This window comes from Canis lupus, chromosome 10 (assembly GCF_011100685.1).
Source record: "Canis lupus familiaris isolate Mischka breed German Shepherd chromosome 10, alternate assembly UU_Cfam_GSD_1.0, whole genome shotgun sequence".
In the NCBI taxonomy this organism is placed as follows: domain Eukaryota; kingdom Metazoa; phylum Chordata; class Mammalia; order Carnivora; family Canidae; genus Canis; species Canis lupus.
Genome location: NC_049231.1, coordinates 17486953 through 17950548, shown reverse-complemented (window position 1 = coordinate 17950548; position 463596 = coordinate 17486953). Strand labels below are relative to the sequence as shown.

At 56.2% G+C, this 463596-nt stretch overlaps 26 protein-coding genes, 4 long non-coding RNA genes and 1 pseudogene across 95 annotated transcripts in view; 13 read left to right on the top strand and 18 right to left on the bottom strand.

The window, feature by feature from the left end:
- The window catches only part of TRABD (TraB domain containing), a 7576-nt gene extending 6013 nt beyond the window's left edge, over positions 1 to 1563 (top strand). Inside the window, exons 8-10 of the mRNA XM_038550147.1 lie at positions 1 to 126; positions 210 to 321; positions 419 to 1563. The exon at positions 1 to 126 is cut by the window's left edge and continues 47 nt beyond it. Of these exons, the coding sequence (XP_038406075.1) occupies positions 1 to 126; positions 210 to 321; positions 419 to 596 (416 nt within the window). The 3' untranslated portion in view covers positions 597 to 1563. The remainder of the gene's footprint in view (positions 127 to 209; positions 322 to 418) is intronic.
- Positions 1564 to 1715: 152 nt separating this feature from the next.
- On the top strand, positions 1716 to 3927 carry LOC607055 (angiopoietin-related protein 5-like). The gene is made up of 6 exons (XM_038550148.1): positions 1716 to 2035; positions 2114 to 2141; positions 2449 to 2540; positions 2918 to 3044; positions 3139 to 3324; positions 3578 to 3927. The coding sequence occupies exons 1-6, from the start codon at positions 1775 to 1777 to the stop codon at positions 3877 to 3879; spliced, it is 996 nt and encodes a 331-aa protein (XP_038406076.1). The 5' UTR covers positions 1716 to 1774; the 3' UTR covers positions 3880 to 3927.
- Positions 3928 to 11226: 7299 nt separating this feature from the next.
- On the top strand, positions 11227 to 19126 carry SELENOO (selenoprotein O). Its single transcript, NM_001137603.1, has 8 exons — positions 11227 to 11727; positions 12600 to 12780; positions 13673 to 13803; positions 14125 to 14405; positions 16998 to 17148; positions 18048 to 18233; positions 18363 to 18519; positions 18615 to 19126. Exons 1-8 carry the CDS (start codon positions 11447 to 11449, stop codon positions 18786 to 18788), a joined length of 1542 nt encoding a protein of 513 aa, NP_001131075.1. The 5' UTR covers positions 11227 to 11446; the 3' UTR covers positions 18789 to 19126.
- Positions 17599 to 37227, bottom strand: TUBGCP6 (tubulin gamma complex associated protein 6). Of its 5 annotated transcripts, none has more exons than XR_005365463.1 (26): positions 36481 to 37227; positions 35977 to 36140; positions 32194 to 32404; positions 28618 to 28791; positions 27717 to 27838; positions 27151 to 27226; positions 26923 to 27032; positions 26685 to 26776; positions 26453 to 26592; positions 25500 to 25649; positions 24873 to 24954; positions 24693 to 24781; positions 24497 to 24612; positions 23271 to 23409; positions 22897 to 22968; positions 21440 to 22712; positions 21219 to 21277; positions 20937 to 21078; positions 20698 to 20866; positions 20448 to 20589; positions 20169 to 20363; positions 19955 to 20087; positions 19676 to 19889; positions 19391 to 19590; positions 18651 to 19296; positions 17599 to 18332 (listed from the first exon to the last, which is right to left on the bottom strand). XR_005365463.1 is itself a non-coding variant. In XM_038550140.1 (26 exons), the coding sequence occupies exons 1-25, from the start codon at positions 37225 to 37227 to the stop codon at positions 19205 to 19207; spliced, it is 5103 nt and encodes a 1700-aa protein (XP_038406068.1). In that variant the 3' UTR covers positions 17599 to 18332; positions 19190 to 19204. The 5 variants fall into 5 exon arrangements, 3 of the variants coding, with proteins under 3 accessions (XP_038406068.1, XP_038406067.1, XP_038406066.1); XR_005365464.1 differs by having other exon boundaries at positions 17599 to 18329; XM_038550140.1 differs by having other exon boundaries at positions 19190 to 19296.
- A 5404-nt stretch (positions 37228 to 42631) lies between these two features.
- On the bottom strand, positions 42632 to 47690 carry HDAC10 (histone deacetylase 10). 6 transcript variants are annotated; one of them, XM_038550141.1, is made up of 20 exons: positions 47490 to 47690; positions 47284 to 47418; positions 46969 to 47065; positions 46632 to 46729; positions 46447 to 46551; positions 46222 to 46290; positions 45992 to 46118; positions 45745 to 45810; positions 45574 to 45633; positions 45403 to 45492; positions 45162 to 45268; positions 45024 to 45091; positions 44680 to 44944; positions 44518 to 44602; positions 44088 to 44173; positions 43887 to 43943; positions 43632 to 43710; positions 43279 to 43461; positions 43033 to 43192; positions 42632 to 42908 (listed from the first exon to the last, which is right to left on the bottom strand). In XM_038550141.1, exons 1-20 carry the CDS (start codon positions 47546 to 47548, stop codon positions 42898 to 42900), a joined length of 2007 nt encoding a protein of 668 aa, XP_038406069.1. In that variant the 5' UTR covers positions 47549 to 47690; the 3' UTR covers positions 42632 to 42897. The 6 variants fall into 6 exon arrangements, with proteins under 6 accessions (XP_038406069.1, XP_038406071.1, XP_038406070.1 ...); XM_038550143.1 differs by having other exon boundaries at positions 43033 to 43101; XM_038550142.1 differs by having other exon boundaries at positions 45439 to 45492.
- A 1369-nt stretch (positions 47691 to 49059) lies between these two features.
- On the bottom strand, positions 49060 to 57341 carry MAPK12 (mitogen-activated protein kinase 12). 6 transcript variants are annotated; one of them, XM_038550135.1, is made up of 13 exons: positions 57226 to 57341; positions 57047 to 57145; positions 56842 to 56971; positions 54804 to 54898; positions 53852 to 53963; positions 53715 to 53744; positions 53420 to 53467; positions 52831 to 52945; positions 52534 to 52605; positions 52341 to 52420; positions 52184 to 52262; positions 51931 to 52104; positions 49060 to 49648 (listed from the first exon to the last, which is right to left on the bottom strand). In XM_038550135.1, the coding sequence occupies exons 3-13, from the start codon at positions 56854 to 56856 to the stop codon at positions 49569 to 49571; spliced, it is 900 nt and encodes a 299-aa protein (XP_038406063.1). In that variant the 5' UTR covers positions 56857 to 56971; positions 57047 to 57145; positions 57226 to 57341; the 3' UTR covers positions 49060 to 49568. The 6 variants fall into 6 exon arrangements, with proteins under 6 accessions (XP_038406063.1, XP_038406060.1, XP_038406059.1 ...); XM_038550132.1 differs by having other exon boundaries at positions 49060 to 49453; positions 49544 to 49648; positions 57047 to 57270; XM_038550131.1 differs by having other exon boundaries at positions 49060 to 49421; positions 49544 to 49648; positions 57047 to 57270.
- A 1740-nt stretch (positions 57342 to 59081) lies between these two features.
- On the bottom strand, positions 59082 to 66367 carry MAPK11 (mitogen-activated protein kinase 11). 2 transcript variants are annotated; one of them, XM_038550137.1, is made up of 12 exons: positions 66228 to 66367; positions 62752 to 62881; positions 62588 to 62646; positions 62405 to 62516; positions 62301 to 62330; positions 62173 to 62220; positions 61975 to 62089; positions 61623 to 61694; positions 61317 to 61396; positions 60830 to 60908; positions 60574 to 60747; positions 59082 to 60329 (listed from the first exon to the last, which is right to left on the bottom strand). In XM_038550137.1, the coding sequence occupies exons 1-12, from the start codon at positions 66239 to 66241 to the stop codon at positions 60250 to 60252; spliced, it is 993 nt and encodes a 330-aa protein (XP_038406065.1). In that variant the 5' UTR covers positions 66242 to 66367; the 3' UTR covers positions 59082 to 60249. The 2 variants fall into 2 exon arrangements, with proteins under 2 accessions (XP_038406065.1, XP_038406064.1); XM_038550136.1 differs by lacking the exon at positions 66228 to 66367 and adding an exon at positions 65203 to 65335.
- Positions 66368 to 68653: 2286 nt separating this feature from the next.
- On the bottom strand, positions 68654 to 93836 carry PLXNB2 (plexin B2). 4 transcript variants are annotated; one of them, XM_038550108.1, is made up of 37 exons: positions 93812 to 93836; positions 83883 to 83935; positions 79324 to 80410; positions 78930 to 79112; positions 78719 to 78847; positions 78223 to 78323; positions 78007 to 78133; positions 77620 to 77773; positions 77396 to 77510; positions 77208 to 77316; positions 77025 to 77126; positions 76490 to 76582; positions 76201 to 76282; positions 75948 to 76108; positions 75713 to 75861; positions 75489 to 75597; positions 75250 to 75386; positions 74962 to 75132; positions 74478 to 74607; positions 74166 to 74393; positions 73888 to 74082; positions 73545 to 73684; positions 73349 to 73449; positions 72984 to 73213; positions 72685 to 72866; positions 72339 to 72405; positions 72047 to 72193; positions 71492 to 71648; positions 71258 to 71358; positions 71102 to 71186; positions 70822 to 70976; positions 70575 to 70735; positions 70354 to 70501; positions 70180 to 70244; positions 69989 to 70064; positions 69598 to 69672; positions 68654 to 69521 (listed from the first exon to the last, which is right to left on the bottom strand). In XM_038550108.1, exons 3-37 carry the CDS (start codon positions 80395 to 80397, stop codon positions 69417 to 69419), a joined length of 5544 nt encoding a protein of 1847 aa, XP_038406036.1. In that variant the 5' UTR covers positions 80398 to 80410; positions 83883 to 83935; positions 93812 to 93836; the 3' UTR covers positions 68654 to 69416. The 4 variants fall into 4 exon arrangements, with proteins under 4 accessions (XP_038406036.1, XP_038406035.1, XP_038406038.1 ...); XM_038550107.1 differs by lacking the exon at positions 93812 to 93836 and adding an exon at positions 93343 to 93445; XM_038550110.1 differs by lacking the exon at positions 93812 to 93836 and adding an exon at positions 93343 to 93445 and having other exon boundaries at positions 73888 to 74064.
- Positions 93837 to 94145: 309 nt separating this feature from the next.
- DENND6B (DENN domain containing 6B) lies at positions 94146 to 105184 on the bottom strand. Of its 4 annotated transcripts, none has more exons than XM_038550125.1 (20): positions 105008 to 105184; positions 101865 to 101903; positions 101748 to 101790; positions 101034 to 101146; positions 100609 to 100689; positions 99888 to 99993; positions 99690 to 99769; positions 99545 to 99607; positions 99208 to 99263; positions 98565 to 98687; positions 98395 to 98490; positions 98203 to 98297; positions 98003 to 98068; positions 97798 to 97862; positions 97612 to 97701; positions 97485 to 97538; positions 97079 to 97188; positions 96884 to 96986; positions 96719 to 96796; positions 94146 to 96638 (listed from the first exon to the last, which is right to left on the bottom strand). In XM_038550125.1, the coding sequence occupies exons 1-20, from the start codon at positions 105167 to 105169 to the stop codon at positions 96516 to 96518; spliced, it is 1746 nt and encodes a 581-aa protein (XP_038406053.1). In that variant the 5' UTR covers positions 105170 to 105184; the 3' UTR covers positions 94146 to 96515. The 4 variants fall into 4 exon arrangements, with proteins under 4 accessions (XP_038406053.1, XP_038406054.1, XP_038406056.1 ...); XM_038550126.1 differs by having other exon boundaries at positions 96719 to 96793; XM_038550128.1 differs by having other exon boundaries at positions 99888 to 99948.
- On the top strand, positions 105168 to 106826 carry LOC111097618 (collagen alpha-1(I) chain-like). Its single transcript, XM_038551558.1, has 3 exons — positions 105168 to 105184; positions 105265 to 106012; positions 106767 to 106826. Exons 1-2 carry the CDS (start codon positions 105168 to 105170, stop codon positions 105869 to 105871), a joined length of 624 nt encoding a protein of 207 aa, XP_038407486.1. The 3' UTR covers positions 105872 to 106012; positions 106767 to 106826.
- Positions 106827 to 115278: 8452 nt separating this feature from the next.
- On the top strand, positions 115279 to 198891 carry PPP6R2 (protein phosphatase 6 regulatory subunit 2). Of its 14 annotated transcripts, XM_038550112.1 has the most exons (26): positions 115491 to 115507; positions 117298 to 117387; positions 143007 to 143132; positions 146771 to 146981; positions 157706 to 157948; positions 172780 to 172966; positions 178672 to 178809; positions 180140 to 180205; positions 182171 to 182283; positions 182665 to 182778; positions 184082 to 184208; positions 185232 to 185384; positions 189435 to 189638; positions 190808 to 190872; positions 192326 to 192441; positions 193852 to 193937; positions 194266 to 194346; positions 194696 to 194793; positions 195265 to 195322; positions 195485 to 195609; positions 195778 to 195941; positions 196243 to 196408; positions 196492 to 196580; positions 196951 to 197104; positions 197837 to 198025; positions 198122 to 198891. In XM_038550112.1, the coding sequence occupies exons 4-26, from the start codon at positions 146887 to 146889 to the stop codon at positions 198171 to 198173; spliced, it is 2883 nt and encodes a 960-aa protein (XP_038406040.1). In that variant the 5' UTR covers positions 115491 to 115507; positions 117298 to 117387; positions 143007 to 143132; positions 146771 to 146886; the 3' UTR covers positions 198174 to 198891. The 14 variants fall into 14 exon arrangements, with proteins under 14 accessions (XP_038406046.1, XP_038406050.1, XP_038406043.1 ...); XM_038550115.1 differs by lacking the exon at positions 117298 to 117387 and having other exon boundaries at positions 115364 to 115507; positions 196246 to 196408; XM_038550111.1 differs by lacking the exon at positions 117298 to 117387 and having other exon boundaries at positions 115364 to 115507.
- On the bottom strand, positions 142146 to 142314 carry LOC119873799 (annotated as a pseudogene).
- On the bottom strand, positions 180663 to 182287 carry LOC111097611. Its single transcript, XR_005365462.1, has 2 exons — positions 181709 to 182287; positions 180663 to 181062 (listed from the first exon to the last, which is right to left on the bottom strand). It is a non-coding gene; the product is annotated as an uncharacterized LOC111097611 (long non-coding RNA).
- Positions 198232 to 222256, bottom strand: SBF1 (SET binding factor 1). Of its 2 annotated transcripts, XM_038550105.1 has the most exons (41): positions 222066 to 222256; positions 215904 to 215989; positions 215349 to 215486; positions 214975 to 215133; positions 214781 to 214891; positions 214109 to 214214; positions 213866 to 213998; positions 213674 to 213782; positions 213471 to 213584; positions 213310 to 213387; positions 212949 to 213062; positions 212742 to 212870; positions 212566 to 212664; positions 212267 to 212471; positions 212077 to 212189; positions 211110 to 211259; positions 210737 to 210805; positions 210495 to 210653; positions 210154 to 210419; positions 209902 to 210074; positions 209746 to 209819; positions 209476 to 209671; positions 209223 to 209350; positions 208570 to 208748; positions 208345 to 208481; positions 208044 to 208251; positions 207736 to 207932; positions 207519 to 207656; positions 205633 to 205710; positions 205185 to 205366; positions 204929 to 205108; positions 204733 to 204834; positions 204478 to 204663; positions 204215 to 204341; positions 203978 to 204108; positions 203674 to 203904; positions 200876 to 200983; positions 200571 to 200782; positions 200062 to 200149; positions 199805 to 199936; positions 198232 to 199724 (listed from the first exon to the last, which is right to left on the bottom strand). In XM_038550105.1, exons 1-41 carry the CDS (start codon positions 222118 to 222120, stop codon positions 199626 to 199628), a joined length of 5679 nt encoding a protein of 1892 aa, XP_038406033.1. In that variant the 5' UTR covers positions 222121 to 222256; the 3' UTR covers positions 198232 to 199625. The 2 variants fall into 2 exon arrangements, with proteins under 2 accessions (XP_038406033.1, XP_038406034.1); XM_038550106.1 differs by lacking the exon at positions 205633 to 205710.
- Positions 222257 to 222365: 109 nt separating this feature from the next.
- On the top strand, positions 222366 to 226714 carry ADM2 (adrenomedullin 2). 2 transcript variants are annotated; one of them, XM_038550102.1, is made up of 3 exons: positions 222366 to 222462; positions 223018 to 224798; positions 225633 to 225981. In XM_038550102.1, the coding sequence occupies exons 2-3, from the start codon at positions 224389 to 224391 to the stop codon at positions 225949 to 225951; spliced, it is 729 nt and encodes a 242-aa protein (XP_038406030.1). In that variant the 5' UTR covers positions 222366 to 222462; positions 223018 to 224388; the 3' UTR covers positions 225952 to 225981. The 2 variants fall into 2 exon arrangements, with proteins under 2 accessions (XP_038406030.1, XP_038406032.1); XM_038550104.1 differs by lacking the exon at positions 222366 to 222462 and adding an exon at positions 224920 to 225040 and having other exon boundaries at positions 224458 to 224798; positions 225633 to 226714.
- A 192-nt stretch (positions 226715 to 226906) lies between these two features.
- Positions 226907 to 231299, top strand: MIOX (myo-inositol oxygenase). Of its 3 annotated transcripts, none has more exons than XM_038550100.1 (10): positions 226907 to 227043; positions 229426 to 229506; positions 229676 to 229756; positions 229873 to 230035; positions 230186 to 230253; positions 230372 to 230481; positions 230559 to 230626; positions 230723 to 230772; positions 230854 to 230966; positions 231054 to 231299. In XM_038550100.1, the coding sequence occupies exons 2-10, from the start codon at positions 229459 to 229461 to the stop codon at positions 231160 to 231162; spliced, it is 810 nt and encodes a 269-aa protein (XP_038406028.1). In that variant the 5' UTR covers positions 226907 to 227043; positions 229426 to 229458; the 3' UTR covers positions 231163 to 231299. The 3 variants fall into 3 exon arrangements, with proteins under 3 accessions (XP_038406028.1, XP_038406027.1, XP_038406029.1); XM_038550099.1 differs by lacking the exon at positions 226907 to 227043 and adding an exon at positions 228880 to 228959; XM_038550101.1 differs by lacking the exon at positions 226907 to 227043 and adding an exon at positions 228899 to 228959 and having other exon boundaries at positions 230917 to 230966.
- Positions 231300 to 238082: 6783 nt separating this feature from the next.
- On the bottom strand, positions 238083 to 242460 carry LMF2 (lipase maturation factor 2). 2 transcript variants are annotated; one of them, XM_038550097.1, is made up of 14 exons: positions 242313 to 242460; positions 241760 to 242013; positions 241612 to 241640; positions 241260 to 241477; positions 241009 to 241187; positions 240469 to 240610; positions 240213 to 240350; positions 240039 to 240144; positions 239869 to 239965; positions 239619 to 239801; positions 239339 to 239507; positions 239101 to 239212; positions 238923 to 239019; positions 238083 to 238836 (listed from the first exon to the last, which is right to left on the bottom strand). In XM_038550097.1, the coding sequence occupies exons 1-14, from the start codon at positions 242404 to 242406 to the stop codon at positions 238534 to 238536; spliced, it is 2121 nt and encodes a 706-aa protein (XP_038406025.1). In that variant the 5' UTR covers positions 242407 to 242460; the 3' UTR covers positions 238083 to 238533. The 2 variants fall into 2 exon arrangements, with proteins under 2 accessions (XP_038406025.1, XP_038406026.1); XM_038550098.1 differs by having other exon boundaries at positions 240213 to 240347.
- Positions 242461 to 242696: 236 nt separating this feature from the next.
- On the top strand, positions 242697 to 254409 carry NCAPH2 (non-SMC condensin II complex subunit H2). Of its 9 annotated transcripts, none has more exons than XR_005365458.1 (20): positions 242697 to 242936; positions 247128 to 247229; positions 249497 to 249552; positions 249661 to 249745; positions 249823 to 249891; positions 250016 to 250095; positions 250186 to 250319; positions 250593 to 250673; positions 251060 to 251181; positions 252052 to 252111; positions 252430 to 252496; positions 252698 to 252805; positions 252900 to 252953; positions 253111 to 253181; positions 253262 to 253355; positions 253439 to 253510; positions 253599 to 253654; positions 253735 to 253836; positions 253909 to 254078; positions 254144 to 254286. XR_005365458.1 is itself a non-coding variant. In XM_038550089.1 (20 exons), the coding sequence occupies exons 1-20, from the start codon at positions 242829 to 242831 to the stop codon at positions 254282 to 254284; spliced, it is 1794 nt and encodes a 597-aa protein (XP_038406017.1). In that variant the 5' UTR covers positions 242698 to 242828; the 3' UTR covers positions 254285 to 254409. The 9 variants fall into 9 exon arrangements, 8 of the variants coding, with proteins under 8 accessions (XP_038406017.1, XP_038406015.1, XP_038406014.1 ...); XM_038550089.1 differs by having other exon boundaries at positions 242698 to 242936; positions 253454 to 253510; positions 253602 to 253654; positions 253929 to 254078; positions 254144 to 254409; XM_038550087.1 differs by having other exon boundaries at positions 242698 to 242936; positions 253442 to 253510; positions 253602 to 253654; positions 253929 to 254078; positions 254144 to 254409.
- A 131-nt stretch (positions 254410 to 254540) lies between these two features.
- Positions 254541 to 261371, bottom strand: LOC481187 (protein SCO2 homolog, mitochondrial). Of its 2 annotated transcripts, none has more exons than XM_038550094.1 (3): positions 261195 to 261371; positions 255907 to 256118; positions 254541 to 255384 (listed from the first exon to the last, which is right to left on the bottom strand). In XM_038550094.1, exon 3 carries the CDS (start codon positions 255369 to 255371, stop codon positions 254571 to 254573), a length of 801 nt encoding a protein of 266 aa, XP_038406022.1. In that variant the 5' UTR covers positions 255372 to 255384; positions 255907 to 256118; positions 261195 to 261371; the 3' UTR covers positions 254541 to 254570. The 2 variants fall into 2 exon arrangements, with proteins under 2 accessions (XP_038406022.1, XP_038406021.1); XM_038550093.1 differs by lacking the exon at positions 261195 to 261371 and adding an exon at positions 257989 to 258684 and having other exon boundaries at positions 254543 to 255384.
- On the bottom strand, positions 257681 to 260800 carry ODF3B (outer dense fiber of sperm tails 3B). Of its 2 annotated transcripts, XM_038550092.1 has the most exons (6): positions 260417 to 260540; positions 260125 to 260328; positions 259806 to 259910; positions 259596 to 259717; positions 259379 to 259519; positions 259159 to 259290 (listed from the first exon to the last, which is right to left on the bottom strand). In XM_038550092.1, the coding sequence occupies exons 1-6, from the start codon at positions 260523 to 260525 to the stop codon at positions 259210 to 259212; spliced, it is 762 nt and encodes a 253-aa protein (XP_038406020.1). In that variant the 5' UTR covers positions 260526 to 260540; the 3' UTR covers positions 259159 to 259209. The 2 variants fall into 2 exon arrangements, with proteins under 2 accessions (XP_038406019.1, XP_038406020.1); XM_038550091.1 differs by lacking the exon at positions 259596 to 259717 and having other exon boundaries at positions 257681 to 259290; positions 260417 to 260800.
- A 4140-nt stretch (positions 261372 to 265511) lies between the features above and the next one.
- Positions 265512 to 267365, bottom strand: LOC111097610. Of its 2 annotated transcripts, none has more exons than XR_005365460.1 (4): positions 266704 to 267365; positions 266487 to 266572; positions 266066 to 266340; positions 265512 to 265945 (listed from the first exon to the last, which is right to left on the bottom strand). It is a non-coding gene; the product is annotated as an uncharacterized LOC111097610 (long non-coding RNA). The 2 variants fall into 2 exon arrangements; XR_005365459.1 differs by having other exon boundaries at positions 265515 to 265945; positions 266066 to 266272.
- Positions 267366 to 267414: 49 nt separating this feature from the next.
- On the top strand, positions 267415 to 271877 carry KLHDC7B (kelch domain containing 7B). Its single transcript, XM_038551557.1, has one exon. The coding sequence runs from the start codon at positions 267785 to 267787 to the stop codon at positions 270818 to 270820; it is 3036 nt and encodes a 1011-aa protein (XP_038407485.1). The 5' UTR covers positions 267415 to 267784; the 3' UTR covers positions 270821 to 271877.
- A 79-nt stretch (positions 271878 to 271956) lies between these two features.
- On the bottom strand, positions 271957 to 298284 carry SYCE3 (synaptonemal complex central element protein 3). 2 transcript variants are annotated; one of them, XM_038550095.1, is made up of 4 exons: positions 298192 to 298284; positions 295792 to 295909; positions 285845 to 285953; positions 271957 to 272266 (listed from the first exon to the last, which is right to left on the bottom strand). In XM_038550095.1, the coding sequence occupies exons 3-4, from the start codon at positions 285951 to 285953 to the stop codon at positions 272109 to 272111; spliced, it is 267 nt and encodes an 88-aa protein (XP_038406023.1). In that variant the 5' UTR covers positions 295792 to 295909; positions 298192 to 298284; the 3' UTR covers positions 271957 to 272108. The 2 variants fall into 2 exon arrangements, with proteins under 2 accessions (XP_038406023.1, XP_038406024.1); XM_038550096.1 differs by lacking the exon at positions 295792 to 295909 and having other exon boundaries at positions 298192 to 298280.
- Positions 298285 to 300016: 1732 nt separating this feature from the next.
- On the bottom strand, positions 300017 to 307496 carry CPT1B (carnitine palmitoyltransferase 1B). 4 transcript variants are annotated; one of them, XM_038550078.1, is made up of 19 exons: positions 307316 to 307496; positions 306876 to 307035; positions 306393 to 306532; positions 305842 to 306103; positions 305617 to 305718; positions 305293 to 305430; positions 305130 to 305207; positions 304267 to 304374; positions 304111 to 304195; positions 303350 to 303545; positions 302874 to 303059; positions 302690 to 302795; positions 302490 to 302606; positions 302054 to 302218; positions 301851 to 301985; positions 301611 to 301763; positions 301023 to 301136; positions 300514 to 300606; positions 300017 to 300374 (listed from the first exon to the last, which is right to left on the bottom strand). In XM_038550078.1, the coding sequence occupies exons 2-19, from the start codon at positions 307014 to 307016 to the stop codon at positions 300291 to 300293; spliced, it is 2403 nt and encodes an 800-aa protein (XP_038406006.1). In that variant the 5' UTR covers positions 307017 to 307035; positions 307316 to 307496; the 3' UTR covers positions 300017 to 300290. The 4 variants fall into 4 exon arrangements, with proteins under 4 accessions (XP_038406006.1, XP_038406007.1, XP_038406008.1 ...); XM_038550079.1 differs by having other exon boundaries at positions 305860 to 306103; XM_038550080.1 differs by having other exon boundaries at positions 305926 to 306103; positions 307316 to 307489.
- Positions 307497 to 307849: 353 nt separating this feature from the next.
- On the bottom strand, positions 307850 to 311579 carry CHKB (choline kinase beta). The gene is made up of 11 exons (XM_038550082.1): positions 311310 to 311579; positions 311051 to 311159; positions 310038 to 310151; positions 309710 to 309843; positions 309347 to 309442; positions 309148 to 309206; positions 308986 to 309067; positions 308753 to 308861; positions 308505 to 308608; positions 308229 to 308310; positions 307850 to 308107 (listed from the first exon to the last, which is right to left on the bottom strand). Exons 1-11 carry the CDS (start codon positions 311531 to 311533, stop codon positions 308033 to 308035), a joined length of 1188 nt encoding a protein of 395 aa, XP_038406010.1. The 5' UTR covers positions 311534 to 311579; the 3' UTR covers positions 307850 to 308032.
- Positions 311580 to 311858: 279 nt separating this feature from the next.
- LOC119873599 lies at positions 311859 to 327981 on the top strand. Of its 6 annotated transcripts, XR_005365454.1 has the most exons (5): positions 311859 to 311977; positions 312358 to 312464; positions 314478 to 314855; positions 315003 to 318053; positions 327395 to 327981. It is a non-coding gene; the product is annotated as an uncharacterized LOC119873599 (long non-coding RNA). The 6 variants fall into 6 exon arrangements; XR_005365455.1 differs by lacking the exon at positions 314478 to 314855; XR_005365456.1 differs by lacking the exon at positions 312358 to 312464 and having other exon boundaries at positions 311870 to 311977.
- Positions 327982 to 332168: 4187 nt separating this feature from the next.
- Positions 332169 to 342038, top strand: MAPK8IP2 (mitogen-activated protein kinase 8 interacting protein 2). The gene is made up of 12 exons (XM_038550077.1): positions 332169 to 332441; positions 333410 to 333515; positions 334807 to 335097; positions 335243 to 335336; positions 335434 to 336651; positions 336903 to 336978; positions 337110 to 337282; positions 337363 to 337472; positions 338167 to 338271; positions 338394 to 338464; positions 340951 to 341049; positions 341302 to 342038. The coding sequence occupies exons 1-12, from the start codon at positions 332377 to 332379 to the stop codon at positions 341372 to 341374; spliced, it is 2481 nt and encodes an 826-aa protein (XP_038406005.1). The 5' UTR covers positions 332169 to 332376; the 3' UTR covers positions 341375 to 342038.
- Positions 342039 to 350316: 8278 nt separating this feature from the next.
- On the bottom strand, positions 350317 to 352736 carry ARSA (arylsulfatase A). Its single transcript, NM_001048083.1, has 8 exons — positions 352519 to 352736; positions 352199 to 352439; positions 351900 to 352118; positions 351659 to 351828; positions 351269 to 351393; positions 351047 to 351174; positions 350735 to 350837; positions 350317 to 350636 (listed from the first exon to the last, which is right to left on the bottom strand). Exons 1-8 carry the CDS (start codon positions 352734 to 352736, stop codon positions 350317 to 350319), a joined length of 1524 nt encoding a protein of 507 aa, NP_001041548.1.
- A 23188-nt stretch (positions 352737 to 375924) lies between these two features.
- SHANK3 (SH3 and multiple ankyrin repeat domains 3) lies at positions 375925 to 423034 on the top strand. 6 transcript variants are annotated; one of them, XM_038550076.1, is made up of 23 exons: positions 376126 to 376218; positions 376416 to 376619; positions 377167 to 377238; positions 379270 to 379378; positions 379457 to 379608; positions 379696 to 379863; positions 379983 to 380099; positions 380452 to 380529; positions 381440 to 381506; positions 386974 to 387247; positions 390296 to 390489; positions 391488 to 391601; positions 396761 to 396836; positions 397123 to 397205; positions 397689 to 397813; positions 397915 to 398047; positions 399002 to 399082; positions 403244 to 403267; positions 406763 to 406893; positions 407425 to 407509; positions 412225 to 414484; positions 421369 to 421396; positions 422429 to 422549. In XM_038550076.1, exons 1-23 carry the CDS (start codon positions 376156 to 376158, stop codon positions 422447 to 422449), a joined length of 4659 nt encoding a protein of 1552 aa, XP_038406004.1. In that variant the 5' UTR covers positions 376126 to 376155; the 3' UTR covers positions 422450 to 422549. The 6 variants fall into 6 exon arrangements, with proteins under 6 accessions (XP_038405998.1, XP_038406004.1, XP_038406003.1 ...); XM_038550070.1 differs by lacking the exon at positions 421369 to 421396 and having other exon boundaries at positions 375925 to 376218; positions 422429 to 423034; XM_038550075.1 differs by lacking the exons at positions 421369 to 421396; positions 422429 to 422549 and adding an exon at positions 422655 to 422759.
- A 2805-nt stretch (positions 423035 to 425839) lies between these two features.
- LOC102153294 lies at positions 425840 to 429101 on the bottom strand. Its single transcript, XR_005365451.1, has 4 exons — positions 428719 to 429101; positions 428319 to 428633; positions 426279 to 427834; positions 425840 to 426153 (listed from the first exon to the last, which is right to left on the bottom strand). It is a non-coding gene; the product is annotated as an uncharacterized LOC102153294 (long non-coding RNA).
- A 16-nt stretch (positions 429102 to 429117) lies between these two features.
- On the top strand, positions 429118 to 434472 carry ACR (acrosin). Of its 2 annotated transcripts, none has more exons than XM_038550064.1 (5): positions 429118 to 429239; positions 430029 to 430235; positions 430393 to 430676; positions 433153 to 433298; positions 433819 to 434472. In XM_038550064.1, the coding sequence occupies exons 1-5, from the start codon at positions 429163 to 429165 to the stop codon at positions 434347 to 434349; spliced, it is 1245 nt and encodes a 414-aa protein (XP_038405992.1). In that variant the 5' UTR covers positions 429118 to 429162; the 3' UTR covers positions 434350 to 434472. The 2 variants fall into 2 exon arrangements, with proteins under 2 accessions (XP_038405992.1, XP_038405993.1); XM_038550065.1 differs by having other exon boundaries at positions 429132 to 429235.
- The last annotated feature ends 29124 nt before the right edge of the window (positions 434473 to 463596 follow it).

The following is a 463596-nucleotide window of genomic DNA, read 5'->3' as shown; positions in this document are numbered from 1 at the left end:
TGATGGCGGAGATGATCGGCGAGTTCCCCGACCTGCACCGCACCATCGTCTCAGAGCGCGACGTGTACCTGACCTACATGCTGAGGCAGGCCGCCCGGCGCCTTGAGCTGCCGCGCTCCTCTGACGGTGACGGCGACGGCTGGCCCGGGCGGGGGCTGTCCGGGCACCGTCGCCGCCAGGCCGGGGCTGACGCGTCGCTTCCCCCACAGCTGAGCCCAGGAAGTGTGTCCCCTCTGTGGTGGTGGGCGTCGTGGGCATGGGCCACGTCCCGGGCATCGAGAAGAACTGGACCACCGACCTCAACATCCAGGAGATCATGACGTGAGTACCGCGCAGGCCGAGTGGCCCGGGGAGGGGGCTGGCCCGGGAGCCCGCGCCCCTGCGCGCAGAGCCAGCCCAGCCCACCCTTCCTCCGCAGCGTGCCCCCGCCGTCCGTCTCCGGCAGGCTGTCCCGGCTGGCCGTCAAGGCCGCTGTCCTGGGCCTGCTGGGCTACGGCCTCTACTGGATGGGGCGCCGCGCCACCAGCCTGGTCCTGTCGCTGCCCGTCGCTCAGTACTGTCTGCAGACGGCGTCCACGGCCCGGCCGCACAAATAGGAAGGACAACCTCCCGGCCGCGCCTGGGTGGCAGCCCGGGGGCGCTGGGGCCGGCCCCCCCACCAAGGAAGTCCCGGGCGCCACCCCCCGTGGGGGTCCCCACCCAGCCACGCCTGCCCCCCAACCCGCCCAAATAAAGAATTATTTAACTGCTCTGAGCTCAGGCCTCCCCGCAGCCCCTCCCTGCCCCCGCGGGACCGCTCCTGGGGTCACGGGCTCCCGCGCGTCAGGACAAGCTGGCAGGAGGGGCCACGGGGGCACAGCCGGCCGCCCCTACCTCACCGTGCCTTCCCCTCGCGGGCAGCGACTCGCGGTGGGCTCTGGGCCGTCGGGGTCCCAGCGAGGCAAGCGCCGAGCCGCTCCCTGGGGCTCTAGGGGCGCCGCTGCGATGGGGCGCTTGGCCCGGCGGGGGCCGCCCACGGGTGCCGGCTCTGCCTGCAGAGACTGCTGTGGGCTTTTAAAAATGTCTGAAATTTTTTTTTACTCAGGTAATTTTAACTTAAAACGAACTGAAGCAAATGTCAGGAAATACTAGCCTTAAATCCCACTGGGACAAAGGGTGTCAGGGCGGCGCAGGCGGGGCGCGGGCAGGCGAGCCCGTGGGAGGCGGCGCAGGGTGGCCCCTGGACGCGGCCCCTCCGTCCCTCCGCTCGCTTACCGCTGGGACCCTCCCCGGGGCTGCCCCGCGCTGCCTCCCTGACACCTGGTGCGTGGTCGCCACTTTGCACACATGCAGCAGATGCCTGCCCCCCCCGACCCCCCACGCGGGGCTCCTGGTCCAGGCACGTCCAGGGGGGTGATGCAGCAGCCCCGCGGGCCGGGGATCACGCGGGACTGTTTGTGTTGACTCCGTGTCCGACCAAATCCGGGGCAGCCTCGGCCGTGAGCCGCGCCGGACGGTGTTCTTCCTGTCACATACACGCGTGTACTCGTTCCTTAGAAACCGAAATAAAGTCTAATTTTGGAAGCTCCTGTTTTGTGAAATGTGTGGAAATGGGAGTCAGGTGTCCCGTTCCCCCCCCCCCCCCCCCCCCCGCTTCCGTTCGCGGGGTGGGGGAGTGGGCCGGGGACGCCCTCAGCACACGGCAGATCCAGGCGCAGGGGCCGCAGCCAAGGGGAAGTGCGCTCTCGGGGCGCCCCTGCCCTGCCCTCCTGCCGCACCCTCGGGCCCCCCCAGCATGAGGGAGGAGAGGGGCGGGGTGAGCCCGGCACCTGCACAAAAGGAGCCGGGGCCCAGGGGCTCAGATCTGCCCCGAAGGCCAGCCGTGAGCGCGCAGGGTGGAGGTGCTGGGAGGCCGTGGCCCCCCACCTGTATCCGTGGCCCCCCACCCGTGTCCGTGCCCCCAGGAGCCATGGCTGCCAGCCCCGTGCTGGGTCTTGCCGCTTTCCTGTGCCTCTCGGTGCCCCGGGCCAGCTGCCTGGTGCGGTTTCGACGTCCGGTAAGAGGCGGTTGCCAACGTGGGCCAGGGGCTCCCAGAGCTCCCGGCCTGCCTCTCAGCGGCCCCCTCTCCCCACAGGTGCAGGTGGCGCTTTTGGAACCCCAAGGTCTGGTGAGGCGGCTGAGGGAGGCCGGGGCCCAGGCTCGGCAGCCCCCGACCTGCCCCACAGCTCCCCCTACCCCAAGGGGACGGGCAGCGCGGCCTGGGCCCCTGGTGCTCCCACATTAGGGCCCCCGGGCTTGGGGGGCTGTCAGGCGGCTACCGGCTAGGAGGGGAGGGAGCCAGGACTGGCCTTCGGGGCAGCAGGGAAGGCCCCGGCCGTCCAGGGGCCGCAGGCAGGGTGGGGGGAGGGCTCCGCTCCGGTCGCGGGGGCATGGCCGCCGTCTGAGCGCCCCTGGCCGCGTGTCCCGCAGGGAGGGACTGCTCTCACATCTGGGCGGGAAGCCCTGGTGCCCCCAGCGGAGTGTACACCGTCCAGCCGGCCGGAGCTGCCACCCCGTTCCAGGTGGGTGGCCAGGTGGGCGGCTGCCGCCGTGGGGGCCTGGGGGGGTCATGGGCATCACCGGGGCCAGAGCTAGGGTGTGACCATCCAGCTAGCCGGGCCGGGCAGCCAGGGGAAGCCTCGGGGAGACCGAGCCCCCCGGGAGACCGACCACGTGAAGGGAAGCAGCAGCCACGCGGCAGGGTACGAGCTCCCTCCAGGACCGAGCAGCCTCCAGGGGTGCAACCTTATCGCCCCTTCCCAGAACTCGAGTTTAATATGATGCAAGTTTATATAACATGACAAGTAGAAAAACAAAGTTTCAGTTTTCAAATACAAAGTGTTTCCTGGAGAACGGGGAGACCTGTAGGCCCCATGCCAAGTGCATGCCCCTCCCCCAGGTCCTCTGTGACATGCACCCAGACGGCGGCTGGACGGTGATTCAGAGCCGCGACTGGGGCCGCGGGAGGCCCCTGGACTTTGAGAGGTGCTGGCAGGAGTACAAGCAGGGCTTCGGAGACTTGAGAGGTAGGACACACTCCTGCGGGGACCAGGCCGACAGCGGGGGCGGCCAGCGGTGGCCCGTCCCACAGCTGTGCTGCCTGATGGCCTGCCCCCGCAGGTGACCACTGGCTGGGGCTGCAGCACATCTCTGACCTGACGTCCCAGCCGGGCCTGCGCGCAGAGCTGAGGGTGGACCTCCTGGACGTGGACAACCGCACGCTGCACGCCCATTACAACCATTTCCACGTGGATGGGGAGGCCCAGTTTTACCGGCTGACCCTGGGCCTGTACTCGGGGAACGCAGGTGAGCGCTTTCGGAGGGGAGGGACCCGGCGGGCTCAGGGAGGGGCTCAGGGAAAGGCAGTCCTGCCGCAGGGCCAGGGCAGGCAGGGAAGGATGGGTCCCCGGGCACCCCAGCTTTCCGGCCTACACCTGCCAGTCTCTGTGCTTGGGGAAACACTCGCTCCCTGAGTGCCCGCCCTGGGGTCCCCGACGGCGAGGCAGCGGGTGCGACCGGATGGGCGGCTAGCCAGCACCCACGCCGCCACCGCACGCAGGGGACGCGTTCCGGGGCTCGGGCCACACAGACAACCAGGAGGGCTGCGGCTTCAGCACGCTAGACCGCGATCACGACCGCTGCTCTCCCTGCACGGACGGTGCCCAGACCTTCTCCAGCTGCAGCCACGATCGCTCGGGCTCCGGGTGGTGGTACAGCGACTGCGGCCACGCTGACCTCAACGGGCCATGGCCAGAGCGTGAGGGGGCCATGTCGGGCATGCGCTGGGCGGCTGGCGACCAGCAGCCCACCTTAAGCTCCTCCGTGCTGCGCCTGCGCACGACTGCTCCCCGCGAGGCCTAGGCCCGCGCCCATGGGCACCTGAGCCTCATTAAACGTACCAGCCTGGCTGTCCACTGTGTCTTCCTCAGGGTCGGGACCAAGAGGCTGCTGAGCTCAGCTCCGGCCTAGCCTGGCTGCTCAGACCCTGTGCTGTCCCTGGGGGGCACCTGTCCACCCAAAACAGCCCTGGGGGCATCCGTGAGGCCGTGCAGCCCAACGTTTAGGCCAGAAGCAAGGGCCCCAGGTGCCATAAGGCACTAACCCTTGGTGCCGACCTCCTGGTCCCCTGGCACCCCCCAGGTGCCCCCATTGGCTGTGAACCCAGGCTCACCAGATTCCAAGGTGTGGGTAGCACAGTGGGGTGAGGGGCAAGGAGATGGGTCGGAAGGGCCTGGGCAAGGGGGGGTGGTGACACTAGGGTCAGGCCAGGTTCCCTAGGCAGGTAGGAAGGAGGCTGGGACTAGGGGACTCCGCCAGCAGGCCAAGCGGACAAGACTGCAGGCAGCCCAACGTCAGGCTGCAGGAGGAGACCCGGGAGATCAGCGCCCACAGGGACCTAACACGGAAGGCGGTGCCCCCGTGCACCCCCGGGGTGAGGCCTCGGAGCTGCAGAGGGCCTGGCAGGCACAGACGCTGCACCTGACATCTGGGAAGCCACGTGCTGGGCTCCTGGGGCGAGGGCACAGTCCAGCCGCGAGGGAGCCCATGTGTCTGTGCTCCTGGCCTCAGGTTTTAGTGGGAGGCCAGCGTGGGGGGCCGCGGGGGCACTGGGAAACCCCTGCAAGGACCACCGGCTCCCTGCCGCCATCTGGGTGTAAGGCTCCTCTGAGGGCCGCATCTGGGGCACCCTGCAGCAGTCACACAGGTGCCTTTCCTGGGCAGATGCTGCAAGGCCAGGCTGGGCCCCCAGCCCCTGGGTGACCATGGGGAGGGTCCCGGGACCCGCAGCCCTCGAGCCCAGGGTCAGAGACACGGGGAAACGGGAGGAGCTGGGTTCAGGGCAGTGCTATGCCAGGAGAGCAGAGGGTGCCAGGAGGTCACCCCAGAGGGGCGGGGGAGGATGGGCATGGGGTCCAGGGGCGCAGGGGAGGCACAGGCCTCCGCTCCGGCTTCGCCCCGGGGCTCCTCGTGCGGGGCCGCACCGACCCGGACCCGGACCCGGACCCGCGCGGACAAACCTCCCCTGTCCCCTCCGCCCCGGTGCCCCGCGCAGCCGGGAACCGCCCAGAGGCCGCCCCGGTCACCCGGGCTGAGGCGCCCCTGGCGGTCTACAGTCGCCGGCGCCCGGGTGCTCCTCCCTCCCGCCCCCGCCCCGCCCCCAAGCCCACCCCCAGACCCCCCAATCCCCGGATTCCTCCGGGCGCCCCCCGCCCCCGGAACGCCCCGAGACTCCCGGAATCCCCCGGGCCCCCCGACCCCCGGATCTCCCCGCCCTCCTGGACCCCCCGACCCCCGGACCCTCCACCCCCCGGGTCCCCCCGCCCCTAGGACGCCCCCCCCGACCCCCGGGGCCTCGCCGCGACCAATCAGAGCCATGCTTTGGAGGGCGCGGCCCGCGCAGGCGCACGAGCAAACGCCACCCGGCGGCTGCGCAGCCGGGCCCGCGGGCCGCGGCTTCCGGTCGGGGCGCAGGGGCTTCCGGCGCCGCCGATGGCCGCGCTCCGGGCCGCGCTCAGGGCCTTGTTCGCGGCCCCCCGAGCCCGGTCGCCGCCGCTGGGCCGACGCCCGCCGCCCGCGCCCCGCTCCGCCTCGGCCGCCGCCCGCGGCGCTGCCATGGAGCCGGCGCCCCGCTGGCTGGCGGGGCTGCGCTTCGACAACCGCGCCCTGCGCGCGCTGCCGGTGGAGACGCCGCCGCCCGGCCCCGAGGGCGCCCCGTCCGCGCCGCGGCCGGTGCCCGGGGCCTGCTTCAGCCGCGTGCGGCCCGCCCCGCTGCGCCAGCCGCGCCTCGTGGCGCTGTCGGAGCCCGCGCTGGCGCTGCTGGGCCTGGGCGCGCCGCCCGCCGACGCCGCCGCCCGCGAGGCCCGGGAGGCCGAGGCCGCGCTCTTCTTCAGCGGCAACGCGCTGCTGCCGGGCGCCGAGCCCGCCGCGCACTGCTACTGCGGCCACCAGTTTGGCCAGTTCGCGGGGCAGCTGGGCGACGGCGCCGCCATGTACCTGGGCGAGGTGTGCACGGCGGCCGGCGAGCGCTGGGAGCTGCAGCTCAAGGGCGCGGGCCCCACGCCCTTCTCCAGGTGGGCCCGGGGAGGGGGGAGGGGTGGGGAACGGGTGGGGAAGGGGGGAGGAGCTGGGGGACGGGGAGGGGAGGCAGGGGGAGCTGGGGAGCGGGGCCGGGGCCGTGCGCAGTCCCGCAGCCTCCCTCCCTGGCTCCCTGGCTGGGCCTGACACGGAGCTGCAGTGATGTGGGAACTAGAACAGGTGGGGTGACCCCAGTCTCCCGGCCTGGGAACCAGCCGCCTGTGCCGGGGCCCCAGCCCCTCCCCTGCCGCGGGGCTGCAGCCAGGTGCCCCCGATGCCCTTTGACCTCTCCACTGCACAGGGAGGGTGCAGCCAGGTGCCCCGACACCCCTCCACCTCCACCGCACAGGGAGGTACAGCCAGGTGCCCCCGACGCTCCTTGATCTGGACCACACAGGGAGGGTGCAGCCAGGTGCCCTTGACGACCCTTGACCTGGACCTCACAGGGAGGGTGCAGAGAGGTGCCCCAATGCCCCTCGACCTCCACCATACAGGGAGGGTGCAGAGAGGTGCCCTGATGCCCCTCGACCTCCACCGCACAGGGAGGGTGCAGCCAGGTGCCCCCCACGCCCCTCCACCTCCACTGCACAGGGAGGGCACCCCCACCCCCCGGCTCCTCCCTCCAGCAGCTGCTCCACCCTCTGCGCATAAACCACAGGGATTTTGGAATCAGCTGTGCGGGAGCCCAGCCACTGGCCCTGGAGGCAACGTGTTTGCGGGCAGCCCCGGGGCAGCGCCTGGGCCTGTCTGCTCCTCCCAACGCACACAGGGTGTGGCCAGAACCCTGCGTAGGGACAGGACCCCTCAGGGCCGCTGCTCCCCGGGGACGGCCTCCAAGCACCTGTGGGCCGGACCAGGCAGCCTGACGCGCAGGGGCCCTTGGAGCTGTAGCGGCTCATAGTGCGCACAGTCAGCCAAACCAGCCACATTTGTTAAATGCTTGTTCAATGGCTGAAAAAGTTGCAGCCAAGTTGCCATTTTCTGTTCAAAGAAATCCTGAGGGCAGGTGTCTCCCCTGGCCACTTCCCTGTGCCCAGCCCTCCTCCCTCCAGGAGCTGAACGGGTCCTGCACCCCCTGCCTGCCACCCAGCAGCTCCATCTCTGGCCCCCAGAAGAGCTCGTTCTTCATCCTCCAGTTTCCAAATGGCTCTATCTCTAGAAGTGTCCTGAGTTCAGTTTGGCACCACCGCCACCCGCAAACACCTTGCTCAGAGCTCTCCACACCTCTGTCCCTTCAGAGGATATGTAAATGCTTCTCACTTGGGGGCCTGCTCGTTCTCTGAGCATCTTTAAACTTTGTGTATTCATTTCAGTAGTTTGTTTTTTTCAGTTACAAAGACAAACCTCTTGGGAGAGTGATCAGCTATTGGATGTCTTTTATGTTTGAAAACTTGAGTGTTAAGTCCCGTATTTCTAGATTTGAGATCCACTAGAATATTTTTTTTTAAACATTTTTTTAAATTATTTATTTATGATAGTCACAGAGAGAGAGAGAGAGGCAGAGACACAGGCAGAGGGAGAAGCAGGCTCCAGGCACCGGGAGCCCGACGTGGGATTCGATTCCGGGTCTACAGGATCGCGCCCTGGGCCAAAGGCAGGCGCCAAACTGCTGCGCCACCCAGGGATCCCAATATTTTTCTTTAAAAGAAAAGGGTCAGTTAACCTTTACTCAGCTTGGCACCCACCCCCCGATGTGTTTTGGGGTCCCCAGCCTCAGCAAGGCTGACGTCCAACGTGGCTGTGAGTGGCTTCCGGCCAGCTCCTGCTGGATCCCCAGATAAGGATTTGGTGGGGTGGGCAGGTGACTTCATGCCTGTGCCGCCCCCTCCGCCTGCTGGAGGGGTTGAGATTTCAGAACGTGCTTCTCCTGGCAGGTACAGAATACCTTGTCCTCAGCTGGGTCCATCCTCACAGCTCTGCAGGGGAACAGACACGGGTGTGCAGGAGAAAGGACTGCTGTCATGTGTCCTGTTGGCCCTGTGGGTGCCTGGCTGCCCTCTGAGGCCCTTTATCCTTGCTATGTAATGGTCCAGTTCTGGCTTTTGCCTTGGGAAGAAGACAGGCTGCTTATTTTCAGGACCAGTTTTACCAGATTCAAGATTAAATTGGGCTCTGCTGGCTTCCCGCTGAACACGAAATCTGGCTGGGTGAGAGGGGATTCCCAGGACCAGGGAGGAGTGGATTGACATTTGACAGTAGGTTTCCTTGTCACAGTTCTTTATATAGACTAGAAGTTAAATGGAGTGCACCTGTCCCACTGGCCAGAGGCTGATGCCGTGAGCCCTGGGGTGACCGCCAGATCTGGTTTCTAGAGGTGTCACTCACACTGGGATGAGCCACACTCAGGCAGGGAGAGGCAGGAGGCCTAGATGTATCTTCACACAGTGAGGGCTTGCAAAACCCTGAGCACCCATGATCATATCAGTATATGCAGCATACATACAAAGGATTTGACAAAATAGAGTGCCCATTCTTGACAAAAACTCAGTAAACTAGGAAGAGAGGAATTTCCTTAAATTGATAGTACCTCCAGAAAACCGACAGCTAACATCTACTTGGTGAGAAGAGGCTGGAAGTTCTCCTACTAAGATCAGAAACAAGGTAAAGATGTTTCCCCCACCATTACCTTTCAGCATCACACTGGAAGTCTTAACTAATGCAGTAAGACAAGAAAAGGAAATTAAGGGTATACAGATTGAGATGGAAGAAATAAAACTCTGTTTGCAGATGAACATCTATGTAGAAAATTTCAAAGATCTGATGAAAAAGAACTAATAAGCAGTTACAGCAAGATTTCAGGAGGTAAACTTATTACAAAGTCAGTCACTTTACTATATACGAGCAATGAGTGATTGGAATTTGAAATTATTTTTTTAAGATTTTATTTATTCAGGGGATCCCTGGGTGGCGCAGCGGTTTGGCGCCTGCCTTTGGCCCAGGGCGCGATCCTGGAGACCCGGGATCGAGTCCCACGTCGGGCTCCCGGTGCATGGGGCCTGCTTATCCCTCTGCCTGTGTCTCTGGCTCTCTCTCTCTCTATGTCTATCATAAATAAATAAATAAATCTTAAAAAAAAAAAAAAAAAGATTTTATTTATTCATTCATGAGAGACAGAGAAGTCCCCGATGTGGGACTCAATCCCGGTTCTCCAGGATTACACCCTGGGCTGAGGGCAGACACTCCACTGCTGAGCCACCCAGGCATCCCAGAACTTGAAATTAAAAACAATATTATTACCATTATTACCTCTCAAAATGAAATACTTAGGTACAAATCTAAGAAAATACGTACAAGGTCTTTATGAAGAAAACTACAAAACTGATGAAAGATCCCAAAGAACAAAACAAATGGAAAGATATATCACATGTCCATGGATGAGAAGACTCAATGTTGTCAGAATGTCCGTTCTTCCCCGTTTGTCTTGTAGATTCAATACAATCCCAATCAAAATCTCAGTAGGTTATTTTAGACCTACAAAAACCAACATAATATTGAAGAGCAAAGTTGGAGGACTGACGCTACCTGACAAAAGCCTTACTATGAAACTATAGTAATCAAGAAAATGCACTGTTGGTGAAAGAATAGATTGATGGAACAATGGATAGACCCCCATGATGTAGTTAACTGATCTTGACAAAGAAGCAAAGATAGTTGTTTGAACAGATGGTGCTGGGACAACTGGGTATCTGCACACCAAAATATACCCTTATACCCTTCACAAAAATGAACTCAAAAGGGATCACAGACCTAAATGTAAAATGCAAAATTATAAAACCCCTAGAAGATAAGATAGAAACCCCAGAGGACCTTGGGTTTGGACATGATTTTTTAGACACATACACCAAAGGCAAGATCCATGAAGGAGGTACTGATTAGCTGGACTCCATTAAAGTTAAAACTTTTGTTCTGCAAAAGACAATACCAAGAGAATGAAAAGAAAAACTAGACTGGGAGAAAACATTTGTAAAAACGTGATAAAGGACTTACTCAAAGTATACGAAGAACTCTCAAAACTCAACTGTAAGAAAACAAGGACTGAAATGGGCTAAAGACCCGAACAGATATGTCCCCAAAGAAGAGACAGAGTTGGAAAATAAGCACACACAAAGGAGCTCAGCGTCATGTGTCATCAAATGCAAATTCTGCCAACAGTGAGCCAGCATGGCACACCTATCAAAACGGCCCAAATCCAGAGGCCTGGCCACACCAAGTGCTGGCGGGCATGGGGACCAGCAGGAGCGCACACTCGCTGACTGCCACGCAGGGTGGCGTGGCCACCACAGAAGGCAGTTGGGCAGTTTCTTAAAAAAGTAAACATGCCATATGATCCAGCAGTTGTGCTTCTTGCTATTTACCCAAAAGATTAAAAACCTGTGTCCACACAAAGCTCTGTGCACAAATGCTCATGGCAGGTTTATCCTTAATTGCCCAAACTTGGAAGCGACCAACATGTCTCTCGGTCAGTGAGTGGATACGTGACATGGGGTCCATCCAGACAGTGGGATCTTGTTCAGCGCCAAAGAGAGACGAGCTACCAAGCCGTGGGAGACACGGAGTGGGGCACCTGGGTGGGTTGCTCAGGTGAGCATCCGGCTCTGGTTCTCCCTCTGGGTCTTGATCTCAGGGATTCCCCACATTGGGTTAAAGAAAAAAAAAGACACGGAGGAACCGTAAATAAAAGACTCTGGTCTGAAAAATCTGCGTGCTGTAATGGTCACATTCCGGAAAAGACAAAGCTATGGAGACGCATAAAAGATCAAGGGTTATAGGGGAGGGAGGAATTGGCCGGGAGACTGCTCCGAGTGATGCCATCACCCGCCTCCACCCTCTGCCCAGACGCACGCAGCCGAGCGCACAGGAGCGAGCCCTGGCGGAGACGGCGGTGTGTATGACGGGGACGTGTCCGTGCGGGTCCATGGGTTGTAACAGGTGTGCATTGGTGGTGGTGACAGTCGAGGGGGCTCGGGGTCGACAGGAACTCCCTGTACTCTCCTCGGGGCTCTGCTGTGAGCCTGAGGTGGTTCTGGTCCACAAGGGCTGTTCTTGAAAGGATGGAGGCCCGGCGTGAAGGCCCGAGGCACGCAGGGCAGCCGACGACATCTGATGCTATGGGTGATGCTGACCTAGGTCATGGCGAGAGCACTTAAAGTAGAATTGCGGGTTGCGGCGGGGTGGGGTGGGGTGTGTGACCTTGCGGTGCAGGTCCTGCCAGGAGGCCTGACGGAGCCCTCGCTGTCCCCAGCATTAGTTGGGCCTCCAGCTGCAGGCCAGGCGTGGGGCCATGTTCGGGGCCGTGGCATCCGGCATCCTCTAAGCTAGGGTCCTCCCGCAGTGACGCTGCAGCTGCCAGTGAATGGTTTCCAAAAAGCCTTTAGGACGTTGTGAGTCCCTCCCGCGTGACGCCGCCGTGACCTGCGTGTGTGATTTCAGACAGGCTGACGGCCGCAAAGTCCTTCGGTCGAGCATCCGGGAGTTCCTGTGCAGCGAAGCCATGTTCCACCTGGGCATCCCCACCACACGGGCGGGGGCCTGCGTCACGTCCCAGTCCACGGTCGTCCGAGACGTGTTCTATGACGGCAACCCCAAATACGAGAAGTGCACGGTGGTGTTGCGGATTGCTTCCACCTTCCTGAGGTAATGCCGGGGCCCCAGGGCTGTGCGCGTGCTTCCCGGAGCTGCAGGTGGTACAGGTGGCCAGGGGCCTGCTGGAGGGGCTGCCCCGCGGGGCCCCACGCGCTGGGACCCCATCCCTGCCGGGCCCGGAGCCGCAGAAGCGGACGGCCCACGGGGTCAATGCCGGGTACCCACGGCAGGGCGCGGGGCCTCTGGGCAGGAGCCCGGGCCTGCTGTGGACGGCCGGCTGCTGCGCGCTGCCCTGGCCAGCCCCGCTCACGTCCCGCGCAGCAGCCTCTGTCCTCTGGTTCCTGTCCTGGTCGCTCCCCAGTGTCACCTGCTGCCTGGCACCGTATGGTTCCCCGTGCTGTGGAGCCAGGACCCCGTGGCCCTGGCCCACGCCCGAGGCTGACAGTCCCTGGCTCCTGCTCTTGTCCTCTGGGGGTGGAGGAGCCAGGGCACTCGCCTGCCTCTGCGCGGAGACCCCGGCTGCTTCCCCTGCGGCACCGCTGGCTGGCCGACCACATGGCGCTCACTGCTGGTGGGAACGCCAGTCAGTGAGACCGAGGACATCTCCGCACGTGGCCTCAGGCCCCCTGGGTGACACGATCACTGCAGGACGCTGGTCGCTGACGTGCTCCTAGACGCAGGGGTGAGCACAGAGCCCTCCTTGCGCCCCAGGGTCAGTCGTGCCTTCCTCGGCCTCCCGCAGCCCGGCGTGTGGGGGACGTGACCAAAGGCGAACGGTCTGCATGTCCCCAAAGGACAATGGTTTCCATTGGTTTTGCTTTAACCGGGGTGCTCTTCCCAGCCTGGGCCACGAGACCCTGTGGCCAGCGTCCTCACGAGGGCTGGGGTCTCCTCTAACCTGCCTGACCTCGTCCTCCCTGCAGGTTCGGATCCTTTGAGATTTTTAAGCCTGCAGATGAGCACACAGGCCGCGAGGGCCCCAGCGTGGGGAGAAACGACATCCGGGTCCAGATGCTTGACTATGTCATCGGCACCTTCTATCCTGAGATCCAGGCCGCTCACACCGAGGACCGTGTGCAGAGGAACGCCGCCTTCTTCCGGGAGGTAGGTGGGCCGCACAGCAGCACCCCGGCCCTGGCTGCCAGGACACAGGCGACTCGCCCGTGGACACAGCTTCTCACTTGGCTCCCTGCCTGGCTGCCTGAGTCGCTCGCCTGTCCTGAAGCCTGTGACCACTTGTTGGCTTTGAGCAGACTGACTTCCCGGCAGTGCTGCGTGGAGGGTTGGGTCCCGGGACACACCACGGATCACTTGGTTTCGGCGACACTGGCGAGTCCTGTGCCCTGCCAGGCCCCGCGGGGAGCCTTGAGGGAAGGTCTCCACGTCAGTGGGTGCTGGGTACCTGACCGCATACCCTGCGTCCGCCCGGGTCACAGCCGCGCCTGGGTCCACACTAGTGTGCTCAGGTGTGGCTGGCACCCCGGGACAGGATGGATGTCTCACGCGACGTCCCGAGCCCGGGACCTGTGGCGTCCGTGGGAACAGAGAAGGCAGGGCCGGCAGATGAGTGCTATGCATGTGTGGGGCCTTGTCCCCCCAGGCTCCGGGCTGCCTGGAGGCATCTCGGGGTTCGGCTCACACCGTGGGGGGTGACTGGGTAGGTGAAGCCAGAGGACCACGCTGCCTGGGTCCTGGAGGGTCCTTGGCCTGACGCGGTGGGCCGTGCGAGGGGCTGCAGGGCATCTGTGTGCCTCGCCCGGCCCGAGTCGAGGAATGTCAGGGTTCCTGACGCTGTTGGTCTCGTAAGAGCCAGAATCGGTGAGCACGTAAGAGGCAGGTGGCTGAGTGGACAAGCAGAGCCCTCGCGCATCCCTCCTCCAGGGTGCTTTCTCCTTACACGTTCCCACGCGTCCTTCCCTGCGGTGAGCGCAGCGAGGGGCCGGGCCTGAGGGGCTCACGGGGGGCAGAGGGCCCACCTGGACCCGTCCCGCTGCAGGTGACCCGTCGCACGGCACGGATGGTGGCCGAGTGGCAGTGCGTGGGCTTCTGCCATGGTGTGCTCAACACAGACAACATGAGCATCGTGGGGCTCACCATCGACTACGGGCCCTTCGGCTTCCTGGACAGGTGGGCAGCGGGGCCAGCCTGTGGGCACCCCGGGTGCCAGGACCCCCAGGTGCAACCTGCCGTGTGCATGGCGGCTGGCGTCCGCGCTCAGTGCGGTGTTCAGCTCCTGGCCGTGCCTGGTCAGCCGTTCCCAGGAGCACAAATCCCTTGGAAGGCATTAAGCGGAGGGGCCTGCTTTCCCGGGGGGACAGGGGCGGGGGCCTGGGCAGGGGCGTGGCATGGAGAGGGGGCGGCCCCCTGCTCTCAGGGCAGAGTGGAGCCTGAGGGGCCGGCCCACAGCGGCCACGTGGACAATCACGGACCCCCCCACCCTGGCCCCAGGTACGACCCTGACCACGTGTGCAATGCCTCCGACAACGCCGGCCGCTATACATACAGCAAACAGCCCGAGGTCTGCAAGTGGAATCTGCAGAAGCTGCTGGAGGCCCTGGAGCCCGAGCTGCCCCGCGAACTGGGTGAGGCCATCCTGGCCGAGGAGTTTGACTCCGAGTTCCGCCGGCACTACCTGCAGAAGATGCGGAGGAAGCTGGGCCTGGTGCGGACGGAGCTGGATGACGACGGGGCGCTGGTGGCCAAGCTCCTGGAGACCATGCACCTGACCGGTGAGTGTGAGCAGGCTGCTGTGCCACGGTGCCAGCCCGGCCGCCTCAGGTTGGCAAAGCAGACACCACGTGAGGTTGACCATTGTCACCGTGAAGGGAGCCGCTTGGGGGCACCCAGGACATTCACCCCGCGGTGCACCTGTCACCCCGTCCCCTCCAGAACGTTTCCGTCTCCCCAGTGGGACACCCTGTGCTTGTTTCCTCCTCCCCCCCCCACCCAGGCACCCCCTGTTCTTCCTTTTGTCTGTGGGTCTGATCCCGTGGGGACCTCGTATGAGGTGGACCCGTCCAGGGTGTGATAAGGGTGGTGCTGGCTCTCTGCGTGGCGGGGTCCACATTCTGTTCCTTCTATGGCCGCATGACTGTCACGGCCCCTCGCATGGACGGCTGCGCTTTGCTGCTGCGGAGCGGAGACCGATGTACACACATCTGCTCGAGTCCTTGCTTTTGACTGTGGGGCCGTGCTTCTGCGTGGACAGCCGTCTCGATGCGGAGCCCCCGGCTTGCTCAGCCAGGAACCACCAGGACTGCTGGTGGAAGCAGCCACGGTGGGCATCCGTGTCTTACGGGGCACTCGGCGTCTCTCACCATTACATTCCAGGGTGTCTGGCTTGTTCAGATACGGCTTCTACGAGATTGAGAACGTTTCCTTCTGTTCCTAGTTTGTGTTTGCTATGGAAGTTCTTCCCATTTTGCACCCACTGAGATGAACACACAGTCGTCGTTCTCCCTCCGGGTCCTGTCGTGGGCAGTTATGCCTCTGTGGTGACGGGCGGCAGGCTGCCCGGCACACACGGAATTCTTATGTCCTGGGGCTGGAGGCCAGAGATCAGGGCAGATGGGGCTGTGGGCTCAGGTTGCGGGCGAGGGAGCAGCACAGACCCCATGGGATGTCTTTGGCTTTGCTACCCAGGCACTGCTCCCCTGAAGTGCATCAGGAGGTGTTCCCTCCTGTTCTTTGGAAGTTTGAGGACCGGATCTGATGCTCAGGTGTCTGGCTCACCGGGGGGACTGTCTGGTACTCCGTGTCCCTGCAGAGGGTTTGATTCGGCCTCCTCACAGCTTACAGACTGCTCGGAACCGCTCGGACTTTCTGGGTCCGTTTGGCCGACAATGTTTCTAGGAGCTTGTCCATTTGCTCTCGTACCCGACGCACTGGCGTGTGACCGTGCGGAGCCCCCTACAGTCTGTCTTCTGTTCACTCGTCACGGCCGCGCGTTCGTGTCTGATTTTAGTTACTTGTCAGTGGCTTCAAGTCCATCTTGTTGGTCTCTTCAGAGAATCAGCTCTTGGTTTCAGTGATTCTCGCTTGTTCGGTTCCCTCACTGATCTCTGCCGTGCCGTCTGTTCCCTTCCTTTCTGCTAACCTTAGTCCTTTTGGCTTTCCATCTAGTTCCTTAGGTAGGATTGGAGGCTTTGTTTCCCGAGATGCACCTGACCTGTAGGAGTTCAGGTGTACCTGAGTGCACACCGACTTCCATCCCCACACAGCTGCAAAGTTCTTTTTCTTGTGACAAAACAGGTCTGCTCTTCTGACGTAGCTGATGAGCACCTTCAATGTCCCACTGCTTTCACGGCCTCCTATAAATTTCGGTATTTATGTTTCCCACATTTTTCCTGCCGTAGGTATTTTCTCGTTTCCCTCTGAATTTCTCTTTGGACACACTGGTTAATTTACACATGATCTGCGAATTCTCCAGCTTTCCTCCACAGTCTTCCTTCCGTGGTGGTTGGAGATTCGTCCTCTGAGCAGATCAAGACTTCCTCTGTGGCTGAACCCATCCGTCCCGGTGGGGCCAGCAGCCCTCTCGGCATCGCCTGGCCGTCTGGACGTTCCATCCATTACCAAAGTGGGGTGCTGCAGCCTCCCGTGCCCTCAAGGCACCATGCCGGTCCTCCTTCCATGTTACGAACATTTGCTTTGTGTGTCTCGTGCTGGCTTGGCCCCTGCACCTGTCACATCTTGATGAGTGGACTGTCTGTCGCTATAGCCCTGGTGGTGCGTGGTCTCCTGCAGAGGCCCCGTGTCTGACGGTGGCAGGGCTGGCCCAGCTCTGCGGGTTTCTGGCACTTGGGATAGTTTTTCTGTCCTTTCCCTTTGGACTCGGTAAGTTCAAAGTCTTTTTGGCCGTGTCACGTGGGGAGAATCCATCCATTTACTGCTGAAGTCATCCCTGAGGAGGGGTTGTCGGTAGCCATCGCCCGCGTCCCGGCCGTGTTTATCCCTCTCCTCCTTGGCGCCTGTCTCTATAGCAGACTGTTCTGGTTCCTGGCCGTTTCCTCTTGTGTCTATTTCCGGGACGTTCTAGGGGCTGCGGTGACTGTTCTCACAAGTCAGCCTGAGGACTCCCCGTGTCTGTCGTGTGTCTGGATGTGCCCCAGGGGCTTCTCTTCGATGTTCTGCAGCCCCAGGAGGCAGTGGGGACGCGGAGCACAGCAGGGGTGGCCGGGGCCTGACCTGCATGCCTCTGCTGCCTGGACCTGACGCACAGCTGAAGGACCTGGGGCGTGGAGTGGTGGCCCAGCCAGGGGCGGGTGGGTGGGCCACCTGTGCCTCCGTCTGCCGGCACCCTGAGCACTGCCGCGTTCCAGGAGCTGACTTCACAAACACCTTCTACGTGCTGAGCTCCTTCCCAGTTGGGCCGGAGGCCCTGGGCCTGCCCGAGTTCCTGGCCGCGCTGACCGCACAGTGTGCCTCCCTGGAGGAGCTGAAGCTCGCCTTCCGACCCCAGATGGATCCCCGGTGGGTACCTGGGTCTCACTTCTTAGAATTTGCTTCCAGAGGGAGACCATGTAGACCCTGGGGAACGTCAGGGAGAGCTGGCCGAGGCAGCTTGAGCAGGGAGGGTTCGGGCCCCCGGGGGAGGGACGGCAGCGCAGCCACCGTAATGGGGAGGCTGGTGGAGCAGGCTGGGCAGCAGCTTCCCAAGAAGAGCTTGGGGCCCTGAGGCTCCCCCCAGCCCATGCTTTCCCACACTTTCTCCCACTGCGGGCAGCACACGGTGTCTGAGCCCACACTCAAACCCGGAAGCAGCGTGTTTTTAAATTTTATTCATGAGACCAAGAGAGAGGCAGAGACACAGGCAGAGGGAGAAGTAGGCTCCCTGCGGGAGCCCCATGTGGAACTCGATCCCAGGACCCAGGATCATGACTTGAGCCGAAGGCAGACGCTCAATCACTGAGCCCCCAGAAGCCCTGTTTGTGGGTTTTAATAAACAAGCCAACAGACTGTGGTCTGAGAGAATTTAGCGCAGCAGCGTGGGGGGAGGCTGATGGGATGGAGGACCAGCTGGTAGGACCAGGTCCCCCCCCCACCTCTTCTGCAAGTGGGAAGGACATGGCCTCGTGGCCACCATGGAGAAGCGGACGGCAGTGACCTTGCCCTAGGGAGAAGCAGGTGCCCAGCAGTAGCGAGATGGTGCCCTTACCCGCCCGTGGCACCTGCCCCCTCAGGGAACACGCGTCCCGTGACATGAAAGGGCTGCAGAGCCAGGATGAAGGGCCACCTCGCTGGTCAGGCCTGGGTCACCCCCTTGGGGGGCAGCCAGCTCTGGCACAGCAGAGCCACTAAAGCGGCTGCCACCTCCTCCGTGCCCCGCCAGCCAAGGGTGGGAACGCGCCTCACACTGCCCCTCTGCACAGGCAGCTCTCGATGATGCTGATGCTGGCACAGTCCAACCCTCAGCTCTTTGCGCTCATCGGCACCCGGGCGAACGTCACGAAGGAGCTGGAGCGTGTGGAGCAGCAGTCACGGCTAGAGCAGCTGAGCCCGGCCGAGCTGCTGAGCAAGAACCAGGGCCACTGGGCTGACTGGCTCCAGCAGTACAGGTGAGGCTACGGGCGCGGACTCAGGGCGCCATGTTCCCAGGAGACGCCACCCCGTGCAGGGAGCCCAACACAGGAGTGGTGCGGGGGAGGCGGAATCTGCTGGAAAGAACAACTTGGATGTGATTCCAGAGCCCGGCTGGAGAAGGACAGGGAGGGCGTCAGCGACGAGGAGGCCTGGCAGGCTGAGCGCATGCGCGTCATGCACGCCAACAACCCCAAGTACGTCTTGCGGAACTACATCGCACAAAACGCCATTGAGGCTGCAGAGAATGGAGACTTCTCAGAGGCAAGCTCACCCCCGTCCCCTCTCCGTCCTTGGGTCCCGCGGGAGGACAACCGGGGCAGGGGCAGCCCCTAAAACTCCTCTCCACCCTTCTCCAGGTACGGCGGGTGCTGGAGCTTCTGGAAACCCCTTACCACAGGGCCGAGGAGGCTGCTCGGGTCCCGGAGGCCACGGAGCCCGAGGGGGCCAGCGGGGCAGACAGTGGGGGGCACTCCTACAGCAGCAAGCCCCCACTGTGGGCGGCCGAACTGTGTGTGACGTGATCCTCGTAACGGCCTTGGAGGCCTCCACACATGGAGCCCCGAGGCCCTGAGGCCCCCTGAGTCCTTGAGGCGGGGCACACCTGTGGAAAGCCCACCCCGTCTCTCCATGACGGCCGAGACGTCCAGTCAGGCCCTGACCTGTCTCTGTCCGATGCAGACTCAGCAGCCCCACCCCACGCTCAGTGCACTCCCTACAGAAGCCACGTTGTGCAAGGACAAGAGCTCAGCAGAGGGAAGCAGGCCCAGGGGGTGGGGCCTCCCCACCCACCTTGCCACCCTTGGAGGGGCTGGCACACGTGGCTCCTAATGGGGAGACACAGCCCCCAATAAACCAGCCTCTCCCCCTGGCCCGTCTCCGTGTGGTTGCCCTGCCCGCCCCCTGAGGAGGAAGCGCCAGGGGTGGGGGGCACCTGTGCGGTGCAGCCTCAGGCATCCTGGTAGTAGTTGTTGAAGTTGATGCGCAGCAGGAAGTCCTCCAGGTGGGGCTGGTAGCCTCGGTTCACCAGCTTGGTCACCACTAGTTGGGGGGGGGGGGGGGGCAGCTCAGCCAGGCCCATGGGCTGGCTCCTGCCCACTGTCCCCAAGCCCACCCAGCCCTGGGGGACAGTCACCTTTAAAGAGGAAATGGGAGTAGTACTTAAAGGTGCTGTAGGACTGCTGCATGAGAGCGAAGTTGGGGTGCTCAGCACCCCGGGGGCCGCTGGCCGGGACCCAGGGCTGCGAGATGAGCTGACTACGGAACTTGAGGACAAGGCTGAAGATGCTGTGGATGACGTTCATAACGGGCGCAGCTTTCTCCGTCAGCAGGCCCCTGGGGAAGCAGGCAGCTGCCAGTGGGGGGCGCCCCCCACTCCCCCACGTGGCCCCAAGGAGCGGCCGCAGGCCCAGCGGCTCACCTGAAGACCGCCTTGTGCAGGTACTCAGCGTGCGCACGCTGGATCTCCTCCAGGTCGCCCACCTGCGCCAGCCGGGCACGGAACTCACACCAGGTGACGTGCAGGATCTGGTTGGCGATGTAGCCCTGGGTGACCTTGACAAAGTGCTGCATCTCGTGCTTGAACAACTGCAGCTGGCGGAACTGCACGGAGCCGGCGGCCTGGCTCACCAGAGCTGTGGGAGGGCAGAGGGTCAGCCATGGTGCCAACCGGGGCTCGCCCGGGGCCGGCTGGCCTCACCTGTGCGCTTGAGGTGGAAGCAGATGTCCTTGAGCGTCCACATCATCAGCTTCAGCTGCAGCAGGAAGGAGAAGATGCCGCTGTACCTGCTCAGGCAGCCCTCGGTGACCACAATGTTGAGGGGCCAGTCCACCTGGGGGTGAAGCCAGCTTAGCACGCCCCCCACCCGATGGGGCTGCCCCCCGGCTGGCCCCCTCGGCTCTGCCCTGCTGACCTTGTACCTGAGCTCCAGGCAGCTCAGGACGTCCGGGGCGTTGGGAGCAAACGCCTCGGGCAGGAACTTGAGGGCGAAGGACAGGTTGGCGGCATAGGGGGTGTCCCCGTGCAGGCTGTACTGCAGCGCCTTGCTCAGCACAGAGTTGAGCACCAGCGGGTTGAGCAGCTCCCCGGGCGTCTGCCCCGCCCCCAGCTGAGGCCGGAGAGAGCACAGGTGTCCCCAGGGCTTCCGGGCACCACCACCGCCCGACCCACCCGCGCGGGGCCCAGGGATCACCTTCTCAAACAGCAGGTCGCTGAGGGACTGTGCGAACTCTCCGTCCTCCATGAGCAGGAAGTGCCGCAACGCCTCGAAGTGTGCCTCCAGGCGGAGCTCCCCGAAGAAGTAGTCCACTGCCGCCTTGTTCACCAGGGAGACGCTGACGGGTGGGGGCGGGGTCAGCAGGGTGGGAGGGGCGGGGCCGGGGTCAGCGGGGCGGGGGCGGGGACGGCAGGGCAGGGCAGGGCAGGAGGGCGGGGGCACTCACTGCGCGGCCAGCGGGGCGGTGATGGAGTGCTTCATGAGCACCGGCAGGGGCAGCAGCTCGCTCAGCTGCACCGCGGTCTCATCTGCACCCGACCGGCCCCGGGGGTGCTCTGGGAGCGCGAAGGCCCGGGGCAGCCCGTGGTGTAGCAGGTGGGCGACAGGAGGCTCTGCTGCAGGACGGCGGGCCGCGGTCAGGCCGCGGTCGGGCCACGGGGACCCACCACCCCGCCGCGCACTCACACATGGCCTCGTAGCTGTCCGGGTACTGCTCCAGGCGGTACTGCTCTGCCAGGCCCGTCAGGTAGGCCTGCTCCTGCCCCCAGCGCTGGGCCGCAGCCTCCTCCTCGCCAAGGCTGGGGCTGCTGGGGGCCGCCGCGCCTTCCTAGGAAGAAGAGGCTGGGTGGGGGGTCCCCTCCGAGCTGTCGCGTCCTGGAGGCCTTAGACCCTCACCGCCCAAGCAAGGCAGGCCGGCGGGCGGGTGGCGAGGCTTACTCCCTCCACCCAAACCATGTCTGCCCTCACCTGTAAGCTTATAGGGTGACCTGGAGAGAGGCTGTCAGTGTCTGCACTCGTCCCTGATCCTGAGCAACACAAGGGGGGGGAGGAGTCTGGGCTAAGTGCCTACTGTGCGGTGGCACCTCCCAAGTCCCCAAGGCTGTGGACTTCTTGCCCTTCCTCTGCCCAAACCCCTCTTGGGCCCACAGGTGCCACCACTGATAGGACAGCTGTAGGGTCCCACTCACCTGGCTCCTCAGGGTTACCATCGCCCAGATCCCCGGACCCAACCACTGCAGACAGTGGAGCCTGGAGCCCACGCGCATGCCCACTCCCGGAGCCGGCCACCTGAGCACAGGCACCGTCTGAGGCCGTCTCTGCAGGCAGCTGTGGCTCGTGCTCCCAGACAGGGCTCTGTGCTCCCAGGCTGAGGCCAGACTGCGACACATGGTCAGGAGGGCTCTCGCAGGGCCTCGCTGCATTGGGCTGGCCTTCCCCAGAAAGTGCACCCAGCACCACGTGGGACTCAGACACGTGTCCGTGGATGTTCCACCGCGGGCGGGAGGGAGCCACGTCCCACACATTCTCCCCGACTTTGATGCTGGCGTCAGACACATGTCCGTGGACGTTCCACCGTGGGCGGGAAGATGCCACGTCCCACACATTCTCCCCGACTTTGATGCTGGCGTCAGACACGTGTCCGTGGACATTCCACCGTGGGCGGGAGGGAGCCACGTCCCACACATTCTCACCAACTTTGATGCTGGCGTCAGACACATGTCCATGGATGTTCCACCGTGGGCGGGAAGATACCACATCCCACACATTCTCCCCGACTTTGATGCTGGCATCAGACACATGTCCATGGATGTTCCACCGCGGGCGGGAGGGCGCCATCCCAGAAACATAACCCCCTGCAGGAATGCTGCCCTCTGACACATGCCCAAGGACCTGCCCAATGGCCTGGCTTCTCTCCTCCTGGGGGGATTTGTGCCCAGGGGGGTGTGGGTGAGGCAGAGCCACCTGCCTATCTGGGACGCCTGTGTTCTCTGGCGACAGGACACTGTCCCCCCACAGCTGCGGCCCCTTATCGTTCAAGCCTCCTCCCACGGTCTGGACAGACCCCGGGGAAGCCAAGGGCACTACAGCAGGCCTCAGGATGGTTCTGAAGTCGTACTCCTGTGCCCCAGGGGGCTCTGTGCCCACCACTTCGGATGGAGCCGAGGGAGGCAGGTCTGAGCCAATGGTTTGCAGCGCCTCCTCCAGGACAGAGGCCACACCTGTGGGCACAGGCTGCTCGGCCTCCCCGGCTGTGGGTAGGAAGTCTTGGATGCTGAGGCCCTCGGGGAACGGCCCTGGGTCAGCTCCCGGCCCCGAGCCATGGGTTCCTGCTGCTAGAGGTTTGAGGAGCTGCGGTGTCTGTGCACTTGGGCTGTCCCACTCAGCTACACGCTGCTGCACCACGTACCCAGAGTCAGAGCGGCCACCCCCAGCAGGGTGCGCGAGTCCTGGAGACAGAGCCTGAAACACACGTGGGCATTGGTCCGCCGAGCTCAGGTCTACAACCAGCACCAAAGCTCGTCAAGTGGGGAACCGTTGGGACAAGCCAGGCCCAGCACCCACGGTGATCCCAGGACCGTGCAGACCTGGGACGCCCAGCTCAGAGCCCCATGCTGTGCACCGAGTCCAGCCCCCGGCCCCTCACCTGGGAGCCCACACTAGGGATGACAGCCAGTGGCTCCAGGGGCTTCCCCTCGGACACGTCCTTCAGCATCTCCTGAAATTGAGGCAGCAGCGGTGAGCACCTGGCCCCACACAATCCAACCCAGAGCCGCCCCACCCTCAGCCAACGCATGGAAACCACAGCCCCAACTGCCCCTGCAGCCGCAGCACGGAGGCGCACAGGGCCCGGGTCTACAGAGAGCGCTCAGCCCTGGCCGCGTCGTCGGAGGGCGGCACGGCCTCCTCCCAGCCATGGCGTCCCCGAGCCAGTAACCGATGCCCTCCCAGAACGTGGGTCTGCATACGCTCTCAGGGGCTGTTCAGGGGAAGAGCGTCTGTTGGGAGCCATGGCGATACCTGAACGCGCTTCTGGTCCTCCACGAGGAAGCGAAGCCGTGTGCTTGCCAACCTGTGCCGCTGGATTCTCCACAGGGCCTTCTGCTCTCGAAGAGCTGCTTCCGCTGACAACTTGCTATAATGGTCCACCAGCGCCTGCCTGAAGCCACACCCAGAGACACCGGCTGCCGCGGCCGCCCAACGCTATCCAGCTGGTGCCCCGTGGGCCAGGGCGGCTCCCCACGGTAGGGGCCCTCAGCGGGTGGTCTGCACAGCCTGGCACCTTCCCAGGCCAGCAGGGGCCTTGCCAGGCAGGTCTCTACGCGGCAGGAAGGGACCCCGCCGGGCAGGGACCTGGCCAGGGCACAGCAGCCAGAATGAGCCCCTGTGCGGCCCGAAGCCAAAGGACTGGCAGGAGGCCAGCCGGCCAGGCCCCAGGGGGAAGGCGGTTGCCCCCCAGCTGCGAACTCCAGGGGAGTAAAGAAATGCAGAAGTTTCCCAGAGCGCGACGCAAACGCTGCACGTGCTTCTCCTGAAGCCCCCAGCACCTCACTCCGAGATTTTGGTCCTTTCACCGACAAGAACCTGGGTCAGGCGGGGCTGGCTGACAGCCATCTGGCTGCCCCAGACGGGGACACGGCCCTACACCCCGCTTTCTCCCGTAAATGGCAGAATGAGTCTACCCCCACGTGCACACGCACTCCACGGACAGTGTGTAAGCTCGGGACAATGAGATCCTGAGACACGACGGGCAGAAAGAAACATTCCCCCCAGAAAGGTGCCCCGGGAGACACCAGCTCTGCAGCCAAGCTGCCGGCACGGCAATGGCACAGACTCTCGGACGCTGGGCTGGACGAAGGCCCTCGTCTGTCCAGCTGCCGGGCTGAGTGCACCCGAACGTGGCAAAATGGCCAGAAGCACTCAGCCCAGGTGTGCAGCCCGAGTTCAGAGCCCCACTCTTCCTTTTTTTTTTTTTTTTTTTTTTTATTTATTTATGATAGTCACACAGAGAGAGAGAGAGAGGCAGAGACACAGGCAGAGGGAGAAGCAGGCTCCATGCACCGGGAGCCTGACGTGGGACTCGATCCCGGGTCTCCAGGATCGCGCCCTGGGCCAAAGGCAGGCGCCAAACCGCTGCGCCACCCAGGGATCCCTCTTCCTACCTTAAAACACTTGAAAATCTCCAAAATAAAAAGCCGACTGTCACAGGATCACGCCAGGAGGGTCAGCGCCGAGTGACCACCTACCTCGCCTTCCTCTCCAGCTGCTCCTCCAGGGCCCTCAGCCTCCGCTCCCTGTCACGGAGTTCTCGCGCGTGGCCGAAGTCGTCATCCAACGCCTCCTGCCTGGCCGCCCGGCGCCGCTACACAGAGGACCATACACAGCGTCCCAGGTAAGAGCCGGACGCCCCCAGGCGGCACCACCCGCGGCCATACCACCTACCTCCTGGTCCTTCACAAATTGCTCCTTCAGCCTCTGGAACTGCTCTCGTTTCCGGGCGTCCAAGGCCACGCGCTCGGACGTCTGCCGATCTACGTTGCGATGGGAGGGGGCGGTGTTATGGGGAGCCCACAGCAGGGCCCCCACCCCCACCCACAGAGGGAGGCCCCAAGCCACACGGACCACTGAGCGCTCGCAAGACCCTGGATGCCGCTTCCCGGGCGTGCACGATCAGTTCTTGTTTTGCAATTTCCATTCGTAACTCCTGAAAAGGACCATCTGTAAACAGATGTCCTAAGTGTCCGTCCCCCCTTGAGGATGGCCTGAGCGCGGGGCTGCTGGGACCCCGCGCGGGCCCCTCCAGGGGCTGCACCGGCCCCGAGGGCGAGGCTCCCGTCCTGCACAGCAGCAAGCCTAGGTAGTCACACAGCCTCAGAACAACTGGTGGCCGAGCCCCCAGACCCGCGTGTGCCCCCCGGGGGGGCCTGGGAGCTCAGGGAAGGAGCCAGCCCCCGCCCACCTGTCCCTGCTGCCACCAGCCGCCAGGCCACAAGCAGCCTTCCGTCAACACAGCCCTGGGTACCAAACTACTTAAAGCTCAGGACCTGGCACATTAGCCCCTGCCCAGCAGGAGAGGGGCCCACGAAGGCGAGGACAGAGCCCCTGCCCCGGGTGTCCCCCAGTACCCTACCCCCCTACCCACCAAGAGCCTCAGGCCCAGCCTCCCCATCTTGCCCGCTGCTCCCATCTGCCCAAGACCCTTAGGGGCGGGGGTTCAAGGAAAGCCCCCAGGCCCACAGAGCCTGGCACCTTCTCCTCCTTGCTGATGGAGCTGTGGCGTGCCACCCTCTCCATCCGCCCCACGTAGATGGCGCAGTCCCTCTCAACCTCCTTCAGCTCCTCGGGGGAGAAGATGACCGAGATCCGAGGCACAGGGACGTCGGACCAGTAGAGGTAATGCTGCCAACGGGGAGAAGCTGAAGTGAGCCAGCGACACGCAGACCCTTGCCCGGCTCTGTTCCCGCTGAGCTGTGGGGACGCTCACTTTCCCAGGAACATTCACTCCACTGAGGGGTGCGGCTCCGCGGATGTCCCGGGCAGCTGTGAGGGGGTCTCTGCCTGCGGCGCTGGCCACGCCTACCTCCCACCAACGACCCTCCAGAAGCTGTGAGGACCCACGGCCACCCTCAGCCTCCCTCACGGCAGGAGCGTGGGCTACAGACGCGGGCACCCGTGCGCTGAGGTCAGCCTGGACGGAACAGACCCCACGCCAGCCACCGCCCAGCCCCGGCCCTCCCCATGCCTGCAGCCCACCCGGTCGCTCCCCACGTCCCAAAAGCTCCAGTGTGTCCTTGGCCCAGCACAGGAGGGGCCCCTCCAGCCACAGCCTGGGCCCCTGGCCCCCCACCCAGACCCAGTAGCACCGCATCACAGGCCCTGCCCTGTGGATGATCTGTAAGCTGCTGCCAGGCCTCCCTCTTGGAGCCTGGCCACCCTGTGCCCCCCGACTCTCTACACCGGCCTGGGTCTGTCCTCCTGTGGATGCGCCCGGCGCGGTCTCCCTGGGCAGTCTCCCACAGCTGCCCGTTGGCCTCTGAAACACCTTTGCTTTTCCTCCTGACTTTGAACAAGTGCCCAGAGACTCAACAGATCGCTTGTGACACTCGGGGAAAATGAGGAGCAGGTGAGCACCAACTAGAGCCTGATGGCCAGGTGTCGGGACCAGAGCGTCCAGGAAGACAGCAGGGGGGGGCCCTCCTCACCCGGGGACAGCAGAGCTTCAGCAAATTGATGGTCTTCCCACAGATGTACACGTCGTGGGCGATGTGCTTCAAGAACACGGGGACGCAGTCCTCTACCTCCTTGGAAATGAGCACGTAGCCGTGGGTCCAGTAGAACTTGTCTGCATGTGGGACAGGACACGCAGCTGGCTGTGGTCACGCACCGGCCCCGGCCCCGAGCCTGACGGCAGAGGCCCAGCCAGCAGCCACCTACCTCTGAAGCCCAGGTACTCGTGGTTCACCTGGATCATGAATTCGCCGTAAGCGTCTCTGAAGACCCCACTGTACACCCAGTCGTGGATGAACCTGCGGGTGGGCGCCCGGCAGTGAGGGGCATGCAGCCGCAGGGGTGCAACCAGCAGTGCGCCCCCTCCCAGTGTACAACTCTGCCCTGAGCAGGGCTCCGACCTGGGCGGCTCCCGCATGTGCGGGGTCGGGGACGGGCGGCCCACCTGGTGTAGGGCTCGCAGCTGGTCTTCAGCAGGGACAGAAGCACGGGGTAGTGCTCGTTGCTGCAATTATCCAGGGCTTCTTGGTAGAGGTAGGAGAGCAGCTTCACGCCCTGGAGATGGCACGGGGCGTGGTTCAGGGTGGGGCCGGAGGCCAGAGCTGCCCAGTTGGACGCTCAGCCCCCCAGGGGACCCCCTCCCACTGCCCGCACCCGAAGAACCAGAACTCACGGTGGGGAACGCAGCCCTGGGTTCACCGCCGGCACCTGGGAGCACAGCGCCAACACCACAGAGCTCGGCCAAGTACCTGCACACAGGGAGGGGCTGAGGGAGACCGGGCAGGCGACACACGGACCCCCAGGCCCATCCGCCCGCCATCCCCCCAGCTTCAGCACCCCTGGACTCTGGGCCCCTGGGCATCTCCACCTCCTTCCCAGGCTCGGCAAAGACTCAGAACCACCCCAAGTCCACGACTTGCCTCCTTGCCCCCCGCCGCCTCATGCAGTGACACCTCCTCTGGCCCCAGACCACCTCCCAGAGCCCCCCCAGCCCCCCGCTCAGCTGGCAAGACACTGCCCCCATCCCCACACCCCAGCTCCCCTCTTCTGCCTGCAAGGTTTCCTCTCCCACAGAACCCTCCTTCCCAGCGTCCCCCTCTCCAGATGGCACCTGCCACAGGCACTGGCAGGGACCTAGACGGGCCGCCAGGTCGGCCACCCACACACACGGCTCCCGCTGGGCCTGGCAGGGGCAGAGGCCCCCCACGGCCCCGCACCCACTGCCACGCTGAGGCTCACCTGAGCTGCCGGCCCAGCTTCTTAAAGAGGAAGCCGATGGTAAGGAGGCTCAGGGTGGGTGGAGTGGAGAGGACACACGCACGATAGTACTGCAGGTACTTCCTCAGGCCACTGGTGAAGGCCTGTGGGGGAGGAGGAGGCCGGAGCAGGGCGGCCGGGCGTAGGCGCGGAGCCGCTGAGCTCGGAACCGGAGGACACGCTGCAGCTGGGGAAGGGGAAAGGCTCGGCTCCCACGACCTAACCCTGGGGTCCAGCTTCCAGCTCCAGCTGGGAGGGGGCATCTGGGGGTCATGCCCAGAACGCAGGCCCTTCATGGGACCTCAGGGCCTACTGCAAACCCATCCCTGCAGCCAAGACCAGAGACAGCAGGAAACTGGAAACTGCAGGACCCAGGGGCCCTTCTGGAAAGGGCAGCTAGGCCGCGTGCTCAGGCACCAACTCTGACAGGGCCTCTGGTTGCCCAAACCCTGGGCTCTCAGGGCGCATGCGTCCTGGGCTGCACCAGCACAGCAGGCCCTAGCTCAGCTCCTGTCCTCACAGCAGCTGTGCACAGACTGCTCCGGAACAAGTCAGCCCACCCACCAGTCACGACCCACAACCCACGTGGAGGTCTGTCCTGTTTTGGTCAGCCTCCACAGGCCCAGCCTGCACCATCTCCAAGCTAAACCTGGTCATCACCCACCACTGCTGCCGCAGGACCAGAGGGCACTACAGAGCCAAGGTGCCCGAGCAGCCTAGCACCCGGAGGGCCCCGGCACCCTGCCTCCCCAACGCATGCCTCTCCGCTCTCCCAAACGCCGTGGACACCTGCCCCTCCCAGCAGGAGGACCCTACCCGGGTGTGGCCCGGCTATAAAGTTCTCGAATCCTAGGGGGTGACAGCCGTGAGGGGGAGGCCATACCTGGAAGACGAGGCCCTTGCCGCATGAGGAGTCCAGCACAGGCTGCAGAGAGAACTGGCTCAGGCGCGCGTAGTGTGTCCCACACTCGGCCACCTCTGACAGGAGGCTGCTGATGCTCTCGGGGGATGCCCCGGATACATGGACACCCCGCTTCACCACGAAGGTCTGGGCTGGCTGGACAGGGCAGGGGGGCTACTGAGCTCAAGCACCCAGAGCCCAACATGCTTGGTGTCCCTTTCCCCCACTTCCAGCGTGGAGTGTCCCCAAGACTGGGCACCCCAAAGTAAGACACACTAACAGTAAGCGCCACAGCCAAGAGCAGGTGGGCACAAAGCATAACCCGACGGTCCCACTCTTTGTAACAAAAACACACACAAACACAAACAACAAGGAAACATTTTTCATGGGACGCCCGGGTGGCTCAGTGGTTGAGCGCCTGCCTTCGGCCCAGGGCGTGACCCCAGGATCGAGTCCCACATCGGGCCCCCTGCAGGGAGCCTGCTTCTCCTTCTGCCTGTGTCTGCCTCTCTCTGTGTCTCTCATGAATAAATAAATAACATCTTAGAACAAAACAACCAAAATAATCTTGGAAAATAAAAACGTTAGAAGATTCACACTTGCCCAGTTCAAAACTTATTGCCCAGTTCCACTTATCTGGAAGCTACAGTAATCAAAACAGCGCGCTACTGGCATAAAGACGGACACCTGGACCAGAGGAACAAGAGAAGAAACCCAGAGATAAACCCTCACGTATATGGTTACTTAATTTTCAATAAGGGAACCAAAACTATTCGCTGGGTAAGAACAGTCTCTTCAACAAACAGTGCTGGAAAACCCAGACATTCACGTGCAACTCCTGGACCCTCCCCTCACACCGTATACAAAACTTAAGTATGGGGCACCTGGCTGGCCTAGTCAGTAGAGCGTGTGACTCTTGATCTTGGTGTCATCAGTTCAAACCCCCGTTGGGTGTAGAGGTTATTTTTTAAAGATTTTATTTATTTGTTCATGAGACACACAGTGAGAAGCAGAGACACAAAGGGAGGAGCAGGCTCCCTGCAGGGAGCCTGACGTGGGACACGATCCCAGGACTCCAAGACCACACCTTGGACTGAAGGTGGCGCTAAAGAGCTGAGCCACCCAGGCTGCCCTAGAGATTACTTTAAAAAAAAAATTAGGGATCCCTGGGTGGCGCAGCGGTTTAGCGCCTGCCTTTGGCCCAGGGCGCGATCCTGGAGACCCGGGATCGAGTCCCACATCAGGCTCCCGGTGCATGGAGCCTGCTTCTCCCTCTGCCTATGTCTCTGCCTCTCTCTCTCTCTCTCTCTGTGACTATCATAAATAAATAAAAATTAAAAAAAAAAAAATGGGCAAAGAACTCAAATAGTCAACTCTGCAAAGAAGATACACAAACAGGACACCTGGGTGGCTCAGCAGTTGAGCACCTGCCTTTGGCTCAGGGCATGATCCCACAGTCCCGGGATCGAGTCCCACATCTGGCTCCCTGCATGGAGCCTGCTTCTCCCTCTGCCTGTGTCTCTGCCTCCCTCTCTGTGTGTCTTTCATGAATGAATGAATGAATAAATAAATAAATAAATAAATAAATAAATAAAATCTTTTTAAAAAAAAGATACAAAACGGCCAATAAGCACATAAAATATGTTCAAAACCATTAGTCACTATGGAAACACAAACCAGAACTATGACACAGCACTTTCCACCCGCAGGTCACTAGGAATGTTATTTTGTTACATCCACGCTGGCCAAACGGTGAAAGTGACCCTTGTATCCACGTACAGATGAAAACTGGGATAAAACACAGGAATACATACATGGCCCATCCTCGGCCCTAAGGAAGGAGCCGCGGACACCCGCCCCCACCTGGTAAGCCCCGAGGATGCTGTGCTCAGTGACCTACGCCAGACACAGAAGGACGAATCCCATATGGTTCCACCTCTAGGAGGCACAGGGGAGCCGGTGGAGCAGGGGCCGGGGGCGGAGGGTGTGTGACGGGGACACAGCTTTGTGGGGTGGGGAGTTCTGGAAACAGTGATGAGGACCACACAACACTGTAAATGTAGTTAAAGCCACTGCATTGTACACCTCAAAGTGGTTTAAAAAAAAAATGTATGGGGCACCTCGGTGGTGCCATCGGTTAGGCATTCAACTCTCAGTTTCAGCTCAGGCCATGATCTCAGGGTCGTGAGATCGAGCCCCACAAGGGGGTCCATGCTCAGTGAGGAGTGTGGTTAAGACTCCCTCCGCCCCTCTTCCTGCTCGCACGCACTCATGCACGCTCTGCTCTCCCGCTCAAAATAAATAAATCTGGAAAAAAAAAGTGCTTGAGATGGTAAATTTTAACTTATGTATACTTTACTAAAACTAAGAAAAAGGGTTCCATGGTAAGGCCATTCATATGAGGCCATAAAGACAGCATTCTAGGTCTCCCAGAGGATGGCCCTCACACTAGTACCCACATCAACCACCCGAGGAGTCAGTCGGAGAGCACGTATCCGGGCAACCCCAGGACATGCTTCTCACACATACTCCAGTTCGAGAACAGCCACTAGAAGAGAACGCGTAAGATACGGAGATCCTGGGCGCTTACAGGAAAGAAGGGGGCTGCAGAATCACACATACAAGAGGCTTCGTGTCCGTAAATGTATTTGTTTATTTTAGAAGTGCCCATGGGACGCCTGGATGGCTCAGCAGTTGAGCCTCTGCCTCCAGCTTGGGGCGTGATCCCGGGGTCTGGGGATTAAATCCCACATCGGGCTCCCCACAGGGAGCCTGCTTCTCCCTCTGCCTGTATCTCTGCCTCTCTCTCTCTGTGTCTCATGAATAAATAAAATCTTTAAAAAAAAAAAAAAGAGAAGAAGAAGAAATGCCCAGCAAGGGGCACAAGGCCGATCAATGGCCCCTACTGCCCATGCTCTCCCACCACCGGCAAGAGGAGAAGCCCACGCACCGAGCGAGTGGCACTAGGTGAAGCCAGTGACAGTGTCCGGACTACGTGGTCCCTTCCTGCAAGGCAGGCGCTCCAGGAGCTGAGCGAGCACTCAGTCCAAGCACAGGGAAGCGTCCGAGGGCCTCTCAACACCTCCTGAGGACGGACATGGAGATGGCAGGCACGTTTCTACTGTTTCACCAATAACAATCTCGCTTTTCTTCACTTTTTTTAGAAGGTTTTAATTATTTATTCCAAAGAGACACAGAAAGAGGCAGAGGGAGAAGCAGGCTCCATGCAGGGAGCCCGATGCGGGACTCGATCCCAGGACCCCGGGGTCACACCCTGGGCCGAAGGCAGACGCTCAACCACTGAGCCACCCGGGTGCCCCGCTCTTCTATTTTGAAAGGACGTTCATAAACTAATACTTTTCAGAACTGAAACAAGGAGACTGTGGCCATGACCTCTGGGCCAGCTGACCCGCAGGCGTTTACCCCCACCCTGCCACCCAGCAGCTTGCCTCGGGGGCTGCCTGCTTGCTGCACGGGGCTCCCATCTACCCTGTAAAGTGCCAGGCAGACGGCGGGCTGTCTGGCTGGTGGTGCCTCGCATGCCAAGCCATTGCTTACCTGGCAGAGGGAAAACGTGGTGGACACGACCCCAATCAGGACGTTCAGCACGTCTTTCACTAGCTCGCACTCCTTCACCAGCACGGGCTGCGGGACCTGCAGCAGGCCCCCGCCGAGCGCCTGCAGCTCCCCTCGGCAGAGCCTGCAGAACCTGTCGAAGGTGTCCCTGCCGGCCTCCGTGAGGTAGGGCTCCTCTCTGTGGCCGGGGGGGCTGCGTGGGAGACAGGGGGGGACACTGAGCACAGGGTTGAGCTGCGCCGGCAGAAGGCAGAGGGAGAGGGCCTGAGAAGACCAGGGCGCGGACCCTCGGAGGGCATTATGCTGAATCTTTAGATTAAGTCAGTACGGAGCCCTCAGCAGCATTATCAAGGCAGCCACGCGGAAGCACCGCAGGGGTCGCCGGCAGGGGCCCGGATCAACCAACATGGCCAGTCCGTAAAACGGAGGAGGACCCCGGCAGGGACGGACTCTGTGACACACACTACAACACGGACGAGCCCGAGGACTTTATGCAAAGTTGAATACAGCAGACGTGAAACCGTGACTCAAAATGAGCATGAGGCCCCCTTCGCCCCTCCCGGGCCTGAGGGCTTGAGACAACAGTGCCCTGCAGCCGGCAGGGGGACCCCGGGGCAGGGGCCGCAGCGGACCAGGCAGGTGGGCCCAGCACAGCGCCTCCCACCCACCCCACCCACCCCACCCCCACCCCGGGCCAACCGAATATTTTACTGAGGTTTCCTTTACTCAGGCCAGCAAGGCTCAAGACGTGTGGGACAGAAGGGACGCTGGGTCTTGCAGGGCTACCTCTGGGCACATGGCGGCCTCCAGGGGCTCTGTGTCCACAGGGCCCTAGGCCAGGAATTCAAGAACCAGGTCTACACAGCACAGCACATCATTCAAAAGCAGCCAAAAAAAACAGTGTCACTTTTTAAATATTCCCTTGAAAACCATCAACCCCTACTGGAAAACACGAAAGAGCTCTTTTCTAAAACCCACTGAAAGAGTAATTTCTCAGTAAAGGGGGCTCAGCGAATACAGGCCCTTTACAAACTTTTCTTCTCGTTTTTAATAGCTAACCAGCTCCTTTCTCCTCCCTGCCAAAAAACTTGTTTTTAGGTCTAGGATATCCAAAAAAGTATCATTTATTCTTCAGAGACAAAAGTCATCTCCCGAGGAGGCAGTAACAGGGTCCTGACACGGAGATGCAGGTCTGACCGCCGGCACGCCTTCATCCCAGCAGGCGCGACACACAAGGTACAAGAACAATACATCTCAGAACCTGTTAAAATCAAAACTACTGGGCAGCTCTGGTGGCTCAGTGGTTTAGCGCCGCTTTTAGCCCAGGGCATGATCCTGGAGACCCGGGATCAGGTCCTACATCGGGCTCCCTGCATGGAGCTTGCTTCTTCCTCTGCCTGTGTCTCTGCCTCTCTCTCTCTCTCTCTCTCTCTCTCTCTGTGTCTCTCATGAATAAATAAATAAAATCTTTATAAAAAAAAATCAAAACTACTTTAGGGGCGCCTGCGGGGCTCAGTCTGTCCGCCTTAACTCAGGTCATGATCTCAGAGTCCCGGGACTGAGTCCCTGTGTCGGGCTCCCTGCTCAGCGGGGAGCCTGCTCCTCCCTCTGCCCCTCCCTAGCCCCCACTCTCGCTTTCTCCCAAATAAATAAAACCTTAAAAATCAATAACCCTCTCTGACAATGCACCACAAGTCGCTCTTCCCCTCATTCAGCAGTATCTGAGCGCAGGCGGAGAGCGGAGGACAAGCCCAGCCCTCACGTGGCAGGGGCTGCAGCCAGAAGCACCAAGGAAGCACCGACTAGGAATCTAGGGCCAGGGAGGCCTCGAGAGGCCCTGGGAGCAGCAAGAGAAATGGGGTTACTGTGAGTGGAGCTGGGGGCACAGGGAGGATTCATGGAGGATCTGGACCGGCCCTCCTCCCCGACCAGGGGCAGCCATCAGGTGCGGCAGGCAGAGCAATGACGAGCCCTGGCGTCTGCCCCCAGAAGGCAGCACTGGCCGTGTGGAAGAGGAGCAGGGCGGCCAGTCCTGAGGTGTCCAGGCTGGCAGAGGGGTGTGCCCAGACACGGACGTCTGCCCTCACACCCTCACGGAGAGACCCCGCCGTTTGGGTCCTCCTGGGAGTCCCTCAGGACAGGTCCAGGCAGGTACCACCCCACCTCTCACCCCCCGCTGCTCCTGCCCCGACTCCTTGGGGTGCATGCCAGCACCACCCTCCGCGCAGGCCCTCTGGGGAGTCAGAGCTAAGGGAGAAAAGCCCACGAGGGAGCGAAGGCAGCCTTCAGCATATGAAACCGCTTCCCTGAGAGCGGGTGGCAGGCACGGAGCAGCGGCCCAGGAGCAGGAGGGCGGCCTTCAGGCCCACGGGGGTCCCCCGGGCCGCCAGAGGACGGAGCAGACAGCCAGCTCTGCTTCTGGAGGCAGCAGCCTCCTTCATTCCCACCAGCCAGAGCTCACGGCAGGAAACCAGCAGGTGGCTGGGCTTGAAACTGAAACAAATTCAAGACATTTGCGAAATGAGCTTGAGCAAAAAGGGTGGCAGGGGTCGGTGGGATCAGGTTCCCACAACAGGCAGAGAAGGCTCAGGGGAGGGCAGCTGGGGCCGAGCCCGCCCAGGCTCCCCCTGAAGCCACCATGCTGGGTGGCGCTGCACACCGGCTCACGTCCCAGGAGCACGGCTGCCGTCCTCCCCACAGGGAAGAGCGCTGTGCTGCTCTGCGCTGCCGGGCTGCGTGGTCAGCGGCCTCCAGGGGACGCCCAGGACATCGAGTGCACTCAGCAGCACAGGGACCGCGGACAGACACCCGTGAGTAATCATATCCCAACAGCGACCTGAACAGTGGGACTTCACGAAGGAAACACCCACTGCACAGAGATGGAGAAAAGAACACGCTAAGCCGTTGGCCCAGTTCCTAGCAGGACGGCTGGACTCGCCTGGGGAACACCTGACCAGACACCCGACGGGAAGTTCCCGGGGAGGAAGGACAAGGCAAGCCCGGTGGTGCTGAGGAAGTAGGGAGCCGGCCGGCCCTGGAGGAGGCCCCTGGGGGACAGTGACCCCACCCCAGCATGAGCAGCACCTCACTGTGTACGCCCAGGCCCACGGCGCGTGGCCCAGAGGCCGGCTCAGAAGGCCCTCGGCTCCCTGCGCACCCTGACGCCGTGCAGTGCTCCCCAAACCACTATTCCACAGAACTGCCAGCCGCTAACACAGGACAAGAGTCCCAGGAGTGAGTACTGGGAAACCTGTGTCCTCCATCCACGCGACTCTGGGAGGTTTCGAGAGACACGAGCGCTTCACCAGCTCTCAGAGGTCCTGAGTGCAGAGGCCTCCCCGACCCGGATGAGCCCGGGAAACGAGATGCCGGCCGCGGTCAGGGCAGCAGGGCGGTGACCGGAGAGTGCCACGCTCGGCCCTACACATGAAGAGCAGCGGACACGAAGAACGTCCCCTCCCCAGCACCCTGGGCCCAGGGCCCTGAGCACACCGCCACGGGGCTGCCCTCGACACCTCAGACTGGGAGCCCTCACGGTAAGGACGTAACCCAGCAGGAGTTCCCAGCACACGAGTACGTCCCGCAAGTCTTCCCCTCGGCATCTCTCTCACCCCCAGGACCCAGGCACCGCCGCACACCAGCCTGACCCAAACGCCTGGGCTCCGAATCCCAGTGCACCTGCTCTCCCAACCACTACCTGGGCAGAGTCAAGGCCTCGCACTCCTGGGAGGCGGGGGGCATGCTGAACAGGAAAGGCTCACATACCATCCAACCTGTTCCCAGCACCTCCGCTTGCTGGCCTCGTAGGTGAGCACAGCATCCCACAGGTCGATGTCCGGAGTCACGCCGGGTTCAGACTGGGAGTCAGGAGTCAAATTAGAGGCTGACTGGAACCCTTCATCGTCGGACTGGTCCACACTCTGAGGAACCTGGACGTCATGGGAAAGACGGGGACATCACTAGGCCGTTGGGTCTAAACCTCACCCAAGCGTGGTTGTGACACACCTCCAGGGCCTCACTACGAGAAATACCCAGCAGAACTCAACCTGTGGCTGGTACCTCCTTTTGACATTAGGGGGACAGCGACTGGAAAGAGCCGCGTGAGTGTGAAAGCACAGCACTGGAGGGGGACAAGCAGCGGGCCCGCGTGTGCAGGTGGCAGTGGACCCCCGCCTCCCAGGACCCGGACCTTTTCCGTGACCCAGGGAAGGTCAGGAGAGGCATCTGCAAGAGCCCGGGGAGCTGGCGGCAGGAGAGCAGACACGCTACCTTGATGGGCAGCCCGGAGACGTCAGCGCTGTCGGGCACCGGCGGCAGGTCCAGCCGGACATCCATGTCGTAGGTGCGGCTGTGCACGAGGGCCCCGAAGAGGGAGACCCGGGTGTCTCTCTCAAACCTGTCCCCGCAGGGGTCGCCGTAGGAGAAGAGCCCCGACCCCGCGGCGGGCAGGCCGGCGCCCGGGGCCGCCTCCATCACCTGCAGCGCCCCGCGGACCGCGTCCTGGCACAAGCACTCCTCCCCGCAGATCAACGAGCGCACAGCCATCTCGAACGCGCTCAGGTCTGAGCAGTCGTAGCCGCCGTAGGGCACGTTCCTGCCGACGTGCTGGCTGTGCAGGAAGTAGTCCCGCGGCCGCCGCAGTGCCCGGGGGGGCCCGCTGCCCGCCAGCCGCACCAGGAGCTCCAGCACCGGCCCCGCCTCCGCCAGCCGCCCGCTCGGCGCCGCCTCCAGCTCCGCCAGCAGCCGCTCCAGGCGGTCGGCCTCGGCGCCCAGCCCGGCCACCCTCAGGTCGAAGGACAGCATGAGGACCCTGTTCTTCACCGGGAGCCTCGGCAGGCCGGGCCGCGCCCTGCGGGTCTCCTCCCGGAACAGGTGCGAGAAGAGCGCGTCGTAGGCCGCCCGCTTGAGGCTGCGCTTGGCCCGGGGCCGGCCGCCGCGGCGCGGGCCCGGCTGAGCGTCCGCGGCCGGCAGCAGGGCCTCGCACAGGTCGTCCAGCAGCTGCGGCACGCTGGCCATGCCCGGCCTCCCCGCGGCCCAGCGCCCCGCCCCGCCCCGCGGCCGTCTCCCCCGGGAGGCTCCAGTTCCCGCCGCCGCGGCCTCACTGCGTCGCGCCCCCGCCAGGCCGCGGGAAGCAGGCGCGCCGGAAGTGCGTCACCGGGAGGGCGGGGCGCGGGCCCTTCCGGCTTGGAGCGCCGCGCGGGGCGGGAAACTTGAGGCCCGCGGCGGAGCCGGGGGAGGAGGCGGAGTCGGGCTTTCGCTAAAGTTCTCGGTGATGGGGGCGAGAAGCCCACAGAGGGCGCACGGCTGGGGCGAGCTGGCACGCGGGAGCGCGGGGACGCAGGGGCCCCTCCGAGAGGCCCGAGCCCGCAGCTCACCCGGGCCGGAAGCACCGCTGCCCGGACCCCGGCTTCTCGCCCGCGTCCGAACTGCCCGTCGCCCCCGTTGCAGAGCGGGCGGGTGCAGAGGGACTGCTGCCAGCGGGCAGGTGCGGGCGGGCAGGTGCGGGACGGGCATGTGCAGGCGGGGCGGATGCGGGACGGGCGGGTGCAGGCGGGCGGTTGCGGGACGGGCAGGTGCGGACAGGCGGGTGCGGACGGGCAGGTGCAGACGGGGCAGGTGCGGACCGGCGGGTGCAGGCGGGGCGGGTGCGGGACGGGAGGATGCGGGACCGACAGTTGCAGATGGGCAGGTGCACGACGGGCAGGTACGGACGGGCGGGTGCGGGAGGAGCAGGTGCAGGTAGGCAGGTGCAGGACGGGCAGGTGCGGGTGGGCAGGTGCACGATGGGCAAGTGCGGAAGGGCAGGTGCGGGACGGGCCGGTAGAGAGGACTGCTGCCAGCAGAGAGGTGCCGGATGGGCAGGTGTGGGCGGACAGGTGCAGGATGGGCAGGTGCAGGACAGGCAGGTGCGGATGCACGGGTGCGGGCGGGCAGGTGCAGGCAGGCAGGTACAGGATGGTCGGGTGGAGAAGGACTGCTGCCAGCCGACAGGTGCAGGCGGGCAGGTGGAGAGGGACTGCTGCGGGATGGGCGGGTGCAGACGGGCAGGTGAGGGCGGGCAGGTGTAGAAGGACTGGTGCCAGCAGAGTAATAAGAGTAATAAGTAAAAGAGTACTTCATTTATTTTGAAAAGAATACTTTAAAAATAGATTAAAAACCAAAAAAGCACCCTAACTGGGATGCCTACTTTGATTGGAATGTTGAAGCTTCAAAACGTTGTCAGGAATCCAAAACTACATTTCTGCAGGGCGCCTGGGTGGGGCTGTGGGTTTAGCCGCTCACTTGGTTTCAGCTCAGGGCTGATCTCAGGGTCATGGGATCAAGCCCCACGTGGGGCTCCCGGCTCAGTGGGGAGTGTGGGATTCTCTCCCTGCACCCCTACCCCGTGCATGCGCGTGCGGTCTCTAAATAAATGTTAAAAAAATACATTAAAATAAAATTACCTCTCCTCAAAATACAATGTCTAGGCTAACTGAGGCAAACAGAGACAGAAAGTCTTCCGAGGACTGTTTCCATGCCCCTGTCTTTGGGGACACAAGGCCCCACCTCCCCGCCCGTACTCAGCTTCCCTCGGCACCACCCCAGCTCCTCTACCACTTCATTCGCATTCAGATTCTCATGACTTTCTCTTTTCCCCTAAACCCCGTCTCCTGACTCCTTCCTTTCCTAGACTCATCAAAACCTGCTCCTTTAAAGTTAACATCTTCTGAGGATCCAGCTAAACACCACATTTCTTACATTCCCTGGACTAAGGCTGAATTTAATTGCAAGGCATAGTTAGAGTCTCCTAAAATGAGTGAAAACCCCCCATAGGTTTGCTGAAGAATTTTTTTTTATGATTTTATTTATTTATTAATGAGAGAGGCAGAGACACAGGCAGAGGGAGAAGCAGGCTCCATGCAGGGAGCCTGACATGAGACTCGATCCCGGGTCTCCAGGATCAGGCCCTGAGCCGAAGGCAGGCACTAAACTGTGAGCCCCCCAGGGATCCTGTTTTTTTTTTTTTTAATTTTTTTTAAATTTATTTATGATAGGCACACAGTGAGAGAGAGAGAGGCAGAGACACAGGCAGAGGGAGAAGCAGGCTCCATGCACCGGGAGCCCGATGTGGGACTCGATCCCGGGTCTCCAGGATCGCGCCCTGGGCCAAAGGCAGGCGCCAAACCACTGCGCCACCCAGGGCAGGGATCCTGTTGGAAGAATTTAACGACTCACTGACTGAGCTTCCCACGCACCCCTAACGCTGTTTTTTAATGGATTGACCCAGGTCTCTCTCCTTCAGTTAAAAGGACCGGGTGTTCAGAACCAGTTTTGGTGGGGAAAGTAGCCCACGGGAAGTGCCGCCTCTTGTCCCAGCTGCCCAGAGCATAAACGGGGAAACCCGTCCACATGAGTGGATTTCGTGCAGCTTCCATAATGCATGGATGTCAGCGTCTCTTAGCCATGGTTTGGGGTTTCCTCATGGGACTGAAGCTCTGTCCTAGACAGTCCAGGGCTGCTTCCGTGGGGAAGCCGTCTAGAGCTTCATGGGGCTCAGAGGACTGTCCCTGCCGCGGTGCTCCAGCAAGTCTTGCTCCTGGTGCACATGCCGTTCTCTGTGCCCCGCGTTAGTCTCACGCACGACCAGCACTGGGGAGTCTTGACTGGTAAAATCCGTCAGCCTCCCAAGTACCTGGGCCACGAGCCTGCTGCTGGTCCTTCTGGATCGGCCTTTGAGATCCAGCCTTTGAGACCCAGGACAGCCACCGCGCTTGGGCCCTGCCCCTCTGACCCACAGTTAGTGGCAGCAGATCCACTCAAGATGCTCAGGTCTGACTGCTTCTATCACAAGTAACCATCCGGGGAGCCTGGAGGGCTCAACGGTTGAGCACTGCCTTCAGCCCAGGGCATGATCCCAGAGACCTGGGATCGAGTCCCACGTCGGGCTCCCTGCATGGAGCCTGCGTCTCCCTCTGCCGGTGTCTCTGCCTCTCTCTCCCTCGGTCTCTCATAAATAAATAAGATATTTAAAGAAAAAATAAAAGTAACCATCCGGGGCACCCAGGTGGTTCAGCGGTTGAGCATCGAGTCTTCATTTCCGCTCAGTGTGATTTCCTCAGCAGTAAGGTCGAGCCCCAGGGGGTGCTCAGCGCTAAGTGGGGAGTCTGCTTGAGGAGTCTCTCCCTCTGCCCCTGCTGCACACACTCTCCCCTCAAATGAATAAATGAATGTGTTTTTTTTTTTTAACTTTTCAAAGTAGCAATCTCCCCGTGAGCTCCTGGGAGATGGAGATGATGACCTTATGCATCACATCTTGCAACCTGGAGATTTCCTTTCCGGGAAAAAGACCCCTCCAGAACCCTTTCGGGATGTGCTGACCCGCCCCCATGCCGCCAACATCCAGGTGAGAGACTTGGGTCCGCGGGACCCGTGGGGAGAAAGCACCGGAGCCCGGCTGGGCCTGCCCAGTGGCTGGTGAGCACGGGGTGCCCTGTGCGCTCCTCCCAAGCCCTTGCAGAGGGGGCGCCTCATCATGATCCCAGGACAAACCCATGTCCCACTTTCCTGATGGGTTAGAAGGTTCAGGATTCACAAAAATCCCGCTTTCATCTGACTTGTGTCTGACACTAGATTCTGACCCAAATTCAGCCTCTGAATTCACTGCCTGTTAGGCTGTATTATCGGATAAGCTTTGTTTTCTTTTTTTTTTTAAGATTTTTTTATTTACTTTTTTTTTTTTAAAGATTTTATTTATTTATTCATTCATGATAGACAGAGAGAGAGAGGAGGCAGAGACAGAGGGAGAAGCAGGCTCCGCGCCGGGAACCCGATGTGGGACTCGATCCCGGGACTCCAGGATCACACCCTGGGCCAAAGGCAGGCGCCAAACCACTGAGCCACCCAGGGATTCCCCTTTATTTACTTTTTTAAGATTTTATTTATTCACGAGAGACAGAGAAAGAAAGAGAGAGAGAGAGGCAGAGACACAGGCAGAGGGAGAAGCAGGCTCCATGCAGGGAGCCCGACATGGGACCCAATCCTGGGTCTCCAGGCTCACACTCTGGGCTGAAGGTGGCACTAAACCGCTGCGCCACCCGGGCTGCCCCTAAGCTTTGTTTTCAAAGTGTTTTTTTGTTTGTTTGCTTGTTTGTTTGTTTAAAGAGAACAGTACTGTCTCAGTGCGTCTCAGGTTTTGCTGTTTGTGTTCAGCTACTGCTTGGTTTTTCCCAAATGCCCTTGGCTAATTGTTTTCGTGTGTTCTTGCAACATCCCGTCTCCCCGCAGGAACTTCCAGGAGGCACATAGGAGTCTGGCTTTGCCTCCCTAGGGGGAACTTTTCTACCCTAAATTGGAATAAGTGCCAATAAAATACCTCCAGGAGGCAACACCGCCGACCTACCATCTGGTTTAGAACCGTCGTACAGGGACACCTGGGGGACTCAACAGTGGAGCGTCTGCCTTCACCTCAGGGTGTGACCCCGGGGTCCTGGGATAGAGTCCCCCATCAGGGTCCCTGCAGGGAGCCTGATTCTCCCTCTGCAGGTGTCTCTGCCTCTCTGTGTGTCTCCATCATACAATTTGGGATTGTTGTGTTACTTCTGTTTTGTGTAGCTATTTTAAGTTTTATACTTTGTTACCTGTCAAACTTTTGTAAAGAATGATGTGCCCAATAGAGAAACATCTCCAATACTTGTAACCTTGAGAATGTGTAGGCTTTCAGTGAGAAGTGCCTGGAAGTTCTCCCTCCTGACCTTCCTTCTGACTCAGATGTGGCCTCAAGTGGTCTCCAGCGGGCACGCGCGCTCCCTCTGATGGAGGACAGGACAACCAGGAAAGTCCTTCCTGCGTCCACAGGCCAAACTATAAATACGGAAAACCTGACTCTCCATCAGCGATGCTTTCAAAGAAAGATCTTGATCAAAAGGGGGGAAATGGGGCAGCCCCGGTGGCACAGCGGTTTAGCGCCGCCTGCAGCCCAGGGTGTGATCCTGGAGACCCTGGATCGAGTCCCACATCAGGCTCTCTGTATGATGCCTGCTTCTCCCTCTGCCTGTGTCTCTGCCTCTCTCTCTCTGTCTCTATGAATAAATAAATAAAATCTTTAAAAAAAAGGGGGGGGGTAATGTGAAAATTAATAAAGGGAAATGCATGAAGTGGGCTTGGGAGGCCCGAAGGGGAGGCTGGGGGGTGAGCTGAACCACCCGCTCCAATTACAGGAACCCCTGGCAGTTAGAGACCCAGGAGCAGAACCGGGGAATCCTCACCGTCCCTGACTCTGGCTTTTCTCCAATGGATGTTCATTCACAACAACTCTTCCCAACTTCTTCCTTCTTTCCCAGAAAATAATGTTCCTCCTCCTTTGCTTGCTGGACTTGCCTGTGCTCTTGCCATAGTCTGCTTGTCCCAAACTGCAATCCTCTGCTACTCCTAAATAAACCCATTTTTGCTGGTAAAATAACTTTTATTTTCAAGGTTAACAGTGTAGCAAGTGAGGACGGGCCATCCGGGCAGAGGTGGCCACTGGAGGTGGGCTCCAGGTCACGGCCGTGGACAGCTCCGCAGTCTGGCCCCTCTGGACAGGGGTCTCAGGCAGTGGTGTGCTGGTGAATGTCGAATAACCGGCTCTTGGGGGACGAGCTTGTATTGGCGTCCCTGGGGTACGAATACTTGCACTGTGGCCGATTTCAAGGTACTGGGTCACAGCACTCAAGAAGGAGCTGGGAACACGGGTACAGGCAGCTGGTCAGCGCTATGAGCAGGTCACCCCCAGGCCGTGAGCCCCTCCCCGCAGAGCTCTAAGGCAGGACTACCGCCTAGATTCCCAGCATTCGGCATCCTCACCGGCCACCTGCAGCATCTTCCACTGTGCTTCCAGCTGCCCTCTCAAGTACAGCAGGGCCTGCGTGTCCTCTGGGGGGGCGGTGGAGAAGGGACCCAGGCTGGGGGGTGCGTCTCCATGCAACACCCGGGCCAGGATGCCTGCAAGCTGGGATGTGGGTTCCTGGGCCAGGAAAAGAGGTGGGAGCAGCGAGTCCCTGGTCTCTCCCCACCTCCCCACCCACAGGACGTCCACCCTGCCCAACTCACCTGCTCCACCAGGACCAGGACTCGGCCCCCCGCTGGACCCCGCAGGAGTGCAGCCAGGAGCGCAGCGTGGGGTTCCTGCAGGCCCTGGGCTGGTCCCAGCACCATCAGCACCAGGTCAGGCCGGAAGCCATAGGCCAGGGGCAGCACGAGGGCCAGGACACAGCTCAGGAATGCTCCCGTTGTCTGCAGGGAGGACAGCAGCGTAGCTCCAGCCCTTCAGCCCGGGGTCCCCCACCTCCTGATCTCTGGTGGGCAGCCACACCGACGGTCCCATCAGGAAGAACAGGTGAACACCAGGGGCTGGTCCCCACAAGGATGCCAGCGAGCAGCCCTGCCCTGACACCACAGCTCACCCCTGGCAGCGGCATGGAGACGTGGAACGGGGACAGGGCAGCGGCTTCTTTGCCTCTGATATCCAGCCACAGAGTCCTCCTTCCAGAGAAGACCCAGGTGCCTGGGTGTGAGCCCAGACAGCACCAGGGGGGTGGGGGACAGCTGGGGGCAGCACTGCTGGAGACCCTCCCGGGAGCTCGCCTGCCCCTCACGCATGGGCCCCGGGGTGCCCACCACACATAGGACTGGGTGCACATGGGACCCAGGCGTCATACCCATCATTGGCAAGGTCTGGGGGCCGGTCCAGCTGTCCCACAGCCACACACAGCACCCTAGAGGGAAAAGGTGGCCTGGGACAGGCTGCGCTCACCAAAGCCCACCCGGTGCGGCGGGAGGTGGGAGTGGTGTGGCCAGCCAGGGCAGGGGGTGCCCATGGGCCAGGCTCTGCAGGCTCCAGCTGGCCAGGTGAGGCTCACCTCTGGGCTCTGTGCGACAAGCTACACCGAAGGGCCACATCCAGCATGGCGGCTGCAGCAGGGGTCGTTGCGACACCACTGCTCACCTGTGGGGGTAAATAACGCAGGGCAGGGCAACGCCCATCAGGTAGGGTCACGTCCACCCCTTCTCTTGGTCTCTGTCTACAGAGCGGCCATCTGTACAACCTGAAGTCAAACTGCTCTGCTTCTGGAAATAAGACACTTAAAACCACACTTTAAATCATCCCCTTCGCCCCACTGTCAGAGTGCCTTGCTGAGTGGGCCTGAAGTCCCGAGCCTGTCCCTAAGAGCTGTTCTAGAAAGGGTCCAGACGCAAGGCAAGTCACGTCCAGGTGGTTCTGCACCACCCAGCCCTCCCAGGCCCTGTCCCCAGCCCCAGGGCCACCCTCGGCCATCCCAGGTGCCCCACCTGCCCATCCAGGATCCCCTTCAACAGGTGCAGGACCTTTCCAAGGGCAGTGAAAGCTGTGTCCTGGGCCAGGGCCTCATGGAGCCTGTGGTGGTAAATGGGGACATGTGGACAGGGAATGACACATGGCCCTATCCCTCCCGTCAGGCCCGCTCTGCCCACCTGGCCCAGGCCCGTGTCTCCTCCTGGGGGGCTGACCCCTCCTGATGGAGGACAGCAGGGGGCAGGCCCAGGGCAGCATCTGGCACGGTCAGGGCAACAGCCGTGCGGACAGGGGGTGTGGGGTGGAGGTGCAGCTGGCCCAGGAGGGAACTCAGCACAGCTGAGGCCTGGGCCTCCGCTGCCTTGAACGTGGGTCCCCCGGGCAACACAAGTGAGGTCCTCCCATCTGCGGAGCAGGTGCCGGGCCTCGGTGTGGGGGCTGACCCTAGGGCATAGTCCAGAGTCAAAGCCAGGGTGTGGGAGCCGGGGCAGTAACCCTGCCACCCAGCATGGGCCACACTGACCTTGCTGCTGGAGGCTGGTCCAGTGAGGGGCCTGGGCTGCCCGGACGCTCTGGATGGACTCCAGGGCACTGGAGGGAGAAGCAGGAGCAGCAAGGCCCAGCCTGGAACACCCAGCCCCCCCAGCCTCCCACCCCGTACCTGCGATGAGGCTCCATGGGCCCCGACAGGGGCGGGACAGGGTCACCCAGCAGCGCCCTCACCACCATGCACACAGACTGGGACAGGGACTCCAGGTGGTAGCCACCCTGGAGAAGGAGAGGACTAGGTGGAATGGGGCAGGGCCTGCGCTGGGGCGGGGCACCCCCATCCCCGGCAGGACGGCAGCCCCGGCCTGCGGCCCAGCCCCTGGCCGCGGAGCCCACCCAGCCGCCATGGTCACCTCCAGCACGGCACAGACCCGGCCTCCAGCCAGCACCTGCAGCAGCTGCGTGAGGTGGCCGAAGCACTCTGGCGTGGCCTGCATCTGCCCCTGGAACCAGAGCCCAGTGTGAAGGGGGCCTTCCCCAGCCCCCGGCCCCCGGGACCCTCCCCGGCTGGGCCAGGCCCTCACCTCAGGGTCACCAATTGCGGAGTCAAATCCCGCAGAGACGAGGACCAGCTCAGGATCAAACTGCGGGGGGGCAGAGAGAGCCTGGAGCAGGGGTGAAGGGGGAGGGGGAGCCCAAGCACGGAGTCCCCTTCCCACAGCCCCCCCAAGGCCACACCTGCCCCACGCAGTTACCTCAAAGGCCACGGGGAGCAGCACGTGCAGGAAGGCGGCCAGGTAGTCAGCATTTCCCATCCCGACCTGTGGCCACAGGGCATCAGTGTGGGGCCCGTTGGGAGGGCTGTGAGGTCTTCACCCCCAGGCGTGGCCCTGGGGCCCCAGAGGATGTGCTGGACTTGGTCCGGGAGGCCTGGGGCTGCGGGGCAGGGGATGGGGCCTGGCCAGGGGGCTCTGGAGGGGGGCCGGGCAGGGCGGTGGGCACCTGGTTCCAGGGCAGGTTGACGGTGAAGCCACGGCCCTTCCCCTGCCCAACGGCGTCCGCATCTGACTCCCGGAGGTAGGGCCAGAACCGGCCATGCTCATAGCGGTGCCAGGAGAAGTAAAGAACGCTGTGGATGGCCAGCCAGGGCAGAAGTCAGAGGTCAAAGGTGAGGACCTCAGCCCCTTGGCCCCGCCGCAGGGGTCGCCGGGAGGCTCCCATCCCCAGCTCACCTGGGGTCGTCCTCAAAGATATACTGGATGCCCTGACCGTGGTGGACATCCCAGTCGACAATGAGAATCCTGGGGACAGGCAGTGCCAAGCTCACCGAGGGGCAGGGCCTCCAGCCTTGGGGCCGGGAGCCCAGCCCAGGGTGGGAAAGGGCTGAAGGGGGTGTCTCAGCGACTCCCGCCACAACTTTCCCCCGGCCCCTGGCCCCCGGCCAACCCAGTACACACCTCTGCAGGCCGTGTTTCTGCTGCGCGTGCCTGGCTGCGATGGCCACGTTGTTGAACACACAGAATCCGTTGGCAGCGGCCCTCTGGCTGTGGTGCCCAGGAGGTCTGCCGGTGAAAATGGGTGCGGTCGCATCAGGGTCCACCTGTGCCCGCGCAGGGTCGCCCGCGGAGGGGCCGGCCCTCACCTGACCAGGGCAAGCCCGTTGTGCACGGCTCCCATCAGCACCGCGTCCACCAGCTGCAGCGCGGCCCCCACGGCCAGCCGGGCGCAGTGGAAGGTGCTCTGCGGGGGAAGGGTGCAAATGAGCTGCCACCCGCTACACCTCACCCTCTGCCCAGGCCTGTGCCCGGCTCCGGGGCACCAGCGCTCAGCAGAACGGGGGCCAGTGCTAGGTCCCCGCAGCAGCAGCGGGCACAGTATGCAGGGCATTTGCATGCTGATGAACATGGGGATATCGGCACACAGTGGGCAGAGGCGCGTGAATGCACGTTCGGGTGGGAGGCGGGTCCCCAGGGCCGCACCGGGTGGAAGTAGACTGCATCGTACTGTCCCGACAGCGCCCGCAGCTCCTGGGTGTCCAAGGCCTGGGTTCCTCGCAACAGGGACACGTACTCTGGGCTGCAGCGGGCAGGCAGGGGAAGCAGGGTCACCAGCAGGAGCAGGAAGGGGAGGAAAAGGGGGACTGGACCCTGGTAGGACTGTCCCCCTCCCCCCGTTCCCTCACCCACCCACCCACCCAGTGGAGAAATGGGCAAGTAGGGGAGAAACTGTTTCCAAGATGCAGGCAGGCAGGGCCCCGGCGGCCTCCTGGGGCGTGCGGCTCCCCGGGGTCTGACCTGTGGACCAGGCCCAGCTCCGCCTCGGAGGCCTCTCGGGGGGCCAGCTGGAGGCACCTCTGCTCCAGGCCCCCCTGCTGCAGGCGCCGCAGGGCTGCGGTCAGGCGCTCGGGTCGCTCGATCTCACACTCGGGGCTGCGTGGACACGGAGCTCAGGGCCCGGCCCCCCTGCGCACCCCACCCCTCCCCCGCCAGGTCACGCTTACTCTTCCCAGAGCAGCCGCGCGGCTGTCATGTCCTCATGGTACACGAGCGCGGTCCTCATGGTCCCACCACCCTGGGGGGGTCCCTGGGGGGTCGGCGACCCCGGGCCGCAGCTGGGACGGCGCGGAGCCTGGGCGGGAACGCGCAGGACCCAGGCCGCGGCGGCTCCCTCCTGGGGACGGGCTTCCGGCTTCCCCGCCCCGCCCCGCCCCTGCCACCCCGCCCCTGCCGCCCCGGACCGGCCCCCGAGCGGCGCGGCCCAGACCCTACTTCTCCGCGCTCCAGGCTCGGCTCCACCTTCTCCTCCTGCAGCCCGGAGCCGGGGGCCGAGAGGAGGGGGAGGGGAGGAGGGAGGAGGGGCCGGGAGAGGAAGGAGGAGGAAGAGGAGGAGGAGGGGCCGGGAGGAGGGGCCGGGAGGAGGGACGAGGAGGAGGAGGAGGGGCGGGGGGAGGAGGAAGGGCGGGGAGAGGAGGGGCCGGGAGAGGAGGAAGAGGAGGAGGAGGAGGAGGAGGGGCGGGGTGGGAGGAGGGCCGACGGCCCGCGTGCCCCGGACCCCGCGGACTGTCGCGGGGACCCCACCGAGTGTCCCGGGCCGCCCCAAATCTTCCCCAGCCGCGCGCCGACCGCGCAGCCCATCGCGTCCCGCTGCGCAGGGCCCGTCCCGGCCAGGGCTCAGGGAACAGGGGTGAGCAAGGGCCCAGGCCCGACTCAGAAACGCCCCCGGGGCTGCATCGTGTGCGAGGACCATGGTGGGGGGTTGGGGGGGACGACCTTGGCGATGGCGGGGATGCAGCAGCGGCCCCAAGAGGGCCCTGCGCCCCCTGCTGCCCTTGGGGTCCCCACGTCCTGATGAGGCGCACCTGCCAGCGGGCGGCAGACGTCCGACTCGCTCCGGGGAGGCTGCGATTGGCTCACTTGGGGTCAGTGCTCACCCCGAGCCAACCTCGGCGGCCGTGGCGGGCGCACCAAGCGGTCACCCTGGGCCACGCGGCCTCAGGGCCTGTGGGGACCACCCCACTCCCGATGGCGCCCTGAGCAGAGAAGGCCGCTGTCCACTTCGGCAGCCTGTCTGACCACACTCGGCTGGGCGGCCGCTCTTGGCGCACCAGCCGCGGGGACTGGTGGGAGGGGCAGGGAGGCACACCAAGGGTCCGGGAAGCCAGTGCCCCAGTGTCACCTCTCCAAGCCGTCCACCAGCCAGCAGAGGGCTGCGCGAGGTCGGAGGTGCTGGGGTGCGGCCAGCGGAGAGGCAGGAGATGCGGGGAGACCCCAGAACCTCTCCTCGTGCTGTTCAGGGGGCGTGACCACTGCTCGCCAGGAACCTGGCCATGGACAGTGCAGGGAGCTCAGAGGAGCCCCGGGTCACACCCGCCCCCATCAGGCCTGGGGTCTCCTCCAGAGGGAAAGCCGCAGAGGAAAGTCAGCCGCAGGAGGGCCCGGCCCCTGGAGCACCAAGCACCAGCCCACTGCAGGCCGGGAGGAAGCGGGTGCCTGCACGGCCGAGCAGTGCTCAGGCCTGCCCACCCCCCAATCCGGAGGTGGAGAGCCAGCCTGAGAATTAGGAGAGCCGAGTGGGATCTCTGCAAAAGGGTTTATTGGCTTCCAGCCACGTCGGTGTAGCCCATTCCGGGCGGGAGTGTAGGGGAGTCCACACCAACGCCCCCAGGAGAGACACCTGAGGAGGCGCTCTGGGTCCTCTCTGCCTTATGAAGTGGCCTTCAGCAGGGGCTGGAGCAGACAAGGTGGGGGCCAGGCCGCGACCCCAAGCCTCACCCCCACACAGGCTCTGGGGCTCCTTGTCGCACCTGGGGAGGGGGGGACACTGCTCGGGGAGTCAGAGGCCAGTCCCAGGTGAGGCTGACATCCTGTCCAGAAGGTCCAGATGCTCCCCAAGGTGAGGCTGACGTGGGAGCCTTGAGAGCAGCGTAACAGGCCTGGAGGAGGGGGTCCACGAACGAGAGGTCTCCTGGGATGGAAGCCCCAGGCCAGGCCACGGTGATCAGCAGGATCCCCTTTCCAGTAGAAGCCCCAGCCACGATCCCCAAGGCGTCCTCACCACCACTCTCGGGGCCCAGGGGTCTTCACAGGGCTGTCTCCTTGGAGACCTTGGTCCCCAGCTGCCGGGGAGGCTTGAAGCTGAGCACTTCTTTATATGTGACACCTGGGGTGGGGTGAGAGAGAAAGCCACCATGGGAGAAGGGGCCTCAGCACCCCTCACAAGCGCCTCCTACAATTCACACCTGAGGGAAAGCCAGTGACCCAGGAAGAGCACTGGGCCCAGCTCACTGATGCTTGCCCTGACCAGCTCTGAGTCCTGGGAGGTGGCTCTTGGTGGGGGTGGGGAGAGCTCCCAGGCCCAGAGCACAGCCTGTTAGCACTGAGCTCGGGGCCCACCTGGTCCCCAAAACATCAGGGTCAGAAGTTGCTGCGGGAGTGCGGGTGCCACACACACAACTTCATCCCAGGCCACAGCCCCCCTCGGCCCCCCTATGTCCCCCCACATGAACTATCCACCCCAATGGGGCTCCTATAACCCAAACCCACTGCCTGTGGCGTGGCCAGGCAGGCCTGGGCCCAGAACCTGCTGTGATGAGCAGTCCTAAGAATAGAAGGCAATGTGTCTCTACAAGTCGAGCCACTCAGGACCCCCCAGAACACATCCCAGTTTCTGGACCCGGAACATCCACAGAAACTTAAATGAAAAGAATTGCCACCAAACACCTGGTGGTCACGTTCCCTGAAATGTGTGGCCGGAGCAAGCCATCCCCAAGGAAGGGAGAGGCCTGCTTTGCTTTCCCCCCGACCCGTATGCAGAGGGACGGGTTCTGCTCGGCCTAGCCTGGTGTCCCCACGCTCACCTGGCCAGGGAGCACCTGTCAGGGGGACACCGGTACTCCTCGTGCCCAGGGCAGGAAACTGCGTGAGGAGCAGGTGATCTACGGGGTTTGCCTGCCGCATGGATATGTCCCCCCACGGGTGCCCCCGGGCCCTCTGTCTAATCCTAACATGGGGCTCAGGCCACACAAGGAAGGTCTGCGTGCAGCTGGCTGCTCCCACGGAAACGGGAGGGAATGAGGCTTGCATTCCTGACTGGGGGCTCAACCACAAACAGAACACGTGTTCGCCGTGGTCTGCGGTAAAAGCAAAAGCTCTTCCCACAGTTCGTGTGGGTGGAGACCACGGAGAGGACTCTGTGGCCCGCGGTTTTCTAGTTATCTTTTTTAGCAACAGAAAGCTTTCATCCAACCAAACCAAACGCATAAGCATGAACGGGATGGAGCCCTGCGGGAGGCACCTGGCACACCGGTGGCTGAGGACCATGATTTGAGAAGCACCCCCACCCCGTGAGCAGCACCAAGGCCCCGGATCTGACTCAGAGCCACAACGGCCCAGGAGGCAGTGGCAACCACGAGCCGTGGCCAGACGGTGCTCGCCGCCGCCCTCACCCATGCCGGCCCCTGCAGGCTAGTCCCACAGCCACCAAGAGAGGGACACCGAGCCCAGCCCTTGCTGCCTGCTGTCCTGCAAAGCCAGTTCCAGCGTGGGTTGCAGGGCTGCAGCAGAGGCCCGGGGCCCGGGCAGGTGTCCCTGAGCCCAGCCTGAAGCTCAGCGTATGCCACTTGGGCCCAGAGCTGAGGAGTTGAGCGGGGGGCTGTGGTGGAAGGAAAGAGCCAGGGCAAAGCCGGGCGGTGCTGGGCACAGGCTTAGGTGGGTCGGAGCTGCTCAGTGGGACGAGGGGGCAAGGGGTGCAGAGAAGGCTGCTGCGGGGGGCTCGGCCTGCTGGCCAGACAGAGGGGCGTGCAGCTGTCTGGGTGGGAGGGGTCCTCAAAGGGACAAAGGGGAGCCGGGCTGGCTCGGTCCGTCGAGCGTCCAACTCTTGGTTTTGGCTCAGGTTGTGAGATGAGCCCCCATCAGTCAGGCTCCACGCTCAGCGAAATCTGCTTGAAACCCTCTGTCCCCCTCTGCCCCTTCCTGCCTGGTGCCCGAGCGCACACACTCTCACTTGCGCTCTCTTAACATGTAGATCTTTAAAAAGGAAAGTGGGGCAAAGAGAGGCCACCAGAAGTTCAAGAGGTGAGAGTGGAAGTCTGGGGCACAAGGGGGTGCAGAAGGGCCGCAGGATGGCCCAGGTCTCTGGCCAGCACTGGTGCCGGGCCTGCAGGGTAAGTGCTCACAACTGCCCGCAGCTGGGGGCTGCTACCCAGTTTCCAGAACTCTCCTCCGCACTTGTTTGTGCTGAACCCCCTGCCCGGAACGTTCTTTCATCCTTCAGCTCCGGCCAGAGGGCCCATTGGCCAAGAAGCCCCCTGCCCGCTGGCTGTCTGCTGTATTCCTCACCGGGCCTGCGTCCCAAGGTCGGGGGACCCGGGGCTATGAGCCCTGACCACCTGTGCTGGGCTCACGGGGTCCAGCCACCGCCCCTGCCCAGAGCCCCCCACTCACGCTTCCACTCGTCCAGCGTGCGGTCCACATCATCAAAGGACTCGTCGTACTTCTGGGCCTTGGGCTCCTCCTCCGTGTCCTGCAGGGACTCGAAGTACGGGTGGGTCAGCGCCTCGGCCGCCGTCACCCGCTGCTCTGCGTCCAGCACCAGCATCTTCTCCAGGAGGTTCACGGCTGTGGGCAGCGCCGGTCAGGGAGGGCCCAGGGCCCACTGTCCAAGTCACTGACCCAGCTCCCCTGAGTCCCATCCTACCCAGGGGGCTTGCGTTAGTCAGGATGGAGGCAAAATCCTTCTTCTGCAACTCGGGGAGGCCCTTCATGTAGTTCTTCGCCTTTTCAGGAAGAAAGGGTGAGGGGCCACGCCACAGCCCCAGCCCAGCCCCGCCGCCCACGCCCAGCTCCCAAGTGACCTCGGCACTCTGCAGCCTCTGCACGAACTCGGCGGGAGGCGTCCCTGTCACCTTCATGATCTCCTTCAGCTGGTCCAGGTCTGTGCTGAGGTGAGGAGCATAGCACGGGCCAGAGAGTGGGGCTCCCCCCAAGCTGGGGCAGCGTACCCAGCACCCACCCAGGCCCAGCCCGGCCCCCACATGTGTAGGATACGGTCACTGCCCTTGAACAGTGTCTTCCCCGTGATCATCTCTGCCATGATGCAGCCCGCGGACCAGATGTCCACTGAGTCAGAGGCCCCATGTCAGCGCTCGGTGGGCCAGGGAGGGTGGGACATGCGTGCGGAGGGACACAGACACAGCGGCAGTCCAGCCTTCCACCCCTCGCCCGGCTCCCATCCCTGCACAGCCGCCCCCCACGAGGAGCCACTGTGGGGCTTCCCCTGAAGAGGGGCAGCGGCGGCGCCACCTGGGAGGCCACGGCTGGGGGTGGTTCTGGGCAGCGCCCCACCTGTCTGCGTGTAGCGCATCCAGTTCAAGATGACCTCAGGCGCCCGGTACCACCGGGTCACCACGTAGCCAGTCATCTCGCTATCTGCCTGCCTGGCCAGGCCGAAGTCCAGGATCTGGTGGGAACCGGGAAGGCGGGGCCCGGGGCCCCCGGGAGTAGGTGGGCCAGCCTGTGACCCAGAACTGGGCACGCGGGGCCTCCTGCCAACCCTCCAGGACCCGAGGTCCTGGCCACGGACTCTCTGAGCCTCCCCGTGAGCTCCTCTGCGTGGCCAGAGCGCCCAGCCCCACTGACCTGGCTTCCACCACCCTCAGGAGCAGCGCCCCGTGGGTCTCCTTCCCTGCTGCTCTGCTCCCCGCTGACCCCGGGACCTGGCCAGCACATTGTAGAGGCCCCCTTGGCCCTACCCTGGCTCAGGCCTGGGGGCCTGGGGACACCTCCCGCCCTTCACCTCATGAGGTATGGCGTGTGCCCGATGCCCTCCTGGCCCAGACGGCGGGGGTTGGGTCCCTCTGCCTGAAGGCCAAGGGTAACCGGCAGATGGACAGGTGAGGAGACCCCCTGCCCCCCTCCTCCCCCCAACACACACCTTCAGCTCACAGTCCTCATTCACTGCCAGATTGCCGGGCTTCAGGTCCTGGGGACAGAGGAAGCATGGCCGTGCGGCCCCTGCCCCCGGGGGGGCACAAGGGCAGGGCCGGGGCACCTGAATGGGGAAGCAGCCACACTGGGCCAGCCCTGGCCGCAGCCCTTCCAGAGCGGGTGAAGGTCCCTGGGGACCCACAGCTGGCATCACACACACTCCCCACCGGACCCCAGCACAGGGGTCCTGGAGCTCAGGCCCCCCGCGCCTCCCTGCAAAGGAAGCTCCCACCAGGACTCACCCTGTGGATGATGCCGGCGGCGTGGATGTACTATGGGGACAAAGATAGGGTCCGCGGCGGTCAGCTCTCTGGGAGCAGCGTGCTCCCCAGCCCCAGCCTGGCCTGAGGGTGTCGCCCTCCCACACCCCCTCTCCCACCTTTAGCCCCTTCAGCATCTGGTACACAAGGAACTGGATTCGATCCTCACTCAGCTTCTCGTGCTTCATGAGCTTGCCCAGGTCAGTTCCCATGAATGGCATCACCAGGTAACTGAGAGGACAGGTGGTGCAGACAGCAGGTGTCGCACCCACTGGAGACCCCGGAGATCGCCCCGCAGCACCAGGCTCCACCCACCTGTCCAATGCCCCCCCGCAGCTCCTCCTCCCACCCAGCCCCAGAATGTCAGGTTCGTCAGGACCACACTGTGGTGCTCCCTGCAGGGCACATGGAGGCTGGGATCTGGGGAGCACCAGGGATCACAGGCAGAAGAGGGTGCAAGAGAAAGGAAAGCCTGCAGGTAGGGGCGGGGACGGCAGGACACATGGTCAGAGCGGCAGGCTGGGCAGGTGGAGGGAGAGAGACAGCGAGGACAGACATTTAGCACCTCGCCGGGACAGAGGCCTCTGGGTCCTTGACCTCTACAAGGTCAGACGGCGAGGAGCCTGTTCTCAGCCCTTCCCAGGCTCAGCCCCTGGCTTTCGGCCAGCCCGACCACAGTAGGAGCCCAGGGCGGGCAGCCTCTCGGGCAGGCCTCCCGCCGCCCCTCCCCTGCCTGCCAGCAAAGGTCAGCGGCTCTAGTTACAGGCCATGTCCGATGCCAGGGTCCCAGAGCACGGGACCTGCCAATGACAGATGCAGGCCCCACGCTTGCATGCCCAGCACTGGAGAGGGCCCCGCGCCAGGCGTGGGGGCAGGAGGCCCAGGGCCCACCCACTGTGCCAGGGCCATGGGTCCCGGGGGGCATGTGGCAGGGGGCAGACTGTGGTGCAGGGAAGGGACCCCCACTCGGGCTGCAGGGACACCCACAGACCAATGCGGAACCCGAGTCAGCACCCAGGAGCAACCCAACACTCCCTTGCCCTGAGCAGACTGCCCTGGGGCCGCACTCACAAGTCTGTGAAATCATCCAGGGTTTCATCAGGAGTGAACACGTCCAGCAACCCAATGACCTGGGGGGAGGCCGGAGTACCTGGTGGAGTGGGGGCCTGGCGGAGGGCACGGGGTCAGGTACACCCCGAGGCGGCACGGTGCCCCAGGTGGGAAAGCCCCCTACAGCTGTCCCCGTGTCCCCCCACTGTCCTACTGGCAGGACAGCCTAGCCCTGGCACACATGCCCATAGACACAGGCTATTTTTGAATGGTGACTGCAGGGATCCTCTGGGGGAGGGGCGGTCCCAAGTCTGGGTCGGCTCCCAGCCATCCAAGGCACTCCAGCCCCCTGGCCCTTCCCCCGCCTCTTCTCATGCCCACTGAAAACCTGACGGCAGGGTGGGACAGCCTCCCAGGGGAGAGCCAGCACCCAGCAGGCCCATCAGGGAGCCCTAGCTCTGCCAGTGAGGCCCAGGCAGGCAGCACGACAACCAAGGCAACGGCTAGACCCGGCCCCGCGGAGCCCCAGGAGGCCTGTACAGCTGAGTGGCCAGAGGGGCAGGTGGATGTGCCAGCGGGGGGACACCTGGCAGAGGCCAGGCAAACGAGGGCCGAGGCAGAAGGGAGGACACTTGAAGCGTTTGAGGAACACGGGGAGAAAGGCCAGGTGGCTGAGGCCCAGGCCAGGGAGTAGCCAAGGAGAGGCCGGAGGGAGCCGGGCGGGCCCTCGCCTGCCAGGTGAAGGTTTGGCCTTGATCCTAAGAGCTGCCAAGAAGGGGTTTAAACAGGTGCGATGCCTGCTGTGTGGGGACAGATGGGAGTGAGGCAGGGACAACTAGGTGACTGCGCCACCAGGGCCAGAGTCACGGGCACAGGGGTGGACAGAACATAGAGGGATGTCCGGTGAGGGGCCTGGGCCACCGGGAGAGTGTCTTGGCAAGAAGGGGATGGAGGGCAGGGTCCCTGAGGGTCAGGGGGGGTCTGTCACGTGGAGAGGGATCTGTGCCCCTGTGGATTCTGGCCTCAAGTAGAGGGAGGGAAGGGAGAAGGTGCCAGGTGTGGGCGGAAGGGCAGGACCCGGCCGGCACTCTGCCTCTCACGGCCTCAGTGTCCTCCCAGGGCAGCGGGGTCACAGTCAGCCATGTGCAGGGCACCCCGAGGCGGTGGCACCGGCTGCCAGAAGGTCAGGAGCTCAACTGGGATGGTGCAGAGGAGGAGATGCGGCAAGGGTGGGAGGCGACCGAGCAGGCCGCCCTGAGATCTTGGGGGCAGGAGCCGGGGGGGCAGCTGGGGAGGAGGCTGCCACCACAGGGAGCCAGCTGGGCCTCACTAGGGGAACCAGGAATTGGTGAGGTCGGGGCTGGGCTGGCGTCCCGCACGAAGGGATGTCCCCAGGGAGGCCCAGGGGCAGAGGCAGAAGTCTGCGTGAGTGAAGCACCCGCTGCAGCGCCATCGGCCAGGAGCCCAGGAGACCCGGGGCTCGTTTTCCCCCGGGGAACGGAGGCTGATGACCTAGAGCCGGACCATCCGTAAGGGTACCCCGCCCCCCCCCCCACCCAGCAGCCCTGAGACAGCCCGATCCGGGGGTGACGCGGGGTGGGCTGTGCAGAGGGCAGAGCTCGGTCGGGGAGGCCCCCCAGGACACAGACCGGGGCTCAGCAGCCAGCAATGGGCACACAGGCCGCGGCAGCACACGGTGCCCCAAGGGCAGGTCGGGCATCAAGGGAGGCCCTTGCGGGTGGGGCCGCACATCTGCCACCCTGGAGCGAGGCGACCCTGGGCCGGCCACCCGGCCTCGGCTCTCCACGGCCGCCCGTAGCCCCTGACCACGGGGCACTCCCCGCTCGGCGCCCGCTGGGCAGACTGTGGCCCATGGCCTGGGTGCAGGGGCGCCCTGGGTGCAGCTGCGGGGGATGCCCAGCCGGGCGATGGCGCCCCTTCCGGGACCACCGCGGCCTGGGGAGGCAGGGCTGGGCCGAGTGAGGGTGCCAGCCCGGCGAGTGTCCCCCCCACCTCGGGGGTGAGCCCGGCCCAGCCGCACCCGGGGGCGCCCACTCACGTTCTCGTGGCGCATGTGCTTGAGGAGGCGCAGCTCGCGGTAGGCGCGCTTGGCAAACAGCTCGGACTGGAAGGGCCGGTACAGCTTCTTGATGGCCACCCGGGCGCCGCTGCGGCTGTCCACCGCCGAGCTGCAGGACGCCCTGCTCAGCAGCCGCCCGCCGCGCCCCCCCCCCCCCCCCAGCCACCCGGCCGCCCGCGCTCACCACACGGCCCCGTAGGCGCCCGAGCCCACGGGCTGCAGGTCCTGGTACACTGCGCGCACCTCCCACGCCGTCTTGGTCACCTCTTGGCGGTAGAAGCCCCTGCGGGCGGGCGGCGGGGAGCTCATGGTGCCCAGGGCACCCCCCCACCGCGCCCCGAGCCCGGGACCGGGTCGCCGCACCTGCTCGCGCGCCTGGCACCGCGGGTCTCCCCTCCCTCCTGGCGCGGCTGTCCCGCGCCGCGACCCCCGCCTGCCCCCTGGCCCGGCCTGGCCCGCAGTCCCGCCCCCGCCGCGGACCAACCGGCCCCCGGGCCGCGCGCACGTGACGCCCCCGCCCGTCCCGCGGAAACCCGAGGAGGCGCGGGGGCGGGGGGGCGGGGGGGGGGGGGTGTGTGGAGGGCAGGGCGCGCCCCCAGAGCCCGAGCCCAGCGCGGTGTCTGAGCAGATGCCCCTGGGTCACCGCGCTGCCCCTCGCGGAGCTGGGCCCCCCTGCTGCACAGCCCGAGCTCCCCCAGTCCCGGCTGCAAGTCCCTGGCCACGGCCGGCCTGGCCACCTCCACCGTGTAACCCGGGCCCCATTCCTGTGTCCCCCTTGTCACCTGCCCACCTTGCGGGACAGCCCCTTCCCCTGGGGCTGATCCATCCAGGTCCCAGGGTGGGCCCCCACCCCCACCTCCCCAGCACCTACTGCCTGCATCCCCCTCTCCTTGGGGAGGAGCTGGTTCTGTCTCCCAAACTTAGGCTGCATCCCCAACACCCCTCGGTGTGACCACCGGGCCCCGGCGCCAGAGAGGGTGGTGGTGTAGGTCTCCCTTGGGCCCCCAGGCACACCCAGCTCCCTGCCGGCCACCTTCCACCCAGCTTACTCCCTCCTGACCATCCTGAGCCTGGCCTGAGCCTCCCCTCTCTCTCCAGACTTGACTCCCAAGGGTGAAGGAGGGCCCTACTTGGGCTCTCAGGGCCCCCCTGACCCCTAGGTGGGGCATCATCCTTCCACGGGTCTGGCCATATCCCGGACCGGATGCTCCTGGGGGACAGAGCCCCCTCCACGACCTGCTCAGCCCAGGGACCCAGGTCCAAGGTAACAGGATCCCCAGGGGCCCTCCCCTCCCTCTGCCCTGCCGGCCACCATGAATCAGCAGCTCAGAGCGGCCAGAGCAGCTTTCCACCTGGGCTTCCACAGGACTTGGAGACCAGCCAGAGAGAGCGGCCTGGGCCACTACAGCCACAATCACCTGTGCCCTTCACGCCTGGGGCCGACCAGGCAATCCCCCTGCCTCTCCCAGGAGCCCCTCGCTGGCTGCTTCCTCCCCGTGGGGGGCCCGGGGTATGGCAGGTGTCCCCAGGTGGTGCATCCCAGTTCTGCTCCCGTCCGCTGCCCCTCACCACGGGACTTGGTCCAACCTGGTCTCCAAGGGTTCTCCAGGACCTGAGGCCCAGCAGCCGCCCCAACCAGGCCCCTGGTGATCCAACTCCCAGAGGGTCTGCAACCCCCAAGACCCAGAACAAGGGCACGAATGTCCCTGACCCCTGCCCAGACCAGGACCCGTCCTCACCCGAGCGGCAGTGGGCAGAAGGAGCTAGTAGCTCAGGGTGTGTCCCGAGGGCTGAAGCAAGGGTTCCCTCCCCCCACCAATACGAAAGAGAGGAAAGGTCTCTTCCCCACCCTCCCCAGGGAGCGCCTTTGTCCCAGGCGGCTTCCCTGATCACTGAGAGAAGGGGTGGGCCTGCACGGGGACCAGAAGCTGAGCTGGCCCCATGCATTCCTCAGCTGGGCAGCTGGGCTTTATGTGTGGACGGCCGGACAGCTGTCATGCCCTGTCCCCGCTCGGAGCCCATTAGCCTAGGTGCAGACCCCGACACCCCCCGGCTCCCAGGAACAGGGAGGCGCTGTGCTGTATGCGGCTGCTTGTCTGACTGGAGACCTGAGCGACCTGGGCAATGCAGGGCCAGGTGGGGCCTGACCAGGGGGGCAATGCACAGGCTCAGCCACCCCGTCCAAGCAGCAGGGCACAGAGACTTGGGAGACAAGCAGCCTGAGAGAGAGAATCCTCTTTATTGTGAAACCCTGGTGCAGGCACTTGACGTCGAGACCTCTGCAAGGTGGGAGGTCGCCCCAACACACGCAACACCACCCCTCACGGAGAGGCCCCACGACGGAGGCCCACACCCCAACACATCTTGAACCGAGTCCTGTCCCAGAGGTTGCCAGGTCAGCCCATCCTGGAAGAAGGGAGGGCGAGAGCTGACCCCAGCTGCGGGCTGCAGGGCCAGAGGGGGTGGGGTGCAGAGGTATCAGCAGAGGCTTCCTCCTCAGCTCCGGCCAAGGTCCAGGGTCTGAGCCCGAGTGTGCAGCTCCCTCACAGGCTGGAGCCCCTGGGCCAACTTCGGGGGGCTCCTGGTGCCTGCTGCAGCCCCCGCACGCAAGGAGGAAGCCCTGGCTTTTGTTCACCAGTTGCCCCTTGCCCACGGGAGCCCCCGCACAGATGCCTCAGCAGCGGCACCCTCCCCCCATCGGGAACCGAGGAGGGGGATGGAACAGTACAGCCACCTCCCTGGAAGCTTCTTGCTGGTCGTGGCAGCAGCCCGTGGGCACCCACAGACACACCCGCCTGCAGGTGCCTCGACACGTAAATACCGGGAACACACAGTGGTGCACACGTGCCACTCACAGTATAGGGGGACACTTGGCTCCAGGATGACTCTGATGACAGCCTGTGGCCGTCCCTGCCCTGTGACCTTCAGGGAAGACCCTGCTCAGCTTTCAGGCCATGGGGCCTCAGCATCTCCCAGGGGCGCCCCACGCTTCCAGGTTGAGAAGGTCTGACAGCAGAGGCCTCCCCTAGTCTCCATAGGGCTCTGCCCCCGTGTTCCACACTTGCCCTAGACAGCCCTGTGGGACGGAGGAGAGCCCCTCGGGCATCCTGGTGAGGCCCTAAGGAAGACCCAGAGGGTCAAGAGGAGGCAGGAGGACCAAGGGGTTCCAGAGGTGCAGACTCCACCCGCGGCTTGCACACACACACACACACACGTGTGCATTACACGCGCACACAGACGGCCCACGAGGAGCAGTGTGTGGGCGGGATCCCAGGCTGGGGGCGGGGCTGTGGCCACGGTGCTGCGGCCCCTCGTGGGCATGCGGTGGGCTGAGGAAGTAGCCAGCATGCTCTTGCCCCCTCTGGAGCAGCTGGTGGCACAGGCTCCTCACTGCTCGATCTCCAGGCTGCCGGGCGCCTGCGGTGGCTCTGCGGGCTTGAAGCTGAGGACCTCCTGGTAGGTGAGCTCTGTGGTGAAGGGGACAGGGTGAGCCCTGCGGCCGCTGGCCCACCGCCCCGCCCGGGCCCACCACCCCAAATGCAGCCTCCGCCTCTGGGCTTCCTCCCGGGGTCTGCCCTGGGCTGCCCCCAAGCCTCTGCTGGACATGCTCAACCCCATGTCCACCTGCCCCCCCCCCGGCAGGAAACGGGCAGCCCCTAGCCCTCGGGGCCCCCCGCTCCACCCCTCCCAGCCGGGCCCCCTCGAGCCCACCCTTCCACTCCTCCACCGTGCGCTCCTTGGCCTCCACGCTCTCGTCGTAGGGCTCGGCCTCGGGCTCGTCATCGGGGTCATGGTACTGGCTGAAGTAGGCATGGGCCAGGGCGTCGGCCGCGCTGACCCTCTGGTCGCTGTCGAGCACCAGCATCCTTCCCAGGAGGTCCACAGCTAGAGCGGCCAGTGTGAGGGCGGTCAGGGGCACATCCAGGCCGAGACACGGAGCCCAGCCCGGCCCAGGGCCCGTCCTCACCCAGGGGGTTGGCTCCATGGAAGATGCTCCTGAGGTCCTTCTGGGGCATGGGCGGCAGGGACTGGATGTATGTCCGGGCCTGGGGGCAGCAGGAGGGGCCTGAGGGCGCGGCTCACACCCCGCCTCCCCCCCCCCCACCCAAAGGCAGCCCCGGGGAATTCGGGGAGTGGCCTCCGACGGCCCGGGAAGGTACACAGACCAGAGGTGCCCCCGCTTTGGACGTGGCAGCTCCGGCGCCTTACTTGGCTCTCGGTGCCCGCAGCAGCCCCCGTCCTTGGCCGCGGCCCCGTTTGCCAGAGCGCAGGGTTTACCCTCCCTGTCCCTCGCGCCAGGGACGCCTTCCCTGTCCACCTGTTTCTCCCCGACGGGGTCAGGCCCTGCATCGGGCTCTGTTCCGCTGGGACCCCTGTTTCCCGCGCGGTTGCTGGGCTGCTCCCCAGGGCGCCCAGGGCCTGGTTCATGGGGGCGCCGGGGGCTGCTGACTCACATGCTCCGAGGAGATCTTGGCCAGCACCTCAGGGCTGGGCGTGCCCACCACCTCCATGATCCGCTTCAGTTGGTCAATGTCTGCCCGGCTGAGGAAACGCCCTCCGGCCAGGAGTGGGCCCCTCCCGGTGCGCAGATCCCAGGCTGCCCTCCCGCAGCGGGCGTCAGAGGGCCCCGGCTGGCATAGTGTGGGGCCAGGAGGCAAGGCCGGCCAGAAAGGGCCCGTGCCCACCTCTGCGGAGCTCCACCTCCACCCAGCAGAGGGGGACCCGGGCTCACCCCCCTCCCCAACCTGGTCCAAGGATACAGTCATTTCCTGGGAAGAGGGCCTTTCCCTGGAGCAGCTCAGCCATGATACAGCCCACAGACCAGATATCCACTGTGGGGGAAGGAGTCTCCGTTAGTTTGCCTGCCCCAAGTCCCGCCCCCGCCCCCTCCCGAGAAGTAGGGCCGCGCAGACTGTGCCGCACCCTGGTCACACCCAGGCCCCCAACCAGCAGAGCCCTTACTCCCCTAGATACAACTCTGGGCAAGGGGCAGTTAGCCCGGGACCCGCTGCGCTCAAGTGACGGCCCCGGACCTTGCCTGGGCTCAGGTCTGGACACAGATGCCGCCCAGGCCCTAACGCAACATGTCTGCCCCGCCCGCGCAGGCCTCACCCGTCTGGTTGTAGTGCATCCAGTTGAGCATGATCTCAGGTGCACGGTACCAGCGCGTGGCCACGTAGCCGGTCATCTCCTCATCAGCCTGGCGGGCTAGCCCGAAGTCCAGGATCTAGGGCGACCCCCGGGCTCGTCAGCGCCTCCCTGAAAGCACCCCCGCACCGGCCCGCGGGCCCTCTCCAGCGGGCGGCTCACCCTGAGCTCGCAGTCCTCGTTCACGGCCACGTTGCTGGGCTTCAGGTCCTGGAGGGCAGGTGGGGCGTGAGCGGGAGGAGGGGGGCGCTGGGCCTGCACAAGCCCGCCCTCTCCGGCGGTGCACCTACCCGGTGGATGATCCCCGCGGAGTGGATGTACTGCGAGGGGGAGACCGTGGGAGCGTCAGGTGCCAGCCAGCACGGCCCGCCCCGCACCCCCCACGTGCGCCCACCTTCAGGCCGCGCAGCAACTGGTAAACCAGGAACTGGACGTGTTCGTCGCTCAGCGCCTGGCACTTGACGATGTTGTTCAGGTCGGCGCCCATCAGGGTGGTCACCAGGTACCTGGGAGGGGTCAGGGGTCAGCAGGCAGCCCCCACAATGCGCTCCCGAGCCCCGCATCAGCTGCCACTCACACTTCGCTGAAGTCCTCAATGGAGGTGGCCGGCGTGAACACGTCCAGCAGCCCGATGACCTGCGTGGGGACGGGCGTCAGGACTCGGCGAGGCGCCCTGGGGCTGTGTGCCCCGTGTGTGCCCCACCCCCACCCCGCTGACCTGCCCCGGCGCTCCAGGCTCACATTCTCATGCTTCAGATGCTTGAGCAGGCGCAGCTCGCGGTAAGTTCTCCGTGCGTGGATCAGCGACTGGAAGGGGCGCGACAGTTTCTTCACCGCCACCTTCTGGCGCAGCCGTGTGTCGTAGGCCGAGCTGCAAGGTGGGTGAGTGAGGCGGCGGGGTGGGGGCTGGCCATGCACCCAGGGCCCCTGCCTTTTTCAGAGGGCCCCTCGGGTGCACCACTGTCCATGTGGCCAGCCCGAGTCCAGCACCTGGGGAGCCTCTCCTCTGTGCCTCGTTCCTCAAGGGGCACCCACTCTCCAGTCCCCCTTCCCACACACATCCCAGCCATCCCAGGTCCCTGCCTGCCCCGCCTGGGACCCATGGGGCAGGATCTGGATCTTCTCCCCACAATCCAGCATGAGGCTGGGGGACAAACTCCACCAACCAGGTCAGGAAAACAGACATTGTGAACCATCCCCTTTCACCCCAAACGGTCCTCCTGCTCCCCTATGGGCCCACCACTCGTGGAGGCCCCCCCGGGTTCCAGAGCTACCTCCAGAGCCCCTGGACCCCCCCCACCTCTGAATATTCAAAATATGGATAAAAAGCTAGCTGAAAACGTTTACTGCGTTATTATTTCTAAGAGTGAGAAACTGGACTATACGAAGCATTCAGCAGAGGGTGGTGTCTGGACCCACAAAACATTCCCCTAGGCCCGCCCCACCCCCCAAGTTCCAGAAGTTCCACTGCACACCAGCTTCCACACCCCTCCACTCTGCACTGGAAACATCGTCTCCACACGCAAACGGCCTGTCACCGCTGGGCCCTCCCAGAGTTGCCGGCCTGGCCCTGGGGCCGCACTAGGCGTCCTACCTTTACAGGGACCAGGTCCTCACTGCTGCTCAGCCCTTCCCTCCCTCTCCTTTACCTGCACCCTCTAGAATTGTGCTTCCCCCAGGAGTGCATGCTGTCTACATGGGGAGCGGCTCCTGCAGCACCTGAGGTGCTCACGGGGCCCGGGGCAGGGGTGCAGGAAACCCAGTAGGTGTCTCGGGCCTCCATGCCCCTTCCTCCAGGCTGTAGCTTTTGGGGGAAGGTCCACGTCCCTTCTGGGGACACAAGCAGGGGAGTGGCCCCTCACGTGGGGCAGCAGATCCTTTGCTCAACTGTGTGTGCAAACTGAGTGACAAAAATGGGCACTGGGTCACAGCTTCACAGAACACGGGAGCCCAGGCGAGGGCCATTGCCTGCACTGGAGCACCGGCGCGTGCGGGCAGTGGGGAGAGACCCAGGGCTCCCCCGGGGAGTGTGATGCTCCCTAGGGACCCAAGCGATTCCAGCAAGACTCTATATTCCCCAGAGGCCACCTATGCACTGTCCTGATCCTCTTGCCTTTGAGGTCCGTCTTAGGGATGAAGACAGGCCCGAGGCTGGAATGCATAGGACAGCCAGCCTGGGGCCTCCCACACGTCGGCCAGTGACAACAGATGGGGGGACAGCAGCCCTGCTCCAGGCCCCAGCACTGAGCCCCTGGAGGGGTCAGGAAGTCCCCCAGGAGCAATGCCCCATCCCTAGGGGCTCCGGCCTCCCCATGTCTAAGACCTCCCCAGCCATCTGGCTGAGGCCTTGGGAAGGACCCCACTGGTTTTGGGGAGCACCTCTCAACATCCACATCCACACTCAGCTGGTCAGTATTGCAACTGCACTCCGAGTTCCCGTAAGCACCTTACCCTAAACCCCTCAGTGCCTCCCTAACCCTACACAGGTCTCAGCCAAGTCCCTTCCTCGCTCCCACTTGCAGACTGTCCTCGGGGGCCCAGGGACCAGGTGCGGGCTGTAGCCTGAGGTCTCCTGGTTAGAGCAAAAATGGAGTGGGGTGTAGGCCGACCCCACAAGTATGGTAGGGGGAGACGGCAGGCATCTCTGCTGGGCCCTCGGAGGGGGACGGCAGGCATCTCTGCTGGGCCCTCGGCCCCATCCAGAGTCTGAGACCCTTGGGAAACGGGAGGGGCAGGACCGGCCCCGGAGTTGGAGGCCATTGCAAGGGGAGGGGTCCTACCCCCCCCCCCAAGTTGGGTTCTTTTCTTTTGCAAACAGAAGTACTGGCTGGTACCGCACCTGCCAGACCCCGGGGTGCCGGCCCTTGCCTGGGGGCGAGGCGCACTCTCACGCGTGTAGGGCCCGGGGAGCCGCCCTTCCGCCGACCGTGACGCCGCAGGACCGGGGCCTCGGGGCGCTGGGGGGGGACGACCCCTCCCCGCAGCCCCGGGCCGCGTCCGGGGAAAGTTTCCTTCCGCCCCCGCCCCCATCCTCCGCGGCGGCCGGGATGGCCCGGGGCGGGGGCGCGCGAGGCCCCTCCCCACGCCGCGCTGCCGGCCGAGGGAGGGAGGGAGGGAGGAGGGGAGGGGGGAGGGGGGAGGGGGCGCGCCCCGGTCCCGCCCGCGCCGCCGCGCCCTGCCCGCCGCCCCTACCAGACCGAGCCGTAGGCGCCGGAGCCCACCGGGCGCAGCCCCTGCAGCCGCCGCGGCACCTCCCACACCGTCTTGTTGAGCTCCTGCCGGTAGAAGCCTGCGCGCGGGCCCGACATGGCCGAAGCGGCCGCCGCCCGCCCGCCCCGCCCCTGCCCCCGCCCGCCCGCGCCCCCGCCGGAGCCCCAGCCCCAGCCCGAGCCCCAGCCCCAGCCCGAGCCGCAGCCCGAGCCGAGCGCACGGAGGGCGGCGGGAGGAGGCGGCGGCGCGGGGCGGGGCCGGGGAGCGCGGGGCCCGACGCGCGGCTTCCTGCCCCAGCCGGGCGGTGTCTGGGCGGACGGCTGCCCCCCGCCCCATCCGGGGCCCGCACCCCTAACCCCTGCGCCCCGCCCCCTCCCGGGCCCCGCACCCCGCACCCCCTCCCGCACCCCTCCCGGGCCCCGCACACTCCCCCCCCGCCCCGCACCCTTCCTCCCGCACCCCTCCCGGGCCCCGCACCCCCCCCCCGCCCCCTGCCGGGCCCCGCACCCCCAGCCTCCGGCTGCAGCGCGCGCTCGCCGGGGCACCGCCCTGCCCGCAGCCTCAGCTCCCCGCCCCCTCCCCTGCCGGCACCGCGGGTCCGCGCACCGGCCCCCCCCACCCCCCGCTCCGGGCCCTGCACGACACCCCTGCGCAGCTGCATAGGAAACGCCGCCCAAGGAACCCGAACACTTGGTGGGACGTGGCCGTGGGGCAGGCAGGTGGGTGGCCCGGCCCCCCCCCGCCGCCCCGCCCGCGCCGTGGCCCGTGTCCGGGGCCTCCAGTGGCTGCGCGGCGGCTCCCGCTCGGGGCTGGCCTGGGCACCGCCGGGGGCGAGGCGCTGCTGGTGCGGCCCGAGGACCAGCCCCTTCAGGACCAGGGACAGCGGCAGCGCCCGGCCACCTCTGAGGTGCTGTACCCACAAACAGCTGCCCCCAACCGGGCCCCTTCGGTTCCCAGCTCCTCTCCTCCTAACCCCCTTCCGCCGCCACCTCTTGCGAGAAGCCCACCCTGACTTTCCCATGTCCTGCGCGGCTCCTCCGGGGCATCACCGCAGCTCGTTCCCTGTGTCCCCTCGGCAGCGCTGCCCGTCCCTCACCCCGAAGGGCGGCCTCGCCTCTGTCCGGTGCTGGGCTCGCGCACCTCTCCTTCCCCCTCAAAGGTGACCAGCACTGCCGGGTGACAGGTGCCTTCGGACGCGCGATGAGGGCGGGGGCAGGGCTGGCACCTCCGGGGACATGGCAGCCACGCCCTCTTCCAAACAAACCAAACCCTGAGATTTTATGTGAAATCTGCTGGCTTTAAATACCAGCAGCCAAATTAAAGCAAAGCGTTGTCAGGGCAGCACCGGGCAAACGTCACTGCCCGGCGCATCGGGACTGCAGCGTGAGCCGAGCCCCGCCCGCGGCCAGCCTGGCAGGACCCCGGCCTCAGTTTCCCCTCTGGGACCCCGGTGTCCCCGCCCCGCGGGGCGGTGCCTGGGTTTTGTGCGGAGCCAGTGCAGCTTCAGCTGAAGGCGGGGAGGGGGCGGCCTTTGTTAGCGCTGGGGGTGCCCCCAGGTTCCCATGGCGACAGGGCCCTCCTCCCGGCCAGCGTCCTGCCCGGAGGACAGAGCTCCATGGGAGGGACCCCGGTGGGACCCCTGCTGGGCCTTCCCACAATGCCATCCCGGCCACTGGCTGCAGGAGGTGGCTGCGGCCAGGTGACAGGCCTGGTGGCCTGCAGCGGAGAGCAGCGGGGAGCGGCAGGTGCCTCAGGTGGGAGCTGGGTCCCGGTGGGGAAGCCGCGGGGAAGATGCCGGCCCTGGGCCTCGGGACCCCATCCCGGTCTCCCCACTCCTTCGCTGTTATCCCTTGGTGTCCAAGGTCTCTCTCCTCTCCGTGTCCCCTCCACTGCCCAGGCCACCCGTAGGCCGGCAGGAGCTCCCCTGAGCTCCTCACATGGAGGCCCCTGATTCCGGGGAGGGGTCACTGGTTTGAAAGCAGGGTAGGGCCTTGGGCAGCTTTCTGCAACTTGGCAGGAAAGGTCATGGAGGCCGTGTGCTTCCTCCTGTCCTTGCCCCCACCTGCCCCACAGGGACACGGGGAAGTGGACACGGGAGGGTGGGTCATCGTCAGTTTGTCATGGCGACCACTCCAGGCTGGCCTGCCCCACCCCAACATCCACACCCAGTCTCTACCCTCACTGGCCCTAGAAGGACACCTCCTGCCCTCTGAGGGGGGGTAAACCCCCGTTGGGCCTGCAGCCCTTCCTCCACTGCCTGCATGCCCCCCAGAATGTGAGGGGTCCTCACTGGCTGCCCAGTTGGGGGCTGGCAGGAGTGGCTGGTGGAGGGCTGGCAGCCAGGCCCCAGGTTCCCACCTCCGCCTGCTCCAGGTGCCCCCAGCTTAGCTCTTCCAGAAGGTACCCCACCTGCTTCTGAACAGCTGAATCTTGGGGAACAGTGTGGCTCATAACCGTGTCACCTAGAGGTCCTTGGGGTGGGGGACGTCAGCTGTTTGCCTCGCACCTTTTCCTTGCGAGAGGTAGCCACACTTGTTCCGTGAGGCTTGAATGGGGCTGCCCCTGTGTGCAGGGGGTCCCGCCGAGGCCTAGCCTGTCCAGGGCCAAAAGGAAGCCTCAGTGGGGGAGACGGTGTGGGGCGGCCCGAGGACACAGCAGCAAGTGTGGGGAAGCTGCAGACATGTGGGCAACTGGATGCAGCCGTGTCAGGCTGGCTGCACCACACCTGTCCTCAGTTAGGAGCTTTCCCCTTCTGCTGGGCTGGTATCCTGGGAGTCCGGGCCCTCACAGGGCAGGCCTGACGGGCCGACACCATGTGGACACCCCGAGGGCTACAGCGGTGCCTCTGTGCCTCTGCCCCGTGCTCCTTCCCCGGCCGTCAGCCTTACTGCAGCCCCGAGTCGTCCTGGAGCTGACCCAGATGGCCCCACAGCCGGAGCAGCGGGGACACAGGGCTGCCTCCCAGGGCCCCCGCTCTCTGGTGGGGTCTGCACACAGCGATAACTCACTGAACGTGTGCTGGCTGGACCAGGCCTGCGAGGTACCCCCATCTCAGGAGAGGAGACCCGTCTGGGGTTCGAGGTCCAGCGGGAGGCCCAAGCCACACCCACCGCCATCAGCTGCAGCCCCTGAGCCCAGGTGGATGGGTGGGGGCGGGTTCGCCACCAGATGGCACCGGATCCCCATCTCCCCCCCCGCCCCCCCCCCGCTCGCGGGGGGGGTGCAGGGATGCCAGGCTGTCCCCACCGGGCTGTCCCTGGAGCCTCAGCTCCTGCGCCCTGGGGCGGCCCGGGGCCACACGAACAGCTCAACACTCCCCTGCGTGCCGGGGAGCCCCAAGGGGGACACCCTGCAACCATGTCTGGCCTGGTAAGGGGGGCGGCAGGCAGGGACGCACATATGCCCCAGTGCCAGGAGGAACCCAGCCAACCAGCAGAGTGAAAAACACAGCTATATTTGATTTACAATTAACAAGATTTACAAAAGGGGGTAGGGGCGAGGGCGGTCCTGGCGGAGCTGCTCCCGGACCCCAGCCTGGGCCCGGCCTCCAGGACGGCCTGTCAGACAGGCTGAAACAGACCCTCCGCCTGCTGGGTCCCCTCTGGCCGCCTGGGCCTCGACGTCTGACGTCCAGCTTGACCTGTGAGGTGAGGCCCGTGGTGCGGAGTCCACCCGGGGTGCCAGCGCCCCACAGGGCCGGCCGGGTGAGGTCAGGAAGGCTTCGTACCGCTTCTCTCCTTCCGTCCCAGTGGGACAGACAGACACAATCTGGGTGCCGGGCCCTGGGGGCCACAGGCACTCAGACCTCACCCAGAGAGGCCAAACCCAGGATGCGAGGCGGCTGCTGGTGCTCAGGGAGGGGGAGTGGAGGCCCAACTGCCCCCAACGACCCAGCACGGCTCCAGGGCATAAGGCACGTTTGCGAATCACTTGGTGTGACAGAACACCTGGTGCTGGTTCTGCAGGAGGGGCTGGTGCTGGCGGGCGCCCGGCAGTATTGCTGAGAAAGATGCTACACACACCAGACACCGAGACAAGGGCTCCCCCGGGGGCGTCTTCCACATGCCCCGGGGCTCTTGCTCTGCTGGTGAAAGGTAAGGGCCTCGCCACTTGGCCTCGTCTTCAGGGGCCGCCCCGTGACTGACACGGGGCATCACGCACCTGTGCCCAGAGACCGTGGTGGCAGAAGTTGGAGGTCAGAGGTCTGTGACTTTGTTCTCCAGCGCAGCCGCGATCTGCTGGAGGCGAAAGGCCAGCTGCATCTTCTGCGCGGCGGGATCCTCCTCCAGGGCATTGATGATCTGAGGGGGGCTCACGTCAGACCGCGGCAGGGACCCAGGGCCCGGGCGCCGCCACCCCTGGGAGGACGGCCCTTACCTCGTCGTAGTACTTCTGCGTGTACTGGTAGAGCTGGTGCAGGGCCACAAGGGTGTTCAGGGAGTCTGTGTGCGCCTGGGGGGTGGAGGTGAGTGTATGACCCGGGGTGGCGGGAGGGCAGACACATAGAAGGCTTCCAGCTGTGGGCTGGCCACGGACACACACTCCCCCAGACACACCGACACGGCAGGCAGGGCCAGCGCAGCACCGCACAGGGCGCATGGAGCCCACGCCTGCCGGCCCATCATCTGCCCCCCCCCCCCACTTCTCTCCTGTAGGCACCACTGGACCCCGCCCCCCTCCAGAGCACAGTCCCTGCCCCACTGGGGGGCCCCCAGCCTGCAGGCTTCGGGGCAGGGGCAGCTGGGGTCCACCCCGCATCTTCTCTCACCCGCGAAATCTCTGCCAAGTGTGTGTTCATGTCCTGGTCGCTGACCTGCACCATCTGTCGGATTCCCTTGTAATAACTGCAGGGGAGAGGGGGTGCGCTCAGGGCAGGGGTGAGGCCTCCCAGGCAGGGTGGGAGCCACCCCCAGGGGCCGAGGGTGGGTGCCAAGGTCGGGCAGAGGGGAGGGCACTCACTCCTCTACCATCTTCTTATAGGTGGAGATCTCCTTGGCGTAGAGCAGCTTGTTGCTGGGGGAGTCCTGGGGGCACAGACAGGAGGGGGTGTCGGCGGGGGGTCCCAGGCCCCACCCCAGGCCCTCGTCCTGAGCCCAGCCTCAGACGCCCTCCCGGCCTGTGGGCTCCACTCACGCGGCTCAGCTTGTGCTCGGTGCGCGTACAGGCGTCCATGAAGGTCTGCGCAATGACCGACAGGGAGGAGTCCACCACCTCGTGAACGTGCACGTCGAAGATGAAGTGCGGGTTCTTGAGAATGTTCACCCAGAACCGGAGTGGTAAACTGAGGCAGGGAGACAGGGAATGAGGGGCTGCGGACCGTGGGGCGGGGTGGGCAGCCGGAGGGGAGCCCCCACCTGTTGGTCTTCCAGATGTGGATGGTGTCCTCGTCCTTGATGTCGTGCTTCTCCGCCTGCTCGTCCAGGAAGTCGAAGAAATACTTGACGGCTGGTGGCACCGCGTGTCCGGGTGCCAGGACGCTCTGGAAGAAGTTGTCCACGAACTGCTGCAGTGTGCCCTGCGGGATGGCAGGAGCACTCAGCATGGAGGGGGCGCGGCCAGCGCCCAGCCAGTGCTGGGCCAGCGCCCCCCTGCTGCACCCACCTTGACGGACAGCAGACGCGTCAGGTAGATCTCGGTGATGGCCTTGGTACGCTCCTTCTCCTTCACGCTGCCCCGCTTGGACTTGCCCTCATCCACCTCGTCCGCCAGCCGCACCAGGTGCCACACGCGGTTCTCCTCCTCCAGGAGGGCGTGGCCTGCGGGGTGGGGCGGGGTGGGGGTGAAGGACCAGGCTGGAGCCTGGCACCCCCCCTCCCAGCCAGGGCGGCACAGAGCAGGCGCCAGTCCACGCTGAGAGCACAGGCTGAAGGGAGGGACTCACGCTCCCCGGGCAGGTCCGGCTGGCTGTCCTCCGGCTGCTGTGACACTCCCACCGTGGACAGGATGAGCGTGGCTCCGTCCCGGACCTGGGGCACGGCCGTCATGAGGGCAGGCCCCGCCCCGCGCGTGGCCCCCCACGCCCCGGCCCCCCACTCACGTTGTAGTGCATCAGGGTGTTGATGCGCTTCCACCGGCCCTCCCGCTGGGAGGTCAGGTCCAGGTCTGACAGGATCTGGGCCGTGGAGCCTGGACGCCACTCTGGAAGGACACAGCCCAACACCTGGAGCCCGGCCCCATAGAGCCCAACTCCCACTGGCTATCCCTCCACCGCCGGCCAGCCCTGGGCCCAAGGGCAAGACCCCTCCCTGGGGGACACAGGGACCTTGCTCACCGAGGACCACACTGTCAGCCTTTGGCCAGCGGGAGCACGGCTGCGTGCGGTACACCTGGTCGATGATCTTCTCCTTGACCTGGGAGATGGTGTCACAGTTGAGGACCTTGACTGGGATGGCATCTGCGCCTTCGTCTTGGACGATCACGCTCACTGTCTGCAGGAGGACACAGAGTGAAGAGCCAGCGTGGGGGCCTCGCTCTCCCTGCCCACCCCTGTGGGAGCAGCCCCGGCCCCCCATGGCCACGCTGTCAGGTGGCGGGGGCAGCTCTGAGACCCTAGGGCACCGGGGGTGGCCTGGCCTGGCCTTGTCCCCACAAGCCCTGGTCAGCAGACTCTCAGGTGTGCCTGCAGCAGCCCCAGACGCCAGGACACGCAGTCTCTCTCCAGACACCCTTGAGCCCCAACAGCTGCGGGGGACTCACAACCCCTCTCTGGACTCAGCTGGGCCTGAGTCCCTGAATGGCCTCTAGCTCCCGGAACGGAGGCTGCCCAGAGCCCAGCGACATGGGGAACCCCGTCTGAGGCCCACCCCCACCCCGGCCCGGGGCTCACCAGGGGTGCGTACTCCACATCATCGCCCAGCAGCCCCGTATCGTTGAGCGTGTACTTGGCCTTCTTCTGCACGGCATCGACGGGCCCCTTCTCCACCTGATGCTTGATGGCCTTGAATAGCTTGTACAGGGGCTCGCCGGCGCTGTCCTGGAGCAACAGAGGGCAGCTCAGCCACGGGGGACCAGCCGGGCCCAACCCCCTGGGGATGCCACATGCAGGCGGACGTGTGGGGGGAGAGCGGGGAGAGCCACCTCACTCCTCCGCAGCCCTGGCAGGGCCACCGGGAACCCACCTTGAGGTACTGGTACAGGCAGATGGACATCCAGTTGGACAACATCCTCTCTACCACCGTCTCGGACCTGAGGGTGCAACGAGGTATTCGCTGAGTGGGGTACTGAGGCCCAGCGGCTCCTCTGGGCCCCACAGTGCCCTGCCAGGCTCAGGGCCCCGTCAGAACGCACACGTCCAGCCTAGACCCCCCCAGCAGCTTCCACCCCGTCCCACAGAGAGCAGAGGCCAAGGGCACCAGCGGAGATGCCCATGCTGCCAGCGCCACCGTGGCCGGCCACCCCCTCCCCACCCACGTGCAGTGGCTGAGTCTGCAGGCGAACCGGGCATGGCAGGTGCCTCACACACACCTGCGCAGCATCAGCTTGGGGTTCTTGGCCACCACGTACTGCTCCATGAGCTCTAGGAAGAGCGTGCGCATGATGTCCGTGTAGTACTCCAGCTTCCCGTGCAGCGCCACTGTCAGCAGGGACGCGAAGTAGACCTTGGCGCGGGCGGAGAACTCGCGCTGGCTCTCCAGGGTGTGGATAAACTGCCAGGGCCGGCGGGGGGCAGGCGGTGAGCGGGGGAGCGCTGGGGGGCTCCCCACGACAGACACCCTGCCCCCACTGCTCCCCTGCCCCGCCCCACCCACCCTGGCCCCACTCACAGTGACCAGAAAAGACTTGCTGTTGAGCAGGTTGGAGAACTGGTACAGGGCCTGCTCTACCACAGACCGCCGCGACTCGGGGATGTCCAGTCGGCCCGTGATCATCACGTCCTTGTCGCCGTCCTTCGAGGGCAGGAAGAAGACGCGGTCGGTGTAGGTCTTGTAGTCCAGCACCGGGATGCCCGCCTCGTGCACATCGTTGGTCTGGTCCTCCATCTCGATCATCAGGTCTGGGGGGAGGCCAGGGTGAGGCAGTCTGCCGCCTGCCCGCCTTCGTCCCCAGCCTTCCAGTCCCAGGAGGTGCCCTCCCCCGGAGACCCCAGTCCCAGCAGTGAGCCTCCCGCCTGGCTGCCCGGAGGCCCTACCTGTGAACTCCTTCTTGCAGCGGTCCCGCACGCTCTCCTCCAGGCCCTCCAGCTGGGACTTGATCTTCTCGTATTCGCGCTCCGCCTGTTGGCTCTTCCTCCTGGGGGCACAGGGAGGTCACTGGGCCTGGCCTGCGTCAGGCTGCTCGCTGGCTCAGAGCCTGCGTGGGGTGCTGTGTGTGGCCAGGGGGCTCACCAGTAGCAGTAGACAGACACGGCAATGACCACCACCATGGGCACGATGACCAGTGGCAGGATGAGGCTGAGTGGCACGTCGCTCGCCCTCGTGTCATACTCCACACGGCCCAGGACCCACTCCCGAGACCCGAATTTCACCTGCAAAGATGGGGCATATGTGGCTGTGATGGAGAACCCCCCCACCCCTGCCCTCCCCTGCCCCTGGGGCCTTGGCACACCCCCCCCACCCCTGCCCTGCCCCTGGGGCCTCGGGACCCCCACCCCTACCCTGCCCCTGGGGCACAGAGCCCCATGACCCCCACACCCCCACCCCAGCCCAGTGCCCACACGACCACACGCACGATGAACTCAGGCAGGTTATGCGTCGTGTCCCTCTTCTGCCGCCGCTTCGGGGGAGGCTGCACCTCGGGAGGCTCGCAGTACAGATCCGTCTCTGTCAGCGTCTTCATGATGCACCGTTCGGCACCAACAAAGGCCTCGGCCTCGTGAAGCGTCATTGCCTTGTTGAGGTTTGTGCCCTGGGGGGAGCACGCGGCCTGGAGGGAGTCAGGGACACCTGGGCGGCCTCTCCTGCTGACCACCCACCCCGCCCCCACCCCTGGCGGAGGCCAGTCCTCACCCGGGCATGGATGAGCTTGTTGACCTGCTTCTTGACGCCCCCCGTGAAGTTCTCAAAGGTGGGGTCGGCCACGTACTCAAAGGCCCCGGCCTCAGTCCTGAGCAGGGCACGGTGCCCGTCCATCTGGATGAGGGCCGTGAGGTTGTAGGCCTCGGGCTCCTCGGGGACCGCCGGGGACGAGAACACGACCTTGGAGTCGTTGTAGAACACGTACTCCGTGCCCACGACCTGCAGGCCGAGGCCAGGCCGTCAGGCCCTGTGGCCCAGGGCCCCTGCCGCACCTCCCGGGGGGCCCGCGTGCCGAGGACTGACCGTCGTGGGCTGCAGGAGCCCGGCCTCCCGCCGCTGCCGCCAGGACTGCAGGGGCTCGGCTATGACCACCATAGCGAATCTCTGGATGAGGCTGAAGCCCTGGCCCGTGACGTTGATGCTACGGCCACCACTGCGGACAGGGGGCAGCGCCTGAGAGGATGGACCTGGGCAAGCCAGCTCCCGAGCGGGTGCCCTGCCAAACTGTGGCCCCGCCCCGCACTTGGGGTGCAGGTCTGTGCACACGGGCACCCGCGACCGTGACTGTGAGCACCGCCATCTGTTGGAAGTTGGGGGGGCGGCAATCTGGGCTTCTAGGAGAGCTGATCTGGGGGTGTAGTGGGGTTCCCTGGAGGCTCCCCTGCTGCGCAGACCAGCCCCACCATGCCCTCAGGGCCTAGTGGGCAGAGGACGCCTGGGAAGTAGCCGAGAGGGGTGAGCGCACGGTGGGGGCCCCCAGCTGGCCAGGAGGGGAGTGAGGCCACACCTGACGAAGCTTCGCAGTGGTTCGAAGGCCCGTAGCACTGGGTTCTCGCGGTAGGTGAAGAGGACGCCGGGGCTGGGCACCCGGGAGCCCCCGTAGTAAATCTCCAGGGGCAGCTCCCCCAGCACGGACTGTGGGCCGGTGACACACTGCAGCTGTGCCCCAAACTGCGTCCTGGGGGTGGGAACTGCTGATCAGTGCCGGCCCCAGCCCTGGGGTCAATGGGCCAGGTTGGCCCCACTGCCCCCACCCCATCCCCCAGAGATTCAGCAGCCCGCAGACGACACCCACACTTTACAGGGGACGTCGTTGAGGGTCACCCGCACGTCCTCCTCAGAGCCCGTGTCCAGATGGGTGCCGCTGATGGTCAGTGTGGTGCCTCCGGCCTGTGGCCCCTGTTTTGGGTCCACGCTGAGGGGCTGGGGCTGCTGGAAGAGGGGCAGACGCCTCGGATCAGGGCCAGGTGGTGGACGCACGACCCCGCCCCGAGTCCACAGGCGACCCTCGATGGTCAGAAGCCAGGCACTTACCTGGTAGGTGAACTGGACATGGGGTGGTGAGTGACCCAGCTTCCCGTTGACGTCCACCGTGACGCCCCTGGTGATGGGCCCCGCCGCAGCCTCAATGGCACACACGATCCTGGGTGAGGGACCAGCCGGGAGGACGCTCAGCGGTGGGCACCCGCACGTGCCTGGACCCGTCTTCCGCCGCCGCCCCGTCACCCGGCCCCCTGCCCTCCAGGCCGTCTACTCACCGGGTGGACACGGAGTAGCGCTCTGGCTCAAAGGCGCAGTTCTGGCCTGCCACGGTGACCCTCTTGACGTCATCCGCGGTGACCCCCAAATTGGACCCCAAGATCGTGATTCGAATGCCCCCGCCCAGTGGGCCCGTCTCAGGATGGATCTGGAAGGGGCAGAGTGCAGCTGACCCAGCAGCTCAGGTGGGCAGGGCTGCACGGGGGGCGGCGGGGGCGGGCGCAGGAGGCTCACCCTGGTGATGACGGGCGGTGGACACTCGGAGGTGGTGTTGCTGCACAGAGCCTCGTACACGCACCTGCCCTGCCCGGCGCACCACACGCACTTGTACGCTGGGTCGGCCGCCAGGCACAGGCTGCAGTCGCTCCGGCCGAAGGAGCAGTTGTACAGGGTGACTGGACAAGGAAGGGGGGTCAGCGGAGCCGCCCTGCCCATCCAGCCCTGCTTCCCCGCCTGCCCCCCCCCACAAGCCCAGCTGCCCACATACCTTGGAGCTTGCTGTCAACGTTCTTGCCGTAGGACTTGACGTACAGGTGCAAAGGCAGGGTCTCGTTGGCGTCGTGGGAGAGCTGGGGGGACGAGCAGGGACACCCCCTGTACTTCCTGCTCCCACTCAGACCCGGGGTGACCAGTGCGCAGTGGCCCATGCAGTCCCCTCACAGCCAAGGGGCAGCAGGGGAAGGCCTCCAGGTGGGAGGAAGCCAGAGCCTCACAGATGCAGACACCCTAGGCCACACTCCCTCTGCACTACCCCCTGCCTGCCCTGGGGGCCGTACCTTTGGGGTCCGAAAGAAGAAGGTTCCTGGTTCCTGGGCGCTCACCGGCTCCTCAAACTTGAGCAGGTCACTGCCCACGTGCAGAGAGGAACCCTGCAAGGAAGTGTGGTGAGGACGCCCGGACGCCCATCCCGCCCCCGGCCCAGCGCCGACACCTCTCTGCACCCCACACCTGTCACCCCAGCCACCCCATCTCAGGACTGCGCAGCCGCCCCCAGGCATTCCCGCCACGGTCACCACCACGGTGTGGCCCCATCCCGGCCGCCCAGCCACCCGACACCCAAACCATAAAACTCCATCTCCCACTCTCTGCCTTCGTTCAAGGCCCGTCTGAATGACCCCATGTCCCACTGGCTTCTCTGCCCCCAAATACGTGGGCAGCACCTCCCTCGAGTGCTGGGGTCCTGAGCCAGGGGAAGCTCGAGTGAGCACCAGGCACTTTGACTCTGGTTTTGCAAGAAAGGGGCTGTGACCGAGCCCTACAGACCATCCAGCAGCCCCCATGGCCCCTCCCGGGCCCCACAAGTGCCCCCACCTTCACCGTCTCCAGGTTCTTGCCCTGGAAGGTCACATCTGTCTCGTGGTTCATGGGGATGACCAGGGGGCTGGGGTTCAGGAACTGGGGGCAGTTGTCCTCCTGGAGGGAACAAAGCTGGTCAAGGGCTGCCCCGCCAGCACCCAGCAGCCCGGCTCCCAGCTGGTGCCCACAGACGCTCACCATGTGGGCGCGGACGATGCCGTCCTCGGGGTTGGGGGAGGCCTCCCGACACTCGTGGTAGCGCAGGTCCCACTGGCAGGTCCAGCGGTTGCTTGTGCAGGAGATGCACCTGGAGGAGAGGGCAGTGAGGGGTGCCGGCCACGGCGCGGGCTGGGCAACGGGCACCCTGGGCCAGCAGGGACACTCACGGCAGGTTCTCTGCCAGGCTCATGGCCTCCCGACAGTCGTAGAATGGGTACTGGTGGGACGTGAGGAAGGTGTTGTTGCGTCTGAAGCGCAGCTGGATGCTCACGGCCACGTGGTCTGCAGACGGCAGATAGGGACGGCATCAGGCAGGCACCGGGCGGGTGGGCAGCAAGGCGTGTCCCCGCCCCCCGGCTGCCCCAGCCCCCCTGCTGTGTGGAGGCCTCACCTTGGCCGGCCGGTGTGCGAGGAATGGTGTGCGGGGAGTTGCAGATGACCACGTCCCCTTCCACGCGGGCAGCGTGTGCCGGCGAATTCCCGAAGAGGCACAGCAGCTCGTCCTCCTCGCTCAGGGCTGGGAGGGGGCTGACGGTCAGCTGCACCTGGGGAGGGCGGGCGGCTCACAGCGGGGCCCTCCGCCCAGGGCACCTGCCCTCCGCCCACGCCAAGCCCTGGGCAGGGATGGGGAACCCAACTCCTCACTGGGAACAGGCCCCTGTGCTTGTCCCAGGTCATGTGGGCCAGGGGAACCCCACAGAGGGCAGGCTCCTCGTCCATAGCCTCCGCCAGTGGGAGCCCCACCCCGGCCCGGCCCCGGCCCTGCCACACCACGCACCTCGCCCTGCGCCCGTCGGCTCATGTTCTGGGGCTGCGCTCCGGTGACAGCCACACAGGCCTCGTCACGGCTCCACAGCCAGTGGCCGCTCTCCTCTGCCCGAGGGCACTCAACCCTCCTGGTGCATCTACAGGGGCAGGGTGGCCTCAGACCTGCGCCTGCCGGCCCACCCGCCGTCCCCAGCCCCCCGGCCCCCCAGCCCCCCCGGGCACTCACCGTCCCTCGACAACGCACCAGCCGCAGTAGGGGTCCTGTGAGCTGCGGCACTGCTGGCAGCTTGGGTAGATGTGACACTCCTGGACCGGCAGCCGGAACACCTGGGCGCAGCAGCACTGTGAGCCAGGCTGCCACAGGGACCGGCCCCTTGGGGTCACGGGCGAGGGCCCACCTTTATCTCTGAGCCTTAAAAACCTGCTGCCAGCGGGAGGCCTGGGGTCCAGGGGCAGCGGCTCTGAACCGCCCCGCGGCTTGAGGTGCCTGGGATCATGGGGCGTCCGGGGGAACAAGGGGCCCAGCCGCCCTGTGCACCTCGAGACCCCTCAGTGGAGGGGGCCTGGCCCACGTCCCCATGGTCGGGGCCCCTGCCTCTGCTCAGAGCAGACGCATCGCTGCAGCCCGAGACCAGGAAGCGGCCAGACACGGCTCGGGGTGGCACCGAGGCTGCCCCGCCCCCCGTCACCCGCACCCCCTCCTCCAGGGCTCCTCGGCCCACCTTGTCCTGGGTCATGGCGTAGAGACTGGTCAGGTTGGCAGACAGTGCCAGGTCCCGCTTGATTCTCTTGTTGATCTCCACGAGGATGGAGCCGTACTCCGCGGAGGTGCCGTCCGGGGCAAGGTACACCTGCGGGCGGAGGGCCGCGCATGAAGATGGGGCCGTGCACAGGTGGCCCCCGGGAGCCGCCCGCCGCAGCCCCGGGCCTCACCTTGAGGACCCGGCCGTCGGAGGTGCCCAGGAAGGCGACCGTGTGGCCGTTCTCGGTGGTCACCACCACGGCTGTCAGGTTCAGGCCGCCGCGCTGCAGCACGGCCGTGGCTGTGAGTCCGTCTCTGCTGCCCAGCGGGTAGGGCAGGTGCTCCGAGCCGCACGGGAAGCTCTCGCTGGCGCCCTGTGGACCGTGGCGTCAGCTCTGGGCATAGGCCCCGCGCCCTGCTTGAGGCCTCCCAGCCCCGTCCCCACACACGCCCCCGGGGGCCAAGACCCCCCGAGGGAGCGACCCGCGAGTGGGACCCGGCTGGTGACAGCTCGCCCCCGCGCAGGGCGTCCTCACAGCTGGTGCTGCCCAGACACCCACGGGAGCAGGTGCGGAGGCCACGTACCGTTCCGTGGCCGCCACACTGGATTTCGCCGTGGAAGGGCTTGTAGAAGGTGTCTCGGCCCGCCTCCCGGGAGCCGGTGTAGCAGGCGTTGCGGTTGGCCTCCATCTTGGCGTGGACCTCGTCGAGCGGGAACAGACAGAGGCCTGCGCGGGGGCCCCCGGCGCTCCGGCCATCCCTGCTGAACACGGCGTACAGCACCCTGCCGGCACCCGGCCCAGCCACGGAGGCCGCCAGGCACGTGCTGAAGCGGAGTGCCTGGGGGTCGCTGGGGTCGCGGCACTGCAGGTCCAGCTCCAGGTAGGAGTAGTAGAAGGGGTCCTGCTTGCACATGCGAGCCAGGAGCGTGCGGTTCCGCGGCGGGTGCTTGTCCTGCTGGTTGAAGACGAAGAAGACGTAGAGGCCGTCCTCAAAGGCGGCCACAAACTGCTGCGTGTTGGCGGACAGGTACCCGGCCTTGTAGGTGGCGTGGTCCGTGTAGGCCTCGAAGGCCTCCCTGCCCTCGGTCCGGTCCAGCAGGCGCGTGCTCACGATGATGCCGTTGTCGTGCGGCCCGTTGCCTTTGCCCACGAACAGAACACGCTCGCCGCCAGGGCTTGTGGCGCTCACCAGCCCCACCGTGCTCACACTCTCGTCGTTGCTGGCCACGAAAGACTTCTCGCCACTACCGTCCTCGTAGAAGAGCAGCGTGGAGATATTGTTGAGCGCACGCAGGGCACAGATGCCCTTGAAGAGGCTGCCGCACTCGACCAGGCGCTTCCCAGGAGGGTCCAGCAGCAGGAGCTGGTTGACGTTGTCCGTCTGCACAGCCTCATGGCACTGGCTCGGCTCAATGGGCGGCGTGCACTTCTTGTTGTCCAGGGCCGGGCCGGTGGCCGCCTGCTGCTCCAGCTGCAGCTCGGCGCTCAGCTGGTAGAGCGCGTTCACCGCCCCCAGGTATACCACGCCCGACGCCTCGTCCACCACCAGGTGGTTCAGCTCCGTCTCGCTGCGGAACATGTCCAGCTTTCGGGGCCGCAGTCCTGCACCCGTGACCCCCAGGCCCAGGAGGGTCAGCGCCCAGAGCTGCAGAGCCATGGCCCCCCGCTCCCTGTGGGAAGAAAGCAGGATCAGGGGAGCCCAGCCCGGAGAAGGCACATGGAGGAAGCAGCCCCTCCAGGGCCTCTCCAGATACCCGCCCCCCAAGAACCAGAATGTAGGCCAGAGGGGGTGCCGGCCTCGAGCCCACCCCAGGGGGACCCAGTCCCTCCCTGCCTCCCGCACAAGGGACTGGGCGCCCTCCTCTCCATGGAGACTGACTCCCAGACCTTCTCGAGAAGCTCAACCTGTAACCCAACCTAGAGCTGGGGGACGGGCTCTCTGGCCACCACCACGGGAGCTGCAGGTGTGTGTGGCTGCCCCTGGGGCTCACACACCTCCAGGGCCTCCATACCTCCAGGTCCTCCACCTGCGAGGCAACAGAGCACCTCCTCTGGGAGGTCCCCCAGGCATTCACGCGTGTGCTCTCCCCACACCCTAGGACCCCAGGGCTCCAGCTGATCTGAGGGCACCCAGACCATGAGCCCCAGTGCACAGGCCCGGGCCAAGAGGGCACAGGCCTGGATGTGCCAACCGCTGACCACACACCTGTTCTACACCTGACTCTCGGAACGTGGTGCAACCTCACAGGAAACACAGGGACCCAGAACCTCAGATGGAAAGGAACTGGAACCAGCTGTGTGAACTGAAGGCCCCCACTTTCCTCAGTCGTCTCTACTCCCCACGTGGGGCTCGAACTCAACCCCGAGATCCAGAGTCACACGCTCCCGCCGATGCTCCTGCCGACGGAGCCTGCCAGGTGCCCCAGGACACACGAGAGCCACTCGGACCACAGCCCAGCCCTGCCTCCCCATCCAACACGCCAGCCAGCCCGCCCGCCAACCCCCAGGCCCTGCCAACCCCCAGGCCCGGACCCCAGGGGGCAGGACCCCGGGAAGAGTTTCCAGGAGCCGCCAGCCCTCGAGGGGGGCCAGGTCAGGCACATACGCAGGCCCAGGCGTCCGTGTGTGAGGGCTGAGCCACTGAAGCCAAGGCGGACAAAACGTCCCCAAGTTAGAGGACGTGAACATGTGGTTCTCCCCCCAAGTCAGGCACGGGGGCCGGGGAGACCCAGCAGGGCTGCTCGGCCTCTAGACCTCCTCCGCGCTGGGGGCTGGGGTCCCCCAGGGACCTGCTCCATCCTGGTCTGAATCCCCTGGGCATCCATCCTCTGCTGGGCCCTGCCTCCCGGGAGCCCCCGGCGCTCCGGCCTGATGCCTAGGGGGCCAGACCGGGCAGCGGAGGGAAAGGAGGGCCCCAGACAGCCCGTGCTGCCTTGCCCTCCCTGCATGTGCCCCCACTCCTCTACCCTGAGAACCCCTCTTCCAGGAAGGCCGAAAGCCACGTGCTCTGCTCCTGGGCCACAGGAGGCTTCGGAGCGCTGGCTTTGGGCAGGGAGGGCTGTGCTTGCTGGCATGAGCCGGCTTCACCTCCGCACCAGACTCCCTTCTCTGCTCGGGCCACCAGGCACCCCTGACCAGGCTGTGTCTTGTCTCCCCCGCCACCCTCCATTCTCAGGACCACGACCCTCCTTACCCCCTGGAGCAGTGTGTTGCAGTACAGCCTGCAGTGCTGCCGGCCCCCTGGCTGCTGCGCCACAGAACCCCCACCCAGGCATGAAGGGGACACCGCAGGGACCCAGGAGGGCCCCTGGCTGCCGGGGGCAGAGGCTGGGCAGGCGGCAGGAGAGCCAGAGAGGCCCCAAGGGGGTGACAGGGCTGGGGGACGGCCAGGCCTTTAGTCAGAGCCGGCAAGGTTTCAGGAGCCCGACTCCCAGGCTGCCCTCCACACCGAGGCCGGGCGCTGGGCACCCGTGGGCACTTCCCGGTGCCTGGTCCCTCCCTGTCCCTCCCAGGGAAGTAAAGGGCCGGGGGCCCGCCCCCTCATCCAGGGCCCGCCCCCTCGTCCAGCCCCCGCCCCGTGACCCAGGGCTGCGTCTGGGCCCAAAGTCCGCTTGGCGGCGCCGGCCAGGGCGACAGGGGTGGGCCTCCGAGCCCCTCGCCTCCCCGGCCAGGCCGCCCCCACCGGCCGCTCACCCCGCTCACCTGGCCCCGCGCCGCTGCAGACCCTGGCCCAGACCCAGACCCAGGCCCGGCGGCTCCCACCCGCCTGCTGGAGCGCGGAATGAAAGGAATGTTCCCGGGGCCCAGGGAGGGAGTGTGGGTGGGCGGGGGCGGGAACAGGGGCGGGGGCGGGGCCGGCGACGGCGTGGGCGGCACAGTCCCTAGTCCCCCAGTCGTCCCCTGACCCCCATCCCCCGGCCCCCACCCAGTCCCCGTCCCCCTCCCTGTCCCGGCAGCAGTGATTCCCCCCCTCCCCCCCCCCCCATGTGGACCCTCTGCGGGTCCGCAGGCTGCCGGGACTGGAAGCCACAGCAGGTGGGGAACTCTTGGGCCCCGCTCCAGCTCGGAGCCTCCCCCAGCCCTGCTAACTCACAGCCTTGGGGGGGACCCAAGAGGCAGACAGGTCGCAGTGCTTAAAAAGAAAGCTGCGGTCTTCTGGTCTTCCTCCAGTTAACATCCGTGTCACTAGTCCCTCAGCGGGGAGGCCAGCGCGGTCCCCCCAGGGCCCCGGGTCTGGGGCAGCATCACTGCTAGAGCTGGACCAGATCCTGCCCAGGGTTCCTCAGGGTGGCGGCCACCCTGAGGCTTAAATCCCAGCGTTCCGAACTCACCCCGCACCATGCGAGAGCCCAGATCACCCAGGGTGGCAGGAGGGCCCTAGGTCAGAGGCAGCGGCTCCCTCCCCCCTTCCTGGGCAAACAAAGCCTCAGGTGACCCACCTGACCAGGAGCTCAAGCCTGTTCCAGGCGCCAGGCACAGCCGGCAAAGCTTCCTGCCCCTAGTGTTCCTACTGTTCCTGGAACGGCGCTTCCTGTTTTGAAGGCAGCCCCAGGACCCCTGGCTCACCGGGGCTGGCGGGGATTTCCTCAAGGGCATCGGCGGCCTTCTTCCTGGCTGCGGTCCAGAGGTGCACTTCCAAAAAGTTGCACAAACTCTGGCTCGTTGCTGGCCCAGAAAAACGTCTGGGCAGGCTCTCCTTCCAGAGCCCAGATTCGCAGCCCTCGAGACCCAGAAGACCCAGAGCCTGGCGCCTGCCAGTGTCAGCCAGCGTCAGTGGAGCCCACCCTCCCGAGGAGAGCAGGGCCTCGGGGAAGGGGGGACGGGAGGTGGGAGGGCTGCTGGCAGCCCCCAGGGCCAGGGCAGAGGGAGAGAGACACAGAGAGACAGAGAGACACAGGCCGCACGCACAGGGAGGGTGGGGGAGAGAATCTCAAGTGGACTCCAGGCCGGGCGTGGAACCCAATGCGGGGCTCGATCCCAGGACCCCCAGCTTAGCCGACGGAGCCCCCCGTGCGCCCCAGGGCCCAGCCAGACCGGAGCTCAAGGTCACCCACCACCGGTGGCAGGGGAGGCCTCCTCTAGCCTTGCCACGCGGCGGCAGCCCCCTCTGCCTTCCCCAGGTGGGGCCCAGCCTCCACTCACCCAGCCTCCAGGAGTCCAGCTCAGTCTCCGCCCTGCGCCAGCATCAAGATTCTCTAGGAAGCAAAGGAGCAACAGCGGTGTCACCCCAAGCCTGGCCTGCCTCCGACCGTCCACTCCACGGCTGGAGGGGGAGCAGCTCAAGGGGACACCTCCGACCTCCTCTGCCCCCTGCAGCCTGCTCCCAGCGCAGCCCTTCCTCAGACACCGGCCACCGGGTCCCTCCGGCCACTGGGTCCCTCCGTCCGTCCGCACCCCAACCCCAACGCGCACAGCATGTGGCCTTTCCCGGACACAAGCATGGGAGAAAGGGGGCAAGGACCAGCTTCCTTTTGTCATTGGTCTGTGGCCACCAAGTGCCTTTTTTCAGCCAGGTAGGTGTATTTGGTTAAAACACAAGTTGCTTTCTGAATAACAAGCAGGCGGGTGACCCCGAGCTCTACTCCCAAGCCGTGTGAACTTGCCTCACTTCCCCCCTGTGAAACGGAGACAGTCGTGAGCTCCCCGGGGACTAGTGATTCATTCACTAGAGCTAGCCTGTCACTGCAGCAGCCCTGCTCCCGTGTCCACCGCCCCCCCGCAGGGGACGCCTGTCCACGGACACCGCGATGGCGATGCAGCAACCACCGGGCACCCAACCGGGGGACCCCAAAACACACGCCCGGCCGTGCAGGGGGTGGCGGCAGCACGGGATTCCTGCATCTCTGTGGGTCTAACTGCTGAGAAGTTGTAGAAGCCGCCTTTCAAACTGAAAACAGTAGTAAAGCCTGGGGGCAGGGAGGCCAGGCCTCGGTAGCAAAAGAACTTCATTTACCAGTTTCGGAAAAAGTCTCACAAGGACATGTTCCCGCATCGTCTAAACGCAGAGGCTTAACCACCGGACGCTAATGGGTGCCTCCCCCAGCATCCCCCCCCCCCCCCCCCCCCCCCCGCCAGCCCTGGCCCTAGAGCCACCACCTCTCCTGGCCAATCCCAGCCCCCACCCCCCAGGACCAGCCCCAGCCCCACCCCCCAGGACCAGCCTACACCACGGGCCCCAATGTCTGGGGCAGCACTCGCCAACACAGAGCCGTCCCCCCACATCCCTGCAAGGCTGGGGCAGGAGCCGGGGCAGATCCGAAGGAGACCAGCAGGGGCGGAGCAGGGGCAGGGGCTCGCGCTTCGGGTGCAGGGCTGAGGCGCAGCCTTGGTCAAAGGAGCCGGGGCCACCCCACAGGCAAACTCAGGGGTGAAACCCCTGGTCAGGAGACGCAGCCTGGTGAGGAAGCAGCCGGGGTGCACACGGCCTCCATGGCCTGCCCTCCAGTCTGGCGTCTGTCTGTCTGTCCGTCCGTCCAACCATCCGCAGCAAAGGTGAGGGCGGCTGCCTCCCCCCGGCCCACGCACCCCGCGCACCAACACCAGGCTCCTCCAGCAGACACTTCCGGCAAGATGAAGCCTGGGCCCGTCCTTCCTCAGCCACCCCGGCGGCCGTCCCACACCAGGGTGCCTCTGCCAACTCCCCAGCCGTGCCCCCCAGCGCCCCCAACAGCCAGCATCATGGGCTCTCAGGACGGCCACTTTCACTTCCCTCAGAAGGCAGCTCACGGGATCACAGGCCCCGGAGGCCTCGGGCCCCCCACCTCATAGTCTCACACCCACTGCTCCCCAGGCGACAGCCTCAAGGGCAGATGGCTGGAGCCAGGCTTTCGTTTTTTTTTGTTTGTTTGTTTTTGTTTCCAAGATTTTACATTGATCTCTACACCCAGTGTGGGACTCGAACTCACAACCCCGATCAGGAGTGTCACACTCCATCCCCTGAGCCAGCCGGGTAACCCCGGAGCCAGCCTTTTGGATTCAAACTCATGCTCAGTCGCTTTCTATCTTGGTCAGGTGGGTAGTTCACAAGGCCACGCTGTGCCTCAGTTTCCCCGCGTAAAGTGGGGGTGATAACATCGACCTCAGTGAACTGCCAGGAAGGGTAAGCAAACCCTATGGAAATCCTAGGGCTGTGCCTATGGGAGGCGGCACTCTGGGGGACTCGTCACCACCTCTGCTTTGCCACCCCTGCCCCATGGAATCCTGAGATAGCCACCCTGAGCTGGCCTGTGTGACAGTCCCCTGTCCTCTAGGGTCTGGGTCATCCCCGACGGGCCTGCCACAAGCGCATCTGCACCGGGATGTGCACCTGCGCTGAGCCAGTGCCTGGGGAACCAGCAGGTGCCCTGCAGCTGACCCCCAACCTCACACACGGCTGTCTCCTCCCACAGGCGGGGCAGACGGAGCAGGAAGCAGGCGAGCTGCCAGATGGGTCCCTGTGGTTTCCCTTGGGTGCCATCTCCCTCTAACCCATGGTCCCCAGGGCCCTGGCACGGGCAGGTTCTGCACCCCCCACACCCCAAGGAAGGTGAACAGAAGGCACCCGAGAGGCGGGTGCCTACAGCCCCCAGGGCTGGGTCAGCCCTTCTTCCCAGGACGCTCTTCTCTGCTTCCTGCTAACAGCAATTGGGGAGGTGGGGTCCAGCTTGGGGGCGGCCCCTGGCCAGGCCAGGATGGGGGGTGGAGGGGGCCCAGAGGCCCGGGGAGCACAGGCGGGGGTGGAGGGGGCAGGTGTGTGGGGGGGTGAGGGTCAGGTGGGGGGGTCCAGGTGGCGCAGGTGGGGGGCCGGGTGGGGGGGGCGAGGGGAGCCCCGCCGGGCGGGGAGCCAGCCTCCCGAGCCGCCCCTCCCCGCCCCGCCCCTCCCCCGCCGGCAGCTGGCAGCCTGGGGACCGGGCCTCAAGTCTCCCGACGAAAATGCAAATCTGCAATTAGCGGGGAGCGTTAAACAAATCAGAGGAAACAAAACAGGCCGAAGCGCCCGCAAATCGCCGGCAAATCCGAGCCTCGGCTGTTTCCAAAACAAGCGCGAGGGGGGGCGCGGCCGGGGCGGGCGGGGGCCGGTCCGAGGGGCGCGGAAACAATGGGGCGCGGGTCACGAGGGCGGGGCGCGCTCACCTGCTGCCGGCGGCGCGGCGGCCGCTACCTGCGCGCGGGTCCGGGCCGCGCCACCTCCCCCGCCACCCGGCCCCCCCGCCGCCCCGCGACCCCGACCCGGGCGAGGCCGAGCTCCCGCCGCCCGGGCACCGAGGGCAGGGGCGGGGCGGGCGGGCGGGGCTCCAGGGACACACTGACGTCGCAGCCCCAGACTTGCGTCAGCGCCACCGGAGCCTCCCACTGGACCCCTCGCCGCCGGTGACGCTCCTACCTGCCACCCTGGGGCCGCCCTGGGCGCCGGGAGTCCGGCCTCTGGGTCCCCGTGGCGAGTCCCCACGGCCCAAGACCCCAGCACGGCGAGCACCCGACGGAGCCGGCCGCGGTGGCTTCTCAGCAGCCCAGGAGGGGTGAGCGGGGCCGCCTGGTCCAGCCCGGCCCTCAGGTGTCCCCGGGGCTCGCTCAACAAAGCCTGTGTGTGCTCGAGCCCCTCCCTCCCCACGCCTGCCCTGCAGCCCCTGCTCTGCCGCCCCTGCAGGTGTCCAGGGACAGCTCCCTGCAGCACCTCCCCATGCCCCTGCCCTGCATCCCCTGCGGGTGCCCACGGACAGCTCCCTGTGGCCCCTCCCCACGCCCCTGCCCTGCATCCCCTGCAGGTGCCCACAGAAGGCTCCCTGCAGCTGCCCTGCAGCCCGGTGGCCCAGAGAAGCCGGAGAACAGTTCCGGTGGCTGACAGGGCGCAGACCCTCGGTGCAGGCAGCAGTCGCCAGCCTCCTTGGCCCCCAGGCCCTCAGGGCAGCGTGGGCTCTGTTAGACTGGGTGCCCACCACCACCCAGCCCCTTCCTCCCGAGCCCCAGCCGCCCACGCTGAGGCCCTTCAGGATGCGCCCACCGGCCAGGGCCCAGGTTGCTGCTAGGACAGCAGTGCTTGCTCACGGCCCCACAGCGTCGTGCTCTGCACCAGACTCCGGCCTGTGGCCCGCTGACCCGTCCCATTGCTCGGCCCAAAGCCCGACAGCTTCCTGTGTGCCACCGAAGCTGCTGTGTGCCCCCCACTCCGCGCTCACAGAGCCCCAGCAGATGGCAGGGACCGGCCTTGCTTTTACGCGCGTGTGGACATCCTCCCGAGATAACCGGCGGGTGGCCTGTGGTCGGATAGCCACAGAAGGATGGGGTAAGGTGGGGAGGGGCCGCCTAAAGGTCGGACCCCACAGGGTGTCCACAGCACAAATGAGGCATGCAGCCACTGCATGGGTAGGAAGAGCAACTCGGACGGATGCCCAGACACAGAAGGGCCCCCAGCGAGAGGCTCAGTTCCCTCGTGCCCCACATCCATGCAGGAGGCGGAGGGTTCCCAGCGCGGCGGGTGGGAGCGGCTGGCTCTGACGCGGGGCCTCTCTGCCCATGCCCCTCCAAGAGCTGCTCCCCTCCGAGCTTCTCCCACGCATCTGCCCTCCCAGGCTCACCTCACAGCTGGCTGTGCGCAGGCCAGGGCAGCCTGAGGCTCACAGCAGCTGCGGGGCAGCTGCGGGGCGTGGAGCAGCCCCCGCCCCAGCCCCCTTCCTGGGCCCAGCCCCCTTCCTGGGCCGGGAGTGGGGGTGGGGCGGACGGGGGGGGGGGGGCTGCCGCGCGAGTGAGGAGTAAGCAAGGCCTGTAATCTCCCCATCAAGTCTGTCAGCGCCTCAGCGGTCACCCCAGCCCCGCCTCCTCTATCACTCCCGAACCCCACAATTAGCCCAGGGCGCCGTGCCAAGCCGCCACACCAGCCACCTCTCGCTCACGTGACCGCACACGTGCAGGCACACTCGTCTGGGACGCCCACGAGGGACCCTGCCGGCGCCCAGTGCGTCCCCAGGACAAACAGCGGCGGGGAGGAGCCTGGGGTACCCAGCGCTGGGGCCACCCCGTGCTGGCAGGGTGGAGGGGCAGGGCCCGTACGCAGGCCGCCTGCTGCCAACCAGGTGTCCAGTGGAGGCCAGGTTGGGGGCCCCGCCAGACGCACAGGGCTTGGGGTGCTGGGTGGGGCCTGGGCCAGGCTAAAGGTGGGGCGGCAGTTGGTACCCACAAAGGAAAACGGCCAGAGTTTGGGGAGGGAAGAGGGACCGGGAGCCCAAGCGAGGAAAGGCCCTGCTCAGCTGGAGGGGAGCTGCCTGCGACGTGAGGCAGGTGCTGGGGAGGCACCAGGGTGGCTGCGCTCTGGGGGGCGGGGGGGCGGGGAGGTGGGCGCTGGCCTCCCTGGGAGGCACGGGACGAGGCCCAGCTCCCTGAAGCCCCAGCGCCCCTCTCCCTCCCCTTGGTCTCCCATCCCGATCAGGGGGCTGGGCAGGGGCAGGTGGACCACGCAGGACCCCCCACCGCGCCTTCTCCACCAAGGCCTCGGGCTCTGCGGACAGCCTGCAGACAGCCTGCGGCAGGGGTGGGAGCCTAGGATCCACGTGCAGCCCAGAGTCCCCACCTCTCTACAGCCGGGCCCACGTGGCCAGGTCCCCTGTCTTACCAGGCTGCCACTCCGGGGCCCCTGTACCGCAAGTGCCAAAGGCTTGCTGCAGCCCAGGACAGACCCAGGCCCCCAGAGCAAGGGCGGGGGTGGGGGCACAGCAGGCGGGGACAGCACCCTTCCCGTCCCCCATGCTGCCTGCTGGGGCCTCTCAGGACCTCAGCGCACCCTCAGCCTCCAGCAGCCAGCTCGGGGTCGCTGCGGACTGGGTCCGTGGCGTGCAGGCTCAGGGGACAGGGATGGGGACTTGAGGGCCAGCCAGAACTGCCCTGGGGGCACATGCCCCGCCGGGTGGCTCTGCTGACACAGGTGGGTCCTCAAGGGCTCCCCGTCCAACAGTTTTCTCTCTTGCTTTTCCTGGCAAGGGCGCCCAGCCAGGCAGCATTGGGCAGAGATCTGAGCTCCCCACTGGGCCTGTCCATCCCGGGCCTCACGTGGGACCTGCTGGCCAGCGGGCGCCACCCCGGGCTTCAGTCTCGGTGCAGCAGCGATATGTTGGGGCAGGGCTGCTGGCAGGGCTGGGGGCAGAATGCAGGCTGCTCCCCAAAGACTTCCTCTCCCTCGCCGTGGCCCCGGGGCCAGGACTCTCCCAGCACTGCCAGGTTCAAAGTCACGCCGTCCCAGGGCCTGGAGACCAGGGTGTGGACGCCGGCTACGCCCTGTCCCCAGATACCCCATCCCAGCCCGGGAGACTCTCGCACGCCCAGCACGCTGCTCCCAAACACTTGGGGGGTGGGAGAGTAGCCACCAGCCACATTGCATCGTGGCCCCGTCTCTGTGTGAAAGGGGTGCTGGGATGTGGGGGGGTGCGGAGACCCCTGAGAGAGACAAAGCGGGACACAGATGGCCAGCTCCAGGTGCGGGCCAGCCCTGCCCGCGTCCCTGTGAGCAGCCTGGTCACCGTCCTTGGCCACGGTAGGCTCCTTGGGGGCCCTGGGTCCAGCCACTGTTATGACTTTGTGAATCATGCACGGAGCAGACGATCAGAGACCCATGTGGGTGGCCTTCGGGCAGGACGGTGGCCTGACTCAGGGCCGGGCAGGGAGGCCTGGGCAGCTGAGGGAACCAAGGTCCTCCTGCCCGCGAGGCAGAGGGAAGCAGGCACCCGTCAGGAGATGTGAAACCAGGAGGGGAAGGGCGTGTGGGGTGGGGTGGGGGAACCAGAAGCGCGCCGCCCCCCCCCCAGCTGCCCCTGCTCCCCCAGCTGATCACAACGCCCAGATCCCAGATCCCAGATCCCAGATCCCGGTCTCAGCCTGTAATTTGAGTCCAAAGACAATTAGCCACAGGCGGCCCCACCCCACCCTACCCTCAGCCCCACCCCAAACACAAACACCCAGGAGGCTCTGGACAGACCTCTGCCCAGCCCCAGCCCGGCCCAGGCCCTCGCCCCAGGGAAGCGGGTCCCCCCCGCCCCCCCCCCCGCAGGACCCCCGCAGCCCCTCCACAGGGCCAGACTCGGGCATGGGTTCTGGTCGGATCCGCTGGCCTCAGCCTCCCCCAGACCCACACCCATGTCCAAGGCAGGGGTGACCCAGGAGGCTCCTCAACAGAGGAAAAACGCTCACAAGCACCCCCGCCGGCCCCCAGCGCCCGGAGGCCGGATGACCATGGCTGCAGCCCTTGCTGGCACGCCAAGGTGGCCCTGCCTGGGTCAGAGAAGGGGCTCCGAGGGAGGGTGCTGGACCCCATGGTCTCTCCCCACCAGAGCACCCCTCCCACCCAACGTCCCGGGGCTCTTGGGCTCTGGGGCCAGGGCGCACGCGCCCGCAGCGGCCTGAGGCCTGGGGTGCCCTCTTGGGAGGGGTGGGCCGAGGCCATCTGGAGCCCTCCCCAGGCCTCCAGCCCCCTCCCCGCCCCCTACAGCGCTTTCCAATCCAATCTCTTCCGCTCCACCGGCCTGGGCGAGGGCCAGGACCCCGGGCTCCCCGCGCCGCCCAAGCTGCCTGCTCCGGGACAGTCCCCGCTGGGCTGCCGGGCACCGGGCACAGGCTCGGGGCAGGCTCAGGCACGGACCCTGGGAGCCCACCCAGTGGCGGCCGTGTCCTGGACGGAGACCCACGAATGCCTTTGGTTGGTTCCCCTGGGAATCCGGGGGTGTGGGCTGGGCGGTCAGAGGCTTGGGGGGTCTGTGCGGCCCTCGGTGGCTGGGGTGGGGGTCTCGCCTGGAGCAATCTAAGTCCCGCCCCTACCTGTTCCCCGTCATCCCTGGGAAGCATCAGGTGTGAGTAACTCGCCAAGGTGTGTCCCTGAACCTGAACCCGCAGCGTCCCGGGCCGTCAAGCTACGTGTGCTGGGGCTGGAAGGGTCCCCAGCCTGGGCCTCCCCGCGCCCCACCCTGAGGACAGGACCTGGGGCCCCTCCAGCCCTGTGGCCCCCCTGGAGGGGCCTGGGTCCACTCCAGGCCACCAGGCAGGCCTGCTGGGGCAGCCTCTAACCTCCAACCCAAGGGTGACGCATCCCCTCCCTCCCACCCCGCCCCCGACCGGTCTGAGCAGCCTCGGGGTGGCAGAGCTGCCCAGACTTGCCCTTCCGTCCCTCCCTCCCGGTGCTCTCAGCCCTCAGCCCCGGAAGTGGATGCCTCTCCCAGGGCTGCAGCCTCCCCCCTTGGGTGGCTGGACACGGCTGGATAATCCAAAATAATTCCTTTTTGGCAGGCAGCCGGCGGAGGAGGGGGGACTCACATTCCAAACCCTTGTTTTTCTCAGTCACTTCCCTCCTCTCCTGGAGCAAGGAACCCCTGGCCAGACCTCAGGCCTCCTGAGGGGCCCACCCCAAACACCGAGGTGCTCCCCCCTTCGCCGTAGCGATCTGGCAAGAGGTGGGGGGCTCAGATCTGTGGAGCCCACTTGTTTGTCCTTTATCTTCTCTGGGAGTTCCTAAAAGCTGAGACGACACAAAAACACCCAGCAGGGTCAGCCAGGGACCCTCACCTCGGGGCGGGGGATGGGCTCTCCACCAGCTGCTCCACCCCGACTCCCAGACTGCGTGTGCAGGCCCCACCAGGGCAGCGTGTGGGCTGCGGGCTCGGGTCCCACAGCGCCCTCCACCCTGCTGCTCCCCCGGCCTCCATGGGGCCCAGCACTAGGCTGGGGGAGGCCTCAGGGGCTCCCTGCGCAGGAACAGGCCAGAAACCCCTCCAGGCCCCAGAACACGCCGCTGGCTTTGGGGCCCAGCTTTGCCCCCAGTCCTGACCCCGCAAAGACCATGGGGAGCACAAATAGACCCTTTCCTTCCTTTTCCAACTTGTTAGGAACAGCGGCTTTAGCGACGTGGCAGGAAGCTCGGGGCTCAAGTTTCGGGACCCCAGAAATCTGCTAATCAGCCTGAGCGCGGAGGAGTGGGAAGGGCCGTCCAGGAGGGCTTCCCGCAGGAGGAACCCCGCCGAGGTGGAGCGGGAGCGAACGCTCAGGGCCGGGGTAGGTGCCTGGACCACGCGGTTCTGGGGCTTCCTGGGCTCCAGAACGACCCTGAGCCCACACCGGCCAGCAGACCCGGGCGGCCTCCGCAGGCCCCGAGGACAGGTAGGCAGGCCGGCCGTGACACCAGCTGCCCTAGTCCCACCTTCTGGGCCCCGCACAGCCCGGGGCGCGCAGGGTGGTCCCCACCAGAGGCCCCGGGCGGCTGCGGAGGCGCAGGGCGGCGGGTCCAGCCTCCCCGGAACCGCGGCTGCGGCGGGGGCGGCTGGGTCGGGGCCGAGCTCCGGCGACCGGGAGACTGCACCCGGCCACGGCCCGGTCCGCGCAGGCGGGAGCGTGGGCGCGGAGGGAGGGGAGGGAGGGGCGGGAGGGCGAGGGGTCCCTAGGGCGCTGCGCGCGGGGCTCCCCGGGAACCTCCCCCCGCCCGGCGCCGGGCCTCGCCGGCCACCTGGGAGCCCGGGGCACACGGACCGCCGAGGCCCGATCGCGTCCGCGGGGCGGCAGCGGCCCCGGGTCCCCCGCGCCGCGGAGCGCCGACTGGGACCGGGCGGCGCCCACGGCGAGGCCCCCCGCTTGCCCCGCACCCGCGTCGCGGTACCTGCACGTCCGCCGCCGAGGCTCGATGGCGCCCGGGCCGCGATCCGCGCTGCGCTCCGGCCCGCGCGGCTGCCATGGAGACGGGCCTTTGTGTGGCCGAGGAGGGGCCGGAGCGCGCGGGAGCAGCCGCCCCGCCCCCGGCGGGGGAGGGGGAAGGGGAGGGGGGAGGGGGAGGGCGGGGAGGCGGCGGAGGCCGCCGGGCGGGGGAGGGGAGGGGGGAGCGGGGGAGGGGAGGGGGGAGCAGGGGAGGGTCCCGGCCCAGCGGGTCCGTCGCTTCGCCGTCACCCGGGTTCCAGCCAGCTTCTCGGCAGGCGGTGGGCATCCCCCGTCGCGTCCAGGCCACCACCTCTGCTGTCCCCCAGGGGGTCCGGGGACTGCTGCGCCCTGACCCACTCCCAGGCGCCACAACCCCCCCCTCCTCGTGAGAGGTGCTCCCCAGGTCCAGCCCCCAGGTCAGCAACAGGGCTCACCTGCCAGCTCCTGCCCAGGTTGGGGTGCTGAGCAGCAGCTGGACACCCAGGGACGAAGGAGGCCATTGCCCAAAGCCTCGCTCCCCCCACGATGCCCCCTCCCTGGCCCGTCCTTCCAGCACGCTCACTTCCTCCTGTCCCCTCCACACCCTCCAGCACCTCCTCCTGTTCAGCCCCCGGTGACCAAGACGGCCCCAGCCCCACGGAGCTCCCAGGAGGCCCTGAGCCAGGTCCACACCGAAGCCCACCCCATCCCCGCTGCAGAGGACCCCTAGTGTTACCAGGGTTCACAAGAAGGCCAACTTATCAAAAAAGGAAGTTAAAAGACAAGCACTGTCACAGCAGAACGTTTTAATAACAGAATGTGGGAAGGCCGCTATCCCAGACTGGAAAGGAATCTTTAAATAAAGCACAGGAAGCCCCGGGGGTGAAGAACTGTCCTTCCTGTCCCTGCCACTCCCCCCTCCCCCCGCAGCCACCACACAGCCCCTCCAACCTCGAGGCCCCAGGGACCAAGCACAAGGCCCTCCGGGGCCAGTGGGCTCCTACCTTGCAGGCCCTCGGGGCTCTGGCGGGGTGAGGGGGGCAGGAGGGCCCCTCCTCCCTGTGCCCTCCTCACTCCTGCGCTGACCTGCTAGGGGACAGACCCAGAACACCAGAGCTGACCTCATCCCAGGCGCGAGCAAGGAAGCTTCTGGGGAGAGAATGCAGCGGGCAGGACTGCCCAGCTCCCACAGAGCCCCGACCAGAGCCACATCCGTGCAGGGGTCAGGCTGCGAGGGAGAGGGAGCCTTGGTGGCTGCCGTCACTCCTGGACAGGTGCTTCCTCGGCCCTGCGCGCTCCAGCCTGGGACTCCCCCCCGCTGGGCAGCAGTGCCCCTGCCCACAGTGGTCACCAGGATGAACTGCTGTGAGGCACAGCCAGGGGCCTCAGCCGCAGCCCTCAAAGCCCCAAGGGAGGACTCGGGGAATTGGGGGGACCTGGTTGGGCCACCCTGGAGCAATGGTGGCCAAGGTCCCTGGGGGCTCCGAGGCCACCCCGCAGCCCCTCCTCCCTGCAGCCTGTGGTCCTCCAGCCCTTTGGCACACGCACGACGGCAGACCACCTGGTGGGTGTGCAGTGCGGCCAGCACAGCCAGGGGGACGTCTGGAGCACAGCCCTCACCGTTGGGGTCACAGTTGTGAGGGGGGCCTGGGTCAACTTCCCAGGCTCCCTTGCAGCCCTGGCCCTCAGGAGGCCGAGGCTGGCACACGAGGGAGCCGGCCAGTCACAAGGAAGGTGCTGGCACCTTTGCAGATCCCCTTGGAGACCGCACCCTGGGCGAGGAGGCTGTGCGTCCACACCAGCCAGCAGGGCGGGCTGCCCAGAGTGGCACCTGAGGCCAGCGTGGGCCTCCCACTCCCAGAGCTTCAGCCTGTTTCTTCTGCAAAGATGAACCCACTGCTTCGGCCGGGCTCTACTCTGTTTAGCGGCCACGTCCTTGGAGGCCGCCTCACATGGGCTCAGCCACCCACAGACTGGCCACGGTCACAGGCTGTCCCGGGCCATGGGCAGGGCCGGCAAGTCCACAGTGGCGTTTCTGAGAGCAGCGGCCACGGTCATCAGGCGGCTCTGCCCAGGCGGCACAGACAGCGTAGCTCTGAGTCCCCGATCCGCAGGCCTTCAGGGGAGAAGGGGCGGCACCTCCAGCCTGCACCCACCATGCCCGCTGTGCCCACTCGCCATTGGGCCCCGCTCAGGGCGGTGGCAAAGCCCCACCCGGGCCTCGCCTAGGTGAGCTGAGTCGAGGGCTGGAGGTCGGGGGACTCACCTGCGGACTCACAGCGCCGCGTCCACACCTCGTGCCCGCCCGCCCTCCCTCCCTCCTGCTGCCGGCCAACGCCATCGCCCTATGCTAAGTCGCGACGGGTACCGTGGGGCCAGCGCTCCTCGGTGGCGCATGGGGCAGGTCCGCACCTCTGAGGGCCTTCCGCTCCCTGCCAGCGAGCCCGCTGCCCCGGTTCTAGCTGAGGGCACCCAGTAAGTCTAGGGTCCAACACCCGTTGGTTGCACGTGGCGGTGGGTGGGCCCCTGCGAGGGAGACAGCTGGAGCGCCTGCCCAACAGGACGCAGCAGCGGTCGGGGCTCCAAGAGTGGGACCAGGACGCCGGCCCAGACACTCCCGGCAGCCTCCGGACCAACTACAGGGCAGTGCCCCTCCCCAGCCCAGGACCACAGTGAAGGGCCCGCCCTCCCCCCTGCAGGTCGGTGGCAGCTACGGAGCAGGCGGTCCACCTAGCAGCTGCCGCTGCCTCTCTGGGGCCGGACAGCCTGGTAGGCCCAAGAACACATCAAATACAAGGCCCAGGGCGCCGGGGCTTGGGCAGGTGGGCACCGCAGGGGGACGGGTGGCCCTGTGCCCAGAGCAACGAGGGCTCACAGCCAGCCCCGCCTCATGGCCCCCGGGCCCTGCAGAGGGCAGGTGGGACCCAGGGGGAGGCGAGGCTCTGGCCACATTGGGGTCCACCCATAGTCAAGGGCCAGGCTGTGGTTCCAAATGCCACCTTTTACTGCTGGAACACCAGGGGTGCTGACAGGGCGCCAAGGTGAGGGAGCAGCAGCAGAGAGCTCGGCTTGGGGAGCTTGTGCTTGGCTGGGGCCACGTCAGAGGAAAAGGAAGCGTGATCAGACCCAGGCCCCTGGCCCCGGCCGCTTGACCCTGTCCTAGGGAGGACACAGGACAGCCTGCAGGTCCTTGGGCAAAGAGCCGATGACCGTCTCAATGTACAGCTGTGCCTGCCGGAGCGTTGCCTCCTTCACTGGGAGCTGGTGGCCTTGTGCTTGTACCTGCAGGGGCAGCAGTGGTCAGGGGCAGGTGACCTACACACAGGCCGGTGGAGGCTCCACAGGGCCAGGAGACAGCTCACCAGCTTCTCCCGAAGTTTCAGGACCAGGTCCACGACCTCCACCTCAGACTTGTCCTTCATCCAGGCCTCGATGTTCTGCTGGGGACATGACAGAGCCATCCATCACCAAGGCCCTCACCGTCCCCTGGGTCCCCCTTTCCTCCCCCGGCCCCAGCACCCCCTTACCGCCTCACAGATGGCCTCGAGGTGCAAAGCCTCCAGCTTGTGGGCCATCTCCTTGTACCGCTGCCGGTACCAGCCGTCGAAGTGTGGGGACTTGAAAAAACGCCTGCGGGTGGCAAAATGCGGGAGCTGTGGGCTGACCCCGTGTGCCAGGGCGGCCTGGCAGGAGCCTCAGGACCCTGAATGCCATCTACACACCTGTACAGGCCCAGCCAGTCGCCCTTGAGGATGCAGGTGAGCTGGGGCCCCGCGTGCTCCAGGCTGCGCAGGAAGTCATCCTGGCGGAAGGGGCGGATCTGGGGAGGAGTCTGAGACAGGGGCCTGGTGAGCTCAGGCTACTGGGGGACACAGCCCCACAGGCCTCGGCCATCAGCTGGCCAGGACCCTCCCCTGCCACACTTCTCAGCCACCTGAGGACCCATCGCCCCCACCCTCCCAGGACAGACCCCCGGACGGCCCCACCCAGACAGAAGGGCCTAGAGGCCCTCATGCGTGGCCCCATTTTTCTGTCCTATGACGGATGCCTAGAGCCCTGGTGCCTCCCATATGCTCGATGACCTCCTCCCTCCCAGACCTCCCCCCAGATGGCCACCGGGACCCGCACCTTCCAGGGTGTGATGCTCTTCTGCAGGGGCATGAGACTGGCCATGTAGTGCTCCTGGGGAGGGGAGGTTGGGAGTGAGCCTGGGGCCACGACCTGGTGCCCCCACCCGCTCTGCCCCGGGCCTCACCAGGGGGATGATGAAGCTCTGCGTGAGCTCCAGCAGGTGCCGTCTCAGCAGTGCTGTCTGTGTGTCCCACGGCCTCTTCTTCTGCAGCCCCTAAGCGGGGGGCACGGGCTGAACTCGCCACATGCACCCCTTTACCCAGAGCAGGCTCACCGCCCCACCCCTCCCCGGCCCTCCCCAGGCCTGTACCTTGAGCAGACGTTTGAGCAGCGCCTTGTCCCGGTGGAGGTGGGCCGAGTACGCGGTGTAAAGGCCTGGCAGGACAGCAGAGTAGGCCCGTCCAGGAGGCCCCCTGGAGCCCTGCCCCACCCGCTCCCGCCTCCAGCCCCGGGCAGCAGTTCCCTGAGAACTCCACCCGCTGCAGAGGAGGGGCTGCAGCCCAAGGGGCACACACCTGGCTTGGTGTCCAGTGTCTTCAGCCTGGAGGGCTTTTTCAGCTTGACCTGCTTGGGAAGATCCCCTGGGGAACACACCCAATGCCAGGCCTCAGGGTTGCAGCCCGACCCACCCTGGGCTGAGCCTCTCGCTGGGTGGGCCTCTGAGCCCCCCGGCCCACCTCCCCCGCTGCCTGGGCAGAGGCCAGGCCAGCCTCACCTGACATCTTGGGCTCTCCCACACGGAGGATGTGGGGCCAGTGCTGGAGCGTTTTGATAAAGAAAGGGTTTGTGACTCCTAGGACCACGTTTGGTCTAGAGAGAGGAGAAGAGAGAGAGAGAAGGGGCAGAGGCAGGCCCAGGGAGGTGGAGCAACGGGGAGCTGGAGGATGGGGACAGACAGGGCACTTACGGGGCCTGCGTGCGGGTGGTGAACTCCTTGAACTCGCTGTCATGGATGGTGAAGTAGGGGCGGTAGTCGCAGCAGAACTTGAGGGGCTGCAGGCAGCTGAGGGCGGGGAGGTCAGCAGAGAGGTCAGCCCCCACCGCTCCTACAGCCCCCTCCCCCGCCGCCTCGCCTACCTGATTAAGGCCAGCACCATCTCTGAGGACATGGCAGGCGAGGGTGCCAGGACCACCAGGGGCTCCCCGAGGAGCATGAGCTCCCACAGAGTCTGCACGTGGGTCAGCACGGGCTGGAAGCACCTAGGGCCCCGCAGAGGCGGTCAGGGAAGGCGGTTCCCAGCCCTTGGCCCACCCGCACCCCCGGCCAGGCGGGCCCAGCTCACACCAGGCACCGCCCTGGACAAGATGCGTGAGGACATCTGAGGATGCTCAGGGGTGTCCAGGGCCACCCCACCCTCTGACCGCGGCCTGTCTTGGCCTGGCCCTGAGCCCCCACACCGAAACACAGGGCAGCTGGGTCTCCGAGGCCTGGCTCCCTCACAGATGTGCCTGGGGAAGAGCAGCCTCACGCAGCAAGGAGCTCCCAACACAGCGGATCCTTCCCTCCTGATTTCTAGAACGTTCCTCCCCACATTGCCCACTTCCTCTTGGTAGTGGCAGCAGAGCCCCGGGCTTCTCTACAATTCTCCCTCATGGAACCGCCCCAGAGTTCACTTCTGGGGCCTGCAGTCCCTCTGGGGGCCCCACGCTGTGCAGGCTTTACCTCATGGGTCCCCTTCACCATTTACTCAGGCAACAGACAGCGGCCTACAGGGCTCACCTGAACAGGTCCAGTTCATGGACGCTGGTGAGGACCACTGGGGCGGGCAGCAGGTTCTGGGAGGAGGGATGGATGGGATCAGGACGGGGGAAGGCTGGTAGCTGGCACCCCAGAGCCCCGAGCAGCACCTTTCACCCCAGGGGAGCCCTGGGCACTGCACCCTTGCCCTGCACACCTCTGCACCCCCATAGCACTGGAGAGGGTGGGGGGCACCCAGCTAGCTTTGCTGAGGGTCTGGCCACCCCCACAGGGCCCCTAGCGAGTGGGGCAGGGACGCCTGGGCAGGTGGGAGGGTCGAGGCAGGTGCGAGGCCACTGGCCCAGAAGCAGGGCCCCACCTCATGGCTACACTGCTTCGGAGGACTGTGCTCAGGCTTGTCCATCCGGGATGGGACTCGAACCTGGGGGATGGAGGGAGTAGCTGCCAGACGGGAGCAGGCATGTCTATAGACCTGGGGCCCTCCCTCCCCAGCCAGCCCTCACCTGGAGGACGACTCCCATGACCGGCAGGTTCAGGGTCTGCCCCGGCACAGGCGCTGGCCACTGGTCTATCTCGTTGCACACTGTGGACACAGGTGGCCAGTGTCGGGAACCTGCCCCAAGCAGCAGCCGCTGGCCGGAGGTGCCGAGAGCTTCAGCCAGGGAGATGGTGCCATCTGGCAGCGCCCGGCAGCCACTCACCCGCTTCCAGGCAGGGGGCCAACTTGTCAAAATACTCAGGGGCGATGAGGCTCAGCAGCGCCTGGAACAGCCGGACGAAGGGCAGGCGGGACACCAGCACCAGGGACTGCAGGACCCGCAGGGCCGGTGAGAGGTCCTCCCAGCCACGCAGGCTCTGCGGGGCCCCTGATGCCGGGCTCATCCAGAGTCTACCCGGGGAGCGGCATCCCGCAAACTCCACAAGACAGCCGTCCCTGGGAATGGCCCATCCTGGACCCCAGGGCCAGTGGACAGAACACCCCAAGCCTGCCCCAGATGGGGCAGGGAGCCCTCAGAGCACAGCCAGGCCCCGGGCCTTCACAGGGAAATGCGCATGGCCAGGATTTCTGGGATGATCTTCCCGGGACTCAAGCAGCTTTTGCTTATGGTGTCTGAGTTCAAGAAGGAAGTTGTTCTAATCTGGAAAGCATGAGCCCGCTCCCGTCAGCAGCAAGGAGCAGGGACATCGGGAGCTCACAGGGGGCTGCAGGTGCCGTGACGGCCAAGGCAGGCAGCAGCGCCTGTTCCCCAGAGGGCCCAGGAGGCACCTGCTCTCCAAGCCCTCACCTGCTGCCCAGGCGGGGTGGCCTATGTGGCCCAGGCAGTGAGCTGTGCCCCATGCCAAGTGGCTGGGGGCTACAGGACACGTGGGCACCAGCCCTGCCTCACAGCAGCACCACCCCAGAGCAGCCAGGTGGCTCACCTTCTGGAAGTAACCCCTCTTCACAGAACTGTCCTTCACCTGCCTGAAGTACACGTAACCGAAGTAGTGTGCTGGCTCCCTCTGCAAAAACAGCGTCAGCCGGGCCGAGCTCACTCCCCATGTTCCCTCCTGCCCACCCAGACCAGCGGCCAGGGCTGCAACCACTCTCTCCAGCCATGGAGGTCAGGCTGGGGGGTCCTTGGCTCACAAGGTGGCCGACCCCTCTACAGAGGGCACCTCTGCAGGCACTGTGGTCACAGCTCAAGGGGCCTGGGAGCATCCAGTGGTGAAAAGAGCTGCCTCACTCCCACGGAGGCTGGGGCGCCAAACCTACAGGCGTGGTGGGGCTTGCAGCACTTGGGAACCCTCGTGGTTGCTCGCACCAGGCCAGCCCTGGCCTCTGGGGAGAGGCAGCCCGCACTCACTTGCAATGACACAGGGGCCCCGCTGTCGTAGCGGCGGTCCTCAGCATGCCAGGGGCTCCTCTGCCCGCCGCACTGCCGAATGCGGAAGCTGAACTGAGTGTCTCCCAGGCAGCCTGGAAAGGGAGGCAGCCCCCACCCGGCCCATATCAGGGTGGAAACCCTCCTGCCAGCTTGAGGGGAGGGGACCACAGACAAGGCCACGAATGCCTCCAGAGAGAAAGCCCAGCCTGCCAGAAAGTCTGTGTCCTGATTCCTAACCTCAGTCTCAACCTAAACACCGCCCCCAACAGCAGCAGGGACAGCTGCATGCATGGTGCAGTCAGCTTGCACAGGGGCCCTAGGGGACACCGGGAGGCCCTGGTGTGGGGCCTGGTCGGCTGGTCTGCGACAGGAAAACAGGCCTGCACGGACGGCCAAGTCCTGGAGAAGAGCAAAGGCCAGGTGGCCACTGTGGTGGGATGTAAGAACCAGACCCCACCCATCGCTCTGCCTAGAGACACCCTGCAAATCAGGGTAACCTGACCAGCGCTGCTGCCGGGAGCTCTGGATGTCTACAGCGAGCAGGGAGCAGGGAGTGGGTTGGCGCAGGCAGGCAGTGATGCTGACAGTGGTCACGTCCACGCCTGGGCCATGGGGGTCCTGGACAGCCTTAGTACCCACCTTCTGCGTGTCACCCACCCCAGCCCCAGAGCCAACGTCCCAGGGATCGGCTACCTGAGTGCGAGTCGGGAAAGGACAGGTAGCAGATGCTGCTTTTCTGAAACACAGGAAACCAGGTGAGGGCCGGCTCAGGTCGGGGCCACGGCTGCTCCCAGGAAGGCCAGGACCCACCTCCTTGTCCGTGAGCCGGAAGTCACTGGGGTACACCAGCTGTGGGGACACAGGGCACCCAGTCACCTGCTGCCTTACAGGAATGCTTCCCTGGCGGCCACCGCCTCCTCTCCGGCTTCTCCGGCCCTTCTCAGCGCGAGTCCCCTTCATCCTTCCCTCCTGTCAGCTACCACACACGGGCCAGCTCCCCAACTCCCTTCTCGCACCCCTCCCCTCGTGCAACTGTGCTGAGACCTCCCTGCCTCCCTCACCCCAGGGTTCGTCCCCAGAGCTTCCAGAGGTGGTTTTCAGAACCCCCACACCCCCACACCTGCCTCTTTCCCACAGCAAGTGACCCCAGGGCTCTGCCTGCAGGTCCCACCTCCCCTCTGTTCCCCCTCCTGAACCCTTCCACTTAGCCAGAAGGTCTCGGGCTGCACAGTTCCCCAGGGCTTGCTCCCCTAGATGGGGCCTGCCCAGATTCCCCATTTCCTAGTCTTGAGTCAGACGGCACCGAAGACAGTGGCATCCCTGCCTGTGGACAGCATCCCGAGCGCTTTCATCCCAACCTCTGCTAGTCAGGAACCCGGAAGCTTCTGGCCTGTAACCCCCGCCCCAGCAAGAGCCCTAGGAGAGCACCCTGAGCCCTGCAGCGTCAGCAGCAGGCCCTTAGGGATGTAGGAGGCAGGCCACACTCTGGAGCAGCTGCGGCCTGAGGCTCGCTCTCGGGCTCAGCAGCTCTATGCGCCGGCCCAGGGCCAGAGCGGATTTCATTACAGGATCCCCCCAAAAGGCAGGGGGCCCCACGGCCCTCACTCCAGTGCACCTCTGAGGTGTCTTCCTGGGAGCTGGTGTGCCTTGGGCTTTGCTGCTGCCCTGGCCTTTGCTCTCCAGAGAGCACAGTGCTAGGAGTCTATGGGGGGGGGGTCAGGAGACAGGGCTTGCATGCAAGGAGCTCCAACTTGCCTTGTCCCCCCAGACTCAACACTGAGGAGGAGCTCGGTTTAAGCTGAAGTGAAACCGTTCAATAAAAAAAATTGATTGTGAAAGCATCAAATGCTACTATTCCTCTTACTCTTCTCACCAAATTTTGTTTTGGAAATATGGCTGTTTTCATGAAAACGTCTACATGTTTTTTTTTTTTTTGAAAACGTCTACGTTAACAGAGTACTTTTATTTTAACGTCAGCTCAATAACTATTGTGTTTCTCAGCTTTAACTTCTAGTGCAGTAAACGTTGACACATATTCGTACAAAAAGCTTCTTGGGGGGACGCCTGGTGGCTCAGCAGTTCAGCGTCTGCCTTAGGCTAAGGCCGTGATCCCAGAGTCCTGGGATCGAGTCCTGCATTGGGCTCCCTGCAGGGACCCTGCCTCTCCCTCTGCCTGCGTGTCTGCCTCTCTCTGGGTCTCTCAGGAGTATATAAAATCTTAAAAAAAAAGGTTTTTTTGGCATCAATAACGTTCACGATTATAAAGGGTCCTGGGACTGTGCAGTGCCGGAGCTGGGGCGTGGGAGGGCACGACCACCACAGTGGAGGGGGCTCTGGGGCTCTCCAGGCAGAGCTCATGCCACAGGCTTCCCAGGGAGGCTGGGTAGGCGCAGCCAGGCCCCCTCCTCAGCTTATCCACAGGTTCCCGTCCCGCACCTACCCCCAAGGCCCTGCCTCACCCGCAGGCTTCACTGCACCTATCAGCCTGGAACCCCCTCCCTGTATCCCATGCGCACTGGGGGTCCCAAACCACTGTGTCCCTAGCACAGAACGTGAGCTCCTACAGGGCAAAGCCTGGCTGCTTTACTGGATTTAGTGGATGAGTGAGTGGAGAGCTCCTGGCCTTCATTGTTGCTGCCTTTTCTGAGGAACAGTTTCCGTCAAGCAGTCCCTTCTTCCCCGCCTGCCTCTCTCCTCCTCCTCCTCCAAGACCAGCCATGCCCGGCCCCTCCCTCTGAGCTGCATTTGTCCAGTGTCTGTGGATCACCAGCTCCTGGAAGGCAGCCTCTGGGTCTGCCGTCCACATTTGTGCACCGTGGACGATGCTGCGAGGTCTGCATTGCTCAGGCAGTCCAAGATGGGTGAGCACTGAGCAGGTGAAATGACCCCAAGCAAGAGGCAAACCTGATGAGGACCGTGTGGCTGTGCTGCTGATAGGCTCACGGCCAGACTCCCACACAGACCTCACGATTCAGAGAGGCCCTGCGTCCCCAAAACCCCCGGCCAGAGCTGTGCACCCTCACCAAAGGCTCAGAAAGTCACAGAGCCTTGAACAGGACTTGCTGAGAATCAGCTTTCTAAAAGTTCTAGAAAAATATACTTAAGAATGCCCTAAGGACACAGAAAAAGCTCTTAACTTCTGTGATTTTCCAAGGAATGTGAGCAACAGTGAGGATGTGGGCTCTGCAGCCCCAGGCAGATCTGTCACCTCCGGGTGCTCCACGGGGCTGCAGCAGCAACGCCCGCCTGGTGGGGATGGGCTGGCCAGGCGGATCCCAAAGTTCTTGACAAGGGTCCGCCCTTTCTGTTTGGAAGACTGGGGTCTCCCACAGGCTCTCAGGAGTCAGCACAGCCTTGGCACATGCCCCTGGCCCCCTGGCCGCGCACAGCTCCCGGGTCTGTGTCCTGACCTCGGGACATAGGAACGACCTTGTGACAGGGCCGGGGACGCAGGGAGGAAGGGAGGCTGCCCAGGGTGGGTGGGGGGCCTGCAGGCAATGGGGCACCCCAGGCCCCCGAGCGGGTGCAGCTGGTGAGCAGGACGCCTGCGGGCTGGAAAGGGCCCCAGCCTGCGTGTGAGGCCTGGTGAACGCGGAGGTGTGGGCGGAGGAGGCCGCGCGGCCGCAAACGTCGGCCGGGGAGTGTGGAGGGGGGAAGGGGGTGACCGCGCCAGAGCGGACTCCCATCGAGTGACCCCGCGGCACGGAGGGTGGAGGCCAGAGACCCGCCGGGCACCCCGAGGGCAGGGCCCGCTCTCCTGGTCTCGGGGGACGTCCTGGCAATCGGACCCTTCGTCCTCTGTTCGGGGAGGGCACTTTGAGGAGTGACCGGCGCCGGGCTTGCGAAGGGTCGGTCCCAGGGCTGCTCCCGGGATGCGGGGGGCGGGGGCTGGGCGCGTCCCCCGCCCCGCCGCCCCCTCCCCCCATGCCGCCGCCCCCGCGCGGCCCGCTCACCTCCAGCGCCTGGCCCAGCTCCAGGTCGAAAGTGACCACGCACACGCACTCCAGCCAGGCCGAGAAGCGCGCCCACGGTGCTCCCGCAGCCCGCGCTCCGGGGGACGCCGCGCCCAGGCGGCCGCGAGCCCGGCGAGGCCCGGCGCCCGACAGCGCGTCCATGGCGGCTGGGACTGCGCCCGCCGCGCGTTGCCGGGGGAACGGTTCCGAGGCGTTGCCGGGGGAACAGCCCGGAGGCAGACGCCTGGCGCCGGAAGGGACCGCGCCGCGAAGCAGTGGAGCGGCAGCTGCGGGCCAGAGGGGCCCTGCCATCGCGTCGGCGCCTCTGGCGGCCGGAGGACCGCCGTGCAGCGGAGCGGCGCCCAGCCCACCAACGAGAAGGGCCCGCGCGGGCCAGAGCGGCCGGAGCCAGGAGGCGGAACTTCCGGGGAGGTCGGTCAGGCGGGGGTCGGGGCTTCCGGGGGTGCCGCTCGGACGGGCGTGGCGCGCAGGCGGGGGGACCCTGTCCCGGCGGCTCTCGCCGCTCGCGTCAGGGCCAACACCTGCCGTCGTCGGCTCGGATTCCAGCCGGGTCGGGACGTTGCCCCGCGATGCCGGGTGTCTGCCTGTGGTCCCCCGCGGGGTCGTGTCCGCAGCCTCCCGCGTCGTGACTCCGTGGGCCTGCCCGCCGACCCCCCGGAGCCCCCGAGGCTGGGGCGGCACCTGCGCGCAGTCTGGGCCAGGACCGCCAGGTCCCCGCGGCTTCCCGGAGTGCGGGGCCTGCTGGGGGCCCGGTGCCCCGGGTCGCCGCGGCGGATGGGGCTCGTGATGTGCGTGCGCCTGTCCGAATCCCGGCCCAAAGCTGGTCACGTGCGCGCAGAATGAGGGACGTGCTGTGATGGGCCACGACCATCCTCTGCAGTGACCCCCGCCCTTGAACCTAAGGCGCCCCTGTTCCGAAGCTGACAGCGATGCGCCACTGAGTGTTCCCAAGCATCCCGTTAGGAAGTGTCCGATGCAGAAAAGGTCAGTGAGCTGCACCCCGGCCGCCCAGTCACCTGTTTTACCCTGTGTCCCCGCATCTGTCTCCATCCCTCAAGCCACCTTATTTTTAGATTACGTCCAAAGACAGTTGTAGACATCAGTGCTCTCCCCCACCAAATACTTCAGTGTGTGTATTATTAACCAGTACTTTTTAGTTCAGTTTTTTCTTTTTTTTGGGGGGGGTGGGAAGTAAAATAAATTTATTTATTTTTAATTAATAATTTTTTATTTATGTATTTACTTTGGAGTAAAATTTACGTGTAGTGAAACGGGTGGGTTTTTTTGTTCGTTTGTTTTTAAAGACTTTATTTATTTATTCATGAGAGACACAGAGCAAGAGGCAGAGACACAGGCAGAGGGAGAAGCAGGCTCCATGTAGGGAGCCCGATGCGGGACTCGATCCCAGGACTCCAGAATCATGTCCTGGGCCAAAGGCAGGCACTCAACCACTGAGCCACCCAGGGATCCCAGAAATAGGTGGTTCTTAGAATCACCATTAACTCAAAGAACTAGCAGGATAAGGAAGGAACAGCGCCATCCCCTCAGGAAGTCCCCTGTTGCCTCTTTTCCAGTCGAGCACCACCACCCTCCACAATTCCATGATTCTTTGCACCACGAGTGACCCTGTTCCAGAACTTCATAAAAGTGGAATCATACAGCGTGAAGTCTTGTGTGTCTGGCTTCTTTCACTCACCGTAATGTGTTTTGTTTTGTTTTGTTTTGTTTTTTTTTTAAGGATTTTATTTATTTTGATAGAAAACGAGGCAGCGTAGAAGCAGGAGGAACAGCAGAAGCAGGAGGAGAAGCAGGCTCCCCACTGAGCAGGGAGACGGATGCTGGGCTCAATCCCAGGACCCCGGGATCATGACCTGAGCGGAAGGCAGACGCTTAACAGACTAGGCCACCCAGGCGCCTCCACAATGTTTTTGATATTCATCCATTTTGTGGTGTATTTCCCGAGCTCATCCCTTCTTACTGCAGAGTATGCTTCTTTGTAAGTGTATTACAGTTGTTTATTCATTTATCCTATTGATCCTTTGCATTTCTATACAAATTTTAGTAGTAGCTTATCAATTCCTTTTTTTTTTTTTAACAAAGATTTTGTTTATTAAAGAGAGAGCACACAGGAGCAGGGGGCGAGGCAGAGGGAGAAGGAGAAGCAGACTCCCCAGTGATTGGGGAACCAGTTGCGGGGCTCAATCCCAGCACCTTGGACTGGATCCCAGGACTCTGGGATCATGGGTGAGCCGAGAGCAGACACTTAACCAATGGAACCATCCATAGCTCATCATTTTCTACAAAAAAACGAAAGAAGACCATGTGCTGAAAATTTCCCAGGAATTGCATCGAATCTACAGATCAATTTAGGGAGAACTGCCATCTCACGTTGCTGGTGTTCTATGCATGACGTGGCCATGACATTTCACTCCATTTATTTAGGTCTTCAGTAATTTTTCTTGGCAATGTTTTTGTTCATTGGGAATTGGAGCACACCCAGGTTTGATAATAGGCTAGGAGAGTTCATAGGATTTAGCATGTAGTCATTCTATGTCATTACATTATATCTTGATTTCAGTAAAAGGATACAAAATAAAACCAACAAAGAGAAAGACTCTTGGGGCAAAGTTTCGGGGAGACCAGCCTCCAGGGTCCTTTCTCAGTGGAGTCCCAGAGGAGGCACTTTAAATGTGTCAATGAGTTGTGATAGGATGTGAAATGTTGCCAACCAGGGAAATTCCTTAGAGAAACTTATTGGGAGTTTGTATTTCTTTCCTAAGGCCTCTGTAACAAATTGATACAAACTAGGTGGCTTAAAACAACAGGAACGTATTGTCTTACAGTTTGGGAGGCAGAAGTCAGAAATCAAGCTGTCAGCAGGTTTGGTTCCTTCCCAGGGTTGGGAAAAAGGATTTGTTTCAGGCCTCTGTTAACTTCTGATTGCTGCCTGCAAACCTTGGTTGGATTGTAGGTGTACCATCCTAATCTCTGTTTGTACATCGCCTTCTCCTCTGTGTCTCTTCTTGATTTTTCTTAGAAAAACACCTGTCATTGGATTTAGGACTGCTCTTCCCGTGCCCCCTCCCACCCCCCGAATCAAGGATGATCTCAAGATCCTAACTTAATTACATCTGCAAAGACCCTTTTTCCACAGATCATGTTGACAGGTTTGGGGTGGATATCTTTAGGGGAAGGAACACCATCCAGCTCCCTACAGGACCAGTCAGATAAGCAGCTCTGGTCCAGTGACTGCCCAAATTCCAGATGCCCAGAAAGAAAATGGGTGGTCAGTAGAAGTCACATTGAGTTTAGACATTATGAGCCCCTCTGATCACTCCTTGGAGTGATGGGAACTCTCCTGAAATCCATGTTCCCAGATGCCCACCAAGGGTTAAGTTGGTAAGCAGGGGCTTTCTATGACTAAGTGGTTAGCCGGCTGCATCAACTCTTTTCTGCACTCCCTTTTTTTGTTAAATTTATTCCTAAGTATTTTATTCATTTTGATACAATTGTGAATGGAATTTTTTCTTTCTTTTTAAAGTATAATTAACATGCAGTATTATGTTAGTTGCAGGTGTACAATATAGTGATTTAACAATCCTATGTATTACTCAGTACTCATCACAATAAGTGTACTCTTAATCACAGTCACCTATTTCACCCATCCACTCACCCACACTTTTCCTGTGAATGGAATATTTTTTCTTAAAAATTCTCAGGGGCACTTGGGTAGTTCAGTCAGTTAAATGTCTGGCTCGGTTTTGGTTCAGGTCATGATATTGGAGTCCTGGAGCCCCTTATCAGGTCCTGTACTCAATAGGGGAGTCTGCTTCTCCCTCTCCCTTTGCTCTTCCCCCCCATAAATAAATTTAAAAATCTTTAAAAATTTTTTTCAGATTACTTGTTGCTGGCAAATAGAAGTATAACTGCTGTTTATCTATTGATATATCATCCTCTGACTTCGGTAAACTATTATTTCTAGTAAGGCTTTTTTTTTTTTTAATAGATTCCTTAAGATTTTTTTTTTTTTAGGATTTTATTTATTTACAGACAGTGTGTGTAAGAGCAGGGGGGGGGTGGGCGCTCAATCTCACAACCCCAAGATCATGACCTGAGCCGAAACCAAGAGTTGAACACTTAACCGACTATGCCACCCAAGCGCCCCTTTCCTTATATATGTATATTTAAGATTTTATTTACTTATTTTAGAGAAAGAGGGACAGAGCATGGGGGGGAGGGAGGTGCAGAAGGAGAGATAGACTCCCCGCTGAACAGGGAGCTTGATCCCAGGACCCTGAGATCACGACCTGAACCAGAGGCATCTAGATGTCCAAATGACTGAGCCACCTAGGCGCACTGTCCCTTGTGATTTTTTTTTTATGAGTGTCCCTTGTGATTTTTAAATAGATAATCATATCATCTGTGAATAAAGGTAATTTTGTTTCTTCCTTTCTTTTTTTTTTTTTTTTTAGGTTTATTTATTTACTCATGAGAGAGACAGAGATAGAGGCGGAGACACAGGCAAAGGGAGAAGCAGCCACCCTGTGGGGAGCCCAATGTGGGACTCATCCCAGGACCACACCCTGGGCCAAAGGCAGACACTCAACCACTGAGCCACCCAGGCATCCCTTGCTTCTTCCTTTCTAATATGTATGCCTTTAATTTTTTTCTTGCCTTATTGCACTAGCTGGAAACTTTTGTACAATGTAGAAAGATTTCAAATATTTCTTCTATTCCTTGTCTTTCTTTTCCTTCTGGTGTTCTCATCCCATGTCGGGTACACCTTTTGCAGCTGCCCCATCATCGTCTTTGGCTGTTCTCTTCTGTGCTTTTCGGATTTTCTCCTTATTTTTCAGGTTTTTTTTTTAAAGATTTTATTTATTTATTGAGAGAGACAGAGAGGCACAGGCACAGGCAGAGGGAGAAGCAGGCTCCATGCAGGGAGTCCGACGTGGGACTCCATCCCAGGTCTCCAGGATCATGCCTGGGCTGAAGGCAGCGCCAAACCGCTGAGCCACCCGGGCTGCCTGGTAGTGATACTTTTTACACGATGCTGAATTTGGTTCTTCATTCATTCTTGCTGATTTGCATGACCATCTTGTGTCATTTCCTTTCAGCTTGAGGAACTATCTTTGGTACTTCCTATAAGGCAGATCCGTCAGCAATGAATTTTCTATTTTGTCTGTGAACGTCTTGATCTCACCTTCATTTCCGAGGATTGTATTTTTGGGTATAGAATTTTTTCAGTGACAGGTTTTACTTTTCCTTTTTTTTTTTTTTTTTTTTTATTTATTTATGATAGTCACACAGAGAGAGAGAGAGAGAGAGAGAGGCAGAGACATAGGCAGAGGGAGAAGCAGGCTCCATGCACCGGGAGCCCGACGTGGGATTCGATCCCGGGTCTCCAGGATCGCGCCCCGGGCCAAAGGCAGGCGCTAAACCGCTGCGCCACCCAGGGATCCCAGGTTTTACTTTTCCTTTGGCACTTTGGATGTGTCATTCTATTGCCTCATGGTCATTGTCCCCTTATGAAATTTCAGCTATTAGTTGTATCATTGTTACCCTTTATGTGATGGGCCATTTTACTCTTGCTGCTTTCATGGTTTCCTGTCATGACATGCAGGAATTTGGTGATGGCATACAGAAGTTCAGATCTCCCTGTGTTTCTCTCATGTGGGCCTATGGATCAGTAGTCTTATGATGCCCTGGCTTCTGTCTGGCTGAAGTGTGGCGGTTCTTGTAGAACAGGATAGGACCACACTTCCTCCTGTTCTGATGGCACTCAGAAGGAAGTGTTTATTTTATTTAAGATTTTATTTTATTTTAAGATGTTATTTATTTATTCATGAGAGACACAGAGAGGGGAAGAGACATGGGCAGAAGGATAGGCAGACTCCCTGTGAGGAGCCCGATGCAGGACTCGATCCCAGGACCCCGGGGTCACACCCTGGGCTGAAGGCAGATGCTCACCTGCTGAGCCACCCAGGCATCCCCCAAGGTTTTATTATTTTTAAGTAATCTCTGCACCCAATATGGGGATCAAACTCATGACCCTGAGACCAAGACTCATATATTCTTCTGAGCCAGCCAGGTGCCCCTGGGCAGCACTCATTTTACACCACAGTTTTACTTTTTTCAATTTATTGGTGAATAATTTTGCATTTGGTGTTCTTAGTGATAGAATTTATTTTAGTTGATCCTCCTCCTGTGTCAGAAATACTGAATTCAGCTTGGCTCTATTTTCACCATTTTGTGTACACTATAAGGCAGTTTAGAAGAGAAGTCTGTTAGGGAGCCATACATATTAATATCTTAAGAGCAATTACAGAAACAAGGATTGTGGTAGCTCTACATATTTTCTCTTTGCACATTACAGTGGGTTTTTAAAAAAGATTTTGTTTATTCATGAGAGACCCAGAGAGAGGCAGAGACACAGGCAGAGGGAGAAGCAGGCTCCCTGCGGGGAGCCCGATGCAGGACTCGATCCTGGGACCTTGAGATCACAAGCTGAGCTGAAGGCAGATGGTCAACCCCTGAGCCACCCAGGTGCCCCGCACATTACAGTATTTACTTGTATATACCGACCATTTTCTTCTCTCTCCTTTCCAGTTTTTAAAATAAACAGGTGGTCGGAGGTTATCTATTATTTCACTTTAACATAAGGGCATAAGAGAATACTCAGTGGGACGGAAACAGAATTCAAGGAGTACGAAATGCAGCCAACTGTTGCTATAGGGGCGTCTGTGAATGCAGGTGTGCTCATTATCAATGCTTATTCTTCACCTGTAATAAGGACAGATGCATCTTGTTAGGTGAAAATAAAGTGTTTTGTTGTTTTTTTTTTTTTTTCAAAGATTTTATTTATTCATGAGAGACAGAGAGAGAGGAGCAGAGACACAGGCAGAGGGAGAAGCAGGCTCCATGCAGGGGCCCTGATGCGGGACTCGATCCCAGGACCCCGGGGTCACACCCTGCGCCAAAGGCAGATGCTCAGCCGCTGAACCACCCAGGCATCCCTGTTTTGTTGTTGAGTGGACATTCAAGTATGTTTGAAAGGATGCAAACAGAACCCAACTATCCAGAGGGTTAGACTCTACCTGTTTTCCATTTATGCTTCAGCTCCCAATCCACTTCTGCTTGCTTGCTTGCAATAATGGAGCTGGATCCTAGAAGCATTTCTCTTCTGCCTTTGGCAGGATGTTAGGTTTTGCTGGTAGAGAGTGTGGGAGAGTCCTGGTCTAGGTGTGCATTCTTTTTCTTCTCCCACTGGGCAGCTGCCAGAGCCATAAGTGGGAGACTTGGAGTGGTGTTGCCTCTGTGAATGGCTTCCTACTCAGTTCAGCATCAGGCTGTGGGCAAATTCTCAGGGAATCTCATAGACCCCCCCTCCCCCAGCAGGAGGCTTTCCAGGCTTAGCTGGCCTGCACCTTGGAGAGCTGTATTCCTGTCCATCAGCCTCTGCTCATATCACCGCTATCCCTGGACAACCCAGGGAATGACTGTTGTCCACTAGGCTGCGGCCACACAACCCAGCAACACAGCATGAATTCCCACCTTGGGGAGGGAACCTCCCTTCCAAGTTATGGAGGGAACTCTGTAGTCAACTTTCTTGACTATAGAGTTCTCTTTACTCCTTTGTAATTCATCTCCTACTATTGGTAATTTTTATTTAATTTTTTATTTTAAAAAATATTCATTCATGAGAGACACAGAGAGAGGTAGAGACGCAGGCAGAGGGAGAAGCTGGCTCCATGCAGGGAGCTCGATGTGGGACTTGATCCCGGGTCTCCAGTATCACACCTTGGGCCAAAGGCAGGCGCTAAACCCCTGAGCCACCCAGGCGTCCCTATTGGTAATTTGTATATCAAACTTTCTGTGAAGTCATTTTATGGTTTCTGTCCTGTTATTGGACGGTGACTACTGACACAAGAAGGAAGAAACCAAGCAGGGAAAGGCTATGAAGTGTGCGTGTGTGCATGTGTGTGTGCAGGCTTGAGATTTGAAGTAGAGGGTCAGGGTAGCCCTCACTGAGAAGGGGACAAGGGAGGAGGATCTAGGAGGTAATTTAGTAAGCATAGCAATGACCAGAGGAAAGCGTGGGTACGAGGGCTGTGGTCGGAGGTCATCATGATCAGAACCCAATGAACTAGGGGCAGTGTATGGAAACGGGAACACATCACATAGAACCTTGTGAGTAACGGCAAGGACTTGGGTTTCTGGCCATGCCAGATGAGGGTTGGGGAGGGACGGGATGGGCTTGTTCTCCTTGGATCTCTCTAGGTGTAAGCTATGCTGCTGGAAGCTGCTCTCTGGCAAGAATGCCAGAACAGAAGCAGGAATGCATTGGGAGGCTGCTGTGTAGGTAAGAGAAACTGGTCTTGGACCCGTGTGTGCTTGTGCAGAGCTGGCCATACTTAAAAGTGGAGGGATGGGACGCCTGGATGGCTCAGCACTTAAGCTCTGCTTTCTGCTCAGGGCGTGATCCTGGAGTTCGGGGATTGGGTCCCACATCCGGCTCCCTGAGGGGAGCCTACTCCTCCCTCTGCCTGTGTCTCTGCCTCTCTTGAATAAATAAATACATTTTTTTAAATTTTTTTTTAATTTTATTTATTTATGATAGTCACACAGAGAGAGAGAGAGGCAGAGACACAGGCAGAGGGAGAAGCAGGCTCCATGCACCGGGAGCCTGACGTGGGATTCGATCCCGGGTCTCCAGGATCGCGCCCTCGGCCAAAGGCAGGCGCCAAACCGCTGCGCCACCCAGGGATCCCGATACATTTTTTTTTTAAGTGGAAGGATTTGCTGATAATTCCAGTGTGGAATCTCAGAGGAGAAGGGTCCAGGCTGACCCCAGGCAGTCTGGCCTGAGCATAGGAAGAACACCAAGATAGAGGATTGCAGGCGCTCATAGCAGAAAAACCAGTGGGACCATCTCTGGTTGGTCCTCTGGCCCTGATCCCCCTTTCTGCAGCTCAATCTGCTGCGATGGCCTTCGAGGGGCCTTTGCACGGCTGGCAGGGCGTTTCTCCTCTTGGTTGTAGGGCCAATCCATTTTTTTTTTTAAGATTTTATTTATTCATTTCAGAGAGGGAGAAGGAGGAAGAAAAAGGGAAAGAGAATCTGAAGCAGACTGCGCTGAGCGCAGATCCCAACCCGGGGCTGGATCCCCCACCGCGAGGTCACCCCCTGAGGTGAAGCCAAGAGTTGGATGCTCAACTGACTGAACCAACCCCTGCGCTGAGCGGATGCTTTTTTTTTTTTTTAGCTCCCAACTCCTGGAAGTTCACCCTGCAGAACTGGCCAGGTGCCTGGCCTGCAGGGTGCCAGGGAAAAGTGCTCAGGCGAGGAGCTCTCCGCAGACGTTCTGCTCTAAGGCCAGCCGAGGGGAAGCCGTGCCTGCGCCCCGCCCGCCGCCAAGCCGCTGGCCCGGAGCACGCCGACTTTGGAGGAGAGCCCCCCAGGCCGCCCCGGCCCCGAGCACGTGACGTTGCAGGGGACGCGGTCCGCGAGCTGCAGGTCAGCCAGCCCTCGGGGCTGCACCGCAGCACCGTCCGCGCGGACCCGAGTTAATGAATCTCGTTCGCAGACTGGTTGGCCTGGGTGCTACGCGGCCCCTACTTGAGTATGCGCAGCCCCCCCGAGAACCGCGGGGCACGGGGTCAGGCGCCAGCCGGGTCCGGGCGCAGGGGCCTCCGCGGGGCACACAGGCGCCCGCCGCAGACCCCCGCGTGCCCGGCACTTCGGGGCGCATCCAGGGGCGAGGAGGGGAGGGCCGCCGACGACCCGGAGCCCCCGCCCCAGGTGCGCGGTCCTCACGTCGCCTCTGGCCCCAGCACGGGCGGTTCTGCGGCCGATCAGGCCTCCGGAGCAATCGGTGCTACGTCAGCAGGACGAGCGACCGGAGAAGGCCAGGCCGCCCCGCCCCGCCCCGCCCCGCCGCGTCCACGTGAGCGCGCGCCCCGCCCCTCAGCCCCGTTCACGTGAGCGAGCGGCCCGCCCAGGTCCGGCCCCGCGCGCCGCGTAGCCCCGCCCCCGCCGCGTCCACGTGAACGCGCGCCCCGCGCCGCCCCGCCGCGCCCACGTGAGCGAGCGGTCCGGCCCCGCCCCCGCAACGTCTACGTGAGCGCGCGCCCTGCCACGCCACGCAGCCCCGCCCCCGCCGCGCCCACGTGAGCGAGCGCCCCGCCCCCGCCCCGCCGCGCGTCCCCGTGCCAGACGCCGCCACCCGGCGTGCGCGCGCGCTCCCGCCGTCGCCGCCGCCATTTTGGAGCGACCCCCTCGCCGCCCGCGGCCCGAGCCGGTCCAGAGCCGCCGGCCGGCCCGCGCCGTGTCCGTGGGCGCCGTGTCCGTGGGCGCCGCGCCCGGCCGGGCCCATGTGCGTGCGGCTAGCCCCAAGCCGCCCGGGCTTCGCCTCCGCCAGCGCCCTGGCCTCCATCCGGGCCTCCGAGGAGCCGCCGCGACGCCCGGCCCGCGGGGCAGGTGAGTGGGGCCGCCCGCCGCGGCTCTTCCCGGCCGCGCCCGCCCCCCGCCAGTGGTCACGCGGCCCGTGTGCCCTCCCGTGGGCCGCCCTCCCGGCGGGCGCCCCAGGGCGCTGTCCACTGCACGGCGTCCACCTGTCAGTGTCCGGCGCGCTGTTGCCCCCGCAGGGCTCCCCGCTCGGCCCCGCTCCTTCCCGAGGCGGTGGCCGCCTGCCCCCGGCGCCGCTGCCTCGCAATCCGTGTCCATGTGTCCTGACCCCCAAGTGCTCTCCTCCTCCGAGAGTCGTGCGCGTCGGTGCCCCGGGCAGTGTCCCCCCCTCCCCAGCCCCCTCCGCCCGCACCTCCTCGCGGCCGTTCCGCTCCGCGCCTGCCTGTGCGGTGGCGGCCCGAGCCGTAGAGCCCTAGCTCGGCGGTGTTCTATCCCGGCGGTGCTCTACTTCCTCGAGGTGCCCCCAGCCCCCGGCGGTGCCCTAACCCCCCGTGGTGCCTTAACCCTGGCAGTGCTCTACCCCGCCCCCGCGATGCCCCCAGCCCCCGGCGGTGCCCTATCCCGGCGGTGCTCTACCCTGTTGCGGTGCCCCCGGCCCCCGGCGGTGCCCTAACCGCCCGTGGTGCCTTAACCCCGGCGGTGCCCTAACCCCGGGGCAGTGCTCTACCTCGTCCCCGCGATGCCCCCAGCCCCCAGTGGTGCCCTAACACTCGGCGGTGCCCACCCTACCTGTTGCCCACTGTCGTCACCGCCTTGCTCCTCCTCCTGTCGCCCGTGTGGCTTCAGAGCCCCCGGGCGTCCCCGGCCACCGTCCCTGTGTCCCTGCCCGCACGTGCCCTACTGGCCCCCTTGCCGGCCCCCACCGGCCCTGGGGTGTCCTCCACACACCCCCGCCTGCCGCTCTGTCCTTGCAGCCTGGCAGCAGCGCCCACCCACTTGTTACTGACAGCCCTTGGCCCGCATCCCAGGCGCCCCGGGCCCTTCTGCTTGGTGCCCCTCCCGCTTCCGTCGCTGCCCACCTGCTCCGTCCCTGTGGCCTCACAGTGCTGGAGCCCTCACGGACACGCAGCCGTTCCCTCTGGTCCACGTCCCTTGTTTTCTGGTGGCTCTTCCATTTTGGCCTTTCTGACTCCCTATGGCGGGGCTCTGGGCAGTGAGAAGCAGCCAGGTGTGGGAAGAGTTGGGACGGTGGTGGATGTTCTCCAGGAACCTGCATCAGACCGGGAGGGGGTGGGGGAGGTGGCTAGGAGCCAGGTGGGCCGTGGACCTGACTGTCCGCTCTTCCCTGCGGGCTGTGAGCCTGCGATGGATGAGGAGCTGGGGTGCCCACAGAGGGGGAGAGGGGAGACGGGAGGTGTTGGCAGTGGGTGTGATTGGGGCTTAGACCTTGAGGCCCCTTTAGAGATTTTGAAGGCAGAGCTCGGGGACTTGCAGAGAGATTAGAAGAGGGCGTGAGGTTCTGGGCTTCTCGGTGGCACTGCTCACTGGGTTGGGGCCACAGGGGAGGGCGGCAGGAGCAGGGTGGTGTTCCAGGTTGGAAGTGGAAAGTAAGGCTTTGTCTTGGCTCCAAGTAGTGGGAGAAGTCTGACATATCCAAGGGGCATTAGCAAGAAGGTATCTCGCAGAAGAATCTGGAGCCCAGAGGAGAGCTCCTGCCGCGGGTGTGGCGACCTCAGCACAGGGGTAACGGCAGCGGATGCACAGAGATATGCAGTGTGTGCTGCTCCTTGGAGTGCTATGTGTGAACTGTTTGTCCTCACAAGAACTCTGGGGTGTAGGAACTATTATCACCCATTTTGCAGGTGAAGAACAGGTATACAACAAATAGATGGTTGACTGAGGATTTATATCTCAGCCGGCTGACTAAACCTCCTCTCCTCCCTTTTCGTTGGGTAAGGAAAAGGCTACCTTTCAAAATACTGTAAGTTTTTGAATAATAATGGTAGGTGATTGTATATCAGACTTTTTTGTGGACACACATGCATGTGTTCCAGTAAAGCTTTATTTAGGAAAACAAGCCCAGGAACTTTTTAAAGTGTGTTACAAGGGACTGACGCTTGGGTGGCTCAGTGGTTGAGCATCTATCTGCCTTGGGCTCAGGTGGTGACCCCGGGGTCCTGGGATGGAACCCCTCATTGGGCTCCCTGCAGGGAGCCTGCTTCTCCCTCTGCCTGTGTCTCTGCCTCTGTTCTGTGTGTCTCTTGTGAATAGATGAATAAAATCTTTTAAAAAGAAGTAAAGAAGTAAGATGGTATATGTAACATTATTACTTTTTTAAGATTTTATTTACTTACTCATGAGACACAAAGAAGCAGAGACACAGGCAGAGGGAGAAGCAGGCTCCATGCAGGGAGCCCGATGCGGAACTCGATCCCAGGACCCCAGGATCACACCCCTGGGCTGAAGGCGGCACTAAACCACTGAGACATCCAGGGGCTCTTTAACAGACATTTTTAAAAATTAATTTATTTCTTTACTCATGAGAGACACCCACGGGGAGAGAGAGAGGCAGAGACACAGGCAGAGGGAGAAGCAGGCTCTGTGCAGAGAGTGCAGGGAACTGGACGTGGGGCTCGATCCCAGGACTCCAGGATCACGGCCTGGGCCGAAGGTGGCGCTAAACTGCTGAGCCCCCTGGGCTGCCCCATAACAGACATTTAGATGTAAAGTGGGTACATGATCTGCACAGAATTTACTATAAACCAGTGCGAAATTTTCTGTTTTGACATCTAAACCAGTAAGCATTTAGGTCCCCGCCCCCCCAACCCCGCTGCCTGACTCCTAAGCATTTACTTCCTAAAACAACTTAATGACTTAGTCTTAACATTTCTGTTAATATGTGAGGATACTGAAGCACAAGTTAAGGAATGTCCCCAAGGTCACAATAAATAAACGGGAGACCCAGGACTCAGCTCAGGTGGTCAGACTCTAGAGCTTGTGCTTTCCACTCTCCCCTCCTGTGGGTGGCTCATCCACAGGGTAACCTGCAGTAGGTATGTGAAGTGGGTCTCGTTCTCACAGCATTTCTCAAGCATCCCCAGCCATCCTCTTGGAAATCATGTCATATGGACATGGACAGCAAGCAGCCTTCTTTTTAACACAAAATGTACAATCTTTTATTTCTTTATTTAAAAAAAAGATTTTATTTATTTATTCACGAAAGAGGCAGAGACATAGGCAGAGGGAGAAGCCATCTCCTTGTAGGGAGCCTTATGTGGGACTCAATCCTGGGATCCTGACCTGAGCCAAAGACAGCCGCTCAACCCCTGAGCCACCCAGGTGCCCCTCTTTTATTTCTTTTGTTCGTTTTTAAAGATTTTATTTATTCATGAGAGAGAATGGCAGAGACATAGGCAGAGGGAGAAGCAGGCTCCATGCAGGGAGCCCGATGTGGGACTCGATCCTGGGTCTCCAGGACCACACCATGAGCCTAAGGCAGGCGCTAAACCACTGAGCCACCCAGGGATCCCAATTTCTTTAAAAAATATTATGAGGCGCCTGGGTGGCTCAGATGGTTAAGTGTTTGCCCGGCTTACGTTGTGATTCTGGGTCTGGAATCAAGCCCACGTTGGGCTCCTTGCTCAGTGGGGAGTCTGCTTCTCTCTCCTGCCCCTTCCCCCACTGGGTGCACTTGCATGCACTCTCTTTCTCTGCTTTCTCAAATCTTTGAAAAAAATTCCACTAAAAATTACTGAATTTTTTATATCCAATGAAATGCGTAGATCTTAAACATATGTTTGATGAATTTTGAAAAATGTGTACACCAGTGTGTCCATCACTCATGTCAAGATATAGAACATTTTTGTCATCCTCAAAGCTTCCTTGTGTCCCTTTTCAGTTACTACAACCAACCTCCAAATCCTGAGGCAACCATTGTTCTGCTTTCTGTCATTATAGATTAATTTTACAGGTTCTCCAACTTCATATGAAAGAAATCATAAAGTGTATGGTATGCTCTTTTGTGTCTGTCTTCTTTCGCTCAATGTCATGCTTTTGAGATTTGTTTATTTACTTTTTAAGTAATCTCCGTGTCCAGTGTGGGGCTAACTCACGACTCTGTGATCAAGAGTTTCACACTCCACCAACTGAGCTAGTCAGGTGCCCCTTGAGATTCATTGATTTAAATGCCTGTATCTGTAGTTTGTGCTTTTTATTTTAGTATTCATTTGTATGAAAATTTATTTCTTTTTCTATTGATGGATACTTGGATTGCTTTCACTTTTTGGCTCTCATGACTAAAGTTAAGATTCTCATGCATGTTTTTTGTGGATATGTAGTATTTCTTTTGGGTAAATATTTAGGAGTGGAATTGCTGGGTCATACTATAGATATATGTTTAACTTTTTTAGAACCTACCAAACTATTTTCCAAACTGGTAACCGTTTTACACACCCACCACACCAGCAGTGTATGCGAGTTCCAGTTTTTCCACATTTGTGCCAGTCCTTGGTATTGTCAGTCTTTTTAATTTTAGCTATTTAGGTGGTAGTGATAATCTCACTGTGGTTTTAATTTGCTTTTTTCTGATGAATAATGATGGTGAACAACTGTTTGGTTTTGGTGAACAATTTTTAAGATTTTATTTTAGAGACTGTGCATGTGCTCTTGCAAGTGCTTTGGAGGGAGGGACAGAGGAGGAGGGAGAGGGACAAGCAGACTCCATGCTGAGCTGGAGCCGTGGCATGGGCCTCCATCTCATGAGATCATGACCCGAGCAGATATCAAGAGTCAGATGCTTAATGACTGCCACCCAAGCGCCTTGGTAAACAACGTTTTGTATGCTAGTTGGCTACTTATATTTTTCTTGTGAAGTGTGAGGTTTTTTTATCCACTCTTTATTGGATTGTTTGTTTTTTAAATATTTTTATTTATTTATTTATTTAGAGTGCATGTTCGAGTGGGGGTAGGGACAGAGGGAAAGAGAGAGACTTTGTGTTAAGTGTGGAGCCCAACATGAGCTGATCCCGTGACCCCACAAGCTGAAACCAAGAGTCCGATGCCCAATCGACTAAGCCCCCTGCCCCAGGTGCCCAGGATTGTTTTTTGTTGTTGTTCATTTTAAGAGTTAAAAAATGTGCATATGCTGATATAAGTTCTTTATGATGTATTTGTGTATAAGGAGTCCATTTTTTTTTAAAGATTTTATTTATTTATTCATAGAGACACACACAGAGAGAGAGAGAGGCGCAGAGACACAGGCAGAGGGAGAAGCAGGCTCCATGCAGGGAGCCCGATGTGGGGACTCGATCCCAGGTCTCCAGGATCACACCCCAGGCTGCAGGCAGCGCTAAACCACTGCGCCACTGGGGCTGCCCAAGGAGTCCATTTTTTTTCTATTTTATGATTTGCCCTTTTTTCGTTTCTTAAAATTTTATTTACTTTCAGGGACGGCTGGGTAGCTCAATGGTTGAGCATCTGCCTTCAGCTCAGGTTGTGATCTTGGGGTCCTGGGATGAGTCCCACATCAGGCTCCCCCTGCAGGGAGCCTGTGTCTCTGCCTCTGTGTATCTCATGAATAAATAAATAAAATCTTTAAAAATTTTTTTTAATTTACTTTTTTGGAAGTAATCTCTGTACACAACATGGGGCTCAAACTCATGATCCAATATCAAGAATTGCATGCTCTGGGGATCCCTGGGTGGCTCGGTGGTTTGGCGCCTGCCTTTGGCCCAGGGTGCAATCCTGGAGTCCTGGGATCGAGTCCCGCGTCGGGCTCCTGGCATGGAGCCTGTTTCTTCCTCTGCCTCTCTCTCTCTCTGTGTCTATCATAAATAAATGAATAAATCTTTAAAAGAAAAAAATTGGCTACCCCAAGTTTCTTTAAAAAAAAAAAAAAAAAAGGAATTGCATACGCTATTAATTGAACCAGTCAGGCACCTCTTGCTTGTTTTTTTCTTTTCTTTTTTTTTTTTAAAGGTTTTATTTATTCATGAGAATACACAGAGAAGAGAGAGAGGCAGAGACACAGGCAAAGGGAGAAGCAGGCTTCACGCAGGGAGCCCGACGTGGGACTCGATCTTTTTTCTTAATGATGTATTGTGATGAACAGAAAATTTTAATTTGGTTGAGGTAAAAAAAGTTTGTCAATATCTTTTTTTGCATTTATTATTATATTTAGTAATCTCTACATCTGATGTGGGGCTTAAACTTACAACCCCAAGATCAGGAGTGGTATTCTCCTGAGCCAGCCAGGTGGCCTGTTGTCAGTATTTTTTTTTTTTTTTAATGTTTATTATGTGTTCTAACAAATTTTTGCCTGCACCCAGTGTTGTGAAGACATTGTCTTTTTCTTTTTCTTTTTTTAAAATTTATTTATTTGAGAGAGAGCACAAGTGAACGAGTGCACAAGTGGGAGGGGCACAAGAGGGAGAGAATCCCAAGTGGACTCTGCCCTGAGCATGGCTCCATATCACAACCGTGAGCTCACAACCTGAGCTGAAACTAAGAGTTGAACGCTTAACTATTTCATCTAAGTGTCCCCCTTCTTTTTTGTAAAAGTTATTTATTTTTTTTAAAGATTTTTTTTTAAGATTTTATTTTTAAATAATTTCTACATCCAACTTGGGGCTTGAACTTGCAACCCTGAGGTCAAGAGTCACACGTCCAGTGAGGCACCCCTGTAAAAGTTGTATAGTGGTAGTTTTGTATTTTGGTTTATGATTCACTGTTTTCTTTTTAACATTTTTATTGCAATTCAATTGATGTACAATAAACCACACATTTTTTTTAAAAGATTTCATTTATTCATGTGAGAGAGACACACACACATAGAGAGAGAGAGAGGCAGAGATACAGGCAGAGGGAGAAGCAGGCTCCATGCAGGGAGCCGGATGCGGGACTCGATCCCAGGACCCTGGGATCACGCTGTGAGCCAAAGGCAGATGCTCAACTGCTGAGCCACCCAGGCGTCCCCACACATGTTTAAAATGTAAAATTTGGTTACTTTGACCTCTGTATACCTGTGAAATCATCACTGCAGTATAGTGAACATATAGTATAATCATGCCCCAGATTACCTCATATCCTTTTGGGAACCCTCCATCTTACCCTTTCCTGCATCTCCAAGCACATACTGATCTCCTTTCTGAATGATCCTTCTTGCATTATTTTTTATTACTTTATTTTATTTTATTTTATTTTCTTGCATTATTTTTTAATGTGAGGTGAAATCAGGATACATCCCCCACCTCCCATATGGGTTATATAATCATTCTAGCATCATGTTAGGGAGCCTTTGTTATAAATTAATTAAACATGTGTGCAAGCTTATTTCTGGGCTTTCTGTTATGATTTGTTGGTGTATTTTTCTATCCTCTGCCAGCACTGTGTTGTCTTAATTACTGTTATTTAACGGTAAGTCTTGAAATCAGGTAGTATAAGTCCTTCATTTTTATTTCTCTACAAAATTGTCTTGCCAGCTTTAGAATAAGCTCTTCAGTGTGTACAAAAATTTTTGTCATAAGTTTGGTTGGGATTACATTGACTCTGTAGATCAATTTTAGAATTGAAGAATTAACATAGAGTCTTCTGTGCAGATGGTATATCCATTTATTTAAATCTTGCATTTTTCTCAGCATGCTGTATACTTTTAGTGTGAAGGTATACTTTTTTTGCTGAGTATATTTGTAGGTGTTTGATATTTTTGCTTGTTTAAAACATTTTCTATTTATTTATTTTTAAGGTTTTTTTTTTTTTTAAAGATTTTATTAATTTATTCATGATAGTCACAGAGAGAGAGAGAGAGAGGCAGAGACACAGGCAGAGCAAGAGCAGGCTCCATGCAGGGAGCCCGACATGGGATTCGATCCCTGGTCTCCAGGATCGCGCCCTGGGCCAAAGGCAGGCGCCAAACCGCTGCGCCACCCAGGGATCCCCATTTTTAAGGTATTTATTTATTTATTTATTTATTTATTTATTTATTTATTATTTATTTTTTTTTTTAAATTTTTATTTATTTATGATAGTCACAGAGATAGAGAGAGGCGCAGAAACACAGGCAGAGGGAGAAGCAGGCTCCATGCACCGGGAGCCCGATGTGGGATTCGATCCCGGGTTTCCAGGATCGCGCCCTGGGCCAAAGGCAGGCACCAAACCACTGCACCACCCAGGGATCCCTGGTTTTTATTTATTTTTAAGTAATCTACACCCAGCGTGGGGCTCAAACCCACAACTCTGAGATCAAGAGTCACATGCTCCACCGACTGAGCCAGCTAGGCATCCTATTTTCTTCTTCTTCTTCTCTTCAATTGTTTGTTGTTAACATACAAAAACAGTTGGTTTATGTATACTGATCATGTATCCTGCAATGTTGCTTGAGTCATTTATCAGTTCTCATAGTGGGTTTGTATATTCCTTTGGATTTTTTACCTATATAGTCAGAGTTTGAAGACAGTTTTACTTTTCCTTTCTTTTTTTTTTTTAAATGATTTTTTTAAAATTTTTATTTATTTATGAGTCATAGAGAGAGAGAGAGGCAGAGACATAGGCAGAGGGAGAAGCAGGCTCCATGCACCGGGAGCCTGACGTGGGATTCGATCCCAGGTCTCCAGGATCACGCCCTGGGCCAAAGGCAGGCGCTAAACCACTGCGCCACCCAGGGATCCCTCCTTTTTTGTTTTAATACCTTTCATTTTTCTTGCTTTATTGTACTAGCTAGAACTTCTAATACAATGTTGAATGAAGTAATGATAGTGGGCCTTCAATGGTTGAGGAAGTTGCTTTCTAGCCCTATTTTGTGGATTCTTTTTCCTTTTTTGACTAAAAAGGGTGTTGGATTTTGTCAAAAGCCTCTTCTGCATGTATTGAGGTTATCTGATTTCTGCCCTTTATCCTGTCAATATGGTGTGTTATATTAATTGATTTTCAGATGTTAAAGCAACTTTGCAGTCTTAGATAAGTCCCATTGGTGTGGTGTATAATGCACATATAAAGTGGCTGGATGTAGTTTGCTAGTTTTTTATTTTTTTATTTTTTTTATTTTTTTGAGAGTTTCTTTGTATACGTTCATAAGAGGTATTTGTGTATGACTTTCTTATGATACCGGTTTTGGTAATACTAGCTCCTTAGATGAGCTGGGAAGTTGTTTTTTCCTTTTTGCAGATTAGCTAGCTTCCTTCCTTCCTTTCTTTTCTTTCTTTTCTTTCTTTTCTTTCTTTTCTTTCTTTCTTTCTTTCTTTCTTTCTTTCTTTCTTTCTTTCTTTCTTTCTTTCTTTCTTTCTTTCTTTCTTTCTTTCTTTCTTTCTTTCGATTTTATTTATTTATTCATGATGACACAGAGAGGCAAAGACACAGGCAGAGGGAGAAGCAGACTCCCTGTTGGGAGCTCGATGCGGAACTCGATCCCAGGACCCCACGATCACAACCTGAGCCAAAGGTGGAGACTCAGCCACTCAGCCACCCAGGTGCCCCACATGTGTTGTTTCTGATGAGAAGCCAACTATCATTCTTATTGTTCCTTTTTTTTCCTACTGTATTTAAGATATTTTACTTATTTTATGACTTATTTATTTATTTTAGAGAAAGAGAGCATGTGACCTTGTGTGGGGGGGCGTTGCAGAGAGGGAGAGAGAGGATCTTAAGCAGACTTCCTGCTGAGCATGGATTCTAGTGTGGGGCTGGACCTCACAACCCTGAAATCATGACTTGAGTGAATCAAAATTAAGAGTCGGACACCCAACTGACTGAGCCATGCAGGCGCCCCTGCTTGTTATTTTAAATAAACACTTTATTTTTATTAAAGTTTTTTTTTGCTGTCAATTTGACTATAATTTTCCAGGTGTAGTGTTTTATATTTTTCTTTTTAGGGATTTACTTCATTTTTTGGATCCTTGTGTTGGTGTATTTAATCAACTTTGGAAACTTTGGCCATTGCCTCTTAAATATTTCTTCTGCCTCATATTCTTTCTCCTCTCTTTTTGGGACTCCAGTGGTAATTGTTTTATTTTATTTTTATTCATTTACTTATTTTTTAAAGATTTTATTTATTTTTTCATGAGAGACACAGAGAGAGGCAGAGACACAGGCAGAGGGAGAAGCAGGCTCCATGTGGGGAGCCCGACGTGGGACTTGATCTCAGGTCTCCAGGATCACGCCCTGGGCGGAAGGCAGGCGCTCAACCACTGAGCCACCCAGATGTCCCAGTGGTAATTGTTTTAGGTTGATGTTCTCCCACAGGTTTTGAGTATGTTTGTATTTTTAATATTTCCTTTTCTCTCTGTTTACATTTGTATTTTTCTATTTTATCTTTAAAGTCATTGTTTTCTTTTTTGTGTTCATTGTGTTATTAATTCCATCCAGTAACATTTTAATTTCAGATACTGTATTTTTTAGTTCTAGAACTTCCTTTTGGTTTTTCTGTCAAGTTTGCATTTCTCTGCTAATATTTTTACCTCTTTATTCCTTCTGATGTTTTGCCTAAATCTTCTAATATATTTATAATTGTTGTTTTGAAGTTCTCATCTGCCAATTCCAACATATGGTGATTTGTGGATCCTATAGATTGTTTTTTCTCTTGATCATGGATCACAGTTTTCTATCTCATATGTCTAGTAATTTTTAATTATATAGTGAACATTATGGATGGTACATTCTAGAGACCTTGTTTTAGGTTATCTTCCTGTAAAGAGTGTTGAGTTTTTTTGTTTTTTTTTTAAAGATTTTATTTATTTATTCTTGAGAGAGAAGGAGAGACAGAGCCAGAGATACAGGCAGAGGGAGAAGCAGGCTCCATGCACTGGGAGCCAGACGTGGGATTCGATCCCGGGTCTCCAGGATCGCGCCCTGGGCCAAAGGCAGGCGCCAAACCACTACGCCACCCAGGGATCCCCGAGTGTTGAGTTTTGTAAGAGCAGACTGTTAAATTTCTGGGAGATCATCTTGATCCCATAGAAGCTTGTAGCCTGTTGGGTGTATCTTTTGTTTTTGCCCTAAGTTTTAAGACATAGCCTTCAGTTCTGGAACATGGTTTTTACTCATCTAAGATATGGCCTGTGTTGGGTTTTAATGGAAAACCTTTCTAATTTGGCAGAACTGAAATTCCAAATTCTGTCTCCCCAGGATTGGTCAGCTGCTGGCATCTTTGCTTAGCTTTCTCCTCAAAATAGTTTAGTTGTTCAGCTTTATTGACCTATAATTGACAAAATTATAAGTTATATAAAGTACATTATGGTGATGTGATATACGAATGCACCGTGAAAGACTCTCCCTATCTGGGTGACCATCTCATCTGTCCCCTCACATACTTGTGCGTGTGTGAGAACACTTAGGTTGTGCTCTCTCAGCAATCTCAGCCTTCCAGACAGCACCACCACGTTTGCCATCACATCCTCAGACCTTACACATCTTTGAGTTCCACATGTGGACCCTTGACCAGCCTCTCCCTGCCTCCCCTGCACCTGGCAGCCTCTTTCTACTCTGTTTCTATGAGTTTGACTTTGTTTGTTTGATTTGTTGATGTTTCCTCTAACCATATGCAACTTAGGAGTCAGCCAAGGATTTGGGAGGGATTTAATACAGACTTACAAAATTAAGTATTTTGGTTTTTTCCCTTTTTGCTGCTTTTTTTCCCCTTTCTGTTTTGGCCATTTTGATAGTCCTGAACTCTGACCTCCATTCCTCCTGTAATAAGACAGCCAAGCACTGTCACCTAGCACTGTCACCTAGCACTGTCGCCTCCTGTTCTGCAAGAGCTGGCAAGTGTCCGCTAGTCAGAAGGCATCTCAGTATGGGGCTCAGACTTTGCTGTCCCTCCAGTTTCTTCGTGTTTCTGGTGGTTCTCTAGCACCTGTGGAGCTGGTTTTTTTTTTTTTAAGATTTTATTTATTTATTCATGATAGAGAGAGAGAGAGAGAGGGAGGGAAGGAGGCAGAGACACAGGCAGAGGGAGAGGGAGAAGCAGGCTCCGTGCCAGGAGCCCAACGCGGGACTCGATCCCGGGACTCCAGGATCGCGCCCTGGGCCAAAGGCAGGTGCCAAACTGCTGAGCCACCCAGGGATCCCCGTGGAGCTGGTTTTTAAAAAATTTTGTGCAGCTTATCATTAGTGGTAAGATTAGTCTGATATAAGCTGGAGCCAGAACTCTCAGACCTGCACTTTTATTTATTATTATTATTATTATTATTATTTTAAGATTTCATTTATTTATTAGAGAGAACACACACATGCTCGTACAACCAGGGAGAGCAGCAGAGGGAGAGGGAGACTCTCCAGCTCAATTCCGAGACCCTGGATCATGACCCGAGCTGAAGACAGATGTGTCACAGACGGAGCCCCCAGGCGCCCCAGACCTGCGCTTTTAAACCATGCCTGACAGAGGAAGATGAGGGAGACCAGGGTGATCATTGGGGTGTGCCAGTGTGTGGAGGGGAGCCCAGGAGCTGATGCTGGAGGAGATAGAGTGTGGGTCACAGAAGCTAAGAGAGGCTGGTACTTAAGAGTCTGGTGATAAGCTGTGGGATGTAGACTGTCCTCGGTGGTCATTGGCTTCCTCGACAGAAGTAGGGTGGTGGCATGCTGGGGGAGAGGCCAGATGGGAGCAGAGGGAGTGGGGGCCGTACATGCAGACAGTTCTTTCAGGAAGCATTGCTGTGAACAGGGATTGGAGCAGAGTCTGTGGGGCAGGGTGTGTGCGTGTCTGTGTGCACACTGACAGGGATGTGTCCTGGAGGAAGAGGGACCCGAGAGAGCAGAGGAACAGTCTTGAGAAGGTGTGAAGGGTGGGGTCCACAGCGTAGGTGGAGGGACTGGTCTTTGTCCTTTGTCCCAGGAAGGAAAGCAGCGCATGTGGTGATTTGGGTTGGTAGATTTGATGGAGGGAAGACGGGAGACCTTTGGCTTTTTCTGTGAATTAAGGGGTAAGATTATTGGAAAGTTGAGAAAAGAGCCAAAGGAATATAACAGTCATTGTGGTAGTCATGTATTGCTTTGTAACAGAGCACCCCAATGATTAGTGGCGTAAAGTAGCAACCTTAGTTCTTGCTGATGAGTCTGTGGGTTGAGCCCAGTTTGGGCTGGCCCAGGCCTCTGCTCGTCATGTTGTCTGCCTGGCTTCTCGTGTGGCTGGGGCCTCATCTGGGTCTTCAGGCCTCTCTCCAGGCTTCTGTCAGTCCCCCCGAGGCTGGATGGGGCTTCTTCATACATGGTCACAGCATTCCAAGAGGGCAGGGCTGCAAGCTGGCTCTCAAAGTGGCACCTGTCCTCTGCTGCCTTCTGGTGGTTACGGCAAGTCACAGGATGGGCAGATAGGTTTCACTTCTCCTGCTGCTGCTTTTTCTTTTTTCTTTTTCCTCTTTTTGACTTCACTTTTTTTTTTAAGATTTTATTTATTTATTCATCAGAGACCGAGAGAGAGAGAGAGAGAGAGAGTGTCAGAGACGCAGGCAGAGAGAGAAGTGAGGGAGCCTGACGTGGGACTCGATCCCTGGTCTCCAGGATCAGGCCCTGGGCCGAAGGCGGCACTAAACCTCTGAGCCACTTGGGCTGCCCTTGACTTCACTTCTTGATGCAAGGAGCTATATAGAATTTGTGCCGATCTAAAATTGTCCCGCTTGTCTTAAGAGAGGGAAACTAGCTTCTTTTTTTTTTTTTTTATGATTTTATATATTAATGAGAGACAGAGAGAGGCAGAGACACAGGCAGAGAGAGAAGCAGGCTCCCTGTGGGGCGCCTGGTGCGGGACTTGATCCCCTGCCCTGAGCTGAAGGCAGATGCTCAACCGCTGAGCCACCCAGGCGTCCCTGGGAAACTAGCTTCTTAAGAATTCAAACGCTCGGCTATATTATTATTATTATTATTATTATTATTTAAAGATTTTATTTATTTATTAGAGACAGAGAGAGAGAGAGGAGCCTGACGTGGGACTCGATCCCGGGTCTCCAGGATCACACCCTGGGCCGAAGGCGGCGCTAAACCACTAAACCACTGGGGCTGCCCAGCTCGGCTATATTAATGTTCACTTGAGATGGTGTGGTCATTAATTTAAAACGAGTAACACTCAAGCCAGATTTCCTCATGGAAGCCTTCTTTGCCTGACAACTCCCTGCTCCCTGACTAATGATAATTGTGAACATTTATTGGGCACTTAATTGTTTGCCAGCCATGTTTTTTTTTTTTTTAAGATTTTTTTTTTTTTAATTTATTCATGAGAGAGAGAGGGAGAGACACAGGCAGAGGGAGAAACAGGCTCCATGCAGGGAGCCCAACATGGGACTCGATCCCGGGTCTCCAGGATCACGCCCTGGGCCAAAGGCGGGCTCTAAACTGCTAAGCCACCCAGGGATCTCCTGCCTGCCATGTTTTAAGCACTTCATATATATTATCTTGCTTGATGTTCACATTGTCCCCTGAGCCATATACCATCATCTCTATCACATAGTTGAGGGGACTGAGATAGAGTTTAGAACAGTGATTCAGATCAGGAAGGGAGAGGCTGACCGTAGGCCAGGCAGCTGTACCCGGAGCTGAGGATGCAGCCACCATGGCTCACTGCCTCTGGACAAGTCCTGTCTTCCACTCGTAACCGCTGTGGTGCTCATACACACAAGCACTGTCCATGCCCCTGGTTCAACGCACTGAACTTTGCCCCAGTCAGCCCTCCTGTCCACCCTAGGAGGTTGGCATTTTTTGTCCTTATCCACAAGGATGCCCCAAGGCACAGGGAACCAATGGCTCTGCTGTCTTCAGGCTCAGAGGTAGGATGCTGTCTGGGCAGAGTCCTTTAGGATCTGCTAGAGGTCAGGCTCCTGGAGGTGGGGCTGTGTGTCTTGTCCCTTGCACTTGTTGCTGAGTAGAAGGTGCCCAGTGTCCTCTCTGTGGGCTCTTAGCAACATTGAAGCCTTTCAGAGCTCCTCTTCAAGAATATAACTGCCACCTGTCAGCCCACAGAGATGCAATTCACATAGAATCACCCTTTTAAAATGTGCAATTTAGTGACTTTTAGTACATTCACAAGGTCAGCCAGCACCGCTAACTCCAGGAGTTTATCACCCCACCAAGAAGCAGAATTGACTGCCCCATTTTGAAGACATGCACTTCTCTCCTCTGGGTCTCATTTCCCCTCAAGCTTAGGAGACCCTCCTCTCCTTTTCTTAGCTCAGTCCTGGTTACTACCTTCTTGTCATCTCCCTCATCTTTATAATTCTTTCTGTATCTCTTTTGATTTCTCCTTTTTTTGTTGTTGACTAGGCCAGGATCTGGTGTCACGTGGAGATTTGAGAATGTGGACTTTGCTGTCAGCTAATCTGGGTTCTGGTTTTGAATTGACATTAACTGTTGGCCTGGGCCAGTCCTACAGTTATCTAGACCTCTGCCTTTTTTTTTTTTTTTTTTTTTTATGATAGTCACAGAGAGAGAGAGAGGCAGAGACACAGGCAGAGGGAGAAGCAGGCTCCATGCACCGGGAGCCCGACGTGGGACTCGATCCCGGGTCTCCGGGATCGCGCCCTGGGCCAAAGGCAGGCGCCAAACCGCTGCGCCACCCAGGGATCCCTAGACCTCTGCTTTTTAACGCATGAACTGGGGTTAGAGTTGTACTGGGCTTGTGTGGTGCCTGTATACCGTGAAGTGTCCATGGGAGCAGTCAGGAACAGCTTCCTTCCTCCTGGTAGGTGCAACCCTGCAGTCAGAGTTCCTAGACTTAAGTTGTCTTGTGCTCTCATTTGGACTCAGCTCTGCCCACTGCCCTGGTTTCTGCCCTGGTACTTGTTGGGCTTTATTTTTATTCCACCTGTTTGGTGGTGCTTTTTAGCTGCATGTCTCCACTTATTTGTCCTTCCAGGAGTTCTGGCCCAGAGCATGCCATGCCTGCTCTTAGTTCTGGTTCTCCCAGGAGCACAGTGCTGAGAACAAATGCAGTACAGATACTGTCTGTTGTCAGTTGTGGAGCAGATGCACACAGGGGCCTCGCTGTGATGTGTCTCTGGCTCCCCATACAGGCAGGCCCTGGCTTAACAATGGTTCAACGTGTGATTTTTCAATTTTTTTTAAAGATTTATTTATTATTCATGAGACACACAGAGAGAAGCAGAGACACAGGCATAGGGAGAAGCAGGTTCCCTGCAGGAGCCCAGTGTGGGACTCAATCCTGGGACTCTGGGATCACGACCTGAAGTGAAGGCAGCCGCTCAACTGCTGAGCCACCATCCCTGATTTTCCAACTTTACGATAGTATAAAAGTGGTATACACTTTGCAGAAACTATTCAGAATTTTGAATTTGAATCTTTTCCCTGAGGCAGTGATATGTACTACGATCTTCTGGTGATGCTGGGCAGCGGCCACAGTTCCCAGTCAGCCTGCAATCACGAGGTCGACAGCCAATGCTGACAGCCGTACCCTGACGGCCATTCTGTTTTTCAGTTTGAGTACAGCATGCGGTAATTATGTGAGGTGTTCAGCACTTATCATAAGTTGAGGAAGATCTGTAGTTGACCCCATTCTCCCTGGGCCCCAGGAAAGCATCTGGTGTTGGCCACTGTCCTAGACCAGTGGGGGCAGTCATGACAGCTCCTTGTCCCCTAGTCACATTTTTACTTGCATTACACACAGACTGGGCACATGCCCAGGATAGCAGGACTAGTCAGTGATGGAAGCTGGATTTCGTGCCAGAGAGCCCCTCCCGTGCTCAGGTCTGCCACTTTGACGGTTTCTCTGCTTGGGCTCTGTGTTGATCTCCAGGAGGAAGAGGAGGGTGTGTGCTGACCGTGCTGCCACGTTCCCTAACCAGGAAGAGGGGCCACAATTACTAGCAGCGAGCACACGGGTTTTGAGCTTGCGCTCTGAGTCTTCTCTTCATCACACCCAACAGCCAGAGGAAGCTCTTGAGGAGGTGAGGGCCCGCTCAGGCCTGACAGAGCCCTTGCTCAGGGTGTCTGGTGGGGTGATGAGTTGCTCACCTGAGACTTTGGTGGGAGACCAGCTACAATCCATCTGTGGGGGGAGAAACAGCGCTTTTAGGAGCTTGCAGCCGCAGGAGCCGCAGCCACCCAGGCAGAGTGCCACCGCGAGTAGACTGAGGCGGACATCTGTCTCTGTGTGGGTCTCGTCTCACCCTCACAGCACCCAGGCTGGGTCCGGTGGGGACGTGGAGCAGGCTGGCTCTCCGGCGGAGACACCAGCAGACTGAAGATGCACTTGTTACTCAGTGTTGGCCACGTAGTGTCGAAAATTTAAATTGTTTGTGAGCATTTGAAGATTTGGGGATTTAAGAAAATTTGGGGTTCAGGTCTTTCTTGTAGATCCTGGCAGATGTGTCCCCTTGACCTGTGTTTCTACAGGACTGTAGGTGGCTGCCACGGACTTGCCCCTGTCCCCGTGGATGGCCTTGTGCTCTTGCTGCACGTTCAGGTCCACCTGCCGTTTTCTCCATCTGGCTGCTTCCTTCCCCTTAGCACCTCCCGCTCTGCAGCACTCTGCATCGCAGCCCTTGTGTTAGGATATGGCCAGAGAACTAGAAATCCAGAGGCTGGGCACTTCCCTGTTCCTTGTAAGACAGCGCTAGCTCCAGAAATACAGGGTTTAGGATGTTTCCTTCTCAGTAGAGCTGACTTCCTTTCTAAAAAATTCCTGTGTACCCCTCTGGTGTCTGGAGATGGCTAGGCTGTGCTCTCCTGTTCTCTGACCACAGCACTCACACACTCACTCTCCAGGAACCTGCTCCTCTTTCTTCTTGGCCCCTCTTTCTGGGGCACCTACCAGATCGGGAGCTGGAAACCTGCAGGCAGGTGAGGTGGCTGGCTCAGCTGGCAGCAGCTGTTCCCTCTTCAGCCTGTGGGCCCTTCCGCCTGGCTGGGGAAGGGACCTGATTTTGCAACTCTCACACTGGCACCTGTTTTGGGATCTAGTTTTTTTCTGTTGTTTCCCCATTTGTTTATTTATTGTGCCAGGAAGTGTTTTCCTCTAGAAACTCAAGTTTATTTCCATGTATTTGTCCTTATTCTCTGACAGTGCCCCTCTGATAGAACTCTTTTAAGAAATGGATTTTTAGGGGATCCCTGGGTGGCTCAGCGGTTTAGCGCTGCCTTAGGCTCATGGTGTGGTCCTGGAGACCCGGGATCGAGTCCCATGTCAGGCTCCCTACATGGAGCCTGCTTCTCCCTCTGCCTGTGCCTCTGCCTCTCTCTCTGTGTCTCTCATGAATGAATAAATAAAAATCTTTGGAAAAAAAAAAAGAAATGGACTTTTAATTGTTAACAAAGTAACAAATATGAGGCTTCTAATAAAAAGATCTATTCTTGGGGAGCCTGGGTGGCTCAGTCAATGAAGTATCTGCCTTCAGCTCAGGTCATGATCCCAGGGTCTTGGGATAGAGCCTCACATTGGGCTCCCTGCTCAGCAGACTCCTCCCTCTCTGCCTTCTGCTCCCCTGCTTGTGCGCACATGCTCTCTCTGTGTTAAGTGAATGAATAATTTTTTTTTTTAATTTGAAATAAAAAGATCTATTCTTACAGGCAGCCTTCCTCTCCCCTGGTTCTGTTCCGTAGACAAAGCTGTTTTTGAAGTCTTAATAGTTGTTTAATTCTGGTAGTCACTTCCATAGGTTAGTAATAATAAAAACTCATAGGAGCTAACACGGCTTAAGGCTTTTTGTGTGTCAGGCATTGTTCTAGGGTCTTTACATTGATTTCTTCTTCTGATTCTCACTGGTAGTATATGGGGTAGGTGTTGTTACCTACTTTTCATAGATGAGGAGACAGGCCCAGAGAGAGGCTAATTGACTTGTCTGAAGCTTCTCCTTTTCTCTTTAATTTTTTTTTAATTTTAATTTAATTTTATTTATGATAGGCACACAGTGAGAGAAAGAGGCAGAGACACAGGCAGAGGGAGAAGCAGGCTCCATGCACCGGGAGCCCGACGTGGGATTCGATCCCGGGTCTCCAGGATCGCGCCCTGGGCCAAAGGCAGGCGCTAAACCGCTGCACCACCCAGGGATCCCTCTTTAATTTTTTAATTGTGGTAAAATACATATAACATAGAACTTATCATTTTAATAAGTTTTAACTGTGCAATTCGGGGATACTCAGCACATTCATCCTGCTGCATTTCCCAAACTCCACACCCCACACACTGAAGCTGTGTCCCCGTCACACACCCTCCGCCCCCAGCCCCCTCCCTGGCCCCCACACCGCCAGCTCCCCTGTGTCCCCAGGAGTCTGACCACTGCATGTGCCTCCTAGCAGTGGAACCGTACAGGATTCATCCTTCTGTGTCTGACTTATGTCACTCAGCACAGTGTCCTCAGGGCTCACCAGGTGGTGGCGGGTGTCCACAGTTCTTTTTAAGGCGGAGGATATGATTGAGGATAGATGCCCATGGCCCTCTACCTGCCTCAGGGAGAAGAGGATATCATTCTTAGAAGGTGGGACTCTGAAGCTCAGCTCCGTTAACCTTACTCCGTTAACCTTTGGACCTGCTGTGGATACTCTGTTAGGTGACGACACGAAACTTTGTTGTCTACTGTTGGACAGCCTGATTGCTTCTCGACCTTTTGGCTAAGATCAAGTGTGCTGTGTGTTCCTATCAGTTTAATATTAGACAACCTGATTCCCTGTTGTCATGAAATAACATCTTTCCCATTCTCTGCTGTCTGACACTTCTACTGTGTGATTGTTTCCTCTGGTTGGTCTATGAAAATCCTTAGACCATTAAGGAGCCCCACCCAGTCTGACTGCCTTGTCCCAGAAAGCCTTCAGACATCCTTGTTTCCAGGAACTGGTTAGACATGCTCCATCTTAAGCTGGAGGAATCTGGCCTCCCACATCCAGGGGAAATCCCACCTTTGGGTCAGCATTTATCAGAGACTGGTCTATAGAGCAAGGGCAGTAGTTGTCTTCTCTTAGATTTGGTGTCTCCCTTTAAGACTCTTGGAATGTGGCTCACTAGGCCAGAGTTTTCTGATGGGTGGTTACATACCTGCATGTATGCACGCAAAGAGGTATTTATGTCATGAATCTCAGCTGTGTCTGGGAACAAGAATGTCCTGTCCCCATCAAGGTTCTTCTAGCCAGACTGAGAATCAAACTGACATGAGACATATCAACAGGAGAAAATAAAATTTAGGGGGCAGCCCAGGTGGCTCAGCAGTTTAACACCGCCTTCAGCCCAGGGCCTGATCCTGGAGACCCGGGATTGAGTCCCACGTCAGGCTCCCTGCATGGAGCCTGCTTCTCCCTCTGCCTGTGTCTCTGCCTCTTTCTTTGTGTCTCTCATGAATAAATAAATAAAATCTTTTTTTTAAAAAAGCACAAATTCTAGAAATCACAAAATCATGCCATTTTACCTGCCTGCTAATCTTGGGTCCATACTCAGCCTAAAAAGTGCCTTCTGTAGTTGAACCATGGTAAATGTCACACCTTATTGAAGGTCTCTTAAATTCTTCATTCTTTTTTTTTTTTTTAAGATTTTATTTATTTTTATTTTTTCATGAGAGATACACAGAGAAAGGCAAAGACACAGGCAGAGGGAGAAGCATGCTCCCTGCAGGGAGCCCTACCCAGGACTCGATCCGGAGACTCCAGAATCAGGCCCTGAGCCAAAGGCAGATGCTTAGCTGCTGAGCCACCCAGGCGTTCCTAAATCCCTTATTCTTAAAGCTGCCTCTCTTTTCTGTCATTGATTTGTTGGAGGAATTTGGTTATTTGTCCTATAACCTCCCACCTTGTGGGTTTCACTAGTTTCTTCCTTTTGTATTGTTTAGCTTGTTTGTTTCTCTCTAATTTCCACTAAAGAGATTGACAGGGTGATTAGATTTAGGTGCAAATTTTTTTTTTCTTTTTTTTTTTTTTTTTAGGAAAACTGAACAAGTGTGATCTGATGGATTTTAATGTAATATCCACAGGAGAATGTTTTAAAACATCTTCTTTCCATTTTGTATACATTTCAGACCCCCTTTCAGAGGGTTGACTATCCTAATTTCATTAAACCCTGGGATGTCTGTCCAGATAGCAGTTTCTTCCTCAGATTTTGGTTCTGTTCTCTGATGAGGTAGACTGATTCTTTTTTTTTTCTTTTTAAATATTCTATTTATTCATGAGAGACGCACACAGAGAGGCAGAGACATAGAGGGAGAAGCAGACTCCTCGAAGGGAGCCCCATGCAGGACTCCCTCCCAGGACCCCAGGATCACGCCCTGAACTGAAGGTAGACCCAGGCATCCGACATAGACTGATTCTTAGTATGTGATAGCTGCTTTTAGGTGTTACAATATTTTTTTTCATTCTATCTCCATTTCCTTACAGGACTTCTTTAGTAGCTGTTGGAAAATGGGAGAATTGCTTCTCTTTGGCTTATTACCCTACAGACAAGTGTGTTAAACTGAGCAGAAAATGTTTAAAGAAAATAAAAACAAAATCTGGCAGTATGGAGTGGTAGCACATGGGACACATTTTGGGGTTAATGTCACATATGCCTTTCCTGGAGATAGGTATCACACATACATCATAGTCCTGGATATCATAGACCTTAGGATATTTTATTCTTACTCTCTTAACTTTTGTATAGTCAAAATAAATAATTATTCCAAATAGATCAGGGATATTACAGTGTAAAAAGTTAAACTATATGAGTGCTAAAAGAAAATAAAGGTGAATTTCTTTATAACTTAGGAGTGGGGAAAACTTTTTTTTTTAAAGATTTTATTTATTTATTTATTCATGATAATCACAGAAAAAGAGAGAGAGAGAGAGAGAGAGGCAGCGACATAGGCAGAGGGAGAAGCAGGCTCCATGCAGGGAGCCCGATGTGGGATTCGATCCCGGGTCTCCAGGATCGCGCCCTGGGCCAAAGGCAGGCGCCAAACCGCTGCGCCACCCAGGGATCCCAGGGAAAACTTTTCTAACTATGACTCTAAGCCTAGAAACAGTAAGATTGATTGCAGTAACAGCAGAAACCTGCATTGTAAAAATCACCATAAGCAATGTCAAAAGACAAATGACAGCAGAAAAATATGTTGAATTTCTGTCATAGTAAAGAGCTTTTATCTCTTTACTATTATGTCTAATAGTTGAAAGAACTCTACACCTAAAATTAATATCACACTGTATGTTAACTGGAATTTAAATAAAAACTTAAAGAAAAAAAAAAGGAAAAATTCATAGAGACGCGCCTAGCTCACTCAGCCAGAAGTGTGCTACTCTTGATCTCAGGGTTGAGCTTGAGCCCCACATTGGGTGCAGCAGTGACTAAAAATCATCATCATCATCATAAAAGAACTCATAGAAACTGAGAAGAAAAGCAATATAACTGATAGAGAAAAATGAGCAAAAGATAGAATAGTTTATAGAAAATAAATAAAAATGGACCTTATATAATTGAACAGATGCTTACCATTTCTTGTAATAAAAATACTAATCAAAGCTATATGGAGATACCACTTCTCCTTTACCATATTGGTAGAGTGGCCAGCTGTCCTGGTTTGCCCAGTACTTTCTGGGTTCTAGTGCTGAAAATCTTCTGTTTGGGAAACTTCTCAGTCCTCAGCAGAACTGGGACAGTTAATTACCTTACATACTGGCAGAAATCCAAAATTTTAACTATATGTTCTTTAGACAAAGCTGTGTTGAAATTGTCTTCTTGCCAGTAGAAATACAAACTTGGGGGTGGTGGTGCCTGGGTGGCTCAGTCAGTTCAGTATCTGCCTTTGGCTCAGGTCATGGTCCTGGGATCGAGCTCCATATCAAGCTCTCTCTGCTCAGTGGGGAGCCTGCTTCTCTTTCTCCCTCAGCCTTTCGCTACCCTTGCTCATGCTCTCTTTCCTTTTCTTTCTGTCAAATAAGAGAGAGAAAGAAGGAAAGAAAGAAAGGCAAAATGGTACAGTACCTCTGGAGGAGGATTTGTATGTTGCATGTTTTATGTGCATTTGTCCTTTGTCCCAGCAATCCCACATCTAGGAATCTGACTTAAAGGTATGTTGGCAAAAATATGAAATGACTTTGCAAAAGACTATTCATTATAGAATTATTTGTAATAGCAAAACACTAGAAGTACCATGTGTCCATCACTAGGGTTAAGTCAACATAAAGGAGTACTGTACAGTTATCTCAAGGAGCGTGAATCTTTGGTGTTACGATTCAGGTTAGGACAGTGGTTGATACTTTTGGGGACATGGGTTACTTATGGGTACTGGTAGTCCAGTTTCATGAACTGGGTGGTGTGGTTGCATGGGTCCGTTTGTGAAAATTCAAGGAGCTATTCACTTAGGATTTATGTGCTTTTCTTTATAGTATATTTAAAATCAGTAAAAATGTTCATTTAAGGGAGTAAGGTGGGGCACCTAGGTGGCTCAGTCAGTTGAGCGTCCAGCTCTTGATTTTTGGCTCAGGTTATGATCTCAGGGTTGTGGGATTGAGCCTGGCATCAGACTCTGGGTTCAGCCTGGAGTCTGCTTGATTTTCCTTCTCCCTCTGCCCCTACCCCCTCAAATAAATAAAATCTTTAAAAACAAAGAAGAGTTTTGTGTTTTTTTTTTCTTAATTGATTTATTTGGAGGGGCGCTTGAGCAGTGGTAGGGGCAAAGGGAAAGGGAGAGAGAATCTCAAGCAAACTCTTCCTAAGGATGCAGCCCATTGTGGGGCTTGATCTCAGGAGCCTGAAGTCATGACCTGAGGTGAAATTAAGAGTCTGCTGAACTACCCAGACACCCCAGGAAGAGTTTTATGAAGAAAGCAAAAACAAAAGATACAGAATATTATTTTTATTTTTATTTTATTTTTAAAAATTATTTATTTATTCATGAGAGACACACAGAGAGAGACAGACACACAGGCAGAGGGAGAAGCAGGCTCCCGGCAGGGAGTCCGATATGGGACTTGATCCCGGGACCCTGGGATCACGCCCTGAGCTGAAGGCAGATTCAACCACGGAGCCACCCAGGTGCCCCATCCTGTGGTCTGTTTTTAGTAGCTGCTTTTTAAACAATTTTTAAAAAAATATTTTAGTTTTTGAAGATTTTATTTCCTTCTTAGGGAGAGCGAGCAAACTGGAGGAACAGGGAGAGAGAACCTCAAGCAGACTGCACTGAGCACAGAGCCCAGCATGGGGCTCAGTCTCATCACCAGAAGATCATGACCTGAGCCAAAACCAAGTCAGCCACTTAACTGACTGAGCCAGTCAGTTGCCTTCAGGATTTTATTTTTAAGTAATCTCTACACCCAACATGGGGCTTGAACTCACAACCCTGAGGTCAAGAGTAGCAAACTTCATTGACTGAGGCAGCCAGGACCCCCAGCTGCTTTTCTTTTTTTGAGGAAGGTGGGGGAGCATGAGGAGCGTATGGGGAGGGGTGGAGGGTAGGGGGACAAGCAGACTCTGCTGAGTGCACAGCTCAGTGCAGGGCTTGCTTGATCCCATGAGCTGGAGAACACAACCTGAGTGGAGATCAAGAGTTAACTGCTCAACCAACACAGGTGCCCCCACCACCTGCAGCTGCTTTTTAATTAAAAAATACACACACACACACACACACACAGTGTTACATTTTCTGCTACTTTGTATGTCTAATATTTTTTTTGTATGTTGATATCTGGATTATGATTTTGAGTTTTGTCCTGGCAGATAGTTAAATTATTGGAAGATCATTTTGCTCCTGTCAGGCTTGGATTATTCTTTGAGTAGATTATTCTTTGAGTAGATCTGTTTTGGTTTTGAATTTAGTGTTTGGGTGTGGCCTTTGCTCCAGATGTAATTTTGACCCTGAAGACAGGGTTTTATTCAGGTCTTTGCTGTGTGCCTCAGGGTGCTCTGGGAGGTTCTTCTGCCCGGGTTGGAACTCCCAACACCCCCAGCCTGCAGGACATGTAGTTTCTTTTCAGCTCTCAGCCCCACTACTCTCCTTTGAGTGGGTCTGTTGGTCTGGGACACCTCTAAATACTTTTGACTTTGGAACCATGTAAATATTTTATATAAGTTAGCACAGAATTAAATAAAAAACAATAGCAAATTAGCAAGCCCCTCCCCCTCCAACATAAATACAAATGAACATTAGTTCAAAGTCAGAATAATCAGGCCTAAAGTCAGTCTTAACAAAAATACTTGATTATTTTGAAAATTGTGTATGGGGGCAGCCCTGGTGGCGCAGCGGTTTAGCGCCGCCTGCAGCCCAGGGTGTGATCCTGGAGACCCTGGATCAAGTCCCACATCAGGCTCTCTCTGTATGATGCCTGCTTCTCCTCTGCCTGTGTCTCTGCCTCTCTCTCTCTGTCTCTATGAATAAATAAAAAAAATCTTAAAAAAAAAAAAGAAAATTGTGTATGAAGTGCTGAAAAGCCAGTGTTGAATTATTCAGCTTAATAATTTTAATTATTAATGTAATAAAAAGAGTTCTCAGTTTTAGAAGATGGTAACACTGACATTTCTGGCTCACTAGCACAACTTTGGCTGCCTTTTTTTGCTTGGTTTTTTTTTTTTTTTTTTTTTTTAAGGATTTTCTTTATTTATTCATGAGAGACATAGAGAGGCAGAGACACAGGCAGAGGGAGAAGCAGGCTCCCTGTGGGAAGCTCGATGCCAGGACCCCAGGGTCACGCCCTGAGCCAAAGGCGGATGCTCAACCCCTAAGCCACCCAGGAGTCCTGTCCTGCCTGATTGGTTTTTATATGAAATTTAGAAATTACACAAATATACAGAAAACATTGCAGTGAACACTCATGTACTCACCACACAGCTTCAAGAGTGATCAGTACTTTGCCATTTTCCCCCCATCTGTCTCTCTCTCACACTTTTTTTTGTTGTTGTTGTGTTTTGTTTTTTTTTGTAGTTCAATTTGCCAACATACGGCATAACACCCATCACACTTTTTTTGGTAAGGATTTTTATTTGAGAAAGAGGGAGCATGAGCAGAGGGAGAGTCAGGCTCCCTCCTGAGCAAGAAACCCAATGTGAGGCTCTATCCCAGGACCCTGCAATTGTGACCTGAGCTGAAGGCAAATGCCCAACTGGCTGAGCCACCCAGGTGCCTTCTCCCCCCACACTTAAAATTTTTGTTTGGTTTGTATCTTTTTGTGGAGTATTTTTTTTTTAAGATTTTATTTATTTATTCATGAGATAGAAAGAGAGAGAGAGAGAGAGGCAGAGACACAGGCAGAGGGAGAAGCAGGCTCCATGCAGGGAGTCTGACGCGGGACTCGATCCCGGGTCCCCAGGACTATGCCCTGGGCTGAAGGAGGTGCTAAACCACTGATCTACCCAGGGATCCCCTTGTGGAGTATTTTTGAAGTGAATACCAGAAATAGTGTTATTTTACCCATGAATACTTCACTTTTTCTAACAAATTAGAACAGTTTTTATTTTTAAAAACATAGCCACCATATCATTATTATAACTAAGAAAGAATTCATAGTAATTGCTAATATCATCTAATAGCAGTCCATATTTGGATTTCCCCAATAGCTTCAAATACAACTTTTTACATTTGTCGTTTTTGTCCTTTTTTTTTTATTTCCCCCAGGGGAGAGTGCGCTGCTCCTGGAAGTACTGCGCTGCAGGTCAATGCATAGAGTGGATGGAGCAAGCTCCTATTCTGTTTTTTAGTTCCAGAAATCTATTTTATTTGTTTTATTTATTTATTTGACAGAGAAAGCATGCACGGATAAGTGCACACACCAGCAGGGGGAGGGGCAAATGCAGAGGGAGAAGCAGACTTCCAGCTGACCAGGGAGCCCAGCACCAGGCTTGACCCAGGACCCCAGGATCATGACCTGAGCCAAAGGCAGACACCCAACCGACAGCTACCCAGTGCCCCTCAGAAATCCATTTAATATACTGTACTTTGATAGAGGACTCCTATCAGATATTAAACTGATAAGAACAGGAAATATACTTGATAAAAAATGATTACATTTGATATGTTCTGATTGGACTCAGATAAGATCTAAATGTTACATTTGGTGATTATGTCTCTTTAACCTCATATTCTAGAGCAGTCCACTGTCTCTGTTGCTAACATAAAATTTTCAAAATATAAAATCGTGACTTTCATGCAAATATAAAATGAACAGTCCCAGGTTCTACGCTTTTCTTCTAGAAATTGCTACGGATTATCAGTAAGCTCTCCAGTCATTTGTGTCTGGCGATGTGCATATCCTGGTGGTAATGGTGTATAGTTATGAAACTGGACAACTTCATGGAGATCCTTCTCACATGAATTCTTTGGAGTGACGTTCTAACCATTGAGCTAGTTACTCAGATACAGCATGGGTGTATATCATCAATACCATTGTCTCGGGGCACCTGGGTAGCTCCATGGTTGAGCGGCGGCCTTCAGCTCAGGTCACGATCCTGGGGTCCTGGGATCGAGTCCCACGTCAGGCTCCTTGCATGGAGCCTGCTTCTCCCTCTGCCTGTGTCTCTGCCTCTCTCCCTGTGTCTCTCATGAATAAATAAATAAAATCCTTAAAAAAAATTATGAAATGTTCTGATAATTTGAATACTAAGTTAAGATACTGATTTTTGTTTTCCTGTTCTCTGTTTTGGTAAGTTAACTTTACAAAGGCAGAACTTAAAATAAGCTTTTTTCTTATTTTTCAGGTGAAGAAATTCTAAATCTTCTACTGAATGAAAAAATCTTTCTTAAAGTTACATATAGTCCAAGAAAAAAACCCCAAATGTTTTCATATTTTGTTTGAACTTAGAATTAAGAAGTTTCCATAGAAGGTAAGATAATTTTCCTTTTTAATTGTTCTTTATTCTAATTTATGTAAATATACTGTAAAAGCAGAAGTTCAGAGATGGATGAGAGCAAAATGCTTATTAGTTTTGAAGGTGTATGTTATAGCTTATTGTTTTGGGGGTTTTTTTGATCCTTCTATATCTGGTTTTAAGATTCTTTGTTGTGGAAAAGTTGTTCTCCCTCATCCAAAAAAACGGGGCTAGCCTGTGTGTATGTAGTGAGGCTATTCTCTGTCTCAGTTGTGGGGAACACACGAGTCGGGGCATAGGCACTGTCGTGGTCGCCATCCAGAGCATACATTCCTTGTGCAAGATGACAAGCCACAGTATACTCTCCAAAGGTTTACCCGATTGCCATCCAATTACATGCTGCATAAATTATAATAATTTCTCTTCAGTACTTCAGTGCATTAAAAATTAAAATAACTTAGGGTACTGGGATGGCTCAGTCAGTTGAGTGTCTGACTCCTGATCTCAGCTCAGGTCTTGATTTCATGGTTGTGCGTTTGAACCCCACGTTGGGCTCCGCGCTGGGCATGGAGCCTACTTAAAAACAGAAACAAAAAACTGGGGCACCTGGGTGGCTCTGTTGGTTAAGCCTTCCAGCTCTTGATTTCAACTCAGGTCGTGATCTCAGGCTCCATGCTCAGTGGGGAGTCAGTCTGCTTCAGGTTTCTCTCCCCCATGTATGGATTCTCTGTTTCTATGTCTTTCTCTCAAATAAATCTTTAAAAAACAAAAATTCCAAAGCCCTACAGCAACTAAGATAACTTTCCAAAAGCCAGAAAAGAAAACATTTTTAAAAAGGAACAGTTAGGAATTATGATAACCCTCCTTTGTTCCTCTACTGAAGAGAACAAATCATTTTCAGAGGAAAGCCTTCTGAGTGCTGGCCAGTGGGATTTCTATAGAGTAACTTCAAGCAAACGTGAATTTACAATCACAACACACATAGCTCTGGGAGGAAGAGTTAGCATGATTAGATGCCCCAAGGCTTGTACATATTGAATATTTGGATGCAGTGTATGTACTAATGTATGAAATGTGTGAAATAATACAGAACAAAAAAATTAGCAATGAAAAGCAAAGCAGCACAATGATCCAAATAGAACTTTCAGAAATGGAAACTGTTGAAATTAAAAACTCCGTGTATGTGGATTAAACAGATCAAAATATGGTTGAAGACAGAATTTGTGAACTGAAGTATATGTCTGAAGAAATTACCAGCCTGTAGCACTGAGAGATGAGGGGGTGGAAAGTAAGGTTAAGAGAAATGGAGGATATAATAAAAATATATCATCAATGTGTAGCTGACATCCCAGAATGGAAAAATAAGGAAAATGGAGGAGAGTCATTATTCAAAGTATTAATAATTTTGGCTTTTTAGAAACTACTTAGAGATATAAATCCACAGATTTTGGAAGCACACTGTGTTCCAAGCAGTATAAATAAAAAAGAAACTCCATACCCACATATTAGAAGCTCTTAAGCTACAGGTAAAAGATTACCTACAACAGATCTCACATTAACATGTATAGAAGTCAAGAGAGAGAGTGGAATAATTCCCCACAGTGATAAGAGAATATAAATTTCAGTATAGAATTGTGGGGATGCCTGGGTAGCTCAGCGGTTGAGCATTTGCCTTTGGCTCAGGCCATGATCCTGGGGTCCTAGCATCGAGTCCCACGTCGGGCTCCCTGCATGGAGCCTGCTTCTCTCTCTGTCCCTGTCTCTGCCTCTCTCTCTCTTTCTCTCTGTGTCTCTCATGAATGAATAAATAAAAAATCTTTAAAAAAACAAAACAAAACCAAAAAATACCCAGAGAACTGATATATAACAAGGAAGTTCTAGACTGAAACCAGGAAGGAAGAACCGAGGTAAGTAATTTAAGCACCACAGGATCTGCCTTTGCCCTGAGGGCATTTGATGATCTGGACTAAGTGGCGTTTGATTTTAGAGGTCTGGTAGGGTAAGGAGAGTAGTAAGTTACTCAGCCCTCTCAAGATGGAGCGCCCAGGGGAGACTCTCCCCTGTAAAAGGGGGCTCTGAAGGCTCCATCCTCAGGTGACGGAGAAGCACATCTGCCTCACTGTATCCCTGCCCCCACCTGGTTATCTTTCTACTGGTAAATACTGTGGAAAAGAAGGTGGGAACAATATATGGGGCCATGGATTAGCGTTTGTGAGGATTTCTAACCTAGGTTCCCATTGCCTGTTACTTCAGGGGAATCAAGTACAAATTTAGTTTAAGGTGTTCTGGCTCAGTGAATGCCTTCAGGCATTTATGCAGAAGCAGGCATAAAACCTCTGTGGAGGAAGTTACCTTTATCCTAAGATGCCAAAAAAGCCCTGCGGGTATATTTGAAGAACATTGATTTGTATGCAGACAAGAATGACCAAGCACACCATGAGTGAAAATCAGTAGAAACAGACCCTCCAAGACTTCAGATTTTGGAATTATCAGAAATAAACTGTAACACAAGCATGCTGTTTATTTTTAAAGATATATTTAAAGACTTTCCAACTAGGGCCCAGAAGAATAGTTCCCGCAAAGAAGGGTGGTGAGAAGAAGAACTGTTCTGCCAACAGCCACAGGCGCATCCATGGAGTGGGTTTCAAGAAGTGTGCCCCTTGGGCACTCGGAGAGATCCAGAAATTTGCCATGAAGGGGATGGGAATTCCAGATGTGCGAATTGACACCAGGCCCACAAAGCTGTCTGGGCCAAAGGAATCAAGAAGTTTATATACTGTATCTGTGTGCCGTTGTCCAGAAAACGTAATGAGGATGAACAATTCACCAAACAAGCTCTGCACACTGGTTACCTATGTTACCTGTCACTACTATCAAAAATCTATAGACAGTTAAGGTGGATGAGAATTAATTGCTGGTTGTTAGATAAAGGTATAAAACCTCAAAAAAAAAAAAAGTAAAAATATGGGAAACTATAGAACGTTATCTATAATGTTTGAAGAACTACCAAATAGAAGTTCTAGAAATAATGCCGTATCCAATATTAAGAATTCAGTGTAGGGGCCGCTGGGTGGCTCAGTCAGTGACGTGTCTGCCTTCAGCTCGGGTTGTGATCTCAGGATCCTGGGATTGAGTCCTGCATCAGGCTCCCTGCTCAGCGGATAACCTGCTTCTCCCTCTCTCTCTTTCAAATAAATAAATAAAATCTTTAAAAAAATTCAGTGTATAGGTTTAACTTTGAATTCTGTATAGTGAAAGGAGGGAGCTGGGGTGGAAACACTCTGGCACATGCAGGCACACACCCTGGTCAGTAAGGAGCCCAGGCTCTGTCCTGAGAGGCTTGGACAGTATGTGTCTGACAATCTCAGGTGGCTATGACTTTCCTTTGAATGCATTGCATTGACCTGCATAAATTATTCTTTTACAGTTATTTTAATTTACCTTTGTGGTTATTTCTTCTCTTGACTTCTGATTTCAGTTTTTATTCATCTATTCATCTCACCCTAGACCTTTTTTTTTTTTTTTTTTTTTTTTACGATTAGGCCTTCTTGGATCTTTGCTCCGGTGCAGCGTGCCCATTATAGACATGGTCTCAGTTGTTAATTGTGCAAAAATTCCTTGTTCTCTGTGCACTCATATTGCCCTTTTTTCAGGTCAGCTAGAATTCCAGTGGTACATTGGTCAGTGTTTCATAACTCGCTCTCCAGAAGACTAAAAACCCTTGTGGTTTGAAGCATTCGTCGATCTCCATAGTGAAGATACTTCCATCATGTCCGATTTATGTGGCCAGTGTGATGCCACTGAAGGTGGGGTTGGGAGAGCTGTGCCGCTTTGGCCATCACTGAACCCATGCTCTGTGGCAAGGTGACCTCATCTGTTTCCTTCTGTTCTTTGCGGTCAGAATCCATGAAGACAAAATGTGCCAGCCACGAATCTGGGGCTGTTACAGCAGCTCTTCGGGATGCTTTTTGTCCCTGGTTTACAGGGGTGGAAACCAAGGCACAAGAGGTCTTGTGACTGGCCCCAGCTCACACAGCAGAGCCAGGGCTTTGATCATGAATTAAAACAACAAAAACCCAACTGTTTATGGCCAGACAGGTACTAGGGTGCATTCCAGATTCTCGTTTTCTCTTAGCAACAGTCTCTGCCACAGAATGTTCTCTTGAAGGGCTCTGTTCATGGAACTACATACTCATATGGGCAGCATTTCTCTTTAGAGAAATTATTATTTCTTCTGTGTGATCGTTATGCTAAATAAAAGTAAAGTAAGAGTAAGTTATGTTAACTGAAAGTAAATAAAGAAGAACTTCAGGTTCCATTCATTCAGCTGTTGGATAAATGTCTAGAAGACGTTGGTAATAGTTTGCTTAGTGTTGCAGATGGACTGTACAAGGGCATTGTCAGGATGTGCCAGGAGCCCTGGTGCTGTGCTGATACTCGGGTATACTAGAGGCGTCTCAAGCCAGTTATTTGTCGTAAGGATGCTATTAGTGGTGGGCCTCTGGGTCATCCAGGGAAGGGAAGTTACAGCTTTCTCTGTAGGTAAGGGCCGGCTGACAGGATGCTGGCACCTCTGCGCTGGGTAGTGCACAATTGCAGGGACACAGGAAACGTTTGGAAGCCAAAGATGTACCGTTATCTGAATAATGGTTCTGGAAACAGTTTACACTAGGTCCTTTGACAGCAAAATTAGCTGCAGCAAGCTCTTCAAAGGGTGCCACTGATGTAATCATTGAAATATTTCTTAAAAATGTGTGGATAGGGACATCTGGTGGCTCAGTGGTTGAGCGCCTGCCTTTGGCTCAAGGTGTTATCCTGGAATTCTGGGATCGAGTCCCACATCAGGCTCCTGCATAGAGCCTGCTTCTCCTCCCTTTGTCTATGTCTCTGCCTCTCTGTGCGTCTCTTCTGAATAAATAAAATCTTAAAATAAAAATAAATGTGTGGATAGTGAGAGACATATCAATACTGTTGCAGAGATTTTTTTTATTTAAGGTACTGATACGAGATGAAGCAAATAGTCTAAATTAATGGTTTTATTTCAAGTATCAGTGGTAATGTAATTAGATGTTTTCACGTGCTGGTCTGTAATAATTGGTGACATTAGCAAAATAAGTGGTAAGGTACATTTTTCTTAAAACTCTTATTTTTTTTCTTTGTTTTTTTTAAATTTTATATATTTATTCACGACACAGAGAGGCAGAGACACAGGCAGAGGGAGAAGCAGGCTCCATGTGGGGAGCCCGATGTGGGACTCGATTCCAGGGACTCCAGGATTGCGCCCTGGGCCGAAGGCAGATGCCCAACTGCTGAGCCACCCAGGCATCCCAAACTCTTATTTTTTTTTTTTTTAAGATTTATTTATTTATTTATTTATTTACTTACTTATTTATTTATTTATTTATGATAGAGAGAGAGAGAGGCAGAGACACAGGAGGAAGGAGAAGCAGGCTCCATGCCAGGAGCCCGACGTGGGACTCGATCCCAGGACTCCAGGATCGCGCCCTGGGCCAAAGGCAGGCGCCAAACCGCTGAGCTACCCAGGGATCCCCTCAAACTCTTATTTTTTCAAAGTGAAATGTTATTCTTAATCCTGAGATTATGGCTTTCTTTTTTTTTTTTTTTTTGAGATAAAAAGTCATTGGTTCCTGAAATTAACGTAAATATGGGTGATATTAGTTCATCCTTTCCTGCTTTGTGTCTTTTGTCTCTTCCTTCCCTCTTCCTAGTTTGGCCAAGTTGAAAAGTTGGCAATCCTCTGTTGGTTTTCTTTTTTCTTTTTTTTCTTTTTTTTAATTTTTATTTATTTATGATAGAGAGAGAGAGGCAGAGACATAGGCAGAGGGAGAGGGAGAAAGAAGCAGGCTCCATGCACCGGGAGCCCAATGTGGGACTCGATCCCAGGTCTCCAGGATCGCGCCCTGGGCCAAAGGCAGGCGCTAAACCGCTGTGCCACCCAGGGATCCCCCTCTGTTGGTTTTCTAAATTAAAAAAATTTACCGGCCTGAAAAATCACAGTGTCTTGTAAACTATTGAGCTGGGCCGGCTTTTACAGACGGGTCCCTCGGACTTGGTTTAGTGAATAGATGGTACACTTGATTCTGTAAATGGGGTGGGTTCTCAGAAGCCCTTGAATGTGCAGGATAGATGTCCTTACTAAACTTCCTGTTTTATAATTTAGGAGTAAATAGGTGGACGTTAAATTAGCTTATTGTTTCAAATTATAAGCTAAGAGTAAGTGGGTAATATGATTTGGGTTTAGTTTTGGTTTTATTTTTTGTACAAGGTTTGTTCTGTGTTTAGTCTGTGATAGAATACATCAGACCTATGACCTCTCCCTACCCCAAAGGAACCTGTGGTCTGTGGGCTCACGTGTACAGACCCAGGTCTGTGTTTGCTTTGTTGGCATCACACAGGCGGCATCGACAGCCCCCGATCAGTGGTTGAGGGTGCAGTGGGGGTACCTCAGTGCATCTGTGTGGTTCTGCCAGCGAGACACTGCCTCTGCTGCTCCGTGCAGGAGACTTGCAAGATACCTGGACAGACTTAATGGCAAAGTAAATAATACTGGACAGATTTTTCACTAGCCAGGGCAGTGAAATGAGGAATGTCTGGGGAACTTGCAGGTGGACCGAGTAGGAGACAATCCAGGGAAGAGATGGGCCTGAATTGATCCATGTTGAGGGAATGGCATGGGAGGGTTCATTGTCCTGTTTTTTTGTTTGTTTGTTTTTGTTTTTTAAGATTTTATTTATTTATTCATGAGAAACGCAGAGGCAGAGACACAGGCAGAGGGAGAAACAGGCTCCATGCAGGGAGGGAGTCTGACGCGGGACTCGATCCCAGGACTCTAGGATCACGCCCTGGGCCAAAGGCAGACGCTCAACCGCTGAGCCACCCAAGCATCCCTTGTTTCCTATTCTAAAGTTAGCTATGTGTGAGATTTCCCCAAATAAGTTAAAAAATGAGAAAACAACAAGCAAAAACAAGCATAAGCCCTAGCCACTTAGAACAGTGACGAGGTGGAAATTTAACCTGGAACCTCTGTGGCTCCTGGTTTTTGGGGAACATGCTGAACAACCTCTGACCATTCCTGCCCGCCGCTGGACCTGGTGAGGGAACAGCCTGCAGCTTCCATGGAGCTGCTCTGACGGCTTCTCATTCCTTTCCCCCTCTCTGGGGATGTGCTCCTGGGTTCACTTCCTCAGCTGGCATCTTGTTTCCTTGGACCCCATCCCTCCCTATAGGGCAGTCACTGTGATGTGTTCAGTGTACCCTGTCCTGTGTCTGTGTCCTGTGGATGCATGTTGTCAGGAGTGCACGCATTTTAAATTAAGTGCGTGGATCATATTATGGCCTTGATCTGTTTCTTAGGTTTTTTCATTTAGCCCCATCCTTTTAGGATTCATCCACGTTGCCATGTGTCCCTCTCATTTGCAGTCTAACAGTGTGCGATCCCCCGTGTTTGCTTCCTGCTCTGCTGCCTCCTGCTTGTACAGGGCCCTGTCATTTCTTGGGATGTGGAGGTAGGGGGATTCCGGGGCTGCTGGGGACGCACATGGTTTCACGGAGTGCCGTCCTGGGTGCCATGGAGCGTCTGCCTGTCTTCCCTCCTAGTGGGAGTGTGTGACACCTCTGCGATGACCTGGCCAGTCCTGCAGTTGTGCAGTGAGAATACTTAAGTATTTTTTCAAAAAGTTTTAGTTGACCTCACTTTTAAAATGTTCTATTTCACTGATTCAGGCTATTGTACTTTGTTTTTTCTTGTCTAATTTCTTAAATTAGTTACCTAGTTTATTTAGTTTTAAAGATTCTTATTTTCTGGCAAATGTATTTAAAACTGTATATTCTTTCCTAAAGTACTACTTATAGCTTTGTCTTACAAATCTGGACCTGAAATATTTTCATCATTATTCCATTATACATGCTGCTTAGTCCCTTTTTTACCTTAAGGGTTTTACTGGGGATATGTTATTTAGTTTCAAACACATAGGATTACTTTCTTTTTTTAAGATTTACGTATCTGTGAGAGAGCGTGTGTGCGTGAGTCGGGAGGGAGGAGCAGAGCAGAGGGAGAGGATCTCAAGCAGACTGCTCGTAACTCCTCTAACTCTTCGCAGGGAGCCCCGATGCAGAGCTCCATCACAGGACCTCAGGATCATGCCTTTTTTTTTTTTTTTGGAGGTTGGTTTCTTTTTTTTTTTTTTTTAATAATAAATTTATTTTTTATTGGTGTTCAATTTACCAACATACAGAATAACACCCAGTGCTCATCCCATCACGTGCCCCCCTCAGTGCCCGTCACCCATTCACCCTCACCCCCTGCCCTCCTCCCCTTCCATCACCCCTAGTTTGTTTCCCAGAGTTAGGAGTCTTTATGTTCTGTCTTCCTTTCTGATATTTCCCACACATTTCTTCTCCCTTCCCTTATATTCCCTTTCACTATTATTTATATTCCCCAAATGAATGAGAACATACAATGTTTGTCCTTCTCTGATTGACTTACTTCACTCAGCATAATACCCTCCAGTTCCATCCACGTTGAAGCAAATGGTGGGTATTTGTCGTTTCTAATGGCTGAGTGATATTCCATTGTATACATAAACCACATCTTCTTTATCCATTCATCTTTCAATGGACACCGAGGCTCCTTCCACAGTTTGGCTATTTTAGGATCATGCCTTGAGCCAAAGGTACAGGCTTTACTTACTGAGCCCCCCAGGCACCCCATTAACAACTTTATTGAGAGAATTCATCCACTTAAGTGTGCAATTAAAATTTGTTTTTAAGATTTTATTTATTTATTCATGAGAGGCACAGACACAGAGACACAGGCAGAGGGAGAAGCAGGCTCCATGCAGGGAGCCCAACGTGAGACTTGATCCCGGGACCCCGGGGTCATGCCCTGAGCCGAAGGCAGGTGCCAAATTGCTGAGCCACCCAGGCGTCCCTGTAATTCCTTTTCAAAATTTCTTTGGCTATTCTAGGTTTTATTTTGTTTTTCTAATTTCCATATACATTTTAGTATTAGCATGTCAGTTTGTATTTTAAAAATCTGCAAGACGGGGGTGCCTGGGTGGCTCAGTGGTTGAGCATCTGCTTTTGCCTTTTGAGCATGATCCTGGGGTCCTGGGATCAAGTCGCACATTGGGCTCCCACATGGACCCTGTTTCTTCTCCCTCTGCGTGTCTCTGCTGCTCTCTCTGTTTCTCATGAATGAATAAATAAAATCTTTTTTTAAAAAAAGAAAATAATAGGGTCCTAGGATCGAGCCCCACATTGGGCTCTGCACTCAGTGAGGAGTCTGCTTGAGGATTCTCTTCTCTTTCCCTTTCCTGCCTCTCCACCCCCCTGTACACACTCTCTCTAAAATAAATAAATCTTAAAGAGCAGAGAATAACAGACTAAATAAAAGTGAGACCAATCAGTCATACACTGTTTACATGTTTACATTAAAGGAACACTAAGTATAAAGACACAAATAGGTTGATAGTGAAAGGATGGTGAAGGATAATAACCAAACATGAACCAGAGGAAGACTGTGCTGTATTGATGTTAGACAAAGCAGACTTAAGACATGGTATTTTGCCAGTAGTAATGAGGGACATTTCAAAATGATCAAAGAGGAAATTCATCAAGAAGATAGAACAGGGATCTCTGGGTGGCGCAGCGGTTTGGCGCCTGCTTTTGGCCCGGGCGTGATCCTGGAGACCCGGGATCGAATCCCACATCGGGCTTCCGGTGCATGGAGCCTGCTTCTCCCTCTGCCTATGTCTCTGCCTCTCTCTCTTTCTCTCTCTGTGACTATCATAAATAAATAAAAATTAAAAAAAATTAAAAAAGAAGATAGAACAATCCTAAATATACATCCACATGATAAAGGAAATTCAAAATACGTGAACCAAAAACTTACAGAATCAAAAGGAGAAATAAGTAGATCCATAAAGACTGCAACCCTTCTCTCTTATTGACAAAACAAGTAGACACAAAATCTATGAGGATGTAGGAGACTTGATTAACATTATCAATCAGCTTGATTTAACTGACCCACCCAACAGCAACAGAATAAAGGCTTCTCTGGTGCATATGCCACATTCACCAAGATGGACCATGTCATATGCAAGGTCATTGGTTAGCAAAATTAAGCCTGTGGGGAAATCTAGCTCACTGCTTATTGCTGTACAGCTTGTAGAAGAAGGGTTTTTATGTTTTTAAAGGATTGTTAAGAAAAAGAAAAGAGGGGCACTTGGGTGGCTCAGTGGTTGAGGATCTGCCTTCGGCTCAGGGTGTGTTGCCTGGGTCCAGGATAGAGTCCCACATCGGGCTCCTTGCAGGGAGCCTGCTTGCTTCTCCCTCTTCCTGCCTGTCTCTCTCTCTCTCTCTCTCATGAATAAATAAATAAAATCTTAAAAAACAGAGAGAAAAGAATGTACAACAGAGACCCTGTGTGGCCTACAAAGCTGAAAATAATTAGGATCCTGTGTAAAAATCTGGTCTATTTATGTCTTTTTAGCTTTTTACAGAAATAATTTGTTGACCCCTGTGCTAGGCCATAAAACAAATATCAGTAAACTTAAAAGGAATGAAATCATATAAGCCTACTCTCTGACCACAACAAAAATTATATATAAATAACAGAAACGGGAGTACCCTCTGCTTGGGGGATGAGATGCTGCCTGATTCACGGATCATTTAATAAAGCCAATTAGATCTTAAAAAAAAAACACATTTAGAAAATCCCGAAATAATTGAAAAATTAATCATTATACTTGAATTCAGTAAAAACGGAAACATGAAAAGCTGTGGGGTGCAGCCAAAGCAGCACTTGATGGCAGATTTGTAGCTTTAATGCTCCTACTAGAAAAGGGGAAGGGTCTAGAAACCAGTGATCTAACAACTTAAGCTGGGGGAAAAAAAAAAAAAAACAAATTAAACCCAAAGTGTGTAATAGGAAGGAAATTACAAAGAGAACAAAGGAAGTCAATGAAATAGAATATGCACGAATAATTGTGGGGGAAAAAAGCCAAAATTTGGTTCCTCAAAAAGATGAGTAAAATTGATAAACCTTTATTTGCACTAATGAAGAAAAAAAGGACGACAGACATTACTAATGCATAAGAATGAAGGAAGGATGTTAGTACAGGTCCTCCTTGATGTTGAAAGAATGATGCAATGATGTTATGAACAACTTTATGCCAATAATTTAGTTAGTTTTGGTAAAATGATAAAATCCCTTCAGCAGTGCAAATTATCAGAGTGAAAACAAGTAGAAATAGAAAATACTTATTATTGAAATGGAATTAATAACTTATAATATCACCAAAGAAAATTTTAGCCCCTCAGCTTCACTGGTGAACTCTGTTGAATGTTTTCGGAAGACGTAATACCAGTTTTATATGAACTCCGTAAATGGAGAAGAGGGACTGTTACTCAGGATATCTCATGAATGCAGAGTTAACCCTGATTTGCAAAGCAGACGAAATTGCAAGGAAGGAAAATGATAGACCAGTATTAACGCAACCACTCCATCTGTCTGATGATTAGTGTTAGCATGGTGCATGCTGTTCCATTTAACTTTTATTTTTAACATTTAACCTGTTATCTTTATTTAATTTTTTAAACAACATCTATTTATTTATTTATTTATTTATTTATTTATTTATTTATTTATTTATTTGAGAGAGTGAGAAAGGGAGAAGGAAGGGCAGAGGGAGAGGGAGAATCTTAAGCAGGCCCACACCCAGCAGGGAGACCAGTACAGGGCTCAGTCTCATGACCCTGAGATCATGACCTGAGCCGAAATCAAGAGTTGGATGCTTAATCGACAGAGCCACCCAGGTGCTTCTGTATCTTTAAATTTATTTATTTAAAGATTTTATTTATTCACGAGAGACACAGCGAGAGAAGCAGAGACACAGGCAGAGGGAGAAGCAGGCTTCCTGCAGGGAGCTCAATGTGGGACTCGATCCCAGGACTCCAGGATTATGACCTGAGCTGAAGGCAGACGCTCGACCACGAGCCGCCCAGGCGTCCCTTTGTATCTTTAAATTTAATGTAAGGATTTAATACTTAGCATGTAATTTATTTTTGTTTTTTAAAATCTGGGCCATTTCTGTCTTTATTTATTTTTTGATTTGTCTTTAGTTGAAATTATTCATTTGCATTTATTGTACTTATTGACGTGGTTAAGTTTGTTTGCTCTCTTGCCATTTTTTTTCATTTGTCCCCTTTGTTTTTGTTGCTTGTTTCTCCTCCTACCCCTCTTCCTTCTCTCCTTTTTGGTCTTTGTTTGATTTAATCCAGTCCTTTTTTAGGATCCTGCTAGAAAAACTTGTCCCATATAGTTGATGGGATCTTATGGTCTTCCCATCCACTCACCCACTCTGTGGCTGAGAGCAGGACACACAAAAGCTACCTCTAGTTACCTCTTTCTTGTAAGTTCTTGTTTGGAAGAAAGTCTTGGCAAGATGGGAGTCTCTCTCTAGTTCCTCTCTTTGCCTGGATTGTGTGTTGAGAGTTTGTCGTTCTGCAGGGCATTTAGGAGAGACTGCCATTTTATCCTGAAATTATTTCTGATGATAATTTCTGCTCTCCCCAAGTATGTTGCTACCACTCACAGTATCCATCCACACTCTTCACAAGAGACATAGGAAGATCTTGGAACCCAGAGGGTGGTAACTGAGTGTGGTATCAGAGCGTGGAGTCCTTTGCACTGCCAGTCAAAGGCCCACTGACAGTGTGTACAGGTGCTGGTTATCGGGAAACTCGGGCTGTGCTGTTCCTTAGCTCAGTCTGGCAAGGTGAGTGGGATTATGTCATAGGTGCGACTGAGCACAAGAGCCTATGCAGAAGGATAAAGGTAGGAAAGTGCACTTTGTGTCAGAAGAAAGACATCGAAAAAAAAAAGAAGAAGAAAGACATCGTCCTTGTGGAGATAGCAGGAAGCTGCCAGAGGGCCTGGGCGAGTGTTGCAAAAAGCAGCCTGGTGAGTGGTAGGCATGTGGAGCCAGCATTGGTTTGGAAGCTGAGATGAGAGGAACCTGAAGATGTCTGTGTTTTAAAGAAATGAGTTTGACGCGCAAAGGCAAGAGGCTGCCAAGGGGTGGGGGAACGGGGGCTGGCTGGATAACCAAGGAGCCTGTGTCAGGGGCTCCTAGAGCAGATTGGCTTTACATGCAGACAAATCGGGGCTTCTACATTGTGTGGGGTCTTTACTCTTCTAAATAAACTTACTAGAGAAGATAAATCCCATCTCCCATTCCCACAATTTTGCAGATAACAGTTGGTGTGACATTGAAGAGATTTCATAATCTCAAAGTATATGTAGGTTTTACTTTGTTAAGGATATAGGCTTTATCATCCTTATTTTGAATCAAACAGTGAAAATTTTGTTGCAAGCAGTCTGGGCCCTGGGAGCCTGCGCTATGAGACACACCTAGCATAATAAACCTTGTATAGTCCAGGTGAAGACTGCAAGAGCCTGGAGTGGGTGGTGTGTGTGAGACACAGGGAAGGCTGGGGGAATAGTGGTTTCTAGGGCTGTGCATGTGAGGGGTCCTGGCTTAAGGGATAAGCTGGGTCATTCGGAGATGGGAACAGTGAAGGGGGACCAGGTTGCTGAGGGTGAGCCATCAGGAGTTTGACTTGCTTAGATTGGGGTTGTTAAGAGGATTTGTGTTCTTCTATGAGACGGTCCATCAGGTGTGGGCAGGAGAGTAGACATGGGAGGCTCAGGAAAACTAAGTTTGTAACACTGACAGTGGTGGAACCAGGGGGCGTGGGCCTCTCACAGGGCCCCACAGGGAAGTCCCAGGGGGGTCAGGAGGCAGAAGACAGGGGTGGGGGAACACTTAAACCATGACCTTTATTGGGATTTCCATGGGAAAGATGAGGCAGGGCAGGTGGACAGTTTAGGGCCAGCTGGTTTGATTAATTTGGTGGGCTCTAAGCTGTAGGGGTGGCCCTGGGACGATTAAAGGCAGAAGAAGATTGTTTCCTGGGATGTGTGGGCCCAGAGAGGAGCTGCTTTGGATGGATTAGTTTGCAGGTCATAGCAGTGCTCCGCCTGGGCCCTTAGCTGTTTATAAGGATTGGCTAATTCTGGGAGGGACAGTCTGTCCCTGGCCAGAGAGGTTTCTTAAGATGTCAGACACACTCTATAGAGAATGTGCACTACAGAGACACTGGGGGAGAGATGCCTCGTGTTCACTCAGATGGGGTTAGACCCTGAGAGGGAGTGTTGTAGAGTTGTTACATTGCTCGGGGTGGAGATGCATCCCCAGTGCTGACATGTGGAAGACATGGGAGCCAGGGAGCCAGTGAGAACCCTGGAGGTGGGTCCAGCATGATGGGAAAGGAGAGCAGGCAAGGTGGGTCAGGCAGAGGGAACTGAGAGAAGGCACAGGTCCTGCACTGCGGAGGAGCTGGGAAGTCCCTGCGAGTTTTGGAGCCAGACCTGGAGAGATCTGTCGAGACCGTTCCTCGGGAGAACAGCCTCCAGCACCGCATGGGCTGGGGATGGACTTCCTGGACTTTGGTGTAGACTTGCTGATGGTGGGAGAAGTGACCCCTCATATCTTTGCTTGCAGCTTCGTGGCCGTCATCATGTTCTGGAAGTTTGACTTGAATACCACGTCCCATGTTGACAAGCTGCTGGACAGGGAGGATGTGACACTGCGAGAGTTGATGGATGAAGATGATATCCTGCAGGAGTGCAAGGCTCAGAACCAGAAACTGCTGGGCTTCCTCTGCAGGCAACAGTGTATGGAGGAGCTGGTGAGCCTCATTACACAGGACCCGCCCCTGGACATGGACGAGAAGGTCCGCTTCAAGTATGTACTGAGGCTGTGACCGGGGCCCAGAGCTGGGCAGGGCTGCAGGGAGGTGCTGGGTGCTGCTTGAGGACGGCTAGAGCCAGGGCTTCTGGCAGGAATTCCCGCTGCACCCCAGTGGGAAGCAGGCCCCAGCCTGGGGACGTGGCCTATCAGGAGGGATGGGCAGCATCTGACCTCTTGGCCATGGGAACTGCCTCATTGTGGGGTATTGGGATCAGAGGAAACAGGCCATGTCATCAGTGGTACTGACCATTCTCACAGTTTTTCCTGAAATGTTCCATTCATCAATTGGCTAGGATGTTAGGACGTGACAGAAGGAAAGTGGTGATGTGGCTGGGACTTGGGATGAGGACAGAGTGTGAACGAGGGGGACAGCGGCGCCTGGGACCAGTGACACAGGAACAGGGGCACACAGGGCAGCCCTTAGGTGCTCCTGTGTCCATTGAGTGCCAGACTGCGGTGGTCAAGTCTTAGAACAGGGCTGGCTGACGATGGCCCACAGGTCAAGTCCTATCTTTGTGTGGCCTGCAGGCTAAGAATAGTTTCATGTTTTTTAAATGATTGTAAAAAATCAAAGGAGTAATGCTTTGTTACCCACGAAATTGATATCCGATTCAAATTTCACTTGCCCACGAATAAGTCTTGTTGGAAGGTAGCCACACTCAGCCTTCGGTGATTACAAGGGCAGAGTTACAACATAGACTGTCTAAAATATTTACTCTCTACGTCTTTACAGAAGCCTTCGTTGACCTTTGTCTTAGAAGGAAAAGAAAGCCAGAGAGGGCGATGAGAAGTGCCTGTGGCAGGGGACAGTTGATTTAGGGACACCCATTTACGGGGGTCGCTCACGACCTCTCCCCGGGGAGCCGTGTCGATGCTGCCAGAAGAGAGCCTTAGATGGAGGTGGGAGCTTGTTGGTGGAGGAGCCTGTGGGTTAGGGCCATGGTGAAAGGTCAGATAGAAGGCATTGTGCACCGGACATGCCTGGTCACTGCCCCTTGTCTCAGCATCACTGTGGATGGCCCTCATCCCTTTTACCCTCTCACTCCAAATGTGTCCTGTTTGGTGATAACTTACGTCGTCTCCCTGCATAGAAAAGCATTGGTGACGGGACAGGGAGCTGGGGTGGGAGAAGTTCTGGATCTGGGCAGAGGGGATCCCAGAGTGGTTTCAGAGCTAGGAGAGGTTCGTGTTCATTGTCAGACAGTTTGGGATAAAGTAGTAGTGGATGAACACGAGGCCATGCAAACCCAGCAGTGAAAGAACTTCACCTCGGAGGGACTCACATAAGTAAGTAGATGTAAGCGGAGCGAACCGCTCAGCTCGGCTGTGGACGGTGTCTGCATGTTCACACGAGGTAAGCATAGGCCCTGGGTTTGACTAAGAAGTGTGAGATTTTACAGAGTGAGGGTGAGGGCCAGATGACAGGAGAGCTCTGTCTTCATCTCCCATCGTAAGAGGTTGGTCTGTCACATGGGATGGTGACAAATGAAGAAGTACATCTGTATTTACTTAGAAACGTGAAGGTAACCACAGAGCTGAGGATGAACATGAGCTGAGCAAGGACACAGGAGGCAAGAGGCTGCCCCTCTTCATGAGCCCCATTGAACTGCATGCATGCATATCACAAATTAAAAATGTTAATTTAAAAAATTAATTTGATTTTAATTAAAGGTAAATCAAAGATTCCTTTTTGAGAAAAGGAATAGGATGGATGGATAGATGAGGTAGACAAGAAAGAAGTAGAGTCAAGATTATTTTTAAGGGGCGCTCAGTTGGTTGAGCATCTACCTTCGGCTCAGGTCATGATCCCCAGGGTCCTCGGATCGAGCCCTGCATTGGGCTCTCTGCTCTTCCCCTGCTTATGCTGTCTCTCAAATAAATAAATACATAAATAAATAAAATCTTTAAAGATGGGGAGGATACAGCAGGTATGTAGACCAGGAGTCAGCACACTGTCTCTGAAAGGTCAGGCAGGAAATCCTGCAGGCTTTGCAGGCCAGTGGATGTGTGGTGGTTCCTCAACTCTGCTGTGCTGGTGTAAAAGCCACCGCGGACTATGTGAGTGAGTGAGTGAGTACGGACTTGATTTACCGGAACCACCCTCTGTGCTGCTCCACTCGGGGCTACTGCCCACCTTGCTGGCCTGGCCTTCATGCCTTTGAGGAGAAGGCTCTGAGCAGTCTAACTAGTTGCTTCAGGCAGCATGACTGCAGGCTGGGTGATGGGGAGACTCTTCCCAAAGGTGGAGGATGCACTCGAACCATGCCTGTTTCAGAGAAGCTGCCCCTGGGTAGTTTGAGGTCCTACTTAGAGCCAGAGGCTGCTCCAGGCAGTGAGGGCTCTGTGCTGCAGCCCGGGGCTGGTCCAGCCTGGGAGCCACGAGGAGGTCCTGGTCTTTCTCTGGAGGTCCCTGTCCAGTTTGCCTGCTGAGTTCTTAGCCATTGGAAGAAGAAGACGAAAGAGTCAGCAGACAGACCCCAAGACAGCACTGCAGTTACTTGAAAAGTGCCGTGGGAGAGTGTGGTTTATAGCTCTGGCCATGGGCTTCCGTGATCCAGGTCGCAGAGTTACAAGTGCTCCCCAGCAGAAGATAGGGCTGGGGCAGGATCGGTGTCCTTTCTGTCCTGTGGTGCCACAGGTCAGAGCAGGAAGGAGGGCTGAGCCCAGTCGCCCCGGTGACCACCCGGGGGCGTGGGCAGTGAGTCTTGGCACAGAGGGAGGTGTCCGGGGGGCAGAGGGGTTCCCTCTATCCTCACTCTGATAACCCTGGGCCCACCTTCCTTCCATGTCCCAGGACCTCATCGTCATCGCCTTGGGCTTCCTTCCTGTGGGGAGTCTAGTCTCTAGTAGCTTCCTGAGGAGGACCATGTGAGGGGGTGTCTACAGTGCATCGGTCTCCTTTCACGCTTGTTGGAAACGCCGTCTGGCATGGACTCTGCACGGACACCAGTCTCTGTGCTTCAGAAGACTCCATGGTTGGCTCGTCGTCCTGGCCTTGCTGCCGACATGCGGGTTGTAACAGGACCCCCAGGTTCTGTCTCGTCCAGGGGGTGCTCGGCCCTCGTCTGGTCCCATCGTCCTGGAGTCCCCCCGTAATGTGAGGGCCCCCCGTGGGCAGGACAGGGAGTCCCCGAGGGGTTTCAGAGTGAGGGCTCCGCTGCAAGCAGTATTTCCATATTCGTGCCACAGAGACGCATGTCTGGGCTTCTTGGCACTGGTTGGGTACATACCCCCGGGCCCTTTAGGCACATGTGTTCATGGCTTTCCACACAGGGAAACTTCTGTAGAGCTTCTCTAACAATCTTCTCCATTCTGGTAGCCTCTTCCTGACACTTGTAGTCACGTGTAAGCCGCCTCACTTCATGCTCTCCTCCTCTTCTTTCTGCTCTGTCTTTGCCTTTTTGTTCTGCATCTAAGAGGCTTCTTCACATGCTCTCTTCCTCTCCTTTTATTGATTTTTAAACTTTTTATCATTTAACTGAAGAGATCTTTCTTGTCAGATATTTTAACCCTGGACCTGCATGTCTTGCGCGTGGCCACTCTGTGTTGGGACAGTGTTTCTGGTACTTTCCTTCTGTGCTCCATACTCTCTGTCATTGCTCTGCATGCCTTGTCTTCTGGTGGTTGTTTATTTGGTCAGCCCTTATGTTCCTTCCAAAAGAGAGGCACCAAGGTCTGTGCAGAGTTTGGGGCCTAAGGGGGACTTGCTCACCGTACTTCCGCATGGGCGACGGATAGCTAGCCATTTGGTTAGATGATGACTGGTTGACATTTCTTTCTGTCCTACAGTGTCTCCAGAAAATAATCCTCCCTGCTCCTGGCTGTGCGATGAGGACCCTGAGTCAGGAAGAGGGGCTGCAGGCACCCATGTGTTTTTACCCGGCCCCCTGTTTCTGGACAGCGTCCCATCAGTCTCTCAGCTGTGCCCGACGTCCTTGAGTTAAGAGCTCCTCTTCTCTACCTTTTCCAGTTTTCCAGGTTATAACTTCTGAGTCCCGTGTACTCGAAATTCGGGGGATAGGAAGCCCACTGCGCTCCTGAACCAGGCCTTCCGCCCCGCCTGGAAGCCACTGCCTCTGTGTCCAGGCCTCTCTCGGGTGCTTTCCAGTTGGTGCTCCCTCTGTGGCCACACCAGCGCTCTGGACCTTGATAGGAGTCATTTCCATTTCTCTTTTCTTGTCTTCTTTCCTTTGCACCATTTGAGTAGGAGTTTGAGAGGGAATGGTAACAAGCCCGGAAGTTTGATCTACCCTGTTTAACTGGAATTCCTGTTCCTTGTGTAAATTTTAGAACCTACTAAAGCAGTGCCTATTTTTTGAAGAATAATTATAAAATACCAATAAAGAAAACCTCGGTCCCTCTACAGAGGGTCAGTGCCTTAGAGCTCATCGTACATGTTTGCTTGTGTGTGGAAACCAGACTGGCACCTTTCCATGTGCTCTGGAAGTGTTTTCTGAAGGAATAGTCTGTACTTTTCTCTGGGTCTTGATTCTTTTCTACCATCCATACATCTTCCCTTGTTGTTTGGAGACTGGTGCACACTTCCCTACCTGTGTGGTATAGGGCCTTGCTGTGCCTTCAGGGTCGCTGACCTGGCCCTCCTGCCGTACACTGAGCAGGCCTTCCCTGATCGCCTGCCCCTGGCTAGTGCACGTTTTCCGCCATGCTGGTTTCACCATCCATGGTGCTGAGATGACTCATTTGATCCTTGTAACTGTCCCATGAAGTGGGCACTGGCTACTCCTCTCATTGCCCCCTTTCCTGGCCTGGGCCTGCATATTTAACTGGGCCCGTCTTTGTGAATGCACCAGGTCCCTTACACCCAGCCTCCCCACCTAGCACTGTTTCTTTAAGCCCAAGAAGGTGCTTTCTTGGCTCTGAGCTGATGAGAAACACCTGTCCTGTAGCCAGACCTGGATTTCTTGGTTTCTTCCCCCTTCCATATTCAGTGGGCTGCCATGCTCTGCTGTTTTCTCTAGAGTCTCTCAAACCCCGGCCTCTGTAGACCGTTCACAGTGACCACCTTGGTGTAGGCCTGTGTTAGGGCCTGTACCGGTGGCTGCCAGGAGCAGGAGGGTCGTAGTGGCTAAACTTGACCCAGGGCTTACTGTGTGCTGGGCCCTGCTCTGTTTCATGCACAGCCTTGTAGGGAGGCTGGGCACTTGCACCTCCATGTTCAGATGAGAAAGCCCAGAGAGGTTAAGGAATGTGCCTGAAGCTGCATGGCTTGTCCTGTGTAGGACCAGGTGTGCTCTAGGGAGTCAGCCCTACTGGGGCAATCCCACCACCTTCCTATCTGCTCTGGCCCTGGTCACCCTCACCTACATTCCCAAATGGACCTGGATGCGGCACCAGGCATTGCTGTTGTTATTGTTTTTAAGACTTACTTATTTATCTTAGAGAGCAAGAGAGAGCAGGGGGAGGGGAAGAGGGAGCGGAAGAGGGAGAGAATCTCCAGCAGATTCCCTGCTGAATGCAGAGCCCAATGCAGGACTTGATCCTGTGACCCCAAGATCATGACCTAGGTTGAAACCAAGAGTCGAATGCTTGGCTGACAGAGCCACCCCGGCGCTCCGGCACCAGGTATTGTTAATGGCCTTGCTGATATGGGTGGGCTCTGTCCTGGTTGCAGCAGGTTGTTGGGTAGATGTGCCAGTCCCAGGGGCAATGGCAGTGACCCTGTGTCTATCAGATGGTAAGGCAGGGAACAGAGTAATGTCATGGGGTTACATGTGATGGGATGAAGATGATTTTGTATCTGACCATTTTTATCAAATGAATAGTACATCATTTATGTATATTGGTATTTCTTTTTTTTTCCTTTTTATTAGTTTCAGAGGTAGAGGTCAGTGACTCATCAGTTTTATATAATATGCTCCTTACATCATGTGCCCTCCTTAATGTCCATCACCCAGTTACCCTGTCCCTTCACCCCCTCCCGTCCAGCAGCACTCAGTTTGTTTCCTTTGATTAAGAGTTTCTTATGGGGGCGCCTGGGTGGCTCAGTTAAGCGTCTGCCCTTGGCTCAAAGGGTCATGATCTCAGGGTTATGGGATTGAGCCACTCATCGGAGTCTCTGCTCAGCAGAGAGTCTTCTTCTTCCCTTCCCTCTGCCTGCTGCTCCCGGTGCTTGTGCTCACTCTCTCTGTGTCAAATAAATAAAATTTTAAAAAAGTTTCTGTGGTTTGCTTTCCTCTCTGATTTTGTCTTATTTTTTCCTCTCTTCCCCTATGATCCTGTTTCGTTTCCTAAATTCCACATACGAGTGAGATCACATGATAATTATCTTTCTTGGATTGACCTGTTTTGCTCAGTGTAATATCCTATAGTTCCATCCATGTCATTGCAAGTGGTAAGATTTCCTTTTTATTGATGGCTGAGTAGTCACTGTATATATACACCACATCATCTTTATCCATTCATCTGTCAGTGGACATCTGGGTTCTTTCCACAGTTTGACTCTTGTGGACATTACTGCTATGAACATTGGGGTGCAGGTGTCCCTTTCAGTAAGTCAAAGATACATTTGTATCCATGGGGTAAACACCCAGTAGTGCAATTGCTGGGTGGTAGGGTAAGTCTCTTTCAACCTTTTGAAGACCCTCCGCACTGTTTTCCAGAGTGGTCGCACCAGCTTGCATTCCCACCAATAGTACAAGAGGACTCCCCTTTCTCTGCATCCTCATCAACATCTGTCATTTCCTGACTTGTTAATTTTAGCCATTCTCCTGGTGTGAGGTGGTATCTCATTGTGGTTTTGATTTGTATTTCTCTGATGCCAAGTGATATGGAGCATTTTTTCATGTGTCTCTTGGCCATATGTTTATCTTCTTTGGAGAAATGTCTGTTCATGTCTTCTGCCCATATCTTGATTGTATTGTTCTTTAGGTGTTGAGTTTGATAAATTCTTTTTTTTTTAATTTTTATTTATGATAGTCACAGAGAGAGAGAGAGGGCAGAGGAGACACAGGCAGAGGGAGAAGCAGGCTCCATGTACCGGGAGCCCGACGTGGGATTCGATCCCGGGTCTCCAGGATCGCGCCCTGGGCCAAAGGCAGGCGCCAAACCGCTGCGCCACCCAGGGATCCCCGAGTTTGATAAATTCTTTATGGATTTTGGATACTAGCCCTTTATCTGATATGTCAATTTGCAAATATCTCCCAATCCTTAGATTGTCTTTTAGTTTTGTTGACTCTTTGCTTTGCTGTGCAAAAGCTTTTTGATCTTGAAGAAGTCCTAGTTCATTTTTGCCTTTGTTTCCCTTGCCTTTGGAGACATGTCTAGTAAAAAGTTGCAGTGGCCAAGGCCACAGAGGTTGCTGCTTGTATTCTCTAGGATTTTGTTGGATTCCTGTCTCACATTTAGGTCTTTCATCCATGTTGAGTCTATTTTTGTGTATGGTGTGAGGAAATGGTCCAGTTTCATTCTTCTTCACGTGGCTGTCCAATTTTCCCCACACCATTCATTGAAGACACTGCCCTTTTTTGATTGGATATTCTTTCCTGCTTTGTCAAAGATTAGTTGATCTTTGGAGTTGAGGAGTCCATTTCTGGACCCTCTATGGAGATGAGGGTCCATTTCTGGGTTCTCTGTTCTGTTCCATGGATCTGTGTGTCTGTTTTTGTGCCAGTACTGTGCTATCTTGATGATTACAGCTTTGTAATAGAGCTTAAAACTCAGAATTGTGATGCCACCAGTTCTCTTTTTCTTTTTCAACATTCCTTTAGCTACTCAGGGTCTTCTCTGGTTCTATACAATTTTAGGATTATTTTTCCCAGCTCTGTGAAAAACATCAGTGGTATTTTGGTAGGGGTTGTATTGAATGTATTGATTGCTCTGGGTAGCATAGACATTTTAATAATATTTGTTCTTCCAGTGCATGAGTATGGAACATTTTTCCATTTCATTGTGTCTTCCTCAGTTTCTTTCATGAGTGTTCTATGATTTTCTGAGTATAGATCTTTTGCCTCTTTGGTTAGGTTTGTTCCTAGGTATCTTACAGTTTTGGGTGCAGTTATAAAGGATACTGACTCCTTAATGTCTCTTTCTTCTGTCTCATTGTTAGTGTATAGAAATGCAGCTAATTTCTGTGCATTGATTTTATATCCTGTCATTTTGCTTAATTCCTACACAAGTTCTAGCAATGTTGGAATGAATTCTTTGGGTTTTTCTCATAGTTTGTAATGTCATCTGTGAAGAGTGAGAGTTTGACTCTTCTTTGCGATTCAGATGCCTTTTATTTCTTTTTGTTGTTTGATTGCTGAGACTAAGACTTCTGGTACGGTGTTGAGCAGCAGTGAGAGTGGACATCCCAGTTGTGTTCCTGACCTTAGGGGAAAAGCCCATACTTGCTATGGGCTTTTCATATATGGCTTTTATGATGTTGAGGTATGTTTCCTCTAGCCCTACTCTGTGAGGAGTTTTAATCAAGAAAGGATGCTATAAAAAAAAAAAAAAAAAAAGAAAGAAAGGATGCTATAAATGCATTTTTTTTGCATCTCTTGAGAGGATCACATGGTTCTTGTCCTTTCTTTTATTAATGTAATGTAATTGATTTGTTAATATTGAACCACCCTTGCAGCCCAGGAATAAATCTCACTTGGTCATGGTGAATAATCCCTTTAATGTACTGTTGGATTGTATTGGCTAGTATTTTGGTGAGAATTTTGGCATCCCTGTTTATCAGGGATATTGGTCTGTAATTCTTTTTTTTTTTTTTTTAAGATTTTATTTATTTATGATAGTCACAGAGAGAGAGAGAGAGAGAGAGGCAGAGACACAGGCAGAGGGAGAAGCAGGCTCCATGCACCGGGAGCCTGACGTGGGATTCGATCCCGCGTCTCCAGGATCGCGCCCTGGGCCAAAGGCAGGCGCCAAACCGCTGCGCCACCCAGGGATCCCTGGTCTGTAATTCTTTTGTCTGGTTTGAGGATCAAGGTAATACTGGCCTCATAGAAAGAATTTGGAAGTTTTCCTTCCATTTCTATTTCTTGAAACAGCTTCAGAAGAATAGGTATTAATTCTTCTTTAAATGTTCAGTAGAGGGATCCCTGGGTGGCGCAGCGGTTTAGCACCTGCCTTTGGCCCAGGGCACGATCCTGTAGACCCGGGATCGAGTCCCACGTCGGGCTCCCGGTGCATGGAGCCTGCTTCTCCCTCTGCCTATGTCTCTGCCTCTCTCTCTCTTTCTGTGTGACTATCATAAATTTAAAAAAAAAAAAATTTAAAAAAAAATGTGTTCAGTAGAATTCCCCTGGAAAGCCATCTGGCCTTGGACTCTTTGTTGGGAGATTTTTTATTACAGCTTCAGTTTCCTTGCTGGTTATGGGTCTGTTCAGGTTTTCTATGCCTTCCTGTTTCAGTCTTGGTAGTTTATACATCTCTAGGAACGCATCCATTTGTTCCAGATTGCCTGGTTTGTTGGCATTTAGTTGCTCAAAATATGTTCTTAAAATTGTATTTCTTTGGTGCTGGTTGTGATTTCTCCTCTTTCTTTTTTTTTATAAATTTATTTTTTATTGGTGTTCAATTTGCCAACATATAGAATAACACCCAGTGCTCATCCCGTCAAGTGCCCACCTCAGTGCCTGTCACCCAGTCACCCCCACCCCCCGCCCACCTCCCCTTCCACCACCCCTAGTTCGTTTCCCATAGTTAGGAGTCTTTCATGTTCTGTCTCCCTTTCTGATATTTCCCACTGATTTCTCCTCTTTCATTCCTGATTTTATTTATTTGGGTCCTTTATCTTTTCTTTTTGGTAAGTCTGGCCAGGGGTTTGTCAATCTTACTAATTTTTTCAAAGAACCAGCTGATAGTTTCATTGATCTGTCCTCCTGTTCTTTTGGTTTCTTTTCATCAATTTCTTCTCTAATCTTTATTAATTTTATTCTCCTCTGGATTTAGGCTTTTTTTGCTGTTCTTGTTTCTTGAGAAAGCCTTCTGTTATCTACTTCCCTCCTAGGATTACCTTTGCTGCATCCCAAAGATTTTGGAAAGTTGCGTTTTATTTTTATTTTTTTAAGATTTTTATTTATTCATGAGAGACACACACAGAGAGAAAGGCAGGGACACAAGCAGAGGGAGAAGCAGGCTCCATGTAGGGAGCCCGATGTGGGACTTGATCCCAGGTCTCCAGGATCACACCCTGGGCTGAAGGCAGTGCTAAACCGCTGAGCCACCTGGGCTCCCTGAAAAGTTGTGTTTTCATTTTCATTTTCATTTATTTCCATGAATTTTTAAAATCATTCTTTAATTTCCTGGTTGGCCCATTCATTCTTTAGTAGGATGCTCTTTAGCCTCCATGTATTTGAGTTCTTTCCAAATTTCCTCTTGTGATTGAGTTCCAGTTTCAAAGCATTGTGGTCCAGAAATAGGCAGGGAATGATCACAGTCTTTTGGTATTGATTGAGACCTGATTTGTGACCCAGTGTGTGATCTATTCTGGAGAATATTCCATGTGCACTTGAGAAGAATGCCTATTCTGCTGCTTTAGGATGGAATGTTCTGAATATAAATGTGAGGTCCATCTGGTCCAGTATGTCCTTCAAAGCCTTTGTTTCCTCACTGATCTTCTGCTTAGATGATCTGTCCATTGCAGTGAGTGGGGTATTAAAGTCCCCTAGTGTTATTGTATTATTATCAATGTGTTTCTTTAATTTTGTTATTAATTGGCTGATAAAATTGGCTGCTCTCATGTTAGGAGCATAACTATTTATAATTGTTAGATCCTCTTGTTGGGTAGACTGTTTAATTATGATGTAATGTCCTTCCTCATCACTTCCTACAGTCTCTAGTTTGAAATCTAATTTGTCTAATACAAGGTTGCCACCTCAGCTCTCTTTTGATGTCCATTAACATGAGAAATAGTTTTTCACCCCCTGATTTTCAATCTGGAGGTGTCTTGGGGTCTAAAACGAATCTCTTGCAGACAGCATATCCATGGGTCTTGTTTTTTATCCAATCTGATACGCTGTGTCTTTTGATTGGAACATTTAGCCCATTTACATTTGGAGTAACTATTGAAAGATACAAATTTAGTGCCATTTTATTACCTACAAAGTTACTGTGTCTGTAGATTGTCTCTGTTCCTTTCTGGTCTATGTTACTTTTGAGCTCTCTTCACTCAAAGGATCCCTTGTAATATTTCTTGTAGAGCTGGTTTGATGATCACAACTTCTTTTAGTTTCTGTTTGTCCTGGAACCTTCTTATCTCTCCTGTTTTGACTGATGTCCTAGCTGGATAAAGTATTCTTGGCTGCATATTTTTCTAATTTAGCACTGTGAATATATCATGCCAGTCCTCTCTGGCCTGCCAGGTCTCTGTGGAGAGGTCTGCTGCCAATCTAATGTTTCTACCCTTGTATATTCTGGACCTCTTGTCTTGAGCTGCTTTCAGGATTTTCTCTTTGTCCCCGAGATTTGCAGGTGTTACTATTATAGTCAGGGTGTTGACCTATTTTTATAGATTTTGAGGCGGGTTTTCTGTGCCTCCTGGACTTGGATGCCTGTCTCCTTTCCCAGGTTAGAGAAGTCCTCAGCTGTAATTTCCTCCAGAATACCTTCTCCCCACCCCTTTCCTCTTCTGGGATCCCAATTATTCTTTTTTTTTTTTAAGATTTTATTTATTTATTCATGATAGAGAGAGAGAGAGAGAAGCAGAGACACAGGCAGAGGGAGAAGCAGGCTCCATGCCGGGAGCTCGATGCGGGACTTGATCCCAGGATTTCAGGATCGCGCCCTGGGCCAGAGGCAGGTGCCAAACCGCTGAGCCACCCAGGGATTCCCCCCCCCCCCCAATTATTCTAATATTGTTTTGCTTTACGATATCACTTATCTCTCAGATTCTCCCCTTGTGATCCAGTAGTTATCTCTCTTTTCCCAAGCTTGTTTATTCTCCATTATTTTGTCTTCCATATCATGGGTTCTCTCTTCTGCCTCATTTATCCTAGCAGTTGGATCCTGCATTTTTTATTGCATCTTGTTAATAACCTTTTTTACTTCGACTTGATTAGATCTTAACTCTTTCATTCTCCAGAAAGGGATTCTCTAGTGTCTTCTATACTTCTTTCAATCCCAGCTAGTATATTTATAATCATTATTCTGAACTCCAGTTCCGATATCTTACTTATATCTGTACTGATTCGTTCCCTGACAGTACTGCCTCTTGTTATATTTTTTGAGGTGAATTTTTCCATCTTGTCATTCTATCCAGAGAAGAGTAGATGAACAAGAGAACAAAATACTAAAAAGGGAACAAGCACCCCAGAGAAGTATACACTAAAAAAATCAGAAGAGTCCTGAAACTGAAAAATAAAATAAAGTAAATAATATGGTCAGACAGTGATCCACACACTGGATCCTGTGTGTACTTTAGTTTTTTTGTTAGAAAACTAGATTTCAGGATGCCTGGGTGGCTCAGTCAGTTGGGCGTCCACCTTTGACTTAGGTCATGATCTCAGGGTCCTGGGATTGAGCCCACATCAGGCTCCCTGCTCAGCAGAGCATCTGCTTATCTTTCTCCCTTTGCCCCTCCCCCTGCTTGTACTCTCTCTTGCTCTCTTTCTCTCACAAATAAGTAAAATTTGAAAAAAAAAACAAAACAAAGAACAAACTGGATCCCAAATTTGTAAAGAAAGAACAGCTTACACATGTACAAAAATAAAATTAAATACCATGAAAGGATAGCATGTAACTGTAAAAATAAAAATTAAAAGAGAAAAAAGAAAGAAAAAGAAGGGATATGAACAGATAGTTGATCAGAACAGAACAATACACTGTATCCTGAGTGTATTTTGTTCATTTTGTTAAAACAAACTACATCCCAAAATTGTAAAGAAAGAAAAAGATATATACACAAAAAATGAAATACATTAAATGGATGGAATGTAACTGTAAAGATGAAAATTTAAAAAGATTTTAACACACACACCCCCCCCCCCAAGAAAAGAAGAAGAGTAACAAAATACCATATGCACTAGATTCTGGGTGTATTTTGGTCTACTTGTTAGAAGAAACTGCATCCAAAAATTGTAAAGAAGGAACAACATATATACACAAAGATAAAATTAAATACAATGTATGTAACTGTAAAAATGAAAATTAAAAAGAGTTGATAAAATAAGAAATTGGATACAAAAGGAAAGACAAAAACATTAAAATTGTAAGATTAAAGAACAGTGGGGTAAAACCCATGAATTGTGTACACTATTCCCCTAGCTCTGGAGGTTTGAAGCTCTCGGTGACCCGTAACCTTGGGCTTGGCTGGGTGTTCTTGCTGGTGTTCTGGGGGACGGGCTGTGGCGTGTATTCTGAAGTGTCGGGGTGGGGGGGAGGGCAGGATGGCATCACCCTTGCCAAGGGGCCAGGCTAAGTCAGCTCAGGGTTGCTCTACGGGGCTTCTGTTTCCTGAAGGTTTTCCACGCAGCTCTAGAGGAAGAGAGTGAAAGGGGGTGGCCTCCAACCTCCAGCCCCAGAGCCGGCAGCCCAAGGCCCCACTCCTGACCGCGCCGTCGGGGAACATCGGTCTCCCCGGTCTCCCCGGTCCCTGTCCGCCCTCTGCTCACCCAGCCTGGGCCCGATTATCTCGGTGTCGGGCACGCGGCCCCGTTTTGAGTCTCCAAACCCTTCAGACTGTTGTGGTGTGAACCCAGGCCACTCCTCGGAGGGAGGTGACGGGTCTCGCCGTTGTCCTGCTGCCCCCTGGGCCCCTGCTCGGAAAGAGTCGCCTGCGGTGCCACCCGTGCTTCGTGCTTCGTGCTTCGTGCTTCCTGGCTGCCCCGAGCCCGGAGCCCGCCCAGGCGCGCCGATCACAGCCAGCTTCCCGGTCCGCTGCCCAGACTCGGCCACCCTCGCGCCCCGGCCTCCTGTGGCCGTGGCGGTCCCGACACCATGCTGTCTCCCGCCCAGGGTTTCACCCCCTTGGCCGACTGAGCACCTTTCAGGCAGGGATGTCCCTCCCTGGAGCAGACTTGGAAAAGTTCAGATTTTGTGCTCCACTGCTCTGGGCCTTCCGGTGCCGCGGTCGGAGGCTCCCGCCCCCCCCCCCCCCCCCCCCCCCCCCCCCCCCCCCCCCCGCCAATTCCTCTTCCAGTAATCGTCTGGGATTCTCTTCTCTGCACCCCCCACCTTGCAGAAACCCGTTGCTTTTCTATTTGTAGAGTTGTAGCAATTCTTTTCTTAAATCTCCAGGTGAGTTCTCAGGTGTTCAGAATGATTTGGTATCTATCTAGCTGAATTCCTAGGACTAGACCAAACTAAGATCTCTTACTCCTCTGTCATCTTGCTCCTTTTTTCTTATATTGGTATTTCTTAATAATAATTAGTCTGTGTAACACCTCATAACTGGTATTGCATCATACGTAATCTGCTGATGTGGCATTTCTTTAGCCTAGAGACAAGCTTGGGTCTGTGCTTGTTGGTGTACAGTGACAAGAAGGGCATGGAGAAGGGAGGGTGCACATAATGGACTTGGTGTCACTAACCGTATGGTCACAGGAGGGAAAAGACCTGTGGTGTGTGAACAGAGATTTGAGAGAAGCCAAAAGACTAAGGAGGGTTATTTAGAGAATGCAATAGAGTCAGAAAATGTGAAATATTATAGTTTAGGGTACGAGGAGCAAGAAAAATTTATGTTAAAAACATGGAGCTGGTAGTAGTCAAAAATGGTAGTGGGTCAAGGATATTCATGTTTTCACTCCGTTCAAGGTCTGTGAGTGTTTTGGTCTGACCCGTGAACCTGCTTCTTGGGAGGCTGGTCATCTGAGCAGCTTCCTGAGAGCTGAAGAAGTCTAATTTCACCTCCAGTTGCTTGCCTTGTGCCCTCTTAGGTATCCAAACACAGCCTGCGAGCTGCTGACATGTGATGTGCCGCAGATCAACGACAGACTGGGAGGGGATGAGACTTTGCTGAACCTTCTTTACGATTTCTTGGACCATGAGCCGCCTCTCAATCCTCTGCTTGCCAGTTTTTTCAGCAAGACCATTGGCAATCTCATTGCAAGAAAAACTGAACAGGTAAATACTCTGTCAGGCCGGTGTGGTTTGGGGTGGCTGGCCTGGTGATGCTCGTACAGCTTGCTGTCAGCGATCACTGTGCAACCCATACCATTAGGGCCAGGGGGACAGGGTTTCTGACTGTTCCATGGGACTCAGCGTAGGCTACTGACATGTGAGTTGGAAAGTGACTTCCTGAAGGTATATCTGCTGGCTGCTTAGGAATAAGCAGTTCTTCCTCCCATCCCTGAGGGCTGTACAGGACTCCAAACCAGGCTCGCTTGACTTGTCCCGACCAGTCACAGGCATGAGGAATAGTGATAGGGCTGCATCATGGCAGGTTCTTAGGATGTCCACCTTCTAAGGTCTGATTCTCTGTTGGGGAGGCAGGTATGTATGTGTCTTGGACACTTATTGTTTCAAAGAAAATAAAAGAAAATTTGTAGCATTAAGCTTCTGTAAAAATAGTGAAATCGCTTCATTAGCTGGAGCATGGTCTTCTTGGAAGTCATTCCTGCTCCTGCCTTAACTCATGCTTCAGCGCCACCCATACTGGTATGGAGACACAGAAAAAGGGCATGTAGTGTAGTGCTGCCCCAGGCCTGCCACCAGCCCAGCAGCCAGTCTTGGTTACTTTCACCTTTTATCCCTTCCCACCATCCCCAGTGGATTATTTCAAAACAAATACATGTCATGTGATTTTTTTTTCTAAAAATTACAGTGTATATATCTCTAAAATATAAGGACTTTTAAAAGTTCTTTTATTTATTTTATTTTTTTAAAAGATTTTGTTTATTCATGAGAGACACAGAGACAGAGAAAGGCAGAGACACAGGCAGAGGGAGAAGCAGGCTCCATGCAGGGAGCCCGACATGGAACTCGATCCTCGGTCTCCAGGACCAGGCCCTGGGCTGCAGGCAATGCTAAACTTAGTGCTGAGCCACCTGGGCTGCCCTAAAGATTCTTTTAATTGTAACCCTAGGAGGGAATAAGACTTTGCTGAGCAAATTGGATTATTACACCCCAAAAATATTAACCATAATTGTTCAATATCATCAAATACCCAGTAAGGGAATAGACCAGTATTTTATGTATACGTTTGGAGTTCTGAGAAAAGTACAATGTGCAGGGCCCAGATCATTGTTCACTTGAGGAAATTGTTGGCATGTTGTAAATGTTCAATGGAACATACCTTTCATAGGATCCTAAATCTTAGTTTTGCAAGGGACCTCAGAGGACTCACTCATCTCAAACATTTTTCTGCACCAATCAGTGTAAGTGAAGAATAGGGGTGATGCAGGTGGTGAGAGAGGATAGTAGTGGTGGCTGTGGTTCTAGGACACTACAGTGAGTCCTCTCACACTAGTGACGGGTATAGGGGGGTGAGCTCGGTGGTCACTGTGGCTGTGGGGTAGTGGTAGAAGTTCCAGAAACCCTTGATTCTGGGCCTTGCCATCCAGCTCATAATTGCCTGTAGCCTGACCATATTTCTGTGCTTTCATTTGTTTGCTGTATTTTATTGCTTCTCATAATATTTCTTTTTCTTTTTCCCAGTGCATCAAAATAATATGAAATGTACTCTTTAAAAATATTTCTTCTATTGACAAACACATAACATACTTATATGAATTTCAAACAAGACAGAAATACATGAACAGTCTCCTGTAATTCTCCAGATGTAACCACTGTTGATTACTTAGGGCATGTTCCACCTCAGGGCTTTTCCTATAAGACCTATTAATATATACTTATTATTTATTTTCATGTAATGGCATCATACTCAGAATACTGCAAATTGTTTTTTTCACTTAGAAATAGATTAGGGGGGCGCCTGGAGATAGCTCAGTGGGTTAAGAGTCTGCCTTTGGCTCAGGTCATGATCCTGGAGTCCAGAGAGAGAGCTCCGCATCAGGCTCCCTGCTCAGCAAGGAGTCTGCTTCTCCCTCTTCCTCCGCCCCTCCTCCAGCTTGTGCTTTCTTGATCTCACTATTGCTCGCATGCTCTCTCTCTCTCTCAAATAAATAAAATCTTAAAAAAGAAGAAGAAAACAGATTTGGTATGTCTTTTCCTATGTAACCTCCTACATTCTTTCTAGCAGATGCTAGATTAATTTGAAGCAAATCCCAGAAATTGTATCATTTCATATGTAGATACTCCTGTATGTGTTTCTACAGGATGAGGACTCCACAAGCATAATCACAGTTCCCTTTATTACTGTAGTCCAAAGTGTGGCTGGAGCACAGTTTAACTGTTCATCTTTTGAAGGACTTGTGAGGTGTTTGCACTTTTGTCTGTTACAAATCAGGCTGCTATGAACATTTGTGTGTAGTAGTCCTGTCTTATCCACAGTTTCAGTAACCCAGTCAGCCCTGGTCCAGAAGCAGGTGATCCTTCTCCTGCCACAGTGTCAGAAGGTCAGAGAAAGCCTAACACCACATCACAGGCCTAGGTCATTCACCTTTCTTCATCTCATCACATAAGCATTTTATCATAAGCATTACAGGATGAAGGGTGAATACAGCACAATAAGATGTTTTGAGAGAGAGAAAGCGCGCAAGCCTACATTCACATCACTTTTATTACAGTATAATTGTCCTATTTTATTATTGTTAGTCTTATTATGCCTGATTTATAAATTAATCTCTATCATAGGTATGCATCTACAGGAAGAAATGTAGTACATATAGGCTCCAGTACTGTTCATGGTTTCAGGCATCCATCGGGACTCTTGGAATGTATCCTCCATGGATAGGGAGGGATAATTAATTGTACAGCTTTGTGTGTGTGAATTGTTATATTTGAAGTGAATATCTGGTAAACACATAGTTGAGTAGTGTGTTTTTATCTCCTCTGTTGATCCGTCTTTAATTGGTTTATTTAGGTCATTTACATTTAATGTAATTATTGATATGTCAGGTCTACCGTTTTATTATACTTTTCTGTTTATTCTTGTTTTGCATTTCTCTGTTCTTTTTCCTGCCTCGTTACTTGACCATTAAAAGAATTCCATTTTGATTTATCTAGAGTGTTTTTTCATGTATCTTTGTATAAGTTTTTAGTGGTTGCTATAGTTGCCGCATTATACTAGGTGTTACATCATAACTAAGACCCGTATGTGGTCAGCCTGAATGGATACGGTGAGAGTGGTTGCGCCAGTTTACAATCCTGCCAACAGAGTATGCAAGTTCCCATTGCTCCCCAACCCTTAATATTATCACTGTTCTTATCCTAGCTGTTCTGGTGCATGTATATAATACAGTACTGTGGTCCTGATCTGCAGTCTCCCTGGTGACTAATGAGGAAGAGTATCTTTTCATGTGTTAATTGGCCATTTGGATATTTTCTTTTGTGAAGTCTCTTGCCCATTTTCTATTAGGCTGCCTCTTTTTGATTTACAGGAATTTTCTCTGTATTTCATCGATACAAGTCTTTTATGGTTGGGGGGTGTTTTGTTGTTCTTAAAGAAACCTTTGCCTGCATAGTCATGAAAGTATTATTTGTATTCCTTGGTACATTCCTTGCTCTTGCAGAGTGGCATTCCATAGGGTAGATGGACCAGCTGTTCCACTAGTCATGTTTTCAAGTACGTCTAGGCTGATTCCAGGTTTTGGTGATTATCAATAAAACTGCTATTCTAATAATTTATGTTTCTGCTCTTTTGTTTCATCTGTGTGCAGGATCATATCATCTTTGATTAATGACAATTTTATTTTGTCTTTTATAATTCTTATGCCTTTTGGGGATGCCTGGGTGGCTCAGCGGTTGAGCGTCTGCCTTTAGTTCAGGGCATGATCCTGGAGTTCTGGGATTGAGTCCCACATTGGGCTCCCTGTGTGGAGCCTGCTTCTCCCTCTGCCTGTGTCTCTGCCTCTCTCTTTTCTGTGTATCTCATGAATAAATAAAATCTTTAAAGAATTAATTCTTATGACTTTTATCTCTTTTTCTTGCCTGATTGCATTGGCTAGAACCTTTAGTACAATGTTTTTTTTTTTCCAAGATTTTATTTATTCATGAGAGACAACAGAGAGAGGCATAGGCAGAGAGAGGATCAGACCCCTAATTTATATAAATTTAGAAAAATGAAAAATTTCCTTGAAGAACACATTCATCTAAACTGACAAGAAGAGAGAGAAAATCTGAATAGTTCTAGAGCATCAAAAGAAACGAAATCCCCATCACAGCGTCCTTATACAGAAACCCCTAGGCTCTGAGCACGACGTGGCTCAGTTGGTTAAGTGTCTGAGTCTTGATCTCAGCTCAGGTCTTGACCTCAGGGTTGTGAGTTCAGACCTGCGTTAGAGTGCATGGAACCCACTTAAAAAAGGAAAAAGAAAACTCTAGGCTCTAATGACCTTTCCACTGAATTCTACCAAACATTTTTTTAAGATTTTATTTATTGGGATGCCTGGGTGGCTCCATGGTTGAGCGGCTGCCTTTGGCTCAGGGCGTCATCCCGGGGTCCCAGGATCGAGTCCCGCTTCTCCCTCAGCCTATGTCTCTGCCTCTCTGTGTCTCTCATGAATAAATAAATAAAGTCTTTAAATAAATAAATAATTTATATAAATTGGCACAAAATTTGGGTACCTGGGTGGCTCAGTCAGTGAAGCATCTGCCTTTGGCTCAGGTCATGATCTCAGGGTCCTGGGCGTGAGCCCGAATTCAGGCTTCCTGCTCAGCTAGGAGTCTGCTTCTGCCTCTGCCCCTCCTCCGTTCACTCCTATGTGCTCTAATAAACAAATAAATACAATCTTTTAAAAGATAACATAAATGAATTTTCATAAAATTATTTCTGCTAATGTCATCCTGGTGATATCTGTGAGTTCTTTTGTGATGCACCGTATTTTCCTGAGGTTATTGGCATCTTCTTTCTAGGGGTGTGGTCATTCTCTTCACAGAGCCTCCTCCCCCTTCCATCTTTTTCTCCTTTCCCTCTTCCTCCTCTTCCTCCTGTCCAGCACAAGTGTGGCTGGAGCCCCTCCAGCAAAGTGGGCCTTCTCCGTGTCCCCCTGCCACTAGTAGAGGCCTGCGTCCAGCTCCATGCAGAGGCCCGCACATTGCAGGCATTTCTTTGTGGCAGAGCTGAGCTGAGCTTTCAGGTGTGCTGCTGAGAAGGACCTGTTCAGGCTTGTCCACCTCCATCTCCGCTCTGACATGCAGCCTGCCTTCATGCCCAGCTGTCCACATCTGGTCGGTGCTGGTCTCCATCAGCCGTGCATCGCTGCCTCTTCCTTTGTAAAACCTCAGTCCTCTTTCTTTTCCACTGGCCTGTGGCCTGTCAGTGACTGGCTGTCTCATGTGCTCTGTGCTGTTGGGTTTGTGTCCCACGTCTGGGGGCTGTTAGTGATGACTGGCATCCCTTGGCTCGGGGTTGTTGACATCAGTCGTTTGTGTTGGAAGCACTTGAAGCGGTACTGGGTGAGCTGTCCTGACCGGCTGCACACACAGCCGCCTGTGCCACCTCACTCAGCATGCTGGTGACCTGTTAACAGAAAGGCTCCTACCACACAGCAAGCCTGTGTCACCCCAGGGTCCTCATGGGGCCCCCACCACTGCCTCGTAGGCCTTCCCTGTGTTCATGTCCATGCCTGTCCTTGGAGAGGTCCTTCTTAGAACTTCTGTAGGTCTTTCCATAATTTATGCTCAGTATAACTGAAAATTCATCTTTCTTGTGAGAGTTCTTCGAGTAGTGTTGGTTGTCAGGCTTATCAGGGTGTGTTTGATTTCAGGTGATTCTGTTCTTGAAGAAGAAGGACAGGTTCCTCAGCTTGGTGTTAAAGCACATCGGCACCTCAGCCCTCATGGACCTGCTGCTGCGCCTGGTCAGCTGCGTGGAGCCGGTGGGGCTCCGGCAGGAGGTCCTGCATGTGAGTGTGCGGCCCGTCCTCTCTGAAGGCCTCTGCCTGTCCGCGTGTGCTTGCAGGCTCCCTGGGCGCCTAGTGAGTGGCTCAGGGAGGCCAGAGTTGGGTGAAGGAGCTCAGAGACCCCCGGAGTGTCCCTCCCTCCCAACTTTCCCCCCAGTATGACTTTCTGTCTCTAGGGTCCCCAGGGGTTCTCGTCCAGGCTTGTATTTGAGGCTGGGTCTGTGACCTGCACCTTTGCTGCTGTACTGCCTCAGACTGTTCAGAAGAGAAGTGCAGAGTGTTGCTTTCCTCTTGACACTCGGTGGAGAAGCAGAAGAGGGCTTTCCTCACCAGCCCCCCAGGCCCCGGCTCTACGCCTGGCACATACCCTCTGAGCAAAGCACTGGCTGACAAGGATTCCATGTGGGGAGAGCAACAAAGACCAAGCAGGCCTGTGTTTTGTCCTAGAGTCCATGCATGTGTCTGCCCTGACAGGCTCACAGTGAGAGGAGTGGTCATAGCTCCCTGAGGGCTTTCCTAGAAAACTGGAGAATTCTAATCTCAGAGAAACCAGGAAATCAGTGCTGGATAAGCTGTTCACTGCTGTTTGGCAGGTTTTATTTGTAATGCAATTTAAAATAAAGCATTGGTCCTTCTTACCCACTTCCCAGCTCCTGGCATCGGGTGACAGTTGTCATCAAGGTGGCCGTCCTCACGCTCAGGTTCATCATAGAAGTGCCTCTGCAAAGGATTAATCGTGATAGCTAACATGGGGTAGTGAATGCAGCATCAGTGTCAGCTGTTAACAGCAAAACGCCTGCATTAACTCCTTGCAGAGCAGCCACGGAGGCAGATCTTTCAGGTTTGGAGGAGGAAGTGCACCAGCCTTTCCTGAGTGCCCAGCACCTTTGGGCCTTGAACGGTGCTGGACTCTTAGTCCTCACAGCACCCTTGCTGCTGCCCCAGGCCTCTGTGCTTCTTCTGGTCTTGGAAAGGCCCCCCAGTGCCACAGAGAGTGGAGCACAGCAGGACCTCCACGTGTAGCCAGGCTGTGCCCTGGGGAAGAGCCCTGCTGGTGCTTGAGTGGTTCCAGGCTCCAGCCCCTTCTGTCTTCAGAGATTTCCTGAAGACAATATGTTTAAGAGTCCAGCACTGGGACATAAGGACCATGGTTCCCTTCTTCATGGACTTTGGGTCACTACTACTTCTTTTTGGGTCTGAGTGGACACATGTGTTGGACAAAGAATCTCTGTCCCTGCAACCTGGCATGTGGATTTCTTCTGCACTGAGGGACTTGCCTTCTGTTGAGTTAGATGTGAACAGCATCATTAACAGGCCTCTTTTTCCCTTTCAGTGGCTTAATGAAGAGAAGATCATCCAGAGACTTGTAGAATTGATCCATCCAAGTCAGGATGAAGATGTGAGTATGGCCCCTCACTCAGGGCTGTTGGAGAGTGCTCTCTGCTGCTGTGGGGGCACGTGCCCCTTTCCTCAGATGAGGACCAGTTAGATGCTTTTCTTTTTTTTTTTTTTTTTTTTTTTTTTTTTTAAATTTCTACTTTATTTTATGATAGTCACACAGAGAGAGAGAGAGGCAGAGACACAGGCAGAGGGAGAAGCAGGCTCCATGCACCGGGAGCCCGACGTGGGATTCGATCCCGGGTGTCCAGGATCGCGCCCTGGGCCAAAGGCAGGCGCCAAACCGCTGCGCCACCCAGGGATCCCAAGATGCTTTTCTTCCTTTAACCAAGCACTGACTTCTGGACTATTTATTTTCAATAAAAAAGTAATACCTATATTTTGTAAAAAATAACAGAACTAAATTAGTTACCTCATCTCTGGCTGAGTAGTAACAGATTACTCCAAAACTTAGTTGCTTGTAACAGAAAGTATGTTTTTATTTCTGTTTCTATGAGTCAGGGACCTGGACGTGGCTTAGTGGGTGCTCTGCCTATGGTCTGTCACAAGACCGTGGTCCCAGGCTCAGCGGGGGGAGGATCCGTTTCCATGGTCACCAGCAGGGCAGCTCACAACATGCTGCTGGCTTCCTTTGGAGTAAGCATCATGGCAGTCCTTTTTCTGCAAACTCATCTTAGAAGGGATGGTCCAGGAGCACCTGTGTGGCTCAGTTGGTTAAATGTCTGCCTTTGGCTCAAGTCATGATCCTGGGGTCCTGGGATCAAGCCCCGTGTCAGCGGGGAGTCTGCTTCTCCCTCTCCCTCTGCTCCTCCCTTATGCTTGTGCTCACTCTCGCTCTCTCTCTTAAAGAAATAAGATCTTCAAAAAAAAAGAAGAAGAAGAAGGGACAGTGCACTGTGGGTGTGTTCTGCTCTCTAAGAGGGAGTGGCTGGGTCCAGCCTATGCTTGAGGAGGTGGGATTTATGAGGGTGTGAGCTCTGGGAGGAAGGCCCCCATTGCCAGTGTGGAAGCATGTGGGATGGCAGTGGGGCTTCCTGTCTTGGCCCCCTGCCCACTCCCTGCAGGAATCACTGTTGAGAGTTTGGAGTATATCCTGATAGGCCTTTCTGTGCCTGATAAAAGCCAACATACGTTCCTGCCCTCAGCAGTTTGAGAACAGTGATGCCAACTCATGTGTGAGCCCTCTCTGTGTCCCGGCCACACTGTTTTCTGTTCCTGTGTGCCTGTTGGACAGCTGGGCGAGGGGGCCTATGCTCCAGACCAGGGGGTGCCCCTCCAGCTGTGTGAGTGCTGGGGGCTGACTGGCCTGCTCCCAGGCTAGAGGCAGGGGTGAGACCACAGGGACCACCTGGCTGCTTTTCATTTCTCCCTAAAATAGTCCTGCATGTACTTCCTTTAGCCTAGAGCCCCCACGACGCACATCAGTGCCGTGTGTTCTGAGGCTCCCGGCGAGGAGCCAGGGCCGAGTTTCTCTCTAGTCAGTTATCTGCATTGCTAAACTCACCAGTGTTGCAAGGGCACCATCCAGTCTTCACCGGCTAAGGATTAGTGTTGCCCAGAAGAGTCGAGGCCTCCTGTTTTCTCTGTGGCACCTGCCTTTTTCCATTAGCTTGTAGGACTTCTCCTGAATGTTACCAGCTAGGTTTTAATATTTAAAGTATGAATTTGAAATACAGTATCAGTAACGAGGTCATATATACAGTGTATCTTACAGTGGTTCCAGGGGTGGAGCAATGTCTGTGTAGTGTATTTAACCCTTAAGAGAGCCCCATTTGGTCTCTTGGGGATCGGTCAGTACAGCAAAAGGTCTGATTAGATTTGCATTCTGACATCAGAAAGGCCCACCAGGCATTTCTGAGACGGACCGGTTCAGAGTCCAGCGTCCTGAGAACTGAGCAGCGAGCGGGGCAGCTCTGCTGACCTTTCTCAGCGCTGAGGAGAGTACTGCATCTCCTTTTCCTTCCAGAGACAGTCCAATGCCTCTCAAACCCTCTGTGACATCATCAGGCTGGGCAGAGAGCAGGGCAGTCAGCTGCAGGAGGCTCCAGAGCCCGACCCCCTCCTCGCAGTGCTGGAGTCGTGAGTGCTGGCTGCATTATGGGTGCCTGGCTGGGTGGGTGCGGGGTCTTTCTGAGTCACTAGGCAGTCCCCAGGCCCTGCCTGGAGCACCAGCAGATGCTGCTGCTGCCTCTGATTCAGATTCTGATGAGCTGGCTGTGACATAGCCCGTCTGGCTCACTGGATAGACTTGTGTCTCCTGGGAGGGCTCTCCAGGCAGGTCCAGTGACTCTAGGCCAGTAGGGGCAGGAATGTCCTGAGAACCCTGGGTGCCTGGTCTGGAGCCCGAGCAAAGCCCCCTCTGGGTTTAGGGGGGTTACTCCTTGGGGAGGAGAGCTGGTCCTTTGGATGTGGGGCTGTGCATCTGCTCCAGCAGCAGTGAGCTCTGCGTGTGTCTGACAGGCAGGACTGCGTGGAGCAGCTTCTGAAGAACATGTTTGATGGAGACCAGACTGAGATCTGCCTCGTTAGTGGGACTCAGGTGTTACTTACCTTGTTGGAGACCAGACGGGCTGGGTGAGTGATGGGGGGCCTGGCTGCGTGGCATGTTTCACTACTTGTTATGTAAATAATCACACGGGTAGACTCCTCATTGAAAAGTAAATCCGCAGCCTCTCTGACCTTGGGTATCCAAGGTGTTCCCGCCTCGGTCTGAAGGCACCAGTGTCAGCAGCTTCCCAAGTATTCCTGCGTGTGTGTGTATGTGTGTGTGTGTGTGTGTGTGTGTGTGTGTGTGTGTGTGTGTGTGTGGAACAGGTGTGGCCAGTTCCAGCATGTGGGGAGGGGTGTGGGGTGCCGGGTGTGCACGTGTGTGCGCGTGCATCTCTGCTCGTCCCGTCGTGTGCTGTGGTGACCTGTCTCCTGGGGTGACTAGTTCTCTTATTTCCTTGTTCTGGAGGGAGCCTCACTGAAGCCCCAGCGCGGATTAACTGGATGTAAACCGCAGCAACAACAAAAGAACAAAATGACAAGACGTTGAGTTAATGTTGGTAGTGAGATTAGAAGCAGTTTCTCATTCTCGCGCTCTCTGGGAACCAGTACGCAGCCGTTAGTTTATTCCCTAAAACTAGAATGATACTGCTGTCATTGTTTACTCTGGTCAGGCCACCAGAATGTTGACCGTTCTTGTCTTCGTGAACTCAGGAAGCCTGGGCCTGTTCTAGGGGATGTGGGGGCTCCTCTGCGGGCCTTTCCCAGCCTTGGCTGAGATGAACGGACAGCGTGAAAATGACCCATAAAAGCAGAGATTGGGATGCCTGGGGCGCTCTGTCAGCTAAGCACCTCTTGGTTTCGGCTCAGGTCATGACCTGGGGTCCTGGGGTTGAGTCCATTTTGGGGGTGCGGACACCCAGTGGGGAGTCTGTTCGGATTCCCCATCCTGCCCTGGTGTGCCTCCCCCCACTTATGGTTCTCTCGAAAATAAATATATTTTTTTAAAAACCCACCAAAACCACGGGTGAGCCAGCTGATTCTCTTTTCTATAACTGAAAAAAGTTTATATGAATGTCTCAGAGAAATTAGTTTTAAGAAGCCAGAGGGACAGTGTGGCGTCCTGTCTCCTGTTTCTCAGCCAAGGAGTGGGAACCATGGTGAATGTTTCCAGAACGGGGAGAGGGGGACAGAGATGGTTCCAGTGAGCACGAGGGGCCGCCTGCCTGGTGGGGATGAGGGGGCTGCCCTTGGCCGTCACCTGGGAATGTTTTCTAAAGGCCAGTGTTGCCTTTTTCTTCTCTGTACCATGAGCAGAGAAGTCGGGGGGGAGGGTGAAACAGGATGGGGGTGTGTCCCCTGTGTCTCCATCTGCTGTCCTCGTCCACAGGACAGAGGGCTTGGTGGACTCCTTTTCTCAGGGACTGGAAGGGCTGTGTACCGTCAGCAGCAGCGTACTGCATGGCATTGAGCCACGACTGAAGGACTTCCACCAGCTTCTGCTCAGCCCGCCAAAGGTAGGTGAACTTCTGGTAGGTGCCTGTGCGGGTGTTGTGGGTGGGATGATTTGCAAGCAGAGGACCCTGCACCCTGCTTGAGAACCACCAAGCAGGTGCCAGGAGCATGTTTTCACACCTTTATCTGCTCAGTGTCCATCTCTGCTCTGGGGTAAGTCCTAGGGTGTGGACATTTTGCACCCCCCTCCCAGATGACTCTTGTGCTCTGAAATAGGGGTCATCTGAGAACCTACGTTAACTGTGGGTCTGGCCTTCAAGTCAGGGGCCATGGGGCCTGGAGTCAGGTAGGGCACAGAGTTGGCCTTTGCCCAGCTCAGGAGCTCCAGGCAGCATGCGGCTCAGGTAGAGAAGGGCTCAGTCACTTAGCCGCCTGCCACCTCGCTCACCATGGAGCCCCTTCCCCTTTCCTGGGTGCGTCTCAGCACCCACCATGCTCTCCTGCACAGCTTATTTTATTTATCAAGTTATCATCTGCCTCTCCCACTAGAAAGTGAGCTTCATGAATGTAGGGATTCTGGAACATTTGGTTAATGAGAAGGTAGACACGTCATGCTGCATGCGTGGGGTCAGGAAAGACCTGTGTTCAGTGTGACAAGGCTGCTGTTAGCCATCTCCTCTGAGCGCGTTTGCAGGGTTAGCTCAGTGTCCTGATGAGACTGTGTCCCCCAGAGAGCTGGCCCCACCTTGGACACATCTCATGAGCTGAGGTGCATATCTCTTTGCTTGATTTGCTGATACCAGAGAGTTCTGGGCTTCTGGGGGCAGTGGACCACCATTGCTTACTGTTTTGTGAGGCGCTAAGGGGAGTGGGGGGGGTTCCTAACCCTGCTGACCCTCCTTTCCTCTTGCAGACAGTGCTGCCTGGAGGAACCTCCACGTACGCATCCTTATGCATCCCCAGGCTGGGCCATGTCATGGAGTAGTGGCCCTGGCCCTTTGAGCAGTTAGCACCAGAGCTAAGAGAAGCCTGCAGTGGTCATGTTGATTGCAAGGCTCTAAAGGGGGATGCTTCTGTGTTTGTAGAAAAAAGCAATCCTGACCACCATTGGCGTGTTGGAGGAGCCCCTGGGGAATGCCCGTCTGCATGGTGCCCGCCTCATGGCTGCACTGCTACACACAAACACACCCAGCATCAACCAGGAGCTCTGCAGGCTCAACACCATGGGCTTACTGCTGGTGAGCGACTTGTGCAGTCTGCAGTGGGTGGGCAGACTGGGCAGGGTCCAGCAGAGCGGGCAGCTGGACCTCCGCATCCAGACAAGGGTCTACCCAAGGGAGGCTTTGGTTCGGCCCCAGAACAGATGCGGTCTGTGCAGAGAGACCCATTTCCCGGACCCATCCCAGGGCCGACCGCGCAGGTCGCTGGTGAAGCACACGGGGCGACAGCGGGCAGGCCTTGCCATGGGCTCGTGGAGGATGCTCTGAAAGCAGAGGGCAGATCAAACCCAGTCTGAGGGAACGGGGAAATACAGTCCATCTCCTTTCTGATTTCTGCCTAAGGTCAAACTTCCATTATAGCTCTTGAACATAAAACGTCCTAAAAGAGCAGCTGCTGGTCACCCACCATAGAAGGCCACCCTAGTGCTTCTTGCCCACAGCACAGCCTCGGTGCCTGAGGGAGAGGGTCAGGCAGGCAGGGCTGGCCCTGGGCAGCTGCTGTGGACGGAGGGTGCATCACCCCAGGTGTCAGCCATGAGCAGATGCAGTCTTCAGTCTTGTCTTTTGCCTTGCTGTAGGGCCTCTACTCCTGGAGGGCTGGAATCTTCTAAAAATTGAATCTTTATCCCAGAAGGAGCCAGCCTTGGAAGCAGGCCTGAAGTCTGACTATAAATTTCTTCCAGTGTTTGGACTCCCAGCCCAGATACGGATCAGGGGTTGAGTTATGAGAGGCCTCCTTTCCTTTTCCCTCTCTGCTTTTATTTTATTGTGGTAAAATACATATAACAGAATTTGCCAGTTTTATAATTTCTAAGTGTACAATTCAGTGCCCTTAACTACCTTCACAGTGTTGTGTGGTCCTCACCACTGTTTCCAGAACTCCCACCCCGCACACTGAAGCTGTGTCCCCATCACACACCCTCCGCCCCCAACACCCGCGCCACCAGCTCTCCCCTGTCCCCCCGAGTCTGACCACTGCATGTGCCTCCTTGTGGTGGAACCGTATGGGATTCGTCCTTCTGTGTCTGGCGTAGGTCACTGACCACAGCGTCCTCGGGGCTCACCGGGTGGGGGCGGGTGTCTGCGGCTCCTTCCTTAGGGTTGAGAATGGGCCACCCTGTTGCTTGCTTCCACCGCTGGTCTGCTGGGGTAACGCTGCGGCAGACGCGGCTGTGCAGGGGCTCATCAGAGTCCCTGCTTTCGGTTCTTTCGTCGAGACAAGGAATGGATGGGTCCTCTTGTGCAGCTTCAGGAGGAGCCAGCACTTTCCCACAGCGGCCGCTCTGTTTTACCAGCCATGTGGGAACTCTCCAGTTTCTCCACATCCGCACCAACACGTGTTTCCTGTTTATTGGTTTTGTTTGTTTTTTAATAATAGCCATCCTCGTGTTATGAAGTGGTATTTCTCTGGGGATCGTGCTTTGCATTTCCCTAATGATTATCTTTGGAGAACCGTTTGTTCAAGTCCTTTGTCCATTAAGTGGCTTGTTTGGGGTTTTTTTTTTTATGGTTGAGTAGTAGGAGCTCTTTGTATATTCTCTGTGTTAAAATTTAGCAGATACATGATTCAAAAATCTTTTCTTCCATTCTCTGGATTATTTTCACTCTCTTGATAGTATCTTTGACCCAAAAGTTGTAAATTTTTATAAAGTCCAACTTACCTATTTTTTTCTTCTATCGATTGTCTTTTGGGTGTCATATGCAAGAAATCATTGCCAGAACTTCTGTCATGAAGGTTTCCCATGTTTTCTTTTTCTTTTCTTTTTTTTAAGTTCATTCATTCATTCATGAGGCAGAGACACAGGCAGAGGGAGTAGCAGGCTCCCTCTGGGGATCCCGATGTGGGACTTGATCCTGGGACTCCAGGATCACGCCCTGGGCTGAAGGCGGTGCTTAACCACTGAGCCACCCAGGCGTCCCAAGATTGGCTTTTTCGATCTTTTTCAAGATTTGCCTCTTGGGATCCCTTTAGATTCCATACAAATTTTAGGATGGGTTTCCTATTTTTTTTTTTTTAATTTTTTAAATTTTGGGGGGGTTTTCTATTTCTATCCCAAAAAATGCCAGTGGGATTTTGATACATATTACATTAGTTTGTAGATCTGGTTTGGGTAGTACTGTCATCCTAACAAAACGAAGTTTTCCAGTCCATCCATGAACATGGGCGACGTTCCGTTTGTTTAGGTTCTCTTTCTTTCAGCAGTGTTTGTAGTTTCTAGTGTATGAGTCTTTTCATTTCCTAGGTTTTAATTTATTCTTAAGTATTTTATCCCTTTGAACATTACTACAAATGGAATTGTTCTTTAATTTTTTAATCTAAATTGTTAGTGTGTGGAAATACACTAATCTGTGTGTTTTGTGTCCTACAACTTTGCTGAACTTGTTTATTAGCTCTAACAGTTTATGTGGAATCTGTGGCATTTTCTGCATATAAGATTGTATTGTTTGTGAAAAGAGGTAATTTTACTTCTTTCTTTCCAGTTTGCACACCTTTTATTTCTGTATCTGGCCTAATTGCTGTTAGAACTTCCAGTGCAACACTGAGAGAGTGGGCTTCCTGCCTCATCCTTCATCGTAAAGAAACAGCTTCCAGTCCTTCACCATTGAGTGCGGTGGTTGCTGCTTGCCAACCACATACCCCTTATTGCATTGAGATTTCCTTTTATTGCTAGTGTATATAGCAATATAATTGTTTTATATGTTGTCAGATACACTTTCAGTATCAGTTGAGGCAATTATGTGTTTCCCCCTTTATTTTGTTAATCTGGTACATTACATTTGGTTTTCAGATGTCGAACCATCCCTGCATTCCAGGAATAAATCCCACCTGGTCACAGAGCATAGTTCCTTAATATGCTGCTGAGTCTGGTTTGTTAATATTTTGTTGAGGATTTTTGCATCCGTGTTCATAAGGGACATTGGTGTGTAGTGTTCTTGGGATGTCTTTGTCTAGTTTTGATAATAGGGTCTTAGAATCCTTATAGAAAGAATCAGAAAGTGTTCCTTCTTTTGGGGGGAAGAGTTTGAGAAGGATTGGTGGTGGTGATTTTTCTTTAAATGTAATATTTGGGAGAATTCACCAGTGAAGCCATCTGGCCTAGGTTTTTTTTTGTTTGTTTGTTTTTTTTGTTTTGTTTTGTTTTTTTGTTTTTTTTTACTGGGAGGTGGGTCTGACTCTGATGAGGATGAGGAAACATCTGAGGCCATCTCCAGGATCACTCAGGGTTATACTGGCAGAGAAGGTAAACCTGGGAACTATGTCAGGCAGGTGGGCTTCCTGCCTTGAACCATTGCTCAAACCGTTGGTGTGAAGGAGGGGCCCATACTCCTATCTTGGGGTGGCATCGATACCCTATCTTCCCACCCCATTCCCCCACCCCGCACACCATGTCCTCCTTCCTCGTGGGCAGCAGAAGGCCTGGGACACAGGCTTCCGTAGTCACTGCTGTGTGAGAGAAGGCCAGAGGGATGTGGACAGGCACGCTTGTGTCACCCCTCTGTGCTGCTGGCACATGGGGCCAGAATCCTAGGTGGGCTGCGCTGCCCACTTGGTCTAGGGGAGGGGACAGCCACCCGCATTTAACTTCCCCTGGCCAGTGGCCTGTGCAGCTGGGGTGGGCCCACTGGGTTCCCTCAGGGCGTGTCCACTGTGCACACCTCCCTGAATACAATCCCTGTTCGAGAACTTAATGTACTTCCAGTAATTCATGAGCCAAAGACAAAATGATGAAGAAGAGTAAAAATACTGTGTAGCAGAATGTGTACCATGTATTTAAGGTATTTAAGGTGGATGCTCCAGGTGGTGCAGCCTGTTGACACCTGAGAAAGAAAAAGAGGCTAAAAATTAATGAGTTAAGCTTTTGACTTAAGGACAAAAAGATAAGCCCACTGCAGGATGTGGTTAGATGAGAGCAGAGATGAACGAGAGTGCAGCACCGCGGCTGAGATGGAATGGTCAGGGTCGGGGCTCCTGCTGGATGGTCAGGGCACGGCGATCCCCTCCCTCTGTGGTCCCGCTGCAGGAGGACACTGGTCCAAGGAGTTTCCCCTGTGCTCTCTTCACCCCAGGACCTGTTCTTTAAGTACACTTGGAATAACTTTTTGCACTTCCAAGTGGAACTATGCATAGCCGCTATTCTGTCCCACGCTGCCCGGGAGGACAGGGCAGAAGCCAGCAGACCGGAGAGCGGGGTGGAGCCTCTGCCCGGGAGTGGGGACCCAGAGACCCCCCAGCCTGCTGCCAGCCGCCTCGAGAACACTATGGTGACTCATGTAAGTCCAGGAAGTGTCCTGCACGTCCCTGCATGCCGGCCCTGCCCAGCGTGTGTGGCTGTCCACTCCAACAAAGGCTGCCCATGGCCACCCCGACCCTCCAGGGCACGATGTGCTGCCCTCCCTCCACCCACGAGACTGAGGGTCACACAGGAAGGGTCCATGTTTGCCAGGGCTGCTGTGCTGGGGGACCAGGGGCAGGGCCCCGAGGGGGGGGCACTCACCAGAGGGGTGAGGGCGCCCAATGCTGCCCTGGGATCTCCTTCCAGGCCAGTCCACTGTATCCTGTCGAGCTACTGCTATCGGGAGAGATCCCGAAGGGAAATGCAAGGGAAACAGAATGTGTTCCGTTCTCATGAGAAAATGTTCTGAGATTATGGACCTTTGGAAACTACACTCCCTCTCCTTTTCCTCAGCTCTTCCTGCCCCATGAGTGCGTGGCAGGAAGCTCACCTCCAGGACTGCCCCAGCTCTCCCTGGGCCCCGAGTGAGCACACCTGGTGTGGGTGTCTGTGTCTCCTCTGCCCGGAACAGCAAGCCTTGTGTCTGGCAGACAGTAGGCCTTAGCGTTTTCTAAGGAGAAGAAACAAAAAAAAAAAAAGAAGAAGAAGAAACAAGCATGTACCCGGCTGTGCCATGCAGAAGTGGCACAGACGCCCCTCCCTGTGTCAAGGAGCCAGCTCAGAGATGCTTCCCTGGGAAGGCCGGGGGCTCTAGGGCCAGGGGCCTGGCAGACCCCATAGAAGCTGTGGTTGAGCGAGTCCTGCCGTGTGCAGGCTAACAGCAACCCAGGAGGTGGACAGCTGGGAGCAGGAAGGGGGTGCAGGAGCCTGGAGCCCAGTGAGGGAGCCCCCCCCCCCGATGGTGAGACCCTGTGTAGGGTGGGGTGTGAGCTGGGTCCCAGAACAAATGTGCAGGCACAGGACACAGGATCCTGGCCCAGAAGCCAATGGATGCCCTCAGGCCTAATCATTGCTTCTAGACAGAAAAGGTGGGAGGACAGCACGGAGGAGGAGTGGAGCTGGGCAGCCCTATGGGGCCTGGGGCAGCACCTGCCCTTGCTGCGTGGTAGGGACAGCAGGGAGCCCACGGCGGTATCCCCTTAACCCGTGCGGTGCAGGTTGCAGGGGGTAGCCTGTGGAACCTGACCTGTGTCACCTTCCCCCCAGCTGTTCCAGAAGTGCTGCCTGGTCCAGAGGATCCTGGAGGCCTGGGAAGCCAACGACCACGCACAGTAAGAACCCACAGGGTGCTGCGGGGGTGCCTGAGGGCCCAGAGTGGGGTCCTGCTCCCAGGAGAACACCTGGAGCTGCTGCCGCCCAGGGAAAGTTAGGGCCCCAGGTGACCAGAGGAGACGGGCAGAGCAGCTCCATCCCCAGCACCACCCTCCCCCTCCATCAGCAGAGACCCCAGTCTTACCCCACAGTGTGTCCTCAGTCCTCCCATCTACTCACCCCAGCCACCAACCAGTTCTCTTACTGAGCCCCAAAACCTCAGAAGTGCATCGAGGCTACTTTCTGCTTTCTCTCCTGCACTCCGCTGGGAGCTTTGTGAAGCACTGGTGGTCCCACCCCTGCCGCAAGGTCTCAACCACCTAGATCTCCCGAGGTGTGGCCTGCAAGGGAGCTCCTGGGAGCTGTCCGACCTCATCTGGGTCACGGCTCACATCCTGCTGTCACAGAACCCACCAGTTTGCCGCCTCCAGGATAGTGCACGTCCAAGACAGGGCCATCTCCCCTTCCTTGGGCCCCGTCTCTGCAGCGCCCACTATAGGCCCCTGCAGAGCCTCATCTGTATAGTCCGTGTATTTGTGCGCATGGGTGCCTGTTGGGGGAGGACTTCATGCTGCCACCAAGGGGTTCACGACATCCCAGAGGTTAAGGCGACAGGCCGGGAGGCCTTGCCCTGGCCCAGCCCTGGCCCAGCCCTCCGCTCCCTGTTAGCTTGTGCCACCAGGCGCTCTCGGCTCCCTCCAGCAGGCTGGGCTCACGGGCTCAGGCTTGACAGAGGGTGTGGTGGGAAGTGGCTCTGCCCACTGTATGCCCACGAGCTGCCTTTGTAGCTGGGGGAGCATTTTACGTCTCCCTAACCCAGGGAGGAGTTTAAGACCTGCCCTCCTGCTGGGTCGGGGGTGTGACTGGGGAGACGTTGGACTCAAAGCTGTGTGCGATGGGAACGTGGATGGCAGCCAGGCTGTGGGCCTCAGGGTGCACGGAGCTCAGTCGGGGGCCGTGACTGGCTGGCTCCCAGCCGCCCCGGCCCCACCCACGTCTGTGTCCTGCCCGTGTTGTGCTCGGTCAGCCCCCATCAGCACAGAGCAGGGATGTCCTGCATTTTCGTCTAAGTCCTCTGCCCCACTGGGTGTTCCTTCGGGTCAGCCAGCCTGGGCGAAGCTGGGAGGGCCTCTGGAGCCGGACAGCTCAGGGGTGTCTGGGTGTGGGGCGAGGGGCACGGCGCTGAGGCCCCACGTGCCCTGCTGCTGGGGGCGGTGGCATCTGCCTCGTTAGCACTTCCTGGTGAGGTTGGAGTGATTGGCTGGCACACAGCAGGTGCTCTCCAAACAGAAGGGGCCCGCAGGTAAGGCTGCGAGGAAGGACCCACAGGGGGCAAAGGTCAGGCCCTGGGGATGCGTAGGGAGGAAAGGAGGAAAACCCAGTGGTCCCCTTGATGCTGCCACTCCCTTTCAGGGCAGCGGGTGGCATGAGGCGCGGCAACATGGGCCACCTTACCCGGATCGCCAACGCAGTGGTGCAGAATCTAGAGAGGGGCCCCATGCAGACCCACATCAGCGAGGTCATCCGAGGTGAGCCCTCCCTGCCCTCGTTGCCCTCCTGGCAGCAGGAGCCCTGTGGTGGGTGTTGCTGCTGCCTGTGACCCCTGACTGCCACCTTCTGCCCTTGAGCCCCCCCAGCAAGTGGTATCAGGACATGCTTTCCCAGGTGGGCCTGGGTCACGAGGTTGGTCCTCCTTGTGCCCAGAGACCCTGTCAGGCGCCTGCGGGGCAGCTCGTGGCTCCGGAGCCAGCACTGTGCTCTACCCAGGGACCCCGAGGCCTGCCTGGACGCCACCCCCCTCTGCCTCAAGCAGCTTTGCAGATCTTTCCAGCCAAGTCTGGGGAGCCGGGGGAGGTGGCCTCTGTGCTCCAAGAGGGGGCTGTGGGCCCTGAGCCGAGGCAGCCTCTCCTCTGGTTGGGCCTCACCTCTGCCCTCAGCCCGAGACACCTGCCACCCTCCCAGCCTGGGGCCAACACTCACCCCTCTTTCTGGCCCTCTCATGCCCTGGCCAAGGTCTACAGGCCTTGGGTGCCGGGCCTTGTGAGCTGAAGAGGGCCCAAGGGGGTCTTGGTTAGACCGGAAGGCAGGCAGCTGGGAGGGCCCGAGTGGCCCTGCCAGGGTGGACGATGCCTGGGCCAGCCTGAGCAGGGGGGTGGAGAGGCCCCGGAGCTCGCAGTGGGCAGATGGGGGGATGCACGAGTGAGCCGAGGAGGCGAAGGGTGGGCAGAAGCCAGGACCTCCCCAGGGCGCTGGGGCTGTGTTCACAGCAGCTTCACGATCAGGACCGTCCTCCTCAGCCCTGGGTGGGATCTTGTGCCCTGTGAATGGTGTTCACACAAGAGGCTGAGCCGCCTGGTGGGGTCCCTCCAGGGGTGTGGGGAGATGGTTGTGCAGGGCCCCAGTGCCCTGATCGTGGAGAGGGCACGGGCAGGTGCTCAGCCCATCTCCCATTGTGCAGCTGAGGAAGCCACACTGGAAGCCTCCAGGCTGGTTGTGCAGCAGGTGTAGACCTGTGGTCTTGGCTCACTGGCTGCCTGCCCCCCCGCCCCCAAGAGAGTCCTTGCTGTGGTCCCTCTGGCCAGAAGCTCTGGGTGGCCGTCCAGGATGGGAGCAAGGGGCTGTGCTCGGTCCATGGCCTCCAGGCTAGTGTCTGGCCCGAGGAGGCTCCCCACGGAGGGACAGTTTGGGGTGCGGGAGGTGAGCCAGCAGCTCTCTATCCTGGTGTCACGTCACTCAGCTGTGAACTTTCTAGAACACAGGTGCATGGGATGTACTGAGAGGGCTGGGGAGGGCGGAGGATGCGGCCAGGCTGCAGCCCCCGGTGCTGAGGTTGGGCCCCGCCCTGCGAGCGCCCCTGCGGGACCCCTGGCCGCCCTTCCAGCAGCCGCCCTGTGCACCCTGCTGCCGTCCCCTGGCTCCCCAGCACTGCTCCCTTGCAGGGCTCCCCGCGGACTGCCGAGGGCGCTGGGAGAACTTTGTGGAGGAGACCCTGGCGGAGACCAATCGCAGGAACGCTGTGGACCTGGTGAGGGGCTCGGCTGTGCTGCTGCTCGGTGTTGGCTGGCGCTGGGGCCACGCCCTCCTGGGTGCTTGTGGAGCGTGCGTGTGTGCGTGTGCACCCCTGTGGCCCAGCCAGGTGCAGTGGGTCCCTGGTTCCGCGTCCGGCTCCAGGTCCTGGGGCCCCTACCGCCTCAGCAGAGCGGGTGTCAGCCCCTCCCCTGACCCCTCAGGCGCCCTGCTGCGTCCTGGGGCTCCTGGTGCCCCAGGCCCAGTGTGTGCTACACCGCGGGGAGGGGCGGGGGTAGGAGCCCCCAGGCTACGGGGCTCACATCCACCCGCTCTGGCTGTTTCAGGTAAGCACCCACCACCTTCACCCCTCGAGTGAGGATGAGGACATGGAGGGCGCTTTCCCTAATGAGCTGTCCCTGCAGCAGGTGCGTGTGGCCGCTCTGCACACTCAGGCAGCCCTTTCCCGCCCTCGGCGGCACTCAGGCTCCAGGCCGTCCTGCCCAGCGCCTTGCTGAGCTGCAGCAGGAAGCAGCCCAGGGGAACGTGCTGGTCCCCACGCACCAGGCTCCAGCAGGGGAGGGGCCAGGTGTGCAGCCCCTTGAACGAGGGGGGGCCCGAGCCACCCAGTGGATGATCGTGAGACACACGAGGCTGTTTGGACACGACCCTGCGTTCGTGTTCCCCCGAGAGGTTAGGTTGGGAGAAGCCGCGAGGCACTGCTGCTTCCCTGGGAGCGGCCTCGGTCTGAGGCCTGCCCTGCGCCACCCCTGCCAGGCTTTCTCGGAGTACCAGGTCCAGCAGATGACGGCCACCTTCGTGGACCAGTTTGGCTTCAATGACGAGGAGTTTGCCGACCAGGATGACAGTGTCAAGTGAGCTCCCAGGATGTGCCCGGGGCACCGTGTCCCAGCTGCCCACCTTGGTCGGGAGCCCCATTTGGATCCGTCATCACTGCCCACTACCTTGTCCCCTGTCCATTTTGGGAGGAGCTGAGTCCTCGGTGTGGCCCTGTCCTGCCTGGGCCTGGAGGCCATTTGGCCACTTCCTGAGCTGAAAGCAAGTGTGACTCAGAGTCACTGTGGGAGGGGCCAAGCTGGGACACCTCCAGGAAGGCAAGTCATCACCGTGCAGACCAGGGACAGAGTGGGCCCAGGGAGGAGGGCAGGGGCCACCCCCTCCATCAAGGTCCCTGTCTGCTTGCACCACGTGGCCGCCTGCAGACACGTCCACCCCTGTGGGCCTGGCTCTTTTCCCTGCGAGGTGCAGCCGGGGGCACGCACAACAGTCCGTGGGGTGTCGCAGGCCCTGGCGGCTACGTGCTGAGTGCCCCCCGTGTATTGCAGTGCCCCCTTCGACAGGATTGCAGAGATCAATTTCAGCATCGATGCTGATGAGGACAGTGTGAGTCCCCAGCTCTGGGTGGGTGGTGAGTCCCCAGCTCTGGGTGGGTGGGCAGCCCGAGATACAGGGCTGCTTCATGCCTGGGCCCCGTCCTGAGCGCCCCCTGCCTGGCTGAGCCCCGCTGGGAGCCGCGTGTGATCACATGCGTGCTCATGCTTGCAGCCCAGTGCAGCTCTGTTTGAGGCTTGCTGCAGTGACCACATCCAGCCCTTTGACGATGACGAGGAAGATGACATCTGGGAGGACAAGGAGATGCATTGCATGGCCCGGGTGACGGCCAGAGCCAGGTGTGAGGCCCCCCCGGTCCCCCAGGCCCCTTGAGGCAGAGGCCGCAGAACAGTGTGCACACCCCTAGCCCTGCCCTGGCACGATGCTGTGCGTACACAGGAGGGGCGGCGCCTGGGTGCCCCGTGCGGAGCTGGCTGGTGGCTGCTCTGACCGTGTGCCCTCCCCAGGTTTGGGGGTCCTCACACCTCAGAGAGCTGCTCCAAGAATGGCCTGGAGCGTGGAGGCCAGGATAGGAAGGAGGGTTTGGAAGCCGACAAGGATGCCGCTCGGGCAGGTGCCCCTCTGGCCTCCACCCAGAAGGAAGGGCCTCGCTTGGAGGGTGGCTCGGAAGGTAACTGCGGGGGACGCGGGGTTCAGGAGGGGCAGGGGACTTGGCCAGGGATGCGGCCCTGTCTGTGTGCTGGGGGCCGCGTGGGCTTGCTGTCTGCCCACTTCCTCGGCACCGGCTTCAGGCAGTGTCCCTGAAGGCGGCAGGTGCTATGGCTCGGACCCTGGCTGCCCCCGCCCCCGTCACAGTGGTGGCCGGTGTCGTCCCCCCTCCCCCCAGGCCCACCAGGGAAGGCCTGCCCTGCACCACTCCCTGTGGGGCTGACCTGCAGGTCAAGGGTGCCTGGACTGCCGTGTCTCCCCAGCAGGCACCTCGTGGAGCGTGTTTGATGAGCCGGGGAACTCGCCAGCACCGGCCCCGGGAGTGGCCGTGGACGTGGGCTCCAGCGTGTGGGCAGCCAGCACCTCCAGCCCCTCGGCTCTGGAGGAAAAGGGCTGGGCCAAATTCACCGACTTCCAGCCTTTCTGCTGGTGAGCGGGCGGGCTGGGAGGTCACCCCGTGTGCGCCTGGGGGTGGCACCTCCCCGGCGGGGGCTCAGCCTTGCCTTCCGCAGCTCCGAGTCGGGGCCCAGATGCAGCTCCCCAGTGGACACGGTCCACGGCGATGCCCCGGACGGCCCAGACCAGGGCCCAGAGCGAGCCCGTGAGTAGGAGGGGCTCTGAGCACAGGGCGTGGGGGACGTGGTCCTGGGCCCCATGGCTCTGTCTCCCTGAGGACACTGACCTGCCTGCACCCGGCCGTGCTTCCAGGAGCTCTGGCCAGTGGTGAGGGCTTGCCCAGCCCAGGCCGGTCTCCCCAGGGCTCCGGGTACACTATGTCACCTCACTGGCCATCCTTGACCCTGGGCCCAGGGAGGGGCTTGGAGCCACCGGCCTGAGGGGGGACGACAGTGTCCTCGTATGGTTCCTAGAAATGGACACATGCACACGTGGGTTTGAGGGCCTGGAGGCCGTGCGCTGTGGCCTCTCCGTCCTCCCTGGGCGTCACCAGCACCCTGTGCCCCGTCCTGTAGGCCCGGCTTCCCCTTGTGCCTGGAGCGTGTGTGTCACCAGGAAGGCCCCCCTGGTGGCTTCTGACAGCAGTGAGGACAAGACGGCTGGTGCCTTGGAAGCTGTCAGTATGGGTCCCAGCCGGGAGGCCCCCCCGCTGCCCACGTCAGCCCCCAGGTGTGCGGAATGGGGTGTACGCAGGGCCCCGGGTGCTCACGGACGTCTCCAGCCCCCTGGCAAGGATGCTGTTGGGACGCCCACTCCTCTCAGTGGAGCCGGGGCTCAGGTGTTTTACGGAGATGAGCACATGACCCCCCTGCCACCTCCCGGGGTCTTGGGGTTGGGGCTGCCCAAGGTCGGCCCGCAGCCCACACAGCAGGATGGGGTGTCCACAGCTGCTGGGCCCCGGAGCCCTGATGGGGCATTGCCGGTTCCTCCGCACCCACCGCACGCACCGGGGGAGCTGCGGGCCTTGGGGATGGCGCTGCGCAGACCCACCAGCCCTGGCGGCGCAGTGGGCGGGGGCCCAAGAGGGGCGGGGCAGGGCCTCTGAGGGGCCCTGCGCCTGGGCGCTGGCTGGGCTGCTGCTCTCGGGCTCAGGGTGCGCGGGGGTCCATGATGTTGGGGTTCCTGCGAGCCTCCCTCGCCAACTGCCCTCGGCACCAGCCCTGCTCCGAGCCGGTTCTGTGGTCCCCAAAAGCCGCGGGCGTCCGGGGCCAGGGTGCTCCCCGTGCTCGTGGGGCTGCAGGGCCGCCACGGGCTCACGCTCATCCGGGGCTTGGTGACCCAGGCCAGTGACCCAGGCTGCCGTTCCTGGCCGTCCCAGGAGCGCCCGCGGAGGCAGGCCGCTGGGGGCGGGGCTGCCCTGGCCGAGGTGGCCCAGGACACCAGATCCTGCCTTTGGCACAGGTTCGAGCCCGCGCCCCCCGCGCCTGCGGAAACCCCCCACGCCCCAGCTGTGGCCGCGCCCCCCGAGGCCACCCCCGCTGCCCTGGCCAGCGCCCCCGGGATGACCGCAGCGGGGCCCCCGGCGGCCGTCACCACTGTGGCCCCAGCCACGTGCACAGCAGCTGTTCTGGGGACAGGGACGAAGGATAGGTAAGCAGGGCAGTTGGGGCCGGGGCTGCGGGACCTCGGGGTGCTGCGGGGCGTCAGCCACAGGAACTCCAATCGTGCCTGCCTGCCCCCCCACAGGAAGATGGACTCCCCGCCACCCGCAGGAGCCGCCTTGAACGGCCCCGTGTGACGCTGCTGCCACCCAGCCACGGCGCGCCCTTAATCGAGGAAACTACCTGGTGATGCAATTTGTCTTTTTTAATTTAATTTTATTTTAAAATAAATGCTGCATTGGTAAAGCTGGCAGTTGGAACCAGTTGGACGGCCCAGCTTGCGTCTCTCCTGACGACCCTGAGTGGGCGTCGAGCCCAGCTCCGCTTACAGCAATAAGGCCTCCGATGTGCTCTGCCCGGGAGCCGGGCAGTCCCAGACGCCGTGCGGCCCGAGGGCATGGACGCCACAGGCTCCGAGCGTCCGTTTTTACTGATTTTTTTTTTAAACAAACGCAGGAAAGAGCCACGTGTTTGCACTTTTGTGTCCAGCCAGAGCGAAGGGCCTCCCCGGCCCTGGGGACAGACGTGGGTCTGGAGCTGGACTGGCCGTGCAGGGCCGTAGCTGCCCGGGGAGCCAGCCCAGAGCTGGGCTGCAAAGTTGACTGCCTTAAAACAAGCCCCTCGTGGCCGAGTGGGCAGTGGGGGCACCTGGCGGGGGCACCAGGGCGCAGAGACGGGCTTCAGCAGTGCCAGGTGGGGCGGGGTCTGCGCCTGTGGGAGGGCAGGGCCAGGTCACGGGGTCCTGGGGGGGTCTGCAGGATTATTTTGTGTTGAGTCCATTTTTAATGTTCTGATCATCTGACAGGGCACCCAAGACCCCAATTCCCAATAAAAGTTGTGTTATTCTTACTGACAGCCCTGTGTGGTGTGCGGCTGACAGCCCGGAGCCCCAGCTGGGCCCTCCCCCAGCTCCCCCCTCCACCCACCGCACCCCCATTGGGGTGGTTGGGCGGCCACAGGCCAACAACTGAGCTGGGGGGGTGGTCTCCTAACGACTCACCTGACATCACCTGTCTTGCCTGTGTCCACATCTGCTGTTCACCCTCTGCCCCCCCCCAACCACCAGCCGCACCTGCTGGGAACCCAGCGCCCAACATCCACCTGGCTGGCTCCTCGTGCAGGTGGGACTCACAGGAGGGAACACGACACCTGTGCCCCGGAGGCCGGCCCCTGTGTGCACCTCAATGGCCATCGCCACCCATCAGGGTGGGTGGGCACAAAGCAGCAGCCTGTGGACCCCCCACACACACCATGGGCTCCCAGCACAGGGGGAGGCGGGCTGAGCGGGTAGAGGACACACAGGATGCGGATGTTAGTTCTCTCTTTATAGACTCTGGTTCTGGGAAGGGGGGGGCGGCGCCGGGGGACCAGCACGCGGAGGGGGCTGTGCGGGGCGGTATTTACAGGCCCACGGGGCGTACCGGGCCCGGCCGCTCACCCACGACTCCAAAATAAGTTACCGCGGGCCGGGCGGGCGGGCGGGCGCTGGCAGGGGCTGTACAGGGGGGGGGGCCTCAATACTGTCGAGGGCGGGGGCTGTAAACATGGCCGGGGGGCCCTGCCCACCCCGAGTGGTCTCCACGACGGGCTCAGGCGTCCGACAGGCAGCTCTGGATCTGGTCCACCCACTGCTGGGCTGACGGCACATCCTGGGCACAGAAGTTGTAAACGCGACGCGTCGTCTTCACCTAGGGACGGCGGGTGGATGACTGCACGGCCCGGGCCCCCCTGCCCCGCCTCCCCCGCCCCCCACCCCTGCCCCACTCACGTCAAAGAAGGCCTTCTCGTCCACGGTCTTGGGGGCGCCCATGGTGGGCGTGCCTGGGGCCACGGCCTCCACTTCCGCCAGGTCGATGACGCCCTTGCATTCTGTATCCACACGGTGGTCATAGTAGCGCAGCTGGGGGAGGGCAGGGGGAGGTCATGACCTCAGGGTCACGGGTCGGGCAGGGGAAAGGCCAGGGGTCAGGGCAGCCCCGCAGCGCCCCCCCCCCCGCCCCCAGCCCCTGCTCCCCGACCACTCACCTGGTGCTTCGTCTTGTCCAGCACGAACCAGCGGGCCTTCCAGGGCTTCATGAAGGCCCCCTTCTTGTACAGCGTGCCCTCGTACGACCTGCGTTCCCAGCACAACCAGGCCCAGGCTGGACCCAAGGCTAGACCGGCCAGGGCGCCAGGAAGCAGCCCTGGGCACAGCTTAGAAGGGGGAGGACATGGGACAGGGTCCCCACCCTGCACCCCTCGCAGGAGAGGATCAGGGACGGCCTCAGGGCAGCAGCCCCACAAGCCGGGAGGTCGCCCTCCTGCCGCCTACCCCCACAGAGACCCCACGGCCACCATCCCTCTGCTCCCGTGCGGTCCCTGCGGCCTGGCTGTGGTCACTGGTTCTGCATCCCAGACCACCCCGCCCCGGCCTCCCGCTTGAGCCACCATGCCGGGGACGGCCCCCCACAAATCCTGCAGTTCCCTATCAGGACCGCCAGCCCCTGTGGTCCCCCAGCACTGAGACCCCTCGCCAAGGCGGGAAGCGCCCCCACCTGTTCTCACTCTCCGCCGTCTGGAACTGACTGTACAGGGTGCTGGTGCTGCGGCGCGCGGCCTGGCGGGAACTGGACGCCGTGGAGCCGCTGCTCTGGTCACTGTCCAGGCTGAGGCTCAGGGTGGAGCCCACAGGCCCCTCCTGCAGGTACACGCCTAGCGAGCGGCGGTGGTGCGGCACGCTGGACACCAACAGGGAGCTGGGGGTGCCCTGGGGGCGGGAGGGGCACCTGTGTCAGGGCCAGCGGCCCCGCCGCACCCGACAGGCCAGCTCCCCTGGCTGCCTATACCCACGTCCACTCACACGTCCGTCGGGCCGGCCCTCGAGGCGCTGCGCCGCCTTCACCCGATCCCAGGTGTCCTTCCAGCGCTCGGGGGGTCGCCCCAGCTCTGCCTCCAGCCGCTGCAGCTCCTGGGGGACAGTTGGGAGACTAAGATCACTCAGAAGAAAATATCCAGACTGAAACGTGGAAAGAAAATTACAGAAAAACAGGGAAGCAAAGTGACAAAGGTCTAATGGGTCTGACCAGAGCACAGAAGTGGGTGAGGGTAGGGACGGGCCAAACATTATCTGGAGACAACAAAAATTAGTCGTGCAAACTAGAAAGGAGCAACCGGGCGAAGGCTGCTCAGGATGCTGATCTGCATGGTCCACGGGGTGGGGGTGGGGGGGATATGGATGCGCGGCCGTGGCTCAGCGGAGCCTCGGGGATCCGAGGCCTCCAGGAGCCTCCGGCCGACCCCACAGCCACAGCCCGACGTCATAAGGCCCAGAGGGAGCCGCCGCTAAGAAGCGGTGCGCTAACCCCAGACTCTGAGGCTCCGCGACGCAGGAAGGTGCGGGAACTCCCAACAAGGTGGGGACACAGTGTCCGAGCTGGGCTTCCCGCACCTAGGATAAAGCCCTCCCCAGAGCTGCCCCCGCAGAGCCCAAGAACCACCCTGCACTGAGTGCAAGAGTAAGACCCAGAACTTTCCAGGGAGACAGTCTGATCTCAACAACGTAGAATCCACAATGTCGATTATTTAAAAAGTTATTAGACAAAAAAACAGGCAGAGGAGATCCGTGCTTAGGGGAGAGGAGGTACTGGAGGTGCCGCACGACAGATTCACAACAAGGGGCTGTGAACACACGTACGACGTAAAGGAAAGGATGGACATGATGGCCGAGCAGATGGGGAATTTCTACAGAGAATGGAAACTGTATTTTAAAAAAGCAAATGGAAATTCTAGGGCTGAAAACTATAATACCTGACATGAAAAATTCATTAGATTGGCTTGTAAGAGGATATTCAGAAAGAAAGACCAGTGAACTTGATGATCACAGAAATCATGCAAGATGAGCTGCAAGTAAACTTTGGAGGGAAAAACACACACACCCTCCGGGGATCAACGGGACAGGAAAACTGCAGAGAAATGATGGCTTGTCATCGTCGTCGTCGTCCCCCGCCCGCCCCCCCCGGGGTTCAGTCTCTGGGTGGCTGCCTGTGACTCATGACATGACCCCAGGGTCCTGGAATCGGGCCCTGCATGGGGCCCCTGCTCACAGGGCATCTGCTGCACCCTCGGCCCCTCCCCTGTTCAGGCATGCATGCGCTCTCTCAAATAAAATCTTAAATTTATGGCCTAAATTGCATTGAATTTGATGACAACTACCATCACATAGATTAATAAGCAGCTGAGAAAGCTCCAAGCATGAGGGGCCCCTGGGAAGAGCGTGTGACCCTTGACCCCGGGGCCATGAGTTCGAGCCCCATGCTGGGAGTAGATATTACTCAAAATAAACTGTAAAACGCCAGATGATGGTCAAATCGCTGAAACCAAAAATGGAAAAATCTTAAAGGGAGAGAAAGAAAGGGAGAGGTGACACGCATGTTACAAGGTTCCTCTAATGTCGGGAAACTGTAATGACAGCTTTAAACCGCCGAGTAGAAAAACCTGTCAACCTAGAATTCTACATCCAAACAAAACACCCTTTAAAAATAAAGGCACTGGGGCGCCTCGTGGCTCAGGTCACGACCTCAGGGTCACGGAATCGAGCTCTATGTCCGCTGTGCACTCGGCAGTGGGCTTCAGACCCTCCCTCCCCCACTCAAAGGGTCTTTCTCTTTCTCTCAAATAAATCTTAAAAAAAAAATAAAAATGAGAGATGTCCCGGGGTCGCAGGATCGAGTCCTGTGTCGGGCTCCCTGCAGGGAGCCTGCTTCTCCCTCTGCCTGTGTCTCTCGTGAATAAATAAAATTTTTAGAAAAAAAAAAAAAATGAAGGCATGGAGCGCAAGGCTGGAGCAGTCGGGGTGTGTGACTTGGGATCTCGGTTCTGAGCTGAAGCACGATGCGCGTACAGATCACAAAGACTGCAGCCCAAGCACGTCAAAAAACCGGGCAAAGGTGCTAAACATTTCAGTGAAAACCTGTCAGATTGGGTCAAAATAACCAGATGCTGAGTGCGGGAAACTCAGCTTCAAGGGACACAGACCAGCCCGGCAGCGAGGCCGCGGGAGGACAGTGCACATCAGGGTCCCAAGATGGACATGATCACCTAAGACAAAGGGCCTCTGCTAAGCTTGGGGCCCCGTGTCCCCCCGACCCCCCGACCCTGGTGGGATCTCCAGAGGCCGCGCCTTCCTCCAGAACAGGACAGGCTCCCAAGGCCTGAGCCGCCGCCGGGGGAGGGGAGGACGCATGGCCGCTGGATTGCCGCCCCCGCCCCCACTCTGGCTTGGGCCAGGCCCCACCCCGCACTGCTGTGCCCACTGGGCTCCGCCCTGGCGGATCCAACCCGAGGAGACACACGCCCACCCGAACCGAAAGCAGAGGGAGGGACAGACAGACGCCTGCACGTCCACCTCAGCTTCCAGGCCCGCTTCCCCGGACAGAGGGACGGGGCAGGAGAGAACCCAAGAACAGCTGCCCCCTGAGGCACGGGTGGGGGTGGGCGGACAGCACGACGGCCCCGGACAGCCCCGAGTTCCCCGAGGGCTGAGGCCCAGGTGCCCGGGGTCATCCCTGCCCGCAAACATGACGTGGTGCAGGGCGGGGCGCGCCCTGCCGGATGGGGGTTCGCGGGGGGGGGGGGGGGGGGGGGGGGGAGCGCACGCACCTCCAGCAGGCGTGAGATGGCGTCGGGCTGCGCCCGGGGGCGGCTGTCGTAGCAGGGCCACACCACGCGGCGCCGGCTCTGCGGTGCAGCCCCGTCCGGCCGCTCGTCCTCCGGGGGCTCGGGGGGCCCCTGCGCCAGCTCCCAGTCGTACGGGGGGCCCTCGGCCAGCGTCTCCTCGGTGTAGAAGTCCCACACCTTCAGGTTGGACACGTTGCTGTAGGGCCGCAGGACCTGGGGCGGGGGGGGGGGTGGCCGTGAGCAGCTGCGCTGCAGGGCGCCCACCCCCCCGGCCGGCCCGGCTCACCTCCGCGTCCTCGGGCGCGTACATGTAGTTGTAGAACACGGGCGTCCTCCTGCTCAGCCGTTCCACGTACTCCCACACCGACCTGCACGCCTGCTGGCCCCTGCGCTCCCCCTTCTCCTCGTACAGTAGCCCTACGGGGGCAGTGCTGAGCCCGGGCCGCGCCGCACCGTGCTGCCCGCGCCGCCCCGCCCTGCGCAGCCCCGCCCCACGCAGCCCCCCGCCCAGGCCCGGCCCTACCCAGCTCGATGCGCTCATAGTCCGAGTCCAGCAGAAAGGTCCGGAAGCGGCGGGAAGCGTGGTGGTAGCCGAGGAACTTGAGGTAGAACGGGCTGAATTCGAACTCCATGGGGAACTGCAGGTGGACCTGCGGGGGCAGGGGGTGTGGGCAGGGGGTGGCAGGCGCCCCCCACCCCCCACCCCCGGCAGCTCCCCGCCCCCCGCAGCTCTCCCCTCCCCTCCCCCCACTCCCCACAGCCACCTCCCCCCCCCTGCACGCTCACCTGGTGCACACAGTCCAGGAACTGTAGGAAGACGGGCGTGAAGCCACTGCTCTGCCCGGCCAGCGTGTGGGCGCCGCGGTGGCTGAAGCGGTGGCCGAAGGACAGCCACTCCTTCTCCACCAGCAGCCGGAAGCCGTCCAGAGTGCGGTAGAACGGATCGGACAGCAGCTGCACCAGAGACACCACCTGCGGCCGCCTGCCCGTCAGGACACGCCCCGGGCTGCGGCCCAGGCTGTCCCGTGGCCCCGCACGCACCTGCGTCGTGATGTCCCAGCCGTCCTCCAGGCTCACCAGGACGGAGGAGCCCGAGTCCAGAAGCTCCACCACCAGCACCGACACCTGCAGCAGCTTGTGGATCTGCGGGCGCGGCGGCCCCTGAGCACCACTGGCCGGAGCCCCCACCCAGCCCTGGGGTGCCCCCCCTCCGCCCGCAGCAGGGGGTGCAGCAGACCTGGATTAGCCACTCCGAGTCTTCCAGGGAGCGCAGGAAGGACGCAGGGCCCGGCTCGGCAGCAGGGCAGCCGGGGACACAGGCCTTCAGCAGCTTCTTGAAGCTGGCCTTCACCTGCCGCGCCTCAAACACCTCGATGGGCACCAGCTCCCACTGCTGCAGGGGGTCTGGCCGCACGCCCTGAGGAGGCCAGCATGCTGAGCCGCGCCCCTGCCACGCCTGCGCCCCCCCCCCCGCCCCCGCCCTACCCACTCACCTTGAGCTGCGCTTTATCCCCGATGATGTAGAGGGCTGCGCGCTGGGGCCGCAGGAAGCCTGGGTCAGGGGGGGCCCCATTAGCCTGGGGTGGGCCCAGCATGTCTCTGCCTGCCAGCCGGGAGCCCACGTCAACACCAAGCCCGCCGCTGCGCCCACTGGCCCGGACACTGCCCCATTTACCTGCACAGAGAAACACGATGAGCACCCGACCAGGCCTGGGGCGCCCCTGGCTGGGCCTGCGCTGGCATGAGTTGTTGGGAAACCGGGGTGGGACGTAGGGCCTCAGGCTGTTAGTCCCCAGGACTGTGGGGGGCTGGGTGTGCTGCTCTGTCACACGGGGCTGTTAGTGCCAGCTGCAGGGGACGTTAGTGCCCACGAATGCTCAGTCACATGGGGGGCGTCAGTGCCAGGTGTGGGGGAGCCAGCCTGTGCGGCCAGTACGGTACCTCGGGGAGCGGTCCGTCTGGAGGCCGAGGCCGCCATGGGGTTGGACAGCGTGGTGACCCTGGCTCTGGGGCTGGGCACTGGGGGGCACAGCAGAGAAGAGGCTCAGGCCTGACCCCAGGCCCGACCCCAGGCCCAAGGGTCTGCCCCGCACAGAGGGCCTGTGGTCCAAAGGGATAAGCCACAGGGCTGGGCACCCACCGAGCCCCCCGGGGCCCCACACAGTGGGCGGACATGCCCAGGCCCCCTGAGCCCTCTTGGCCCTCAGGGGCAGGCCAAGGGGCCGAGGGCCGGTGGCAGGTGGGACCCAAGAGGCGGGAATCCTGGGCCCTCCTCCCGACGGCTCCTCCACAGCCCATCCCCGCACCCTCGGCCCCCACGAGGAGGACGCACAGTCGCTCCCAGCAAGGACACAGCGTGTGTCCCTGTGACATGGACGCAGCCTGAACCGGGCCCCCCCACATGGCTGAGCCCCTGGAGGGCCCTCACTCTGAAGCCGGGGGACCCTGGGAGCAGTCGAGCATGCCCTGGAAACGCTGGGGGAAGACACGGGTGCTGGGGAGGGCAGGAGGCGGCCAAGGCAGGGCGATGGTGGAACCATAACCTGCCTGATGCAGGCCCCTGACGTCTGCAAGACTGAAAGCCAGCAGGGGAACAAGAGGGCAGTGGTGGGTGCCAAGGCCGGCCCTCCCCAGGAGCCAGCACCGCGCGCACTGCTGCCCATTCCGGCCCCGGGGCCCCGGCACCCATGGAGCAGTCGCCACACGCAGCAGGGAGGGGGCACCCCATAGTGGGCGCCCAGACCAGGGCTGGGGGCGGGGCTGGTGCTCACACAATGCAGGAAGCCCTGTGCAGAGCGACCCCAGGTGGGGGCAGAGCGGGCTGCGTCCTGGAGACCCCCTGCAGATGACGGCCAGGGCAGCGCCGGGTGTGGCACAAATCAGAGCAACTGCACCGCCCAGGGGGACACCATCTGCACTCTGAGGCCCGGCTGGGGCAGCTCCACACTGAGAGCCCACAGACGCCAGACCCCAAGCAAGACGGGCTGCACGGGTCCCACGTCCGAGGCCTGACCCTCGAGGATCTATCAGCCGGACCAAGAGGGGTCGGCAGAGCCAGGGCATCCGTGGGGATCCAGGCAGGGGGATGGGGGTAGTGGGGGCAGGGGGGCACAGGGAAGGTCAGGGCCAAACATCGGAGATGGGGAAGGGTCAGTGGGGAAGTCAGAGTGACGCAGGGTGAGTGCCGGGGGGGGTGCCATTCTGACCCCCCCCGATGCCCCTCGTGCCCCGACTCACAGAGCGTGTCCTCTCCTTCCTGAAAGCCCCTCCCAGAAGCCAGTGCGAATGCTGCTCACCTCTCAGCAAGGTCCCCACCTGCCACCCCCTGGACAGCAGCACACACGGCACATCACTGAGCACCTCAGAGGCCGCCCCCTGCCAGCACTCCTACAGCCCCTCGGCCATGCCGTGCCCCCCCCCCCCAGGTCCGGCGTCTTCTATGCCAAGCGCAACAACGAGCGAGACCCTGCCACACAGTACGGAAGGGAGGACCAGGTCAGAAGGGCCTGGATCCACTTGGGTGCAGCAGGTCCTGTGGGCGTGGACACAGACGGGGAGGCCAGGATGCGGGGGATAGAGCCCCAGCAGCCGGACGGCCTTGACGAAGGGGGGCCAGGGACCATGGGAGGACTGGGAAGGACTGAGACCAGGGTAGCTGTGCCGGTGACCCGGTGACCTGGAGGCAGGCCGTGGGCGAGGACAACGAGGCAGGAGAGAGGAGCGAACATAGCAGGCCTTCAGGTACTTACGTGACCACCTCCCCACACCTCCTGCCCCTCGCTGGCCTGCCCGCCCTGCGTGCCCTCCCGCCGGCCAGTGCCCCTCACCATGGCCGCCCACGTGTGCGGAGGAGAAGCCGCTGAGCGTGTTCCGTCCCGACGCGTCCGCGTAGCGCGGCATGGAGCTGACCACGGCCTGCAGGTACTTCTCCTGCTCTAAGCTGCCAGAGTCTGCCTGAGACTGGCCTAAGAGGGAGAGTGGGGGGAGGAGCTGGAGCCGGCAGCGGGGTAGCGGGCGGGGGCGGGGCCCAGGCAAGTGCGGTACCTGGAGAAGGTGTGTTCTGGGCCTTAAACAGGCCGACAACGCCCTTGCCGTGCAGGCCCCCAGAGCGCAGCAGCACGGCCTTGGAGCGCCCACTGCGCCAGCACACCACCGGGAAACGGTTCTGGCGGTAGCAGCGGGAGACACGCTGCAGGGCATTGTCCTGGACGCTCTGGGGGACGATCAGCAGCCCCGGGTAGCTGTGGGCAGTCACACCCGTCAGGGCGAGGCAGTGGCGACAGGGCCCCCTGCCCCCCGCCCCCCGGGGCCTCCACACGCTCCCTGCACGCGCAGCCCCCGGGGCCACTCACCTGCGGCAGATGGCATACATGCGGTTGACCGGGGAGATCCGGAAGGGCTCGGACTTGGCGCGGCTCAGGCTGCTGCTCAGGGTGCCCAGCCCCAGACGCTGGTAGTCGCGGCAGCATGCCCGCTCCACCAGGCTGCTCATGGTCATGCGGTCCGAGGGCTTCAGGGCCGAGGAAGGGGTCAGCGTGCTGGGCTCCAGCTCCTCCGACACTGGGGCAGGAAGGCACAGGGGAGTGAGCCGCAGAATGCCAGGCCAGCCCCGCAGGAAGCCCCACCCAACCGCCTGGGGCCGCACACGCCCACCTGAGATCTCATCCTCCTGGTCCTCGGGAGGGGGCTGGCCCCGGTGCTCCCAGCTGGGGGGGTTGTACTTTTTCCGGGTCACGTACTGCCGGCCAATGGTTTTCTTGGCGTTCTTCACGAGATTCCGGGACAGGGTCCTGCAGGGGGTGCGAGCAGAGGGTCAGCAGAGAGGGAGCAGAGGGCGGGGGGACACCCTCGGGGAAGGGCGGGGGCCTGGGTCCACACCGGAGGGAAGGCCCCTTGTCCTTGGTGGTGCGGGGGGGCCGTCCGGGCGCGTGGGTGGAGCCCAGGGTGAAGGCGAAGGTGCCCCGGATGTCCGGCGGGTACCGCAGCTTGTGCAGCTGCTTACGGAAAAGCTCGGCGCTGTCGGACCCCACCTCCTCGTCAAAGGCCATCTTCAGCAGCTGCATCAGGATGAGAGGCGCTCAGAGGTCTGGGCGGCCTCGGGTCCAGCCCCCGCCACGAAGCAGGGCCCCTGCCAGAAGCTGGGGACTCCCTACAGCCTGGGGGGTGTCCTCCTGAGGGACAGCGGGTGTGCGGGGGCCACTCGTCACACTGTGTGGCCCAGGCCAAGGGACTCAGTCCTTCACCGTGTCTCACATCCGTCTGTGTGACTCTGTTGTTGTGAGGGGTTTATGGTGCATGTTCCAGACACGGGTTCAAGGATCAGGGATCCACCAAACCAACAGAAGAGCCGTAAAGGCCAACACGTCACACAGCACGTCCCACGGGCAGCGGACACCGAGCTTAAGCACGGCAGCCTGCTCGTAAACACAGAAATCACGGAGACGGGGAGCTCCAAGCCTGTGGAGCCGTGAGAGCCACGCCCGGGGGCCCGAACCTCCCCAACACGCTCACCACCACGTGCCCCGGCGGACCTGGAATGTGCAAGAGCGCAGCTGCAGCCCGTCCTGCAGGAGCTGGTCCACAGGGGTCTGCACACTGATGCGCTTCTCCTTGGTCAGCGTGGCCACCGGGAAGGAACGGACCACTACCTGTTCCCCGACTTCTCCCAGGCCGGGCAGAGTCAGGGGGAGGGGAGGGCAGACCATGGCCGATCTTGCATGGAGACCCTGCGCCCAGTCCTGTTCACCCCGAGGACCCGGGGGGGAGGGGGGGGCAGAGGCTCACCCAGGGGGTCAGTAGGCATCCCCGTGAAGATGACCCGGTACGTGGTCAGGAAGACGGCGCCCTCAGCCGGGAGCAGAGCAGGGCCTCCCCCGCTGCCCCCTGCACCCTCCTCACGCCCGTCTGGCAGCAGGTAGACACGCAGGCCGTCCAGCACGCACTCCTCGCCAGGCAGCAGGCGCGGCCGCAGCAGTTTGGGCTGCTCAGGGACGACAAGGCACCTGAGGATACTGCCCTGGCCCTGGGCTGCAGCCCTGCCCAGCCCCCGCTCACCTTTTGGATGGGGGGCAGCCTCTTGCTCTCACGGTGCACGGCCTCCAGGGTCTCAATGTGCATCTGGACGATGTCTGGGGGACAGCAGTTTTCACGCCCTGGGCCCCCACGCCTGCCCGGCCACGGAGAGCGTTTCCACACCCAGACCCCCCATACCTGGCACCATGACATGCAGCCCCTTGAGGTGGTCGCTGGTGACCCCACTCTCCGTGCAGACCTTATCCACAAAGCGGTTAATGAAGCGGACCACGGCCCCGGCCACATCGCAGGTCTCTGCATCCTCAAAGCCGCTCTCCGTGTCATAGCTCTCCGCCACGCTGCCCGCCATGCTGGCCAGGGAGGGGCACAGTGGGCACAGGCCCACCACCACAGCCCCCCCGCCCTCCGAGGCCCCGGGCCGCCCCGCACCTGTTGGTGACCAGGCTGTTGCTGGCGCTCTCTAGGTCGCCCAGGCCCGCACGCTCCCGCAGCAGGCGGCTCTTGCTGCTGTCCAGGGGCAGCAGCAGGTAGCTCATGCGGTTGGCGTAGTGGATGGCCTGGCTGAACACCGTGCTCTCCTCCTTCTGCACCAGCTCTTGCTGCTTCTCGCGGCTCAGGGTCGGCCACAGGCGCCGCTGCTCAGACGCCACATCCAGGGCAGAGCGCTCGTCCTCCTGTGTAGACGCGTCCCCCACCTGGCACAGCGCTGCAGGTGAGCTGGGACCGGGCAGCGCCGGCCCTCGCCCGCAGGCGCAGGAGTCCCCGCACACCTGCAAGTGGTCTTGGTCCTCAGCGGGCTCCAGGTAGAGGGCCCGGATGTGGGTCTGCACGTCCCCGTAGAACATGGCCTCCCAGAACTGTGGGGTGCTCCACACAACGTGCTCCTGCACGCAGCTGTACGCAAACTGCGTCACTCCTGGGCTCAGCTTCTGCAGAGGCCACAAAGGTGGGGGGTCACCAGCTGCAGCCGGAGACAGCTGGGGCAGGGCCCCGGGGTCACCCCAGCACTCACCCGGCAGAAGGCTGTGACCAGAGGCAGCAGAGCAGCTGCGATGCCGTGCTCGTCCAGGGAGGTGCAGTCCTGTGGGAGCCCTGAGCCGTCACGACTGGCCCCATGGCCCACCTCTGCCCTGACCCGTGCGGCCGCCAGAGCAGCATCTCCCGCCCGGTCCCTGAGCCGTCTATGCCGGCTCCCAAAGGGCTGCCCAGAGATTCAGGCCAGGAGGTCCCCTCCAACAGAGTCCTCTCCCCGCCACCCCCACCCTACACCAGATCTCCCCCGTTGCCGGCACCACCAGGAGACATCCTTCTGGGGAGCCCGGGGAAGCCCTGCCCACCCCCGTCCCCTGGCCCTCCCTCCCAGCAGGGTGGGAGCCCGGCCTCACCTGCAGGCAGCAGTTCATCATGCGGACCACGAAGTCAAACTGCTGGTGGTCCAGGACCGCCCGGTTCTGCTGCACGTGCAGGTGCAGCTCCTGGGTGAGGCAGCGGCGGGCCGCGCGTCCCTTCAGGGCCCTCAGCACAGCTGGGAGCAACTGGGGACAGGGCACACGGGGCAGGGCCATGAGCCTACATAGGGACCCATCCGGCCATGCCCTGAGGGAGGGGGACACCAGAGCCCCAGCTCTCAGCACAGACACATCTGGAAGCTAGTCTCCAGGCTGGGTGGCTCGATGCTGGGAGCTCACTGCCCAGCAGAGATGACACCTGCGGCAGACCCCGCCCTGCACCTGCGACGGCTGACGGCCTTCCAGGACGGAGCTGTCGCACAGCCACAGGCCAGCGTGAACTGTGCTGTGCACCCCTCTGGGCCTGGGCCCCAGTGCGCACCAGCTCCCAGGTCTGCGGACTCTGCTGGTCAGGGCTTCCACGTCCTGACAGCACATGCCCAGTGCAACACTGGTGGCTGGCTCGCACCAGGCAGGCAGGACGGGGCCATGTGCTGCTCTCCTACTAGTTCTCAGTGGAAAGTAACTGGGAGCCCTGCAGGCCCCTTACGGGACACAGAGCAGCTGCAAACAGGATGCGGATTCAAACCGGCCGTCGTGAGACCCACACGTGCCCACGAACCACAAGGGAGGGGCAAGACAACGTGGAGGTCCTAGTTTTACCCAAAACCAAAGCAACCAAACCAAACTGGTGTGGGCCTCCACTTTTTCCACCAAGGATGTACAAGAAATTCAACAGTAGACAGAGATGAAGTAAACCCCTCCCTCCCGTGAGCGCCCCCAGCAGGCCCCATCGAGCTGCCCAAGGGAGGTGTCACCGCGTGTCACCTGCCCCACCTGCCCCTCCAGCCACCAGCAGCTTCAGCGCCCTTCACTGGGGCTCCCTGTACCCGGCAGCCCTCACCTTCTTGGCCTCAAGCATCTTCCCCTCAAACACGTAGGAGATACAGTTCCGAACCACCTCCAGCCTGCGGGCACTGTTGCCATGGAGCCCGCTACTCCGCTCCAGGATGGCAGCTGGGAGCAGAAAATGCACTCATCTCCAGCCTCATGCCCACCCTGGGCCACGCGCAGGGGCCCCTCCCCATACGCACTCATGGGTGGCCCCGAGGGCACGGTGGTCCTCCTCTCAGCCTTCACGGCTGGGGGTGCGCCCTGCATCTTGGCAGCGGCCTGGTCTACGATCCACTGCACCATGCCGTCGTCCAGCCGGGGGAAGGGGCGGGGCACCCGCCGCAGGTGACTGGCCTCCCCCGGCCTCTGCACCTTGTGCATAGCCACCGCAGGGTAGGGGTTCTCCTGGGGGGACAGACAAGTGTGGGCAAGCAACCGGGTGCCGGGTGGCACAACGACCTAGCTAGGCCGGTCCACCCCCTCGTGCCACCTGCCGTACGTTCTTATAAAGCTGCTCTGCCAATTCTTTGACGTGACGCAGGACTCGCTGGGGGTGGTTCTCATCCGCCCGCATCCGTGCCACCTCATGGGCCACCAGCTGGGGGAGGAGGCAGGGTCAGGTGGGCGGGGCGGGAGTGATGGCGGGGGCTCCTCCCACCCGGGCTGGGGACGAACCTCATCGAACAGGTCCGTGGACCGGTAAGGGACCCCACGCTCCGACACGAAGCCTGCAAAGGCCATGCCCTCCAGCACCTTCATCAGGAAGTCGTCCTCCATCAGCCCCCGCTGGCCCAGGAAGGCTGCCTGGGGGCACACAAGGGGGTCAGCCCCTAGCACTATCCAGCTGCCTCCACCCGCAGCCCCACCTGCGGCCCAGCCCACCTTATGAAAGCGGATGACAGGCTCTGGGTGGATACGGACCATGTGCAGACACCAGCGGTAGCCCTGCAGGAGCTGAGCAAAGAGCCGCAGAAAGACAGCACGCAGCTCCTTGTCCTGGGGCACAGGTGAGCGCAGGTGAGAACGAGGACCAGGCCCGGGCCCGCCCCCTCCCCTGCTCATGGGCTCATGGCTACCCTCCACCCACCCCGGCTCCACCTCGATGCACCCAAACACACCTATCCAGACCCTGCCCAGGCCTCCCAGGCCCCCTGCCCCATCCTGCCCCTGGGTGGCAGCAGACCTAAGGAGAGGGCACAGGGTTAGCGTGGGCCTCTGCCCTGCAGCTGCCCATGACCCCCACCTGCATCTTCAGGGAGGAAGCATTCGCTGTGGGTGGTGGGAAGGCAAGATCCGCCAACTCCAGGTCTGGATCCAGGACCTGCAGGAGCAGAGGGGAGCAGGGACGACTGCCAAGCAGCTGACCCCATCCCAGCGTCCCTGAAGCCCCTGGTCCTGCCTCACCATGCTCAGCACACTGTGCGTCTGGCTCTGCAGGGGCTCCGGCAGCGGGGGGATGTGCACGCACTCCGGCACCGTCACCGTCCCTCCATCCAGATCAGCAACGATCACATCCAGCTACGGAGCAAAGGGGGCAACTGGTCACGGGCCCGCCAGCCAGTCAGCAGGGCCTGGAGTAGGGAGACGGGCCCCACCACGGCCCTCACCAGCTCCTCGGTCTCTGCCTGGAAGGCTGCGTTGACACCGATGATGAAGGGTGTGGGCGTGCTGAGGACCTCCAAGAGCTGGGCCGGCAGGATGGGCACATAGGTGAAGCTGTAACAGCGGAGAGCTCGGTGCCGGAGAGCCCGGGGTGGGGAGCTGGGGGACGGGAGGAGGGTGGGTGACAGCAGGGGCACCTGTATCGGAGAGGGAAGAGCAGCGCCAGGAGCCCCCGGCATGCATCTGAGAGCCGCTGGTAGCTCCGGGACAGGAAGAGCACTTTGTGCTCGGTGAGCGCCGCGCAGAACAAGGACAGCACATTGGTGATGCCTGCAGGGAAAACCAGGCTAGAAGGGGCTACTGAGGGAGAAGCCCACCCCACCCGCCCACCCCCGGGAGAGGAGGGGGGGCCTGTGCGGGGCGGGGGCGGCCAGGCTCACCCAGCTGGCGGAAGAGCAGGGCCACGCTGCAGCGGCTGATGGGCAACGAGTCGGCGAGTGGGGTCTGGATGACCTGTCGGTCACCGGCCCCCAAGGAGATGGTTCTCTGTGGAAAGAGAGGGACCGGTGTTCAGCCGCTCTGAGCAGACCCCTGTGAGCCCGGAGCTCCGTGAGCGGAGGTGAGACTGGCCCCGACAGGCCTCAGGAGGGAAAGGCCTTGCCCGGCCTGCGGCCTGAGCAGAGCTGCGGAGAAAACTCAGGGCCTCTGACCTGGGGCGGGGTGGGGCCTGGGAGGGCAGAAGAAACAAAGAATCCATACCACTCCGTCCTCGACAGAGTCCAGCTGCACAGGACAGACAGGCAGAGAGACACGGTTAGACGCACCCACACGCGGGGCACTGAGCAGGGAGCAGACGGGCACACCGACACTAACATCCAGACAGGCACACCCAAGGCCCCAAGGACAGAGAAACGGAAGGAGCCGGGCAGGGAGCCAGGCGGGACAGGGGATGCACAGGTAGCAGCAGGCAGCGCCACAATGCGGCCAGCACCCGAGGCCCGGGCCAGGTGGAGCCCAGCTGGACTCTGAGCACCTCGGGCCCCGTGCACATGGCCCTGGGGCACCAGGAGGGCCTTGGCTGTGGGTAAACAGCACATGCCCCCAAGACCCACCTGTGAGCCCCCAGCCAGGGGGATGATGCACGTGAGCAGGTTCCCAATCACGTTCTCCAGGCCCACGTTCAGGCCCTCCACGTGGATGGTGTAAATGAGGCCCAGGCTGTTCTGCAAGGACACAGGCTGGGGAATGCTGGCCCTGCCGCTGGGGCACCCCATATCCTGCCTTGAACCCTGGCTGCCTGCCTCACCCTGAACACCTCTGCGTGGTCCAGTCGAGACACCAGCACCAGGGTCTTTGGTGCAAACAGCTGGCCAGGTGTGGCAGGCGTTGCAGGTGACAGTTGCACCAGGCCACCCTCGTCCGCCTCCTCCTCCCGCTCTGTGGCATCCTCGGTGCATACCACTTCCTGTGGACACAAGCCCCGTCTGCCCAGCTCTCAGGCATGTCCCATGAGCCCAGGGGGAGGACACAGGTGATTCAGGCAGGAGCAGCCCTCTGTGAACTCAGGCCCTGAAGGCTCAGGCACCAGGACTTGCCACAGACAGGGAGACACCCCAAGGGCAGGGAGCTGGCCGCAGCCAGAATCCCACACGGGCCGCACCCCAGGGTCCCCAAGATGACCTGTGTGGGCTCTGCTGGCTCCCAGAAGGTCAGGCAGGCGCAGTAGTGCCGCTCAGAGTTGATGTCGGTGAGGACAGCAACGAAGAAGGTTGGTGGGTTCCTCTCAGGACACAGCTGCCACCCACTGGGCTGGCAAAACTGTCGAGGAGGGGGGTTGGGGTCGGCCGTCACCCCCTCAGTGTCCCTGCCCTCACAACTCTGCACCCAGGGCACAGACACCAGGTCCCAGTGTAGCAGACAGCGCCTTGCTCTGCGACCCTGGGTGCATCTCGCCTCCTGGACCTCAACCCTCCCCCCCAGAGGAAGTCACAGCCTCTGGGGTCTCACTGTGGCCAGAGCACCCCGTGGTGCAGGACATCCACCACCACAGGGAGGGACATGACATGACCCTGTCCGCCAGCCCATGACCTCCCACCAGCCTCTGCAGCAGCTTAGAGATGTCCTCGTGCCCACCAAGGAGCTAGGCACTGGGGAGGCTCCCCGCAGTCCTGGAAAGCAGTGCCGCGCCCCCACCCCCCACCCCCCGCCCCGCCGGTCTCAGCAGCCCCCACTTACCAGCTCGATGCCCTGAGGGAACGGGTTGTCCTCCCAGTCCTTCTCTGGGAAGCGCTGCAGGATCTGGCCCTGGCCTTCCCCACTCCCTAAGGACAGGAGCAGGTGGTCAGGGCACCACCCACCTCCCAAGCCGCCACCCAGCCAGGGGTTTCAAGGGTCTCCGACGGATACCTCCTGCCCACCCTGGCCTCCATTTGGCAGCACACCTGTCATTTCCCTAAAAACAGTCTTGCAAGGGGAGGCCACTGGGCAGCCACAGACCCCAAGGCCAAGAGAAGCCCCTGGTTTGGTACAGGGAGTCCTGGAAGCCTTTGGCGAGGCCAGGCACCAAGTGGAAGGTGGAAGCCCCAGCCCAGTGCCGCTCCCCAGCATGTCCACACCCCCAGCTGGGCCCACACCAGCAAGCCAGCCTAGCCCCAGTCCCTGGCTCCGCCTCACCTGCTGGCCCTAAGCCCCCCGGAAAGGCAAGGTCTTGCACCTACTGCCTGTGCCAGGGGAGAGGAAACTGGGCCCAAACTGCTGCTTGCCCCACTGCCTCGGACACAGGCCCAGCGCAGGTCCCAGAACCCAGCCAGGGGGCCCGGGGAGGGCTAGTAGCTGGCAGGAAGGAGAGAGGCCAGGCCAGGACACCTCCTGAAGGAGTTCCCTCCCGAGTGCTGGGGACCCGGCAACTTGCAGGGGTGCTGAAGGTGGTGGCACACGGGCCTGTCCTCCGCCTGCGCAGAAGCCGGTGCCACACCGGCCGGGGGGCAGGAGGTGCAGGTCTGCTCCCCCCACCCCATGCCTAGGGCACGATTCCCAGCTCAGGGCCACAGTGGTGGGGTCAGAGGCCCTTGCTCGCCGCCTACGGAGCCTAACTAGGAAGCACGATGAGGTCCTGTCAGGGAGCACTCACCTCCCAAGACCAGCAGAAGATGGACACAGGGCCTGGCTCTGCTCCACCCAGCCTGGCAGCACACAAAGCAGGGAAGACAGAAACCTCCCTACCTTCACCTCCCACACACGACAGGCAGGTCCCTGGGCACGGATGTCCCCACCCCTGTTTGGACCAGCTCCAACACCACTGGCCACACCAGCAGAACAGGAGCAAGTAGGTAAGGAGCGGGCAGTGGGCATGAGGCCTCCCTAAGGGCCTGTCCCAAGGCCCAGAAAGCCATGGAGCCCAGTGGGAGGACCTGCTGGACACAGCCCCCCCCACCCCTGCCATGTCCAGCCAGCCCGGTCCACCCTGAACGTATGCAGGAACCACAGGGCCGCAGGCAGAGCCAGGGGCCTGGGTGCCAGTCTGTTCCCGCGGGCACTGGGAGCAGACCCCAGTCACTGGCCAGCAGAGGAGCTGGGCTCCAATCTCAGGAGACCACCCACCCTCCAGGATCACGGAGGCAATGCCAAGGAGGCAGCGGGCAGGCTGCTGCCGGTGGGGCGAGGTGGGGTGAGGTGGGGCGAGGTGGGGCCATGACTCTGACTCACAAAACCTCAGTTTCCTGTTCCCCTCCCCCTCCCACTCCTGACATGAACCGAGGTGGCAGACGGAGGAGGCGGGGAGGAGGAACAGGTGTCTGCTGGAACCATACCTGCTCACACAGAAGCGCACACAGCCTCCCAGGACCAAGCCTCCAGGGGTCCCTCAGGGCCCACCCCAAGGGCCACCTTCAGCAGGCCCGGGCCAGCTCACCCTGAGCCATGCCTCCCCCCACTGACTTGCTCCCCAAAGGGCTGATTTGTGCACAGCCCCAAACCACCATCTGGGCCTGGGCCTGGCCAGCACCCAGGGCTCACCCAGCTCCTGCCACGAGGCAGCGGGCGGGGGAAGGAAGAGGGGGTGTGTGCAGGCAGGGACGGCAGCCTCTGCCCCACAGCCTCCCTCCCAAGGCCAGACAGCCTCAGAGGGCCGCTCTCAGCAGCTTCTCCGCACGGGGAAGCAGACAACGTAACTGGCCACTGGCCACCACCCACCCTCCCCACCCCATTTATCCTGTGAAATATCAACTCCCACTTGCAGGGCTCCGCCCTCTGGAGACCCAACTGGAGGCTTTCCTTGAACTGTCCCCACTGCCTATGCCAGTGAGCATCCCCCACCCCCAGCTCCTTCTTTGGGCCACGATGGTCCCAAACTCCGCCTTCAGGTCTCAGCTCAAAGAGCACCGCTCCTCCAGGCAGCACTCTGCACCCTGCCTGAGCCTGGGGCCTGCCGCAGGACCTCCCTCCCTCCGCGGAGCCCCTCTATGATTCCCGCTGCCCCTGTTGTCTGGCTGGGCCAGACGGAAGCTCCGCAAGCCAGAGACTACATCTCTGTATCCGTCACTGCACCTGTGCCTGGCACAGACCGCAGCCTAATTAGGCCTCGCTGAATGCACACAGCCAGCTACACAACCACCCTCCCACACCCAGGCCCCCTCACGCCCCACAAGCCAACAGGTCCCATAATCAGAAATGCAGGGCAGCTTCCGGCGTCCCGGGACAGAAGAGCTCTCCCTGGACGGGCACACCACAGAGCAGCCCTACTCCTGGTCTCTCTCCCGCCCTGAGACCCTCCTGCACCTCAGCTCCGCCGGCAGGGGCCAGGCTGCAACCTGGGTACGGGCCTGCATCCTGGGGGAGGTGGATGACCGGCACTGCCGGTCTCCCAGTGTCCGCCACCCACTCAAGCCCTCATGGCCATGGAGGGGACCTGCAGCAGCTGAGCCCCCGCCCCCGCATTTTTCCCCATGTCGGGGGTCATAGGAGGAAAGGCACCCGACGGATCCACAGTTACAAAACTACTCTAACCAGCACCATCATGGTCCCAGGCTGGGACTTTTTGGGAGGCCTTAGGAGGAAGGGCACTGAAGTCCCCTGAGACACAGATGGGGACAAGCACTTCCTCTTGCAACCGTGTCCCTGCAGCCAGCCCCGTGTGGGCTGCAGGCCTGAACACAGGGCGAGATAACACAGAGCACACGCTCTGTCATCTGCTGGCAGTGGCTGTCACCAGTGCCAGGCTCCGACGCCCGGAGGGCCGGCCCAGGCCAGCAAGCACTCTGAGCAGAGGCAAGGGAGGATGGAGCCTTACTGCCCCCCCACCCCGACCGCCCCTCGAAAACCCCAGCAAAGAGGCCCTGCGACTCCCTCGGGTATAGGAAGAGGGTGAAGGAAGGACAGGACCTTCCTGCTGCTCCACCCACCCAACCTCAACATGCAGGTCATCCCAGCCACAGCAACAGGATGTGTGCAGGGGGGCTGCAGCCTCGCCAGTGGTCCCCCCCAACCTTCCCTCAGGCAGACCGGACTGGCTCCCAGGGTGGGGGCTGGAAGCCAGATTAGGCCATTCCAAACAGCCCCAACCTGCTCCAGAGGGCAGGACCATGGGTGTGGGGAGAGCAGATGGGGCCCAGGAATGTGGCCTGCTCAGCACAGTCAGGTCTGAGAGGCCAGGCCACAGGACAGAAAGCCTTCTTCTCAAATGCTGGGGCCAGGGTGGGGGGTGGGGACACCAAGAGGGATCCAGCCTCTCCTGCCTGGTAGATGTGCACTCAGCCACCTGGTCAAGAGTGTCTCCTGTCCTCAAAGACACACCCCAGCACTGGCCATGCTATGTACATCAGCTGACCATGGTCAGGCCCCCCCAGCCCAGAAGCTGGGCAAGGGTGATCTGTCTGGCCCCCACAGTGTCCCCAGAGCTGGCCCAGGGTGCAGAAGGTGCTAACTCATGTCCTTAGTGAAGGAGCTCCCCCAACTCACCAGGGGAGAGGTCTGCACTGAAAGTTGGGGTCCCATCCCCCCCTCCCTGTGCTCCTGCCTGGAGAGGTTCACCAGATGGTAACTATAAAACCAGATGCTCCCTCAGGCAGGGCTCCTATACCCAGGCCCTGCACCCACCAGCTCCAGACAGGATGTCTAAGTCCAGGCCAAGAACAAGACATCCCCCACTCCTACCCCCTCCACTGAACCCAGAAGACCCCGCATCCCTGTCCTGACGTCCTAGGCCTGCCAGCACACAGGGTCCCCCACCTCCAGCAGCCCTGCCGACTGTGCCAGTGCCTATAGTGTCCTCACACCTGCTGCTCATCACTAAGAGATCCATCATTTCCTGGAGCCTCCTGTGTGAACAGCTTCACATGCGTGTCCACCTCCTGCTCGTGGCAGCCTGGGAGGTCTGTGTGACTCATTCCAACTCCAGATGAAAAAGCTGAGGTGCAGAGAGCTGGAAGACTGGCCCAAGGTCAAGAGCTATCAAGTGGCAAAGCAGGTACCACTGGCTTCCCCCACGTAGTGTTTCTCTGCTTCAGGCTTCCTGCCACCACCTGGCTCTGCCCCCGGCCCTATGGCTAGGGTCCTAGCCTGTGGGCTTCCTTCTTACGGGATGGAGGAGTCCTCCCAACACAGGCCCAGAGGCTGGGTGGCCAGTCGGCAAGTAACCAGCTCCAGCCCTGGAAGGCAGCAGTTAGGGCAGGCTCCATGGCCTTCACCCCTACTAGGTGACAGTCTGGGACTCCTTCTTGATGCTAAGGAAGGCAGCCTTCTCCCCTGTCTGTACCAGAAGCCACAAATACCAGGGGTGCCCACCCTGAGTGTCACAGCCAGCTTGCCACGGAGCCCACCCACGCCGCATCTCACCTCCCTAATTCACTCTCAATCCCCTACTCCTGCTGCTACCACCCGGCCTCTGCCTGTGGTCTCTGCCTTCCCAGACCCTTCCCACACCACTCCTGCATCATCAGCCTCCAAGCCCACTCTGTTCACGCAGCTCCAAACAGGGCCCCTCACACTGGGCGGCCCCTGGGCCAGCCTGGTTTCCCTGGATCCCATGCAACCCTCTGCTCCAGGCGGCATGGCCTCCTCGCTGCCCCCCACATGCACCGTGGGACAAACGGTTCTTCCTCTGTGGGCCTGTACAACAACACCGAGTGTGAGCCTGCCACGTGCAGACTGGGAGGCAAAGATGACTGGCTCTTGCTGCAAAACCTCCCCGTCTGGAGGAAGACACGCTCATGACTGAGGGTGTCAGGGGACGGACCCTTGGACAGACAGGAGCAGAAGAGAGGAGTGAGTCCTACGAGGGCACGCAGGAGGGTCTGGAGTGTGCAGGATCCGGCAGGTAGAGTCTCAGCAAGAAAGGCAAAGAGGAGAGAGAGTCTGGGTCCTGGGTGATGAGTGTGCCAACCGGGCTGACCACACAGGCTCCCCTGAGGGCATGCGCTGCCCCCCTGCCACTGGGATCTGAGCCCACAGCTTGCTGCTGGGTTTGTCTCTGTGGTAGCTCAGGCCAGGCAATCAAGCTCTGTGCTCGACTCCACTTTACCGACGAGGGAGAGAGCAAGGAAACCGTGGTGGGCTGCTGGAGGAAGAAATGAGATCATGCACACAAAGGGCTGTGCAGGGCCTGGCACACGGAGTGCACTCCCCAACCCACCGTCTCCATGACTGCTGCTGATGTCATGGTCAGGCTGTTTGCTCCTACCCCCGGGCTCAAGGGCCCTCAGACACAGGCGCTGACGCGAGAGATGGACCTCCTGGACATCGACTTGACGCAGCGGTCCCCCACCTAGGGCTTGGCCTGCAGGCATGAGGACCGCCGGCGGCCTGCCAGGAACGCTGGTCCCTCTCCTCCCACTTCCTCCTGTCTCGGCTCAAACATCACCTCTAACCGCCCATCTTCTGCATCCCTAAGCCTCCTGGCCTGAGACACCCCACACGGGCCAGGGGCACCGGGGATCAGAGGAGGGCTTGCGAGCCAAGGATCCGTGTCCGGAAGGGCAGCTGGCGGCGGAGCAGAGGGCCCATCCCTCCCCGAGCGAGCCCGAGGCCGAGCCCTCCCGGACCCTCCCGCCCCCCGCCGGGCCCCGCCAATGCTCGGCCAGACCCCGTTCGGGCCCCAGGGTGGCGGGCAGGTCGGGCTCGCCGGGTCGCGCTGCCCCGCTGTCCTCAGAGGTACCCCCCGGCCCCGGGTCTCCGACCCCGACCGCGACCCCCGACCCCTAACCCCGGCCGCGACCCCGGCCCCCGACCCCTGACCCCGACCGCGACCCCGGCCCCGACTGGTGCCCCGGACGACCCTCGCGCCAGCCCAGCGGCCGCGGCCCGCCCGCCCCGCGTGTCCCCGCGCACGCCCGCCGCCCCGGCTGACCCCTGCCCGCCCTGGGGCCCCGGCCCTCCGCCCTCAGCCGCGGGCCCGGCACTCACCGCGCGGGTGCGGCCCGAACGCCACCAGCACGAAGTAGTCCGCGAGCCGCGCCATGGCGAGATGCGCGGGCGGGCTCCGCGGCTCGGGGACGCGAGGGCGGCGCGCTCATGGCCCGGCCCCGGCCCTGGCCCGCGCTCCCCGGACACCCCGGGCCCGCTCCGCCGCGGCGGCCAGAGCTCCCGCCGCCATCTTCCCAGCCAGCCGGCCCGCCCGGCTGCGCCGTGCGCCTGCGCGGCCTCTCCCCGCCCCCGCCATGGGCGGGTCCCGCAGCTACCCGCTCCCATTGGTCCGCTCGGCGCGGGCTCGGTGCCCGGGGGCGGGGCTACGCCCGGCCCCGCCCCCCCGGGCGCTGACAGTGACGGCGGCTCGCGCGGGTCATCGGCTGGCGTGGCGCGGGTGAGAGCGGGCCCGGGGCTCGGCGCTCGGAAGCCCCATCGGGTGGGGTGAAGCCTCAAGCGCACGCCCTCCGCGGAAAGCGGGGGCAAGGCGGGGGCACCGGGCGCGGGATGGAGGAGACGCCCACGCCCCGGGCGCTCGAGCCCCCGCAGCCGGCCGCGGAGCGAATAGCGGGCGGGGGGAGCGGGAGCCGCCGGCCCGGGAGCGCACGGGGTCACACGGGGTCACACCCGAGGCCCCCGAGCTGTGGCGCCCGGGACCGGGGCCAGAGGACACCCCACCCAGCGGGGGTCGGGGAGGCAGCGAGGGCGCTGGGAACTACGCCGGGAGCCCCGGGTCCGGGCACCTCCCTGGGGCTCATTTACCTCCGCTTGCCCAGGTTACAAACTCGCAGAGACAAGGCACTTTGATTTGATTTTTCTTTATTGGAGGGTTGGGTGGTACCATCACCCTTGAGTTTGGGAAAGAGGGCACTGGCGACAGTGTTGAGGCAGGTTGGGGGGAGGGTCCGGCTGCCCCGGGCATCTACCCACCCCTCCCTCGCTGTCCCTCCAGAGCTGGCCTGCGGCCTCCGTCCTCTCCGCAGTGTCTGGTGGCGTCTGTGACGCTCCCACCGTGTCCAGGTCGGCCCTCTCCAGCCCCAGGCCCACGAGACTACAGGGCAGCCTGATACCTCTGCCAGGAAGACCGCAGGCGCCCAAACCCACCCTCGCTAGGGGCTCCCGCATCGGCCACCAGGAGAGCTGACCTCGTCGCCCGCCCCCAGGGTCACTCAGGCTCTGTCCCCCCAGGCCGCCCCTCCTGCCCCGTGGCACCTTTCTACCGTGAATGTCACGGCTTCGCGCTCCCTCCTCCCCAAGCTGGAAAAAATAAATCAATGACTAGAACCCGGGAGGGCTGCTGCTGCCTCACTGCCCACCTCCGGACATGAACCAGGCTACTCCACGGGCCGGCGCTCAACACTTGTCGACTTACTCACCCCGTGAGTGTTTGTTGAGCTCCCATGGTGTGTGCAGCCGGAGGAACAGAGAGCGGGCAGGTCCCCCGTGCTGACAGGGCCGCAAGGTGGCAGAAGAAACATGGGTGGATGCAGAGCTGTCCCCGCGCAGATCCCCAAGCCCCGAGGGACCACTGACACCAAGCCCATACCGTTGGGCGTGGGCTGGCAAGGGCTCCGCGGGCCACTTGGCGCTCTGTCCACTGTACCCGTCCACCCCAACCGGGATTTCCACTTCTAGGAAAGTCCCCGCTTCTCTGAGCGCACACGGAAAGGTTCTTGCTCTTGGAAAGACTGGAAATCGCCTAATTGCTCATAAGTAAAAGATCAATTTAGAAGTTACAGAACACGTGTGTGTTGGGGTGGGGCCATGCACAGGGAGAGCGGAGGTCTCTGTCTTCACATGTTTTTACTCCAGTGTGCAGGTGTGATGCACACCCCCCTCCACCTGCCCCAGGTGAGATACACATGCTCCTCCACCTGCCATAGGTGAGATACACACCCCCTCCACCTGCCCCAGGTACGATGCACACACATCCCCTCCACCTCCCCCAGGTGCGATGCACACACCCCTTCACCTGCCCCAGGTACGATGCACACACACACACCCTCCACCTGCCCCAGGTGCGATGCACATGCCCCTCCACCTGCCCCAGGTGCGATGCACACACACCCCCTCCACCTGCCCCAGGTGAGATATGCTGCACAAGAGCAAGTCAGGAGGGGGTGCCCGCCTGGAAAGATCGTGGTGGATGGTAATTGAGGGCTCTCACTTTTTACTTAAATTTCTCAGAAAGTCCTCATGATCCCTCAGTCTCGGGGAAGAGAGGGCAGAGATGGGGCCCTGGGGGAAGGGTCTCTGGATCACCGTAGTGAGGAGCTGAGCAGCTAGCCTGCGGGCATTACCGCCAGACCCGCCCAGGCCACTCATGGGGCAGACACCTGGGGGAGGGACCAGCCTGGCCAACGCACCCCCAATACCTGCCCCCTCAGCCTGGAACATTCCCCCGGCCCCCGGAAGGCGCCAGAGGTGGGGCGTGCGGCTGGGAGCCGCTAGGGCCCGAGGGTTGGGGGGGGCTCCCAGCGGGCTGCCCTGTGACAGCTCCCTCCACGCTACCGGGCTGGGCCGGAGTAGGGAGCAGGAGGGCGGGCTCCCGCCCAGCTGGGGCATCCGGCTCCGCCTCCTCCTGGAAGGACTATTTAGCTCTGGAGGTGCTGAGGTCAGTCCCCTAGCGGGACCCCGACCTAGCGCAGGCCGCACCGGACTAAGGAGGCTCCTGGCCCAGCCCGCCGCCGCTTCTCCCCTGAGACCTGCTGGCCTGCAGACGGACAGACGTAGGTATGAGCTTGCCTGCCCCAGGCCTGTGCCCCTGACCACCAGGGCTTCCCAGTGTGCTGGGAGAGGGCTGGCTGCAGGTGAGGGCCCCGGTCCTCACACCTGCCTGGCTCCCTCCCCGCAGCCCCGCCCGCCATGGCCTGGCTCCTGACTGGCACCCTCGGTTGCATCAGCCTCCTCTACCTGCTGCTCCCGGGCGCCCTGTCCCGCAGCCTGGGCGGGAGCCAGCAGCCTGCCCCCCCCAGGTGAGCGGGGTTCACAGCTGCCCACGCTGTGGCCCACGGGGAGGCATCCCCCCAACATTCCCCAGCACTGGGGCCCCCTCCACCTACTGCTAGGGCTTTCCTCCTAAATCAAGGGCCCATGTAGGCCTTCAAATCCTGAGGGGGGGCAAGCGGCCCCTCCTCCTTTGTCTCCCCCCAAGGACACTTCCCCCATCCCCGACCCCCCTGTTGGTAGAGCCATCCCCTCAAGGAGAGGTCAGCCAGGAGAGGGAGGTGGAGGGATGCCCAGGACTGCCCACCTCTCCCACCCAGGGGAAGGGGGAGCATGTGGGCTGCGAGCATAGTGACCCACGGGGGCCAGTGGCGCCCTTTGCCCGGGGAGGTTCAGGTGAATGGACGTGGGACCTGGGCTGCCGAGGTGGCTGAGGGCCAGGACCCAAGCCCAGGGCTCAGAAGGCGCCGTGGGCTTCCCCTGGCAGCACTCCAGGGCTCTGGGGAAACTGGGCTTCCCCTGTCGGTGACCCCATGCCTCTGTGGAAGGGAGAGTGGCTGGGCTTGAGGGGGTCCCTGAAAGGTTGGGCCACCAGGTTTCCTTCCTCCCCCCCCACTGCAGGGAGCCCCCAGCCCGTGCCCCTTCCAGCAGCCTGAAGCCTCGATCCCCTGCGCCTCGGCCTGTGGCCTGGAAGCTACAGCAGGCCCTCCAGCCTCCACGGCGCACCAGCCGAGCCCCTGCCACGGGTCAGCCTCTCCGGGACGGCGCCCACCGACGCCGGGGCCCCCGCAGGTCCCGAGCCCAGCTCCTGCGGGTGGGCTGTGTGCTGGGCACCTGCCAGGTCCAGAACCTCAGCCACCGCCTGTGGCAGCTGGTGGGGTCAGCCGGCCCACGGAACGCAGCCCCCATGGATCCCAGCAGCCCCTACAGCTACGGCTGAGGCAGAGCGGCCCGTCCCAGCCGGGATGCTGCACCTTGATCCCGGAGCCCCCACCCGGCCCCCCGGACCTCCTGCAAACAGCAGTCCCCTGAAGAGCTGGCAACCCCCAAGGTGCTCCCTGCCCTACCCCACACCCACCAGGTTCTGTGGCTAGCACTGCAGCCCAAGCAGGTCCGCAAGCAGTCTGGGCTCCCGAAAGGGCTTTGGGGGCCCGGCCTCCCCAAGACATGGGGAGGCCGGGGCCAAGCAGGCACACCCGGCCCTCCCCACTGGGCCTGACCCCATCAGACTGAGCCCTGCTTGGCCTGTCCCGGGGCCCCAGCCTTCCCACCCCCGTGCCCTTGAGTCTGTGAAGGCAGCAGGCAAGGGGACCCCACGGTGGTCCCCATCCCCGGGGCCGGCATGAGGAAGGGCAGGCCATGCCGGGAACTGTTGCTCCAGTCGCCAACTCTGGAGGCTGAGGTCAGGGTCCAAATGGGGACCCCTCCCTGGATCTCCAGGCAACACAGGGGAGCCTGGGAGGGGGCACAGGGGGCGGGAGCAAGATCTCCCAGCCCAAACAGGTCAATGACATCACAGCCACCACCACCTCAAGTGGCTGGATGCCAAGCGAGGGTGGGGGCACCTCAGGCCTGCCAGTCTCTGTGAGCCCACCCTGCCCCGCCTGGGGATCCACGGAGGCGGCAGGCTTATGGAGAGTCAGGGAGGCAGATGGTCCTTTAAAAGTTAGAACGAGCTCTCGGGCCAGTTCTGTGTGTCCACCCCAGGTGGGTCCTCCCATGCGGGGCGTCCCTGGGGACTGTGCCCCCCACCCCAGCCACACAAGGCACAGCCCAGCCTCCAGAAAGGTGGTGCCTCGTTCATGGCAAACAGTGATAACAGTGCTCCTCCGCCAACATCTCCACCACCCGTGAGGTCAGCACTATCACTACCCCAGTCGAGGAGCAGAAGCCACGGCCACGGAGGTCAGGTGAGCTCCTCCTGCCAGCGCAGCGTCCACCCGTGGGGTCCCCGGCACGGGAGTCTTCTGGAGAAGCCCATCTGGGCTCCCACCCAGTGTCTGCTCTTCTAGCTGGGGACCCGCCTGGCCAGGTAAGGCTCCTGCCCTCCCTTAGACCCCGTGGGGACAGGTGAGGCTGCTTCCTGAGCTCAGGCGAGGACAGTCACAGTTGGCGTGGGAAAGGCTGCCTGGTGAGCAGAGATCTGAGGATGGCCAGGCGCTGGCAGTGCCAGGACCCCACATCCATGGGGTGGCAGGGAGGCCCCTGAAAAGCAGCTAAGAGGCTGGAACTGGTGTGAGTGACCGTGGGCAGAGGGGCCAGGGGCCTGTGGTCACCGCAGGGTGTCAGCAGGGCAGTGAGGAGGTGGGAGGGGGAGCCAGGAAGAGGAGCGGTCTAGGAGGGTCAAACCCAGAGAGTGAGGAGCACCATGTGGCCAGGTGCCCCACTCCCACTCCCACCCCCACCCAGCACCCAGTCCTGGGCCCCGTGCACGCTCATTCTCCGTGTAGAGTGCCCCTCCTCCAGGGTCAGAGTGGCCAGCCCCCAGGACACCCTGTCCTTGCTGAGGCTCTCCACAAGGTTGCAGGTGACAGACTGTTGAGCTCCAAGCATCCCTGCACCGTGACACGTGGTCACAGCATCGGACCTGCTGTCCACCTGGCCCCTGAGCTCCCGGCCACTTGGGGCACTGACTTGGTGCCCACCCAGACTGGTGGCGACAGCCCCCAAGCGGCCCCAGGGCCCCAGCAGCCGTCTGTCTGCCTCTCCCCATCGCCCCAGACAGTCGGCTGGTCGTTGACTCCTTCTACTCTAAGCCACCACCTGCTTTGGGGTGACAGCTCAGTCCCCTCCTCGGGGCCCCCACCCTTCCTCAGCCAACGCTTGCCCGGCTGCAGGAGGCACCAGTGAACAGCCCCCTCCCCACGGCCACAGCCACAGTGGGAGGAGACCCAGGGAAACTACCTCCTTGGGAGCGAAGCAAACAACACCCAATGACTCCCCATGTATTAGGACAACAGGTGGCACTTTGAAGGGGTCCCCGTGCTCCCCAGCTTGTCAGCACAGCCAGGAGCAGCCCCCCAGCCTTCTCGCCTAGTAAAGCTGAGTAGGGGCTCCGGCCTACATGCCGGGTCAGTCACTGCCCTGCGTCCCCCTGCCGCCTCTCTGCCCTGACCATACTCTGACCGCCCCCCCCACCCGCCGTCTTCCTGACATACCACAAGGACTGGTTCTGCTCCCAGTCAGCCTCCTTCCCTCGGAGAATGTCAGGTCCCAGCTGCGTGTGCCCGCCCCGGCCTGTTCCATGCTCTGCCCTGACCCCGACGGAGCCCTCACCTCCAAATCCAGACACAGGGCGCCCTCTTGACCCAGTGGCAGCCAGGCTGCTCCACAGGGCCTCACCCAGTGTTAGCAAGGATCCCCCCTCCTCGGTATCTGCCCCTAATGACTTCCCGTCCACGGACCCCACTCTGCTTCCTGGCAGCGGCCCGGCTGGATTCTCTCTCCCCTGTTGCAATAGTCGTGAATAAAGTCTTTCACCTTCATTTAGCGAGGCTCAGAATAACTTTTCCTAAAAGCCCCTGCCCTACGTGGAATCCGGGAAGCCTGAGGCTGATGGGTGGGGCCTGGGGTCTGCACACCTGTTGGGAGGGGCCTGCTGTGGGTGGGGAGGAGAGGGGAGGGGCGAGCAGGGAGGGGCAGGAAGGAGAGGGGGAGAGCTAGAGGCTGGGGGACACACGCTGCAGCCTCCAAGTCCCAATCAGGTAGGTGTCTCAGGGGGCTGAAGTCAGGGAGGGGGGTCGGGGCCGGGGCGCTGGGAGCTGCTCCTGTGCTGACACATTAACTCCCGAGGCCAGGAGGACGGTGGATGGTCACTCATTACCAAGGGCCAAGGCCAAAGGGCAAGGTGGCGGCTGGTCCCTTATGTAACCTGTGGGCATATATAGGGGCACGGCCTGCGAGCCTCTCCCCACTGCCAGCTGCTCCCTCGAGATGAAGGTGGCTGTGGTGAGTACGCCAGGCCCAGAGGAGACGCAGCCGGTGTCCCTCGTGGGAAGGAGCGGCTGCCCCCACCCTGTCCCCGCTGGTTCCCGCCAGTCCGCTGGCCCCGGTCAAAGGGCTCCCTCCCTCTGTCTTCCTCTGCTGGTTTAGGCTTAGCAGGGGCAAGGGTCAGAAGCCCCACCCCTGGGCCCCCTGCAGACCTGGGTCCTGAGGACAAGATGCCGGGGGCTGGTGCCAGGCACTCCCACTCAGCATCCTGCACACCCCGGCGTCACCCCGATTGGGCATCTGGCTGACCCCCTGAGCCAGCTTGTCTCTGGTGGTGCGTGCGCTCTGGAGGGTCCGTGCCCCGCCGTGCCCCAGCCTCCTCGCTGCTGACCCCTGTCAGGCTCCGGTGTCCCCAGGGGGACGTCCTCACTTCCCCGTGGGGCCGGCATCCCCGCGAAATGGGTTTAATCCTCCACCCAACCAGGGCCCAGACCCTTCCCTGGTCTACAGGCCAGACATGGACCCAGAGAAAGCCAAAGACAAGGGCAGCTTCCGAAACTACGAGGTAAGGACGCTCCCCGGGCCGGGCCCGCCCCCCACCCCATCTTCCCTGGGGGGGGGCAGCACCTGCCCCTTTGCACACCGGGGGGCCCCAGCCAGGGAGGCTGGAGCAGCAGCCCCGGCTATGCCGGTCGGGGCCCCGCGAGCCTCCTGGCGGCCCCTCTGGCTTGCAGGCTGGCCCGCTCCTGGACCGGGTCTTCGCCACCTACAAGCTCATGCACACCTATCAGACGGTGGACTTCGTCAGGAAGAAGGTACTTGGCAGCTTCCTGGGCTGCCCATCCCCGCGGCCCCCAGTGGGATGGCTGGACGGGGCCTGGGTCTGACCCAGCCGAGCCCATGGCCATGCTGCCCCCCCTTCCGGCCCTAGCACATCCAGTTTGGGGGCTTCTCCTACAAGAAGATGACTGTCCTGGAGGCTGTGGACATGCTGGATGAGCTGGTGGACGAGTCGGACCCGGATGTGGACTTCCCCAATTCCTACCATGCCTTCCAGACGGCAGAGGGGATCCGGAAAGCCCACCCTGACAAGGGTGTGTCTCCCTCCTCCCCCGCCCCCGAGGTGGGGTGGGTGGGAAGAGGGGTCTGTGCCCTTTCCTGGCCTCACCCTTGAGCCCCAGGCCACCCCTCCCCGGCCCTCGTCTCCCACCCGCTCTAGCCGGCTCTGTCCCTGTCCCTCCCAGACTGGTTCCACCTCGTGGGGCTGCTGCATGACCTGGGGAAGGTCCTGGTTCTGGCAGGGGAGCCGCAGGTAAGGGCAGGGGGGTGGCCGGGTGATGCTGGGGCAGCCCGGGCTTCGGGCTCTGGAACCTGCCGGGCCGGGGAGGGGGGGCAGGCCAGTCACCCCCTCCACGGCTGCATGTCCCCAGTGGGCCGTCGTTGGAGACACCTTCCCCGTTGGCTGCCAGCCGCAGGCCTCTGTGGTTTTCCGTGAATCTACCTTCCAGGACAACCCAGACCTCCAGGATCCTCGATACAGGTGCCCCCCACCCCCAGCCGCTGGTCCCCCTGTCCCACGGGCTCCCGAGCCCCTCACCCCCTTCTCTCTCCCTGCAGCACCGAGCTCGGCATGTACCAGCCTCACTGCGGGCTGGAGAATGTCCTCATGTCCTGGGGCCACGACGGTGAGGCTGCTGGTGGGCCGGTGGTGGTGGGGGGGGCCAGATGGGACCCTGGGGCCTGGCTCTGGGCGCCCGATGGTGACCCCCTGTCTCCCACAGAGTACATGTACCAGGTGATGAAGTTCAACAAATTCGCTCTTCCCCCGGAGGTAGGTGGGAGTGTAGGGGGGTGGTCAGCCGGCCTGCCCCCGCCTGAGAGCATGCCCCGAGTGCGGTGCTCCTGCCCTCAGGCCTTCTACATGATCCGCTTCCACTCCTTCTACCCTTGGCACACGGGCGGCGACTACCGGCAGCTGTGCAGTGAGCTCGACCTGGCCATGCTCCCCTGGGTGCAGGAGTTTAGGTAGGGCCAGCCCTGGGGGGTGGGGGCGGGAGGAGGGCCTGGGAGCCCGGGGGGCCTCCTCACCACACCATCCCCCTCCTGCCGCAGCAAATTTGACCTGTACACCAAGTGTCCCGAGCTGCCAGACGTGGCCACGCTGCGGCCCTATTACCAGGGCCTCATCGACAAGTACTGCCCCGGGGTCCTGAGCTGGTGACCAGCCTGCGCCGCTCCCACCCCCGCCCTCACCCCGCCCAGGCCTGCCCAGTGCCCCGCTCCACCTGCACACCCACGGCCAGCGCCCCCCGCCTGACCGCTCTGCTCACTGCCAATAAAGACATTGCAGCATCTCGAGAGTGTGGGTTCCACGCCGCGGGGATCCCGCCGCCCCCGCCGCCCCCCGGCCCTGCTGCTCGCCCTTCCAGCTCCGGGGTCACTTCCTGGGTTTGCCTGCCCATCCTCACCTTGGCGACGTTGGCAAGCGCTCTGGGCCCAGTGTCCTTAAGAAAACAAGGTGAAGCAAAACATTCGGTAGCTAGAAAAACAGGTTATGGAGAACCTCGTGGTGGGAGGAGCGGTCAAGGGCAGTGAAGGCAGGCGAAAGGATTCCCCCGCCCCCACCCCCCCACCCCCCCACCCCCCGCCCGGCCCGGGGGCGGCCAAGCCTCCTCTGCGAGCGGTTTCAGGTTTCGCCCCCGCCCCAGGGCTGGTGCTGGCTCCCTCCCTCCCTCCCTCCCTCCCTCCCTCCTAGCAGCTCATTTCTCGGAAGAAAGTGGATCCTTGTCTCAGGGACTTTCCCTCTGTTGGTGTTTTGCTGGCGGCGTCCCCACGGAGTCCGAGGTTCTGGGTGGCCCCGTTCACTGGTATCCCCAAGAGGCGCCCTGAGATTGGGCCCCGGCGGGTGGGCGCAGGAGGGCCTGGAGGCCGCAGGTGCCTGTGTTCTGGAAGCCACCGCACTTGGATTAGAGCCCGAGAGGCGGTCGCCTGGTCAGGGCGCGGCCCCCCGGCTCCCCGACGGGCTCCCCAACGGAGAGCAGTGCCCCGTGGTCCGTGTCTGCGGGCCTCGGCTCAGCGCCCTGGAGGCGGGCAGTGCTCCGATTCGGTGGGAAAGTGTGCGGATTTTGGCCTATTGGGGCTGTGGCCCAGGAGTCACCCCCGCCGCCAGGGTTGGGGTAGAGCTTCAGGAGGGTCTGCTCTGCCCGCTGCTGCGACAGGACAGGCTGTGTTAGGTCCATGCGTTTCTGTGACAAATTACCGCAAATTTGGCAGCTTGAAACAAAACCTGATTCTCCTGAGTCGCGGCAGCCAGAGGCTGAGATGGTGGCAAGTGCTCGGCAGGGCTGCCATCCCGCACAGGCTCCAGGGACAATCCGCCCGCGCTGGTGCCCCGCGTGTGGCCCGCTCCCTCAGGACCCGTCTGCGTGACCCAGGGGGATCCCCTCATCCCAGGATCCTGACCTTGGTCACATCTGCAGGATGCCTTTTTTAAGGCATTACATTCACAAGTTCCAGGGATTTGATGAGGATGTGTTTTGGGGGTGCTGTTCTCAAGCGCCCTGGGAGCTTCCCTTCCCCGCTCAGAGGGTGGGGACACCCGGAGGAGTCTGGCGGCTCTGGGTTGGTGGGCGGCAGGTTCAAGAAGCGAGGGAGCGTCCACAGGGGCGGTCTCAAGGCAAGCAGATCTTTGCATTTGCTGCTAGAACCTTAAAAGTTTGGGGGCGCTGGGCTGGCTCTCATAGAGCGTGTGGCTCCTGTGGCTCGTAGTCTTGGGGCCGTGAGTGTGAGCCCCCCTCCCACTGGGTGTAGAGAGCACTTAAACAAGGAGCATCTTACACAGAGGCCCCTAGGGGGTCCAGGCACCGTCCAAGGGGTCCCCGGCCCTTTCATATTCACAGACTCAGTGTTCAGTGCTCACCTGCCCATGCCCCCGCCGCCCCCCTGCCCTGCTCCGTCTTCCAGGTCACTTGTCCTTCCTTCTGGAAACTTGCTTCCTCCATGGGCAGCCCCTCCACACTCCCTCCCAGCCGGTGGGCTGAGGCTGGGCAGGTACACGGGGCTGAGGGGTGGTCCCTCCCTAGAGCTGCTTCACGGGGTGCTGGGGGCCACTGTGGAGGCCAGAAGTACGGATCCGGGGGAAGGGCCGTGGAGGGTGAGCCGAGGCCCCTCTGCCCGCTCTGAGGGGGCTGGCATGAGAAAGGGGGCTCAGTGCGCTGCATCTCTGGGCCCCAAGTCAGCATCCTGGGCCCAGCCTGGGGAGCCTCCCCACGGGCACAGCAAGAGGGGCCATGTTGGCTCCTGTCCCGGGGTCCCCAGGCCCTCTCCAGTCTCCAGGCCACCTCACACGGCCCCGAAGCCAACGGCCCCATAGTCTGTCCCCGCCAGGGCACAGTCAGGCCTCACTGGGCTCAAGGGCTTTGGGGCAGCTGAGGAGCCTGCGGACGGGAGTGGGCTGCCTCTCTGCAGAACCCCCCCCCCCCCCCCCCCCCCCCCCCCCCCCGACCTCATCCACTTTGGTCGAGGCCCAGAGGCCCGGGCTCAGCCTGCGGGCGCCCTTCCAGCCAGGCGCTTCTGAGCCGTCAGCTCCCTCTGAGCTGTGGGCCGCAGGCAGCACCCTGCAGGGGCTCGCTCATTCTGGGGCCGCTGGAGGCGGACAGTTGGACAGCCTGGAGCGTCCAGCTCGCGGGAGCCCAGGGCTAATGAACAGCCTTTGCTGCTCTGGGGGTGGGGGACCCCAGGAAGTCAGGGACAGCAGAGGCAGGATGGTCCTGGGAACAATGACAGGGCGGCAGGCGGGTCCCTTGGTAGGTAGTGTGCGCCACTCTTGGTCTCGCGTGGGGAGTTCCAGCCCCACAGTGGCAGTTCACCCGGGGGAGAAACCAAACCAAACCAACCTATGTCACTCTTCTCGCTGAAACAGGTAGTGAGTTTATTTTTATAGTTAAATAGAATTAATGAGTAAATATTTAGGGAAATCTCTCAGCTTAATTTTCCAGGTGGTAATTTTTTTTTTTTTTTTAGATTTTATTTATTCCTGAGAGACACACAGAGAGAGGCAGAGATACAGGCAGAGGGAGAAGCAGGCTCCATGCGGGGAGCCCGATGCAGGACTCGATCCCGGGACCCTGGGATCACACCCTGAGTTGAAGGCAGACGCTCAACCACTGAACCACCTGGGGGTCCCCGGCCAGTTGATTTTTGACAAGGTTGCCAAGACCATTCAATGGGGAAAGCACTGTCTTTTCAATAAATGGTGCTGAGAAAACCGGGCATCCACGTGCCGAAGAATGTTGCCAGATGCCTACCTCACACCATATGCAAAAATTAACTTGAAAAGAACCAAAGACCTAAGCTATGAAACTCTTGGGGGAAATCTTCATGGCTTTGGATTTAGCAATGATTTTTTTGCTATGACACCAAAAATGCAAGCAAGAAAAAAAAAATAGGTAAATCGGACTTCATAAAAATGAAAACCTTTTGCACACTGAAGAACACCGTGAAGGGAGTGAACAGGCAATCTGCAGATGGTAAAACATTCACAAATCCTATATTGATGAGAGATTCATATCCAGAATATATAAAGAGCTACAGCTCATTAACAAAAACCAAACAGTTGATTAAAAAAAGGCAAAAAAATAATAAAAAATTAAAAAATAGGCAAAAGACCTGAATAGACAGGTCTTCAAAGATACACAAATGGCCAAAAAGCACATGAAGATGCCCAACATCATCAGTCATTAGGCAAAGGCACAATCAAAACCACCACGAGACATCATTTCATATCCATTAGGATGATTATTACAAAAGAAAGGGAGGGGATCCCTGAATGGCTCAGCGGTTTCATGTCTGCCTTTGGCCCAGGGCGTGATTCTGGAGTCCCAGGATCGGGTCCCCATCGGGCTCCCTGCATGGAGCCTGCTTCTCCCTCTGCCTGTGTCTCTGCCTCTCTCTATCATAAATAAATAAAAATAAAAAAATCTTAAAAAAAAAAAAAGGGAAACCACCAGTGCTAGTGAGGAAGTGGATAAATCTGAACCCTGGTGCATCCCTGTGAGGAGGGAACGTAAAGGTGCAGCTGCTCTAACCGACAGTTACTGGTTCCTCAGGAAGTTAACGGGACCTACCAGGTCCTGCCAGTCCACTCCTGCGCGTGGACCCAAGATAACTGAAAGCAGGGACTCAAACAGATGCTTGTATGTCGGTGTTCATTTAGGTCATTCACGATAGCCAAAAAAAAAAAAAAGGTGGGAACCACCCAAATGTGCATTGATGGATAAGCGAATAATCAAAACGTACAAACGCACGATGGCATGGTATCTGGCAGTGGGAACGAGCTCTGGCCATGCCACCTCGTGACTGCATCTTGAAAGCACGGTGCTAAGTGAGAGACGCCGAAGCCAGACAAAAAAGGGCACAACCTGTGTGATTCTACTCAAAGTGTCCAGAACCGACGATTCCCTAGACCTAGAAAGTACATCAATGGCTGCACAGGCCATGGGGGGGGGAGCGGTTGTACACGCCAGCTAAGGGGATGAAAACGCTTAAAAATTGACCAAAGTGGTGAATGCACAGCTCTGTGAATCCACTGACAGCCTCTGAATCATGCATTTTTAAAATTTTACTGATTTACGTGAGAAAGAGAGAGCATGAGGGTGGGGGGGGAGACTCTCAGGCAGACGGTGCTGGGCACGGAGCCCGATGCCGGGCTGGATCCCATGACCTGAGCCAAAATCCAGAGCCGGACCCCTGGGGCGCCTGGGTGGCTAAGTTAGTTAAGCCTCTGACTCCTGATCTCAGGGTCCTGGGATCCAGCCCCACATTGGGCTCCCCGTCGCCGGCACGCACGCTCTCTCTCAAGCAAATAAATAAAATCTTAAAAAAAAAAAAAAAAAGAAAAAAAAAGAAAAAAAAGGTTGTTATAGGAAACAAGACAAAAACCCAAGAAATTCGCAATTTAAAAGCCTGAAGAAAGATCAAAAGGAGCAGCTTAAAATTCTATCCATAGTATCTCCCTACACAATACAAGAAGCATAAAAAATCAATGAGAAACAGGTTAATTATTCAACAAGCAGTGCTGACAATTCTGGCTGCTTGGGGGAAAAAAAACTGTTTCTGTGTTTCACATCATGATGAAGTCCATTTCCGATGGATTAAAAAGGCAAATGTAAACAAGGAAACCTTCAGGATCTAGAAGAAAAGACGGGCTTCCGGGCGGCCTGGCGGGAAGGCTGCAGGTGTGGGCCTCGGCTGGCAGTGGTGGGGACGGGGGGTACGGGACGCGGGGCCATCAGGGCCATCACAAGGTAGCTGCAGAGCTGCAGACGCCCGCGCTTGGGTCCTTCACTGTGGTCCGTGCAGTACCGACTGCCGAGGCCGTGCCTGATGCTTAAAAGGCACTGCTTAAAAGCAGGATTTTCCACCAGTTTGCAAAACTTACTATAGGAAACTCGCCGGAAGAACAAGCTGGACTCAGGAGGGTCAAGATGCAGCAGGGGAGGGGGCGCCCAGGTGGCTCCGTGGTTGGCTGTGACCCCAGGGTCCCGGGATCGAGTCCCGCATCCGGCTTCCCACAGGGAGCCTGCTTCTCCCCCGGCCTGTCCTCTGCCTCTGTGCCTCTCACGGATAAATAAATAAAATCTTAAAAAAAACAAAAAAAAACCAAAACTGTAGACCACCTCACCCTGGCATTTTCACTGTTCTCTATAAGGTGGCTTTTTTTTTTTTATTGCCAAAGTCTAATAACAGGGAAGACTGTCACGCTTATACGTGAAATAGAATAAATAACCTAGAAGAAATCATGGATGAAGTAGTCATTTAGTCACTTGATGAGCATGGGCTGTACAAGCATAAAAATAGTAAGAATCAAAACTTCAAACATAGTATGAATTCAGTTCCATAAAACAAAACCAACGTTGGTGTGCATGCCTCCTTGCCATGAGTGTGTGTGTAAAGCGGGAGAAACAGAACTCGCTTTGCTTTATTTTGCTTTCTGTGTTTTTAAAACAATATTCTCCACAGTGAACATATTACTTTCATCTTCAGGAGATAACGTGTTTCATGACACACATATCCCAAAAAATCCTGAAGGCAAACAACACGTTTTTGAATTTTTTTTTTTTGTTTTGTTTTTGAATTTTAAATACACAACTGCTTTAAGCACTTGGTGGGATTTGGAATTCAAGTGGAAATCAATGTACAGATCATTGGACGTAAGAGCACATTTGAGGGATCCCTGGGTGGCACAGCGGTTTGGCGCCTGCCTGTGGCACAGGGCGCGATCCTGGAGACCCAGGATCGAATCCCACGTCGGGCTCCCGGTGCATGGAGCCTGCTTCTCCCTCTGCCTGTGTACACTCTGCCTCTCTCTCTCTCTCTCTCTCTCTCTGTGACTATCATAAATAAATAAAAATTAAAAAAAAAAAAGTTTTAAAAAAAGAGCACATTTGAAGGCACCAGCAGCTCAGGACGTCGGCCACCGGTGGCCGTGGGCACAGGCCGCACGACGAGTTCTGTTTGAACTGGTCAGAGGGGAGGGTTTTCAGTGCCACGATGGGGAAAGACCAGTGGCCCTCGGGATCAGAGCACAAGGTGGGCCGGGGAGGCTGTGCCACAGGTCCTCCGAGGGCAGTGCCCTCCTGGCCGCAGACCCCCGGACAGACCCGAGGCTGCTTCCTGGGGGTCGTGGGTCCTCCCTCCCCCTCTGCAGGGCTCTCCTTCCTCTCCCACGCCCCCCAGCACTCCGCCGCTCAATGCTCCCGATGTGGCGCCTGTGGTGCCCGCCCTGCCCGGGGAGCTCCGGGGCTCTGACCCTTCAGCCGCTTCCTGGGACGAGGAGGCAGGGGCAGGAAAGAAGGAAGGGGCTGGGTCCCGGTGCTCCCAGGCCTCGGGCACTCTGGGTCCCACAGTCCCACACGGCCACCTCGCGGACATCCCGTGAGCGCTGGCGGGCCGGCCGGCCGGGCCATGCTGGAGCTCAACCTCATGTCTGTTTTATGCAGGACGTCAAGCCGGGGAGAACCAAGGCCTCCCAGAAGCCAGGGAGCGGTCAGCGGGACAGCATCTGCGCTGTGTTCCCCGCCAGGGGCAGGGACGGCCCGTGTTCTCAGGGCTGTGAGGTGGAAGAAGACAGCAGACGCGTGCTCAAGCACAGAGCTGCCTTTATTGATCCTGGGCCGCAATGCCCAGGGCTCAGGGTGTCTTCCCTCCTCCTCCCTTGCGTCCTCAGCTGGTCAGCCGCAGCCCGGCCAGTGCAGGGGTGGGGGCTGGGGGCATCAGACCTGGCTCCCTCCAGAAGGAAAGGGCCTCCCACAGTCCTGGTTAGTGTCCTGAGAAAGACCCCCAGCTGGGTCACCTGCCCACCTCGTGGTGGAGGCCGAGGGTGGGCTGGGGAAGGCCCCGGTCGCGCAGGTGTTGGGGTGGTGGGGCCTCCACACAGCAGGGCGGCCAAAGCCTGCCCTTGGGGACCGCACCCCAACCTGCACCTGTCCCAGCACCTGTCGGCTAAGGCACGCTGGCTGCATGTGTCTTGCCGCGGAAGGCCAGCGGCGCGCTGGGGACCCGACCCTCTGGACATGTGGCTGACGGAACGTGGCTACTTTTTCCTCCTAGGAGCCTGAGCGCTGCCGCTGCAGTTGTCAGGGGCGGGGGCGGCCGCTTTGCTGGCAGGCCCGCAGTCCTTCTTAGGGGCTGGCCTGTGCTTCTCCTCCTTGGCCACAGGGGAGGCGTGGGGGGGACGGGGCCCCAGCAGGGCCTGCATGCCCCTGATGGCCCCCACTGCGGCAAGGAGCCCCCAGAGCAGGGTGGAAGCCTCCAGGGGTGACAGCTGTTTCCGTATCCAGTGGAGGGCCTGGGCCAGGGTGTTGCCGGAGCTGCGGGCTCGGGGCGGGCTCTTGTCCTGTGGATGCAGGTTTGACAGAGGCCCATGGAGACCAACCCCGAGGGGGGACCACCCACCACCTCCCCCCACTAACGCCTTCCTACCTGGAGGCCAAACTGTCTGAGCAGCGCGTCCAGCAGGGGGTCCCCTAAGGACACCGGGGGGAAGAACTCCTCGACCCACTGGCGTCGCCACCACTGGCTGCAACAGGGCGGTATGTCCGGGGGGGGGGGGCGCTTGAGCCCGGGCCCCAGCACCCCTCACCCCGGTGTCCAGCCTTACCTCTGCTCTCCAGGATGTGAGAACCAGTACTTGTAACGTTGAGCCCGCACGTAGGTGGGCGGCTGCTTGTGGAAGGGGTACTTCTCCACGTCGTTCTGGATGAGGCGGATCACTGCAGAGCAGTAGAGGTCAGCACAGCCCTGTCTCCCCCGGCCCCTGCCTCCCCTTCTCACACTCTCTGCTCCCCCTGGGGCCTACCCTGCCAAGACCCTCCGCCTCCCCATCTGCCGGGCCTCACCAGGCTCCCTGCCCTGCAGCAGGCGCAGGACCAGGCTCGTGAACCAGGGGCTGTGCGAGTGCGGGCCCAGAGCGGCGAACCACATCTGCCAGTCGAGACGGGGCTGGTGGGGTGCCACGATGGGGGGCGGCCGGCTCAGGTTCCCCGGCTTGTACATGAACTCGATCTCCTGCCCGGCACGACAGGTGAGCATGACCTGCTGGACCCGATGGACCCTCTCTGCCTCCCTCCCTCCCTCCGTGGGTGCCTCCCTGCCCTGGGGGCCTGAGGCAGGGTCTACCTTCCAGTGCTGCCCGTCGTAGCTGCCTTCCAGCACCACCTCGGGCCGCCCACCCAGGCCGGTCATCCGGCGGAAGAGGCCGTAGGAGTTAGCTAGCCGCAGGTGTTCCACGGTGCCAAACAGGCGGTGGGCACCAGTCCAGAGACGCCCATGGGTTGAGGGCTCTATGTAGGAGTATGGCACCTGGAGACAGGGCAGCAGCTCAGTGCTGTCCCTCCAGCCCCCACCCCCCTCCCCGAGTGCTACCCACCAGGCTGATCACAAACAAGGCCACCGTGGCAGTGCCAAAGATGAACAGCTGGACTGCAGTGCAGAACTTCCTCAGCCACCCTCGCACCTGGGTCCACCTGGGGGGCGGGGGACCCAAGTGCCGTCAGGCCTGCCCTGCATAGCTCTACCCCACCCCCTCGGACCACATACCTCCAGAAGGCAGTCAGCAGTTCCCAGCCGAGGGAGGCCACCCCCAGCCACATGGTGGGCAGAATCACCATCTTCAGCCACTGGGAAAACTGGTGGAAGGTAAAGGCTGCAGAAAGAAAGGAGTGTGAGGAGGGCAGTCCAGCCTCTGCCCCTGGCCCCCCAGCTGGTACTCACTGGTCGTGGAGTGAACAGCAAGCTGCTCCCAGTCAACCTCCAGGCCGAAGTAACGCACGGTGCCATAGGCCAGCAGCCCGTAGATGGTACATTCCAGGAGCAGGGCCAGCAGGGCCAGCAGTGATCTGGGCCAGGCTGCTGAGCAAGACAGTCACAGGTGGGCTGGGGTCACTAGACGAGTGTTGGAGGGCAGGAAACTTGCTGGTGGGCAGTCGGGCTGAAGATGCCTGGCTGTCCGGGACAAGCTGGCACTCACAAGCGGGGGTCTTTCTGCAGCGGCCGCTGTCAGCCTCAGCAGTGAAGTTCCCATCGTCCAGGAGGGCGGTTGTGAGCACCAGGGTGAGCAGATTGAAGAAGTTATAGTTGCCAGTGATGATGATCAGGACTTGCAACAAAACCTGGGGGAGGACCCATGCTAACTCCCAAGGCCCGCCCCCTTCCAGCCCTTCCAAGTCCCTCTGCACCCCGTGCCTGGGCCTCTCTTGCAGGCATCACATCCCCTCCCTGTCACCCCCCTGGCCGTCATGCTCCCACTCCAGCTGTCCCTTACTCCCTGCTCATACCTTCTGTGGCTCCCCGTCACCTGGAGAAAGCCCAGGCTCAGCAGCCTCTGCTAACCTGACTTCTCCCAGTGAGGCTGAGCCCTGCCCCACAGGTTTGCCTTCATACCCTGAGGTAGCCTGTTCCCTGCTCATGAGGCCTTGAGTGCTCCCAGCAACCACCCAATCCCGGCAGGACCCCCTGGGCAGCGCTCACAAAGGCCATGTCCCGTCAGATGGCTGAGGTCCCCACTGACCTGGGAGTAGAAAGCTGCCAGGCGCAGGCGGTGCACGGGGGCAAAAAACAGTGGGGGGACTGCAATCTCGATGAGGAACGTGGCCACCACACTGAGTTTGTGCAGCCAGATAGGCAGGTGGTGGGCGAACCAGGAGGCAGGCGTGGGCAGGCACTGGGTCTCATAGTGGTAGGTGAGGGCTGCAAGTGACAAGGGGTGGTCAGAACGAGACAACCCCCAGCCCTGTCCCACGTCCAGGACGGGACGCTCACCAGTAAGCCCCCACCACGCGGGGCAACGGCTGGTCAGCTTGACCACGCCCGAGGCAAACATGAGGCGAAACAGCAGCCAGCGCACAAGCCAGAAGGGGAGGGCTTCATGGGGCGATGCCCCTGCCAGCCCGCCCTGGGGGGTCTGCTTATGGCAGGGGGGCTGCCTCAGGGGGGCCACCAGCACGGCCAGGAAGCCAGTCTCCAGCAGTAGGGAATCCCTATGGGGAGAAGGAAGAGCACAAAGGGCCCCTCCCCATCAAGGCTGCTCCCCTCCGAGGGTCCTCCCTGGAGAGGCAACCGTCCCCCGCCTCCCCGGCCCCACCTGCTGCAGCCCCACACCGAAGTCACTCACCACTGGAAGTAAAGAAACACCTGGCCCACCTGCAAGGAGAAAGGCTGTCAGGGAGCAGGGGGTGTCTGCAGAGGCAGGCGGGGGCCAGGGTGGACGGGGGACTGAGGTCCTGACATGGGTGCGGGTGGCAGCAGGCAGCCCCACTTACCTGGCAGGCCGACAGGTAGGCAGCCCAGAGCAGCAGGTAGACGAAGAGGTTGCGCAGCGGGCGCAGCAGCAGCGCGCCCAGGGCCAGCAGGGCGCCCAGCAGGCTCAGCAGCTCCAGGCCCTGCGCGGTGTCCAGCCCCAGCTGCGGGGCCTCCCACAGCAGCGTCGGGGTCTCCCAGAGCTGCCGCCAGCGCCCCTTGCCCTGCGGCCGCAGCGTCCTCCGCGCAGGCAGGATGCCCTCGGCGCCGTACAGGCCTGCGGGAGGGCGCGTCAGGCTCCCCCCCAGCGCGCCGGCCGGGGCCCGCACCCCCCCCCCCCCCGCGGACCCGCCGCAGCCGGCGACCCGGGCCAGCGCCCCCGCTGGCGGAGCTCACCCGGGCCTCCCGCGTCTGCTCTCCCACCTGCCCACCAGGTGCGCGCCCACCGCGCTCAGGGGCCGCGACCTCTGGGAAGCGGGTCACCGCACGCGCCCTTCCCCCCGGGCCGGCGGAGCGTCGGCGGGGCCGTGAGCGGACTCAGGGAGCGGGCTGGGGGCGTCCCCGCGGGGCCCTCACCCGGGATCTGCGTGTAGAGAGACGCGAAGGCCAACGCGTAGACGGCGGCCACGCCCTGGAGGAACAGCCGCCGCGGGAGCCCGGAGGCCGCCATGTCCGCTACGCGGCCAGCTGCAGACGCGCCCGCCGGACGCCCCGCCCCGCCCGTCCGGCGGCAACGGCAAGCCCCGCCCCGCCCACAAGCAACGACAAGCCCAGCCCCGCCCCCGCCCGCAAACGGCAGGCCCCGCCCCCGGCAAGCCCCGCCCCCGGCCCTTCCGCAAACAGCAAGCCCCGCCCACGCCCACAAGCAAAGACAAGCCCCGCTCCCGCCCCCGCCCCCGCCCCCGCCCCCGCGCTGCGCTCTCGGGCGCCTGCTGAGGCCGTGTCGTCATAGGTGTGCGCGCGGCGTCGCGTGTTGCGTCCTTTCCCGGGGCGGGAACAGCAAAATGGCGCCAGAGGCGGTGGCGGGCTGAGGACGCTGGCTCCCCTCGAAGACCGCCCTGCGCCCCGCGGGCCGCCGCGGCCCCCCCGGACATGGAGGACGTGGAGGCGCGCTTCGCCCACCTGCTGCAGCCCATCCGCGACCTCACCAAGAACTGGGAGGTGGACGTGGCGGCCCAGCTGGGCGAGTATCTGGAGGAGGTGAGCGCGGCCCCGGAGGAGGGGCGCGGGGCGGGCGGGGCCGCGGGCGGGCGCCGGGGCGTGGGGGTGGGGTGGGCCCGACCCCGCCTCGCGCGACCGTCCGCGCCCTCGCCGCCCTCGTCCTCGGGATACGAGTATTTGGTTTTTCTCCCAATTCTGACCCTGCGTCTCGAAGCCGCTCCCTCCTGAAGTAGCGCGGAGCCGCCCGCACCGCACCTGGGAGCCGCGGGATGCGTTGGCGGCGGTGACTGGCGTCTCGCTCCGATACCGCGGCATAGTGCACGTTTGGGTGTTTGGGAGGGCCCGATCGCGGGCGCAGAGCTCTTGCTTTTTTTTTTATTTTTATTTATTTATGATAGTCACACAGACAGAGAGAGAGAGAGAGAGGCGGAGAAGCAGGCTCCATGCACCGGGAGCCCGACGTGGGACTCGATCCCGGGTCTCCAGGATCGCGCCCTGGGCCAAAGGCAGGCGCTAAACCGCTGCGCTACCCAGGGATTCCGAGCTCTTGCTTTTTTTAAAAAAAAGATTTTATGTATTCGAGAGACGGAGCGTGAGCAGGCGCGGGGGGCCGAGGCAGAAGGAGAGGCCGCCTTCTCGCGCGCCGGCAGCCGGACGTGGGCGGCGTCCCAGTACCCGGGGATCGTGACCTGGGCCCGAGGCGGACGCTCAACCCGTGAGCTCCGGCGGCCCGCCTGGTTCCCTGTAGGATGGATCCCCTCATCCTTTATGCCTCAGCTTAAATGTCAGCTCGCTGTCTAAAGCAGTTCTGTCGTAGTCAGTTATATTCTCTAGAATGTTTATCACAATTTGGCCTGTTCAGTCGTTTGTGGTCTTTTTGCTCTAGAATGTAGGTTCCACGAGGGTAGGAACCACGTGTGTACTCTGTTCTTTCTGCATAGTAGAGTGCCCAGCACACAGCAGGCACAGAATGAGTGTTTGTTGAATGACTGCTTGACCTGTTGGTCAGCGTCCTCTGCTTGGACACAGACTGCTGCGACAGTTCAGAGGATAGTGCTGCGTGGGGCTGCTGTGGATTCCAGGTTTCCACATTGGACTTGGTGATGCCTGGTAAATCTACTTCCTAAGTTGGTCAACTCCCTTTCTGCTTCTTTCTTTGTTTCTTTTTAAAAATGTTTTATTTGTTTATTTGAGAGAGCAGGGAGAGAAGCAGACTCCCCGCTGCTGAGCAGGGAGCCCGACCTGGGGGTTGATCCCAGGACCCGGAGATCACTACCTGAGCTGAAGGCAGAGGGTTTATCGACAGGAGCTACCCAGGCGCCCCTCCCTTCATGCTGCTTGTGTTGCTCTTCCAGACCTTCTCTACCCTTTGAAGTCTTAATTTCCCTGCTTCCGTTTTGTCTTTTTTCTTTCATTTTCCATGCAGCTGCCAGGAAGTTTTTTTTTTTTTTTTAGCACATCATATCACATTGGTATTCTCTTTTTTTTTTTTTTTTTTAATTTATTTATTTATTTATGATAGTCACACAGAGAGAGAGAGAGAGAGAGGCAGAGACACAGGCAGAGGGAGAAGCAGGCTCCATGCACCGGGAGCCCGACGTGGGATTCGATCCCGGGTCTCCAGGATCACGCCCCGGGCCAAAGGCAGGCGCCAAACCGCTGCGCCACCCGGGGATCCCACATTGGTATTCTCTTGCATCCATTTTTTAGCTGGTTGTTGAGTGTCTTCGGAGCCGAGAATCGTGTTAAATCGTGAGATGATAGCGGCAAGCAAACAGTAGTCCCTGCTATCCCCTTGTGGGAGGATGGATCCTAATTTAGTAGCTATGTGGAGTTTTGGAACAGGTATAGGTCTGCCGAGAGGTTAAGATTTGGGCTCAGCGTCCTAGCTAACAGGTGGCAGAGCAGAGGCCACCTGTCTCCTCACTGTGTCTTTGTGTAAAACTGATGAGACAAAAACAAAAACAAAACAAACTGATGAGACATTTGAGAGAAGAGTTGAGAGTTCCAAAAAGAGTTTACCTGGGGGCCCTAACTGTTGGGGATAAAAGGGGTTGGCTAGTCAAGGTGAAGAATGTTCCGAGGTAGGAAGGCGCTTGGCTCCGTGGACAACCCGGGGAGGGAGTCGTGTGACCCCGTACAGCGAGGTGGGTGGGGGCGGGCAGCAAGGCTCTCTTTAGGATTCGGGGTTTTTTCTTTTCTTTTTTTTTTTTTAAAGGATATAGGTTTTAGTGACTTTATTTTATTTTAAATATTTCTTACAGATTTTATTTATTCATAAAAGACAGAGAGAGAGAGAGAGAGAGAGAGAGGCAGAGACACAGGCAGAGGGAGAAGCAGGCTCCATGCAGGGAGCCTGACATGGGACTCCATCCTGGGGTCCCCAGGATCATGCCCTGAGCTGAAGGTGGCGCTAAACCACTGAGCCACTGGGGCTGCCCAGATCTGGGTTTTTTTCTTAAGAGTGGCAGAAAGCTATTAGGGTTCTGAGTGGAGTGACATCATCTGCCTTGTATCTTCAGACAAGCACCTGCTTGTGAAGAGTAGATTGGAGGGGAGTGAAGGATGGGAAGAGCCCAGTTAGTGCCGAGGCCCAGGCAAGAGGTGGGGCTGGCTGAGCAAGATGGGTGGTCACTGTGGGGAGGAGCGGACAGGCAGTCAGTGGAGCAGGGAAGGGCAGGGAGCATGGCCTGGATTGAGTGCAGGAGGTGAGAGAGCACAGGAAGGAGCTGGGGCTTGCGGGTTTATGGACGGGTGGTTGGGGTGGTATCTAGGCTCAGCGCGGACCTGTCCAGTAAGAGTTTTAGCTAAGATGTCCAAATGGTGTTTGAGGAAGGCAGTTAGATCCATGGCTTTAGGTGAGATGGGAGGCTCTGCCTGGAGTATGCATTCGGGAGTTGTCGGAAGGCAGGTGGACCATGAGGTCCTGGGAGCGGGCGGGCGAGCGTAGGCTGAGGAGGAAAGGGCCATCCCTTCAGCCCAGGGCCTGGGTGGCTCAGCTGCCCTCGCCTTCATACTCTCTCCTTGGGAAAGCTATCTTCACTTCTTTCCAGAATGTTCTGCTCGCTCAGACTGGCCTGAGAAGCTCCCTGGATCCTATGGGAATGGTACAAGTGGCCTCTTGGTGGCACCCTCCCAGACTCCCCCTTTCCTTTTGGTGCCCAGGTCCTAATGTCTAACCTTGGTCATTATCCTGTGCTTCGGGCATCTTTGCATAATACTCATGTTCCTAAGTATTTGAATCTCAGGTCTGCCTTTGTGGCCGAGCTTGGTCTTCCTACCAGGCCTCTTCCTTCATCTGCCTGGGGCGTGTCTGTCTTTTAGGCGCACCTACTGATGTTAGCACTTTGTTCATCAAAGTTATTGACCCCGGCATCAGGCGCCGGGGTAAAGGCTGGAATTGGCCCTGACAGGTGGAGAGAAGCCCTGGGTGTGCGAGCCACACTGCGGAGGCCTTCACACTGGGCAGGGCAGGGCAGGGAGTGGGCGGCAGGGCAGATGGAAAGCCAAGGCAAAGAGTTTGAAAAAACATGCTGGGGCTTCAAGTGCTGTTTGCTGAGAGGCGTGCAGGAGGGGGGCTGAGGCGTGGGGAGCCCCTGAGTTAAGTATGAAAATAGAGTTAGGGGACTTTGAGGTGTCTCGGGATGGTTCTGGGCGCATGCTGCAGTGTAGGAGACAGCACTGCTGTAGACGGGTTTGGGAATTGTTGGCATACGGCCTGCGGGTCACTGACAAGAGGTGATATGAGCTGGGGCTCAGGGGCCAAGGGGGGGCCAGGGGCTGCAGAGGAAGGACTCATTTGGAAGTGTTCTCTTAGTTTCTGCCCAAAGGATTGACACCAGTGTTCTGTGTGTGTCCTCCCCAGCACTCCCAGGGTGAGGGCTCCTCCTGCCCGACTCTGTCCAGCTGGCCTTGACTTGGAGGGGCTCAGTGTGCAGTGCCTCCGGGCCTCCCAAAGGGAACTGCTGTGCAGCTCCGGCTGTTTGTGGCTCACAACTCTAGGGGCCTCCCTTTTCCAAAACGCGGTCTCAGAGATTACAGGAGGTAGGAGAAATCCTCGGCCTCTCGCCTCCAAAAATAAAACAATGGACAACCAGTGAGCCCAGAGCAGAGCCAGGGCTGAAGGGTGCCGTGTGGTGAGCAGGCACTGCAGGCCGGTGTGGGGTGGGCTCTCTGGGGAGACGCACGCAGACTTTGGCTGCCCCAAGGCCCTGGTGTTGTGTCTTGCAGTTGGACCAGATCTGCATTTCCTTTGATGAAGGGAAAACAACAATGAACTTCATGGAGGCAGCACTGTTGATCCAGGGTTCTGCTTGTGTCTACAGTAAGAAGGTGGGTGCCGCCTGGCTGTTGGTGTCACATGCGAGTATCTTCCGGGACAAGGCTGTGTCCTGCTGGCACGGGTGGCAGGCTCACCCTCTCTTCCTGGCCCCGCCAGCACTCTGGTCTCCCCTGCTCCTCCCCACCTGTTAACACAGCTCACACTTATAATCGAACAATTATCATCAAGGAGCGATCTTAGATTTATAATTGCAGGGTCTGCTGCTAATGCTAAACGTCCAGCAATGTCCAGGAGAGCCCCCCCACACAACAAAGAATCATCCCGTCCAAAATGTCAATAGTCCTAAAGCCCAGAAACCATATTGTAGAGTAAGAGGAGAAGCAGGATGAAGGGAACATGTTGAGAAAAACCGGTATTTAGGAAGTGCCCACCAGAAGGAAGTCAGAGAAAGATAAAAGAAAATGTCCTGAAGTCAGAGCGGTAGAGAATTTTAAGGGGAAGGAAAAAATTGTTGAATTCAGTGGATTGACCCATACAGGACAGGTATTCAGGTGTCTACGGGTCTGTAATTGGAAGGTCAGCAGGGGTTTCACTGAAAGGAGGGCCAGACTGTGGGGTGGGGAGAGGCCACTGGGAGAGGAGACAAGGGTGGGCGTGAGTCAAGCAGTGGTCCTGCAGCCAGCCAGCTCGTGCCCCGCTCTGGGCCTCGGCCTGGACTGGCGAGATCAGAAATGGGCAGCAGGCAGGTGTCAGAATATCCTCAGCGACAGCCAGGACTGAACCGCACGGACCTGAAGGGTGAAAGGGCAGGTGGGGCGGCCGAGGAAGCAAGACCCCACAGCTGAGGAGTCGGTCAGGGCCGTGGGTTGCAAAGACCCCTCTCAGGAGTCTGGAGGCGGAAGTCAGGGTTGTGACGTAGGGGAGGTGGACCCAGAGTTCCTGCCTAGTGCCCAAGTATTCATAACGGAGAATAGAAGTCAGTGGCTGAGAATCAGCAGACTTGGTGGAAGTTCAGAATACTCCTGAGGGGAACCAGACTGGCTGACAGCCTGGGCAGCGTGATGGACGCTACACGTATCCTGTGGTTTGTGAGGGCGCCATGGGGCACACTTACGTGACTTCCCCCAGCGTGCTGAGCCGTCCCTCCTGCAGGGGCAAGGAGAAGTGCGTGACAGCACTGGTCCAGAACTGGCGGTTTAGTGGCTGGGAGAAAGGTGCACGAGGTGAGTGTTTAGAAGTATGTGATGGGTCCCAGCTAGGGAGGGGCGAGCGACCTGCATTCAGGCCTGACCAGCACAGGACACAGTAGCTTTACTGGGGGCACCAGAAGTTATTAAGATAGTTTGAGATCTCATTGGCTTTTGTCCTAGATAATCCCATTAAGTCAGATTCCTATGTCCTGCATGTGTCCTGAGAAGGAACGTCTGCACAGACGTGCAGTGACAGATGTGCGTGTTGTAAAGCAAGTGCAGTGACATGTTAATAATAAAGTCTGGAAGGTGTGGGGGGTCAGCACCACCCAGGAGGACTTCCTGAAACAATGCAGACGGCCTGTGACCTGGGCTGTCAAAGATGGTAAGTACTAGCAACGCCTCTCTGCTCATTCTCTATGAAGCGGGAACAGCGGTGGTACGTAGTTCAGGTAGACTGGATGGGGTGAAGCCCGAGTCCTGAGACGTGCTGGACACTTACCAAAGTCACTATAAATTAATCCAAATAAATGGGGCCCATGTTCGAAGGACCACCATCCGCATGGTCACCATCGTGTCCAGTGTCTAGTGCAGAGCTCTGTGCATAAAAGAAGGATTTCATGCAAACTTATGGCATGAAAAAAAAGAAGCAGGGCCAAGAAGAGTTGCTTGTGTCCTTGGGCACGGTTACCCCAGAGGGAACGGCCTGGAGGGGGCACAGGTGCACAGCCTCCTGGCCAGCATCTCGGAAGTCCTGACCCTCACCGTGGGGGTGGGGTCCCACGGGTTGTGGCTGGGGCTTCTGGAGATGGGGCAGTGGTGGCCCAAACCTGCAGGAGGAAAGGGGGCAGCTGTGGGTGCTGGGCGGGAGCAGCATGGACCTGGGCCAGCGGACCGCATGCGGGCTGGTGTGTAGGGTGTGAAGGCAGCCACTCGTGTGGCGTGCGGGGCCAGAGGAAGGGGAGAGGACCACACTGATGAGACATGTCAGGTGGACGTTGGCAGAACTCTGCTGGGAGTTTTGGAGAGGACGGTGGGCTTCTGTGTGTGTCCGCCTTTGGGGAGGGCCAGGTTGCATTGAGGTCGGCTTTCCTTCCCGCTCCTCACTGTCCGCTTCTCGTCACCAGGTGGAGTACCTCTACTCGCTGGTCTACCAGGCTCTGGATTTCATCTCCGGCAAGAAGTGAGTACTGGTGGTGAGCCAGGAGGCGGATGCCCATGTGTCTGCCCTGCGTGCAGCGTGGGAGGCCCCTGCAGCCTCCCAGACACCCATGCACTGGTTCTCTCTCAGGCGGGCCAAGCAGCTCTCCTCGGTGCGGGAACACGGGGCCGATGGGGACACCAGCTCCATGGCTCCCCAGGAGGGAGAGGACCAGGTGAGATTCTTGGGTGTGTGGCCGCTGCCCGCTGTGCACTTGCCTGGCGCTGCTCCTGAGCTCTTGTCCCCGCATAGTTCCTGTCACTGGATGACCTCCCTGACGCCCGCACTAACGTGGATCTGAGGAGTGACCTGGCCCCCCGTGTGAGTGCCCCTCCTTCTGTAGGGGCTGCACTTAGCTGACAGGGGTTGGAGGGATCATCCCATATGGGTTCCCCACCTGGAGCCCACGGGACCTGTGGCTCACCCACTGTTGGCCTCCATGCAGGAGATCCTCATCATCCCTCTCCTGCCCATGGCCCTTGTGGCGCCTGATGAGGTGGAGAAGAATGTCAGCCCCCTGTACAGGTATCGGCCTGAGCCTGGCTGAGGGGACTCAGATAAGGGGAGAGGCTGCTGGGCAAGGGTCTCTGCAGTGGATGTGTTTTGCCAGCACAGCTGTCAGGGGGAAGTCCTGGCCAGCCGGAAGGATTTCCGGATGAATACCTGCACCGCTCACCCCAGAGGAGCCTTCATGTTGGAGCTGGTGGGCATACCCCCCACGGAGACGCTGCTGCCGAGGAACCAGGAGGGTGAGGGCTTGGGTGTGGCGGGCTTGGGAAGGAGGGGTCCCCTGTGCCTGCCGGCTCTGGTCCCACCTCCCTCCCCGGGCACCTGCTGTGAGGATGTGTCTGAAGGTGCACATCCTCTTTGCCCCCTTTGCCTGTAGCTGGTTCAACCCAGGGTGCCTGGGTCCTGGGCCAGGTCTCTGTTCTCCCCGCTGAGCCCTGGCTCTGCTGGGCCCCTGGGAGGGGTCTCCTGGGGGAGGGGTTGGGCTGACCCTGCCCAATCCCCCTCTTTGCCAGAAGCTAAGAGGGCTGAGGAGCAGCCAATGGAAGTCTCTGCGTGCTGCCCAATCCCCGTGCTCAGCATCTCCCCGGAGCCAGGTGAGAAGGGAGCGTGGTGCTGCATTTGCAGGGTGTGGGTAGGGGTGCGCTGTGCTCAGCCACCCCAGGGGTGAGGTGTGGGGAGCAGCCGTGGCTCACTGTGCTGTCTTGGTCTCGTGACTGCCCTGTGACCATTCTTGGGCCTGTGAGGTTTGGGCCTACTGTTTCTCCCCTGGTAAGCACGGATGGGAGCGTTTCAGGAGGAAAATTGATAAAGGAAAATGAGCCAAACAGAACAGAGCGGTGTGACGAGAAGAGTGTGGAGTGCCCTGCTGCAGTCCCTGGGTCAGCTGAAGGAAGCCGAGTGAGGAGTGGCCTTGCAGGTTCTCCTGGGCGTTGGCAAGGCAGCCTCCCACCTGCTGTCTGCTCTCTACTCACCTGCTCAGGTACCTCGCCAGAGGATCCGCTGCCTGCAGGTGGTGGTGAGGATGAGGATGAAGAGGGGGCAGCAGAGCTCCCTGAGGCCATGGCCCCCGAGGTCCCCCAGGAGCCCCGGAGCCCACAGCAGGTAGGACCCCTACTGAGGCCTGCAGAGCTCAAGCCGTCAGCCAGGCAAGCGTCCCCACGCTCACGTGGGCCATGCAGTCCTGTCTGGGCACCCTCCAGACAGCCTTAGACCTGGCCTCACCCCCAGCTCTTTGGGGTGTTCCCCGCACGCCTTTCCTCTCTCTGAGCAGGACAGCTGCTGCTCCTCAGCAAGGAGCTGGGGTTCAAGGGCCTGTGCCCTATGCTGTTGTGGCTGGCACCTAGGATGGTGGCTGGTTTCCAAAGCTGACTCTTCTGGGGTCGGGCTGGCAGGAGGGGCCAGGCTTGAAGGCTTTTGCTGCTTCCCACCACCCTCATGGGTCACCTTTGTGTTTTGGCCTGGAGCTAAAAAATCTATTTTTATTTATTTTTAAAGATTTTATTTGTTTATTCATGACAGTGGGAGAGAAGCAGGCTCCATACAGGGAGCCTGACATGGGACTCGATCCCGGGTCTCTAGGATCACACTTCGGGCCAAAGGCGGCACCAAACCACTGGGCCACCGGGGCTGCCCTAAAAAAATCTGTTAGAAGAAAAACTCTGATGCATATAAGAAAGAGGTTAACGTTTGTTAATTTTGATCGATAGATGCGTGACATTTAAGATTTTTTTGTATATTTTAAAGAAAAAGGTACCTCACAACCATTTATTTATTTATTTGTATTTTCTTCTAAAATTTTTTCTTGAGTTTTTGTGGACCCTAAGAGGGTCCCTGCAGGGTTCTTGACGTCTGATGCCAGAGCACAGCTGCTGGTTGCCCAAGCCTTGGGTGCCAGGCTCTTCCTCCAGAGGAAGGGGAGGAGAGGGAGGAGGAGGGGGAGGAGAGGGACCCCCTGGAGCTGTTTCTTTGCAGAGTGCTGCCCAGCCCAGTGGGTGGGTGCTGCGGGAGCGACGGGAGCCAGCATCCCTGAAGGTGAGGGGCATGGGGGCTCAGACCAGGGAGGGTGTTCTTTGAAGCTCCACTGTCCCCCCCCCTCCCCCCAAACTCCTCCAGCTTTTAGAACCTGAGCTCCTAGCCTGAGGCCCTTTCTGTGGACTCTTTCTCAAGGAATCTTCCTTTCTCCAGAAATTAAGTCTGCTCTTCTGCCACTCTGGGGCTCCTCCCTCCCTGCTGTGTCACCATTAGGTCCTGAATGTGGCTGGCTCTTTGTGCTCAGTGTCTGGGCTCTGGGGGGGAGGGTGCACATCCTTAGCTCCCCACCCCCCACGTCTGCTTGTGCTCTGTGCTCAGGAGACTCCAGACCCCTGGCAGAGCCTGGATCCCTTTGACTCCCTGGACTCTAAGCCCTTCAAGAAAGGTAATTGGGTGGGTGCAAGGGGACACCTCTCTGGCATCTGTGGATGTATTCTCTGGAGCACTAGCATTTGATGAGGGTGGGCTTGTACCCATTGGGAGCCGGGTGGGAACTGTGCTTGTGCAGCTGTTCCTGGGGCCTGTGGGTGCCATAACCTACCCCAGGGCCCAAAGTTGTGCCCCAGACATAGTCGTTTGCCCCCAGGTAGGCCTTACTCCGTGCCCCCCCGTGTGGAGGAGGTTCCAGGACAGAAACGCAAGAGGAAGGGTGCCACCAAGCTGCAGGACTTTCACCAGTGGTACCTGGCTGCCTGTGAGTGGTGGGCTGGGGCTGGGCCAGGGTGGGAGGGTCCGGGGACAGCCTACAGGGACTCGGCCTCATTCCTGCCAACCAAATTCTCTTGAAGACGCTGACCATGCCGACAGCAGGAGGCCCCGGCGGAAGGGCCCGTCTTTTGCAGGTGAGGTCAGGGTTGTGTGCACTCTCCCGAGAGGTAAAGTGCTGTGGCATCATCTGTCTGGTTCCCCTGGGCCTGGGGGTGCCCAAGGCTCTAGGGAGACTGGGGTGGGGGCCCGGGCAGGACACGGGAGCACCTCTCACAAGGCCGTTGTGTACAGACATGGAGGTCCTGTACTGGAAGCATGTGAGGGAGCAGCTGGAGACTCTCCGGCGGCTGCAGAGGAGGGAGGTAGGTACTGGCCCCTGTGTGGAGCTCGCATGGCTCCTGCCGGGAGATAGCAGTGCCCCTCATGGGTGCTCTCTGCACAGTTGGGTGAGCGGTGGCTGCCGAGGCCTGACGAGGGGCTATGGCCTGAGGACGACGACAACCTGGAGGATTCCCTGGAGGATCTGAGGACAGCAGGTGGGAGCCTACTGGGATGGGCCAGGGTAGGGATTCACATCTGCCAGCCAACCTGCCTCCAGCTGGGGCTTCTTGTCTACCAGCAGATGACTTTCTAGAGCCTGAGGAGTATGCAGAGCCTCCTGAGGCTCAGCCCGGGGCCGCTGCAGACCTGGGTAGGCCTGAGAGGGGGTCCCGGAGAACAGGGGAGGGAGGAAAGGGCATGGCTCGTGGCCATTGCAGCTCACAGTTTCCGCTTTCCAGAAGCAGAGGCCATGTCAGCATCCCTGAGCTACGAGGAGCTGGTCCGAAGGAATGTGGTATGTCTGAGTGAGAGCAGGTGGGGTGCTGGGGGAGGGGCCCCTGCACGGAAGGTGACGGCTCCCTGGTCCTCCTCCAGGAGCTCTTCATTGCCACTTCTCAGAAGTTCGTCCAGGAGACCGAGCTGAGCCAGCGCATCAGGGAGTGGGAAGACACCATCCAGCCCCTGCTGCAGGAGCAGGTGAGGGGTCGAGCTGAGCTCTGGCTGCGAGTCAGGACACCCCACCCCACCCCCGCTTTGGTTTTGCCCCAGGATCTCGCCCCTCCTTGTAGGAACAGCACGTGCCCTTTGACATCCATACCTATGGGGACCAGGTGGTCTCAAGGTTCAGCCAGCTCAACCAGTGGTGTCCCTTCGCGGAGCTAGTGGCTGGGCAGCCTGCCTTTGAGGTGTGCCGCTCCATGCTGGCCTCCCTGCAGCTGGTGAGTGGCCTGGGGAGCCTGGGAGGGACCCGGTCCCCGCTTCTGCTGACACCTCATCCCTACAGGCCAACGACTACACGGTGGAGATAACCCAGCAGCCGGGGCTGGAGGCGGCCGTGGACACCATGTCCCTGAGACTGCTCACGCATCAGCGGGCCCACAAGCGCTTCCAGACCTACACTGCCCCCTCCATGGCCCAGCCCTGAGTGGGGAGCACTGAGGCTGGGAGTGGGCTCTGGAGCTCCCCCAGGGGTGCCGGGCACCCATCTGCCCGCTCCACCCTGTTTCCTGGCTGGCTCAGCCCAATAAAACGGTGTTACCACCCACCTAACCCTTAGAAACCCGTCAAGTCCTGCTCTGCAGGGAGAGGACCACCTGTGCCCTGCACTCTCTGTGAGTGACCGAGTCCTGAGCCCCTTCCTGCCCTTGCCTCCTGGGCTGCCGTACAGATCACAAGCCCGCTGCTCCGTCACACCCCCTTTAATGAGTGGCTCAGTGCAGGATGCTGCGGAAGGCAGCCATGTGGCGCCGCACGCTGTCGGCGATCTGCTGTGCAGACGCGGCGCGGCCGTAGTAGTCGGTGAAGAGGCCATCAGGGCTGAGCAGGTAGATGGCAATGGAGTGGTCCACGATATAGTCCTGGTCCTCGTCCTTGGGGCCGGCACGGTAGTACACGCGGTAGCTGCGGCTCACCTGGGCTACTTGCTCAGCAGACCCGGTCAGGCCCAGCAGCCGCGGGTGGAAGTCCTGGACGTAGCGGGCCATGGCTGCGACGGTGTCCCGCTCGGGGTCCACAGTGATGAAGACCGGCTGCACTGGGGGCAGGCCAGGCTCGGCCTCCAGGTCTCGGACCACCTGCACCAGCTTCTCCAGCTCATCGGGGCAGATGTCGGGGCAGTGAGTGAACCCAAAGTACAGGAGCACCCACTGGCCCCGGAAGTCGGCCTTGCAGCGTGTGTGTCCGCGGTGGTCCAGCAGACTGAAGTCCCCCTGGCCCACCGCCGCCTGGCGCAGGGCCTCTGTCCTTCGTTGCTGCTGCCTCTGCTCCTTCTCCTTCCTTGCAGCCAGCCAGGCCCCGCCCAGCCCAGCCCCAAACAGGGCGGTGACCAACAGCCTGGTCCGAAGCCCAGGGCCCTGGGGCCTGCTCGGCCTGCCTGTCCCTTCAGGGCCCTGCATGGACAGGAGCCCGTAGCTCACGTGGAGGGCCCTGCCTCCTGGGGTCCATCGGAGGGCTGATGGCTTGAGATGTGCTAGCCTGTGCCAAGGCTTGGGTGCCCACGCCAGCAGCAGCATGGACCTGATGCTCCTGGAGGACAGTGTGCTGGGGTCAGGAGCCTGAGGTCACCTCAGCGTCCTGGGTCAACCCCGGTGGCTGCAGGGAGCTGCGCCAAGCCCACGCCGGCTCTCACGGAGGCCGCTCCCGCGGTACTCCGCAGATGAGCTCAGCTGCGGCTCAGGCGGCCCCTAGGCCCGTGGCCCACGCCCGTCTTTCCCCAGCGCCAGCTCCCACCCAGGCACGGCCGCGCTTGTGGCTCCGCACGGCCCTCCTGCCCTCTTGTCCTCCCTCTCCGCCGGCGGGCCGCATCCCACGTGCACGCCTCGCCGGGGCGCCTGAGCATGTGTGCCTGTTTGCAGTAAACCCCCATGTCTTGAAAAGAGGCGAGTGAGTCTGTAGCTTCAACCCCCGACGGGCGGCCGAGCCCGCGCTCAGCAGCAAGCCTGGGCCCCAGCAGAGGCGAGGTTCCCACGGCCGCAGGCCCCGCCTTCCTCCCCTCCCGGCCTCCGTGCCGTTCTCGCGGGAGCCCCCTGGTCCTAGGACACCCCTCACCTGTTCGGCTGCGGAAAGGTCCGTCCCGGGGATTCCCACGTTTGCTCTCCGCCACGTCCGGTGGCCTGCGCTCCGGGCTGGATGACCCTCGGCACGCCCCACGGCCGCTCCACGCCGGCTGCGCGCGCCAAGTTGCCTAGCACGCGACGGCGGCCCGCGGGCACCTCTCGGGCCTCTCTCCTGGGAGCGCACACCTTTCGCCCAGCGGTCAGCTGAGAAGGCAGGACCCCCGCGCGGGTCACGCGCCGAGCGCGACCCAGGCTCCCCGGGACCCGGCCCGCGCTCCACAAACTCGGCAGCGCCACACGGCAGGGGTCGCCGGGCTCGGGCGCTCCCGCACGCTCGGCGCCAGAGCGCATGCGCGGGCGTGCGTGCGGCTCGCCTTTTCCCTCCCCCACCTCCCGCCGCGCGCGTGCGCAGAAGTGACGGGCGCAGCCTAAGGCTGCGCGCGGGGCTTCCGCCCTGGCGCCCCCTCCCCCCCCTCCCCCGCACTCTTCCCGCCGGCACCGGGCTCGCTCTCCCGCTCCACGGCTGTGCGTCGGGCAGTGCTGGGCGCGCGGTCCGGGGCACGACGCCCCCTGTAGGCCAGCGGGGGCGGCCGGGCGGGCCCCGTGGAGCGGGCCCGAGGCGCCGGGGGGAGGGCGGGAGGGACAGGAAATGGGAACTCAGGGAAGGGGCCGGGCTTGCCGGGAGGGACGGGGGTCTCCGGGCGCCCGCTATCCGCCGGCGCGGGGGTCCCGGAGCCGAGGCCCGGGCCAGGACTGGTCGGTCTGCACCCGGGGGCCTTGGGGCTGAGCCGTCGTCCAGCTCCCGAGGGGCGTGTGAGGCCAGCCCGCCAGAGTTCCGAGGGGGAGAGGAGAGCTCCCATTAGGAGACCGCCCGATGGAGAGGCCGCACGGGCTCCAGCGGGCACGGGCAGGTGCTCACGGGCGCTCCTGCCAGCCCGGGCGTGGCCAGGGAATCCGGGCTCCTCGGCCTGCAGGTCCACCAGCAGCGGCTTCTCACTGGTGGAGGATGGAGGCTGGGGGCGGCAGGTGGTGAGGGGCCTGAGCTTCCTGGGAGGGGACGTGGGGGATGCTCTTGGGTCAGGGACGCTGGACATGGAGGACCAGGTTCCCTACTGTGGGGATGTTAGGTCACCTCTTGAGTTGGTGGTCAGGCATCTTGTTCTGTTTTTTAAGTAATCTCTACACCCAACATGGGGCTTGGAATCAGGACTCAGATGGAGTGGTACGCTCGACCAACAGCCCGCCCGGCCCCGGTGGTCAGGCGTGTTGTGATGCGGGGCCCCTGACCCTGGTGTTGCTTCAGATCATCTGTCTGGGGGAGGTCCCCTGGTCCCCTGATGAGAGGACCTAGACTTTGTGGGGTCAGAGGTCAGGCATCTTTAATATGCAAACGGTAGACCCAGAGTCTGGGGTCAGGTTACCCATGATGACTGGCAGGCTGTCAACCGTGGTGGACACCTCTGGCTTCATACAGGAGTCCATCTGCGGGAACTGGCCTCCTGCCCTGACCCATAGGAGAGTGACCCACTGCCTCCAGCAGCCCTTATGTCTGGCCAAACTCCCTTGCATCAGGGCTCCCAGTGACCTTCATTGACCCCTTCACTGACCCCGATCAGAGGTTCATCAGCAACAGGTGTCCAAGACCATGACCACAGACTTATGAACAATTCTGATGAGTCCTCATTAATGACTGGTTTGACTCATCATTGATTTGACTCATCAATGTCTTCTGGCCCATTAATGGTTGATTAGAGGCCAAACAGTGATTCTGATCAAATCTCTATTAATGACTCCAAAGTTTCACTGATGATCCAAGTTCAGTGACCATCAATGACTCATAAATAACTTTGATTAATATCTGACCCTGGTTAATGACCCATCAGTGATCCTTCAGAGATTCCAGCCAGTACTACTATCAGGCACCTAGATCAGTGACCAGTCAGCCCACCTGTACCTGCTCTGGGCTCTAGATGACAGTGAATCCAGAAATGGACTCCAGTTTGTCCAGGTTGCACCCCCTCACCCCATTGCCCATACCACATCTGTTGATCCCTGGAACCTGCTGGGTAGGTACCTGAGTACACCTGCGCAGCTACTCCTCTACTTTCACATCTCCCCTTACTTTCCCTGGTTAGGACTTCAGCTGGAGTTCTAAGCAGTTGTAGCAGATATAGGGCTGGCGGAGAGGGAATGGAAAAAAAACTGTCCTCATTTGGTTTGGGGAGTGATGGGGAAGAGGCTAGTACCCATTCCTAGGGACACAAGTCTGGGGAACCAAGGGAGAGGAATGCCCAGCTCTTCCCTTGGGAGTCCTGACTGGGGTACTGAAAGGGAAGCTGGACAACTTGGTCCTGTGATGGGGGCTGATGGGGAGGGGGAACCTTCAGTTCCATCCTGGGGGTCAGAAGCCTGGGGTCTGCCTTTGGGGACTCCGTCTAGGCCAGGCTGAAACTAGAAACTGCCTGTGGGCTGCTGACCTCTTTGGGTCAGGCGTTCTGGGCTGGAGAGGAGGCATCTTCTAACCTTGCAGTCCACAGGCAGCCAGGACAGGTAGGAGGACCAGGGTGACCTTGTCCCCCACTGCTCCTGTGGAATGCTCTGAGTGCTGAGCTGTTGTTCAGACTTGGCCCAGGCCAGTGCCACGGTCTTCTGCAGACCCAGGTCTTGCAGTGGCATGGCCCCGGGGCATGGGATACAGGGGTGTAGCCAACACGGGGGGGGGGTGTCCCACAGTGGTGGGTTCTCCTGGGGTCACTGACAGTGGGGGCCCCAGGGTCAGAGGCGCCCCGAGGTCCGCCTAGCTCAGGCGGATCAGCTCCGGGAGTCGCTCGGGCTCTGGCTCTCCCCGCGAGAGGTCAGCGGGTGCGCCCGGGCGGGGCCCCTGTGGCTCCATCGCCCCGGGCCTGCGGGGTGCGACACCGCTGGAACCTGCCGCCGCCCTGTCTCGGTGTCTCTGCGGCAGGAGCGCTTGGCCCGGCCCCGCCCCTCCCTCCCGTGTCCGCTCCTCTGCCTCGGAGTCGCCCTCTCGGATCCCAAAGGCGGCAAGTGGACGGCGGGGGCGGGGCAGCTCGGATGGGCGGGGCTCTGGGCCAATGGCCGCCGCGGGGGCGGGACGACCCTACTGCGCGACCAATCACGGCAACGCGTGCCTTCCGGGGCTGGGTAGGCCAGCTGCGGGACGGGACCCCGGGGACCAAGCGCCGCCCCCCCTCCCGTGCGCCCGCGGCGAACAGAGGGGCGCACGTTCTGCAGGCTCGGGAGGCTTTATGCAAACGTGTGGGGCCCGCCCGCCCGGTCAGTCGTCCGCGTCGGTCAGGACCCGGGCCAGGTAGTCCGAGTGCCGGATTCCGAAGCTCCAGCCGCGGGGCTTCCGGTGCTGCGGGCCCAGGACACGGCGCTGACCTCGCGGGGGTCCCCCAGCCCCGCGTCCCGACCCGGACCCGGGACCCGGGATGCCAGAGCACCTGGTCCACGCTGTAGGCCGCAGGCCCCGGATTCAGGCTGTTGTCCCGGGGGGGCGAGGTCCGCGCCAGCATGGAGAACTGGGGGGCCCGGGCCTTGTAGATCGCGGGGCTCACCACGTGGTAGGCGCAGGGGCCCGGGGTCTGTGGGAGGGCGGCAGGGGCGCTGGGTCCAGCTTGCAGGCCTCGAGCTTGGGCCCCGGCCCCCGGCCGCCCCCACCTTGCTGAGGTCCTCGCAGAAGCTGCCCACTGCGCTGCGGCCGCAGATGGAGTAAGTGGGGGCCGAGACTTTACCGACGACGCGCGGGCCCAGGAGCGAGGGCACCGTGTAGGTCGCGGGGCCTGGGGGGCAGCAGCGGGCGGTGGGGGCGAGGCTCGGCCTTCACGGGGGTCCCCGCCGGGTCCCCGCGGGGCGGCCTCCCGGGCCCACCTGGGGTCTGCTGCTCCGCGTGGGCGCCCCAGTTGCGGGGTGCGATGCTGTGCCGAGGCGCACTGGGGTACGTCGCGTTCCCAGCTCGCTCGGGGAAGTACCTGCCTGCGGGGCGGACGGGGCGGTGGGCCTGCTGGGGACCCGGTGGGGGGACCGGGCTTCGGGGGTCAGAGCCGCTGGGGCCCGGGGTCCTTTCGAGATCGGACATGGGGGCACCGAGCCTGGAGTGGACGGTGCACGAGGGGGCCCGGGGCGCAGGTGGGGGTTCCCGGGGAGGCGGCCGGGCGGGTGGGGACGCCGGGGTCACAGGGGTCCTGACCCGGTCCGGGAGTGAGGAGGGGCGCCGCGGGGCGCGGGCGGCCGTGGATGGAGTAGGCGGGGCTGCCGTCGGGGCCGCGCACGGTCATGCGAGCGGGAACCAGGTGGCCGGGGCCGGGGCCGCAAAACGTCCGCGGCGGGGGGAGGCGCGCGCCGAAGGAGAAGGCCGGGGCGCGGGGCCGCGACGGGTCGTGCAGGGTGTAGCCTGCGGGGGGGCGTCGCAGCCTCACCGGGGCCCGCGCCTCCCCGGGCCCGCCCTCGCCGCGCCTTCGCCCTCCGCCCGACGCCGGTACCGGTGTTCGGGGGCAGCAGGTATTTGGGGCCCGGGCCTCGGTAGAGCGCTGCGATGGGGCCGCGGGGCCGGTGCGGCCGCCAGGGGCCGACCCACACGTCGGAGCCCATGGGGCGCGGCGGGGCGCTCGGGCCTGCGGCACCTGCGGACGGAAGAGCGGCCCCCCCCCTCCACCCAGGGCTCGGCCGGGCCGCCGGGCGCCCCTCCTCCCGCCTCCGGACTCCGGACTCCGGACTCCGGGGCGGGGCCCATCCGGTATCCCGGGCGCCCGGCAAACAAGCGGGAGCTTTGAGGGCCCCGCGGGGTCGGGGGCACCCCCAGACCCCGGCCCCTGCCCCAGGCCTCACCCCCAGCCCCAGGACCTGCCCCAGACCCAGGCCCTGCCCCAGGCCTCACCCCCAGCCCCAGGACCTGCCCCAGACCCAGGCCCTGCCCCAGATCCCGGCCCCTGTCCCTGCCCCCGGCCCCCAGCCCCAGCCCTAACCCCAGGTCCTGCCCCAGCCCCTGCCCCTAGCCCCAGCCCCAACCCCAACCCGAGGCCCCAGCCCCCAGCCCCAGGCCCTGCCCCAGGCTCCTGCCCCTGCCCCCGCCCCCTGCCCCCCAGGCCCCCAGAACGAGCCCAGTCGGGTGTGAGCGCGCCAAGTTTGGTCTCAGTTCTCCCGGAAAGGAATTCCCTGGGGTTCGCGGATACTTTAGGGGCATCGGGCAAGGACACCGGGGTGAGGGGGCGGCATGGGGACCCGATGCCCGGAGGGGGCCCCCAAGGTTGGTACACTAACCTGCTCTTGTGGGTCCCGGCGGGGAAGGCGAGGTGGGGTGCTGGATTCCTACCCGGCCCAGCCCGACTCCCAGACCCCATTGTGTTCAGGTCCCGCCTCCTGGCAACGGGGAACTGGCCGCCCCTCGCCCCGACCTGGCTCCGCCCATCCTTCCGCGATGCCGGCCGGCTCCGCCCCCCCGCCCAGCCCTGGGCACTCCCAGGAGGCCTGCGGGCTGGGCCTCTGCCCAAGGCTGGCCGCACCCTCCCCCAGTCCTCAGGACACCCTTCCAGAAACAGATCTGCAGACAAAAGACAGACCTGAGGATGAAGAAAGTAAGTAGCGCAAACAGCCTGCTCGATTTGTCACCTGTAGAGAGAGAACTTTGTATCTATTTAAACACGCGAATATTTGCAGAAACAATCTGGGCCACAAAACAAAACTGAAGACAAACATACAAATTGAATAAAGAGATAGCACATTTTTGATGGAAGTCCAAAATAATTCTTTTTAAACAAGACATCTATTTATTTGAGAGCGCAGGCAGCAGGGGGAGGGGCAGAGAATCTCAAGCAGGCTCTGCTCCCAGCCTGGCGATGGATGCGGCCCCATCCCTCCACCTGAAGATCATGGCCTGAGCCAAACCTCGAGTCCCAAGCTGAACCGACTGACCCAGGTGCCCTCAAAGTCCAAAATATTAAAAAAAAAAAAAATACTTAGATATGAACAAATTGTCTTTTAAAAACCGCTGAATCTGGACACCCTGGTGGCTCAGCGGTTGAGCCTCTGCCTTTGGCTCAGGGTGTGACCCCGGGGTCCTGGGATCGAGTCCTGCGTCGGGCTCCCAGCATGGAGCCTGCTTCTCCCTCTGCCCGTGTCTCTGCCTCTGTGTCTCTCATGAATAAATAAATTAAAGCTTTAAAAAACAAAAACCACTGGATCAAAGAAACTCAAATGTGAAGCTCCACATGATATTTAAAGCATCACAAAGGTAGATCCCTCGTGTCCAACTCTAGGGCACAGCTAAAGCCGCGTTCAGAGGAAGATCTATAACCTTGAATGATCTCGTTACTAATGAAGAAAAAAATTTTAAAGACCGTTAGTAACTATTTTGGAAACAGAAAAAGGAACAATCAAGTCAACTAAAAGAACGCGCCCATTCTGGAGCTCTCTAGCACTCAGGGCTCCTGGAGAGGAGGGGGGTGAGCGGTGCCCAGAGGTTTGTGGGGATTCTGGTCTTTGCCAAGGGGGCCTCGGCGGGGATGCGGGCCTCCCAAGGGGACCTGCGGCTTGAGAGGAGAGGCGGGTGGAGGAGGCATTGTTTGGAGAGAATTTAAAGGTAATACAGTGAGCCGGACTTGGTCAGCTTTGCATTATCCTCCCGAGAGCAGGACTCCAAAGGAGGAGGGAGATACAATACTCCTACCCCACAAATCTTTTGTTGGTCATATTTTAGACAACCCTGTGGTTACTGTTGAGTTCAGGAGGGTTCGTGTAACTTTCAAATTAGCGATTTTTCCTATGCATCCTTGAGGACATCCTGCATTCCGTGAGGACCTTGGCTTGGACTCGCCGCCCTTGTTCTTAGCCGGGTGCCCCGGGCCGGGCCAGGACTGTGAACGGGGCTTGGAGCTCAAAGTGCAGCTGGTGTCTCCTCCCCCGCGAGGACGCATTTCTGGCTTTAAGCCTCAGATCTGAGCTGAACAATGACACCAGAGCGGGTGTAACAAGGAAGAAACCACTTCCTTGAGTTTTCTCACTTCTGGAATTCTGTGACAGTTGGGAATTTTTGTGTTTAAAGTTTAAAAGCTATAATCATTTTGTTTGATTAGTACAAACTTTATTCCATATACGAGATATCTTACTGAATATTTTATTTTATTTTTTTTGAATATTTTAAAAACAAAAGTATTTGCAAATTGCTAATTTTTTTTAAAGATTTTATTTATTCATTCATGACAGACACACACACAGAGAGAGAGAGGCAGACACAGGCAGAGGGAGAAGCAGGCTCCATGCAGGGAGCCCGACGCAGGACTCGATCCCGGGTCTCCAGGATCAAGCCCTGGGCTACAGGCGGTGCTAAACCGCTGAGCCACCTGGGCTGCCCAAGAAGGACATTTAAAAAAAAAGATTTTATTTTGGGACCTCCTGGGGGACTCGGTTAAGCGTCCAACTTTTGATTTCGGCTCAGGTCATGATCTCGGGATCGTGGAATCCAGCGCTATGTTCAGAAGTGAATGTGCTTGGGATTCTCTCTCCTGCCCCTTCCTCCCCCAAATAAATAAATCTTCAAAAAAATTATTTTCTTTTTATCTTTAACCAATCTTTACACTGAATATGGGGCTTGAACTCATGATCTTGGAATCAAAACTTAAATGTCCTACTGCTGGGCCGGCCAGGTGTCCAGGATGTTTTTGTTACACATGGTAACTCGTCTGGGGGTCTTGTGTTTTTGATTTGTTATTTTTCTTTCTATTTTCTTATTGGTAATTTTTGCTGTACAGAGGAATGACATTTTTATACATGCTCCTGTTTTATTGTGGCTTTCTAGTGCTTTCTGATTCCTGACAGGGCAAGTCCCTTCTTTTTTGGCGTCCTTTCCAAAATTGCTTGGATAATTTTACACTTTTTTTTTCCCTAGGTGAATTTCTGAGAATCCGTTGAAATCGGAATTGTATCGACCGTGTAGGTTACGGTGGGGAGGAGAGGCTAGGTTAGGGTTTTGAGTTTCCAGTTTAGAAACGGGTTATATTTCTGTAGGTCGGGGTTGGGTCTGTTCCCTGGACCAGAACAGCAATGGTGGAGGGAGTGACACAGGGTGGCTGGATGTAGAGCTCACCTGCTTTGGTGACATGCAGAACCCACGGGGTGAGGGGCACGTGGCGATCATACGCTGCTGCTTGGCTGGTGGACCAAGCCGCGGGCTGTGTGTAGCTGGGCCCTCCCCTGACCCTGGAGGGGCCCCCACAGGGCCTCCCCGAGCTGGCAGACGTGGCGCTAGGTTTTGTCCCCGAGGGTGCTGGGACCGCGGGCTGGGTGGGAGGCTGTCCCCTCACGGATCCCTGCCGCGGGGGTGAACACGGCTCCCCTTGTGTGCTAGTTTTGTCAGTAAATACGGAACAGCACGGCAATGTAGTTGCTTTTTTTTTTTTTTTTTTAACATTTATGTATTTGTTTTAGGGGGTGGGGGTGGGGGGCAGGGAGAGAAGCAGACACCCCGGGGAGCACAGAGCTGAGGGCGTCTCCACCCTGTGATCAGGACCCGAGCGGAAACCGACTCGGTGACTCATGATTCGCACAGCACTGTCCCTGGCTTTGTCGTGGGACCACGTGATGGCCGTCGGTGGGGAGGCTTTGCTCTGGGCCATGCTGCCCGGGGTGGGCCTGGCGTCCTCTGCCCGGGGTGGCCCTGCGCCCGCGGCCACCCGCCTCACTGGGTGCCCTCCTAGGAGCCGTTCTTGGCTACCTTCCGGCCATGGCGCTGCCATGGCTCCTCCTCTTCTGCGGGAACCAGGTTCCGACTGGGCGGGGAGGTGGTCGCCCGGCGGGGCCACCCTGAAGTTCTTCCAGCGCCCGAGCACTCGTGACAGGCCCCCCACAGTCATCGGGCGCCCGGCTGCGGGGATGCGGGGCTGGGGCCGGCCGGGCCAGAGAACCCACTGTTAAAACCAACTTCATGAATATTTATCCGTATGTTTTCTTCTAAGAGTTTATGGTTTTAGCTCCTGTACTTAGGTTGTTGATCCATTTGAAGTTAATTTGTTTTAAAGATTTTATTTATTTGAGAGACCCCCAGAGCGGCAGAGACACGGAGAGAGGCAGGCCCCCTGCGGGGAGCCCGAGAGGGACTCGATCCCAGGACCTGGGGGCACGGCCTGGGCCGGAGGCAGACGCTCCCCACCTGAGCGCGCAGGTGCCCCATGAAGTCAACCTGTGTGTGTGGGGTGAGCAGGGGCGTGGCTCCGGTGTGCGTGTGGACATCCAGCGATCCAGCGTGTTCGCCGACACCAACGTTTCCCTCTTGAATGGCCTTCGCACACCTGCCAAAAATCAACTGGCCACAGAGTCCGGATTTATTTCTGGACTTGCAGTTCTTTCCCCCGGTCTGTATGTCCATCCTTGTGTGAGTGCCACACTGTTTTTTTTTGTTTGTTTGTTTGTTTTTTATTGTATTTATTTATTCATGACAGAGAGAGAGAGAGAGAGAGGCAGAGACACAGGCAGAGGGAGAAGCAGGCCCCATGCAGGGAGCCTGACGTGGGACTCGATCCCAGGACCCTGGTGTCATGTCCTGAGCTAAAGGCAGAGGCTCAACTGCTGAGCCGCCCAGGCGTCCTTAAATGATTTAAAATGAAAAAAAAAAAAAAAAAGATTTAAAAAAAAGGGACGCCATTTTATGTGTGTTAGCTCTCCACTTGGATCATGTCAGCACATCACCGCGCTTTTCTTCCCGAGTGTTCCAGCCCCGTTCGGGCCCCGGGAGGGCTGTGGAGCAGCATGCGTGTGCCCTCCGTTTTCTACCCCCAGGCCCCCAGCACTGGGTGCGTGGCTGCGGGAGCACGCACGTCTCCTCCTGTTCCCAGTGTCTGAGGAACAGGAGCTTCGGGGGGCAGTGCGCCCGCAGGACACCTTCCAAGGCTCCTGCTGCATGTTTGTCTTTCCCCTCGACGGTAACTTTGCTGTGTTGGTGTCTCGTAGCGCAGCTCCCGGCGGCACGACCACGACCGTGGGCTTTCTCCGGGACGTTAGGAAGGGGAATCTCCGAGGAGCTGGGGGGGAAGATGTCCTCAGCCACCTTCCCAATGGGGAGTGTCTCCGTGCAGCGGAGTCCCCCCCTCCACCCCTGGTTTTCTTCCACAGAGGATGGCCCGAGACCTGTCCTTGGTCACCTGTGTGCCACCAAGACCCATGACGGTCCTTGACACCTTGTCAGGCTGGTTGGAGTGATTTCCTGTGCTTGGTTCCTCCGTGATCACAGTGACACCCTAGGGCATCACCCAGTGACGCTTCTTCTGGTCTCGGACAGCAGCCTGGCCCTGCTAACGACAGGTGTCTTCAGAAGCTGGGTAGAGATGCCTGACGGGCTTCTGCGTGGCCTGTAAGGAGGGCATGTCACGTCCGTCTTTTCAGGGCCTTTGGACCTCAAACAACCAAGAGACAGAGCCTGGGACGGGGACGGGTATAGGTACAATGTCCATAAAGCCTGCCACCAACTTGAGGTCCACCTTAAAGCTTGGGCCCGCCTTCCACCCTCTAACTGTCATCTAATACACTCCGGGGAGCTGGGAGGCCACCAGATGGGTGACGTACCTGAGGTCCAGCGGAGCCTGGGCTGGGTGCCAGGGATGCTCCTTGGCCGTCTCCTCAGTGTCCGAGTCAGGGAGAGGTCCTGTGTCCTAGAAAAAGGAACGAATACATGTTGGGGGGGGTCCCGCCTTTGTCCCGGAGACTCCTGGCTCCTGTTCATGTCTGGGCCCCACGTGCTTCGGGTTAAGTGAGGAGCAGGTGGAGAAGACGTGGCTCGTACCTGCCGAACAGGCCGAGGTAGGCCAGGTGCACGGCCCGCACAGGCGTCTACGTGCTGGCCTGTGAGGGGTTGACTTCCACGGAGGACAGCGGACTGCAGTGATTTGGCGAAGACGGGGGAGGGCCAGGGGATGGGATGGGCAGCCAGGAGCCAGGGCGACGCACGGGGTCAGCGGAGGTCTCGGAGGGCCCCTGGGGGCTGGCTGCTGCGGCATCGGGGCTGAGGCAGGCTGGGCTCAGGCTTTCTGGGGGCACCATGAGAGGAATCCGAGCAGGCAGGTGCTCTTGGGGTGCAGGGGAGGCACAGCAGGCGCTGGAGAGGGCAGGCAGATTGGGATAATCAGGCCAATAAGGAAATACAACTTTGGGTTTGATTTTGTTCATTTTTTTCCTCTTGTCAGCTTAGAACATTCCTTTTGAAAACTCCATCCTGCCTCTTCTGAGCTCAGGATGAGGGACTTCCAGAGGCTGCTGGAGGAAGGGAGCGGCTTTAGGCCTGGTCCCTCCCAGGCCCTCATGCATTCTGGGAGAGAACAGTGCAAGTCCCAGTCCACCCCCCTGCTCCCTCAGGTGACAGGAGGGTGCACGTCTCGGGGCAGAGCTTAGCGAGAGGATGCGTGCCCTCCTCGGTCTGAGACAAGCCTGCAGGGTTGGCCCCACGGCCTGTGCCTCTCCTACCCCCCCCCCCCCCCCCCCCCCCCCCCCGCAGTGGAATGGGCTTCTTGGGTTTCTGGTAATCTCATCGGCTGCATCGTGTTGCTAAAGCTGCAGATAACATCTCCCGGTGGGTAACTCTGCCCCGACAGCCTGAGGCGCCCCGGCTCCAAGCTGGGACGCCGTGCAGGAGGCCTGGGGGTCGGAGGGTCCGCAGGCAGAGGCAGGTTGGCTGAGACGCAGGACAGTCCTGAGGACGATGGCACTTGCTGCTGGAACCTACGGGAAAGGAGGGGGCAGGTGGGCCCAGCGGGGTCCCTGAGCTCCCGGAGCGCCTGGACAGCATGCGGTCTCGGGGGGGCTCCCCCTGACGCCACGCAGAGTGAGGCCCCTCAGCAGGCGCCCCTCACCCGTGGGCAGCGTGCACCATGACCCAGGGCACCCCGGGGTCCGGGCTGGGCTGGGGCTGGGACACGGAGGATGACTGGGACGGGCCCGTGCTCACGCTGCTGGCACTGGCCGTGGTGGCGGCCACCGCACTCGCCCTGCACTGGTTTGGCTCTGGGCGGGAGCAGGAGGCGTCAGGACCCGCACCCATGACCCCCGCGGCCCAGCCTCAGGCGGGAAGGCCAGGGCCAGCCCTGCCCCTGACGTCCCAGGTCGGTGACGGCCGCGGCTCGGGGCAGGGGGAGTCGGAGCCGCCAGGATGCAGCCAGGGGAGGCCGCCTGCAGCCGGGGCCTGGGACCAGACACTGCGGGAAGGGGGGGTTCTGGTCACCGCAGCAGCACCTCCACTCCAGACACCTGGCGAGGTGACCCGCGGAGGGGCCTCAGGAAAGCAGCAAGGTAATGCCCCTCGAGAAGCCCCCCGAGGTAAAGGAAGGGAGCCTCTCAGGCCGGGTGCTGCCCTCCAGGGTAGGAGCAGCGGAGGGGGGTCCTCTGGCCCCCTCCTGATACACTTCACCCCTCGGAGCCCCGGCAGGAGGACGGAAGGGCAAGTGGGGGCAGGTGGCGTCCCAGCCAAGGTGTCAACTGGCCAAGCCGCGGCCCACACCACAGAACAGGACCCCAACCCCCGGCGACAAGGTGCGGGGCTGCCTGGCTCCCTGGAGAGGGGCCACAGCTGCCGGCGGTGGTCGCCCCACCAGGGCTTGGGGGACAGAGACCCCTATTTCCCCAAGGTGCACCCTGCTCGGCAGGGCGCTGTGCTGAGCGTGTGGGACACGGTGGATGCCGCCGGCTCCCTGGGGCCTGCTCTTCCCCCGCAGGTGCCCCCTGCTCCCGCCACTCACACCGGGCCCCTGGGGGGGGCGGCAGCCACGGGGTGCAGGGACGGCGGCCTCCCAGCAGCCCCAGGCTCTGCTCCGCAGTCTCAGGGACCCCCTGCCTCCGAGGAAGCCTGGCCCTGGGCGCGGACAGAGCTCCTGGGCCCCGGGAGTGTCAGCCAGGCCCCAGGCTCCAGGGGCCCGAGGCCAGCAGGGTTACGGGGTGGACACCCACTTCTGCCTCAGGGACAGGGGACTCCGGATGCCGCCGAGGAGGGCAAGGTGGGGGCTCGGGGCTCCGGACACGGCTCCTTCTCTGGCCCAGGCCTGGGGGTGCAGAGCGGCGGGTGGGAGGCAGGGGGTCCCCCCACTCACGAGCCCCCGGCCCTGCCACCCTCACCTTCCCCAACTCCTCCGACGTCCTCTCCCTCAGACTCTTTGTCCCTGAGAGTTGGCCAGTGTCCTGCCGAGGATGAAACTGCCGGTGTAGGGGCAGCCCTAGCCCAAACCCCAACCCCAGTCCCAGCTGCAGCCCCAGCCCCAGCCCCAACCTCATCCCCAACCCCAAACCCAGTCCCAGCCCCAACCCCATGCGTAGCCCCAACCTCAGCTGCAGCCCCAGCGCCAAACTCATCCCCAACCCTAACCCCAGCCCCAGTCCTAACCCCAGGCCCAGCCGAGGCCCCCCCATCCCTTGCCCCCAATAGTGGGTCGGGGCCGACGCCCCAGGCGCACAGGGTGGCTCTCTGCAAGGACAAGCAGGAGGGGCAGCTCTCAAGCAGCTGGGAAAACCTTATTTCCATGGTTCTTAGGAGTCACCCTTTCCCCAGGCAGGAGAGACACCAAGGGAGGGCCCCAAGGGCAGCTCCCCAGGGCCCCAGGGATCCCAGCCCTGGCAAGGCCCCTGAGGACAGAGAGTGTTCTGCCCCGGAAGGGGCGGCCCCCAGCCCGGTGGTCACGGATGGCTCCTCAGATGTGGGCGTCGGGGGTGCGGGGGGCGCGGGGGTTGCAGGGAGCCCTGAGCCCGACGCCAGCAGGGCGGTGTTCCCCGGGCGGCAGGGCGGGGCCCCGGGCGGCGAGGCGCGCGCTGCAGGCCGCGGGGCGGTGTTGGGGGCCCCGACGCTCCCGGGCCCCAGGAGCTGGGAGGCGGGGGGGCCGGAGCGGGACCCCTACGCCCTGCTGAGCGACGACCTGCTGCGCGTGCTGGGGGACACCGCCCTGTACCGGCGGCTGAGCGGCGCGGCCCGCGAGCGCATCCTGAGGCTCCGCACCGGGCGCGGCCAGGCGGTGCTGGGGGTGCTGGTGCTGCCCGGCCCCTACCAGGGCGGCGGGGCGCGCGGCGGGGGCGCGGGGGCGGAGGCAGCCTCCCGGCCGCACCTGCACGTGCTCGACCCGTGCGAGAACACCTGGCGGGCGCTGACGCCGGTGCCGGCCGAGGCCCCGCTGCGCGGCTGCGCGCTGTGCACGATGCACAACTACCTGTTCCTGGCGGGGGGCGTGCGAGGCTCGGGCGCCGCGGCCGCCTGCTCCAACCAGGTGTTCTGCTACAACCCGCTGACCGACGTGTGGAGCCAGGTGCGGCCCATGCGGCAGGCGCGCGCGCAGCTCAAGCTGGTGGCCCTGGACGGAATGCTGTACGCCATCGGCGGCGAGTGCCTGCGCAGCGTGGAGCGCTACGACCCGCGCACCGACGCCTGGACGCCGCGCGCGCCCCTCCCCGCGGGCTCCTTCCCGGTGGCGCACGAGGCCGTGGCCTGCCGCGGGGACATCTACGTGACCGGCGGCCACCTCTCCTACCGCCTGCTCAGGTACAGCCCCGGGAAGGACGCGTGGGACGAGTGTCCCTACAGCGCCAGCCACCGGCGCTGCAGCGACATGGTGGCCCTGGGCGGCTTCTTGTACCGCTTCGACCTGCTGCGCGGCGTGGGCGCCGCCGTCCTGCGCTACAACACGGTGACTGGCTCCTGGAGCCGCGCCGCGCCCCTGCCGCTGCCCGCCCCCGCCCCGCTGCACTGCGCTGCGCTGGGCGACACCATCTACTGCCTCAACCGCCAGGTCACCGCCACCTTCACGGTGTCCGAGGGGACCGCGCAGTTCCAGGCCCAGGAGCTACAGCCCTTTCCCCTGGGGAGCAGGGGAGTCCTCTGCCCCTTCGTGCTGACCCTGCCCGCAGCGCACCCCCTGCAGACTGCACTCTGAGCAGCTGCCCCCCCCGAGACCCCGGCCGCCCACGGTGTCGGGGATCCAGAACTCTCTGCCGGGGCTTCTGGGACAACCTCGCTTTTCTGTTAGGATAAGGCTGCTGATCCCCTGCATCGCCCCCAACAGAGGCTTCTCCCCTGGGGCTCAGGCTCTTTGCTCCCGGGAGCCGCTTCCCACCTGCCCACTCAGCGCCGTCCACTCCTTAGGACTCGGTCCCCGCAGCCCACAGCTGGCTCCCCCAGCCCCTCCTCAGGACGGTCCCACAGCACCCCCGGCCTGGGAAGAAGGCCTGGCTGCAGGCCGCGGGGCCTCCAAGCCGGGGACTGATGTGGCCCTAAGGACCAGGACTTGGTCTGTGGAGGAAGAGGTGGCTGGAAACACAGTCACACCCCTGTGTGTTGTCCTGAGCGAGTGCTTCAAGCTGGGCAGGGCGTCTATGAGGGAGTGGGAAGGGGGACAAGGGACGGAGAAGTCCCCGGGAAATGTCCTTGCCTCAGGCCTCGGGAGCCTGCTTGGCTCTTCTGGGAACAACTCTGGAGCCCTCCTTTGTCCAACTGGTCCCCAAGGCCTAGAACCTTGTCTCTGAAACCACTCTGCCGCCTGTAGGCCCTGCCAGGTCTGGCCAGGACCTCTTGGGCTCACACCCCTTGGGGGGGGGTCCCTCCCACCTGCTCTGCCCTGGAAGCCAGCCTCACCTCCCACCAACTCTGGTTCTTACACAAGGCCCAGCTTCTCCCCGAGCTCTTTCCCATGAGCCACAGGCCTCAACATTACCTTCATTCTTCTCCTCTGTGAAACGGGGATAACGACCATCTGTCACTCAGGAGACTTGTGAGAACATACGGTCATATTTGTGAGCACCTCGGACAGTGCCTAGGATGAATGAACGATGTTGCCCTTTACCTATTTTGGAATCCACCACAGGAAGGCAAATAAATCTGACTGACTACTGCTGCCCGTCCCACCGTCTGACCTGGTTTGTCCCTATCCAGCCCCATTTTTGCTTTTTATTCTGCTTGGTGCTGCTGGCACTAAATATATTTAATTCATTGAAGGCATCTGCATCTTATAATTCTCATTTTTTGTTTGCAAGGTTTGGAAAGCTGCTGGGTAGGACAGAAAGGGGTCCTCGGTTGTCCTTAAAAATAAGTTTATTGAGAAACAAGTACTATTCATACAGCTATATATTTCGGTTGCTGTTGCTCTGCCAGCAGAGGAGGCTCCGTGCCCCAGGGCCCCTCCACACCGGCAGACGGCAGCGTGGCAGCCGTGGGTGGGCAGGGGCCTATTGTTTGTGCTTGGTCTCATTGAGCAGCTCTTGCCAGTTCTTCTCCATCTCCTCCTTGCAGTTGAGGAAGGCATCCTCCAGTCGGCGCATAGACTCTGCCAGCGTGGGGTTGGTGCGCATCACCACCATGTCGTAGGCCATCCATGTGGCTTGCACTGCAACAACCAGACAGGCCCTGATGAGGCCACAGGGTAGGGCTGTGGCTCGGAGCGCCCCAAGGAGGCCCAGATGCCTCCAACCATGCCAAGCATCCCAGGGACCAGATCCCAGTGAGTTACCCAGTTATGCTAAGGAGGGAAGGCTGGTAGGCTCCATGTTACAGGGTTCATAAAAATCCCTATTAAAACTTCTCTCTACGCAGAGCGGTACTGAAAGTTCCCTGACTTCACACAAGTCTTAACTTCTGGATACATCAGCCCATGACATTAAGGCTGGAGGCCAGTCTAATGTAAAATATTAGGAAAACTTAGAGCAAACCTAAGTCCTTACCCATCTGCAGTTCACAGCCAGTGGTTGCAGGCTGAACCCCGAGGAAGCATACTGCTGATCCAAGCTCATGTAGGGCTGACTACTCTTACTCCAGCAAGGCCCTGAGCCTCATGTTACCTTATGCATAGTGGCCTGGGGCACCTGCCCACTTCTATCTGGGTGCCTCTGCGCTTTCATCAAGGCCAGTTCAGGGGCTCTTCCTTTTGGGAAGGTTTGCTGCATCCCATGTTAGATGTCATTTGGTGCTCACCCCTGCACTGAGTTTCTTTTCTTTTTTTTTTTTAAATATTTATTTATTTATTCACTCAGAGAGAGAGAGAGAGAGAGGGGGCAGAGACACAGGTAAAGGGAGAAGCAGGCTCCATGCAGGGAGCCCCACGCGGGACGCGATCCCAGGTCTCCAGGATCACACCCTGGGCCGCAGGCGGCACTAAGCCGCTGCACCATCGGGGCTGCCCTGCACTGAGTTTCTTGCTGTTTCTCATTGAGAGCAGCTCAAGGTCAATGTCCCCTAGGCCTATAGGTAAACACATGCTTCTCTTATGAATTCAATGGAAGAAATCCCACCTCTCTGTAGCACTCACCTCGCCCGTGTGGTTCCACCCTCCATAATTACAAGGAACAAGGGTCATCTCCCTTCTGCATGACGTGAACCACTGTCCAAACATCACCCCCTTAAAACTCCTCTTTGCTGGACTAAAACATAGTGGACACTTTGGAAAACTATGTCTTCAAGAAAATTCACCAGAGAAGGATTGGCAGAAAGAATAATAATAATTACACATGAATATCTACACACAGTCAAGGTCAGCAGCGTGACAGGCTTGGCGTCTTGCATGAAGTAATATCTGTTTGGTTAGGGAAAAATTCTTAGAAAAGCTATGTGCAGTATCTCAGCAGATAGAGGGCAGATAGCTATACAGCCTGTGCAGGAAATCTTGCACTTTCGGGTGCATGGGAGTCACTTGGGACACCCGAATGTAGATCACTGGCTCCTCCACAACTCAAGATTCTTTTTTAGCAGGTTGGGAATGGCGCCCAGGAACCTATTTCTTAGTACGTAGACCACCTGGACAGCAGGTGGAACATGCATGTGGGAGTCAGAGCTGTATGCTTCTGGGCTCTCCACTTGCTATGCATGTGGCCAGGAACAAGTGACTTAAATTTACTAACCTCATTTGTAAAGGACAATGTCCCAGTCTCACAGCTTGCTACGAAGATTAAATGGATGATATATGTTAATTGCCTAGGACAATTAGGCAATATTAGGGTGTTCAAGACAGGACAAACTCTTACTAAAAGTGAATAATTGAGATATTCGGCAAAGGGTTAGGGTGAGTAAGAAATAAGAATTCAGGAGGAAAAAAGAGCTTGAAGAAATGAATCTCATGTGGTATCAGGTGGCAGGTGGAATTCTACCTCTGAGTTTCCTAAGGCCAAAGCAGAGGAAACATGCTCAGGTTCAAGACTCAGTGACCATAAAATAAAAGCAAACCTAGTAAGACACTTTTACCCTAAGGAAAAATTTTCCTATAGGCATATTTTTTGAGAAGTACATAATATAGTTGAAAATGCCCTTGTCAACATTCCTACTTTATTATTTTATTATTTTTAAAATATTTTATTTATTTATTCATGAGAGACACACACAGAGAGGCAGAGACACAGGCAGAGGGAGAAGCAGGCTCCCTGCAGGGAGCCCGACATGGGACTCAATCCCAGGACCCCGGGGTTATGACCTGAGCCAGAGGCAGATGCTCAACTGCTGAGGCACCCAGGTGCCCCTATAAATCTTTTTTAAAAATAAAAAATTTACATTTTATTTCAATAACTTTATAGTTCTACCCTTCACATTCAGGCTAGTTAATTGGTTACTTATTTATTTAAAAGATCTTATTTATTTATTTGAGAGAGAGAGTGTGTGGGAGGGAGAGGGAGGGAGAATCTGAAGCAGACTCCTTGTTGAGTGGATCCCACCACTGTGAGCCCACAATCTGAGGCAATACTAAGAGTTGTCCACTTAACTGACTGAGCCACCCAGGAGCCCCTGGTTATTTATTTATTTAGTTACTTAAAGATTTTATTTATTTATTTATTTATTTATTTATTTATTTATTTATTTATATTTTTAAAGATTTATTTATTCATGAAAGACACAGAGAGAGAGGCAGAGACACAGGCAGAGGGAGAAGCAGGCTCATGCAGGGAGCCCAACGCAGGACTCGATCCCAGGACCCCAGGATCACGCCCTGGGCTGAAGGCGGCGCTAAACCTCTAAGCCACCTGGGCTGCCCTGGTTATTTATTTTTAAGTAAGCTCTACGCCCAGCATGGGGCTTGAACTCATGGCCCCGGAATCAAGAGTCATATACTCTACTGCCCGAGCCGGCCAGGCGGCCCACCAGGGTCCATGTTGTTAACTGCCTACGGTATGTTGCTTCTTATGGACCACGAGAATAAATCCAAAAGACTAACAAGGATATGAAGACAGTTTGGAACTCGACTGAAAGAGATTTTCATAATACAGTTGAGTTTAAAAAGTAAGGAAGAGGTTGGAGATATAATGCAATATAGTTTACATAACTTAAAAATATATGCATAAAACAAAGGTACAGAATTTACAAAAATGTATAGAAAAGGGATAAACAAAAAGAGAAATGGAAATTAAAAAAGGTAAACAGATAAGTGAAGATTGTTATTTGGATCAGTGATGATAACAGTGTGAACTGAGGAATAAGCCAACCCCTCCACCAGAGAACCGTAAGAAAAACAAATCAACAGGCATGTCTGGGTGGCTCAACGGTGGAGCTTCTGCCTTCAGTCCAGGTCATGATCCTAGGGTCCTGGAATCGAGTCCCGCATCGGGCTCCCCACAGGGGAGCTGCTCCTCCCTCTGCCTCTCTCTCTCTCTCTCTGTGTGTCTCATGAATAAATAAATCATATCTTTTTTTAAAGGAAAAACAAATAAACAAAACCAAAATCATTAGAAAACAACAAATGAAGGAGCCACCATAGTAGAGAGGGGATTATCTATGATCTATTATCAATTACAAATTGAAAAACACCCACACATTTTTGTCACTGTGCCATGCAAGCAGGTACCAAAGGAAGCAATCATATTCCGATGCCTATTTCACTGTTAGCACTGTTGTAGGCAAGGAAGATGTCAAGAAACTTAAGACACATGCTTTCTTAAAATGCACAAAAAGTCAGGGAGCTAAGACACATTCATCCATTCAAAAATGGATGAAAAACACTTGGTATGCGTCAGCACCTGTTTACGTTCTAGGGACAGAGCAAGGAGAAAAAATGTCAAAAATCTTGCTCTCATGACTATTTTATAATAAATAACAGTAAGTAAACTTAGTATGTTAAAAGGAAATAAGTACTAAGGAGAAAAATAAATCAGTGAAGGAAGGGTGGGACTGGCAGGGAGATGGGGTCTGATCTGCAATTTCAGGAAGGACGCTCAGCAAACACTTCACTGAGAAAGTGACATTTGAGTTACCTTTTGATGGGGACACCTGGGTGGCTCAGTTGGTTAAGCGTCTGCCTTGGGCTCAGGTCAAGACCCAGAAGCCCCAGGACTGAGCCCCAGGACCATTAAGCTCCAGGATCAATCCAGCTCCAAGGCGGCTCCCCGCTCAGCAGGGAGTCTGCTTCTCCCTCTGCCCTTCCCTGCTTGTGTTCTTTCTCTCAAATAAATAAAATCTTTAAATTACCTTTTGATGAAGTTCCTAATGTTAATGTAGCTCAATTTATCAATCTTTTATTTTGTGTTTAGCATTTTGCCTCTTGTTTAGGAAATTCAACCTCACCCCCAAAGTCACAAGATACTCTCCCCTATTTTCTTCCCAAGTTTTACACTTATTTTTGACACTTAAGTTTTCATCATTCTGAAGCTATTGTGTGTATACGTGGGTAGGAATCCATTTTTAATTTTTATTCTTATGGATAACCGATTTCTCCAGCTTGGTTATGCAACAGTCCCTTCTTTCCTCCACTGATCTGCCATTTCATCTGTTATATATAAAAATTCGTGTGTGTGTGTTTATGAGAGTGTGTGTTGTGTGTGTACATGTGTGTATGAGACTGTCAGGTGTGCATCTATGTGTGTGCACGTATGTGTGTCTGTTTCTGGGCTCTCTGGTGTATCTGTTGCTCAACTTGTCTGAAACCACTTTAAAGCCTAGGATGACGCACCAATTGCTTTACGTCGTTCTCTTGATAAATGTCACTAGCTCCATTTATTTGATCTTTAGGATCTGTTAGTTAAGTTTTATAACTTTCTGCATACAGGCCTTGTACATTTTTTGTTAAATTTCTTCCAGGGGAATTCATAGATGTGTGTGTGCACAAGCCGGTGTGGGTGTGTTACTGTAAATGCCTTTAGGGCAGCCCGGTGGCTCAGCGGTTTGGTGCCTGCCTTCAGCCCCGGGCCTGATCCTGATGAGTCCCACATCGGGCTCCCTGCAGGGAGCCTGCTTCTCCCCCTGCCTGTGTCTCTGCCTCTCTCTCTTTCTCTCTCTCTCTCTCTCTCTGTGCCTTTCATGAATGGATGAATGAAATCTTAAAAAAAGAGAGAGAGAGAGAAAGAGTTAACTGCATTTTTACATACCAGCAACAAAGAATTAGAGCACATTTTAAAAAATATTTAATTTATTTATTAAATAAATATGCAGTTAACTCTTGTATAGTGATCTCACATGCAGCCACCTTGATAAGCTTTATTATTTCCAATAGTGTAGGTTTTAGATGCTCGACATAAATGTGGTAGCCAGGCTCCAAGGTATTCTGGTAGTCCCTGTGTTCCAGTGATCACATCCTTCTATAGTTCTCTCTCACATCGTACTACAGTAGGCCTGCGTGATGATTTAACTATGGCACAAGTGATGGCATGTCACTTCTAACGTTAGCTTGTAAAAGATGGTACCTTCTGTCCTGGGCTGCTTCATGTATATGCATGTATAGTATTATACTCTATCATACTTATTATAGTGCACATAGTTGCTCTAGGGGAAGTCATGTCATCACCAGCCCTATGATGAGGCCAAACAGAAAGCCTCCTGCCAACAGCTACATGAGCTTGAAAGGAGATTCTCCAGCCTCTAGTCAAATACCTGGAGACTGAAGCAATGGCCAGTTTGAGTGCAAACCTATCAAAAATATATCCAGAACCACCCAGTTAAGCTGTTCCCACATTCCTGATCGTCAGAAGCTGTGTGATAATAAACGTTTAAGTCACAAAATTTGGGTTAACTTCTTATGCAGCAGTAGATAACTAGAATAGATCTTAGTACCAGAGCATGATGCAACAAACCCTACGATGTAGGAGGAGCTTTGGAATATTTCAGTGGATGGAAGCTAGAACAGCTGCAAGGATTTTGAGGAAAGTATTAGCACAAGGTTAAAGTGCCTTGAACACCCTGTTCATTGGGTTTTGGAGTTTGAAAAGTCTGCCAATAAGGATTTACAGAGAAGTGAGGGAGCTCTTATAGGAAGCTAAAGATAGCAGACAATTTAGCCACACTGTCACAGGAAGTAACGTGGAAGGGAGAACATGTACTTCATGAACTATTCAGGATTTACCTACATGTTTAACATTTTATTTGTTTTCCATTGCCTTCTGCATTTTGGACCTTCCTTCTGAGATCATATTCCCCTGACTTAAGTAAAACTTTTAGTAGTTCCTTTAAGGCAGGTGTCTTTGTGACAAATATTATCAGTTTTTGTTCATTTGCAAATGTCTTTATTTTTCCCTCATTATTGAAAGATAACTTTGCTGGATGCATAATTCTGAGTCAATAGTGTTTTTATGACACTTAGGTATTATTCCACTGATTTCTGGTTCTCATGATTACTGCTGAAAATTCCACTCCAGTTGTCACTCCTCAATAGGTTTCTCTCTGCACTCCTCAATAGGTTTCTCTCTGCTTTCCTACAGTTTTTCTCTTTGTCTTTGGTGTTCCGAAGTTTTGCTATTATGTATCTACATATGGGTATCATTTTATTTTGCTCAAGAGGTGTTCTATTTATTGGATCTATGATTCAATTTTTCATCAGTTCTGGAAAATTCACAGACATTATATTATTATAATGATGGTGTTATTGTTCCATTGTCTTTAATGTCTTTTTTTTTTTCTGCGCTCCCAATTAGATATAGGTTAGGATTTCTTGGTCCATATCACAAGTCTCTTCCTCTCTTCATACTTTTACTTTCTTTATCTCTTCTTGATGCATTATTCTCCAACTGATTATCTCTTCAAGTGTTGTTGATTTCTTTTTTATGTTACAATTTTCCTTTTGAGAGGCTCTATTTTTTTATTTTTAAAGATTTTTAAAAAGATTTTATTTATTTATTTATGAGAGACATAGAGAGAGAGAGAGGCAGAGACACAGGCAGAGGGAGAAGCAGGCTCCATGCAGGGAGCCCAATGCAGGACTCGATCCCGGTTCTCCAGGATCCGGCCCTGGGCTGAAGGCAGCGCTTAACCGCCAGGCCATCGGGGCTGCCCTGAGAGGCTCTATTTTTAAAAAATCTGTCTATTCTCCAATTTCTTTTCTGCTCATTTCTGTACTTGCATCTTTACCCCTTTTATATATAGCTATTTACACTCTGCATCTGACATCCTCTATAGCCTGTGACCATATATGTGACTCTAGTTTCTTTTTTTTTTTTTTTTTAATTTTTTTTTTTAAATTTTTATTTATTTATGATAGTCACAGAGAGAGAGAGAGAGGCAGAGACATAGGCAGAGGGAGAAGCAGGCTCCATGCACCGGGAGCCCGACATGGGATTCGATCCCGGGTCTCCAGGATCGCGCCCTGGGCCAAAGGCAGGCGCTAAACCGCTGCGCCACCCAGGGATCCCCAAGTGACTCTAGTTTCTTGTGAGTGGATTTTCACTCACAGTGGCTCATCATTTCATGTATTTGGCAAGTAGCTATGCTCACCACTATACCACCAACTCTGTATTTGGTAATATTTATCTGTGAGACCATTGCTGAGGTAGCTTTCAATCTCCTCCACACTGCTATAGGATCTTTCTAAAACATCTATCTCTTTATGTTATTCCCCAGTTAGCCTCTTCAATATTTCCCTGTTGACTACAGAATGACTTTTTAGTGTGGTACACAGTCTTTCATGATCTGACCCCAAATGATTCATTGAGATTTATTCTCTACCACTTCCACTTGTAGTTTATTTTGCAGTAGTTGAATCTTAAATCCAATGGACTTGCTTTTTTATTTTTCTTTCTTCTTTCTTTCTTTCTTTCTTTCTTTCTTTCTTTCTTTCTTTCTTTCTTTCTTTCTTTCTTTTTTTTTTTTAGTGTGTGAGTGGGAGGAGGGGCAGAGGGAGAGAGAGAATCTTAAGTAGGCTCCATGCCCAGTGCAGAGCCCAAATCAAGGCCTGATCTCATGACCCTGAGATCACGACCTGAGCTGAAATCAAGAGTCGGACACTTAACCAGCTGAGCCACCCGGGAGCCCCTCCAACCACTTTTCTTTCTTACAATTTTGTTCCTTGGCACAAATTGTTCTTTCTGTCTGAAAACCTTGCCCATCACCTGTCTATCTGGGAATCTCCTAACAACTCCTGTTTCAGAGAAATGGTCCATGCCTTCTCTTAAAAATTTCCATAATTTACCAGATAGATTTTAGTCATCTATTCCAAATCCCATTGGAACTTTACTTATTATCCTTTTATTATAGAAATTAATATAGTATACTGCATTTATATGTCTATGTATTTATTTCATTAGACTACAAGCAACTTACATACAGGGCTTAGCGTGCGTTCATTCAGGAACTACTTGTTGAATGAATGAATGAATGAATACATGGTGCTTTAACTCTGACTCCAAGTCTGGATTTTTCTTTGAGCTCTAGGATTATATTTTTCCAGTTTTTTTTAAAGATTTTATTTATTCATTCATGAGAGACACACACACACAGAGAGAGGCCGAGACACAGGCAGAGGGAGAAGCAGGCTCCATGCAGGGAGCCCGACGTGGGACTCGATCCCGGGTCTCCAGGATCGCGCCCTGGGCTGAAGGCGGCGCTAAACCGCTAAGCCACCTGGGCTGCCCTATTTTTCCAGTTTTTTAAAAAAAGATTTTATTTATTTATTCATGAGAGAGACACACACAGAGAGGCAGAGACATAGGCAGAAACAAAAGCAGGGAGCCTGATGTGGGACTCAATCCTGGGATCCCAGGATCATGCCCTGGATGGAAGGCAGGTGCTAAAACGCTGAGCCACCCAGGCGTCCCTCCAGTTTTTTTTTTTAATGATTTAAAAAATTTATTTATTTGAGAGAGAGAGCACGTGAGAGCCCACAAGCAAGGGGAGTGTCAGAGGCAGAGGGAGAAGCAGACTCCACTGAGCAGGGAGCCCGATGTGAGGCTCCATCCCAGGACTCTGGGATCATGACCTGAGCTGAAGGCAGACACTTAATGGACTGAGCCACCCAGGCTCCCCAAACCTTCTTTTTAACTAATAGTTTAGTCTCAGCTGAGAAGTCATTTACTCTAGGATTCCTTTCTTGGTCCCTTATTTTATTTTAATTTTTTTAAGCTTTCTTACTTATTTCTAGAGACACAGAGAGAGAGAGACAGAGAGGCAGAGACACAGGCAGAGGGAGAAGCAGGCTCCATGTAGGGAGCCTGATGTGGGACTTGATCCTGGGTCACACCCTGGACTGCAGGCGGTGCTAAACCCCTGTGCCACTGGGGCTGCCCTGATCCCTTATTTTAAACGAGGTTCCCTTTCTGGCCATCTAATAGTACCACATTAAACTATTCAATCTTGAGTACGCATCAAAAGTAATTACTTTTTAGTTATATTTCTTCCTTCCCTGACCATCAGCTTTAGGAACAGGGACCCCCTAACAATACTGCTGCAGGGCTGTATGCTGGGCAAAGGGAAATAATCAGATCTTGTGGGGAATTATTGGACAATGGCTCTGAATTGATACTAATTCCTGGAGACCCAGAATATCACTACCAGTCAGTAGAGTGATCTATCAGTCAGAATAGGGGCTTAGGGGAGGTCAGGTTGTCCACGGAGCTCTAGCTCAGGTCTGTCTCACAGAGGCTCAGTGGTCTTTGAGCACACTGTTCCAGTATGTATAATTGAAATAGATCACTCGGCAACTGGGAGGTTCCCACATTTATTCCCTGATTCATGGAGGGAGGGCTATTATGGTAGGGAAGGCCAAGTGGAACCACTAGAACTGCCTCTCCCCATGAAAGCAGTAACCAAAAGCAACACTGCATTCCTGGAGAGGTAGAGATTAGTGTCGCCAGTAAGGATTTGAAAGATGCAGGGGGTAATTCTCTCCACATTCCCATTCAATTTGCTAATTTGGCCTGTACAGAAGACAGATCTTGGAGAATGCAGTGGATTACTATAAACTCAGTCAGGTGGTGGCTCCAATTGTAGCTGCTATTCTAGATGAGGTTTTGTTGCTTGAGCAGATTAACACATCCCCTGCTATCTGATACGCAGCTATTGATCTGGCAATTTTTTTTCTCCATACTTATTAGTAAAGGCCACCAGAAGCAGTTTGTTTTCTGCTAATAAGGCTAACAACACATCTTCACTATCCTAACTCAAGTATATCAACTCATTATAGCTCTATGCCGTAATTTAGTGGACAGGGGCCTTTAATGCTATTCTCTTCCAGGACATCAAGCAGGTCCATTACATTGATGATAGTAAACTGATTGGACCTGCTGAGCAAAAGAAGCCAAACACAAGAATATATAGTGTGTGAGTCCATTTATATGAAACTCTAGGCAATTATATCATTTGTTGCCTGGTCCTGGGGAGGGGCAGAAGAAAAACTTTTGGAGTGACATAAATATTCTGTATTTTGACAGTCATGTTGGTTACACTGGTGTATACACTTGGCAAAAATCAGTGAACTGCACACTTAAAATGTGTTTATTTTATTGTTTGTAAATTATACCTAAATAAAGATGACAACAATAAAAAACAAGAACATGATTTATCAGTTCTTAGGGGTTACAGTAAAAATATCTAGAAATAAATCCATAGCCTCAAATGTTTTCATGACTTAAAAAGGAATAAAAGTGAATGAACAAAGCATTCGATGCAAAGGTTTAATAAAACAATTTAAAAAATTAGGGAAGGCAGGAGGAAAAAGCCCAGAAATCCAATTAAGTTCAAATATGGAAAAATAAATACATATTGAGATGCTTTCTTGGCCCAAATGCCCTTCTCTGAGAATTTGTCTTCATCCACAGGACCTATAGATGGGCTGAGCTTTAACTTCCATGTTATCACTCATGTGGCTTAGTCCAACCTGGCTATGAACGATGTATACTACTGCATATGCATACTTTTCAGCATTTAAAAGTAATAGATTGGATGTACACACAGCATCTTGGAAAGAGCTGACATATATTGTTCTGAATTAAAAACATAGCACGAGACATATAACACAATACTATTTATAAATATGTAAAATAAATTTATAAAATACCAATATACATTTCATAAGAATAGACAGACAAAAAAGTACATGTTAGAATTGTTGCCTATGGGAGAGAGGAAAGGGAATGGGCTATGGGAATAAGAGAATAAATAAAAAATTAAACTAGAGGGGTCCCTCATGGGCCAATGATCATAACGTATCATGAACTGAGGGGTATGATAAAATTAGTGTTCAACATCTGAGAGTAAAAACAGAGACGCTTGGGTGGCTCAGCAGTTGGGTTCCTGCTTTCGGCTCAGGTCCTGATCTAGGGATCTGGGATCCGGGATTGAGTCCCACATCGGGCTCCCGTGAGAAGCCTACTTCTCCCTCTGCCTGTGTCTCTGCCTCTCTCTCTCAGTCTGTGTATCTCATGAATAAATAAATAAATCTTAAAAACAACAAAAAACGAACAATCTTTTTTTTTTTTTCAAACAATCTTTTCTTCAACAGCACGGTCAGGGACTAGAGGAATAGTCTGAAGGAACCAATAGAAAATAAAATGGAAAATAACAAAGTAATAAAACAGATTACAGAGCTGATGATAAAGAAGACAATACAAAAAGAAATGTATATAATATGGATAATTGGAATTTCTGAAGAAATCAAAAGAAATAGTACAAACAATAGCCCAAGGGGCACCTGGGTGTCTCAGTTAAGCATCTGTCTTCAGCTCAGGTCGTGTTCTCAGGGTCCTGGGATCAAGCCCTGTGTCGAGCTCCCTGCTCAGCAAGGAGTCTGCTTCTCCCTCTGCCCCTTACTCCACTCCTGCTCTTTCTTGCTCACTTTCTCCCTGTCTCTCAAATAAATAAAGTCTTTAAGAAAAAAAAAAAAGTATCTCAAAATATGATACACGAAAAAGTTCTTATAAAAAATACTAAAAAGGGTGCACGGGTGGCTCAGTCAGTTAAGCATCTAATTCTTGATTTCATCTCAGGTCATGATCTCAGGGTTGTGAGATTGAGCTCTCCATCTGGCTCACACTAAGCATGGAGCCTGCTTAAGATTCTCTCTCTCCTTCTCCCTCTGCCCCTACCCCTTGCTTGTGTGTGCATGCTCTCTCTCGCTCTCTCTCTCAAAAAAATAAAAAAAAATAAAAAAAATTAAAAAAACTAAAGTCTACAGCTGTAGAGGTCTAATGTACCCCAGGAAAAGCATTAGAGATTATTAACACCAAACTTATGGTGGTGAAGTACAGAACTTCCAGAATAAAGAATCTTAGAGGCAAAAGCAGTCAGTCACTTTTAGGAGAAAACACAGAGCAGGCCCCACACACTATTCCAAGGAGCTACAAAATGCTGAAACATCCTCTAAGTTGTAAAGAAAATAATCATCTAACCAAATTACCATCCCGTTATAAACAGAGACATATTCTTTTTTAAAAATTTTATTTTTAAGTAATCCCATACCCAACTTGGGACCCAAACCTACATTCCCAAGATCAAGAGTCATATACTCTATGGACTGAGCCAGCCAGCTGCCCCTGAATGTAGACATATTATTAAGCCTTTGCAAATTCAAGGAATATGATATCCATAGCTATAGTTCTTAGGTTTAAATATTTGAACTATTTGAATTTATTTACAATGTTACTATAAATCTCAACAACTATAAGAATTATGATTCAAGAACAGAATATAAGTGTAAATATTACTAAAATAAATGTTATTTGTAGTTGATAACGAACAAACACTAGTATAATGAATGGCAGTTGTGCCTCAGTTTCTTTATCTGTAAAACAGGAATAGTAAAAATCTCTATATCTCATAAAAATGTTGTGAGGATTAAATGAACTCTTTCATGTAAAGTGCTTAGAACAGCATCTACTATTTAATAAATACTGAATAAATGTTACTGATTAGTATTATTAGACCCTAAACAAAGATAAATGAAATAGCTGAAGAAATAACATGAGTTTCTTTAATATTTTCCCACAAACTTCCTTAATTTTGGAACAATCTTATAGAAGCTAATGTATTTTTTTATGGTGAAGGAATATTGTTTAAAGAATTTCTTTAAATAAATAAATAAATAAATAAATAAATAAATAAATAAAGAATTTCTTCAGTTTCACTTCCATTTAAATTCTTAAGTAAAATCAAGGGGGAAATGAGGGGTGCCTGGCTAGCTCAGTTGGTAGAGCATGTGACTCTTGATCTCAGGGTTAAGAGTTCAAGCCCCACATTGGTTGTAGAGATTACTTGAAAATAAAAGCTTAAAAAATAGAGAAGTAAATTATGATTGTGTACCATGGCTGTTTATCACTTAGTGGAAACATGTTGAATAACAGACTAATATTTGTTCAAGTCCATTGCCGACTTTATTCCACTGAGCTGACTGTACCTCCCACTTCAGCACCTCATCAGTCTTAGCACTATTACTCTGAATTCTTTATTTAAACAATTCATAGAATGTTCAATTCTGTTCACAGGTATTATAGTAACACTGTCATTTGCTGAGTCCTTGAGCTTCGGTCTGGTACCGTGCCCAGTGACAAAAAAGAAATCACTATTCTGCCCTCAGGAAGGTAAGAGTCCAGTTGCAGAAATAAGATACAGACACACATAAAGTAATCAGAAAATACTTCAAGGCACTATTTAGTGGTAGTGTCTGTTTTGTGGTACAGAAGTTACATGGTCTAGAAGTTGAGAGGTGGTCAAGGAAGCCCTTGTTAAGGCAGTTGACTTGAGCTCAGAAGTGGGGGAAGAATTTGAGCTACTGGAAATAAGGGGGGAAACCTCCTACCTGAGATCTTCTCCATCTCTTCCAGTAGCTTTTCCAAGTCTTTATTCAGGTCTGACAGCATTTTCAGCATGTTGTCATAGTTTCTTTCTCCAGGTTCAGAATCAGCCATCTAGGCAGTACACAGAAAGAAGACTCGGTGAGACAGACCGACTCTGATTCCAGCTCTATTATGTACACTTAGATAGCTCAAGCCAGAACCCTGAGGTCGTCTTTAATTCCTCCTTATCTTGTTTTTCTGACCTAAGGGGTCACTGAAACTCACTTGTTTTATTTGTTTGTGGAATATTTACTCATCTATGGGTCAAGAAGGCCCAGTGCTTGGGAGTCACCAGTGAACTGAACACTGCCTTTGTGGAACTCACAGCCTCACTCAGCTCTTTAAAAAAATTTTTTTTTAAGTTTATTTATTAATGAGAGATACAGAGAGAGGGAGGCAGAGACACAGGCAGAGGGAGAAGCAGGCTCCATGCAGGGAGCCAGACACAGGACTCGATCCCGGGTCTTCAGGATCAGGCTCTGGGCTGAAGATGGCGTTAAACCGCTGAGCCACCGGGGCTGCCCTCACCCAGGTCTTTAAGGTCCTTATCCTCCCTCTTTCCAAGGTCGTGGCTTGACCTTCAGTCTGTGCTGTCATCTGCCACTGAATAGGTCTACTGAGCATCTACTATGTGCCAGATATCTACCATGGCTCTGTAGATACTGGGGTGTATTTATGGATCCAGACAGATAAAACCCATGCTCTCACTGAGCTTCTGTCCCAGGAGGAGACACAAGTAATAAACAACAGAATGGTAAAGATGCCTTCGTTTGTGGTCACTGCCTAAAGAAAACAAAAGAGCGTAGTTTAATAAAGAGGGTCTTTCACAGGGTGGGTGCTTTAGCTTGTAAAGTCCTTCCTAATGAGGTGGAATTTGAACTGACACTTGAATAAGCATTTTTTTTTTAAGATTTTATTAATTTGGGATCCCTGGGTGGCGCAGCGGTTTAGCGCTTGCCTTTGGCTCAGGGCGCAATCCTGGAGACCCGGGATCGAATCCCATGTCGGGCTCCCGGTGCATGGAGCCTGCTTCTCCCTCTACCTATGTCTCTGCCTCTCTCTCTCTCTGTGACTATCGTAAATAAATAAAAATTAAAAAAAAAGATTTTATTAATTTATTTGACACAGAGAGCATGTGCACAAGCAGGGGCAGTAGGAGAGGGAGAAGCAGGCTTCCTGACAAGCAGGGAGTCCGATGTGGGGCTCAATTCCAGAACCTGGTGATCGTGACCTGAGCCAAAGGCAGACACTCAACCAACTGAGGCACCCAGGCACCCCTGACATTTTTTTTTTTTTTTTTTTTTTTTTTTTATGATAGTCACACACAGAGAGAGAGAGGCAGAGACACAGGCAGAGGGAGAAGCAGGCTCCATGCACTGGGAGCCCGACGTGGGATTCGATCCCGGGTCTCCAGGATCGTGCCCTGGGCCAAAGGCAGGCGCCAAACCGCTGCGCCGCCCAGGGATCCCTCCCCTGACATTTGAATGATAAAAAGGAGTTGGCGTGTAAAGAGCTACGGGAAGAGGTCTAGATAGAATTGCTCAAGAAAAGGTGGGAGTGGTCCTCATGTATTTTAAAGCATGGAAAGAAAGTATAGAATGGGGTTGAGGAGTAAAATGGTATAAGATGAGATCAGCTAGGTAGGCAGGAATTTTGGTTTTATTTTGAGTTTGAGGAAAAGCCACTAGATGTTGAAAGCAGGGGATTATGTTTTAAGATAATGACTTCAGCAGTTGTTTGGAAAATGAACTACTACAGAAGGTTGAGAGGAGGTAAGAGTAGGAGAACCAGTTAGTTTAGAGAGCACTAGAATGGTCTCCAGATGGAAGTGGCTTTGGACTAAGGTGGTAGGTAATGATACCAATGATGAAAAGTGGGAGGGTTCAGGCTATATTTTGGAAGATGAGCCAAAAGAATTTGGAAGAGGATCTGATGTGTCTAGGTTTTCAGGGCTAAGTGGTGGGAAGAGAGAAATCAAAATGACTCCTAATTTTGATGAACAACTTGATATGTGGTTGTTTATTAAATGAAGTGGGGAAGACTAAGAGAATAGGTTAGAAAGGAAACAAACTGCTCTCTTTTTTTTTTTTTTAAGTCATCTCCATTCAATGTGGGGCTTGACTCACAACACTGAGATTAAAAATTGCAACGCAGGGGATCCCTGGGTGGCTCAGTGGTTTGGCGCCTGCCTTCAGCCCAGGGCGTAATCCTGGAGACCTGGAATCAAGTCCCGCATCGGGCTCCCTGCATGGAGCCTGCTTCTGTCTGTCTGTCTGTCTGTCTGTCTCTCTCTCTGTGTCTCTCATGGATAAATAAATAAAAATCTTAAAAAAAAAACAACACACAGTAAGAATTGCAACGCTCCACCAATTGAGCCGGGGGGTGGGGGTGGGGGGTGGAGGTTGGGCAAATGCTCTATTTTGAATGTATTTTTTTTTTAATTTTTTTATTTATTTATGATAGGCACACAGTGAGAGAGAGAGGCAGAGACACAGGCAGAGGGAGAAGCAGGCTCCATGCACCGGGAGCCCGATGTGGGATTCGATCCCGGGTCTCCAGGATCGCGCCCTGGGCCAAAGGCAGGCGCCAAACCGCTGCGCCACCCAGGGATCCCCCTATTTTGAATGTATTAATGTGAGATGCCTATTAGGCCTCCCAAAGGAGATTCAAACAGGCAGTTGAATATATAGGCCTGGAGTTCAGGAGAGAAAAGTTGGAGCTGAAAATATTTGGAACTACCAGGGCATGCTTTTTTCACCTTTCACTTGGACTATTTTCGTAAACTCATAACTGGTTTTCCTGCTTCTGGCTTCATCTTGTCAAATCCACTTTCCCAGTTCACCTCCCAAAAGACCTTTCCTAACATGTAAATCTGACCATGTCACTCTGTTTACAACCCTTCAATTGCTCCATCTTCTTTCAGGATAAAACATAATCTCTTTACTATAGATACAAGATCCTTTATAATCTAGTTCTTGACTCTTCCTATTCTCATCCAGTTCTGGGTTGTGACCAAATAATTGAAGAAAGCCTTAAGAAATCTCAAATGAAAATCTGTAAGAGTTGTGTATTTCCATGAGATGTGCTAAAAAAAAAAAAAAAAAAATCCACAAAAAACCCACAAAACTCTATAAAATTAAAAAATTTATAGTTTTCCTATAATATGAAATGGAATAAAATAATTCTATCACGTAGGCGGTTACAAAAATCTGTGTGAAGGCAAAGGAGTAGATAATGACACAATTCATATCTAGTTGTGTGGGCTACTTGCTCAATTCATTAATTTGTAAGATTCCGGTATTATTCTTTTACCCACACATTCAGCACATATTTATTGAGTACTATTTTAGATTCTGAGGATATAGCAGTGAACAAAACAGGTTAAAATTCTTGGTCTCATGGAATTTATATTCTAGTGGTAAGAGAACATAAACAAGATTAATAAGTGAACTAAATATAAGGAGGGGATAAGTAGCAAGGAAAAAAGTCAACCAGAGATGGAGGGCGAAAGTGTGTAAAAAGGGTGACTGTGGGATGCCTGGGTGGCTCAGTCAGTTAACCATCTGCATTGGCATGGCTTAGGTCATGATCCCAGGTCCCTGGGATCCAGCCCCGTGTGGGCTCCTTGCTCAGTGAGGAGTCTGCTTCTCCTCTTCCCCCTGCTAGTGCCTGCTCGTGCTTTCTCTTTTCTCAAAAAAGTAAATAAAATTTAAAGAAAAACTTCCTTAAAAAATAAAAGAAAAAAAGAAAGGGGTGGATGCAATTTAAATATGTGTACAGGCTTGTTGTGATGAGCACAGGGTATTGTATGGAAGTGTTGAATCACTATATTGTACACTGAAAGTCATATTACACTGTATGTCAAATAACTAGAATTTAAATAAGAACTTAAAAAAGAAGAAACAAAACAAAGGAGCAAAGGGGAAAAAATAAAGAAAGAGAGGCAAACCAAGAAACAGACTATAAAGTAAAGAGAACAAATTGACAGTTACCAGAAGGGAGGTGGGTGGGGGGCTGGGTTAAATAGGTGATGGGGATTAAGGAGTGCACTCATGATGAGCACCGAGTCTTGACTGAAAGTGCTGAATACTGTACACCTGAAACTATTATTACACTGTATGTTAACTAAATGGAAATTAAAACTTACAAAAACAAACAAACAAAAAAAATAAATTAAAACTTAGAAATAAATAAGAAAGTGTGCGGGGAAGGCCTTGCTGAAGTGATTTTGACTAGAGACTTGCAGGAATTGAGAGAATGAGCCATACGGCTATTTGGGAAAAGTGCATCCCAGGCAGAAAAAAGAGTAAGAACAAAGGCCCTGAGCTTGAAGTCAGCTGGATGAGCTAGAGGAAGAGCAACAAAGGCAATGTAGTTGGTACAGAGAAGGAAGTGGGGAGTAGTAGAAGATGATATCCCAAATGTGGGAGTAGAACATGGTGGGCCTTGCAGGCCACGGAAAAGACTAGCGTTTTCTTTGAGTGAGATGGGAGCCTGGAGGGTGGTAATTTGATTTACATGTTAATATATCACTAGGTTGAGAGTAGCTTTTCTGGGTGGAAGCAGGGGCACTAGGAGGCCGCATTAGAATAATGCAGGTGAGAGATAATTAGCATAGGAATGATATAAGTAGTAGAAGAGGATAATTCAGGGTATATTTTGAGGGCAGAGCCAACAAGATTTGCTCATGAGTCAATGTGGAGTCAGAGACGACACAAAGATTTTTGGCTGGATGACCAGAAATGGAGATACCATTAACTGAGATGGGGGAAACTGGAAGACGCTGAGTTGTTTGGGAAGAAAGAACTCAGTTTTGAACATACTAAGATACCTATGAGGCATCCAAGTGGGGATGCTGAGTAGGCAACTGGATAAATGAATTCAGAAAAGAGAGCAGGCTAAAGATAGAAATTTGGGAGTCATCAGCATCCAGAGGCTATTTAAGACATGAGAATGGGTGGGATCAAGGGAGATAATACAGATGGAGAAGAGGTCCATCATCGTTTGGGGAGATACGAAGAAACCAGCCAAAGAGACTGAGGAAGGGGGGCCACAGAGGCAGAAGGAGAACCAGTCCTGGCTCCTAAGTCCAGACTCTCGCAGAGTCACTGGACCCCAACTAATGTCCTCCGAGAGTATGAAAACTCAGCAAGCTGACAAGATAACTCTAAAAAGTAAAACGAAGGGAACTCCAAAAAGTGTATGGGATAAAATCGGTGCTTCCTTAATGGGTGAATAACTTACAATGCTGAGAAGTAAGGAATTCAGATAGGACATGTTGAAGAGCATAAAAAAGTAGAATTACTGTTAATATTTGGTATTTTCTGCATGTCTATGTTTAAGAGATGTTGACTTATTAGAGTAACAGGTCAGCTTTGTCATTCTAGTTTAAAATGTGAAATTGATTATGGGTTATAATTTTAAGTGAGAATCTTCATAACTTTATAAAGAGGACATTTAAGAGAACCCGAGGTTCACCATATTTGTAGGTTTGACTTGTGATATTTATAGGAATTATTTAAGAAAGTGGGAAGGTTCGTTATTAAGACAACTGAAATACTTAAAGAAATGAAATATATTAAATTTACAATTAAATGAGTTTAAGTTTGCCTGGGCTGAAGCCTTTATTTGGTGCAAGACTCTGTAGTGCCCTTCCTGCCTCAGTCATGGAAGCCCACACAAGGTCAAAGTAGTCCGAATGCTGAGCCCCCCACATGGAGGGCAGCTGTTCTGGAGAGTCTCCCAGAACTATTATGGACTTTATGGGAATGGGGAATAAACTTTTGTTAAAACACACACACACACACACACACACACACACACGAGTTTAAGTTTGTAAATGGAACAAAAACATAACACTATTACAATTTAAATTTACCAGACCCAGAATAAGATTAAGAGTTTAGAATGAGATAATCTTATTTAGAATAATCTAATGATCTGATTTAGAATAACATAAGCTAAACTTAAATACTCAAGAAAGACTGGATTTTTAACATTAGTAACTTTAATAAAATAAATATTAATTTTAAAAACCAAAGTATACAAATACAATACTTTAAAAATCACCAAAGTTCCTATTTGTCAATAGCTAGCCATGTCCTCATATTTACCTAAGCTTCAGTCCTATCAAATACTTGATAAATTGGGGTCTCCACCATATGCCAACCACGCTACAGAAAAAAATTAAAAAATAGGTAGGATTAAAAAATAGGTAGGTACCCAGTCCCGCCATCAAGGAAATAAATCTGGCAAAAAAGAAGCCTGTTGTAAAGCAAGAGTCTTTGAAGAGCAATAGCCGTTCATCTAAATGTCCGCGCTTGGTTTCAAACCAGAGCCTTCTTGTATGAAATGGCCCTTTCAGCCATGTCATTGGTAACTCTGAAAACACTACGTTTTCTTTTGCTTCCAGGTGTTTACATATATCATTCTACTGCCTGAAATACCCTTCCCTCACTCTTCCTTGTTTTTGTTTTTGTCTTGTTTTTAAAGACTCAGCTCAAGGGTCACTTCTAGAAGTCTTTCCTTACATTTCCTATCAGCCAACTCTGAAGGTTGCACCTCTTTTACATTCCCACAGCTTCTGCACCTCCTTTCAGCCAGACACTATTCTAAGCATTTACATCTTTATAAGAACTCTAAAAAGTACTATTATTACTCCCATTTACATGTGAGGAAAACAAGGCTCAGAGAAATGAAGTAAGTTGCCCAAGGTCAGACCGCACAGACAAAGATCTGAGAATTGGGCCCGGACAATCTGGCTCCAGTTTGTGTGCTCACACATTACACTACTGGTGTGCAATAAATCCTTGATAAACATGAGAGTGAACAGAACTAATGAGATATAGTAAGCAACTAAAGAATAGCTTGGGTGTACCCTGAAATCCCAGGCTAGAATGCAGACTTTGCTGCGTATCGGCTGTGAAAGCCCAGCAAGTCACCCCATCTCAAGTATCAGCTTCCTCTTCTGTAAAATGGAATAATAGCTCCTTTGCAGGTTATTGTGAAGATGCACACAGATACGGGTATAGTAGGCACCCACATCTACCAAATGCAATAGTTGGCATCACTATACATGTAACATCAGGTACAAAGTAGTTGCTCAGAAAATATTTTACTATAATGAGATGAGAGAGATAGGAAGCCAATAATATAAAAGCTAACATTTATTTCATGTTTAATATGTGCAAGGAACTGTGTAAATTCTCAATAAGCACTGACTGATTTCACAACCATATAACAAAGTAAGTGCTATTACTCTCCCCATTGTACAGATGAGGAAACTGAGGACTGGAAGAATCTAACCAAAGTTGCACCGCCAAAAAGTAGTAGAGTTGGACGGGTGTCCAGTCCTGATTCTAGAGGTGGAGCCCACTAGCACTACATTTTCTCTAAACTGCCTTAGACAACACAGTGGGTGGTTTTGAGCCGGACTGTGAAGAGGGATGGAATGAAAGACAAAGAATGGGGATAAAGGAATGGAACGAAGAGGCTAATAGTGAGTTCAGTTTGGGGCAGCTTGAGTGTGTGGTGCCTATGGTGTATGGAGGCAAAGCTATTCAACAGGATTAGAGCCCTAGAGAGAGGTAAACGGAAAATAAAGATTTGATGGTGGTTTAAGTTATGGGAAGAGATGAAATCATTCACAGTGAATGTATAAAAAGAGAGGAGAAAATGGACTTGGAAGAAGCCCTTAAATATCAGCCCTTAAAAGCAGAGGATACAAGCCCATAAAAGGCACCGATAAGCAGTCAGAAATGTAGCGAACTGGGGAGTGTGTAGCTGAGACCAACAGAAGAGAGGAGGGATGGGCCAGTTAATTCATTTACTCGTCAACAAATATTTATTGAATGTCTGGCACTGTTTTAGGTGCTGGGAGTATATTAGCAAACAAAAGACAATAATCCTTGCCCCTGTAGAGTTTACATTCTAGTCAAGGGAGACAGGCAATAAACACAGAAACACATACAACGTCAGGTGGTAACAGAAAATAAAACAAAGTAAGGTAGGCTACAAAATAATGGAGTGGGAGGAACCACTCCATCTATCACCATAGATGGGTGAACCATGGGAATCCCTCTTAGAAGGTGAATCTTCAAATAGACTCAAGAAGTGAGCATGTGAGCTGTTAGATACCTCAGGAAGAATTCTTTGCAGAGGAAACAGGGAAGAAAAAGCCTTGAGGGTAACTGCTTGAGTGTGGCTGAAAAACCAGGATCCTAGGAGATGAGGCTAAGAGGCTGGGGGTGGGGGTGGGGAATGGATACTGCAGTTTATATAAGACTTTGATTTTTATTCTTTTATTGACAGAGATGAGATATTAGAGAAATTTGAGGGAGTGACACAATTTGAATTAGGATTTAAAAGGATCACTCTGGGAGCATCAGGCTCCTAGTTTCAGTTCAGGTCATGATCTCAGGGTGGTGGGATCCAGCCCAGTGTCAGGCTCCAAGCGTGGTGTGAGGCCTGCTTAAGATTCTGTCTCTCCCTCTTCCTCTTCATCTGCCCTCAGCCCCCATCATGTGCATGTGCTTGCTGTCTCTCTCTAAAACAAATAAATCAAAGGATCACTCTGGCTGCAATGTTGAGAGCAGAGCAGACTGGCGTGGAGATGGTGGAGCAGAGAGGAGGCTGCTGTAAAACTCCATGTAAGGGATGACCAGGCTTGGGCTAGAATGTTAGAAGTGGCAGTAGTAGGTGACTGGACTCTAATATGTAGGAAACACAGAGCCAACAGTATGTTCTGACATCCAACATTTATGCGGAAACATAAATCCACAGTGTGGAGAAAAGCCTGTCTGAACATCCGTACTGGGGGGCCACTGGGGTACAGATGACACAGCCATGAAACTAGCTGAGATCTCCTGGGAAGTGAGGGTGGATGGAAAGGAGATCTGAGCTCTCCAATGTGTAGAGTTTGGGAAGACGAACCAGCAAAGGAGACAAAAACAGCAGCCAGTGACCTAGAAGAACCAAGAGAGATCGAAGGAGTGAAGTCTCAGAAGCCAAGCGAAGAAAGTAAACAAAGAGTAATCAGTTGTGTCTCATATAAAGTAGCATAAGGAATAAAAAGTGATCATGGATTTGACAATCTGAAGGTCAATGGCAGGCAGCCCGGGTGGCTCAGTGGTTTAGCGCCGCCTTCGGCCCAGGGCCTGATCCTGGAGACCTGGGATCGAGTCCCACATTGGACTCCCTGCATGGAGCCTGCTTCTCCCTCTGCCTGGTCTCTGCCCCCTCCCCCTTCTCTGTCTCTCAAGAATAAATAAATAAAATCTTTAGAAAAAAAAAATGAAGGTCAGTGGCAATCCTGGCAGAAGCTGTTTTCATGGGGTGGCAAGGGACAAAAGCCTGACTGCGATGTGTTTAAAGAGAAGGGAAGAAAAGTAGAAACTTGTTCTTGTGTTCTGGTTCAGAGAAGCAAAGAAAGGGGCCAGGAGCTGGAATGTAATGTGGAGTTACAGGTGTCTTTTGTTCTAAGTTGGGAGATGTTACACCACTGTCAAATATTACAAAAGGGCGCAATAAATTTAAGACATTTTATTTGGGGGGATCCCTGGGTGGCTCGGCAGTTTGGCACCTGCCTTTGGCCCGGTGTGCAATTCTGGAGTCCCGGGATCGAGTCCCACATGGGGCTCCCGGCGTGGAGCCTGCTTCTCCCTCCTCCTGTGTCTCTGCCTCTCTCTCTCTCTCTCTGTCTATCATAAATAAATAAATAAATCTTAAAAAAAAAAAGACATTTTATTTGGGAGCCAGGTCTCAATTGAATAACAGTAACAATAACAAGATTTCCATGAATAAAGAATTAACAGAGTATCAGACAAAATAGGGCACAGAGATGGAGACAAGTAGGAGAAACAGGAGACAGTGACAAGATGATAGAGGGAAGGTTTTCTCTTTCTTAACTTACATAGGCAGAGAGTTCTCTTTAGGTTTATGTGGAAAGAGCCAGTTGAACAGAAAAGGCTGAAATCAGGAGAAAGGGTACCTGATGGTGTACGGGCTGGGGCCAGAGAGGTCACCTTACCCTGTGAAGGGGAGAGAAAGAAGGGTAAGATAGGTAAGGGTCCAGGTGGCCCAGGTTCCTGAGGTCTCTAGCTCACCCACAAATGGCAATGAGAAGGTTCTTCTAATAGACATTCTTGGTTTGAGGAGAATGATACAGGTTTGGCAAAGGCGTGTGCCTCACCAAGGCACGTGGATATGCAGCACAGAAGCACTAGTAGTGTGGCCTCGCTGCACGGCTGCACAGTGTCCCCAGGACTCCAGGGCAGCACAGAGTTAGCTGGGGCCTGGAATTTTGAAAGGTGGGTGGTGGATGACAAGGTGAGGGCACAGGCGGATGGGGGTGTGCAGACAAAGCAGATGCGTGGAGACCGGGTCGTAGTTGAAGGGCAGGAGGACTGGGGATGGAGGCTGTGGCCAGCGATGCTGGATCCGGGGAAAGGGTAGGAGCTGCGGCGGAGGAAGACCAGGGGATCGGAGTCCATGGCTTTCCTTCCTGATGAGGTTGCTGCAGGTGAGAAAGACTCAGTGGAAAGGGGTGCGAGGGACGCTTGGGGGGCTCAGCGGTTGAGCATCGGCCTTCAGCTCAGGGCGTGATCCCAGGATCGGGTCCCACATCAGGCTCCCTGCATGGAGCCTGCTTCTCCCTCTGCCTGTGTCTCTGCCTCTCTCTCTCTGTGTCTCGCATGAATAAATAAATAAAATCTTAAAAAAAAAAAAAAAGAAAGAAAGAAAGAAAGAAAGTGGGGGGTGGGACCAGGGCCGCAGCCCAAGGCAACTAGAGCAAGAGCAGACTAATGGGCTCTGGTGAGCAGAGGGGGTGTGGAGAGGACTGCTGGGGCGGTCACTGTGGGAGGAAGGGCTTGAGGTCCCAGGGGTCCTGGGAGGTGCGGGCTCAAGGGCTCTGAGGCCTGGCTGTAGCCTCAGGGTCTGGTCTGATCCCTGGTGGCGGCTGGGATCCCCCTGGAAACAAGAACTCGGAGAGGACAAGAGGGGCTCCGGGGTCAAAGATTCTTTGTGAGAGGCCCACGTGTGAGCCCCACGGGAGTAGCAGGAGTCCTGGCGTCCAAGGGACTGGAGGCTCTGGGAGCCCCCATGCACAGATGGCGGGGCTGGAGTGCGTGGGGAGCGCAGTGCAGGTGCTCTGGGTGTGCAGGCAACAGGCCAGGGGGTCGGGTTGTCTGTGAAAGTCCAGGGTCTGGAATGTGCAGGGTGTGGGGGCTGGAGGAGCTGGGGGGTGAGAGAATTGCGGTGTGGGGGGCAGGGAGGGGTGGGGGGGAGGGAGATGTGGGGAGGTGAGGGGATATGGGGGCAGGGAGGGGTGTGGAGGCAGTGAGGGGCTGGGTAAGGGGGATGTGGGGAGGTGAGGGGGTATGGGGGCAGGGAGGGGCGTGGAGGCAGTGAGGGGCTGGGTAAGGGGGATGTGGGGAGGTGAGGGGATATGGGGGCAGGGAGGGGTGTGGAGGCAGGGAGGGGCAGGGTAAGGGGGATGTGGGGAGGTGAGGGGGTATGGGGGCAGGGAGGGGTGTGGAGGCAGTGAGGGGCTGGGTAAGGGGGATGTGGGGAGGTGAGGAGGTATGGGGGCAGGAGGGGTGTGTGGGGAGGGGATGTGGGGGTGAGGGAGGCGAGGGGGGTGGAGGGGTGGGGGCAGGAGGTGTGGGGGGCAGGGAGGGGCGGGGTGAGGGGGCATGGGGGTAAGAGGGGTATGGGGGCGGGGAGGGGTGTGGGGGGCAGTGAGGAGTGAGGGATAAAGGGGTGGGGGGTGGGGTGTGGGGGGAGGAGTGTGGAGGCGAGGGGTGTGGGGGCATGGAGGTGAGAGGGTATGGGGGCAGGGAGGGTGGGGGTAAAGGTGTGGGGGGTGAGGGGGCAAGGAGAGGTGGGGAGAGGGGGATGTGGGGAGGTGAGGGGGTGTGAGGGGGAGGGGTGTGGGGGCAGGGAGGGGCGTGGGGGGAGGGGGGGAGGGGCAAAGGGGTAGGGGGGTGCGGGCGTGTGGGCATGGGGGTGAGAGGGGTATGGGGGCAGGGCGGGGGGTGGGAGTAAAGGGGTGCGGGGGGGCGAGGGGGGTGGGGGTGCGGGTGTGGGGGCATGCAGGTGAGGGGGTATGGGGCAGGGAGTGGTGTGCGGGGCAGGGAGGGGTGGGGGGTAAAGGGGTGCGGAGGGTGTGGGGGCGGGGAGACGGGTGACAGCCGCCACGGCGGGGTGTGGGGTGAGGGCGGCAGGGGCGGCGGGCACAGCTCGGGGACGCCAGGGCCGGGAGTCGGGGCACGCAGGGGGGCCCGGGCCGAGGAGGGCCGGCCTCGCTCACCTTTGGCACCGCCCACGCTAGCGTGGATCCACCGCCCACCTGCGCCGCCGCCACTGCTGGGGACACGCGGCCGAGCAGGCACGGCGCCCCGCCCCTTTCCGTTACTAGACCCGCCCCCCCCAGGCGGCTTCTCGCCCTCATTGGCCCGTCTGCCGGAGCGGAAGGGGTGGAGCCGCAGACACGTGAGGGTCGGTTTCGAGGCCTCATTGGCTGGTCTCTAGGGCGGAAGGAGGGGGGCCGCCCGGGCGGGTCTCACCTGCGGTGTCTGGGTGGCCCGAGCCCTGGCGGAGGTGGCAGGTGGCGGGAGAGCGCGGTGGGAGCGCAGGTGCCCTGGGGGTCCGACCGGCCTGGTCGGCTCGGCGTAGTGTGGGGGTGAAGCGCAGGGCCCGGAGGGCCGCAGGTGCTGGTGGGCATTGCTCAGTGAGCTCAGGGGCCGCCTGCAGGAAGCTGACCCTCGGGAGGTGCGCACCTGCCCACGGGGGTGGCGGTGGCTGCTGAGCAGGGAGCCCTGGCGGGGCCTGCAGACGAGGGAGCGCCCCTGGCTCAGGTGGGCCGGTGGGCGAGGCCCGTCCGGAAGGTGCGCAGCTGCGGCTGGGATTCGGGATGAGCCTGGCACCCACCGGGTTCGCCCCCGGGCAGAGTAGGAGACGCGGCTAGACGTGGCCAGGCCGTGCGCAGCTGTGCAGCCCGGGCCCTCGGCGCCTGGCCCGGCCGTCCGCCCTACCTGGGGGCCTCCTGCGCATGGGCTGCCCGCCGCTGGGAAACGGGGTGAAGGCAACCTCGGGGGCGACCGCTTGGGCTTCACCAGAAGCAACACCGGATTCCAGGCAAAAGTTTCATGGAAGGCAAGGGTGTGGAAAGGCCTGCCTCTTAGGGATGGATTCGTGAGGAGGTCAGGGCTGGGCTGGGAGGCCCGGGGCGCCCTGCACAGCAGGAGAGGTGTGTGAGCCCATCCCCCGGGGCCCTGCTGGATGCTGGTGTCCAAGACGACCTGGACCTATCGAGGAGGGAGGCCTGGGCTTCCGCCAGCCGGCCTTTCAAGAGTGGTGTGGAGCAGAGCCTCTATTGGGTGAAGCCGTGAAGGTGTCAGGATTTGTGTGTTCTGGCTGTGGCCTTCACGAGTTACAGATCTGGAAACCCGGCGGGGACAAGAAGCTTATTTGGAGGCTTGATGGGTGGTCACCTTGGTTTAACATTTTGGTTTCTCCTCTTATTTGAACCAAGAACAATCCAATTAAAAAAACAAAAAAACAAAAAACAAAAAAAAACAACGTTGGATTTCAACATTAATTAAAAGCCAGTTTTTTGGGAGACTCTGCTCACTGCTCTCCCGGGGCTGGGTGAGCATTCTCGCAGGCCACGACACTGATGAAGCACCTACTTCTACTTCTATAAAAGATATTTACTTTTAATGTTATTCTACTATAAAAAGCCAACGTGAGGGAAAGAGCATGTGTTGCCATCTCACAGCAAGGCCACGTGGCGTGCTGGCCGCAGGCCTGCACTGCAGCTTCCCTACAGCCAGGAGGAGGCCGTGGGCCGCCACAGGGCGGTGTTCCAGCCCAGAGGTGTTCGTGGACGAGGCAGCTGGGCCCCACTCTCTGGCAGACCACGAGTGGCCCCGGGGAACAGGTGAAGGTTCTGAAGCAAGATTTATTCCAAGTGGGTGTGGACAGTGCTGACCTCAGGAGAGACGTGCCTTTCAAAGTAGGTCACAAGCCTCTTGGTCTCCCAGCCCCGTCTCCTCCCTCTGCTACTTCTCTGGCCTGAGCTCTGGCAGCGGAGGGGCCCCTAGTTCCCAAACAAAGGTACCCAAATGCCAGGAGAGAATTACAGAGATTTATCTTTATTAGTATCTTTATTAGCAAGAAAAAGAAAACCAGAATTTCTACCACCACCACCACCCCCCGCCCCCGTGCTAAACCCCACTTCCACTGCCTGGGCCCTCAGGGAGCAGCATCTGCCTGGGGAGGGCCTGCTGCCGGAGGTGTCCTTGGAGCCTGGGCACCCGTGCATGGCCACCCCTGTGCCTCGAGCCAACCATGGGCCCCCTCCTCCACAGTGCAGGGATGACAGGGCAGCTGGCCTGTCTCCAGCCCTCAGCTGTCAGCCTTGGGACCTTGGAAAAGATTAGCGATGTCCAGCAGAGCTTGGCGGATGTGGTTTCCAAAGCGCTGGGCGTTCTGCGGGAGCCAAGAGCTCAGACCAACCCTGGCAGGGAGCCCCTGTCTCTCTGTCCCTGCAACCCAGGGCTCGTCCCCAGCCCACAGGGCTCTGGGGGGCACCTCCTCCTCCGCCTGAGCAGGGGCAGGAGAGACTCACCGTCTCTGAGCTTGAGAACTTGCTGGAGATGTGGAAGAAGATGGTGTTCTCGCCCGCGATCATGTAGGAAACCCCGTAGCCATCGTCTGCCACCTGAGAACAGCACAGATGGTAGAGAAGGAAACGAGCCTTGCAGGGCTTGCTGTCCCCAGATTCCCGGGAAGGGGTTCATTCCTGAGGTCAGGGGCACTGCTGGGAGGAGCTCTGCCCCTGCAGCTACAGGTGCTACCGGGATCCAGGGCAGTGTTTGTCCCAGGAGGCCTGAGATCGCTGCCTCTCCCCGAGTGTCTCCAGCCCTGGCGTACGGTGGGGGACCCGGGCTCTGCACCGTGAGGGCAGCGACCAGTCCTGGGCCCGGTCGGTTGTGCTGCCGCGGGGTGTCGTGTAGGCGGCTGCAGCCTGTGCCCGGGTAATAGCTGCCCACTGTCCTTGCCTGACTTCAGGGCCCTCCTCCCCCTGAGATGCTGGGGCCCAGTCCTGCTCCCCTGTGCCCTTCCAAGAGCACTTACAGGGCCAAAGCCACCACCGGCGCCCAGGTGTTTGGGGTACTTGTCTGGGTCGAACATGCGGATCTGGAATTGAGCAATCTGGCTGGTGGAGAGGCGCCAGGGCTCCGAGAGCACCTGCAACAGAGAGGCCACCGCAGACACACCTGTGTGAACTGCCTTGCGCTTGGCACGTCCCTGTCAGCAGGTGGTGCCTGCACAACAGCCTGAGCGGGTGCGCAGACTCCCCGTCTGTTCTCAGGGTGACGCAGCTGCGTAGAACCCCCAAGGCCCCTGTGACCTGACGGTCCCCTCGGCCCGTCCTACCAGCCTGTCTCTCCCTGGGCTCTGCTCCCTCCCCTGGGGCTGCTGTGCCCCTGCCCCAGTGTGTGGACACTGGAGGACCCCTTCACCCCAACCCTCTGCCTCCCCTCTCTGCCTCCGAGTGCTGTCAGCACCCGACAGCCACGTGTCTGTCTGTCCACGCTCATGAGAACGGCAGCTCCACAAGGGGAGACTGCTGCTCAGAACCAGGCCCCCAGGCCTGGACGGGCCACGGGGAGGGCAGCTGCAGGGCAGGGGACAGGGGACACCGCCACCAACCATGCTGACCTCAGCCAGGAAAGGGGAGCTGACCCCCAGGTACTTGGAGACCACGTAGAGGCAGAAGAGGTGCCTGTCTATGCCAGCCCCTGTCATCGCCAGGCGGTACATATTCTGGTGTTTCTTGGAAGCCTTCCGGAAGAGGTCTCGGAGGTCAGCTTTCTGGGGGGCAGAGGTGAGGCGGTGAGGGGTGGGGCGGTGAGGAGTGGCCTGGCCCCTAAGTGGCTGGCGGCGGAGCCGGGCGCTCACCATGCGGGACCCCTCTGCCATGGCCTGCACGAAGGCTGTGGACTCGCTGGTGCAGGAGCGCACGGTCTCGGTCCGTCCCTCCCGGAACATCCTGGTCATGGAGGCCTCGTAGGTGAGACAGAACTTGCCCCTGTCCTGGGGGGTGCAGGGGGTGAGTGCGGCCGCTGAGGCTGCACCCCCTGCCCCCGCGGCCCGGCCCCTACCCGGAAGTGGGCGAGTTGCAGGGCAATCTGCACGAAGGCGTCCGGGCTAGTGCGACACTTCTTGATGAGGCCTTTGCCGAACGGCAGGAACTGGAAGCAGTACAGCTCCACGTCGTCGGCTAGTGCCGTGGCCACCTGGCAGGAGCTCTCGATGACCGCTCGGCACTGCCAGCAGAGGGAGAGGTCAGCTGGGGGCAGAGCTCGGCACGCGGGGCTGCAGGGTCAGGGGGAGGCCTGGAGGGGACGACACATCCACAAACACGGGAGACCCCCTGAGGGGCCTGGGCCGGGAGGCCGGCAGATGCTCCATGGGCCAGGGTCACGCCCAGGTCGCTCACTGGCCACCAGAGGGTCCCAGGACCTCCCTGGACTCTGACAAGCTCTGTCCCTTCCCCCTGAGAGTGCCCCCCATCCCTGTCCCTTCTTGGCCACACACCTGCTCAGGGATGTCCCACTGCAGCCGCTGGGGAGCGGCCAGCGCGGGGTTAGCTTTGCCCTGGCAGTGCCCAGTCTCCGTGTAGCCGAGGTGAAAGGTCTCAGTACCCAGGACAAACTGCAGGGAGAAGGGGAGGCTGAGGAGCCAGCCTCGTGCCCCACACCCAGCCGGCCCCACAGGACCCCTCCCTGGCCCATCACCTCCCAGAGGTGCCCTATGATGGGGGCGTCTGCCCACGCGTGTTCTGTGTTGAGGCCCAGCTGGCCGTTCTTGAAGGCGATGACCGTGAAAGACTTGTCGAACCACCTGCAGGAGGGGAGGCGGGAGATGCAGGCGGGCGCGGAATGGGGAGGCCGGTGGAGGGCCACGGCCAGGGTGTCACACCTGTTGTAGCAGTTGCCGTGCAGCAGGGCCTTGCCGTACAGGCTGAGGCTGGCCTCATCCTCGGGGTCGTAGTGGTGAGACTCCTCGTCCAGGGCCACAAAGAAGGCAGCTCGCTCGATGGCATCCAGAGCAGCCTTGTTCTTGCCGGAGCTGAAGAAGGCCTGGCGCGCCTGTGCCCACTCCAGTCTGGGGCACAAGGGCAGGGAGGGCAGTGGGGTCCCTGTGGGCGGTGGAGGACCCCCCCCCCCCACCCCGGACCTGGCAGGACCGTCCGGGAGGAATCCCTGCCCCACTTGCTCCACCTCCACCCAGTCAGACGTGGCTAGACGCCGCCATGGCCACCAGTGCCCCCGGCTACAGAGGGTCCTACCCCAGACAGGGGGCGCCCTGCCGGTGGGCATGCCCCTTGCCAGGCCACTGGGCCCAGGTTCTGGGTGCCCTGCGCGTGGGCCCTTGTCCCCGTGGGGTGCTGGTACCTTCCCCCGGCCGTGAGCGCTGCTAGCTTCTCCTCCCCGGGCTGGGGCGGGGACGGGTCGTCCAGGATCCTCTGGAACTGCAGCTCCAGGTCGCAGGGCTTGAGCAGCTGGGAGCCCTCATACAGCCACAGCTTGAAGAAGCGGCCCTTGTGGTAGACAGCCACGTGCCTGCTGTCCGACAGGTGCTGCAGCAGGTCTGGGGCAGAAGCCGGCAGGGGGCAGGGGCTGAGGCCTGGGCCGGGCGCACCTCCCTGCTCCCGCACCACCCTGTGCTGCAGGCCTCCACCTGGACTTCCCCTGTGCGGGGCTGTGGCGGTGCCGCCATCGAGCCAGGCCCTGTGCCGGGCTCCCGTACCTCTTGTGCAATGCCAACAGTCCTAGGAAACACTTCACAGAAGAGGAAGCTGAAGCTCTAGGAAATTACACACACTGTCCCAGTGTCGGGAGCTGGACCCGCAGCACACAGCCCCTCCTGCTCTGCAGCTCCACCCCTCCTGCTCTCCTTACCCAGGCCACCTGCCTGGCTCGCAGGGTCCCAGCACTGGCATCAGGCCTGCGGACACGTGGTGTCTGGGACGGCTCACAAACCAAGCATTTGTCACAGTTACTTGACCCTGAGATACCTGGGACATTTGGTGATGACGAGCAGATTGGAGGGCACCTAGCATGCAGGCCCCGAGCTGGGAGGGTGGGGGGACTCGGTCCTGACGGCCCCAGCACAGCACGAGCACGAGCACGGACACCTGGCTGTGGCCCAGTACCTGTCTCCTTGCCCGGGATCCGGGTCGTGTTGAACATCCTCTCCATCTGGTAGGAACACATGGGCACAATGCCCAGGGCCATCACCTGGGGGGAGGCCAGCGCAGCTCAGATGCGGCCGTCTCTCCTGGCTGCGCCGCCCGCCTCACACAACTCACAGGCTTGATCTCCTCGCGGTCCAGTTTACGGCGGTACATGATCATAGCGTGCACGACGTTGCCCAGGCGGGCTGCCTGGATGTTTGTATTCTTGATGAGCACGAAGTCCTGCGGAGACAGAGCAGAGCCTCAGGTGCCGTGCCATGATCTCTCTGGGCTGCTATTGCCTGGGTCTCCCTGCCTGAGGCCCCGGGGCTCCTGACTCCCTTCCCCAGGCCACCCTGCACCTGTGTTCAGCATGCGCTGCCACAGATGGACCTGTGACCCAGCACATCGCCCCTCAGCTCAGCTGGAATCTTTTGAGCTTTTTCATGACCTACTTTGTTCATGTTTTATTTTGCATTGAGAAATAGTTTAAAACCTATTGCAGGCAAGTTGTATGTACGTCGTGGGGCGGGGGGGGGCAGCTTTGTGGGGGAGGGGACATGGGCACGTGACTCGGAACAGCTCTGGACAGCGGGAGACCGCGGGAAAGGAGAGGCACGCTATGGAGCCCCGTGGCTGGGCTGTGGGGACACCTGGCTGACTGGGCACCTCAGGTGCTGGGAGCCGGAGAAGAGCTGGTCGCGGGGCAAGGGGCTGAGCTCTGAGAGAAGCAGCTCTGGGTTCACATAGTGACACAAAGGGAAGGCACGAAAGGAGAAGCTCCCTGGTGGTGGTGTCAGGATGGTTGGGAACCTGCGGCTGGGATGCCAGCAACAGAGCCATGGCGGGAAGGGCCAGTTCCTGGGCTGGGCCAGGCAGTGAGCCCGGGGGACTCGGAGAGTGACAGTGTCAGGCTGTGGGTCCTCAGGAGCCCGGCTGCCCTGACTGTTCTTCCAGGATCTCCCCCAACCTCCCCGCCCCCCCGGGCCCGCTCGCACCATGACATAGTAGTTGCTGTTCACCACGAGAGGCGCCCTGCTGCGCAGGTACACATACTCTTCCCACCAGTCACTCACCTGCGGAAGGAAGGGAGGGGTCAGAGGCAGGGGACCCCCCCCACACACACATAGGAGGGTGAGGTAAGCCCAAGAGGGGACTCACATAGTTGGTTGCCCACCATGACTTGAGGACCAGGTACTTCTGCAGCCGGGGGGCGGTCTTGTCCTGGAATTCCTTGGCCAGGACCTCCATTCGGTAGTATTCCTCATCATCCAGCAAGGGCCGCACAGACTCCAAGTACTGTCCAGCCAAGTCATTGTCAGCGTGGGGGCCAAACAGCAATGACCGCCTCTGTCCTGCCCCCCTGCCAACCCGGCCCCATGGCTCTCAACCCCGCTCTTTGCAGGGGATGGTCCCTGATGTTTGGAGAAGTCCTTGCAGTCCAGCTTAGCCTGCCCCACTGGGATGTCTGACCCGAACCCTCACCCGCTGAACTGTGGCCGGCACGCTGGGCACAGGAAGCTTGGGCAGGGATGTCTGGAAGCTGTAGAGCATGGGCCTCCGGCTGGACAGCAGGCGGACACAGATCTGGGCACACAGAATGTTTCTGGTGAGAACCAGGGGAAATAACAGAAACAGCCACATTTGAGGAGCTGGGCCCCCAACCCTCAGAACCAGGACAAACCCACGCACCAGGTGCCAGTGCCCCACCTGCCTCTCCCAGCTTACAACCCCAAATGAGGTCCCCAGAGTCTCAAACCAGATGCCTGAACCCCTCCACCGGCTCCTGCTCACAGCCCAGACTTTGGTGAAGTGGCTGGTCTGGCCGTGCATCTCGAACATCCAACCGTGGTAGGAAAGAAGCAGTTTCAGGGTTTGGCGGAAGAAGAAGATGCCCATCATCCAGACCCCAGTGGAGAAAATGGCCATGCTGAGAAGTGCCCGGGTCTGTGGGGTCCGGTAGGGGCCACATCTGCCGGGGAAGGGAGAGGGCTGCAGGGGGTCCACTTGAGGTCAGGCTGGGGGGCGGGGGGAGTCTGACTCTGCACTTCTGACCGTGGTGGATCGCGTCGGGGGAGGCGTTGATGAAGAGCACTCCTGGGCACCCTCATGTCCGAGGGCCTTACATTCAAACTTAGAAAGTAGGACTCAGATGATAGTGGCCCCCCGGGAGGGCTGCCCCTAGGACCTCCAGGGGCTACTACTGGTTTGTGCCCTGCTCAGGAGCCTGCCCCGCCCTCCCCGGGAGCCCTGCTTCTCACCCCTCAGGGAGGCATCTCTGGATGCAGCACACCAGCCCCATGGAGATGTCCACCTTGCAGTAGGAAGAGCCCACCGTCGCCATGACAATGACCAGCCAGCTGGTGGGGCTGCCAGGGTACACGCCCCTGAGGATGCCATTCTGCGGGGCAGACACAGGCAGCTTGCAGCGAGAAAGGCCGTGGGGAGGAGGCAGCTGAGCTCCGGGTCTTGCGGGGCCTCCTCCCTTCCTCACCTGCTGTGCTCTTCCTCCTCCACGCTCCCCTACCTGCAGCACCTCTTACTCACCAGGGGGCTGCTATTCCTTGCGCCCTGTCTGCCCTGCACACCTGAGCACCCCTGGGGCTTCTGCACTGCTGGAGCCTATCACCCAGCATGACGGCCAGCCTCCAGCCTCGGTGGGCGGGGGGGGGGGGGCCAGCCGCCGACATCTGGCCTCGCCTCCGGGGAGACTGTTCGCACCTGCCAGAACCACCTGCGCCCACCTTGATGCGAATCAGGCGTTTCTTCCAGGAGTTGATCCCGGACAGGTAGATGTGCTTCAGGGCCTCCCGACTGAGCCGGAAGTCCACCCCGTCTGGGGTCACGGTGAACTGGAAGGCCACGGCCTGGTGCGCTTCCGCCATCCTGGAGGTTGGCCCTCACCTGGAGGGGTGTGCGGGCGGGCTGAGGCCGGCCCCGCCCCCGCGCCCCCCGGTGGGGGGGGCGCCCCCGGTGCCCCCACCCCCGCACCCCCGGTGCCCCCGCCCGCCCCGCCCCCGCTCGGGGCCCCGCCCCCTGCCCAACGGCTGCTGGACCCTCGCGCCGCGATCGGATCCGGGGGCCCCGCTGGAGGGGCAGGGGGGCAGGGGGAGCAGGGGCCGGGAGCCCTGGAGCCGCGGCGAGGTGGGGGCCCTGACCGCGCGAGGGGCCCCGTGCCACTCACGGCTGGGGTTCGCTTCCGTCCGCGCGGGGGGCCAGTCGGTCTGGCCCGTGTCCCCACGTCCTTCAGGCCTGGCCGCCCCGCCCCTGCCGGGAACCTGACACCCACTCCCAAATTTGGGTCGAGCAAACAGATGTGGGGCGGCGACCAGAATCCCCTCCTCTGTGTGGTGGGAACCGGGGTGGGGGCGGGCTCTGCACGCTGGCGTGGCTCGGAGGTCCGAGAACCTGGGGCGGGGGGGCGCCCGGGGCTCACGTGAGGATGGGAGCATTAGAGCTAAAAATAGCTGAATGTAGGGAAAAGGTCGCCAGGGCGTCAGCTGTGCGCCTGCGAGCAGGGTAGCCCCCCCCCCCCCCCCCCCGCCCCCCACCAGGTCCTTCCAGTATGGGTCGGGGAGCTGCAGCCAGGGGGCCTGTGACCCGGGTCAGCCCCGGCACCCAGCTGCCTGCTTTCCAGAAGGGGACAGTGAGGCTCAGCTCAGGGGGCAGGTCAGGCTGCGCGTTCCCCGGGGTGGGCAGAGCCAGAGCCAGGACCAGGTGTGAGGGAAGCAGCTTGTTTATTCTGAGGGTGCACAGCCCGGGATTGTCCCACCACGACCCTCAACCCCAGGCTCACTCCAGGGCTCAGCCCAGTCCGCAGGGTGCCCTGCTCTGCGCCCCTCCCTCCAAGGTCCTGCCCTGGAGGCTCCAGGAGCCATCTGAGGAGTTGGGGGCCGGAGAGTCAGGATGAGGGGTGGAAGCTGCTCAGCTGTCCTTTCTGCTGGAAGTAGAACTGGAACCGAGACTGGGCATACTCCTAGGGAAAAAGACCTGTGAGAGGGCCTGGGCCGGCCTCCCACGCCCGCCCGTGCCCCCCACCCCAGGGTGCCCAGACACCTGGACTGCCCACCTGCTGCTCCCTCATCTGCATTACTTACCAAGTAACCAAATTCTATGGTGGACATAGATGCCTGGAGGATAGACCAGAGACCCCAAAAGAAATGGGATGCCAGAGCGTATCTAAGGAGGGCAGGAAAAACAGGGGCTCACAGCACACTTGGGATCCCCTGGATCCCACCCCTGAGGCAGGTCAAGCCCCAAAGCTCAGACTCCTCCCCCACTGCCTTAACCCCACAGCGTCCGACCCCAGAGGTGGCCCACCTCCCTCTTCCTCAGCACCCTGCTCTAACCCCCTCCCACCCATCTTTCCTCACCGATTAGCCTCTACCAGCAAATCTTCTTCCAGTTTTCTCTGCTCCTCCTGGGAGATGGTGTCACCTTTCTTGCCTTCTGCCAGGTAATGGCGAATAAAATGGAGCTGAGGTGGACAGACGAGTCAGGAGATGGGGAGAGAGTGCGGAGCACGTCCCCGTGAACACCCTTTCTCGCTGTTCTGTCCAGACCTCACCTTCCTCCTCCCTTGGGAGGCCAGGTCCTGCTCCCCAGCCTCCAGTCCACATACCTGCTGCCCCCGGGTGGGGTAGTCTGCGGGCTGCGCTTTGTAGAAAGGCCACTCCTCGTGAGTATAATCATAAACCCACTCACAGAAATGGTTCCCAATGTCAAAGCCCCTGGGGGAATAAGGTAGACGTTCAGTCCCCAAATACCCTGGGCAGCCGGGACGCAGAGAGGAAGGCCTAGTCTGTCTGCCAGGCTGCTGCGGGAACAGACCCATGGATGCCATCCTACTCTCACCTGTAGTTGTAACTACTGTACTCGAAGTCAACCAGCATGAGTCTGTCGGTGTTTTCTGGCTCTGAGAGCAACAAGATGTTCCCTGGGAGAATGGGTGGAGGTGCAGTCACTTCAGGGCCCTCTGCCCCCCTCATCTTAGGAGACACCGATGCTTTGTCCTACCTTCCTGGACGTCATTGTGGCAGAAGACCACTGGGGATGGGGTGGAGTCGAGCAATTTCCTGCGGGGCAACAGGGGCAAGGGTCCTGAGCAGCAGTGACTAGAGGAGGGTCAGTCCCCCTTGTGGGTCAGGGCCTGAGCCCACCCTCGGTAAATCCTGGGGAAGGACCCGGTTAGGTGCCGGGTGCTGCTGCCCCTCACCTGAGGTTGCCCATCTCATCCTTCAGGCTGTACATCTCCAGTAGGTTCATCTGGGGGAGGTCAGTGGGGGGCAGGTCCTGGATCTGCTTCAGGTACCTGAAGCCCGGAGAGGAAGATACACTGCCTCCGTCCCTCCCTACCGCCTCCCTGTCTACGCCCGGCCGTTTTTCTGTCTCTGTTCACTTGTCTGCCTTACTCGGAAGCCCGTTCTGTGGGAGACCATGCTAGGCACCGGGACACCTGATCCACTCAGCTGGAGGCCTGGGCAGTCATGGGCACGTTCAGCTACAGGCCAGCGTAATAACTGCCAGCATCAGGGTTCAGAACAGGTGTGCAGGAGCCCCAAGGCGACTCCTGACTCACCGTTCCATGGTCCCAAACAGCCAGTGGGGCTCCTTAGTGAACGGCATCTCCATGCCATGGAACCGGGCCATCTTCGTGGCGATTTCTGCGGACAGCACCGGCTCTCGAAGCTCACAGGTTTTCAGTGGCCGGCTCTGCACCCAGGAGCCTATCAGGGTGGTGAGGGGGCTGGGGCAGGAGGGGGAAGGGGTGGGGAATGGAAGTGGGAGGGAAGTCAGGGTCTTGGGTAAAGGCCCTACCTGGGGTTAGGGACATGAGGACAGGCACTGGAAAGGGGACGGGGCTGGGGGCAGAAGGTGCCTCGGGGAGGTCGGGGCCGGGTTCGTACTGGGATGTACTGTTCCAGCCGGCCCTCTGGAAAGACTCCATAGAGCTGGGGCCCCAGCGACCGCTCTGCCAGGATGGCGAACATCACACTTTCGAGGACCAAGGAATCCACGCCCTGAAGGAAGATGGACAACCCGGGGGACAGGGTCACAAACACAGGAGGCTCTGCTCCCCACCCCCTCCTGGCACTTCTTGCTCTATTGCCTGGAGACTCCAGAACCAGGCTCCAGTAGGAGAATCTACAAATTACTTGGGCCCTGGGCCTCGGTGAAAACATCACCTGCCCGACAGCTCTCATGTGCAGGACCCCCTTGCCTGCAGGATGCCCTCACCTGCCTGCAGGACGCCCTCACCTGCCTGCAGGACGGCCCTCACCTGCAGGACGCCCTCACCTGCAGGACACCCCTCGCCTGCAGGACACCCCTCGCCTGCAGGACAGCCCTCACCTGCAGGACTGTCCTCACCTGCAGGACACCCCTTGCCTGCAGGATGGCCTCACCTGCAGGACACCCCTCACCTGCAGGACGCCCCTCGCCTGCAGGATGGCCTCACCTGCAGGACGCCCCTCACCTGCAGGATGGCCCTCACCTGCAGGACGCCCTCACCTGCAAGGACACCCCTCGCCTGCAGGATGCCCTCACCTGCAAAGACGGCCCTCACCTGCAGGACGCCCTCACCTGCAGGACACCCCTTACCTGCAGGACGCCCTCACCTGCAGGACACCCCTCGCCTGCAGGACGCCCTCACCTGCAAGGACACCCCTCGCCTGCAGGATGCCCTCACCTGCAAGGACACCCCTCACCTGCAGGACGCCCTCACCTGCAGGACACCCCTTGCCTGCAGGAGGGCCCTCACCTGCAGGACGGCCCTCACCTGTAGGACGCCCTCACCTGCAAGGACACCCCTCACCTGCAGGATGCCCTCACCTGCAAGGACACCCCTCGTCTGCGGGACACCCTCACCTGCAGGACACCCCTCGCCAGCAGGACCCCCTCACCTGCAGGACGCCCTCACCTGCAGGATGGCCCCGTACAGCCGCAGCAGCACCTCCCGGGGCTCCTTGCCAACGCTCGGCAGGTGGTCCGGCAGCGAGCAGCGGAACAGCAGGTTACTGAGGCCCCCGCTGCAGACCCAGAGCAGGGCGCGCTCAGGCCGCGGCCGCTGCACCTGCCCCGCCGTCATCACCCCGCCCGCCCCCTCCCCACGTGCCCCGGGGCCGCGGAGACTCGGCGTCCCCAGGCCCGAGCTCGACCCCTGACCCCTGACCTCCCACCTCACAGGGTCCACCCTCAGCTCCTCCGGCCGCGCCCGGCGCCAGGCCCCGCCCAAGTACTCCCGGCAGCACTGGTAGGCGCGGCGCTCGGCGTCACGGGACAGCGACGAGCCGCGCCGCCGGTTCGGGGCCGCGTCCGGGCACTGAGACTGCCGCAAGCTGTCCTTGGCCAGCCGGTCGCCAACAGCCCCGCCTCCGGCCACAGCTGTCCCCTCGGCAGCCATGGCGCCCGCTGGACCAAGCCCAACGTCCAGCCGCGCGCAGCCCCCTTCGGGCGGACTCGGCTTCTTCCGGCTGCGCTCGGGCCCGCTTCCGGCCGGCCTGCGCCTCTCCGGTCGCACTCGGGTCTCTCCGGCTCTCTTCGGCCCTCGGCGGCGCCGCTCGGCTCTCTCCGTGACCCGCGGCGGGGGGGCCCTTCCCGAAGGCCGAATTGGGCGCGTCTCCGCCGTATCCCGCCCCTGTTCGGGGCGAAGGCCAATGAGCTCTCTCGGTGGGCGGGGCCGCTCTGATGACAGGCAGCTGGGAGGGTCCACGTGGACCAACCGGAGGCGCGCTGCCTCGGGGCGGGGTCACGTGGGCGGGTGGTGCTCCCGGCCGGGTGACCCAGGGAACCTCACTGGACAGGGCGCCCCAGCCCCGGGGCAGGCGACGAGGAAGAGAGCCGCTGAGTGAGTGTGGGGCACGTCCGGGGACTAGAGGATGTGGGGCACACTTGCTGAGTGGGTGGGTTTGGGCCCTTCGGGACAGTCGGTGCCTCCGAGCGCCTTAAGCCCCTCACCGCCTGAGGCTCGGAGGAAGCGCCTGGAGCCCTGCTGAGACTACGCCCCCCACGCCCACCCACTAGCCTCGTGGGCTCACCTTGGAGCACACACTTGGGGATGCACACGGGCCGCCTCCCCCAGGGCTCACCTTGGAGCACACACCTGGGGATGCACACGGGCCGCCTCCCCCAGGGCTCACCTTGGAGCACACACCTGGGGATGCACACCACCTTGCCCAGAGGTCTCACTTTGGAGCACATACCTGAGGCTGCAACCCCCACCCCCAGGGCTCACCTTGGAGCACACACCTGAGGCTGCACACCTGGCTCCTGGTCCAGTTTGGTGGTTTGAAGACCCACCACACGCAGCCCACCTGGATGGGGTCCCACCTTAAGTATGTACCTCCTGTGTTTCTGCTTTTGCCGGAGACAGGAATGGCAACCAGAATGACTGGAGCCACAGGGATTTGTGGTAGTGTTCTTGGGGTGACAGATGGGCAGCCGACTACAGTGTTGTTTGATTTGAATAACCAGAAAAAAAATGAAGAATTTGTGATTGGAAGGCAAATGTCAGTTGCTGCAGTGGAAAATCCTGCTCCCTTGCTCTAGATCTGAGCTGGTTCTGAGAGCCCACTGGTTGGAAAGGACGCTTGGTCTCTCAGAGAAGGATTGCCCCAATAATCACCATAAGGATATGAAAAAAAATTGTCCTCCAGTCCTTCCCCAGAGGGACCTGGAGCCACTTAAATTTACTTTGGGAAAGGGACTATCCAGACCTTTCATGGGCTTAGAAACGGCGTCTGAGACACTTGTAAGGTACCTGAAACCTCGTGAGCCCCTGATTATTTTTTTTTTTAAGATTTATTTATTTATTTATTTATTTATTTATTTATTTATTTATTATGATAGACACACAGGGAGAGAGAGAGAGAGAGAGAGAGAGAGAGGCAGGCAGAGACACAGGCAGAGGGAGAAGTGGGCTCCATGCTGGGAGCCCGATGCAGGACTCAATCCTGGGACTCCAGGATCGTGCCCTGGGCCAAAGGCAGGCGCTAAACTGTTGAGCCACGCAGAGATCCCCGAGCCCCTGATTAGAGTAGTGACTGGAAGTCAGCTGAGAAGTGCATCTGGACCCAAGCCCTGTGGTTCTTTTTTTGGTCCTAGTGCATGCTTGATATGATTGTACCTCGCAGTGAGCAGATCCCGATCCCTGACCTGTGGAATAAGAATCATGGTAGGAAGAGCAAAGTGGAAGCCCCCCAAAACACTGCCATGCCTCCTATTCCTCCTATATCCAGAGGTGATGGTGCATTCCTAGTGGGATTACAGAGGCGCTGTCACTCTCAAAGACATAACCCCGTGGTCCCCATTACATCTTCAGTTTTCCTGAATGGCCCCTGCAAAATCCAGATGGATTCAGGTAGAGGGTGGCGAACCACCACAAACTCAGCCAAGTAGTATCTCCCATCACAATAGCTGCATCAGTTGAGATATTTTTTACTGGAACCAATCAAAGCGCTTCTAGCACCTGGTAGCAGTTACTGATCTGCTGAACATTCTTGCCAACTTCCAGTAGCAGAGAGTAAATCCCCAAAAGTTCACGTTTTTATGGGAAGAACAGCCAAACATATTCATTATCTCACTTCAAGATGGTTTTAACTTTCCTGCTCTCATAATTTAGTTAATTGAGCTCTTGATCATCCAGACATTCCACATAACACTGATGACATAAAAAAAAAAAACAACAGGGATCCCTGGGTGGCGCAGCGGTTTGGCGCCTGCCTTTGGCCCAGGGTGCGATCCTGGAGACCCGGGATCGAATCCCACATCGGGCTCCCGGTGCATGGAGCCTGCTTCTCCCTCTGCCTGTGTCTCTGCCTCTCTCTCTCTCTCTCTGTGACTATCATGAATAAATAAATAAAATCTTTAAAAAAAAAAAAAAAAAACAACAACAACAAACAAGCGTGGATGACATCATGCTAATTCGGCATGGTGAAGAAGGAAGTGACAAGTGTTCTGTCCTTGATAAGACCATGCAGGTCAGAGGATGAGAGAGAACCCTTCAGAAGTTGAGGAGCTTGTCATCAGTGAAGTTTTCAGGGTGCACTGTTGTAGGGCAAGCCAGGGAGTCACTTCTAGGATGACAATGAGTTGTTGCATCTTGCATCCTTATCACAAAGACGGGGTCATGGTCATGTTCCATACTTGGGAATACCATTCTGACCCATTTATTGAGTGTCGGGGAAGACTGCCGGTTTTGAGTGGCGCCCAAAGCAAAGGAGGCCTCTGTAGACCCATGCTGGAGGGTGGGTGGGTTCCCCTGCCACTTGGCAGAACCGGTGGGTTAGGGTTGGGCTTACTTGTGCTGGATAGGGATCCTACATGGCACCTTTGGCATGCTCCCACAGATTTGCAGCACACACTCTGAGGGTTTTGAAGCAAAACCATGCCTGCTGCAGTGGAGAACTACTCCCTGGTTGAAGGCAACTTGTGGCGCACTTCTGGACTCGAGTAGAGACTCAGTGCCTGATTATGGGGCACCAAATGGCCACGTGACCACATCTGCCTGTCCTGAGCTAGAGATCGACAGGTCCATGAAGTCAACAGGTTAGGCAGGCTCAGTAGCAATTCATTGCACAGTGAAAAAGAATTGGATCCCAGCTTGTCCAGAGAGCACCAGTCATTTATAGGATGAGGCGGCTGTGGCTTCCACGTCTCCTACGCTGTTGCCCCGATGCCTCTGCCTTAGGAGACAGAAAGGAAAATTCCGATCTTCTGGTTCACAGGTAGGTTGACTTATGTGTTGATAGGAGCTTGTCATGAATCACTGCTGCACTACAGCCCCATTCAGAGTCACTCTAAAGGAAACTAATGAGGGGAGATGCTCCAGAGGGCAGAGCTTTAAGCAGCACACTTGGATGTTCTCTTTGTAGGGAGAGAGTGGAGTGGACAGAGCTGTGGTCTAAGGAAAGAATGCACGTGAATTTCTGAGTGGTGACAGATGTCTCTTTGGCTGCCCAGGGACGTGGGAAGAGCAAGAAGGGAATGCTGGAGACAAGTCTGGGAAAGATGATGTGGAAGTCCTCACAAATGTGTGCATCTGTGTGCCTCATGTTAATGTCCACTGCAGAGGGGTCACCGAATGACAAAATGACTTGTTGCTTTGTCAGCTTCTGTCCTTGGCTACCCTTGTGCTTGGATGGTGGGCCCATGAATGGAACTGCCATGGTGGCAGCAGTGCTGGTTGTGTCTACTAGCGTGGGCTCTCTCTTATCAAGACTTGTGTAATTATTACTGTGGCTGAATTTCCGACCCCTGGTGTGGCACCATCCCTGGATGATTCAGTGACAAGTTGGTTTCAGCAGATCCTTTCCATCCAGAAGAGGGCATTGATTCATCCTTAATGGAAGTGACACCTGCTCTGGATGTGGGTTTGCTTTCCCATATCCACATATCCACAATGTCTTAGGGAAGTATCGCCATCCAGAACCTTCAAGAATGTTGGATTTACCCACATGGTATCATGCATAATATTACTTTGGATCAAAGAACTCATTTTACAATGAAAGAAAGATGACAACATTATGAATTGCCATGGGAGCCACTGCTTCTCTAATATCCTGAATTAGCCTCAAGCAGCCCATCTGTTAGAAAGATGGAATGTTCTCTTAGAGACTTAGCAAAGGTCCCAGCTCTGGGACAGTAGCCTGAAGAGTGGGATATATACCTTGATTTAAAGCCCAGTGTGAGGTGCTGGGCCCCAGCGGATACAACATATGGATCCAGGAACAGACACAGGCCTAAGAGCCCAGGATTGGGGAAATCTCTCACCGTCGCTCTCAGCGATCCGTTCGTAGAGTATGTGCATTCTGTCTCTAGCATTAAACTCTGCTACACGGGTAGGGGATATTCCATGATGGGACCTCCACTGGTTGGAGGGAAGGGCACCCATACCAGCCTCAGTGTGAACGTTCCATGAGGTCACTGAACTCATGCTTGTGAACCAGCAGAAAAAGGAGGGGATAATTGATTTCTTTTTTTAAAAAATATTTATTTATTCATGAGAGACACGGGGGTGGGGCAGAGACACAGGCAGAGGGAGAAGCAGGCTCCATGCAGGGAGCCCGACACGGGACTCGATCCCAGGACCCTGGGGTCACGCCCTGAGCTGAAGGTAGACGTCCGACCGCTGGGCCACTCAGGCGTCCCGATAATTGATTTCTGATGATTGTGAGGAGATCGGGTCTCTGCTGCTTAGGGACCATCAAGAGCTTGCATGGGACTTTGAGGATTTACCTGGATCTATCTGGTTGCTTCCATGCCAAGCGATAACAGCGAAAAGCATTTTCATCGGCCTCAGCCTACCAAGGGCAAGAGAGGTTTCATGAGTAACCCCATGAAATGCTGGCTAAGGGCGAGAGAAATCTAGAATAGGCAGGGAAGGAAAATGAGTATCAGAGCCCCAGGAGCAGCTGCAGGAGTGTGGACTATTTTTGTTGTATCGAGGCTTGCATAGAGGCTGTGGCCAGGCTTCCTCTGGAAGACTCATGACAGATGGGACTTTCTGTGGTGCCCGAGTACATCTGAGGGATGTATGTGCTGCTGTGCTGACTGATGCCCTCGGCGCACCTTAAATCACAGAGGATCTGCAGAGCTACACTCTGGCACCTGCTGTGTGTCTTCAGCGTCTGCCCTCCTCTGATGCCAGCACAGCCCAGGTGTCTGGAGGCGACCTCAGGGGCGGGGGACTGGAGGCAGTGGGTGAATAATGGGGCAGTCGCAGGAGGGCCGGTGAAGTCAGGGTTGTTCGCCGGCAGTGACCTCAGGAACACTGTGCTTTGGTTCCTCCTTTTCTTGCTCAGCCCCTCCCTCACTTCTGTTTCAGGAGATCAGTTCCTGAACAAACCACGTACGCCCAAGTCTTCGTCATAGGCTCTGCTTTCCAAAGAACCCAAACAAAGACACACCATAAAAGAACAAAGATTTTTGCCAATTTATATCCACAAAAAAAAAAAAAAAATACTGGAGAATATGTGTGGGGATGGATTACAAGGATACAAAGCCAAGAACTAACTGTGGATTAGTTCAAATTTATTAACATGGGTGTAGTTACTCCAAAGAGATTTTGGATTCGGTGTTTTGGCTAAATCCTGGGGATTAGTTATAACTGTGCTTAGCTGGCTGAACGGAGCCTGGACTCTGGTGGCCAGCCCCGTGAGACGGTGTGAACGTGCTGGAGTGGATTTGTCGTGTGTATGTGGCCCCCAGTCTCCTCTGTTTGTTTCCCTTCATTAGTCCATTATGTTGATTAAAGAATATGTTAGGTTACGTCATGGGGATGCCTGGGAGGCTCAGGGGTTGAGCGTCTGCCTCCGGCCCAGGGCGTGACCCCAGGGTCCCGGGATCGAGTCCTGCATCGGGCTCCCCACAGGGAGCCTGCTTCTCCCTCTGCCTGTGTCTCTGCCTCTCTATGTGTGTCTCAGGAATAAATAAATAAAATCTTTAAAAACAAACAAACACCACCAACAGCAGAGCTATAGTCTTTCACGGTTCTGGAGGCCCGAAGTTTGAAATCCGGATCAGTGGGCTGGAGTCAAGGTGGCAGGAGGGCTGCAGCCCCTCGGAGGCCCTGCCATGGAATCCGCCCCTTGCCCGTCTTCAGCCGTCGCCCACCGCTGCGGGCTCTGCGTCTTCCTCCGACAGTGATCTGCTTCTCTTGTAAGGACACTTGTGATCACATCAGGAACACCTCCTCATCTCCAAAGCCTTAATGCAATCATTTCTGTGAGATCCTTTTTCCGGATAAGGTCTCAAGGACAGGCCCCAGGTTAGGATGTAGACAGTTTCCTCTGCTCCTGCCCTCGGTGCTTCCAGCTCCTTGCTCCACGGGGTTCCAGTCCTGGGTATTGCGGCTAAAATGTTGAGCCCTTGCCTAATTTTTCTCCCTTGGATGTGATTTCAGCCCGCATGTTTGAAGAAGTGTGGTATGTTCACCCCTGAATCTTTTGCTTATGTATAATTTTGAAAAATCATGCTTTCAGCGGTCATTTGGAAAATATTGGCTCACTGGGTGATGGAGGTCTTCCAAATGTTGATGCCTTTTATTATGTAATATCAAAAAATATTTAGGCATTGGGAAACTTTAAGCTCATGGTGACAGACACAGGTTTTCTCTCTTTAAAAGAAAAAAAAAGCTCAAATTTTATCACTGGCAACAAATACTCTCAGTTCTTTTCCTTGAAGTGACATGCTCACTTTATTCATTTTTGAGGAAGTGTCTGTCGGATACCCAAGGCAGAATAAACAGTTTGTCAATTTTAAATAAAAATAATGTTTCATGAAAAAAAATGCCCAGATAAACAATTGCATGAGTAGCTATGACACCATTGGACTTCAGTATGCATCATCACCCTGAGTATTAAGAATTTTTAAGTGTCAAGACAACAAAGTTTTTTTATTTCTTAATTGATGACATTCCTAAGCAAAACTTCTTTTTCCTCCCTGCCAACCCCTGACCATGTGGCAGTGAGGAATTGGCTGATTAGTGCTACAGTTTGGTGTCACTGCCTCTGCTTTTGTACCATAAATGCAAATGTCAACACGTGGAAAGGCAAGTCACATCTCAGTATCCTACAAATAAATTTGATCTTGCTGACCTTTAGAGACTCCATGATCCATGTACCATATTTTGAGAACCACTGTAATAGTAGATTATAGGGATCATAGAATAGGTGTATTTTCAGTTTTACCAAGTATTGCTAAATTTTTTCCCAAACTGGTTATCCCAATTAAAAAAAAAAAAGATTTTATTTATTTATTCATTCATGAGACACCCAGAGAGAGAGGCAGAGGGAGAAGCAGGCTCCATGCAGGGAGCCCGACGTGGGACTTGATCCCAGGACCCCAGGAATCACGCCCTGAGCTGAAGGCACAGTACACGACCTGTACAATGTTGTGCAGTTTACATAAGATAATTTTATTTATTTCGTGTACAAGCTTAGAGATAGCCAGCCCTGGGCTTGACTGGTGGCTCTAGTCTCTGAAGTCTGGGAGGGATCAGGTTTCTATTATCTTGTTCTGCCTTTCTGTCCTCCATTCCCCAGGGTGTTTCCTGATCCAAGATGACTGTTCCAACAAGTTCTTCCAGTTTTTAACCATCAGGGATAAGGATGTCCCAGGAGTCTCTCTTTTTTTAAAGATTTTATTTATTCATAAGAGACACAGAGAGAGAGAGGCAGAGACCCAGGCAGAGGGAGAAGCAGGCTCCATGCAGGGAGCCCGATGTGGGACTTGATCCCGGGGCTCCAGGATCATGCCCTGGGCCCAAGGCAGGTGCTAAACCGCTGAGCCACCCAGGTGTCCCTATGCCAGGAGTCTCTTAAGGGAAATACTTGGAACTGCCCCATGCCACTCGCTGCAAGGAAGGTTGAAAGTGTGCTTATTTTGGAGGGCTAAATGCCTAAAAGTTGGGGACTCTAGGATTAATAGAGGACCACGGCAATAGGGATGGGAGCCAATCGGCAGTTACTGCTGCAGTCTTCTCTTTTGGCCATTCATATATTTGAGCACTTTCCTATATCTGGAGCAAACTTCCTTTATTCCTAAGGAAGACCATTTGTAAAGGTTCCCCCGGTGGCCCCATCTAGCTCACAGTTTAGATTCTTGGAGTTAGGCAGTGTTTGTTTCAAAAGGTCTGATGGAGTTGCTTGTGGTCCAGTGATTTAAAAATGAGATGGAAAAAAAATAAATAAAAAATAAAATAAAATAAAATAAAAATGAGATGGTATGTTGTTTGTTGTCCCAACATAATCAATTGTACAATGGTTTATAAATTCAATTTTTTTAAAACTGAAAAATATTTTATGTGTCCCAAATATACAATGAGAGAGTAAGAGTCAGATAAAACAATAAAACCTTTATTTATAAAAGGCAACATGGGAAACATAAAACAGTCTATGGTCCATGGCAATTTCCAACTCCTATTAAGCATGGATAATGAAGACCCCTGCCCTGGAAGAAGAGAAAGTTCCTGGTTCAACAGCCCCTGACTCTGTCCTCCAGGTTGTTCTTTGTTTGTTATACATCTGGGGTGGGCACTATCCCCCTCTTGAGGCTGCTTGTGTGGAATGACTTTGGGGGGCCAGGGGCTCCTGGGGGGCTCTGTCAGTGAAGCGTCAGCCTCCAGCTCAGGTCATGATAGGGGTCCTGGGATTGAGCCCATGTTGGGCTCCCTGCTCAGTGGGGAGCCTGCTTCTCCCTCTGCCCTTGCCCCCTACCCTCTGCTCATGCTCTCTTTCCCTCTCAAATAAATTTTTTCTTTTAAAGAATAACTTGCAGGACCCTATTATAGATTTCTGGAACTCTTTCTCTGAGTAGATCCTTTCTCTCTAGTATTTTTCCCTCTCTCTTTTTTCTGTCTCTCTCTCATTCTCTCTCTCTCTCATTATCTTACCTGAAAATTCCAAATACTTGGGCTCCCCATCCCCTGACTGTCTTCTAAACTCTTGAAGAAGGGCCGCATCCTGATTGGACCCTCCTCCCTGCAGTCAGGAAGTTCCTCCGCATGGAAAATCAGGGCAATTGTAGGTTTTATGTCATTGATTCCCTTTACTTTATCTTAGGGAGCACAGTCCTGTGTTGTCTTTTGTCCAATGTTTGAAAATAGTTGTTCCCTATATTTTGTTCAGTTTTCTGGGGTTTCCTTCCTACCCCCTTTAGGAGGAAGGCAAGTCTAATAGCTGTTATTCCAATAATGGCTGGAAGCCATTAAAAAAATCACAAATAGGGACACCTGGGTGGCTCGGTTGATCATTTGCCTTTGGTTCAGGGTGTGATCCCCCTCCCCGGATTGAGTCCCACATCCTCCCACATCCGGCTCCCTGCAGGGAGCCTGCTTATCCCTCTGTCTATGTCTCTGCCTTTCTCTGTGTCTCTCATAAATAAATAAATACAATATTTCTTTTTAAAAAATCACAAATAATTGTTGAATGTTTTAAAATTCACTTCTATTCAGATGAGTATGCAAATTTTCTCTCAGTCCATGAATGTGTGAAAATGGGATGTTGAGCCATCCTTGGATCAGAATGCATTTACAAATATAAACTGTTGAATTTTATTATCTAGTATTTTGTTGGGACTTTTGTATATATGCTCATAATTCATTAATTTTCTTGAGCTAGCCTTACATGTTGTAGTTTTATAAAATGAATGGAAATGTAATATGGCAACCTAGATTCCTAAGTAGAATTTCCCGATGAAAATGTTTTAAAATCAAGGATAAATGAAGAAATAACAAGTATTGGCAAGGATTAGAGGAAAAGGGAATCCTCATGCATTGTTTATGAGATTGCAAATGGGTGCAGCCACTGTGAAAACAGCATGGAGTTTCCCCAAAAGAGTTAAAAATAGAAATACCATATAATCCAGTAATGCTAGTACTGGGTATTTACCCAAAGAAAACAAAAACACTAAATCAAAAAGATATATGCATCCCTATGTTTATTGCAGCATTATTTAGAATAGCCAAGGTATGGAAGCAACCTACATGTCCATTGATAGATAGTGGATAAAGAAGAAGTGGTGTGTATATATATAACTATTTCTAGGCCATAAAAGAGGATGAGATCTTGCCATTTGTGACAACATAGATGGACCTAGAGAGTGCTATGCTAGGTGAAATAAGTCAGAGAAAGACAAATGCCATATGATGTCACTTGCAGGTGGAATCTAAAAAATAAAACAAAAGGCAGAAACAGAGAACAAACTGATGGCTGCCCGAGGGGTGGGGGTGGGAAGGGATGTGCAAAATGAGGGAAGAGGAGTGGGAAATCTAGGCTTCCAGTTATGGGATAAATCATGGGGATGAGAGGTCGAGTGCAGGGAATATAGTCACTGGTATTGTAATAGCATCAGATGGTGACACTTGTGATGAGCACATGTAGACTCGTCGAATCACTATGTCGTACACCTGAACCTAATGTGACATTGCGTGTGTCAACTATACTTCAATAAATAGGGTGTGCTAGAGGGGCGCCTGGGTGGCTCAGTCAGTGAAGTGTCAGCCTTCAGCTCAGGTCATGATCCTGGGGTCCTGGAATTGAGTCCTGCAAGGGGCTCCCTGCTCAGCGGGGATCCTGCTTCTCCCTTTGCCTCTCCACCCCACTCATGCTCTCTCACTCTCTCTGTCCAATAAATCAATAAAATCTTAAAGAAAAGTAAGACAAACTATTTTCTAAAGAACTGTTTTCTAAAATTGTTGATAATCTAGTAAGAAAATAAGGGACTAAATAAGATGGGAGGCCAGAGGGGCAAGTGGAGCCCTGCACACTGCTTTTGCTCAGAGGCATTTGGTAAACCTAGAGAACTTGGATTTGGGGTTTTATGGCCTCTACCATAAATAGATAGATGATAAATAGATAGATAGATAGATAATATTTCCCCCCAATTCATACCCACCCAGAACCTCAGAATGTGACCTTCCTGGGGAGCCTGGCTGGCTCAGTCAGTAGAGCATGGGACTCTTGATCTTGGGGTCGCAGTTCAAGCCTCATGTTGAGCATGGAGCCTACATTAAAAAAAAAAAGGTGACCTTATTTAGAAATAGGGTCTTTACAGATAAAATTAGTTAAGATAAAATCACACTAGATTAGTGTGGGTCTTAATACAATGACTGGTATCTTTATAATAAGAAGGGAGACAGGGGCACCTGTGTGGCTCAGCGGTTGAGCATCTGCCCTCTGCTCAGGGTGTGATCCCGGGGTCCCAGCACCGAGTCCTACATGGGGCTCCCTGCAGGGGGCCTGTTTCTCCCTCTGCCTGTGTCTCTGCCTCCCTCTCTGTGTGTCTCATGAATAACTAAATGTAAAAATCTTTAAAAAAAATAAGAAGAGGGACATTTGGACACAGACACAAAAACCTAGGGCAGAAGGTCATGTGACAACGTAGGCTGAGATTGCAGTGATGCCTCTAGAACCAAGGAGCTGGCAGCCATCAGAAGTTGGGAAGAGGGCAGCCCGGGTGGCTCAGTGGTTTAGCGCCGCCTTTGGCCCAGGGCCTGACCCTGGAGACCCGGGATTGAGTCCCGCGTCAGGCTCCCTGCATGGAGCCTGCTTCTCCCTCTGCCTGCGCCTCTGACTCTCTCTCTGTGGGTCTCTCATGAATGAATAAATAAAATCTTAAAAAAAAAAAAAGTTGGTGGGATCCCTGGGTGGCGCAGCGGTTTAGCGCCTGCCTTTGGCCCAGGGCGCGATCCTGGAGACCCGGGATCGAATCCCACGTCGGGCTCCCGGTGCATGGAGCCTGCTTCTCCCTCTGTCTATGTCTCTGCCTCTCTCTCTTTGTGTGACTATCATAAATAAATAAAAATTAAAAAAAAATAGTTGGGAAGAGCCAGGGCAAAGGAGGGGGGATCCTCTCCTAGAGCCTTTGCAGAGAGCATGGCCCTGCTGATATGTTAATTTGGTCTCTAGCCTCTAGAAATGTGAGGGAACAAATTTCTGTTATTTTTTTTTTTCAAATTTCTGTTATTTGAAGCCACCAACTTTGGGGTACTTCCTAATGGTAGCCCTAGGAAACAAGTATAAAGGTGAATTAAAGATATACTCTGTTCTTTGGGGACTGCAGAGTGAAGTGTGTGCGTGTGTGTGTGTGTGTGTGTGAGAGAGAGAGAGAGACAGAGAGACAGAGATCCTGAAAACTTAGATCAAGAAGCTGGCCCTCATAGAGGTTCACGGCTCAAACTCACATGGTCAGGGTGGTCTAAGAAGCTGTCAATGAGACATTGACCACAGAGCGATCTCAAGTTGGTATTGCCCGTAGGTGCCTGGTACAAGCAAACACAAATTCTTTTTTTTTATAATAAATTTTTTTTTATTGGTGTTCAATTTGCCAACATACAGAATAACACCCAGTGTTCATCCCCTCAAGTGCCCCCCTCAGTGCCCGTCACCCATTCACCCCTACCCCCCGCCCTCCTCCCCTTCCACCACCCCTAGTTCGTTTCCCAGAGTTAGGAGTCTCTATGTTCTGTCTCCCTTTCTGATATTTCCCACACATTTCTTCTCCCTTCCCTTATATTCCCTTTCACTATTATTTATATTCCCCAAATGAATGAGAACATACAATGTTTGTCCTTCTCTTATTGACTTACTTCACTCAGCATAATACCCTCCAGTTCCATCCACGTTGAAGCAAATGGTGGGTATTTGTCATTTCTAATGGCTGAGGAATATTCCATTGTATACATACACCACATCTTCTTTATCCATTCATCTTTTGATGGACACCGAGGCTCCTTCCAGTTTGGCTATTGGCAAACACAAATTCTTTCTGATGGTGCCTATCTTTCTTACTAGGCCAGAGTTCCCCAGAAATACATTCCCAGGGCTAATGAGCATCTCTAAGTTAAAAAACAAATAATTATGGACGCCTGGGTGTCTCAGTGGTTTGGTGCCTGCCTTTGGCCCAAGGCATGATCCTGGAGACCCGAGATCGAATCCCACATCGGGCTCCTGGTGCATGGAGCCTGCTTCTCCCTCTGCCTGTGTCTCTGCCTCTCTCTCTCTCTCTGTGTATCTCTTGAATAAATAAATAAAATCTTAAAAAAAAAGAAAAAGAAAAAGAAATCCCAAATAATTAAGCAGCAAGATAATGAGGAATCATAGCATGAACCAGCAGGAACCACAGACAGCACATTTCAGGTAATGGAATCGTCAAATGTATTATAAAAGGCCTATGTTCAATATACTCTAAGTAATAAAAGGTAAGGTTGAAAATACGTGCAGAAACTAAGAAACTATAAAGAATAATCAAACATTTTGAAAAGACGCTCCAGACGGAAGTTCTAAAATGAAAGTTTTATTTTTTTTTATTTTATTTTTTTTAAAATGAAAGTTTTAATTGTCGCTTGAATTTTCATTTCAACTAAATTTAAAACTCTGTGCACAGCTTTAGCAGCAGATAATAAATAACCGAAGAGAGAATTCATGAGCTAAAATGTGAATAAACTATCCTGAATATTGCTTAGAAAGATGTAGAGACGGGGAGCATGAAAGAGACGCTAAGAGCTATGGAGGCTGGAAGGAGCAGGTCCAGGGGGATCTGAGTGGGGCCCCCGGGGGAGAATAGAGGGAGTAGGGGGGGCAGTATTCCAGGAGATACGGGTTGTGAAATTTCCAAACTAAGGAAACTGTATGGAGAAATCCATACAGCTGAGAAGCTCGGTAAGCCTCAGGCAGAAAAAAACAAAACGAATGCACACCCAGATGCACTGTATTGAAACTTTAGAAGATCAAAGACAAAAGAATCCTTGGGATCCCTGGGTGGCGCAGCGGTTTAGCGCCTGCCTTTGGCCCAGGGTGCGATCCTGGAGACCCGAGATCGAATCCCACATCGGGCTCCTGGTGCATGGAGCCTGCTTCTCCCTCTGCCTGTGTCTCTGCCTCTCTCTCTCTCTCTCAATGTGTGACTATCATAAATAAATAAAAATTAAAAAAAAAAGACAAAAGAATCCTACATGCAGCTGGAGAATAAAGAGAAACGGCTGCCAAGGGACTGACAGACTGAGGGGTGACTTCTTGCAGCGACAAAGTAATTCAGAAGAAGACAGAATGACACCTTTGAGTTGATGATGGTAACTAATTATCTGACCTAGAATTCTACATCCAGTAAAAATATCTTTCAGGAGCCAGGACAAGATAAAGACTTTCTTAGACAAATGGAGAGCTTACTTCCCAGAGCTCTCAATAAAGAAAATGCCACAGAATGTACTGCAGGTAAAAGGAAAGTGGTATCACGGGAAGGTCTGAGATGCAAAGAAGAAAGGAGACACAGGGGATCCCTGGGTGGCTCAGTGGTTTAGCGCCTGCCTTCGGCCCAGGGTGTGACCCCGGGGTCCTGGGATCGAGTCCTGCGTCGGGCTCCCTGCATGGAGCCTGCTTCTCCCTCTGCCTGTGTCTCTGCCTCTCTCTCTCTTTCTGTGTCTCTGTGTGTGTGTTTCTCATGAATAAACTAATAAAATCTTTAAAAATAAATAAATAAATAAAATAAAAGTTTAAAAAAAAGAATGGAGATACAAAGAGGCTAACATTTGCATAAATCTAATTAAACAGTGACTGCTTAAAGCAAAAATAAAAATTCCGTATGTATCTTTAAAAGGAAAATTAAAATGCATAATAGAATTTAAATTAGGACGAGCGAATCCAGTCAGAGTCTTCCAGGGTCTTTATATTGTTCAGGTAGAAACATCAATTCACCTCAGGCTTTGTTAAATATAACGTGAGTGTCATAAGTAAGAGGGTGCCTTAGATCAGATTCTTTGAAAAATTGTGGCTGGGACAAAGGTTCAAGTGCAAGTAACCAATGTGAAGGTACAGGAGAGGCAGGTGACTGGGTGGCAGGCAGGGAGGAGAAAAGGGAGCATCTCGCCAGCAGCCAGGTCCTTGGTACCTAACCTGTAATTTGCGGTGAGATTGTACCTAGAACCCAGATGTGAGGCCCAGGGGGCGCAGCTTGATAAAGCTGGAATTCCAGGGTAACAAGTTTGTGGGGGGGGAAGAGGCCTTGGAAATCTCCTCTCTGGGCCTCCCGCAGCTTCAGGACCTCTCCCTGGTCAGGAAGATCATTGTCTCCACCAACTTCATGCATCTTTGGGAGGGACTAAGGAAAAGCTGAGAAACCATTGTCACCAAACATTCCCCAGCCTGTTATTTCCTGGAATGTTTGCAGTCATCACAACAAATGTCAAGGCTCCAATGTAGTCCTATGTGGAACATGATGCTGGTCCAGTGTGAAGACTCGTGTAAACATGTATAATCCTGTTCTGTATGCAATTCTTATGTAACTGCCTTTGGGGTTTTACTTTATGTGAAGAAATATTTTGAGACATCGAGATTTCAGATTCTTGCTGTTTCCTAAGACTAAAAATCCCTTTAAAAACTTCGACTCTGACTTATTGTCATAATAGTTTTCCTCATTGATAGAAACCTGTTTTCTGAAAGGTATAACTATTTGTGGAAGTTCCTTTCTTTATTGTTTAAGATTCTATTTATTTATTCATGAAAGAGACACAGAGAGAGAGAGAGAGAGAGGCAGAGACACAGGCAGAGGGAGAAGCAGGCTCCATGCAGGGAGTCCGATGTGGGACTCCATCTCGGGACTTGGGGATCACGACCTGAGCCGAAAGCAGGTGCTCAACCCCTGAGCCACCCAGGTGTCCCTGTGGCACTTCCTCTCTTAAGCCAGAAGAAGGATATTTTTTACTGTCTTTTCCTTTAAGGCGTAACAATATTGTAAACCCCATGACTTTGGGTTCTTTCTTTATTCCTAGATTATGCCTGTTTATTGATGGAAATGATCCAGAAGAGAAGGAGACATTGATGATGCAAGAGGGAAGGGCTTGGATGGGCGACGAGAACAGCAGGAGGGTCACTAGCCTGGAGATCTCTGGTCTCAGAACATGGCCCCCAATTCCTTGACACTCCTCCCACTGAGAGGTGGGTCTGTGATCTCTTTCTCTCGAATCGCGATGTGCTCAGGACTGCTTTGACCAACAGGTAGGGCCAAAGTGATGCCATAGGACTTCCAAAGCTCTACCAGAAAGGCCATGCAGTTTCTGCCTGGGCCTCCTAGGACACTCACTCTCGAGGAAGCCAGCCTTCTTGTGAAAAGTCCAAACACCCCGAGACCACCATGCTGGGAAGGCCGGGGGAGGTTGCTGGTGGACAGTGCCAGCCGTGCTCTCAGCAATAGTCACCATCTCCGGGCAGCCTTGGAGCGGGCCCTCTTGGACATCCAGGCCAGCTACTGCTGACTGTAACCACACCACACAAGAAGCCCCAGACAATGACTTTTGAATTCCAAATTTATGACTGCAAGACTGTAAGCAGAATAAAATGCTTGTTTTAATCCACTAAATTTTATGGTAATTTTCTACACAGCAAAAGTAATTGGAACGGGTTTGCTGTTAGGTCAAGGAATTGTGGATGTTGTGGTGCTACCATAAGAAAGTAAGAAAAACAGAAGGTGATGGTTAGTTAGAGACCTGGATGCTTAAAATCAAATTGAGGAGGTGAAGATATTGCTTATGACAGCATATTCCATAAAGTATGGCTCTTAAGCTTTTAATCCCTATTATGTATTTCTGTTCATAGTTTTAGCTACTGACATTTTACTTTTTTAAAAAAGATTTTATTTATTTATTAATGAGACAACGAGAGAGAGAGAGAGAGAGAGAGAGAGAGAGGGACAAGCAGAGGGAGAAGCAGGCTCCATGCAGGGAGCCAGATATGGGACTTGATCCAGGGTCTCCAGGATCACGCCCCAGGCTGAAGGCAGCACTAAACTGCTGAGCCACCAGGCTGCCCGACATTTTACTTTTTTATGTGACTTCTATGCTGTATGAATAATATAAAAGATTAGTTTGCATTTATTTACTTCTTTTAAAAAGATTTAATTTTATTTTTAAAAGATTTTATTTATTCATGAGAGACACACACACAGAGAGAGAGAGAGAGAGGCAGAGACACAGGCAGAGGGAAAAGCAGGCTCCCTGCAGGGAGTCTGGTGTGGGACGGGATCCCAGGACCAGGATCAGGCCCTGAGGCAAAGGCAGACGCTCAACCACTGAGGCCCCCCAGGTGCCCTTATTTTATAATTTTATGTATTTATTATTTAAGTTAAAGAAGTTTTTAAGATTTTATTTATCCATTTGAGAGCGATAGAGTGAGAGTGCACAAGCAGGAGGAGGGAGAGGGAGAAGCAGAATCCACACTGAGCAGGGTGTCCAATGTGGGCCTTGATCCTAGGTCCCCTGAGCTGAAGGCAGATGCTCAATGGACTAAGCCACCCAGACACCTCTATTTATTTATTTATTTATTTATTTATTTATTTATTTATTTATTTGAGAGAGAAAGCAAGAGTGGTAGGGGTGGAGGGAGAGAGTAACTCAGGCAGACTGTGTGCTGAGTGCAGAGCCTGATGCGGGGCTCAATCCCATGACCCTGAGGTCATAACCTAAGCCCAAACCAAGAGTTGGACACTTTAACCAACTGAGCCACCCGGGTGCTCCGCATTTATTTATTTTCTAATCTATGAGAAAATGATCAGAAAATGTCCTCTGACTTTTTAGAATTGATCTGTGACAGGATTGGTGAAATTCTGTTGCTGTTTCAATTTTTCCATATAAGTCTAGTCAATTTTGTATTCTGTACTAACTGTGCCATTAGTGGACTTCAGAGAAAACCAAATTATTAAAGTGGTATAGCTGTTTAAGGGAAGGAAAAGGAGTTTGGAAGGACGCTGGCAATGGGTGGTCAGAAGGAAGAGGAAAACCAATAATGCATGGTGCCCACATGCTGAGGGAAGGAAGAACTTCAAGGAAGGGTTGGTCAGGTCCCTGTGGATCTCAGTTCTTTCATCGATACAAAGATGCTATGAGAGTCACATGAGGTAACACATTAAATTTGATGAAATATGAGAGGTGTAAGGAGCATAAACCCCTTCAGGAGGTTGTGCCTTTTCATCAAGGTATCCTTGAGCTGGGAAGAGCAGCATCCTGAGGGTTTGGGAGCAAATGGGTCCTTGTGCAAGGAGCATGGGGAGGAGGAACACTGGATGATCATGATGAGGAGCTAGGGCCCATGCTTAGAGCTTTACATGCATTATCTCATGGGATCCTCATAGCATCTGTGGGACAGATGAAGAAACAGGGGTCCATAGGATTGAGTAACTTACCCATGTTCATAAAATTGATTACAAGATAAAGATTGATACCATAGTCTCTCAGACCCTAAGGCTGATGACCTCCCATTTGTGCTCTGGGGACAGATGGAAAACTTCACAGGTAAAATTGGGAGTGGAAGCCCCAACTTCATAACCTTTATACTCCTGAAATCTGGAGTCAAATCATCTGATAAAAGGGAGGGAAGGAAGGGGAGAGGCTTGGAGAGGATTGTGGGAGTGATAATTTGAGACGGAATTTAGAAATATAGGGCTTCATTCAGGTTTGGTGAAATTCCAGGCAGAGGTGAATCCTGAGACTTTTTATGGGAGTGGTCACTAGAGTTGAAAGAGTCAAAGACTGCTGACTGACCAGAGGTCAAGAACTGACTTACCAGGGTGTTGGGTAGATTATTTATGTGGATGTCCAAGTTAATCAATTTGATGACAGGATTGAAAGGAAATCTGGAGTTAAAACTCTTTGTGAATTCTAGGGAGTGATATGGAGTTCTGTGGGGAAAGTCAGAGAGGTTTTGGTGTGTCCAAACTCCTTGAACCTCAAAAATGGGGGACGTTCTTAGTGCTCCTAAAATTGAAAAGACAAAGACTTAATGCCCCAGACCTGGTAAAGTCCATAAGCTCGCTCATTCATTCGTCTCCTCATTCACATATTTGCTGAGATCCTGCTCTGGTCGAGCATTCAACTATCCTTGGAGCCTGGAGGTTCAAAGAGAGATAAGATACTGTCTCTTCTTTCTTACAGCTCTTGTTTGTTAGAGAGGATAACATAAACTATTGAGTACCATTCTAAGAAAAATACTATAATTTTTATATTTAAAAATTCATGAGAGACACACAGAGAGAGGCAGAAACAAAGGCAGAGGGAAAAGCAGACCCCTTGCAGGGAGCCCGCTGTGGGACTCGATCCCAGGACCCCAGGGTCACGCCCTGAGCCAAAGGCAGATGCCCAACTGCTGAGCCACCCAGGAGTTCTGAAAAATACTGTAATTGAGACAAAATGTAAATTGTGGGTGGGGCACAAAAGAGGGCACAATCCACCCTTGGCCATGGGCCCTCTCTCCCAGAGAATGAAGTTGTCTTCCTCACCTTGCATGAGTTTGGTTTCCAAGCATTTATCATTTATCAAGTGTTTCATCTTTCCCGCAGAAATAATTTTGAGAAGGGCACATAATTCCCATGGGGGGGGGGGGGGAAGAGGCTAATTTCCCTGCACTTTTGTTGAAGTTCCAGCCTCCATCTTTAGCCAAATCTCCACAAAACTCTCCCTACCCCGCCTTTCCAACCCATCTTTGTCAAGTGCACTCACAGCACTGATCTGCCCTCTCCCACCCCAGTGCCCGCTGACCCTGACCTGATGTAACTGCGCGAGCTCGATTTCAACCATCGCTCTCCCCACACGGTTCCATGTCAAGCCAGAAAGCCAGAACAGGTCGGCCCCCTGAACGATGCCAATCACACAGTCGGTTCTCAAGAAACAATTTCTCCAATGGAATGAGCATGGCCTCAGGGTCATCACCCCAGGTCCGTCAGTACCTCTGCACAGTGTACTGTGCACCAAAAGTTCCATCACGTTGGAATCCAGCGGGATCAGCGACCCTTGGTCAGATGCCTCTGTCCAGCACCGATCAGCACCCCGTGGGAGGGACAGCTCCTGCAGCTCGCGTTTCAGGAGGCGCCCGGGGCGGGCCTGCTCAGCACCCCCGGGGCGGACAGCTCCTGCGACCCTGAGACCAGGCCGGGCCCCCCACTTAGCCAGGGCTCTGCAGCCCGGAGACCAGGCCGGGCCCCCCGTTAGCCAGGCTCTGCAGCCCTGAGACCAGGCCGGGCCCCCCACTTAGCCAGGGCTCCTGCAGCCCCGAGACCAGGCCAGGCCCCCCACTTAGCCAGGGCTCTGCAGCCCGGGACCAGGCCGGGTCCCCCGTTAGCCAGGCTCTGCAGCCCCGAGACCAGGCCGGGCCCCCCGTTAGCCAGGGCTCTGCAGCCCTGAGACCAGGCCGGGCCCCCCGTTAGCCAGGCTCTGCAGCCCCGAGACCAGGCCGGGCCCCCCATTAGCCAGGGCTCTGCAGCCCCGAGACCAGGCCGGGCCCCCCGTTAGCCAGGGCTCCTGCAGCCCCCGGGACCAGGCCGGGCCCCCGGTTAGCCAGGGCTCTGCAGCCCCGGCCCGCTGCGCCCCCCTCATCCCTCCGCAGGGCTTCCTGTCCGCGGACCTGACCCCCCACCCGCCGCCAGTCCGCGCCTCGCCTCCCCCGCCCCCCAAGAAGCCGAAGCTGAGCCTCTCGGTCAAACCATCTCGTCTCCTCCAACCAGCTTGCCCGCCGCCCCCGCCCCTCCCTGCTCCCGGATCCTCCCCTCCCCTCCCCTCCCCTCCCCTCCCCTCCCCTGCGGCGCCGCTCGCCCGCCGCGGTGTCCTGGCGGGGTGTCGAGGTGTGTCGCGGGCGGGGTGTCGCAGGGCGGGTCACGAGGTGACTCGGGGAGGGCTGGACGGCGAGGGAGGGAGGACGGAGGGCGAGCGGGGCCGCGGCTCCCCGCACCCCTCCCCCGCCGCAGTCGGCAGGCCTCTCCCCGGAGAAGATGGCGGATCGGGCGGAGATGTTTTCTCTTTCCACCTTTCATTCGCTGTCGCCGCCAGGCTGCAGGTACGCACCCCGGCGCCCCGGCCTTGGCAGGCCCTTGCCATCCGGCAGCCCCCGGCCCGACCCAGCCCACAGCCTCCCGCGCCAGGGCCTGCCACCCCACCCCCATCACCTTTGGGGACCCTCTCCGCCCCTACGGCCTCTCACCTGTCCCCATCCTCCTTCCCTTCAGGATCTCTATTTTTGTCCCACCCTCACCCCTTTTTATGGCCCTAAGGACCGGTGCCGCACCCACATCCTGCCGGGCCCCAGGGCCGCACCCAGCCCCTGCCGCTGACCCCTCAAGGGTGGAGGAGCGGGGCTGAGCCTCCGAGGGGCAGGATGCTGAGCCACCTTCTGGGTTTGGCAGTGTCCTTCGGCCTTGCTGGGCCTCTCTTCCGTAGAGGCCTGTCTCTCGGCCTTGTGGGGCTCAGGAAGGGAGAGAGCGGAGACCCAGCTGGAGCCCTTGGGGGAAGGGCCTGAGGTGGGGAGATTGTTGGACCTCTGGGTGTAGACTGGTCTTGGGCAGGAGCGGGGAGACAAAGTGGCCGGTAGACTCTGCTCCCAGAGCAGCCCTACCTGCCCACCCCCTCCAGGCCACCGCCGCTGCAGCTTTAGCTCCCCCTCCCCCCACTCTGCTCCATCTGACTCCCCTGGGGCTGAAGCTGTGACCCAGAGGGGCCTGGAGCAAGGAGGAGAGGCTGCTGACTCTCTCCGAGAGGAGGAGCTGGAGGAGGATTGAGGGGACCAGTGGCTCCCCTGGGCTGATCATGGCTCCGATGGTGGGAGGAATCCGTGGAAGAGTAGAACTTGGGGGTCTAGGTGATGGCAGGATGTGGCTCGGTGAGGGGGGTTTCTGGAGCCCATGGGTCCTTGCAGTTGGGGGAGGGGGTCCCTCCTTAGGACCGGCTTCCAGGCAGGGAGGGAGTCCAGGGTTGGTGGCTCTCCTGGGAGCCCTGACCTTGCTCTCTGACCGTGGTCCCCTCTCCCAGGCCTCCCCAGGACATAAGCCTGGAAGAATTCGATGATGAGGACCTGTCTGAGATCACCGATGACTGTGGCCTGGGCCTCAGCTATGACTCGGACCACTGCGAGAAGGTGGGCAAGGGGCTGGGGGGCATGGAACCCTCTCCAGAGAGAACCTCCTCAAACGTGGAGTTTGAGGGTGGGCCTGAGTTCAGCCTTGAAATGAGAAATCTGGTTGCCCTCCCGCTTCTGGCCTCCTGGCCCAGGGTCCTCCTTGGTATCACGCCTCTCTTTTTCTCAGACTGTTCACCGTCCACAGAGGGCCATCCCCAGCATTCTCTGCCTGGCCCCTGTCACTGGGCTAGCTTGGTCTCACGTGTGTCCTCAGACCACTCTTTAGGAAGACCTCACCCCTTCCTGCTGCCACCTCAGCTGTCTCCTTCCCAGCCCTCTCCCCACCTCTCAAGTCTCCATCTATCTGCCTTATGTCTCCACCCCTGAGATCTTTTCTCCCCCCATCTCCTGCTTCTCCACCCCCTCCCTGTCTCTGCATGTTTCTGTTTTCATTCATTTAAGAACGTTTCTGCCATGTGGAAAGTGCCGGGGGCTTCCAGGTGTGTGGAAGGAAAATGGGACAGGTGTGGCCCTTGCCCTTGGGGGCTTCTAACTCAGTGGGGAAGAAAGACATGTAAGAGATGCTGGCTGGCTGCCTGCAGGCCAAGGACCGGGTTCCAATGAGAGGACACTCTGGTGCAATGAGGGGGGAGGGAACCCAACAGAGACTGAGGCCTTCAGGGAAGACTCTCCAGTGGAAATGGCACACAACCTTGCCCTTAGGAAGACTAGATGTACCTGGGCAGATAAGGGAGGTAGAGAATGGAGGAGAGGAGTTGCTGGCAAAGTGATCAACCGTGTCAAAGACCCTGAGGTTGGTGCAAGCTTGGTTAATCCTGGTTCTGGTTTGTCTTAATGCATTCCACTTAGCATCTGTAGGCAAAGTCCTGTTCTAAGGGTAGGGTGTTTCAGCACACAGTGTGGACATGGCCCTTCCGTAGGGGGGCTTGCAGCTTGGGGGTGGGGTGGGGTGTAAAGTAATTGCGAATTGGGTTAAAATGCCATGAAGGAAGGAGTGTTGGTGTCAAATGTGATGCGGTTTGGGGAGAACGTGAGGGTGGCGAGTGGACGGGCCGCTCCGAGGATCTCTGTCGCTTAAGCTTAGAAGTCTGGGCTCTTCTCAAGAACCGGAGTGATCTTTTTTGTATCTTAAGCAAATTAAAACAAAACAAAACTGCTGCGTTGGTGGGGAGCAGAGTAAACTGAGCCTTCTCTAACTTCTAGCTTTCTGCTTTCCCCTTTCCTGGCAGCTGGAACCTCAAGTCACTGCTGAGCTCTGGCCCACTCTGCCTATCCCTCCTTCTTGCAGGACAGTCTCTCCCTGGGACGTTCGGAGCAGCCTCACCCCATCTGCTCCTTCCAGGATGACTTCCAGGAGTTTGAGATGATCGATGACAATGAAGAGGAGGAAGAGGAAGAAGAGGAGGAGGAAGAGGAGGAAGAGGAGGAGGATGAGGAGGAAGGAGTCAGAGAGGGCAAGGAGGGAGGAGGCCCTGGCTCGGAGGCCCCTGCCCCAGAGGCCCTGATCCCCTCCCCCTCCCTGGAGGAACCCCACAAGAACCGACCCACCACGCTCCACCTGACGACGCTGGGAGCCCAGGTGAGCACCCAGACCCACTCGCAGCATCCTGGAGTTAACCTGGGCTTCCAGTGTCTGGGCCTCGGATCCCCAAGGCCGCCCGCCTGCGCCTGAGAGCTGGACACCCTCCTGAACCCCACTCTCTCTGCTCCCCCGCGTGCCCCAGGACTCCCTGAACAACAACGGAGGCTTTGCCCCTGCGCCTCCAGCTTCCTGGCAGGAGACCGCGCTGTGCTCGCCTCCCCAGGAGCCCCTGAGAGGTGAGCAGGGCCGTGGTGCCAGTGTGGGGTCACAGGCGGCAGAGGAGGGAGGAGAGGGGCCCCGGTGGTCTTGCTGACCCCCACTCCGGCCCCGCAGAGCCCCCCGCCTCCCTGCAGCCCACGGACGCGAGCCCCTGTGGGGCGCAGTCGCCCATGCACCCAGGCTGCGACTGCGAAGGGAACCGGCGGGCGGATGCCCCCGTGCCCTGTGGGGCCTCGCCATCCTCCGACCCGGGCATCGAGGCCGACCTGGGCAGCCGCTCGAGCGGGGGCCGCGGGGGCCGGCGCAGCAGCCAGGAGCTGTCGTCGCCGGGCTCCGACTCGGAGGACGCAGTGGGCGCCCGCCTGGGGCGCATGATCTCGTCCATCTCGGAGACGGAGCTGGAGCTGAGTAGCGACGGCGGCAGCAGCAGCAGTGGCCGCTCCTCGCACCTCACCAACTCCATCGAGGAGGCCTCGTCGCCCGCCTCCGAACCCGAGCCCGAGCCCGAGCCCGAGCCCGAGCCCGAGCCCCCGCGCCGCCCCGCCTTCCTGCCCGTGGGCCCCGACGACACCAACAGCGAGTATGAGTCGGGCTCCGAGTCGGAGCCGGACCTCAGCGAGGACGCAGACTCGCCCTGGCTGCTCAGCAACCTCGTGAGCCGCATGATCTCTGAGGGCTCCTCGCCTATCCGCTGCCCCGGCCAGTGCCTGTCCCCCGCCTCGCGTCCCCCCGGGGAGCCCGTGTCGCCGGCCGGCGGGGCGGGAGGCGCGGGGTGCGTGGGGGGCCCGGGCGTGGAGCTGCTGGACATGGAGACGCTGTGCGCCCCGCCGCCGCCGGAGCCCCCCGCCCCGCGGCCCGGCCCCGCGCAGCCTGGGCCCTGCCTCTTCCTCAGCAACCCCACGCGTGACACCATCACGCCGCTGTGGGCCGCTGCGGGCCGCGGCACCCGCCCAGGCCGCGCCTGCTCGGCCGCCTGCTCGGAGGAGGATGAAGAGGATGAGGAGGACGAGGCTGCCGCCCAGGCCAAGGCCGGGCGCCCCGGGGGCAGACCCCGGGGCCCCACGGCAACGCTGGACGCCTCGCTGGTGTACGACGCGGTCAAGTACACACTGGTGGTGGACGAGCACACGCAGCTGGAGCTGGTGAGCCTGCGGCGCTGCGCGGGCCTGGGGGACGACAGCTCGGAGGACAGCGGCGAGGCCAGCGAGGAGGACACGGCTGCCACCTTGCTGGGAGACCAGGGCCCCGAGGATGCCTCCCCAGACAGCCCCGACCTTACCTTCTCCAAGAAGTTCCTCAACGTCTTTGTCAACAGCACATCTCGTTCCTCCAGTGAGCGGGAGGCGGTCCCGGGGCGGCCCGGGTGGCCTGGGCATCTCGGGTGGTCACGGATGCGGGCCTGGGGCAACCCCAGGTCTCCGCAGGGTGGAGGGTGCAGGGTGCGGGCTGGGCTGGGGAGGGCCGTGCTCCCCTCCCAGAGTCGGGACAAGCCAGGTGCTCCGCAGGTGTAGGGAGGCCGGGCCTGCAAGGACTTTCCCCCTCTGCCTCCTGAGCCTCTGTCTTGCCCCGTCTCTGTGTCCCAGGCACCGAATCCTTTGGCCTCTTCTCCTGCTTGGTCAACGGGGAGGAGAAGGAACAAACCCATCGGGCTGTCTTCAGGTACAGCCCTTCTCATGGTTGTGGGGGGTCGTCCCCAGCCCCAGCCTGCACACAGCTTGGGACCTGGGTGGATGCAGCCCACTGTGTTCCACCCCTCCACCGGTGGCCTCCCGCCTCTGACCTGCTCTCAGGTTCATCCCTCGCCATCCCGATGAGCTGGAGCTGGACGTGGACGACCCCGTGCTGGTGGAGGCCGAGGAGGATGACTTCTGGTTCCGTGGCTTCAACATGCGCACGGGGGAGCGTGGGGTCTTCCCTGCCTTCTACGCCCATGCAGTGCCCGGCCCTGCCAAGGACCTGCTGGGTGAGGTCCCGTCCCTGGGGGTGGCTGGTCACCCAGCCTGCCCCTGCCCCCTCTGCCTGATGACACCCCCTTCTCCCCAGGGAGCAAGAGGAGTCCCTGCTGGGTGGAGCGCTTTGACGTGCAGTTCCTGGGCTCTGTAGAGGTGCCCTGCCACCAGGGCAATGGCATCCTGTGTGCAGCCATGCAGAAGGTCAGTCTGGAGGCAGGGGTCCAGCTCAACCCCATCGGCTGGCTCAGCCTCTGGAGGTCCCAGGCCTGTGACCACGGAGGGTCCACACAGTGCCTTGGGAGCCTGGGTGGCCAGGGATCCCCGCTCTGAGTCAGAGGCCTGGGCAGACAGGCCTAGGGCAGAGCTTGGCAGCTGTCCCCTGTCACGTCGGTGTCTCTGCCTCCACCGTACTCTGCCACCTGTGCTCTATGGCAGCTTTGTGGGTGTCTTGCTGGCCCTTTCTTGCCCTCAGGCCATGCTGTTTTGTCTGCCAATCAAGACCAACTCTCAGATCCTTTCCTGGGAGTCATTGGTTCAATCACTCATTCATTCACCTGGTAGACATTTAGTGAGCCTGCCCATCTACCAGCCCCGTGATTGAGTAGGAAAGCTCCAGAGAACAGGACAGCCCTGTAGCTCGTGGGATGGGCAGCGAGGAGGCCAGGGCTTGTGGGAGCCATGGTCCTGTCTGGAGGAACAGAGGCAAGTGGCAGGCTTTGTGCAGAGAGGTGACCAGCCGGTCCTGAGCCTGAGGAATGGCTGAGATCCCCCCGGCTCATGTCTTCTCCAGTCACGGCCAAGAGTCTGCCTCCCTCCTGTGACATGTTGCACAGAGGGGATGGAAGGACACACTTGAGGGCCCTTGAGACCATCCCTCCCCTAACCTCTTCCCCAGATTGCTACTGCCCGGAAGCTGACCGTCCACCTGCGTCCTCCTGCCTCCTGTGACCTTGAGATTTCCCTTCGGGGGGTCAAGCTGAGTCTAAGTGGAGGACCTGAGGTGGGAGTGTAGGGGCCTGATGCGGGGGCGGCTGGGGGTCTGACGGAGGGGTGTCTGGCAGGGGTACACAGGCAGCCCCAGACCCCGCCTCTCACCGGCACTGCCTGCCACCTGTGTTCCAGGTCCAGCACTGCAGTCACTTCTTCCAGATGAAGAACATTTCCTTCTGTGGCTGCCATCCCCGCAACAGCTGGTGAGAGCCCTACCTTCCCGAGTCCCCACAACCCTGAGAGTTGCTCATACACAGCCCCCGCCCCGCCTGACTGCCCCACCCGCACCCACGCGGCTGCCACCCTGCACTGGGCTTGGGAGACACGGATCAGAAGAGCTGTCACCTGGTCTGGGTGGGGAAACACAGACTTGTAGTAGCGCTGGCAGATGTCTGTACAGGGCTCCAGGGAGCAGACCTGCCAGGGGGTGAGTCCTCCGGGACCCAGGGAGGGACGAAAGGCCACTCTGCAAGCTTGGAAGATGGGTATGGAACGAGGTGGATGTCGGCAGAGAGCCAGCTGAGCTGGGGCTGTGGTGAGGGACAGCGGGCTCCCGGGGGCTGTCAGAACTCTGTACCTGAGTCCACTTGCAGTGGAGTCACGGGATGACTCAGCCAGTTTGATAGGCCGGCTCTGGCTGCTGTGCAGGGCACACGGATCCAGGTGCCGCAGGTCAGGCACGTGCAGCGTCCTGAACGCATTCAGGAGGCGGGACAGGCAGGAGCTGGGTTGGTTGGATGTACAGGGTGACCTGGAGGGAGAATCCAGGGTGACATGCCACCCCGATGACGGGCAGAGAGTGACCCACACACCGAGCGGCAGCATGGAGTGGATGGGCCTGACATCCTAGAGACACGGCATTTAATTGCAGATGCAGTGAGATCAAAGTGGCCATTTGTTACATGGGTTTGGAGTGGGAAGGAGCCGTGGAGGGAGAGCTTCAGTTGGGGGCAGGTGGGTAACGGTGGCCGAGGTGAACAGGTAGGCAGGCAGAGCGAGAAGGGGCAGGACGGAAGGGAGCGAGAGAGCCGGTGTTGTGACCAGCTGGCCGAGCCGCAGGCTGCCTGCCCAGCCCGGCCCCGGCCCGCTGGTCCTAGTGCCCTCAAGGAAGGAAATAGGAGTAACGGAAAGGCTGGGCCAGGCGGGGGCTCCCCAAGCTCCCACGGGGTGTCACAGGAAGCAACCTACCTGGAGGGCAGGTGAGGGGTAGAACAACACAGCGGCAGGGCACTGAGGCCTGGGACAGAGCTTGAGTCCAGCACGTGTGTTGTGTCTTTGCGGTCTGGGTGTGGTGTTAACCCTCAGCGGGGTCGCAGCCCTGTTTGGTTGTTTTTCCACCGAGGAGGGAGATGCTGCTTTGCAGGCTTCCCAGCAGGAGGAGAGTGCCAGGGCTCAGACCAAACAGCAGGCAGCTCTGGTGCTGCAGGGGCGGGCTGCAGTGCAGGGGGACCCCAGGCGCGCGGGTGGGCTCCACGGGGGCGGGCGTGCACGGGGAACCCCAGCCGCGCAGGGTGGGCTGAGGGTGACCTTAACAAGAGGGCAAACAACCTGGATCGTTGTGTAGACCTGGGCTGCACGAGCTCAGGCCTAGACACCTGCACACTGATCCCAGTGCAAGCCCGTGAGAGAAAGATGGTCAGACCAGCTGATCGGGATCAGGTGGAGGCGGACGGGAGGGGGCGTGGGGCTGCTGTCTGGCCCCGGGCCTTCCTAGTGCTGGTTCCTTCGGGAGCAACCCAGGCCCTCACAGTAGGAGGCTCTAATGAAACAGTGTGAGGCGAACACTTGAGTCATGACCGCATTTCCTCAGGAAGTAGGCAGTAGACCCCGGGCGTGCTGGACACGCTGTGTCTGGTGAACTTGGAGAGTGTGGCCTGTAAGATCCCGGACTGGCGTGTGTCCTCCCCTCCACCATCCAGAGACGGGCCGATCAGAGGCCGTCAGGAGGCGTCTGTGCTTAGTGATCAAGGTGCTGTTGTGCTTGGGGCTTGGTGAGCGGCGTCCGAGGGCTGGTGGCTGTGCGTGCGGTTCTTTGAACTCAGCCGTTGAGACCAGGCTGATCACGGAGGACGTGAGCACGCCGTCCTGGCAGTGACACTGCCGGGCGCATGCCCGTCTGGTGCCCCTGAAACCCTAGTGCAGCCTGGTGCGGGCGGGGCTGGCGGCGCAGGGTGCCCACAAGCCCTCCCTCTGGGCGACGACTTTTGTGAACGTCTTAGATGGACAGGATGAGGCAGGTTAGGAGAGGTCTGAGTGAGCCCGAGGTGGGGCAGTGGCTACAAATCCAAACGGAGCCGGGGCGCGAGTTTCTTCTCTGCGAAGGCGGTTCTGCGGTCGGAGCTCGGGAACAGCTGCGGAGTTGGCAGGACGCGAGTGGGGCCGGCAGGCTGGGCGACTCACGTCCGGGCGGCAGGAAGGAGGCTCTGTCTCTGGCCCGGGGCGGCTCTGGGCGGGGGCCACCCCGTCCTGCAGAAGTGAACACAGGTCGCTCACTCCTCTTGGTGCTAGCACTGTGCTTGGACTAGACCCCAAAAGGCCACCCTCACATCTTGAATTCCTGTGACCCACGCGTTTTCCCACCCCCACTCTCCTCCCGAGCCCTCTGCTCCTGAGTCTTGCCTCCGGACCTCTGGGGGGCCTGAGGCGTGGGTCTGGGCTCTGATGCCCCTCCGCACCAACCCTCCTGCAGCTATTTTGGCTTCATCACCAAACACCCTCTGCTGAGCCGCTTTGCCTGCCACGTCTTTGTCTCCCAGGAGTCCATGCGGCCCGTGGCCCAGAGTGTGGGGTAAGCGGGGCAGGAAGATTGGCCAGGAGGCGAGGTCAGGGAGGAAGGCCTGGTGTGGGCTGGAGAGTTGGGGCAGGGATGAGGGCGGTGATGACAAGCAATAGGGGTGCAGAGTGGAAAGTGGGTGGAGGTGGCAATTACCCTGTGACCCCCGGGCCTGAAGAGCTGAGGAATGGGGTCCGGGGGTGATGGGCAGGCCCGGGCGGAGCGACTCGCGGCCCGAGTGGCTGCTGGACGACTCTCTCCCCCCAGCCGCGCCTTCCTAGAGTACTACCAGGAGCACCTGGAATACGCCTGCCCCACAGAGGACATCTACCTGGAGTAGCCCCGCCGCTGTCCTGCTGTCCATGCAGCTGGGCTGGCCGCGTCTCCGGAAGCCGCCACGGCTTTGCAAGAACTGGACTGGGGGCACGTGGGAGCTTATGTCCAGGGCGTTTCCTCCTTGCTCCCCGGGGCTGCGGGGGAGGGGAGTCCTCTCCTCTTTCCCTCTGATCCGTTCCTCCTCTCTGTGTCACCTTCTTCCACCCCCCGACCCATCTCCTCATTTCTGTCTGTCCCTCTCTGTGCCTGCGATCTCTCATCCTCTGCTCTTTACTTGGGGTCAGAACTGGGAGGATTGTAGAGGAAGGCGAGGCTCTAGGTGACTGGTGGCACCAGGCTCCCAGGTGATCCCCTCCCAACCCTCCCCTGTGATTTATAAAGGAATTTTAATTTTTATAGTGAATCTCAAGGGATTATCCCATCCTTGACCACAGGAACAAAGAGAAGGACCCCGCTTAATACTGCCCCACATGGAGTTCAGGGGGAAGCAGGGAGGGGTTCCCCAGAAGGGTCCTGGGGGAGATTAGGAGTAGCTCTTGATGCTTACCCTGAGCCCCAGATGCTAGGAGGAGGGTGTCTACCCTGGCCCTGGCCACACCAGCGTCTGCTTTGCCGCTGCAAACACTCCCCGCAGTCTAGCACCTCAATAAACTCTCTGCTTGGTGTGACACTGGCTGTTTCTGCGGGGGGGCGGGGGGGGCCCAGGTAGGGGGCCGGGGGTCCAGGCGCCGCCCATGGCGGTAGGGACGTGAGAAGGTTCCTGGGAAGATTCACCCCTTCAGTGCTCCCCGAAATCATGCCCCGGGCCCCCCAGGGGTTCTCCCTGCATGCACCTGATCGGCCAGTGGGGGACGGGTGCGCAGAGGGCGGTGGTCACACTGTGTTCCTTCAAGCTGCACCAGGGCTCCCACTGGACAGTGCCTGTGGATACGCACGCTTGTGAGCGTGTGTGTGAGAAACAGGGGCCACAATGCTCAGATCTTAAAACTGGCACTTAAAAAATTCTCCCCAGAAAGCCAAAGGGGAAGGGGTGGCTATGTGTCACTATGCTTTATGTTGCTGTGGATGGAATCTTCCAGAGAAAGGGCTATCCTGGCCCCCGGCCCCCCGGGCGAGCCCAGCCCTCGGGTGCTGAGGCCGGCCTTCCTGAGGGTGGTCTGGGTGCCCCCACCCCCGAAGCGGAGCCCAGTGCTGCAGAAGATGAAGGCTCTGAAGCGTGAGCCAAGGGAAGGACGGATTCCCTACATATGAACTTAAAGCTACTGTCTCCACTCACGTGGCGGCCTGTGTGTGGCCCGGGCATCGGCAGGTGCACCCACAGGTCCTGCAGCAGACGCGCCGCGTGTGGAGCTGCCCCCAGACGGTCCAACCCCACCGTCAGGAAGAGAGAATGTGTGAGGAAACTCCCCCACGGATTCGAGCTGGAAAGAGGCAGAGCCCTGGATGTGCATGTCTGAGACTCGCACCCGTGCAGGGAGCGCGGTCGGGGCCTGGGCTGTGTCCGTGGGCCCCAGCTGCTCCCTGCACTTCCTGCCCTGGGTCAGCGGGGTGCCCCGCCCCTCCCCAGCTCCTCCAAGCTTCGCCAGTTCTCCCTGTCATTAACCGTCCCCCTGGGCTGGTCCTTTCCCTGGAGCTGCTCCCTGTTGGGGGACCCTTCCCGCGCAGCTCCCTTGCACCCTGGGCCCCGGCTTCTTTTGCTCAGCTCCCGTGGACCGGGTCCCTGCTCCATCCTGGGCTCTCCGAGCGGATGACTCAGCTGGCCTGCGCGCACCGGGCATTAGCCCACCAGCCCCGGCGGGCCTCCAGGGCCGCTCCCGCAGCCAGGCAGGGGCCAGTGCTTTGCCAAGTGCCAGCAAGGACCCTGGTGAGAGGGCTGCGGTGTAGACGCAGCGACAGCTCGGGGGCCACGGCCACGCCACTCCCACAAGCGTTTACGCGCCGGCTCCTGGTTAGCTATGTTCTGGGTGTTATGCTTTATTTATTTTCTCTGGTGCCTGAACCAGACCCACACTGCTGCCACCTCCACCCCCATTGTCACGGCCAAGGCTGTCCCCCACTCCCCTCCACGTGGCCTGGAATTTCCTCCTTTGAGCATCAGAAGCCTCCAGGCTCCCTACCTCAACCTGCACCTGTGACCTGATGAATTTTTAAACAGAACCCTGGGCAGCATGCTCCGTCTTAACCTCTGCAGTGGCTCCCTATCAAGACTGCCCTGTCCCTGCCCCTCTCAGCACCCCCTCCCCTGCGCACCATTTCTGAGCTTCCTATGGGCACCTCCTGTCCTGTCTAGTTTGCTGGGAGACCTGTCCTCCTGGGTGCTGGAGGGCCCGGAGCCTTGGAGCTGGGTGGGATGTCTCTCCTGCCTCCTGCCCTGGCAGAGGCTGAGAAATATGAGTCCAGGCGAGTAGGGGTGAGGCGGATGCCCTCTCCTCCTGGAGCCGGTACAGTGCTTGGCGCGAATGCTGAGTCCTCGGAGCCCGTGTAGGGAGCGGGCTTCTCATGTCAGGACTCTGACTTCTGGAAACCTGGCTCAGGGCAGCACCCTAAATGAAAACCTTTGTGCACATTCTTGTTTAAAATATTGAAAGCATAAAAATCATCTAAATTTTGACCAACTAAAGGTATATATGTACCTAATTGAAATATTGGGCACATATGAAAAAGTAATATGGAAAATACTTGTTATGCTATTACGGGAAAATAAATCTGCAGAGCTTGTGCTGGAAACTACGTGTTGAAAAAGAGTGAACGCGAGTCCCTGCTTCTCTTCCCTTTATTCCTGCACAAGCATGTCTTCATTGTTTCCAAAGTATTATAGGTGCTTATTAGAGATCCGTAAATGCAAATAGAAACAACCACGGAAAAACCAAAAATAAAAAAAAGCAAAGATATTCATTACAAACAAAAAATCTGACCACAGTAAAAGTACCCTTGTTAGGACTTGGGTAAGGATGTGTGAACTTGCCCTCCGGGCAGGCTGAACACAACGCTCGGGTAAGTGTGTATTCATCACCACTCTTAAAAACATTATACAAAGTAGAATTTCTCTATTTTAAAGTATTACTTTTCCGTTATAAAGAGCTCATGGTCATGATGGAAATCTTGGAACCTGCAGAAAATGGAAGGTAAAGTCCTCGTGTTTACTCAAAGACAACTCTTGCTGGTATTTTCGTTATTTTTCCCCCTTTCTATATATGGATTCTTATTTTATTTTGTCTGTGACCAGAGAGATCGAGGGACCCAATGAAAAATTTAAGGCAAGAGGATTAAAGCAAAGTAGCCGAGGTCACCATGCAATGAGCTTTGTGCAGTGAAAGACGGTCTACGCACAGTGAGTCTCTAGTTATGAAACCCAGACCCACAAATTCCTGATTCAGAAATGTTTGAGCAGGAAGAAAAAGGATGAAACAGATCTGAAAATAAATTTAAAAAATATATTTTGTGGGATCCCTGGGTGGCACAGCGGTTTAGCGCCTGCCTTTGACCCAGGGTGTGATCCTGGAGACCTGGGATCGAATCCCACGTCGGGCTCCCAGTGCATGGAGCCTGCTTCTCCCTCTGCCTGTGTCTCTGCCTCTCTCTCTCTCTCACTGTGTGCCTATCATAAATAAAATAAAATAAAATAAATTTAAAAAAATATATATTTTGTTTATTCATGAGAAACACAGAGAGAGAAGCAGGCTCCATGCAGGGAGCCCGAGGCAGGACTTGGGGGGTCACGCCCTGAGCTGAAGGCAGACGCTCCATGGCTGAGCCATCCAGGCGGCCCTGAAAATAAACTTAATAAGGTACAACCAACTTACGTACACACTGGATTCTGGATCCTACATGTGCAGAACACCATTCTCTCTGGATGGCAATGTAATAGGTGTGACACTAAGCGTTCAGCCCTTAGGGAAACCCCAGGGTCCGACCAGCCGAGGAGGGGGGTCCAGGCTGGCTGGGCTGCTAGAAGCTGCTGGAGGATAGCTGACCCTGTGACCCTGTGACCGGGTGCCTGGTCCTGGGACTGCCTGCGGGCTGCTGTCCCTTCCAGCTTCGCTCAGGTTCAGGCAGGAGGAGGAGCAAGGGCACAGGGGCCCGCAGCTGGTCTTAGGCCCCAGTGAGGTGTAGGCAGGAGGGAGGCCCGGGGGAGGAAAAGCCGGTGTCAAGTCCAAACTCGAGGCCTCCCTGAGCCATCGCCCGAAGGATGTGAAGCAGGAACATTTACATGCTGGCTTCTGGCCCCTGGGGGTGGGGGGTGAGGGCACATATTGGGCAAATATTGGGCACATATGAAAAGGGCAGCGTCCGCCCTCAGAGCAGCTCACGGGCAGGTGAGAGCAGAGGGAGGAAGTGGGTCTTCCTGGGATCGCTGGCCAGCCACAGCTGAGGTCGGAAGACCTGCCCCCGGCCTTCTGATCCTTCAGTGCTGAGCAGTGTTTCTCACCTTCTCCTGACCAGGGAGCATGTGGGAAGATGCTCCTCCACCCAGCAAGCAGGGACCCAAGGCCGGCGTCCTGGGATGCGGGTGACGGGGAAGTAGGTGGTATTGGGGATCATTGCCTCGGCACTGAGCAGAGTAGGGGACCTGGCTCCTCAGCCCCAAACCACCGCTGTGAGCTGGCCTCACCTGGTGCAGGTGTGGACACGGGGGGGCGGGGCCTGCGCAGGGGTCAGGTGAGTGTGTACAGGCGTTGGCGCGTCGCATGGAAGCTCCTGGAGTGTGCCCACCCCACCACCCAGGTCATGCTCTGTGGAATTCCCGACCTGCGAATGAGGTCCTTGTACACGGAGCTTGGCGGAGGAGAGATTCAACCATTTACCCTGAAAGCTGCCTCGGCTGTCATTTCAGCGGATGGCAAGAAGAGGAACTTTGATTTACTTTGTTATTTCCTTTGGGCAGATTCGGAGCAGGCACATGGCCGGGCGCCTGGAGCCCCCACAGAGCCCCGCCCTCCGCCCAGGGTGGGGGGCACCCCCCTTGGCCATCATCCAGACCTGCCTGCACTCTGTTGGGGCGCCCGCATGAGGGTTCCGTGGAGGGAGACGGCCGCCCCGGCACTTGCATCCGCAGAAGGGATGGGGCAAGCTCCTGCCCCGTCCTTCCTTGAGGACCCCCGGGGAGGTATCCCAGGGCGGGCGGCTAGTCCAATTGGGGTGGCAGCAGGGGACATGGAGGTCCTGCTGTTCAGGCACGGCCCCTCCCCAGCGTGCACAGCCTCCCGTGGGGTGGCAGGTGGCGCAGGTGGATCCCCAGGGGAGATCCTCCATCTCCTGCCCCAAACCCAGCACGTCGCGCGGGCCCTCTGGAGGGGACCAGTCGGCCTCCTGACAGCCCAGGTGTGCTGGGATTAGGACAGTGCGGTTAGTACTTAACTTCTCTATCACTTAGTGTGTGGTCACCACCAGGCTGCGGAGCGGACTCTGGATAACGTAACCGCAGGGAAATTTCTTGGGAGGGTGTTGGGACTTGCAGGGTAGAAAAAAGGCACGACAAGGGGTCACCACCTGGGGACCCATGTCTGGGTCATGGCCGGCACCAGGGTGACTGCCCTCCCTCCAGGCTGCAGGGGGACTGCAGTTCCCAATGGGCATGGGGGTTCCCTGGGGAGGCAGGCCTGGGGCACCACGTTGTTCCAGGGTTTGCAAGATGATGAGGAGACGTTTCCACTCTCGCTGTGGAATCCTGGGCCAGGCCGCCCCACAACAGCTCTCTTCAGGGCCCTGGTGGCCGGTCAGCTCCCCTGGCACCCCAGGCCCCTCTTTCTCCATCGGGTCCCTTTCTCCAGAGACCACCTGAGGCTGCCCCTCCTTGCCGTGGCAGGGGTGGGCCATGGCCACCCAGAGGAAGGGTCACACACGGGAACCACTCCTCCGTTACTGCCCGCCCTGCCCCAGCCTGGCGTCAGGGAGGTGACAGGACACACGGGACCCCTGATCGACTGTCGGGTGCAGGGAGGTTAGGGCACAGCTCCCCGGGATGTCAGGGCATCGCCTGCGAGGCTCTAACTAGTACTTGAAACTCAGGGAAGAGGCCAGTTTAAGGAGGATCCCGCGGAAACGGCCCCTTTGCTCCCCCTTCTGGCCACCTGGGGGACAGGCCAGCCTGTGAGCAGGGAGGAGGTGAGGAGGGGAGCGGGTCTCCCCGGATCCCTCCTCCCCCCAGCGCACCTAAGGGGAAGTGCGCTGGCAGCCGCTCCAAGCAGCCTGGCTGGGCTCCGGGCAGGGGAGGCCCGAGGCGGTGGCTCTGCGGAGCCGGAGGCCACTGCCCGGGGGAATGACCAGTCTTAAGCTCACAGGACAAGGGGCAGTTTTTTAAATCAACAGTAGCAGGGAGGAAAGGAAGTTCAGGGACATTGCAGACAGCCTTTCAGGCCACGACGAGCGTGCGCACGAACATGTGTGCATATGTACGTGTGCCATGTGCTCACATGCATGTCTCTGCACGTATGCATGCATTAAAAAATTTTTTTTAAAAGATCTTATTTATTTATTCATGAGTGACAGAATGAGAGAGAGAGAGAGAGAGAGAGAGAGAGGCAGAAACACAGGCAGAGGTAGAAGCAGGCTCTACGCAGGGAGCCCAACGTGGGACTCGATCCCGAGTCTCCAGGATCAGGCCCTGGGCCGAAGGCGGCGCTAAACCGCTGAGCCCCCTGGGCAGCCCTGCATGCATGTTTGCAAGTGTGCGCACACACACACGTGATGTATGAGGAGCTGAAAGGATGAGAGACAAGCACGTCTGCCTGCAAAAGCATCACAGCAAAACCAAAAGTAGGGTAAGAGGGTGAGAGTCTGCTTCTCTCCAAACCACGGGAGCAAGGGGGTGGGTTTCAACACCATCCTCAGATCTCAGCCAGCAGAGAAGCCCCCCCCCCCCCCCCCAGCTATTATGCTCTTACAGGACCCGCACTCTTCCTCTGTGGTATTTCTCAGCGAAATTCTCGTTTCTACTGAAGAAGAAAATACACAGGTGACGACATAAGAATGTGGCCGTACTGCTCCATGTATACGTGCGTCTCACGTTTCCACCCTTCAGTCAAGTCAGAACATCTGCAGCCTCTCATGTTCCCCAGTGACCCTTCTCGGGCACCATCCACGCGCCCCTGCCCCCACCCAGGAGGAAGGGGTGCCTATGGTGCCGAATTCCCCGAGATCGCAGGGTTGAAGCCCCTATCCCTTGCTAGGCCAGATGCGCTGCGGGAACAGGGATGGGTCCCCTCTGGTGATCTGCACCCCAGTAGCCTGCTCGGCACTGGGTGGTGAATAAACCTTACCCAGGTGGGCAGCAGGCCTGGAGAAGCACCTGTGCCTGGTGCTGTGCATGGGTGTTAGGGTGGGTGTGGTTCTTGCTGGGCAGTTGGTCTTTGGATGCACAGATGGCGTGCCCGCTCCGGTTCCTCAGTCATCACTCTGGAACCTTCTTGAGGTGACTGTATGACCCACTGGAAGAGAAGCTGCAGTCTGCAGGGGGAGGGCGTGCCTGGCTCATCTGGGGCCAGGCCTCCACTCACACAGGTGCACACGGGCCCTCCTTTTGCCAGCATCACTGGCTGCAAGGGTCCCCAAGAAGCCACTGCCCTATGGGGGGAGCCCCAAGATGCAGCAGGACCTGGGTGTGGTCAGTGCAGCCCCCAAGGCAGATGAGAAGTGACGGGAGAGCCAAAGGGAGCAGACGGGGTGGGCCTCAGCGTCGGTGCCACAGGCCCCCTCTCCAGACCACCTGCTCGCCCACGTGGCCCCACACATCTCATTCACACATCCCCTTCCAGCAAGACCTCTTTTGGCAGAAGGTAACTGATAACCACTAGCAGCGGCTTAAACAGGAAGGGTTCACTATACTGTGAGCTCTGCAGATAGGGGCCTGGAGATGCCGGCGGGGCTACTGCGTGATGCTGGCTGGGGCAGCGGTAGCACGGCGCCGTCCTCACTGCCCCCCGAGGAAAGATGCTGGATGGGGGGTCATGTGGGACTGCCCCGATCCTTCACTGACCAGGACTCTTGGTCACATGCCATTCCTGGACCAAGAATTAGGATTGGACTGTGACTGGCTCTGCTGGTCAGGGAGAGGCTGCACTCTTAGTCCATGGGCCTCTGCCCAACACTGGGTCAGTGGGGGTCTATGAGGGCAGTGGGTGGCTGCCCACGCTGGGGCCTAAAGCACCCAGACTGTGCCCTTCCCATCGAGCCAACGCTGAGCGAGCACAGGGGGCATCCGTGGACGTGCCCTCAGCACACACACAAGGTGGCTCTGTGGCACAGGTGGGCAGCTGGGGCAGAGCACGCGGACCCCAGCAGGGGCCAGCCAGGCCAGCATGCCGAGGGCCAAGGGCCGCTGGGCAGGGAGAAGGCAGGCCTCGGCGGGAACAGGGCCCCTCGGGGGTGTGAGCTCAATTCTGAGCCTGGGGGCAGCCTGCAGAACTTTGAGCAGGGATGCAGCCAAACCTGAGCTATGCCTGTGTCGCTGGTGGGAGACAGGAAACGTGTGTGAGGGCGGAAATGTGGAGCCTCAGTGGAGGCCGAGGCGGGGCCTGAGTACCTCAGAAGCTTATCTCCCCTTACCCCCACCTGGAACGTGCAAATCATCTCCCGCCCTCAGACAGGTGTCTGATAGGAGCCCTGGCGTTGCCCGCTGCCCACTGTCCCTCGTGCCTGCCGCGACCTGCCCCTGGCACTCGGGCACTTCCTAGGCTTCTTGAAGGGACATGCTCACACTCAGGAACGAGCTTGCACTGACACGATACAATCACAAGATGCCTGTGTTCCTATTCCAGCCAACCTCTGATGGCTCGGTGACCTTGCTCTCAGTTTCCTCATTTGTAACGCAGGCAGAACAGCACCTACCTCGGGGTTATCACAAAGATTAGATGCAGTATCACACCTATGAGTACCAGCTGGTGTTATTAGCGTTCTCAGGTACATGCCTGGGTGGGGCGAGGGCCTGGCTGGCCCGTGCCAGTGCTCTCAGGCCTGGGGCTCAGGGCAGTGGCAGCAGGATGGCCGGGGGGTACAGCCAGGCTGACAGCAGATCTGCAGGGCAGGATCCTCGCCTCGGGCCATCTGGCTGGGGCTGAAGGTCACGGTGGCGTCAAACTGGGCCTTGAGCAGCTGAAGTTGCTTCAGCGCCTGCAGTGCCTCTGGGGCGACCTCAGCCATTCCTCCCAGGAGGTTGTAGTTCTCACCAGGGTCCTCGGACAAGTCAAAGAGCAGTGGGGGCTCATGGGCAGTCAGAGGGCTGGAGGCGTGGCAGGCAGGGTCCGGTGTGGTGTCACTGTGGGGAGAGCCTGGGGAGGAGGGCAGGTCTCTGCAAAGGGCGAGAAGGACAGGAGGGGCCAGGCTCTGGGGCTACCAGGGGATCAGCAGGGCGGGGAGAGGAGATTACCCTGGGTGAAGAAGTGAGCTTTGTACTTCCCACTGCGCACAGCAAAGACCCCGTGGACCTCGTCTGGATAGGCCGAATAGAAGAAGAGAGACTGCCGGGGGCTCTGGGGGCAAAGTCAGGGATCACAGGGTGGCCAGAGCCCCCCAGCACTGACCTGCATGTACCCAGAGCCATCAGCCTATGTCAGGCCCTGGACATGCAGCTGCTCCTTGCCCACCCGAAACCCCACTGGCAGCACCACCTGGGTGCCACTCAACAGAGGAGCTGTGGAGTGGGGGGGTAGAGTCAGGGTCTCAGGGTTGTGAGCACTACCCTGCCTGTGCCCAGCAGCAAGGGGCTGAGATCAACACCATCCAAGGTGACGTTGGGCAGCGGGGCCCCGGTCAGAGACGCCAGCGTGGGCAGCAGGTCCAGGGAGCTGGCGAGCTCATGGGTCACACCTGGAGGCAGAAGGCTGTGTGTGATCAGTCCATTTGCCACCAGGACCGGGGAGGTGGGGCTGGGGGTTCATGAGGAGAGGGCCGGGAGACTGACCAGGAGCAATGTGGCCTGGCCAGAAGGCCAAGGCAGGCTCACGGACACCCCCATCAAAGGTGGTTCCCTTTCCACAACGAAGAAGGCCAGAGCAGCCACCATGGGACATCCTCATCGTCTCGGGCCTGGACGCACAGGGGGCCATCAGTGACACTCAGGGGGACCCCTGGTGACCCCACCCCAGAGTTACACGCGGTGCATGAAAATAACCAGCACCCCATGTACTCGTGGCCCCCCGCCTCCCGCGTGCCCCGTGGGTCACAGCACACAGCCAGCATCTCCTCAAACAACCGTGTCCCGCTACATCCTCAGCCAGTGCTCAGGATGGGGAGACCCCAGTGACTGCTGCTGAGGGACCCACCAGCACTTCCCCACACCCTGCCAGCAAACCCGTTGTCTGCAGTGAAGATGACCAGCGTCTCTCCGAGCAGCCCCAGGTCCCCCACAGCTGTCATCAGGGCCCCCACAGCTGCATCCAGCTCCATCAGGGAGTCCCCAAACGGCCCTCGGCCTGAGTGCCCGGAGAAGCTCTGCCCCCCGAACTGGGGGTAGTGGGTGTGCTGTGGGCGGAGACAGGGGTTAGCACTGGGTAGGGCTGCAGGGCAGGAGGGAGCAGGCCAGGGGCACTCACGTGGGAGGCGTAGTACAGGAAAAACGGGAGGCCCTGGCGCTGGGCATCAGCCATGAGGTCACGGGCGAAAGCCACGTAGCGGGCCTCGAGTCCAGGCAGCCAGGGGGGCTGAGCCTCCACGGACAGGTTGGCCAGCAGCGGGATGGGGACCAGGCCCTGGTCGCAGCTGCCATCACAGGGGGTGGACGGCGGAAAGCAGGTCAGGTTCTGGCAAGGGCCCTGGCGGAGCGGTTCCATTCAGGAGGCTGGGCTGCTGGCGGGCCTGGCCGGTCGCGGGGCCGGGGCTCACGGGCTCCTACCTGGTCGTGCGAGTACGGGATGCCCAGGAACCGGTGGAAGCCCTGGTGGGGGGGCAGGAAGGCCCCGTCGGGCCCCACCCCAAGGTGCCACTTGCCGGCGATCCCCGTCAGGTAGCCGCGGGCAGCCAGGACCTCGGCCAGGGTCACCTCCTCCAGGGGCAGGCCCCCGCGGGAGCCGGGCTCCAGGACGCCGGGGTACAGGCCCATCCGCACCGGCAGCCGCCCGGTCAGGAGCGCGGCCCTGCGGGACCGGGCGAGGCTGAGACGGACTCGAGGCCGGTGCGGACGCGCCCCCCCGCCCGAGGGAGCGACCCGCTTACCGGGAGGGCGTGCACAGGGACGTGGGCACGTAGAAGTCGGTGAAGCGCAGCCCCCCGGCGGCCAGCTGGTCCAGGTTGGGCGTGGCGGAGCTGGGGTGCCCGTAGCAGCCCAGGTCCCCGTAGCCCAGGTCATCGGCGAAGATCAGCACGATGTTGGGCGGCCCAGCGGCGGCCAGGCCGACGGCCGAGGCCAGGGCGAGGGCCCACAGCGGCCCCATGGCGCCCGGCGCCAGCGGCCTGGGACGGAGGGCGAGCCGGCCGCAGCGAGTCCCACCCGGGGCCCGACCCAGGCGCGGCCCCACCCGGGGCCCCAGACCCAGGCGCTACGCCTCGCCTCGCCTCGCCTCCGCGGGATCCCGACTCCGGGAACGACGCCCTCCTGGAGGCCGGACCCGAATACCCCGACAACCCCCTCCCGGCCTCCCAGCGGGCTTCCGGGGGCCGCTGACCCCAACAGCACCCGGAGGCCGCGGCCCGGACAGAACCCCGGGGCTCGGCCTCGAGGTCGGGGGCAGGAGTCACATGACGCTGACCCCCGGGGCCCGCGCGGCGGGACGAGGGCAGTACCGGGCGGAGCAGGGGCGGGACGGGACCGCGGACGGCGGGGGCCCCGCGGGCGCTTCCGCCTCGGCCCGCCCCGCCCCGCCCCCGACTCCGCCCCGCCCCGCCCCGCGGTCCCGTGACCCTCCGCGCGCGCGGCCCGGGCGGGCCCTCGTTGGGGCGGGGCCTCGTTGGGGGCGGGGCCTCGTTGGGGGCGGGGCCTGCTCGCACGCGGCATGGGGCGGGGTTGGGCTCGGGGTTGGGCTCGGGGTTGGGCTCGGGGTTGCGGGGCGCGCGCCCGGCCCCGCCCCGTCCCCGTCTCCGCCCCGCCCCGCGGTCCCGTGATCCTCCGCGCGCGGCAGCCCGGGCGGGCCTCGTTGGGGCGGGGCCTCGTCGGGGGCGGGGCCTACTCTCCCGCGGCCTGGGGCGGGGTTGGGCGCTGGGTTTGGGGGCGCGCGCCCGGGCCCGCTTAGCACCCCTGGGCCGTTGGAGGGGCGGGCAGGGCGGGGCCCCCGACCTCGGGGGCTGGGAGACTCGGGGTCCTTTAGGAAAGGACCTGAGTGCGGGGAGGGGGCGGGGTGCCCTGGGCATCCTGGATGAGCCACGCGGAGCGAAGGCCGCGGAGCCCACCGACCGCGGGCTCTTTGCTCAACGTTACTTCCGGTGTTTTTCTTGAAACGCGAGACAGCAAACTCTTTCAGACCCTTTCCGTGCACGCGTCTGTGTGTGTGTGTGTGTGTGTGTGTGTGTAGTGCGCGTACGGTTTGGGACGTGCATCTGGTACCTGGGCTCTGGCCTGCCCGGGGTCACACTAGGGCCAGAGCTGCCGCACCGGTGACCTTGCAGACCGGGCTTCACCTGTCTGGCCCCCGTTGGTTTAGCTGCCTCAAAGGGACGGAGTGGCCAGAGGATGGCTAGGTGGGTAACGGGCCCCCCAGCTGCAGCTCCCCCGGGGCAGCTCCCACCGCCCCAGGAAACTCTCCAGGACCGCTTTCTGGCCTGTTTCCCTCACAAACTCAGGGCATCCCTCTGGGACTCTGACCTCAGGAAGATCAGGATCTGGGTTCCCGGTTGGAGAGGCTTTCCGTGGCTGCTGACGGTGGAGCAGAGCTCAGAGTGGACCGCGCAGCACATGTCCTCTGGGGACTGCGGTGGGGGACCAGGACACGGGTCCACTGAAGTCCAGCCCTGGCTGGGGAGCTGGCACTTTCCTGATGAAACAGGAAGGCTCAAGACATGGGGGAGTGTGGAGGAGCAAAACTGGCAGGGCGGGAACTCTCGGGAATGGGGCTGGCCTGGGGGCTGGGGTCAAGGCTAGCTGCTGACCTTGTGAGGACAGAAAGGGGCCAGTTTGGCAACCTGTCCCCTTGGTGTCACATCCCAGGGTGGTTTCTGGGCCTTTGCGTGGGAGTGGGATGGGGTTGAGTAGCCAGAACAGGAAGTTTTTCCATGGCCCAGAAATCTTTGAACCTGTAATTGGAGCTATCACAGCTGGTCGGCGCTGTGAATTGGAGTTTAAAAGGAGTCAACCAAAAGCACTTTCTTCCCTTTCAGCGGCGAGCTGGAAACTACCCCAGGCAGCTGAGGACCTGCCCTGATTCTCGGGAAGAGCCTGCCTGGGGTTGTAATGTTATGCAAATGGCTGGCATCTTCCCCTGCGGTTCCTGAAGGCACCTCAGGTGTGTGCACATGGGCCGGCGGAGCCAGCCCGGCCCTGACCTCTAGGTAGGGGGAAGGTCTGTGTGCTGCCAGCTATGTTTGTTCAAAGCCAAGCCTCTGCAGGCGTCTGAGTCTTTTGGAGATATGAGTTCTTTTTTGGCACTGCTGCAGGAGCTGGCAGGAGGGTCAGCTTGGGATAGAGCCCTGATGGGAGGCAGCCTGCCAGCGTGCATGATGTGGCTCTGGACGCCTGGGACATTGCTAATTTGGAACTGACGCCCACAGTTAGGAGAGGGGGGCCTTGCAATGAGTGGTGCTGGTCTTGTGCTTCTGTACCTAGGACAAGGCATGAGAGGCCTGTGTCTCCTGGGCCTGCGTGGGGTGGGTGGGGTGGGTGAGTGGCTTCAGTGAGAACGCCCAGCCCACGGGGGAGGATTCTGCAGCAGTTCTGGGGCTGGCTGATGTGGGGGCCCAGGACGTCAGAAGCCATCTGTGCAGGCCCCCAGTTCCTCCCTCCTTGCCCTCAGGAACTGCTAGACCTCAACCTGGTCCACCAGGTGGTATTTCCTCCCCCACGGCCACCCTGACCTGGTGGGTTGGTCCCAGTTCCCGCATGGCAGGCTGGTAGGTGCATGTCTCCACCTAGGGAGGGAGGTTTGGTTTGCTTGACCAAACTTTAGTCCGTCTTCTGAACCTTTTCCTGGGCCCATCTGTGCACTTCCTTGTAAATCTCAGTGTTAGCAAGAACGCTCCACCCTTGATATCTGATTAGGTTGTTTTAATTTTTTTTCAAGATTTTATCTATGTGATAGAGAGCCCGAGAGTGTGTGTGTGTGTGGGGGAGTGTGGCGTAGGAGCAGAGAGAGAAGCAGGCTCCCCTCTGAGCAGGGAGCCCAAACCATGGATCCTAGGACCCCAGGATCTTGACCTGAGCTGAAGGCAGCTGCTCACCCCTCAGTCAACAGCCACCCAGGGTCCCTCTGATCAGGGTCTTGATCCCCGCCCCCGCAAGGTGACATCTGATCACCTGGTCTGTCTTTGGCCAGAATCCTGGTGGGTTGGTCTAGCCAGAACCCCCCTCACCCCTGGTGTTTTTAGTGAAAAAGTCAGTTTTTTCCACTGACCCCCACCTGCTCCTTAGCTGTTGTAGTTCAAGTTTTCCTTGACCCTTGTAGGATCCCTCGCTGGGTCTGGAAACTAAACTGATAAAGACAGATGAACAGGATAAAGCCCACACATTTGTTTAATTTTATAAGGTTTCCGGGGATCCCTGGGTGGCGCAGCGGTTTGGTGCCTGCCTTTGGCCCAGGGCGCGATCCTGGAGATCAGGGATCGAATCCCACGTCGGGCTCCCGGTGCATGGAGACTGCTTCTCCCTCTGCCTGTGTCTCTGCCTCTCTCTCTCTGTGTGACTATCATGAATAAATAAAAATTAAAAAAAATTTTATAAGGTTTCCTTGACATGGGAGACTTCATAAGGAAATGACCCAAAGAACCTGTTAAACTTGAGTATCTTGTGCTAGGTTTGGTGGCGCCTGGACAACTGCAGGAGAATATGGCAGGTTAAGGAGTCTGAGGGTTAGTGTGGTAGATGGGAGAAGCTCAGCAAGGCCAGTTTGTTGGGATCCTTTCCTTTGTCTTTGGCATAAGAGCGCTCCTGTTCTCTGGGGATGGGGGGAGTACCTCTCACAGGGGGGTTCATGGCCTGTTTCAGGGGACACCGGCAGAGGAGGTCAGAATGGCCTTCCTGCTGCTGCTGTTGCTTCAAACTACGTCAGCTTAACATACTCAGGACATTCAGGACGCCTGGGGGGCTCAGCGGTTTAGCGCCGCCTTCGGCCAGGATGTGATCCTGGAGTCCAGGGATCTAGTCCCAAGTCGGGCTCCCTGCGTGGAGCCTGCTTCTCCCTCTGCCTGTGTCTCTGCCTCTCTCTCTATGTGTGTCTCTCATGAATAAATAAATGAAATCTTAAAAAAAATAAATTAAAAAAACATACTCAGGATGCAAGGTGTCATATTTTGGGGTAGTGTGTTCTGAACTGTATCACTATGAATTCCTACTTGCCTGTGTTGCAATCAGAATTGAGCCGCCACTGTAAAATTCCATCACAGTGGTCTGTGTACCTACTGTGATGGTCCTGAATTAAGTGTGCCTGTTGTGTTTAACTGGTTAAATGTATTCTTTTTAAAAAATTCCAGGTAGTTGACACAGTGTTATATTAGTCTCAGTCCTATATTGTGGTCCAGCAGTCCCATCCATCACTCACTGCCCATCGTGGTAACTGTCCTCTTAACCTCCATCACCTATTTCACCCCCATCCCCTCTGGTAACCACTTGGTTGTTCTCTCTAGTTAGGAGTCTATTTCTTGGTTTGTCTCTTTTTGTTTGTTTGCTTTGTTTCTTAAATTCTACATATGAGTGAAATCATATGATACTTGTCTTTCTCTGACTTATTTCATTTAGCATTATAATATCTAGCTCCATCCATGTTGCTGCAAATGGTAAGATTTCATTCCTTTATTTTAAAGATTTTATCCATTTATTCGTGAGAGACACACAGAGAGAGGCAGAGACACAGGCAGAGGGAGAAGCAGGCTCCATGCAGGGAATTTGATGTGGGACTCGATCCCGGGACTCCAGGATCACGCCCTGAACCGAAGGCAGAGGCTCAACTGCTGAGCCACCCAGGCGTTCCGAGATTTCATTCTTTTTGATGACTGAATAATATTCCATTATGTGTATATACACACACACACCACGTCTCCTTTATCCATTCATCAGTCGATGGACACGAGCTGCTTCCATAATTTGGCTATTGTAGGTAATGCTGCTATAAACATAGGGGTGCATATATGTTTTTGAATTAGGGCTTTTGTATTCCTTGGGTAAATCCAGTAGTGGAATTAATGGATCCTAGGGTAGCCCTATTTTTAACATTTTGAGGACCCTCCACACTGTTTTCCAGAGTGGCTGCACTAGCTTGCAGTCCCACCAACTGCCTTCCCGTTTTAACAAGCATTGTGAATGATTCTTTAAGAAGGTGCTGACTGGAAGGCTCTCCTGGCATCCATGGGGTGGAGAGGGGAACGGGAGGGCTCCCAGAGACGGGGTGCCGAGGAGTGCTGGGGCTGGTGTGCAGCAGTGTGGCTCTCCGTGGCCCTGTCCCTCTGCTCCACCCCCCCACCCCCCCCCCACCCCCGCCCCACTGCCAATCCGTAGATATCCTCTAGCTTCAGGCCTCTGAGCTTGCTGTTCTCTATCGGAAATCCTTGACCTTAGATCAGCCTGGCTCACTCCCCACCTCCTTCAGGTCCATTGGGATGTCACTTTCCCAGTGAGGCCTTCCCTAGTGTCCAAGCTCCTTCCGCCTCTGCCCAGTTGTGAGCCGCTGCCCTCGGGCTCTGTTGGCGGGGGCATGTAAGCAAGCCTTAGCCTCAGCTGGCATGTGGCAAGTCTGTATTACTCTTCTCACCATTACTGTTGTCCTAGGGTGGTGCCGGGCCAGGAGCACGAGGACTTCCAGACACCCTGGATCCTCCACAGGGCGCTAGGGAAGATAGCTTGACAACAAGGTGGAGAGATGGGGACAACTTGTCTGCTGAGTTACAAGCAGGGTCGGGTTGTCAGTTTTTACTCAATCTTGCCTGCAAGGGGAGAGCCCCTGAGGGAGCACCTCACAGATGCAGCAGGTCTGGCTACAGATCCCTTACCTGTGAATGACACTCAGCTGGGCAGGTGACCGGGTCCCCAGACATTGTTCTGTCATTAAAGTTCACCCACGAGGAATGCTGATGTCTGACGCTCTGCCCAGACCGGGTGTGGGACAGTTCCTCCTACGCAGTGCTTCACGGAGACCTGGTGTGCAGCAGCGGACTCTGGCCCCCGTGTGTGTAGCAGCCAAGGACTCCCCCCCCCCCCCCAGAGCCTGGTGCAGGCCTGGGGAGCCATCCTGCCTGGGCCCCTGGGGCTTGAGGCAGAGGAGGCTGCATGGTAAATTCCTCAGGAGTCATAGGGTCGTAGTCCAGCCTTCGTGGGCAGGACAGGGGCAACTTCATGTAAACACAGAAGAGAAGACGTGGACGCCAAGATGATCGCACCATTTTGCACACCCCGTCGGCAGGGTCCTGAGGAATGGACTGGAGGAAGACGGCCCCACATCAGTGGAACGGACCCAAGGGCCGGGGTGGCGGTGACTGCCCCCGAGTAATTGAGACCAGGGCTCAATTACAGCCCGGGTGATGACGCTGAGGCGCCGAAGACTCCTCGGTTTATTTATTTTTATTTTTTATTTTTTTTAAATTTTTATTTATTTATGATAGTCACAGAGAGAGAGAGAGAGAGAGAGAGAGAAGCAGGCTCCAGGCACCGGGAGCCCGACGTGGGACTCGATCCCGGGTCTCCAGGATCGCGCCCTGGGCCAAAGGCAGGCGCCAAACCGCTGCGCCACCCAGGGATCCCACTCCTTGGTTTAATGGTGATGGAAAACGGAATTCAACTGAATAAATATAAAGATCGAATTCGCTTTATTCAGTGACTCTTGGATCCGCTGGCATCTCCTCCAGCAAGAAGGGGCCTCCAAGGAGCTGCACACCTGGAAGGGCTTTAGGGGCAGACGATAGGGGGACAAGGCAGCTAGAGGGGTGGATTGCTTCAGGCAAGGCCACTTCCCTTAGGAGAGGCAGGGGGCTTATCACGCTCATAACCTCACTGTGCTGACCAGGAGAGTCTAGACTCGCTGGCTTGAAGTTCCACTGCCGGGAGAGGCTGAGACTGCCCTTAGGTTAGGTGCTAAGTGTTGCCGGTGCTTAGCAAAAGTGACTCCATTTTGGAGCTTGTGGTTTCTTTTTAGCAGTGGAGAAAAAGATGTTGAAAGACTGAGACAGGAAGGTATTGTGCTTGACCTGCTCAGTTGTCCCCAAATGTCCTCTGAGATGTTCCCTCACCAAAATGTAAAGGGTGTAGTTTGGAGTAGGGAGGGCGACGGCAACACCCCTGAAAGGCTCTGGGGGAACTGGCAGCTGGAGGGCGGAGAGGAGACAAAGGGAGGAGATAACGGGGTGGCAGGGGCCCTGTGGCCGGGCAGGTGTGGTCATCATATGGTCGAACACATTGGTGTGGACTCAGAGACCATGGGCCATGGAGTCACCCTCCAGGACACAAACAGAAGGCAGTGCCAGCAGAGGCTTGGGCGGTGGTGGAAAGACCCTGGGTCTCAGGAACTGGCCCGGACTTGACTCACAACACAGGAAAGTCACTCCAGCTCCTCTCCCAATTCCTGGACATGAGTCATTCACAGAGCCGGAGCCCTCTGCCAGAGGGAGAGACCTGGAGGAAACACTCAAGGCCACGCTAAGTCTTGCCCATGGCCTCCCCTGCCAGGAGGTGCAGCTTTTTGCTAGGATTGCTATTCAGTGGGGAGCGGGGAGGGGAGGGACACTTGAGGCTTTCAGGGATTGCTGGGCACTTGGTTCTGAGTGAAAGCCGTTTCCCATTCTCATGCCTCTATAGTCCAGTGACCAGCAGGAGGCCTGGGAAGTCAGGTGAGATACGCCTTCTGGGCCACAGTCCCTCTCACAGCGGACACGGTGGGTTTGTGAATCTATGTTGTGTTAACTTCCCCAGTTGTTGAGGTGTACTGAGCAGCCAGCGCGACACCCCTTGCTCGTCCAGGCCACGACGTCCAAGGCAGGAAGCACAGTGAGGCCTCTAGAGCTCCCCTCTTATATCATTTGAGGAAACACCAGCTGCTTTGACAGCTAAACCCCAAAATCTCAGGGACTTAATACAACCCATGGTTTCTTGTTTACACAAAGTCCAGTTTGCAACTTTGGCAGGGATGGTGGGTGGGCTCTCTGCTCTGCGTAGTCATTTAGGGACCAGAGCAAAGGAAGTGCTGCCATTTTCAACATGTGGATTTTCAACATCCTGGATGCTGACATCCAGCAAGCAGGAGGCTGAAGGGAAAGCGTGCAGGCGTGAGCAGGAGGCATCTATGGGTCAGACCTAGAGCGGCACATATCAGTTCCAGAACTCTGACATGGCCCTACCTACATACAAAAGGGGTTGAGAATGTGGCCAATTGGAGTCAGCAGTTGGGCACCAGCTTTCCTTCACCTCAGTTTGTCAACTGTGGCACAAAGAGTAACCCCCTAGGGGACCACTTCTATGGAGTTACGGGGCGGGGGGGGGGGGGGGGGGGGGCGGCGGGTGGCATTCTTAGAAGCTCAGACTTCTCTTTCAGTCCTTCCAATGACTTTGTAGGCACTAATTCCAGTGTATTAAATCCCTTTCTGTTCAAATTAGCCAAACATGAGTCTGTAATCTGTATCCAAATTCTAGCTTTTGCAGTCAGTGAGATGAGTTTGGGGAATTGTGAGGCCAGTGTGTGAGGGATCACTTGGACGGACATGGGCAATGTCAGAACTTGAGGTGAGCAAGCAATCTGTCATCAGGATGCCAAAGTCCCGGGTGCCTGGGTGGCTAGTCATTTAAGCGTCCGACTCTTGATTTCAGTTCAGGTCTTGTTCTCATGAGTTCAAGCCCTGAGGTGGGCTCTGACTTGGGCATGGAGCCTACTTAAAAAAAAAAAAAAAAAAGACACCAAAGTCCCAAGTGAATGAGACGACATAGGTGACGAGGTGAGACCCATTTTTACACTGCTATATTCCTAGTGTCTCCTATTTTTTTTTATTTATTTATGATAGTCACAGAGAGAGAGAGAGAGAGAGAGAGAGAGGCAGAGACACAGGCAGAGGCAGAAGCAGGCTCCATGCACCGGGAGCCCGATGTGGGATTCGATCCCGGGTCTCCAGGATCGCGCCCTGGGCCAAAGGCAGGCGCCAAACCGCTGCGCCACCCAGGGATCCCATGTCTCCTATTTTGGTGTGTGTTTGTGTGTGTATGGGCCCATAATAAACATTTTTTTTTTATGATAGTCATCAGAGAGAGAGAGAGAGGCAGAGACATAGGCAGAGGGAGAAGCAAGCTCCATGCACCGGGAGCCCGATGTGGGATTCGATCCCGGGTCTCCAGGATCGCACCCTGGGCCAAAGGCAGGCGCCAAACCGCTGCGCTACCCAGGGATCCTAATAAACATTTTAAAATGTAGAATGTCCTTCTGTTATTTCTGCATTTATTTAACATCTGTCTAGCAAACACATTATTAAGCACATATATGTGCTGACTGCTATGTTTGAATATGAAAAGCATTTCTGGGGTGCCTGGCTCAGTCGGTAGAGCATGCACCTCTTGATCTCAGGGTTGAGTTCAAGCCTCACATTAGGTGTAGAGATTACTTCACAAAAATTAGAAAAAATAAAAAGAAAGAAAACCTTTCCAACAACATAATCTAATGCAAGACACTTGGAAATATTCACTCAAATATAATAAGCATTCTTTTAAATGTATATAGCTGAGCTTGAAAGAAAGCAAGAGATAGCCCCAGAGACACTAAATGAAGAGGAAACTAAAAGTAAGAAGGCAAGAAAGCATGATATCAGGAACATTCTCAGGACTTTTAAAGGCCTATAACTTCAGTAATAGGCTAGAAAGACTAGAAAAAAATCTGCTTTTCAGAAAAGAGAAATAAAAGATTTTGTAACGATTTCACCACAAGATGAAAATTAAATCCTCAGAATTCATAAAGATAGTTTCCCTTCAAACAGGTGGGTTTTAAATATATACTATCTGGGTGGTTTGGAATTGAGTTGAAGTGGTTGTAGGTTGGCAGCATTGGGGCACCTAGCAGGATCAAGTGCAAATGCTCTGAAGGAGCTCAGTCTCAACTCAGTCTCTCTAGGTTCTCACAGATTGGATTAGACAAACATGAGATCACAATCTAAAATCACAAACCATATAAGTATCCTAAAAATGGTCACAGAGCTAAAAGACGCAAATGTGAACAGGAGGGACGTCTGGGGGGCTCAGTGGTTGAGCGTCCACCTTCAGCTCCAGGCAAGATTCAGGGGTCCTGGGATCAAGTCCTGCATTGGGCTCCCTGCTCAGTGGGGAGCCTGCTTCTCCCTCTCTCTCTGCCCCTTCTCACTCCTGTTCACCGAGTCTCTTTCTGTCAAATACATAAATAAAATCTTAAATAACAAAAAAGAAGGTGAGCCTACAGAAATTACCAAGAGTACAAAACAGACCGGAAGATGAGAATGTTTTTTTTTTAAAGATTTTATTTAGGAATCCCTGGGTGGCTCAGCGGTTTGGCGCCTGCCTTTGGCCCAGGGCTCGATCCTGGAGTCCCAGGATTGAGTTCTGTGTCGGGCTCCTGGCATGGAGCCTGCTTCTCCCTCCACCTGTTTCTCTGCCTTTCTCTGTGTCTATCATAAAATAAGTAAAAATTAAGAAAGATTTTATTTATTTATAGAGACACGGGAGGGGAGAGAGAGAGAGACACAGGCAGAGGGAGAAGCAGGCCCCACGCAGGGAGCCCGACTGGGGACTTGATCCCGGATCTCCAGGCCCAGGCCCTGGGCTGCAGGCAGTGCTAAACCCTTGAGCCACCCGGGCTGCCTGAGAATGTTTTAGAATGAAAGGGTCTAACATATTTAAAACTTTTTGAATCTTTAAAAAATTTCACACCTTACAATTTCATTAAATATATTCACAATGTTCTGGAACCATTACTGTTATCCATTTCCAGAACTTTTTCATCACACAAAACAGAAACTCTGTACCCATTAAAAAAATAGCTACCTATTCTCTCCTCCCCGAGCCCCTGGTAACTTCTATTCTGCTTTCTGTTTCTATGAGTTTGCCTAATCGAGATACCTCATGCAAGTAGATCACATGTTTGTACTTTTATGAATGGCTTATTTCACTTCATATAATGTTTTCAAGCTTCATCCACGAGATCTAACATATTTTTATAGAGGATACTGAGGAGATATAACACTTAAAAAGATAGTAGCAGAGACGTTCCAGATTTGATGAAAGACATAAGCCTTAAGACTCAGGAATCATAACAAATACTAAATAGGACAACTAAAACTAAAATAACATCTACACATAAATTGAAATTGAATCATATTAAAGACAATAGGATCTTAATAGCATCCAGAAAGAACAAATTATCTACAGAAAGAATAACAACTTAAAATATCATTTCTTTCTTTTTTTTTAAAAAGATTACTTATTTATTTATAAGAGACACAGAGAGAGAGAGAAGCAGAGACACAGGCAGAAGGAGAAGCAGACTCCATGCAAGGAGCCCGACGTGGGACCCGATCTTGGGACTCTGGGATCACGCCCTGGGCTGAAGGCAGGTGCTAAACCACTGAGCCACCCTGGGATCCCAAAACATCATTTATTCCAATGTCAGCAGTAGACCCCAGATGACAATAGAATAGTAAGTTCAAAATGTGTAATGTAATTAACTGTTAATCTAGAATTGTATATGCAAGGTGACAAATTCTATTCTAGATTCTGCCTATTCTAATATCCATCATGGTTTCTTCCTCATTAACAGAGCCCTGATTTTGATGGAGGGCAGTAATGTGTTTACCTAAGAAAGAACTTCATTTCCTAATCTCACTTGCAGCCAAACCCAGTTCTGGCCAATGAGATAAAGCAGAATCATTGAGTAAGGTTTCAAAAAAGTTCCTTAAGAAGGTCAGACATCAGGCAGCCCTCGTGGTGCAGCGGTTTGGTGCCGCCTGCAGCCTGGGGTGTGATCCTGGAGACCTGGGATCGAGTCCCACGTCGGGCTTCCTGTAGGGAGCCTGCTTCTTCCTCTGCCTGTGTCTCTGCCTCTCTCTCTCTGTGTCTGTGAATAAACAAAATCTTAAAAAAACAAAAAGGGTCAGACATCTGTTCATGATGAAAAACTCTCTATAGATTACAACTAAAAGAGGACCTTCTAAATCTGATAAAGGCCATCTACAAAAAAATCCTTCAGATAACATCATACTTAATGGTGAAATAAATGTTTTCCTCCTATGACTGAAAGCAAAGCCAGGCTGCTTACTCTTACCATTTCTATATGACACTGTATTCCTGCTATTGGTGGTCCTAGCCATTGCAATAAGGCAAGAAAAAGAAAAAAAAAAGCATGAAAATTCAAAAAGAGAAAGTATTTTGCTATTTGCTGATGACCTGATTATTTATATAGAAAATCCCAAAGAACCTATAAAAATGCTACTAGTGCTAAGTGAATTTAATAAGTTTACAGGCTACAAAGTTTATATACAAAAATTCATTGTATTTGTCAATATTAGCAACAAACAGTTATAAAATGAAATTAGAAACAAAAATGAACAAAGAAAAAAGAGACCGACACAAAAACAGTATTCAAACTATAGAGGACAGGGATCCCTGGGTGGCGCAGCGGTTTGGCGCCTGCCTTTGGCCCAGGGCGCGATCCTGGAGACCCAGGATCGAATCCCACGTCGGGCTCCCGGTGCATGGAGCCTGCTTCTCCCTCTGCCTGTGTCTCTGCCTCTCTCTCTCTCTCTGTGACTATCATAAATAAATAAAAATTTAAAAAAAAAAAAAAAAAAAAAAAAAAAAAAAAAAAAAAAAAAAAAAACTATAGAGGACAAACTGAGGGTTACCAGAAGGGAGGGATGTAGGAGGATGGATGAAATTGGTGAAGGGGATTAAGAGGACACTTATTACAATGAGCATTGAGTAATGTATGGAATTGTTGAATCACTATATCGTGTACATGAAAGTAATAGAACACTGCATGTTAAAAAATAATTAAAAATTCTAAAAATAGGGCAGCCTGGGTGGCTCAGTGGTTTAGTGCCACCTTCAGGCCAGGGCCTGATCCTGGAGACCCGGGATGGAGTCCCACGTTGGGCTCCCTGCATGGGGCTTGCTTCTCCCTCTGCCTGTGTCTCTGCCTCTCTTTCTCTCTCTTTGTGTCTCTCATGAATAAATAAGTAAAATCTTTAAAAAAAATTCTAAAAATAAAAAAACAATTTTCATTTGCAATAATGTGAAATAACAAAATTCTTAGGAATAAATTTAACAAAAATGTGTACACTGAAATTCTACACTGAAATTCTACACTGAATTCTACAATTCTACACTGAAAACGTCTAAGCCTTGCTGAGACCAAAATAAATAAAGGGTTTACCATGTTCACACATTGGATAATTTAATATCATTAAGAATCCGTTCTTTCTAGATATATTTATAGAGATAATTCAATACCAATATAATTCCCATCAGGTTTAAAAAAATTAAAAAAAAATTGACAAGCTGATTCTAAAATTTATTTAGAAATGAAAATGACCTACAATAGCCAACAAGATTACAAAGAACAAAGTTGTGGGGCTTATACTACTTGATTTCAAGGCTTTATAGAAATTAAGACAATCTGGTATAACTGAAAGTGTAAGTGTAGATTGAAAGAAAAGAATAAAACCACCAGGAATAGATCCTCATATATGTGATCAACTGATTTTCAACAAAGGCAATTAATTCAGTGGAACAGGAAAGTCTTTTAAAAAATGGCGCTGAGAAGATTCTAAAGCATTAAGATCCACAGAGACAGAGGACAGAATAGTGGGCCCAGGAGCTGGGGAGAGGGGAATGGAGAGTTATTGCATAATGGGCACAGCTTCCATGTGGGATTATGAAAAAGTTCTGGAGCTGGATAGATGGAGGAGATGGCACAATAATGTAAATGTACTTAATGCTACTGAACTATACACTTAAGACTGGCGAAAATGGTATATGTATTTTACCACAACAAAAAAAATTTGAGGGGCTCTTGGATGGCTTAGTGGTTGAATGTCTCCCTTTGGCTCAGGGCATGATCCCAGAGTCCTGGGGTCAAGTCCCTGCATGGAGCCTGCTTCTCCCTCTGCCCGTGTCCCTGCCTCTCTCTTTCTGTGTCTCTCTTTTTAAAAAATATTTTATTTATTTATTCATGAGAGACAGTGAGAGAGAAAGAGAGAGAGAGAGAGGCAGAGACACAGGCCAAGGGAGAAGCAAGCTCCATGCAGGGAGCCTGATGTGGGACTCAATCCCAGGACTCTGGGATCACGCCCTGAGCCGAAGGCAGATGCTCAACTGCTGAGCCACCCAGATATCCCAGGAAAATGCTCATTTTTTTTATTTTTTAAGATTTTATTTATTTATTCATGAAAGACACACAGAGAAGAGAGAGAGGCAGAGACACAGGCAGAGGGAGAAGTAGGCTCCATGCAGGGAGCCCGACATGGGACTCGATTCCGGGTCTCCAGGATCACGCCCTGGGATGAAGGTGGCACTAAACCGCTGAGCCACCCGGGCTGCCCGGAAAATGCTCATTTAAACACACAAGGAGATAGATACCTCTACACATTCATTAAAATGGCTAGAATTAAAAGAAAAAAAACAATCAATGCCAGGTGTTGGCAAGGATGTGGAGGAAATGGAAAAATTTGGAATTTAAAAGGATACTACCATTCTGGAAAAGTGCTTGCCAATTTCTTAAAAAGTTAGCATACATCTACCATAAGATACAGCCATTCTAAGTATTTACCCAAGAGAAACGAAAGCAAAAGTCCACACAAGAAGTTGTACACAAATGTTCATAGCAGTTTTTTTCATAATTATCCCAAACAAGAAACAACCCAAATATATATTTTAACAGATGAATTGATATGCGAAATGTGGTATTTTCTTTTTTAATAATTTATTTTGAGAGAGAGAGGGAGAGACAATGTGGCGGAGGGGCGGAGGGAGAGGGAGAGAGAGAGAATTCCAAGCAGGCTCCACCCTCAGCACAGAGCCTGATGCAGAGCTTAAACTCACCACCCTGAGATCACGATCTGAACTGAAATCAAGAGTTGGACGCTCAACCGACTGAGCTATCCAGGTGCCCTGAAGTGTGGTATCTTCGTAAAATGGAGTCTTATACAGAACAGAAAGAGTGAACTGTGTGAAGTTCATCCCTAGGAGGGCAGGGATGAGGAGGTGGAAGAGTAGTCCAGCAGAAAGTAGGCCAGGGCTACCTGGTCACTGGGAAAGTTGAGCAAGATAAGCTAGGAATCACTCTTTTTTTTTTTTTTCTTTTTAAAGCTAAGCCTTCCCTGAAGTGACAGTCCACTTCTGTGGCCCAGAGTTCCCTCCAGTCCCTTCCACTACACTTAGGGAGCAGTTTTGTACCTGCAGCTAGACTCCGTGATCCCCACCCCACTCCAGCAGGGCCCCACTGTGCTGAGACAGCTTTCTTCCTCAGCAGCCTTCATGTCTTTGGGGCTATGTAGTCAACGATTCAGCTTCTGTTGGCTTTTCCATCTTCTGATCCCATCTGCATCATGTCTTCTAGAGTTTCCTTTAAATTGCTATTCCAGGGGCAGCCGGGGAGGCTCAGCCGTTTAGTGCTGCCTTCAGCCCAGGGCCTGATCCTGGAAACCCGGGATCGAGTCCCACGTTGGGCTCCCTGCATGGAGCCTACTTCTCCCTCTGCCTGTGTCTCTGCCTCTCTCTCTCTCTCTGTGTCTCTCATGAATAAATAAATAAAATCTTAAAAAACAAACAAACAAACCTTACAGTCTTGAAAGAAAAGGTAATTGGAATCCTAAATGTGAAATTCATTAGGCAGATATTTCTGACTTTTAGTTACATTGTTAAAATAATATTTACTATCTAATGCTCTTTCTAAGAATATACAACAAAGATCAGTCATCCCTTCACATCACTCCAACTTTTGCCACTACATATGAAGAATGTTCAGTAGAAGCCACTCAGGTTGAGATGACAGAAACCAAATCTGAACTAGCTTTATGATGTTTTTTAAAGATTTTATTTATTAATTCATGAGAGACACACAGAGAATGAGAGGCAGAGACATAGGCAGAGGGAGAAGCAGGCTCCACGCAGGGAGCCTGACGTGGGACTCCCAGGATCACGCCCTGGGATGAAGGCAGATGCCAAACGGCTGAGCCACCCAAGGATCCCCAGCTTTATAATGTTAATAAAAATTAGAGTGTTTATTGTGTACCAGGCGTATGGTAGCACTTCATGCCCACTTACCTCCTTTAGCCCACACAATAGCCCAGAAGGCCAGGAGCCAACCCGTGAGCCCTGAAGGTAAGTACTTGCTTCATACTCAGCAACTGAAATAATACTTACCATTGTCCTCAACTTACCAGGGTGCAGAATGGTGCTCTGGAGACACAGGAAAGCCAGAGGGAAGCTAAGAAGCTTTTCTAGGCCATGGGGGTATTTGGAGGCTGAGCTGGGATTTTAATCCAGACATCTGCTCCAAGGACAGCCCTCCAACCTGTCCATTGTGTGGACTCTGAACCCAGAAGGGAAATTTATTGGCTCTTGAGGCCAAATTCAAGAGAAACTGAAATCTTTTCAGATTTCAGGGAGTGTTTAGGGACTTACCCTTTTAGAACCTTCCCCGTCTCTCATATCTATACTTCCCTCAGAGTCGCTCTCTTCTCAAGGCTGGAATCTTGGTTACCAGTAGCTATTGAGTTCACATCTCTTATGTATCCCAAGAGTGGAGAAACAGTTATAAGAGGTAAAATCCCAAGGCAGGATTGTCACTTGTCCTACTTGGGTCACATGCCCGCTGCCATGGTTCAAGTCCTAGATTCTCTACTGTCTAACCATGCACGACTTTAGACACAGTGAGTTACTTTTTCTTTTCTTTTCTTTTTTTTTTTTAAGATTTTATTTATTTATTCATGAGAGACAGAGAGAGAGAGAGGCAGAGACACAGGCAGAGGGAGAAGCAGGCTCTTTGAAGGGAGCCCGACATGGGACTCGATCCCGGGGCTCTGGGATCATGCCCTGAGCAGAAAGCAGACGCTCAACCGCTGAGCCACCCAGACATCTCTGAGTTACTTTTTCTTGATGGCTTTTGTTTCCTCATCTGTTACATGAGAGCAGTAATAGTGGCTTGCTCAGTGAATGACATGTAGCTCTCAAACACCTTAGTAACTAATTTATTTTCATAATTTTTACCATTCTTTTTTATTTAAGCAATTTTTTACAAAGCTTTGTGGTGGTCTCTCTGTAGAAAAGTGAGGCTGTAAACCTTGCTTGCTCCCATCAGTTTTAGAGTTTGAGTTCTATTATTCTTTGTAGTCCCTGGACTACCAAATCAAGAAACTAACATACAAGTCATGATAGGATAGTGGTGCTTCTCTGAAGGGACACATTTAGGCTGCTTAGGATCCCTACATAAATACAGGCCCAACTGAGTTCATAACTCCAAATAATAAGATTCTCACAGAAATAATCTGCCATGAGTGAAAGTTGGTAGACCCCACAGAGAGCAAGATTACACCACCGAAAAGGTCATATAGTATAACTACTGACTAGAAATTTTAAAATAAATATATTTGAAATGATTAAAGACAAGAGAAGAAGTTTTAAAATTGCATTAAATAAAAAAAGATAAAAGCCAATATAAAGAGCAAGCAGATTTGATAATGTACCAAATTGAGCTTCTAGAAATAAAATCTATGGTCATTGAAATTGAAAGCTCTATGGGAAAAAAAAAAAAACATATGGGCAGAATTAACAGCAGATTAAACATAGTCAAAGAGAATATTAGTGAGGTGGAAGTCAGAATTGGGAAGTTACCCAGAATAGAGCACACACAGAGGGAAAAAAAAGTACTGAGAGGAAAATAATTGTCAATTTAGAAGTCTACATTGCTAAATTATCACTTAGGAAAGAGAGCAAAATAAGACATTTCAGAGACTCAAAGAATTTTTCACTACTGGACATTCATTAAAAATATCTGAAGTATGTGCTTTCAGGAAGAATGGACCTCACCCTTGAAGGAAGAGCGAGTGAAGAAATATGCTAAGGTACGATCCAATCTAACATGCACCCACTGCTCGACAGAATAACAATGAGAATGACTGATTTGGAGCAAAAGTCACAGGATCAAGAACCTGAAGGATGAGAGGTGAAAGTATTCTAAGTTCTTATCGTTACATAGGAGGGAGCACGAGAGACTCTCTCTACATAGCTGACTTTAGAACTTGTTTTTTTTTTAAGATTTTATTTATTTATTCATGAGACACACACACACACAGAGAGAGAGAGAGAGGCAGAGACACAGGCAGAGGGAGAGGCAGGCTTCCTGCAGGGAGCCCCACGTGGGACTTGATCCCAGGTCTCCAGGATCAGGCCTTGGGCTGAAGGCGGCACTAAACCACTGAGCCACCTGGGCTTCCCAGAACTTGCTAATTATGTATGTTGAAAATTAAGTGTATTTATGAAAGTGATGGAGAGCACATAGCTTCCAAGCCAATGGAGTTGAGGGAAAGGGGAATAAATGACTTGATCCATCCAGGAGAGGACAGAAAGGGAGGCAAAAAGAGGCACAGAGTAAAAAGACAGGGACTCCTGGGTGGTCGGTGGTTGAGCTTCTGCCTTCAGCTCAGGTCATGATCGTGGGATCCTTGGATCGAGTCCCACATTGAGCTTCCTGCATGGAGCCTGCTTCTCCCTCTGCCTGTGTCTCTGCCCCACCCCCGTGTCTCTCATGAATAAATAAATAAAATCTTTTAAAAAAAAGACAAAAGAAGATAATAAAAATCCATTAAAACATCTCATCAATCACAATAAACACACCGTTAGAGGTTGAAAACTCTAAGATTGATTTATACAAAAAAGACTTTAGCTACACGGACTATATATCAGAAGCATACCTAAGATATAAGGAAAAGAATGGAAAAAGACAAATGATGTCCATACTCAGAAAAAGAGCTGTAGTAGATTACTTACTAGAAAAACCAAAATTAAGGCAAAAGGCATTATTAGGGATAAAGAGGGGGTACTGTTAAATGACAAAAGGAATAATTTATCAGGAAGCTATAATAATCCTACACTTCTTAGCACTTCAAAACCAAGTCTCAAAACATATAAAACCCAAACTGGCAAATTTCATGGAGAGATTGCTAAAACCAGTATCACAGTAGTGGGATTTAACCCACCTCTTCTGGTAATTTATAAATTGAGTAGATGCAAAATTAGAAAAGGCATAGAATATTTGAATAATATAGTTAACAAGCTTGATACAATGGAGATCATATTTATCTCTCTCTCTCTCTCTCTCTCTCTCTCTCCGAACAATTCCTATAGAACAGATGGAAAACTTTCACAGAAATAGGCCATGTACATGCTACAAAGAAAGTCTTCACAGAATCCCAAAAGATCAGTATTTATGCAGACTACCTCCTCTGACCGTAATGCAATAAAATAAGAAATCAGTAACTAATGGTTAGTCCTCCCTCCAAAAAAAATCTAGTATACATTGGAACATGTAAATAAGCATACTTTCAGCAATTTCCAAGCCAAAAAAATTTGATATTAGAAAATCAGAACAATGTAAAATTAAAAATCCTACTTATCAAGATTTCAGGGACATAACTAAAGTGGCACTTGGAAAGGTATAGCTTTAAACACTGTCAGAAAAGAGAAAGACTAAAAATTGGATTAAATATCCAACTCAAGAAATTACAAAAAGAATCATAACACAATAAAGAAGTAGAGATAGAACAGAATAAAACAAAATAGAAAATACAAATGATTAGCAAAATTAAAAGTTGATTCTTTACTACAAGTGGTTTTATTCCCTGAAAAGTGAAACTTGACGAATCAGACTCAGGATGACATGGAACCTAAATATATTGATAGATATCAAATAAGTAGAAGCAATAAAAACTCTAACCACAAAAGATACACCAGGCCCAGACAGTTTTCCAGTCAACTGGACGTCCAAGGATCCCCACCTCCCACATCTGCTCTGGAGTCTAGGCGGGGATCTCATCTGGAGGGAAATGGAGTGAGAAGAGCCGGCAGGGTGCAGATTTGGTTCATCCACTGGCGACACGTGGAGTGGTGGCCCCTGGGCCGCAGACTGTCAGGGACCCCTGGGGAGCCTTGTTCTTGTGGGGTAAGACGGACCCTGGACAATAATCGGCACGTCAAGTGTGGAGTAGGTGAAAGTAGGTGCTGCGGGAGGGGGTGAGGTGGACATAGCAGCCTGCAGAGAAGGGCTGCCAGGCCAGTGGAGGGCTGAGAATACGGGCCCAACCGAGGTGTCAAGGAAACCTGGGCGGTGGGACAGCCAGGAGAAGCCCTCATGGGGGCAGGGTTGGGATGAGGGGGAGGAAGTGGGCCCCAGAAGTGTCAGGGAGGGAGGGGCAATAAAAGGGAGTGAAAGGTGGCAAAAAACTTTGCCAGGAGAGGAGCCCGCCGCAAGGGCCAGGAGGGTGTGGGCCTCGGATGCTGGACCGTGAAGGTGCATCAGATGATGGAGGTTTGGGAAACCAAGGAGGGAGGGGGCGCAGTGTGGGCTGGGGTGAGGGGAGGCTGTGGTGAGGCCAGGGCCTCCATGGGGGCCGCGGCCTGGGGGTAGCTGCGTGGTTGTGGGATGTGCCAGGCACTCTTGGGGGTGCTTTGCCCACATGAAATCCCCAAGGCCCTATGAGGCCCGTATGTGTCTGAATATGTGTGGTGGGAGAATGTGGGAAAGAAGCAGGGATGGTGAGAAAGATCCTTCTGGAATCTTGGCCTGGATGGAAGGAGTGGGAAGCAGAGGGCCCTGGGTCTGGCAGAGGGAGGTGGGTGCTGGCAGGCAAAGGGGGGCCCTGCCTGGGAGCTGGAGTCTGCCGGACCAGGGGGCTGCTCGGGATTTATAGGGGGGGTGGTGAGGGGCCGAGTTCTTTTATTCTCAACAAAATAAAGGGCAAAGACACCCACTATCCTTCGCCTCGGTCCTCTGTAAACCCACCGTGCTGCGGGGATGGAAGGACGTAATGTGGGTAAAGTGCTTCTGGGTTCTGTTATTTTTGCTGTTTGCTGGGGTGGTGGTGGAGCTGGGGAATGTGCAGGCTGGGAATTCACTCATTATGTGCCCGTCCCCTGTGCCAGGCACTTTGTGGAACCAGTTCGGAACTGAGCGAGGCCCTGGTACCTCCCTGGGCAGTGCCAGCCCCGCGGAGCCTGGGGACCACAATCGGTTGACTGCCCATCAACAAAATATGAGATTTTTCTCCCCAAAGGTTTTAAGGCTGCAGTGCAGGGCCGGAATGGGACTCACCCAGGGCAGTAGGTTGGTAGGGGGAGGCCTGGAAGGCTGACCGGGCTCCCGTGAGGTCCAGGCTGGGTGGGCAGGTTGGCAGGACTGGTGCAGAGCTCTGAGCTGCCCGGATGGGTGCTGAGGAGATGGGCAGCCTCCTTCCTTCTTCCACCATGAACCAAGGGCTCTGGTGAGTGTGTTGGAAGCCTAGCAGCCAGCCACAGTAGGATCAGAGGCTGGGAGTAAAGGCAGGTGGGGGCTGGGGGGGGGGCAGGAACCGTGGACCTGCTGGCTCGATGGGGGCTGGGGACAGGAAGATAGCGGAGACAGGAGAGGCGCTAGGAGCACTGGTTTCCTCTCTCTAGGGCTGGGCCGCAGGAAAGCCAACCCTCGTGCTTCCCAAGGTGCTTCCTGCAGATAAAGTGGCCTCTGACAGGCTCCTTCCTGCTCCCCCCTTTCCCCATCCCTCCCATCCTGCCTCAGTCCCCAAGGGACCCTCAGCTCCCCCACTCTGGCCAGCCCAGTGGCCTTGGGAAGAGTCTGGACAAGGGGGTGGGAGGTCTGGGCATCCTGGGGCCACGCTTCCGGGCAGGGAGGGTCCACCCAGGCTTGAGGAGAAAGCAGGACCAGACCCACAGACTGCGCTGGAGACTCGGCTCTGTGGGGTCAGTGGAGTCCTGGGAAGTAGAGATTTTTTTTCCTAAAGGGGTAGCGGATGGAAGAGAGAGCCAGGGGCTCCTTCAGGGCTTAGGGCTGGGCCCTGGGAAGAGGGCCTTGCTCTGGGGGCAGAGGGGTGGGTATTGGTGGGGAGGGGGCTTGGTGGTGGGCAGGTAGTGGTCAAGGTGGCTCTGGGAGGGGGATCTGTTCTTGGAGGGGGTGCCAAGTACTTTTCGTGGGGGGTTAGGGTGTTTCCAGGTTGTCATGGGGAGGATTAGGGAGGTTCTCTGTGTGTAGGGGGTTCATTTAGGTTTATTCCTGGGAGCCTGGGGGGGGGGGATCCGAGGCTGTTCTTGGAGGAGGTTGGGTGAGGCTGGGGGGCCCAGGGACTGTTTCTACCAGGGACCTGAGCGTGTGCCCACGCTTGGTTGCTCTGTGAACGTGGTCAGGTGTGTCCAGTGAGAAGGTGAGCTGCTGGCTAGGGGGTCAGGGCCTGGTGTTCTGGGGCACTTCACACATGTTGGAGAATTCTGCAGGAGTCCAGGGCTATTACCGCATTCCACTGCGGCTCTTTGCTCTCAAGTCTTGGGGGCCCAGGTCTCGCAGCCCCGGGTAGTCCTGTGAGGCTTACCAGGGCTGGGGGGCGGTGGCGGGCTCCGCGGGGCGGCAGTGCCTGAGCTAGTTTCTTTACTGTGCTCCCCTGTTCTCCGCCCACTCATCACCCCCTCCCGCGTTGCCACGACAACGTGTAAAACTAAAATTCACTTCCCCGTTGCAGGTGGAGACTAGTAGCGCCCCCTCCCCTAAGCCTGTCCTCCTAGGTCGTGCCCCCATCCTGTCGTCGCTAAGGTGACGGGGAGGGGGCGACAGGGCCTGGGTCTAGGCAGAGCAGGAGGCCTGGAAGGGGGGGGGCTTGGAGTCCAGGGCGAAGTCCCCGAAGTCGGCTGGGGGAGCCGGGGGCCGCGCGGAGCTCCGTGCAGGGTGGCCTGGGGGTGAAGTCTGGGGGGGGGCGCCTCTGGGCCTCCGTGACCCGGGGTCTCCGCGCCGCCCCGGGACCGGGCAGGGCTGGTCACCGTCACCCCCCGCCCCCCCCACCCCGGCCCGGCCCTGAGTGCGGTGGGGAGGTGGGTAGAATGGGGGAGAAGCTGCCACCTCCGGAAATTAATTCTCCTGTTTTTCTCTCCCCTCCCCGCCCTCTCTGCGGCCCTCGCGCCCGACGCGGACCCCACCGCAGCCCCGGGACCCCCGCCGCGCGCACCCCTGCTCCGTGGTCCTCGGATGCTCGCGCGCGGCCACTCCCCCCGCGCCGAGGCCTAGGGCTCCCCGCGCCCCCCGCGCGGCCCCCGGGGCCCCCGCCCTGCGGGGCGGCCCAGGCCCCCGGCCCCCGGCGCCAGCGCGGCCCCCCCCGCCCCGGGACCCCGGCCGCCCGGCGCGCGCCCCCCGCAGCCGGCGCAGCCCCCCGGCCGCCCCCGCTTCCCTCCCGGCGCGGCCCCCTCCCCCCGCCGCCCCCGCCCCCGGGGAAGGCAGGCGCCGCGCTGAGCCCGGGCCGATGCAGCTGAGCCGCGCCGCCGCCGCCGCCGCCGCCGCCCCTGCGCAGCCCTCGGCTCAGCTGCCCCCCGCGCCCGCCCCGGCCCCGGCCCCCCCCGGCCCCCTCCCGCGCGGCGCGGCCGACGGGGCTCCGGCGGGGGGGCAGGGGGGGCCGGGGCGCCGTGCGGAGCCCCAGCGCGCCCCGCTCCCGGCCGCGAGCCGCCCGGGCTCCGGCCCGGGTGCCGGCGCGGGGATGGACGGCCCCGGGGCCAGCGCGGTGGTCGTGCGCGTCGGCATCCCGGACCTGCAGCAGACGGTGAGCCCCACGCCACGCGCCGGGACCCCCGCGCCCCGGGACCCGCGCCCCTCCCCCGCCGCCCCCGCCGAGACCCTCCCCAGCGGCCGGGCGGGGGCGGGGCCGGGGAAGCGCCGCCCCTGGGCGGGTTCGGGGGTCCGGGGTCCCGGGGGTCCGGGGGTCCCGGGGGGCGCGCTCACGGGCCCGCTCCGCCGCAGAAGTGCCTGCGTCTGGACCCGGCCGCGCCCGTGTGGGCCGCCAAGCAGCGCGTGCTGTGCGCCCTCAGCCACAGCCTCCAGGACGCGCTCAACTACGGGCTCTTCCAGCCGCCCTCGCGGGGCCGCGCCGGCAAGTTCCTGGACGAGGAGCGGCTCCTGCAGGACTACCCGCCCAACCTGGACACGCCCCTGCCCTACCTGGAGGTGAGCGCGGGGCCCGGGGCACGGGTGCGGGGACCCCAGGGGCCGTGCCGCGCCCCAGCGCACCCAGCGCCTCGCCTGAACGCGCGTCGCCCCCTCCCCCGCCGGCATCCGGACTCTCGCCGGCTCACCCATTCATAGCGGAAAGGATGCGGGGCGCACTGTCGGGCGTGGGGACCCAGCTCGTAGTCCGGGTGGCGGCGGCGAGGGCGCTGAGCCCCCCCCCTAAGCATGACGGTGGCCGAGCCCAGAGTCGGCCTGGCCCCCGGCGGCGCAGGGACACCGGGTTCCGCTCAGGGCAAGTCTGGGAGGGAAGCCTGCAATCGGGCCTTGGAAGAGGAGCAGCTTTTTCCAGGGAATCCTGGGGATGGGGACGACCGAGAAAGGGAGCTGCAGGTTCCAGAACAGCAGGCCGACGTCCCGTGTGAGCGCAGCCTAGGCTGTGTGCCCACGGCAGTGTGAGGCCCGCCAAGCAGGGCTTGGTTGGGGTTGTCGTGCGATCGCTCAGCCCAGGGTGCGCCCTTTCTCTGCCTTCCCTTTACCTGAGCAGTTTCGATACAAGAGGCGAGTGTACGCGCAGAACCTCATCGATGATAAGCAGTTTGCAAAGCTTCACACAAAGGTAAGGAGGAAGCTCAGAGGAGGGACCCCGGAGGTTGCCACCTGGCCCCACCTGGCCCCCGTGGGCGGTGTTCCCTTAAGCCCACACTTCACTGGATTTTGTGACGTCAAAAATGCCCTTGAAAAATTCCTAAGAGCCCTCCCTCTGCTCGCAGTACCCCACTGTGGCTTGGGGCTGACTACAGTCCCACCAGCTTGACTTCATCTGTTCTCTCTCGTGTCACGGGCCCAGAGCAGGTGTTGGGGCAGCTGGAGGGCTGGGTGCAGACTCTAGCACCGTGCTTGTTGTGGCCGTCCTCTGCTGACGGGTTCCAGTCAGCCTAGATTCTGGCTCACCACCTCTGGCCTGAGGGTGGGTGGGTGGGTGGTGGGTGGTGGGTATGATAGGGCGTGGTGTCTTGGGGAGATCCCTGGTGGAATAGAAGTGAACAAGCACCTGATGTTGTCATTTGGGGGAGCTGGGACGGCGTGGGGAGAACAAGGAGCCTAGCCCTTAGCGGTCAGCCAACTGGGCACTCATACTTAGGCATCTAGTTAGTTTTCTCCTGGGAGGGACTTTTATTGTTCCATTTTCCAAATGGAGGTACTGAGTCCCAGAGAAGTTATGTGACTTGCTCCCAGGTGCGCAGCCAGTGAAACTGGAACTGAATCCAGATGTGCCTGACTCTGGGGCCCTGTGCCTAGGCACACCTACTGAGCACCATTGCTAGGTGGGCCTGGCCCCAAATGTTCTTTGGGGGCTGCCTCACTGCCTTCTTGGAGTGTAGGAGAGGCAGTGTGGGTGCCACAGCCACTACCCACAGTCAGAGTTCCTCCGGTCCCACCTCGGGCTCTAGTGACCAGTGGACATCTGCTTGCTAGACACGTCATTGACAATCTCTGGAGTGTGTCTCCTTCTCCAGGAGAAGGATCTGAGCATTGTCATCTCTGGGCCCAAGTGACCCCCTCTGTGACCCTGGAAACTCCATGCGAGGTGGGGCGCGTGGGGATCAAGGCCATGACTGGGGCTGGGCCGAGACTGTGCCTTCTCTCTCCTTTTGCCCCCTTGTGACCCTGTCACTCTGGGTTCCTCCCAAAGTGGTTACCTCTTCTCTAAAACCGTCCTGAGCACCTCACAGGACCCTGGTGACACTGCTGACTAGTGACCTCCAGTGGGTCCACTTGCTTTTCGGTCACGTTGAACTTACCCTAGCCCCGTGTTTCTGCCTCCTGGACGCTAACCAGCCCCCAGCGTCACACCATCCACTTGGGGTCTGGCTGAGGTCTCTCCCCTGTCATGAGCACCCTTCCTCCTGTTTGACTGTCCAGACCCGCCTTCAGGGGCCACCTCCGTGGAGCGGTTCCCATGGTGCCCTCCTATTTCTGATGCAATCTGAGTGTTTTTAGAAGCCAGGGCACCTTGCCTCGGGTGTGCAGCATCTGTAGCACCAGCCTCAGTGAGGCTTTGCTCAGTGAATGAACGCACGACTAGGTCAGTGAGTGAGAGGCAGGCAAAGTTCTGTCACGGGAGGGGCCGCCCATGGGTAAGGAGGGGCCTCAGGGGGTCTGCCTTGGGGTGATCTCGTGAGGAAGAGGGAATGGACCACCTTGGGTAGGGTCCCTGGGGTGATGAGGACGAGGGCTGTGGCGGGGGTGCGGCTCCTGTCTGGGTGCCTCGGGCTCTTCTGGTTTGGGTAGGTTGGCTGAGGAGGGGAGCCAGAGCAGTGGCTGAGGCTGGGGTAGGAAGCCCTTGCGTGCGGGCGTGATCAGGGCAACCTGGCCTTGATGAGGGGCTGGATGGGCCGGGGATCCGGGCAAGTACTTCAGGCAGCCCGTGGGCCCGCTGAGCTGAGGTCGGCCCCGTGGGAGTCTAGGGCTTAAGGTGATATGAGGGGGCGACCAGGTCATGATGCAGAGTAACGGGTGTGAGGAGGTGGGATAGTCGATGCCTCTGTAGGGTGACAGGTGGCCTGAGGCTTCTGGTGGAAGGTGGGTGACACTTAGACGATCGGAGCCGTGGTGCTCGGCTGACCCGGATGGCTGGGTGTTCCAGGCAAACCTGAAGAAGTTCATGGATTACGTCCAGCTGCACAGCACGGACAAGGTGGCCCGCCTACTGGACAAGGGGCTGGACCCCAATTTCCACGATCCTGACTCAGGAGGTGAGAAGCAGAGCGGGAAGGGGCATGGCCCTGGAGTGGTGGTTGGGACCTTAACCTTCATCTGTCTCCCGAACCCAGAGTGTCCTCTGAGCCTTGCGGCCCAGCTGGACAACGCCACGGACCTGCTGAAGGTGCTGAAGAACGGCGGCGCCCACCTGGACTTCCGCACTCGCGACGGGCTCACGGCCGTGCACTGTGCCACCCGCCGGCGCAACGCGGCAGCCTTGACGGTCAGTGTGGGTGTGGCGCCTGCCTGGGAGGCGCGGGGGCAGGGCGGAGGCTGGGCCCCTGTGGACGCCGAGGCTCCTTGCCCTCAGACCCTGCTGGACCTGGGCGCCTCTCCTGACTACAAGGACAGCCGCGGCCTGACGCCCTTGTACCACAGCGCCCTGGGGGGCGGGGATGCCCTGTGCTGTGAGCTGCTGCTGCACGACCACGCTCAGCTGGGTACCACAGATGAAAACGGCTGGCAGGAGATCCACCAGGTGCGTCGGGAGCCTGGGGCGCGGGCTGGGGGCCTCGCTTCTGCCTGAGCCCTGTCAGCCAGGGGTGGGGAGTCCTGGACGGCATTCGGGGACCCAGGAGCGCCTCCCTCACCCCGCAGGCGTGCCGCTTTGGGCATGTGCAGCACCTGGAGCATCTGCTGTTCTACGGAGCTGACATGGGGGCTCAGAACGCCTCAGGGAACACGGCCCTGCACATCTGTGCCCTTTATAACCAGGTGTGACTATATGTGTCCGCACGCATGTGTGCTACGTCACAAGTGCCTGTTCTGTGTCGTGCTGTTGGCTGTGGCCTTCTAGGCCGATGCGTGCACCTCTGTTCCCTGAGCACACGTGTTCCACGTGTGTTCCAAACACCCAGGTGTAAATCACGCACATCTGGGCTCTCTGGGCCAGGAGGGACCTGCATGTGTTGTGTAGAGGTCATCCTCGCGTGCCCCTGTGTTGTGCATATGTACGCTGGACACGTGGGTGTGGATGCGTGTGTCGTAGCGGGTGCGCATGCCGTTGTGTCCTCACCGCACCCTTCCAGCTGCCCAGCTGTGACCCCCACTCCAACCGTCTCCGCAGGAGAGCTGTGCTCGCGTCCTGCTTTTCCGCGGAGCTAACAAGGACGTCCGCAATTACAACAGCCAGACAGCCTTCCAGGTATAAGAGTGGTTGACAGGAGGGTGAGGCTGACCCCTGGGGGTCTGTCTTTCTGGACCTTGGTTCTTCCCTGTAAGGCAAGAAGGGATCTCCCCCCAGGGTTGGCCCAGATAGAGGAGGGGGGGGGCCAGTGCAGCGCCCTCCTCATGGAGGGAGGGCTCACTGCGGATGGTTCCCTTGTCTTCCTTCCAGGGAGAGAGGAGGGTCATAGGACTCTGTCAGGGGACAACCAGTGTGGGCTTGACCTGCCAGAGACGGGTGGGGTACAGAGGCCAACCCAGGGGTGAGAGGATTGGTTCCAGTTCCTGACTTACTTCAGGTGATGCTTCCTAGCTGGCTTTGGTTCATGGCGGTGGTGTGACCATGCCAAGAGTCACTGTATGCCTGGAGTTTGGGGATGGGGGAATAAAGATCATGTTCTGGGGACTTTTAGACCACAGAGGGAGCTGGGGTTCTGTTCTCAGTGGAAATGAGGGCCGTCTCCTCCGAGATGAGAGGAGAACAGGTAGGTCCTCTGTGGCTGTCCGGTCAGGGGGGCAGATGCGGCAGTAGAAGATCCCGGTGGGTTTGGGTGAGTCTGGAAGGGTGACTAGATGCAGGACCAAAGGAAGAGAAGGGAGGTGACGGGGGTGAGGCAGCGGTGGGCCACGGCTGAGGTAGGAGTGATGGTGCATGTGGAGCGGCTGTTAGGAGAACCAGTGGGGCGACCGTAGGCCTGGACTGTCCTGGTTTTAGCTCTGAAAGTCTCATGTCCCAGGAAGCCGGTTAGTCCCGGGCAGAATGGGGCCAGGGTCTAAGCCTGGGGCACCCAAGCAAGGGAGACCCCACACAGGAGCCCCGTCAGGATGCATAGGGGCCGAGGGGGGAAGGTTTGGCGCCCCTGAACCCCACTTCTTCCCCTCCCCCTCAGGTGGCCATCATCGCAGGGAACTTTGAGCTCGCAGAGGTCATCAAGACCCATAAAGACTCAGATGTTGGTGAGTTCTGCCCAACCCAGGGCCCTGTTGGATGTGGATCTGTGGGGGTTGTCAGGGCCCCAGCAGGTACGGGGGGCTGTGGGGAGGGTGCCAGGGAGCCTCCACACCCTGAGCCTCTCCCTCACAGCTGTGCCTTGGTCAGCGGTCCATCAGTGGTCCTGATGGTAGGGGGCGTGTGCTGAGGGAGAGGCCCCTGTGGCGTGAACAGAGGGTCTGAGTGAGGGCTGAAAGCGTGGTTAGGGCAGGGCTGTGGGTTGGGGCCATTGTTGAATTTCGGGATTGACTTAGGTTGAGAGTGGGGTTGAAGTCAGGGTCAAGGCTCATTCCTTTTAGGTCATCTGAAGGGTCAGTGGGGCACATGGAGCAGTGGATCTCAGCCACTGACCCTCAGTGTGTCGCTCCTGTCTGGAGCAAGAGCCACTTTGCGTGGCTCATGGCGCACTTCAGTAGGATAAGCTCACGTAAACAAAACACAGTGGTGGGTGTACAAATTGAAAAGGAAAGAGCGACCTTCAGGGCACGGAGTCCTGAACCAGTGCACTGGGGGGAGCCCAGTGTGTGCCTGACTTGTGGTCCCAGAGGAAAACCAGGAGATGCCACTTGGTCTTGACCCTAGGGCGGGCAGGAAGGTGGGCACAGCCATCCCACTGGAGCCTCAAGGAGGCCGCCACCCACTGCTACAGCAGTGGTGGATGCGGGACCTGTCCTGGGAACCTGGCCTTCTCTAAGCGACCCCTTAGAGAGCTAAGGCGACCCCTCTAGCTAGTTGGCCGAGGATGCGCTCCCTTCTTAGCTCCCTCTGTCCTGGGTGGACCACGTTTTTCTGCCCATGGTTCTCTCTGGAGCACAGACTCCTGGCTCCCGTTTCTGCCAGGGTTGCAGTGTCCTCATTAAAAAAAAAAAAAAAAAAAAAAATTAAGTGACAGTGGGTAGCAAAGGACTAGGGCTGGTCTGTTGTGAGGTTAGGGTCAGGGCTGGGGTTGGATTTTGGACTAGGGTTAAAATTAAGGTCAAGTTCATGTTTCAGGACTCTTCCTCTGCAGAGTCTCTCCAGAACAGACTTCCTCCAGGGAGTCTTAGTTATGAGTCTTTCATGTCCCAGGAAGGCCAGGGGACCCTGATAATGGATCGAGTCTCCAAGGGGGGGGGGCACGCAGATGCTCCACAGCTGCAGCAGCTCCAGCACAGCTAGTCCCAGTAGGTACATGCTGAGTGGACGACTGAGCTAATGACTGGGCATAGGATTTGGGTCCAAGTTCTGCTTGGGAGAGAACCATGGTAAGATTTGAGGTTTGATTTGGGGACAAAAGACAAGAGTGAGAGCTCAGGTATGGTCTGGTTGGGGCTGGTGAGTGTTTTGGAGGTGGTTGTTAGCCTGGGAGAGAACCCTGGTTTGTGGACATGTGGGATCCCCTCATCTTGTGATTGTTCGACCATGGGAAAGCTGCTCAGGACCTCTGTGCCTCAGTTTATCTTAAGTAAAATATGGTTCTTTATGGTTATTTGTACATCTTTCTTTTCTCTGATCTCATGTGGGATTTGACTATGTGTCTTGACTCTGGCAGGTGACCTTGGTCCAACTGGTTGGTGGGAGGGGGGATGTCTGGTCCTGGCCAAGAGAGAGGAAGGCTCCAGCTGCTTGATGTGGACAGAGATGCTAGGCTCCTCGGGTCACCAGTTCTACAGCTTACTGTCTGGCTAAGGGTGTGCTTGCCAGGTTGGAGTTAGGCATGTCATTGCTGAGTTGAGGTACAGAGCGGGCGTCCCTGTGTGGGCATTGGCTTTGTGGGCCACGTGCCCTAACCTGCTCGGGTTGTCGTGCATACACTCGGGTGACATGGCCACATGTCCCTGGGCCACAGGTAATAAATATACTCTTGAGTCTTTGCTGCTATAAGCCTTGTTATCTCTCTCGTTTACTCTCAGTAAGCCCTCAAGGAATGATTAGCATTAGTCCATTTTTATAAAGGGGGTTTAGGGCAGAGGCTGTCTTTGCACCTGTCCTTGTCATCCCTACTCCCTCTGCACGCCTTCACTCCAAGGACACTCCCTTGATGACAGTCACAAGTTGCCCTGTCTGTCCTCCCAGCTGGGGGACCTGGGTGGGTCTGCACACAGAAGAGCCGGAGGGAGTCTCTGCCCATCCATCCCCAGGAAGGGGGCCCTTGTGGGGGGTCTTGCCTTCCAGGGACAGGACCCCTGGAAGCCTGTTGGCAGCCCTCTCTAGACTGATAGGCCTGAGGCAGGGACCCTGGCCTAGGAGCAGCTACCTCTGCTTCTTCACCTCTGTTGCCTTGGGCTGACCCAGGGCCCCCAGTCGCCGTCGCCATCTCTCCCGCACGTGCTTTCAAGCAGCAGGTTCCCACGGACGTGCTGTCCCATCGTGCCCGAGGGAAAGTCTCCTCACACTGGACCCAGGGACCTTGTTAATGTAAATTCTGACTCAGTGGCTCTGGGTGGAGCCTGAGAGTCTGCATTTCCAATGAGTTTCAGCTCCGAGGTGAGGCTGATGGTCCATGGCCCACGCTTCACTAACAGGAGTCTAGGGCTTGGCGAGTGAGGCCTTGCGGGCCCAATTCAGCCAACGATCTACTTTTTTTTTTTTTTTTAATGGAGGCTTTAAAATTAAGGATTTATGTTTCATTTAGAGTTAAATTCACGTAACATAAAATTAATTACTTTAAGCTGAATAATTCAGTGGTATTTAATACATTCACGGTGTTATACATCCACATTTATTGAATTTCAAATATTTTCATTCCTCCAAAAGGAAGCCCTGCATACAAGAAGTAATTACTCCACATTCTCTTCCCCTTTAGTCTCTGTCAACCCTTAACATACTTTCTCTCTATAGATTCACCTGTTCTAGGTATTTCACATAAATAGAATCATACACTGTGTGACTCTTGGTGTCTGGCTTCTTTCACTCAGCTTGTTTTCAAGCTTCGTCTACGTACGTTGTAGGACGTATCACTACTTTGCTCTTTTGTATGGCTGAATAATATTCCATTGTTTGTATATATAAAATTTTGTTTATCCACATGTGCTTTAAGAGGACACTTGCGTTGTTTCTACCTTTCAGCTATTATGAATATTGCTGCTATGAACATGTGTGAAATGTATTTGTTTGAATACCTGTTTTCAGTTATTTGGGGTGTAAACTTAGGAGGGGAATTGTTGGGCCATATGATAATTCTATATTTAACTTTCTGAGAAACTGCCAACTTGTTTTTCACTATTTTACGTTCCTACCCGCAACATATGAGAATTTCAAAGTCTTCAAATCTTTGCTAACACTTGTAATCATCAGTTTGGTTTATATTTCATTTTTAATTTTTTTACTATGGCCATTCTAGTCAGTGTGAAGTAGTATCTCATTGTGGTTTTGGTTTGCCTTTCCCTAATGGCTAATGACATTGAGCATCTTTTCATGTGTTTATTGGCCATTTGTATATTTTCTTTGGCGAAATGTCAAGTCCTTTGCTTATTTTTCAATTGGTCATAGAATGAGTTAGGAAGTATTCTTCCCTCTTCTAGTTTTTGGAAGAATTTGAGAAGGATGGGTTTTAATTCTTAAGTGTTTTGGTAGAATTCACCAGTGAAGCTGTCTGGTGCTGGACTTGTCTTTGTTGGGAGATTTGTGATTACTGATCCTTCTCTTTGCTTGTTACAGGTCTGTTTAGATTTTCTATTTCTTCTTGAGTCACTTTTCATAATCTCTGTTTTTCTAGAACTTTGTTCATCTCATCTAATGTATCTCATTTGTTGGCATACAGTTGTTTGCACTAATCTCTTTTAATCCTTTTTAATTCTATAAGATTGGTAGCAATGCCACAGTTTCACTTCTGATTTTAGTTAGTGTCCCTCTTCTCTTTCTAAGTGAGTCTAGCTATAGGTTTGTCAGTTCTGTGGATATTTTCAAAGAACAACTTTTGTTTTTGTTGATTCTATATTTTGCTCTCTGTTTCATTTATCTTTGTCTATCCTTATTTCCTTCCTTCTGCTAGCTTTGGGTTTGGTTTGCTTCCCTTTTTCTAATTCCTTAAGAGGAGCACTTACGTTATTGATTTGAGAATTTTATTCTTTTTTTTTTTTTTTTTTTGCTACAGATTGTTTATAGCTATGAATCTCCTTATTGGCACTGCTTTTGCTGCATCCCTTAAGTTTTGGCATGTTTTTGTTTTTATTTTCTCAGGGTGTTTTCCTTCTGATTTGTTTTGGCACACTGGTTGTTTAAGAGTGTGTTGTTTAATTGTCACGTATTTGTGAATTTTTTAAGTTTTTGTTGTTGTTATTGTTCTTGAGTTCTAGTTTCATCCCATTGTGATTGGAAAAGATACTTTGTGTGATTTCAGTCATTTAAAAATTTATTGAGACTTGTTTTTGTGGCCTACCATATAGTCTATTCCTGGAAAATGTTGTATGTGCACTTGAGAATAATGTATATCCTGCTCTTGTTTTCTGTAGTGTTCTATATACATATCTGTTAGGTCTAATTGGTTCAAGTTTTCTATGTCCTCACTGATTGTCCCTCTCGATGTTCTACCCATTATTGAAAGTAGGGTGTTGAAGTCTTAAATACTATTATAGAACTGTCTATTTCTCCAAATGTGTTAATGTTTATTTCACATATTTTGATGCTCTGTTGTTTGGTGTATATATGTTAATAATTGTTAATATATTTGATGAATTAACACTTTTATCAACATACAATGTCCTGTGTCTCTTTTAACACTTTTTAAGTCTGTTTTGTCTGATACAAATATAGCTACTTAGCTCTCCTGGTTACTATTTACATGAAATATCTTCCTTTATTCTTTTATTTTAAACCTGCTTGTGGCTTTGGATCCAAAGTGATTCTTTTGTAAATAGCATATATAGTTGGATCATGTTTTTTAATCACCATCTGCTTTTTAAATAAAGTTTTATTGGAACTCAGCCACACCCATTTGCTTATATATTGTCTGTGGCTGTTTCTGTGCTACAGCAGCAGCATTGAATCCTTAGGACAGAGGCTATATAGCTTGCAAAGTCTGAAATAGTTACTATCTGATTCTTTACAGAAGTTTGCCAAACCGTGATCTAGAACATCTTTTACGGTTTCCCTCGTTATAGTCAACTATAGATGGTCCAGTACAGCAGTAGCCTGGTGAGATTTGTCGCATGTGGCCTGTTCTGTCTCTGCTGAAGCCTGTGAAATGGGCAGTTCCAAGAGCAGATCTGAGCATGCCCAAGACCTCATTTGCCTGACAGGAGGAGCGCCTTCTGCCCCTGAAGCTTATGTTAGAGGCAGTTTGGGATGTGACCCCCAGTGGTAGCTTCCGACATAAGCTAACCCAGGACTGAGGCAGTTCCTGGGATATAGGATTTTAGTTTAAAATCTGGAAAGCAAACCAGAGTAAGTTGAGAGTAAGAGCCTTATCTGGCTGCCCAGAGTCTCATCTGTACCCCCCCATTCCCACCCCAGTACCATTCAGGGAAACCCCCAGTTATGCAAAGCGGCGGCGGCTGGCTGGCCCCAGTGGCCTGGCCTCCCCTCGGCCCCTGCAGCGCTCAGCCAGTGACATCAACCTGAAGGGTGAGGTGCAACCGGCAGCTTCTCCTGGACCTTCGCTGCGAAGCCTTCCCCATCAGCTGCTGCTCCAGCGGCTGCAGGAGGAGAAAGACCGGGATCGGGATGGTGACCAAGAAAATGACATCGGTGGCCCCACAGCAGGCAGGGGCAGCCAGAGCAAGATCAGGTAGGAGGGCTCTGGGAGGCCCTGGCAGGGTCTGGGTGGGTGGGGTGGGGGCACCCAAGCAGAGGAACCAGCATGAAGAGGCAGGGAGAGACCTAGTGGTGCCTGGCACCTCCCCAATGATGAGCTGAAGCTTGAGGTGGGGGGCTCCCAGGACGCCCTGACAGGCCTCCCTGGATGGGAAGGGAAAGAAGGTGAGGCCCTGTTGGCTGGGGCAGGCTCCCCCATTCCGATCGGGTGGGAGCTGGACTTGCCCCGAGGGGAGCTCAGGGAGGACATTGGAGGAGAGGATTTGGCCAGCGCTGTGCTTTATGGAGGTGCCTGCATTGCTAGGAGGAGGGGAAAGGCTGAGATGAGGCGGGCTGGGTGGTGTGTGGTTAGGGTTAGGGAATGGAGCTTCATCTCTATGAGGGCTTGAAGCCTCTAGTGACCCCTAGCCCTGTCTCCAAGGGGGGCAGTCTCTGGCTTTCCGCAGCTCCTCCAGCCCTGTATAACAAGACTCTCTGGCTCTCTCTTTACCCCCTTACCATTAGCACTGGGACCCCGAGAACCGGGGTCATGGGAGGGACCCCATGAACATGGCATCCCCAGAACTTAGAGGAAGAAGCCTTGGCTAAAGCCAAGGCCCACCACTAGCCTCGGTGGGCTGGACAGTGGGGAGTGGGAGGGTGGGCTCTGCAGGTAGATGGCTGGGGTCCAGTGCAGAGCTGGCATCTGCTGACTGTGTGGCCTTGGACAGGTCGTCTAGCCACTCTGTGTCTGGGCTTCTCATCAGTAAGGTAGGGCAATACCACACAGTTGTTTCCTTTGGGAAGCCTTCTGGAACCTGAGCAGGTGAGGGGTCCCTACTGGAACCTCCTGGCCCACAACACAGTCCAGACAATGCTGGGTAGGGCACCTCTCCTCCTGGACCTTTGATGGCAGGAACTATCTTCCTACAGCTTCCCCAGAGCCAGTTACATAGAAGGTGCTCAGGAGACGTTGTTGAATGAGTTACATAAACAGCATTTTGTTTTCAAGATGACAGCTGGGCTGAGCATCATGTGTGGATCATTTCACTTAACTTTGGCCACATATGAGACTGTGTTCCATTAATACCATTTTACGGATGAGGGTCCCGATGTTCAGATTGGGTAAGGGACTTGTCTAAGGTCACGGAGCTAGGAAGCAGCGTAACTGGGCCCCGGTAGACCTGGTTCCCAGATTTTCTAAGCCTGAGTGTTGAGCAGAAGGCTTGGGTGCAGCAGGAACTTATAAAAGCAATTTCTTCCTCTGCCTTTGTCCCTGCTTGTGCAGCTGTGATCTGTGATGTCTCCTCTCTCCGTGTCTCTGCCCAGACTCCAAGGCTGTCTGTCCTGCTCCAAATCATCTCAGTTCTCCCCCAGAGCTTTTGCATGTCCCATGGATTTCTTAAGGCTAGGACGGCACAGGGGCTAAAAGTACAAACTTGGGGATGTTTCAGTGTCAGAAACGAAAACGTGTTAGATGCCCTTGTTTTCATTTATTTTTTATGTACTCATTTATCCTTTCGACACACACACAACTGAGACCTGCTCTGTGTGGGACGGCAGGATATTACTATTTTTCTACATTTACTAGGTGCCTAGAGTGCCAGACACGGTAGGAGCTAATGGCAGGGAGTCCTAGCAGCGTCAGAACAGCACTGACCGCTGGGGCCCAGAACTAAGCAGCAGTTAGGTGGGCAGTGGTTCAGGGAAGGGGGCTCCAGCTGAGTGGCCAGGAGGGGGCCGGGGAAGTGTGGGGCACCCTGGAGGTAGACCTCTGGGGAGAGGTCGGCTGGTGGAAAGTGGTGGTGGTGAGGGTATGTGGGGGGAGGCCGCGTCTCCCCCCCCACCGTCACTCCAGCGCCCCCTGTGGGCGGGGCCTGGTGTGGAGCCCCTCGCTGCCCGCCTTGGGGGGCCCAGTGCCCCGGGCATCGCTGCGGGGTCTTGGCCCAGGGACCTGTAACTTGGTACCTGGACGGATAGGTAGGAGTAGAGCAGGTGAAAGGTAGGGGAGCACCATGAGTTACGGGGGGCGGGGGGCGAGGGGTGGAAGGTGCCCTCCTCCCCGAGAGCCTGGCCGCTGCCTGAGGGTGCGCCCCCGGCTGCCTGGGTACGAGGGGCGGCGGGCGGAGCAGCGCAGAGTGCAGGACCTGGAGCCCTGGGGGCGGCACGGGGATGGTGGTGGGCCTGGAGCCCCGGGAGCAGGTGTGGGGGTGGAGGAGGGCGGAGGCCTGAGCGGGGAGCGTCCCCTGGTCCCTGCCCCCGCCCCCTGGGGAGCCTCCCCACGCCCCCCGCTCTGCCCCCCCAGCCCCCCGCCCCCCGGGGAGCCCCTCCCCGGCTCTGCTTCCCCCGCCCCCCGGGTCGCCCCCCCACGTCCCCCCCGCCCCGGGGTCCCCCAGGCCCCGCCCCCCGGTCCCTCCTAACCCCCGTCCCCCTCCCCCCGGGGAGCCTCCCGGTACCCCCCTCGCCCCCCGCCCCTCCTCGCCCTCCCCGTCCCGTCCGCCCCGCCCCCCGGTCCCCCCCCGTCCCCCTTCCCCTCCCCCCGGGAGCCCCGCCCTCTCCCCGGTCCCCCCGCCCCCCGGCCCCCCCCCGGGGGCCGCCGCGGTCCCCCGCCCCGTCCTCCCCCCCCCACCCCGGGGCCGCCGCGCAGTGGCCGGGGAGGCGCGGAGGAGGCCGGCGCCGCCGCCCGCAGAGGGAGGAGCCGGCCGCGGAGGAGGCGGGGCGCGGGGCGGGGGGCGGCCGCGGCATGGAGCGAGCCCGGCGCGCCCGGGAGCGCAAGCCCCGCGGCCCCCGAGCCCTGAGCGGGCGCGGCTCGAGCGCTGGCGGGAGCGGGCCGGGCGCGGCGGCGCGGCCCATGGAGCGGCCCCGGGCCGGGCCCCCGGCGGGCGGGCGGGCGGCGGCGGGCGGCGGGCGGCGGGCGCTGCGGCGGCGGCTGCGGTGAGGCCGGCGGCGGGGCCGGGCCGCGCGCCATGGAGGCCCCGGGCGCCGGCTTCGCGTGCCCGCTGCCCCCCGGCATCGCGTCCGTCACCTACGTGTTCGTCTACAGCCCGAGCGGGCCCGGCGGCCCCGGCGCGCCCCCCGGCCCCGGCCCCGCGCCCCCCGCGCCCCCCGCGCCGCCGCCGCGGGGCCCGAAGCGGAAACTTTACAGCGCGGTCCCCGGCCGCAAGTTCATCGCCGTGAAGGCGCACAGCCCGCAGGGCGAGGGCGAGATCCCGCTGCACCGCGGCGAGGCCGTCAAGGGTGAGGGGCCCGGGCGCGGGCGGGGCGGGCGGGGCGGGACTCGAACTCGGAGCCGCGGCGCTCGCGGGACGCACCTGCCCCGGGGGACTCCCTGGGTCGCCGCGAAGGGCTCCGTGTCAGGGCGCGGGCCTGCCCCGGGTCCCTCCGCATCCTCTGTCGCCCTGGGTTCCCTGTTGTCACCACCCAGGCTCCTCGCATTCTGGGGTGTTTCTGTGTCACGATGGAGGTCGCTGTCATGGGAGGACCCCGTGCCATCGGGGACCTTCCTCCCATGACGGGTGTCCGGGGTCACTTATGGGACTTCCTCGTTGGAAATCCTCGAGATGGGGCAGGGGGCCTGTCCCACTGTAGGGGACACCTGGGACCGTTACGTGGGTGGCTGCGTGTCGGGGAGACTTCTGTCACTGACGCTTCCAGTGTTCTGGGGGGATCCTGTGCCATGACAAGCTCCTCTCCTTCTGGGGGCGCCTGTCATTTATGGGGTCCTGTCCTCACAGGGGCCTCACGCCCATGGGAGCCTGAGGAGACAGTTGTGGGGCCAGGCCCCCCTTTGGTCCATCGTGTGGCCTAACCCCTTGGCCACAGCACAATGACCCCCGAGCCTCTGGCGGTGACCCCTGGGGTGGGCAACAGAGCAAGGGTGGGTGTTGGCTCAAGAGCTGGGGGGAGAGGGCTTCGCTGGGGGGGGGGCAGGAGCAGGACTGTGGCCCTTGCCTCTGCCTGTTGTCCCCCCTTGAGTGTGTCCATCTGTGTGTCTTTCTGTCCCCCACATGCCTATCCTGTGCTGTGTCCATCTGTTCATTCCTATCTCCTGTGTGGATCCCAAAATCTTCCCAGGGAAACAACTGGGAGGCTGAAGGGAGGGAAGGGGAGAGGAGGAGAGAAAGGGTCAAACAGGGGGGCGGTGGGCAGAGCCTGCACCTGGGGTGGTGGTGGCTGGGGTGGGCTTCTGGAGGTCCTGCTCTGCCCTGACGGCTCTCTGGCTTCTGTCCCTCCAGTGCTCAGCATTGGGGAGGGCGGTTTCTGGGAGGGGACCGTGAAAGGCCGCACGGGCTGGTTCCCGGCCGACTGCGTGGAGGAGGTGCAGATGAGGCAGTATGACACACGGCATGGTGAGTGACCCCACGTCCCCTAAGCAGCAACCGAGGGGCACCGCCCCTTCCAGCTCCCCTGTGGTCTCGTGTGGAGCCGAATCCGTGGATATTCACAGAGAAAAGAGTACTGTAAACTCAAACACACATCCGAAGTGGACACAAACTTGTGTCTACGACAGACACGCAGCACACACACACCCTGTTCGGACCTAGGGGCACATGCTGGCGCTTCACAGCCGTAAAGACACGTGCAGCCTGCCCGTAGGACGCACCTCGTGATTATGCCTCTGTGATCCCACGGGGGACTCCCAGTGACCAAACCCGCCCCCCCCGGTACATAGTCCTTACAGAAATACTGGGTGTTTGGAGTGCGAGATTCCCGTGTGGCTGGCAGACGGTAAAGAGGTCAGTACGAGAAAAGAGGCGTCTTTCCAAAGTGGACAGATTGTCCAAGTGGGCAGCGCAGGGAGGCCTGGACTAGCCAAGAGGAAATGAGGCCAGTTGGGCCCAGAGGGGCTGTCGTGGGTGCCTTGGGGCCAGCATGGTCTGAGGGCAGCAGGTGGGGGATGTGCTGCAGCCTCAGCCTGGAGGGAGGATGTGAGGGCCAAGGCTGGGGAGCAGCTTTGCTCAGTCCTTGCTGACTAGCCTGGGCCTCCAGAAAGGACCCCTCCAGGTGTTGGGATCTGAGGTGGCTGCTCCTTTCACAGGACCCCAGGCCAGGGCTTGCTGTGTGTCTGTCACGGGTGTACCCTTGTGATGGGAGGAGGTCCCCCGACCCATGAGTGTGATTTCTGCCGTGGAGAACTGGTATCCCAAGGGAGCCCCCTCCTGAGTGGTGGCCAGGGGTGGTTACCAGCAGCGTGTCTAGATCCGGGTGTGTGTGTGTGCGTGCGTGCCTCCCTCTGCACCTGGAGGGCTCGGGCCCTGGCTTGAGGGTTTCCCAAGCGGAGCCAGCCCCTGTGTGGCCTGGACCTCGGCCCTATGTGGAGCAGGGCCGAGGCCCAGGGAGGCAGAAGTGCGGCTGCTGACCTGCTCCTGATCAGGAGCCTTTACTCCCTTTCTCAACCATTTCCTGTCTTGCCCTGTCGGCCCTTCTGGTGGTTGGGAGCTTGGAAGGGACACCCACCCCCTGCTGTCTGCCCGTGGAGGGTACGTGGGCCAGTGTGTCCAGCTGGGGAGTGCTTTCCGAGGTTTGGGTCCCGGTGCCAAGTTCACGGAGGAAGGCGGGGCAGAAGGGGCCTCTGGGTCCTGTGCCCCCTGTGTGCGGGTAGGGACTGGGTCCTGTGCCCCCTACGGGAGGACAGCAAAGTCTCTGGTTTGACAACTGTGCAGACCCAGAAGTGGAGTCTGAAGCTGGGAAGGAAGCTGGCAGCGGAGAACAGCAGCAAACGTTGATTACATGTTTGGTGTGTGCTGGGCCCTGCGCTGGGAGTGGGGTCGCAGAGGCTGGCTCCGCGTGGAGACGAGCAGGTGTGCAGTTGCAGCAGCCACGTCGCTGTGTTCCTGCGACCGCTGGGGGCCCGGAGGAGCCCCCGGGGTTGGCCCAAAGGAGTCGGAGAGCAGCCCTGTAGGACATAGGACAGCTGGGAGTCCGCGGGGTGGTCAGCTGATGGGGATGGGGGGCAGAGCCTGTTTGCTGGAACGTGGCCTGGTGTTCTAGATCTACACGTGCTGGCATCTAGCATGCTCCTAGCTGCGTCAGGGTGTCTGGCATAGTTATAAGTGCTTTTACGTATGAGAATTCACTGCCTCGTCCCGGCAGGTCTAGGAGGTGGGGGAGATGGGGGCGGTGGTTCCTCTCTAGGAGGGCAGAGTCCCGTGTGCGCTGTGGGCAGTGGCCTGCAGGGTCCGTGCCATGGCCACCACACCTCGGGGGCTCTGGGTGAGTGAAAGTCGTGTGTGCACGGAGGGGTGGCGGGGCTGCTGCAGGGAGTGTGAGGCCGGTCAGGTGGCCGTGCGACCAGGTGGAGGAGCTTTGCAGCTTCTGGCAGTGCTGTGGGAGATGTCTGCCTTTTGGATTGTGCGGGGCATTTAGGATTGGGGCGAAGGCCCAGGCAGGGCAGAGAAGGAGGTGGAGAGGGCTGGGGTGGGCTAAAGCTCCGGAGATGGGAGAGTGCGAGGAGCAGCCTGGGGAAGGAGCTGTAGGCCTCAGGGCAGTTGCAGGGCTGCCAGACCAGGGTGGCTCTGGGGTTTGTCCCCTGAAAGAGTGTCAGGAGGCACCTGGAGGGGGCAGGTGGGCAGAGGGGGAGAGGCCCGAGGGGGCTGCCTGCTGCAAAGGGGTAGGAGTAATCTCTGTCCTCAGCCAAAGACCCAGCTACCAGCTGCTCTGGGCAGATAGTCCCTGACCTGGGACCCAGGGACTGGGTTCTGCCAGAGGCCGGAGGGCAGCCCCGGAATGGGAACCTGCTTCCAACAGGCTCAGATCCAAAGGAAGATCTGTTTCTGAGACTGGAGTGGGGACAGAGAAGGACTTAGAAGCCAAAAAAGGGGCCTCTGTGCCAGCATGTGTGGGCCAGGCTGGTTCCCAGGGTCATCAGGGTGCACCTCCCTGGCACCTGTCGGGAGCAGGAGGGCAGAGAGCTGAGAAGTGAGGGGGAGCCCTGTGCACACAGAAGGGTCTGTAAGACACCTGGAAGGCCCTGGCCAGATCCTCCCTCTCCTCCCCCTCCTCCTCGCTCTCCCTCCCTCCCTCCCTCCCCCCTCCCCCCCTTCTCCTCCCCCTCCTTCCCTGTATTTTCCAGTACTTGGAGGGTCTACTGTGTGTTTTCACTTCAGCTGGCTTTTATCTGTCTGATTAATAAAACTGGAAAGTGAATTTGTGTTATGTAATAAATATAATTTGTTTGGCAAAATCTAAAAACTGGAGGCTGATGAACTGTGGAGTCTGAGGAGGTCCTTCTGCAGGCGGGCGCTATGAACATCGTGAAGTTGGGTCAGTATGGAGAAGGGCGTGACAGAAGCAAGAAGGGGTCCGAAGGCCCCCCCGTCCCCCTGCTCCGGCAGGGACAGGGCCTGGCCTGCTCTGGTCTTGGGAGCGGCAGGATGGCGGGTGCAGGTGCATGACAGGCAGTGTGTGGGAAGAGGAGAGAAGGGAGCGGATGAGCTGTTGGGAGGGTTAGGGTGATAAATCACAGGCCGTCAGAACCTAGAGGACCCTCCAAGGAGAAGTTTCCTGTTCTACGAAGAGAGGCTCAAAGGGATCTGTTGACTTACTGAGAGTCAGTCAGACTAGTGGCAGGGTCCTGGAAGTGGGGACAGTACTTTTCCTGATACCAGCGTCTTGTGATATGGGTAGGAATTCTTTCTTTTTTCCACCCAGCCATGGCTCCATCTCCTCTTGTCTCTTGACTTACTCACCTTTCCTGCCATCCGTCTACTCTTCTGTCAACCCACCCAGCCAGCCTCTCATCCACCTACCCAACCATCTATCCATCTATTGATCAATACGTTAATCAAACCACCAACACAGCCATCCTGTCTCTGCCAACGCACCAGCCCACCTATCCACCCATTTACCCATCCACTACCCTTTGATCCATCCGTAGCCTCCTAACCTGTTTTCTTTCCCTCTGTCCACTTCTATATCTCTCCTCTGATCTGATCTGTTCTACCTGTCTCTTGTTCCATCCGCCCATCTGTCCGTCCATCCATCCATCTATCCATCTACTCAGCCAGTTGTCCACCTGTCTATCCTTCCAGTTAACATTTAGAGGGCCTGTTCTATGCCAGGTGCTGTACTGGGTGCTGGGGTCACAGAAATAAATGAGACGGTTCTTATCTACGAGGAGCTCACAGTCGATTGTAGGTTCCTTCTCTGATCTCATTTCTTCTGTCTCTCTCTTCCTCTGCTCCAGCTGCATAGGCTGCTTGCTGTCCCTTGAACATCCCAAGCCAGTCCTGCCATGTGGGCTTTGCCTGGTGTGCCCCTGCTGCCGGGAAGCCCTTGTCCACAGAGTCCTCAGACTGCTCCCTGCCGTGCCGTGCCCCTCCTCACCTGTCCCTTCCTGATGAACCTTCTTGTGACCATCCTAGAACTGTAGACCTTCTCCAGACCCCTGTCCTGCTTGCTTCTCTCCCAACATTTGCTAGCATTTGCCATGTTACGCATGTACCTGTTTCCTGTCTTCCTGTTCTCCCTCTTCAGATAGATGGTAAACGCCACGGGGTGGAGGCTTTGTTCTGTTCTTTGCTGTATTCTCAGAGCCTAAGACAAACAGTGCTTGGTACACAGTAGGCGCTCAGTAAATACTCGTTGAATGAATGAATGAATCTTGAGAAATGCTAGAATGATAGGGAATGGGAAAAGAGCTATGGATGAAATAGGAGGTGGTGGTCAAGCCATCTTGGGGGCCTTCCAGGGTTCTGGAGAGCTGGAAGCCAGGAGGGGCAGGAGTGAGGGCTAGGATGCTGGAGAAGAAAGTCTGGAACAGGGGATTGTGGCTACAGGTGTGGACTGGAAACTGCAAGCTTGCGGGAATTCGGTGAGGCCATGGGTAGCGCAGAAGATGGGCAGCTGCCCAGCCCTGTGACCGCTGTGAAGGACTTTGAGATCAAGAGTACAGACGGGACAAGGCTCTGTGGGATGCAGTGATGTAGGGGAAGGGGACCTGGCCCTACACCTGGATCTCCTGCGTACTCAGAGATTGGCTCTGGAGGAAGGGACCCTGGCAGGCTGAGCGTCAGTGGGCTCTTGAGAGAGTTTCAGTGAGGCCAGAGTGACTTCTGTGCCAGTGTGTTTGTCTACAGCATGACACTTGCGTGTGACTACGGTTTCATACACACACGCCTACGTGAACACAGCACTTACCCATGACTGGTCATGGTAACAGGTCACACATGTGTGTGATGCACCTTCTTTGCTCAGCCTTGGGGTTTACTGACACTCTCTGAAGATGGCCCTGGCCTGGCCCCATCTGCTGTGTGCAGCCACTCAGGAGGCACCTGAGCTGAAGCCCCTCCTCATCATAGACCCTGACCCTGAGAGGCCAGGGTTTCCAGCATGGTCCTCTCAGCCTTCTTACCTTCGGACCTTTGGGTCCCCCACATCAATACCAGGCCAGGGATGTGTGTATGTGTGTGTGTGTGGGGGGGCCGAGGCTGGTGACCCGCATGGTTGAGGGGCAGTTCAGGTCAGGTGGAGGATGTGGCCCTCCATCAGCTCCTGAAACTCCCCTCAGAAACCCGGGAGGACCGGACGAAGCGCCTTTTCCGCCACTACACAGTGGGCTCCTATGACAGCCTCACCTCACACAGGTACAGGTGGAGGCGGGTGGGCAGGTGGGCAAGGGCAGGCATGCATGCGGATGGGACGTCAGACACGGAGGGAGGACGTACGCTGGTTGAGGAGGCCTGGGGATGAGGAGGTCAGAGGACAGGAGGTGCTGCCCACCGCTATCTTCTGCCTTCCTGTGTGGTCCAAGGGCAGCTGGCGGGGTGGGCTGTGCCTGTGGGGTCCTGTTTAGGGCACACCCAGGGTTGGCCTGGCCTGCTGTGCTCTCTGGCAGGGCTCTCCTCACCCCTCCCTGCTTTCCTCCACCAGTGATTATGTCATTGATGACAAGGTGGCCGTCCTACAGAAACGGGACCATGAAGGCTTTGGTTTTGTGCTCCGGGGAGCCAAAGGTAATGAAGGATAGGCGGCAGCATGAGTGTGTAGGGCTGGAGTGTCAGGCCAGCGGGGCTGCACATTGCCCGGGTATTTCTGGTCTCTGCTCCTCCTCTCTGCTCTCCTTCCAGCCTCACCCCTGCCCCACTCCCTCCGTCCCCGCGGGTTTGGCCCCTGCCCCCTTGCCTTGCCGCGATACGCTCCTTGGCTGGCCCCACCCCGCCTTGCCCCTCTGCTCTGACTGTATTCTTGGTCTGGAATGTCTCGGTACAAGGCCGTAGTCCCTTGGCCCTGGCGGTCTCCAAGACCTCTACTGGAGCATGTGTAGTGGAGGGGGAGGCCTTTGTCACGGGGCGGGGGGAGGATCTGTACCCTGGGCAGCCCTGCCCGCTCAGGGAACCTTTGTTGAGCGTGGCGAGCCACCTGTGGGAGGTTCCTGTGTGGCAGCTGCTCCCAGCTGGGCCATGGTCCCTAACGCCCACCGCACCCCTGCCCTGCAGCAGAGACCCCCATCGAGGAATTCACGCCCACGCCCGCCTTCCCTGCGCTCCAGTATCTTGAGTCGGTGGATGTGGAGGGTGTGGCCTGGAGGGCCGGGCTGCGCACAGGAGACTTCCTCATTGAGGTGAGGCTCATCCTTACCTGTGCAGTCAGGTGGGGCGCTGACCTCCGAGCCCCGAGGTGGACACACCTGGCACATCCCCACCACGCGCCTGTCTGTCCCAGGTGAACGGGGTGAACGTGGTGAAGGTTGGCCACAAGCAGGTGGTGGCTCTGATCCGCCAGGGCGGGAACCGCCTCGTCATGAAGGTTGTGTCTGTGACAAGGAAACCCGAAGAGGATGGGGCTCGGCGCAGAGGTGAGGGGCCAGGCTTCAGACCTCTGTGCTCAGACTGTCCCCTCTGACACCTGACTTTAGACCTTTGACCCCAGGCCCACTTTCCTCTCCCCACCCCCTGACCCTAGACTGTTGACGTCAGACGCCTCAACCTAGGCAGTGTCTGCCTTCAGGGCCTGGTGCCTTCCTGACCCCCATGTCAGACCGCCAGAACGCCAGCCCCGGCCCCCAGCCTCTGACCCCTGACCCCACTTGCCCCTCCTCAGACCCCCACCCCCTCCTTCCCGGCGTCCCCCCAGCCCCTGGCGAGGAAGAGCCCTCCTTCCCGACACTGCCAGCAGCTGCCTGGAGGCCGGGGTTGCCATAGCAACTGTGAGGTTGACGCTGCCGCCGCTTATTGTCGGAGGGAAGGGGGAGGCGGCACCTGAGGGAAGAGGAAAAGCGTCTTCTCCCCGCGACGTCGCGGCACAGCCTGGGCCCGGGAGGCCCTGCCAGCCTGGGCTGCCCGGCCCCGGTCCCAGCTCGGCTGCCCACAGCCCAGTCCCCAAGGGGCAGTGGCCTCCAGGGCCTGGGGGGAGCCCCGGAGCAGCAGAGGCCCCGCCTGCCGGGAGACCCCTCCCAGCCCCCACCTCATGGCTCTGGTGCCCCCTGGCTCAGCCCTCGGAGCCTGCTGGGTGGGCACTCAGGCGTGAGCTGGCCGGCACTGTGACCCCCACTTGGGCCCTTGACCACCTGCCTCCTGAGGCCCCAGCCAGCCACCCTGGCCCCGCCGGGCCCTTGGCACCCCCTGAGCTCCCAGCGCCATGAAGAAGTTTGCATCTAGCCGCAGCCTGAACAAGATCCTGGCGCAGTGCGACTCATCCTCACGGGAGTACGAGGAGATCCAGGCGGTGGAGCGCAAGTGGCACCTGCACCTAGCCACGCCGCGCTGCCTGCTGCTGGACAGGAGGTCCAAGGCCTCCCTCTTCTTTGCAGCCCCACCGCCCCCCAAGAGGGCCCCCAGCACCACGTTGACTCTGCGTTCCAAGTCCATGACGGCAGAACTTGAGGAACTTGGTGAGCAGCAGGGGTGGACAGTGGGCAGACAGCCCAGGGGGGGAGGCCAGGCAGTGTCAGCTGGGGCCATAGCTAGGCAGAGACAGAAGGGAGGAAGGACAGACATATGGACGGGTCAAAGGTAAATGGGTGGGTGCTGGAGTGGTGAGGAGGGGAACGGCTCGCAGATGGCATGAGGGCTGGAGATGGGCAGGAAGCAGGACCTGGCCCACCAGTATGTTTGTGTGCATGTGCACCTGCTGCCTCTGGCTCTGCACACCTTCAGTTTGACTTTACTCCTTCACTGCATCAGAGTGAGGAAGGAGCAGGGCTCCTGGGCCCTGTCCCAGCTCTGCGGGCACTAGCTGTGTGATCTTTGTGCTTATTTTTGCCTCCTTAGCCCCTGTTCACTCGTCAGCTAAGGAGGGGTTACAGTGAGCTGCTGACCTTACAGGGCTGTGTGACCATCACTAGTGTGATGATAGGACAGACCCCCATGAGCTACAAGAGACAAATAAGAGTGTGTCAGGGCTTTGATGGGGCATGTTGTGGGCATGATTCTGGGATGACCCCCAATAGCCTCACTGTGGGCATGTCTTGATATATGTGACCGTTAGTAGCTTCATCATAGGCATGTCCAGATAAATATGACTGTGTCCTGACATATGTGGCAGTTAACGATGGGCATGTCTCAATATACATGACTGTTGGCATGCTCTATCTTCCTGTAATTCAAACCCAGTTCTAGTCCCAGACTTTACTGTGGCTCTAGCCTTAGAAGCAATGCTGCCTCTGGTCCTGGGCTGAGTTCTGACATAGTCCTGGCCACAGGAACGGCCCCGATCCTGGTTCTAGACTGACCCTCAACCCTGGGTTCAGGCTTTGTTCTTCCCCAGCCATGGAAAGAACACTTACCTGTCCCCCAGAATTACTGCTGACCTTATTAATAGAGTGATCCTTGACCCTGTCCTGGCCACAGGTTGAGCCACCTCCCCTCTCCCCTCCACCCCATTCCAAGCAGGTACTCTTGACTGCAGTGTAGGAGGAGGAGGGCAGCCACCAAAGGGTCATACTTTTCTTCTCCATAAATATTCTGAATAGAGTAAAACTCAAAAATAGATAGCTAACTCAAAACAAAGGAAGAGGAATTTCCCAGGTCTCAAGAATGAAGAGAGAAATTAGTTAAGAAAGTGAGAGGAAGTTAGTGTCCAAAAAGGCTTGGGACAGTGTATACCCTAAGGGCAGTGGTCGGGGCTCTGAAGCTTCTGCAAAGCCAAGACATGTAGCCATGAACCCATGAGAAGTGGGAAAACTGGAACCGAGCCCAGGGACTGGCATTAGCATGAAAAGAAATGGAAATCATAGAAGAAAAAGAAAGACACAAAATAAAGTGTTTAAATACAATGTTTGGGATGCCTGGGTGGCTCAGTGGTTGAGCGTCTGCCTTCAGCTCAGGGTGTGATCCTGGAGTTCTGGGATCAAGTCCTACATCAGGCTCCTTGCATGGAACCTGCTTCTCCTCCATCTGCCTATGGCTCTGCCTCTGTCTCTGTGTTTCTCATGAATAAATAAATAAAATCTTAAAAAAATGCAATGTTTAAGGAAACTAACAACTCATAAAGGACAGGACAGTACAAAAAAAAAAAAAGGAATAAGCAGAGTTTAAAAGGACTGTTACTGAAACAAAAAGTATAGTCCCTGAGATGAAAAAAAAAATCCATGACTGAGATAAACAGTATACTAGATTCAATTGAAGAAAGAAACCGTGAATTAGAAGATCATTCTGAGGAAATTACCCAAAATGCAGCACAGAATGTAGGGAGATGCAAACTATCAAAAGCAGAGAAGAGATAATGGAGGACAAGTGAGAATATCCGGGTCTAACGAGAATTCCAGAGGGAAAGAATGAACTGATTGGGGAAGAGGCAATATTTGTAGAGTAAATGGCTAAGAATTTTCTGAAATTGAACAAGGACATGAAATTCTATTTTGAAGAGGCTCCAAGCAAGGCAATAAAAACAAATCTACATCTAGATCTGTCATAGTAAAACCTCACGACCCCACAGACAAAAGAAAATTTTTACCTACCAAAGCAGCTGGATAACTCAGAAAGGATCAATGGCTAGAATGGCAGCAGACTTCTCATCAGCAATAGTAGATTCTAGAAGACGATGGAAAAATAACCTAAAAGTCTTGAATCAAAAATGCCTTTCCACCTAGAATTCTATACCCAGCTAAACGTGCTCATTGAAGAGTGAGGCAGAGAGGCCAGTAGACCTCTGGCCTCAGGGTCACAAGGGTCCAAGACTAGCCATGGGGAACTGATCCATCACACTGATGGAGGCTCCAAACTGATCAGTAAACCAGTATCAGTGGGTGGCTGGGTCTGGCTAGACACCAGACCAAGGCTGTAGTGGGTGGGTCCTGGGAGTCTCCTTCCAGAGGCTGTCATGTCATGTCACGTAGCCATGTTCAGCTACATGTTCAGAAGGGACCCTCCAAGTTCTGCTTGAAGAGGTGCATGGGCATCTAGGGACCAGGGGACTGAGCCCCATGGAAACAGAAGAGTGGCCTTCCACTCTGTGGGGTGCTTCTGTGTGAAGAAACCAGTGAGTAGAAGAAGAGCCTCCTTCCTCTCTGCACTGCTCTGGGGCACTCCTGCTGCTGGGTGGCAGGATTAGTCTACACACCCTTGTCTTCCAGAGGGGCTTGCTCTTGCTGCCTCAGGTCAGCATTGTTTCCACCAGGTTTTACCCAAGCAGAGTCTGGGGGAGGACAAAGGGACAGCTTAGCACAGAGCCACCACCCATACTGCTGAGTGAGGGGTCATAGCTTTTATTGAAGCTGGACCCAGACTCTCTATGTAGCTCCCTTCAGAGAAGGAGACGCCACTGCTGCCCCTGGAGGAGAGCTGTTCTGGGAAGCCAGACCACTGGCTGACTTTCTCTAGGTTTGAGGAAGCCAGGCCAGCATCAGGGTTTCCCCAGGTACCCGAGGGATCACCCCATGATCCAGCACTTGTGCTTTTATAAGACGGAAATAAGACCTGTTGGTTCATTACCAGCATAAACATGCCAGCTCTCTGTTGCACTGTTGAGAAGTGATAGAAGCTGTTAGGGTGCTGTGGTCTATTGAGAGATGACTTGAACATCTGGAAAGAAAGGAAGTGTGAGGCCACAGAAAAAGCAGGTGGCAAAGGTGGGAGCTCATGCCCAAGTGGCTTCTTGCTGCTCGGTGGGTGTTGGGGAGAAGTCAGGTCCTGCGGGAGGGAGAAGAGGTAAAGAGCATCCTGGTGGGGGATGGTGTGGGCAGAGGCGATGCCCAGAAAATGAGGGCCTGGGGTGGCTGGCAGAAATGGGAACGAGAGGAACAGGTTGGGGTAGGAGCTCTCCTTGTAAGTGGGGTGGCAGGAGGAGGAGGAAAGGTGGGACACTCTCCGTGCCCTTCGGCATGGGGGGGACTCCTGTGGTCACCACATATTCACCTGCTTGAACCAGTAATATGCTGGGGCTGCAGAGACGGTGGAGACTCGGGACAGGGAGGGCCTCGGAGGGTCTGAGCCCCTCCTGTCCATCTGCTTTCTGGAGAAGTCTGGAACTTTTGGGTCACTTTTTCTCTTGCGATGAGAATGCTGGGGCAGGTGCCATGCCCGCGTGTGGTTCTTGATTGGCTGTGGTCTGGCAAACACATGGGCCTGCCCCTTGCTGGAAACGCACTGCACAGAACACTCAGGGGTGATCACTGAAACTGTCAGTGGCCTCTGAACTTGGGTGTTTGGGGGGGGGGGGAGGGGTTGCCTTTTTTCTGAACAGTTGATGGAACCAAGTGTATGTGGCCATCTGCACATGTGCGTGCATGTTTGTGTGTGCATGAGCGCATCCATGCATGCGTGTGAGTGGAAGTGCATGAATGTGTGTGCATGTGCTTGTACGTGCACGTGCACAAGCATATGTGCCTGCTCGTGGTGGTTTCTGCCTTGAGTTTCAAGCCACATACGAACTCGGCATTTGGGCACAGCTGCCCCTTAGGGTCTGATGGGGGGTGTAGGCAGGGAACCTGGGAGGTCCTGGCTGTTGGGAGGGCTGGGAAGTGGGAAATATGGGAAGTGGGAGAGGGAAGGGGCCCGGATGCTGAGGGACGAAGCCTGCCTCTTACCCCTTTGCTTTGTTTCTTGATTGCAAGCCTCCATTCGGAGAAGGAAAGGGGGTGAGTCATCTGCTGGGTCCCCAACTTTACCTGATCCCCGTACAGGGAAGTTTCTGTTCAAGTCAGGGGGCCTAGAAGCTGGGGCTGTGCCTCCCTGTTGGCCTTGTCCCTGGGGATCTGGTGTGGGTACAGCGGAGGGAGCTGGGGAGGGATGGAGGGGGAGTTCCCAGGGGTGTGGCTCTGTGGGGATGTGAGGGCCCCAGAGGCAGCCTGGGGAGGCAGAGCAGTGCCACTTCCTGGAGCTGGGTGGGGCAAGGGTTCAGCGGGCCCAGCTGGGGGGTCTGCTCAGCTCGGGCCTATGCTTTCTTGCTGTTTTCTGGGGGCTCCTTGTGCCTGATGCGTGAATCCCATTTCTGTGCCGACTCTTTGTGGGGTCAAGCCCAGGGCTGCTGACAGTGCCTTCTGAGCAGGGGTCTGGGCCCCGTAGCATGGGAAGGGGAGCTTGGAGCCCCTCTGCCCAACATAGCCTGGGCTGCTGACCTCACCGCCCCCTGCCCCTCCAGCAGTTCCCCTGTGTCCTTCCAGGCTCCTTCCTATATGTGTCCAGCCTCCATGTGGGGGCAGAGTCTGAGGTCCTGCATCTAGTGAGGTCTCAGGATCTGGCCTTTGCCAGCCTCCTCCATGTCTCGAGTGGACAGGGGACTCTTCTTGGGCTGAATAGGAGTCAGAGCCGGATGGAAGCCTGAGGTGGCTTTGCGGTCTCAGGCACGTGTCTGTGTGCCTGGTGTCTGCTCCTCACTTCGCCGTGCCAGGGAAACACTGGTGCCCCGTGTCTGGGCCCTGACTCTCCAGCATGGCCTGCAACCTGACCCTCAGAGCTCTCCTGTTGCCCCTCCCCCAGTGCCAGGTGAAGTGCTCTCCAGGTATTAAAGCTAGGTCCCCTCTAGGGACGCTTTCCTTCGCCCTGTGAGACAGACACACAAGCTATTTCTGGAACAGTTTGGTTGTGTCCTTAGCTCATTAGCGGGGCTCCCAGGGTGCTATGCTGTGGCCTGTGCACTTCTTTAAGTTGTAAGGGAAGTGTAAGGGAAGTGACGTGATAGTGCATTGCTCCTGTGGCCCCTCATTCCTGCTCGGGCTCCGGTGGCTTCAGCATCTGTGTCCCCACCTCATGCGGGATCCTTACACCCGGTGTATGTGAGGCTGACAGGAGTGTCCCTTCCCAGTGCCCCAGACCTGCTTCCTAATGGATCTTATTTTCTTTTTTAAGTGTCTAAGATAATTTATTTAAGAATTTATTTTCTAGGGGCACCTGGGTGGCTCAGTGGTTGAGCATGACTCCGAGGTCCCGGGACCGGGTCCTGCACTGGGCTCCCTACATGGGGCCTGCTTCTCCCTCTACCTGTGTCTCTGCCTCTCTCTCTGCATCTGTCATGAATTGAAAAAAAAAAAAAAAAAAAGAGGTATTTTCTAATAATGGTGGGGATTGTTGTCAAGCTCACCAGGTCGTAGTTTGCAGAATTCTTGCTTCTTTTCCTTTTGGAAAGCATTCTTGCCGGGGCTCAGCACTGTTCTCCACGTCCAGTGGTACTTGCTCTGCTGACTTCATGTGTACACTGCTTGGTTTCACCTGGGCCTAGAGATGCGGCTTCTACACCCCACGTGCCCCACGGAAATGTTTCCTCTCCACTCATGTCTTTATGTCTGCAGTTCCTGGATAACACGGTTGTGAAGTCTGATTTCTTACTGGATCTGTGGTCTGGAGCACTTTCTCTCTCAGAGCTTCATTTCTTGGGTAAAACAAGGGCAGTATCAGCATCTTCTTTGTATGGTTTTAAGGGATGAAGGGTCATGGGAAGCTCTTCTAACTGGAAGTCACCAGGGACTGAATGAAGGGTAGTGATGGTGATTTCATCTTCCAAAGGGAAGTTGCCTGCTTATCACCCAGACAAGAGGACGGCCCTCTCACGAGCCCTCCCTGCGGCGCTGGGAGCCACGCATGGGGCCTGCGAGCTGGTCTGCAGGTGGATTTGTTGAACTCCCGTGCTCTTTGGGGCCCAGACTGGGCGCTCGGGACATGCAGGGGAGAGGATGGGCTCTCCTGGGAGCCCGCCAGCTCTGCAGGAGCTGAGGTGTAGTGTGTCTTCGGTGCTGACGCCGAGCCAGGCGGAACTGGAGCGCTTTTTGCGTGTGGGTCCATTCTTACAGCCGTCGCTGAAGCAGCTGCCGTTTTCACGACTGCTTCGTCAGATAAGGAAACTGAGTCACAGGGAAGTTAAGTCAGGACAGACTCCGTATGCCAAACGGGTCCGGCCTGGGCTGGGTGCTGGCAGCTGGAGGGACTGACTTCTTTCCCCTGGCAGTTGCTGGGTGGGCTGCAGAGGGAGAGCCAGGGGGAGCCGGGGAGGTGTTGGCGAGGTGACGGGGCCCTGGTGACAGGCCAGGCTGGCCCCGACACAGGCCTCTGGGGTTGGCAGAGGCTCAGGGATGAGTGGGGTGCCGTGGGGCCGCCGAGGCTCGGGAGCTGGCCCCACCGCCGCTGGGCTGCACGAGCTGCACCCGACGCACGACCCTCGTGCCCGCAGAGCTGCTGGTTCTCACACACGTGCTTAACAAAATTTTCAAGTCACATGGATAATCAAAAGCCCCACTTTAAAAAACATTCAACAGCTTTAATAAAAAACAAGCAAACAGAGCTTTTCTTTATGATGGATTTGGGAAGAAGGCTGCGTGAGGCCTTCTGGTGCCTTTGCCGGGCTCTGGCCTCATTTGCCTCGCAGGGCTGCTGGGAGTCCCTCCAGCCCCCCACCCGCCACCCCCCACCTCTCCCCCGCCAGCATCGTCCTCTTCTCCCACTTCCCACCCATCGCGGGGCTGCTTCTCTGTGGATGAAGTTTTTTGGGCCTCCTGGCCTCAATGGGAGTCGTCTTTTTAGGTCCCTCACCCGGGACTGTGACTTCTGTCTTCAGTAGTATCCCGTCCATCCGTTCCGGGCTTGTTCTGTCTTCGATGGGCACCTGCTGTACACTGGGCCTTGTCCGGGGCTTGTCCTGGGCTTGTCCTGGCCCTTGTCCTGGGCCTTCTCCTGGGCTTGTCCAGGGCCTGTCCTGGCCCTTGTCCCGGGCCTTGTCCTGGGCCTTGTCCTCGGCCTTGTCCTCCAGGAACGGCTTAGCTTGTGGTGCAGCAGAGCCACAGACACACGAGAGACACCAGGTGCTGAGGACGGGACGGGGAGAAGGGAAACAAGTTCAGAAAGCCTTTGGGCTCCAAGCATGCTGTTCCCCTCCCCCACCCCCAGGTCCTCTCCCTTGTGGCCAGTCAGGTGTGTCCTGGAGTGCAGTGGTGACCTGGACGCCCCTGAGCCCACGGCGGCCCGGCTGGGGTGGGACTCAGAGGGGATGCGTGATGCTTGGCTCCCAGGCTCCCCAGGCTCGGGTCCGGAGGAGGGGGCGCAGGGTGCCGGGCCCCGGGGGGAGGACGCAGCAGTGGGGCTGCACGGGCATGGGGCAGGTTCGGCATCCACGTGGCTGAGTGATGCCTCCCTCGGCTGTGCAGAGAAGCTGGATGAGATCCTGGCCGCCGCCACGGAGCCGACCCTGAGGCCGGACATCGCGGACGCCGACTCAAGAGCCGCCACTGTCAAACAGCGGCCCACCAGTCGGAGGATCACCCCTGCCGAGATCAGCGTAAGTCGCCCCAGCAGCTTTGGGGCCCGGGGAGGCAGGGGGTGGGGGGAGCTTGGGGGTCCGAGCTCCATGGCCCCTGCAGGCTGGCTGTGCATTTTTCTGGGGTGGGAGTCCATCACTTGGCCCCTGCTCTCCAGGGCTGGGGGTGAAGGGCCTTGTGGCTTCCCTTGCACGCAGGGCATCAAGCCCGCACAATGGCCCCAGTTTAACATCTCGCTGAGCTCTCACTCCTCACACTGTGGGTTTCAGGAGCCCTGCACAGCCACACCCTGCACCACCTAGACGCCCCCCAGCCCTGTGGGGGCACCTCTTGTGGCCACTCCCCCAGCGGCATCCACAGCCACCCTACCCAGCGCTCCCCGCTCCCCGCGGGCAGGGCCTGCTCGCAGTCCTGGCTCAGGGCTCCGTCAGTGCCAGTGCCCCTGGGGTGGTGTATGTTTGGTCCCAGGCTTAGGAGCATGGCTGGGGCTGGGTGGAGACCTGGGGGCCCCGGTGCCCCAGAACCTCCGTATAACCCACCAACTCCCACAGTCTCTGTTTGAGCGCCAGGGCCTCCCAGGCCCAGAGAAGCTGCCCGGCTCCCTTCGGAAGGGGATTCCACGGACCAAGTCTGTAGGTACGGTGGGAATGGGGCCGGGGTGGATGTGGGGCTCGACGACCCTGTCTCCCAACCCTCTACTGGGGTTTCCAGTTTTTCCCCCGAGAACTGCTCTCCCAGGTCACAGCCCAGGAATCTCCTTCTTTGTGAACGTATGTGGGTCAGTCCTTCCCCCAGTCCAGAGACACTGTGCGGAAGAGACCTTGATGCTTCCTTTCTCCATCCACTGTCCCCCTGTCCAGCAAGAGACCCCTGCCCCCCATCCACCTCTCCCCGTCCAGCATGTGCCCCCTGCTCCCCATCCACCTCTCCCCGTCCGGCGTGAGCCCCCTGCTCCCCCGTCCACCTCTCCCTGTCCAGCGTGTGCCCCCTGCTCCCCACCCACCTCTCCCCATCTGGTGTGAGCCCCCTGCCCCCCCGTCCACCTCTCCCCATCCAGCATGTGCCCTGCTCCCCATCCACCTCTCCCCGTCCGGCGTGAGCCCCCTGCCCCCCCGTCCACCTCTCCCCATCCAGCGTGTGCCCCCTGCTCCCCATCCACCTCTCCCCGTCCGGCGTGAGCCCCCTGCTCCCCCGTCCACCTCTCCCTGTCCAGCGTGTGCCCCCTGCTCCCCACCCACCTCTCCCCATCTGGTGTGAGCCCCCTGCCCCCCCGTCCACCTCTCCCCATCCAGCGTGTGCCCCCTGCTCCCCATCCACCTCTCCCCGTCCGGCGTGAGCCCCCTGCTCCCCCGTCCACCTCTCCCTGTCCAGCGTGTGCCCCCTGCTCCCCACCCACCTCTCCCCATCTGGTGTGAGCCCCCTGCCCCCCCGTCCACCTCTCCCCGTCCAGCATGTGCCCCCTGCTCCCCATCCACCTCTCCCCATCTGGCGTGAGCCCCCTGCCCCCCGTCCACCTCTCCCCATCCAGCGTGTGCCCCCTGCTCCCCATCCACCTCTCCCTGTCCGGCGTGAGCCCCCTGCTCCCCCGTCCACCTCTCCCTGTCCAGCGTGTGCCCCCTGCTCCCCACCCACCTCTCCCCATCTGGTGTGAGCCCCCTGCCCCCCCGTCCACCTCTCCCCGTCCAGCATGTGCCCCCTGCTCCCCATCCACCTCTCCCCATCCGGCGTGAGCCTCCTGCCCCCCCGTCCATCTCTCCACGTCCAGCGTGTGCCCCCTGCTCCCCATCCACCTCTCCCCATCTGGCATGAGCCCCCTGCCCTCCCGTCCACCTCTCCCCGTCTGGCGTGAGCCCTGTGCCCCCCCCGTCCACCTCTCCCCATCTGGTGTGAGCCCCCTGCCCCCCCCGTCTACTGTTCCCAGTCCAGCATGTGCCCCCCGCCCTGCCCCATCCACTGTTCCCCCCACTTCACCTCCTGTCCACCTCTACAGGTGCCTCCTGCGCCCCCATTCACCTCTCCCCATCCAGCTGAGCTCCTTCACGCTCCCCATCCAGTGTGCCACCTTCTTGTACCTTCCGTGGACACCAGCATCCCTCTCCCTGTGTCCTCTACTCCTACCCTGGGTGCCTCCTATACTTCCCCTTCCCTTGAACCTGCCTGGCCACCGCCCCCCCCCCCCCCCCCCAGTACTTTTCCATATCTCTCTTCTTCCCAGAAGGCGCCTATATCTGCTACCTCCTGTCCCTCCCCTGCTCCTCAGCCCGGGGCAGGCTAGCTCTATCCATACCTAAAACTGACCTGCTGTAACCCGGGGGTTCTCAGGGCACTCCTTCCGGTGGACACATGAACTCTCTTACCTCAACTAGCATTTGATATGTTTGTCTCTTCCTCCATGACAGTCACCTTCCCAAGGTTTTAGGACATTTCTTGGTCCTTCCTTCAGTTCTTAGGCTTTACCTATTCAGTCTTTAATGCCCCTCCCCCCCCAACCAAATGTAGGTCCTTCTCAAGGCTGTGTCCTTAGCCTCTTTGCCTTCTGCACCTGTTTCCTTGGGACCTCATGCCCCACAGCTACTGTCACACCCCACACTTAGCCATCTCTCTTGATCCCAGATGGGGTCATCTCGCTAGCCCCACCCAGTGCTTGTCACTCTAGGCATCTAATCCCCCTCCCCTGCCCACCTGTCCATCCATTCACTGACCAGTCCACTTGTCCATCTATCTACCCTTGTCCACCCCGCCACATCCATCATCTGTTCACCATCATAGTAAACACCTATTTAACACTTACTGTCACACTGTGTTTTATGGACACTGGTTCATTTAATACTTCAGTGACCCTGTTGAGGTGATATTACAGATGAGGAAGCAGGTAAAGAGGTAAAATGACTTCCCCAAGGTCACACAGCTGCCTCCCCTGTCTTCTGGTAAGACCCGAGGCCAGCCGACTGTCCAGATCTGGCCAAAGGGGGCTTTCTGCAGAGAAGATACCACCCACAGCCCTCTGGTTGACCCCCAGTGGGCTCTTCATTGCCTTGGGGGCCTGGGCACCTGCCCTAGCCCTAACCTACTTCATCTGGGGACATTTATCTCTGTTTCCCTCTTACTTGGGTGTACCAGAATTTGCTGTTCTGCACTTGGCCTCGCTCTGCCCAGAGGGCCTCTCAGCGCGGCCCCGGTGCAGCTCAGTGCTGTCCTGCTGGGTGTGAGCCTCTTGATTCCTCCGGACCCTCCTGTGCTCAGTCCATGATTGAGTGAGTCGGGTTCATCTTTGGTTCCCTTGGCGTGGCCTGCTGCTTGTCACCAACATGCATGTTGGCCAAGGTTCTCACCTCTTGTGGCCCTGGGCACATGATTCAGTCCTTGAAACCTCAGGGTCCCGATCTAGAAACTTGAGAACTGTCTAGTACCTGCCTTCAGGCTACCCTGAGCTCACCCAGTGGGCTGCACTCAGGCTGAGTCCAGGCAACAGCGGCTGATACTGGAGAAGTACTTGCTACTATTCGTTGGGCAGAGGGCCCTACCCCACCTTGGCTGGTATCACAACACATTCCCCATTTCATCCCGGGCAAGTGACTTGTCTTCACCCTAGGTTAGAATTTGGCATGCCAAATCTGCATCTTCTAGGAGCACCAGCTTTCGTGGAGTTCTTTTCTGTCTCACACACAGGCTTGTGGGTGCTCAGTAGGTGACTCTTTGCTGCCCAGTAAATGCAGTAGGGAGGAGACCCTGAATGAATGAACCCAGCACAAGGTCTGTGTCCAGTGGTGGGGGTCTTTGGAAAGCAGACCTACACATGATAGCAATGCTCATGACCTCAGCCACCTTCCTGGGATGCTTCTAGGTGCACAGCCCTGTGCTGTAAGCTTTAAATGGCTCCAGCTCTGGCAGTCCCACAATGGGGGCCAGCATTTCTCCTGAGATTAGGAAATGGACATGCTAAAAGGTCAAGGAATGTCAGATGGTAACTGCTAATGCTAGAGCTCAAGCTTCAGCGTTTACTTGAGAGCCAGCCCTTTGCTGTGCTGGGGGTGCAGGAGCTGTCATGCAGGACGAGGGGCCTGAGCAGACCGCCTTGGTGGCTAAAGGAGGGGTGGCTGGGAACAGGCAATCTGTATTGTAGTGAGTCCGTAAAAATGTGACCAAGCACAGGGTGAAGCCAGGTGTAGATTCCCAAGGCCCTTTACCGGAGACCCGTGTGTATGTCAGCACTGGGGCCATCCATCCACTCTCCTCAGATGGCGCTAACACTGCAGCCTAACCGCACACACCAACTGCACAGGTATCCACATTGTGTCCACAGGGCCACTAGGGAGGACTTGCCAGGTTCTAGCCAGGCAGCAGGACAGCGCGAGCCCTGAGCATCCCAGCCCTGCTGTTGCACAGGCTCTAACTCTTGCACACTGAGGCAGGCAGAGTGTGTCATGTTTTAAGTCTGTCTTGCTCATGAGAAAATTGAGTTTCAGAGGGGCCCGGGGCTTGGCCCAGAGGCAGTGGGACTGAAACATGTATTAGGTGCTTAGTCTACAAGAACAATTTTAGTTCTTCCTCTTTCCTCCACACCCAGCCACTAAGCTGGCGGCAGTGACAAGCAGTGTCTCCCAGTCAGTCCACTTGGGTTTCTGGGATGGAGCCTCTCAGGGCTTGTCTTTTCACAAAGTACCTCCTCCCCTGGGCACCAGCTCTCTTTCTGCCAGATGCATGGCTCAGCTGGCCACAGTCCTGCTGTCCCTTTGAGCACAGCCAGTGCATCACTCCCACTCTGGGAGAGCGTCCCCCTAATTTCTGACCGCCTCCCTTCCTGCTCTCTCTGGTTGCCACTGGTGCACACCTGCTGGTTCCACTGTTGTGATGTGGCCCTGCTCGGTCTTGGATGGAAGCCCTGCACCAGCCACCTACCTCTTCTCTGCAGTTCTGTCTTCACGACTGGGGGGTCCTTCTTTGGGCCCTCAGTGCAGTGGGGCTTGGGCAGCTCTTGGCCCTAACCTGGGCTGTCGGAGTTTCCGTCCTCTCGGTTGTTGGTGGAGCCCTCCTCTGCCTTACATCTGAACTAATACCTCTCCCCAGGTCTTCCCAAGAACCCTCCCAAGCCAGCAGGGGCCCCCGGGGTGCAGAGCCTGGGTATCTAGGGAGGAGCCCAGACTGGGGGGCTCTGCTCAGATTCCCTATTCTGGGCTCCCCGTGTACCCTTTTGCTTCAATCCCAGCCTCTGCACCCTGCGGGACCCTGTCGTCCCAGTCTGGTTAGCGCTTCCCGCCAGGTTCTCAGGGGGTGTCTTTGTGGCTCTTGCTGCCTGGGACGCTCCTCTGCAGGACGGGCCGCAGGTCTCACTGGATCCCCTCTGTCCGCAGGGGAGGATGAAAAGCTGGCGTCCCTCCTGGAGGGGCGCTTCCCGAGGAGCACGTCCATGCAAGATTCCATGCGCGAGGGCCGAGGCATCCCGCCACCCCCCCAGACTGCGCCGCCACCCCCACCAGCCCCCTACTACTTCGACTCGGGGCCGCCCCCCGCCTTCTCGCCTCCGCCGCCCCCGGGCCGCGCCTACGACACTGTGCGCTCCAGCTTTAAGCCCGGCCTGGAGGCGCGCCTGGGCGCGGGGGCCACAGGCCTGTATGAGGCCGGGGCGCCCCTGGGGCCGCTGCCCTACCCCGAGCGGCAGAAGCGCGCGCGCTCCATGATCATCCTGCAGGACTCGGCGCCCGAAGTGGGCGACGTCCCGCGGCCACCTCCGGCTGTCACCCCGCCTGAGCGGCCTAAGCGGAGGCCACGGCCGCCAGGCCCCGACAGCCCGTACGCCAACCTGGGTGCCTTCAGCGCCAGCATCTTCGCACCCTCCAAGCCCCAGCGCCGCAAGAGCCCCCTGGTGAAGCAGCTGCAGGTGGAGGACGCCCAGGAGCGTGCCGCCCTGGCCGTCGGCAGCCCTGGCCCGGGTGGTGGCAGCTTTGCCCGCGAGCCCTCCCCGACGCACCGCGGCCCTCGGCCCGGCGGGCTCGACTACGGCCCCGCTGACAGCCCTGGCCTGGCTTTCGGCGGCCCGGGGCCGGCCAAGGACCGGCGGCTGGAGGAGCGGCGCCGCTCCACCGTGTTCCTGTCGGTGGGAGCCATCGAGGGCAGCCCCCCCAGCGCCGAGCTGCCCTCCCTGCAGCCCTCCCGCTCCATCGACGAGCGCCTTCTGGGCGCCGGCGCCGCCCCCACCACCGGCCGCGACCTGCTCCTGCCCTCCCCCGTCTCTGCTCTGAAGCCATTGGTGAGCGGCCCGAGCCTTGGGCCTTCAGGCTCCACCTTCATCCACCCGCTCACCGGCAAGCCCCTGGACCCCAGCTCGCCCCTGGCCCTGGCCCTGGCCGCGCGGGAGCGGGCTCTGGCCTCCCAGGCGCCCTCCCGGTCCCCCACGCCTGTGCACAGCCCCGACGCTGACCGTCCCGGGCCTCTATTTGTGGATGTGCAGGCCCGCGACTCCGAGCGAGGGGCCCTGGCCTCCCCAGCCTTCTCCCCAAGAAGTCCAGCCTGGGTCCCTGTGCCTGCTCGCAGGGAGCCGGAGAAAGCACCCCGGGAGGAGCGGAAGTCGCCGGAGGACAAGAAGTCCATGATCCTCAGCGTCCTGGACACGTCTCTGCAGCGGCCGGCTGGTCTCATCGTCGTGCATGCCACCAGCAACGGGCAGGAGCCCAGCGGGCTGGGGGCTGAAGAGGAGCGGCCGAGCACCCCGGAGCTGGCCCCCGCCCCTCCACAGTCGGCAGTGGCGGCGGAGCCCCTGGCTAGCCCCCGGGCGCAGCCCCCCGGCAGCGCCCCGCCGACAGACCCCGGGCCCGGCCAGGGCAGCTCGGAGGAGGAGCCAGAGCTGGTGTTTGCCGTGAACTTGCCGCCCGCCCAGCTGTCCTCCAGTGATGAGGAGACCAGGGAGGAGCTGGCCCGCATTGGGCTGGTGCCGCCTCCTGAAGAGTTTGCCAACGGGGTCCTGCTGGCCACCCCCCTTCCTGGCCCAGGTCCCTCGCCCACCACGGTGCCAGGCCCGGCCTCAGGGAAGCCGAGCAGCGAGCCCCCGCCTGCGCCTGAGTCTGCAGCTGACTCAGGGGTGGAGGAGGCCGACACGCGCAGCTCCAGCGACCCCCACCTGGAGACCACAAGCACGATCTCCACGGTGTCCAGCATGTCCACGCTGAGCTCAGAGAGTGGGGAACTCACTGACACCCACACCTCCTTCGCCGATGGACACACTTTTCTACTCGAGAAGCCACCAGTGCCTCCCAAGCCCAAGCTCAAGTCCCCGCTGGGGAAGGGGCCGGTGACCTTCAGGGACCCGCTGCTGAAGCAGTCCTCGGACAGCGAGCTCATGGCCCAGCAGCACCACGCCGCCTCTGCTGGGTTGGCCTCTGCTGCTGGACCTGCTCGCCCTCGCTACCTCTTCCAGAGAAGGTCCAAGCTGTGGGGGGACCCCGTGGAGAGCCGGGGGCTCCCTGGGCCCGAAGATGACAAACCAACTGTGATCAGTGAGCTCAGCTCCCGCCTGCAGCAGCTGAACAAAGACACACGCTCCTTGGGGGAAGAGCCGGTCGGTGGCCTGGGCGGCCTGCTGGACCCTGCCAAGAAGTCGCCCATCGCGGCAGCTCGGTGAGCAGGGCAGTGTGGGGAGGGTCCTGTCCCATGTCCACGGCCCCTCTGTGTTCTTCCTTCCGTGCGTCCACGGCCTCCTCCATTCCCCTCCGTGGTCCCTTCTGTCCCATCCCCTACCCATCTGTGGCACTCCTCCCTGTCCACTTCTGTCCTTGACTCGCCCTTGCTTTGTCAGGGATCTGAAATATCAGGGCTGGTGTTCTTTCCGTCCCTGTTGGTGCTGGGACTGGGAGTTGGGTACCCATGGGGGACAGACCCAGGCAGGGCCCGAGCACCTCCCCGGCCCTCCCGGAGACTCCCCGCCTCGGGTTCACGCGGGCTCCTATTCTTTTGCTCCTGACCGAAGCTGCCTCTACTAGTCAGGGTCCTTCTGTGGTCCGTTCTGGAGTTTCCACCCGCTCCCCCTACCCCCGGTGGCCACGTGGCTGGTGCCCCCATTCCTGTAGCTGCCTCCTGCCTTGCTTCCTTTCGAGGCTTAGAGTGCGCGGACTCCTTTTCCTTTGGGGTTCCCCCACCAGCTTCCTGTTTCCTGTCTCTCCACTCTGCCTCAGTGTCCCTTAAGCACAGATTCAGGTGTACGATTTTCACAGCACATTCAGAAGTCACTCTTTGGTGGAAGTCACACCACCTCCGCACCCTCCATCTGCCCTCTTGCTTTCTCTGTACCTTCTCTGTCTTCTCTTCCCACCTCCTACCCGGGGTGGGGACTTGAAAGGGGAGGGACTGAGCAAGGGGCTGGGGTGCTGCTCCCATAATGCTACCAGAGCCCCTGGGCTGATCCCTCAGGTATCTCCTTGAGGACCCCCCCTTCCCAAGGCTCTGTTCCTGAAGGGGATCCCCCTTGGGCCTGTGGGCTCCATGGACACTGCTGGGAGAGCTGGTTCCTGCCCCCGGTGCTGGTCTAAGGCACAGCTGGTCCTCCCGGGCCAGCCCTTGGCCCTCTTCCCTCTTCTGGCTTTGTGAGGCATGGGTGGGGTGCTACTGCCTGGCTCCTCCTTCTGGCTCCCTGAATACCAGCCTCCAGGGCCCTTTCCCATTGGTGTTGGAAGAAGGCCTTGGAAGGCAGCGTTCACAGAGCAGTGAGGGATTCGGGGCTTACTCACAAGGGTTTGTCTCATTTACCTTCTTCTAGTTAAGGATTCAAAAGATAAGTTGGGGCTTGGGAAGCTCATGGTGCCTCTCCTAAGTGGTCCAGGAATGTTGTTCTTCAGCTTTAGTCATCTCAGGGGCTTGGTCTGGGGCCCTCTCCCCCTTTCCGCTCTTCCAACTCCCAGCTAAATAGAAAGCCCTCTTTCCGGCAGGGTGATGTTGAAAGTGCCCTGAAAGTGTCCTGACAGTGGCCAAGGGTGTCCATATGGGACGAGTAGCCTGGATCCTGGGCCTCTGCAGGACCTGACCCCTGAGGGTGAGGGGGTCCCCGATCCACCCTCGACCAGCCCCCATCTTCATCTCTGCCTCTCCTCCCTTGCCAGCCTGTCCATTCCCCTGTGTCCCTTGGTACCAATGAAAATTAAAGCCATTTAAAGTGGGCAGCACAGTGCCTGGTGCCATGTAGGCCCTCAATAAACATTTGCTGAACACATGAAAGAACTGAGCTAAATGCGAGCTGTCTTTTGTGATTTGAAATCTAGGGAGGTGGCTTAGGACACATACCACTGAAGGGCAGATGCAGGACTCTGATTTACTGGTTGTCAAACCCCATGATCAGGTGATCAGGCTCAGGTGAGCCTGGGTCTGGTCATTTGCCTGTTGGCTCCCATGGGGCGGCTGGGCAGCCTCAGCATCTCTCCTCTGTCAGGGAAACGATCTCTTGTTCCATGGCTCTGGGTTGTGCCAGGACGCTGTTTGTTTTCTTTTTTGGACACGGGATGGGGAAGGGCAGTTGCAAACCTTCCGTCCCATCTATTCCATAGGTCCTTTGGAAAGTGAGCCTCCTTCCCCGGTTCTTGCCAGACTGCAGCTCTGGCTTCATGTGGGTCCCCTGCTTTCCTCTGAATGAATCACTGGGGTCAGCGGGATGTAAGGCTGCCGCTGGCCAGGCCCGAATCGTTTCTCTCCTAGAAGCCAGGGCATGCGGTGCTGAGAGTGAGGGAGTGTGGTTCTCAAGAGGACAATCAGGTCCTGGTAGCAGGGTCCCAGAAGCCAGGTAACCTGAAACGACAGAGGTTCCCTGTGACGTGGCCCTTGCCATCTCCAGCAGCTTCATTCCCTGGTATCAGCTTAGGGTCAGAGGGCGCTGGATTTCAACTTTCAGCTGTTGCATCTGAGCTCTGTAGTCTTGGACAAGCCCCTTGACTCCTGTGAACGGCAGTCCCTCCCCTGTGACATGAGGGTGATACAGCATCACTTTGAAGCTCTGAGCTCAGGGCTCCCGCATGGTGGTTTCTCACTTGGTGCACACTCGACCAGGCCCTTTGTGGTTCTGGGGGCGCCAGCATGGCGCAGTAGGTTGGGTGTCCAACTCTTGACTTGTCTCAGGTCATGATCTCAGGGTCCTGGGATCGAGCCCCACGTCGGGCTCCGTGCTCAGTGGGGTGTTTGCTTCTCCCTCTCCCTCTGCCCTTCCCCCACTCTCTCTCTCTAAAATAAAGAAATAAAATTGTTTCAAAAAGAGTGCCAGATACTGCACTAGAAAACATCAGATCCTATTATTTCACCTCTATAACCCTTCTGTTAGATGGGCTGTAGTATAATTTCCATTTTCCAGACAATGAAACTAAGGTTCTAAAGAGGTCTCTTGGAACCAGTAAGTGGTGGCGTCCAGCCGACCTCCGCAGCCTCTGTCATTAAGCCCCTTCTGGTGACAGACACTGGTTTCTGTGCAGTAACCCATCGCGCAGACATGCGCACCTGTTCATTCGTTACACTGCCACCTGTATGTGTCAGTTGTGTGAAGGACACACGGCGTGTCCTTGATATTCTGCAATCACTCATCCACGCAGTTCGACCTCGTCAGTGTAGCCTCCCCATCCCCCTGCCCTCCACATGCCCTCCTGCTCCCGGTCACGCATCCTGTCTCCGCGGTGTTCCCCCTCTTGCCCTCAGACCTGGGTGAAACCACAGTCCTCTGGAGTGCCCCCCCTCCACTTCTGGCTGTAGGCAGGGGCCGAGCAGGGGACGTGGCGACATGTTGAGTCGGCCTTCGCGTGGCTGCTGGGTGGCTCCTGCTCCGCCGCTGGCTGTGGGCTGCAGTCCTCTCTCAGGGACGGGCTGCCCATGATACCGTGTCATGGAGAAATGCTCCTGGTGTGGGAAGTCCCAACGTCTGGGTGGGGCTGCTTCCTTCCCAGGATCAGTCCTGGCAGAGGCCCCTGGAGGGCCACACCTCTGAGCCTCGTCCCCTGGTCCCTGGGTTCCCTGGGTTTCACCTCCCGGACCTGTCCCTTTCCTCATCCAATGGATGTCACGGGAGGGGCAGCGCCCCTTCCTGCTCACCTACCTCCCCGCTGACCGCCCTGATGCCCCGTAGCCACAAGACGCCCCATAGCCTAAGACCTTCTCGGGCAACCTAAGCTGCCCTGTATGCCACAGATCTGAAGTAACTTGAAGTGATCGGCTCATCTGTCCTGGGGCCATCTTTCTGGGTGGAAGGGCTAGGACCTCTGGCTTTCTGGACCATTGGTTGCAGACTATGCACCCACTCTGCGCTTCCAGCTTCGGGTCTAGCTCTGGTGTAGACAGAACAGCCGTCTTCTCAGAGCCCCACCGAGGTCTTTGAGGGCCACGTCTGCACTCAGCTCCATTTGTCTTCCATGCTCCACAGTTGGATTGGAATCCTGCGTGTGATCTGAGCCCCGCAGGGACAGAGTTCTGCTGTGGCTCTCAGTTTTACAGCTGTCTGACCCTCACATCAGGTTTTACAGAAGACGTTCATGGAGAAATGGCTTTGGAAATACAAAGTGAAGGGGGTGTCTGTCCTGCACACCCCACCCCTCTGAGGTGCTCTGTGCCATGGCCTCACACCCGTCAGTAGTAGGTCACCGCTTAGTGTCTTGCAGGAGACACACGCCCCTCTGATGGGGTAGGGACCCTGCTCTGCTGACATGTTTGGCAGGGATTTGGATGCAACCCTGTGTGACTGCAGGTGTTTCAAGGGCAGCTGGGCTTCCTCCGGGACCTGGGCTGACACCTGTTGTGTGATGGCCAGTGCAATGTTGCATGAAACTGGGTCGCGTGCTTCGGGAGCCCCGAACTCTGCTGGGAGAGCAGGAAGGGCTCACAGATGAGGTGATGTGTTGAGGTTGGAGCTATGAGCGGATGTGGGCAGTGGGAAGGCAAGAGGCTGGAGACGCCGTGGCCACAGAGTGTGCTTTGAAGCTTACGGGTCTGTATCTAGTTCTGTGCTGCTGTTGAGGGTTCTTTCCCCGACTGGGGCTCCCAGACTGCAGAAGCTCCCGGGCCTAGACCTGCCCTGCAGGAGTGCTGTGGCGGAAGGCCTGAGGCAGAGGCAAGGACCAGAGCTTGGGCTTTGTCTTTTCTGTTGGTACCAATGGTCCAATAGGCAGCCAAGCCTGGGAGAGACACATCAAGTTATTTTTGTGTGATGACATTTTTTCCAGTGTAAGTTGTGCTCCTGGTTTTGTGCTAGGTCCTAGGAGTCCAGGAGGACAGTTAGCTAATGAGGAGAGAGAGCCTGAGTGAGCATGAAATGTCTGGACCTTGAGGTGGCTGGGGGAATGAGGATGAGGACCTGGGTTAATGCTAGGAGCCCTCCAGGTGAAAAGAAGGAGCTGATGGTGGCTCCCAGGTCCCTGGTGTGGGGAGGATGTCTGGCAGCCTCTGTAGAGGTCTGGAGCTCAGGGGAGCTTAGCTGGGCTTTACACGTAGCATTTTTGCACACCTCACCATAGCCAAGGGGTGGGAGTGGACCATACAGCCCAGGAGAAAGTGGGAACTGAAAGGAGAACCCATGAAGCCCAGCTAGGAAGGAAGGGGTAGAGGAAGGGGTCAGCAAGGGGTCCTGCTACTGCCTTGGTAACTGCTGGGTATGTGGGGGGTGGGGACCAGGCCAGCCTCAGTGGCTGAAGAGTTACGAGGTAGTGAGGCAGTACCACAGTCAGATGTTGGTGGAGGAGACGTCCGGGGGATGAAGCCTCGCTGAGCCATCCGGAGGAGATGCTGCCGGCATTCAGGGGTGAGGTACTGTTGGTTAGAGGGTGGATAGCCCAGAAGCCCCCTCTGGGAGGCCAGCGGGTGCTGGGACGTGATCATGCCATGGTTGGGTCCTGGCTCGGGAGGTGGTCAGACAGCCGAGAGAGGCGATGGACAGTGATGGGTGTGCAGAGGAACATGGAAACTTGGCTGTGGATACTGCTGGGATTCCTGCCCAGGGGGCGATGTGATAGTTCCCTGTCCCCGCAAGAGGAAGGAGAGGAGGAGCAGGCACCTGGGCCGTGGGGAACCCTCAGCCACTCCCTCGGGAGCGCAGACTTCCTTAGGCTCTTCTAGGCCTCCTGGCCTGTCCAGCATCCCTGGGCATCCTTAGGACAGGCTCTCTCTCCCCACTCCCAGCCAAGTGGAACATGGCACTTCAGGCCCTCATGGCACCCCTGGCACCCCTGGCACCAGCCGTATCCTCGGGCAGGGGCCCATCTCCTTGCACCCAGCACCCATCTCCTCAGGGGGCTCTTCCTCGGTGCTACTAGAGCCAGCTTACTTCTCTGCCAGACGAGGAGGCTCCAGCATCGGCCATAAAGGTTCTGGAGGCCACACCCTGCTCTGGGCTCAGAGCACCCACCCTGTTCTCTCTGCCTTCGCAGCTTGGCTGTGGTCCTGCCAACTTGTCAGTATGCTTCGGTCACACCCGAGCCTCTAGGCACGCCCACATGGGTCCACTGAAACGTAACCTCTGGGGTAGGCTGGGGAGGGTTCCCTCCTGAGATGCAGGTCCTCAGGCTGGGGTCGCTGTGTGGGGGCTGTAGGGGGCCTCTCCCGGCCATCGTCCTCTCAGCATCTTATGCAGCGCTGCCTCCCCCTCCCCCACAACCCTGGGCACCCACCCACCCCCTGCAACATCCCCTTGGGTGGCCTCCTCCTCTCCCTTCACTGCTGCCCTGCCTTGCCCCAAAGCCCAGGTGGTGCCAGGGAGGCCAGGTGTGGTGGGAACAGAGAGGGGTCTTCTGGTTGGTGCCCATTCCTGAGCCCACCTCAGGTGTCTCCTGGGGGCAGGTGGGGGGAAGGCTTGATCTAGTCTCCTCAAGAGGCTCCGCTGTGGGCCTGAGCCATTGGGAGAGGCAGCAGGGGCAGAGGCTGAGGAGAGGAGCCAGTGGAAGGTGGGGGAAGCTGGGAACCGGAGCGCAGGTTGAGTGGGAGAGGTTGCACTTGCACAGGTGGGACATGGAAAGATGAAGCCACATCAAGAGGAGGAAGGATGCCGAGGGTGCCCCATGCGCTGTGGCATTGGCCCCGGCCAGGGTCGCATGGAGGTGGGCAGGGGTACCCAGAGGAGTGTGCTTAGCCTAACTTAGGCAGGGGCGGTGGGGGGAGGTGGGCTGGCCACTGGAGAGAGGCTGCTCAGACCTCAGAGAGTGTCCCCAAGTGCCAAGGGGCTGCTGAGCACCTGCCACACAGCGTCCCAAGAAAAGCTGGTGGATGGGCACTACTCTTGCCTGGCTTCTCAAACCAGAAAAGCCCCACAGGCAGACCAGGAGCCCACCCAGATGGGCCTGGGTTGGGGCTGCAGCCCCCTCCCCCAGCAGCCCCAGGTGTGCTCCCTCCCACTGCAGCGAGTTCCTCCCCCGCAGGTGTCTGGCCAGGGAGATGTGTCCTTGGCTGCCACACCATAGCTCGAGTGGGGCCACGTGCCTGCTGTTGGGCCTGGGCTGCTAACACTCTTTCTCATTGCTCTCTCCCGCCCATCTGCATGTGGCTGCTCTGTCTAGCTGCGCGGTGGTCCTGAGCGCCGGCTGTGTAAGTGAGCATGCCCATCCCATGCCTCTCGCTGTCCATGCGCTGCGCCCGGCCACCCTGGTTGCTGCTCTGCTTGGCTTCGTGGGGCTTCCCACCGACAGCCCCCTGAGGCTTCCCCTGGGCATCACCGGGGCTAGGAACGGAGAGGAGGGGGTGGGATAAGGGGGTGGGCTTTCTCCGGAGGTCCTCTCAGGTGGGCCTCCCAGCATGGCCGTGCTGGAGAGAGAGGGCTGCAGGTCTGGGGTCCTGTCAGGTGATGTTGGGCAGCGAGGTACCATTTGTGTGTGTGTGTGTCTGTGCGCGCACATCTTTGCTGCTGCGTCTGTCGCGAGCAGGCCACCACCATTCCTGCCCGCTGCTGCATGCCTGTGCCACGTGTGGGTGCTGCTGCTGAGCCTGCTGCCCTGTGCCGGGGGGCCGTGCCACGGGCGTGGCGCTGCCTCGTACCCGGCCTGCACGTGCCGCTGCTCTGCGTGGGCACGAATGCTGCCTGCTGTCTGTCTCTGACTCATGGACTTGGTCAGTCTGTGCAGCCACCAGCTTTTGTCATGACTCAGCCATCCCCGAAGCCCGCCCAGGCTTCTCTGGGTTTCCTCAGGAGAGCAGAGCTGCGTGTAGGAGTGGTGAGGGGTGCTGCCAGAGGCTCCCCGCCCAGGGCCTGGGTGCACCGCAGCGCCTAGAGCCAGGGCCGAGGGTCAGGGGTGGGGCAGCAGCCCTTTGGCGGCAGAGGCCAGGCCACATTTCCTCCGGTGGGCAGCTCTTGGGGGCCCCCTGGCCTGAAGGGGGCCACGCCACTGGGTTTAGTCTTCACAGCACCCTCCGTTGAGCCCGGGGCCCCCTCTCCCCGTGCAGGGCCCTGGCCTGACCCTGGGGGCCCAACGCAGCGGCGCCCCTCGCCCATCCCTCGCCCCTCGCCGGAGCCCTGGGAGCCCACTGCCTTCCTGTGGCCCCAAGGCTGCGCCCCCTCCGCCCCGCCTGCCCCCGCGTCTCCGGGCGCCCCTCACCTGGCCTTGACCCCCTCTCCCTCCGCAGGCTCTTCAGCAGCCTCGGTGAGCTGAGCACCATCTCAGCGCAGCGCAGCCCCGGGGGCCCGGGCGGCGGGGCCTCGTTCCCGGTGCGGCCCGGCGGCCGCTACCCCGTGGCAAGGCGCGCCCCGAGCCCGGTGAAGCCCGCGTCGCTGGAGCGGGTGGAGGGGCTGGGGGCGGGCGCGGGGGGCGCGGGGCGGCCCTTCGGCCTCACGCCCCCCACCATCCTCAAGTCGTCCAGCCTCTCCATCCCGCATGAGCCCAAGGAGGTGCGCTTCGTGGTGCGCAGCGTGAGCGCGCGCAGCCGCTCGCCCTCGCCGTCGCCGCTGCCCTCGCCCGCGCCCGGCCCCGGCCCCGGGGCGCCCGGCCCGCGCCGGCCCTTCCAGCAGAAGCCGCTGCAGCTCTGGAGCAAGTTCGACGTGGGCGACTGGCTGGAGAGCATCCACCTGGGCGAGCACCGCGACCGCTTCGAGGACCACGAAATCGAGGGCGCGCACCTGCCGGCGCTCACCAAGGACGACTTCGTGGAGCTGGGCGTCACGCGCGTGGGCCACCGCATGAACATCGAGCGCGCGCTCAGGCAGCTGGACGGCAGCTGACGCCCCCCCCCCGCCCCCCCGCCCCCGCGCCCCGGCCGCGCCCTGCCGGCAGGGCCCCCTCCTGCCCCCGCCTCCGCCCCCGCCCCCGGGCCGCGGGCTCGGCCCGCCCCCCCCACGGCGCCCGGGCCAGGAATGTTGCATGAATCGTCCTGTTTGCTGTTGCTCGGAGACTTGCCCTGTACATTGCTTAGTGCCCTCCCCGGCCGGCGAGTCCCACCCAGCACACGGTCAGGAAGGGCGAGGGGCCGGCGGCTGGGGCGGGAGAGGGCCGGGGTGGGTGCTCCGGCCTGACCACCTCCGCACAGCGCCTGGCGGCTGCTCTCCCACGGCGGGGGGGACCCAGTCCAGCATGCGAGGTCAGGACACACCTTGGTGACTCGGGGGGAGGGGGGAGACTTGGGGTTCTCGGTTGGGGGCCTAGGAGCCCTCCTGTTTTGCATATTTTAATCCACTCTATATTTGGAACGAGAAAAGGAACAAATATCTCTGTCCTTAATAGCTTCCCTTCCCCTCCCCGACAGCCCCCCACCGGTTGCGCTGCTGCTGCCCAGTCTTCCATCTCTGGCCCCTCACTGCCACTGCCACCCCACATGGGGCGGGGGACGCTCCAGCTGGTCTGGGGTTGGCCAGGGTCCTAGTAGCCGGCCAGGCCTGGCTCGGCCCTCTCCCCTCGCTGAGCTCTAGTGTGCCCCACCGACCCTTCAGGTGCTGCGCGGAGGAGGGGCGGCAGGCCGCGAGTCCTGCTGGGCACTAGCTAGGTCAGGTGGCCTGGGAGACCGTTGCCCTGGGGAGGCCAGAGCCCTGGCGGCCGCCCCCAGCCGAGTCCCTCACGGGGCCCCTTCCCGGGAGGGGCCTGGCCTCCTCCCCACACTGTCGGGCAACCACAGCAGAGAAGCCTCCCTGCCTCAGACCCCAAAGTCTCCCGTTCCTGCCCTGTGTGTGTGCGCACATGTGCGAGTGTGTGAAACTCTGGGTGCAGCTGAGTGCATCGGGGCCCTGTGTGTGCCTGAGTGGAGCATGGTCCCCAGAGGCCACTCTGTGTGGGGGCTTCAGCGGTATGCACAGGGTGCGTGCATGGGTGTGTGCCCGTGAAAGCACCCCATCTCCACTTCCAAAGAAAGAGGCACCCTAGGACCTGCTGTTTGCCCAGCCTGTCCTTGCAGAGCCTCCTCTAGCCTGAGCGGGCCTCCTCGGTGAAGCTCTGCTGCTGGGACAGGCTCCCAAGGGCCCTTGGAGGCAGTGCCCCCCCTGCTTTGGGCTTCTGGGGGGCTCATAGAGGACCCCTAGAGTCAAGCCACCACAAGCCCTGGGGAGAGGCAAAGACCCCAGAGGACACCCCAGCCCCCCTTACTGTGACTCCTCACACTCAGCAATGACCTGTGGGGTGGGGGGCCCTGGGACGTTTTTAAACCTAGGGTTTGGAGTCTGGACTAAGCTCCATCCACGTCACTCACAAGTTTCTGTTTATATTTCTAGCTTTTTTTAATAAAAAAAAAAAAAAACCAGAAAACTGAAGTTTTCCCAGCCCAGGGGCCTGGCACGCCGGTCTGTGCCCGCCTGCCCCACCCTGGCCCGCCGGCCCCACTCCCTGGGCAGAGTCACACCCAGTAACCCCTTCACCGACAGACCAGGTCACACACACAGCAGCAGTCACTGTAACAGACTGCCACATACACACTCGGTCTCACACTCACCTGTGGGTTTTTGGTTCCGTTCAATTTGGGTTTTTAACTTTACAGGGTCAGTTGTGCTCCGCCCCTCCTTTTGTATGGAGTTCCATCCAGGGGATTTCACCCCTGCTCCAGTCCTGAGGCCTCCTGACCCTGACGTTGTGATACACCCCACAGAGATCTATGTTTCTTATATTATTATTATTGATAATAATTATTATAATATTATTATGTAATAAATTTATAAGAAATGAAACCTTCTCAGTTGCCTGTTTGAGGAGATACTCGGAACACAGACTGCTGACCCTTGCACAGGGTGACACAGACCTCCTCAGCCTTGACACGAGTACCTGCTGACTCGGGGCCCTGGCCCTGACCCCGTCTCCTTGAGCTCCACGTCCACGTGCCAGGCTTGCAGCTCTGCCCGAGTGCTCTGGACCTCAACCTGTGCTTCCTGAGCTGCAAGCTTCTCTGTTCATCAGCTCGCTGCATAGCCCTCCTGAGCTAGAAGTCCAGTTGTGACCCCTGCCCCCCCTCCCCCAGGCCCTTTGTTTCGGAATTCTGTAGCTCCTGCCCCTGGAGCCCCTCCCGTCTGCCCCAGCTGTCCTGCCCCCGTGGCTGCGGCCCTTGGTCAGACTTCCCCTCGTGCTCTGGGCTCCCAGTCATGCGAGCAGCCAAGGAGGTGGCCAGCCTGCTGTGGCACCCGGTGGGGGTGGTCTGTCCACAGGAAGGGCAGGGGCCCCTTGGTGAGTGGGAGAAGGGTTCACAGTGCGGCGAGTGCTGGACGTTGTCCCACAGAGCAGGCCCATGGCGAGGCCTTGGGAGGGCAGTGCCTGCAGAGCCGGGCCCCACCGGGTCAAGGTGGGGCACAGACGTGACGGTGATAAATGTGGACTTGGACCGGGGTTATCACCGGGTCACGGCGGGGCCAGCAGGAGACGCCACCAGGGAGGCGAGAAGATCCCAGAGGGAGTCAAGCAGGTGGCAGGGAGGCTGACTCCGACTGCAGGTGTGGGCCGGTGGAGGTGCTTTGAGGCAGCACGTGCGGGTCTGGATGGGCTGGTAGGGACTGGAGAAGGCCCTGCCGAGCTTGGATCTTGAGGGGCTGGCAGCGTATCTAGAAAGCCCCACAATTTCAAATTTCCCACTTTTTCAAATTTTTAATTTTCACTTTTAAGTTAGAAGCTGTAGTCATGGTATAGAAGAGGCCGTGAAGGAAGTCAGAGAGAACGGGCCGGCGGCGGGATGTCTAAGTGTAGGGGTGGGGGTGGGACCCCGACTCGCCCTGGGCCTGTGCCTCTGTGGGGGAGGGGCTGGAGTTCTCGGAGCTGCACGTGGAGCTCTGGGTCTCTCTGGGCCTGGGTCAGTTTTCCACAGAAGGAAGGAAGAGGCAGCAAACCTTCTGTGGAAATGGCACTGCCACCCCAAGAGGTTTGGGGGAGGTGAGTCAGAATCTTCACCACCTGTGAGAGGACACAGCAGAGGACCCCACAGGTTCAGTGCTGGGGGAGTTGCAGCCCCAGACGCTGTGGGGCCAAGGTCTCCTCATGGCCTCAGGATGTCCTTTGGGGGCCCCTAGGCAACTCACCGGCACTCTTCCTGGCTGCAGCGCACTCGCCTCCCTCAGCCCAGGCACCCCTGTCCGAGGACCTGTGGACACCTTGGTGTCCGCTCTGCAGAGGGCATCCCTGGGGAGCCTGAGGGGGCTAGGGATCGGGATGCAGGATCACGTTGTGGGGGCAGGATAGGGGCTCGGAGGCAAGGAGCAGGAAGCAGGCTGGGGTAAGCCTGAGGACATGAGAGTGGGAATGCAGGAGGGCAGGGAGGGAGGGAGGTGGAAGGGGCTGGGGCTGGGGAACCCATCATCTGGGGAGCTGGGAGCCCTAGCTTGGCCAGAGTCAAGCCCCCGGTAGCCGTTGGGACCGTGTCCTCTGGCCTCAGGGTCCTGTCTGGTACCCTCCTCTCTCCCCTGTGCTTTGGAACAGAGTGTAGAAGCCAGATGACGTCACTCATTTCAGATGTTTGCTTCCTCCATTAGGGTTAATGACAAAATTAACCTGGGTGGGCCACCTGCCTATCCCTCCAGCCATTCCTGTGGCCATGGGGCAGGTGCTGTGACTGGCGGCCCCTTCTAGAATCAGAAGTGAGTGTTACTCTGTGAAGTCACACAGTAGTTGTCTTCTAGAATCTAGACCTTGGGTCTTCAACTTTGTTATGAGTGACTCTAAGTGTTTTGAAAAACCAGGTACTACTTTTCATCTTGAAGTTTATGACTAACATCTTCATCATGTTTAAATACTTGCCAAGGTTGTGATTTCTGGAAAATTGTACATATTGGCATCAAAATAAATGTTTACATCATTCTGCTAAATGATTCTCATGGACCTAAATACCATATCAATTTTGTGCCCATCAGAATCCTGTAAAAACTCCTGAATAGGTGTTTTCTTACACAATCAAAACTCTAATGGTTCCATCTTGAATTCCTGTTGTCGTTTCTTGAAGTGTGATTCCAAAGCCTTTTTGGTTACCTTAGCAGGCAGCCAGTCAGCACTCCCACACCTCTCCTATTACAACAAATCTGCTGTCCCCAAACAGCAGATTTGGGGACAGTTGTGTAGAGGAGATGAGAGGTCCGACAATTAAGTGGAAGAGATGGAAACACCTGATCTGCAGGTAGGGACCATAAGACCTTGTCACACTCAAATAGGGGAGAGGAGACCCCTCGGTCATGAAGAGAGAAGAGATGGAGGCTCCAGATCTAGCAGAAGACACGAGAGACCAGATCTCCTGACACTCAGGGAGAGCACAGAAGACCCGGTTATACTCGAATGGGAGATAGGAGATTTCATTACCCTCGGGTAGGGGAGATGCGACCCCAAGACCCTCAGCAGTGAGACGGAAACCACAGTCAGACACTTAGCCAGTAAAGGAGACCGTGTGATATTCAGGTAGAGATGCTAAAAGCTCATACTTTTAGGTGGGGAGGGAGGCTTCCTGGCTCCTCAGTATGGCTGATGAAATCGCGGCGCACTAGGTGAGATGCACCTCCTGGCCTTCAGGTAGGGGGTAGAAGACTCTGGGTTCTCGGGTAGAGAAGACACCCCAAAGTGACACTCAGGTGGTAGAGATGAGGCCTTCGGCCTGGAGATGGGAGCAAACACATCCTCATGTGCAGGAATAGGAGTCGATAGCTCCTGAGACTCAGGTGCAGATGTGCAAGACCTATTGGATATTCATCTGGGGGGGATGTGACCTCCCGAAAGTTACATGAGATGAGCACTAAGACATTCAGTCAGATGGGATCCCCGGGTGGCTCAGCGGTTTAGCGCCGCCTTCGGCCCAGGGCCTGACCCTGGAGACCCAGGATCGAGTCCTGTGTCAGGCTCCCTGCATGGATCCTGCTTCTCCCTCTGTCTGTGTCTCTGCCTCTCTCTCTCTCTGTCTATCATGAATAAATGAATAAAATCTTAAAAAAGAAAAAAGACATTCAGTCAGAAGAGAGGTAGAAGAATAAAGGTCATCTGACAATCTGACAACACTCAGAAAGAAGCTATGAGGGGTCCTGACACGCAGGTGGGGGAGAGGACAAGCTCTTCACACTCCGATGGCTTGGTGCAGAGCTTACACTCAGGGAGAGGAGGGGAGATCGCCCTCCATGCGGTGGAGACGTGATGTCCTCACTCTTGCAGGAGTTGCAACTTCGTAACATGCAGGTGTGTGAGGTGAGCATTTGTCATCCTCCTGTAGGCGGGGTGTTGTCTCCTGATAGAAGTGAAACCTCAGGGTACTTAGGCAACTGTGATGGGAGTTCCTAACACTCAAGTATAAGAGACACACGTTGCTGCACATCTGTCCCGGAGAGGAGACCTGGAGGCACTCAGGTAGGTAACACCAGACCTTGCGATACGCAGCAGTGAGTAGAAAGGTCGGCCTCGTGGTCCTAAATTAGAGAAATTCAAAGTGGCTCTTCGAGAAGCGTGCTGACAACATGTACTTGTGAGAGGGAAAGACAATTTGCTCCATACATGGATAAGGATCGATTAACCTGACGAGCCTGATGCCCTGTAGCCGCCACCTGCTGCACCGTCCTGATACAGGACATAGCTGCCCCTCAATCCAGGCTGTGGAGCAGGAACTGTGGGTACAGCGTGCCCAAGGGACAGACCCTGAACCTGCCCCTGACTAGAACCTCAGACGATATGGGACCTTAGAAGGGTCCCAGGGAATGAAGATCCTGGCCTTGGGACGGAGGGAGAGGGCTGGACATGAGCCCCCATCACCCCAGGGGTGGGGGAAGCCTGTACCAAAAGCTGGAAACTTGTTTGAGTGTGAACCGGTTAGCTAAAAAGTTCTGCCTGGCCTGAGACTGGGGGTGGGGGGAGGAGGTGGGAGGTGGCCCTGCTGATTGGTCAGGAGGCTGCAGAGCTTTATGAGGTCACTCGGCTTCCAGGCCAGGCTGGGGCAGGAGTATGGTGGAGATGCTGCCAACTGCCGTTCTGCTGGTCTTGGTGGTGTCTGTGGTTGCCAAAGATAACGCCACGTGTGAGTAAGTGTCCAGGGCTCCTCAGGGGGTGGGGAGAGTGTGTTCTGAGCAGCAAGGCCCACCCAGACTCCCTCTGTCCAGGGCGCGGGAGGAGGCCAAGCTTGGCCCTTGGGACTCCCCTGGCTTTCCCTGGGCGTGACCCGCATCCCACCTCAGGCCACCCTGCTCCCAGTTTCCCCTAGGCCTGACCCCAGGCTCCGATGCCTCCCGCAGCACAGACACTGGGGCCCTCTCCTCACCCAGAGACTGACCCCACTGCCTCAAGCATCGAGTCCTAATTTTTAGGAGCCCCTTTGTTCCCACAGACCCCGAGGTGCCCCTACCTATGGCTGACCCCCAAGGCTCCAGGGTGTTGTCATGGCATTCCTGAAGGATCCCCTCTCCACCTTAGGCTCCAGCAGCCCCCAAGATACCCCCGAAACTATCGTGGCCTCCCCCCAGCTCCCGGAGCTTCCACCCCTGGGCCCCCAGTGCTCCCCATAGCTGGGGCTACTGGACCTATCTTGGCAGGTCCCCTCCTCCTGCCACCCTCCAAGCCCACCGTGTACGGCGGGGGAGCCCTGGGGCTGTTCCCTGAGTCCCCCGCCATCACACCTGTCTAGCCCCCCTGTTCCCCCCTGTGTCTCCCCTGTGCCCCCTGCTTCCCACGGTCCCTCTTTCCCCGCCTGTGGCCACATCCACCAGCCCTATGACCCCAAGCTCCTGGGCTGTTCCCGGAGCCACAGCCTCTGGCCTGGCTCCCCCACTGTCCCCCGTGCCCCCCGTGCCCTCTGACCGGGCGTCTCTCCTCAGTGGCCCCTGTGGGCTGCGGTTCAGGCACAGCACGCAGGGGGCCAGCCGCATCATCGGAGGGCAGGACACGGTGATCGGGGCCTGGCCCTGGATGGTCAGCCTCCAGGTCTTCACCTCCCACAACAACCGGAGGTACCACGCGTGCGGAGGCACCTTGCTGAACTCCCACTGGCTGCTCACTGCCGCTCACTGCTTCGTCTCCAAAAAGTAGGTGTGCGAGGGTGTGCAGGGGTCTGGGGGCCCCGGAGGGTGGGCGTGCAGGGTGCTGCGTGGGGCCTTGGGGTGGGCCTTGGGGGGGCTGGGGTCCTGGCCGCCAGCCTCGGGGCCCCTGGCTGAGCGCCGCCTGCCTGGCCTCCGCCTGCAGGAAAGTGTACGACTGGAGACTGATTTTTGGCGCAAGGGAGATCGTGTATGGAAATGATAAGCCCGCGAAGCCGCCCCAGCAGGAAAGATACGTGGAGAAAATCATCATCCACGAGAGCTACGTCCCCAGTCTGGAGTACAACGACATCGCGCTCATGAAGATCACGCCGCCCGTTCCGTGCGGGCAGTTCATTGGCCCCGGCTGCCTGCCCCAGTTCAGGGCGGGCCCACCTAGGGTGCCCCAGGGCTGCTGGGTGGCTGGCTGGGGGTTCTTGAAGGAGAAAGGTGAGTGCTGGGGGGAGCTCACGGGGCGCTGCGGGGCACCCCTCCGTGGTCTCCACAGTGGGGGCGAGATGTGAGACCCAGCGGAGTGCGGGCAGTAGGGTCCCAACACTGGGCCCTGTCGTAGGGGACACACTGGCAGCTGCGTCCCCTGCCCAGGGCCTCGCGACCGCGGACCTGTGGGTCGCTGGAGGGAGGGCCTCGCGCAGTCACACTGGGCTGTGTCTGTACCTGGGGCCGGGAGCCCCGCTGCTACGCTGCCTAAACGGGGTATCGCAGCCTGAACCCGTGCTTGGCCAGCTCCTCCTGGGCCGTCCCGCCGCATGGGAGGCCGATTGCGAGGCCAAGTGGGAGGCCGTGAGAGCCGGGAGCCCAGCCCGCCCGGCCCAGGCACCCTCGGGGCTCACATCTCCAGAATCCGCCCTCCTTCTTTCTTCCATAGTGGGCGTTGGGGGTGGCGTTTCTGGCAGGTCAGCAGTGGGCAGCGACAGGGCAGGTGGGGTAGGCCTCTCAGCCTTCCGCAGGTGGCCACGTGGGCTTCTTCTCCCGTCAGCTTGGGGGTGTGAGGAGACCCTGGAAGTGCTTCCGTCCTTTGCTAATGGAAAACTGGGGGCTCCTGATTCAAGTCATTTGGGGTCAAAACTTAGTCTTTTCTGGTGACAAAACCCTGGTAGAGTCAGGATGCGTCCTGTGACTCTTCCTCCTCTCTGCCCATCCCTCAGGGAAGGGCTCCCCCCCTCCCCCCGGGCACCCTTGTTTTCACTGGCCTCTGCTGGCCCTTCCCTCCCTGGCCCGGGGTGTACCCTCTGGCTGGCTGTCGGTGTCCATGGCTCTGCTGTGGCCTCTAGAGCGTTCTTCTTGTCCCACCCCAGCCCACCCTGCTCTGCCCACCCACCCAAACATGTGCACAGTGTTTCGGGGTTCTTGCAGTCCCTCGGGGGCTGATCTCAGGGCTCCCATCTACACTTCCACCGCTACCATCACCTTTGCTATCCTGTCACTCAAAAGGATTGTAGGCTCCCAGTGACACCCTGGACACCATGCAAGTCCTTTTTTGTTCTAGAATCCTCCTCAACTTAATGGGATGTCTGCCAGGTTTTAGTGAACACATCCTCCACCGCTAAGGCCAAGTCTCAGATCTTCTGTGACGTTCCTTCTCCATTTCCTCTCTCTACCTCCTCCTCGAGCTCATGTGCTTCAGAGCTCGGAGAGCACTTCCGGGGTGGTCCTCCTCCTTTCCTACAGAATTTCCAGTTCTTGTAGACGTCATAGCGTCCGTCATTTAGAGCCAATGGGTTGGGATTGAGAAAACCCTGTTCTCCTTCAGGTCCTCTGGCTCTTAACATAGATCTAAAAGGTCACCTCGGGTGACCAGTCTTGTTTTGGCAGCAATTTCAATGTCACCCCTGTCTCGGGCAGTGCAAGTACAAAACTAACTGCTTTGAGGGGTACGGAAAGCTGAGCTGAAGGGACTGGAGACACAGTTAAGGCTGCCCAGACGGGTCCTGGTTTCCTGCTTGCCCCACATCTCTATATTGCAAGTCTGGTCTGCCACCTCCCCATGCAGATGCAGGGATGTCAGGGCCGCCTGCCAGGCTGCAGCTGGGCTGTGGGTGCTGCTGTGCTGGGGCCCCTCTGTCTGAGGGAGCTGCTGGATGAAGAGGGGAGAGCCGTGCCCTTTCCGGGGCTCTGTCCGAGCCAGGTGAAGGGTTGGCTGATGGAGGCAGAGCCTGCGCTGGCCCTTTCTTAACCCATAGGTCGTGATGGAACGTCCGGGGCTGTAAAGGAAGGTCTGACTTGGCTTCAGGTCATTCCAGCCATCCAAGCCCCTGACAGGTCTGTGTGGAGGCAATCCTGCACTTCCTCCCTTTCTATGATCCCAGAACAGATGGGAGGCACACAGGGAGGGACTCACTCACCCCGCTCCAGAGGATCCTGTCCGCTGTTGAGCAGAGGGGTCCTGAGAGGGGATAAAAAGCAGGGAGGGTGACTTACAGCTGTGCTATGGGGAAATGAAATGTGTATCCTCGATTTGAGTGTAGACAGGAGACCCTTGGTCCGAATCCAGAATCCAAGCCACACTACATCCCTACCAGGATGTTTGGATGAGTGGTGCTCCAAGCTCCTGATTGTGGGAAAGGCGAGTCATGGGGCTCAACACAGGAGGTCACTGTGGGGTGTAAACGGGGTGACACATCCTGGCCGTAACTGTGAATAGTCATCTGGCATCGACACACATCCCTTCACATTGACGCACGGCTGCATCTGTGCGTCCTCCGTGCACTGCCCCTGCACGTTCCTCCACCCCCGCCCCACGTCCTTCAGAAGCATATGAGGAGAGGCCAGGGGCATTGACTTCCATGGATTTTAGGTTTAATTAGAGTGTTTCAGGATGACAGGGGTTCTGTGGAGGGAGGAGGCAGGGCTTTCCCAGAACGTGCCTTCTGTGACCGCTGACCACTGAGCTGCCTGGCTGTAGCCTACAGGATCGCACCTACACTGCAGGAGGCACGCGTGAACCTCATCGACCTCGACTTATGTAACTCCACCCAGTGGTACAATGGGCGCATTCGTTCAACCAACGTGTGTGCAGGCTACCCTGAAGGCAAGATCGACACCTGCCAGGTAACTTCCCTTTGGGTGCCCTCCTCCCTGAACACCACTGCCTCCAGGGCCCTGCCTCAGTGACCCTTTCCCTGGTCCCATCTTGTAGAATGAGGATGGGAGGTGACATCTGCTGCCCCTACAAAGGACTAATCACCATGCTGAGAGCCTTTATCCTGTCATAACACAGAGACCATAGCACCCAAACACCACCCTTGAAGAGATGCTCACCTCTCCTCACCAGAATACAAAAATTTCACATCCACTTGTACGTACATGCCTGTGGATGCATGAGCCACGCAACTGGGCCCATGGGTCGCTTGTCTTCCCCCCTCACTGCGAGGAGACCCATGACAGTCCATTCCCTTCTCACATCCCAACTGAAGCTGTTGATACCAACTCAAAGTTTACCACTACTACTTGTGTTCATGGCAGCAGGAAGCCATGTGACTACAGAAACTGTCCTTCCAGACCCAATGGCCCTTCTGGACAGGGGAAAAGTGGCTTGGACAGAGAGTGACTTCTGTGTCCTTCTGGGCAGGGGGACAGCGGCGGGCCTCTCATGTGCAGAGACAACGTGGCAAACACCTATGTGGTCGTGGGAATCACAAGCTGGGGGGTAGGCTGTGCCCGAGCTAAGCGCCCCGGAGTCTACACGGCCACCTGGCCCTATCTGAACTGGATTGCTTCCAAGATTGGTTCTAATGCCTTGCACATGGCTCAACTGGCCACCCCTCCCCATCCTAGTACTCAAGCACCCCCGGCTAGACCCCCCTCTGCCCAGTCTCCTGCTCACCCTCCTTGGTACTTCCAACGCCCTCCTCGACCGCCTCCTGCCAGTCCGCCATCTCAACCTCGACCTCGACCCAAACCCCCAGCTGCACCCCCACCTCCACCCCCACCCCCACCCCCACCTGCACCCCCATCTATCACTAAACCTCTCCAAGTACTTTCTTTTGCCAAGCGACTACAGCAACTCATAGAGATCTTGAAGGGGAAGACCTTTTCTAGCGCAAAGGGGTATTATGAAATGGAGACCACAGATCTCCCAGAACTGACCGCTGCCTCCTGATCCAACCCCACTCCCAACAGACCCAGTGAGCCCCTCACTCCCAAGAAAACAAAGATGGATACAAATATAAATACAAATATAAATATAAATATAAATATATATATATATATCTATATCCATGAAGAGATGCTTTCTGGACTTCTTCCTGCCTGCCCTGCCCAATTGAATCCAAACCATCCCCCATCAAATATGTCCTTCCTCTGTCACCCTCCAATGAGGTGGAATTGCTTGTATGTCAATGGCAATTGTGGTTTCCTAAATTTTGATTTTTAAAGTTGGAACAAGGTCATCTGGGGCAGCAGGCCGGGTATGGTCTGTACACTCGGAGTCTCTGCATATTAAATCAGTGGGGGTGGGCCCTGGAAGCACCTGTGAGGTGAGCTGACACAAAAGGGGAGGGTGTGGATCTGAGTCCACTCGAAGAATGACCCCAGTGTGAAGTTTTGTAGCATGGCCATCCGATGATCAGTCCACATGGCTGACCCCAGGCAGGAATCTGCCCCCAACCAGAATTGCTCATGTCCACTTGTAACTTCCTGGGAAAGAGGTCTCGAAGGGCTCAGGGCATGGATTAAATCTTAGCCACTTGAGGATTAAAGATGGCAGGCTCCAGAAAGAAGACCCCCACCCCCTGCCCCCACTCCTGGCTGGGCAGTTACCTGCCCACTGTTTGCATGGGTTTCAAGTGCAAGGTGGTCCTTTGTTCTGGTTGCAAAGACAGGTGGCGGAAGGTGCAGGAGCATGAGGAAGAACTCTGGGTGAGGAAGACCAAGGAGCCTGTCCTTTTCCTGCTGGGGTTGGTGAAGCAGTCATGAGTCTCCGTTTTTGGGATTCATCAGTCTGTCAGGGTTCAAACAAACCCTCTGTTTTGCCCCTCATCAGCTATTAGGCCTTGGGAATATGGCCAGAGGGTTGTGTGACAATGAAATTAGGACAGATGTGCAGGATTCAGAGCAGAGCGTGACATGCTGTAAACGCTTATAGATGTGGGCTGTAATTTAGATCCAATTGGTGATGAGATGCTGGGTAACCTTATACTTACGCAGGGGTGCCCTGCTGTACACCATCTGTGCACTTCTGACCCCTGAAATGCTTAGGCCACCTAGGAGTGCTTGCAAACTGATCTGGGTGGCCCATAGCTCTGTAGTGTAGCAACACTGGATTCAATTAAAAAAACAAAACAAATTTTATCTGCCTTGACTAAGAGCTGGCATTGCTAAGATTAGAGTTGGCAGGTCCATTATTCCTTTTTTGGCTTTGGTCTTTCTCTTCTAAAGCCAGTTTCTTCATCTCCCTACTGGGTATATAAGCTTTGAACCCTGGTGTCAGACACTAGTTATCCTCTAAACACCGAACAAAACTCCGTGTCAGTCACAGAGCGAGATAGAAACCAAGCTGTAGGCCACATAGTCCAAAGAGCAGAAACTCAGGATCTGCCCTCACACTTCCTGGGAAGTCTTGAGCCCTGAGCTTCGCAGGTGGGAATGGTGGTACAAGGTGTGCTCAGGCCACAGAGTAAGGGTGGGTGGAGCTTTAGGACCAGTGGTTTCTTTCCACCTGCAGGTCATCCCTCCTCTTCAGAGCGTCCCAGGATCCGGAACAGATTCTCCTGGCAACTCTCTCTCCTTTCACATGCTCCAATCCTTGTCCTTAGTTTTTCCCTTCTCTCCTTGTTGGGCCTCTCATCTATTTCTGGCACGTGGGTCTCCTTGTTGGAGAGACAGGGCTTGTGTTCAGGGAACACTGATGGGAGGCCATGGATGGGGTGGAGCCTGCAGAATCCAAATGATGGTTTCCTGTGTATTTTCTGGAAACTTTCCATGCTCACGAATGTATTTATATATAATCTAATCCCTTTCTTACTCACTGTTCATACTACTCTGACTTCCTTTTTTACGTAGCAAATTAAAGATATTTTCACGTTGGCACATAGGGACCCACCTTCTCTAAGTCATGTGCAGCAGGGGTACTTATGAGATATAGTGTCACATTTCCCTCCTGGGTGGGACCCTCTGCCACCTGCTTTAGCCCTCTCTCGGGATGCCTATTCCCCATGTATAAGCCAAATTCACTGCTCTTTGCAAAACTAGTAGATGTTCTAATTTTCACTTTTAAAATTATGAATGAAGTCATTGACAAGTGAAGTGAGTCTCTCTGATCTGCCTTCATGTCCCTGTGGATATTCTAACCCTGAAAATGGCTTACAGCTTCCGGAACACACAAGACAGGAAGGGCAGGGGGAGGTGGACAGGCTGTGCAGTGAGCCAGCACCAAAGGGCATCTAGGAAACTGAGGGATCTGCTCACTATTTCCTTGTGGGCTGGTTTAGGCAAATGATAAATATTCTTTTAAAAAATAGAATTCATAATGAATTTTATTGTTAGGAACAGTAACAAAGTGATTTGACAGTGGCTAAACCTGTACACATGGTAAAAGCTGATTCCTGAGCATGTGTGTAGGCACAAGTTCTAATTGTGAATTTGATCAGTATATGAAGTCTTATATTTGCAAGGAAAAAACTGATCCTAATGAATATAATTTTAGTACATTTTAAATGGAAGTGGAAAAATGGAGGTAGCTCATCCTTAATGTGTAAAACAGTGATCCAGAAAGGGAAATGAGTCCAATGGGGTTTTCTGCAGGAACTATATTCTTGGTAAAGAATCATCAGTGACCTGCTTTTGGTGACTATAGTTGGTTCTGCGCACTTCTCCTGGGTGAATACTCAGGTAGTGGAATGGCTGGGTTATTTGGCAGCTGTGAGTTCTGACAAATGAATGCACCCAGGAAACCAGCACCACAAGCACTATCGTGCACCCGCGCATCACTCCGAAGGCCTCCTTGTGGCACTCTATAATCCCTCCAGCCTCCTTCCCTCCCCGGCCCCAGCAACCTCTGATCTGTGTCTCTCACTGTATTCATTGGCATTAAAAAAAAATCTTGTAATAAATGCAATCATACAGCTTCTTTCATTCAGCATAATCATTTTGAGACTTACCCATGTGCCCACGAGTTCTGGTGGTCTATGCCTTGTCACCGCTGAGCATTCCACAGTCTTGTCTGCACCACGAGCTGTTTCTCTCCAGCAGGTGATGGACTTCCAGTTGTTTACAGTTTGGGACCGTTACAAGTAAAGCAGTTACGAGCGTCTGAACACAAGTCTTTGTAGGAGCATATGCTTTCATATCTCCTGGCTGAGTACCTACATGCAGGGTCATATGGTGGGTGCATGGTGAGCACTTTTTAAAACTGTCAAAATGTGGTTTCAACACTCTACATCAGCATTTTCTGAGAGCTCCAGTTCTTCTAGCTCCTTGCCAACACTTGGTGTGCTCAGTCTTTTTAATTTTTAAAAGATTTTACTTATTTATTTATTAGAGAAAGAGAGAGCATAAGCAGGGGCAGAGGGAGAGGGAGAAGCAGACTCCTCACTGAGCAGAGAGCCCAATGCGGGGCTCCATCTGAGGACCCTGGGATCATGACCTGAGCTGAAGGCAGAGGCTCAACACACTGAGCCACCCAGGTGCCCCAAATTTTAGCCATTCTTATAGGTGTGTAGGAATGTGAGTTTTTTCCCTACAAATGTAGTTTATAAATAAATTCAAAGAATTCTAAATGAATATAGTTGAGATTTATCAGTGAGATAATAGGGCAGTAACTTTTGACAGCAAAATGTGGGAGGGCGCCTAGGGAAAGGAGGAGGTAGAGAGAAAAAAGCATAAAATTCATCCAAACAGAATTTGGATTTTTTCAAGCATCACAAACATCAGTGGGAAACATCTGAAAGACATACCGATAGCAACAGACTTAGGAAAATTTCTCCATTAAGCTAAGTCTATCCCATATAAAGATACTCCAAAGTACCCAAACTCCCAGAGCATCTCTGTCTGCTGAAGTTAGTACTCCTAAATAGCAACACTTTTATATTTAAAACAACATCCTCATGGTGTGTGGCTGGCTCAGTAGAGTATGAGACTCTTGATCTCGGTGTCCTGAGTTCAAGCCCCTTGTTGTGTTGTAGAGATTACTTTTAAAAAAGATACTACCGCCCTCTCCCCTCCAATGAACACAAGTCAACAATTTGCCTACATTCAGTTTATCTCTCACTTTTAGGGTGATGAAAGGTTTGCCCTTCACAGGAAGGATCCTGTGCCACCATATTGACCTTTATATGATTCGTGTATTTCCAATGTATGCTTTGATCCTGCCCCACGAATCCTTCCTTCTCAAAGCTCTAGAAAATCTTAGTTTTGTTCTGCATGCTCAATGAGAATTCATTCATTTCTGTGATAGTTTCATAAAGAAGAAGAGAAACAATGCAGAGCCCAGGGGTGGGACCTACTGGCCAGCACTGGTATTTCTCCTGGCTGGCTTGAGCAATCACTGAATTGACCTTGGGAGGCAAATGTGCGCCACCATGCCAAAATCATGCTAAATATCATGCTGAGATAGATTTGGGAGTATGGCTAGGGTCAAATGATTCTTCAAGCTATATATGTCAGGAATATTTATGAAATTTGTAAATTTTGGGGTTTTAAGTTTCTGAGATAAGAATCCAAACTTCAGTAACTTTTCACCTTGATTAAAATGACTTACGTGTCGCATTATTTTAAAGCAGCCAAACTGTTCTCTCCATATAGAATGGCATCACTAATATCGCATGGTCATTGTGATGTGGCTTTAGTGATGAACGGGCTGTCCTATCATTTTACTCCACTTTGTTCTTCAGTCACTCAAACACTATCTACTCATGCCAAATGTACATATTTTTCATATACACCACATTGTTCAGACCCGTTTGTAGAATATAGGCCACTTCCAAAATTACAATCCGCATTTCTAACATCAAATAAAACAAAAAATTCTACACGTTTCTTCTTTAGTGCCAAGCCTTTGAAAACAAACTTATTCAGAAAAGTGGTGCTCTGCATTTAGCTATTACTCTAAGGGAGTAATAGTGCAAAATCATGCAAGATCCATCTATAAGTAAGGAACAAATTAATAATAGTGGAAATACATTAATTTGAAAATTATATTTGGAGTCTACGAATTCAACCAAATGTTAGCTGGCAGCTGGAACAAATCAAGATTTTTTAAAAAGATTTTATTTATTCATGAGAGACACACAGAGAGAGGCAGAGACACAGGCAGAGGGAGAAGCAGGCTCCCTGCGGGGACCCCATTGTGGGACTAGATCCCAGGACCCCGGGGTCACACCCTGAGGCAAACGAAGGCAGACGCTCAACCACTGAGCCACCCAGTACCCCAAAACCAAGACTTAATGGGCATTCCAATCAGTTCAAACCTTATGCTGTTCTTTTTTAAGGAAATAAATTCTCTAATACCAGTGCTATCTCCTCTAGGTAATTTATTTAGTGTGATCATATCCAAGGCCTGTGATTGTTACCTCCTAACTATGGCACAAGTGCCTGGGTACTCTGTGAGCTAAACAGGACAGGATGCCCTTTGAGAAGATTAAGTAGCACTTCTCTGTTAAGTCTTGTTCAGAAGACCACAGAATCTACCAGAAGTGACCTTCCAAAACATTTTCCACACTAAAGATGATAAATACATCTCATGTGATCACAAATTCTAGAGAGGCCAGCAAAATGTTAAAATAAATTGGTCCTTAGGGTTAGTGAGTCATTAATACCTGCAATCTGATTTTGTTTCTTAGTAAAGTTAGCATTACTTCATCTGCTAAAGGAATAAATCTACTTATTCTCTAATTTAAAAGGTAGACTTTTAAACGCCTGGGTGGGGGCAGCCCTGGTGGCTCAGCGGTTTAGCGCCGCCTTCGGCCCAGGTCGTGATCCTGGAGACCGGGGATTGAGTCCCACGTCAGGCTCCCGGCATGGAGCCTGCTTCTCCCTCTGCCTGTGTCTCTGCCTCTCTCTCTTTCTCTCTCTCTCTCTCTCTGTCTCTCATGAATAAATAAATAAAATCTTATTAAAAAAATAAATAAATGCCTGGGTGACTCAGAGGTTGAGCATCTGCCTTCAGCGCAGGTTGTGATTCCTGGGTCCCAGGATCAAGTCCTGCATCGGGCTCCCTACGAGGAGCCTGCTTCTCCCTCTGCCTATGTCTCTGCCTCTCTCTTTGTCTCTCATGAATAAATAAATAAAATCTTAAAAAAAATAAAATGGAAGTTAGACTTTTGAATCTGTTCAGAGCTTCTTTCTCAGATTTTTTTCTTAAATCAGCAAACCCATTTGATGTAGAGAGAAAGCACCTATGTAGTTGGAAAAAAATTTTTTTACAGATTTTATTTATTCATGGGAGACAGAGAGAGAGGGGGTAGAGACATAGAGGGAGAAGCCGGCTCCATGCAGGAAGCCCGATATGGGATGCGATCGTGGGACTCTGGGATCACGGCCTGAGCCAAAGCTGAGCTACCCAGGCATCCCCTAGTTTTTTTTTTTTTTTTTATTAAAGATTTTATTTATTTGAGAAAGAGACAGAGAGAGCATGACAGGGTTGGGGGGAGGCAGAGACAGAGGAAGAGGGACAAGCAGGCTCCCCTCTGAGGGCAGATCTCGACGCTGGGCTTGAACCCAGGATGGGAGACAGAACCTGAGCCAAAGTCAGACGCTTAATGGGCTGAGCCACCAGGTTCCCCTGTTTATCAAGTATTACTAAAAAATAACTGACATACTTTGCTGTTAAGCTTAAGGCATGTGGCAGGATGGTTTGATTTACATCCGTTATGAAATGATTGCCACAGTAGGTTCAGCTAACATCCATCTTCTCATATGGATACAATAAAAATAAAATAAAAGAAAGGAGAAACATGTTTTTCTTGGGGTAAGAACTCTTAGGGCTCACTCTCTCCTGGTCGCTCTCCCTGTATCAGGTCGCCATCATCACTGTTGCAACAGGACGCCTTTTATCTTACACCCAACCCCTTTAAATTCTAATGTTTCTTGAAAATGAAAAAACTTTAAAGATTTTATGTATTTCGCAGGGAGAGTGAGAGAGAGAGCGAAAGCGAGCCAGAGAGCAGCTGGCAAGGGGGTGGGGGGAGGCAGAGGCTGGGGGAGAAGCGGGCTCCCCAGACGATGCTCCATTGGGGCCCTGGGATCAGGACCTGAGCTCTAGGCAGAAGCTCAACCAGTGGAGCCCCCGGGCGCCCCTAAATCCCGACTCTAAATGCAGTTGGCTCCACAGTTTGGGAAGGGGCTGAGGTGGCTGACATGTATACATTCTTCCCATCAGCATTTCTCGGTTTCTTTTTCTTTCTGCGATCAAACACCCATCCCCTAATCAGAGCTGCTGATGGAGAACTTTCCTGAAGTCCTGCCACTGCCCCTGGGATCTGCGGCTGGCGGTATCTGGGCATTACCATCTCTGCCAGTCTCACAGAAAGTTCCAGCACTGAAGCTCCTTCTTCAGGATTTGGGCATTTAACCATAGACAATTTGCTCTTTTGTTTGGGGATTGTTTGGTGGTTTAGTTAAAAGGATACAATCCAGGAAGAGAGAATGGAAGAGATGAATAGGGCCAAGTGCGTGGGGGAAGCTGCTGTGCACTCGCCCCCAATTCCTGGAAATCGGGTGGTGTTAGCGCATCGCCCCCATGGCCAGTGCCGTGGAGCATCACTGTTTTCATGTGCCCACTGCCATTGACATATCTTCTCTGGTGGTTTGTTCAAATCTTTGCTTTTTAAAAAATTCTTATTGTGGTCTTTAGAGTTTTGAGTGTTCTTTTTATATGCTGAACGTAGGTCCTGTATCATACATTCTAGTAAATATTTTCTCCCAGTCTCCAAGGTTTAAAAAAAAAAAACTCTAAGTAGTGTGTTTTTAAGAATGGAAGTTTTAAATTTTGAATAAGTACAGTTAATGTGTTTTTTCATTGATTGTTCTTTTGGTGTATCTAAGAAATTTTTGCTTAACCCAAGGCCTCAAAGATTTTATACTTTCTAGAAGTTTTAGTTTTAGGTTTTACATTTAGGTCTATGGTCCATTCTCAGTTAATTTTTGTTAAGGGTATGTAAACTATGGAGTGAAGTTCATTTTCTGTATGTGAATATCCAGTAGCTCCAGGGTCGTATGTTGCAAAGAGTTTTCTTCCTCTACTGAATTGCCTTCATATCTCTGAAGAAAATAGGTTGTTCACATATGTATGGTTCTACCTTTGAGCTCTCTTTTGTTCCCTTGAACAGGTTTACCCTGACGGTGCTACCGCAGCATCTTACTACCTATGGTTTACAAGAAGTCTTGAAAGTAGGCAGTCTACATCTTCCAAATTCTTTTCAAAGCTGTTTGGTAGCATTTCCATGTGAATTTTAGAATCACTTTATTGATTTATAAAACAAATCCTGTTGGAGTTTTTATTGTGATTATGTCAAATCTATAGATAAAATTTAGATTTTTAAAAAAGGATTTTTATTTATTTATTCATGAGAGACACAGAGAGAGAGGCAGAGACATAGGCAGGAGGAGAAGCAGGCTTCCTGTCTTGATCCCAGGACCTCAGGATCAGACCTGAGCCAAAGGCAGATGCTCAACCACTGAACACCCGGGTACCTCGATACAGATAAATTTAAAAAAAATCTTTAAGTAATCAACATGCTTACTTACTACCCCGAGATCAAGAGTCACGTGCTCTATGCCAGGAGCCCTGCATCCATGGATTTATTTGAGGAGACATGACATCTCAACAATATTGAGTCCTTTGAACCATTAACACGGTTAACGGTTATCTTTCCAATAATGTTTATATTTAAGAGTTCTTTAATTTCTCTTGGCAATGTTTTAGTCTGAGTGTGCAAGCCTTTTGTCAAAATTACTAAGTATTTCATATTTTGATAGGATTGTAAATGATATATTTTTTTGTGTAAATGATATTTAATTTCAACTTTCAATTGTTCATTGCTAGTATTTAGAAATAGAATTATTTTCTGTGTATTAATTATGCATCCTGAAACCTTGGTGAACGGACTTATTAATTCTAGTAGTCTTTTTTTTAAGATTTTATTTATTTATTCATAAGAGACAGAGACAGAGAGAGAGAGGCAGAGACACAGGCAGAGGGAGAAGCAGGCTCCACGCAGGAAGCCCGATGTGGGACTTGATCCCGGGTCTCCAGGATCACACCCCGGGCTGAAGATGGCGGTAAACTGCTGAGCCACCGGGGCTGCCCCCCTTTTTAAAATTTTTTTATTTTTTTTTTTTTATTTTTTTTTTTTAATTTTTATTTATTTATGATAGTCACAGAGAGAGAGAGAGAGAGAGAGAGGCAGAGACACAGGCAGAGGGAGAAGCAGGCTCCATGCACCGGGAGCCCGACGTGGGATTCGATCCCGGGTCTCCAGGATCACGCCCTGGGCCAAAGGCAGGCGCCAAACCGCTGCGCCACCCAGGGATCCCCAAATTTTTTTATTTTTAAAAAATTTTTTAAATTTTTTTATTTTTAAATTTTTTTTATCCCCCCCCCCCCTTTTTTTAAAAGTAGGCTCCATGCTGGCATGTGAGCTTGGACTCATGACCCTGAGATGAAGACCTAAGCTGAGATCAACAGTTGGACACTGCACTGACTGAGCCACCCAGGCGCCCCTTTAGCAGACCCTATTTATTGAAGTATAGTTGACACACACAATGTCACATTAGGTTCAGGTGTACGACATAGTGATTCGATGAGTCTACATGTTATGCTGTGCTCATCACAAGTGTCACCATCCGGTGCTATTACAATACCACTGACTATATTCCCTGCACTCGACCTCTCATCCCCATGATTTATCCCATAACTGGAAGCCTGGATCTCCCACTCCTCTTCCCTCATTTTGCACATCCCCTCCCACCCCCACCCCTCGGGCAGCCATCAGTTTGTTCTCTGTATTTATGGGTCTGTTTCTGCCTTTTGTTTTATTTTGTAGATTCCACCTGCAAGTGACATCATATGGCATTTGTCTTTCTCTGACTTATTTCACTTAGCATAACACCCTCTAGGTCCATCTATGTCATCGCAAATGGCAAGATCTCATCACTGTTTATGTAGAATAACATTCCATGTTCATACTCCACATCTTTCTTATCCATTCATCGGTTAGTGGATACTTGTGGCGCTTCCATATCTTGGCTATTGTAAATAACGCTGCAATAAACATAGGGGTGCATATATCTTTTTGTTTTTTTTTCAGGTAAATATCCAGCAGTGGAATTATTGGATCATATGTTATTTCTAATTTTTTGGGAAGAAAGTCTGTACTGCTTTCCGCAATATACCAATTTACATTCTCACCAACAGTGCACAAGTATTTCCTTTTCTCCACATTCTCGCCAAAACTTGCCCTTTATTGTCTTTCTGATTGTAGCCATTTGGACAGGTGTGAGGTGCTATCTCATTATGGTTTTTATTTGCATTTCCCTGGTCATTAGTGATGTTGAGCATCTTTTCATGTGTCTGTTTATCATCTCTAGCAGCCTTTTTGTAGATTCCCTTGGGTTTCTACATAGAAAAGCAAGTCATCTGCTTTTATATATATTTTTTATATATTTTGTCCAATCTGGATGCCTGCCTCCCTTCTTCCTCCCTCCTTCCCTCCCTCCCTTCCCTCCTGCCTTATTGCACCAACCAGAACCTTCAGAACAATGTTGACTACAAGAGTTGGGAGTGGAATCCTTGTCTTGTTTCTGATCTGAAGGGCATATAATTAAGTCTTTTATCATTAAGTATGATGTCAATAGAGGAGTTAACTGTTAAGTATGATATCCTTCACAGATATCCTTCATTAGGTTGAGGCTGTTCCCTTCTACACCTACTTTGTTAAGATTTTTTTTTAAGCTTTTCAATGTCAAGAATGAATGTTGGATTTTGTCAGAAATCTTTTCTGCATCTATTGAGATGGTCATATAGTTTTCCAGTTTTACTTTGTTAATCTGGCGAACTATACTGAATTCCTTTTAAATTAATTAATTAATTAATTAATTAATTTTTACTTATTCAAATTGATTAACATATAATGTATTATTGGTTTGAGAGGTAGAGGTCAGTGATGCATAAGTCTTATAAACACCCAGTGCTCAATATATCATGTGCCCTCCTTAATGTCCATCACCTGGTTGCCCTGTTCCCCTACCTGCCTCCTCTCCAGTGGCCCTGTTCATTTCCTATGATTAAGAGTCTTTTGATTTGTCTCCCTCTCTGATTTTGTCTTGTTTTATTTTTTCCTCTCTTCCCCTATGATGCTCTGTTTTGTTTCCTAAATTCCACATATGAGTGAGATCATATGATAACAGTCTTTCTCTGACTTAGTGAGCTCAGCATAATATCCTTTAGCTCCATCCACCTCATTACAAGTGTCAAGGTTTCATTTTTTGATGGCTGAATAGTATTCCTTTGTATATATAGACCACATCTTCTGTATCCATTTATCTGTTGATGGACATCTTGGTTCTTTCCATAGTTTGGCTATTGTGGACATTGCTGCTATAAACATTGGGGTGCAGGTGTCCCTTATGATCACTACATTTGCATCTGTGGTGTAAATACCCAGTAGAGCAATTGCTGGGTCATAGGATAGGTCTCTATTCAACTTTTTGAGCAACCTCCATACTGTTTTCCAGAGTGGCTGCACCAGCTTTCATTCCTACCAACAGTACAAGAGGGCTCCCCTTTCTCTGTATCCTCACCAACATCTGCTGTTTCCTGCCTTGTTAATTTTAGCCATTCTGACAGGTGTGCAGTGGTATCTCATTGTGGTTTTGATCTGTAATTCCCTTGTGCTGAGTGATGTGGACCATTTTTTCATGTGCCTGTTGGACAAATGTTTATCTTCTTTGGAGAAATGTCTATTCATGTCTTCTGTCCATTTCTTGATTGGATTATTTGTTGAGTGTTGGGTTTGAAAGGTTCTTTTTTTTAAATAATAAATTTATTTTTTATTGGTGTTCAATTTACCAACATACAGAATAACACCCAGTGCTCATCCCGTCAAGTGCCCTGCTCAGTGCCCGTCACCCATTCACCCCCACCCCCAGCCCTCCTCCCCTTCCATCACCCTAGTTCGTTTCCCAGAGTTAGGAGTCTTTATGTTCTGTCTCCCTTTCTGATATTTCCCACACATTTCTTCTCCCTTCCCTATATTCCCTTTCACTATTATTTATATTCCCCAAATGTATGAGAACATACACTGTTTGTCCTTCTCCGATTGACTTACTTCAATACCCTCCAGTTCCATCGACGTTGAAGCAAATGGTGGGTATTTGTCGGTTCTAAGGGATGAGGAATATTCCATTGTATACATAAACTACATCTTCTTAAACCATTCATCTTTCGATGGACACCGAGGCTCCTTCCACAGTTTGGCTATTGTGGATATTGCTGCTAGAAACATCGGGGTGCAGGTGTCCCAGTGTTTCATTGCATCTGAATCTTAGGGGTAAATCCCCAACAGTGCAATTGCTGGATCGTAGGGTAGGTCTATTTTTAACTCTTTGAGGAACCTCCACACAGTTCTCCAGAGTGGCCCCACCAGTTCACATTCCCACCAACAGTGTAAGAGGGTTCCCTTTTCTCCACATCCTCTCCAACATTTGTGGTTTCCTGCCTTGTTAATTTTCCCCATTCTCACTGGTGTGAGGGGGTATCTCATTGTGGTTTTGATTTGCATTTCCCTGATAGCAAGAGATGCAGAGCATTTTCTCATGTGCATGATGGCCATGTCTATGTCTTCCTCTGTGAGATTTCTCTTCATGTCTTTTGCCCACTTCATGATTTGATTGTTTGTTTCTTTGGTGTTGAGTTTAAGAAGTTCTTTATAGATCTTGGAAACTAGCCTTTTATCTGATACGTCATTTGCAAATATCTTCTCCCATTCTGTAGGTTGTCTTTTAGTTTTGTTGACTGTATCCTTTGCTGTGCAAAAGCTTCTTATCTTGATGAAGTCCCAATAGTTCATTTTTGCTTTTGTTTCTTTTGCCTTCGTGGATGTATCTTGCAAGAAGTTACTGTGGCCGAGTTCAAAAAGGGTGTTGCCTGTGTTCTTCTTTAGGATTTTGATGGAATCTTGTCTCACATTTAGATCTTTCATCCATTTTGAGTTTATCTTTGTGTATGGTGAAAGAGAGTGGTCTAGTTTCATTCTTCTGCATGTGGATGTCCAATTTTCCCAGCACCATTTATTGAAGAGACTGTTTCTTCCAATGGATAGTCTTTCCTCCTTTATGGAATATTAGTTGACCATAAAGTTCAGGGTCCACTTCTGGGTTCTCTATTCTGTTTCATTGATCTATGTGTCTGTTTTTGCGCCAGTACCACACTGTCTTGATGACCACAGCTTTGTAGTACAACCTGAAATCTGGCATTGTGATGCCCCCTGATATGGTTTTCTTTTTTAAAATTCCCCTGGCTATTCGGGGTCTTTTCTGATTCCACACAAATCTTAAAATAATTTGTTCTAACTCTCTGAAGAAAGTCCATGGTATTTTGATAGGGATTGCATTAAACGTGTAAGGTGCTCTGGGCTACATTGACATTTTCACAATATTAATTCTGCCAATCCATGAGCATGGAATATTTTTCCATCTCTTTGTGTCTTCCTCAATTTCTTTCAGAAGTGTTCTATAGTTTTTAGGGTATAGATCCTTTACCTCTTTGGTTAGGTTTATTCCTAGGTATCTTATGCTTTTGGGTGCAATTGTAAATGGGATTGACTCCTTAATTTCTCTTTCTTCAGTCTCATTGTTAGTGTATAGAAATGCCATTGATTTCTGGGCATTGATTTTGTATCCTGCCACATTACCAAATTGCTGTATGAGTTCTAGCAATCTTGGGGTGGAGGCTTTTGGGTTTTCTTTTTTTTTTTAAAAGATTTATTTATTTATTTATTTATTTATTTATTTATTTATGATAGACAGAGAGAGAGAGAGAGAAGCAGAGACACAGGCAGAGAGAGAAGCAGGCTCCATCCCGGGAGCCTCACGTGGGGTTCGATCCCGGGCCTCCAGGATTGTGCCCTGGGCCAAAGGCAGGCGCTAAACCGCTGCGCCACCCAGGGATCCCGCTTTTGGGTTTTCTATGTAGAGTATCATGTCATCCATGAAGAGGGAGAGTTTGACTCCTCTTTGCCAATTTGAATGCCTTTAATGTCCTTTTGTAGTCTGATTGCTGAGGCTAGGACTTCCAATACTATGTTGAATAGCAGTGGTGAGAGTGGACATCCATGTCTTGTTCCTGATCTTAGGGGAAAGGCTCCCAGTGCTTCCCCATTGAGAATGATATTTGCTGTGGGCTTTTAGTAGATGGCTTTTAAGATGTCGAGGAAAGTTCCCTCTATCCGTATACTCTGAAGAGTTTTGATCAGGAATGGATGCTGTATTTTATCAAATGCTCTCTGCATCTAATGAGAGGATCATATGGTTCTTGGGTTTTCTCTTGCTGATATGATGAATCACATTGATTGTTTTACTAGTGTTGAACCAGTCTTGTGTCCCGGGGATAAATCCTACTTGGTCGTGGTGAATAATTTTCTTAATGTGCTGTTGGATCCTACTGGCTAGTATCTTGTTGAGAATTTTTGCATCCATGTTCATCAGGGATATTGGTCTGTAATTCTCCTTTTTGGTGGGGTCTTTGTCTCGTTTTGGAATTAAGGTGATGCTGGCCTCATAGAACGAATTTGTAAGTACTCCATCTCTTTCTATCTTTCCAAACAGCTTTAGTAGAATAGGTATGGTTTCTTCTTTAAACGTTTGATAGAATTCCCCTGGGAAGTCATCTGGCCCTGGACTTTTGTGTCTTGGGAGGTTTTTGATGACTGCTTCAATTTCCTCTCTGGTTATTGGCCTGCTCAGGTTTTCTGTTTCTTCCTGTTCCAGTTTTGGTAGTTTGTGGCTTTCCAGGAATGCGTCCATTTCTTCTAGATTGCCTAATTTTTTGGCGTATAGCTGTTCATAATATGTTTTTAAAATCGTTTGTATTTCCTTGGTGTTGGTAGTGATCTCTCCTTTCTCATTCATGATTTTATTAATTTGAGTCTTCTCTCTCTTCTTTTTAATAAGGCTGGCTAATGGTTTATCTATCTTATTAATTCTTTCAAAGAACCAACTCCTGGTTCTGTTGATCTGTTCCACAGTTCTTCTGGTCTCGATTTCGTTGAGTTCTGCTCGAATCTTAATTAACTCTCTTCTTCTGCTGGGTGTAGTATCTATCTGCTGTTTTTTCTCTAGTTCCTTTATGTGTAACGTTAGCTTTTGTTTTGAGTTCTTTCCAGTTTTTGAATGGATGCTTGTACTGCGATGTATTTCCCCCTTAGGACTTCTTTTGCTGCATCCCAAAGATTTTGAACGGTTGCATCTTCATTCTCATTAGTTTCCATGAATCTTTTTAATTCTTCCTTAATTTCCTGGTTGACCCTTTCATCTTTTCGCAGGATGGTCCTTAACCTCCACGTGTTTGAGGTCCTTCCAAACTTCTTGTTGTGATTTAGTTCTAATTTCAAGGCATTATGGTCTGAGAATATGCAGGGGACGATCCCAATCTTTTGGTATCAGTTCAGACCCGATTTGTGACCCAGTATGTGGTCTATTCTGGAGAAAGTTCCATGTGCACTTGGGAAGAATGTGTATTCAGTTGAGTTTGGATGTAAAGTTCCGTAGATATCTGTGAAATCCATCTGGTCCAGTGTATCATTTAAAGCTCTCGTTTCTTTGGAGATGTTGTGCTTAGAAGACCTATCGAGTATAGAAAGAGCTAGATTGAAGTCACCAAGTATAAGTGTATTATTATCTAAGTATTTCTTCACTTTGGGTATTAATTGATTTAAATATTTGGCATCTCCCACATTCGGGGCATATATATTGAGGATTGTTAAGTTCTCTTGTTGAATAGATCCTTTAAGTATGAGATAGTGTCCCTCTTCATCTCTCACTACAGTCTTCGGGGTAAATTTTAGTTTATCTGATATAAGGATGGCTACCCCTGCTTTCTTTTGAGAACCATTTGAATGGTAAATGGTTCTCCAACCTTTTATTTTCAGGTGTAAGTGTCCTTCTGTCTAAAATGAGTCTCTTCATTTAGAGACAGCAAATAAATGGGTCCTGCTTTTTTATCCAGTCTGAAACCCTGCGCCTTTTGATGGGGTCATTAAGCCCATTCACGTTCATAGTTACTATTGAAAGATATGAGTTTAGTGGCATCATGATATTTATTCAGTCCTTGTTTTTGTGGATTTTTCCACTGAACTTCTTCTTAAAGGGTTATTTTAAGAGTCCCCCTTAAAATTTCTTGCAGAGCTGGTTTGGAGGTCACATATTCTTTCAGTTCCTGCCTGTCTTGAAAGCTCTTTATCTCTCCTTCCATTTTGAATGAGAGCCTTGATGGATAAAGTATTCTTGGTTGCATGTTCTTCTCACTTAGGACCCTGAATATATTCTGCCAGCCCTTTCTGGCCTGCCAGGTCTCTGTGGAGAGGTCTGCTGTTACCCTAATATTCCTCCCCATAAAAGTCAGGGATTTCTTGTCTCTTGCTGCTGTAATGATCTTCTCTTTATCTTTGTAATTTGCAAGCTTAACTATTAGATGTCGAGGTGTTGAACGGTTTTTATTGATTTTAGGGGGGGATCTCTCTATATCCTGGATCTGAATGCCTGTTTCCCTTCCCAGATTAGGAAAGTTTTCAGGTATGATTTGTTCAAATACATATTCTCGACCTCTGTCCCTTTCAGCGCCCTTGGGAACCCCAATTAAATGTAGGTTTTTCTTGCTCAGGCTGTCGTTTATTTCCCTTAATCTATCCTCACGGTCTTTTAATTGTTTGTCTCTTTTTTCCTCAGTTTCCCTCTTTGCCATCAACTTGTCTTCTATGTCACTCACTCGTTCTTCCACCTCGTTAACCCTCGTCGTTAGAACTTCTAGTTTGGATTGCATCTCATTCAATTGATTTTTAATTTCTGCCTGATTGGATCTAAATTCTGCAGTCATGAAGTCTCTTGAGTCCTTTATGCTTTTTTCTAGAGCCACCGGTAGCTTTATAATAGTGCTTCTGAACTGGCTTTCTGACATTGAATTGTAATCCAGATTTTGTAACTGTGTGGGAGAGAGGACTGTTTCTGATTCTTTCTTTTGAGGTGAGGTTTTCCTTCTAGTCATTTTGCTCAGTGCAGAGTGGCCAAAAACAAGTTGTATTGGGAAAAGGAGAAAAAGAGAGAGTAAGAAGGAAAGAAAAGAGAAAAAGAAAAAAGGAAGAAAAAAAGAAAAAAGAGAAGAAAAAGAGAAAGAAAAAGAAAGAAAGGAAAGAAAAGGGTGGGGGAAGCAAACAGAATTCAAAAAGGAAAAAAAAAAAAAAACCACGGGGAAGTATCTTCTGATTCTGTATACTTTAAGTCCCTTGACTTCCCCTGGAACTTGTCCGTCTAGCTGGTCTTCTGGGGGAGGGGCCTGTTGTGCTGATTTTCAGGTGTTAGCACTTGGGGGAGCTGCTCTGCCCCCTGCCTGGTGCAGGGCTCAGTGAGGGTTGTTTACCTCGTGAGGCCCCAGGAGGAACAATCCCAGTGGCGGTGGCCAGCTCTGGAGCCCTGGATTCAGCTCCCGCAGGAACTACAGAGCTCTTGGTCTGCAGGGGCCTGGATGCTCCGGGGGCGGAGCCGTTGATCTATCTGCTCAGCTCAAGGCAGGAGCGTCCTTGCTGTCCTGGGCCCTCCTGGCCTCTGCCTGTCCCGTGGGAGGCCAGATCCTGGGCTGTGTCCCGCCGCACTGTGCTCCGGGTCCTGCGGTGTTGGATTCGCGCTCCCGGCCGCGCAGCCCCCTCCGCGGAGCCGCCGGCCGAGCCCCTCCGAGCTGCTCCGGCTCCCGCCGTGCGCGCTGCAGCCCTTAGGGAGCTCGGCGCACTCTCCTGGGCGCGCAGGTGTCTGTTAGTGTCCCAGGGAGCCTGAGGGCCTCCCCGCCCTCCTGGGGTCCTGCTCTAACGCCCTGCGGGCGCCTTTCGCCCCCCCCGGGAAGGTTGATGCAGCTCCTGCTTCTCCCGGACAGGGCTCTCCTGTCCTGGGGACACTCGCCCCAGCCTCAGCCCGGCTCCTCGCGGGGCCCCTCCCCCTTGGATGCCTTTTGTTTCTTTATTTCTTTTGTTTGAAAGGTTCTCTATAGATTTTGGATACTAACTCTATCTGATATGTCATTTGCAAATATCTTCTACCAAAACAAAACAAAACAAAAAACCAAACAAACAAATATCTTCTACCATTTTGTAGGTTACCTTTTGGTCTTGTTGACTCTTTGTTGTGCAAAAGCTTTTTATCTTGAAGTCCCAGTAGTTCATTTTTGCCTTTATTTCCCTTGCTTTTGGGGACGTGTTAAGCAAGAAGTTGCAGTGGCTGTGGTCACAGAGGTTTCTGCCTGTGTTCCTCTCCAGGCTTTAGATGGATTCCTGTCTCACATTTAGGTCTTTCATCCATGTTGAGTCTATTTTTGTGTATGGTGTGAGGAAATGGTCCATTTCATTTCATTTCAGTTTCATTTTTCTGCATGTGGCTGTCCAATTTTCTCCACACTGTTGAAGAGATTGTCTTTTTTCCATTGGATATTCTTCCCTGCTTTGTCAAAGATTAGTTGACCATGGAGTTGAGGGTCCATTTCTGGGTTCTCTATTCTGTTTCATGGATCTGTGTGTCTGTTTTTGTGCCAATACCGTGCTGTCTTGATGATTACAGCTTTGTAATAGAGCTTAAATCTCAGAATTAAAAACAAAACAAAACAAACAAAAAAAGCTCAGAATTGTGATGCCATCAGTTTTGGTTTTCTTTTTCAACATTCCTTTGTTTATCTGGGGTCTTTTCTGCTTCCATACAAATTTGTTCCAACTCTGTTAAAAAATTGATGGTGTTTTGATAGGGATTGCATTGAAATCCATCAGCATGGAATGTTTTTTATTTCTTTGTGTCTTCCTCAATTTTTTAAAATTATTGTCCTATAGTTTTCTGGGTATAGATCCTTTGCCTCTTTGGTTAGGTTTATTCCTAGGTAGCTTATGGTTTTGGGTGCAGTTGTAAATGGGACTGACTCCTTAATTTCTCTTTCTTCTGTCTCATTGTTAGTGTATAGAAGTGCAGTTGATTTCTGTGCATTGATTTTATATCCTGCCACTTTGCTGAGTTCCTGTATGAATTCTAGCAATTTTGTGGTGGTATTTGGGTTTTCCATATAGAATATCATGTCATCTGGGAAGAGTGGAGGTTTGAGTTCTTCTTTGTTGATTCAGATGCCTTTTATTTCTTTTTGTTGTCTGATTGCTGAGACTAGGATTTCTAGTACTGTGTTGAACAACAGTGAGACTGGACATCCCTGTCATATTCTGAACGATAGGAGAAAAGCTCTCAGGTTTTCTCCATTGAGAATGAAATTCACTGTGGGCTTTTCATATATGGTTTTTATGATGTTGAGGTATGTTTCCTCTATCCCTACACTGTGAAGAGTTTTAATCAAGAAAGGATGCTGTACTTTGTCAAATATTTTTTCTGCATTTATTGAGAGGATCATACCATATGGTTCTTGTCCTTTCTTTTATTAGTGTAGTGTATCACAGGGATTGATTTGTGGATATTGAACCACTCTTGCAGCCCAGCAATAACTCCCACTTGATGGTGGTGAATAATCCCTTTAGTGTACTGTTGGATCCTATTGGCTAGTGTTTGGATGAGAATTTTAGCATCCCTGTTTATCAGGGATATTGGTCTATAATTCTTTTGTCTGGTTTGAGGATCAAGGTAATACTGGCCTCATAGAAAGAGTTTGGAAGTTTTCCTTCCATTTCTATTTCTTGAAACAGCTTCAGAAGAATAGGTATTAATTCTTCTTTAAATGTTCAGTAGAATTCCCCTGGGAAGCCATCTGGCCTTAGACTCTTCGTTGGGAGATTTTTGATTACAGCTTCAGTTTCCTTGCTGGTTATGGGTCTGTTCAGGTTTTCTATGCCTTCCTGTTTCAGTCTTGGTAGTTTATACATCTCTAGGAACACATCCATTTGTTCCAGATTGCCTGGTTTGTTGGCATATAGTTGCTCATAATATGTTCTTAAAATTGTTTGTATTTCTTTGGTGCTGGTTGTGATTTCTCCTCTTTCATTCATGATTTTATTTATTTGGGCCCTTTATCTTTTTTGATGTCTGGCCAGGGGTTTATCGAGCTTATTAATTCTTTCAAATAACCGGCTCTTAGTTTTGTTGATCTGTTCTATTGTTCTTTTGGTTTCTATTTCACTGATTTCTGTTCTAATCTTTATTATTTCTCTTTTCCTGCTGGGTTTAGGCTTTATTTACTGTTCTTTCTCCAGCTCCTTTAGGTGTAAGGTTAGGTTGTATATTTGAGATGTTTCTTGAGAAAGGCTTCTGTTGCTATCTACTTCCCTCTTAGGATCATCTTTACTGCATCCCAAAGGTTTTGAAAAGTTGTGTTTTCATTTTCATTTGTTTCTATGAATTTTTAAAATTGTTCTTTAATTTCCTGGTTGACCCATTCATTCTTTAGTAGGATGCTCTTTAGCCTCCGTGTATTTGAGTTCTTTCCAAATTTCCTCTTGTGATTGAGTTCCAGTTTCAAAGCATTGTCGTCCAAAAAGGGGCAGGGAATGATCACAGTCTTTTGGTATTGATTGAGACCTGATTTGTGACCCGGTGTGTGATCTATTCTGGAGAATATTCCATGTGCACTTGAGAAGAATGCCTATTCTGCTGCTTTAGGATGGAATGTTCTGAATATAACTGTGAGGTCCATCTGGTCCAGTATGTCATTCAAAGCCTTTGTTTCCTCACTGATCTTCTGCTTAGATGATCTGTCCATTGCAGTGAGTGGGGTATTAAAGTCCCCTAGTGTTATTGTATTATTATCAATGTGTTTCTTTAATTTTGTTATTAATTGGCTGATAAAATTGGCTGCTCTCATGTTAGAAGCATGACTATTTACAATTATTAGATCTTCTTGTTGGATAGACTGTTTAATCATGATGTAATATCCTTCCTCATCACTTCCTACAGTCTTTAGTTTGAAATATAATTTGTCTAATATAGGGTTGCCACCCCAGCTCTCTTTTGATGCCCATTAACATGAGAAATGGTTTTTCACCCCCTGATTTTCAATCTGGAGGTGTCTTGGAGTCTAAAATGAATCTCTTGCAGACAGCATATCGACGGGTCTTGTTTTTTTATCCACTCTGATACGCTGTGTCTTTTGATTGGAACGTTTAGCCCATTTACATTCAGAGTAGTTATTGAAAGATACAAATTTAGTGCCATTTTATTACCTATTAAGTCACTGTGTCTGTAGATCGTCTCTGTTCCTTTCTGGTCTATGTTACTTTTGGGCTCTCTTCACTCAAAGGATCCCTTTTAATATTTCTTGTAGTGCTGGTTTGGTGATCACAACTTCTTTTAGTTTCTGTTTGTCCTGGAACCTTCTTATCTCTCTTGTTTGGACTGATGTCCTAGCTGGATAAAGTATTCTTGGCTGCATATTTTTCTCATTTAGCACTGTGAATATATCATGCCAGTCCTCTCTGGCCTGCCAGGTCTCTGTGGAGAGGTCTGCTGCCAATCTAATGTTTCTACCCTTGTAGATTCTGGACCTCTTGTCTTGAGCTGCTTTCAGGATTTTCTCTTTGTCTCCGAGATTTGCAAGTGGCACTATTGTAGTCGGGGACTTGACCTATTTTTATAGATTTTGAGGCGGGTTTTCTGTGCCTCCTGGACTTGGATGCCTATTTCCATCCCCAGATTAGGGAAGTCCTCAGCTATAATTTGCTCTAGAATACTTTCTCCCCACCCCCTTTCCTCTTCTTCTGGGATCCTAATTATTCTAATATTGTTTTGCTTTATGATATCACATCTCTTGAAATCTCCCCTTGTGATCCAGTAGTTATCTGTCTTTTCTCAAGCTTCCTTATTCTCCATTATTTTTTCTTCCATATCACTGATTCTCTCTTCTGCCTCATTTATCCTAGCAGTTGGAACCTCCATTTTTTATTGCATCTCATTAATAGTCTTTTTTAAATTTCAACTTGATTAGATATTAGTTCTTTTCTTTCTACAGAAAGGGATTCTCTAATGTCTTCTGTGCTTTTTTTCAAGCCTAGCTAGTATCTTTATAATCATTATTCTGAACTCTAGTTCTGACGTCTTACTTATATCCATATGGATTGAATCCCTGGCAGAGAGTACTGCCTTTTGTTCTCTTTTTAAGGTGAGTTTTTCCCATCTTGTCATTCTGTCTAGAGAAGAATAAATAGATGAACAATAAAATGGAATACTAAAATGACAATAAAAGCCCCAGAGAAATATACACAAAACAAATTTAAAAAGGCCTGAAGCTGGAAAAATAAAAAAGGAAAAGAGAATATAATCAGACAAGTGAACAGAATAGAGCAATACACTGGATCCTATGTGTATTTTGGTCCATTTGTTAGAAAACTAGTTTCCACAATTGTAACGAAAGAAAAACTTACATATGTACCAAAAATTTAAACACAATGAAAGGATAGAATGCAACTCTAAGATTGAAAATTAAAAGACAAAAGAGGGGGAGCCCTGGTAGCTCAGCAGTTTAGCACCGCCTTCAGCCCGGGGGGTGATCCTGGAGACCAGGGATCGAGTCCCACATCAGGCTCGGCTCCCTGCACGGAGCCTGCTTCTCCCTCTGCCTGTGTCTCTGCCTCTCTCTCCTTCTGTGTCTCTCATGAATAAATAAATAAAATATTTTAAAAAAAATACAAAAGAAAGAAGGAATATAAGCAGGCAGGTGACTATTAGTGACTATAAATCACTATATAGTGACTATAAGTCACTATAGTGACTATAAATCACTATATCCTGATTGTATTTTGGTTGGTTTGTTATGAGAAACTACATCCCAAACTTGTAAAGAAAAAAACCATAAATACATAAAAATAAATCTAAATACAATGTATGTAACTGTAAAGATGAAAATTTAAAAAGATTTTAACACCCCCCCTCCCAAGAAGAGAAGAGGAGTAACAAAATACCATATACACTAGATTCTGGGTGTATTTTGGTCTACTTGTTATAAGAAACTGCATCCGAAAATTGTAAAGAAGGAACAACATATATACACAAAAATAAAATTAAATACAGTGTATGTAACTGTAAAAATGAAAATAAAAAAATATTTTTAAAAGAGTTGATAAAATAAGAAATTGGATACAAAAGGAAAGACAAAAACATTAAAATTGTAAGATTAAAGAACAGTGGGGTAAAACCCGTGAATTGTGTACACTATTCCCCTAGCTCTGGAGGTTTGAAGCTCTCGGTGACCCGTAACCTTGGGCTTGGCTGGGTGTTCTTGCTGGTGTTCTGGGGGACGGGTTGTGGCGTGTATTCTGAAGTGTCGGGGGGGCGGGCAGGATGGCACCACCCTTGCCAGGGGGCCAGGCTAAGTCAGCTCGGGGTTGCTCTACGGGGCTTCTGTTTCCTGAAGGCTTTCCACGCAGCTCTAGAGGATGAGAGTGAAAGGGGGTGGCCTCCAACCTCCAGCCCCAGAGCCGGCAGCCCAAGGCCCCACTCCTGACCGCGCCGTCGGGGAACATCGGTCTCCCCGGTCTCCCCGGTCCCTGTCCGCCCTCTGCTCACCCAGCCTGGGCCCGATTATCTCGGTGTCGGGCACGCGGCCCCGTTTTGAGTCTCCAAACCCTTCAGACTGTTGTGGTGTGAACCCAGGCCACTCCTCGGAGGGAGGTGACGGGTCTCGCCGTTGTCCTGCTGCCCCCTGGGCCCCTGCTCGGAGAGAGTCGCCTGCGGTGCCACCCGTGCTTCGTGCTTCGTGCTTCGTGCTTCGTGCTTCGTGCTTCGTGCTTCGTGCTTCCTGGCTGCCCCGAGCCCGGAGCCCGCCCAGGCGCGCCGATCTTAGCCAGCTTCCCGGTCCGCTGCCCAGACTCGGCCGCCCTCGCGCCCCGGCCTCCTGTGGCCGTGGCGGTCCCGACACCACGCTGTCTCCCGCCCAGGGTTTCACCCCCTTGGCCGACTGAGCACCATTCAGGCAGGGATGTCCCTCCTTGGAGCAGACTTGGAAAAGTTCAGATTTTGTGCTCCACTGCTCTGGGCCTTCTGGTGCCGCGGTCGGAGGCTCCCGCCCCCCGCCCCTCCCAGTTCCTCTTCCCGTAATCGTCTGGGATTCTCTTCTCTGCACCCCCCACCTTGCAGAAACCCGTTGCTTTTCTATTTGTAGAGTTGTAGCAATTCTTTTCTTAAATCTCCAGGTGAGTTCGCAGATGTTCAGAATGATTTGATATCTATCTAGCTGAATTCCTAGGACTAGACCAAACTAAGATCTCTTACTCCTCTGCCATCTTGGCCTCTCCTCCCCAGCCCCCTACTTCTTTTTTTTTTTTTTAAATAACCTTTCATTTCAGAATTATTTTAGATTTACAGAAAATTTGCGAAGCAGTACGCCCTTCACCCAGTTTCAGGTTCTGCTGTTAGCATCTTACATTACCATAGTATGTATGTCAAAATTAAGAAATCAACACTTGTACAAGACTATTAGCCAAACTCCAGACTTTATTCAGAGTTTTCCAGTTTTTCCATTACTGTCATTTTCCTGTTCCAAGGTCCAAATTAGGGCACATACATATTGCGTCTATGGATCGGGTCTCATTAGTCTCCTGTGATCTGTGGCAGTTACTCAGTGTTGCTTTGCTTTTATATGGCCTTAACACTATTGAGGAATACTGGTTAGATATTTTCTAGAATACCCCTCAATTTGAATTGTCTTATGGTTTTCTCGTGATTATTGGGATCACGAGTTTTTGAATGAATCCCATAGAGATGAAGTACCCTTCTCATCACTTTTATGGGAGGAGTCCATGATGACATCAGTGGTGACTTTAACCTTGGTCCATTGGGCAGGGTAGTGTTTTCCAGGTTTCTTCACTGTTCCGCTTGCACACTTTATTCTTTGAAATTGAGTTGCTCTGTTTAGCCCACCATCAGGGGTGGTGTTGATACAGTGTTGGCTCCTGCAATGTGTAGTATCTACATATATTATTTAGAATTCTTCTGGGATGAATTCTAAATAATTCATGGGTGGTGCCACCCATGCCTGGGTGGTGCAGTTGTTTGGGCATCCGACTCTTGGTTTGGGCTCAGGTTGTGATCTTAAGGTCATGGGACAGAGCTCTCTGCATCAGGCTCTGTGCTTGGTGCAGAGTTTGCTTGAGATTCTCTCCTTTTCCCTCTCTCCTCCCACTCGTGTTCTCTCACTGTCTCTAAAATAAATACATAAATCTTAAAAGAATTCTTCTACAGAGAATATTTGTGTCTTTCCCCCTATTTATTTTCACTGTATAGACTCACCTATATGTGTTTTATACTTTGGATTATAATCCAATACTGTATTATTTATTTTGCTGGTCACACTGTTCTAGCTTTGGCCATTGGGAGTCCTTTCACATGGCTACTGTGTCCATTTCATGTGATTCCATCATTTTATTTTTTGAATATATCCTTAATTTCTGGTGCTACAAGATGCTCCAGGCTTATCTTGTATTTTCCTGGATTCAATCATGGTATCAGTCATTTCTCTAAGATGACCTAGTTCTTTTAATTGGAGAATGTTATTTGGAAACCAAGATTTAGACACAAGGTATGCTTCTTGCTACTGAGATGTCATTGCTTTTAGGACCTCTAAGCTAGGTAAGACAACTATGTAATGTAGGCATGTACCTTAACCCAACTATATATGCATACCTGCGATTGTTTCTGGATCTATCCATTTGCACATATATTAAACAGTTCATACTGTTGTTTCCAACTCAAGTCCAGTACCACTGGGTTCATTGTATCCTTCACTTCTTGCTTATACTGAATAATTTTTTGAATGTTTAATGGACATTGCACTCTGGGAATAAACTCCACTATGGTTATAGTGTATTATCCTTTTTATATACTGTTGGATTTTATTTGCTATAATCAAGGAAAAACACCCTGTGCATTTATGTTCATGAAGAATACTGGTCTATAGTTTCCTTTTCATGCAATATCTTTGTGTTAATCTCACTATTAGAGCAATGCTGGCTACATAAAATAAGGTGGGAAGTGTGTTCCATTCTTCAGCTTTTTGGAAGAGTTTGTGTAAAATTCATATTATTTCTTCCTTGCATGGTAGAATTTGCCAGTGAAGCTATCTGGACCTGGAGTTCACTTTGTGGAAAGGCATGGAATTGGGAATTCAATTTCTTTAATAGGTATTTAGTAGGCAATTCAGGCCATTTGTCTTCTTGAATGAGCTTTGGTAGGTTTTATCTTTCAAAGAATTCATCCCTTTCATCTAGCTACTCAAATTTATAGGCAAAAGATTATTCACAGTTATTCCCTTATTATCCTTCTAATGACTACCTTTCTGCTGGATTTGTACTGATGTCATCTTTCTAATTCCTGATATTGGTAATTTTAATCCTCTCTCCTTTTTCCCTCTTGGTTAGTCTGACTTAAGTCAGCTGTACTGATTTTAAAGAACCAGCTTTTGCTTTCATTACTTTCTCTTTGTCTTCCTGTTTTCTGCTTCATTGTTTTTTTTTCTCTGATCTATGTTATTTATTTTCTACTTTGTGTTTAGTTCATTCTTTTTCTAGTTTCTTAAAGTAGAAGTGGAGGTCACTGATTGGAAATCTTCCTTGTCTTCTAATATGGGTATTTAACAGTATAAATTTCTCCCTAAGTATTGCTTTAGTGACATCCCATATTTTGATATGTTGTTTGATATGTTTGATATTTTAATTAGTTCAAAATACTTTCTAATTTCCCCTTTGATTTCATATTTGATGCATGATCATTTAGAAGCATGTCATTTAATTACCAAATAGGAATATTTCTGTTATTGATTTATATTTAATTCCATATGATGGTCAGAGTACATATTTTGAATAGCTTGATTCATTTTAAACTTTCTGAGACTTGTTTTATGGCCAAAGATGTAGTCTATCTTCATAAGTGTTCTGGGTGTACCTGAAAAAGATGTATGTTCTTCTGTTTTTGGTGGAATATTCTATAAATGTCAATTAGTTCAGGATAGTTGATAGTGTTCACATTTTGTGTATCCTTACTAATTTTCTGTACATTTGTTCTATAAATCATTGAAAAGGGTTATTGAAATCTCTGAATATAATTGTAAATTTGTCTACATCTTGTAGATCTATCAGGTTTTCCTTCATATACATTTTAACAGTGATACTGATAAAATAATTCACATACCATACAGTTTACCTATATAATTCAATGGCTTTCAGTATATTCATAGAGTTCTGCAACCATCACCACAGTCAATTTTAAAACATTCTTATTCCCCTAAAAAGAAATCCCACATCCTTTAGTTGGTAGGAATGTAAAATAGTGCATTCCCTCTGGAAACAGTTTGTCAGTTCCTTAAAAAAATAAAACAGAATTATCATATTAGGGGCACCTGGATGGCTCAGTGGTTGAGCATCTGCCTTCAGCTCAGGTCGTGATCCCGGGGTCCTGGGATCGAGTCCCTCATCAGGCTCCTCATGGGGAGTCTGCTTCACCCTCTGCCTATGTCTCTCCCTCTCTCTGTGGTGTCTCTCATGAATAAATAAAATCTTTCTAAAAATTATATTACCTAGAAATGTCACTCTTATATGCCCAGAAGACCTGAAAACAGGGACCCAAACAGATAGTTGGACACTAGTGTTCATAGCGGGACTATTCACAGTAGCCAAAAAGTGGAATCAACCCAGGTGTCCATCAACAGATGAATCAATAAGGAATATGTTGCATATACATACAATGGAATACTATTCAGCCGTGAATGGAATTCTGATATGGTACCATACGAATTATCTTTGAAAACATTTTAAGTGAAATAGACCGGATACAAAAGGACAAATACTGGGCAGCCTGGGTGGCTCAGTGGTTTAGTGACGCCTTCAGTCCAGGGTGTGATCCTGGAGTCCCGGGATTGAGTCCCGTGTCGGGTTCCCTGCGTGGAGCCTGTTTCTCCCTCTGCCTGCGTCTTTGCCTCTCCTCTCTCTCTCTCTCTCTGTCTCTCATGAATAAATAAAATCTTTAAAAAAAGGACAAATATTGTATGATTCCACTTATATGAGGTGTCTAGAAAAAGAAATTCATAGAGAGAGAAAAGGCTCAGGGGAGGGCAGAATGGGGAGCTATTGCTTAAATAGTTGGAGTTTCTGTTTGCGGTTATAAGAAAGTTCTTGAATTGATAGTGGTGGTAGTTATAAAACACTGTGAATGTTCTTAATGCCACTGAATTAATTGTACACTTATAAATGGTTTAAATGGTAAACTCTGTTACTTATATTTTAATTTAAAAACTGAAAAAAAAATACTACAAAAAATCAAATACAAAAAAGAATGCAGGAATGGAGAAAAAGAGGGACAGAAAAATATAAGACAGGTTTGTCATAGGTGCTGCCCCCTGCCAGATTCTACTAGTGGAGCCAGGCTGTTCTGGATGAGGGTCAGGCAAGTTGCTCCAAGTTGCTAGGCATCTGCACAGTTAACTTTCCTAAACAGGTAGTAATCCTGCAGTTTATGCATCCATTGGGCCAGTGTTGGAAGTGGAAAGGCCCATAGTTGGTGGTGTGCAGAGCATGGTGCCCAGACTGTAAGAATAGGAAAAAGCCCCTAAAAATCAAAGAAGACTTCCCTGGGGATGTTTTCAACGCGTCCCCCTTTGCTTAAGATCGGAAAAGAACTTTGATTCTTAGACTGACTTATTTCAGCAATTCAAGGTGATCTTGAGTAAGCTAAGACACAAGTAGATTTACTAGAACCTTTGAAACTCAAAGAAGACAGTGTCTTATAGATTCCTAAAAGCAAAGTAATGACTGGCCACTGGTGAGAAGTCATCTATCTGATATATTCATTCACTGCTCATAACTATGCAACATCATTTTGGTTAATTCCTAAAACTGTGGTTTGGTTTAAATGGTATAATGTAGTTACCATATTATGCTTTAATTAAGTTAAACCCATCATGTATTAGTACTAAAAGGAGTCATCCTGAAAAAACGATATTTTAAATGTTATATGTTAATTAAAAACACTTTCAAAGCTTTCTGAAATATATCAGTAAAAAGGTCTTAAAACTGTCACATGATGGAAATAAAACATACATAAATCTAGGTAAAAAGGCAAGATTTTGAGCTGAGAACTGTAGTTCTCATGGCAAAATCCAGAATGGATGCATTCGAATAGTATGTGCTGCTAAACAGAGAAGGCTTAGAAAATCAAACTCACTGAATAGAGGTTTCAAGTTTATTATAAA

Coding starts and splice junctions, on each gene's coding strand:
- TUBGCP6 (XM_038550138.1), bottom strand. CDS start 37,227: ATGGCCAGCGTGCCGCAGCTGCTGGACGACCTGTGCGAGGCCCTGCTG. Junction 20,867..20,936: donor GGACAGCTACGAGGCCATGT/GTGAGTGCGCGG, acceptor GCCGTCCTGCAG/CAGAGCCTCCTGTCGCCCAC. Junction 19,591..19,675: donor CTGCACAAGGCGGTCTTCAG/GTGAGCCGCTGG, acceptor CTGCTTCCCCAG/GGGCCTGCTGACGGAGAAAG.
- ACR (XM_038550064.1), top strand. CDS start 429,163: ATGGTGGAGATGCTGCCAACTGCCGTTCTGCTGGTCTTGGTGGTGTCT. Junction 430,236..430,392: donor CACTGCTTCGTCTCCAAAAA/GTAGGTGTGCGA, acceptor CTCCGCCTGCAG/GAAAGTGTACGACTGGAGAC. Junction 433,299..433,818: donor GCAAGATCGACACCTGCCAG/GTAACTTCCCTT, acceptor CCTTCTGGGCAG/GGGGACAGCGGCGGGCCTCT.
- HDAC10 (XM_038550141.1), bottom strand. CDS start 47,548: ATGAGGACCGCGCTCGTGTACCATGAGGACATGACAGCCGCGCGGCTG. Junction 45,634..45,744: donor TGCTCCCCGTGGCCTTTGAG/GTAACTGCGTGG, acceptor GCCCCCCCGCAG/TTTGATCCTGAGCTGGTCCT. Junction 45,493..45,573: donor CCGCAATTGGTGACCCTGAG/GTGAGGGCCTGG, acceptor CTCTGGTTCCAG/GGGCAGATGCAGGCCACGCC.
- MAPK11 (XM_038550136.1), bottom strand. CDS start 65,318: ATGTCGGGCCCGCGCGCAGGCTTCTACCGGCAGGAGCTCAACAAGACG. Junction 62,647..62,751: donor AGCATCTGAAGCATGAGAAT/GTGAGCCTGGAG, acceptor GTCCCCACGCAG/GTCATCGGGCTGCTGGACGT. Junction 62,517..62,587: donor ATTGAGGACTTCAGCGAAGT/GTGAGTGGCAGC, acceptor GACCCCTCCCAG/GTACCTGGTGACCACCCTGA.
- SHANK3 (XM_038550070.1), top strand. CDS start 375,925: ATGCAGCTGAGCCGCGCCGCCGCCGCCGCCGCCGCCGCCCCTGCGCAG. Junction 376,620..377,166: donor CGCCCCTGCCCTACCTGGAG/GTGAGCGCGGGG, acceptor TTACCTGAGCAG/TTTCGATACAAGAGGCGAGT. Junction 396,837..397,122: donor GACAGCCTCACCTCACACAG/GTACAGGTGGAG, acceptor TTCCTCCACCAG/TGATTATGTCATTGATGACA.
- MAPK8IP2 (XM_038550077.1), top strand. CDS start 332,377: ATGGCGGATCGGGCGGAGATGTTTTCTCTTTCCACCTTTCATTCGCTG. Junction 337,473..338,166: donor TGTGTGCAGCCATGCAGAAG/GTCAGTCTGGAG, acceptor CCTCTTCCCCAG/ATTGCTACTGCCCGGAAGCT. Junction 338,272..338,393: donor GTCTAAGTGGAGGACCTGAG/GTGGGAGTGTAG, acceptor CCTGTGTTCCAG/GTCCAGCACTGCAGTCACTT.
- LOC481187 (XM_038550094.1), bottom strand. CDS start 255,371: ATGCTGCTGCTGGCGTGGGCACCCAAGCCTTGGCACAGGCTAGCACAT.
- LOC607055 (XM_038550148.1), top strand. CDS start 1,775: ATGAGGGAGGAGAGGGGCGGGGTGAGCCCGGCACCTGCACAAAAGGAG. Junction 2,142..2,448: donor GGCGCTTTTGGAACCCCAAG/GTCTGGTGAGGC, acceptor CGTGTCCCGCAG/GGAGGGACTGCTCTCACATC. Junction 3,045..3,138: donor GGGCTTCGGAGACTTGAGAG/GTAGGACACACT, acceptor CTGCCCCCGCAG/GTGACCACTGGCTGGGGCTG.
- CPT1B (XM_038550078.1), bottom strand. CDS start 307,016: ATGGCGGAAGCGCACCAGGCCGTGGCCTTCCAGTTCACCGTGACCCCA. Junction 306,104..306,392: donor CAGAGATGCCTCCCTGAGGG/GTGAGAAGCAGG, acceptor CTTCCCCGGCAG/ATGTGGCCCCTACCGGACCC. Junction 304,375..305,129: donor ACAGCAACTACTATGTCATG/GTGCGAGCGGGC, acceptor CTGTCTCCGCAG/GACTTCGTGCTCATCAAGAA.
- CHKB (XM_038550082.1), bottom strand. CDS start 311,533: ATGGCTGCCGAGGGGACAGCTGTGGCCGGAGGCGGGGCTGTTGGCGAC. Junction 310,152..311,050: donor TGTACGGGGCCATCCTGCAG/GTGAGGGCGTCC, acceptor ATCTTCCTTCAG/GGCGTGGATTCCTTGGTCCT. Junction 309,207..309,346: donor GATGAGATGGGCAACCTCAG/GTGAGGGGCAGC, acceptor GTTGCCCCGCAG/GAAATTGCTCGACTCCACCC.
- LMF2 (XM_038550097.1), bottom strand. CDS start 242,406: ATGGCGGCCTCCGGGCTCCCGCGGCGGCTGTTCCTCCAGGGCGTGGCC. Junction 241,478..241,611: donor GTGTTTCTTTACTTCCAGTG/GTGAGTGACTTC, acceptor TTCTCCCCATAG/GGATTCCCTACTGCTGGAGA. Junction 240,351..240,468: donor CTGCAGAAAGACCCCCGCTT/GTGAGTGCCAGC, acceptor TGTCTTGCTCAG/CAGCCTGGCCCAGATCACTG.
- ADM2 (XM_038550102.1), top strand. CDS start 224,389: ATGGGGCAGACACCTGGGGGAGGGACCAGCCTGGCCAACGCACCCCCA. Junction 224,799..225,632: donor CTGCAGACGGACAGACGTAG/GTATGAGCTTGC, acceptor CCCCCACTGCAG/GGAGCCCCCAGCCCGTGCCC.
- ODF3B (XM_038550091.1), bottom strand. CDS start 260,525: ATGGGCTCCGACGTGTGGGTCGGCCCCTGGCGGCCGCACCGGCCCCGC. Junction 260,329..260,416: donor CCTGCTGCCCCCGAACACCG/GTACCGGCGTCG, acceptor GCCCCCCCGCAG/GCTACACCCTGCACGACCCG. Junction 259,291..259,378: donor CGGCCTACAGCGTGGACCAG/GTGCTCTGGCAT, acceptor CTGGGCCCGCAG/CACCGGAAGCCCCGCGGCTG.
- MIOX (XM_038550099.1), top strand. Junction 229,507..229,675: donor GCAGCTTCCGAAACTACGAG/GTAAGGACGCTC, acceptor TCTGGCTTGCAG/GCTGGCCCGCTCCTGGACCG. Junction 229,757..229,872: donor TGGACTTCGTCAGGAAGAAG/GTACTTGGCAGC, acceptor TTCCGGCCCTAG/CACATCCAGTTTGGGGGCTT.
- ARSA (NM_001048083.1), bottom strand. CDS start 352,736: ATGGGGCCGCTGTGGGCCCTCGCCCTGGCCTCGGCCGTCGGCCTGGCC. Junction 351,175..351,268: donor GCCAGGCCACATTGCTCCTG/GTCAGTCTCCCG, acceptor TTCTGCCTCCAG/GTGTGACCCATGAGCTCGCC. Junction 350,637..350,734: donor AGCTCACTTCTTCACCCAGG/GTAATCTCCTCT, acceptor CCTCCTCCCCAG/GCTCTCCCCACAGTGACACC.
- KLHDC7B (XM_038551557.1), top strand. CDS start 267,785: ATGACCCAGGGCACCCCGGGGTCCGGGCTGGGCTGGGGCTGGGACACG.
- NCAPH2 (XM_038550083.1), top strand. CDS start 242,829: ATGGAGGACGTGGAGGCGCGCTTCGCCCACCTGCTGCAGCCCATCCGC. Junction 249,553..249,660: donor GATTTCATCTCCGGCAAGAA/GTGAGTACTGGT, acceptor GTTCTCTCTCAG/GCGGGCCAAGCAGCTCTCCT. Junction 252,806..252,899: donor CCAGTGGTACCTGGCTGCCT/GTGAGTGGTGGG, acceptor ATTCTCTTGAAG/ACGCTGACCATGCCGACAGC.
- PPP6R2 (XM_038550111.1), top strand. CDS start 146,887: ATGTCCGATTTATGTGGCCAGTGTGATGCCACTGAAGGTGGGGTTGGG. Junction 194,347..194,695: donor ATGAGCTGTCCCTGCAGCAG/GTGCGTGTGGCC, acceptor CACCCCTGCCAG/GCTTTCTCGGAGTACCAGGT. Junction 196,581..196,950: donor CCAGGGCCCAGAGCGAGCCC/GTGAGTAGGAGG, acceptor CCCGTCCTGTAG/GCCCGGCTTCCCCTTGTGCC.
- MAPK12 (XM_038550132.1), bottom strand. CDS start 57,171: ATGAGCTCCCCGCCGCCCGCCCGCAGGGGCTTCTACCGCCAAGAGGTG. Junction 53,745..53,851: donor AGATGCTGAAGGGGCTAAAG/GTGGGAGAGGGG, acceptor TTGTCCCCATAG/TACATCCACGCCGCCGGCAT. Junction 52,946..53,419: donor ATGAGGACTGTGAGCTGAAG/GTGTGTGTTGGG, acceptor GGTTCCCACCAG/ATCCTGGACTTCGGCCTGGC.
- SYCE3 (XM_038550095.1), bottom strand. CDS start 285,953: ATGGCTGATTCTGAACCTGGAGAAAGAAACTATGACAACATGCTGAAA. Junction 272,267..285,844: donor AGAGATGGAGAAGATCTCAG/GTAGGAGGTTTC, acceptor TGGTTGTTGCAG/TGCAAGCCACATGGATGGCC.
- DENND6B (XM_038550125.1), bottom strand. CDS start 105,169: ATGGACGCGCTGTCGGGCGCCGGGCCTCGCCGGGCTCGCGGCCGCCTG. Junction 99,608..99,689: donor TCATGGGAGTCGTCCTCCAG/GTGAGGGCTGGC, acceptor TCCATCCCCCAG/GTTCGAGTCCCATCCCGGAT. Junction 97,702..97,797: donor TGCTCAAACGTCTGCTCAAG/GTACAGGCCTGG, acceptor CCCCCCGCTTAG/GGGCTGCAGAAGAAGAGGCC.
- PLXNB2 (XM_038550108.1), bottom strand. CDS start 80,397: ATGGCTCTGCAGCTCTGGGCGCTGACCCTCCTGGGCCTGGGGGTCACG. Junction 78,848..78,929: donor CCGACGGCCGGGTCCTCAAG/GTGAGGCCCGGG, acceptor CTCCGCCCGCAG/GTGTACCTTGCCCCGGACGG. Junction 70,502..70,574: donor CACATCTGGAAGACCAACAG/GTGGGGGCTCCC, acceptor TCCCTGCCTCAG/TTTACCACTCCGGTTCTGGG.
- SBF1 (XM_038550105.1), bottom strand. CDS start 222,120: ATGGCGCGGCTCGCGGACTACTTCGTGCTGGTGGCGTTCGGGCCGCAC. Junction 215,134..215,348: donor AGCCAGCAGAGCCCACACAG/GTCATCTTGGGG, acceptor TTGTGTCCACAG/GAAGTGGTATGCACCGAGGA. Junction 203,905..203,977: donor ACGCGCCCGAGGACGCGGAG/GTGAGCCGGGCC, acceptor CCCCCGCCCCAG/GTCCTGCGGCCCTACAGCAA.